The 576716-nt window shown below is 36.4% G+C and overlaps 1 protein-coding gene across 3 annotated transcripts; it reads right to left on the bottom strand.

Moving 5' to 3' along the window:
• Positions 1-194118: 194118 nt before the first annotated feature.
• On the bottom strand, positions 194119-540942 carry NAV3 (neuron navigator 3). Of its 3 annotated transcripts, XM_028105477.1 has the most exons (40): positions 540700-540942; positions 434871-434988; positions 434185-434237; positions 413886-413958; positions 411222-411405; positions 389158-389226; positions 385849-385988; positions 373713-374739; positions 359265-359380; positions 345007-345115; positions 343930-344313; positions 329810-329929; positions 284126-284258; positions 283212-283482; positions 281562-282270; positions 279027-279515; positions 274645-274686; positions 273076-273236; positions 267067-267255; positions 263557-263609; positions 257743-257766; positions 255237-255314; positions 246563-246646; positions 237847-237958; positions 231735-231856; positions 230738-230758; positions 229881-230053; positions 229521-229586; positions 228109-228262; positions 226526-226700; positions 221670-221773; positions 218858-218953; positions 218431-218599; positions 216808-217043; positions 206130-206284; positions 205033-205104; positions 204241-204437; positions 203175-203293; positions 198923-199126; positions 194119-194238 (listed from the first exon to the last, which is right to left on the bottom strand). In XM_028105477.1, exons 1-40 carry the CDS (start codon positions 540940-540942, stop codon positions 194119-194121), a joined length of 7164 nt encoding a protein of 2387 aa, XP_027961278.1. The 3 variants fall into 3 exon arrangements, with proteins under 3 accessions (XP_027961278.1, XP_027961279.1, XP_087881769.1); XM_028105478.1 differs by lacking the exon at positions 229521-229586; XM_088025643.1 differs by lacking the exons at positions 229521-229586; positions 230738-230758; positions 274645-274686; ... (7 more) ...; positions 434871-434988; positions 540700-540942 and adding an exon at positions 350880-351399.
• Between the last annotated feature and the right edge of the window lie 35774 nt (positions 540943-576716).

Raw genomic sequence — 576716 nt, 5'->3', positions numbered from 1 at the left:
GGTTCCTGGAACTAGGATATAGACATCTTGGGGGTGGGGTAGGGAGACATTATTCTAGGTAACACAACAGATAATCATATCATAAAAGGTAGACATCTTCTTCTAAAGGAATCCAGGTTTGTTAATAGTGAGGTTTCATGATTAATTTGGGAGATTCTGTAGCCAGAAATACCTGGCTCTCCTTACCAGAAAAATTATCAAAACTCCCTATATAGGAGCTCCCTAGTCTTGAAATCTGGGGAAAACTAATTTTTCTCCAGCAGTATTGTTGGGATATACATGCTTTTAAAGCATAAAGCCTCTTCTCAAAATCACTATATTGTAAAGTGGAATAATAAGTGAGTTATTTTGAGACTTAAACGACTCAAAATATATAAAGTGTGAAATACATAAAATGGTCCATAACATGATGAAAGAGCTCAATAAATAATATTTATCATCATTTTATGTGTCAGTGAATGGTAGTGGTTATCATTACGAAGCTGGAAGAAAAGTATGCCTTTTAAACCTACCAAGAATTTGAGTTGGATGCCTTTGGAAAATATCAGAATTATTTTTAGGCAAAGAACTGCTCTTATCTAGATAGGTGCTTTTAGGATTGTGAAAGCTAAGGTCTTGTGGATGTGATATAGGATGATAGTCGAGTGCTCTGCATAAAACACACACACACACACACACACACACACACACACATTTGGATACAGGAGTGAATTTTGTAGAGATGGACAAGGGCATGGAGTGGAGGCCCAGCATCATGACAAAGAGCGGAGGCTAGATAAGAATATTGGTCAGCGAAATATTCTCCAACACAGAGAAAGCTAATAAACTTGTAAAAATCCTGATTATAACAATGGATATGTCATTCTTTGTTCAGTACTGTGCCACAACAAACCCCTCTATTACCTGCTAAAATTTTAGTAGAAGGTGGTTTCTGTCAGCACTCTTGTTTTAGTGGCACCATGGGGAATGAGGCAAAAAGAGCCAGTGATCAGCTCGGTACAAAGCAGCCTGAGCATGCAGTGTGCATGGTTAGATCAGGCACACAGAGAAGCAAGGGCCATATGGAGAGTGACTCATCAGGGATATGAGACAAATCTCTTTTTTTCCAAATGTACTAGAGGAAGGAAAACCATTTTTTTTCCTTTTTGAGAAAAAGGAAAGCAGAGGGAGTTGTTCATTTCTGATCTCACACATTTTCTGTTACAGAAATTAGCGCTATCCACATACCAGTTATTATTTTTGTGAATTATCCATATTATGATGATTATAGTTTTTGTTATTATTTCCAGGTGATCTACATTATTTCAACATTAAGAAATATCTGAGGGACTCCTGGGTGGCTCAGTTGGTTAAGCGTCTGCCTTTAGCTCAGGTCAAGATCCAGCATCCTGGGATGGAGTCCCACATTGGGCTCTTTGCTCAGTGAGGAGCCTGGTTCTCCCTCTGCCTGCTGTTCCCCCTGCTTGTTCTCTCTCTCCATTCTCTCTCTCTCTGGCAAATAAATTTTAAAAAGTGTTTAAAAAAAAGAAGTATTTGAAAATTTTTCTCAGAGGCATCATAAGGAATATTTAAGAAATCTTGGAGCACCCAAGAAGCATAAGAAGAATGAAAAGTGTCATATTACAATTATCTAAAAAGGGAATATTTTAGGTTCTAGTATATAAATATAGTTTAACAATTGCAAATCTTCACAAAAACCTAAAATTTATTACTTAACTGATGAATTGTATTTTGAATATATTTACTAGGTCACTATGAACTTGAATAGATTCACTCTACAAAAAGTATCATGTGGAATATTTTTTCTATTTTGAAGAGATTTCTAAGCTTTATAAGGCAACTTAGTTTTCTAAAAAGATAATTTTTTTAATATTTTATTTTTAAGTAATCTCTATACCCAACGAGGGGCTTGAACTTACAACTCCAAGATCAAGAGTCACATGCTCCACTGAATGAGCCAGCCAGGGGCCTCTAAAAAGATAATTTTTGCCACAAAGGTAAGAAAAGTTTCTTCCAAAGGATAAATTTTTCCAAATAATAATGTTGTTTTTCAGGATATTATGTTAACCTCTCCAGATTACTAAGTTATAAACAGTGACATAACAAGTTCTCTGTAAGTCTAAAAGTTGTATCATAATCTAAAAATATGTAATGTAAATAAGATGCAGTATTTCTCAATCTGCTTTTATGTATCTTATTTCCTCTGATAAAAATATTTTAACCCCCTTCAGTTCTATAACCTACTGTAGATGTTCCAAATGTAGAACATAGATGGGAACACTTTATTTTTTTAAAGATTTATTTATTTATTTTAGAGGCAGGGGAGGGGCAGTGGGAGAGAGAGAATCCCAAGCAGACTCCCTGCAGAGCACAGAGCCCAGTGCAGGGATCGATCCCATGTCTCTAAGATCATGACTTGAGATGAAATCTAGAGATGGCCACTCAACCCACTGAGCCACCCAGGTGCCCCCAGAGTCATACTTTAAATCATACTGTAAAATAAGGTAGACATCTCCAATTATATCAGAACCAATGATTTTTGAAAGGACTGTGTATAAACATATGTGCAGGAGAGACTCTAAGATAGCTCCAATCAGCCCTGTCTTCTGGTACTCACTACCTTGTACAATCCCCTCTCCTTGAGTGTGATGATACTGTAACTTGTTTCTAACCAATAGAATATAGCAAAGGTGGTGGAATGTCACTTCTATGATAATCTTACATAAAGTTATGACATCTGTCCAGCTAAGAGTCCACCTCTCTTACTGGCTTTGATAAAGCACAACTGGGAAAGCCACATAGTAATGAACTGAAAGTGGCCCCTAACTAACAGCCAGCAAGAAATTGAAGCCTTCAGTCTTAACAATCCACAAAAAGTGAATGCTGCCAGTAACTACCTAAGCTGGAAAGCACATTTATCAAGCTTTTAAATAAGAAACCAGTCGTGCCTGACCGTTTGACTCTAGCTTTGTAGAAGACCCAGTGAAGCTATGCCTAGAGCTCTAACCCACAGAAAATATTTTTATTAAATTTTTAATTTTGAGATAGTTGTGGATTCCCATGCAGTTATATGAAATACTACAAAGAGATACTCTGCACCCTTTCCTCAGTATACCTAATGGAAACGTTTTTGCAAAATTATAGCATAATATCTCAACCAGGATATTGATATTGACACATTCAAGGTATAAAAAATTCCGATCAGTATAAAGAGCCTCATGTTGCCCTTTTATCTTGGAGTAACATAATCAGTCTTAAAATCTGGTAGGCTGATTCCCCTTCATTACTCATCTTTTACAAAACTGATCACCTTTTTTAGTTCCTTTGCCTTTTATATAAATTTAGAATAATCTTGTCTATTTCTACAAAATTTCATAATGGGATTTTTATAATGATCGCATTAAATCTGTATATCAATTTGGAGAAAATTGACATCTTTACCATGTGAATCGTCCAATCTACGAAGACAACATATTTCTCCATTTCTTTAGATTTCTAGGCGTAAATTCTATGATTTTTTTAAATCAGCATTGTGTCATTTTCATCATGAATCCTGTACATGTTTTTTGTTAGATTTATGCCCAAGTCACTCCTTTTGTTTATTTTAGTAATTATGTCCACATGTTTGCGAGCATTTAGAAATAAAATTGATTTTTGTACATTTATTCTGTATCCTGTGATGTTGCTTAAATTGTTTTTGTTTGTTTAAGAATTCTTGGAATCATCTATGTAGACTATCATGTCATTTATAAGGAAAGACAATCTTAGCTCTTTTTTTGAATCGGCATTTTTTTTTATTTCCTTCTCTTATCGTACTGGTTAAAATTTTCCAGTACTAGGCTAAATAAGAGTGATGAGAACAAACATCTTTGCCTTTTTCTTGAAATTAATAAGAAAGCACTCAGTCTTTCTTCATGAAGTATAATTTTGACTGTAGGATTTTTATAAATGATCTTTATCAAGTTGAGGAAGTTTTCCTTTATTACTAGTTTTCTGAAAGATTTTATCATAAAAGAGTGGGGAATTTTGTCAAATTCTTTTTCTGAACTGACTTATGTGATCACACGGATTTTCCTTTAGCTTGTTAGTATGGTGGATTATATTTATGTATTTTCAAATATTGAAAGAGCCTTGCATCCTATAATAAATCCTATTTGATCATGATATATAATTATTTATGACTAAATTCTACCTGCTAATATTTTCTTAAGGAATTATATATCTAATTCATGAGGGATATCAGTCTGTAGTTCCTTTTTCTTGTACTGTCTTTGTCTAGTTTTTGTATCACAGTAATTCTAGCTCATAAAATGAATTGGGAATGATCCCTCTTTTTCTATTTTCTGGAAGAAGCTATTTTGAACTGGTGTTAATTCTTCTTTAGAAGTTTGGTATATAATTCTCCAGTGAAACCATCTGGAACTAGAGGTTTTTTTATCTTAAATTATGAATTCAATTTCCTTAATATTTATGGGGCTGTTCTAGTTCTATGTTTCATATTGAGTGAATTGGGGCAGTTTGTGTTTTTGAAAAATGTGTCTGTTGTCAAACGTAAATGTGCAGAGTTGTTCATGGCATTCCCTTATTATGTTTTTAATGTTTTTAGGATATACCCTGTTTCATTCTTGATCTCAGTAATCTGTCTTGTTTGGGGCTTTTTGTCAGCTTTGCTGAAGATTTGCCAATCTTCCTGATTTTTTTAAAGAACCAGCCCCTTATTTTGCTGATTTTTACTATTGATTTGCTGTTTTCAATTTTATTGATTTCTTTTTTTATTAGTACAATGTATTTTTTTATTATGTTCCATTAGCCAGCATATAGTACATCATAAGTTTTTGATGTAGTAAATGAATTTTATTGATTTCTACTCTCATCTTTATTTCCTCCCTCATGCTTACTTTTGGATCTACTTTTCTTTTTTTAGATTCTTTGGGAGGAAACTTCACATCCTTGGTTTGAGACTTCTACTCTTTTCTAATATATTCCTTTAATGCTATAAATTTCCCTGTTGGCACTGATTTAACTGTACTCCACAAATTTTAATACGTTGCATTTTCATTTCATCCAGCTCAATGTGTACTTTTAAATTTTCCTTGAGATATTCTCTTTGATCAATGAATTATTTAGAAATGCACTGTTTAGTTTTCCAGGTATTGGAAATTCTTCTGTTATCAATTTCCAGTTTGATTCCAAATAATATATCTGATAAGAGTCCAGTATTGAGAACATATGAAGAACTTTTACAACTCAACAACAAAGACAGACATTCAAATTAAAAAAATAGACAAAGGACTTGAATAAAAAGTTGCCCACATATATAGTAATGGCCAACAGGCACATAAAAAGTGCTCATCATTAATCATTAGGGAAATACAAATCAAAACCACAATGAGATAGCACTTCACACTAACTAGGATAGTTGTAGTAGTAGTAATACTAATAATAGTATACAAAAACAAGGGTTGGTGATGATGTGGAAAAGGAGAACCATCTAAGTTGTTAGTGAGAACAAAAAGTGTTTTTTTCGCGTAAAGCGAAAAACGTTTGGCAGCTCCTCAAAAAAGTAAACGTCCAATTAACCTATGACCCAGCAATTTCACTCCTAGGTATATACCCAAAGGAATTGAAAACATGTGTTCAAGCAAAAACTAATACATGGAAGTTCCTAGCAGCACTGTTCACATTAGCCAAAAGTGGAAACAATCCAAATACTGGCCAACAAATGCATAAATATATCCACATGAGGGAATATAATTCAGCCATATAAAAGAATAAAGTACTGATACATGCCACAACATGAATGAACCTTGATAATACAATGCCAAGTGAAAGAAGCCAGTGACAAAAAGCCACATGTTATATGATTTCATTTATATGAAATATCCAGGGTAGGTAAGAAAAAAAAAAAGTCTGTAGAGAAAGAAAGTATAATAGAGGTTTCTTAGAACTCAGGGGATAGGGAAGTAGAGATGACAGCTAAATGATATAGGGTTCCTCTTTATGGCAATGAAAGGGTTCTGAAATTGTGGTGATGGTTGCACATAACTGTGACTATAGTAAAAGCCATTGAATTTTACATTTGAAATGGATGAAGTGTACAATAAGAAAATTATATCTCAATAAAGCTGTTTTTTAAAAATATGAATGTGGGATGCCTGTGGTGGCTGAGTAAGTTAAGTTCAGCTCAGGTCATGATCCCAGTGTCCTGAGATCAAGCCCTGCATCAGGCTCCCTGCTCAGCTGGGAGTCTGCTTCTCCCTCTCCCTCTGCTGCTCTCTCTGTCAAATAAATGAATACAATCTTAAAAATAAATAAATAGTAGAAATACGGTTGTGACTAAATTGTAAATTATCATATTGAAAAACAAATAATGGCATCTTAAAAACAAAACAAAACAAAAACAAAAAACAGTGAAAGAAAACAACCATGTTAATTTCTAGGTCTGAGATCCCTAGCCCGTCTACCTTCTTCTCTCAACCTTTCAGTTTTCTTCTGTTTGCTTTCTATATAATGTCCAGGGATTTTACTTTTACTTATCAGAAGGGATAAGAAAAGTTACATCCACTCTATCTTCCTGGAGGCAGAATTCCCCAGTGTGTGTTATGTTAAGCTGATAAATTTGTAGTAAGATTGTTATGCAACAGTCAATAATATGACATGTAATGGTATTTGTGTCCATTAAGCACCAGGGGGTAAATATTTATCACAGACCATCATTGTAAGCATTAAATTACATAATGGCAATAAACTGATAATAGCATACAAATATCCCCTATATCTCAGCTTCACATCATGGTAGAGCATAGAAAGATAAGCATTCAAAAGCCTGCTCCTCCAACTAGTACAAGTGTCCACTGATCAGTGCTTCCAAACCCTAATGGCATGTTACAGTTACCTGGGAAAGTTTAAAAAATTATAAGTACCTCAGGAAAGAGTGATTAAATAAGAATATCTAGGCATGGATCCCTTGAGTCAAGAATTTTATTATTTTTTTATTTTTTTTTAAGATTTTATTTATTTGACAGAGAGAGACACAGCGAGAGAGGGAACACAAGCAGAGGGAGTGGGAGAGGGAGAAGCAGGCTTCTCGCTGAGCGGGGAGCCCAACGCGGGGCTCAATCCCAGGACCCCGGGATCACAACCGGAGGGGAAGGCAGACGCCCAACGACTGAGCCACCCAGGCGCCCCAAGTCAAGAATTTTAAAAGTTTGTCATGCGATTCTGATGAGTCAGGGAGTTTTGGGAAACACTCCTCTAAACCTCTCTAAAATTGTCTCCACCTCTGTAAAATGATGATTATAAGGGGATAATAATAATAAGACAATGATATTGGAGTCACAACTTGCTATAAGACATAAATAACTTAACCGAATTCAAGTTCCAAGCACAGTACCGGCATTTTGAAGTTGCCAAAGTACAAGCTTTATTAACCAGGTTCATGATTACCTGTACCACTTCTTAGGTTTGTCACTGATCAAGTCACACCACCTGTGAGCCTCAGTTTCCTCATTTCTAAGCTGGAGGAAACTGTACTTAACTCATGGAGTTTATGTAAGGTGAAATGAGATAAATATAAAAGCACTGTACACATTGTAGGTGAATTAGTTCCCATACCTTCTTTCTTAAAGGTCTCTACAAAGCACATATAAAGGGGCGCCTGGGTAGCTCAGTCAGTTGAGCATCTGCCTTCGGCTGGGGTCATGATCCCAGGGTCCTGGGATGGAGCCCCACCTTGGCTCTCTGCTCAGTGGGGAGCCTGCTTCTCCCTCCCCCTCTGCTGTTCCCCCTACTTGTACTTGCTCTCTCTGTCAAATAAATAGGTAAAATTAAAAAAAAAAAAGCACAAATAAAATCACTCTTATCATGATATAAAGTTTCATATGGAGTTTTAAATGCTAGGAGGAAAAAAGACACCTTATATTGATCCAGCCATCTGGATGCTACTGATAGTTCTTTGACCTCTTCTAGGCCTGGCCACTGGTATAGTAAGATTTTCAGGGGAAGAGGTTGTATAGGTTTGCCTCCCTAAGAAAAGAGTAGGCTGATTTTTCAGTCATCAATTTTGGCCTTTGCTTATTACTTCTTCCACACTATTTTTTTCTCCCTTTACCAAGATTTCTGCATATCACCCTTGTCCCAGGAGTTATGGAGTTCAAAAAGCCAAAATGCCATCCCCAGGATGTCTCTGCTGACATTCTAAAATTGCTGTGCATTTAAAAAAAGTCCTGTTGGGGCACCTATGTGGCTCAGTCGGTTAAGCATCTGCTTTCAGCTCAGGTCATGATCTCAGGGTCCTGGGATCAAGCCCTGCATTGGGCTCTCTGCTCAGCGGGGAGTCTGCTTCTTCCTCTCCCTCTGCCTTCTTGCCCCCGACCCCCGGCTCATGTTCTCTCTCACTCTCTCAAATAAATAAATAAAATCTTTAAGTAAATAAATAAAAGAGGTCCTGTTGTGTTTGTGAATTTGAGACTGTGTCCCCACACTTAGCTGTCTTGAAAGATTTCCAGGATATGCAATGAAGGAATTCTAAAACATTTCTCTGCATAGTCTGTCTTTTCTTCTAACCTCATGAAATCTGCTGAGAATCCACACAAGTGGGTGATAGTGTAGAACATGCGAAACAGACTTCTGGGGGCCTGAGACATGTAATGCAAACCCCAGAGTTGCCCTATTCCAGCTATGTATCCGGACTCACAGATTCCACACTTTGACTTAGTAAACATAAGGGTTACTCAAACTCCTACCAATCTGTGGGTTTGGTTGATTGTAGAAAATCACTCATTTTTGGAACTTTACAAAATTACTCTCTCTCTGGTGTAGTTAATTAAGCTAAAAATATTACTTGACCTGTTATTTTATCTTTAGACAATTAGGCCAGTGAAAGCATGATTAGATTCTAGAGTCTAACATTTGGGATTACACTGAGCACCACATCAGAAGTTGAAATAACCCACTGAACTCATTACAAGAGCTCTAAAGACAAAACCCCTCATTCTGTAATAAATAGACTTAATATAAAATGACAAAAGAATATATAATGCCCAAAGGAAAACAATCACATTTTCCATTTATGAGTACCATTAAAATAACTATGTCATATTGTGAAAGTAAGATAGTAAAATGGCTTGTTTTAATAAGCTACTGCCAAGGTATTTTAGGAAAAGAATATTTTACAACAACAGAAATGAGTCATCCATAAGCACACATTATATTTTCTAAACAGATTCTTTTGATCAGGGTCTAGGTTTAATTTTTGGCCAACTTTTAAATGCTTTTGTACAAAAGAACTATTTTTATCTGAGTCATGATATTCTTTTCATTCTCAGAAATAGTTTTGTGGGATTGGGGTTGGAGAGGCTAAAAATAAATGGATCAGATACTGCCTAACAAAAGCGTGTACAGGAGGACAAAGACGGCTAGCATTTGGAGTAGTGATTTGGGGTTCCTGGATTTCTGTTGACTTCTTTACCTTGAAAAAGTCAAAGCCTTTTCATTTTCTTGAATCTAAACAGAAGTAAAATGGACTCTCAACTATTCCAGTCCAAACTAAGCTGCTATTTTCCTACTAGAAAGCACTATTAACTTTCCCCTGAGAAAGATAGGTCATACGAGAGCCAAATAAATAAGACTCCCTTTAGAGGATCCTAAGAGTGCCTATAATGAGCCTAAAAATCAATGTGAGCCCCTTTGACAGCTGAAATTAGATGTCTCATAATGTTTGCCAGCTTCACAGAGCACTGTATATTTTAAAGGTACCCTCTCTGCCTTTGTGCTCCTTTATCTTCGTCTGCCTCTCTCGTTAAAAAATGCTATTTTGCCCTTTTGCTAACATTTCATGGGCTTAGGGACTTTCTTTTAAGACCTAGCCACAAAACCATGAATTGCTAGAATCAGCACTGCTAACAGCAGATTAACCTGGGAGAATATGCACCTTGGGGTTATTCGATAACACGTGACCATTGATAATTTTTATTTTGAAGTTTGGCCTTTCCATTGTATGTCACATGGTGTCTGGACAAAAATGAATAAAGACTACAGAGAGTTGCCTTAAAGAAACAAATGCCTTGTGATGTTGCAGTATCAGTGACATTCTCATGTCTAAAGATATAGAACTGAAATGTGAAGCCCAGGTTTAGAGTCAGAAGAAGGAAATGGGAAACTAGCTAGCTAGTTCAAATCAGGTTTCTTAGGGACAGTGGAAAACTACAGGAGTAAGGCATTACCACTTATTAAACAGATGGACAAAGAAACATGCTATTTAACTAAATCTCTTAAAAGTAGACATACTTTGCAAAATTTTTCATACCATACCCTGAAAGTTTATTTTATCTTTAAGAAATAAGACTAAGAAAATTATTCATTTCAGGCACTATGTTTTCTATGATAAAATGGTATGACCTACAGCAGCCTTTGAGGCCCTATCCTGACCACTCATTTACAATCCAACCCACTCATCTCCAACAGGGCATCCTGATTAACCTTAACTTGCTCTACTTTTTCCTTCTCATACATTCTAAAATAACTATGTAATCTACATATCTTTGGTGTTTATTGTTTATTGCAGATCTTTTCCCACAAAAATATAAAATCTACAAGGGCAAAGGTCTTTGTTTTATTCATTGGTGTATTCCAGGAGCGTTGAATAATGCCTACACAACATATTTGGTGAACAACTGAATGAAAAGTACTATGATATGTATTAACCAGGACCTTTTTGCTACCAGATAGAAATGAGCCCACTGGGAGCTTAGTTTTCATTGTTGGCTCTAACATTTTGTCTCTGTATTAGCTATATGCTATAAATTATTCTTCCTGCCTTCATTTTTTAAACATAAATTGTATGGTTTGAAAAATATTGCATTTTCTTCTAGTCTCAAAGGAATTACACAATAAAGCCAGAAACAGACTTAGGACCATACAGCACTATTATGTATAGTTTCTTGCGGCAACATAGTGTTAAATACTGAAAGTGTTGATTCGCCTGCAAGTCTCCATTCTTTTTTTTTTTTTAAGATTTTATTTATTTATTTTAGAGAGAGAGCGTGCACCCACCTGCGAGCGGGGGGGGCGCGGGGGGGTGGACGGGGCGCATGGCTGGAGGAGCCAAGGGGGAAGGGAGAGGGAGAGGGAAAGAATTCAAGCAGATTCCACGCTGAACACAGAGCCCAACACGGGGCTTGGTCTCATAACCCTGAGATCATAACCTGAGCTGAAACCAAGAGCTGGATGCTCAACTGACTGAGCCACCCTGGTACCCTAGACTTCATTTTAATTTAATCACTATCATAAAGACACTATCTCCAAATATAGTTGCATTGTGAAGCACTGGGATTAGGTCTTCAACAAAATAAATTTTGAGGGAGGGAACAAAATTCAGCTCATAACAAAAATTAGGATGGGTTGAGAGAGATTTATATAATTTCTGTGGCAAAGATCAACAAGAGGCATTAGATAAGATCTAGAAATCAGAATATATATATGTGTGTGTATATATATATTCATTTCTTACTTGAAAAAAGCCTGTTTTATTCTATCTTTTAAAGTGGAATTAATGTTCCAAAACAGTTTCCTTCAATGAGCCAAGGAAAAGAAAGTGTCTATTCAAATAGCAAACATATCAGCAGGCATCTAATGCCAGTCTAGTGCCCTCTGGAGTTGCTCTATATTGGCTTGCAGTCTATTTTCTTCTAACCATATGGTTTTGTGCAGATGATTTAGCACGAAAATAACCTTCTTCACTGAATAGTGGTACCATGTGCAGAAAGCTCGCCCCTCCTTAACCACTCACAGAGGTGTAACCCTCACAGGAAAGGCATCTGTCCTCCAGCAACAGTTCAGAAATTGGAGGTTATAGATTTGACAACTCACTGAAATGTCACAAAGAATCATTTTCTAAACAGAAATTTTCCATTTCTTATATTAGAGTTCAGAATTTTACAATGAAACACAAGCTCTTTCTAAACCTGTGGGGTTGAATTTTATATAAATTTTAGCATTTTAATACATATTTTATTCTGCTGATCCATTAAACCAATGCAAAATGATATAGGCTACTACTTTTTCCCCATTTTCTTTTTTTTAATTTTATTTTATTATGTTAGTCACCATACATTACATCATTAGTTTTTGATGTAGTGTTCCATGGTTCATTGTTTGCATATAACACCTGGTGCTTCATGCAATACATGCCCTCCTTAAAACCCATCACCAGGCTAACCCATCCCCCCACCCCCTCCCCTCTAGAACCCTCAGTTTCTCAGAGTCCATAGTCTCTCATGGTTCATCCTCCCCTCTGATTACCCCCCTTCATTTTTCCCTTCCTACTTTTTTTTCTTTTAACATATAATGTATTATTTGTTTCAGAAATACAGGTCTGTGATTCATCAGTCTTACACAATTCACAGCGCTCACCATAGCACATACCCTCCCCAATGTCTGTCACCCAGCCACCCCATCCCTCCCACCCCCCACCACTCCAGCAACCCTCAGTTTGTTTCCTGAGATTAAGAATTCCTCATATCAGTGAGATCGTATGATACTTGTGTTTCTCTGATTGACTTATTTCACTTACCATAATACCCTCTAGTTCCATCCATGTCATTGCAAATGGCAAGATTTTATTTTTTGATGGCTGTACAATATTCCATTGTGTGTATATGCCACATCATTTTTATCCCTTCCTCTGTTGATGGACATCTTGGCTCTTTCCACAGTTTGGCTATTGTGGATATTGCTGCTATAAACACTGGGGTGCACACACCCCTTCGGATCACTACATTTGTATCTTTTTCCCATTTTCTTGTATTATTTGTTCTTTATTTAAAGAATGGAGGGGTGCCTGGGTGGCTCAGTCAGTTAAGCATCCAATTCTTGATTTTGGTTCAGGTCATGATCTCAGGGTCGCGAGATCCAGCCCCATGTTGGGCTCCATGCTCAGCAGGAGTCTGCTTGAGATTCTCTTTCTCCCTCTCCCGCTGCCCCTCCCCCTACCCACACACAAACTCTCTCTCTCTCTAAAATAAATAAATAAATACAATCTTTAAAAATTAATTACTTAATTAAGATGAGGTCATTGTGAGGGCTCTAATTCAATCTAGTATCCTTGTACAAAGAGAAAGTGTGGACACAGACATGCATAGAGGAAAGACCATGTGAGGACAAAGGGAGAACATGGCCGTCTACAAGCCACAGAGAGACTCCTCAAACAGATTCTTGCTTTCCAGTCCTCAGAAGGAACCAACCCTGCAGACATTTTGATCACAAGAAAATAAAATTTCTGGTGTTTTTATTACCTGGTCTGTGGTACTCTCTTATGACAGCCTTAACAAACTAACACAATACACGAGAATCTAAACATTGTCTCTTCTGGAGTTAACTGAGAATAACTAGCAAATTGGTGGAAGACAGGAGATTTCTGCTCCTCAAAGGAAGACAGCAATCAGAGGCCATTACCCATTTGAAAAAAGACCATTTAGGGCTAAAGATAAATATAATATAAATGTACAATAATTCCAGAGAAATGATAATGATAAATGCAAAACAACCAATGTTTGCTATGTACTTTCCCCAGCCCCCTTTTGTTTAATGCTATCAACCTCATAAAGTAGGTTTGTAGACCTCAATCTGCAGGTTGGCTTGTTCAGTACACACAGCTGGGACTTGAACCCAAGTGCTTTAACTGTTAATTCCTGTTCTATCACAGTGTCACTTCTGTGTCCTAATTTTATTTGGACTTAATTTTTTAAAATATTTTATTTATTTATTTTGTGTGTGTGTGAGAGAGAGAGAGAGTGAGCACAGCAGGGGGAGCTGCAGGGAGAGGGAGAAGCAGGCTCAATGCAGGACTCGATCCCAGGACCCTGGGATCATGACCTGAGCTGAAGGCAGACATTTAACCAACTGAGCCACCCAGGCATCCCTGAGTTTAATTTCTTTTGTGTTAATTGTACTTAGTGAAGGAAGTTCAAAAAAAAAAAACAAAACTATTTTTACCTTGGCAAACGCCACGTTCCTTTTAAGTAATGGCAATACTAGCAATCAGTATATGTATTAAGTTCTTTTTAATTGCCAATAATTTCAAATTATTAATTCCTTTGTTCTTATAATGACAACTAATTCAGCTCCTCAAAACACTAAGACCTACTCAAGCTTGTAGGCCTATAATCTGTGTCTTAAATTGAAGGGCAAAATGTGTTATTCACTGTTTTAGAGTACCTAAGATATAATAGAGATATACCTCATTTATCTAAGCAGAACTCAGTTACTCTCAGCATGATTGTTGCTACTTTTATTGTTATGGGGTTACAAATGATTCCTTTCTTTTTTGCTATTTTCTATATTGTTGTGTAATGAGATGTTTAGGAAGAGGGAATTGTAAATTTTCTAACATCAAGTAGCCAATTATATCTAGCAAGTTTATTTACAAGTCAAGAAATACTCGATAATATGTTTTCATTAAAGTTTTAACCAAAAACATTGGAATAAATAACACTGTGTGTTTTTACATAGCATTTATCCCTTTGTACATTCACTATAGTTTGTATGTACATGTTTTATCCTCTACCGATTTACAAATTCTTGAGATCAAGATTCATGTCTAATTCATCTCTGCAACCTCACTGATTTCTTTATAGTATGTGTTCAATAAGTACTGATTCACAAATGAGTCAATTCAAACCAAAATAGTTATCTGTGTAACTCTCAGAAATTTAAAATATGGACTAAATCAGAATAATCCACTAAGTAATTATTTCATATCAAAGAAAACTTGTGCATCAAAATAAGAGTATTTATACCTTAGATTCTAAGCAAATGAGACACTATCATATGGTAGAGTCCTTTCATCTGTGTTAAACAGATCTTTAATATTAATTTATGAATGGTGTTTATTAAATTTTTATGGCATGAAAAAAGTATTCTTCCTTAAAATTTCTGTATTTGGTCTATGGCTTAAGAAACCAAAGTCCATTAGTCTAAATTTATTTATGTCATCACCTCGGCACACAGGACTCCCCTGGGATATTTGGAAAGTAACCATTCTCTCCTGCTGTTTCAATTAGCACTCTAGAACACTCATTATCTTTAGTAGAAACTATCTTTGAAACCGTAACAGCCTTCAGCATGAAATGTGATTTTTGACTGTTCAGAGATAAAAGGTTGAGGGTTTTTATTAAGGGACTCACATAGGGATGAAAATTACAAGTGGTGGAAGACCTTAGCCAAGACATCCAGAAAAACTGATCACTAGTCCCTCCAGCTGCTTGGCAAAATAACCAAGTCCATATATTAGGGCACAGCTGAGGTTAGAATGCCAGGAACACATTTTGCCAGCTCTCCACATGAGAGAGCCTTTGATTCCTAAGCCATCTTCCTCATCAGCTAGATGACAAGACCTACTTTCTCACTCTGCCTGCCCTTGAGTTGAGAAGATAAGAACATTTCTTTAATCTTTCCCCCATTTGACTATGTGGCTTCAACCATCAGCCAACAAGATTTATTGAGCTCCTTTTCCAGGGAGAGGCGGTGCTGCCATACTGTTTATTAGCGCAGAAGAACTGGGGTGTGGGAGGAGATTATCTTTGCCTTTGAAGATCTCCAAACATGAGAAACCTAGGCAAGTTAATTCCTACATCACGTATTTCTTTTACTGGGCTATACAGAGAAAGGCACAGGGATTTGGGTATACTGTTAATGAGAAAGACAGGTGAGATAAAATAAGGATCCTTAGCTCACACAAACTGGCCTTATTTTTAGGCAAGTACCGCACATGAATTTGAGAACACATGCCATTTACTGAAAGGTGACCTTATTAGGAAAATTAGCAACTACATGTTGTAAAGGCATGAAATGTATGATAAAATGGTTCTAAAAGTATCCTGGTACAGCCCTCACATTTTCAGAAAGAGGCTACTTGATTAATGCAGTTGAAATCAAGGTTTATCAAGGTTTACCAAAATCTCATCTTCTTTTAAGCAAACCATTGTTTTAATATAAGGATTTAGAAGAATTCTTATCAAAATGTTTTTATTTCCCATTACAAGGTTGCTGGGGATTTGCAGGTGTATGTTTTTTTGTTTCCTACAATCTCAGCTGTTGTTGGAAGCACAGTATTTTGAGAAAAAGATAAAGACAATGTGCAGCAAGTCACTGAGAGAGGGAAGCCAATTTCTAGAACCATTTTGTGATAACTTTAATCTCTCCTAATATATTTTTCCTTGCAATGTGCTTTATGATCAATAAATAAATTTCTCAATGTTCCTGAGATTGATTGGTTTCATCACAGGCAAGAAATTTATTCCACCTAAATTCACTGAGTCCTATCCCCAACACAATTTTTCCTGTCTTCCCCATGCCCCACTCTATCTCTCTCTCTTTTTCATAAAACATTTTGGTGGAAAGGAGAAAGAAAACCTAAACTAAAGGTGAGTAGAAACTATGACAGGTAATTCTTTGCCAAACGTTGACCTCTGGAAAGTAGGGATGTAGTGAAAGTTGAGCTTCTGGCTACATAAAAGTGAAGACCTTTTATAAAAGTGAAAGGTCAACACCTAAATTATCACATTTATTGAGTGTCAAATAATCAATACACACCATTAAAACTGATTATAAACAGGTCATACTTTTACAAGCTTTTATTTTACTGAAAGAAAACTCGAACTTTTGTCCTTTCCATGTGGAAATATGAGAGGTTAAAACAGCAATGCCTTCCCACTGGCAAGATATTTCTTCTTAATATTCTACAGTAGTGTTGCCTGGAACATTTTCTCTTGAAATATTCAGCTAATGCAAACAAAGAGAGTTAGGAATCAAAGTAGATCAGTGAGATGTAGCTTGTAAGGAAGGGAGTGGGTGGTAATTTGATTAGGAAGTCAGGACAGCCAGTTCTGAAACAAAAGTTATTTCACAAAAGACTCACTGAAATGGACTAAAAGTAAAAGGAGGAAAACAATTATAGGTTCTGTAGTTAATATTAATGGGGAGTCTTATTACTTTGAAGGCAAGGTTAACTAACTTTATTTTATTTTTTATTTTTTTTAAAGATTTTACTTATTTGACAGAGAAAGACACAGCGAGAGAGGGAACACAGGCAGGGGGAGTGGGAGAGGGAGAAGCAGGCTTCCCGCTGAGCAGGGAGCCCAATGTGGGGCTCGATCCCAGGATCCGGGATCATGACCTGAGCCAAAGGCAGACACTTAACGACTGAGCCACCCGGGTGCCCCAAGGTTAACTAACTTTATAAAACAAACGGTGATGTCTTTTTTTTTTCTTTTTTTTAAGCATGCAAATCTCAATTATTTTAGGACTCTATGCATGTGTAGGTTCAGATGCTGACTTAGGAGCTACATGAATTCCATCATATTTTCTTCTGAAGGAAAGGGAAATATTTTATTTCTTGAATTTGAATTTTATGTCCTTCATGCCAGAGAGCTTACTATAAGCACTCAGTATAGGATAATATAGATGTACGCATGCTTAGAAAATCAGAGATTTATTTCTGTCTGCAGGAAGGGAGTTGACTGGAATCATTCAGTAATCCCACAAATGTATATTCAGCTTTTTCTGGGTTTTACGCAAACACAAAGTCAAGGAAAATGTAATCTTTGACCCAAGGATCACATAGCCTAAGAGAAGCTAAAGGATACACACATATCCTTTTGGTTAAATAAAACATATTCAAAATTATGAGAGGTTACAGAGTGCTATGAAATTGAAAGGAATAAAAAAGAAAAAAATACTCTTCATAGAGAAAATAGCAAAGGGTTTCATTGAAGTAGGAGCCCTTGAATTGGGCCTTAACACTTGAGGAAAATATAAGTAAGAAAAATTGGCAGGACGAATGTTGGACACAGTGGATACATTAACAAGAACAAAGAGGCATGAGAAGGTGGATATGGTCCTTAAGAGTGAACAATCCAGTCTGACTAGAGAACAGAGTATGGGAAAAGGAATCCAGAAAAGGCAATTTGATAAACATCCTCCACGTTCTTGAATACCAAGCTGAGGAATTTGGACTTTATTCCTCAAGCAATGAATGACAATGAAAACTACTCTAGATTGCGCGCATTGTACACCTTCTAAAACCAGTTCTGTACTTATGCTATATCATTTAATTTCCTCATCAGCCCTGTCAGGTAAACAATTTACACCAGGAATCTGTAAATGGGATTTAAGCAATTCTTATGCCAAAGCACTTTCCCCTACATGACCTCTTCATGGTCATGAATATCTTTGAGAATCTCAACAAAACTACAAACTTCTTCCCAGAAAAATGCATATGCACATATGCATGCAAAATCTTTCTGCACTTTCAGGGTATTCACTAATACCCATTTTTGTTATCTGTTAGAAACTCTCAAACTATCCAAAGATATCACCTAGTGAAGGAATACATTGCCTTCTAATTCCATGATCCAGTAATATTTCAACAATACCAGAAAATGTTAAGGAAGTAAGTTGTTAAGTAAGTCATTATTTTTTCTTATCTGTGGAAATGGAGTATATAAATTAAATGATTAACTAAAACAATGTAATATTTAGAAATGTTCCTCTTATAAAGTAAAAACAACAGATTGATCTAAATAAACAACAGATTGAACCACACCACCATTTAAATCTCTTTAATGTTTTATTAGCTACTGTTTCTATTTGTCTTAATATTTTATCTAATGCTCTCCCGTTTTAAAGAACCTAAATATCATTTCAATTTTACCCATATTTTCCAATTCAAATATCAACATTTTTGTCAATTGAGAATTCTCATATTTCCGTTGCTCAGAGGACAAGTCCTTAGGGATAGAATGTCTAAATCTGAGTCCCAAATCTGTACTTCCTAGCCATACGAACCTGGACACACAGTATGCCTTGGTTAAGCCCATAAAAATATCTCATATTCCTTTTCTATAAAATGGAGATATGAATTATATTTTTTCCTTGAAAAGTTATTATATCTAGAAAATTTCTAAATGACAGAAACAATAGAAAGATCCTTTACTAATTCAATTAAACAACCATGTTTTAAGAACCTAACTGGTGCAACAGCGCTAAATTTGGGAATAAAGAATTTTAAAAAGGAAAAAGTTAAAAATAAGAACAAGCTCACAGCACAGTAAAAGAGAAAGACACATAAGTAATAAACAGTATCAATTATATAAAAAAGGTATACATAAAATGTCAGGAGAACACAAGTGAAGAAACAATAAATGATGGCTGGAGTGGTATAATGACAAGGGGATGTTTGAGTAGAGCCTTTCAGGCGGGGTTTACTGGGTTGACCTAGCTTATTGTTGAAACAATTCTTTTTTTTTTTTTTAAGATTTTATTTATTTGAGAAAGAGCATGCTAGAAAGAGAGAGAGCTCGCAAGAGCACATAAGCCAAGGGGGAGGGGCAGAGGGAGAGGGAGAAGCAGACTCCCTCTGAGCATGGAGCCTGATGCGGGGCTCCATCCCAGAACTCTGGGATCATGACCTGAGCAAAAGCCAAGGATTAACCAGCTGAGCCACCCGGGCACTGGAATCAATTCTCAATGTAAAATGGCAGCTTCCATTTTCACATACCACTTTAGTCCATGGAATAGGGCTTATGTTTCAGAATAAAAATATTATGTAAGCAAGACAGAAATGCTGTATCTTAGCTTAAATGCTACTTACTCGTCCATATATTATGATTGTAAAAGCACAATACCTTTTCAGTTACATGGGGAAATACATTGCTTATATGAAATTCAGGTAGCAGAAAAAGATCATATGAATGATGTTCATAAAACAACAAACAAAGGTGAACTCAATTTTTTTCCAGGAATTTGAAATTCCCTTATTCATAATTTAAGGGAAGAGTCAACAGTTAGTTCCTGGCAACTCATCAACTCATTAATTAATTTCCTTTTCTTGATTAAAAATATAATCTTTCAGTAATTTTGTTTTTATTATCTTTGGGGAAATGTTTTTTCTCTTGTTAATCATGAAGTGATTGCATTTTTTAGTACAAAGACAATTTGTATACTCTCTATTGGAAATATAAATGTATATGCGTGTATTCTCACATGTGGACATTTCTGTGGGACAGAAAGTATTTGAGTCTGCATAAACTAATATCTTTGCTAGCAATATTTTCTTAAATCAGTCAAAACATTTCTGTCAGTTTCTGCAGATAGGTGTGGGGTTGACCACTGTGAAATTCTGTACTTGGTGCTATGATGGGCAGGGCTGCAATGCACAATCACCCAGGCTGAGCCCTACCAGCTCTGGGAGGACATCGTGTGCTCAGACTAGAACATGAATGATACCTCTTGCAATTACACAGAGCTAATGCTCTGGCACAGGCACAACTTGGGAGACCAAGTACATTACGAAGCATCAGTTTGAAAATTCTTATGGCCTATAGTGATTAACACTAACCATACAAATGCCATTATTTCTAAATATATATTCTGACCAAGAATAGGCATCTCCCCCTCAAATGACTTTTCCTACTTTGCCTGGAAACAGGACTGTATAGCCGACATTTATTGAATTTTTAATCTGTACTAGTCACTGTGTTAAGCGTTCTGTAAACTTTTACCTCTATTTTCTCCCATTTTAGAGATGAAAAAAATCTAAGGTGAACAGAAATTAAAAGATTTGTCCAAAGTCGTACACCTGGCTTAAGAAGAGAACTGGAATTTGAATGAAGTATATACTACATTTCCAATTTTTACCCAAGAGATAAACCCTTGAATGCCTACTGGTAAAAGAGTGAGGCATATACAAGGGATCCAATCCAAGTTCTACACATGTCTATGGAAGCCCAAGCTGTCCTAGATTAATAAATAAATCAGCAGAAATAACACCCTCAATCCCATACCAAGCTAGTATACAATTGTTTATCCAGCAGAAAAGAAAATGCACCTTTGCTAGTTAGAATTAAGGATTAGATCTTATTTTTTGTTTTATTTAAATTCAAGTTAGTTAACATACAGTGTGGTATTGGTTTCAGTAGTAGAATTTAGTGATTCATCACTTACATATAACACCCAGTGCTCATCACAACAAGTGCCCTCTTTAATACCCATCACCCATTTAGCCCATCCCCCCACCCACCTCCCCTCCAGCAGCCCTCAGTTTGTTCTCTTAATTGTAGAGTCTCTTACGGTTTGCCTCCCTCTGTTTTTATCTTATTTTATTTTTCTCTCCCTTCCCCTATGTCCATCTGTTTTGTTTCTTAAATTCCACATGTTAGTGAAATCATATTTGTCTTTCTCTAACTCATCTCACTGAGCATAATACACTCTCGTTCCATCCATGTTGTTGCAAATGACGAGATTTCATTCTTTTTGAATCCATTCATCAGTCAATGGTCCATAATTTGGCTATTGTTGAATAGTGTTGCTATAAACGTTGGGGTGCATGTGCTCCTTTGAATCAGCACTTTTGTATCCTTTGGATAAATACCTAGTAGTGCCATTGCTGGGTCGTAGGGTAGTTCTCTTTTCAACTTTTCGAGGAACCTCTACTCTGTTTTTCAGAGTGGCTGTACCAGTTTGCATTCCCACCAATAGTGTAAGAGAGTTCTTTCTCTGCATCCTCGCCAACATCTGCTGTTTTCTGACTTGTTAATTTTAGCCATTCTGACAGGTGTGAGGTCATATTTCATTGTGGTTTTGATTTGTGTTTCCCAAAAATGTTGAGCATTTTTTCATGTGTCTGTTAGCCATTCGTATGTCTTCTTTGGAAATGACTGTTCATGTCTTCTGCCCATTTCTTAACTGGATTATTTACTTTTTGGATGTCGATTTTGATGCATTCTTTATAGATTCTGGATACCAGCCTTTATCTGATATGTCATTTGCAAATATCTTCTCCCATTCCATAGGTTGCAAGGGAAACAAAAGCAAAAATCAACTATTGGGACCTCATCAAGATGAAAAGCTTCTGCACAGTGAAGGAAACAATTAATAAAACTAAAAATATTATATTTTAAAATTCCCTTATCCCCAGGTGGGCTTGAACAGTTTACAGGGTCAAGGGTCCAGCCAGGTCAGAGGAGCATCAGACCTCTTCCATCTTAAATTTTTATTCTTTACTCACTTGAGAAGTAACATCATCACTATGACAATCAATTGACAAGTGCCCTAACCACCAGCTACTTGAAGCCAAGAGAATGGTTCTTTTCAATGTGCAATTTCTATCAATGTCACAGGAAGCAGGATCTTGCATCCCAGAGTCTTCCAAACAACATAAAGGTTTTTCCACTTTGCATAAAATCTTTCTAGCCTAGGGCCTTTTTGCAAGGCAGACCTGGTCATGAACTACTAAAAGTTTCTTTGAGCTTAAACCTAGGATTAGAGGTACAAATCAGAAGTACTAGAATACTACTTGTTCAATGAAAGAATGAATAAATTTAGTAAGGTCAGATTTGACAGACACTGATGATCACCTATTATATAGCATACCTTAAGGTCAATGATCACATCTTATTTACTCTTTTGTCTCCTAAACTTAAAAGAGTGACATCATATAGTGAATATTCAACAAACATCTGTGGGTAAATTCTTTGGTCATTATTCTTACATCATGACCTTGTTTAGACTTCACAACAAAGCTTTTAGATGTGCTATTATTATTCCATATTTTAACTGAGGTGGTTACATCTTTTTCCCAAGAAGATGGAACTGGCAAGTGACTGAGTTGAAATTCAAAACCAGAACTTCTGACCTTAAATCTAGTTTTGAAAGTGACATCAGTGAATTGAATGATTCAAAAATTCATAACCAATGACAAGGGATTTAACATATCACCCACAAACTGGAAGAAACATCACTAGGCATTGTCAATACTCATTTAATCCTCATAACAATCTTAAGACGTGACTGTTTTCATTCCAATTTCACAGTTATAAAAAGGAAGCTCCGAAGTGCTGAAACAGTTGCCCAACGTCAGAGGACTAGAAAATGACTACTTACTGTGTGTTGAGTGCCTTATATTTATTAACTTAAAGAACTAGGGGAGGATTTGAACCTCAAAAATCAAACTCCAATGTCCATACTACATGACACTTCATATATCCAGTGAGATTTATTTTAATTTCCTGAATTTGATAGTAAATATTTGATTTCAAACAGATAAACAAAATGTTAATATGTGTAAGATACAAATTCCCAAGTCCCTCTGGTATAAAGAGTTCGGGAAGTATCCATAACATTTGTTGGCCTTCACAGTCTGAAATCCATACTTCATCCTCATCTGCGAAGCCTCCCTCTTTACTTAGCCTGTTTTGAATATTCAAATGTAAACCCCAACTGTGGCATCTCATTTGATCCTACATTCATAAATAAAATAACATAATTCAAACCAAAACATTCAAGATAGCAAAATATTCACGCATTATATTAAAGACAAATTAGCTACTGCAGATTAGATGTTTTTGAATGGGTTTGATGGTTTAAAAAATCAGGGTTTTATTCCATGCAAAATAAGATAAGCAGTAACCATGCTAATAAAAGTCAACTTCTAAATCTAAAATTGAGGGTAACAAGGTGAGGTCCTGCTTTGATAACCTTGACCATTTTGGAGAAAGGAAATAGTTATCTGCCCTTTCCACAACTCCGCAATGAAGATAAGCCAGAAAGAAAGCATGACAGTGTATATTTTGCACGGAGATGATTTAACAGAGATTTTAAAAATGAAAAGTAAATAAAAAGGGACACCCTTTCCTTTGTACTAGTAACACTGTATATTTGTATATTTGCTGGTTTGGGATTTTTTTGGGGGGCGGGTTGTTGTTTTTGTTTCTTGGTTTCTAAACTCTTCAGAGTGAAGATTTGTGTTTCATCTATGCTGTTATAAATCACCAAGCAACCTAGCCATGCTCCATAAATATATAATACGATACACAGGAACACAAACATTACAGCAAGAGAATGAAGTCCACGGTGACCCAGCTTCTCACTTTATATGTGCCCTTCAGTTTCTTTTGGCTCTGATTCAAATTCTTAGGACCTCTGAGCTTCTCCCCAATGAGTTGTTCTTTCCATATACCTAAGGACTGACCTTAACCTTCAAGTCTAGCGCTTACAAACATTGGCTAATTCTTACCAAGTAATTTTGAAATTAGCTCTCACTAGTGCTGAATTTATGAAGTACAACAAAGGTCCCTACTTTATCAAGTAGTAGGAAAAACTACTATAGATAAATTGATCAACTTTAACATTATGCTCCAATTCTAAAGATAAAGAAATGAGTGAAGACTTAATGAATCCAGAACTAAGGAGGGAATTTACCAGAACTCTCAGACAGATTGCTTAGGATAAAAATATTAATGCCAAATTATATAAAATGATCTCCAGATGCAGAAACAGAGAGTATATGAATATGTTCCTCCAAATGTGAGTAAGTTTCTCTAAAAGTTTCCCATGTTGGTCACTGCTGTGTAAAAACATATGGTGATTTATTAAGAAAAGTCTATACAAGTGTATAAATTCTTTATAGCCCCTTTCACAATTATTAAACCAAATATTTAGGGCAAAGGATTAGAAACTCCTATGAAATTGTCTCCCGATTTATATCTCTTCAAAATAAATGTTATTAAATAAATAATCCATATTTTAACCCAAAAGTATATTGAAACAGTACTGTAAAGTTCTGGTCTAATGAATAATTGTGCTTAACTTTTAGTTTCTCTGGCACAGAAATGCGCAAAGTTTTTAGTTGGTAAACTGGCTAATAACAATTTTATTTTAATTTTAATCCTAATGGAAGGACAGTCAGATTCCATCCCTCCCTTCACATGTCAACTTGCCTTTCTCCTGCTCTAAGCATTTGGATATTATATAGACTTTTGTTCTAAGTTAGGTTTTAGAAATATAAACATGCTGATTCCTTTTCGGTATATACAACTGAGGCAATTGGGTATTTAGGGTGAAAAATTATAAGAGAAATTAGTTTATAAAACTATAAAGAAACAGCTATTTTTAAAATTCTCATCTCCTTCTCTGAGGGAGATATATAATCTCTGAGGTAGGTTTTATTTCTGTCCACGCATATTTAGTGCCTCCTTTCAGAGCTCCTTCTTGCAAAAGGATGTTACATCTCCACCCTGTTTAATAAATTGGCCATGTGACTCATCTGGGCCAGTGAAATGTGAGTGGGATGATGAGTGTCACTTCTGGACCAGACTTAAAGAGTGAGTGCATGGTTTGCATGTTCTCTAATGTCTTTGTCAATTCAGGCACTGGGCAGTGTTCTAAGGAATGGCTACTTGATCACGGATCCTTTAGTAAAGATAATATGGAATAAAGTCACAGCTGCCCCACAATGGACATGTAGTATGAAAACGAATTTTTTTTCAGGTAAGTAACTAATATTTTGTAGTTGTTACCACAATATTTTGTAGTGTAGAATTACCTAACCTATCCTGTCTGATATACCCTCCATCAGTATGCCTTGAAAATAGTTGATCCGTTTCGAGGGAGTAACTAGCCATTATTCACACATCAAAACCTTTAGAAGAATTTATTCAATAAGCTCACTTATAAGCAATTAATTGTAAACAATGAACAAATTGTTGTTGCTCTGGTCATGTAACAGGACATAGAAATCGCTTTGCTTTAAAAATCCTCTTTGTTAATCAGATTTTATCCAGGTCTGTTAAACAAAATTATCACACTCAAGTTTAAGCCATGACTTTGTAATAATGTGAGCTTTCTCCTTTTAGAATATTTTCATATAGAAAACCAAGAGTGAAGAACATAATTGGTGAAACCACATATAATTATTCTACTTTCTGTAAAAAGCACGTATATTTAAATTTTTTTTTCTAACAACAACAAAAAAAGCACTGCTCCCTGGTCCAATGAGATACATTAAATGCAAGGGAAAATGTTCTTTTGTTCAAAGCCCAAATTTTCCCACTTCACTTCTCATTTTGTACTTGAAGTGCTGGTACTGAGGAGTGATTTTACAGTGTAAACAGCTCAGTATTCCTTTCATTTCTAGTAGTTGCTAATGGGCTCTTATTGTGACTTTTGAGGATTATTTGTTTTATTTATTGCCACATAACATGTCTGATAGAACATATCTAAACTAAAAGGAGGTGACTAGGTGCATATGCACAATTATGCAATGTGGGAAAGAAATAATATTAGCATCAGTAATCCTGAAAGGGATGGAGGGAGGGAGGGAGGCGTAAGGGAGAGGGAGAGGGAGAGGGATAGAGGAAGAAAGAGAGAAAGGGAGAGAGGGACAGAGGAGAGCAGAGATGAGAGTCAGAACAATGAGCCACACAGTGGCCTCTGAAGGGAATGGACATGTTTTACTGTATCACCTTTTCTGTTAAAAATATTATGAAGAACTTCAGCATACACTTTCTGAGAATGATTTAGAGTAGGGAAGTCTTCTTTTATAATAAAATATGGGTAGATTTTCCAGCTCATTAGACATGATAAAATGTCAGCCAATAAAACAGCAATCGTACCAGATTAAGAAAATAAAAATATCAAAATATTTCCTCAATTTGAGCTACACTGTGGAGGCTTAATTGTATGTTGTGCTTAAAAAGATGGTCTGTCCCACCAATAATTTTCATATTCTACCTTTAGATGGAAGATATCAGTCTTCAAGAAGACTGGTAGATACCCTGCTACACCAGGCGCCTAATGTCTGACTACAGATATGCTTTTGTTTTCATATCTGTATCAACACAACATCTTTATTTGCAAGGTCTGTCATTCTGACTTGCCTGTGAAAAATGATTTCCTCTTCAAGAGATAGTCCATGCTCATCTCCCTCAGACAGAAGTCAGCAGCAAATGGAGGAGAGTGCTAACGTCCAGAATACACAAACGTCTTGTCCTAGAAGAAGATATTTTTAATAATTATCATTCTAAGAAAGGGGGGGATAAAAGTTAGAAAATACTCTCAGTTCAAGGAACCATTTCCTACCTTTTCTCCTTCCAGAAAAATAAAATATACATGAACGAAAGATATAAAAGCAGTCAGGTATAGCAGTGCTGTTTCACTGGTGAGTGATTAGCCTTTGTAAGCTCTTCAAAAGCAGTTAGGGTGAAGGGAATCTCTTGGTCTTTGAAGAAATCAGTTGAAATTACAATGATTAGAAATAAGAAATATATGCAGAAAAGAAGCTAGGCTTCTCTCACTCAAAAACCAGAGAAGAGACAAAAGAGAGAACTTTGAATGATGCTGATTAGATACTATTCAGGGGCAGCCAGAGAAACCTAAAAGTCTCGGTTTTTTAAAGCAGGAAAATGATACAAAAAATAAAATAAAGTAGTCTCAACCTTCAAAACCAGAGCATGCTATTCTGAGCTAAAACAGCAAAGCTTCCGATTTGGATGATCAATTATAAGATGTTGGGAGTAAAAGATGTTTTCCAAAGACAAACTACTATGTAGCTGAGAAAGTATTTTCATATGACAATATTTCTTTCAATAATATCTGAATTGGTAAGTATAACCATTTGATAAGCATGCCTGATCTCGGCCTCAGTATCAATCTTAGCTGTTCAGGAAAGCTACAGCCCACGTGGAAGCATCTGTCTAAGTGTGTTTGATTCTATGCTATATTTGGGGCATTATGACATGCTGATCTTAATCCCTAGCCATGAATATGGCATCTAGAAGAAGTTGGCCAATGAAACCTTGAACTGAAGTTTTCACCTCTGGGATAGGCTGATGGCCCTGGCCTTTAAATGTCAGAGGCTGCGCAGAACAGGTCGAGACACTCCTCTTAAAGATCTAGCAGCACCATGATCCTCCCTGCTGATGAATAAAAAGCAGGTATCTCGTTTTTTTCAAAATCTAGAAAATTTATGTTCCTCCAATTGCAAGCATGGGCCAACCTTTGTCTCTTCTGTCCTTCAACTAAGAGAGAACTAATACACATAGCAACTCTCCTAAAGGTAGTCTTTACTCTCCAAAAGATGTGTCTGAAGCATCTTCTTAAAAGGAGACAAGTTTAATCTAAGATAAGTGGGCCTCCTGGAGTTGCAGAGCAGACACTGATTAACACTAAATGTTAATCTTTTGAAATAAGCTCCTTAGGAGCTTATACTCCTAAGGAAAGTGATATTTTTACCCCTGCTCGTCTAGCGTGTGGCTTCCCTTTCATGAAAACTGCTTTAATGTTTAAAGTGGGAATAAGAAAATATATATATATATTTATAGAAAAGAGAACAAATACAGCTCATTAATATTTTTCATTGAACATTTATAGCCATTTTTGTAAATGTCCATGAAAGTAGGATAGCAAATGGAAATTATTCCTCTAGAACAACACTGTCCAAAAGAAATATAAAGAGAGCCACCATATGCAATTTTAAATTCTCTAGTAGACATCTTGAAGAAAAAGTAAAAAGAAACAGGAGAAATGAATTTTAATATATTTAAACTAATTTCATTTTAATAAGTAATCAATATTAAAACAAATGTATACTGCATTTGTTTTGAAATTCGAATTTAAATGAATTAAAATTAAATAAAATTGAAAAGGTAGTTGTTCAGTTGCGATGGCTACATTTTAAGAGTTCAATAGCCACACATGATCAGCAGCTCCAATACTGTACCACACAATCTGGCAACACATCAGGTTCAATGCACACTGAGGGAAAAGTTGAGGAAACAGAGGCTCACGTGGAAAAAATGAACTTCTCAAGGCTACCTAGCAAGAGAGTGATGCAACTTCAACTAGAACTTTGTGTGTGTGTGTGTGTAGGCTTATGATATTTCTTCTTTGTAAAATCTTGTTGAATTCAAAAGAGCTAAGTTTATATTTTGCATCCCAAAGTAGAAAATGTTGAGGACTATCTCTAGTTTTATTATTTAATAGCTCAGATATATGAAAACGAATTCATTGATTACACTATAAAACTCCAAAGTTTCCAAATGGGGCTCTTTGTGACATATGCAAGGGCTCTACAGAGTGGTTAGGAGAAATGAACACTTTTAGGGCTCACATTTTACTCTTTTTCTGAAGTCAGTCAAATGTCCAAAAATCATCACAGGTCACCTCGTGATTTTGCTTCTAATTTTAGTTTGCCACTTGGTTACAGGTTTTTACTTAGGTTGACTTAGGTTCTTTACTGAGAGTCAGCCACATTCCAGAATTAAAATACATGTCATGCTGTATCCAGGTTCTTTTTTAAAGTGTGCTTTCAGACAACTGGCCACAGGCAGAGTCACTTCAATTAACTCAACTGTAGCAGATGATGGATCTCCTTCACTGTGGGACCTCTCATCCATCATAAGGCACAGCCTGCCCTAGGTAGAAATAATATATCATTATGGGGCTCAGGGCCATAAGAACAAAGAACCACAAAGAATAATATACAAAAGAATGTGTTTTGTCAGCACAGAATAGGGCCACATCAAACAAACAAAAACTTCAAATCCTCTTCAGGTGTAAGTACATTTTCCTTACGAAAATTCTGTTTGATGCCCACTTTTGCCTGCTGCAAACATGCTTTGTTGCTGTGTAAAATTCAGAGTCATCCTTTGCCTTCTCAGACCTTATATCTCTTTCATTGAATTATCTTCTAATGCCCTGCACTGAACTGGGAACTGTCCCAGCGCCTTGTCAAATCCTTTTATTTTTGTTATGAAACAGGTTTTACCTAAAGGAGATGCCCATTTGTTGCCAAACTTAATTAAGGGAAGTTGGATCTTTTAGAGCAGGAAAGCATGAGTTGCTAAATAACAAAGGGCATTTTCTGTGTTTTTCTACAGCACTAACACCGTGTTCTTTTCATCTAAGCAAACAGAACCCTTCTAACCCCTGCTTACACGGTGCCCATCATTTGATCATCATTATCCCCATTTAACAGGTGGGGAAATCGAGATCGTGAAAGGTAATTGGAGCTACCTCGTGCTGGGATTCAGAAGCCAGCGCTAGAAGTCATTAACTTTGTCAATTTCCACAGCACAGCTGAGGCACTGTGGTTTTGAAAAAGAACAGATGGTAAGTGAAGGAAGGACGAAGATGGAGTCCTTCCTTTAGTAACTGCTGTCGGGTGCTATTCTGCATGCTAAATAGCAAAGAAATTCCAGACATTGTGTTGCCTTATAGAAGGCTTTAAAAATAGTTTTCTTTGTAAAGGGTGGCCTATATTTAAAATATCCTCAATGTCCTATTTTCAGGGGTTCAATTCAAACAGGTGTTTTGGGTTTGTTTGTTTTAATAGCAGGTGGTCTTCTCAGTGGTCTGTTTAAAATGGATTACCCTAAACAACAGGCTACAATCGCTTAGATGATTTCTCTCTCCCTGTCCCTGTCTCTGTCTCTCTCTCTGCCATTCATCTCTGCAGAGCATTCAGACAACTCTAATCCACAGATTAAGTCTATCCCTTTTTCCCCTGACAAATAGATTCTACCCTATCAAGATTTAGCTTCTCACTACAGAAACTTTAGGGGAAAAAAAATGCCTTCTGTAATGCAGACTTGAGGACCAGGAAATCTGGATACTATGCTTTTATGAGGTTACTTTCCACATGCCCATGATGTTTTGCCTCCTTGTTACATAGGGTAGTGTTGCTTTAAGATTTGAGGTATACATTTTTTCTACCACATGCATATCAATGATATTTAATATTAATATTATGTTTTTTATTTCCATCTACAATTAAGATAAACTAAATTATTCAACTTTCAGCTACGTACTCTGAAGTGGCACCAATATGGTAGCCTGTAGCCATATGACCTGTTAGCCCTTGAAATGTGGTGAGTTCAAATTGAGCTGCACTGTAAGTGCAAAATACACACTAGATTTTGAAGACTTAGTACAAAAAAGGAATGCAAAATATCTCAGTAATGTTTAATACTGATTATATATTGAAATAATAACTGGGGTAGATGTGGTTAAAATATATCTTTAAAATTAATGTTACCTTTTTAAAAACATTTTTTAGTGTACCTATCAGAAAATCTAAAACTACATATGCGACTTATTCTATTTCCACTGGACAAGCATACTATAGAGCAGAAGTTGGCAATTTTTTCTTGTGAAGGCCCAGATAGTAAATATTTTAGGTTTTGCAGCCATATGGTCTCTGTTTCAATTACTCATCTCTGTCATGATTGCATGAAAGCATCCATAGACAATACACAGATGAATGAGCATGGCTGTGTTCCAATAAAACTTTATTTATGGACCCTGAAATTTGAATTTCATGTAATTTTCATGTGTCACGAAATATTATTCTTCTTTTGATTTTCTCCCAACAATTCAACAATATGAAAAAGAGTCTTCACAGATCACATAAGAATGGAAGGGGGACGGTCTGTCAGAATTTGCCCGTGGGACAAAGTTTGCCAACTCCTCTGAAGTATGGGTTACAGAAAGTACAATGTAGAGACAACTTTATCAACCACCAAAGCCTACTGCCCATGCTAAAGATAACCAATTTATGTTACAAAATTAGAATAGAAAAGAAAATCTTAAATGAGATTTGAGGGAATAAAAAAAGAGGCAAGGTTACCAGATTGATTTTGCATGTGTCACAAACCACAGAAATCCTTTTTGTTTTGTTTTGTTTTGTTTTCGTTTTTATCCACAGCAATTAATACTATCAATTTTTATTACAAATATGCTAGTAAATTTTTTTTAAGTTTATTTTTTAGTAATCTCCACACCCAATGTGGGGCTCGAACTCACAACCCCAAGATAAAGAGGCACATGCTCTTCCAACTGAGCCAGCCAGGCACCCTGCTAGTAAATTTTTCTCATGCAAGTTTTAAAAATGCAAGAGATGATGAAGCTGAGACTGAAAGTAGAAAAGAATTCACAGGTATTAGCTAATTCTCCTGCATAAGTTTCAGTTGCCCTGCCTGCTGGGCAGTAGGTGAATTAGTCAGCGAGACCGAAAAGAGAAGTGTGTGCAGAGTGAAGTCTGTGTCTTGACAGAGCTGAATAACAGATGAAGTTTGTTACCCATCTCTCCCATCTTTGCCCACTAGTCCCTGACTTAATACCGTTTATAGCCTAGTGGACCAAGCAGGCTTTAAAACAAATAAACAGATATGTTACTTAGAAATGTGAAAATACTACAAAATAAAAAGTGAGTACACTAGAAGAGTGTTTGTCAAACTTAAACATCCATATGTTTATGTAATCTGAGGATCTTGTTAAAAGGCAGAACATAATCTAGCAGGTCTGGGTGATACCTGCATTCTGCATTTCATGCAGGCTTCTAGGTGAGGCCGGTATTCTTGGTCCTTGGAACACACTTTACTAAAATGCAGAGTTCGCAAGGGCAGTCATTTGTGTCTACTGTTGTCTCTTTGATTAGCTAACTGATGTACCCAAAGTACCTTGAACAGTGCTTAGCACATAACAGGCACTCAGTAAATACTGGATAAATACATTTTAAATGAATGAAAGTTGATACAAAAGAAAATCACATGGAGAGACAGATTGTTTAGATTGAGGTATCTAAAAAGGTCTCTGATGGAGAAATATTTTAGCTGAGGCTGAAGAAATAACAATATCCAGAGCCCTCTTCCTTTCTGAATGTCACCACAGTGTCCCTACCCCCTCCATTGCTTACTCTCAACTATAAGAATGGCTCATCATAAAATAATTCAAATAAAGATAAAAATTATGAATAATAGTCAAATATGTTGCCTCTCCTATGACATTTGCATTCCTAATATTGGTCCTGGGAGAAGGAACATTTTCTAAGGAATGATTTTCTAATGGTATAGCTTGATGACTAATGACAACTGAATAGAGAAGTATTTGTCCTTTTGTCAGAGTCCTTTTGATTACACCAAATAATACAACTTACTACCAGTCTCTGCATAAAACTAGTGATACAATCATTAACAGGTATGAATCACATTTTCTTCCAAACTTAAGGCTAGCATTTATGATTAACATTTCCTCTTAGAGAAGAACTGATGAAATAATAGACTGTTAATGTGGCAAAGGACCTGAGAGATCATCTAGTTCAAATACTTCCATAGATAGGAACTTTTTATTCCATGGCCTGCCTTTGAACAGTCATACAATCCGAGCTTCCTTACAAAACAATCCATTCCATGACTAGTACCTGGCAAATGATACTAAGTCACTAGTTGAAGGATTTCTCTCTTCCTAAAACTTTTATGTACTGGTTCTGGTTCATCTAGTCAACAGGTATCTTGGCTCCAACAAATTGCTAAGACACAGCAGTATAGTCATGCATGGGCCCTGCTTATATCATTCTGCCCTCTGGAGCCCATCAGAATACATCTGATCTATCTTCCCTGCGACAGCATCTCATAATTTTGGAAGACAGTTATTCTTACAGACGTGGAGAGCTGCCCATTCATCTTTACGAGAAGGCATTTTATTTTGTCGCTCGTTCACAACTGCCATGTACCAGCTCCTGACCTAAGCACTAGGGATACTGCTCTGCACAAGACAGACATGGTCCTTGTCCCCAAGGAAATTCAAGTTTGTCTGGAAGTATATGCCTTCAACAAGTTGATACAATATTGAGTATTATGACAAAGCAAGAAAAGATGCTCTGAGATCCGGGTGGTCAGAGGGTAGGGTTCCTAACAAACTGACATTTAAAAGGACTGAGGTTTACCAGTTTGGGGGAAAGAATATCCCAGACTAGGGAACAGCAGGTGCAAACACCCGTTTGAAAACAAGAAGGCCATATTTGGAGCAGAGATGGCTAGCTAGGGCATAGCATGTGAAGGGAAAGTGTTAGTGAGATGAAGCTGGGGTGGGAGGGTGATCAGGATCCAGGTCGTGAAGGACTCTGTAATTTAATTTGAAGGTTTTGTATTTCAGCCAAAGGACAAGGAGAAGAAATTGAAGGGTTTTAACAAGATACTGACATGAACAGATTTGAATTCTGTAATGGTTTCTCTAGCTTTGATGTTCAGAATGGAATGAAGATAAATAAAGCTAGAGGAAGGGGGATATGTCAATGTTCCTCAAAAGGTAGCATGCATGTAAATCATCCTGGGATCATGTCAAAATGCAGATAATAAGTAAGTTCGAGTGGGGGCTGGGATTCCATATTTCTAACAAGCTCCTGGATGATGCTGATGCTAACAAACTAAGGTCCTCACTTTGAGTAGTGAGTAGAAGGCTCTTGGGTGGGAAATGATGGAGACTGGATGAGGTGATAGCAGGGCAGCTGAAAGAGAAGTAGATGGGTCAGGTGAGTTTTAGAAAGTTGACTTCAGTAGGTCTTCATAATTGATTGGTGTGGGAGGTGAGAAAATGATGCCTCCGGGGCTTCTGGCTTAGCAAATGGGGATGTAGGGTTTGTGGTGTCTTTAAACGTATTGGTTATAATACAAAACAAAACTCTTAATAATTTTCAGCCTCTCATAAATATAATAAGTTTTCTCCAGTTAGTTGTCTCTGGTCTATAAAATCTGATATATTTATTCTAAAATGTGTTAAGTGGCTTAGAAAACGCATAGCTTAGGCATATTGCCTTGATACAATATCTGGGTTCTTTAAAGACAAACAGTCTAGGAATTAGCTTTCTGTCTATATAGCAACATACACATTCAGTATCTTTATAGTCTTGCAAGTGTGCAGATCTATATACCTCTACAGAGCACTCTGGACTTCAAGGGACTGCATACCAATGGGGTCCCTTTCTGGCTTTAGCAGCAGAAATGGGTAACTAGAGATGAAAACGCTCATTTCCTAAATTCTTATTACTGGTGTGGTAGTAATAGTGAAAATTGCATTTCAGCAACATGGTTCTTAACAGCTAGGATTCCTTCTACACTCCCACAGAGCATTCCCTGGCAGATTTGTGTTAAACAGAAGAGGTAATTTAAAGGTTTGATTATTATAGATTTCTTGAAGTTTAGCACACATAGCAATTGCAGCCAGCCTTGCTAGAATAGTTGGGGGTTGGGGAGGGAATCTGATGTACTGAAACAGTGAAACCTCATTTTGAGAGACAGCTCATATCCATTTTGTGTTCTATGAACAAAGTGTTTGTTGAGCTATTCAGGCATAGGATGGATGAGCAGGTCCTAGGCTTGTCAGCTGACTTAGAAAGCCAAAATATTCCTGGTTGCAAAGCTTAAAAAAGATTGTTGTTTATGGTATATATTCCATAGTTTTCCATCTACTTAAATTGAAGCTGACAGAAATTCAAAGTCAATGTCTTCCTTATAAAGTGATCCTTTGTGATGTAATTACAGAATGAAATCTCTTGGCTGAAATAGGATTTTCTCCCCTAGAGATGACATTAAAAAGAAATAGAGATTACCAATAAACAATCTGAGAACCTAGATGAGTAGCCGTGAAAGGAAGTCAAGTCATTTCTTTAATTCTCTTGAATGCTGTCAGAAAATAACATCATTGAGTTGAAACAAGTAATTCAAACTAGGCTGCAGAGACCAACGCATTGGTGAAGTCCCTCCCAGGAAAGGTCAGTCAGTCGAATCAGAATAGAAGACATCTTAGGGGTAGCTGCCCAGCACTGTTTTTCTGACAACTTCCCTGCTGAAGTTGGGTCCCTGTGGCAAAGATAATTCTATTTCCTTTACTCCTCGGCTCATGGGTAGACAGAATTTCCCAGCCTCCCTTGCATGTAGATGGGTCCTGTGGCTGAGCTCCGGCCATGGCAAGTGGGTGGAAGTGATGAATGTCACTTCCAAGCCTGAGGCCAAAAAACCCTTCCAGGAGCTGGCCCACCTGCTCCCTCTCTCTCCAGCTATTGGCCTCCCCATTACAGAAGAGCCAATGGAGAGCTCTGATATCATAAAAGAAGCTGAAGTCACAAAATCCCCTGATTCATTTTTATCTATCCTTTTATCATGGCAGTATCACACCGTAACACATACAGTCTCTATGAGCCATGTCTTACAACTCCAGGATCCAAGTTAATCGGCCCAAGAGTAAGTCGCTCACTGTTGGGCCAGCTTCCCCTCTCTCACTGCTGACTTCTGGAACTGAGGACATGGCAATCTAGGAGCTTGGCCCAGCCTCCTTTGGTGGCATGCAGGTGGAAGTGAATAAAATCAGTCTGTGGAAGCGGGTAAGCAGGCCGACTGCCCAGGAGAGTGACAGTGAGACCAGAGAGATACAATGTGAGACGTGATGCCACAGCTCGGTTTCTTGAAAATCTGCTATTTCCTGGTTCTCTCCTCTCATTAAACCAACCCTTTTAACTGCAGTCCTCTGAAGAAGTCCACTGAAGCAGGGATTTGGAAAAATTCCTTACAGAAGACTTCCTATCAAGGCCATTTATTGCTTTTCTTCCTGAGACTTATAATTGAACTCATTCTGGTGAAGATCCGAGAGTTCAGATTATACTGTCTCTATTCAGTAATTCAGGCTATTCTTCCACAATTGAAATGCGGAGCCAGAACCGCTATCCCATCTGCGCTGCCTGTTGCTTTATTTCAAGTCACACTGTTTGTTCAGAACAGTGAGGGCCAATAGCTAAGTGAAGAGCCCTCCGACCGACCCTTAGATGGTGAGAAGAAGGGGAGAGGAATGTGTTCAAATATTTTGATTCAGGGGCGCCTGGGTGGCTCAGCCGTTAAGTGTCTGGCTTCGGCTCAGGTCATGATCCCAGGGTCCTGGAATGGAGCCCCGCATCCATCTTCCTCCTCAGCGGGAAGCCTTCTTCTCCCTCTCCTGCTCCCCCTGCTTGTGTTCCTGCTCTCGCTGTCTCCCTCCCTCTCTCTCTCTCTCTCTGTCAAATAAATAAAATCTTAAAAAAAAATATTTTGATTCAATTTAGGAAGAAGGAAGGGAAGAAAAAAGAAGTTGATGATGGTGGATAAGAAATGTATCAGAGGCAGGTGGAAAGGAAAAATAAGGCAGAAAAAAATAATGAGAAAAGTGGGGAAAGCAGACACTGTACTCTCTCCGTCTAATACACCCCCCGCTGGCTGGTCAGGTTTATCACTAATGGGGGCATCAAAACCAACTAAATGGGAAAAAAAAAAAAAAAAGTTTGCTCTTACAAGCCTCAACCAGTTCAGTCTTCCCGGAAACAAACTGCTGTTAGGAGGAAAAGATAAGGATCCTCCCGTGTTTGGGTCTAAAGTATTGACGAGGGACTGGGGAGGAGGGGGTGGAGAGCTGTTGATAAATGTAGCAATTTCTCTGTCGAATTGTTAAACTGTGCATCTGAATGCTATGTAGATGGGAGAGGGAGTGGGAATCAGCCTCCTGATGGGAAAAGCAAGTAAAAAATTGCAGGCTACTAAAGGGTCTTTATGTAGATGATGCAATTTTTAAATTGGTTGGCAAGCCAACCAATCATTATTTTCAAGCAATGATGATGCCTGTTCCTGTTGTTCTGGATTGTGTTGCCTTGCTCATCTCTCAGCATCCTGTCTCTAGTTAAACTTCTACACTCAATTTCTCTTTCATAGTGCTACCCGAATTATATGTTTATACTATAAAGCTGACTATCCATGTCTTGTGTAAAAACTCATGTCATCCCATATTTTTAAATTAAGCAGCATCTCCTAATTAGTGCAATGCAAAATGTCCTTAACATATATGTTTGGGCTTACATTTTCCTTTTTCCTAACTTCCCAACTATTTGGAAAGAAGACTTCATTGAACCTAATGGTAAAGGAATCTCCAGAACATAGAAATAGGACCACATTCCACAACCCGTCAAAATGAAATATTTCTTATTTTCAAGATAGTCCCGCATAGCCTTTTCACACTTTGTTTTCCTATCTTTATTGTGCTACTTTCGTGGCATTACCAATGAATATTGCTTTAGTATTGTGAATGTATAGCATTTATATAATAATATTATATATAATAATATTCCCCAATATACAGTAGAAACTTAAAGGATTTGTTCTAATCTGTTTGGCCATCATACAGATTGATGTGAAAATGTTGGGATTTGGGAGCCAATGGTCAAGAAAGAATTCTTGAGGTGTCTTTGGTGCAAAAAGGGTGGTTTAATTAAAGCTCAGGGACAGGACCCATGGGCCGAAAGAGCTGTACCGGGGTCATGAGGAGTGGCCCATTATATACTTTCAAGTTGGGAGGGGGTTAGGGAGAGCCTAATTCTCTAAAGAATTTGGAAGCAAAGTTTTCAGGACCTTGAGGGGGCTAGCTGTTGTCAGGAAAAGGTCATTTATTACTGTCTAGTAAAACCTTAGTCATAAGGCCCTTCAGAGGTATATCAGTGAGCCATATGCTTGAAGGATGATTGCTAATATATATCTTAGGGAGGTAGAGATAAAGGAAGCTTCCAAAGGAATTTTTATTTGTTAAAGGAGACTTACAGGATCCTGGAGGTCGGGCTAATGATAAGCTAAGGTTGCCTTTTCCCCTTAGCAAAGTATTAACATTGAGGCAGTTGAGTTCCTAGAGGAAGGTCACTTTGCCTGTCTCAAGGACTTGTCAATGGACTGGAAGTTGTAAGGAAATTTACTTTTTTTCCCTAAATTTCTTTTGCCTTTGTTCTCCACATCACAAATGACCAGATATTGTCTTGATCCAATTGATTCCACTGGCTTTTTAATCATAAAATGGAGATGTGGCTCCTTCCTGTACTTCTTTCATGCTCACCCTGTGAAGCTATATCGTTTGTTTGTTTTTATCTGTCTCATAAGCAAGTCTCAGTAACCATAACAGCATAAGCAGCTTGCAGTCCTTTAAATGAAGGTTATGGTAGATACTCTCCATTTCACTGGTGTCTTTGAAAAGTAATCTCTGGGCAGTTAACTTAATCCTATTACATTTAGTAAATGTTTTCAACCTCTGATAAAATAATATGTAAAATAAAAATTAAAAATTCAGGTGACTTCTCCAACCTAATAATTTTTTAAGCTCCTATTATTTCATGAGATTACTTTATGTGATTGTTTTCCATTTTGTTTATTGGACATGGAGCTACACAAACATGAAAGTGGATAGCTGCTGTGTTCGCTTTGAAATGAGCTATTCGTCTCTGATTACTCAAGTCCTGTTACATTAGAACTATAGCATATTTCCTCCAAAAGGAAGAAACACGGCACATAAATGTGTGGGAGACAAGCTTGCACTGCCTTTTGCCAGAGCACTGGACCCGACAGGTCTAAACTTGGAATGCGGCACTGCCATCGGGGTGGGGGGGCGGGTGGATAAAATTTTAACAGTCATTTGCTGTTGAACTGAGATGGAGGGGCGACATTCCCCAACAATCAGAAGAAATGCGGAGCCATGAGAATGTTTCTAAGATACAATGTGAAGACCTGTACTCTACTTTGGATTGTTTATCAAAAGTAAAATATATATATCTAAATCCATTCCCTTCCTTCAAAGTAGGGTTCTGTTATTACGATGTGTCACTTTCCTTTTTTAATTACATTTCATTTCCTTTAAGTCATAATTTGAACCCAAATGAATTGTAGGGCTTGTCTAGCATAAACCCCTTATTGCAGAGATAATGAAATGGAAGTCCAAATATTGCTACAATTTGCCCTGTCATTATAACTTATTAGTGGTGAGTCTGGGAGACCCAAGTCCCTACCTCCCAATGGAATGCCCTCATTTTTGCAAGACCCTGTTCCCAATAATATCAGAACATAGATACTTCCCAACCTTGTAAATAGTCATTTAGCCAGTCTTCCAGGAGTAAAACACAAGTACAAGTGATTCAACAGTGTTGACTTTAACATTCCACATACATTTTTGTTGTTGGAAGGCGAACAAATAAAATATTAAGGTAGAAGAGTGAATGGACTGATTGATTTTTGTGCTTATTTGTTAAACTAGTATACTTATCCTTTATTAGTCTTTGATCTCTATCTCCAGTAAGGTCCAGAGCTGTTGCTGCATGTTATTTTATTATCATTTTGTTGTTGCATTTTTTAAAGGAAATTTTTTTTTAAAAAAAATTGGTTCATATGTAGTTAACATTATACATTTATTTTTTTTAAGATTTTATTCATTTATTTGAGAGAGAGAGAGCATGACCCCAGTGAGGGGCAAAGGGAGAAACAGGCTCCCCGATGAGCCGGGAGCCCAATGTGGGACTCAATCCCAGGACCCTGGGATCATAACTTGGGCCAAAGACAGACACTTAACCAACTGAGTCACCTAGGCACTCAACATTATAAATTTAAAAACAAAAACAAAACCCTAAACCACCTTAATTTGACCTCTGTTTAGTAATCATTGGGTTATATGAGAAGCAGAAATAAATCATAAATGACCAAGAAACATGGCTTCATGTAGTCACATATTTTTGGGTTTTTTTCCATTAATTTTTTTAAAGATTTTATTTATTTATTTGACAGAGAGAGAGCGAGAGAGGGAACAGGGAGAGAGGGGGAGAGAGAGAAGCAGACTCCCCCCTGAGTAGGGAGCCCGATGTGGGGCTCGATCCCAGGACCCCAGGATCACGACCCAAGCTGAAGGCAGATGGTTAACGACTGAGCCACCCAGGCGCCGCCCCATTAATTTTTAACTTATTTGCTCTATATATGCATCAGTAACACTGCCCATTTAATTTGCTCATCAGTTTTTATAACATTCCTATTCAAAAAGGACTGGGCAACTTATTAATATGAGCTAAAACAAACTCATCCTTACTTGCATTAAAATTCAAAAGTCCTAAATCTTATTCTTGGATGGACACCATTCCCAAGGGTCTAACACTTATGGATAGGAAACAGCTGAGTCATCCTGTGAATCCCTGCAGGACTTCTGGTATCTGTTCAATCCTTTAGGCATAATAGATAGGATACCTAACTCCCTTAGCCAAACTTCTGGAAGTCTGCATGCCAGACAGCTCAAAGCATTTTGCATTTGGAATAGTTGGTAAAGGGGAGCAAAATTTACCGTGCCAAAATATGCCATTTAAGCACATGGATTATCTTAAACTGGTTACTGTTTTTTAAAGATTTTATTTATTTATTTGACAGAGAGAGACACAGCGAGAGGGAACACAAGCAAGGGGAGTGGGAGAGGGAGAAGCAGGCTTCCCGCTGAGCAGGGAGCCCGATGCGGGGCTCCATCCCAGGACCCTGGGATCATGACCTGAGCCGAAGGCAGATGCTCAACGACTGAGCCACCCAGGTGCCCCTTAAGCTGGTTATTTTTGAGAAACTGAAGATACAGGAAAAGCTCTGAAAACTAAGTTACCTTTTTGTAAGAGACATTTATGTTTTCAAGGGAAATCTCCATTTGTAAGGGTGTCTCCCTCTCTATCCCAGGAAAAGGAGGAGGACCAAATCTCTAGAAAATCTTTTTTTGGGGGCGCCTGCATGGCTCAGTCCTTAAGTGTCTGCCTTTGGCTCAGGTCATGATCCCAGGGTCCTGGGATCGGCCGAGTCGGGCTCCCCGCTCTGCTTCTCCCTCTCCCACTCCCCCTGCTTGTATTCCCTCTCTCACTGTGTCTCTCTGTCAAATAAATAAAATCTTAAAAAAAAAAAAAAGAATTTTTTTTTTTTTATTTTTGAGAGAGAGAGTGCGCCAGTGCAAGAGTGCACAAGCGGGGAGTGGGGGGGGTGGGCAGGGCGGGCAGAGGGAGAGGCAGGCTCCCCGCTGAGCAAGAAGCCCCATGTAGGGCTCCATCCCAGGACCCTGAGATCATGACCAGAGCTGAACTCAGACACTTAACTGACTGAGCCACCTAGGCGCCCCTAATCTCTTTTTTATTACAGGCCGTCTCAGCTAAGAACCCAGAAGGTTTAAGGGGAAATTATTTGACCTAGCCTACATAACTACAGATGTCATTTCTAGGGGAAGTTGACAGCATAAATACCATGGAAAGGCACTGAGTTTATGAGCACTTTATCTACTGAGGTGCCAAGAAGAAGAGAAGCTTAGGAGACATCAGATTAAAAGAATATTAAAGGAGTTAATACAATGGAACAGTCTAAACTTTTTTAAACTACAACCCGCAGCAAAAATAAGTTTTATTGTCAATCACACACAGGTATATGCATAAAGTAAGCATCTGTTCATATGATGTAACAGAGAGACTTCTTATATATATAACAATGATTTAAACAAGAGAAAATTCATTGCTCTCATGTAAAATTCCAAATGGGTGAGCCAGGCCTGCAATATTGACCTAGGCTCCTCCTATCTTGGTGTTCTGCCTTCCCGATCAGACCACTTTTTGTGTAAGATGGGTGTTTTACTTCCAGTCATCATGCCCACAGTCAATTAGTGGGAAGAAGAGAAAAGAAAAAGGTGACATACCTCTTCTCTTAAAGGGGATGCCACAGAAGTTATCCAAATCACTTTATTCATATCCCACTGGCAGACGTAGTCATGTGGCCACAACCAGATGCAAAAGAGACTGGAAAATACAGGCTGGTGCTGGGTGGCCATGTGCCAAATTAATATCCTATTACATGCAAAATGTGTATTAGATACAGTAACACCAGCTGCTATTTAAAAACAGAAAAAGAGGGGCCCCTGGGTGGCTCAGTGGTTAAGCATCCGACTCTTGGTTTCTGCTCAGGTCTTGACCTCAGGGTCCCGAGATTGAGCCTGGTGTCAGGCTCCCTGCTGGGCCTGCAGTCTGCTTATGATTCTCTTTCCCTCTCCCCCCCCCCGTCCCTCCCCCGCTGCATGCGCACTCTCACTTGCACACACTCTCTCTCAAAAAAAAAAGAGAGAGAGAGAGAGAGAGAGTCCCCTCCAAATGCAAAATATGTCAAACACAGTAAAAGTTTCTTTCTCACTTATGTTTGGCATTTGTTCGGAAACCCAGGCTACTGCTGGCTCTGTCATCTGCGATATATGGATTCCATCACTGGGCGTGAGGGAGGGATTGTCCTGCCCTTTCCAGTCATGAGAGAGTAAGGAAAGAGGTTAAAGAAGGTAGTCCTGTTTCTTAAACAACTTGGTCAAGAAAAGACAGGCTCCACATGTCACATGGACTTGCATTCTTTGGCAAGTAGTTATGTGATCCCACTGGGAGATTAGAGGGGCTAGAAAACGTAGTCCCTGAATCCCGAGATCGACTCTGTACTAGGAATGGGAACGTGAATTCTGGTGGACAGTGTTTTCTCTGCAACAGAAAAGGAGAACAGATATTGTGGTCTACGTCAGTCTTTGCCTTCGTTGTCCATCCAGGCCACATTTCCCTTCTCAGTCAGAGTTAGAACATGTGCCTTCCCTCCCACTCGCTGAGACAGACAACCCCAAAGTCCCATCTAGGGCCTGCCTCCTGTTCTGAGTCTGGCATCTCTGGGAGATGTGCATTTCTACCAAAACTGGAAGTGGCTTGGCATGAACTGACAATCTATAACTCAAAATTGAGTTATCTAGCCGGACTAATATACAGTAGTAAATAGGAATGGGATCAACATAATGAACTCAGTTCCAAAACCGGAAAAGTTAAGAACAGCACCACAGCCGTGAACTCACTATCACAGCTGTAATCGCCTATGTTAAACTATCTGTCAGCCTTTGGTTCCCTTTTCTGGGGCATACCTTCTTGGTCATTATCTTGCCAATGTGTGACTTTGCCTTGAGTGAGGTTCTTTGTGTCCATTATTTTCACGGCCACATAAGAAGTATACATCAGAGCATATTCCCAACTCGGGGGCTTCAGAATGCTGGCAGGCTGCTTCCTGCTGGTTGGACAGGTTTAGGGAGACAAAGTTTGTTTTAAGGGGTGAACTATAATAGAATTTTGCAAGCCTAGCCCATAAGTTCTCTGGTAATACTAGGCAGCAAAAAACTTTAGAAGGTCAATGGACTCTATTTCCATCAGTTCTGGTCACAAGTAAATAAAGACAAAGTTCTCATCGGTACATTGCTTTTTAGCCTGGAAATTCTGGTCTCTTGTTTACTTGCTTCGGTGCCCTGTCAATCACTCACTTGCTCAATTTAATAGTGACTACCTTCAGGCCAAATAAAACAATTGGCTTCAGTAGGAAGGCAACATCTTTAATCTAATGTTTCCCACTGGGCTGGCTCCTACTGTCTGATAGTCTTAATGGTTTGTCCAGTCTTATCTCCTGCAAAGACTGTTTCTTGATTTAGAGACTCATTTTATCACTGCCTCCATTTGGGCACAAATGGCATTGTTTCCTGTCAGAACTGATTTACAAGGCCCTGTATTATAAGACTCTCAATTTAGATTGCAGGCCAAAGAAACAGAAAGTCTACCTTGCCAGAACTTCCTTCTCTTCTTTTTCTCCTTCCAAGTGGCCAGTTCTAACTTGAATTCACCTCTCTGCTAGGACTTGTCAGGTAGCGAAAAAAAAAAAAATTTTTTTTATTTTAAAAAATAAACAGCTGTCAGCGAGGAAGACCTTCCTCTGCCCTACAAGGTCCTTCTAGCTGGACTTAGAAGCAAATTGACATGAGACAGATTAACAGGAGAAAATCAAATTTAATAGGCGTACATACAGGGAATGCACAAAAACATGAAATTCCAAAGACAGCGAGGCAACCGGAAGCTTACGTGAGCTAAAGGGTCTGAGGATCCAAAGGGGAAAAAGGCCATTAACAAGAAGGTGAAAGGAGATGTTTTGAAAAACAAAGGTTGCCCTATTAGGCAGATAAACTTCTTAGGTAAAGGGGAGTATCTGTTAATTGCCTGGTACATGCTGTCCTTTCCAATGTAAATCTAGGCAGCTGAGGACCTGGAAAAGAGCTTTGCCTGCACCTACTGGGTTTTGATTACTTTTAGCTCAAAATAATGTTCGGGCCAGAGTGACCCATCTTGGAGCAGCCTGCCCTTGGTCCCTACATAGCCTATAGATAAAAATATTAACAGTTTGGTTGGCACGTGGTCTTAGATTTCTCCAAGTCATTTGGCAAATATTTTGTTACAACATACGTATTGTCAACAGTTTTCTAGTCCAACATTTATGTCTTCACTCCAGGCCTCCTAATCACTGAGCCCCTATAATATTGTTAAGTGTGGTTTCTACACCTTCACTCCCAGATACCATGGTCTGTATTAATTGGAATATCAATTCCACCACGGTTAGAGAGAATCCAAAATAATAAAAGCTTAAACAAGAGAGTTGTTTATGTCTTAATGAGAAGTCATCTAGAAAGTCATGGGCGGATGTAAAGGCTCCCTAATAATCAGGGATCCAAGCTCACTAGATCTTCTTGTCTGGCCCTTTTCAGTAGGTGATTTCTATTTAGTGGTTTGGCTGCTCCAGCCATCATCAGTATGTGTGCATTCTTGCTAAAGAGGAGGTCACAGAAAGGAAGAAAGGCACAGCATAAAAGTAGCATACCTCACTTCTGTTCATATCCCTTCAGCCAGAATTAGGTTGTAGGGGAGGAAAATAATCTTTATCACCTATCCATCTTGGATTTTCCCACTGAAAACCGGTAAATTAGATTGGCCAAAGACAGACTAATGAGAGAAAGAAAAGCAGAAGTTTATTAACATGTATGTCGTGCACGTGCCCTTGGGAGCACCCATTCAAGGCACATCCCAAAGGGCTGGTTAGAACTTGGGTTTATATACCACTTTAGGCTAAACAAAGGAAAAGAGGTTCGGGGCTTCTGGGCAGGGGAGTTTTAAGTTATGGGAAGGTGACCAGATAAGCATGATACACACATTTATTTATTGAGATTTGTTATACACATTTAACGGGGGGATCTTTTCCATTGATAAATTGCTAAGAGTCTTCCACTTCCTGGTATGGGAGAGGGAGACATCTTTTACAAATGTAAATCTCCCTTACAAGGGAAAATGTGTGCCCTGTTTTTAGAGCTTTTCCTGCCTATGCTGATTTTGAATGACTGTTAGCTCAAAATAAATCCATATGCCAAAGAGGCAATTTGGGGGTGGCATAGTACAGTGCCCTTTGAAATGTTAAGCCCATACAGCTACAGGGTGCCAGGGAAATGTAGTTGAAATGTAGTTGTTTATTATTTAAGAAGAGAAGAACAGATAGCTGGGGAAAGTCTAATGGTCTTTTCCATTCCTTTGTCTATATAACTGAAACAGAAATTGAACAACATGAAACCCCCCCTGTTTGTGTTGCCATGTGGACTGGGGAGACCTAGGGATCTGAGGCCTCAACCCAGCCCATCCAAAACATATGGCTGGAGGCTCTTGGTCTCATCACAAGAAAGAATTCAAGGGCAGACATAACACAAGCAGGAACGTTCATTAAAGAGAAAGTATACTCTCAAGATGTGAGTGGGTTTGCTCAAGAAAGAGCTGTGCGCCCTGGGGTTGAGGTTTCTATCTTTTATTGACAGTTGTTAACAAGGGGGGTGAAACAGGCATTACTTGAGGCAGGGATTTCTTGGTAGCAGGGTCACAGGCTTTTGGTCAGGAGTTATTTGGTCAGGGGTTTCCTGTCATGGCCCCCTTAGAGAGGTGATTTTAGCATGTGAAGGTAGTGTTATGAGGGACTAATGTGAACTGTGGCCTACTTTGTCAGCCATCTTGGGCCTGTCTGGTTTGATCCAGTTTCTTGTGGTTCTGTTTGGGAGTGCTGCCAGGACAGGCCTCTGACTTCCTCCCAGTTGGCCAGGACTTCCTTTTTGCTGGCCTCTAGGCATGTGTTAGAACCTAACTGCCTACTCTAGCATTTGTATTACCCTCTGATATTTTCTACAACAGGCTATTCTAGTAAAAGTGCTAGTCAAACCCACAAACTTAATTTCTCCATTCATTGATGCATCAGAACCATCAGTTTGCAGTCTATGGGTCTAGAAGGCAAATCTAAGTTTCAAATTCTGCATCCTTGATTATTAAAAGAAGCTTACATTTAATGATAATCTCAGGTGTAGGATGATTTCAGGAACAAAAAAACAAGCCTACTTCCAGACACAAAACAACAAGCACAAAAGAGGGGGAAAAAAAAACAAAACAAACAAACAAAAAAATCCTCTCCCTTCCACCTTTAACTAGAAACATAGTCGTCCACATTTAGATATAAAAAGCTTGGAAATGCAAGTACCTGGAGATATAAACACATGACTGTGAATGAGTTTCTGTGGATTTCACACCCTGTGGGGTAACTACAGTCTACCACATTTGCTATTCAAAATAAATAATAATACCCCTGTTACCATACCTCAAATTCTTAGGATCCCTCAATCACATCCTCTTCAGACTGCATTTATCCTCAGCACATGACTAGGACAGGAAAAAGCAGCTGTCTTTTTCTTAGAACAGGTCTGAGGGTGTACTCCATATGGCTTCACAATATATAAATGTACATTTTTAAAAAGTAATTATTTTCCTTTTTAACTTTTTTTCAAATTTCAGTTTTGGAATTACATGAAATCCGGAGGAAAATAAACACTAATTCTCAGTAGATAAAAATTTCAACAGTGAACAAGATTTTGCAAGTGTTCAAACACAAATGAATTTTAGACAACGCTTTATTTTAAAAATGTTAAATTTTAAAAAGCAATATATTGACTCTTCAGAGAAGGTGGTAGTGTTGAACTCATGCTTTTGGTGGTTTTTATTATTATTGTTATTGTTATTTAAATAAAATTGCTTTTAAAATAGCATATGCCATTAAGATTTTTAGTCACAGAAATAATGAATTCAACATGTCATAAGTATTTTCAGGGCAGATATAAAATGCAAATCCATGTCTGAGCATTTAGGTATTATTTTGTCTATCAGGACAAGCTAACAAAGAATCTCGGCTCCTTCTCCAGCAGCCCCCCACTGTAATGAGGACTACATCAAACATATTTATCACTTTTTATTCTTCTTCAGTTCAACCACACTCTGAATTGATTACCATTGCTCTGATATTCCCAGTATTTTGACATAATAAGGTACAATATCTAGAAACTAATTTTCCGTTGACCATTTAGAAGATGCTATTTCATAAGTGCCAATTTTTCTACTAACATATACAAGAAGACAAGTGGTAATTCCAAAGAGATGGCATTTAAGTAATTATATTTCAAAATCATTAGTCTTTTATGTTCCCTCTCTCCTTTACCCCAACCAAGCTTCTCTTTGACCAGCATAGAGAGGAGTTAAGCAGACCTATCTGTGTAATTTGGCTCATACAACCTGCATAGGGACCCACATTAGTTCCATCTATGCACACAAATGTTAGCTTCAAATTCCATCCCTCTTTATCTCATACTTGAACCTTGAGCACTGCACAATCAACCTAGACATTATATACCTCTAGCTCCAAGTGTTGTTGTTCATGGCCTCTGCTTTATTTGCGATTACTTTCCTGCTTTTAGTAATCCCACTGCTACCTCCCTCCTGTACGCTCCTTTAAAATCTCACGCTTACCTGGAGTTTGTATTTAACACACTGTAATTGCTGTGTTCATAACTGCCCTGGTTTTGACCATGAATAAGAACATTGCCTATACCTAATTCATCTTGTTTACACCAGCATCTAGAACAGCACCATACATAATAACACCTTAATGAAGTCTTCTCTAATGAACTCATAAACATAAGAATATGAAAGTGCTTGTAACAGCCGGAACGCACAGTGCCATGGAGTGGTAGTGGAAGGAGCAGGAGGGTGGGGGGGATGAAGGGGGAGAATGTTTAACAAACTGTTACAGGAAAGTCACCATTAAACATTCACCTCTCATAGTTCTGACTCATGGGCATTTTCCAAACTTAAAGTTGGTTTGGATGCAATTACAACCGTATTTATAAAATACAGAAGTATTGAATTGGGTGAACATTTTTATTCTCTTAATTTGCAAAGACTGAGATTTTGCCCAAGCCAAGTAAGAGGCATACTTAAGTATCAGATTCTGATGCTAAACCAAATTTTATCACCTGACATTTCTGGGCTAGCAGCTAGAGCACCTGTGATAGCTCAAAATGAAAGTCTTCTGGTGACTAGCATCTACCACATCTACCAAGCCTTCAAAAAACCTTCCAGAAGAGTCCAGAATGGGCCATTCATTATAAAGCAATGTGGAGAAGCCATCAGAATGGTCTTTTGTGTCTTGACAAGAACGTAACAATATAATATTTGGTTGAGTATTGAGTTTACTAATAAAATACATAATAGAGGAAAGCAATAGATAAATGAATTATTTTTAAAATTTTCAATAAATTTTTAAATTTATTTCTACAGCTTCTTCAGTTACAGCTAGCATTTATACACTGTTTCATCTTAGATAGGCTTTAATCATTAAGAACTAAGACTTCTAGCATTTACACTGAAATGGCATGGGCATAGCAAAAGTCACTCACACTGTTATAAATTATATAACAATAGTAATAGTAGTAATAAGGAACAACAATGGAAGGTAATTAAAACTGTTTTGTTCTTGGGAAGATTTACCTAAGGCCTTCTGTGAGCCAGACTGATAAGAGGTAGCATTCTTCTCTTCTGCTATAGTATTTCTGATTTTTTCCCCCTAATATTAGAGAGAATTTGGAACAAACAAACAAATAAACCACAATCACTTGAGAAAGAACCTGTTTTGTAAAGTGATTTCACAAAGGGTACCTGAAGGAATTGATCCAGCTACAAAACCACAGCCAATTCTATATGGTATGAGAAGCCCTAAGAGACTCAACCCTCCTCATAAACAGTTGCTTTTTCCTGAAGCTTGCATGTCCCTGCAGTATCTTGCAAGGTAGACTCCAACAGAAAGAAAAAGAAACAGGCTGTAATGTCCTCCCTTAGGATTAATCAGGCAGCAAGATAGAACTGGATTGCTTATTTATTTACTTGTTCAGAAAATAGTAGTGTTTGGTGTGTACTCAGAGTACTAGTACCTGAGGCCACAGTCAACCAAGACGAGTTGCTCAGAGTCCAGTAGGGGGAGACACACATGCAAGACAATGTATGTAATCCATTTTTAAACACAGCGCCTCCCAGCATACAGTCAGGACACAAAGAATTCTATCAGCTTATCGAGGAAAGTCTTCATAGCGCAAATAACACATAGAGAAATGTAAAAAAAAAAAAAAAAAAAAAAGGCAGGGAAATGAAAGAGATGGGGTCTCTTAGAAATAGAAAAGGACATCAGAGTAATGACAAATGTGTTGATATGGCTGGAAGATGTAAGGAAAGGCTGCTAAGGAGTTAAGGTAGGAAAGATGGTAAAGGTTGATATCACGAATGCCTCTGCAAATCACACTAGGTGCCTGAATATCAACCTGAAGTCAACAAAGAGCCTGAAAATAAATTGTGAATAGGTGCAACGGGGAGACCCCTCAGGGAACTATTCCAGTAGTCCAGGAGAAAAATAATAAAGGCTTGAATGAATCAGTGATGGTAAAAATAGATAAGAAGCGGTTCAACCAAGAAATGTTAATGAGAAAATATATATAAACACTAGCTTGTTGCCTGGCAAAGAGAAATTACTAAATATGTATTGGTATACATGTTGCATTTATTATCCACAAGCAAATTACTTTTAGTAAAGTAGCAGGCTCAGGAAAAGCTCCTGATTGTTGAAGGTATTGATAAGGATCCTTCTATTTCCAGCAATACAGCAGCAATAATGGCCCTAGATCTAAGCATGAGAGAGGCCTATGCCTGAGTACAGCACTATGGAGAGCCTGAAATGTTTCTTTTCTGGCCACACCCAGCTTCAAAGGGTAAGGAATATAGATTCAAGGAGACCTGCCCAGTTAGAGTCTCTAGTCCTCCTCTTCTATATCACGCTCCTGGTACTGGAACCCAAACTGCATGTCCATGTAACCTTAACCTGTCCCACATTTTGCTAGTATCTCTTCCTTGTGTTGCCCATGCTAAGAGCAAACTTGCCACTGGTATTCGCATCATTAGGCTGGAGGGGGGTGACTATGGGAAAACTGTGGGTGGGGTCAGGGATGGAGCCCCGGATGCATAGATGCCACATCTACATGCGAGTCAGGGAATCCCCTATATTATGGGATGGATGCAATGGTGGACACAGAAGGGGAGCAGGGAGCAGTCAGCAGGCCACAGGCCACAGGCCAGGGGCCCTAGGGCTAGAAGGTGGCGTTCTTTGTAGCACAGATACATGGAGAGTCCAAGCATTCTAAATTCAAAACTTGGCCTTTCATATCATTATGAAGGTTTATTTGTTAAGATTGGAAGATAGAACTTGTTTTATTTGATGACTTAATTTATAATACTTAAATATGTAGAGAGATGATAATATAGACCTCTATTTGCACACCTGTCCTGAGCCCTGCAAAGATTAGGGATGGAAGTTTATGTAAAACTGAATTTTCTTGAAAAACCTTAGCAAACAAAATTCTTATCTTAGATAACACTCAACAAGTACTTACAAATACAGAAGTGCTTTTACAAGAAACTGAGAAATATTTCCAAAATCACAGAAAAACAGAGATAGATATAAAACAAAGAAGAAAAAATAACATGAGGAATATGATAAGAAATGTCTTCCAGATCAAAGAGGAGAATAAAAGGAAAAGAGGGGAAACAAAAAGAAATAATGTCTAAAAACTTTTAGGATTTAAAGAGATATGATTCTTCAGATACAGGGAGCTCAATCCATCCCAAGCTGAATACATAAAAACGAATCAAAACCTAAACTTCTAACAGTAAAAATTCATTTTAAAAAAGGGAGGATTTCGGGCGCCTGGGTGGCTCAGTTGGTTAAGCGACTGCCTTCAGCTCAGGTCATGATCCTGGAGTCCTGGGATCGAGTCCCGCATCGGGCTCCCTGCTCAGCAGGGAGTCTGCTTCTCCCTCTGACCCTCCCCCCTCTCACATGCTCTCTCTCTCTCTCTCTCTCTCATTCTCTCTCTCGCAAATAAATAAATAAAATCTTTAAAAAAATAAAAATAAAAAAGGGAGGATTTCAAAGCAATGATGGGGGAAAGATGTAATATGCGCATAGGAATAAAGGAACAAAGGAAGCCAAAAGCCAGTAGAATAATACCTTTAAACTTCTAATATAAAATAACGGTCAACACAGAATCGAGTCCACAAATAAACTATCATTCAAGAGCTAGGGCACAAGAAAGTCATTTTCAGATAAAGGTGAATACTTTATTGCAAATAAAACCTCATTAAAAAAAAATCTTGTTTGAGGAAAGTCAGGAAACAAATCCACAAACATCTTAGAATCTAATATTTTATTTTAGAACAAAGAAAATCATAGACATGAATAAATTGAAAGAAACATTAACAGTAAAAGTTGATCATTATCATCATGATAATATCAAATTTGGGGAGTGTTATGGTTGAACTGTGTCCACCAGCATTCATATATTAAAGTCCTAAACCCCTAGTAGTTCAGAATGTGACACTACTTTGAGATAGGGTCTTTACAGAGACGATCAAGGTCATAATGATGTCATGGGGTGGGCCCTAATCTGAGTACAGTCTTCATAAAAAGGGGAAATTTGGACACAGTGATATGCACAGAAGGAAGCTGATACAAAGAAACATAAGGAAAAGATGACCTTCTGCAAACCAAGAAGAGCATCTGAAACTGATCCTTCTCTCCCAGCCCTCAGAAAGAACCAATCCTGCCAACACCTTGATTCTGGATATCTAGATACCAAAACTTTGAGACAACAAATTTCTGTTATTTAAGCCACCTAGATTGTGGCTAAAAATGGAAGTTAGAATTATAATTTTGTAATTAATGACACATAGGACTGGGGTAGCTGTAAAACTTCCTGAGGCCCAAGAATATGATGGAGGTATTAACATCAGATTTTAAGCATGCATGTGAAAATTATGATGAATAAATAACAGAAATAGGAAGTGTACTTCCAAAATCAACTGGGGGTGGAATAGAATTTAAAACAAAAGCTTAATTTAAAAAAAAAGGCAGTAAGTAAGGAAGAAATACATAAATACAGGGAAAACACAAAAAGAAAGTACACACTAAGATGGTAGAGGTGACTGCAGATATTAATATGGCATTTATTTTAAAATAAACTAAATTCAACAGTTGAAAGAAAAAGATAGGATTAAAAAGTAACATCTGGCAATATCATTTACAAAACACAAAAGAACATGCTCACATATAACCAGGTGTCTACAAGAACATCTGAGAAGCAGTTTGGGAAAAGAATTACAAAAAAAAAAAAAAAAAAAAAATAGGAGTGGTTATAAGAGTAAAATATCCTTTGGGTATGTCTTTAAAATGCATGGCAGGGCGCCTGGGTGGCTCAATTGGGTAAGGGTCTGTCTTCGGCTCAGGTCAGGATCCCAGAGTCCTGGGATCGAGTCCTGCATCGGGCTCCCTGCTGCACAGGGAGCGTGCTTCTCTCTTTGCCTCTGACTCTCTCTCTGTATCTCTCTTCTCTCTCTCTCTCATGAATAAATAAATAAAATCTTAAAAAATAAAATAATAAAATAAAATAAAATGCATGGCAGACGGGTGCCTGGGTGGCTCAGTTGGTTAAGCCACCAACTCTTGATTTCAGCTCAGATTGGGATAGAAATTTCAGGGTCCTGAGACTGAGCCCCACCCCATGTCAGGTTCTTCGCAGGGGCGTGGAACCTGCCGAAAAGTCTCCCTCTCACTCTCCCTCTGCCCCTGCCCCCCACCCCCGCCCTCACCTCCCACCCACACACATGCAAGCGCCCGCGCTCTCTCTCTGCATAAAAATAAATAAAAATAAAATAAAATGCATGGCATAGTTTTATAAATTATTTTTTTAAATATCTTAAGTAACAGTATTTCCCATTCCCACTAGAAGGTGGCATATATTATTTATATAACAATAGATAATTAGGTAGAAAATATTAGTTCTTTTTGTTTTAATATCTGAAAAATATAGTTTTTTCATAAAAAATTTACTTTCCTAAATTAAAACATTAAGTCTCCACAAAGACAAGAAACTGCTTTCTTAAGAGTACCTTTTCTGCACTAAGTATAAATGAATATCATACATTATAAAAGATAACTTTTGAAGCAAATTTGATAGTCATTAAATGATTAGTATAGTACTTGTCTAGAGATTGCAAAATGAAGTAAAGTTTCAACTAGAAACATCTAAAGTATATGTCTTCACTTTTTCAATAAATCATATACTAAGTCAGCTGAAAATTAATATAGTAATTACTTATGATTGGACAGATAAAAATATTACTACTTATAACTCATCAAGCAAGCAAAGAATTAGTGACTTCAAATATGTGAAAAGAGATCATTTTAGAGATAGAAAATAACATTTTTCGGATTTGCTAGGAAAACAATCATTATTGACTTTTTTTTTCAGGGTTACAGTACATCTGTTTCCCAAACTTAATTAAAAACAAAAAAAACCCAGATTTTTTTCTATATTTTCATGTATGATGTACATAATTTATGTAGTGTTAAACACATTAAGAAGTATTAAAACAAATGAAGAAATTCTAGGAGTATCTGACTGCTTCACATTTAAAGTAATGGTCTTTGCACTGACATGAGTTTGAACTGGGTAATTCTTGGTTGTATGTGGGGGAGGAGGAAGGAGCCTGTCCTGTGCATTGCAGGATGTTGAGCAGCATCCCTGGTCTTTACCCATTAGACGTCAGCCGCAACTCCCTGGTTCTTCCCACTCCCTCCCCAAAGTTGTGATGATCAAAAATGTCCACAGAGGGCGCCGGCGTGGCTCAGTTGGTTAAGCATCTCCTTTGGCTCAGGTCATGATCTCAGGGTCCTGGAATCCAGCCCCATACTGGTCTCCCTGCTCAGTGGGGAGTTTGCCTCTCCCTCTGCCCCTTCCCCTGCTCGTGCTTGTGCTCTCTCTCTCTCTCTCAAATAAATAAATAAAATCTTTAAAAATGTCTATAGACATTGCAAAATGTCTCCTGTGGAGCAGTCAACCCTGGTTGAGAATCACTGATTTAAGCTGAATATTTCTAGCTTTTTCTTTTTCTTTTTTCTTAGTGATGCTTCCATAGTCTCAGATTTATTCAATTTCATTTTAGATTATAAATATGCCCAATATATCTAAGACAATGATTGACACTTGAATGGAAGCAGTGATATTTATATAAAGCACATCTTTTATAGGGTATTTTTTAAGTAGATTGAAACATTTTTAGTTCTCTAATATGATTACTAAAGAAGCTCATGAGCATTCTGTGTGGTTGGCACGATGTATTGGTTAGGGATCTCAGTTGCAAATAGGACCATCGTGCAAATTTCATTTAAAGAGCAGTTTGGGATATCTCATGCAATCCAAGGGCGGGAGGCCATCTGGGATATCGTGAAGCCCAGAAATATTCTCACTCCTCTTATCTGTATATGCCTACTTTATGTTTTTAAAAAAAATATTTTAAACATTTTACTATGAAAATTTTTAATTATATACGAAATTCTAGGGAAGAGTATAATTAACACCAATTCACCCATAACTCAACTTCTTCAATTACAATAGTCTGTATTCTTGTCTCATCTTTTACTTCCCTTTTTCATTCTGTACTATTGAAGCATACAAAAGCATATTCTAAACATTATAACATATCATTAGTAAATATTTCTGTACATACTGCTGAAAGATGTGCACCGTTTTGTAATAAAGCCATAAGCCATTATTACATGCAAATTCAAAATAAAATTAATTTGTTGATACTGTCAAATAGCCCTTCAGTGTTCAACTGTCGTTGGTTGTCTCTTAAATGTCTTTTAATCGTTGATTTGTTTAAACCAGTGTCCAAACAAGCTCAACATTTAGCACTCGTTTGATCTGTCACTTAAATCTGTTTCAATCTATAACAATTCCTAGGTCCTCCTTTTTTTTTTCCTAGTCCCTTTGATTGGTCAAAGAAACTGAATTATTTGTCTTGTAGAATTTTCTAAATTAAGGATTTTGTTAACTATCTTTATCATTTAATATTTCTTTCTCCTATGTCTATCCTCTAATTTGGTATTTAGAGCTAGATGCTGATCAAACTCATGTTCAAATTTTTGGCAAGAATATTTCATAGGTTGCACTATAATAGTTCTTACTGCATCATATCAGAAGACAAGAAATGTTAAATAGTCTCTTTTTTGTGAAGTTAAGTTCCCCATCTCTGCTTTGTTCTTTATTAAATGTCTATTTGTCCAAAATTATGTGTTTAGCATTATGTAGCTTTAATGTGCGCAATGATGCCATATTGACAACTAGTTTTGTTTCAAGTCACAGTGGGACCATTATCAATGACTCTGTTTTTGAGTGGATTCTAAATCATGCTTGAGCAATAACAGCATCAGGGCATTAACGGGATAACTCCCCGAATATTATCTGAAGAGGCTAAAACTCATTCAAATGTATAATCGCTAGTAAATTTGTTTAAAACAAAAATGTCATAGCCTTATAATCACACTATAAAGCTGGTGACAACACTAATAATCATGATCCCCTAGATGTGACTTAGTGCTTTAGACCTTACTAAGCAGTTTCACACCCATAACTTCATTCAGTTCTCAAGACAGATGAGAGGCAATGCTGGGAAGCTGGCTTATGCATTCAGGGTGGATATGGTGCTGCGTGCCTACCTGAGAGCCCATCTCTCGTGCCCTAGCAGAAGGGGCTTGAGGGTTGACAATATGATCACTTGTTTAATGAATACAATGCTTCTGCCAATGATTGCTTACTCAATTTTAATAATCAACTTTAGAATAAGAAAATAAAAGTGGCAAAACTGAACTGGGTCTTGACAGACAATATTAATAAATCAGGACACACAGGTTAGAAGGGATCATCTACATCATATTTTGGACGAGGAAACTGAAGAAACATAAAAACGAGGCAATCATCTGTGGGTGTTGTGTTTACATTTATTAATTTACCTGGCAATTTACTAAGTAATGATTATTAATTGCTGATTATTATCTGTGCATAAAAATGTAATATTACCCAATACTACACTAGACTGAGACATTAAAAATTCAAAATTAGATCTCTCTGAGAAAATGTTGACAGAAGGCCTGTCAGCGAGATGTATGCACTAGTTCCTAGCCAGACTGTTTCAAAGACAGGAAAAGAGTAAAAAATAAATCAAACATATGGATGCTCATGAAGACAGGAAAGATTATTTAACTTCATTATATTAAATATAACTATATCCTTTCTGGCTTGATAAATATTTAAGGGTCTTGTATATTCAAAGATCTAAAACTGTTGTTATAGAAGCATAGCTATGGATTGGGAAGAGCCTGACCTCAAGCATGGAGGTTAATGCAAAATGTGGGAAGCAATCGAAGTAAACAATTAAAATGAAAGATGACTGTTGCAAGTGCCATTCAAATACGACAGGTAAAAACTATAGAAAGCTAATTCCATCTAGAGGTAGTTAGAAAGACTACACGAAAGAGGTGACAATTTTAAAGGAAGAATAGCATTCAGGCCTTCTAGGCAGAGAAAACAGCTTGAACAAAACACAGAGGTTTTAAAAAAAGTTCAGGTCATGTAGAGGGAACAATAAACATCATGGCTTGAGGAAAGAGTAACACAGAGGGAAGATAAAGTCAAGAGATAAAAGCTCAGGGGGTGAAATTGGGAGTGCTTGGAATCCATACTAGGGAATGGGCTTAATTTTACTGACAGTGGGACAGCTTCAAAGTATTTTTAGCATGGACACACATGTTTTATACACTGATGTAGAAACCTTCTTCTCTCAGCTATATTAAAGAGTAATTTAGAAGGAAAAAGGGTAGGGCACCTGGATGGTTCAGTCAGTTAAGCATCTGCCTTCAGCTCAGGTCATGATCCTGGGCTCCTGGGATCGAGCCCTGCGTGGGGCTCCCTGCTCAGCGGGGAGTCTGCTTCTCCCTCTCCTTCTACCCCTCCCCCTACCTGTGCACTCTCTCTCTAATAAACAAAATCTTTAAAAAATAAATAAGTTGGGGCGCCCGGGTGGTTCAGTCGGTTAAGTATCTGCCTTTGGCTTGGATCATGATCCTAAGGTCCTGGAATTGAGTCCCGTGTCGGGCTCCCTGCTCAGCAGGGACCCTGCTTCTCCCTCTCCTGCTCCCCCCGCTTGTGCTCTCTCTCTCTCTATCAAATAAGCCTTAAAAAAATAAAAAAATAAATGAGTAAATAAAAGGAAATGTCCATCAACAGATAAATGAATAAAGAAGATGTGGTGTGCATGTGTGTGTGTGTGTGTATACATACACACACACACACACACACACACACACACAATGGAATATTATTCAGCCATCAGAAAGGATGAATACTTATCATTTACATCGACGTGGATGGACTGGAGGGTATTATGCTGAATAAAATAAATCAATCAGAGAAAGACAATTATCATATGGTTTCACTAATATGTGGACTATAAGAAAAAGTGCAGAGGACCATAGGGGAAGGGAGGGAAAACTGAATGGGAAGTCATCAGAGAGGGAGAAAAGCCATGAGAGACTCTTAACTCTAGGAAAAAAACTGAGGGTTGCTGGAGGCGAGAGGAGTGGGGGATGGGGTAACTGGGTGATGGACATTAAGGAGGGCATGTGATGTGATGAGCACTGAGTGTTATATGCAACTGATAAATTATTGAACTCTACATCTGAAACTAATGATGTACTATATGTTGGCTAATTGAATTTAAATTAAAATAAGCTATAAAAAAAAGGGGGGTAGAGAAGGTTGAGGAGAGAGCCAACTAATCTCTAAATTAAGAATGAAAGTAGGGAATGAAAAACAAGCAAGATGAAGAAAGAAATAGCTTGGCCATGACCACATGATGGCTAAAACCACCTGTGCTTCCACTTGTCAGTCAGGCTTTTGTGTGTACACTTCTATTTGAGTTTCTAAATAATGTAGTTTTATAATACCAACAGCCATATCAACTGGATAACAGTATAGATGTACACAGTTTTATTCTTTCTGCCATAAAACAGTATCTAACAGTTCCAACCACAACATTTAATAAGTTTTCATTTAATGAATTTTTTAAAGGTCAAGTATGAAAAATTGTACTCTGTAAACACAAATGAAGACCACAACCATTAAAAAGCCTACCTGCATATTTATTTATAGAATCACTCAATGTTTCTATATAAAATATATGGTTGGATATGTGAAAATACGTATCTTTGGGACCAGAATAAGTTCTTAAACTTGGAAAAGATTTGCATGAGAAATGGAGGGAGAATTAATCCAGAAATTAAATTTTATATCTGGGTGAAAATTTTTATTTATTTTATTTTTAAAGATTTTATTTATTTGCCAGAAAGAGAGCACAAACAGGGGAAGCGACAGGCAGAGGGAGAAGCAGGCTCCCTGCCGAGCAAGGAGCCTGATGCGGAACTCGATCCCAGGACCCTGGGATCATGACCTGAGCCGAAGGCAGACGCTCAACCAACTGAGCCACCCAGGCATCCCTGGGTGAAAATTTTTAAAAATCATAAGATGATCAGTTTGCTACCATCTAGAAAGAGTAGGAAGTACATCATATATAAATCAGTGTATATGATTATTAGAAAGAAAATATCTGAGTAGTTGGTATTTCTCTATATGGCAGAGAAGCCAACATCCCTGATGAGAGGAAAGCCCTCAACAAACTATGTAAAGTCAGGGCTTGAATCAGATCTTTGTTTCCATCTTATGTAAATTTCTGAACACAATTTAAATCAACATCCTGTTGCAAGATATAGGAACAAATAGAATGCCAGTTAATTTCTAGTGTCTTCCTGTCACCTGGGTCCCATGGGGTCTCACTAGATGTTACCGTCACTCCATCAGCCAGCCTAGGGTAGCCCCAGGGGACGGTCTCCCTTATTTGTTATATTTTGTTGCTTTTAGTTATTCCTTTATAATGGGGATATTTTTCTATGTAAATTAGCTTTTCTCTTTCACATTTAAATGTATTCAGTCTCCTCCCAAATCAGATTGAAGCATGCATTTATCTGTGGCTGATGAGGAACAGGGGCAAAGTGGGATCATTACAACAGGAATTGGAATGATCTGATCACTTGTTTACAGCCTCTTAAACTAACCTGGAAGTGGCTGTACTCTTCATCCATTCATTTCTTCATCCAACCAGTAGGTATTTCCTGAATGCCTATTTTATTCCAAATACTGTCCTAGACACCAGAGATACATTGTGAACAAATCTCTTTTCTTCATGGAGTTTATATACTAGTTATGTTTCCAGAAAAGCAAATGGGTAATATTTTAGGTGGTGATACATTCTATGGGAAAACAAAGAATATTAAGGAGAGTAATGTCAACTTAGGGTTGGGGTGGGGTGAAGGGAAAGTGTTATCTTTAAAGGGAACTCAGTAAAGGCCCTGCTGATAAGATGACATCTGAGCAAATCCTAAAGGAAAAGAAGTATTGAACTATGTGGATAAATGTGAGAAGAGAATTCCAGGCAAATGAAAGAGCAAGACAAAGGACCTGAGAAGGGAGAGTGCTTGGTTTATTTGAGGAAGAATAAGATTGACCAGTAAGGTTGAAGGGGGAGTAAGTAAGGGTAACAGTGTGATCTGTCCCCGGGTCTTAATTTACACAGATCAGAAAGTATCAATGAAGGAATGTTCCAGAGAGAAAATGACATGCCATACCACACAGAACCACATAGGGAAGCAGTAGGTTTTGTAAGGAGACAGAAGCATGAGTGAGGGGAAAGCATAGGACGCAGCTTTTATTGGGGTTTCTGTGGGAAAAGCAAGGCAGGGCAGGGTAGATAGCTTAGGATTGGCTAGTTTCAATAATTCCAGCAGATTTGGGAACACTGGGAGAAGTAAAATCTGTAGTTTTCTAATATCTGGCTGTTACTTGGTTTAGGAGAGGAGAAATACTGGCTGGCTGCGGGAGTTAGATAGAGGAGGTGGTTGGAAATGTGGACTCAGGATTGGCTGGAGGGTTCGCCAGGTGATTTTCACGTGCCTGTAAAAACTGGATCATGAGGATGTAAACAGATTTGGGCATTAATTTGGTCCCATGACTAGTGGATGCCAAATATACAAACACAGAATTTAGAAAAACACAGAAGACGGTGGTAGGAAACAAGGCCAGAAAAATAAAAAGCAGCAGATGATTGATACAGGTGTCTTTAAGCCACTGTAAGTATTTTTGATTTTACTCTAAGTAAGAAAGCAGTTGAAAAGTCTTGAGCAGAGGGTGACATGACCTGACCTATATTTTAAAGGGGCTTCTGTAATTGCTATGGTAGAAACAGGTTGAGAGAAGAGAGAAGAACATCAGTAGTTTGGGTTTTTATTTATTACGTTTGAGGTGCCTCTTATATATCCAGATGTTGAGAAGCAAGTAGGTTGTATGAATATGTCCCTCATTACATATCTGGAAATCTTTGGTGTATTTCAGATTTTTTTTAAGGCCATAAAACCAAATAAGATCCTTTTAGAGAGTGGGCAGACTTATAGAAGTACAAATGAGCTCTGTGGCATTGCAACATTGTGAGGTCAGAGTAATGAGAAGAAGCCAATAAAAAAGACTCAGAGGAGGGGCGCCTGGGTGGCTCAGTCATTAAGTGTCTGCCTTTGGCTCAGGTCATGATCCCAGGGTCCTGGGATCGAGCCCCGCATTTGTGCTCCCTGCTTCGGGGGGAAGCCTGCTTCTCCCTCCTCCATTCCCCCTGCTTGTGTTCCCTCTCTCGCTGTCTCTCTCTCTCTCTGTGTCAAATAAATAAATAAAATCTTTAAAAAAAAAAAAGACTCAGAGGAATAGTCAGCAAGAAAAGTATAGTGTTTTGAAAGCTACGTGAAAAACCTGTTTTGAGAAGGAAGGGATCATCAAGTGTCAAATTCTCAAATTTTTATAAGATGAGGTTGACTGGATTTAGCAATTTGAGGTCCTTGGTAAAACTGATGTGTTTTGGTGGCATAGCATGGATGAGATACTAGTTACAGAAGATTCAAGAAAAAATGTGAGGGAAGAAATTTGAGAGAGTGTAGGCCTTTTCATGGAGTTTTGTTGCATAGGATTTTGGAGAATGGCAGGGTAGAGGCTAGGCAGCTACAGATAAATGCTGGGTCAAAGAAGTTGTTTTGTTTTTAACATGGTTGCTATCACAGTGTGTCTTAGATGTCTGTGGGACTGAGTCAGCAAAGTGGGGAAAAATAAAGGTACTGGATAGAGATGGGGAAATTAATGGAGAAATGTTCTTAAGAGGGGAGAAAATCAAGTGAGCAAACAAGAGAGTTAGTCTCAGATAAGAGCAAGTATTTTTAATCCATGGCAATAGTAGATATGTAATGGCAGATGTGATGGAAGTTATTTCCTGATCGTTTCTTATTTTCTTCAGTATAATAAGAAACTCAGATTGCAGAATGGAGAAGAGGTATTGGATCTTTTCCCCTTTACATCCCTGAAATATATACCATCTTCCCATCACGGACAAATAATAGCTAACCTATTTTAGTGTGTGCATTCACTGGGCCACATCTCTGGAGAAGGCTGTATCAGTATACACCACAGCTAAGGATACCCCTTTCCATGTGTAATTCAGATGTGCCTCTTTGGAGAAGTGTTGCTTTATGTCACCTCCATTAGGAATTTATTATTTAGACGAGTTTTCTCTAAGGATACTCTCTGCCCCTTGCAAATATGTTTCCACTAAATCTATCATACTGCTTGCTAGACACATCCGGACTTTTGTGATTCCTAGGAATATATTCAAGCTTGGTTCCAACTGAGATGGATATTAATGTTACACAAATATGTATTTACCAATTCTGTTAAGTGTTGTGAAAGAAGGAGGTAAATGTTGAGCTCAAGTCTGAAAGAGAGAAGAGGCAAAAAGGAAGAGAAGAAAGAGTATGCACAAAGACCCTGAAATGGGCCTTGGAGAAACTGGTAAGAGGCCAGTGAACCAGGAGCATAGAAAGGGGAAGAGTGATGAAAACAAGGAGTGATAAGGTTGGGGACATAGGCAAAATTAGGTTATGCAGAATCTTCTGGGTCATTTTCTGAATTTTGGTCTTTATTAAAAGACCAGTGGAAAGCCAATGAAGTCAGTTATAAAAGGTATGACATGATCAGATTTGCCTTTCAAAAGCAGTTCAGATCTAAGGCAGCCAAAGATGAGAAAATGGTTTTCCTTTTCATGCAGTGTGCCGCCAAGTGTAGGTGTGGTGGTTTAAAGGAGACAGAATCAGAATGCATGAGCAAATGCTATAGGTATTTAAAGGACAAAAGAATGAACATATGAAACAAAGCTGGGAAGGTAAGATTGATCTATTCTATCATTTAATTCTTCTACCTTGCAGCTCTATATCCCATAGACTTTAACTGTCTCAATATGTCTTAATAGTAAGTTCCTTTCCTGAATCCAGTACTGATCTCTTCTTCTTTCTCATTGAATCTTAACAAAGATCTTCTCTCCAGCTTTCCCAAAGACTCCATATGCTTAGAACTTGTACTTTCTTACAGCACACCTCTCCCTCCACTGTACTATTTCTTGCCTCTGAGTTCCCACAACTATAGCTACATTAAGGTAGTTGTACTTTCTCACTTTGGATAAATCACTCCCAGCCTATGAACCAGAGCTGTCTCTTCCTTTAGCAGTCTGTAAGAAACCCTCAGTCTTGGGGCAAGATCCAATGATGAAGTGAAAGTATTGCCCAAGACTAAGCAATCATTTATTTTAAAGCAACCAGGTAGAATTAACTGGGTTCATAATTTGATCAATTTGAGAATTTTATCAAAATAACAGTGTGCTGAAGAATTACTATTATACTAGATATTGGGTTTCAGCTGTATCTCATCATTATATTGATCCAAAATTTCCTCATACAGTTGAGAGGCCCAATTATAGAGGAGAGAGGGTGATATAGTTTTTCTTTTAATATGAGCAAAAGTTACTGAGTATGATGAGGATTAACAGTTGTTAAGGGGCACCATAAACACTAATGAATAAGGAAACAAAAGGTTAAACTATTTTTTAAATAAGTGAATAATTGTTTTTATATGGCCAACTTAAAATGTACATATCATTATCCAAAAGCATAATTGATTTTATGAGTTTTTAAGTGTTTTCAGATTAATTGGTTCAATAATGACAATAACACCACCTAGACTGTGTATTTTTCACACAATATGTGTAGGCTTACATACATCTGCATGGTTTTTAAATTATAGACCTTTTCATAGTGATAGTGAATTACTAATAGGGACAATATAATAACATTAATTCAAAAATCCCTCTGAACCATCTTTGAGACTTGCTTTCTATCTCTGCTTAGAGATTAATTTGACTTAAGGATCTCCTGACTTAATTCCACAAGTGAGTTCTCATGGGTAACCTACCATTTTTCCAGTCAATGGCAATTTGAAATGAAATTTCATCAAAGTTCAGTACAAAAGATAAGCTTTGGGCTAGGAAGACTTGAGTAGAATTATATATATATATAAAAAAAGACAGCAGTCTTGTTCTTTATATTTTACATTAGAAATTACATTTATAAGGTGTGGAGGACGACACTTTCAGTTGTTTAAACAACAGACATTCCCTTCCCTGCCCTGTCCTTTGTGCATCCTACTTTCCACATTATAGAGGTGAAAAATGCCACATAGTCTCTAAAGTAGAGCATGGGCATATGACTCAATTTTCCTTAATGAAACCCAAGGTTAAGTTTGCTGATAGGTTCCTGAGAATCATTTTTGTTCTTCATAAAAAGAGGATATGCTGCCTGGAGCTGTGGCAGCCTTCTAGTGACCATGAGGAAACAAACCTATGGATACAAGCCAACACACTGAAATTGGAGAGCAGAAAGGGGGAAAGAACGAGTCCCTAATGTCATAATAAAGTCTCTGAGCCAACTTGGAGCCATTCTACACTTGTACGTATTTATGAGCTATTACTTTTTCTGCTTGGGTAAGTCATCTCTATTTGGGGCAAATGATCTGATTAAGTCTCTAAATAAACATGTTAATTAAACATCTTACTAGTAGTTACAAATAGAAAGGTAATGGAGAGTTCTTATCTCTAGATGCTTTTAACAGAATCTATCTTGATCGTTCAGATTGTTAATGGTAAACAAACCTGGAATTTATGAATTCATGAGGCATGACCAGCTACAAAATGCCATGGCAGCTACATAATTAACAAAATATAAAATGAAGAGTTTTATGACCATCACTTCTCTCTTTGTGTCAGCAATGCCCTGCATGCATCACTTAGAGAATTAGAATTATATTAAATCTGGGACAGGGTGGATACTAATGTTTTAAGGAAAGGCATAGAAAACTGTGTTATTAGTCCTGGACTTTATACCATATTTCACCTCAATTTCCTTTGAGTTATTAGAAAAGTTTGATACAGGGTAGTATCTCTAGACTTTGCGAATGTAATTTGACAATGGAACCCTATGTCAGTCCCTGCAACTTTCATTTTTTATGAGAAATATAAAATAACAACTCAATCAGGACAATAATATTTTGAGAAGACATCTGAACCGCAATATCTGATGCTTTCTTCCCTCTAATTAACTCTGTATGGGTTCTTCCTAACAAAAAGCCAGACTCTGAAACTGGCCACAGATAAAATTTTTATTTGAAATTGTCATGTGAGATCTGAAGAGAAATACTGTACATCCTGGAGGAATCCTGGATTTTTAGTTGAGTTCAGTAAATGGTTGTTTCATTTGAGGAATGGTGTGGGGGAGCATGCTTAAGTTAGAAGAAGGAGTATGTGTCTGGATGTTTCAGTGTCTTATTGTGGAAACTAAAATTTTGCTCTCAAATCCACTCTCTCCTTCTTACAATAATAGGATTTTTAGTTGGGCGCAAGGCTGCTTACTGTAAGACAACATTCCCCCACTTCCCTCACAGCTATGTGTGGACTCATGACAAAGTTCTGGCCAATGAGAGGTGAACGGGGTGGTTGAGTCCAATTTCCAAAGCATGGCCATAAAGGAAGGAAATATGCCCTCTGTTTTCCATTTTTATTCTTCTTTCCTCTGACCAGCAAAAATATTATACCATGAGATGGAAGTTGTTTGTTAATGATGAAAGGGCAACAGAATAGAAGGAGCCTGGATTTTTGACATTTAAGGAATTACCATTCTAGCCAGGACCGAGTTCCTAGGCTTGCACATGAAAGAGAAAAAATTCCCTTTTGATCAAGCCACTATGATCTTTGTTCTCTACTACTGAGCTGAACTAATATTTAAACTATTATATTCATTCACCTCCATAATGATTTGGCATTCATCCTCTCTCTATATATCTTATATTTGGTCCTTTATATACATAAAGTTTTCATTTATTTTTTTTCCATTTTCTCATTTAAAAAAATCTCAAAACATGCTCAACTAAAAGTGTTATTATAATACAAAAAATGAATAGTAGTGGGCAACATCTAGCAGTTTCTGTCATGTTAGATTATTTTAGTAAATGAACAAAATAAATTTTTAGTGATGCATGGGCTTAAAATATTATTTAACAAATGTATTTCTCAATTATCACCATCCACAGATTTTCCTCACCTGTTATTTTAAGAAAATGTTAGCATTTGCCTAAAGTTCTCAATATAAACTCTTTCTTGCACCATGAGCCTTCCCAAAAATAATCAGGTAGTTTAAAACTTGTTCCTAGAAAATCATGTTGGTTGGAAGAATGTCAATACAGAAGCTCCTATATTCACCAACTTTTGTGCATGTTAAAAAGCTGCATTCTAGGGCAAAAGTACCGTAACTCTTTATAAGCATATGGAAGAAGGGTAGTATGAGGTTATTTTATTTTCCTCCCCCTATTTTTTTGGCTTTTTTTTTTTGTCTGTTCCAGGTTGGTTTTATAGATTTTATGAACTTATGCTTACCAACACTGGTAAAATGAAAAGGAATGTGAGAATGTGAAAAGTTCTTGGAAAAGAAGCCTTCTGGTTTGGAAGGAAAATCATAATGATAAAAATAAGCAATTTGTGAGAAAATAATATTTCACGTACCTAAAGAAGTCAGAGTAGGAAGTATTATCTTAAAGACAAAGAGTAAATCATGCAATGTGTGGAAAGAACTTTCCACACATTGGCCTTTCCAATATGTAGTTACCAAATGATAAGAAAAATGAGTTACAAATGGGAAAACCAGATCTGTGTGGCTGGATCCATAGTTCACAAACTTCACCAGATGTTGAACTCATTGCGAGGGCATTAAAAATATTGACTGATTTCTGCTTGCCCCTCCCCAGAGATTCTAATTTAATTAGTCTGTGATGTAGCATGTGGCCTGGATCTCTAGATCTTTTAAATCTTCCCAAATAGCTCTAATGTACAGCCAAGACTGAGGATCACTGAATTAAGGTAATAGCATCAATGTCAGATGCCAACTAATATTAAAGCAGAAGTTTGGAAATTCATTCAAAACCTTAAATTTAAGATTGCAGAAGGGTCTGAGTATAAAAATATCTCAAGCCACAGGTCAAAGCCCCTTACTCCATCTATAAGGAAGTAGATCCTTAGATTCTATAAGGTAACACTGGCCAGTAGAACTTTCTGCAGTGATGGAAATGTTCTATATCTTCGTTGTCTAATACAATAACCACTCGCCACATGTGATTACTGAGGATTGGAAAGAGGCAAGTATGACTGAAGAAATTACTAATTTTGAAATAGTTCTAAATTTTGAATATTTTGCTAATAAATATTTTAAAATTAATATTATAATTAAAGTTTAATTAATTTACATGTAAATTTAAATAGCCATAAGTGGCAATGGCTGTCTTACTAGATAGCACAGCTCTAAGATAAACTCAAAGAACATCAAGTTGGAATATAATCTGATTCCACAGATTTTCAATATTGATAAAATGAGTGGCCTATTTTAAATAAAGTTGTACAGAGCATATATTTGCAAGGGAAAAAAAGCACCAATTTCTTTAAAGTTCCAAAGAATATAGTCATATTCTTATAACTGCAGAAAGAACTACAAGCTTAAATCATCCTTTGTAAATCTTGAACTGCTGTACAAATAGATTTATAAACAGACCTTCAGAACAAAAATCCAGTTGTAAGTATGAATTTATATATGGTTTTTATTTTGATGTTGGGCCACTTTATATATATAAAAGTACATCAATGAGCGTCATGTCTAAAATAAATTCATATGAAGGTACACAAATAGAGATATAAACTAAGTATCTGTGCCAATAATATAAGCATGCATTCTTTTTTCCATCTTTACTTGAATAACTAGAATTGTGTGCTTACTATAAACTAGATGCTTATAGCTTTAGATGCATATTCTCATTTTATTCTCATAATCATCTACTGAGGTAAGTACTATCATCCATATTAAACACATGAAGGTAAGGATCATAGCAGTTCATAATTTTTTAAAAAATTCACCCAATTCATGAATGTTACAGTTGAATGCTGCATTCTGTCTTCAGTATAGTAACTGACAAATGTTTTTATAATTACATAAGGATATTTAATAATGTTAATTTTATTGCTATTCAACATTTCAATACCACTACTGAAATAAATGCTCTATCAACAGAAAATAATTGCTTACTGTCTGAGCAAGGTGTTATTTGTGAACACATTTTCATTTTGTTACTATACCACTTATATTTCTGTAGCTCTAGCTCTCCAACAGTAGCTTGAACAAAGCCAAATTCTAGAAGCCACAGTAACAAAAATTCATTACTATTCATAAATTAGAACAATTGTTTGCTTCCAATTGGCTCCTGTAGTTTTGCCAAGGTAGCAAGAACAAAAGAAGGATAATGATTATCACCCATGCCTTTTGTTTTGGAACTATTCATTAAGTAAAGATAATTTAGCCAAAATACACTTCAAAAAGACTTGCTGATTTGCTCATTTCTTACAAATGCATTCAGCAAGTGACAATGGCATTTAAAATCTAAATTTATAGTAAAGAGATATCACAGGGTTTTGAAGCAGCAAAGCCATTTCTAGCTGCTGAAATGCAAGAATGAAGAGACAAAAAAATGAGACCTTGCAAACATGTCTAAAAATGTGACACCAACACACTGAACATCCATCTCAAGCTGTCTCCTGAAAGCTTGATGTACACTTAAAATGCACGGCACTGCCATATCAGGGCCTTTTTCAAAATTTATCACCGGTTTTGTATATTTTACTCTAAATTCCACTAGAAAGATGTAGGACTAACTGAATTACTCTCACCAGCCAGTGAGTTCTTGCAAGGTTATTCTCCCAATACCTTGAAGATGAATATCTCCAAGGCCTCATCTAATAGACTAAAGTTGCCATTTTCAATCAGTGAAATGAGACAATACATTTGAAGATTCATGTTAGCATATATCTTCATTGCTGCCTTTACTTTGGGTTAACATAAATGTATATTCTTATTAATATTTCAATCTTTAAAAAATGTGGAGTCCTCTAAAATAAAGTCCAACTTCAAATCTAATAATAGCTATTTATTGAATAATATATATGATACATATGTGCTTGTTTCATCTCATTTAATCCTTTCAGGGCTATGAAGAAAACATCATTTTTCCATAGTTTTCCCTTAAGGAAACTGAAGGTAAGAGGTAAATGACTTTCCCAAAGTAACACAGCTAGTAGGAAGGTAAACCTAGTATGCCATGCTCTTGACCATTCTCCTGTATGCCTAGCTAGGAATGTACCTGGAGATAATTAAGTGTTCTCGTCCTTTGTGTATGAAAATAGACTGACATTTCTTTCACGGAAGAAACCTACTTTGAAAAAAACAGGAAATGTAGTCATTTAATATACTCCAGAGCAATCTTTACTTTTTCCACAAGTTGTCCAGAAATGGTCAACAGAAATAATTTCTTTCAGTTTTATAACATTGCAGAGTCTTCTTTATTTTTCTGATATTAAATGAATTTAAAATCATAACTTTATGAACTCAAATACATTGTATTCTGTTTTTATTCTACACTGTGAATTGACTCCTTATTGAGAACCCAAATTGAGTCAAAAGTAAATTATCATGTTGTTACGGAGAAACAGAACAGGTGGTAACCTAAGTCTAGAAGGAAAACAAGACCATGTAAATAGTAGAAGAAAATATGGGCACATTTCTTTATAGTCTTGGAGTAGAGAAAACCTTCCAAATTATGACCTCAATTCCAGAAGTCATTAAAAGCTATACAAATTCAACTTTTGCATGAAAAACACTATAAGCGAAAGCAAATTACCAGCAAAACCTTCAAATTCTATAGCTCACAGAAAGAACAGATAAGAAGCTCCTAGTGGATTAAAAAGTAAACAAAACAAAACACTCAGTAGAAAAATGGGCAAAGAAAGTGAACCTAAGGTTTATAGGTTAAAAGAAAAACAAAGTCTCAAACATATAAAAGCATAATCAGCCTCTCTCAGAATAATAAAAACAGCAAACTAAAAACTATACCAAGATATAATTTTAACCTATATAGATACAGCAAAAATCTAAAATTTACAGCAACCTCTCTTAGCCAGTTGTGAGGAAATAATTCCTCTAATATACTATTAGTGGGAGTAGAAAGGTGCAACCCTGTGGAGACAACTTGACAATGACTCAAAACGGAAATGCATTTACTGTTCAATCCATCCATCCTTACCTCTACAAATCTAGTCTACCAATTTACATGCACGTGTACAATATGGCATATCTACAGGGTTATTCATTAATATTTTTCTCCGTAACAGCCGAAGACTGAGAAAGAAAAGCAACAACAGGATCCATCAAGAGGTACATATGCCATAATTGACTTAACCACTATCCTTTGGTTGAATTGTTTTCCCTTTTTCACTTTTCTCCCCTAATATTATAATGCCCCAGCCAAGAAAGTAAATGACATAAATTGGGCTGTGACAACATGGAATTCTGGGAGTGAGTGAGACCCAGATGGAGCCAAATTAAATGTTGCTGAGGAAACATGGCAACAGAACTCACATGACCTCCCTGCTCTGGAGAGAATCTGGCAAGGCACAGTCACCAAGTCAGAAGGAGGGAGGCAAATTTGAGCAAGATTCCAGGCAGTAATTAGTGTTCAAAGGGAAGTATAACTCTAAGGAAGAAGACTGAGGTCATGGCATTAGAAGAAGAAACAGATGGAAGAGTCATTTGAAAGATACCCAGGTCTTTGAGAAGTGGTAAGAAAGAAAAAAAAAATAGGTCGGATAATTTTGCTGAGAAATTTGCCTCATAATTTGGGAGTAATGTCAGAGACCTGAGGAGATAAGAAATACCTCAGGCAAAAAAAAAAAAAAAAAAAAAAAAAAGCAAATAAGCAAATACCACCTCTTTCTTATCCCCAACCAGGATAGATTTACTAAGATGTTGCCTGACAGGATCGCAGGATTGACAAGCTTCATGTTTCTCTCCAGAAACTTTTGCAGTTGGTCTTAACACAGTATAGGAACATTTCAGAACTTGATTCATTAATGATAAGAAAGCTTTTAACATTACATGACTAAGATATATTCTCATCTGCCAAGCAGCATAGCTCCAGATCTTGGTTTTACCATTATGTCAGGTAAAAAAAGAGACTAACACACAATAAATACATTTTATTAATAAATTACAAGTCTATCTTCTGCTGATTGATATCCTTAAGTTGAATTACAATTACAAAGACAGAGACCAATTATTTTCTATTGATAGAGCATTTATTTCAGTAGTGGTATTGAAATGTTGAATAGCAATTATGATTGCCGGGGGGGGGGAGGGAAAGACAAGCGATAGGCATTAATTATATATCTCGTATGTGGCAGGCCAAATGTCAACACATGCCTTTCATTTTCTCACTTAAGGTTCACATGAAGATTAAAAATTAAGCATTATTATCCTCTATTTTGGAGATGAAATTGGGATTTTGATGGGTTTTAAGACTACTTTTTGTGGCAGACATCAAACGTGAATATAAATGGTCTGATTCTAAAGTTTATGCTCCTTCTAAATTACACTGCATTGTCTCTATGCCAAAAGCCAAGAACTGAAATCTGCAAACTAACAGGTTAGTTTTCATAGATGCTTGCAGTACATGAAACTCCTGGATCAGAGACAGAGGATACTTTATTAGTCACAGAAATAGAAATAGCCAGAATATCATAATTTTTCATGTATCTGTTCCTCAGGCCCCACTTCCCCCAGGGTGACCTAAAGAAGTGCAGGTGACACCTGCACATGCAGTGGGCTGTGTTACAGGAGAAGAACCCTCAGTTTTTGTAATAATCCAAATTTCTTATTATGGGTGATAAGTACAACTGCCTTTTGCCCCAGGGGGAGACATCATTTCTTTTATACTGAACAGTAAAAAGGCACTATCTCTATTATCCAAGTCCATTTGCTATGAAACATCCTTGAAAAGATTACCCACAAAAAAAGCCATCTGTGCTGTTCACAAGATGTCCAGAAATGAGAGAAAAATGTGAAGAACTGTCTCCCAATACCAAATGAAGGATCATTGTAATATTGTTTCACAAAGAATTTATAACAATTTGCAATTCCTTCTGAAGAGTTTATGTGTATAACTTTCCTAATAAATTCATCTGTACCTGGATACAATCATCTTTATAATATTATTAATTTAATAATTAAGATGTAGAATTATTCTCAAGGTTGAACTGACATTTGTTCTACTATAAAGTAATGATTTCCATGCAATTACATTTAATATTTATATAGTCTTCAGTGAAAATTGTTTATTATTTGCAAGTTTCTCTCGGAATTTTTTGTACGTAGTAAAATGGCTTTCCATTTTCTCTTATTTTCTTTTTACTATACCTTATAAAAAGAATTTAGAAGTTTCTTTTTTTTTGTTTTTGAATTGTGGAAGGCCCTATCAACACTTTCACTACTTTTTCTACTACCTCAAGAATATATATATTACCTCACAGGATTGGCAGTTATTAAATTTTAATTTCAGCTTCTTTTTTAGAAAATTTAAGTTTAAATTGTTTCTATATAACCTGAATGTTGAATTATTAAAATTAAAGACTTAAAATAAACATATGTTTTTCAAAGTACTTCTGTGTATAGTCAATCTCCAGAAAAATCCAGTAAAATATGTAGGGCAGATGTTAGAATCTTAGAAAGGATATCACCTATCATTTTGTCTTATCATCTATTTAATAGTTGAACTCCTGAAATGATATATTTATCCAACAGTGGTCTAGCCTATTCTTGAATACCCCCAAACTAGGAATTCATTATTCTTGAGTGACTCATTCTAGCTTGACACAGGATAATTCTTTTCCAAAAATCTCCTTTAAGTCAAGGCTAAATCTGTTTAAACTTTAGTTTCCTGTTTATACTCTTGGAGCCACGTAGAGCAAGCTTAGTCTCTTATTCCTGTGACAATGAAGAAAAATGTTTTTGTCCCCCCTAAATCTCTCCTATAGCATGATCACCCCTAGTGCTATCAATCCTTCTTTTATGTCTCTTCACCATGTGATTTACCATAAGCTTAAATATAGGAAAATCAAAATTCCAGTCCTAAACTGACTAATGAAAATAGAAAGTCATCTTGCCATGTTGATTTGAAATATTGTACTTCTATAAATTTGGAAATTTTCACTTAGATTTCAAAGTCTTTTTGGTTGAATTTTGGTTCTGAGCCATATCTCAATATCTCATTGTCCTTTTTTTTTAACTGGTGAAAAGAGGTGATATTATGGAAAAAGTTGAAGTCCTGGACCTGATTCATTGGATTCAGCCCAAAAAACTGTCATGGCATTTCACATCTTGATATAAAAATACATTGCATTTTTAAGTCTGCATCTTGTATCACCACAAATTTTATGAATATACCTACATAAATCCCCTATCTGTGGATACAATACTGAATCATATAGAACCCTCCAGCCTATGAGTAGATACTTCCTTTCTGATTAGCAATGGTTATAATTTGTTTTCTCATTTAGTAAGTTACCTCTTCTTTTTGCTGATATCCAGAGCTTAAACATGTTTTCATGATAAATCCTCTTAAATGTCTTGCCGTAGTCTAGATGTGCTAGCTTTTCCATACTTCCATTATCTACACTATCGTAAGTACAAGGAAGTAATTACTTATAATACTCATAGCAATGAAGCCCACCATTAAAATGCTGAATCTTAGTCTAATCTTATTGGCATTAATCTAGGCAATTGTCAGGAAATCAAAAAGATGGGGAAAAATTGAGCAGCAGATACTCTAGATGCTGTAGTAATAGGTCTGAATCAGTTATTTAGAAATTTGTTATAGCTGCATTAAACAACAGCCAAACTACTTTGAAAAGAATCACTTCAGTTGTGAATAAAAAGGAGGAATTTTTCTATGTGCACAGGTCGAGCTGTATCTAGAACATTAAGTTTTCTTTTCCTCTGTGATTATTTAAAATAGCTGTGCAAGTGCTAAGGCTATAATTTCTGAGTATGTAAAGTTTCAGGAGGCCATATTTTAGCCACAGAAATCTAACTGATTAAATCATTTTGTAATATATAATTTAAGTTTCAATACCTTAAGCTTATATAAATCACAATTTTATTAGATGGGAGTTAGTGGAACTGAGAATTTAAGATACATTGACTTTTAATTATACACACGATCGATAGGAACATTTTGACTCAAACGACTAGTTGATTAGTCAGTTCAAAAAGTAGTCAAGCTAATTTTGAATTTACTGGACTTTTTTTTTTAAGAAAAGTGATTATTTAAATTAACTGGACATTTCATGTCTATTAAGTGAATAAATATTTTTAATCACTATGTTTTAGAGATGGACAAATGAGAGTTAACAATTCGATCTAATATGTATTTGTCCATTTATCTAACCTAATAACACATTTTTTATTTTTTTCTAAGAATTCCTATCTCCAATTATTGTTATAAGATGGAACCACTGATAGGACATATATGTCATTCTGCAAAAAGTGCAGTACTTACAGGATGATGCAGGATATGATTTATTCTGTTTGGAATAATATCTTCTTGTAAATAAATTACAAACAATTTCATTAGAAGGGTTTCTGAGAGTCTGGTTTTTTGGATTGATTATTTTAATAGTCTTGCCATGTATTATAAAATTGTTTGTTACAGTACTTATGGAATTTGAGCTGTAAGAATTGAACTAAATTAATTCTGACCCTGGCAATGTTATTAAATCATATGAGACCTTGCCAGTGTACTGCCCATGATGTCATGATCAGGTAGGATTTAGAAGAAAATGCCCATTTACTAAAATTAACAAGTCAGGAAATGACAGATGTTGGCGGGGATGCGGAGAAAGGGGAACCCTTCCTACACTGTTGGTGGGAATGCAAGCTGGTGCAACCCCTCTGGAAAACAGTATGGAGGTTCCTCAAACAGTTGAAAATAGAGCTACCATACGATCCAGCAATTGCACTACTGGGTATTTACCACAAAGATACAAATGTAGGGATCCGAAGGGGTACGTGCACCCCAATGTTTATAGCAGCAATGTCCACAATAGCCAAACTGTGGAAAGAGCCAAGATGTCCATCGACAGATGAATGGATAAAGAAGATGTGGTATATATACACAATGGAATATTATGCAGCCATCAAAAGGAATGAGATCTTGCCATTTGCAACGACGTGGTTGGAACTGGAGGGTGTTATGCTGAGTGAAATAAGTCAATCAGAGAAAGACATGTATCATATGACCTCACTGATATGAGGAATTCTTAATCTCAGGAAACAAACTGAGTGTTGCTGGAGTGGTGGGGGGTGGGAGGGATGGGGTGGCTGGGTGATAGACAGTGGGTAGGGTATGTGCTATGGTGAGCGCTGTGAATTGTGCAAGACTGATGAATCACAGATCTGTACTTCTGAAACAAATAATGCAACATATGCTAAGAAAAAAGAAAAAGAAGAAGATAGCAGGAGGGGAAGAATGAAAGGGAGTTAAGTCAGAGGGGGAGACGAACCATGAGAGACGATGGACTCTGAAAAACAAACTGAAGGTTCTAGAGGGGAGGAGGGTGGGGGGATGGGTTAGCCTGGTGATGGGTGTTAAAGAGGGCACATTCTGCGTGGAGCACTGGGTGTTATGCACAAACAATGAATCATGGAACACTACATCAAAAACTAATGATGTAATGTATGGTGATTAACATAACAATAAAAAATTAAAAGAAAATGCCCATTTAAACTAAATACAAAAAAATGTAGATGAGGAGTATCCATTGTAGGGAGATTTCAATAAAATTCTATGCTTGAGTTTTAGTAGATGTTAAGAGCATATGGCAACCGAAGAGCTTTGTCTACAAAAGTAGAACAGAACATAAGTTGATAAGGGAAAGAGGTTTCTCTAGGACAAGAAGCCCCATAGCAAACAGATAAAGATGGAGACCCCAGACCAAGTTCACTCTGGTCATATCTTTCACTCATAGAATTTAAGAAATTTCAGGTATTATCTACATTTCTATAGATAGAAATCCTCAGAGGCCAAAAAGATTTGAAAAACAAGTTTTGAGAAATGGTCAAAAATAACCCCGACACTTTTACACATAGTATGGACAAGATCAACTCACCCTTTGGACTTCAGGTATCCAGCAGCATTGTTGGCTGCTCCCCACATAATTTTTAAGAATGGAAAAACTGATATGCTAATATATATGTTAATATTTCTTATCTATGGAAAAATGCTAGTTGTTTCCTAACATCTTTTTCTCCTTTTTCCATAATAATAGGATTGTAGCTGAGCATGTGGCTACCCAGCTAGAGATGGTATTTCTCAGGCCCCTTGTCAGGTATGGTCATATGACTAAAGTCACAACAATGGAATGTGCACTTACGGGCAACCACCTCTTTACTTACTTTAAATGAAATTGATGCCATCCATTAGCTGGTTTTTTGGTGGGGGGGCGGTTGTTTATTTTTGTTGTTGTTGTTGTTTAGTTTCAGGGGTAGAATTTAGTGATTCATCAGCTGCATCCATGTACGTTACATCAAGTGCCCTCCTTAATGCCCATCACGCAATTATCCCATCCTCCCACCCACCTCCCCTCCAGCAACCTCAGTTTGTTCCCTACAGTTAAAAGAGTCTCTTATGGTTGGCCTCCCTCTCTGTTTTTATCTTATTTTATTTTTCCTTCCCTTCCCCTATGTTCACCTGTTTTGTTTCTTAAGTTCCACATATGAGTGAAATCATGTATTTGTCTTTCTCTGACAGACTTATTTCGTTTAGCATAATACATTCTAGTTCTATCCACGTCATTGCAAATGGCAAGATTTCATTCTTTTTGATGACTGAGTAATATTCCATTTTGTATAGATACCATATTTTCTTTATACATTCGTTAGTCAATGGACATCTGGGCTCTTTCCATACTTTGGCTATTGTGGACATTGCTGCTATAAACATTGGAGGGCATGTACCCCTTTGAATCACTATCTTTGTATCCTTTGGATAAATACCTAGTAGTGCAATTGCTGAGCCGTAGGGTAGTTTTTATTATTAACTTTTTGAGAAACATCCATACTTTCCAGAGTGGCTACACCAGTTTGCATTCCCTGTAACAATGTAACAGGGTTCCCCTTTCTCCACATCCTCGCCAACATCTCTTGTTTCCCAAGTTGTTAATTTTAGCCATCCTGACTGGTGTGAGGTGGTATCTCATTATGGTTTTGATTTGTATTTCCCTGATGATGAGTGATGTTGAACGTTTTTTCATGTGTCTGTTAGTCATTTGTATGTGCTCTTTGGAGAAATGTCTGTTCATGTCTTCTGCCCATTTCTTGACTGGATTTTTTGTTTTTTGGGTGTTGAGTTTGATAAGCTCTTCAAAGATTTTGGATACCAGCCCTTTATTTGATCAGACTTTTGCAAATATCTTTTCCCATTCTGTAGGTTGTCTTTTAGTTTTGTTGACTGTTTCCTTTGCGGAAGCTTTTTATCTTGATGAAGTCCCAATAGTTCATGTTTGCTTTTGTTTCCCTTGCCTCTGGAGACGTGGTTAGTAAAAAGTTGCTGTGACCCTCAAAGAGGTTGCTGCCTGTCTTCCTCAATTTCTTTCTTTACTTCCCTAGGGTTTTGATGGATTCCTGTCTCACATTTAGGTCTTTCATCCATTTTGAGTTTAATTTTGTGTATGGTGTAAGAAAGTGGTCCAGTTTCATTCTTCTGCATTTGGCTGTCCAATTTTCCCAATACCATTTATTGAAGAGACTGTCTTTTTTCCACTGGATATTCTTTCCTGCTTTGTCAAAAATTAGTTGACCATAGAGTTGAGGGTCTAGTTCTGAGTTCTCTTTTCTATTCCATGGATCTATGTGTCTGTTTTTGTGCCAGTACGATACTGTCTTGATGATTACAAGCTTTGTAGCATAGCTTGAAGTCTGGAATTGTGATGCCTCCAGTTTGGTTTTCTTTTTCTTTTCTTTTCTTTTTTTTTAAGATTTTATTTATTTATTTGAGAGAGAGAGAGAGAGAGAGCAGAAGCAGGGGGAATGGCAGGCAGAGGGAGAGGGAGAAGCCTACTCCCCACGGAGCAAGGAGCCTGATGTGGGGCTCAATCCCAGGACTCTGGGATCGTGACCTGAGCCAAAGGCAGATGCTTAACCGACTGAGCCACCCAGGTGCCCCTGGTTTTCTTTTTCACCATTACTTTGGCTATTTGGGGTCTTTTCTGGTTCCATACAAGTTTTAGAATTGTTTGTTCCAGCTCTGTTAAAAATGCTGGTGTTATTTTGATAGGAATTGTATTGAATGTATAGATGGCTTTAGGTATTATAGCTATTTTAACAATATTTGTTCTTCCAATCCATGAGCATGGAATGTTTTTACATTTCTTTTGTCCTCCTCAATTTTTTTTAAATGTTCTGTAGTTTTCAGAGTACAGATATTTTTACCTCTTTGGTTAGGTTTATTCCTAGGTATCCTATGATTTTTGGTGCAATTGTAAATGGGATCAGTTCCTTGATTTCTCTTTCTGCTGCTTTGTTTTTGGTGTATAGAAATGCAACAGACTTCCCTGCACTGATTTTACATCCTGTGACTTTACCGAATCAGTTCTAGCAGCTTTTTGGTGGAGTCTTTTGGGTTTTCTACATAGTCATCTGCAAATCCATATGCTGTTTTTATCAACTTCTACAGATGGGTGATGACCCAACTTCAAGCACACATACTACCTTTGAGGGAGGAGGGACAGAATGGAAGGAAAGGTTCCCTAACACCTCCTCAAGCTGGGCTGCCTCATCTACCTGTGACTAGCTGGATTACTAAGTTAAAAAAAAGAAACAAACGAAAAACTGAATTACAGCGTATTTGAATAACTATATTTGAGGATCTCATTGATACAGCAATTTAGCCTTTACCCTAAGGAATATAACTGTTCTCATCCTATATCAGTATAGCATCCTATACTATGAAATTCTTAAAGGAAAGAAAATGACTTATTTACCTAATCCAGAGCCTGGCTCCTAGTAGGTTTCAAAAAATTATGCACTAAAAAAATATACTGAATAGATAATAAATTCTCTCCACAGAGTAACCAGTTTTGGTAGTCTATCACAGTGTTACACACACACACACACACACACACACACACACTTCATATATTTGAAGATAGTAATCATATTACTCCTCTCCAGGCTAAATGCCAATTCTTTTAACCTTTCCATGTAAGACTGACTTTTCAGCCCTTTCATCATTATGTCACTGTCACGCTTCTACAAATTTTGTACAGTTTTTCAGCATTTCTTTAAAATGTGATGATCAAATAGGCATATAAACTATACAGTGAAGGCGTTCAGAACACGTCACCCCAAAATATGCCACTTTACATATTTACTATTGTGAGTTAAAGCCTCTTGAAAAACACCATATATAAGAAAATCACTCTGACCTCCCTTCTTTTTCTTAAAAGCAGATGAAATTCCAGTATGAAAGCAGGAAGCAAAAGGACATTCTTATTAGGGACAAGAAGTTGAGACTGAGAAAAATTTATATGGACCTGGTTAAAATAATTCTTATCTGCCGTTAGCTTCCCCACAATTGTTTTTGTTCGATCTAATATAAATGCAAGTAGGTTTTGCCATTTCTTTGAGCCTTCATTCTTTATGAGGGCCCTCATGTCACATAAAACTTAATATAAATGTGTGTGCTTTTCTCTTGTTAATCTGTTGTTTGTCAGTTTAATTCTCAGGCACAGCTGAGAAACCCTAAGAGGATCCATGTAAAAAAATTTGCTTCCTCTGCAACAGGAAGATTTTGACTAATGGAAATTAAAATGGAAGGATTATTTTCCAAGTGCTTCATGTGACATTCAAGCATATTTTAGTAGACAGGCAAGAATGGCTGTTCAGCAGAGAACCACAATAATAACTATATTTACCTCAGGATCTAAAATATGTTCTACTCTTTCTCTAAGCTATTTCTTTGCTACTGTAAATTATTATCTTTACTATTAGTACCTATTTACTGATATTTCTTCTTCTTTTGAATTCCATTATGTTTTGTTGGACTACATCATTTTTATATCTACAAATATAGTAATCAGATTTTGATTCATTTGACAGGTTATCATAAAACTATCAAATAAGATAGAGAAGATCTCTGTGAATTATCACCTGAAATGTTACTCAAGTTGATCCAGAGCCACTGATAATTATCTATGCTGTGATCTTGCTTGGTATCAGTGTGTGAATTAACTCCATATAATAAAACTTGCTTTAATCAAATGGATTGTATTTCTCTCACCTAATAATAAGCCCAGGAAGGGAACGAGGGAATAGTTACCATATCTAGCATGCATTACACTGGGAAAGTCCAGATTATAATTCCTAGGTTATGGAGAAGAATTTATCATTAAGCAGAATAAAAACTAAAATCAGTAACTATCTCTTCTTTCCCCTTAGTCCGCATAACTCTGTCTTCACTAACCATGCTACTACATAACTCTGAACTAGATTATAGCACAACATTTCGTCATTGATTTTGGTATTCTGTGTAAAGCTATAATTTCTGAAATTCTTGGTTTTACTCTTCATGAAAAACATTTCAGTATTTCTCCTTAACCAGCCCTCTGGGAATATGAAGTCCATGCTGCCAAGGAACATCAAGAAATAAATAAAACCAATGTTTTTAAATTGTTTGGGCTCTCACTTCCAAAAAATAAGAAAGAAATTTAAGGTGCTCTTCAGTCTTGAGGAAAGAACAGATGTGGACTTATTGAGTCTCTGATTCCTCCATATAATGGATTATATGCAGTTTTAAACTTACCCTTGGATGCACAGTTAAATAGCTACTTCTTAATGAAAAACCAGTTTTAAATAATTAGCATGCAATATTTCCCTTTTAACTCATGTGCAATAATGGAGCAGCAGAGAGGAAAACCTATGATCTTCCCTGTGAGAAACAAGGGCTGGTTCAAGCTCTATCTGCAGGCTAAAGGATGAGGCTTCAAGCTGAATATTTCTAGCTATGTGGGGAAGCATTATGGCTCACAGACATGGTCCTCACTTGGCTTTTTCTCTGTGCAGCTCTTCTTATAAGGACACAGTCAATAATGGATTAGCGCCCCACCCTTATGATCTCATTTAACCTTAATTCTCCCTTTAAAGGCTCTATCTCCAAAAACAATCACAACGAGGGTTAGGGCTTCAACAAATGAATTGCATGGGGGGTGGAGTCAGGGAGACACACACAATTCAGTTCCTAACAACACCAGTGCCAGCCATAGTATGGGAAAATCTGTCTCTTAACATAGCTTCATTGAAGGAAGAAGAAATTTATATTTCTGGGGTAACTACTGATGCATGTGGCGGAGGGGAGTGGGGAAGTAAGAGCATAATTTGGTCCCACGCACACACACTACACTACAGGAGAGAAACTCCCTTCCAATCAGGGCTGCAACAAAGGCTTTCATTCTGAGGAATTATTAAAACCTACTTTATTAGTCATAGTTGGAAAGATCAGTTACAGGACATATCCATGCATGCAACAAATATGCTTTGAGCACATACTTTCTGCATGCGACAAAGGATGCCAGCTATGGTGGACACAACTATAATTAAATCAGACTCAATTTTTGTGTTCATGGCACTTACGTTCTAACAGCTCTTAAATATATACTGACATTTTGAAGGAGAAAAATAGAAGAGAATATTCCATTTTCTAAAAAAATGTGACAAAAGAGACTGAGGGGGTAAAGGGTAATTCCTCCATCCTTTCACTTCGTCATCTGAAATGCGAGGAGTTAGGATTAGGAAGACTTCAAACACTCTGGCTAGTTCCATGGTTCCATTCTATTGCACCCACCGTGACATCTGTGACCTCCAGAGCCAACAGTCCTTCTTCCCAAATGCTGCAACTGGTCAGCATTTATTTCAAAGTGCCCTGATGGGTGTTGACTGATAGAAATAAGGTGGCTCTGACCAACTCACAAAGCAGTGACAAAGGAGATTCAGTTGCACAGCCACATCCAGCAGAATAGCAGAGGAATAGCTGAAGACAAATGAACCCAAACAATGTTTGCCTCGCTCCTCAGCCATCCTGCAGGTACATCCTAAGGAGAGAGGGCAGGCCTCAGGAACACAGTCCAGCCACATCCCAGTACGGACACCTGCAGTGCTGACTCAGAGGCCCCTTGACAGGGTCTGGAGGTGGGAGCAACTTACATGCATGTCCCCCATCTTCGAAATTCCCCGAAGTTCACCGGATTTCTGTCGTGGGTTGTATTAGGAAGCAGAATGTGGGTGCAAGCCTCTTGTGAAATTCTCTTTGTGTTTTGATTTCCATCCTTTTGTGACAGGCCTCTGAGTTTCCTCTGCGAGGTGCTGAAAAGACAAAAGCCTACCTTTGGCATCCTGAATGTGTGTCTAAATCATTGCCAAAGGGCTTTTTAAAAGATGACCTTTCTTTTTGCTTTTCTATCATCGGTTCACTTTCTTCCTTAAAAGAAGAACCTCTGCAATAGGATTTGTAGATCTCTCCCCATCTCATTCCCTTCATGTAAATCTTCATTTGCAATTCTAGGGCAGTGGTTCTCAAATTTTAGCCTGAATCGGAATCGCCTGGAAGGTTTGTTAAAGCACAGATTGCCGGGCCACACCCGCAGTTTCTGATTCTGGAGACCCGTCAGAGAATTTGCAATTCTAACAAGTACCAAGTGATGGTGATGCTGCTGCCCTGGGGAACAAAATTCCAGAGCCCCACTGCGTTAGGGTATCCACCAAGAACCAAGTTTCATATTATTTTCCACACTCTTAAGTATATTTTTAATGGCAAACTATTTTACTGCCCCCCAAATATGATAATTTTTGCTAACAGTATAAATTTTGAAAACCTGAAATTTCTTGCTTCCTGTGAAAACAGACCTGTTGGCCTGCTTGCCTCAATCCCTGAATTATACAAAATAACAGGATATCTGAACAGACATCTGAGATGAGGCTTGAATGGGTAATGTCCCATCCACTGGGTTATTTGCCAAAGGAGTATTAATCCAGGGGAAAGAAGACAGTTCTTCCTCATCTTCTTTCCATTCCTGTAGAAGCATATCTTCTGTTTGTTTTCTCCCCCATAATACCTTCTAGAACACTTATAAATAAGTACATTATGATAATTAAATTCAAGGCCTAAAAGAAAGAGAAAGGGGGATGCCTGGGTGGCTCAGTCAGTTAAGCGGCTGCCTTTGGCCCGGGTCATGATCCCAGGGCCTGGGATCGAGTCCCACATCCGGCTCCTTGCTCGGCGGGGAGCCTGCTTCTCCCTCTCTCTCCCTCTGCTAGCGCTGTCAAATAAATAAAATCTTAAAAAAAAAAAAAAAAAGAGAGAGAGAGAAAGGCCAGGGGCACCTGGGTCACTCAGTTGTTAAGCGTCTATCTTTGACTCAGGTCATGATTCTGGGGTCCTGGGACTGAGCCTCATGTCAGGATACCTGCTCAGCGGGGAGCCTGCTTCCTCCCTTTCCCTCTGCCCCTCTCCCCTCCCTCCCCTTCTCAAATAAATGACTGAATAAATAAATATAAAAAATAAAATCTTAACAAAATAAAAAAAGAAAAATTTTAAAAAAAGGAAAGAGAAAGGCCAGTTCTTCCAAGTGAAACTGTCCCCCAGATTCCCTATTCATTATTATCAACTCAAACTTAGACTCTGATAGAGTGCACAACACTTTTTTTTAAACCACTTATAAAATGAGGATATTAGATTATTTAAACTCTCAAAGCCTCAATTCCTTCATTTATAAAGCAAGAGTAATGGAATTTGCCTCCTCATATTTTTATAGGGACTAAATCTCACATTCCCCATCGCTGAGCCATGAAATTCTGCTGACTGCTTTTTCTCTTTCCTCTCTTCCTCCTCCTTCCTCTGATTATCCTAATATTTCATTAAAAATAAAGATTAAAAACAGATATTATGGGGGAAAACACTATACTTTACCATACTTTTATGTTTTATCTTAGAATGTAATTGTTATCGAGTTAAGATCTCTGTTGATTAAGCATTGTTTCATGCTGTTAGCTAAGCTGACTTTAATTCATTTCCTATTTGTATTTATTAGTGTTTAAATTAGATGTCACTCCATTAGAAAAATCCTCTCTTCCTTTGTGTCTTAGTCAATCCCTTTTCCAGAGTTTAGTGCTTCCTTAAATTATTGTTAAGACCTTGAGCAGGGCAGAAAATGCTTAACATATTAATTTCCATGTTCCTTTTCATCTTCTCTGCATTTGTATTAGAAAGTATAGTTGAGAATTTCCAGGGTTTGATAGAGAGATCTAGCAATAATACACATTTTTGAGCACTTATTACATGACAACCATTGTTCTATTTGCTCCTGCCTCCTTTAATTTTCACAATTCTTTGAGGTATTATAACCATTCCAATGAAAATGTATAAAATGAGGCACAAAAAAATCAGATGACAGACAAATCTCAAAATAGGTTTCAGAGTCAGAATTTTAATCCTATCTGATTCCAAAGATCATTAGCTTAATTATTACACAGATTCTTGTGTAAACTTAGAATAGTTTTGGACAATTTCCAACTATTATATAACAGAACAATTCCACAAGAATTGCGTCACTGATAAAAATGTGATTTTTACTTGGTGCTACCAACGAAAATATAATATTGACATAGTCTCATTATATTCTGATATTTTAACTGTCTTTACTCTTTTCTCAAATATTTCTCCATCTTTAGCCATCAGTCTCCATGCTCTATACACACAATCAGAAACATGTAGCTAGAAAAAGTTAATTTTATCAGCTACCACATATTAAGGTCTAGTCTTCGTCATTACGTTTTTATATATCAGATGGCGATGAAGGATGAAGCCAGGAGAGCTGACAGCTTTGTCCAGCCTTTTAAAATCACTGCAATTACAGTGCTATCTTGGTCCCCTGGATGTGAAAGCAAACGTGCGTAAGCAATCTATGTCTTCTAAGTCAATTATTTCATATCATGCTTGGGAAATTGCATTTGTTGCTATTAAGACAAGCCCCAAAACTCCAATTTTTTTATGACCAGAATCTCTCAACATCTTTTGATTTAAAAAGGCTAGAAAGAAAGAAACTCACCAGTTACCATTCAGTCAGACTGCTCTGATATTTAGGAGGATGGCAGGTGCTCGCTATAATGGATATTGATAATCACAAGGGGACAAGATACACAGATCACTAAAAACAGAAGACATTACATTTGTCAGTCATCCTTTATATATTCCATTTGATTGACATTCCTCTATGCTATGATCAGTTCTTAAACTAGAATTTTCTGGAGCAAAGGCTAGAAGTTGCAAGAACTTTGACTTAAAACAAACAAACAAACAAACAACAACAAGGGGTGCCTGGGTGGCTCAGTCAGTTAAGGGACTGACTCTTGGTTTCGGCTCAGGTCATGATCTCAGGGTCGTGAGATCAAGCCCCATGTCGGATTCCATGCTCAGTACAGAGCCTGCTTAAGACTCCCTCTCCTTCTCCCCCTGCACCCACCCCTCTAAAATAAATAAATCAATCTTTTAAAAAAATAAAAATACAAAACAATCAAACAAAAACAAACAATAAACTGAATTCAGAGGTTTTAAGAGACACAATATTTTACTGGGAAGAAAAGACATTTTATCAACATAAAATCTGAGATTGATGGTGAGGCCAAACAGGGGAAGGCAGAAAGGAGGCTATACAGGAGAAGCAAAAGCCACTGGCTCTGAAGTTCCGGGTTTTGGAACAGGGTGACGCACAGGGTCAAGGGAGAGTGTTTACGGAAGGAAACAGAAATAATTCAAAGCCACCCAGGTGGCTTCCTCAACTTCCAAGCAGCTGGTTCTCTCCCAGGTCTCCACACACAGGCTGAGATGGGGGCAGGGCTGGGAGGAGGGATGCCGGTGAGGCAACATCCATCACGTGTTCAAATATCACATATTCACCACATGTTCCATTCCGTGATCCTCTGTGGATCAGTTTCCTGTGGCTGCTGTAACAAGTTACCACAAACTTTGTGTCATCAAACGAGACAGAAATGTATTTTCTCATGGTGATGAAGGCTAGAAGTCTGAAACCAAGGTATCAGCAGGGCTGGGCTCCCTCTGAAGACCCCCATCTAGCGAAGATTCTTCAGTTCCTCGCCTCTTTCAGTTTCTGGTGGTGCTTGGCATTTCTAGACCTGTAGCTGCATCACTCCAATCTCTGCCTATGTGTCACATCACTTTTTTGTTTTTTTCCATTAGGGTCTCTCAAATCTCCCCCTCTTTCTCTTATATAGACACTTATCATTGGATTTAGGGCTCACCAGAATAATCTGGGATGATCTCATCTCAAGATCATCACCTTAATCACATCTGCAAAAATCCTTTTTCCAAATAAGGTAACATTAATAGGTTCCAAGGGTTTGACAAATGTCTGCCTTTTGGGCAAGGGATGGGGAGTGCCATTCAACCAACTACACCCTGATTAAATATTTCTCATAAACTCAGTCTCTGACGAAGTGAAACAGTCACTTTTCCTAGGGATAATTTCCCTCCTTCAGATGAGTTTGAGCTCAGTGTTCCCTTAGTGCAAGTGTGGGGGAAAGAGAGAGCAAAGAGAATGGGGTCCAGCTATTCTTTACAAAGATTAGACTTTTTCTCTAGCCCATATAAAATCCTGGCTCTTTGAAAAATGTTCTAAGGATGGCTTCTTAACATTATGATACTACCATCATAAATATGTGAAGAAAAAAAACCCACCCTTTCCATCACCAAGAGCAATTTTCTTAGGACAAGCTGTAAGTTTAGAGCTAATCCTCACTCTTTCAGGCCACCAGGGATCTACCGAATGCCTATAGTAGTCAGAAAGTCCAGGTCTGAACAACCTAAAAGAGAAATGTCTAATCTGCACCCAGGACCCAGAGTAAATCCTGCCCTTGAACATCCGGTTTGATGTGATATTGAAATGTTATTGTCTATGTTTCCACAATAGGTCTCCTCACCAAGGATGTTAGAAGCTTAGTCAATTTGTTAACACTGGAAGTGAAGGACTAATTATTGGCGGCCAAACTAAGGGTTGCTTCCCTATTCTTATCTAATAGATTACATAAGAATAAGATTGTGGGCTTCTGGAATACAATACCTTTTCTCTCCCAAAGCATATGGCTAAGGACTTCAGAAGGAGTTATGAGTATTAATTACAATTAGACCCACTAATTGAGTTTTTAAAATCAAATGATAAATAACAGAATGGACCTTATGAAAGTTATTATGTTTCTTAGCAAACTAATAATACGTAAATGGACGTAAGAACTCCAAGATTTTAACTATTGTAATCTATGTCATACCCAGGAAGAAGCAGAAAATAAAAAATCAAACAACAAAAATAGTGACATGATAAAAACACCTGAAATCCATTTCAAAAACCCACTGCATGTCTTGCACCTTGTCTTTTTCATCACCCGTGTATGTATACACTGAGGCGAATCGTTGGCAATAGAAAAATGAAACCAGCACATTGCAGAGTTTCATTCCTAATTTAGTTATTATTTTATTCTGCAGATGCCTTTCCTCTTAATTCAGTATTAATAACATCACAGAGCACCTTCTCTACTTCACATTCACTACATAACCTTCATCTGTATGCCTCTTTAAAGACAAAGCTAACTTACAAAAACAATTTGCTTCACTGGAGGGAATAATACAATGCATATTGATGTGGGGACTTTCCATCCCTAACTCTAAGGGGTTAACAATTGCAAAGACAACAACCAATAGTTCTCCCACTTTGGACTCCCCCGTCTCTCTCTCCTCCCTCCATCCTCCCTAGCTCTCTCCTTCTCTCCCTCTGTGGTTCCCACTTCCCTGGTTCTCTGTTCCCAGCTTCCAAATGAGGACCCAGCTGTCGGCATTGTGCCTGTGCCGCAAAGGCAAAGGGAGTGGTGTGAAGGACGTTTTGCTAGGCAATGAACAGGACCATTGATCACTGTTTATCTTCACTGTTTACAGAGAATCTCTGGGCAAGAGAAGAGTCTTTGCCAGGCAGAAAGAGTTAAGAGTGCTGCATGGTGTTGGCTTTTGGGGAACAATGCATTAAGCTTATTAAGTTTGGGATAATCAGCACGTTGAAATAGCTGTTTGCTTTTCATCATTTTTGCCTCAGTGAAGAAATGTATGTACTTACATCTAAAAACATAAATCCAGAGTCTCCGTATAGCAAATATGGGGAGGAGAATCTTTACCCCCGCAGTTCTATACTGAAGCAATGTGAGTGACAAAAAAAACAACAACAACAAAACACTCAAGCATAACCATTTTAGTCTGATAACTGTGCATTTTGTAGACAAAAAGAACAAAAGTAAAGAACACTCAAATTACCATTTGCAAAATAGCCATGAATTTTTAGCATACAGCATGAACCATGGAAGCAATACAAGTTGTTCTTTAAAAGCTTTGGATAAGCTTCTAAAGTTATGGATCTGCAACACAAACAAATTTAAACCTAAGAAGACATCCTGTTGCCATGACGACATGATACACCGGCTCCCTGTCATCATGGATCGTGGGCTTCTGGAATATGATCACACCCTGTACTTCAGCATTCTCTGATAACAATGTGCTGCTTTTAAATCTTATTAATTTGTTACTCAGATGTTTTAGTCTTAAAAAAATAGAATGTCACAAGCAAATAATCCAGCATAAACAAGTATTACATATTATTTCTTCCAAAATTATTTATCTGATGTTTGTGCTAACTGTGAACTTAACCACAAAATCTTTAAATTAGAAAAATAAAGTCCATTGTTCAAAAATGATAAGTGTCACTTCTCAGAATCACTAGTTTTTAATGCTTCCATGACAAAGCCATTTACTAATCTGAAACTTCACAGATATTTATCGTAATATATTATTCATTACACAATAATGTCTACAAATACGCTTTTTTAAAAAAGAGAGGAACAGAGGACAGGCCCTAACTTGTCACAAACAAACTGAGTCAAAAAGAATCTCTTTTGAAGGACAAAACAAACAGAATAAGAGGTTTTTCTTTCTGTCGAGGCAGATGGCAGCCTACCACAAGTCCCTCACCTTCTTCCCTAGATTTTCCTTGCCTTGTCCTTATCTTATTGTTTTGGAAGCGAAAAGAAATGAAAAGCTAAACTGCATTACCATTTTTCATTCTCCCAGTAAACATAGAACAAGCATTTTTATTTTTTAGTAGAAAAAAAGATCAGAGAAAAATAAGCTCAGCCTAGAGAGGAAGGCAAATGTGAGAAAAATATTATATTACAATTTACTTAAAGGCTGTAGTCGTGAAATGTAAAAGATTCCACAAAATCACAGAGGAGTGTAGGACTCAAAGAGCCTCTTGGCACACAGATAAAACTCCGGAGGAGAGGTTATGTTTCAGGCAAGCAATTTTCCAGGCAATCGGGGGATGAAAAGGTGAGGGACTATTTCAAGGAAAGGACATGTACAAAGATCCAAAACCTGGGTATTCAGACCCTATTTTGGGAATCTCACCAGGTCTGTATTCTTAGAGTGAGGTGCAGATGGGAAAACAGTATTAAAAATGTTTACCATAATATGGAATCCATACTTTGTCCTATAAAGTATAGAACCCATCAAAAAATTACAAGGCATGAGAACACAAAGTCATAGTGTTTTAGAAAGATGACTCTAACAGAATGGTGGAGGATGCATTTGGGTTGAGGTGAGGTTGAAGACAGGAGGCTATTTTCACAATCCAAGTGAGACAGACTTGAACAAATACAGTGTCTATAAAGAGGTTTGGGAAATCTTTGAATGTAACTTCAACAAACCTTGGTAATCTAGCGAATACAGAAGTTAAAGAAGAGGAACTTTTTCTGGCATGAGTGATTGGGTGAATGTTGTTACAGTTTTCCACAATGAGAAATACAATTCAGGAGACACACGTGGGCAGATGGATTAGTGAATTATAGAAAATTCCAACCAGTAAGACTATAAGAAGTGAAGAGGGACTATCAAATACCAAATGACGCTTATACAGAGGTAGACAAAGAAAAAAGCAAGAAATTGGTAGCTTTTCTTCAACAAAGGCATTTCAAGAAGAGAGCCTGCCATACTGAAATGTATTTAAAAGCTCCTAGTGTGATAAAGATATCCATTAATATGAAAAAGGTATACATATCTTATTTAACACTTTATGGTACATTCTTGTACAATGTATAAGCATCATTTGATCTCTGCCACAAATCTGCGTGACTGGATTAGGTATTATCATTCCTCTTGTTTTATAGAAGAGAAAACTGAAGGTCAAAGAGGTTAGCTAACTCCCCCAGGTTGCACAGCTGGTAATCCAGGACTACGAAATCCATATTCTCCAGATACTTCATTAAATAATCGAGTTATGCCTGAACTCCATATAAAGGTTTATTTCATGAAAGTATATAGAAAATTCTTTCATTAATTAAGACCATTCCATATCTTCTTAAGTACAGAAGTGATTTAAATAACAAAACAAATAGTATTTGGGGATAGTTGTCCTCAGTAGGACTCTAAGCTCATTGTTGCCCTGAATTTGTGGAACTGAGATATGACAGAAAGAGAAAGAAAGAGAAGTAGATGGAAGTATCATAACATTTTCTGAAGAAGGTATTTTTGCTCAAGTCAGAGAATCAATGTAATTTTTACTCTCAAATGAATATTGCCAGCCTCGCAGTGATAATTATTATCCATTACTTATTTCAGATACACAAACAGGATACTCAGTTTTAGACTCACCGAGTAATGTGGCAACCTATTAACCGAGCCAAAGAAAATAATCAATAGAAAGGATAAAATTATTCCAAGGATTACCTTAGAAATGTTTCAAAAATAGCATGCCTAGGTCTCTTGCATAGATGCTAAAGGGTAAATGGTAAAATGCTAGGGAAATCAGCCTGGTCCCAAAATAGTGGCACAATGAAAACATCGGATTAAGGAACCAAAGCTAAAGCCACACTTGCACAAACACCTTTCAGAACTCTTAACAGATTCTACAAGAGTCATAGAGATGGCAGCAAGGATCCTACGAGCCATCTTTATCTTAGTGTGGTCACAGAGAATAGCTCCCTCTTATTGACCTCTGTAAAAATGAAAATTAGTACTTGTGAAGTTTAACCAGCATTTTATGTCACTTTACAATTTATTTCTTTTATTTCAGTCTAAAAATCTTTTTTGTGTTAGGTGAGCAGATACTGTTTCTACCATTTAAGGATGAGAAATTGTTGCCTCAGGGAGGTTACCGATATTTGCCCAGTTTTATCAGAAGGAGAAGGAAGAAAGCCAGAATGCGAATTCATGCGTTCTGACTCCTAAGTTTGTATATCAGATCACAATACCACTCTATGCTTTTTTCTATAACCTTCTACTCTAACACGCCCCTGCTAAAGCCCCATGAAAATAATCTTTTACCAGATTGGAAGAAATCAAATCATATTGAGATGTCAACTATCTCACGGAAATTATGTTTTATTATGAGATTACTCATCTGGTGCATAGGCAGTTAATTCCTTTTTCTTCTCTAAACATAAAGCATGTTCACAAATAGCCAAGGGCGTGTCCCAGGTTGTATTAAACCCCTAGTGTGTTACTGTAGGACGTAGAGACTGCATTTTAATTACACACAGTGATTTCATAACTCAGTCCCATGGCAAATCATAACACTTCAAAAGAAGCTTATTTCTTTATGCATAATGCAAGTATCAAATACAATGACCTTTCTCATATTTGCACATTAGTAATTTTATTTTAGTAAGGGTAATGAATTCCTTTGCTTCTTAATTTGATCTTTGTTTTTGTAAAATATTAATCATCTGGTATTCAGAGTCCTTTATAAGTCAGATTTTAAAGTCTCTTTGCTATGACCAAAAATATAAACACAGAATTCTCAGCTAATAATTATGGATTTCCTAAGCCTCTTAACAGTATTTCAAGTAGGCCAGCTAAAACATGCCTGCAAAAAGAAAAGAAAGTCCCTAAAGCTTTAATCCTGGGACATTCTCAGGGAATGAAGCAATTCTGCAAAGTGTATTGGGCTTCTTTGGAGCCTCCTACAGATTTGTGCCTCGTGCCATCAATATTAGGCTTCCAGGGTGAGGCAAGTATTTAAGTTACTGATTTAATTAGGTTTGGGATGCATTTGTGAGGTGCATGTATGTATGTTTCTACCCATAAGTCTCCCAGAATTGATAAGACCTGAGTTTGAGCACTGTCAACAAGTCTATTGCCCAAAAATACATATTCACATACCATAATTATTATTGTATTTTAATAATACTTATATAATTATCACAGTTATAGCTAATTATAATTTATTCTTTTCTTCAACACTTTTTTAAGCACCTACTATGTGCCAATCACTCTTCTGGGTGCTGGAAATACAAAGAGGATCATAGCCTGTTCTCAAGGAAGTAACATCATCTCCATCATCATCATTATCATAATAGCAAGTTCTTGTCATTATTAGATATATCTCTACGTGAATATAATTTTTAGAAAAATAATTCCACATTGAAAAATGATTTTCCTACAAATAAACTGAAGTATTTCCTCCTGAATTTTCAGAATTTTTGAGCCAGAAGAGTGTTTCTATCCATTTTCATCCTATCCCTATTAAGATTTATACTGCTCAATTAACATTGTGGTGGGAGAGGTCAATCCCTAAGGCCCTATATGAAAAAAAAAAAAAAAAATCCTGGGCATGCTCCTAAATGCAACATTACCACCAATTCTAAGAGCCTAGGAGACAAGTGATACAGGAAAAGAGAAACATAAAGGAAAATTGCTGGACAATTTGAAGCAAAAAGAATAGGGAAACAGAGCTAGGGAGAGAGAGAAGATGAAGAATAATATAGGAAAAGAGAGGAGGTAAGAGGGATCACAAAGAACGTGTGAGGAAAAGAGATAATTGATTTATTAAGAGGTAAAAAGATAATCAAGCAATATTCTTGTTAGTGGCACCAACATACTAGTTTGTCACATCACAGGTCAGTAGTAACTTGTGAGATGCAATGCCATTACTCTGCTGACATGACATTTTTTATACTTGAAATAAAATCTTTACATAACTACTATTCCAAATATAGTTACTCCTAAACCATTTCATGAAAAATTTAATAATGATAACGTTGAGTTGTTTTTAGGTCCAGTCAACATGCTAAATGCCTAAGATACATTATCTGTTCTTAATAAGCAACTCCCCATGATGTATGTATATCACACACACAATTATCACATACTATTATGCAGCTTTCTGGTTAAAGAAATCGTAAAACACAGGACTTAATTCACCATGTTCCTTTCCATTTGCCCCTCCATGGCCTCCCAAAACTTGACATAAATGCTGGAGTCTAAAAGTAGAGTTCAGATAAGGTATTTTCCTCTTGAAGCCTGAATTCTTCATATTTAATATAAATATAATAAAAGTGAGGATATCAGTATCATTGTTGGAATTAAATAATTAATATAAAATTATTTGATTTCTAGCTGGAACAGAATAAACACTCAATAAATAAAAGAGTTATCCTTGCCATCATCATCTGTGTTAGCTAATTAGAAAGCAACATTGAGCATCAAGATCGTAGGATTTCCACCCATGGCTAACTGACCAATATTTTATAATACATCGGGGTGGATATTGGCTTAAAAATAAAAGGCTACAGTTTCATATCCATTATGGATTTCTTAAAAAGCTTCTTTAACAGTGTCCAGGATATAAGCCCTCAACAAACAGCATGGAGTTCAACGTAGTTAGGTGGAAATACACAAACACTGTTAATACCTGGCATTACTGGAAACAGCTGAGGGCCTCTGCATTCTGGCCCACAAGCTTGTGCCCTTGGGTTCTGAAAAGTGTTGTGAGGGACATCATAGCGTTACAGCTCCTGCCCTGTACCCAGGGACCAGTATATGGTTACCCTGCTAATGTCTATCATGCAGGCTATGAGGAGTAGAATAATATTTTTGCAAGAGTAAATAATTTCCTCCTTGTTAATTGCCTCTTTAGCCCTCTGCTCAGTTCCTGCTCTTCCCTCAAACATTGCCTCCCCCTACGGCCCTTCAATTCCTAGGATTGGGCTGTTCAGTACTTACTAAGGGAGGGGAAAGCAAAGCCAGAGAGGAGTCACTTAGCTGAGATTTGTAAAACTTAGTAGTTAATTTAGGGAAAAGGAGAGAATTTTATGCATAAACAAATGCTTTGAGAAAGGCAGGGTGAAGAGAATAGGTATGACCCAGAATTAGGAGTAACAAACAAAAGAAAGAAGACCATTAGATCAAGCCTGATGTGGTCAGGTAAACAGGAATAAAGCAGGTTTTACTTTTTTTATTTTTTTTAAGATTTTATTTATTTATTTGAGAGAGAGAGAATGAGAGAGAGAGCACATGAGAGAGGGGAGGGTCAGAGGGAGAAGCAGACTCCCCGCCGAGCAGGGAGCCCGATGCAGGACTCGATTCTGGGACTCCAGGATTATGACCATCATGACCTGAGCCGAAGGCAGTTGCTTAACCAATTGAGCCACCCAGGCGCCCATAAAGCAGGTTTTTAAAAGAGATTTGTGTGGACCAGACCAGCCAATTGAGTGAATACGTGCACACTCAGACAACATGCAAGACCATAGGCCCTCCCTCTACAGGAATGGTCTTCGTCCCTTCAGACTGCTATAACAAAAATACCATAGACCTATAAATGACAGAAATTTCTTTCTCACATTTCAGGAGGCTGGTAAGTCCAAGATCAAGGTGCAGTCAGATTCAGCGTCTGGGGAGAGCTGGATTCCTGGTTCACAGAGGGCTGTTTTCTCACTGTGTCCTCCTACAAAAAGAGCAAGGTAGCTCTCAGGGGTTTCTATTTTTTATTAATTTTTTTTTTTTAATGGGCTCTGGCAGCTGGGTGTGGCCCGCAGAAGCCCCTGTTTGTGACCTGACCTATTACTACCCGGCCCAGACCCAGGACTGATCCTACGGAGCCTGAGCGCTGAGTTAGCGGCCCACGCCTGTGCAGTTTACACCCACACACCTGCCCTCACTCAGGCCCTCCTGGCCTGCTGCATAGGGCCTACCAACCAGGGCATCTTCCTGGAGCTAGAGCTTTCCAGAACCGGGCCACTGAGGAGGAGGTTGAAATGGTGGTTGCCATCAGACCCCTCCTGGCCCTTCTGTCCTTACGGTCCATAGGGCCTGTCTGGCAATCACGATTTCCTGTCGTCTCCTCTGGGGTCTCTTTATAAAAACCACTAACCCTATTCATGGGAGTAACGCCCTCCTGACCTAATCACATTTCAAAGGCCCCACCTTCGAATACCATCAGAGTGGGAAGTAGATTCCTACATAGGAATTGTGGGGAAACTGAGTCTATAGCAGAGATAGTACATAAGCTTCCAGAATTTAGCCACAATCCTAAAAAGGGGAGAGGGTTCAAACTGTTATCACATTTCTGTCATGTGAGTAGAATGAAAACTTAGATTGGAAATTGAATATTTATATGAATACAATGTTATTTTTTGCACACCTGAATTAATGGACTCAGGTTTATACCCACTCTACACATCCTAGCTCTGTATCACTCCATAATATGTATTTAAATACACACACAGACTTATCAATATAGCTATACAATTATGGATTTAATGTCTAATAAATTATACATAGTAAATACCACATAATTTTTTTCCCTAGGAATCTGTAAACATCTCAAAGGCAAGAATGTTCTTTTATTCATCTTTATATTAGTAGGGTGTAACACAATTCCTGAACTTAGCAAGTACTTACAGTATCTCTTAGACTATTAAGCAGTCATCGAGTTAAATTAAATGACTACTATTTAGTAGTACTTTTCATGTGTAAGAAAGTGACATGATCGGAAAATGTGCCTTGAATACATTAATTTAGAAGCTCTGAGTAAGATAGCTTGAATAGTTCAGCTAGGAGGCTACTGAAACCAGGGGAAAAGGGTGTAAGTATCTGAATTAGGTTGATGGCACTGGAAACAAAAGGAGGACATGAATCAGATGGCCATGTAGGAATTGATAAAACTTGGCCACAGTTTCCTGTTTTTAGAACTAGACCGTTTGTTGGGTTGAACCTAATACAGTTTCTATCTCTTGGTCTTGTGCTTAAGGATAGAAAGTAAATATTAGCTGTCAGAGATAATAAGGGACTGACAGAAAGAGCTTTAGAAAGAATTCAGTTTTAGAAAGAATAGTATTCAAGCAGCATTTTATACATTCAAATAGTCTATTCATTTAAAAATGCAAAACAGGGCGCCTGGGTGGCTCAGTTGGTTAAGCGACTGCCTTCGGCTCAGGTCATGATCCTGGAGTCCCAGGATCGAGTCCCGCATCGGGCTCCCTGCTCAGCAGGGGTCTGCTTCTCCCTCTGACCCTGCCCCCTCTCATGCTCTCTCTATCTCATTCTCTCTCTCTCAAATAAATAAATAAATAAAATCTTTAAAAAAAATAAATAAAAATGCAAAACACAGGGGAGACCATTAAGACTTTGAAAATGCCCTTATGTAATAAAGATCATTAATATGGTTCCAAGTACTCAACTTCAACAATAATAGTAAGAGCAATTATTACCTGTTTTCAATAAACAACCACACGAGTAAATTCACATGTATACAACTTGCTAGACTATATAAATATATATATTTCAAACTGGAATTGGAATTGTTGCCAATTCCACACTTAATAGGTTTTACTATGCCTGGGGTCTTTATTATCTTTGAACTATGATGAAATGGAATTTTATCCTAAAGAAGAATAAAGAGAAGATATTCAGGTCTCCATGGTCAGATCAAGGTGAGAAGTAACACTTTATCATTACAGGATATAAAATTTAACCAGTATACCTTTTAAATAAAAAAACTGCAAATACACTATTAGCATTTGAATTTTAACTATAAAAAATAATAAGAAAAATTAGTCAAAAATACCTTGAGTATATATAGACTCTTACAGCAATCCATTTGTCCGTAAATTTTATGCTTTATTTAACAGAGTATAATTTAGATGGAATTCGTAGAAAATTACAATTTCTGGCCCTTCTTTTGTGAGTTCCTTTCAAATAGACTTGATTTTGATGTTCTTTGATATAAATTCTGAGGGAAACCAATCTCTATTATACAGAATTCTTTAGAGGCCGTGTTTGTACAACACAGTTTAATACAATCCCAATAGTTATAACATGTAATAATGGAGTCAAATCATTTTATTATTTGTATGTTTTTAATTAAATCATAAAAATTCCCCCAGTGGACACCAAAAAGTATTAGTTACACATGTAAAAAGAGGCAATCAAACTCAGACTGAAAGGCTTGAAATAAAAGAAAAATTTGCAATTACACAAATGGCAGTTTGTTAATTATTGCAATTAAGTCATAAGAACAAACAGTGCTACTTTTAGAAGCCTTAAGGACTTGCTGGGGGACTATTTGGGAGTTAAGGGAGTCCAGTGATGAACTGCCCATGATGAAAAGAATCTGAATGAAATGAACGTGACCAAACAAGAAGACCGCCAAAAAATCCAGACAGAGGCAGGAGAAAACCACCTATCTCTCCCTGCATGCCTCGCTCCAGCCACATGAGCTGCGCATGCTCAGAGCTTATTGGCTCTTATGCCCCAAGAAGGGATATGTGGTTTCCATGCTTCCTTGTACACCTATCACGAAACTGCCTTGTATGCATAGTTGGGCCCTCATTCTTAACAAATGTCACAAACATTTCATTACTGTATTATTAACTTCTTTCTAGTCTTGGGAGGAATAGCTAAAGGACAGAAAAAAATAACCCGTGTGCTTGCCATACCCACAGGGCATTCTGATGGGAAAATGCTCACGTCCACTGCTGCCTTCTGTGGAAGCTAGTGGGGTAGGGAAGTGGCATTCAGGAGTACAGCCTGCTGTGTCCTCACCCTTAACTAAAGGTAACTGCACGTAACGGGCTTCTTCATTTTCTGACCCACAGGATACCTCTAAATAGTTTCTGCGGGGCCAGGAATCAACCTAAAATTTCAGAATTATTTGGCACAAATAGCCCTCACTGTAAAGTTTTCTTTTTCTTTCTTTCTTTCTTTCTTTTATTTATTTATTTTTTTGACTCTATTTATTTACTTGAGAGAGAGAGTGAGCAAGGAAGAGAGAGAACACAAGTGGGGTGGAGGGGCAGAGGGAGAGGGAGAAGCAGACTCCCCACTGAGCAGGGAGGCCCACCTGGGGCTCCATCCCAGGGTCCCAGGATCATGACCCCAACACAAGGCAGATGCTTAACTGACTGAGCCACCCAGGGGCCCCAACTATACCGTTTTCTACGATCATGTTGGTTTTGCCACTGACTACCAAACTAAGGGTAACCAGTGGTCTACGCAGCAAAAAGCCCAGCCCAAAAAGCATGCCTTGAACCAGTTGGTGAAGTTCCAAATCAACCAGATTATCCTTCAAGGATGAGGCAGGAAGAGATTCTGATGATATTTGCAAAAGCCTTTAGAAAGCCAAAGCTATGAAAAATTAGAAGCCAGAGTGATGAATAATGAAAAAGTAATTATAGATCCCAGAACCTTAGAAGCAGACACAGAACAAAAAAAAGTCACCAAAATCAGACCAGTTGGCTCCTGTGTCACTTTGACATTCCCCCATCACATTGTGTATGGGAACACTGCTTTACTTTCTGGAATTACAAGATGCTTCAGCTCATCTTGTATATTTATTGACTCAGCCTAAGAAGTAAACATTTCTCCAAGGAGCCCTCATATTCAAAATCTGTGCACTAGTTGTACTCATTGCTACTGAGACAATATTTAATATAATTTTGGCCAAAATTGTCAAAGGCTGACAAACCTGGCCTTATCATGCTAAAAGACCATTTACTGACATGGAAATGTTGGGGTTTGGAGCTGGTGACCAAGAAAGAATTCTTGAGACGTCTTTGGGGCAAAAAGGTGGTTTTATTTAAAGTACGGGATTATGACCCATGGGCAGAAAGGGCTACCCCGTGATGTGAGGAGCAACTGATTATATATTATGGAGTTGGGGGAGGTAAAGACAAGGGAAGTTTCCAAAGGGGTTTTTATACGCGACAGAAGATTCAGAGGATCCTGGAGGCCTGGCTATTGTCAAGTTAAGGTTGTTTTTCCTTGTAGCAAGGCCATAACCTTAAGATTGGGAGTTCCTGGAGGAATGTCATACTCTGCCTGCCTCAAGTATTCGTCAACAGGCTGCAAGTTACGGGGAAATTTATCTACATGTCCATTTTGCCTTTGTTCTCCTCATCATTTACCACCCCTGCTACTCCACTAAAACTGAGTTCAACCACTAAACTTTTAATCCACGAGAACTATTTTATCCACTAGAACTTAGTTTATTCACTAAAGACAAATATAATGTGCAGCACAAAGTGCTTGGCTCAGAGTGAAAGGTTGAAAATATCCTCATAATGACCTCCTGAGGAAAGACAATTAACATCCCCAGTTACCAATGAAGAAACACAGGCAATTCTAATAACTTGTTCAGGTCACACAGGTTAGACAGACCTAGGCTGGAGTCCTCTTCATCACAACAGCAAACTGCCTCTTCCCCCGCCCCCCCCAAAATAAGAATTTTCACTAACGCTTTAATTCTAAAGGACTTCTCTTCTAAATCAGCCAAAGAAGCCTGGTTTGTGTAACTTTCCAGAATGCAGAATGCCAGTTGGCAACTTCAACAGAGGGCAAATGTGGGGTGTTTTTGCAGATGGCAGATATCACTGATAGATTTTAACACTCTGCCAATGAGCTCTTGCTGGCCCTCAAAGTCTTCCTCAGCAAGCTCCAGCAGCCACCTTTAACAAGTCCATGTCGTCATCCCTGTGTAGAAAATGTTGGCAATGTCATTCTAAAAAGGTAATCACATGTATATATGAGGTTAAATGGATCTGACCAAGACACATAATGATTGCTCAGTCCCATCTAAAGCACATATAATGAGTGGAAAAGCTGGCCTCAAAAGAGAGATCCTTTGGACCACATCAAAATATGAAATGAGCCTCATTCCCTATATTAGGAGTTGGCAATTAAGACCACACATTTATTTTCCACTCCATGTTTTCCTGACTCTTCTCAACACAGAGATTAAAGAGATTTACAGACCAGAGTCCTGAGGTTGAGAGCTTGAAGTTATGACTTCTCCAATTTTATTTATGTCCCCCTTTCCCAGTCCCTGGCATTGATAGAGTAGATAATCTTTGGTGATCTATTGTACCACGTCAGTAAGAGAATCTGTTCATTTATATCAAGGATGGCACAGGCTTCACCTTTGGCAATCCAAACACTGTACAGGAGAATTTGCAGAAGTTTCTACTGAGTAGAAATTTAGAACAACTTTCCCAAACTCAAAGATTCCCAAAGGGGGAATGAATAAAAGCTTCAGGAAATCTGCACTGTATGAGTCAAGACATTAAATAAACAGATTACCTTCTTTTCTGCATTCATCTCAAACAGAACTAAACTGGCATTTTTGTTGCATACATTGAGATCAGGCCTCAGAAAAGTGCAAGAAGTTGTATCCTCTTAGATGGAATTTAGGAAGAATAATTGCTTGTTTGTGGGAAAATCCTACCTGCAAGGAAATACAAAACTAAATGCTGAGTCAAAAGTCTTCATAGAGATTTTAGGATGGGTCTGATTGAAAAGAGAACTGTCCTTGGGGCGCCTGGGTGGCTCAGTTATTAAGTGTCTGCCTTCGGCTCAGGTCATGATCCCAGGGTCCTAGGATCGAGCCCCACATCGGGCTCCCTGCTCCGCAGGAGGCCTGCTTCTCCCTCTCCCACTCCCCCTGCTTGTGTTCCGCCTCTCGCTGTGTTGCTCTCTCTCTGTCAAATAAATAAATAAAATCTTTAAAAAAATTTTTTTTAAAAAAAGAAAAGAGAACTGTCCTTTTTATTCCTGTTAGAGAATTCTGATAGTCAGAAACCAGCCACAAGAAGAGAATATAATGCAATCTGATATAGAAATGTTGGGGTTCAGAGCCCACGAATAAAAAAGAATTCTCAGGACATTTTCGGTGCAAAAAGTGGTTTTATTAAAGCATGGGGACCGGACCCATGGGCAGAAAGAGCTGTCCTGGGATTGTGAGGAGCGACTGATTATACCCTATGGAGTTGGGAGAGGTAAAAACTAGGGAAGTTTCCAAAAGGACTTTTGTATGCTAAAGAAGACTCAAGCTAAGGTTGTTTTGTTTTGTTTTTTTCTTTAAATTCAATTAATTAACATATAATGTATTATTAGTTTCAGAGGTAGAGGTCAGTGATTCATCAGTCTTATATAATACCCAGGGCTCATTACATCACGTGCCCTCTTTAATGTCCCTCACCCAGTTGCTGCATCCCCCTCACCCTCCACCCCTCCAGCAACCCTCAGTTTGTCTCCTATGATTAAAAGTCTCTTATAGTTTGTTTCCCTGATTTCATCTTGTTTTATTTTTCCCCTCTTCCTCTATGATCTCGTTTTGTTTCTTATATTCCACATATGAGATCATATAATTGCCTTTCTTTGATTGACTTACTTCGCTTACCATAATACCCTCTAGTTCCAACCACGTCATTGGAAATGGCAAGATTTCATTTTTTTTTTTTTTTGATGACTGAGTAGTATTTCATTATATATATATATTACATCTTCTTTATCCATTCATCTGTCGATGGACATCTGGGCTCATTCCATAGTTTGGCTATTGTGGACATTGCTGCTATAAACATTGGGGTACAGGTGCCCCTTTGGATCCCTACATCTGTGTCTTTGGAGTAAATACTTAGTAGTGCAATTGCTGGGTCATAGGGTAGCTCTATTTTCAGCTTTTTGAGGAAATTCCATACTGTTTTCCAGAGCGGCTACACCAGCTTGCATTCCCACCAACAGTGTAAGAGTTTCCCCTTTCTCTGCATCCTCGCCAACATCTCTCATTTCCTGACTTACTATTTTTAGCCATTCTAATAGGTATGAGGTGGTATCTCATTGTATTTCCCTGATGATGAGTGCTGTTGAGCATTTTTTCATGTGTCTGTTGGCCATTTGGATGTCTTCTTTGGAGAAATGTCTGTACATGTCTTCTGCCCATGATTGGATTATTTGTTCATTGGGTGTTGAGTTTGATAAGTTCTTTGTAGATTTCTCTGATAAGACATTTGCAAATATCTTCTCCCATTCTGTTGGTTGTCTTTTGGTTTTGTCGACTTTCCTTTGCTGTGCAAAAGCTTTTTATCTTGATGAAGTCCCAATAGTTCATTTTTGCCTTTGGTTCCCTTGCAAGCTAAGGTTGTTTTTCCCTCTAGCAAGGCATTAACATTGAGATTGGGAGTTCCTGGAGGAATGTCTTACTCTGCCTGCCTCAAGTATTTGTCAATGGTCTGCAAGTTGTAAGGAAATTTAATTTTATCTACATATGATTTTGCTTTGTCCCCCACATCACAACCCATGGAATAACCAAATTCAAATAAAAAAAATGATACCAATATAAGCTTCTAAAATATAAAATATATGGTATAATCTAATGGTCTCCAAATGGAGCAATTCAAGTAACAAAACAATCTGAAAAATTGCAGAAGGCAATACAAGCAAAAAGTCCTACATTATTTACAGATTTCCCCTAAAAACATATTTCATTGCAAGACTGCATGTTCTTTAAATAATTGATCTCTACTGAATTATATTTAAATAAAATGGAACTATTTTTCAATCATAAAATACAACATACTTATTATAAAAAATAATGAAATAGTACCAAAAGCTTAAAAACAAAAGCAAAAATGAGAAATCTAACCAGAGATAATAGCTAATATTTCATTATCTTTTGAGAAAATCCATCATGCTTATACACCAAGAACATTACATAAATTCGATAAAACAAAAGTTACATTCTCTAACTTATGTATTAAAAATAATAATTGTTTATGGGCAACTTTTAATATCCATAACTATCAATCAACAGACCAACTTATAATGGTGAAATAATATTTCCTGTGTGATTGGATCATATTTAACTAATCCTATATGATGCACATATTTCCAATTTTTGTTACTATAAAAGTCCAAGCACATCTAATGTATACATCTTTATGTGTATGTCTGATATTCTTTATGAGAAATTCTTAAAATTAGGGTTGCTGTATTAAATTTATTCATTTTAAATTTGAATGTCTTGTGCCAAACTACTCAATAGAAAAACTGGGTATAAATTTTCAAGGAAAATGCTCAATTGCAGTTGGTTAGACTAACTTTCTCAAGCTCAGGGATTGCTGTTCTCTTGGTTTTTGCACTATTCTCATTGCTGGAACTGTGTCTAGCATGTAGTCAGCATGCAATAAATCTTAGTTGAATAAATTAATAATGATTTGATTGACTTTTTTCAAATTTAATTTGCATCTAATTAGTTTTATATTTGAAACTGACTCCAACTATTCTTAGCCCCTCTTCTTCAACATAACCTTTGAGAACATTTTGGCTAGGAAATTTAAGGATAAATTCTCTCTCCTCACATTCCACATGAATTATGTACCCATTGTGCTCTGCTACTTACCAGTTTGTATGACCTTTGGCTAATTACTTAGTATCTTTGAGTCTCCAATTTTCCATTAGTGGGATGAGTATAATAAACCCCACTTTACCAGCTTGTCAGGATTGTTGTGAGATTTAAACAACGTAATGTGAGGTAAAACACTTCATACACAATAAAATGGTCTACAGATAAAAGAGATTAACAATTTAAGACAGGTTTAATGTTCTGGAATGTGTTCTACTCGACTCCTATTAACCTGAAAAGATTTCTGCAAACATCCTAAAGCTCCAGGCTCAGAGGCTACGGGTTCCAGTGCCCACCTGCAGATGATGTGTCATCATGGCGATTTCTTATAAGATCGGGGAAATGGCATTTGTTTTCATTTTTATCTGTTATACTTAGCCGAACAATGCCTCTTATTGATTTGCAGCAACAAAGTCAGTTCCTTCTTCCAAGCATGACATTTGCTATTATCTCTTTGCAAGCACACAAATCTAAAAGCAACACCATAAAAAAATAAAAAATAAAACCCTCATAGCTTAAGTATTGATTAAAATCAAGCTTGGTTCATTAAAAACACTGCTGGGATTTGAAGCACTTAGAGATAATCTTTTCTTTTCCTCAGCATTAAAAAATATAGTGATTTATAGATCTCTGCAGTTCTAAGATAGGAGTTATTTAAGTAAGCTTTGGATTAAAAAAATATTTTAAGTTAGAGTCCAAATTTTTCCCCTCATTCTATTTAGTGCCTAAATATGGGGAAGATGATTTTCTCCTCTTAATAATAATAATATATCTTATCAATATTTGTATAGTACTTTTTCTGTTATAAGGATCTTTCCTATAATATATCGTATATCTTTGACTTATCCCTGAATTTCTTAGTCCTCCTCCTAAACAGACAAGGTCAGGGAAGTGGTAGAGGTGAGACTGAGCAGTCACTAGCTGCTGTCTTTAGGGATCCTCCCAAAGAGAGAAAAATCTGTGCTCCTGTCAAAAGGAAATATGTGTCCTGATCTCAACCAACTGCATTGTGTCCCTCTTCCAGCCAGGTGTCATCTTGGTTGGAAGGAAGAGTGGTGAGTCATATGATGACCCCAACTTTTTGCTCTCTTAAAAGGGCATTCAGCTTATACCCTACCATAAACAGAGGGAAATAAAGACATTGGAAAGAATTCTTAAACTTGCTTAAAACTTTTTAAGACTAAATTTTGTCACTGACTTGTGTATTCAGTTTGTTTTTTGTTTTTAACACCGATTATCCTGTGCATCAGTAGTCTTAATGCTTAGTACTTAACACACATCCGTCATAGTTTTTGCTCTATCCATGTATCAACTCTACTATTATTGTCTTACTTCATTCAAAGTTGACAAATTTTTATCTAAAATTTATTTTAAAAGGAGCTTCAAATCTAGCATACTTTAAAACTGTCCATATAAAATGATTACAAATAAAAGTACAATAAAAACAAAATGATAAAAACTTACTTTGTTATCTCTGTCAAAAGCTATTTCTCTCTTTTTTAAAGAGACAGTGGTAGAAAACTAAGAGAAATTGTCTCCAAAATGTTTGATCTTAGTTGATCAGAGGATTGAGAGAGAATTGGAAATGGAGTTATGTTCTCAGTCATTGTTATGTAACACCATGTCCATATTACCACCTAAAAGATCTTTCTACATCCAGTGATACTTATTCTTCAGAAACACAGCAATGCTGTATTTTTTCATGATGTGTCTTTGAGCTATTTAACCTCCAATTCTGGTGCTCCTACTTAAAAGGATAAAGCAGAAGCATGACAACCATTTTAGTGTGCAAGTAAAATATCCAAGTTGAATTTTCCAATTTTCATCCAGATTTACTGATATTGTTTGGCTATAATCTCTGACTTTGACTGAAAAAATCATAACAAAGACCATAGGAACAGAAGGCATTCTATTAACCCAGAATGACTCCCCCCCCAAAAAAGTTTTGGATACAGAAGCCCTATACAGTGTTTCTCAAACTTTTCTATGCATGTAATTTACCTGCAAATGTAAAAATGCAGGTCTGGGTGAAGCCTAAAATTTTGTATTTCCAACAAAATTTCAGATGATGTCAATGATGCTGGTTAGGGTGTGCAGTTGAGTAACAATTAAAGCACAGGTTCTGGATTCAGGTTCTGGAGTTATAATCCACCGAATTCCAGATTCACCTTTTCATAAATATGTGAATATGCACAAGTTATTTAATTTCTTGAAGATTGTTTCCTTATCTGTTAAATGGGATAATAAGAAAGATGGGGAGACCTACTTCACAAAAGAATACTTCATCTGTCCTTTGAACAAAGACCTATCAGTAAATGGTCCAAATTCTATTAATAGATTTTGAAAATGCCTGCAATATCTGATCATACTCATGATCATCTTTTTTTTTTAAGATTATTTATTTATTTATTTGACAGAGAGACAGTGAGAGAGGGAACACAAGCAGGGGGAGCGGGAGAGGGAGAAGCAGGCTTCCTGCCGAGCAGGGAGCCCGATGAGGGGCTCAATCCCAGGACCCTGGGATCATGACCCGAGCCGAAGGCAGATGCTTAACCGACTGAGCCCGCTACACGGTAAAATCACAATTCATGGACATTGTTATGAAACTTAACCTGGCCTGTGATTATCCCTCTAATGCTACTTTCTAGCTCGCCATATTTAGCTAGATTACATAGGCCATGTTTTCTTATATCTCTGTGCCTTTAAGAGACTAAGAACACTGGAAGCCAAGCGTATTTCACCCTCCAGGGGAGAACCAGAGTATCTTCTATGTGATAGACCTTTACCATCTTGCTCTTTTTGCATTATACCCTTTATCATATGATTTTTTGAAATGATACAGTTACTCCCTGATTTTCCCACTATTATATGTTACATACCTTGAAGCAACAGTCATGCATCAATGTACCTTCAGCACTGGGTAGAATAGTGAGACCTGTAATGTTAGTTTCATTATGCTACTTGGCACAGTGGTGCTAAATACTTGTTGAATTAATGAAAATCAGAAACTAAAATGATATATGCATGCTTATAAAGCCATTCCTCTCACTCATTCAGACAAATTTTCACTCATCAGGGAATATAATAATATTTAACTAGCCACCACTCAATAGATATTAATCACTATTGTAAATAATTCCTAAAATGATGCAAAATTTACCCATTACTCAGTCAGTAATTCTGCACTCTTCACAAAAGAACTCTGGGTGTGTCATGTTTAAAACCTTGTGTACCCTATTACATAATATACTTTTGTGTGTTTAATTTAAAACATACAGACTTTATATTAATTTTCATAAAATATTTTTTAAAATTTCTTATCTATTTCATGAATTAATGATGCCTTTTTTTTGAGAGAGAGCGTACACAGGAGCAGAGTGGGGTGGTGGTGGGTGGGTTGGGGGTTGGTGGGGGAGGGAGAAAGAGAATCTCACTCTGGGCTGGGTGTGGAGCCCAATACAGGGCTCCATCTCAGGACCCTGAGATCCTGACTCAAGCTGAAATCAAGAGTCGGTCGCTCAACTGCTCAACTGACTGAGGCACCCAGGTGCCCTTAATTAATGATGCTTTTAAGCATATCAACTCCAGAAATAAGACCTTAATTGAGAAAAAGCCACAGTACGTATTAGATTTTTATAGTAGGCAATTTTTTTCTTTTTCAATATTTTTGAGATCCCATGATTAATTTTAAAAACTATTTTTCTTAATGTATGAAACTATACTTTATATTATTAATTGGTATTTTTGAAATCAAAAAGCATTTTAAAATCTTTGACACTTTGTGATTGTTAGAATTTTTTCCTTAAATTGTGATATATATCATGTTACTTCTTAAAATCAGTATCATCTTAAAAACAATAAAATTTAGTATATCGAAGAAAATGGCCAAAGGTTTTTACCACTTGATGAGCAATTTACTGTGATCACAAAGGAGAAATGCCCAGAGTACTATCTAAAACATTGTGTAACACAGGTAACCAGTCCTGGAAATTTTGATGTGTATCTTCTTGTTACATGAAATTGCTACAAGTGTCTGGGATTCACTGATTAGTTGTATTGAATGTCTCATATAAGTACCCCCTTGAAGTTTTTTTGTTGTTTTGTTTTGCTTTGTTTTGTTGTTGTTGTTGTTGTTTTCAAATAAAGAAGTAAGAGTACCACTTTTAACTCTGGCTATAAAGAACTAGCTTGCATCAGACCAATCCTCTCACCAATAACAACATGAGAAGATGATAACAAATGTTAGAACATCTGTTTCAAGACATGGGGGATCTATTAAGATACCTAAACTGATAGCCAAGATTCTGATGAGAAGTGCAGAGGCACAATCTTACATTTAGTACATCCTTTGTCCGGGAAGCATTTGACAGTTCATTAGTAATGGATGAGCAACTGAGCAGTTTTTAGCAGTTTCGAAAGAGGACTAGAAAGAAAAAAAAAAAATGTAGTAAGAGCCTGTCAATGAGAGGGATTCTGGTAAGATTCCCAAATTTTCAATTAAGATGCTTGAAAGTCTATACTAAAGATTTAATGGAGAATCACAAAGTCTTCATAGTGACAGAAACCTAATTTCATCTATGATTGGCTTAAACAATCTTCTCCTGGTCTAACTTCTGCCAGAGGCAAGAGAAAATCCTCAGTGAAGAAAAACAACATATTCAAAAGACTCAAAGCATGTCTATAATTTTTCATGTACAATATTCAGCATGCAGTCAAAAATTACCCAACACAGCAATAAACCACACCATTTCTGACATATCGTATTGCCATAATCAAGGGTAAAAAAGAGAAAGACCTACAGGAGATTCTGATATTAGAGATATCAGGCATGGACTTTGAAATATCTATGGTTAATACATTAAAGACAAGCAGGGGGCATATGGTTAATATCAGCATAAAACTAGAATTTATGAAGAATTACTGTGGAAACCATGAAAAATCTAAAACTAGAGAAGACCATAAATATCAAAAACAAATAACTCAATACATAGATTTGACAGAAGATTAGACACTGCTGAAGAGAGGACCAGTTGGAAGATGGAAAAGTTCGTAGAACATATCTAGACTAAAGCATGGACAGTAAAAAGAAAGGAAAATACAGAATATAAGTCTATACACAAAACTACAAAATCTTACTGAGAGACATTAAAGAATGCATAAATATTTGGAGAGATTTTCATAGATTAGTAGAGGTGGTAATGTAAAGAATCAATTTTCTCCAAATTTATATATAATATCAAAAAAATCTCAATTAAAAATCCAGTTTTTATTTATGGCATTTGACAAACCGATTTTTTAAATGATATGAAGATGCCAAGAGACAAGGATAGCCAGACCATTGTGAAGAAAAAAAGGTATACAATGACCTCTATGTAGGTGATCATTCTCAATCTTTTCTCATACAAATTTGGTTCTATTTTTTCTCAATAAATAAGCTTTTTACTTTTTTTATTTTTAAAGATTTTATTTATTTATTTGACAGAGAGAGAACGAGAGAGCACAAGCAGGGGGAGTGGCAGGCAGAGGCAGAGGGAGAAGCAGGCTTCCCGGCGAGCAGGGAGCCCGACGTGGGGCTCAATCTCAGGACCCTGCGATCATGATGAGCCAAAGGCAGACGCTGAACTGACTGAGCCACCCAGGCATCCCAATAAATAACCTTTTTAAAAAAAATCAGTAAATCATCTTTATGTATATTTTATATATACTATTAATATATTAATTTATCATCTATCATTCTTTAAATGGTCATGTTTTCACGGCCTTCATCATAAAGATACACATAAACTGAAGGCAAAAGTAATAGGACAATTCATATTAATGATACAATTCACTTGTGAAATAAAGAATCAAATAGCCTCATTGTCTCTTAACCATTTATAGGCAGGTCTTTCACCACATTCAGATTGTAATTTAATGGCATTGTTTAATAAGAACTTGGGTTTTTTTCCATTTTGCTGCCTCTTTTTGACCCAAACATTTTTTACTGCTTTTACAATATGTTAATAATGACTACAATAATAAATACCTAAGAAAGTAAGCTCACATACCAGTCTAGAACTTGACCTTAGGAAGTGCTAAAGCTGACGTTGAGATAAACTTTAAGCAATTTTTTTATTTACTATTTTAAGTTGTTATTTTATTTTGTTTTACAAACAGCACTTTTCTCTTTTTATCTGTAAAATCTTCTGATTTTTTTTATTTAAATTGTCCGCGATTATCATTTACATACTACAAAAAGACATACATTTACACAATTTTTGCTCAGGAGGCTGACTTATTTTCATCTTTGGTATTTATATTTTAAATAAGCATGTAACACAACCTACTCTTTCTTGATTGTTTATTGCCACTTATCATCAAGTCACCTGTTGTGACTGGAATGATAATAGTATCTCCTTTGCTGTTGTCTTAATAATTTAATGTTCCTTTAAATTTACCGTATTATTACATATGTAGCAGGTTCATTCTCATATTTCAATCATTAATATTTTAAATTTCTGAATTATTGTTTTAAGTTAACATGTTTTTTTAAATAAAGTGTTATAAATGGGAAATTATGGATGCAACTGAATCACAAACCTTGGACTATTAGATACTTTTACTGAGAAAGTGAAACAAGTAATACAACATGTCACCAAAAGATCTGATCTACAGTAACTGCAGCTGGAAGATGAATGGATTTTTGAGAGTGAAGTTTTTTGTGTTTGTTTGTTTTTTTAAGTAGTTAAAAGCAAAAATTAATCTAGCTCATTAGGTGATAAATAAAATTTTCAAAAAAGATTTTCAATGTCATCCTCCTAACTTTCTAACTTCAACAAGAAGTCATCACAGTACATCCCTGATATATATTAGTATATTTTGTTTATGATAATAGGCTCTGTTCACACTAATACAACTATACCATGGAATTCCCTGGTATCACAAAACTACTCACTGTTAAAAAATATCAGTGAGATTGGCTGACACAGTAAAATGGGATTCTACTAACTTTCCATATGAGCATGCATTAAAATACTTGTACAGACTATTGCATTAAAAACCATTTTTCTTCAAATATTCAGGGAAAATTGGCATTGAACTGAAATGTGTTTTGGTTATCCTACAGAAACCTACAGTATCCTGTGGAAACTCACTATCATGCTTCCATGAGTGTCATCTAGAAGGTACTTTAGTTTGAGAAGCATGACTCCAGGTGCTCTGAAATCCACCACTGGTTTTAGCCAGGTCACCAGAGAATTGGCTTGTGTAAAATAGATTTCCCTGGTCTTCTTTGGTCTTCTTTTTTCAAACTGGGCTTTAGTATGATGCTTTCACTGAATAGACCAAGAGGTGTCTTTTCTGGATATGTTCTAGTTGCTACTGCTACTTGATAGAAAACTCGTACTACTTTAAGAAAGTTCTTTGCAATATACACCTAGAACAATGAGATGAAATACCAGGCAAATCTAAGAATAATCAGTGGGAGGTGTTTGGTAATCGAGAGTGACTTCATTTCTGTACCCCTACTCCCTACCTCACCCCACCCCAATCTTGTGCATATGATATGAATACATGAGATGATTCTATGCAACATTAATACATAATGGGTTTTTAATTTATATTTTTTTGTTGAATTATAGTTGACATACAACATTACATTAGTTTTGGTTATACAACATAGTAACACAGTCCTTCAGTATTTATGTACATTATGAACTGATCACCATAATAAATCTAGCTATCATCATACAAGTTGTTATAATATTTTTATTTATATTCTCCATGCTGTATATTACATCCTTGTGATTTATTTATTTTATAACTGGAAGTTTGTGCCTTTTAATCCCCATAATGTTTAACTTTATGTCAGTAGGAAGACTTTAAAAGTTGTGAATTTAAGGCACAAATATATCAGTGAAAAATATCCAATGCTAGTTAATATATTTATTATCTGTAGAAATTATAGTTCCAACAGATAAGAAAGAAAATATAAACAGAACTCAGAATTGATGGACTGAGAAAATACATTAGTGATATCCAACCCGTGGCATAGTCTCACCTCATTGAGGATTGCAGATTCTAATCTAACATGTAAATTAGGCAATGTTAAGTTTCAAGTCCTCCATTTTGTGCTATCTGATCAATGTGCTCAGTGGTAAATGGCTATAAGAAGCAGTCAGAAGAATGCAAAACAAACAAAATCACCCTGGTTCTGATCATCTTCAGGATATATCTCTGGATTAGATCTCTGGTTGATAAGCAGTATCAGCTAAGAAAGAAACCCTAAAAAATTTGCCTTGTGGAGACATTCCTAAATTAATTGGAATGAATTAGAAGATTTATCTCTTAGGTAATTCCTTAGGTACATAAAGAATAAACTTAATATTTTAAAGTTTATAATTATAATGTGAAATATGTAAATGCATTTAACTTTCCAAGCTTATAAAGGCAATAACATATTAATCAAAATTTTCTTAAAAGTGATTGTTTACAATTACTAGACTTACAAAAAAAACAAAATAACAATATTTATAAACTAAGCTTAAAATCTAAAGCAAGATATAGCTTCTTTATAAAGAAAATATAAATTTTAAAACCAAGGTTGACCTCTGAATAATCTTTTGAGTCTGCAAAAGCCACTTTGAAGTAATCAAAAATCACTTTAACAATACAAGATTTAAGAGTTGATGAAATTTTTTTCATAATCATAATTTGCACTATGGGTAAATTATAACAGATATTATCAATCAGAGTGTGGGTCCTATTGTGCCTCCATAGGGAAAGAAGTTTTTACATGCAATTGATCAGTCAGTAATCTTCACTGGATATGGTATGACTTGTGAAAACTTTCATGATGCTAATAATAAGACATATTTGGGGAACCTGGGTGGCTCATTTGGTTAAGTGTCTGACTCTTGATTTCAGCTCAGGTCATGATCTCAGGGTCCTGGGATTGAGTCCCATGTCAGGCTCTGCACTGAGCAGGGAGACTGCTTGAGATTCTCTCTCTCCCTCTCCTGACCCTCCCCCTCCCCACACTTTCATTCTTTCTCTCTCTCTCTCATAAGTAAATAAATCTTAAAAAAATAATAAGACATGCTCATTAATATGAAATAAAGTTATTCAATCTACCTTATAACTGGAGTTCAAATATTTTCAATGGTATCTTTGTTACCATATTTAAATATCTAATGTTGCATAATACATATTCAAATTTTTATTTTACTCTCTGTTGAGATTTGAACGTGAATAAACTGGTGAAGAACAAATGTCTGTGAACTGTACAACACCAGGAAATACTTTGCATATTACAGTTTTATATAAACAGTGCCACCTCAGATTATCAGTTTGGCCACTGATCACCCATAGTCATAGTAACTTTTCCAAAAATGGTACATTTTTCAAAAGTCATAAAGTTACTGAATTAAGTGTTCTTTGCTTCCTATGGTTCATCTGAAATCTTAATTCACCATCTAGCACATTTTAACTTACAAGACAATATTTTATTTTTGATCTCCCAGTAGCATGCTGTTGTAACTAGACAGATTTTTTTTTACAGCAAAGTGAATTTAAGATTATCTAATATTGCTTCATAATGTTATGAAAGGAATTATAGGCATTGAAGTAATGCACATTACTCCCACATCTTTCACCTCACTGTGCAGTCAGCCAAATTATATATTTATTAATTTTGTTAAGCTGGCCTCATGAGTCAATAGATTGAATACAGTCCCTGTTAATTAAGTTTGCTGATGAAATGATTAGAAGCTTGGAGAATAGGTTTGGAATTAAAAATGAGTTTAACCAGCTGGAGGGGATTTATGCATTGGATAAGAATTGGACCAGATGACCTCTGTGGTCTTTTTCAACTCTGGGATTCTATAAAGACTGAGAAATCAATATAACAGGAATTTATATGGAATGAATTCAATGTAACAAAATGCTAGATGGAATGAATTCATTAAAAATATATATATTACATATGATTAAAATCAGCAATGAATGGTAGCCACAGACATGATTTTGGATCCCAGTAGAGAGACAATCTAAACATATGTTAGCAAGTTAGGTTGATTTAATCATGATTCTGAGATACATTGCTTGCTACAGATTTTTTTATAGAATATTTTTTATTATGTGTCAGAGTCTGACTAGGGGCTCACACAACTTATAGTCTCTATATCAAGGTTAATCAATAAGATTACATTTTCCTGTAACTAATGGAACTCCTGTAGCTAAATTAAATTTTGACCAATAAAATGTGTAGAGATGTAATATACATCAATTTCAGGCCTTCCTTATAAATGTGTCCTCATGCAATCCTACATTCTCTTTTTCTTTCTTTTTTAGATTAGCTATCATGGAGTAACCTCCAGGGCAAATTTGGATACCTGGAATCAAAAACAGACTCAGATCTAAAAAGATGCATGTACATATACATATATGATTTTTAAATGCACAATTAAAAATAGCAGAAGTCGGGTGCCTGGGTGACTCAGACAGTTGAGTCTGCCTTCAGCTCAGGTCATGATCCCAGGGTCCTGGGATCGAGTCCCGCATCGGGCTCCCTGCTCCTTGGGACCCTTCTTCTCCCTCTGCTTCTCTCTCTCTCTTTCTCTGTCTCTCATGAATAAATAAATAAAAATCTTAAATTAAAAAAATGTTTAAAAAAAAGCAGAAGTCATTAATAGGTATTTAAAAAGAGACTATCAAAATATCCAATAAGGATATGAAAGGATACTCAACTTCATTAGTCATCAAGAAAGCACAAGTTAGGGCGCCTGGGTGGCTCAGTTGGTTAAGCAACTGCCTTCTGCTCAGGTCATGATCCTGGAGTCCCGGGATCGAGTCCCACATCGGGCTCCCTGCTCAGCAGGGAGTCTGCTTCTCCCTCTGACCCTCTTCCCTCTCGTGCTCTCTATCGCTCATTCTCTCTCTCTCAAATAAATAAATAAAATCTTAAAAAGAAAAAAAGAAAGCACAAGTTAGAGCCTCAATGAGACATCAGTACATACTACCAAAATGGTTACCACTTAAGAATAGCTTACATTGCCAAGTAGTAGTTAAGATTATGAAAGAACAGAAATTCTTACGCACTGATAATGAAAGTATAAATTGAGAAAGAGTTTGGTGATACTGCTCAAGTTAATCATACACATAATCTGTGATCTAGCAATCCATTTCTACTTATTTCCCCAATAGAAATGCATACATAGTTATACCAAATGACATACACAAGAATGCTCAAAGCAACTTTATTCATAATAGACAAAATGGAAAAAAATATTCATCAACATTAGGATGGATACACAAATTGTGCTATACTCATATAACAGAATGTCATAGAACAGCAACAACAAAAAAGCAAATTCCTTTATTCAAGACAGAACTATATAATGTTGAACAAAACAGCCCAGAAACAAAGACCAACATATATAATAATATTTACATGAAGTACAAAAATAGGAAAACTAATTAATAGGAATAGAAATAAAACGGTAGTTACTTTCAGTGTGTTTGTAGGGGGAAATACTGACTTGAAGTGGATTGAAGGAGGCTTCTGGGATGCTGAGAATGTTGCATGTTTTGATTTGGTTTGTAATCCCATCAGTGTTTTCATTATAAAAATGTATGGAGCTTTAAACCTAAAATTTGTGCACTTCAAATTTTAAAAATGTTTAACAAAAAAAGTTAGTCTGATGAGTCTAGGTTAAATGTCCCAAATACACATCTGAAACATTAAAACAGTAGGAATGTACAATTTCCTTTCTCAAAGGAGATTCAATCATTTAAATGCAATCATGCCCAGAGGCAGGCTGAGAGATTAGATGACCTTTCTGGGTCCTTCTCAGCCCTATGAGCCATGATATTTCCTACAGTGTGTTGTTTTCTTAAAATCCCCTTCAGTCTTTCAATTTCTCTTGTATTGTGTTGTCCAGGACTGAACTTAATACTCTAGGGGGTTTCTCACGAGGGCAACATAAGTAGAAAGCCTGTCACCACCCTAATAGGTAATGTGATGGAGTTGTATCCAGTGGGAAATCTCAAAGGCATTTTGTGCAGCCCTGCTATGATTGGATGGATAATGCAAGGTCATACACTATTCTCTCACCTCTGGATATTTTAACATTATTTCTTTACAAGTTTTCCTTTATGTTGCATGCTTTGTACTAGACTTACTTCCCCCCTCCAAGACACACTAAATTGACTTCCCTTTTGTCATCTTCAGAACAATTTTTTAAAACATTCTAAGTCTGTAGATATATGGGATGGAGAACACTGGTGATATCAAGAACTTCTGCAGAAAAAATTAGTGGAATCATTGTCATTATATAAGGAAGGGGATCAATTGATCAAATAAATTATAGAGAAACAGTCTTGAAAAGAGGTGAAAAAATTTACTTAAAATGATTTATCATAACTACAGAGATTTGAGCTTTTACTTAATAAATTTTCTTTCATGGGAATTATAAGTGTTTTACTATTAATGCCACTAGTAAAATCCTTGATTGACTCAGCTTCATATTTTTTTTAAATGAACAAATTCACACCAGAGTATATGGCAATATGAATAAATTATTACTGCTAAAATGTTCCAACTTTCAAATAAAATTTAATACTAATTTCCATTTAGTTTATGAAATATGATACATGTATTTTGCTTTGGCATTATTGAACTTTCAAAAAACAATGAAGAATTAGCTTCCTCTCAACATAGACATTTTAGAGACATTTTTAGTTGGAGAATTCACTGGGTACCAAAAGCCTATTATTTCTGGAAGTTCCCCAAGTAAAACATTTACTCTGGAGTAATAAGCTTATAGATTTGAAGACAACTACATTAACTGACACTACAACATTTGTTCCAGAATTTTAAGGCTCTCCAAAGGCTGTAATTTTAGGACACTCATTTAGACATATGCCACTGAATGGTTTGGGGCAACTACAGAAAAACGGCATTCCGCTGGTACTGTGCATCTGTGTATATAGCAATCTCTAAATGTAGCTAATGGAATCTCAGCATGAAACCAGAAAGATTTTTCAAAACTCATTACAGTTGCAGGTTACTCTAGTTGAAAAATTGATTTTGCACAAGAAAGTAAAAATCTAACTTCACAATGTCATCAATCACTGGGAAAACATAACTGAGGCCTGGATGCAAAACTTATCCATTCACAATTCTTAGAAAATCTTTATGTCATTGAAATGCAACCAAAATCTCAATATAATTTTTAAAGAGAACTTATATGAATGCAAATAGAATATTAGTATTTATTTTTCCAAAAAATTTAAATAAAATGTCAATCACTAGATATTGTAGTCCAGGGAAAATTTGTAAGAAAGTACATAGTAAGTAGAATTTGTTTTCATTCAAGAAACTCCTTCAGATAATTAATGTCAGAGTTAAGAATCCTAAATGATACCCATCATTTAGCATGCCTAATAGGCAAATGAGTTTTATTAATTCACTTATTCACTCATTCATTGATTCCCATATATATATATATATATATATATATATATATTTAAGATTCAACTGCTTAAAAGGAAGGATAGATTTTATAAACCATAATATTAGCCTCATGTTTCTAAAAGCAGAGAATTCTGAAAGTATTTCTCAACATCCAAGGATTTCAAGGATCCCTAATAGAAAAACATTGGTCTAGTTGATTTCAGATAAATAATGATATCCTCATAAAGAGCTTTGTGAATGTGGATTCCCCAACCAGGCCCAAAGTTCTGTTGCCACCTGCCAAACACACAGTTGTATAAGTCAGAGAGGAATTTTCATTAATTTCTACTTCCTATATTTATAGAGTTGTTTTGGGCATCTTCTGCTTTAAAGTTATACCTAATCTGTGGGGCAGCCTCGAAGATGGCTGCCAACATCCCACTTCCTGGTATTCATGACTTTGTGTCCCTTGAAGGGGGGTTAGACTTAACTGACTTACTTTTACAAACAGAATATAGCAAAATTGATCAGAATGTCATTTCTGAGACTAGGTTGTAGAAAAGACTATGGCCTCCATTTGGCTGCTTATTCTCTCTTGCTTTCACACTCATTTGTTCTAAGGGAAGCCATTTGCCACATTGTAAGCTGCCCTATGGAAAGAACACGTGGAAAGGAAATGAAGGTCTCTGGCCAATAAATATTAAGGATCTAAATCCTGCCAATAGCAATCAAGGAATTCTCCTGCCAACAAGCCATCAAAAAATTAAGTCCTGTAAGGAACTCAGTCTTACCAACTATATTACTGAGTTTGGAAGTAAATCTTTTCCCACTTGAGCCTTTGGATGAGACCACAACTGACAGCATGATTAAAACATCAAGAGAAATCTCCATGAGAGGCACCCAGCTAAGCTGTGCTCAGTTTCTAGAAACAGAAGTTTTAAGATAATAACTGTGTTGTTTTAAGCCAGTATGGTTTGGAGCAATTTGCTATACAGCAATAGACAACTCTGTTACTTTTTTATATCCCTAGAGAAGCAGAATTAACTTATCACATCTTGTGACTAGCTTCTGAATTTAAAAATGTTTTGAAAATATTAACAATTATTAAAATTTGGTTATGAATATATTGGGGTTTATGACATTCTTTACCTTTGTATGTTTAAAAAAAACACAAAAGCTTAAAATGCTTTATATAATCAGGAAGAGAATCCACATTTCCCCTTCTCCTTTTCTCTTCAGATTAAATATTCTTCCTCTTACATTTTTCTCATAGGAATTATTCCTCATTTTTTAATACGTTTTTTCCACATATTTTAGAGCATATTGATATAATTAGATACCTTTACCCAAAAGCAACCTGACATAAAAAAGAAAGCCTTAAGAGATTTTATTAAATGTAGAATCTGTAGGATAAAAAGATTTCTAACTCACAAGTCCATGCAATAAGTATGGACTTTATAATAAACCTGAGTCTAAAACCTTGCAAGAATAGTTATTATTACCAATCTTCAATTTTTAATCTTCAAAACTTCAATAAAACTTGCCTCATTGGCCTATGACAAAGAGCATTAAGATAATACTAGCTAACATTTGGTGAATAATTATTATGTAGCTAGCAATTATTTTTCTTTCTCTTAAATCTCGTATAAAACATAAAAGAGCCAATGAAATAGATTCTGTTAATATTTTCTATTTATCAACAGGGAAACTAGGCACTGAAATATTAACTTTCCCAAGGACACACAGGTAGTAAGTGATGAAGCTGGGTAATGAACTGAAATTTTAATCACTAAGCTATACTATTAATAAGATAATTATGTTCTAAAACAGTATCTAGCACTGAGAGAGCACCAGCTTAATTTCTTTCTTTTCATCATCCTCATGAAAATATAGATTGAGAGGCAGTGAGATAACTATTCGTATTTGTCATGTTTCTGTTGACATATGTTGTATAACTAGCTCCAAATTTCCATGGTTTAAAGCAACAAGCATTGATTTCACGCTTACAATTCTATAGGTTGGCTGGGAAAGATCTGTTTTACACCAAAGATTAGATTCAAGATCATGTGTTTCTCATTCTAGTCCACCAAGTACCCAGGTCAAGTGTTTTTCATTTCAGATGGAAGAATCTCCAAGAAAAGTGAGCAAAAGTATTTAGTGTTTCTTGAGGCTTCAACTCAAAGCTGGTACATTCTGAATGCACCCTCATTCCATTGCCAAATGAAGTCACATGGCCAAGCCCAAAGTCATTGGCACAGGAAAGTATACTAGGTTTACAATGAATCCTGCTAGGGAGGAGAAGGAAAGAGGAATTATAGATAGATAATACAGTTTACCACAGCATTCATGGAAATATTATAAAATATTGACTACATAATTGGATATTTAATGTTTAAATTCTATATACCCTAAAATTCTATACTTTTAGCACAATTTAAAAATTACTTTTTAAAAACATTAATAAAAAATAAAAATTAATAAAAATTAATTTCTATGCTAAGGAAACCGTCAACAAAACAAAAAGGCAACCTACTGAATGGAAGAGGGTATTTGCAACTGACATATTTGTTAAGGGTTGCTGTTCAAAATAGATGAAGAACTTATACAACTCAACACCAAAAATAATAATTCAATTAAAAAATGGGCAGAGGACCTGAACAGACATTTTTCCAAAGAAGACATATAGATGGCCAACAGATGCATGAAAAGATGCTCAACATCATTCATCATCAGGGAAATGCAAATCAAAACCACAAGGAGAGATCATCTTATACCTGTCAGAATGGCTAGAATCAAAAAGACAAGAAATAGCAAGAATTGGCAAGGATGTGGGAAAAAAGGAACACTTGTACATTGTTGGTGGGAATGGAAATTGGTACAGCCACTATAGAAAACAGTATGGAGGTTCCTCAAAAAATTAAGAATAGAATTACCATGAAATCCAGTAATTCCTCTACTGGGCATTTACACAAAGAAAATGGAAACACAATGGGGCACCTGAGTGGCTTCTGCTGAGTGGTCTGCCTTCTGCTCAGGTCATGGTTCCAGGGTCCTGGGATTGAGCCCCACATCGGGCTCCCTGCTCGGCGGGAAGCCTGCTTCTCCCTCTCCCACTCCCCCTGCTTGTGTTCCCTCCCTCGCTGTGTCTCTCTGTCAAATAAATAAAAACCTTAAAAAAAAAGTAAACATGAATTTGAATACATATATGCCTCCCTATGTTTATTTTTATTTATTTTTGCATTTATTTATTGCTTTTATTTTTATTGCATTTATTGCATTTATTATTTATTGCATTTATTTATTGCATTTATTGCATTTATTATTTATGCTAAGTGAAATCAGAGAAAGACAAATACCATATGATTTCACTCATGTGGAATTTAAGAAACAAAACAAAACAAATGAACAAACAATCGAAAAAGAGAGAGAGACAAAAGAACATAGTCTCTAATGAGAACAAACTGGTGGTTGCCAGAGGGAAAGTGAGTGGGGGATGGGTGAAACAGGTGAAGGGGATTTTTTTTTTTTAAAGATTTTATTTATTTATTTGAGAGAGAGTATGAGAGGGAAGAGGGTCAGAGGGAGAAGCAGACTCCCTGCTGAGCAGGGAGCCCGATGCGGGACTCGATCCCGGGACTCCAGGATCATGACCTGAGCCGAAGGCAGTTGCTTAACCAACTGAGCCACCCAGGCACCCCAGGTGAAGGGGATTAAGAGAACACCTATCTTGATGAGCACTGAGACGTGTATAGAATTGCTGAATGGTTACACCGTACACCTGAAACCAGTATCCCTCTACATGTTCATTATTTATCTATCATCTATCTATCTATCTATCTATCTATCTATCTATCTATCTATCATGCCTGTCCTAATTTTTTATTGGTCACCTCTAGGCCTGTGGCCAGCTAGGTGGGCTCTAGGGAAGGGGTCACCATTCCCCAGCTCCCACCTGGGAGAATGAGAAGACCTTGCCCTTAGCCTTCCAGGGTTAGGGATTGAAAGGGCAGGTGTAGCCTTTCCTGGGCCAGCATGGGGTATACAGGTAAAGGCACAGGTTGGGGCCTAGAGCCCAAGCTTTCCACCTGTCAGCCTGGTTGTGTTTGGAGAAGTATTCCTTGCTATCACTCACAGTGGGCTTGATTGTGTCGCTGCTTGGCTTGCATCTAGTGGGACAGGTTTCCCAAAGCTCATCTGTGTACTGGAAGTCCTGGACCAGCTGCAGAGCTGCATCCATGGAGCACCCACAGGCAAATCATTGACAGTGATCAAGGGTACCCTTGCCATGGATGATAAAGACGCCCCTGTAGGCAATGCCCTCATCTTCCTTTAGCACACCATAATCTTGGGACAAGCTTCTGGTTACATCAGCCATCAGGGGCATGTTCAGGGGGTCCAAGCCTCATTCCTTCTCGGGAGTGTTGATCCAAGCCAAATGGGTGAACTGAGAGTAGACAAAGACCCCAGCAGCTACCAGCCTAGCTTGCCAAAGTCCTCAGCATGTCCTCTGAAAGCGATCTCCTTGGGGCAAACAAGAGGTGATATCCAGCGTGTAGAAAAAGAGGACTCAAGTATTTGCCTCTGTAGTCAGAAAGCTTCACTTCTTTAAAGGTGCCATCCACCACAGAGGTGCCTGGAAGTCTGGGGTGGGCTTTCCCTGTGCATGTTGCCTGAGGCCATGACAAAGCTGCATGAGCCAGGGCGGGACTCACTGACTAGCAGACAGGGGAACATGCATTTCAACACCCCGTTATACTTCAATTAAAAAAAAAAATTAAAAAGGAAAAAAAATGCTTCCTATCCTACAAATCATTCTTTTGTTAACACTGTATATGTATTAACACAAGCCATCTTTTTCTATTTTTACACCATTTTTTTTTTAAATAAGGAAAGCATGGATCTTGAGTCATTCTCAGGAAACTCTTGCATAACTCCTCAAGTTAATGCCTATTGGCTCATAAGCAGTATCTATAATAACTGAATTATTTTAGAAATTATGTCCACAGTTACTATGCTTTTAAATGTATTTTGTTTTCTAGGTACCTCTGAGTAAAAGCTTTCACAACTGTAGTCTGATTTCCATGGATAGAATACACCGCTATTTGTTTTAACTAATTCTCTACAGCTGACCCCTTTTGCACTGGAGAACTTAAGAAATATCAAAAGATTTAGTGTTTTAATTAGACTCTGTTATTCCTTATCCCTCATTGGCTATAAAGGACACAGTGTTGCTGCTGTCACCTTAATCCAGGGATACCTCTCCTCGGGGTTTCCAGTTTATTCACTGTTTTGTTTGCTTGTTTTAGAATGAGAGGTTTAAGTGTCTGTCTCCCTCAAAGAAGGGGTGAATCTGATTTACCTTAGTACCATTTGTGCCTATTCCAATGCCTAAAACCTAGTAGGTACACAATATATGCAAATTAAAGGAAGATTGTCTGAATAAACAGATGATGTAATTTTTACTATCTAGTGTGCCACTCAACGTTACAGTGTGAAGTTCTATTAATAGCTTTTGACTCAGAAATATCCAATTTAATTTATTTTACATAGAAAGTGAAATACTTAAATTATCACCAAGTAAGATGAAAAAAGACCAACATTTATAAATTTATCATGCAAGGCATGTTGGGCTCAAGATGGTAAAGTCAAGGAACTCTACATAGTTGGCATGAGCCTCCACCAGCACACAAAGAAACAGCTCTAATCCCAAAGAATAAAGGCTACCATATTATGTAAAACACCAAGCATCCTAGGTATACCCTGGAGCTCACAGCCACGGTTTCTGGTTAGATGGAAAAATGTAATCCCAAGAGGCATTACTGGGATGAAGTAATTATTGTAGAAGGACAGTAGTCAGTTTTAAAGGCTGTCAAATTTCCTGCCCCAGGATCACCTTTAGTACGTCAGAGTTTAGGTTCATGTTGGCAACAGATCTCAACTTCAACTGTACCTTAGGAAGGAGGAAAAAGAAAAGGGAGAAAGATGGCATTACTGAATACTATTTTCTAGGCATTTCATTGAATGCTCACACATACATTATTTATTCAATACATGTTTAGTGGATGTCTAGTTGTGTGATGCATCATTTTATGTGCAAGGCAGAAATAGAGGAGAGTATAAAGTCCAGGGAAGGAGATGTGGAATTATATATAAAATAATAAGACCTTTTAGGTACAATTTGTTCTACAAGAACATGGGACTCCCAACCTGGACATGACGGCAATGGGAAAGCTTCCAGTGGAGAAAGCAGATTCTAAGCTGAGGACCAGAGGTTGAAGGAGAGTCAGCCAGAAGATTTCCAAAGAAAGAAAAACAAGGGCAGCTCAATGTATTTCTTTTATAAGCCACATTGTTCAGTTCGGACTGGAGAATTTAAGAACCACTATCAATTTTCATGTGTCATTTTGACAATGTCTTAAAGAATGATTTATTTATTTTAGAGAGGGAGTGAGAGAGCATGTGCGAGCAAGAGAGGGAAAGAATCTCAAACAGACTCCCCCAGAGTGCAGAGCTCCATCATATGACTCTGAGACCATGACCTGAGCCAAAATCAGGAAAGGGACACATAAGGGACTGAGCCACCCCAGACACCCCTGACAATGTCTTATATGGACATCCTTCCTTTTGGTAGGATTCCCAAAAGGAAGGTATAGAGATATTCCTTCCCCCAAGCCCTGGAAAGCTAGGATCCTATAAAGGGTTGAACTCAGTTAATCAGAGCAGACTGTGCTGTAACATAGTCTTGGCCACAGTTGGTTGCTCTTATTTGCAACCCAATTCCCTGATAATTCAGTCTTTAAAGGATTATAAGCAGAAAAGTGGCAAACAGAGGTTTTCAGTTTAGGATAATTTGTCTAGCTGTGGAGTTTATAACATGAAGGAGGGTGGCTAGTCCAGGAGTTTAGTTCTGGGAGCCTGCAATCGGCCAAACTAGAGATGCTGATGGCCACCTAGAGTGGTAGCACTGGGCAAGGAGAATAGCCAGCGGCCTTGAGGGACATTGATGGAGAACTTACAAATATGAAGGAGTTAGGGAGGAGGAAAAACGGTGGATTTCTTCATTCCCATGAAAAACATTTACTGGCCAACTTCTGAATACACATTATGGTGTATAGGCAACTATATGGAAGAAATAATAGAGGTGCAATAGTTAGGATTTAAATAAGCAAAAGCCTTTTTTGAAGTGACTTAAACAATAAGGAATTTTAGGACTCATTTAGCTGAGAGTTCAGAGATAAGATTATTGATTTAATCTAGTAGCTCAAGTTAAATCTCCCTCATATTTGCTTGACTATTTCATCCTATTTCTGTGCCTTTTCTTATTGGGAGGTATGAATAGGATTAGAGCAGTTTGCAGCCACAAATGTGTGCCCAAAAATGCTTGGAACTAACAGGCCACCTCTTTTTGTATCTATCTTTTAAGGGAAAGTCTGTATTTTCCAAGAGATCCAGAAAACTCCCCCTTCATCACTGTTGTATATTAGGGCATGTGTCCATATTTTGGACATAATTATTGTTGCTAGAAAATTACATGTGTGACAGGCTTAGGCATGGGTTCCTCTAACAAGATTAAGGAAAAAAATATATATATAATAGTAATAAAAAGAGGGTACAAATAAACAGCATTAACAATTTCAGGGGACAAGATGGTGATAGAACATTAGAGATTTTTTTTTTTTATCACAAGGGAACATTACAAATTACTTTATGCCAATATGTTTGAAAAGATAGATAAAATGGGCAATTTTGTATAAAGAATAAGTTACCAAAATTGATTTAATAAGTAGAAAAATTGAATAGACCAGCAGCCATTAAAAAACTGAATTAGGGGGTGCCTGGGTGGCTCAGTCGGTTAAGTGTCTGCCTTTACTTAAGATCTTAATCCTATCATACTACTTTTTATATACTCCAGTCCTGCATTGGGCTCCCTGCTCAGTGGGGAGTCTGCTTCTCTCTCTGCCCCTACCCCCTGCTCATGCTCTCTCTCTTGCTCTCTCTCAAATAAATAAAATCTTTAAAAAAAAGTAGTAATCGTTATACTACCAAATTATTTTAGAAACAAAAAAATTGTGGAAAATTACCTTACTCATTTTATGAATCTAATATAGAATATATGGGAATTAGGCAATGGTATAAAAATTAAATTATAGTTAAACCTCACCTTTCAAAAAACATGAAGAAATAAAAAGAAAACAGGAATCAAATTTAACCCAGTGTAGTATTTAAAAAGAAGTCAAAAAATACCAAAAATGTTTATTCCAGGAATGCAAGGTTGGTACAATGCATTTTTAAAAAATTACCAATTCAATATAAAACGTGGATCTATTAATTCAAAGATCATATGATGGAGAAAAAAATGGATGCAGAAAAATCTCATTTGAAAAATACAGCACCTATTTATTTAAAAAGCAATTTAAGAGTCAATGGAAACATCTTTACCTGATAAAGTGCTACCAAAAATCTATAGGAATATTATTCCTAAAAGTAAAATGTAAGCATCTTTCCTGCCAATGTGAGAAATAAAACAAGCATTTTATTAAAATTCAGTTATTGAACATTACATGGGGTGTCCTGGCCAATATTATAACTCAAGAAAAATAAATACAAAACATACAAATTTTAAAAAGAAGTCACAAAATAGTTGCTATTTACATAGAACATCCAGGACAATCTTAGACATCATTCTATTAAATGGAGAGTTTAGTAAGTTTGCTGGATATAAAATCAACATACTAAAATCATTAGAATTCTTATAAGTAAGCAATGATAAATTATAAAATGCTATGCAAGACATAAGCATTCACAGTAGCAATGAAAATTGTATCTACCTTTAGTAGCTGATAGGAATAAATTTAATGAAAATTGTGTGAGACACTCAAAGAAAAAAATATAAAATATTAAAGTACACAAAGGTGGATAAGTGGATAAATAGATCAGATTCATAGTTATACAGAAAGCAGAACAGGTCCATCTTGGCCAATTTTGGGTGATGGGCACAATGGTATTTGTTATACAACTTATTGTACCTTGCTGCATTTTTTTTTAACTTTTCAAAACCAAAACAAATCAATTAAAGGAGTTTCATGTTTCCAAAGAGAAAAATATATTCTACTACATGAATTAATAACATAAATTTCCTACCAATGCTTTTCATAAGTAAAATTTTGACCGAAGTGTTTTATTCCTAGAACCAAGGCAGTAATGTTTCATAGAGTGTCTGCCTAAGAATATTTGCTATTTGAAACCAGGTAACATGAAAATCTATTCAAAAGTATATAAAAAGTAGTATGATAGGATTAAAATCTTAAATAAAAACTACCAAAGTGATTTTCTGCTCCCATTTTCATTAAAATGATTATGTCGATATAGAGTCTCAAGATAAGTATATGATAAAATTGTGATACTCTTCACTCATTCAGAAAGCAATGAAATAAGCTAATGTGACTGAAAAGTGTTTATGAAGCAAAGTAAGGTAAGTTTTGAGGAAAATAATATTTTTCAAGTTTTTTCCAATGTATTTTTTAACAGTCTCGATTTTATTCATAAGTATTACATTCATTTCTGCAAAGACACTAAATCATACATATCTTCTATCTGAAAGTTGTATTAACACCTTTCAGCATGTCCATAAAACAGGATTATTTTTTCCAGGAGAATTAGTGAAGGATATTTTTCTCATCCTAGTTCCAAATATTATTAGATATTTGACACTTTTGGATGATTTAAATTACTTTCGATGAGTTCAAGGTACAGTTTTATCACATTGCTTCCTTGAAACAAGAGGAGAGAAAATTACGAATTAATTTTATCTTCTCACCAAGACTAGACTAAACTAAAATGGGAATAAAAGCAATTTTTTAAACCAAAAAAATTATATTTTGGGGTCAAATACTGGCATGTATTGGAACCTTGAATTTAGTTGTTTTCCTCATAAGAGCTGGGAATTTGGAAAATCTTTGGTGGTTAAATAAAGGGTCCAGACAGCTTCATGGCAATGAACTATATAAATCCTGAATGTTTTCCTGCCCAAATAAATATGTACTGCTATTGTCCCAACTGTTAAAATTCTACACATGATTAAAATCCAATTTAAATTTTATTGTTTCTTAATGTTTTCCCAATTGATTACAATTAGATATGATCTCTGCCCGAAAGCTGATTTGGGGGTTTGTGTGAACCATGCTTGGCATAGTACTCTGCTGGATTTGGAGAGGAACATTCCAATCATCTGGGTCAAGCCTCTTTCCAATGAATAAATGATTTCCTTACATAACAATGCTGGCAAATAGGCCAGCTTCTGCTAAACACAGCTTAGCGCTTACAGACTTCCGCAGATACTTCACATGGCCAGTCTAATACCCAATATCACTACCTCCCTTTCTCCTTACCCAAACCGGAAAGCAAAGTGTCATAAAAAACAAATCCAGATTTAGATAAGGAGAGACTTTATTTAGAAGAAAGTCTACAGCATTAAGAAGAACTCATTGATCTCAGAAATCTAGAAGCATCTCAAAATCAAACAGAAAAAGGTTTTGCTTGTAGAGGGAGAGGTAAGCAGTAAGTAAAGAAAGTTAGCAAAAAAATGCAGCATAAGCAGACTGCGTATTTTTTGTGGTTGGACAGAGAATGTCTTGCTTTGGTCATCTACTTCTCAGCCTAAGCTGATAGGCGGGAGAGTTCTGCATTTTAGTGCTTGCTTAGGGGACAAGCTGACATTCTCTGAAGAAGAGAGAATCCTGACTATAGTTTGGCCGAAGCAAAGCAAAGATTTAGAAATTGTGATTGCTAGGTGAGAAACAATAACCTGTATCTGGAAGGTGTTTTTGTGATATTGTCCTGGCTATTGAGATGCAAGCAGATTATTTCTGCTTTTGTTCTCTGGATAAAAAGGGACCCACTTGGCTGACACACATCTTTTGCAGACATGATGCCCTACAAGTAGAACAGCAATCCAACAAATCTAAGGAAGAAAGCTACAAATGATGAGAGACGGAAAGAGCCTCGGGTGCCTGGGCGGCTGAGTCAGTTCAGAGGCTGCCTTCGGCTCAGATCCTGATCTCAGGGTCTTGGGATTGAGCCGCAAATTGGGCTCCCTGCTCAGCAGGGAACCTGCTTCTCCCACTCCCCCTGCTTGTGCTCGCTCTCTCTCTCCCTCTCTCTCAAATAAATAAATAAAGTCTTAAAAAAAAAAAATGGAGCCAGATCACTTGGCACTGAGTCAGCATAAATGTCTAGACTGAGAATTCTTGTTGCAAAAATAAATAAATAAAATGCTGTTAGGTTAAGTAACAGTAGTCCAATTTTTGTTACTTGCAACCAAACACAATCTTAACTGATAGGAAACACATATTTAATAATCTACTCTGAACTTTTTGCCAAAAATCTACATTAATTTATTCTTCTTTAAGATACCTAAAATCTCCATTGTACTTTTCTTGAAAAAGTTTTCACATTTACAAATCCCTAGTCCTGTGGATTTTCAATGATTTTTCATACTTACTTTCAAAAATGAAATGAAAGTAAATAAACATATATCTTTACAAGAAGCCAAATGTTAATGTTAGTGTGTGTGTACACATATACATATATATACGTTTTCATTCCTCCAGTGCCTATGCAGTAAATACTCCATAAATATTTTTGAGTAATTCCATGAAATTTCGAATTCTGACAAATTATAAACATTAAGAGGACTTGGAAAGCTCTTTCAGTTTTAGTGGCATTTCAAAACATCACCACTGTGCTAATAGCTACATGACAAGAATTAACTAAAACTAAATATGGTTATCTTTCTGAAAAGTCTTTTTTAAAGTTAACTGAATTATTTCGATTGCATTAGAGAAGTACAATATTTAAAGAAATCCTGTGGTGAAACCTTTTTACAAATGTAATGTCTCCCTTGCCCATAATTTATCTGCTGGGTTTTTATATTGTTCTAAGCAGAAATTGGAAGACACTAACATTTGCTATAGTCCATTATATAAGCGTGAACCAGAATGTCAGCAAATAGTTTAAATAGTTGTCAGGGATATAGAGGAGAAGCAAAGGCTAGCTCAGGAAAAAAAGCCAAAACTCTTCCAATCAAGAATTCTACTAAATGAGGTGATCTTATCTGGAAGCAGCTTGATTCTACCAACCGGTTTTGCTGAGGGTGGGTCTAGGTGTCACTTTATGGTCTATGTAATGTTCATCTCCTAAGTAAATCTGTATCTCTTGGTTTACTGAGACCCTCACTGTATGTATAAAGCTTCAAATTTTGAAGCTCACAAATTCCCTTCTATCAGATCCATGTGCATTTGGGGGTGATCAGAGTTCTGGCAGATACAAGATCTGATTGAAGGCTTGACGCTGCCTAACATGGAGTCCTCTAGGATCTGTATAGTATTATATAAGGACAATTAGAAAGCAAAGACCAATAAAAAAGTCACGGGGATGAAAAGTACAGCACAGGGACTATAATAAATAATATTATAATCACTTTGGTGACAGGATGGTAACTACACTTATCGTGGTGAGCATTTTATAATATACGTAATTGTCAAATCACTATACTGTACACCTGAAACTAATATTATATGTCAACTGTAGTTCAATTAAAAAAGAAAAAAAATAGATGCTCTACCCTATATCAGGCCATTTGATTTGCTTTGGCCGATGTAAGTGAAACTGACACATGGCATTTTTTTGAGCAAAATATTAGGATCCCTCATGAGGCTCTGCCATTTCTCATTTCTATTTTTGTCTGTCATGTGAGCTTCATATACCTAGATGTTAAGGTCTGTTTTTCCAACTTGGTCCTGGATTGAAGATGTGAAATAGAGTCACGGCCAAACTGAAGGTAACATGTAATATGACAAAAAAAATAATTATTTATTGTTGTAGCTTCTGAGATTTGGGGGTTCTTTGTTATCAATCTAGGCTAAGCTGACTAATACAGAGCTTTATTCTAAAACAGTAGGAATAAAAGTTAGAATGTCTAAAAAAAGAAAAAAAAAAAGGAAGCAAAGACCAGATAATCTATCCTATCACTGTCATAAACAAATTTCCTTAGGGAAGATAAACATCAAAATAAGTTTTAAATGTGGCTCTCAATAGATTTATTGCATGCTCAATGAGGAAAAAAATTAATCCAAAGAGGGATGCGATTTTATCATATATCAAAAAATATCTTTCAAGCATAATGAATGACTGCAAAAGGTTAACATTGCCCATTACAGATACTTAAAATACATTTCAAAAGGTTTAGAATTAGGAATTCAATTATTCATTCATTTATTTATTTTAGAGAGAGAGAGAGCATGCATGCATGGGGGGAGGAGGAGAGCGAGAAGGAAAGGGAGCCGATCTCAGACTCATGCTGAGGGCAAAACCCTACCTGGGTGCTTGATCTCATAACCCAGAGATCATGATCTGAGCCAAAACCAAAAGTCAGGAGCTTAATCAACTGAGTCACCCAGATGCATCTAAGAATTCAATTATTCATAAGTAAATGCATTCTTCCTATATTTTTTTTGTGTCCAAACACAATATTTAGCATATTTTAGATATAAAACATTTAAACATTTTAAAACATTTTTAAAAACATTTTCTTGGCAATTCACTTTGAATAATCCATTTTCCTTAGCAAATCTTCTAATCATGAAATGCAAAATTAAGCTTCATCTTAGGTGCTAAGTGAAAGACAATACATTCGCTAAAGCCTTTAAATAAAACTGTCTTATATCAGAAAATGTCTGATATTATTTGAAAGGCATTCAATTCTGGGCACTTTCTTGGTGTTTATAACTAATTTTTATCTGAAAGAAGAAATGTGTTTCTTACACGGTTTTAACAAAGAAGGTGCTAGATATTTTTTTATTGTTTTTAAACAATACTCAACTATTATATTGATCAAGTTACAGTGCCTTTCAGGGCCCTGCATTTTGCCCAGGGTTTTTGACCATAAGAGCTCTGCAAATCAAGTTTTCATAATGTTTACTTCCGAGGTCTGCAGATTGAATTCAGGGAGGAATAAGAGAAAGAAGAAAGAATTGGAGAATAACTGAAAAAACATACCTGTGGTACAATAAATAACTGTATATTTAATATGGAACAAGTGATAATTATTCTGCCCAATCTGCAGTGTTTTTACAGATCAAATGGCAATTATTTAAAGAAAGGGAACATTATTATACATTCTGATTTACTCATTATCTCTTCAATCTCAGCTTTTATGACTTTGAGAGATCTAGAAAAATATGCTATTCGCATTGAATAATTACATCAAGGGACTTGTAAGTTGAAGCATTGCTTTCTTTGAAAGTAGAGGGCACGTCGAGCCAGACCGGTTATGGTGACTAATCTTAACAGTCCCTGCGCCTGGGCCGACTGCAGGCAGCTGAAGACCTCTGCCACACTGTCATTATTATGGGCTGTCTGCTGGCTGGCCGACCCCAGCTTCCCTCTGCTCCTCCAGAGCTCTTTATACTCAGTGATTAATGAACTGTAAAATAACAACCAGTCTTAGAGCAAGTCAGAATTCCTTCCCATGAATACTAAAGGAAATGCAGCTTCTTCCCTGAAGTTGTCAAGATTTTATGGGCAAAACTTTTTTTCTTTTTCTACCCTCTAGTTCTAAGGGCTGTTTTGTTACCAATCAACATAAGACTCAGATGGCAAACCCAATACTCCAAGACCTCCTCTCGAGTTCTATAGTAACGCTAAGGTGCCACTATATGTTTTCATCCATCTATTCTAAACTCCTCCAACCATGATGACTGCTGATTAGCTTTTTCAAAACTTCCATCTTGGGGCTGGATGTTGGCAAGAGGGCCTTTGTGAAAGAGAAAGAACACAGTGAAACAAATGCAATTTTAGAGCGGAGAGCAGGCTGGCATTCTAAAGCTTGCGTAACTGAATAAAAAATGCCCCATGCGCATAGCAATGTTACTTCTAATAATAATAATAATATTCTAATAATATTCTCTTCTCAAAGAAGGGTAAGTGCAAAGACAGTAAGATCATAGCTAAGGGGAAAACCACAAGTTCAGGAAAAGAGAAAACAGAAAATGTAAGGAAAGAAGGACGAGCCCTGATTTAATGCCAGCATATCGATTTCTAGACTTCTCATCTCAAGTGCATTTCCCAGCAAACCCTTCTTGCTTAAGAATCACAATTCCAATTGATTTCAAAGATTATCATGGATACTGAGTACGAACAACTAAAAGCTGACTTTAGCTCTCCGTATACTTGGATTTAGCAAACATTTTGTAATTAAGTTCTATGAATGAAATAAATTCATTGTCTTTCGAAGCCATGTTTTGTCATCCTCCTTTTTATTATAGAAAAATAGTAAAGGGTGAAGTAATACATAATGCCCAAGTATGAACCCTTCTAATTCCAGCACTGGTTTATAAAATTGCATTGGCCAAAATCGTATTTATTATTTTTTTTTGTATTACCCTTCATGGCTTGTGCAACATTTAAATTTCCATGTAGAGTTCTTGTTTCTTATATTTCAAGAATAAATATTTTAGTGTTCTTTGCCCTGGAAATCAAATTCAAAACTCCTCAAGCATCTTACATTAAAATTTATTTCTTTTCCTTCCAACACTCATTCTTCCTTACCAATACCTATACTATAGATTATACATATAATGATATATATAATATTTTTTTCCGAGATATGTGAATTCACATCATGACATATTAGGATAGCTCAACATTTGGTAGAGCACAAACATTATTTCTGAGAATTTAGAACAAATATTAGTTACCCAATAACCTTTAGTCAATAATCTTGAGATACAGTGGCCAAAAGAAATTCTAAAAACTTAAGGCTTCAGAAAATGTTTTAAAATGACTATTTATGTTTCCTAAAAATATGCTTTGTTCAAAGAGAAATGTTCTATTTTGTGCATATGAAAAGGTCTTTCCTGATGAAAGTTTAGCCTCAAATGCTTCTTACTTGTAGCTTCAGAATCACAATTGTCTTCAACTTCTCAGCGACAGGAAATGGATATGACTGTGAATTGACCTACTGAGGATCAGTGCAGGTGTTTGGACTCTTTTAAATGAATGCTCATTGTAAGATTCAAAATGACTAACAAAATAGCAGAAAATGCTAGATTACTCAGTTTTTTCAAATCTATGTTTTCTTCACATGGATATGACCTTACTGTCATAGGAGTTCAGGTGCTCAGAGATACATAACACAGGCCTAAAACTCCATTAAAAGGTATCAAGGTTTTCACAATTGTTTCAAGAGACGAAACATGAGGTCAAAATTTCCGCCCAACTTTTTTGTTTGTTCCTGTTTTCCTTGATTTTTATCCATTCTTTGGTATCTTTGTCAGAGGATGATGCTCTACCGCAAGGACACAGGGTGGCAGGAGTACTCTGATGAATCAAGGAAATGTGGCCACCGGAGCAACCATTATTCTCATTGGTCGTACGGCATCACTGAGAAAGCAACCCACTGGTTGGCTTTTTCTCTACCCAGGTACTTCTTGATATAGCCATCAACACATTGGTTCTATATATTACACGAGGAACTTCCTCTGCAAGGCTCTGACAGACAAAAATGGAAAAATTACAAAAGAATGGGAACAAGAAAATACATTATTTTTTTCACCTTTTTGTTTACTTCAACATCCTTATTTGAAAACAAAATGAACCATATATGATATTTACTCAAAGGATTCATAGTATCCATAAGGATATGTCAAAGATTAACCTATTGCTACCAAATTAATCACAGTGTAGGATTTATACCTGTCAGTTCTGCAAATAGAAGGCCCATTCAAATGTCCATTCATTCATCCATTTGTCCAACAATATTTCCAAAGACTTTCTATGTAGAGGAAGAAGACAGGAAAGATATAAGTTGACAAAGAGAGATGATAATTTCATAAGTGGCCCGACTGACAATAGAACCTGATGCTGTAACACAGTGTCTAAGATAGGAGGGAAACAACTTTAGAGTATTCAAGGAAGGATTTTCTAAGAAGGTATCATTTGAGTTGTGCACTTCGGGCATCAAATTCCCTTCTATACCAGACTGCTTTAGGGACAGGGAGTCTGCATTTCCTACCTGTGTATATCTCACAACACCTCGCGAATTGTCTGCTTGGAACAAATACTTGTGAAGAGGGCAGAAATGAGGAGGTGAAGTCACTTCTCCATCCCATACTTTACAGACACATGAAGGAGAATGTGCACAACTAGGAGAGAAAAACTTGGACGCCCACGGAGTCCTCTCCTTCCCAAGGAGGAGAGTGACATATCTCATTGGTTCATTAGGGGGAAGAGCCTGAGCCTGTCAGGCCCTGCCCTGATATTCCTTTCTAGCAGTGTTGCCTCAAGATACACACTTTCTCTGCTTTCTGAAAGCATCTCTGCCTCTGCCAAGGGGAGACGTCCGCATTTCTGAGTGTATGGATTTTATTCTGAAGGGGAAAAATGAGGAGGCCCAATGGTAGACACATATCTGAAACATATTTTCTATTTCAACTTATTAATTATAGGGCTGTGGTTTTTTTGATCTCTCTCTCTCTTGCTCTATCTTAAAAAAAAAAAAAAAACAGAACTCAAGACTGCTTGATGAATGAATGGAGGAGTGTACACCAAGTAGAGGTTGATAACCCACCCTCCTATTTTGGCCTTCTATTTGGGCTTATTAAAAGTCACTGCTCTTGGAAGATTGAGGAAATAAAACAAGAATCTAAATCAGTATCCTCTTAGTAGAATTGCCTCACCTGGCAGCCAAGAGAGCCACAACAACGTGGCAAAGATATGTTGGGACTTTTTTTCTCCAAACTAAAGCCCTCTCAACTTTAAAGAATAGAGGTCTGAGTGCTAAATATCTTTGCAACCAAGCTTAATGAGAAGTTATATCAGGGAGAATGCTTTACATACATAAAGAGGCAAGTTTCACGCATTACTAATCAGCCAAGTATCCTCATTTATTTCAATACAACTTTGTGTGCCTGAAGACTGGTATTTTAGAAGCTAGGAATTTTAAATTCTCAAGACACTGAAATAACCCTAAATATTCCATGATTAAACAATTGTTACATAGGAGACTAATATCTAATATTCTTTCACATAAACTAGAACTGATGTATAGCAGGTACTCCCCAGACCCTCTTGAGGTTTTATTTTTTATTTTTATTTTTATTTTTTATTTTTTATTTTTTTTAAAGATTTTTATTTATTTATTTGAGAGAGAGAGAGAATGAGAGATAGAAAGCACGAGAGGAAAGAGGGCCAGAGGGAGGAGCAGACTCCCTGCTGAGCAGGGAGCCCGATGTGGGACTCGATCCCGTGACTCCAGGATCATGACCTGAGCCGAAGGCAGTCGCTTAACCAACTGAGCCACCCAGGCGCCCTATTTTTATTTTTTTTAAGATTTTATTTATTTATTTATTTGAGAGAGAGAGAGAGTGAGAGAGAGAAAGCATGAGCAGGCGGGAGGGGGAGAGGGAGAGGGAGAAGCACACTCCCCATGGAGCAGGGAGCCCAGTGTGGGCTCGATCCCAGGACCCTGGGATCTTGACCTAAGCCGAAGGCAGATGCTTAACCGACTGAGCCACCCAGGTGCCCCCGCCCCTGGCCTCAAGGTTTTTGAGAAACCCGTTTCTGTACCACATTTTAACTCATTAAGAAAAGCTTATTGGATCTTATTGGGAGGAAAAATCTTTTAAAAAATATTTAACATCATCAAAATTAAAGTTATTGAGGAAAAAATACAATAATTCTCAATATCAATGCACTTGTTAGGAATAGCTCCTCCAAGAAAATTCCCAGCATCCCATCTATGTCTAAACAGTACATTGCTAAAATAAAGACCATGAGTCACACCAAAGAACTAGAATCCTAAATTCATCAGCAAAGCAAAATACAAGTGAGCATCACTTTGTTTTGTTTTAAAAAGTGACATTCAAACCTTTTCTTCTAATTCTCTTAAAGATTTAATGTTTTCTAGCATTATTTCTTTTCTAGAGTGGTCACCTCTTCCTCTACAATAAGCACCAGACGATTTCTGGGAAGCAGATTGTACCAATATTATTCTGGTAGAATATGGTAATTACCTAACAATTTTACTGTCACTGAAAAAAAATTTTTAAAATAAAATCTTCACTGCATACAACTCAACACCCTCCTATATCCTACAGGACATTAATTTAGATTTTAATTCATGTATTCCACCATTTAGAACTTTTTCAATTTCCTCTTCATGAATTCAATGTTTTGATTTGAATACACTGGAAGGGAATTGAAGCTGAAGCCATTACGGTCGGGTGTGATTACTGTATGCACGGGCTCACCTATTAACAATTTCCAACAACATCTGAAATGGAAACACCAACCGCTGAGGTTATTCCACTGAAGCTAGGTATCCTTCAGCGATGATCTCACCATCTAATCACGTTTTTCACAAGTTATTAAAAAGACAGTGTTGGCTAGGTGGAAGAAGCACCGAGCTTCACTGAATCTAAAACTATCACAATCAAAGAGGCCATTTATAGTTGTTGGCCACTTGGCATTGGATAAACACCAAACTGTACTTAAACATTACCTCTCAATGGGTCTCTTATAAATTTCCACACCACATGTTTGTGTACAAATTGTTACCCATTCAGAAATCTGTGAGCACCCATCAGCTGGTTGAGTCTTGGCCTTAGGGGAAGGGGTATTTGGGCAGCTTTTGGTAAGAAAAAGTTGGTCCCAAATCTCTCACATTTAAATGAATATTCCAAAGGAGGAAAATTCAGAACTGGGAATAGCTCTAACTCCCCCAATCTATACTTTACTACATACAATCTAGGTTCAACTCATCCTCTGATACCTCCACATAGGAGCACAGCAGAACTCTGGAGTACACTCTGATCTGCTCACCCATGGGCTTGCCCTCTCCTTCATAATGGATAGTCCCAGGCCCATTATGCTCTGATGCTCTTTTCTTTATCTTTCGCAAGTCGGCACGGCAAAAGCAGTTCTTCTATTCTGCTAGTAACACCACTATCTTTTTTTTTCTTTTCAAACAATGATCTATTTTTCCACTCATGAGCTAACATAGTGAATGACACATATTTTAAAATTATGAAAAATAAATTAATCCTTTGTTAGACTTAGTCTTTCAGGCTTGTCTAAAAAATAATAATATGAAATATTCTGGCAATTACTCATGTTAATAATACAAGACAGACGTAGGATTTATAAAATATATATATAAGACTAATTAAAATAGGGTAAATAAATATGTTTTATTTGGGAGAGATGTGGGTAGGGGGATACTTTTCCACTCTTCTGGTGTTTCCTTTTTCATGGAGGGGACTCCAATAGGGTAACATTTCTAGCCTTTCTCTATCCCATCACTTACTTCTCCCAAGGTGTAAATAATGACTTAAAATTATTGGTAAAAGCAGTGAAAAACGGGGGGTTTCAGTCTCTTCTTCTCTTTGTCCTTGGAGCCAGGGTGTTTGCAGGATATGTATTTGTTTTGCTTCTCTGTGCTCACACCCTAAGCATGAAGGCTTGGCCCCAAAGCCAGAGTTAGTTGTGCTAAGTCTATCTAATTCTCTGGTTCTGTATTAAATATTCCACCTTCCTTCAGATATAAACCACCATCTGCAATGTTATCAATAATGCTGCTTTCCTCTTTTGTCTTGTATCTCAGTTGTTCAGAATTCAGGTAGGGAATATTCACTTTTGTTTCTTAGGCTCCCCAAACCCTAGATTGTTTGAAGAACCACAACAAATTAAGTAAAATGCAATGATACCACCTACTAGAAGGGATAATCCAAAGATCATTACTGTATGTTTGGAATAGTCAAGGGACTTAAATACCCATTCTTTTCTCATGTTGTTTTAGGTTTTTTTTCCTGACCTACCAGAGAATCATAAAAGTGTTTTAGCATATTATGGCAATTACCTGAATCACCTGCTCAAATATATAATAGGACATTAATATTTGCAAAAGTTAATTTTGTTAACTACAGAGCAATAAATTCATATGAGGTAATAGTCAAAGAATAATTAATAGCTAACACTTTCGAGCACTATGTGAAAATAATCCTGCTGAAGACATTATATCTTATTTAAACTTGAAAACAGCTCTATTAGGACCACTATTATCATTTCCACTTAAAAATGTTAAAATTCAAGCATGGAAAGTTGGAGTTGGAGGATATAGAGCTCTTTCAGGATTGAAAGCCAGGTCTGTTTGACCTCAAGGTCCATGTGCTCTAAAATGTTTGCTGTTCAAATCTCAACAGTATGCAAAAACACCCACGCATTAATCAAGAACACGGCACTGCAAAATTCATAGATTTCATTAGAAACCCGTTGTCTTTAAACAAAAGATTTGCCTAAAAGATAATACGTAAAATGAGGATTCTTCAGGTTTCAAGAAACAGAGATGCAGGGAGATCATTTCAGTAATTGGAGATCTATCCTCAGGACACATGGGAAAGTAAGAACTAAAGGAAGCAATCCCAATTGCCATGTAGTCAAAGCTTATGCAGAACCAAGATGCTGTCCAGCATCTTGTAAAAACAACTTCAGCAGCACCTCAGTGAATGCAAACATTTACACCCTGACACAACAGTGGCTCAACAGCTCCATTCATTTGTTTCTCTCTCCGTGTGCTTCTTTTTTTTCCTGTTCTGCTCCTAACGGCCTTTAATCTTCTCCATGACTTCTGCTTTCTGTAGACATCAATTGCTTCATGGCTTTCGTTACAGATGAGCCCAACTTAGATCATTGGCTTTCTGACTTGTTCAGAGTCAAGCTATCGTAGGTTGATGGATTATTGTTTTCATGCTTTTGACTTCATCCTCCTCTAATGCTGTATAACAAGCAATTTTCTTCCTGAAGCAGACTTTCTTTTGCTCATCCTGAAACCTCTTCTTTGATGTCTCATCATGTTTGATCCTAATTATTTCAAAGAAAGACAATGCCTTTGATGATATCCTTACTTGCTTAAAGAGGCATATAGATTTGGTCTAAGACACAGTATGCAGCCATTTCATTTAAAATTTTTCTCTACTTCTGTGTCAGTCCATCAGTTTTTCATTGTGTTTTTTTTAAGCATTACTGATGATGTTGCCAGGTGACTAGGGTAGCATGCATTGGTATTAACAACCTATGCAGGGATACAGTGGTAAATATATGTTTTAATCATTATTGCCACATAAAATTGGAAGGCGCAAGGGGAACCATCTGTGGGGTTTTTCTCAGTAGATATCATATTCTCCTCCATCGCCTTGGGTAGTGATACATTCCACCATCCTGTCCATAGAGATAGATGTTAACCATCGTATCCCTTGCCCTTGACCACAGTAAGTGGCCCAGGAATGGATTCATGACCCAAACAAAATCAATCAGAGCCCTTTGACAGTAGGCTAACAGTTCCTCTTTAGAAAAATTCTCTAAAAATGTGCTTCCAATGTTGTCCACTAATCACTATTTTTACAACAGGGGAAAAACAAAAAAAAAAACTTGTCTACCATAGAAGGAAACAGAATCAAAGAGAGACAAGCAAAGAGAGATGGGAGGGAGAGAGAGACAGAGAGAGAGAGAGGAAAACTTCTGATTGAGGCCGAGCCCCAGTTCTTATTCCTTAACCCCTCCGGGAGTGCCCAAGCCCTGAAGTTGTTCCTTTATATTGTGAGTTACTCTAGTGCCTTTCCAATAAATCTTTTTTATTGCTTAAACTTATTGTGTTAGGTTTCCATCACTTTCAACTGAAAGTGCTATGATATAGCATCCTTCTTAGATGATCACACATCTGTACTCCCTAATACAGAAAACCCTGAGTGTGTCTCTCAAATTCTATCTGGTAGAAACCATCTTTGTTTAACAGACTTCCCATTCAAGGCCACTTGAGTGTGCCTCTAATTCACCATGTGTAGCACAAACAAATTCATCCTTTATCCCCCAAATACATTTCCTATGCAACTTCCTATGCATTTCCTCATTATCCCTTCCTATTCATTTTCTCACTTCCTATTCATTTTCTCTGGAATAGCAGTTCAGATTCTTTATGCAAACCTGTGTATCTGTTTTCTGTCTCCTCTGTCTTCTGCATGCCACTTCCCCAGTCATTTATTTAGATGTCATTTTGAGCAACACCATTCAACTTCAGATGAAATTTTAAAATTTGTACGCTAAGTCTAAACTTCTCAAATTGAAATTCAAGGTTATTTTTGTGGCCTATCCTTATCATTTCTACCTAAGCTTTCACTGTTTTCTTTCAGAAATCTCGCAATTACCCAAATAATGTCCCCCAGTCACATATTTATGTTTCTAGCTTTGCACCATCTATTTTACCTAGGATGCCTTCCCTATTTTCATCTTATTTTCTAAGCTTTGTCAAGCTCTGTTTTTTCCTTGGAGAATGTGTTTGCCCAGAGGCTAGATAAACCAATCAAGAGGAATTGAAACTCAATGTGATGGTAGAGGAAAAACATTCAGATAAATATGTAAATCAGTTTCCTATGGAAAACAAGTAGCTAAGATATTCAAAGAAGGAAAATATTGTGGGAGGTGCCAGCGAGTCATATGAGAAAACAATTGGACGAGCAGCCATTAATTACAGTTATAACCTCAATATATTATTGTGCAGGTCCCAAGTAATGTGAATTTTAAATTTTAAGAAAAAAATTAAAATTGAAGTGTAGACTTTGTTGAGTTCTATAAAGAGGGTATTACAGTGTTAGAAGGACATACAGACCTACAAAGAGTGGCATAGTTTTATGTTCTCCGAGAAAAACCAGTATCTTAAGAGGTAAAGATTACTGAAGAACATCTAGGAGATAATTTTTTTTTTTTTTTAAAAGAGCAACGACTGGGATGCTCAGTCGGTTAAGTATCTGCCTTCAGCTCAGGTCATGATCCCAGGGTTCTGGGATCAAATCTGGCATCAGGCTCCTTGCTCAGTGGGGAGCCTACTTCTCCTTCTGCCTGCTGCTCCCCCTGCTTGTGCTCCCTCTCTCTCTCCTTCAAATAAATAAAATCTTTTAAAAAATAAAATAAAAGAGCAATGATTGCCCCAGTGAGATTTTGCTATGGGGTTAGAGGTTGGATCCCAGGGTTAATGTTGGAGTTTGGGGTAAAATTAAAATAGAGGCCACCAAAAGGGGAATCAGAAACTTCCTCAGAAATAAGACTTAGCAGTATGTTGAAAGAATCATTTGACTCAAAACAGTGTCTTACAAGTTCTATACGAGCTTTGCTGAAAATTAAAACTCCCAGAGAGAGGAGGAATTATCCAAGGGAAATTACTTAGACCCTAATTATGACCAATAAAGAGGATTGAATGGAAAAATGAGTAAGATGCAAAACTTGCAAAAAGATGTTAAAATACCATGAAACTGTTGGCCTGAAGAGAGCTGGCATGACTGTATGAATGCCAAGCACAATATGCTTTAAGACAGAAAGCACAATCAGGAGATAAAAAATGGTCTCTACATAATAATAAAAATAATACTTAACAGGGAAGTATGACAATTTAAAGTCAGCATTTACCTAAGAACAAATCTCAGAATACAGTTGAGATGACTATCTAGAGAAATTAGAAATCCTGTTACCATAGTGAGAAGTTAAAAAATATCTGCATACCTCCCCTGGTAATTGGAATATTCAGCAGACAAATAGTCAATAAGAATATAAAAGATTTGAACATATCTATTAATATATTTGGTCTGATGATGCATATATAGAACCACGCATACAAAGATCTAAGACTACACAATTTTTTCAAGCTCACATGATATTTTACAAAAAATTTATCATGCACCAAACAATAAAATGAGCTTCAAACAAATAGTAAAAAATAGGTGTCATGTAGAGCACATTCTTAATGATAAAGTACTTCATTTAGGTATGTATGATTTTTAAATACTTAAAGAAAAACACATTTGCAAAGTATAAAAAGTATTTAACTCAGATTTAAAAAATAATGGAAATTGGTATAAGTTTAAAATATCCAAATGTAAAAATGATGCATGTTCAAACTTGTTAAACACAACCTTTCATGATATGAATATTCAATACGATGAATTGCAAATTTTTGCCCAAATTCACTACCTTAGTTGAAACTGCCTATTAAAAATCAACATCTGTATACCAGGAAAAATGTTGAATTTGTACTTTACCCAGGGCCACAGAAAGCAATGTGGCTTTGGTCTATCCTTGGATTGTCTCCCAAGGATAGTATTTTGATCTTCTGCTATTTTAAAAGGCTACATTATCACTACATATTCCCTCATACTCCCTGGGCACTGTGGTTTGCTTATACTGGGAAACTTGACATAGTACCAACCTGGGTCCAGTTGAAATTAGTATCTTTAACCTACTATTTCATTGACTATTTATATTATGGAACATACACTATGTATACATTATAAATGTCATTTGCACCTGATACTGCATCCTTATTTAATAGTGAAAACAAAAGAATAAATGGTTTTAGATGTTTTCTATTATACAAAAAGCCTTGTATTAAAGTTTTAGTGATACGTGAAGAAACTTGACTGAGGGATTTGGATGGCCTGAGAATGCATTCTGTGTACCATTTAAAAACTGGAATAGAATATGCAAGAGTGTTCAGTCTAACATATTTCCAGGTACATATTAGATATTGATAACAAAGGATGCCCATATTAACAATCATTGCATGAGGAAAATAAAACCTTAATACAAGTCGAAACAACTGAGGAAAAAATAATGCAAGAATTTTATTTATGAGCATAGATATTGTAATCCTACATAAAATATTGTCAGAGAAAATGAAATGAAGCAAGGTACACAAAAATATCATATACTTTGATTTATCTTACACACGCAAAGATTATTTTATATTTGAAAATCCAACTAACTATGCTAACAGATGAGAGAGAAAAACAGAATTGCAATAGATATGGGAAAAGGATTTGAAAAAAAAAACTTTTTGAAAACTGGTCAGATGGAAACTTTCTTAACCAGTTAGAAGGTACCTGACATAAAACTATAGAAAACACACTTAAAAGTAAAACAAGAGAAGCATTTTCTTTAAAGTCACTAGAAGAGAAGAATCTCACCATTACCACTGTAAGTTACCTACTGGTATGAAAGAAACTGCCCCCAAAACTTTGTGCTGTATGAAAACAATGATTTACTAATTCTCATGATTCTGTGAATTGACTGGGCTCATATGAGATGACTTGTCTATTCTATGTAAATTTCTGTTGGGCTTGTTAATATGGCTTTAGTTTGGGCTGAAGAATTCAAGATGGCCTCAATCACATGCCCAGTTCCTACCCTGGGATAGTTGGGTCCTCTCTCACTCTACTTGTTGGCTTTTCTCCCCTAGCGCCTCTTTCCTTCTATAGGCTTTCATTCCCTAGAATCTCTCTCTCTATGTGGCCTCTTCAGTGGGAATGCTCAGGCTTCTTTACATTGCATCTCAGGAATCCGAAGAGGGAAAAAGCAGAAACTGCAAGGTTTCCTAAAGTATAGGCTTTTGAACTCAGACAGCACAATCTCTGCAATATTCTATTGCTTAAAATAAGCTAAATACTAGGCCAGATTCAGTGTAGGAGGAGATTACAGGAAGGTATGAATACAGAAAAGAATTTGCTCACTGGGCGTCATTTTGTATTGATCTGTCACAGCTATTTCATTTCAAGTTTTATTAGATATTTTATCCATTGTACTAAAATGAGAAGGAGGAGAAGCATGATAAAGATGATAAATGATGATATTAAGGATTGGGAGGAAACTTATTTAAGGATTATATGATTGTATACACAGAAAATCTAGGAGAATGAACAAAAAGAACGTAAGAACAAAACCATTACTGCCAATAATCTGAATATAAAATTAGTATGTAAAAATAACTTTTATATACCATAAACACAAAACTTTTAAATTATTTTATTTTTTATTTTAAAAGATATATACATTAGCAAAAAGTCAACATGAAGTATATAAGAATATCCAGCCAAGATGTTCAAGACCTATTTGAGAAAAATGAAAATATTTTATTGACTGGCATTTAGGAATACCAAGTAAGTGGAGAGAGATTGCAAATGGAGGATTCCCAGTATCATAAAGCAGATAATTTTTCCAATATCAATCTATAAATTTAATGAAAATTACAAGTTTTTCCATGAAACCTAATAAACTAATTTTACAATTAATGTTAAAGAGTGAAAAGCCAAGAACAGTCAAGACAAATCTGAGAAGGAAGATGAATAAGGGTTGGGGTCTTGCCCTACTACATATAGAGACCTACTTAGAGAATTAATTAAGCCAATGTGCCATTGTTGTAGGGATATATCATAGGGACAAATGAAAACAAACAGAATAGTCTAGAAACATGCATACATATTTTCAAAATTTACAAATGGTAGAAGCATGATTAGTAAGTAGTGGGAAAAGAATGTGTTATGATCTTGACACAATTACTCATCTAGAGGAAAAAATATATAATTTTATTCCTAACACATACTGCATATAATTTGGCTTTAAAATAGATTAAATATTTAATTGTATAAAGTAAAACACTGAAATGTTTCTGATAAAAGACAGGACAAATATTTTTAAGACTCTGAGTAAATAGGAAGCAAAAAGCACAAGGAATAAAGTAAAAGATAAATTGGATACATTAACAATTACAAGCTCCTGCACATCCAAAGACACTATAAGAAATAGAAATGACAAACAACAGTACAAGAGAAAGCATATGCAACGACTCATCTGATAATACATTATTATCAAAAAATATTTTTAAGACCTTCAAATTAATAAGAAAATGAAGATAGAGAAATGAGCATACAATATGGACAGACAATATAGTTGGGAAATCCAAAATGTCCAACAAATAAGTAAGGGTTATTCAGTTTTTCTGAAAATGACAAATGAAAATTAAAAATGACTTAGTAAATTTTAAGCCATCTGAAGATTATACAAGTTTTTAAGAGAGTAGGGACATTCATATCATGCTCATAGAAGTAAGGATTTGTGCAATTTCTTTGGAGAGTATTTTGGCAATATAAACTTGAAAGTGCCTAGTGAAACCTTCACACATTTACCCTTGGAATATATAGACAAGAATGTTTCCTCAGCGTTGTTTATAATAGCAGAAAATGGAATCCAACCTATCAAAGTTGACGCATGAATACGTTTGGAATATCCATACAATGGAACAGCAGATAACTATAAGAATTGATAAAATAGAGCTATCTTATAAACACAGATAAATCTCACAAATACAATGTGGAGAGGGAAAAAAACAAAAGTAAGTTGCTTGAGGGCTGTATAATTTGATACCAATTATATAAAATTATAAAGTGTTCAAATCAACCAAAATCATGCTTATATATGTTTAAATGTCTAGTAAAACTATTTTTAAATGATTTTGATTAAAAAAATTCAACACAGTAGTTAATTCAATTTCAAAAATATCTGTAATGTTTTATTTCATAATCTTGATGGTAAGCCTATGGATGTCCATATTGTTATCTATAGTTTTGTGTACATGTCCTTGAAATATTATAAATATTAAAAAATAGAACTATAGGGGTCCCTGGGTGGCTCAGATGGTTAATCATCTGCCTTTGACTCAGGTCATGATCTCCAGGTCCTGGGATCCAGCCCCACAGTGGGTTCTCAGCTTAGCGGGGAGTCTGCTTCCTCTTCTCCTTCTGCCTCTCTCCCGGCTTGTGCTCTCTCTCTCTTTCTCTCTCAAATGAATAAATAAAAAATCTTTAAAAATATAGAACTATAGAGATGGGGAATGATGTAGGAAATTTGAAATTTGGCAAATGATGATCTCCTATTTTTAAAAAGAAAACAGGGACAGATTTTTCATTCATCTTTCAACAAATATTTGTTGTAATTCCACTATGTGCCAGGCACTGTGCTAGGCGCTAGAGAAACAGCAGTGAAAAGAACAATGCCTTCACTGCTTATATGGTATTTAAAATCAGAGTATTGCATAACCTACAGATAGGACTTATGTGGCTCTGACTCAAAAATTTTCTAATAGTTAAAGTGCTGGTGGTTTATGACAAAATAGAACAAGTCATACCAGGCTAACTTTATTTATTTAAGGCTAACTTCATTTATTTATTTTTAGGGGATCCCATTCTTTTTTTTAATACTGTACAACTCAGCTCTCTACTTTGATCTACTAACATGCTGTTGTTTTGCTTGTTTTTTAATGGCGTGGGCAAAGTTATAGATGATATGTTTATTTTCCTTTTTCCACATGAAATTTTAAGAAATAAAAAATGTTAATATGCAAATACCAGTATACCAAATTAACCAAAATTATGTCAACATTCTTTTTTTTCCTCCAAACCACACCACTTGTCATAAATTTACAAATACTCTCACGGCATGAATATTTATAAAATCACTCCCTAAAATTCGTGATTATCAATTGCAGCGGTTTGACTGGTTTGTCCCAACTATCTGTGAGTGATGTTGGAAGTTATATAAGCTTACAACTAACGATAGATCCCAAGTTTTCAAATGATTTTCTTTTTAAAAGAGCCTATGTAGTGAGTAGATACAACATATATCTCAGCAAAGAATATATTAATCACTATTACTTTAGGACACATTATATATATTGCCACTTTTCATTTTGCTTGGCTTTTGATCACAGCAACTTCTTAAAAATTTTGCAAAGGAGAGAATTGACACCTTTAGTTACCAAGATTCAATGAAAAGAAAAGATACATCAGAGCAGAACATTTTGGCAATGCATAAAACATTAGTGCACCAAGGAACATGTCAGACACCCAAACAGGATTTGAAATCAGGCCTTCTAAACTCCACAGTCTACACTCTCAACCATCCACAATGTACAGCTGGTCTGTTGTACAGCTCCATCCATCCCAAACTTAGGCAGATAGGAGAGTCACTTGGAAGACTTATTAAAATGCAATGCAGCCCACCACTGGAGATTCTAGAGGTCAGATAATTCGCATTTCTAAAAAGTTTCCAGGTCGTCTGATACTGCTGATCTTTAGTCTATCGCTTAAGGGGTTAAAATTGGCTTGCTGACTATCTTTAAAGCAAGAGAAACTTTATGAGCCTAGCACAGTAAATTACAATCTCAGGGCACAACAGCAAGATGGAATAAACCCCTTTCAATCCTATGATTAAATGAAACCCTCTCCCAAATCAAGTTGGTTTATAGCTCAAAGACAACCCAAACATGGTTTACATAATAATTTAAAGTGTATTTTTTTGCCTGTCAAAATGCAGAGAAAAGGCATGCATACTAGGAAGCATTTTCTTATGATCCTTCTACTGTGAAAATGAAGGTGACGAGACAGTAAGCATCCAAGCTTCCGGAATCTGTTGGGCTTAAGGGCTAAATTCTGTCTATCATCTGCTTACAGGTACAAACTCAAAAACTAGTATTTCAGCCAAGACTGACTTCAGCGCAGGAAACAAAATGGACATTTTATATTAGAGGCTTCTCACACACAAGTTCGTTTCTAAAAGAGGAAACTAATTTGGGGAAAACATGCAAATCTTAGCTCCAGAGATAGAGTGGGGGAAGTCGCGTTGAACAAAGCCTAAGCATTACATTAGTCAGGTTCTGCCTATCCGCAGAAAGACAGCTGCTTGAATTTAAGCACCAATTAAAGATTTCACAGGCTTTAGTCACTTTCTTTTACAAGAACGTGTGACTTGCATACTTAGAAAGTAAAACAATCGAATATTCTGTTTAAGGGGGAAAAAAGCATATACTGTGAGTCTTTTGCCATACGAAGTAAATATTGGGGGAAATAGTTATCTTTTTTTTAAAGATTTTATTTATTCATTTGAGAGGGAGAGAGAGAGAGCTAGAGCACACACACACAATTGCAGGGAGGAGGGGACAGAGAGAGAAGGAGAAAGAGACTCTCCACTGACCAGGGAGCCTGATGAGGGGCTTGATCCCAGGACCCTGAGAACATGACCTGAGCCAAAGACAGACACTTAACCGAACCACCCAGGTACCCCTGAGGGAAATAATTTTCTAATATGGTAGCAATATAGTTTGGCTATGAAACCTCTTTACCAAGTGTCTGCTGGGTAGGTGCTAAAATGACTAATTTGTCAGCCTTCCTGCAGGAAAATACTCTACTTGAAATTTGAAGTTTCAAGTCTTAAAGATGTAATTTTCTGGTATGTTTTATCTTCGTTTAACTGCCATGTCTCGGTACATAGTGATTTTTTGAGAAGTTAAAAAAGTTTCCTCATAAATATTGCCATTTCTGCATTGAGAAAGAACTTTTGAACCCCCATTTCCCATATTTTCAGGAACAGTGAAAAACAATATTTTTTGATGTTTCTGCTCATTAAAAACAAACATAAAGGGGGTGTGGAGAAAGATGTATAAGCTTTAATTCATGCCAGTTCATGTTGTATTTCCAGTGTGTGTTATTAAAATGTTTTTTTGGCTAAAACTGAGGCTCTTGCTTTGGGAAACAAAATGTAGACATATACAAAATGCTCATCAATTATATTAATGTTGATCAATATAAATGCATACCTTACAAGAAGCCTATTAAAAAGTTAATGCCAATGGTTAAAGGAGCAAAATGCAGCTACATACGTAAAGACCCTCAGTCAAGAGTGTCTTTCCACTCGATTCCTTAGACAATTCAGAATGTACTCAGATGATTCCTTTTATAACCCAGTGACAAGCCCATGAGATGCTGTAATTCTACTGTGTTAAATCAGTTTTAATTTGTCCCATGTTACTGAGCATGTAAGCACAATCAGGAGAGGAGAAAATGCCTATTTAGAAATTATTTGTGTTGACTACCATGTCTTAATTGTCTTTAAACTGCTCTGATAAAAGATTCATTTTGAAATAAATATAATGATACAAGTTTACATCTGGGAGTCCAGTAAATATTTGTTTTGAGGAGCCTGCAATATTCAGGACAGATTCTTTGGGGAGTCCATAGAGGAGATTTATATCCAAGAGGGGAAAGATTTGGAGGTAGATTTTGAGGACCTCCTTGAGCCCATGTAGCTATTTTAAATCATGGCAAAAAAATAATAGCCACACTCATATACTCGGTAAGTTTCAAAAATTATTTATATGTATATTTCTTGCATAAGCACTAGAGAAGAGAATTGTAAGAAGTATCTAGTGGAGTTAAACAAGGACATCTTAACTGGTAAGGAGGGAAGGTTTTCCTGAGGAGTTGACTTTTAACCTATGTTTTTCTAGGTTAATACAAATCAGCTAAGAGAGGGGCAGGTGGAAAGGATAAGGAAAACCATGATCCAGCCATGGGGAACATTGGGTGTGAAGACCATGAAGAAAGAAGGAGAGAGAACTTGAGAAATGGAATAACAGTCACCGTGATGAAGTGGAGAAAGCAAGGGCAAAAGAAAGCCTGACATGAGGCTGGGGGGCCAGACCAAGAGGGCTTTGTTGCTGACATTAAGGAGCTCCCACTGTACTCTACGAGTATTAGGGGATTACTGAGGGTTTTAAGCAAGGAGATGTAATGACAGTATTTACCTCTTTCAGAAAACCTCTCTCCATGCTGTGTGGAGAATTGATTGTTGAGTAAGAGTGGAGGCAGAGGGACCAAGAAGGAGACTTCCTTAGTCCAGGAAGATGAGGGCACTGCACAACAACTTAGTGGGAGTGGAGTTGGATAAAATGTTTATTTATAGAGGAAAATAGATGGAATTGAAGAAGAAGTTCTCAAAGATGAGTCCCACATTTCTGGCTTAAAAAATGGTAAGATAGAGAAGCAATAACCTGGACCAAGAATGGAGTTTATGCATTTATTCAAAAAATATGTATTGAATACTTGCTACATGCCAAGCATTATTCTAGATACTTGAACATAGAGCCACTGTATCAGCATTGTAATGTCTGATATTTGTTGAGTTTTTAATATGTCCTAAGCACTGTAATACATATATATTCACTTCACCCTTAATTAATGTTATATAATAAGAACTATTTTCTCCATTTGCAAATGAGAAAAGTGAGGCATAAAATGTTTAAGAAACACAGAGTAGTAAATTCAGAACCAAAACTAGGCAGACTGGCTCTAGAGTTGATGATTTTATTTGCTTTTTTTTTTTTTTTAAGAGTTATCTATTTGAGAGAGACAGACAGAGATAGAGCACGGGGGGAGGGGCAGAGGGAGAGGAGCAGACTCCCCACTGAGCGTGGGGCTCCATCCCAGAAACTGGAGATCACAAGCTGAGTGGAAACCAAGAGTCACCAGGCAGCTGAGCCCCCAAGGCACCCCACAGAGTTGATGATTTTAAACCCTGTGCTGTACTGCAGAACGGAATCTATCATTGCACCAGTATGTACTAAGCCATTGGATGCAGCAAACTACTTTTCTGTGCTCTCCAGGTCTAGGTCAAACAGGAAGGGTTAATAAATGTTACAGTTGACACACATATGGAGACACAATTGCCTAGTCTTCCAATTGCAGTGGTTTCATCATACAAACATGTGACTTTTGCAAAGTCAAATATATGTGATTGACACCAAAAGGGAGAGAAGAAAGGAAAAACAAATTCAACGGTGTGGACATTTTCTGCTGCCATTCCAATCACCGGAGGTTATCCCTGGGGTCAGTATAAAGTGGGAAAGGTGAATCTCCTGTAAATTCAGTTAGTCCCAGTCGCCGATTGCCGAGTGTTAAGGCTCATGTTCCACCTCCCCAAATATAACTACTTCATCAGGTACCCATATGGAGGAACTAAGACAGCTTGCATCATTCCATACTGAGATATCACATATTGCCAATGTGACACCTTCTCAAGGGACGTTGTGCTAGATTGTGTTATTGATCCCATTTGTGCTGAAGATTTTATTTTTATTCTCTGTTCTTCTCTGCAACTCCCAGTAATAGCATCATACACCCCTACTCAGTGCATGTGACTTGCAGTGTCTTTCCCATGCAAGCAATATACTTCCCACTGTCATCATCTTCAGCCTCAGCCTTGTGACTTGCTTTGGACAGTGGGACATAAGCAGGGGTGAAATGTTTTATAACTGAACTTGAAGAGCCATCAAATGGTTTCCCCTTGGCTCTTTTATCCCCTACCACAAAAATAGTATATACCAAAAAGGACTGTTCCTACAGTCTGGATCTCAGAATGAAGAAAACTCGTGGAATCAAGCTGCAAAAGTAAATCTAGCCAACATCTAACCTGAAAAAGAAACGAATCTTTGTGTTGAAACTTCTAAAATTTGGGGGCCGTTTATTACTGCAGGATGACATAGTCAAAATTGACACAAAAATCCAAAACAACTTTTGCCTAAATTTGAATGTATGAGAATTTCACTTTAAATTCACCATAAGATCCTATCCCACATTAAGATGCAACTCCAGGTACTTTTAGGGAGTTTGTATTATTACCCCTCTTAACTACAGGGCTCAGATTTCATAATTGAGATCACTAATAGAAGACCTACAAGCAGGGCAGTTTCAACCCCAAAATGATAAACATTGTTTTTGGTCCCCCAACGAAAGCTGAAGATCTTCAGAGGGGCTGGCCCTAGACGCCCATTTTGACTACCAGCTCCAATAACTCGTGCTGAACTTTTCCCATTCTGGTCTTCTGCCTGTAGGATTAACAGCTTTAGAAATTGCATTGTAAAAGCTTTTCTGAGGGAAAAGGAATAGCAGTAATGACAAATATGCATTTCTTGTCCATTTGTTCTCCCTGATCTTTGTTCAAGATGAATATCTCGTTTCTATGTTTACAGACAAATGGCTGGCTGCCTGCCATATTCCTTAGGCTGGAAACCCGATTTTTGCCTTTTTTCAGAGGTAATGAATGTTTTCTTTATAAAGTCTGTGCTAATTCACCATGTACAGGTCTTATATGAACTCCCGGGTTTTGCTGAATTTTAGTCTTAGTATCAACTAACTTCAATCCTTGTCGGTAACTCAATCTTTCTCAGTCTCTCTGTCTCTGTCTGTCTCTCTGTCTCTGTATGTCTCTGTCTCTCTCTCATACACATACACACACACACACGCACACACACACACACACAAATCCACAGGCTATTGATCACTATTTCTGAATGTTTTCTTCTATATTTAATATCTGACAACGACAAAAAGTAGAAGTGCCATTAGCACAACATACCTGAGAGGCAAGTTCTACACAAACTCAGGATGAATAACCTGAGATGAGAAGAGGAAAGCAGAGAAGAGATCATAGAACTTTTTCCCTGATGACATACAACTTAGTATAAGAAGATGGCAGTAAAATGACAATAAGGTGCCTTGATGGGGCTTGAGCACCAATTATCTCCCCAACCCTTGATTTTTTTCCCCATACACAGAGTCACATAAAGAAAGGGTCATGTAGGTTTATCTAAGGAAGGAGGGAATGTGTCCCTAGTCATATTGATAGTTTGAAATTAAACAATAAGTTCTAAGGAAATAAGCCCATATGAAATTATCATTTTAACTTGAGCTGTGACAAACAGATTTCTGCTCACTGCCTTTGGAAAGAAAGTGGTTCTTTCCCTTAGCATTCTTCTCAGTCTTTGTATGCCAATCTTGCTTATGAGCTATGTTTTTTCCTTAAAATTTAAACACCCTTTTCCTCCCACCCACTAGATAGAATGCCAAGTACTGTTCTCTAATAAGCTATTGATTTGGTGCCATCTGTTACCTACAAAGCATGATTTCAAGAAAAGCAATGGTGTGGCATCTCTTAGCTTAAATTGTTCTAGTCAACCTCGTCTTCCAAAGTGCTAGACATAAACCTGTTTATTCCCTGTCTGCCACCCTGATTTGTTTATGACTTATTATTTATCATTTATATCTAAATGAATTTATAAAATACAATGGAAATTTGCATTTGAGTGGATAGGTTGAACAGAAGGCTTTTAAAACATTATTTCCCTCAGTCAGGGGGTTCTCTTGGGCATTCCAGTCACCCACGTGAGCATTCTAATAAACATCATTTCCCATAAGTTTTCTCCACTTATTCCCGCTAATTCTTATACTTTGCTAGTTCTTCTACTTCTCCCTCTTTGGGGTAAAAAAAAAAAAAAAAAAAAAAAAAACCCATCAATGAAGAAAATCTACTCCATTCTTCAGTTTTTTTTTTAAGATTTTATTTATTTATTTTATTTTTTAATGGTTTTTTATTTATTTATTTGAGAGAGAGAGAATGAGAGATAGAGAGCACAAGAGGGAAGAGGGTCAGAGGGAGAAGCAGACTCTCTGCTGAGCAGGGAGCCCGATGCGGGACTCGATCCCGGGACTCCAGGATCATGACCTGAGCCGAAGGCAGTCGCTTAACCAACTGAACCACCCAGGCGCCCCTCCATTCTTCAGTTTTAATGCCACCATTTATTAAAAATAGTGTGGTGTTAAAGGATATTCTTTAACTGCTGGTCAAAATAGAAGTTTGATATGATGTCATCGTAGAAATCATCATTACACTCATTTTAACCATGCAGCGATGAATGAACTAAGCATCTTGATTATTTCACATGATGCAGTTTCTAATTTCCTAAATCTTTGGCCTTTCCCTTCTTTGTTTACCTAACCATCTATTTACTTCATACACATTTTCTCTAATTATGTTCCCTTTGTTTTCAAGGAACAGATATATCTTAAGCCAAAACAAAAAGAAAAAGTGGGGTTTGTATTTATAACCGTAAACATTGTAATTTATTGGACACTCAGAAATAGAAATTAAAGTACCTTTATATCTAATTGGGACCATGACAAGAAAGTCATGGGTTAAGATGACTATCTCTTTCTCTCAGTTCACAGTGTCTACAACACATATATATTGAATAACCTCTATGTGCCAGGCACTGTGTAAGCAGCAGAAATGAGAAATTGGACATTAACCAATTATTTAAAATACTTTAAAAAATAGAAAAACTGTACAGAATAGAAATATTAGATGCAGAGCTCAGTTGAGCTTGAGAGTATAGGAAAGTCTTCTTAGAAATGAAATTGAGCACTGGATATTATAGGCAACTAATGAATCGTTGAACACTACACCAAAAACTAATGATGGACTGTATGCTGGCTAACTGAACATGATAATAAAAAAAATAAAAAATAAATGAAATAAGTAAATAAAATTTAAAAAAGAAATGAGGTGGAAATCTTAAGAATAAACAGAAAGTAATCAGGCAAGTGATGCTATGAACTTTCAATTAGCACAATTGTGTGTTGTCTAAATTGATATGTCCACTTCATTCTTCTGCCTATGCAGTTTCTTTTGGTTATTTATAAGTTTTGCACAGACCCCAAATATAGATGACTTCAAATCTGGAAATCATACAAACATCAGACTGTTACAGGCAGACTATGGTCTCTCTTGTTTGAGCGGACAATCTAATTAACTTAGCCTGATCTATAGAGGATTTGGCTAATATTAGGTGATGCCACTAGTCCAGTTAACGTCTGGAGGGGGTTAGGGCAGGGAGGGCCTTGGAGTAAATGGCTGTGGTTATAGTCAAGGGTATGCAAGAAGGAAAAGTAGACTGCGGCAGATGAACTGATTGACATGTCTAGAATACAGATCTTTTCTTGTAAACACACACACAGATGCAGGGCCTCATGGTCAGTACTCTATGTTGTTTCTCACTGGCGGTAAGCAGTTGTGCACACCCTAATCCAGCTCCCTCTAGGATTACTAGGTAGTGTGTTGGGGGCGGGGGGGGGGGGGTTGAGGAATGGCCAAAGGCAAGAACAGACTGTGGCTATTAAAATAAATCCAACTTCCTTGGGAAAGGTATTCATGACCTTGGCTTGACCAGGTCATAGTCTCTACCCCTGCATAAAGTACTATTATGGTTTGAAAAGAATTCTGTTGATTGCTACAGGATTGGGATATTCACAATAAAATTACCCTACCGGTAATAATCTAGTAGTAAATTATTGGGTTCTAGAGTCAGACAGACCTCAATTTGAATCCAAATACTATAAAAGTTACCTAACATGGTTGTGCTGTAAGATTCTTCATCCCTAAAATGAAGATAACAATGCCTGTGTGCCAGTTAAGAGTTCTGTGGGATAGCATGTAATAGACTAACCAAAATTATGGTGGCTTAAATACAGATGGTTACATCTCTCTCATAAAAGAATTATAGGTATAAGCAGTTTATAACTGGTAGAGTGGCTCCAGAAAGTTATCCAGAACCCGGGATCCTCTATCTCTGTGCTCCCTCATGCTCAGCATGAGCTTTCATCCTCAAGCTACTATGGTCCATGCTGGCCGGTGAAACATTAAGAATCATATCTGCATTCCAGAGACTTAAAAAGAGAAAGTGAGGGTAAAGGGTGTGTTCAAAAAGAAGGATCTCCCAATGGCCTGAAGTTCCATGCAGCAAAATCTATGCACATGCTGTAGGTTGGTACTTAGTCACGTGGCTGCGTGAAGCTGCAAGGTGGGCTTTGAAATTCAGTCCTTTAGCTAGTGCTTTGTCACTTAGATAAAATTTGGGTACAAGGGAGAACAGGGAAATTAGACTGGTAGGCAAGCAGCCCTCTCTACCACCATGTTCCCCAAAGGATTGTGTGCAGATTAAATGAGTTAATACCCATTCAACTGTGAGGACAGTGCCTGATACATTGTCAGCACTCAGAACCTACCATTATTACTGCTAGCCAATTGCCAGGTATATAAAATTCTACTATTTAAAACTCATTAAAAAGGAAATTATCTATTATTCTGGAATATGTAAATTCCCTTAGTCTATTTGTACTTATTAAATTTTAAAGGAAATGATTTTAAAAAGTCATAGACAGAATATGGAGGAAAAACAGTTTAAGCCAACAGTTAAAAATTATGCTGAAAGAAAAATTATGCTTTGGAGAGTTCATAAATCAACAAAAATTTATTAAATAAAAGATCCCAAAGCTAGGAAACTGCAGAAAACTACGTATATAGAAGAGGAAATGGTTTCCTTGACTTCTAGAATATTTCTCAATAAAGAACTCAGAAGAGATGATAATAGAATGTGGGTTTTTCCTCAATACTTCACAGATTTTCACACAGTTCAGCACAAGTGCTTGTGTGGGTGGAGAATGGAGGGGAAGCAGCATGTTCCTGTTCTTCCTCAGACGTCTTTAGGCTCTGCTCACTCTCTCCTCCCTCTATTTTCTCCATCCTTCCCCTTGCTCCCTTTTCTTCCAAGTCTCCAAGTTCTTTTCCCCCTCCCTTTGCATTCTCCTCTGGGCCTGTTCTGTTGTGCTACTTTGCAATGTTTTTGAGGTTTGATGCAAATCATCATCAATGTTTTTTATTCTTTTTTAGAGTATACATCATTGTGAATCACTGTTTCCAGGCAAGCGCTGGTGCCAAGTTCTCTTAATGCTAATTCTCTCGTTCAATGCTCTCAAAAGTAAAATGGAAATAAGCTGCTAGAAACACAGCAGAATGGGTTTCAGCATCACACAGACCTCAGTGTGGGCTACCATATGGGAAGGGAGTTACTTGTTCTCAGCCTCAGTTTCCCTTTCCCTTAAACTGATTTAATAACAGCATATGTTACAGAAGGACTTATGTTATGGATTGAATATGGTAGTGTAACTTCATAGCACAGTAAGGAAAATGGAACAAATAAATGTTAGCTGTGATAATAATGAGGATAATAATGAGAGATGATATCAAAATTGTACAGCTAGGTCTCTGGTAACTACAAAATATTGTTATTAAATGATAATTATTTTATTAAATAATAATTTTAATATGCTATTAGATAGATCAATGAGAACTTTCCACATGGAGCCAAACAAATAAACAAAAGCACAAAAACAAATATGCCATGTTTGATTCATCTTTTGGGTGAATTTCATTCCCTGGTAGAATACCACAAATTGTCCAAAGTCTGTCTTTATGGCTACAGTCCAAGACCTGAGACTGTTAATGCACTTTCCATATGATGAAATATGATGCCTGCTCTCAGCCTTCCATCATTTCATCTAACTCAGAAATAGATCATCTCTCAGTTTAATTTTTTTTCTTATAACTTAAAATTAAGTTTCCTCATTGTTCATCAGTTTCTAGACAGAATAATCCAGACTTTATCTGGTCATCTATACGGTATCAGTCCATATTGACAAACTTTTAGTCTAATTAGAGTGGATATGTTTATCCTTTGCCTGACCATCTGAAATAAATGCTCCCACTCATTTACTTTCTTCCAAAGCACATATGGTGTTTTTCTAATAACCCTTTTCCCAAGGCACTGACATATCTTGCTAGACTTTCCCTACCTCTGTCAAAAGCAAAGGTTCTTAAACTGTTTTGGCTGATGGAGGTTTCTGAAAATCTGATGAAAAAGATTGCTATTTGGGGTCGGGGGAAGTCACACATGTTGTTATAGACTGTTATAGACTGTTATAGACTGTTCCCCCCCCAGCACAAAATACATATGTCAAAATCTTTAACCCCAAAGTGATGGAATTAAGAGGTGGGGCCTCTGGGAGGTGATTAGGTCATGAGGGTAGAGCTCTCATGAATGGGATTAGTGCCCTGATAAAAGAGACCCCAGAGAGAGGTGTTACCCCTTCCATCATGTGAGGATAAAACAAGAAATCTATGTCCTGGAAAAGCGTCCTCACTCAACCATGCTGGCACCCTGATCTCAGACTTCCAGCCTCCAGAACTGTGAAAATTACATGTTTGTTGTTTATAAGCCACTCAGTATGGGATTTTGTCACAGCAGCCCGAACAGACTAAGACATCACTTAATTGCCAAGTGGTGTTTCTACCTTCCTTTTGCATTTGTTTTCTCCCCAGAAGTTATCACATGGTTTCACTTATTTGTGGAACATAAGGAATAGTATGGAGGACATTAGGAGAAGGAAGGGAAAATGAAGCGAGGGGGGGGGACATCAGAGGGGAAGACGAACCATGAGAGACTACGAACTCCAGGAAGCAGGATTTCAGAGGGGAGGGGGGCGGGGTTAGCCTGGTGATGGGTATTAAGGAGGGCACATATTGCACGGAGCACTGGGTGTTATACACAAACAATGAATCACGAAACACTACATCAAAACGTAATGATATACTGTATGGTAACTGACATAATAAAAGAAACAAACAAACAAACAAAACACCCCAAAAAACAAAGAGCGGCCCTTTAAATCTCATGAACACTCAAACTCCTTCCTGTGGTCCATGCTCCAATCTATTGGGTACATATTTAATATTTTCAGACCTCCTAGGGAGGCTTGATATTTCTGATAGTAGGTTTGGATCAACTGTAGGCCCATTCTAGTTCCCAACTTCTCCCTCCATAATGGCTTGTGGCCTCCTTTGCTTACTGAAAGGCCTTGGGGGAGGTGGTGCTGGATGGCAGTGTTAGAGACCCCGAGCTGGATTTTCCTGTTTTGGCTTTCTGTCTTTGAATTTATATGAAGTTTAATATTCTCTGTATTATTATGCTGAAGGTGTTGTTTTGGTATAGTTTTATTCTTCCCTACTTGTTGATCTGTATTGTTTTAGAAAGAAACATTAGGACATAGGGACAGAGACAGCCACCCTTGTCTTCAACTATCTGAAATTCCTCACAGATAATTCTGCTACCAGTGTGAAGGGCAGGTTAGAAGAGAGGCTAAAAAATGAAAAGACTCACCTGGAGCTATTTCAATACTGTAAGTAAAATGTAATGAGGGCCATGATAAACTCTGGAGACAAAGATGTGGTGGATTCAGATGATATTAAGAATCTGGTAAGTGACTCTTGAAAACAAACTAAGGGTTGCAGAGGGGAGAGGATGGGGGGAGGGGGTAACCGGGCATGGGTATTAAGGAGGGCACGAGTTGTGATGAGCACTGGGCGTTATACACACCTGATGAATCATTGAACACTATATCAAAAACTAATGATGTACTGTATGTTAGCTAACTGAACATAATAACTTAGTTAATTGATTAATTTAAAAAATAATCTGGTAAGTGTCAAGCAGAAGGAAGGAAGGGTGACCGCTAGGTTTCTGGCTTGACCATTGTGATAATTATGGTAGAACCATTTGGAGATAAAGAAGACAGGATGGGGGCAGATTGGGGCAGATGGGGAGTACAGATAGAAAGAATTTAATGAGTTTCATTTCAAAACTAGGAGTTTGGGATACCTGAGAAATATCCAGGAGGATTTGCTCACTGGTAATTTAGAAATAGAGAGCACACAAAAATGTTACAACTAAAGACAGAAATCTGGAAGTCCACAGCATAAAGCTGATAGAAGAAGCTGTGTTCATGTGTGAGGTTTTTCAAAGAAAAGGGAGTAGGAAAGAGTATAGAGGAGGAAAGGATGCCAGGATCAAAACTGGGAAGGCGCCTCTACTGCTGGCAGAGGCTGAGGAATAGGAGCCAGTGGAGAGATCTAGAAAAGAGAAGTTGGCAAGCCAGGGGAAAACCCAGGACAGCCCCATCTTGGAAGTTGAGGGTGAAATCAGTTTCTTGGTGGAAGGGTTAGTCCATCTTGTAAATACTGAACAAAAAATAAAGGAGGAAGTGAAGATATGAACATCAAGCTGCTTGAAGACTAAAGATCTGTTGAAGTTTTTAGTATTCGGTCATTGGTGATGTTTGCAAAGAACATTTCTTATGGGTTGCTGAGGGTGAATGTCAGGCTCCAGTGGGTTGAGGAATGATTAAGAGGTGAAGAATTGGGGGCTGGAAGCATAGACCTCTTTTCTATAGTGTCTTATCCATGGCAGTCCCTGAAGGACAAAATAAGAACAGTAGTTGAAATAATAGACCTAATGATACTCTCATAACATTTAACACTCCTGACCTGTGACCCTTTTGGCTATATGTGTACATACTGTTTCTTTCATTTTATTTATTTTGTCACTCATTTATCTCATCTTTTAATTTTATTATGTTATGTTAGTCACCATACATTATATCACTAGTTTTTGATGTAGTGTTCCATGATTCATTGTTTGCGTATAACACCCAGTGCTCCATGCAATATGTGCCCTCCTTAATACCCATCACCGGGCTAATCCATCCCCCCACCCCCTTTTTTCTTCCATTTTAAATTGGAAATTCCTTTCTGGAAGAATATGTATCTAAGTCCGGTATGTATCACGCAGAAGTGTGCACCTATGATGAATTCAGTAAGAATCTGTTGGCTCAATGAATAGACCAATGAAAGACTCAAAGGAGCCAAGACCGAACTGTATTCCAAATCCCAGGCATAATCCTTAGAGCCTGTTTCCAGGTGCCCACTGCCCAGAACATTTAGCCTCCAATTTGAAACAATGCAGAGATGCCCGACTCTGAGCTTATTTTATGAGACATGACTGACCGCCGCTGGCGGCCGTAGCAGACGAGCTACTGGGATGCACGGAAGCCCGACAGCCCGCAGAGGTATGTAAATGGCCACTCGGACAGCTCTTCTTCAAAAGGGCCTTTCAGACCCTAATGTGCTTTACCATTGATGTGTCGTTGTACAAGTAAAGAAATATTTTTGTCATCTGTAACTACCCACCGGCACTTAGTTTAATTTTATTGCTGCTCTCTGCCGTGCTGCCAGGCAAACATCCCTTGAGCCTATTTTGATGAATAACAGGGTTTGCCCTGATTGTGTGATTCACAAGCACATCTCAAAGTGGGACTCCAGTGTGGACTTCCAGGTCTTCTGCACGTCAGCTCTGTTTTGAAAGGAAGGCTCTGACTGATAGAAGTTTCAGAGAACACACCACTGAACATGAATACAAAAGCAACAGCATGGACACAGAGCCACAGAAAGGGAGAGAAACCAACCCAGAACAAATGTGCCAGAGCTTAGTTTTTAAGAGGAAAGAACCAAAGGACAAATGTGGACCAAAATATCCAACGCGGGATTTCGTAATCCTTTTGACTTTCACCCCAGGTGTGGCTTCCTACATAGGCCAACGTTTTTTTTTTTTTTTTTTGAAAGCCAAATAAAGAAGTGTGATAGGAATGTTTCTTGTTATACTTGCAATCTAAACATCTGGAAATGCTTAATTTGGCCGGCTGGCTGTGGTGGCCCCATCCTTAATATCTGCATGACATTGGCTTGAATTCCTCAAACTTCCTATGATTATCTACGTAGAGATGTGGAAGGCAAGCTACATTTCTCCTTATCATTTCAGTTTGTTTGTCAATCTCAATTTCAAGCTACGTCTACTATGTGTACAATCCTTTGTTCTATACTCCACAGCCCCATCGGGTCACACATGGATACTTTTCTCCTGCCAAATTCCTTCAACCCAAGATGACAAATATTTCAGATTGTATTTGAGAATTCAGAGACAACAGTGGGAGAGGTAGGTTTACTTAGCTGCACAGCAGGACAAACAACTTAACACTGACTATTAGACACCTCTGGCCCTAAAAATCCTTGAACTAACCCAGGGAATTTGTGGTAACCATTTTTTTCTACTAGGATTTTTGCTTTGCACCATGCTGTTGCTCTTTTTCTCCCCCAACCAAACTCACTTGCTCACAGTTCTCAATAAGAGGTTTTAGATAATTTTTGCTGTGGAACAGTTTAGCTAGCCCTCTGTTTTATTGCAAAACATCTGCTCATGCCCAAAGGGCCTCATCCTCTTATTTATGACCAAACATGACTCTTTTCTCTCTCTAGAAGGAATTCTGTGCCAGTCCTTAAAATAATGCAATTTTTCCTCTCTCTGCTATTTCAAAATAGAGCTTGCATGCTGGGCCTCTCCCTGTTACAGAAATTATGTACTTCTGTCATCACATTCTCATAAACAAATAAAAGAAATGGAGATACAAAGATTTATTTTGCCTCTTTAGCTTTTGCCCCTAAAGAATTTATCTTAATCCCCCCACCCCCCACCCACCAGAGTGAGCATGGCCCTACTTTTTCTTAAAGAAAGAGCTAATCTTTCTTTAAGGAGTCCCAAGAAAATGCTTAAAGAAGGAAAAGTGGAAACCTTGAGTTTTGAGCATGTTCCCTGTAGTCCCCAGCCCCCATCTTGGTTCACTACATCCAAAGGGATTTATTATACTCCTGTGATGATTAATTTCATGTGTCAACTTGCCAAGGTCACTGGATGCCCAGACGTTAGGTCAAACATAATTCTGGTGTGTTCGTGAGAGTGTTCTTGAATGAGATTAGCATTTGAATCAGCAGACTGAGTAAAGCAGATGTAGTTCATAGAAGAGTTGTATCATGTTAGTCAGATTTATGACCTTGTCATTGTTTTTATTTGAAGATTAAGTACGGCTTAACTATGGGTACCAACTTGAAAAGAGATGGATTTGTGATGGTTAATTTTATATGTCAACACTTTTTAAAAGCTTTTCACTAACATTTAATTTTGTCCATTTTAATGTAAGCAAATTTTATCAACCCAAACAAAAATACTGATTATATTTTGCATCTGTTTTTAAAGCAATGTATTTCTATTAAATAAAAGGTTTTCTGAAACACACATTTTAAACCAACCATAGCTTACACTCCACATAAAGCTGCATTAAGGTGTTTAGAATTTCTTAGTACTGGAAGATCGTGGTCACAATATCCAACACTACAAATGATGCATAATTTAAAATTTTTAAGAAACAAAAGACAAAAAAACCGATGCCCAGACATTTGGGCAAACATTACTCTGAGTATGTCTGTGTGTTTTTTAATGAGATTAACATTTGAGTCAGTAGATGGAGTAAAATAGGTTGCCTTCCCTAAGGTGGGTGGCCTTCATCCAATCAGTTGAAGACTGAATGGAACAAAAAGGCTGTAGAAAAATGTACTGCTTTGGCCTGACTGCTAAGATGAGACATTGGTTCTTCTGGTTCTCAGGCCTTGGACTCAGATGGAATTTACATTATCAGTCACCTGGGTCTCCAGCTTGCTAACTACAGATCTTGGGACTTCTCGGTCTGAATCACATGATCCAGTTCCTTACAATACATCTCCCAAATTGACATATGTATAATATTAGAGAAACAGAATGAACAGGATCTATGTGTGTATCTACCTATCCATCCAATCCTTCTGTAGGCACATCCCGTTTCCCATTGTAGACAATTCAGGACAGCCACATTCTCAAGTTCAGAGTCTGTTATATCTTCTATAACTTCCTGATCTGTGTTCCTTTTCTTTTGCACATGCCCTGTGCTAAGAGATATACATTTGTTCAATGTAATTTTCTGAATGAGAAACTGCTATTTCCTAGGCACTGTTTGGGTGCTTTATACAAAGCGGTAACCAAACAGACCAAAGTCTTCCCTCAAATAACATACATTCATTGGGGAAAGACAGAAACGAGAAAAACAACAGGTCAATTATTTAATATGATGGAAAGTGCTACAGAGAAAATGAAAAATAGGGAAATGAACAGAGAGTGCGGATGGCAGTAGCAATTTTAAATTGGGTTGTCAGAGAAGGGCTCAATGACAAGGTGACATTTAAGCAAATATTGTCCCTTAGTTTACTACTGCTGCTTTAACAAATTATCACAAATCTTAGTGGCTTAAAACAACATACATTTATTCTGTTATATGTCTGATGGTCACAAGTCCAAAATCAGTTTCACCGGGAGGAAATCAGAGAACATGCTCACTCTGGATCCCCAAGGAAGAATTTGTTTCCTGACTTTTCCCAGTTTCTAGATTGTGTTCCTTGGCTCAGAGCTTCTTCCTCCATCTTCCAAGCCAGGAGTATGGTATCTGGCTCTGGTGGTCACATTGCCTTTTCTGCATCTACTTTCCCTCTGTATCCTCTTATAAGTACACTTATGATTGTATTTAGGGCCCGTTTGAATAATTCAGGATAATCTTTCCATCTCCAGATCCTGAATTTAATCACATCTGAAAAATGCTATGGCCTTATCAGATAACATTTGCAGGTCCCAAGGATTAGAAATTGGCTATCTTTGGGGGCCATCAATGAGCCTACAACAGGTAGTAAAAGAGCAAGCCAGACAAATATATGGGAGAAGATCTTTCCAGGAATATAGAATGGCAATGGTAAGAATTGAGATATAGATGCTTTCTTAAAATTTGTGTGTGTTTGTGTGTGTGTGTGTCAGTAAGAATAGCTTACTTCTTAAGGTATTATCTCATTTAAAGGGGAAATACTACATGAATTTCTACTATCTGTTCTGCTAGTTGATATTGTGCTAGAAATATTAGTCAAAATAATGACACAGAGAAGTCAACAAGAGAACAGGAATAAAGAAGTAATACCATCTCTGGAGGGGTGGGGGTGGGAATTGGGGTAACTGGCTGATGGGCACTAAGGAGGGTACGTGATGTAATGAGCTCTAGGTGTTATAGAAAACTGATGAATAACTGAACTTTACCTCTGAAACTAATGATACACTATATGTTAATTACTTGAATTTAAATAAAACTTAAAATAAAAAAAGGATACATTTTCTACTTGCAGGTGATATGATAGTACAACTGAAAATCCCCAGAGAATCAATGATAAAATTGACTCAAACAATATAATAATTCAGCGAAGAAACAAAATGTTAAATTAACATAAAAAAATCAGTAGCCTTCAAATACCCATGTAATAAACAGTTAAAGAACACAAAGGTAGAGGAAAGATCCATTTAAAATAGCATCAGATAAGAGACTACTTAGGAATAGATCTAACACTAAGTGTATAAAATCTCTATGAGGAAAAACTGTATAACACTCCTAAAAGTCACAAAAGTAGATTTGAAAAATGGAAAGACATTTCCTGTTCTTGAATAGAATGCCTCAATATAAAGATATCGGTTGATTTATAAAATTAATGCAATCCCAATAAAAATGCAAATAAGTTATTTTTGCAGTTAGATAATTTGCTATTAAAATTCATATAGAGAAACAAACATGCAGGAATAACATGGAAAATATGGCTAAAGGAAATTTATGAGGAGAGGACTAATCCAATGGATATTAAAACGTACTGTTATAGAGTCTCTATAATTAAGAGTGTGTTACTGTGCATTTCTAGACAAATAGATCAGTGGATTAGAATAGAAAGTCCATAACTGGACACAAAAACAAATGGAAACTTAATATTTGGCAAAGATAGCATTGCAAATCCCTGGCTAAAGCTGGACATTTTTAAATAAATGGTGCTGGGTCAACTAAAGAGTCATTTGGAAAAAAAGGTAAAATTAGATCCATATCTCGCACCATAGACAAGAATAAATTACAAATGAATCAGGAATCTAATTGAAAAATGAAACCAAACAAATAATAAGAGAAAGCAAAGATGAATTCCTCTCTAACGTCATTATAGGGAAAGGCTTTCTAACTGTGACTCAAAATCCAGAGGCTCTAAGAAAGGACAGGTAAACTTGACAACAGTTGTTTTTTTTTTTTTTTTACCAATTTGCATGAAAATAAAACCATAAACAAAGTGTAAAGAAAATTAACCAACTGGGAGAAACTAGTCACAACAAATATCACAAAGGGCTAATACCCCTAACTGAGAAATAACTCTTAAAATTAAGAGGAAAATTAACCCAATACAACCCAAATAAAAATCTCAAAAAGATATGAACAATTTTCAAAAAGAAAAAAAGATAAAAAAAATTCTCCTCAAACACAAGGAAAAAAAGTTCAAGCTCATTTCTAATGAAAGAATTGCAAATTAAGACAATGCTAAAATATCACTGTTCATGTAACATACTGCAAAAAAATTTAAAACACAATAGAACATTCTGTCAGTGAGACTGTGGGGGGAAATTGCTGGTAGGAATGCAAATAGGTATAGCCCTTCTGGAGGGAAATTTAGCAATATCTAACAAAACTACATATGCAACAATCATACTTTTAGAAATCTACTCTGAAAATACACTACCAGGAATGAACACATATGCATAAGGTCAATCATTGCAGCACTGTTTATAGTAACAAAATATTGAAACAACCCAAACATCTATACATAGGAAAGTGGTCGAGTAAACTCTAGCATGTCGCCATGATGCAAGACCTATGCAGCTGCAATAGAAGCATTAGGAAGACACCTACAAACTGATATGGAATGATTTCAAGGATATACTGTTAAGTGAAAAACACAAAGCATAAGATTATGCTACCAAGGGATAAAAGAAAATACACACTTATTTGCTCCTTTGTACAAAATAAGTGCTGGAAGGATGAACCAGAAACTAAAAAGAACTGATTCCCTATAAAGAATGGTGGAAAGGGCTGGCAAGAAGCAGGGAATAGGAATGCAGTAGCAGGAACAGGACATAATCACACTTCACTGAGTCTATTTTTTGGTATAGCTCTGATGTATAGAGCCACAGTAATGTTCCACATACCCAAAAAAGAAAAAAAGGAAACCAACCAGGATGGGGAGGAACTCAAAATAGAATATAAACACTGACAAGTGAACTCTATTACACAAATTATATGAAGAGCAACCGCATTCATTTGCAAGAGGGAAGAGGTAGGGAAACTAACCTCTGGACACTGCAAGGCCAAAAGAACTGTGCGTTAGTGCTGTGATCCAGGGATCAAAATGTTTCTCACAGTGATATGGGTGAGAAATTCAGAAACAATTCATATGTATACTAGATTTCAACAAATAAGTAAATATACAGTCAATGAGAAGAGCCAAGTTGGAGTACGAAGAAGCTAAAAAGCAAAGGAAGGAAGCTAAAAATGAACCCTGGTTGTTGGACAGAAAACTCAGTATCTCAGTGAAAACTCATGGTTTTTAATATATATGCAAGTAGACAGATACATAAATACAGATATCTGAGTATGACTGAATTAGTATACATATATGTATTCCTTACCTCTGTCTGAAAATAGGTGAAAAGCAATGACATTCCAGTAACAATGAGCACACATAGTGCCCAGATCCAGTTTCTAAACACTATCCTTCAATAAAAGGAATCAGGGATCCTTGGAGAAATAGTTGGTTGCAGGACTGGGGCAGGGAAAATATAAGATGAACCTGGAAATTATGTGGTATCAGATAGTATGCAAGTGTTAAAAAAAATAGCTGGGGACTTGTCAAAAACATAGGCACCAAACTAAAGAAGTTTCTAACAGACAAAGCCAAAACAATTTGAGGCCCTCCTCACTAAAAATAATAATAATAAAATAAAAATTTGTATTAGATTATAACCCATAAAAAATCCTAAAAATTAAAAAGAGAACTATCATATGATTCTGCTTATGCATATTTATCCAGAGAAAATGGAAACGTCAATTTTAAGAGATATACGCATCCCAATTTCATTGCAGCATTATTTACAGTAGTCAAGATGTGAAGCAACCTAAGTGTCCATCGATGGATGAATGGATAAAGAAAATGTAGTATAAATAAAAACTGGATTATTAGCCATAAAAAAGAATGAAATCTCACCATTTGTGACAACATGGTTGAATCTAGAGGATATTATTCTAAGTAAAATACATCAGACAGAGAAAGACAAATGCTATATGATTTCATTTATATATTCAATCTATAAAACAAAACCAAAGAATAAACAAAACAAAACAAAAACAGATTCACAGATATGGGAAACAAACTGTTAGTAGGAGAGGCTGGGGAGGTGGGCAAAGTAGGTGAAGACAATTAAGTACAAATTTTCAGTTATAAAAAAATAAGTCATGGGATATAATGTACAGCATAGGGAATATCATCAATAATATTGTAATACTTTTGTATGGTGACAGATGGTGACCAGAGTTATCACGGGGATCCTTTTGTAATAAATGTTTTTGTATAAAAACAATGAATCACTATCAATTACACCTGAAACTATTAAGATATTATAAATCAATTATACTTCAATAAAACAAATAGTTGTGGAATAATAAAAAAATCCACAAGTCCATATTGATACAAATAAATAATCAGTTAAATAAACACATTAGGAAGATAAGATAGCTCTTTAACACAAAATTCCAATTAATAATACAGAGAGAAATATGAATTCATCATTGGCAAACACAGTAATAACTTTTTGTAGACAAGATCAACAGATAGATGCTAAAATTGTTGGTCAAATGTTTGAAGAAAAAGTAGATTTGCACATTCTCAAAGTAACTCACAAAGAAATTTATAAATTGCAAAGGAAAAGATAGTAACTTTACAGTGGATGAGTCCAGCAGAAACCACCTAGAGCAAGTGATCAAGGTCAATATCCCTAGTAATCATCATGTCAACATCATGAACCCCATGATAGGATGTATTGAGGAGAACACATATCATTTCTGTGGTATACTTGCCAAAAAAGTATAACCTCGATTCAATTATGAGAAAACTTCAAACATCCATCAATTGAAGAACATTCCACAAATCACCGATTGATAACCTTTGAAAGGATCAAGATCATGAAGGACAAGGAGTGACTTATAAAAGATAAGAAAAGACTAAGGTTCTGTTACCAACAGCAGGAGACTAAAAGAGAAATAAAATTTTAAAGTAAAATGGGACTCTGAATGGAATTCTGGAGTAGACAGATGATATCAGTGAAAAAACTGGTCAAATTCAAATAAGGTCTTTAGTTCAGTTAAGATTATACCAATGTTCACTTCCTGGTTTTAACAGTTGCCGTATGGTTCAGGGTTATAAAGAAGAGAAAAATGGAAAGTCTGTGCTATTTTTGCCAATTTTCTCTAAGTCTAAAATTATTTCAAAAATTATTTTTAAAATTGTTGGGCTCCAATTTACCACAACAGCAATGGCCAAATCATCTAATTGTTTCTTCTTGCACCCCAAAGTATTGGAACTCTCCTATGATATATCCTTTTAAGAGTCCTGGTAGTTTGGCTTCTCCTTTGAGTATATGCCCTGCTGCCACACACCTACCCCACACATTTGCTGTTGTACAGGACAGCCAAAATCCAGCTCCGCTTGCTCGTAAGCAAAGAGACATAACTGACCCTGGCTAGTTTATAAGAATGACTTTTTAAATCTTAGGTTTAGTTTTTCTATATACAAGGTTTAGTGTTTCTGTATACAAGTGGAAAATTTATGGAAAGAAAAAAATTTAAATTTAAAGTGGGTTCTACGTTGAGCTTTCTTTCTTTCATTTAATATAAAATGCTCACGTCCTGTCGTCTTAACAGTTAAAACAAGCTTTGAAATCTAGAGAAATTCCTCATTACAAGTACAAGGATATAGATAGAAAAAGTGATAAAAGAAGACACAGTTGATTTTGATAATAATTTTTACTGCTTTCAATTTTAACACGCCACGACTCAACTTCCCGTCTTACTATGTCTGGAAGCCCCTTCTGCACTAAGTTATATAAACCTAGAAGGGATGTCAGAGTGGAAGACTCACTGGGAAATAACTATTTCCTCATTGTGAGTCTTCAACACTAATTTTCTGGCTTATTTCTCTTCACTCCTGTCTCTGCATCTCTTGTCATCTACCGTGGCTTCCCAATCTCTCTATCTCCACCAGGATACAACACCACTAATTTTAAAAGATAAAAGTTAAAATACCATCTAACTCTATGAGTTTGCAATAAAAACTCCCTGATTCTGATGTAGGTCTGTAGCAGAATGCAAATATATTTATGATAGGACTAGTTCAAAACTAGGCAAATTGTGAAAAAACTGAAATTTATCTACTTTTTTTACCCTCCTCCTCATTTTTTCACTCAAACATTTATTTATTTATTTTAAAATTATTTATATAGAGAGAAATAAGCATACATCTATTAGAGTTTCATACTTTGGTAGGAAAGCAGATAAACAAGCAAATAATATTTAGATGAATCTTCTTTGATTTAAACAACAATCTGAATAATGTGTATGTGCTTTTAAATAAAAAGTATTCTTTTTAGCTTAAACCAAGAAAAACAAAAGAAATGATGGTATAGACTGAACAACCATTAATTTAAACTCTTGTAATTTAATTTTTTTCCTCCCATGGCACTAATTTTTTACCTTTCTTGTGCTAATCACAGCACTCTGCCTTGTCTACAAGTTCTCTTCAAAGAACCATTTTCTCCAGTACTTTTGTGGTATTTTAAAGTGAGGGCTATGCTGCATGTTTCCTCTAGTCTCTTAGCCCTTAAGGATATGCCATCTACACTGAGAATTTTTGATTGCCTGTAAATATTTCAAAACAAAACAAAACAAAAACCCAAATCTTATTTGGTAAAACCGTTTTGGTTTGATCAATCTAGTCAAGTGAAAATATTAGGTTGGTTCCTGTGTTTAATTTCCTGTTTTCTCTAATAACCCCTGATTCTGTGGTGAAGGGCAGAAAAGCAAGAAGAACAAGGACCATTATTTATTTGTACTCAACATAACTCACATTGCTGTCAACATGTAATCTAGAGCTGTCTGGAAGTCTGGAGTAACTCCTAAAGTTCTTTCCTTGGGTTGTAGCAGTTCCTTAAAAGCTAAAATTTCCTAAGTGCTGGTTTGGCACTCCTGCGCACTTGCCCACATTGATGTGTTATCTATGGGACATGGTCGTAAGTGATTACTTTTTGGAGTAACAAATTCATGACAGTCATCCCTAGATTATAATCTAAATAAAGAATTAATTCTTCTCTGATTTTTCTATGAATTACAGTCAACTCCTCTCGTTTCTAGTCTATGTATATGTTGGCACATAGGTTATATTCATTAGTGCTATTCACTAAATATGTTATAGTTATTAGAGCCAATCACTAAATAAGAGAGAAACAAACTTGTGTTACGTTAAGCTTCTACCATTTGGGGATATTTATCACTGCGGCAAAACCTAGCCTATCTTTACTGGTGTACTGCTGAACATGCATGATTAAGTATGGTGAACATAATGATTTCCCCTCCAGTAGCTAAAGGTCCAGTGACAGAAAAGAAGGGTAAAGAAACAATTCCATCCTGTATGAAAGCATTCAATCTTTATTCATTCAGTGCGTTTTTGAGTGCCTACCATGTACCAATCATAAAAATGGAGAGCAAATAGGAGGTGGCAGCCCTGTCTTTATTGAGCCTATGTAAAGTGTTATGAAGAAGCCTACAACGCTGCTAAAGTACGTAATGGTTATGGTGCAAAGAGAGTCACAAAATGGGGAAATGTGAACTGGTTGGGGAGCTCAGGAAAGACTAACTGAAGTAGTTAGATGTATGTTGAGATATGAATAATGAAAATGAATTAATAAGGTAAGGCGATGTGAGAAGTGTTCTGAGCACAGGGATCAGCATGTGTGAAGATCTAGTAAGAAAAGGGTGAGCAGGAAGAACTCAAACAAGGCCAGGGTGATAGGAGCTGAGTGAATAAGGAATGAAGTGTGATGAGATGAAGCTGGAGGTATAGGGAGTCAAAAAAAAAAAAAAGTTTGTCTTAATTTTAAAAGCACCACAGAAGCTACTGAAGAGTTATTGAGGGGGTAATGGAGATTAGATTTGTATTTCAAAAGAATCATGTGGAGAACCAATTTGAGCGGATACTGGTAGAGCAGAGGTTATTATACTAGTCTAAATGGAAATAGAAATGGTGGATTCACGAGAAATCTAACATAAAATCAGCAAGGCTCAGTAATGAATAGGAATCAGAGATAGAAAGAAGTAAAAGATGTAGGAATCGAGAGGGGCGCCTGGGGGGCTCAGTCGTTAAGCGCCTGCCTTCGGCTCAGGTCATGACCCCAGGGTCCTGGGATCGAGCCCTGCAAAGAGCTCCCTGCTCCTCGGGGAGCCTGCTTCTCCCTCTCCTGCTCCCCCTGCTTGTGTTCCCTTTCTCGCTGCATCTCTCTCTGTCAAATAAATAAATAAAATGTTTAAAAAAAAAAAAAGGAAGTAGGAATCAAGAATAATTCCTAGGTTATTGTCTTGAGTAACTACTTTGCTTATGGTTCCCTTCACAGAAATACGGCAATAATGACAAAGCACCTGAAGGGGAGGAAATTCTTTCCCTCTATCCACCTGTGTGCAATGGTTGGGACCATGAATCACACTGCTAAAAGACAGATTAACAAGAGAAAATATAGCCTTAATTATGTAAATATGCACAAAACTTCACAAAGAACCATGTGCCTCGAGGAGGCAGCCAGATGACTGAGGTTTATTTACCATCTAGGCTAAACAAAGGGAAAGGAGATTTGGGGTTCCAGGCAAGGGAGGCAAGTTATGGGAAAGGGAAAGGAGGCAATGTATCATAAGTAAGAGTTGCAGGTAAGTCTCTCAGGTAATACAAGTTGTCTCCAGGAATATCTCCCTTCCTGATAAGGAAATTTCTTTATAAAGGGGAAATGTATACTCTATTTTTAGACAGGGGAAGGTGAAGAGCTTTTTCTGCCTCTGTTCTCCATTGCCTTTAACTCAAAATAATCCAAATGCCAAAGGGGCATATTTTGAGGGAGCATATTCTGGCACCTTTCATGCCAAACTTAGGAGAGCTGAGGATGAATGTGAGTTACCACTGAGATGAGCAAGAAGAAATGTCAACAGTATTGAGTACCATTAATTATGTTTTCTTTAAAATACTTTCTTCTCTTGGTATCTACCTGGTATTCTACCTGTCTTTCCATAAACTTATTAAGTATTTGCCTCTCCTGAACTCTAAGTGTGGGAGTGCCCCAGGGCTCTGTCCTTGGACTCATTTTTTCACTATCTTACTTGCTCTCTATGTGATCTCATGCGGTGCCATGGCTTCCCATACCGTCTACACTGTGACAACTCACCAATGTGGATCTAAGTCTCAAATGTTGTGTTATCTAGAAGCTGGCATCTACTTCATAAGAATTTTATAGGTTTTCTTTCATGCACAAGATCTCCCCGTTACCTGTCTACCTCCCACACTCAAACACACCAGGGCTTCCTTTGTGATTCACAGAAGAGGGAGGGCCTTGAACTCACAAATAAACAAACTTTAAAAGGCTATTTGAAAGGGAGCAGTCAGCAGTCATTTGAAAAGCATTCAAATATGCATTTGAAGATATGGAGGAAAATCACTTTTTTTTAGAAGATCAAAAAGAAATATGGAATTGAACATCATTTAGAGGTTTAAGATGGCCACGTAAGTACAACAGAGTATCTTTATGTTGTTTTAGTTTGTTTTATTTATTTTGTTTATTTTTAAAGATCTTATTTATTTGTTTGACAGAGAGAGAGACAGCGAGAGAGGGAACACAAGCAGGGGGAGTGGGAGAGGGAGAAGCAGGCTTCCCGCCGAGCAGGGAGCCCGATGTGGGGATGTGGGGATGTGGGGCTCGATCCCAGGACCCTGGGATCATGACCTGAGCCGAAGGCAGACGCTTAACGCCTGAGCCACCCAGGTGCCTCTATTTTAGTTTGTTTTAATGTTTTGGATTGGTTACATGGAGTCCTGGTGACTAAACAGGACCTGATTTCACAATATCCAGATGGGATTACTCTGTAGAACTCCAGACTTATGTCCTCAACCTCTCACTGACCATCTCTGCTAGGATGTCAAGTACACATCTCAAAGTCGACATGTCAAACCTGAGCTCCTGCGTCTACCCACCAACACCTCCTGCACCTGCTGCCATTGCAATTAACAGTAACACCATCATTTCACCTTCCCATGGCCAAAACCTTTGGAATGGTCACAGTCAGAATTCTCTGGAGAAGCAGTGCCCCGATAGGATAGAAAACAAATATAAGGGGATGATGTGGGAAGCAAAAGGCAAAAGAAAAAATAAGTTTCCTTACCACCTACAGCCCACTGACGAGTCCTTGGAACAGGTAGAGTGACCTTCCTCTAGGAACCCAGTTGTCTCGATGTTGACACTTTGCTAAGAGCAAAAGGCAATCTTACCTTAACAATATCCCGACCCCCCAGGATCCCGTGAGTCTAGTTTAAACATCTAGAAATTCCTCTGGAAACTTCCTTTATCACTATACCCCAAGATATAGGTTAGCAATCATCCTCCAAGCATATGGCCCACCAATGTACATCTGAAGGGTCTCATGACTAAGGTTTTATTAGATGGTAATAAATTGACATTTTTCTAACAATAGCTAGCCCCCTCAAGGTCCTGGAAACCTTGCTTCCAAAATTCCTTAGAGATTTAACACTATCCCTAACCCCCTCATCAGTCACCCGTCACAACCCCAGTGCAGCCCTTTCTGCCCACAGGTCTTGTCCCCGCGCTTTAATCAAACCACCTTTTCACACCGAAGAGGTCTCAAGAATTCTTTCTTGACCATTTGCTCTGACCCCCAACACTTCCACGTCAGAGGACATATTTGACTGAAATGCAAAATTCAAGGTGGAGGCAATTAGTGCGGGAAGAATTTGGATTAGTTTGTAGGAGCTGATTATAAAATGCCTTATGGGAACTTTATGCCAGATAATGGGGAGACATTGGAAATTTTAAGAAAGGAAGCGACAAGGCCTTATTTCTATTCTAAAAAATAAAATCATAAGCTGCGATTTAGACAATGTAGTAGGGAGGGCTAGGAAGAGGAGTGGTTGGTCCTGAAATGACCTTGCCTATAAAAAGCTAACTCTGTGTTACTGTGTCTTGTTAAGGAAAGAGACACAAAAGGGCCAACATTACTAAAGGTGGGAATCCACCCCTACATTAAATATAAACAAAAATTATTAGGAAAAAAGTGATGTGATTATAGGTTTTTAAGTCTGTGTTACATTGAAATAAAAAGTCATTTTGAAGTAATAAACAAATATAATTGTAACAATGGTTTGGGTACACATGGGAACTGAGGAACTAATTATTTTCCCCCTCTAAAGTGCCTACTGCTGTTTATCAAGTTTGCAAGATAAATGCTTTAATGCATTACATTTACATAAACCCCCTTGCAGTGCCTTCTTTTAGTGCACTTACAAAATGAATTGATTTTCTAACACTTTCTAACTTTTTTCAATTAGCATACTTATATTTGCTCTTTATTAAAGTATTAAAGCAAATATAAACTTCAGTTAAAGTATCTTATCAACTTATCACCAAAAAGTGGATTCCAGAGTCAATCCGAATTTGAAAATTTAATTTCCTCCCTTATGAATAGAGTCCACCTTTTCTCACCTTCTGAATGATACCCACTGCTTTCATTAAATCAAAACCAGTAACTCTGCCCTTGGTGGGTTTAGCTGCTGTAAAAGAGTGGAAAAATTAAATTGCAAGTTGGTACAAAAGCTAGGCATATCATGAAGAAGACTGGATAAATTTTTTTCAAAAAAATTAAACTCTCCAGGCATGAATTTTCCCTAACGTGAATTGTTCTCTTCTTCCTCAGAACATAGAACTCAGTAACTTAATTTGTAATTACATTACAATCAAGAAACAACCTTCTGCCCTTTATAGTACTCGCTACATATATCAGATTAAGTATCCATGTACATTTCTGTTCTTACTACCCTCTCTAAGTACCTCCTAAAAGAAGATGAAATAGCATTTGAGAAATGGGAGGAAGAAGCAGAAGGATATAGTTATAACTTTAAGCACATTAAAGAATAGAAGAGATCTAAGGTGATCTCTTATACAAAGAGCTCTTAGGCACTTTCAAATATTAGCCTGGACAAGAGAAGAGCTTCCTGTTCCTCTTTCTTCCTCCTTGGATCCACAGTGACTCAGATTTCGTTTATTTGGCTCCTGTTTTTTATCCATTTCTGAGCCTTCTGGATGCAAAACCAATACCACCCACCTGAAGTCTGACCCCTCAGCTTAACCAAATTTTAGACCACTTTCTTCCTAAGTATAGGTTCCTGACATCCCTTTTCTTGCCTTTTTTTACTGACATCCCTTTTCTTGCCTTTTTTTTCTGACATCCCTTTTCTTAGAGCATTTTCTTTATTCTTTCTCTGACCATTTGAGACATAAATTTTCTACAACTTGGGACTACCCTTCTCAGACCCATGAGCCAACTTTTTGAAATGTAGTCTGAAAGAAAGAAACAAAGAAAGAGAGAGAGGGAGGGAGGGAGAGAAAGGAAGGGAGGAAGGGAGGAAGGAAGAGAGGGAGGGAGGGAGGGAGGAGGAGGGAAGGAAGAGAGGAAGAGAGGGAGGGAGGGAGGGAGGAAGGAGGGAAGGAAGAGAGGAAGAGAGGGAGGGAGGGAGGGAGGAAGGAGGGAAGGAAGGAAGGAAGGAAGGAAGGAAGGAAGGAAGGAAGGAAGGGTGGTCTCAGTCTCCCAGTCCCTGTGGGAGGACTGGAGCCTAACTTAATGATAAGCACCAATTAGCAAACTCAGATGGGTTAATCACACGGACATCCATGGTCCTCCCCTATTTTTGTCTTAGCTCACGCCAATGCTTAAAAACTCTCCCACCTTTGTTTCAGTGAAATTTAGTTCATTCTCCCTCTCCTATTGCAATAAACTTGACTCTTATACTAATAGTCTTAAATAAAGTCTTCCTTGCCTCTAGAACTCCATCAGGTACGATTGTCTTTGACAGGCCACAGGCTGATGTTCTTCACTGGTGGAGACAGTCACAGCCTTGTTTAGGCATAGTTTTAATGGTTGAGCCCCCAAAGGAGTAAGAACACAAAACTGGAGGTTTTGAGTGAGTGAGTGAGTGAGTGAGTGAGTGTGTGTGTGTGTGTGTGTGTTGATTAGGTGAGTTAGGGAACATCTTTCCCTTGGTTTCACCTTCTCAGCTGCAGGAGCTCCTGTAGATAACTCCCCTGTCCCATCCCTCCCCTCCAGGGGATGAGGAGTGAATTGTTTATGTGGTAACCTTGAGAACAAGAGATCTGCTGACAATAGGCCAGGTTGGTAGGGCAGCCTGAGAGAGAGTAAAGTAAGCACTATGTAAGTGTTTGTTAATCAGCCGAAATATAAACAAATAAGTTTCAAACTCAGGCGTGGAGCAGGTAGATCATTTCTGACATTTTCAAATGCTGTTTTTCAGGTCAGTGCTTACAACAAATTGAATATACTAAACTTGCAAATTCTGTTAAAATACTTAAGGAGATTTAATTAACTAAGTTGCTCAAGGAATTGAGTATTTAAAAGAGTTTAAATCATTAGACTTGAACTAATCAATATTAACTAAAGAATAAGTAAAAGAGATAAGGTGACTGGTCTTTCCCAAATACAGTTTTTAGATTTATAAATGACATGATAAAATTTGTGAAAAATAGCTTGAAGCCCTAGGGAAAATGTGGTTTTTGAATTTGTAACTTTAAGAAATTGTCAATTTAACTGAAAACTGTAAAAGTATATTAATTGCCGAAGGGCATTCTATAAATTCACATTAACTATTAAAATATCTTACTAATAATTCCAGTCTTTCAGGGATTATTTTAAAAAGCATGACAGCAGATGTGAATGCCACTAAAATGTCAATAAAAGGATTCTGAATATTGACTATGGGGAAATTATATGTATAAACTTCTTTAAAAGACTTTATTTATTTATTTTAGTGGGGGTGGATGGGGAAAGAATGTCAAACCAGTTGGACACCGAGCATGGAGCCTGACACAGGGCTTGATCTCAGGACCCTGAGATCATAACCTGAGCCGAAACCAAGAGTAAAACGCTCTGACTGAGCCACCCAGGTACCCCATCTGTATAAATGTCTTCGGATAGTTTTTTAAAAAAGAAACCAGCAATCAAAAGTTAATGGCCCTTTAAAATAAACCTTCTGTATTCTAAAATTTCAAGAAAAATTTTATTTGCTATTTTTAACTTATATTTATTTTAGCAAGCATGTTGTTAAAAACAAGACAACAGGCCAAAAATGGAGTCCTTTATGCCCCATATCACCAAATTAAGACTTAATCAGTTTCAGCTCTCCCAGAAATGGAATCTTAAACCAGTCAAATCCAAATCAACCAGTCAAATCCAAATCACCCGATCAGCACTAGTTAGGTAATCTGCCTCATAGACCCCTGTGATCCCCGAGGGAAAGTGACCTTGCACTAACCAACCTGCTTCTTTGTCTAGTATAGCTTCCTTGCTCCCACTCCCTTCTGCCTATAAAAGTCTTTCATTTTTTACAGTTCCTTGGAGCCCCTTCCTGCTAGATTAGATGCTACCCGATTCATGAAACATTGAATGAAGCCAACAAAATCTTTAAAATTTACTCAGTTGAATTTTTGTTTTTTAACAAAATAAAATTTCAACAGGTCCTCCTTTACCCAGTGACCCAATTCTACACATGAGTCGAATTTTAATTTTTAATATTGTCTAAACCACCTAAGATGGAGTCACTTACACTGGGAATAAAACGGAGGAGGCAAATGCAGGCACATGAAAGAAAATAAACTTTAACCTTACCTAACGTAAGTTGCAGGAATTTACAGCTCTTTTTAGAAATCAGCGGAGGATACCTGCCGATCCTCAAATGCCAAGCCTGTTGATGAGGGCTCTGGACTTTCTCGTTTCCCTGACTCAACTATCCTGATCCAAGTAAGGAAGAAGACCACGAGGCAACCAATCAGCTGAAAAAGCCAAACAACTTCCACATTTGCCTTTAAAAACCCTCTTCATCTGTAAGCAACTCAGAACTCCTTGTTCCCGTAGTCTTGAGTTTCCAGGATTGCAGGTTGAAACCCTTGCAATAAATTCATCTTTTGCCTTTGCTTTACTTAATGTGCGGAGTTTGGTTTTTGACAGTGTTTTAAGGATATGAGACACCTTACTAAGGATATGAGACATGCTTACTAGAAATAAGCATGATACCATTGCGTCCATTTAGAGAACTGCTGCCTAACTTTACTATTTTAAATCATTATACAGGTAGAAGGCATTATGCTAAGTACCTTAACCTGACCCACTGAGTATTTCTCTTCTAGTTGTATTGATACACACACACAAAATAATACTACCAAAACAAAACCCTGAAATATGAGAGCTACTCTATAAAGCACAGTAAGATTTCATTTCTTACAGGAGTCCCCAAAGAATCAGTTATATTTGCCTTATTTAAGTTATGGAATAGGTAGGAACTTGACAGCGGCTGTGATGCAAATGTATTTTATATAACTAAATGTCCATTGTCACATATGTGACTTCCCCAGTCATCAAATTGCCCCTAGGGGTAATATATTTCGAGGAGATCTAATTTATTCTGTGAGCATCTGCAAATAATTTAGTGAAAACATGGGAAATTCCTCTACTCAGACTTATGAAGGCAGGTCCTGTTTCTCTGAGTAAATGTATCACAAAGATAGTATTACCATGTAAATGGATGCCATCAATGGAAAATCAGTGGCACTTAATAGAAAAGCTGATTGCAACACATTCAAGAGGAAAAACCTGGAGAGACTGCTCAGAAGCTAAGTGAAAAATGGGTTTGGGCTTAAGCGTCATTAAAGAAAGAGAAATAGGCTAAACAGAATGAAAAATGTGGGAATGTGGGGAGGTGACAAGGCAGAGTGGAAGGAGATGACATAAGACTTCTGCAAATGGATTTGAGGGAGGAGAGGAGGAAGGAGGAATCAGGAACGGTGAAATTCACACCGGCGGGTTTGCTGGCTCCCATCAATAACAAGGGAGGCATTTCTCAAGTCCATTCCATGGAGTAGGAAAAGAGGACACTGGAGAAAACAGCATGTCCCAAGGCCAATCTGTTGTAACCCATCAAGGGTTGACCTAGCTCTGTGAGCTGTCGGAGAGAATTGTGCGTGCATAGCTAAGGGAGAAATTCAGACCTTTCTATTTTTCATTAGTTCAATAAAAACCAGGACACAATCAACATAACAAAAGGTGTGCCGATTACTTAATATAATTCTGCATTCATCAAAAGCCTTTCTCTCTTTAGAAGCCTGTTCTCCACAAATTGTTAGGTGTCTTACAGACTAATGAAATGCATCATCGAAGAAGCACTTGCACTCACATGCATTAGGGAAAGCATAGGCAGGGCCACCTACTGGATGTGCTGTGAAGTGCAAGGAAATGTTCTCCATTTAAAAATCCCTCCCGTCACGGGCTGGCTACAGGCAGGGGGCGGTTGAGGTGGGGATTGGGGGAAATTCCCGCTAGCAGAGCCATTCGGGGGTTAAGCATTCTGTTCTTTGAAGTCCCAGGATAAAATGCAAGTCAGCTAGCTAACTGAAAGAAAAACTAGACTTCTTTTTTAGGCAGGATCCTCATCTCTAATGGCTAATAACACTGTAGAGGGCAACATGGGGCTATCCCCCTAGTTTTTCTTCTTTGTAATGAACTCCAATTAATATGAGTTGGCTGAGAGAAATGTTTTACTGCTGTGGACCTGCCATCTTGATCATAGCTCACTGGACAAGGGAGGATACCCGATTCCAGCTAGGCCCATCAGAATCTTTTGCTTAAGAATTTAAACCTGAGATACACAGAAATTAGGAATTGCTAACTGAGATGAATGAAATAGCTCTAGGATTTTTTTTCTTAAATCTGAGTTACCTAGGCACCACTTTTAAGTGAGGAAAATATAAGGGAATTCCTTATAAAATGTTTTTACAATATGATATAATCATGGATAAGAGTAATCTTATATTTGTATTTATAACCACTATCCATTTATAGATCAAAGACAGTTACAAATATAAACAAAATTATATAATCAATAATAGTCAAATTAAGATAATAAAGATCATACGAAGAGAATGCTGTTTTGCCTAAAGTAAATCATGGAAAGCTCAGTGTGTTACGATGATGAACCAATTTTCCCGTGACTGACTTTAATTCAGATAGCATGTGTGACATGATGGGTTGCTGTTCTGTAACATCATCTCATACACCCCTTGTTATAAAATGACTTTGACTCGGTTCTTCTATCAATAGCTCTTATCATGTAGAGCAGCACTCTTGGAACTCCATTATAAACATCCAAATTCAGGGTCTTAAAGGAAGCACAGAAATTGATTAGCAATATTTGGTTTTAAGATGGTTGTCCAAATGATTTAGAATGTTAATTTCTTAAAAAATAATCATTATGCCAAACATCTCAAATATTTAAATCCAAATAAAAATAACAAAATATATCCATGTTTTCCTAAGCCTTTGAAGGTTCCAATTTGAGTCTCATTGCTCCAGAGAAACACGGTCTATCTAGTAGAACCTTCTGAGATAACCAAAATTTTCTGTCTGCACTATCCGTACAATAGCCACTGACCACATGTGGCTATAGAGTTACTTAAAATGAACTAATGTGACTGGTAAATTGAATATTAAATTTTATTTAATTTTAACCAATTTAAATTTAAATAGCCATATGTGGCTGGCAGCTGCTGTAATGGCCAGCAGCTGTACTTTTTTTCTGAATACCTGTCAAATGTTGGTTTTCCAAAATACTACTAAAACGACTCTTTGTATAACAAATTACCCATGCAATTGAGTAGTTTAAAACAACAAGACTTTATTTGCTCCCATAGTTTCCATGAGTCAGGAATTTGGAAGTAGCTGAATGTCTATATGAAATATTATTATTAGTTAATAATAATAACACTAATTACATTTATAAAATATTAATACTTTCATTAATGTTTCATATAAATATAAAAATAGTCTGTCCCAAGTCATATAGCTAGTCAGTGACAGAGATGGGATTTGAATCCACATAGTCTGGCTCCACAGGCTATGCTGTTTGTTTTTGTTTTTTTTAAGATTTTATTTCTTTATTTGCCAGAGAGAGAGCGAGAGAGCACAAGCAGGGGGAGCGGCAGAGGGAGAAGCAGGCTTCCCTGCTGAGCAAGGAGCCCAGTGTGGGACAGTGATCCCAGGACCCTGGGATCATGACCTGCACTGAAGGCAGATGCTTAACTGACTGAGCCGCCCAGGTGTCCCTAAGGGCTTTGCTTCTAATTGCTGTACTCTTCTGCTACTCTCAGTGAGATCCCTGTTCACAACAGAAAAATTTCCAAACTTCTTACCCTTATATGTAGACACTCCACAATCTGGCCCACAACAACCCTTAGCTAATCCCATTACTTTAACCCTCATCAACTCCAGCCTCCCCTCCCACAGTCCCTCAAAGTACGTGGCCAGCCTGCTTTACACCACCTCTCTCTGCACCTTTATGCCTTCTGAACCTGGAAAATCTAGTTGAATGAGGGTGTGGTCACATAGAAACCAGCACGTGAGAAGCAACCGGCCGCCCAACTGCCACGGTTTCCTACATCTGAATTCTGAAGCTATGGAATCCAACTTTAACAAACAATGTGATCTTTCAGACTGTTTTATTAGTGTTTATTTAGACTCTCAGCTGAAGAACAAGGAAAATGAAATTTAGTGCTGAGCTGTGTGAACATGGTCTGACTCTTGGATAATTTATTTTTTATGACAGATTCCATTTTCTGCTGCTAGCATGATTACACAGGAATACATTTGTCCACTGAGAGTACATTTGTGTCTTTTGCATGGGGTAACTCAGTGGTAGCATTTAATTTGTGCAATATTATTCACTTATCAGCCCAAAAGACAGTACATGCTCAGAATTACTAAGTAATTGAAATGTTATTACAAGAATCAGTCTTGAGAGGCAAAAGGAACATTAGTGTGTAGCTTGAGATTGTCTCATTATCTTTAAAGTGCAGATATCATTGAGATGATTAGTTTCCTGGATAAATTTAGGTTTGAAGGGGTGTGAATATGTACTCTGTCAGAAATGTGTTGCGTATTATTTATTGTGCGGTGCAATTGTGGAAAACTGAAATATGAACAGAGTGAAACTGGGTGTGTATACGCCAGTAGGGTTTGGTGCAGTCCATTCAAGTGTGCCCCTCTGAAAGAGATTGTCATTTATCAAGTCTAGCCAATTGTTGTAGTGGTGGAATGTGGCCCAGTGTTGCTAGAAACTTTGAATTTAAGAGGAACCAGATTTCTGGATATCTATATGAAATACCCTGATGTTTAAATGTTGGTGAGTGTGGTAGGCATAATTCTAACAATGACTCCTAATGACCCTCTTCTATGTGTAATCCTTTTCCCTTAGAATGTGAATAGGATCTGTTACAAGAATGAGGTATTATTACTCTGTTACATCATGTGGCAGAAGGCAGGCTGATTATCTAGGTAGGCCTAATATAATCACAGACAATCAAAGGGAGAAAGCATGAGGATACCGCAAGCTTTTGCTGGCTTCAAAGCTATACAAGGCCACACCCAAGGACTGAGAAGCCTGTAGGTGCTGAGAGTAGTCCCAGGCCGACAGCCAACAAGAAAATGGGGACTTTGGTCCCACACCCCCAAGTAACTGAATCCTGCCAATGACCTGAATAAGCTTGGAAACAAATTCTTCCCCAGAGTTTTCAAGTGAGAGCTCATTCTATCCAACACTTCCATTTTGGTCTTGTGAGACCCTGAGCAGAGAACCCAACTGAGCCCAGCCAACAGACTCTGAGATAAGAACTGGGTGTTGTTTTAGGTTGCTATCTATGTAGTTTTTTATTACCCAGTGACAGAAAAGTAATATTGTAAGCAATTAAAACTATTTAAAAAATTGTTAGGAAGTCAGTTATATGATACTGAGGCATTGGTCTGCAAGCGCTGGTGTAACTCTGAGGTGAGTCAGTTTAGAAGAAAGAGGGTCTAGTGTTCCTCCATTTTCTGACGTAACAAACTATACACTGTGCTTCTTATGCTCATTACTTAAAGGCATCTTAAAAGAAATAACCTTTTGATTTGAAATGCAAATAAAAAATGGCCACATTTTGGATAATGGGTAAAAGCATAAGATGATATGTTTGAATGCATTACTAGAGACAATTTATTGGCTTTGTGGATATTTTCTGTGTTCGGTAATGTTCGGTCATTGAGGTAAATCAAGAAGAAGGGAACTTGCCTTAACGTTTTTTTCCTAAGGGCTCCTGGGTGGCTCAGTCGGTTAAGCGACTGCCTTCGGCTCAGGTCATGATCCTGGAGTTCTGGGATCGAGTCCACATCGGGCTCCCTGCTCGGCAGGGAGTCTGCTTCTCCCTCTGACCCTCTTCCCTCTCGTGCTCTCTATCTCTCATTCTCTCTCTCAAATAAATAAATAAAATCTTTAAAAAAATTTTTTTTCCTAAATATGAATTGGGATAATTGTTTCTTTAAAACTCTGTATCATTGGCCTACCCAAATCTGCCTCATTTATTCTTGATCAAGGATGTATCTTTAAATAGATGGTGACTATTTGCATCCCTAAAGGTTCTCTAGCTTGAATACCATGTAGTGAATATGGGCAAGTTCAGAAATTCCATGAGAAGTAGTTTCTGTTTGGGCAAACAAATTTTGGAAGATTATTCTGAGTGGCTCTGGGAATAAACTTGTTCTCATTGCATAGATAACAACATTCTTTGGCTAACGTGTTTCTTAAATATAAAAATGATTAATCAGCAAATACCTTCTCTTGCAGTCCTTGGAAGACTCTCCTTATCTCTTCAGTGTAGTTAACTGAACACCTAGTGCATTCAAGACACTGTGTTGTGGATAGAACACTAAGAACAAAGATGACTGAAAAGACATGCTAGCTAGCTAGCCGCGAGTATTTTACTGTCTCCATTTTCTTCTTTAATCTTCCTGTTGTAGTTAGAAGTGAGTATGTGTGGGTTCTGTTAAAGATGTTACCAAGATTTCTTGGTATGTGCCCTTCCCCCCACCCCACCATACACACAAATATCAATTCGAAGACAAGACATTTGGACTTGCTCAGTTGCAGATGAAAAAGCTGGGGAACTTCAGCATCCCCCCAGTATCTGCTCCAACTACTTGCAGAGACCCTGCCCAGGGACGTTTACTGCATACCAGCTGTAAGCTGGATTTGCACACAAGTGGATTTAAGAGACCATTCTGTCCTCTTTGGCAGATGACTGTGACCTGCTGCATATCTTAGCATTCACTTAGGTTACCCTTGCTCGGGACAAGAAGTAAAGGGTAGGGCTTTTAAGAGCAGGCTGGGGCCCTGGAGAAATTTTGAGGGTAACCTGGCTAATAACCTTTACAGGAGGGATTTTTACAAATGCAATTTGTTTGGGCTCTGCCTTAGCCCCCCAACCCCCTGCACCTCGCCCCTCACCCTGGGGGTGGAGATGGAGAGAGTGAGTGTCCTTCTGCAGTTCTTCTCAGGTGAAAATTTCTATTCCCTAAACCCAAGGCCAAAATGTGGGGAGAGGAGAAAAATTTCCCTTTTATTAGCACTTAAAATGTCTTTAAAATCAGCCACTTGTTTACTCAGTGGATGAGTAATGGATGTTCATGAAATAAAACAAATGTCTTAACTTTAGAGGCCACAGATGATTCTTAGTATCTGTTTGGGAATGCTAAAACTTAAATAAAATATAACACTCACATTATCATTGCTGTTTCTTTTGGAATTTTCCAGTTGGTGTCCTATGCATATTAAATAAGGCATGCATTTAGCTAACTTGTTATCCTCTGACTGAACAGTAGTATTTACTCTGGGATTCCTCTTTTTCTTCAGTTTAGATCCTATGTTTTATATGAAGAGTAATATAAAGTTATATAAGATTTTTTTTGCCACTTTCTAAAAATTGATTATACTACTTTGTAGAGCTATCTCTATGATATTATTAACACATAACATGCCAGAAGTTACAATACTTCGGCCACAAAATCTTTCTTTTTTTTCTTCAAATTAACCCTTGGGTTGATTTCTCAGTGAAAGGTAACAATGTAAAATTTCTTACAGCATTTTTCTATGGTATGTTCAAATTCCTGTTCCCCTTTTGCCTTACTGATGTTAAAATCTGCAACTTGACCTTTCTTTGAAATTAATGGTCACACAGTAACTGTAGGTCGGGTTCTAGCAGTATCAATATTTGCCTGGCTAGAAAAATGTTTTCATCTGTTTGCATATGATCTATTTTCCAGTTCTCTGAAGGTCCTGCATATCTTTTGCAATTCTTTCCGTGAGGAGGAAATTTCCAGAGCAGACTGCAAATCCATGGTGTCCTGCAGGAGCAAGGCAGGAGTCACCCTCACGGAGCTAACACACCAGCTGGTCACCCAGAAACTTTTCTCTCCACTATTGTTTTATGCTAATGGCGTTTTTATTTTCAGGCTGGTGATTCATATAACATTAGTATCAATTATAATTTCATTTGATAGGGTAATTAATTCATTTCACTTAAACCCTAATGTGTGTTTGGACTATTAATAGTTTCAAATTTCTGAGTGTGCCACCAGTATGACAGACATCTTTTTTTCAAGCTAGTTAGTAAAACGCTTGGTTGATACTGAAAAAAGTAAACAGCTAAAGAGCACAGTATTAAAAAAAAAAAAAAGGCTAATTACTGTGCTACTCTGGCAAGGTGACTATTGTGTTCTTTAGAGTCAGCCTTGTGGCTTCTGCAGATGAACTAAATTTCTAGTAGCAGCGCTTAAAAAAATGTAGTCAAGGAAATATGGTTTTTCAGGTCTTGGAAAGAAATAATCACTGAACTTTAATATATAAGAAAAAGAAAGAAAGAGAAAAAACATTACATTTGAGAAATACCCATACAGCTTTCAGGGTTTCTAGGAAACCAGATTAGCAATTAGAACGTTGTTTGGTGAACAGTGAATGTGGGCAAGAAAAGGGGATCGCCCCGAGGGATATTTTATGCAGATCAGGAAAAGCACTGCTTTAATCTGCCTCTTCTCTCTCATTTAGTATGCAAGTCCATTTTTAGTGTATTGGTAGATATTGCTCTCTTATTCTGTCACCAATCTCTTAAAACATTCTCTCTTTATATTTATATATGTTAATATTATTGCTGGTTTTGCAGTAAAATTCTGATCTTGCGATGGGAGTCATTCTGCTATTTCAAGTATCTTTGAATGGTTACACTTTTTTTCTTTTTCTTGTGCTTCCTCTTCTATTTTTTTTTTTTTTTTTTTTTTGATCTAGAGAAGAGAATCATTTCCTGTCAGGCAAAAGCACAATTTGAGGTAAGTTCCTTCTTTATCCAAATGTAGGATGAGTAGGCATCCTTTGTCCTGGGATTATATAGCAAATTGGAACTCAATTTTTAACTTAAGAGTAATTATCCAAAATTTAAAATTAAAACTCATATTCAATTTATGTTAATTATGTTTGGACCAACTTATCTATGTGAATCTACTTTTTAACTATTCGTTTAAAAAAAAAGATTTAATTATTTATTTTAGAGAGAGAGCGAGCACACGTGCACGTGGGGGGGGAGGGGCAGAGGGAGACAAGCAGACTCCCCGCTGAGACCATGACTCGAGCAGAAATCAAGAGCTGGACACTCAACTGACTGAGCCACCCAGGCACCCCCTAACCATTTTTGAATTCTGAGTACAGATCAAGTTCTTCTGATAAAGACTGTGTCCAAATTGACATGTGCTAGAAGTGTAAAATACATGCTAGATTTTAAAGATTTGCTTCAAAAAAGAAAAGAAAATACAAAAATATATTAAAAATCTTATTAAAAGGCATTTTAGCCCGATTATATGTTGAAATGATAACATTTTTGATATGTTGGGATAATAAAGTACATTATTGTAATCAATTTCACCTGTTTCTACTTTTATTAATATGGCTCCTGAAAAATTTTAGATTGTGTATGTGGCTCTCTTATTCCTACCATAAGTTCTGCAATTGTCCAGAATATGAAGCGTGAACATAGTCCACGTGAATTTCCTTACCCTGAGAAATCACTGGTATTGGAAAAAAGACCCTCCTCTGGTTTCTGTGTAGTGGCCAGACAGGAGAGTTTATCTTCAATCACCATGAGCCTGACTCTGGCTGTTCATTGTGCTTGCTTTTGGCCTCAAAAGTTCAACCAATACCAGGTTTCTGGGCAGCATTTCTCCATCATTATCTGAGCTTCTAGCCCTACCAGCAACCAGCTAAAGAGCCTGCCCAATGCCTACACCAGTGGTAACTCATGGAAGAGCTAGACTAGAGAATGAAAGCAGCTTACCAGGACAGCCATTTGTTCGGGAACTAGGCAGCCCACCTTCAAAGAGGTGCTGATGTTAGGCAAATGATCATTCTACTACACTCAAGCAATTTATAGGGAATTTGGTCCAGCTTCTACACCTTGGACACCATCCTCTAAAACAAGCTTATACTCAGCTGCCTCAAATCAACACACTGGATTAGGATCAAACCAAACTGAACACAACTATTGAAAATACAAGCACTCAAATATTCATGGATGGGCTCTTACTAGACATCTAGATTTTCTATTATTCCCTGAGAATATGGTTCCTGGGAACTGATAAATACACAGCATTTGCTCACAATATCTAGAATGACTCCTGCTACATAGGGTGCATTTAGTTATCTATCACCATTTTTAGGGTATAAAATCTAGATGAACACATGTGATGGGTTAGTTGATAATTCCTGGAAAAAAATCACAAAACATGACAAGGGTACAGATTTCTGACTCTGAATTCAATGTTTTTTTTTTCTTCCATTATACCCCTCCTTTATAAATGTCACATTAAATGGGCATAGATATATTATGCAAATTGAAAAATAAAGGCCAAATGAACTATAAAGATGCCCACCACATCTCTCAAATTTCAGTCTCTATCTTCTTCGCTTAGTCAAGATCTTTCCAGTGGGAAAACATCCCAAAATGAAATTCACAACTTCACTTCTCATTTCTATGCTAAGGATTCCTATTTTGATCTTTTCAGCCCCCACTTGTCTTCAAGGCTCTAGTGCTACATTTCCAACTGTTTTATCCGTTCCTCAAAAACCCCACACATTTAAATTTCACTATATGTAAGTCATCTTCAAAGGACTTGAAAAGCAGAAAAAGAAAACTTGGTAGAAAGTATGTAGTACTCTACATCTAAAGGGAAAACAAATTCTAAATGTGAGGCAGTATTTTGTCTTTACTGGTTTACACAAACCCTCGGGTTATCCACTTCCTTCCTTGGTGACCAAATAGCTTCTAATTAATTTGGCTTCCCAGGAAGCTCCTCGCCTGTAAAAGTGGTTCTTGAATTTAATGCTTTTGTTTTACAGAAGCTAACATTCTGTTGCTATCTCCACATACAGAAATATTTTAATTCAATTTATATGTATTGAGAATCCACTATATTCTAAGCCCTGAAATTGCACAATAAGTGGCATAAGAGAAGCATGTAAGATATATATCTTATTATAGAAGACATTTATATATAATTTCTAGAAAAGCAAATAAATCAGATTCTTGACCTGGTCTGAAGGACCAGAAAGGCTTGTCTAAGGTAATAGCATTTGAGAATGTGTAAGGGCCTTGGGGTAAAAGGAAGTAAATTACTGTAAAAGAAATATTGTTTCAAACCCTGTCTGGGACAAAATCTTATTGCTTTGATATAACTAGTAATCTCCTTATTTGAATAAATTAGAACTCTGATAATTGCTTAATTATTTATGGGATCAATATTGGTCTTGGGAGACCAATCACTCATGCATCCACTTGACAGTCAAGAGTCTGCAGACCTACTAGGAGAGAAACTTATAAATTGGCCCACTAGAGTTTTTCCTGTGCAGGAAGATCATAATAAAACCCTGACACCTGTTTATCGCTAAATTGTCTAGAAAGTTGTTGTTACTGTCTCAAGAATTACTTCCAGGTCTACAATTAGGTTACTATCATACAGAACAGAACCAAAATGGGGGCACTGGATGTGGTGAAAAAGGAAACCAAGGGATAAGCAAAATCCAGATCAAGCAAGGGATTGTCCTTTGACGTTTGGAACTTATTCATAAACACAAGATATAAAAAAGATGAGGGGGGTGATCACGTTTACATTTTATAAAGATCAGTCTTTCTAGAATATGCTATTCATATAAATATGTGAGTCACAAATACAAGCAACAGATTTAATGTAAATTTTCTAGCAGCCACAGTAAAAACAAGTAAAGAGGATCAGGTGAATTAATTATAATGCTATAGTTAATATAATCCAATATACTGACAGTGTTTTCATTTTAACATGTAATGAATGTAAAAAAAAAATTACTCAGTTGTTCATCAACTTCAACTCAATCCTATGATTTTCTAGAATATCAAGGTGCATTGTTAAAAGTTCCAATGACAAGGGTTTAGTATTTTTTTTTTACAATTTCATGGAAAACAACTTGAGAACTTCCATTTTCTTCTTATAAGATTATAGTTCAGAATGTACTATGTTTAATTTCTATGAATATGCTTTCTTATTGATGAAGGCCTGCATAAATAAGAAATGATACATCATTCAGAAATGCAATATTTTATCTGTTGGTGACTCCCTCCAACCAAAAAAGCAAAACACAACTGAAGCTTCTTTTAAAACAACTTATCAAAGACACAGAATTAACATTTTTTAAGGTGGCTTATCTCTTATAAAAATGTAGGGGTTTTTTAAACGTGAAAACCCAAAAGGCTGAAATAAAGGCATTTGAATTTCTCCAAATTCAAATATAATTCATTTGATCATTAATTCTATCAGTGTCTGAAAACAATCTTATGAAGAGATACTATAATTATGCCATTTTACAGATGAGGAAACTGGATGAAAGACATACATTTAGCAAGACTCTAATATTACCTTGAATGTATTTACAAATTGAATCCTCAGAGTATTTGTTATCCTACTGATATAATTAACTTGTTACAATGACAGTGTCATTAGAGCAGCTAAAATTTATTCAAAGTTTCTTGACTGCTAGGCATTGTTTTAAATGCTTTACAGATCCAAACCTAATCCCCCAACAGCCCTACACGTAGATACTCTTACTAGCTCCATTTTTTAAATGAGGGAATTAAAAGATAAATTCTAAAAAAAAAAAATTTTTACTAAGTTGAAATGCTTCACGTACTGTTCTCAAGAATGTTTGAAAATAGTCTAATACATATTTTATTAGTTTGTAATGGTGGTTGCAAAAGCAGCTACCATCTATGGAGGGCTTTGGAAGTGTTGGGCACTGTTCAAGGCATTTGCGTGTAATAACCCATTTGATCGTCATGGTGATCTGTGAGAGGGGGGACTATTACTATCACTATTTTAGAGGTAAGAAAACGGAGGCATCCAGAATGTGGGTAAACTGGCCGTCACACAGAGAAGAATAACAGTGGTGGGATTCCTCTTTGCAGCCTGATAGTGCACGTGTCAAATTGTACTCAAGCTTTGTATTTATGCAGGTTTTATCCAGATAGGATGAAATGTGGAAATTTCCTGCATTCCCCAAACTGTGAATGAAGAAACGAATGCATCAATTTTGGATGACTGACCCATTTTAACTAATGCCTCCCCCCACCACAACTGTTCCAATTCAAAAGTTTTCCGGTTTTAAAAATCAAAATCCTACTTATATCATCCAAATATACATTCTAATTAGTGGGGTTGGAACTCAAGGTGTTTAAAAAAAAGTTTAATTTTAAAGGGAGTTTTCTTTTTATAATTTCTATTAAAAAATTAAGCACCACCAAAAATCATTCTGCTTTAACATAATCTTTTAAAGCTAAAAGTTTAATAGAGGATTTAGTGAAATATAAACAAAGAAACACTTAAGTTGATTTAACTAATATCAACATTCTATTTTATATTATCTCATTTTATAATCAAGCATTTAGGTAGACTAGTGAGAGTTTTCTAAAAATACCCACTGGATAAATTTCATTAAAAATATATATATATCTCTGGTCTTCAGTTTATTTATTAAAAGCTATGTGGTCCTCTCTATAAGGTATATAAAAGAAACATTTACACACATCCTTATTGATGGCTCATTAATAGCACAAGCAACATTTTAAGGCTTGACACTTTTGGTGCATGATTATTCAGTTTTTCTCCATATATAGACACCACACCTTGTTGTCAATAAATAATTCCACTTTAATGGCAAAGTAATAATTTAGACAGATACAGGGTGCACATTTGCAAAAAAATATATGCAAGCTGGTTTACAAGCTAGAGGAACAATAAACCAATAGAAAATACATCATCCAGTTAAGTCCATTGACACCAAGTACTTATTATTGGGGCTTTACAAAGACTACAAAACTTTTCAGATGATTTATTTCACTGTTTCTGCCTATTTACATGATATGTTACATCAAAAATGTACAAAATATAAAATGTATACAGACAAATGTTTCACAAACTAGTTTAAGTTGTAAACTAGGTGAACCTACTGGGATGTATTGCAGGAACTTGAGTGTAAGATCATGTTTGGACTGTGTTTCTCAAAATGGCAGGGAAAGATTAGCAATTTCTTTTAGACCACATATCATACAAGGGCAACTAGTCACTCATCCAGCTACATATACTGATGTTTTACGACAGCTCTGATCCATGTTTGAGGCTTCAAAGTCAGGGTGACAATTCTATGTGCATAAATTCAGTTCAGATTTCCCTTAGGGCAATAGCACCGTGTAGGACCTATAGACTTAGCGACACTCTGAAAACGGCACAGATGTCTTGTGTTGTTATTGTTCTATAGCAACTGACCCACGGGTGGTCACAGAGGGTAGCACCAATTCACGTCCTGAAAGCAACCCATCTTCACGTGCCTAGAACAAGTCTACACCATGGCCTAGCCCTTTGGTTCGGAAAACTCAAAACCCCGCCCTCTGTGCGTGGTGGTAACTTCTCCCATGATTCCAATTGGTTTTCATGCACTCTCTTTAAAGCCTGCCACAACAGATGCTTTTCGGACATTTTTACTCTCCCAAAAACTTATTGGCTTCATGTACAGTTTTGAAGCATGCTCACTCTAGCACTGATCGCTCCTGCATCGTCATAACAACTGTAAATACAGGACAAACACACCAGATAATAACAGCTTTGAGGGTTTGCATTCTGTATTTGTTTGCAATGTACAGGAAATCTCAGCAAGTGAAACACCTCAACACCGACAGGATTAAAGTACATTTGTGTGTGTGTGTGTGTGTGTTTAGATTTGTGCAAGATTTTTAAAATGATTATTTACAATCCCTACCCAGTAGACTGTGCAAATCTAACCTTCTTTTACAGTATAAACGCTTCTTCCACAGTGACTTCACTGCTTCAGTGTTCTTTAATGCTGAATTTCTCATGTACAACGATAGCAATCAAAACGACATGCTCCAAACTAAGAGGAATAGTATGAATAATAATGAAAAGAGGAGGGGAGGAAAAGCCAAATAGTTGTGCTCATGTTGCATCTACTACTTCCAGCTCTGCTGGCTAAGAATTCCAAATCTCCCTCCTTCTACAACTCTTTTGCCTAGAACTGGATGGAGGGTAGCCACATGTCTTCGCTTTGAAGTGATGGTCAAAGAGGGTTTCCGGGCTAACTTGAACATTTTGGAGGAGAGGCGATCTATTCCCAAGGTAAAAATACTCTGATTTTTCTCCTATCCAATTCTTCCAAAAAAAAAAAAAAAGAACCCCCGAAACAAACAAACAAACAAACAAAAAAAAACCCCAAACAGATACCTAGAGATGAGGCTACTGTGTTAACTGGTGTTGCTTGGTTATAAAATGAAAAGACAGTGGAGATTACCAATGGTTTAGGATTTAAACCAACTGTTAAACTGTCGTAGAAATCTGTTTTAAGGCAGTGAGACAGCACCATAGGAAATGTTCCTTCTTTCACTGAAAAGGCTCCAACAAATAAAGCCCTAAGAAAGCCTTTTGTCAGTGTTGACTAATAATTGGTATAAAACTCTTGTTAAGGGAGTGGGCAGGTGGTTTAAAACAACCTTATAAAACCTGTGGTAAAAACAACCTTATAAAACCTGTGATCATACACGAGAAAGTTGGCGGAGCACATCATGTGAATGTGGCAGTTAAGAATGACATTGGCACGTCTCCAGCTGGCCGTCGTCGTGTCTTCCTGGCGGTCGCATAATTCCGCTCGTGCCGACGGAGGCCTGGCCTCTTGGCTTCGTTTTGGAATGGGGTGCGCGCACAACACAAACGCTGCTGGAGCCCTGTGACCAGCACCATGGGGCACGAAGGAGGTTGGACGGAGAAGAAGGGGCCCTGCTTGGGGGGAGGACGGCCCCTCCGAGGAAACGAAAGGGAGGGACAAAAAAGGGCGGCATTGTAAACTTTTAAAGAGGAAAAAAACAGAAAGTCCAGTTTGGCTATCCCGTGTGCAATCGATTCAGTTGCCCTGTCTTTAGGGTCCTTTCCAGTTGAACAATGGAGCCGGACATCACTCCAAGGATATAAAAATGCCTAGAAATAAAATAAAGTTAAGCTTCCGTTTCAGTTGAGCATCTTGGCGGTTCCAACTTAGTTCTGCTGCCTCCTCGGAGACCACGACTCTGGGTCAGGGCCCTCGACAGGGTGCTTTCATACTGGCAGTGGGTTAGTGAAAATACCTTACTTGTTAAACCTTTTGAAAAAGCATAGTCTCTTCCCCTAACTTCTTTCACCCTCTAGAGAGTGGATTCAAGAGATGAATCTAGAATGTCTTCATGGTGGCTGGTGCTATCGCTGTCACAGCTTTGTGTGCCCGAGTAATTGGCTGCTTCTTGGAGTTTCATTAGCATATTCATCTGAAGAAAGAAAAAGAGACATCGATGTAGGCAGTGATGCAGTGAGTGAGCCAGCCCCGCAAAACACTCGGCCCTGAGCCACAGGGAGCAGTGCGCCTCATCCCATCCAAGCGAAACGGGAAAACAATTTGTATTCGTCGCCTCAGGCTCCTATCCCAGTTCTCCCAAACATGGCTACACCACCAAACCATAAGGACAGAATCGGGCCTCTAGATAGCTCTTTTATTTGGGGTTGTGAATGAATACGGCTCCAGCCGGGAGACGGGGAAAGAAACTCTACCACAGCTGGACATCTGGGCTCGTTGCAGGAGAGCACGCCAAGCTTCCCGGCTTTTTGGCGGGGAGAGGCAGAAAGCACTGAATGGCAAGTGAAAGTCAGGAAGGCTCGTAAACACACAGGCGCGCACACAGGCGCGCGCGCGCTCCCCCGAGAGAAGGAGGGGTGGGGTGGAATGAAGCCAGCTGCTGCACACAAGCGCACCATCTGCTGCTTAGGAGCTGACCTCGAAGGAGGGGATTGAACGAAGCGGACCATGAGTGCTTGAAGAGGAAGAGGGAAAGAATCACTGTCAAGTTTCTGTTGTTGCATTTCTGGCTAAAATATGATTGATATATCACTGAAAACAAAAGCCACCTTCTGGAACAATAGCAGCTGTCTCGGGTTTCCCAGTGGATAGGACAATGGTAATGTTTGTTCCAGGAGAAGGGACATACGCGTGAAGGCACCTGGGGAGAAAGACAGCTAACGTGTCCATGTACTACAAAATAAAAGGCAGCCACCTTGCTTGGCTTTTGATAGATCCGCAGATCCACCGTTAGAGAAAAAAGACTGTTTAAAAGCAAATTGTGGATACACTGTTCAACGATTTTAGAAAGTGCAGGAAAACTGGCACAAGTCTTCATGAAAGGAGTAAGACTTGTTTTCTTGTCAAGGGTCTCTAGAAATTGTCCCGCATGGGGCTCCCTGCTTAGCGGGGGGGTCTGCTTCTCCCACTGATCCTCTTCCCTCTCGTGCCGTCTCTCGTTCTCTCTCTTTCTCAAATAAATAAATAAAATCTTTAAAAAAATTAAAAAAGGAATTGTCCTAAACTCTATGTTGTCTAATGCATAGTAATTTTATTATTTTATAAAGTAATCCCAGTTGTTGTTTTTTTTCCCCCAAATTAGAGAACTGGAGAATCCGATCCAATAAAAAAGAGAAATCTAAAAAAAGGATTCCTTAGGCATATATATGTTAAGCTATGGACGCTTGTGTGCTCGGTGTAAAATGCGTGTTCAATAAACGTTTGTGAAATCGATGATAAACTGGTAATCACCAATTTTAGCAAGCGTGCCTCTCTTTAAAATATGCTACAGTGATAGCATATTTTAAAGTCATTTTAATATTCTTCAGGACAGTATTTTTCAACATAATTGTTAGTCTAACTCTCTGAATTTATTAAATCAGCTACATACAGATATGAAATGAAAATAGTTAGTGACAACCTCTCAAACCCCATAAGGCAAAAAGCCAAATGTCTCCATCAACACGTACTTTCTCTCTCTCCCTGTCTCTCACCCACACACCCCTCCCTTCATGCACGTTCATATTGCCTCCCCCCTTTCCGATGTCAGTTCCTCCGTCAATAGTCGCTGGCTGTATGTTCAAACATTTGGGTGGAAGATCATTTGTAAAACACAATTGTGTGCTGAGTGTCCTCCTGATTTACTAAGAGCAGAAATTGTAAATGAGGTCTGTTTAAAGGGGTATGATTCTAACCTCAGTCACAAATGTTTGAAATCACTTGAATGCTGAATGTTGTAAAACTTTTATGGTATAACAGAAGTGTCATTAAAGTCTTAATCTTTCAAGATGGTGCCATACAGAAAATATGCTTTATTAGAATAAGTTCCAAGTCTTAGATTCATAATAAATGTACACACGAGATTTAATTTGCCTTCTCATAGTGTTGCTTTGTGCATTCAAGTCAAAGGGGATTACAAGAGGGGGCAAGGTTAAAATATGACCCAAAAGTCACTGGGATAGATCGTTATTCTCTGCAAAAGAATGTCCCTCCTCTCCTCTCCTCTGCCTTCCCCACATCCATAGTCATAAATATAACGTCCATCATTTGTAACACGTTGCTCAGGTCCTTATCACCCCTGCTGTTACCAATCTGCTGGGCTCCCAGCCTCCATTCTCTTCTTTAATCTATCTTCTGCTCTGTTACCAACGGGATCTTTATAACCTGCAAATCTAGCTTAAGGTAAGTCCCCTGCCCAAACACCTTTGATAGCTCCTCATTATTGGTGTGATAAAGTTTTAACTTCCTACAGAGATAAACAAGCCTCGGCACAATCTAGCAATTGCCGACTCTTGTAGCTCTAATTCTTCTTGCCCTTTTTGTTCTAGTCCCATCAATCTGCATATAGCATTTTTATTCATAATCATTTTTATTACCCTATTCTACGTTTCACCTGCTGCTTCCTTAATTTTGGACATCCTCCATCCAACCACATGATGAACTTTTATCCTTCCTTCCAGACGCAGCTCAAGAATCTCTGCCTCTATGAAGCTTTCTCTTAATCACTTCCTCAATGGACTCACAACTTTATCGAGCATGTGACTCTACCATTATTTTACTGTAATTTATATAGGTAGATGTCTCCACTAATGAACTGTGAGCTTCTTGAGATCAGAAATATTTTATTTATCTTTTTATTTATCTACCAGGTCTTAGCCCTGAGGACATACTTATTAATACTTGTTGAAAGAATGAAATGAGTTTGTTGATGATGAATAAAATACTATGAGATGCACCAACAACTTGTATCCTTATTCATAGCCAACATATTTCTGACATTAAATAGTGGATTTTTTCCAAATATTTTTGATTTAGATTGGATGGCAAATATATTTTTACTTGATGCCAGTAGCTATGGGACGATAACAAAATAAAAGCAGATGGAATATTTATTTTCTTATCAGAAGGTGCTTGATCCAAAGATTTACTTTTAGATGATAATAAGTCTTTTGCTATTTAACACGCCATAATCCCGTTTCTTAAGATGTTTAGTTGAGCAGCCATTTAAGTCAGATTTTTTAACCCCAATTTTCATTCAGAATGGGAGACTCTGGATCTCTTTTCCATACTAGAAGACAAGAGCTTTCAGAGCCAGGGAAGAGTGCTGGATGGGTTTAGCTGATCAGGACTATGGGAACTGGGAAATTGAGGGCATCCCCTAAGGGTCCCTTACTCGACAGTTTAATTCTCAAAACAAACTCTATAAAACCTCTCCTTAACCTGGAACAGACACAGTATATCAACACGCAAAGGCAAGACTAGAGTTTATAAAATTCAGATGTAATAACCCATACTTGTATCCTAAAGTTTATATTTACTCTGTTAAATACTAAACCATTCTATCAGCAATTAATTAGTATTTGCTCACAATTATGCTGCATCCAAACCAATTCCTCCACCACTGTTTATTTCAAGTTATGTATGAGCTAAAGGGCCTACTACCTGTTAGAAAAAGAAAGGTCCAGTCCCTTAAGGATTTTACAGTCTAGAGCAAAAGCCCAATATAGGAAGTCCTATATTGTTCTCTGGACTCTAAGCAGGCCTTTGTATATACTTCCATGACTCTACAGAGCCCTTTGAAATAGCATGCACAATTTTCTGTGTGTGTGTGTGTGTGTGTGTATGTATGCCTTTTGCTGTGGAAAAGATCTTAAAAATCTATCAGCTTGTTTACATGTAACCCCCAAAATATTAAGACTGGTCAGCTGAGATGATAATGTATATATGTTGGGTTGTGGGCATAAGAATATTCCACAAAATGTCAAGTCATTTTATGTTCTTGGGTATAGTCATAGGTTATGATTTTTAATCATTTCTTTTTTTGTTTTAAATAACATAATGGCCTTTATTTCAGTATCTTTTCTTTCTGTATTGATTGTACAAGTCCAGTGATTTCTTTAGCCATAGGATGGTAAGCTAATAAAGGCATTACACCTGACACCAATCTATATAAATTCATCCATAAACATGAAAAAAATACATAAAAAACAAAATCTTTTTCCAATAATACCACTTACTTAATATTCTCAGAGTACTCATAGTTTGGAGTTTTACCGACCTTTCTTAAACCATATAGAACTTCAAATTAAGAAAGACAGGGAGAATCAGAGGGAGTAACTTCCCTTTGATTTCCAAGTCAGTTTAGTCTTCTCTACTGTAGGCAACAAAAGACTAACTGTAAGTCTAGTCAGACTAGTTGATATATGTAAAAGATTCTTTAGTTCTCCAAGTGTACATTAGATTATATTTTTTTTAAATGTAAGAACAAAATTCAGTTTTCTCTTAAATACCAAGTGAAGTGAGTCATGTATGTAATGTTGAAGATTTATTAATTTATTTACATAATTTTCTGTATAATAAGATAAGAATTATGGTCACAGAGTTCAGCCTGGTTTTAGTGTTTCTTGATTGTTAAGCATACAAGTTTGGTCTTTCATTTTTAAGAATTTTCCCCGATGAAAGTAGGCCAAAGGCAAAAGAGTTAAAAACTGAATACCTATATCAGAACAGTTCCAAATACCAACTAAGATAACTAGTATCTTTGATACAAGTGACTAAATATTGATGACCACACACCGTAGTTAAGATAATATTAGAAGACTCACACATCAGCTTCTTACCAGAGGATCCCCTTCTGTGTCACTCTGTGGAATGTGCTTCGAGGTTGTGGCTTCCTTAGTGGCTACGCAGCCCTCATACCCAACATCTTCTGGTCGCAACTGAAGTAATGTTGGACCATCCTGAGGCAGAGATGCTGAGCTCCATGGGTATGTGTCAAGCACCCACTTTGAGGGGTCTTCCCAAGGTGCCCGTTTCCCATACATCTAAAAAATGATCACATATCTAATACATATCAAATACATTTCTATTTGGTAAAACAGGTGACCACTAATTGAGTGATTCCTTTGCACACTGAGTCCTTTCAAGGGAATTGGGTCCATATACAATTTTCCAGATTGTAAATATATGTCTGTCTACATAACTCTCTTTCAACTTGAAGGAGAAATAAAATAAAGATGAACATCTGGGATAGATGGTCAGCATTTGGGAGAGAGTACGAAGTGGGTTTATTTTTTAAATGCATATAGAAATCGCTGCTCATATTTACCCTTATTAGTAATTTTATAAACCAAAAGAACACTCACAGTTGAGGAAGAAAAGTTCCAGTGATGGAGAATTGAAAAAAGCTATGCTAGACACTAAATAGAGTTCTCTACTAAAGTGCACTTTGCAAAGATGATAAATAAAATAAGAGCCTTTTTCTCCATCAACCTCACTCTACTCAAATTTTCTTTGAAAATAAAAATACTTTCTCTGATAATCATTTTCTCCAGATTAATTTCCTCTAATAATCTCATTGCTTCCTGTAAAAATTCTTTTTAGATGTTTATTTATAAGGCCAGCAGTAAAAGAAGAGGAAAATGGGAAATGGAAGCATTAATGTTGTCAGGACTCAAATGGAAGCAAAGAGTCTGTAAGAAAGAGATGATAATGGCTAAAGTACTGGTAGTGGAGGAGAGGGGAGAAGATAAATGAATATAAGACATGTTGAAAGTTTTTAAGCTGGAAGCAAGATTGAAACCAAATTAGGAAGGGCACACTGCAGAGGTGGAGGTGGAATGGACTTTGTAAACAAGTACAAGGCTGCTGGGGAACAGAAAGAAAAGCTAAAATGCAGGGAGGGGCACCTGAGTGGTTCAGTGGGTTAAGCGTCTGCCTTCTGCTCAGGTCATGATCTCAGGGTCCTGGGATCAAGTCCCTCATCGGGCTCTCTGCTCAGCGGGGAGTCTGCTTCTCCCTCTCACTCTCCTTCTGTGCTCTCTCTCTCTCATCCTCTCAAATAAATAAAATCTTAAAAAAAAAAAACTAACTAAAATGCAGAGAAGAGGGCAGTAACGTGGCCAAACTAGGTCTTTGATATACTTCTGTCCTGCCTTGACCTGCTCCTCCTTCCCGCCTGCAATCCTGGTTCCCAGGTGCCTATTTGGTCTCAGATAGCACACTGTGAGGTGTTCTACATGGCTTGTTGGCTTGTTGTGGTTCAGAGACAAAAGCAAAATGGTGGATACTGACACCACAAAAGGCATATGGATTGCCTTGGAGTTATCTTTTGGGTTTCTCCTGGAGGAACTGTATGAGGTTGTGTCAGCCTTGCCTTGAGTAAAAGAGAAAGAGAGAAAGAGAGAAAGAGAGAGAGAGAGAGAGAGAGAGAGAGAAAGCAAGCCAGAAGGCCAGGTCCTGGTATCTGTGTATTCCTTGGGAGATAATGGCAGGAGTAGCAATCACTAGATTTTTTTTTTTTTTTTTTTTTTATGGCTATCTTGTTTTGGAGCAAAAGTTTTCTCTCAGTTAAAAACCTACTTTATCTAGCTATAAGACATTGCTTGCTATACAACTTAAGCTAATTGAAGGAAAATGTGTAATTCTTGGAATGTCAATGTTACAAAAAGAATATGAAGGTCTAGAATCAACTGATGCCAGCCTTTTAAAGAATCATCAAGGACAGCAAGATCGGAGGTGACCAAATGCTAAATAGGTCCAATTTGAAATTTCAGTGTAAAATAGATATTATAGAAAAATAATTGGAAAGATTTAAATATTAAAATATTATAAAATAATAAACTATTAAATATTTAAATATTTAGAATACTATAAATTGATTGTTGACTTTTCAGTAAAGGTAGAATCACCAGAATAAAACTCAGAATCCATTGTGTTGCCAGTGTTTTTTTCCAACTAGAACATCTGACAGAGAGCATTCCCTACATGGTTCCTCATCAAAGCATTCATTTGAAAAGAGATTTTTCTATTCCTCTCAACTCAGATTTTCATCTTTGCAATCAGGCTTTTTTTTTTTTTTAATCTCTTGCTCCAATTCAAGGTTCTTTGTTACCAGTAGATCCAAAGGAATGGTTCATAACACACATGATTCCTTTTCTTCCTTTTCTTACAGAAAACATCTATGGACCATCCCAGGAATATCATCTGCCAATGGACTTCTGGCTGAGCACATCCTTCAGTAGCGATGAGAACTGTCTACCCACCAGAGGGTTTTCCTTTCTTATCTCTCCTGTGTGCTGGATTTCCCCCCTTACTCCTTACATCATGGTTGACTCAGCATTTACACTAACCTACTACTAAACTTCTAGAACCACAGCGAGAAACGAGACATTTTTATCCTTCTTCAAAAATAATTTTGAAATACCTCTCAGTTTTAGTCTGGGAAACTGGTATTACTCTAATGGTTATACTTTCACCTAAATTATAATTCTCAGGATAGTGTTTTATAAATAATATTGATTTAAGTATTTTAAAAAAGAACTGATGCAGTTTTAAAAAATGAGACTTAAGGAAGTTAAGCATTGTTAGGTATTACTGTTTTTGAGTTTGTAAAATCTTCTTTTTCTTTATATGTATTAGCGAACACATATGAAATAAAGAGGATTTTATATATAAAGACTTGGATGACAGCTTATTAATACTGAAACTGTATGAAGACAACCTTCATTTAAATATTAGTTTTAAAAATTATGACTTCTAGCATATTATAAATTTTCACACAAATTTTTTTGTATAAAATGATTGAAATTGAGAGACTCAGCTCACATCTTAGCATAACAGTTTCAGAGGAACCCAGAAAAGTGAGATGTTATACTTAAAAAATAAAAACCTTTGGTATATTTATATTTTGTTGGACCCAAACAACAACTGGGGCTAGATTGGCTCATACCCATCAAATATGAAATCGTATTACTTAAATCTGGAATAAAACCAGTGGACAACATGTTCTAGGATCAGTATCTCTGAACATCCTCAGCGCATCCACCTAATATTTATTCATCATGTTCACCAGAACCATCATGATGGTTCTAAATACTGCCCTTCTGTTCTACTAGGTGAGGAGAGTGTACTGGTCAAAGGAAGGGAAAGGAGGGAGTATCAATAACCAGTGTCTTTTTAAAGGGTAAAGTACTTAACACAGTATTGCAGATGACAAAATGTGAAAAGCAAGAACCATATCTTAATCCTAGTAGCAGCTGCGATAATCAGAGATAGAGATGCCTAAGCAAAAACTTCCTAAACTTTGGCCGAGTTGTTGAAAAGATTAGATTCTTTTTCTTTTACAGTAAGTTGGATGATTAAGCAGTACAAATCTTAAAGATTCAACCTTGAGTTTTACAATTCTACAATTTCATGAAATCTCAAATCCAATTTAAGGAGATAGTATATTTTGTTGAAGAAACAGAATTTTCTTATTAGTGATGTATTTTGACTTTTTCATTAGGAGTACATAGAAGAGACAGCATAGGCCCTCATGACATAAGGTAGATGACAGGAACAGCAGAGATGCTGCTAAACCAACCTGCCATAGATCTTAAAAAGTCAACTGCCTTAGAATTTAGAGCATTCCCTCAAAATAGTAAAGGATCTTGCAAGTGATGTTAAACGGCTTCAGACAATGAAACATACTAAAAACAGGGAACCCGTAAGCAAAAACTACTTGTTGCAAACTATACGATAAGAGAATAAATGATCAAGGCCCATGTTAACATGTCTGTCTTATAAGATATAGAACTGTCTAATTAACTGGCTATCAACTGACGGCTATTACCCATGGCAATAAGTTAGTTTGGCCTTAAATGGGTAGTTGTTGGAGTAAAGGTTTTCTCCTTCTTCTGTATATTTATTTTCAGAACAGAATATACAAATAAATAAAGTGTTGCATACTAGTTGATTTTTAAAACTTTACTAGTATATTTATGTAGTTCATGCCTTCAGTTTTCTGTATAAATACCCAGAGAGAAGAATGTTTTTTGCTTTAAAGGATGATTTTGCTTGTTTTTAAACAGTAAAGAAAATTGAGTACTATACCTGAAGACCTTCTCTCACTGCCTCCAGAATGTAAGGTACCAAAGAATAGTTCCAGAGATCCATGAACCACACTCTAGAACCTTCTACATCCATAGGACAAGGAAGGAAAAGTCGGGGGCCTAAGAAGAAGCAAACCATTTTGAGAACCGTTACATGTAACAACCTAAACACACAAATACTCAAGACATCATTTTGGGGGAATTAATAATATGTCTTGCAGGATTCTTAAACAATTACAATCTTGACCAGCTCGACTATTATCAAAGTATGTTTTACTGAAGACTCAATCTCCTGAACTCTCCTTCCTTTTACCCTAAAATCTTAATCTTGAACATAACATATTAGAGTTAAGAGAAACCTTAAAGGTCATAATCCAGTCAACCTGCCCCATTTTATAGATGATGAAACCATGCTGAACTAAACTGCCAAATATAAAATATGTTATTATTTGCAGAGTGGGACTCAGCCTTGGTCTTCTGATCTCAATTGGAAAATTCTTCTTTTTCATTTACCTTGTATCTTTGGTGAGTACATCTTTATAATCCATCACAATGGGAAAGAGACTTCTATACATGCAATTTAAGAAGGATTAGAAAAATAAACATCTTTATGCCAACTAAAGAGAAGTAATTCAGTTTTGCCTTAAGGAAAAGTATGAAACACCTCTGTTATCCATAAAACACCTAAATTATTTCTAACTAAAATCTTCTCTCATGACTATATTTGATGTGAGCCACTGGCTCACATTTGTTTTTAGCATAAAAAGAGACTTTAAACAGATATAAATTATTTCAAATAGTTATCTGATCTTTAAATATGTATCTATATTAAACTCACGTGATTTCAGTCAAATCTCGGTAAACCATAATAGTCAGGCAAAATGAATCTAATCAGACATGTAAAGCCTAGAAGAAGGCAGACTTTCAGAAGGAAAAAAGAAAACTTAAATCTTTGGGAGCCTGAAAGAAAATGAACTTTACTTGTTATTTTCTACCATTCAATCTGGTCATTGTTACCACATACCCTTAGGTCCTGGAAAATGGCATAGTGCAGTTTTGGAACTCACCAATGGTAACATCAGAAGAACTGTGTGTTTCCAAAAAACTGTTGAGATGATGCCATGTCTTAGGGATCCAATCTATAATTTTGACTAAGTCATTATTGCGTATGTTCCTTTCAATCTCTATCTCTATCAGTTTCCTTCGAAGATATCTGCCTAAAAAGCCTTTCACTGGTTCTGTGTGGTTCGCGCATAGCACCCACCTACCAAAAGACAAAACCATACGTAACAAAACAAAACCAGAAATCTTTAAATAAATTAAGTTTTAAGTCCACAGTATTCTCTTTCCAATATAAATGAAGAATATTCCCATGTCAATTGGTGGCTCCTTTTAATGATCAAAGGGGTTAGGAGATCTATTAGCATTCAAGGTATACAATATAACTAACTTTTCTTTTTAAGCTAAAGTGAAGCTCATGTGCGTCAGAAGTGAGTGGGAATCTACATGCTGAGTACTCTTCTGTAGGAGAATCACAAATCCTGAAATAGGAACTCTCTTCACATTCCTCACACTTTGAAGAAAAGCGCTCTACTTTAGCTGGTGACACAGTGAGCAGGACAAACATTTCTTTCCTTTCCTTCCTTTTTTCTTTTTTTTTAAAGAAACACTTCTGATTACAGGTTGAGGATCACAAAATGTCTGCTTGAGAAAGAGTGTCAGAAGAAGTGAGAATTATTTTCACACCACAGGTCACTACTGGCAGGATATGTCAATGTACAAATGGAAAAACACTAACCAAAAGCAAACAGAAAGAGACAATACAAACAAACAAAATAAAACATTCAATTTATCTTTACCTGAAATTGTGATGCAGCTCTAGATTTGGTGATGAAGAAACTCCCTGATTCATCGTTCCAATAATATATGGACTGGAAAATAAAATAAAATATGTAGATGTGCTGAAGGTAATAGAGATTAGTCTATTAAAATTGCCTTAAAAACAATGTAGGTAAATATGGATTATTCCATTTTAACATTAGGCTTTAAAAGGGTAATTTTGTAATGTTAGGTTGAAAAATGACAAAGATCCTTGAGCTGGAAATTTGGATTTGGGGCTCTAACTTCAGCTCTAGCATCCTAGGAGAATCATTTTACCTTTCTAAGCCTGAGTTTACTTATCTATAAAATAAAAAGGCTAGATAGAATAATCACAGGATTATCCAATCTCATTCTAACATCTTATGAATCTTATGATTATAATAAAATTCATTAATTTTTCCTCTTTTCTTATTTGTAGATATTTTAAAGTTTCTTAATGACATGAGAAAATTTGTAGTTTTGTTTCAATGCTGATTTTATGATGATCCACTTTTAACATTTAAAAAATCTCTAGCAGAGATTATTTGGGATATTGTACCATTAAAACTAATACTTAGGTTGCTCTTATAGGTCCTTCCTTTAGAGGCCATACTATAGTGAATCTTTAGTGAGTTTTCAGATTTTTTTATACCCTACTTCAAGCTTTACTTTCATTGTAAACAGTTAAAAATTAGACTCATTAATGGAGATATATCTGAATGCATTACATTTATCTTTATAGGAAGGGTGAATTTAAACTTTGATATGCAGTAAAAATGAAACCAGAGCTCTTCTTAATTTCCTTGATCCAAACATTCTGTCATTGACATTGGTCTCCCAGACCTTCTGCATATCTGTAGAAGCTAACACCATCAAGTAAATCATGTTTCATTAAGTTACCTGGGACATAATTGTTGAATGACTAAATAGATGTTTCAAGAAATGCACAGGGTTTTTTTTGGAAATATGTTATAATATTAACGAAAGCTTCTCAAATTAATGGCATCCACCATTGGTTTTAAAAGGTATAAAGACATAAGAAACAAATTTGATCATTTTTTCATATTTTATCACTCAAAATATTTCATAAGCATACCATTTGTTGTATTTACAGTTGAGAAAACCATTGAAGATATCACTCAAAGAGCCCACATGATGAAGATTATCAAGGATTATTACAACAGGGAGTTCTACACCATTATTATCAGCACTGCACTGTTCAGCCAGGTTAGCTAGATACTGTTGCAACTCCTTGAAAAAAATAAAGAAAACAAATACATCAATGATAAATTTATACCAATGGCAAGCAATTCATAGTTTAGGAACAGCACACTTTGCCATTTCGGTATCTTTGATTAAAACCCATAGGTCATTCCAATGATATAAAACAAAGCAAAAAATATAATGCTGAGAGAATATATTTTTTAAAGAAAAGAGCAAAGAGAAAAATCAGTACAGAAGAGCTGCAGCAAATATAAAATTGTGAAAACAAAAGCATGTTTCTCAGTTGTTGTCTCCCCTTAAAAAAAGCAAAAAAAAAGGAGAGTGGGGGGAGTGAGTTCTGGATATGAGCTCTTACAATGAATCACAAATACTGAGACTTGATTCTTGCTTTTAGTATTACAATGATAAAAGTGGATTTTAGCAAACCTTATGATAAGTCCAAAATGGCACACCTAAGTTTCCACTAATACTTTAAATGTTTTAATTCCAATTCATTTCAATAGGGTGCATGAAACCACAGCCCCAGGACCTGGACAGAAGTATGGTTATTATTTATAATTTGTATGCAACTTCTGTGATTTTAAACAAATATAAAATTTGTTATATTTCCCTGGGTCACTTGACATTAGCATTTAGCATTTCTTGAGCTTCTTGGTTTTTTTCTACAGGTATTATTCCTTTCTAATAGCTTTTAATCTAAATATGATAACCAGTTCACTAATTGACTGCTCTCACAGATGGGTAGGCCAGACACATAATTAGGATTCTTAAAATTATCCTAATCAGTAAGAGCATTTCCATAATATTTGCATATTTACAATGACATTTTCAATTTGTAAATCTTCCTCAGGGTTAAAAAAACAATTCCATGATTCCAATTTCTGGCAGCCAGGTGAATACATGAACCACTCACCCTAGAGGCCTCCTCTTCATCTGTAATACTACTTTTAGAACTAAAGGCAGAAAAGGATCGGGCCAGGGTTTTGAGGTATTTAGTAATATATTCATTTAAGTTTAAATATAAAATTTATTAGAAAACTAATGCACAGTATATCTTACATTGAGCCAATCACGTTGAATAAATATAGCCTACATCAGAGAATACAGAAAAATACATTTAAAATAATGAATAGTCTGGAGAATTTCATTTATCTTAAAAGACAAAAATGGAATTTATATCAATAATCTACCCATATTGTCATTCACTCATTCATAAAACATTGACTGCCTCTCTTCTATGTTCAACACTCTAGACAATCCCCTGAGGTGTACAAAAATAATGGATCATCGTTCAAGTTAGTAAGTTTAACATGAATTATGAACTGAATCAAGTACTTTTCTGGGCATAGGGGTTAAAAAGTCTTCCCTTGTAGGCTTTAAGATGGTCACATTAAGTACTAAAATTTAAATATGATAAATCATTTGAATACAGTGTCATAGTATATTAGGAGCTATGAGAGGTCGGGGAGGGGATTTTGCCTAGGTGGTAGATATCAAGGAAAGCTTTCTAGAAAAGGAAACGCTGGAGCTTGGGAGGGTGATAGGTACATACATAACTAATAAATGTACAAAATGCAATGTAAAATATCCCATGAGAGAGGTTAAAAGAGAGACGTGGTCTTTAGGAAGAAGAAAGATTACTTCGAACTGGGGGATCCTGATGGACATATAGCGAAGTGGAATTTGAGATGAATTCTGAATAATGAGAATTCCAAATGATAATTATGCAGTTATTTATCCTTTCAAAACACCTTAGCAAGCACTTATTATGTTCCAGGTACTCTTGGCACTAAGGATTCAGAGATTATTTCTCCATTCCAGGAATTTAGAGTTGATAAGGAGAGGTCAACAAGTAAATCACAAAAACAGTGTGGTAAGTGAAATGCACAAAACACGATAGGGAAACTTAAGAGAGGCCCCTCATCCAGACTTGTTCAGAGAACAGGGTACTTGGGGACAAACTATTGAAGTACAAATAATAAAGAGTGGAAGCTGGAAGGTATGAGTGTGTGATGTGTTTGGGGAAATAATAAGTGCTCCGTTGTTACAAAAGAAATTGTACATGGTAGTGGTGGTTGCTACGAAAAAGAAAATAGACTTTGAATCCATGCAGAAAAATGTGGATCTTTCTATATAAACAAATGTGAACCATCTACTTGTTTTTTTTTTCAGGAGGGAAAGAGCAATTTATTTATCAAATGAAACATAAATATGAAGGAAATAATGATTAATTAGAAATGGAAAAAGCATTCAAGAAGCTTATTGCCCAGAATAGTGGGTTACATGAGTGTGTGTGTGTGCACGCATGTGCGTGTGTAAAAAAACCAAACTGTAATTCACAATAAAAAAACAATGTATGTGGGTTTCCTGGGTGGCTCAGTGGGTTAAGTGTCTGCCTTCAGCTTATCCCAGGGTCCTGGGATCAAGTCCCGCATCGGGCTCCTTGCTCAGTGGGGAGCCTGCTTCTCCCTCTCCCTCTGCCCCTCTGGCGTGCGCTCTCTCTCTCTCTCTCTGACAAATAAATAAAATCTTTAAAAAAATAATGTATCAAAAAAGCATACACCAAAGATTTTGTTCAGAGTGTGTAAACCTTACTTGTACTGCTGGGAAAGATTTTCTGGTGGTAGTATTATTTGCTAATAACCTTTTATTTTTAGGATTAGGTAATGTTTTGATGCTTAAAAATGGAAGAAGAGCTTTCCAAATAGAGGGAAAAGAATAATCAAAGGCATAAATACAAAAAAATGTGGTAGGAAAGAAACTGATAGTATATCTTTTGTGAATATAAATGTTAAGTAAGTTGGAAAGAAGAGTTTGCAACCTGGAATGATTTGAAAGGTTACTGGACTTTTCCCGTTGGCAACAAATACTGAATGTTCTGTCTGGGGTTCTGAGTAATATAGTCAGAATCATGATTTCAAAGTTTGGTAAGTATATTGTAGAGGAGGAAGAGAAACCGTCAAGAGAATAACAAAACTGTTGAAGCCAAGAGACACTATCGGACTCAATAGTGATGGTAGAGGTGTGGGAAGATTTTGACTTAGTACAGAAAGCAATGGAAAAATGTTGCAGGATTTAATGCAGTCAGACTTTAATAATGAAAGGATACTCTATTTTCCGTGAGGGGAAGGGATAAATCAGAAAGAGAGAGAAGGAAGATTTAACAGAAGTTGTGAATCAAGCAGTTAGAAAACAGTTGTTGTCATCCAAGTGATAGTATTAATTTCGGTGGGAGGGTGGCAGTAGCAGAGATGGATGGAAGAAGATGGATTTGGTATTTTTTCAGAGTTGAAACTGGGTTTTCTAAACATGTGTACTTAGTATGCTAATAGAGACATGTGTATGCTAAGGGAAAGGCCTACTATTCAGGAGAGTGGGCATGGCTTACAGCGTCCAATTGGAGTCAATATAAATTGAAACCAGGGGAGTCATCCAGGTGAGAACAGAAGTGGGAGAGAACAGAATGTTGCATCATATTTTCATTTACCAGTAGGTGAAGGAAAAACAGTCAGTGGATGAGACTGAGAAGAAGGTTGCTGGAGGGTAAGAAGGAAACAGAGAACGATAATCATGAAAATGAGAGGAATTTCTAGAAAGAGAAGGTTACCTATAGTGATTTTCTATACATAAGCAATAAAAGAAACAGAGAGAGAGACAGAGAAAAGAAGCAAAGGACATTGAATTTGGTAATTAAGACATCACTGAGTGATTTTGGAAAAGTAGGGCCATTCGATTCTATGATGATTCTCTCTCATCTTGAGAAAGGTAGTAGACTTCTTTGGGAATCTTATGAAAGCTATGGACCAGTTGCAAGTGGACATAGGCATACACAACTAATTTTGGCATACAACTTAAGAGTTTTCCTCAGACCCCTTTGAAATCACTTTATAATCCCCATTGTCGCTTCATTGGGGTTAAATCTTAGATTGAAGTACTGAGGCATTAGCATTAAAAGTTTCATGTCCAAGATCTAATTAGGCAAAAGAAAACAGGTACATCTACCAGATGGACACTGATAATGAGATGAATCCCATACTCTGAAAATATACAGAGAACTCGGCAGTTCTATAAAAGCTGTTGATCATTGCCTTCTCTGGTTTTGACTCTAGACACAACAAAAATGAGTCTGCCAAGACCAATTTTCTGATCTTTTCCTACCTAACATTCCAAGTGTTTTCAGCTGGCCACATATTATTTACTGAATCCATCTGCAGCCTTCTGGGCCCGCTATATCAAATGTCACAAAGTGCAATTGTGTGTGTGTGCTGCTCTCGATCAAACTATTCCAGCCGGCAGCTTGAAGAGGGACAGAATGTAAAATGCAGAGGTACCAAAGATTTTTTTTTCATTTGATGGTTTTATTGTTCGTTTTTTTTGTTTTTGTTTTTTGTTTCTTTTTTTGAATCAGTAAGTGCTTTTTGGCTTTGTCTCTTCAGTGCTAAATACGGCCTAGCATAATGCACGTCCACCATTACATGGCTTCCTTTTCCAGGGATGGGGTTTATCACTTCATGCCTCACTCACACTTTAGTAAATCTACACTGCGAGCATCTGTCCCTCAGACAATCTCAACTACTCATCCCTATTCCTTTATACCATTCTCACTTACCTCCCCCTCACCTCACGCCACACATAAAAGGAAAGCAAAGCAAAGCAAAGCAAACAACCAAAACCACTGTGGATTCTCTGACAATTTGGCAAGAAGTGGCTAAATTCTCTAGCAACTACTGTATCCAGCATCACTGACAGTTCATTCATATCTTAGAAAGAAACAATAAACGTTTGTTAGTTGTATTTTGTGTTTTCGTGGTGCCAAACACCACATGATTTGTCCAGGGATTTTTCCTATTACTTCTTCCTAGGATCATTAATTCTGTTCCAACGCTCTTGGCAATGCTTTGTTTTTCATTATTTTTGTAATAACAATCACTAAGCTGACCTGTTAACGACACAAGTGATTTTATTCAGGAAAAGAAGAAAATAAGAGTGTTGGAAATGTTTGGTCACAATCTTTTTTTAAAAGATTTGTATAATATTATTGATTAAGAGCATCTCCAAACACTAAACAGTTTTTTAACTGACAGAAAAAGAACCTAAATATAACAGTAGATTTGGGGGTGAGGCAAATTTTATAAGTGTAAGTAATTTTATAAGTGCAAATTTTGTTAGTGTAAATTAACCAACTCTTATTATACCATGTTAAACTAAATCCTAATGAAGCCCAAATTACTCTACTTGATTCAAAACTTGATTTTAAGTGATTCACAACTTTGTCAAAATGACATGGTTTCCTGTAACAAATCTATTCTTCTCCTTTTACCAACCACTTGTTTTGTTTTTTTTTCATAAGGAAGTCACCTCTAAAGTCATACCGACATTGGGGGAAATCCAAAGAACACACTGACGACGGCTAAGGGACATAATCCTTTCATCATTCTGGCTGAGAAGAAAAAGAATGGTGGTAAAAACGCTTTTTAAATAACATTCTGAGGAGACCTAGAATTCACAGGAGGCATTAAACATGTAGGCTGAAGCAAACAAACGACTATGCTCTTGGTACTTCTGCTTAGAGAATAGTTGAATATTTGGCCTCAGGTTACATGTCTCTATTTCATTGAAATGAGAATGGGTGGTTCAACAAAAATTTGAATGGTGCTGAGTTCCAAAGAATATTTGGAATTCATGTGCTATATTTATTTAAATTTAAGAGATCCCAGCATGTTTTATGTACATCATTGTTCTCCTTGAAAACGACATATAAGACAGTTTTGAACAAATTTTGGGGGGTGGTATCTATATGGGTCTGTATTTGTGAAAGAAATCTTTATTGAAATACATTATACATTAATTATATGTACCTTTCTCCCCCTCACCCTCTCTCTCTCTCTCTCTTACACACACACACACACACACACACACACACACACACACACGCTTAGATCTTACCATGCCCCTACTACTTTTCCAATATTACAGCTGGGAAAACCAAGGCAAAGGAAATTCAGCAGTTTGCCTTAGATCCCACAGTTGGTCAGTGATAGGGATTTAATAAACTACTCCATTAAGAACATTTTTTATTGAGAAATAATTGACATACATCACTGCATAAATTTAAGGTGAAGAGCATGATGATTTGATTTACACATATTGTGAAATGATTACCACAATAGGTTCAGCTAACATCCAACTTCTCAGATAGACCCAATAAAAAAAGAAAAGAAAGAAGAAAAAAGGACAAACATTTTCTTGTGATGGGAACTCTTAGAATTTACTCCCTTAACATTTCTATACATCATACAGCAGTGTTAGTTATGGTCATCATGTTATATATTATATCCCAAGACTTATTTATCCTGTAACTGGAAGTTTATACCTTTTCACCATTTTCTTATATGCCCCCCCTACCTCTGCCTCAGGTAATTTTTTTTTTGAGATTCCATATATAAGTGAGATCATACAGTATTTGTCTTTCTCTGACTTATTTCACTTAGCATAATGCCTTTAAAGTCTATCCATTTTGTAGCAAATGGTAAGATATCCTCATTTTTTTATGGCTGGATAATATTCCATTGTGTGTATACATATACATATATATGTATATGTGTATGTGTATATATACCCCAATTTCTTTATCCATTCATCCATCCAGGGACACTTAAGTTGTTTCCATGTCTTAGCTATTGTAAATAATGCTTCTATGAACGTGTGGTGGGGGGGGCAAACATTTTTTTTTTTGAGGTAGTTTTTTCATTTCCTTTGGATACATTCCCATAAGTGGAACTGCTGGATCATATGGCAGTACTATTTTTAATTTTTTGAGGATCCTTCACACTGTTTTCCATAGTGGCTATATCCATTAGCAATCCCACCAACAGTGTACAAGGGTCCCCTTTTCTCTACATCCACACCAGCATTTGTTATCTCCTGTTTTTTTGATGATGGCCTTTCTAACAGGCATGAGGTGATATCTCATTGTGGTTTTATTTTGCATTTCCCTAATGACTAGTGATGTTGAGCATCTTTTCATGTGTCTGTTGACCTTTTATATATCTTCTTTGGAGAATGTCTATTCAGGTCCCTTGTCCATTTTCTAATTGGGTCATATCTTTTCTTGCTATTGAGTGGTATGAGTTTTTCCTATATTTTTGACATTAACTCCTTCACAGATATATATATATGTTTCTTATAAATATTTTCTCCTATTCTATACGTTGTCTTTTCACTTTGTTGATGGTTTCTTTTGCTGTGCAGAAGTTTTTAGTTTGATGTACTCCCACTTGTTTATTTTTTATTTTGTTGTTTGTACTTTAGGTGTCATATCCAAAAAATCATTACCAAGACCCATGTCAAGGAGCTTTATTTCTATGTTTTCTTCTTGGAGTTTCATGGTTTCAGGTCTTACATTTAAGTCTTTAATCCACTGCAAGTTAATTTTTTTGAGTAATGTAAATATGTGTACAGTTTTATTCTTTTGCACGTGAATATCCAATTATCCCAGCATCATTTATTGAAGAGAATCCACTGAGTATTCTTGGCTCCCTTGTCCAATATTAGTTGATGGTACAAGCTTGGGTTTATTACCAGGCTTTTGATTCTGTTTCATTGTGCCTGCCAATTCTACGTGTCTGTTGTCATGCCAGTACCATACTATTTTGATGACTATATAGTATAGTTGAAATTAGGAAGTGTGATGTTTCCTGCTTTGTTCCTCTTTCTCAGGATTTCTTTGGCTATTCAGAGTCTTTCGGGTTCCATATATATTTTATGAGTGGGTTTTTGTTTTTTGTTTTTTGTTTTACTTCTATAAGAAATGCCATTGGAATCTTGATAGGGATTGCACTGAATCTATATATAGCTTTTGGTAGTATTGACATTTTAATAATATTAATTCTTCCAACCCATGGACATGAGATGCCTATCCATTTATTTGTGTCTTCTTCAATTTCTTTCATCAATGTATTGTAGTTCTCAGTATAGAGATCATTTATCTCTTTAGTTAAATTTATTTCTAAGTATTTTATTATTTTTGATACTATTATAAATGAGATCAACTTCTTTATTTCTTTTTCAGAAAATCCATTGTTAGTGTATAGAAACATAACAGATTTCTGTATGTTAATTTTATATCCTGAAACTTTACTAAATTTGTTAATTAGATCTAACAGTTTTTTGGTAGAGTCTTTAGGATTTCCTATATATAAAATCTGCATATAGAGACAGTTTTACTTCTTCCTTTCCAATTCTGATAACTTTTCTTCTCCCCCTCCCACTCCCCCCTCCTTTTTCTCCTTCTCTTCTTCCTTCATCTTCTTCGCCTGATTGTTCTAGCTAGGACTTCCAGTACTACGTTGAGTAGAAGTGATGAGAGTCAGCATCTTTGTCTTGTTCCTGATCTTAAAGGAAAAGCTACCAACCTTTTACTACTGACTCTGATGTTAGCTGTGGGCTTATCATATATGGCCTTTGTTAAGATGTGTTCCATCTACACCTAATTTGTTTTAGTTTTTATCATGAATGATGTACTTCATAAATGCTGTCTCTGCATCTATTGAGATGACCATATGATTTGTTTTCATTCTATTAATATGCCGTGTCACATTGAGTAATTTCTGTATGTTGAACTATCTTTGTATCCTAGGGATACATCCCACTTTATCATGGTGAATGATTCTTTTAATATGCTGCTGAATTTGGTTTGCTGTATTTTTATTGAAAACTTTTACATCTACACTCATTGGGGATATTGCCTATAGTTTTCTTTTCTAGTGGTATCATTTTCTAGTCTTGGTATCAGGATGATGCTGGCCTCATGAGTTTTGGAGTGTCCCCTCATCTTCAAATTTTTGGAAGAGTTTGAGAAGGATTGGTGTTAATTCTTCTTTAAATGTTTGACAAAATTCATCAGTGAAGCTATCTGGCCTGAGCTTTTCTTCTTTGGGAGATTTTTGATTACTGATTCAATCTCCTTACTTGTAATTGGTCTATTCAGATTTTCTATTTCTTCCTGATTCAGTCATGGTAAGTTGTATGTTTCTAAACACTTTTCCATTTCTCTTAGGTTGTTCAGTTTTTTTGGCATATTGTTGTTCATAACATTAAGAAATGTTTTGTTCACTAAAATGTATGTCTAGTTTATTTCAAGAATCCAATCCAAATTTTGTAACTTGCATTTATTTCTGAAAATTTGTAGGCCTGAAGTTTCTGAGAGACTGGGTCAGTTTAGATCATCTAACCAGGTTATCTTTGGAAAAATAACGTGACCCAGTGTCATATGGATTCCATCAAGATATTGCCCATAACAGTTTCCTTTTTTAAAAAAAAAAAAGATTTTATTTATTTATTTATTTATTTATTTTTAAATTTTTTATTTATTTTTTTGAGAGAGCGAGAATGAGAGAGAGAGAGCACATGAGAGGGGGGAGGGTCAGAGGGAGAAGCAGACTCCCCGCTGAGCGGGGAGCCCGACATGGGACTCGATCCCGGGACTCCAGGATCATGACCTGAGCCGAAGGCAGTCGCTTAACCAACTGAGCCACCCAGGCTCCCAAAAAAAAAAAAAAGATTTTAAAGATTTTATTTATTTATTTGACAGAGAGAGAGAGAGAGAAGGAACACAAGTAGGCAGAGCGGCAGGCAGAGGAACAGCAAGAAGCAGGCTCCCCACTGAGGGGGGAGCCTGATGTGGGGCTCCATCCCAGGACCCTGGGATCAGGACCTGAGCTGAAGGCAGCCACTTAACCAACTGAACCACTCAGGTGCCCCCAGATGCAGTTTCCTAAGAGAAGCTTAGGTTGAACTGATTGAGAATGTAATGAGTACTTATAGGCAAAAATATTCTAGTGTTAGGAATATGTTAGACATTAACTATTTTCTTTTAGGGTTCTTTGTTTTACTTATAATATATGAAAGTACTGGCTAGGTTTTATAGCCCCCTCATGCCTAATTAATAGCTGACATGTTCAAGCTGATTATTATGGTACATTAGACCTTAGTTGATGGCAAAATGAAATATGGTTCAATTTCCTAAGATGCCTAAGGAGAAATCCTATAGAAATAAAATGTAAGCAAATTGCTACTCCCAGAACTTCTGCCTTGACAATTCTAATCATACCCACATCCCCATTGCTGTAACACCCCAGTTAATTCCCACGTATTTATTAAGACCCAGGTCAAGTATTGACTTGTTATAAAGCTCTAATTCTTCCAGGAAGAGTTCTATTTTCCCCTCTTGCTTCTACAGAACTCTGCATGGATCTTTTTCTACTCCAACACTTCCCAAATGGTTGTCTAAGAGAAATGAGACAACAGAGACTGTCATTTTCCTCTGTATATTCCCAATGCTTGCCAAGTACCTTATAACTGAATGTTACTGAATAAGTAGTCTTGCTTAAATTCATGAAACAGAGTTGAGTCATCCACCAGATTTTAGTTTTAGTCAAAGAGATGGTATGTTTCCATGTTCAGAATGGGTTTCACATAATCTTATAGCTTAATTGCTTAAAACCCTTATGGATAAATAGCAACAATTCTCTGAGGAATTTGTGACTTACCTTACTTGACTTGTGGTCCACATTAAAAGTGGCAATTGCATCCTCTGTTTTTTTCCTCCCAGATTTGGTTATTACATATTCAGCAAGTTTATTTGCTAAATAGGTCTTTCCAGTACCACTAGGTCCTGAGAGTATAATTCTGTGATGCTCCATCAACAAGTTAAAGTACCTTTGGGTAATTGGTTTAGGAATCAGTGTATCAAAAACAAAACTGTCCAAACTGTTTTCTTCTACCCCTGAAGGAAGAAACAAAGGGAACAGCATGCCTTATTGTTCTACAGAAGCCGGAATTTAAAATATAGCGTTAACTGACAAAAGAGTTTTATTAGTCATAGGAATGTAGGCCTGGTAAAATGCTTTCCTTGATATTTCTAGCTCACAACCACGTGTTGCCATTTTAAGACAAAAAACATTAGTAATAAGGCAGAGTGAACATCCAAATGAAAGTAAGCTCTTTCCTCTTGTTCAGGCTTCCCTCCATTGTCTACTTTAGGTTTCCCACTTATGTTTCCAGAGAGAAATGGAAGAATTACATTAAATTCTATTATAGTATCTTCCTTCCCTTTGAAGGTGGCAGTTTTGTTAAGAATAAATGTAAATATTAAAATGTATGTGTGTTCTTCCCTTGTTCTCCTCTTCATTCTCTTCTATGTCTCATTACAAACCCCAGCTACATAACCACTTAAGCTTTTGAAGAATATGAATTGTGATATTTGGCAAGGAATTAAGAAGCAAAGCAACAGTATCTCCTTTTACTAACCCAAGCACCTTAATCACAAAATCAAATGTTGGCAAATTCCTCTATTAATCCAGTTTTTATAGATGTGCTCTGACTCTTTAACATATATGAACAAAGAATTATGGAGACAAGTATGCTTTAGATATTCCATTTGCCTATAATTAATCACATCATCCAAAGCAAACAGAATTTCTTAGTCCCAATTCTTAACATCTATTCTCTATCCCCAGTGGGTATTTATTGGGTACACATATTTTTAAAATCAAAGATACAGTGATGAATATATTACTTTGGGATAGGCAAGGAATTCTTTGAGTCCTCCCTAAATGAAAGATAATAATGGAATAAATCTAGGAATTTGAAATTCCCTAAATCACATTCCTTTTCTTGAGTCTTGGAGAATCTTCAAAATTACATTCCAAGTTTCACATCCCAGAAGTCAAAGAATTTCATTTACTTGAATTTTAGTGTTTTTACTATGATTTTAGTGTTTTAAAATAAATATGTCCCATTTCATACTAAAACTATCAATGTAGTTAACATTTTCTTCATAACATATTTTCAAATATGAAAATTTGAAATGAAACTAGAAAGAGAGAAAGGAAGGAAGGAAGGAAGGAAGGAAGGAAGGAAGGAAGGAAAGGAAAGGAAAGGAAAGGAAAGGAAGAAGGAAGGAAGGAAGGAAGGAAGGAAGAAAGAAAGAAAAAGAAAGAAAGAAAGAAAGAGAAAAAGAAAGAAAGGAAAGAAAGAAAGAAAGAAAAAGAAAGAAAGAAAGAAAGAAAGAAAGAAAGAAAGAAAGAAAGAAAGAAAGAAAGAAAGAAAGAAGAAAGAAAAGGTTGGTTAAAAAAATACAGTTGTGTTTTTCTTTTTGTTTTTGTTTTTACCTTTCAGGTTCACAGTAATGATGTTATTATCTCCAACAAGGTATCCACAAGGCAGCAGTTCAGGCACTTCTAGGCTATGGGATCTAATTAAATCTCCTATACAGTAGCTAGCAATGCAGTCAGAGCTCAGACCAAGGCTAGTGGATGTATCAATTCGGAACACATATTCCTAAAATGATACATACAAAAAGGAAGTCAAAACAGAGATTCAACTCATCTATAACAAATACAAAACTCATGGGGATATGAAGCTAGCCGTCACGAATTTTGGAATGGGTTATAAAAGAATTATTAATATCACACAGCAAAAAGAGAGAAAGCTTGAAATGGGGGCGAGGAAAAGCAGATACGTCTACATTATTAAAGCTAAGGAAAGCTTCTAAAATAAAACATATTCAAAAATATCAGGATATCTTACACAATTTACCTTAAAGAGACGTCTAATTACACCATCTAAGACATCCCACTTGGTTTTTCCACTAACGCCAATGGATCCTATCAAATATGCCTGAGACTTCTGATCCTAAATAAGAATAAAATAAAACACGATAAAACCTAATTATATGTCTTGTTTTATCACTATATTTTCTACTAAAACATATTAATATACTCATAATTAAGACTAAAATGTTTATTAAGCCTGTGGGTTTTATTGTAACAGACACATATGGTATATTATATAAAATAAAACATATCCCAACAAATTAAACAAATAAATGAAGTAACAACAAGAAAGAAAGAGATGAGATGAAGTGGAATGGTACGGAAAACTGACTCATGACCTGTTTGGTAGGAGGGAAAATCGTCTTTTGCTTCAGTGCAATGGGTGCATTCTGGAAGAGAAGCAGCTTGGTAGAAGGGAAATGGTGACAGAGATGGAAGAGAACTATTTCCTAGAACTTCATCTTACTCATTTTTGATCCTCTCTTTGTTAAGTCTAAAAATCAGTTTTCTCATTTGTTAATTTAGATTATATCTAAAATCTAATGTGTCTTTTTGTAAGATTTATTTTATCTATTTTAGAGAGGCAGAGAGAGAGAGAGCGCTTGAGGGGGAGGGGCAGAGGGAGAATCTCAAGCAGATTCCCCACTGAGCGCAGAGCCCGAAGTGGGGCTGGATCTCACGACCCTGAGATCACAAACTGAGCTGAAACCAAGAGGGACTCATAACCAGCTGTACCACCCAGGCACCCCTAAAGTCTAATCCATCTTTTAAAAATGTGTTATCCACAGTAGCATGGCATGCACATATTTACAAAACAGTTCCCGTTTTGAATTTATCAGAAAATTCACTGAAAAAACATGTCAGGGAATCCTACAAGACTCATTTTATCAAGCAAAGAATCCCTTTTCAATACAAAGAATGGTCCCAAATTTATTATTATCCTTTTGTAGGATGGGAGTTTGAGTACTTTCTACATATATTGGACAAAGAAACAATTCAAGATTTATAGTCTAAGTGGAGCCTCTTCTACGATGACTGGAAATGGTTATGTAAAATAGTGATCATGATGCAGTAGATATAATTAGCTAGTTGGTACGTTACAATCCTGATTCTGGTCGCCAACTGCATTCATCCTTACGAGGTGTTAGAATAATAACTGAGTCAGATATTAGGAGATATGGATTCTACAACACAGACTCTCTATCACCTAATTTAAAAAAAAATGTGACTTTAGGTAAGACACTTAGCCACCTCAGAGCCTTGATTTTTTCCTCTGTAACACTCACCTCTATAAGGGTAAATGATTATTATCATCATTTAGATATAATCCAAGTTAGAAGCCAATACCTTTTCTAGAAAAAGTTAAGAAATTCACAGCAAACCATTGTGATTTTTTTTAGTACTCTTATGGACTGAATGTTTATGTCTCCCCAAAATCCATATGTTAGAGCCATAACCCTCGATGTGATGATTTTTAGAAATGGAGCCTTTAGAAGGAAATCTGATTAGGTCAGTAGAATGGGGCTCTCATGATGGGATTAGTGACTCATAAGCAGGGGAAGGGAGATAGATATTCATCTCTCTCTCTCTCTCTCCAAGTACACACACTTTGGAAAGGACATGTGAAGACATATCAAGAAGGTGGCTATCTGCAATATAATGAGAGACTCCTCACTAGGAACCAAATAGGCCAGTACCTTGATCTTGGGCTTGACAATGGTGATAAAATACATTTTTGATGTTTGAGCCACCCAATCTATGGTATTTTGTTATGGCTGCCCAAGAAGACTAAGACAACTACTTTGGATATTCAAAAACATTGCTTTTGAAGAATTATTTAAAAAAAAGAAAACTTGTTTTCCAGTATTATTGTAACCCAGTCAAAATGAATGCTCACACCATGCTTTGTAAGTAGCTGCTTTTAAATTAGAAATAGTTTAAGCTTCACTGAGACTATTACAGTCTTTTGCATGAAGACTCACTTGGGAAAACCAGGCATAAATCTGCTGTTCAAGCAGAAAGTTTATGGCACTGGAATTCTTCGAATATTTGCTCAGTGTAAAAATTCACAAGTGCCATCTTACTTTTCAAACTTCACTACTTCAACTGTTTTAAAATTCCAAAGGAGTTTTTGTTTTTCTGTTTGGTAGGAAAAAAATTCAGAGACTTACAAATTTGTATTCTTGGCCACTCAACTACAAATTCAGCTTGAAATAATATTTTTAGTTTTGAAAAAGGACTTGAGTCACAATTTGATAGCAATATTTGGTTCCAGAAAAGTTAAAATATTTTCCTTATCAGCTTAGACTTTGCTTAAAAATGATACATACAAGTAGCATCAATGGAATTGTCATACTAATTTCAGTAAATATATCTTTCCAGCACCTAGAATATTCATATAGCTTATAGTCTCCTCCTATATTGACAGCTCGGTAACATGTTACTACACATCATAAATATCACCTGTATTTTATAGGTGACACCGAAAGAATGTTAGACAAGATGTTGAAGTCAAAGAAAGCAATGTTTCTTTTTTGAAGTTATAGAAATGAGAATGACAACCAGTATTGTCACCAGTGAATGAACGTGATGTACCGAGCCACATTTCTACTTATATGATGGTGCCATTTTTTTTTGAGTCCCTAACTTTCATGTTTTTATAACATATTAGGCCAATGACAAGACACATACTGCTGATAGTATATCTACCAGGAAAAATATTCAAATTTAAAATACATTTGATTCATGGTCATGCTCATGCTTTAGTAATAAAGAATTTAAGATTAAGAACATACCTTTGCTCGGCCGTAGCCCTTGCTTATGGAGACGATAATTTTCACACTGCGGCCATCTTTGTGTCCAGTTGCATCACCAGCACCAGCATCATCTAGCAAAACATCTACCAAATTTTCAAAGAAATAAACACACATGCACACATGTGCGCGCGCGCACACACACACACACACACACACACAAGCACATCCCACAATAGGGTCACATTAGCTTGGAATTGTTTATTTTCATTGTTTTCTTCCTCATAGTTTTATAGCTTTCAGTGGGAATATTTGGCCTTTTTTTTCCCATTCTAGCCTAACTCGTTTGAAAAATTTCAGCTTTCAAGAAGATGAATTAGTGTGGATGGACTGAAGGTTAGTCTAAGAATTTATTTCTGCCTCCAAAGATCTTCACCCACATGCTGGGCCATTGTCTTCAGATGAGGAAATAAGGGGTTTCTTTTTCTATCATACCCAGGTCTGAGGAATACCTGAGTAATATTCAGTTACCATTGTAACGGTGACAAACAGAAAAGCAATTTGATTTTTCTATCCAACCTAAAATATCCAAGCTCAATACCCATGTAATTTACGAAAGCTAAGGTGCTGAGATTGGCAGTCAAGTGATATTATTTTCAAGCATTTGGCATATATCCAGCTATATTACTGCTTACCTTATATCTATAATTATTAGCTACTGTTATTGGATTTTAACCATAGCATTATACTTCCCTACAGAAGCACATTAATTATCACTCTCCTATACCCTTTATGCTTATAGTTTTAAAACCAAAATAGTATTTCTAGTAATCAGCTAAGACTTACAGAAGCATGATAAAGCTAGCTAACCTTCAAAGCATCAGCCTTTAAATGGAATTAAAGATTAATTTTCAAAATATATTATATGAGATTAATGTCCAATTTGGATAATTATTAATGTCAACTATCCCACATATATGTTTTCCTTTGACAATAATTTTATTATAGAGCCATGTTTAATATGAATATGGTGCTCTGTGGACAAAAGAAATTCAGTTACGTGCTAAAGAGCACATGTGTCTGGTGACAAGGGGACTCAATTACTCTGACTGTAAATTTATAGAGATAAGGGCTATAAATGTAGTACCAGAGAAATGATAATTTAATCAAATAACTTCCGAAAACAGAATGGTCCTATTATCTTAATAATTAAGAATATGCAATTTCACAAAAGAAGGAGTAAAAAAAAATGCCCCAGGACCATAACAATCAAAAATCAACAGAATTGGAGGGATATGGATTTTTTTTGGTTAGAAATTTTTAAATCATCAAAGATAATCTCCTTGCTAGAAATTTAATTATTTTACCAGATTAATATGCTCACAATCTCTCACCTTGTTGCTTATCTTAGTCAAAAGTAAAACTCTTTGCTAAGTGTCATTTAATCCTCTTGCTCTTTTTCTTAGAAGTTTAGAGTGGCTTACTGTTGGCTGCCTACATCTAAATTTCTGGTAAGCTGTGACCAAATTATTTCTGTAGTACTTTGCTCAATTAGTCATAAAGGTGTATAAATATTCAAAAATATTTATTAAACCTAAATGATACCAGGAATTGCGCTGGGCATTAGGAATGAATACCAGGGTGAGAAGCAAAATGAATTTCTTGCTCTTTTGGAGTATACATTCCCAACAGGGTAATTACAGAATATGTCAAGCTCAAGAAATAATGGGCACGAAGCAGTGAAACAGTAACCAAAGAGAGGCAGCTCTACATGGATAGGTCATCCTGGAAGGCTTCCTTGAGGAGGTGCTGTTTAGAGCTAAGACCAGCAAGAAAGACCTAGGAAAAGAGGTCCAGAAAACAAAAACAAATGCAAAAGCCTTGATGAAAGAGGTAGGTGTGTTCAAGGCTCATACAAATGCTCTGGGTGGCAGGGGTGGGGAGATCAAGTTGGCAGGGGGGAGATTAGTATGAAATGATGTTGAGGTGGACAAGGGCCAGATCATGAGCAGCCTACTACTCCATAGCAAGGCATTTAATCTGATTTCTGATCTACTTCTCTGCTCAGATTTGCTTTGGAACCTGTTATTCATCTCATGTTATGCTTACTTTTAAAACTGTGCTTAAAATACGGAATTTCTCCCGACAGCAGTGAAGTAAATATTTACCAATAAATGAATGAATGTCTCCCTCAACTTCTCATATGTGGTTACTTAAAGCAAAATGAATATAGGACTGAAAAGGTCAGGCACTGGATTCATAGCTCTGCCTCCTACTAGTCACGTGATCTTGAACAAATTATTATCGTCTCTTTCCTCAATCTTGGTCTCCTCATCTGTGAAATGGGGCTCAAACAACACCTACTTCATAGGGCTACTGAGACCAACAGAGATAATGCTTTTACAGCACTTTATCCTCAGTGTTTAATAAGGCCAGCTGTTCTAACCATTATTCCCTTTCTCCATGTGTTTATTGTAACTCGTTCTCTTCACAGTGAGGGGAGGAGCACATCACAACTCACTCTGTGTCTTCCCCTGTTCCCAATATATTGATAAGATGATCACCTGAAGAAACAACTCCAAGAAAAAAATGAAAAACAGCAAATTTGAGGTTTTCTGTGTATGTGTGTTTTTTCAGGTTTTTTTGGGGGGGTTGTTTTTGTTTTTGTTCTTTACAAAAAATAAGTCATGGTCCTCCGTCAGTATTTTGAAGGAAGAATAAAAAGATCTGCCATTCTGGTTACAATCAAGTGAAATTCTGACCAAAAAAATGAAGGCTTTTCAAACTTCTGTCTTTACTGGATATATGGAATATGCAGTTATATTTCAGGAACCAAACATTTGTCAATTATCCACACTCCTGCCTACTTGTCACCTTTTTAAAAAAATTAATCATGAACCCTAGAAAGTTCTTTTGCTAAAAAGCCCCCATGTAAAGGCACTTCTGATTTCTAATTTTGAACCCAGTAAATAAGAGTGAAGGCAGCGAAAACAGTATCCTACTCATGTGATTTAATGTTTTGTTAGTTCAGATATAATTATCACTAATGAGAAATAATTAGGGAAATAAAATAATATTGAACTACAAATAAATAATGAGTAATAAAAAGTACATTTTTGAAACCCCCTTCCCCCAAAATTTGCCCCAAATTCTGAATCATGGACATCAGTATTTTCAGTCTGATGAACACAGAAACTATACTTGATTTATTTAATTTATCTTTATCTTTATGAATTTTAGTCCTTCCTGGACATGAATTTTAGTTTCATTTTTATTTGGCTTCTATTTCTAAACTATCTTTAGTACTAACTATGCCTCCTTTAAGCCTTATTATATTTCCATGAGATAAAATCATGTAACAAGCAGTGAAATCCTGCCATGACGCCATCCTGTAAGGTACAAGCCCATGATTTTCCTTAGGAGTCAACCCAGGACAAGAAAGTTACGGACTGACTGCCTTTGGCTATGGACCCTGCTTCACTTCTCCATTAGGTTCATCACCAACAAGCCCCATCACTAACAAGCCAACATATAGGAATTGCTCAGGGCTCCCAGAATCTGTACATTTAAAGGTTTTGTTTTTTCTTTTTTAGCATCTTTTGAAGAATTTGAGTGATAACACCTTACAATTCACACATTCAAGTTACAATCGTCGTCCCATAGCTCTAATTTACTGTATGATTTATAAGTTCATTATATCATGACATCTCTGTTTCTTCTTGGCTACTAATATTCGTTTTATTTGATGCTTATTCTCAGAATTCATTTCCTTTCCCCAATACCTGCCAAATGTTATAGTGTTTTCCTGAATTTCAGGGAGTTCCTACTTGCCTTTTAGTTCCCACTTGTCTTTTCTAAGAAGAAAGCCAAGTTATACATTTGAGCCATTCATTTTACATTATGAAGGGCAGATATAGCAGTAGAATTGTTAAAATTCTGACTTTCTAGAAGAGATGTGATTTATTAATAATTTAATCAGTAACAGCATGCTGGGTCTCTGTTTCTCTTCCTCATTTTCTTCTTCTCTATTTTAGTGTAATTTAAGGCAAGCCGGGAAGAACTATATAGTTGTATAATGGAATCTACAGTTACCCAGGAACATGTATATCATTGGTTTCCAAGCGTCATCTGGTGGCTATGCTTTGCAATTACCACAGATCTTCATGTAAATCTCTCCTGAACTAAATCTTCTATACATAAAATGATTCACTGCCATAGGAGCAGTTACACTTTATAACTGAAGAGTTTATCACATACTAAGACAACATTATGTCAGATGATTCAACTTGCAATGAAATAAGACTGTACCCCTGTCCCATCATTACTACCCCTGAACACAGTAACAGAATCCAGTAAGTTCTTTTCATTTGTTGGAAATTTAATAGAACTGTGCCCTGGGTGACATAGTAGCATTATGTTCTCTCTGGACAACATCATGCAAGATCATCTGATCAAATTTACGGAGAGGTCCTGATACACTCGTAAATGGGCTTTGTATCCTTAAAATACTATAAAATTGCATGGGATTACTAGTATTATATTCGTAAGTACTAATGCTCACCATTGAGAACATTATTTCCTTATTGTGTTTGTAATCATTAAGGAGGTACTTCTCAAGCACAAGTAATTTTTTTAAATGACATGAAAACCATTATCTCTTAAGTCTCACTCTTCCACAGAGAACGTTCTTTTAAAGTTATAACAAAATAGAAGAAATTTTTAAAAGAAGAATGGGGCTATTCCCGAGAACTAAGAGGGCTCACATTTTTCCGAGGATAAGGTGAGAACAGTGGTGGGTGACATTCCCTAAATTCCAGCCCCCCCCCGCCCCCCCCCCCCCCCCCCCCCGCTAAGCCACAGTCATGGTTTGATTCAGGCAGGTGTGTGCCCGAAATTACCTGAGGTAACAGACTCTGTGATGTTCAGATTGTTTAGGGAAAGTCCTAACGACTGCCGTGGAGATGAGGAGGATGTGCTACTTGAGGATTCTGACGGTGGACGAGCAGGCTTAGCCGTGTTACCAGTTTCTGCCTTCAACCGGTCATTTTCTGCCTTCAGTATTTCTATTTCATTCTGTTGAGAGGATGGGAAACATGAAAAAAAAAATCCAGCTAGTTTGAGTGAGAAAATGGTACCAATGCTTTTATCAGAGTTGATGATTTGGTTTATTAAAGCATGTGGTGATATGTTAAGTAAACAAATATAAACTATGAAAACAAGATTTCCTTCCACAGAAGGAAAGTTAACTTACTCTCTTTCTTATATATGTATATTCATGTATTCACAAATATAGATGCACTAACCATTAGAATTTGTTTAGGTATTTTTTGAATATACCATATATTTGAGGAGTCTTCCAGGACTTGGTCCCATTTAAATCAAGAATAATAATATTTACAGTGTTCATGAAATTTCTCATTTTATTGTTTGAAAAGATTTTATTTATTTATTTGACACACAGAGAGAGAGAGAGCACAAGCAGGGGAAGCGGCAGGCAGAGGGAGAAGCAGGCTCCCCACTGAGCAAGGAGCTGGATGCAGGACTCGATCCCAGGACTCTGAGATCATGACCTGAGTTGAAGGCAGACGCTTAACTGACTGAGCCACCCAGGCATCCCAAAATTTCTCATTTTAAACATACTGTTAAAATCCTACAGGTAAATAATGCCATTTGCAATACTCTGAACTCATGAAAAGTTGAAAACCAGAGTCAAACATAAACAATATAAATACGATGATTTAAAATTACTTCAAAACCCCAGCTAACATCTGAAAAAGTTTCTGTTCCTTCCAAATGAGGGCACTAGGCTCATAAAAACCACAAAGACCTTTTGGTGAATATACACAGTAGCAGATAAATCTGCTCAGCAATGAGCTTTCCTTGTTTCAGTCCTCTGCGGTACCCAGGGATTACAGGTTTACAATAATAAAACGAAAAATCAGTCTGAGCACAGACTGTTTCTGAAATTAGCCTTCAGATGCTTCCCCAAAATACAAAAGCTTTACTTTTACAGATGGCATTCTACATCACTTTTACTTTCATATTTAGAAAGCTTGTGTTAAATTTCTGTAGTTTCCTCATTACTTTTTTTTCCTCATTAAAAAATAGGTATAGGCAATTGAAAGTCAGATTTCAAAAGAAGGGAGAAAAGCCAACACAAAGATAAATCATGGGAAAGTGAAGGCACGAGGCTTGTAGTAGTTTCTCGACAAACTCAGCTCTCAAGTGAATCCAATCACTGGTACGGGTGTCTTGAATGGCCCTTGAGTGTGACCGGCCAGTCAGTACTCTCACTTCCAAGCCTGGCTGTGACAAAACTCTCCGTTCAAAGTTAGAAAATGAGGTGCAAATATTGAATAAACAGAGTGTGCTTCCACAGTGGGTTTAAAAGGTAGATTTGTTTTTATAATAACCAAGAGTGGCAACGAAATAGTATTTTTCATCTCTCCTCTTTGCTCTTGGAAGGTGCGTCAGCACTGACCTGCATCCGGTTCATAGCTTCCCGGATCTGGTCAAGATGATGAGCAGAGCTGAGGGCTTCCAGTCGAATATCTGTTAATTTTAATTCCTTTTCTCTGAGCTCACTCTTCAGCTGCAGAATTATCTCTGCCTCAGCCTCCGTGCATTCACAGATCCTGAAGAGGGAACCAAACACAAAATCAGTCATCGGGAGGGAAGCCAGAGGATCAGGAAAACGAATGCTTCTTTTAAGGCTGAACTGCAATATTATCCAGCAGCCACAGAGGTTCTTTGCTACCGGCAAAACCTAAAGAGAAGGAAAAAGAGTTTTACAAACAGTAATACATTCACAGGTTCAAAACAGAAAACAGGAGCTGTCTTTTTCCTTTAATCCTTTCTTCCCATTTTTCTGAAGTTTAAAAATAATCCATTATTACTCAATACCAAGTAATCTTCAAAATATCCTTGTGGCTGATATTCATGGGACTGCATAGCATTACACCATCTCATCCCGCCATTTTTCAAGGGACCTAAATTTCTATTTGCAACTTATGAAATATTTTTTAAAGCAGTTATAATGTTCTTAAAACACTGATTTCTTTTTTTTTTGCAAAACTGTGCAAAGTATAACGTTATCTGCCACAACACTATCTTCAAGTTACCATGAAAATCCAATACAAATATTGTAGGAAATAAATCAGGGAGATGAGTTTTGGACATTTAAATAATGGATGAGTGTTATATAATCCTCCTGTAGGCTCAGCTGATTTAGGAGATCAAAGCTAATGAAGCTAAATCACAGGTTTCAACCCATGCAAGCGGGCTAGTCGAGGGCTGCTTGAAGGTCAGATACATTACTTCCTTATTATTTTGTTATTGTTATTTTGTGGGCAGTTTTGCAGGAAATACAATGCAAGAACTTGCTTTTTATTAACTAGTACCTTTTCCACTTAAAATGTGAGGGCTGTGTTGTTGGTTACAAAATGACAGTGCTGGGTTCCTCCTTCCTATATAAGTGGTGAAATTATCTGGGATACCCAAGCGTCTTAAATGGTCCTATTAGTGGCTCTGTCCTACATGACAGTTCTATGCTAGTCATTGTCATGGGCATACAAGGAAATTTGATTTTAAATAGTACATAAAACAGAGAATCACCTCATCAGAGCACATGTTCTACGTTCTCAAGGTTTCATTCATTCTTGTAACATCAAATGGTGAGCTACTGTAAAAATGGTATGCTAGGTTATCTAATGGAATTAAAGGCAAATGGATTACAGCTTGGTTTTAGGAAAACAAGCTGGACTTCAAAACCGGAGACAGAGGAGGTTTTTATCGTTGAAATGCATGCGAGTGATTTTAGAAAGAGCAAAGGCAAATGCTGCTGAGGTTAGAACCAGGAACTTGGCAAGTTGCATGCATCACACGCCATTTTACCGGGATCTATGTTTGTAGATCACAGGGCCATTTTGCCGTTTCTTTGGTGGCCAGACAAGGGGTGACCTGCATTGAATGCACAGTGAGACAGAGACATGGACAAATGCCAGTGAAAAGAAGTGAGACTGATGACTCAGAAGAGTGGAGAGTGAGATCACAAAGCACTCAAATTCTAACATGTGAAATGGGAAGGAGAAACGAGGGCTGTCCATAGTTCTAAGGAAGATTGGAAAAAGACCGGCACAGATGGTATTGCCTCTGTGAAGGCACAACCTGACTGCATTTACAACACAAACAGGGGCGTGTCCTGAAGTTGTTTTTTAAAAAGATTGCAGCATCCTGCAGGGGGGAGTGACTTACGCTGAGGCTGACTGTGAGGGCTTCATGGATGTGGACCCACAGTCACCCACATTATGCGGCACTTTTGGTGATGCTGGGAGGGATGAGTCAGTGAGCTCTTCAATGTCCGAATGTGAGGAAGGAGGCTTGGTGGACTTTTTCTTCCCAAAGGCTTGTTTGAATGAGCTTCTCAGCTGAAAAGAGGACAGAAATTACCTTTCGTGTCTATTTGCATTTGGAGAATTTGGCTTTGGGGCGTTAGTTTGCAGGTGCCATCCTAGCCACTGCCTGGGGTCAGTATGTACAAGCAGAGTATTAACAGGTGCAGCACGGTATCTCTAGAAAAAAATGATACCGCGTTTTGTGTTTTGTTTTATTCTTATATTAATCCAGCGCAGCGCAAACACGGAAGGCTTTGAAATAGTGCAGGGTCAAGGGCATGGCTGTCAGAGCACTCATTTAAAACTAAGTACCTTGAAGGGATCTCCACTCCCAATGCTTCTCTCTTCAAGGCAATTTGTTTTAAATGGCCACTTTAGCGCTACAATCAAGTCATGTCCTGCTGACAGTATAAACTTAAAAAGCAAAATGAAATCAAATTCACCTAACACTTCATTAATTGTGATTTTCTATTCAAATTTTCAATTCCCGTACTATTCAAAACCAGAATTGTTATCCCCTACAGCTCTATTCAGAAAGTGGTTTTTACCTCTTCTCTTTAAAATTTGAGATTAAAATGAAAAGACACAAAGAAAAGACATACAAGGTAATCTGTTTTTAAAAGGTATAAAAAGCCTACTGCCAAAATGAATAGCATTCATGCCAAGATAGGGTATTTTTTATAGATGCATGCCAAATTGTCCACGGTTTATATTCACCTCACTTCCTCTAGAGTTCACCTTGCAGAAACATGAAAGAGTGTGGAATTACAAATCAAGGGAATGAAGGCTGATCAGTATTTTAAAATATTACCTGTATAAACATTTTTTTTTAAAACAAAAGAGATATTTCTTTCATTATTTATAGTAGGCACTCCAGCAAAATCCTCTGATAGTTATGTTCTGGATTTCATCAGTAGTTGCACTTATTCAAAAAACTACTTTGGTTTATGGTATTAAAAGAAATCCTTTACTGCATGGTTTTTAAACATTTTGCTGTGATAGCATCTTCCCTTCAGATTTTTTTTTTAGCAATTGCTTAATATCATCATAAATTCTATATCTAGCAAATGTAAAGCACTGTTCTATGAAAGTGCATCTCTGTATTTCTGCTATATTCTCTTTAAAAAAAAAAAAAAGAAAGAAAGAAAGCAGACCCTAATGTGGTTGATTTCTGAGGAGGTGAAGCTTTATCCACACTATGCCCTGTTGAAGTGAGAGGTGGGGAGGCTTTCAAGGTTTCTTCTTTCCTTTTTTTACAATTCATTTCTTCTCCTCTTCCTCCAACCCCACCATCAGTATCACCACCACACCACCATCTTTTCTTCTTCCTCATCCCCATAGTAAACTTCTGCCCTTTCATTTAGTAACAGATGTCATCTTATTTTTCCTTATAATGACTTTAAAAAGCCTGTATTAATTATCCTATATTTGTAGATGAGAAAACGTAGGCCCCCTCAAGTGAAGTTGCCTGCCTATGGTGCAAGTAGTAAGTGGCAGAGTTGAGATTCAAACCCAAGACTAGTCCTGACTAAAACATCCTCAGCACCATGCCACCCTACTTTTGGTGACGAGTACAGCATTCCAAGGGCCAGTTACTTGAAGGAGACTCTTTGTAAACTGCTACAGATTTCTAAAGCTCAAAAGAAAGAAAAAAAAAAACCTGACTCATTGTGCACTAACAAGCTTTTGAATGAGATGAATGACCAGGGCTTACCCAGTTTTTCTTTTTCTTTTTCTTGGAGTCAGCATCATTACCACTACCAATGCTGGAATGGCTTGTGGCACTGTTGATACTAGAAACACTTTCAGAGGAATGCTGTCTTCTGATGCGGAGATCTAGCAACAGACAGAGAGCATCACGTTAGCTCCTAAAGACTTTCACTATGAATGAATAAGACTTTGAGGCTTTCTGAGAGGAAGTCTGCTAATAAAAGTCAACATGGCTTTGTACAGATCATTTCAGTGCAGTTTTGGTTTTATAAGTTTATAAAGTACCACCTTATTTGCTTTAATGGGTTATCTGCATTAAGATTCATTGGGCATCTCATATAAGTTTGTAGCTCTGGTGGTTTAATGAGTTCCAAGTTTCATCCAAAAATGAAATGCTATGCTAGTGATTTCTACTGAATACCTGGATCAAGCAGATCTTCCAAAGTGATTTATTCCAAATGATTACTTCCGTGGAGTAAATGGAAACTCATAATAGCATGAGAATTAATTGTGTCTTTTTAATATTAGTGCTTTGAATAAAGCTACTGAAGCTAAATATATTAATTTTCCATTTCATAGAATCATACAATGATAGAGCCAAAACAAACCTTGGAAGTCATTTAAGCAATTCAATTCACAGATGATGAAATTGAAGTACAAAGAAGTAACTTGACCAAGGTCAAAGAGCCAGTGAGGGAAAGGTGCTCAAGAAAGCAACTGCATAGGCTGCATGTGTGAACTAAACAGAAAACATATTTAAGACAGTGCAATTCTTCCATCATAATTCCACCCGTGACTTGGAATAGTAATGACAGTAATAATAATAACACGTAATAATAAAGCTAGCTTTTACTATGTGTTTACTCTGCCCTGGGATTACCTAATTTCATTCTTTTTTTTTTCTTTTAAAGAATTTACTTAGAGAGAGAGAGCACAAGCAGGGGGAGCAGCAGAGGGAGAGGGAGAAGCAGACTCCCCACTGAGCAGGGAGCCTGACACGGGGCTCAATCCCAGGACCCTGAGACCATGACCCGAGCTGAAGTCAGATGCTTAACCTGACTGAGCCACCCAGGTGCCCCTTATCTAATTTCATTCTTAAAGCAAAGCGCTGACATAAGTTTAATTACTAAAAGTAATTTCATCAGAGTCACAAAGCTGAAACACAGAAGAGCCAATCTGACACCTAGACAGATTCTAACGTCTATTGTGCTAACTGCCATGTGATTCAGGCTTGCCATACTTCTCAAAAGCATGTAGTGCTTCTTTTTTTTTTTAATTTAATTTATTTATTCATGAGAGACAGAGACAGAGAGAGAGAGGCAGAGGGAGAAGCAGGCTCCCAAGGAGCAGGGAGCCCGATGCGGGATTCGATCCCAGGACCCTGGGATCATGAACTGAGCCGAAGGCAGACGCTTAACCATCTGAGCCACCCAGGTGCCCAGCATGTAGTGCTTCTTTAGTCACACAAGAGAATTTGGAAAAAAAAAAAAACATTTGATATTTAATCATGTTTTGAAGATAGCCACTTATTCCATACAATTTATTTATAGTTGTTGAAATTGAAGTTTTATCTACTTACAGTGAACTGAAATTGCTAGTGGAGACACTAAGAAATTATAAAATTGTTTTTAAGGTTAAATCTGCTTTAAGGCCAAACCTATTACTATATTTAATTGGCATCAATTAAGGTTTGCCAAGTAAAAAAATCTCAGTGGAACTTCTAAGATGTCAGAAATTACTATATAGCTTTCAAAAAGTTTCCATAGAAACAATAGTATAAAATCAAAGTCTTCCAGTTGACTGATTTATTTAATGTTACAACACCCCATGACAATGAAACTATAACTGTTACTTTCAAATATAATAAGTGACTATATGTGTGGGCATGTAATGCATGTATACAAATCTTTAACCTTATAGTCATATACATACGTATCAGTAAGTACCTTAATTTTTCCATTAAGATAATAACTATGCTGACAAATTTTATAGGAGGGAAAAAATAAAACTATTTTCAGAATCCATAGATTTTGGCTCTTAAAAGTACTTTAAAAATAATGATGAGAATATTTACTGTATTTATATGCCCAAAATATTACCAATGTCAAAACTTAAATCAAGGCATGTATTTATGTGTGCTATTTTGATTGAACTTTGATAAAGGAGCATAGTATCCCTTAATCAACGAATATGGAAGTTATATGAATAAAGAAGAATATGTTGGTATTTATTTGTGTTTTAAATTTCTGCTGCAGTTGGCTACAAGCTTTTGTGATCAAGATATATTATTTGTTAGGTTTTTCCCTAGTAATCAACTTTCACAAATAAAGCAATTGTACTGTGTTAAAGTACTCCAGAGTTTTTATTATACCCAGAAAAAATAAATTGCATTTGACTTTGATTAACCCTCAAAATTTAAGGAGATGGCTACGTTCTCATAATCATAAATCAAAAGTAGTCCTTAGAGGTATTATCTACCTTCAATTATGATGGCATTTACCAACAAAGATTAGCAAAGGAATGATTTCAATAATATCATGGAATGAAAGGAATGCATTTTACTCATCTCTAACAATTCCTTTCTAGTGCTTGTAAGTATTTGATTCAGTACATGTGGCATCATAGAGCTTAGTAAAGAATGGTTCACCAAATGGATATCAACAGTAGGAGTGAATGGAGAAGCTTATTTTAGAAGTCCGTTTTTCAGTTACGTGTTTGTTCATTCATTTCCTCTTCTGACCCTTGACACCAGCACTGCCCCAGTTCAAGCTATGACTATCACTGGCCTGCTTGACAGCAAGAATAGCTGTCCCACTTAACTCACCTTCAAACCATTCAATAGACAGTAGCTAGAGGATTCTCTTTAAAAGGAAATCATCATCGCTGCCTTACTTAGGACTCTTCAATAGATTCTCATTTTAAAAAGAAAGAAAACACTTCGACTCTTAAATAGGGCCCAAAAGTCCCTCAGTAATCTGGTCAGTACTTACCTCTCTAACCTGGTTCTACGTGTTGTACCTTTGCTCATTGTGTCAGTTCCATGAGGGCACTAGTCTATTTTCTATCTCAAGACTCTTCTAGAATATTCCTCTCTCAATATTTACCAGATGGGTTGATCATTATTCCTTGGAGCTCCCCTTAAATGTTGTTATCTGGGAAAGGCATTCCCTGACTATGAACCTCTAGGAGGTTGCCTGGAACTCTTGCTTTCTATGCCATCTATTTTGTCCATTTTATAACATAACTATTTTGGCATACATATTCAGCTACACCAATGATCACAACAATTGTTTATTTCCTGCTTTCCCACAAGACTAAATGCTTAATGGAAACAAAGATTATATCATTTTGTTCATTTTATGTATCCCTCCCACATTTCTGAGCAGAGGAGTTCCTTTTTTTCAGTTCCAGTAGGTATATGAGGCTACCTGTTGCCTATGATAAAAAGAATCCTTCCAGAAAGTTTTACTTGAGTGACTTGTACTGTGTTAAAGAAAGGATTAAGCCTTTTAAAATCCCTTCTGGACCTATTTACGACACAAAGATTTAGAACATAGGCTGCTTTATTATAGCTCTAAGATAAGCTTTAAATATGCAGTAATTTTCCATGTGGCATATAAATCAACTCTCCCACATGGAAAGTTGCTAAATTCTTAACAGAAGTAGCCCCTAGAGAACTAGTTTTTCCTTCAATTTAAGTATATCTCACTTTATATAATTTTTTCCTAAAATTTAAATTCAAGTATTTAAAAATTACATTTTTTAAAAATCAAAATTCAAATAAGCCCCTTTTGTGTGTAAGGCATCATCATAGCCACGTGGGTTGAAAAAACAAACCACCCTACCATTGATCAGAAAAGGCAGGCCTTAAATAAATTAAGGCACCAGAGTATACTACATATTTGGATAGAAGTACAGTTATTTCCAGAAAGATATCACAAGGGGACCTCATCCAGCTTAAGGGTCAAGGAGACATATTTAGGCCAACTCTTATAAGGTCTCAAAAAGTTTTTTTTTTTAAAGATTTTATTTATTTATTTGAGAGAGAGAGAATGAGAGAGAGAGAGCACGAGAGGGAAGAGGGTCAGAGGGAGAAGCAGGCTCCCTGCTGAGCAGGGAGTCCGATGCGGGACTCGATCCTGGGACTCCAGGATCATGACCTGAGCTGAAAGTAGTCGCTTAACCAACTGAGCCACCCAGGCGCCCTCAAAAAGTTTTTATGCTGAACAAACAAGGCAGAAAATTTTAAGTAGATATAACCAAAACATATAAAGAACTTTTAGAGAACTGGAAGAAATTCGGGGTAACTGAAATACACAACGTGACAAAAAAGCAGAGAATAAGGTCTAGAGCAGTGTCTAGCTAATAAGTGGCAGTCAATAAATATTTGCTGAATGAACAAAGCTGGTGAAGAGAGATTATGTCATGTTAAGAAGTTTGTATTTCATCCTAAAGGCAATGGGATACCTGTTGTTGACAATTGCTTTGGTTTCAGTGTGAAGAATCACTTATAAAGTGGTATAAGATGAAAGGCAGGAAGGATTTAGGAGTTTTTGGTCATAGTTCAGGGGAGAGATGAGGGATGGTGATAACAGGATGAGAGAAAAGGGAACAGATCCAAGAGATATTTAACAGTTGGAATCAAGAGAACTTGTTGATTTAATGAATGAGGAGAGGAGGATTTATGGATGACATCTAGATTTATGGCTATATGGAAGGATGGTGGTGTCATTCACTGAGGCAAAGAATACTGAAGGCAAAGCAGGCTAAGAGGGAAGATGACAGGTTCAAATTTGGAGATGTTGAATTTAGCATGACAAACAGACATCCAGAGATAACCAAATGGAGCTCTCTCTGGGGCAGCTAGATTTATAGATCTGTAACTCAAGATATGAGCAGGGCCTGGAGAGATATATTTGACAGTTATCAACACATAAATGATAATTATAGCCAGAGGATTAGATGAGTTTGTACAGACTTTTGGATAGGATGAAGAGAATCACAAAGTACCCAATCATAAAGGAAGCGAGTTGAGGACTGGGTTCTAAGAAATACCAACATTTAACAAATGGATACAAATGAGTGAACTTGCAAAAGAAACTTTGGAAGAGATTTCAAAGGAGCAGGAGAAAAACTAAGAGTGAGAATGTTACAAACATTAGAAGAAATGAATATGTCAGGTAGAATGGAAGGACATCAGTATCAAATGCTATCTACAAGTCAAATACAATATGAATTTTTAGTGTTGTACTGGATTTTGTGTCCAGAAAGTCATTATGGATCCTGGAGAGAACAGTTCTGGTTTGATGGTAAGAGAAGCCACCCTCCAGAGGTCTGAAGTGTGACTGGCTGCTGGAGACATTAAAAAGATTCCACAAAATGTTCCTAGGATTCACCAGGAAATGGGAAAGTACATGATAGGGCATTCAGGATTTAGAAAAGCATTTTTTTTTTTTTAAGCTGGTGAGGAGTTGAGCATATTGAATGCTGCTGAAAAGAGTTAGGACATGAATAATTAGAACCTATGCAAAGAAAAAAAGATGACATGACATGAATACAAAGCATTTCTTCAGTGGGAAGCTAAGGAGGGTGTGGTGGCAAATAAGATTATTTTATTATTGTTTAGAACTGATGAAGCATAGTAATAATGAAAAGCAGACTTTTAGTCCTTTTTCTTACTATTTTTAACATTTCTGTAAGAAGTGTACCTTTTTTACTGCCTCCACCCAGAATGAGCTCTTCCCCATACCTACTACTTGATACTTTACCATATCGATTACTTTGTTTACAGATCTGGATTTTCATACTCTTTACAGGGTGTGTTTTGCTTGAAGTCAGATGTGAATGTATTAAGTAACCTCCCCCACCCCCACTCTCACCAAATCAAATGGAGAAAAACGTGTGTACGACTATAGAAGCAAATTCCTTAAGGTTAATTAAAAAATTATTGATAAGGAAAGCTACTGTTCTTAAATTCTGGGATTCTGACTGCATTAAGGCCAAGTTATCCATTCTAAAAGGTAGTGCCACTGAGTAAAAGCAGCCTTTCTCTAATAAATAAAATAAAATAGGTACTTATTATATTGGACGAAAAATGGCAATATTTCTCAATATACCTTTGGGAGGGTGGTCTGGACCGTTCAGCGCTCCCTGAATAGCTGCCTGGGCAGCAGAGTTCTGGGCCTTCAGCATTTCAATGGTTTCTCTTAGTTCTATAAGTTCAGACTCCTGTGAAACAAACAGAATTTAGAAGTTTTAGTACCTAGAGAGAAAAGATAATCCACAATCCACAATCACATGGGTTTCATTTTATGTAGTGCTAACGTCCTGGGAGATTTGAATGCCGGACTGACCTTGTCAAGTCACATCTAATGACTTCTTATTTACCTAATGTAAGGAGAATTTTAGAAAAGTGTCTTGGTTATTCTCTTATAAATGGGATCTGAATAGTCTTTATTCCTTTCAAAGGGTGGCACCTAAAGCTGACCAGTGCAACATAAAGCAAGATATCACAGTGTACATTTTATACCACACTTACTAATACCGCCATGATTAGATCACAGAGTTAGCTAGCAGAATTGTACAGGTGCCTCACATTGCATTTACTGTTAGCCAGAAACCCTGAATTCTTATTGAATGAATGACTTCATATTTTGTCTCCTTTATTTTGCACTTGGGGAACCGCTTCTTTATATTCAAGTATAAAAGCAGGAACTCATCCCTACCTCACTCCTACTACATGTCATCTTATTAAATTCTGCTGGGTAAATCAAGGTCATCTTAGGTTCTGATACTTTTCATCCAGTAAGTTTGCTAGTATGGAGATCCAATTTTACCAAGCCAAAGCAACACAGGAATTTTTTTTAATTGAATGGAAATACATTCAATCTACAGTCCTTAAATAATACTAATTTATCAAAAAAAAAACCTTTTTTTTATGTGACCTTACACATCAAATTGTTATGAAACATCTATTTTCTTATTGAACTCACGGTAACTTTAAGATGTGTCCCAATGAACAAATAAATGATTTTTCACAGTTATCTAAGTGAATTGTTTTATCAGAAATGACTATGAGGAAGAATGAGGAAGATAGGATGTATGCGCTTCTCCAAAAAAGGAAGTAGAGTATTGTTTCAGCATGGGCAGTATTTCCCTCAGGAGCTCAAAAACAAGGAGCATCCAGAAGTCTTGGCAGTGTCGGCAACTCTAAAAATTAGAATTCTTGTCAGCCTCTTAGAGGGAGAATTCCTAGGGAATGTAATTGTCATTGAGCATTTTCTCTATCATCTTTGGCAGCAATCCAAAGAATCAGGCTCAGGTTCTTCACTCCATATTAAATAGTTTATTCCTACTCTCCATCTCCCAGAATATATTAAAAAGGTAAGATCAGGACAAGCACCTTTGGAGGAAACAGCTTCAGATATAAGAACATCCAGAGACTATTCTAACCTTAGGCACTTAAAAAAAAAAAAAAAACAAAAGAACCAAAAAATAAAAAAAACGGGCAACGCTAATTCAAATGACAACCAACTTTATAACTATTTTCATTGGATATCTGACATCTATCTAATAGATGACAGATATTTAAAAAAAATAATAAACCCTCTTACAGACTTCTAATAGTTTATAAGTCAAAGAATCTCATAATGAACAATTGGTAGCAACCTCCTAGATTCACAGCTGGATCTTCAAATATTTGACTGTAATTTAATTTGCATATATTTATCATGAAGGAAAAATAACATGTTTGTGGAAAATTTCCACTGCCATAATTCAAAATTCAGATCCAATTCATCATGATTTCTCAGTCTCTCCAAGTTCTATCTATAATTTTGTCCCTTGCTCAATTAGTAATAGATAAGTTTTCCAAAATTTGATATATTTCCCATTTAAAATAAATCTCCTAATAGATAAAATGTTTACTGAAATTCATTCTACCTTTACCAGAAAACTATTCACAAAAGGAACTCTATAGTGCATACTTAATGAATCATATAATTTAAATAGTAATTTTACAACATATAGACTGGAATACACATTAAATTTTAATTAAAATCAGATTTTCATCCTTGAATTTAAAAACAATAGTTCTTGTACTGTGGATTAACAAATTTGCTGAAATATGTGGCCTTAGGTTGAAAGAAGAAAAATGGAAATGAGGGATCTCATACAAAGGTCTAAAAAATACAGCTTAATTAGACTTATTTCAATGTCTAAACTTTAATCTCTTCTAGAGAAATCTCTTCTCAAAACTGTTTTTAGAAAGATTAGAAGTGGAATGCTCAGGGAATATTGTTTTTTCAGAAAACTACATTTAATATGAGATAGAAGAATGATTACTTCCAAAATTAAGTGTCTTTTTTTTTTTTTTAAAGATTATTTATTTGGGAGAGAGGGCACAAGTTGGGGGGGGAGGGCAGAGGGAGAGGGAGAAGCAGAATCCCCGCTGAGCAGGGAGCCCGATGTGGGGCTCGATCCCAGGACCCTGGGGATCATGACCTGAGTTGAAGGCAGACGCTCAAAAGACTGAGCCACCCGGGTGTCCCTAAAATTAAGTATCTTTAAAATAAACAACAGATATTAACAGGTTAGTTGTTATTCAGCATGGCACAATAGACCCAAAGGAAGAATAACTAGGTAACAAATACATTCATTATGTAAATTGAGAAAATCACGTGTATGAAAAAATTAGTTTAAGCCAAATTATATCAGTAGTTCTTCAGGGCAACTTTATAAGCAAGGGCCTATAAAATATTCCAGTGTCTTTAATTAAAAAGATAGTTAAATTTGACACTGATAATCTATCCAAACCTGAACTAGGTATCTCTTCATATCTGCAAAAATCCCTTCCTTCTTTCTTATTTCAGTTAATGAGATCCACCTTCCACATCACTCAAACTAGAGCTATCCCTTTCACTGAGTCTTCCCATATGATTTCTCCCTTTGCTTTAAGTATTTTTCTCACTATTAAAGGCCCTGGTGAAATGCCTATATGCTTGAAACCTCTTAGCTTTCCCTTCAGAAAAAAAGGACCCTTCTCTGTACTTCCAGATCATTTAATGCATTCAGCGTATTTAGTTGTTGTAGACTTTGTCTTTTCACTGAGATTTATGATCTCAGTAAATGTTGGGATGATTTTGTTCAAATGTTCTGGTCTATGTTAAACAGGTGTTTCTCCCCTTCAAAGAATAATGTAAAGCTTCAATTCTATGTATGTTTTAACAAGAGGGTGTTTAATCACCTTTGGTGCCATATTAAAACATCAGTGACTTTATTATTCATTATAAACAGAAAGTCTGGATATGGCTAAATCGGTGAAATCATTTCCTTTGGATGGCAACAAAGTCAGGTTTCCCTTTCTCTCTTTTCCAGCAGTAAGTATATAAAGATTAATATAAGCACTTTAAAATGAAAACTTGGCTGAGACATAGAAATTGTTTTATAATAGTTTTTTTCTAGTCTTCCTTTTTTTCTCCTTCATAATTACAGTTGGTGGTTCACATTTATTTTTAAACTATATTTTTCTTTTTCAAAAAAAGATTTATTTATTTATTTTAGAGAGAGAGAGCCCAAATGGGAGGGGCAGAGAGAAAGGGAGAGAGAATCCCAAGCAGACTCCAAGCTGAGCACAAAGCCCGAGGTGGGGCTCGATCTCACAACCCCAAGATCCTGATCTTGAGATCACGACCTGAGCCAAAACCAAGAGTCAGACCCTCAACTGACTCTGCCACCCAGGCTTCCCTTAAGCTATATTTTTCTAAGGTGACTATAATGCTTAGAAATTGCAATGCTGCTTCCAAGTACAACTATGAAATCCTCCTTTTTTTTGGCTATGGTGGGGAATGTGGATCAGAAATATAATTAGAAGCGAGTTCTAGAAATAGCCAAATATAAAACTGTTTGATACTCTGAAATATTTTCATTTAGTTTCTTTATTTTGAAGGTGACCAAATAGAAGATACTTCAGTTCTGAGACTGTTCAACTTTCAGAAAAAAACCTGGAAAATGTATATGCCATCAAGATATGGACTGAAAGCCTCTTCTAACTCAGTAGTTTCCAGTTTCCATTGTCTTCATTATATACCAAAGAGAAGATGGCGGCTAGGACAATTCTGTACAGGATCTTGGGACTAGACGATCAGATCATACTTTGTTGATATTTTCTCACTTTTCGAAAGTGGGAACCAAACTAAAATTGCATTCACCTTCAGTAAGCTATTCAAGATAATGATGCCCCAAACACCTGCTGATCATGTTAAGATTCCAGTTTTCCATGAGAGTTTCTCATTAAAAGAAGCTGGATGGAGTCAATATCTTTTCTAACTGCTTTGTACATGTCTCCGAAGCTAAACAAGTCATCAAGGTCCGACTTGGAATGCTTCAAAATGAGATGATCAAATACTTTGTTGTAATACTGGCCCTGCTTGGTGTCCTTTCCAACCTAATTTCCTAACTGCATCTGACCTCTTTCCAAATTTCTCCTGGACACAGGCCTTGCTGAAAATTCTACAAGCTTGGCAATAAATCTCATCAACCAACTTGACCTTCTAGGCAAGACTCTTAAAAATTTGCACTGAACCTGCTTTTGCTTCCTTACACTGACACTCAGTTAAACTTACACTATCTAGCTGTAGTTAATTTGAACATGTTCTACTCCCCACGATTATGTGTGTGCCTTGAAATCTTGTAAATTTTTCTAGTGAAAGAACCCAACCAGCCCTGATTCTAACAAAATGCGCTAAATTCCTCTAATCCCAGTAGTGCAAGTAACTTGATTCCATGAATAACATGGATTCAAATTATCCTATGCTCCAAAAGCCTAGTGAATGTATTTTCTGACTCTAATGATAAATTTTTAGTGAGTGAAAATTTACTCACTAATTAAGTCTTAATTCTCTCAAAGAATCTTGGTGGAGAAGTGCTAATAAAGGGACAAGGACCATAAATCCAGGTAAACTTCTTGATCAGACTATGTCACTGTCACAATCTGTAATGCCTTAGGTTGGGTACAGGGCAATACCTAGAGACAATTCCACTCTCCAGCCAGCAAGCATTCGTGACAATTATCTTAATTTTTCCTACTTATAGACTTACTATTATGTAACATGTAGCATTCCCCGTGGCTACTGAGGATGCTGTTAAACTATCAGGAAGTGTGGCTGGATTGATCTTCATTAACTAACTTTTATCATGTTAGTCTAGAGTCAAAAGCCTTGGAACAGCTCCTTGTTTGTCATGGATCAGATTCCTTAGACATCTTTCTAGGCTTAGTTCCACATTTCTCTCCACATCCCTTCTTTTTCCCTTAATGTCTCCCTTAATTTCCCTCCTTGCTGTTCACGCTCATGGTGCCCTTTCTTCTACAACACATAGTCCCCCATTTTCCTGGAATTAATCTTTATCCTCCTCTTAGAACCTAAAGGGGCTCCCCCATAACACCCCTACTCTGGAACCTAAGTGAAGATGCAGGGGTCCCCTATGAGTACGCTGAGGACACTATACTATTATATTTCCAACAGCACCCCAAATTTTCTGCCTCCTGAGTGATTCATATACATCTTTCTTTCTCACCAGGCTATAAGGGTATAAAAGCAGTGTTTTGGCAAGACAATCAGGATTCTAGGGACGGCATCTGGGAACAAGGAAATATTTTAAGACACTATTCAAGGAAGTGGGCTTGGGCTATAAATCAAACTAACATTTTGATACAGTTTTCGGACTATTAATGCCATATGATTGTTGAAAATCATACTTTGAAGCTAGAAGAAGCCCGAAGACTTGGAATTGAGTCCTAGTTTCATTAACAGTTCTTAAGTATGTAGCCAAGAACATGAAACCATCTTGGCTTTTGCTGCTTCATGTGTTAGCATCCCACCTTGCCTCCCAACATCCTCCCTCTTAACATTTTCAGTGGTGCTTATCTTCACCTGAAATCCTGTACTTTTATCATAATCTGTCACTTACTGGAATATAAACTCTATTTTATATTATAACCAGTTATAAACTAGGATATAAACAGCATGTGTATATATATAAATAATTCATCCATATATGTAGTATATATAACTTTATATATACTACATATATATACATATTTCACTGCTGAATTCTCAGTAGCTAGGGCAGTCTTTCATACACAGTAGAAATTCAATATAACTTTGGTGAATGATTAAATGGACAAATGAGCCTTGGAACTCCAAGAACAGAGTTTCAAAACCTCTGCTCTATATGCACTAATCTTTTTCCCAGGATTGTTGGATCACCAGAGAGCAATATATCCTTTTATCTCAGCTCCCTGAAGAAATGACTTCACTGAAATATGATTAAATGTTATGCCCTCAGCTTTTAGAGAAATGTCTATTTGAACAGCTATTTTGTCTTTTGTTATTTCATGACCCCAATTTAAGAAACTTTACAATAAATTTGTCCTTGAATTCAGTGCCAAAAAGTTTGTCTCTCCGATCTAAATTATGCTCTTCTGGTCAGAAAATGAGAACTAGACATGCCAAGCAATCTCCCTTTGTGCCTTAGCTTCCTTGACATTCAATTCTATTCAGTGCTTTGTGGTAGAAATTACATAGGCTCAGGCATCTTATTATATACATTCCTCTACTTGTTTTTACTAGATTCTGTTATTGAATTGTGCCATATCATATTGCAATTAATTTTATGATTCCCAAAGCCACCTTGGAAATATGCAAGTTATAAATCTCAGATTAATAAAATAAACTAACATTGTTTGTGCATATGGCTCGCAATGAGACAAACAATCACTTTATTTTCAGTTAAAAAATGGCAAGGCAATTTCAGACACCATGATATCTTCTGAGAAAATTTTATAATTTTGGCAATCTTCCTTTATGGTTAATGTGCACACAGTTATAAAATTCTGTGTATTATGCAGATGTATTTAAAAACATTCAGGCATTATTCATAGGCATTATAAATTAACAAATGCATAGTTTTCCAATTTCTATGAGAAGTTTTATTTATAAATATAAAAAAAGTGAAGGAAATATGGGATGGTAAAAAACATTAATTTTGATTTCTTAAAGATAGTGAGACTTAAGTACTAACCATGATTTCTAGCAATATGCCTGGCTCATGGCCAATGATGAATTTGGTTTATCCTATGTTTTTTTAAGGGAAAAAAGGAGATAAATGTAAAGAAAGGTAACAATTTTTTTGACTATCCACTGTATGTGGCCTCATATTATATCTTCCTTATTCCTCAGAGTGATTCTACAAGGTAGTTATTATAAACCTGACTTTTAAAATGATGAATGTGAGGGTCAGCAAAAGAAGATTCCACAGCTCTTAAGAGGTTCCCCGAGATTCATACTCAAGCTTCCCGGGCTCTAACATTCATATTCTTTCCCAGTTGGCTGCCCTCAAAGACCTCGTCATCCTGTTTGCTGAGCTCTTAGGCTACATAGTGAAGTGGTAAACTGGACTACCTCTCTCTCCCCCTTAAAAAAAGATGAAGATAAAATTCCTGTGCTCAAAAGGTGTTTGTCATCTTCCCTTACAGAACAGGTTTGACAGGGATGGATAGTGTTCTCTTTCATAAGCAGGGGAAATCTTTGAAATAGGAGAATGAAAGATAAGGGCAAATAAAATACAGTTTACTAATTACACCAGGCTATTATAGGAATATTTTATTTTCTCTTGAGTTTAATTGGTCTGTTCATTCTGGTTTTTTTTTTTTTTATTTAAAAAATGGTAAACTGACCAATGGTAACATATGCTAGTTCTGTAAAGCTAATGACATACTTTACAGAACTGAAGACAAAACTGAAGCCATCTCTCAGGACAGATATGGGTATTGATTCTGAAAATATCCAAAGCTTTTTAGATTTTGGATCTCTTTGGAAATTAGATGAAAACTGTGGACATCTGCTCATATTATGCACATATGCAGTTTTTACAAATGTTTCCATACAGTTTTAGAGACTTCATCTGTCTCTAACACCCATCCAAGGACTCAGGTTAGGGTCACCAAAATAATGGCAGAGAGGTGAGTTACTGGTCATCCCACGGAAAGTGTCCAGATTCTTTCTCGGCAACACGAACCTTTTGGATATGTTTGTCTCATGAACTAAATTCTCTGTTTCTTTCTTTTTAGAATTCCTTCTCCCCCTCCATAAAACCTTTCAGGTTTATTTTAAAGTTTGTGATATGAATTAACTTGACTTTTCAAAGACAGCATCCCCAGATGCCAACTAATCCCCATTACTCCAAAAGGACACAAATCTTCACTTAGCATTCTGGATTTCTAAACTTCAGTTCAGGATCAGTGTTTCAGTCTCTTGTCCCACAGATGCTGTAATGTGAGCCCCTTGCTTTGTAGAGTCCTTGCATCGCCTCCAGACTTTCTCCATGGGTATCTCCACTTACAGCCATGGTCTATATCTGGGCTTACAGACCATGCATTTGTGAGAATTCTTGTCAGAGTGCAATTCTTGTCAACTGCATAACAAGTTGTTCCTAGAATATTCTAATTCTTCTCCTATACAACTGTTTCTCTTCCTTAACATTTGGTATTCTTTTAATAGGTCCAACCACGAGTAAAATAATAGACTGCCTGGAAAGAACTTCATGTGTGTGTGTGTGTGTGTGTGTGTGTGTCCTACTATGGATTAATCTGAATCATATGTCTTTAGAAATTAAAATCTGAAAAGAAAAAGTATTATCTTGTCATTTTCCAATTTAGTATGGAATGGATCCTCTGCCGCATTATGTTGAAGGAGCTGTATCTCATGCATTGTTTAAACATCCTATGCAACTTGCTGTCTTATTTCAAGCCCCCATGGCAATTCTTGGACATACCTTCTGTTCTGCTGTCATGGTTAGACTTTGCAGTCGGCCAGTCATATTCCCTAAACTCTTTTCAAAAGCTGCTACGAGGTGAGCCTGTGAACAAAAATGGAAGGAACACATTTTAAATGTCAGAACCTTATATGGATGGATAAAAACTCTTGATTTTATAAAATGCTTAATTTCAGGTATTCTAACTCTTTAAATACTATGACCACCATGGTTAGCTTTCAATGATGACTCTCCTTTAACATAAATCTTTGTTTATGTCATTTCTCATAACATAATAAAATAAAATTTAAAAAAATAATAAAAATAAACCAGTTTAAATTCAGCGCTTCTGTCTTTTGACATTTAATGTGAGTTCAACTTCTGAAAAGGGATGGTATTTTGCAAATAATAACACCTTCTGACTTGCGTATCACAGAGGATTTGACACCCAAAATACTGAATAAAGTTCTGAGTTGCCAAGTTTTTAGACTTAGAGCTCAAGAGGAGGTCACTGCCATAGTCAATGGACAAATGTTTCTCATTTTTATACCTGCATGATGACCTTTGGAGATATTGTTAGTTCCTTCATTGTAATGATACTCTCCTTCAAGTGTCAGACATCTGCTGACAGCTAACACATTATCCTTCCTTTTTTTGTGCATACAAAAAATGGAGTCAGAAAGAGTTGTCTTCACTTTCCAAACTCCTTTCAATAATAGGGCTTTTATTTCTACTCTATTCCCTTCAACTAAGGAAGTGCAGGGAGGCCAGCTAGAAATAATATTCAGTCATATTTTATTTAAGTTTTCATGGCTTTTGGATTTTATTTTAAATCTCAGGGAATTATACATATCACAGTATAAAACCCTAACTCTTATGATTAAGAAGTATTTGACAATCTTACAGCTCTAGAATAGGCCAGTTTCTGTTGGCATGCCATTATCCAACAGCTTCACCCACAGAATATTAAGCATGGAGAGGTGTTCAATCTCTCAACAGTTGCTTGAGGAGAACCACAGATATGTTATGTTAAACCGATGGAATTTTACTGTGCCCTTCCGAAGATACAATAATAGAACATTTTACAACCTACATCCATAATAAACTATGTGTGGGGGGAAATGTGGCAATCCTTGGCAAAGATTAATTTTTTGAGAGAAGGGAGTAAAAGGACTTATTAAAATATATCACCTTGTAACTCTAGCAGAGCTGAAAGGCCAAGGTAACTATTATCAGATAGATGGCAGGAATCCAAAGAATTAGGGCACTGGAAATTTATTCCATTATTGATAATAGCAAGAAGTTTATTGCATTATTGGTAACAGCTAGAATGTACAAGTCCCTTCCGATAGTATCACAATATAAAGGTGTCTCTGTTCCTAGCACTGAGCTTATCTTGTGCTCCCTTCCTTTTCCCAACACAATATAATTTGTGGAGAATACTTCTATTAATCTTCAGTCCACCAGTACAAATCTTCATTTTTTCCCCACTCCCTCTTGCCTCTATCTCCCTCCCCCACCAACTCTCTCTCTCTCTCTCTCTCTCTCTCACACACACACACACACACACACACACACACACACACAACTTTGAGAATTATACTCCAAGGTTAGTTAGCAGATTTAATAGGATAAATAACACTCTTTTAAAAAAAAGGAATAGTATTTTATAGTTTAAAATGTTTTCAATGACAAGGAATATCCTTGCATCAGACTTAATATATCAGAAATTAGCACAAGGTTATGTTCCATTTTCTCTCATACATAACTTTTTATTGTAAAAAAAATTTTAAGTGAACAAAACCATATTAAACCATATTAACCATACTAAAAGTGAACAAAATGAAAATTCATAGCTCGCTGGTTTCTCACATAGTGAACGTTCATACACTCACCAGCCAAGTCAAGAAGTAGGACAATTGCAGATCCTAGAAGTTCTCCCTGACCTTTCTCCTATTACTGTCCTCCCTCCCTTCTCCCAGAATGACCACTAGTATTGTAACATTTATGGTAATTATCTTCTCGCTTCTCTTTATAGTTATACCACTAAGCTTGCATCCCTAAACACTATGTCTTAGCTTTGTCTATTTTTTAAACTATCAGAGTGGAATCATATGGCACAATTTTTTTTGTGACTGTTTTCTTTTTCTTAACATTGTGTTTCTGAGATTCACCCATGTAGGGTGTCACAGGAGTTAGATTTTGCAGGAATGCATTGCTCTATGTGATTTATAATATGTTTGCCTATGATTGACCATTTGTGCTGATTCCAGTTTAGGTTATTAACAATAATCCTGCTATGACTATATTATGGGTTACTAAATCCTAAAATAAAATTACTCATTTTCTTTTAGAATAGTGAAAATTCTGGCCGGAAACCACTGTTAATATTTACTAAAAGAAATGCAAAATTCTACTCAATATTGCAATTTTAACTCCCAAATAACTACAAGGCTTACTTATCGGATATATAAGCTTGAATGTATAAACTTGGAAGAAAATTTTACTTTACTTTCTATGCATATTTTCTTAGTTAAACAGGAGTTCAAACATGACAAAGAAAGTAGGAATGTGAACTTGTCGAATAAATATACTGCCTGTATTTTGTAGCTACTAGTTAATACAAAATGTTCACTATAAGAATGTCAGTTTTCAATCTTTGGAACATTGCTGTTCATTAATTATTCATAAGAAAATGTATAACTGGTTACCAAAGAACATTTTGATTCGCATTGTTCTCCATGAAAAATATGTTAGAAGTATGTTAGTGAAATACTGCTTTAAATTTATGTGGCCTTGGCTAGGTTATCAGATTAACTTTGTTATTTTGAAGGTAATACAAGGTTAAATTTCTCACCAATTGGATTAATAGAAAGGTAGTCCAAGAAACCAATAACAGAAACCATTCCTACCAGTGATGATCTTTGTCACCTCAACGGAGAGAAAATGGAAAGTAAAACCAATTGAGTACAGGACAATAGACCTTATCTGAGAAACTTAATAAAATGATGACTTTTTTTAAATTGTGGATTTTTAGGGGGACTACTGATCATGGTTTACTTGGTTCTGACTTTTCTCTTAGCAGCTGCATAATTTTCAAACCACAGTAAAATTGTGTCAATATGATAATTAATACTCCCTGACCTGTGTTAGGTGCAGTTTGCCAAGGGAATAAAATAGACATGGCTAGATATTAGTTAAGGGAAGGTATTTCTAGTACATATTGTCTTTAGTTTTGGAATTCTATAATATAATCTGAATCTTTACATAAACAGAATTACTGTGCTGCTAAATAGTAAGATGAAAGATTATGAAAAATGCCTGCATTGTATTCATTCACCCAGAATTTAGTGACAGTCCATCAACCAAAAAAAAAATACATAGATTTATATGGAGATGTATATAAATGTGACTTTACATTTGAAAATCAATAGACGAACTGAAAATGATTCTGAAATTATCATAAGGTTTCACATTATTTTTACACATTATGAAATTGTTCCTTCAATGTTTGTCATTGTTAATATGTGCAAAATTGTTTTCTGTGAAAGGAGATACAGAAAAGTAAGAGTAACTGCCAGAATACATAAAAATATTAAATAGAGCAATAAAATAGGACACAATCCTAAACAAAATAACACCCGACAGATTTTTGGCTAAAAGACCTATATGCTGAAAGGCAAAAAAAAGGACCCTTTGTGACATATTTATTCAGTGGTATCTTTGAAAAATGGAAATAATAACTAGTCTTAGTACCCATTTCTTTTTTTTTCTTTTTTTTTTCTTAGTACCCATTTCTAAATACATAAGAACTGAGACTCGTAAACAAAATATATTAGAACACAAACAAATGCTCCCCACCTGACTTGGCTGTAGGAAGGTGTGGGTGAGAGGCTAGAGGGCACCTGGCTGACTGCATGATATGACCATACATTTGCAGATGCTTGCTTGGAGGGCTCCTCTTTTCTTCCTCTTCATAGGTGGGGTACTGGTCCAGGGAAGGTCAGACAGCAGTATATGCCAACATACCCTCTCTCCTTTCTAAAGACATCCTAGTAGAAAGTGCTTTACAGAGAGTCCTTCCAGGGCTTTCTGCAGCTCTGATCAGAGAACTTCACAAGTGAATGGGAAGACTCAGTGCACATTCTACTGAATGCAGGTTTACTCTGCCAGTCAAATGAGGAGTGAGTTGGTTGGGCACCTTTCTAATTTACCGCTGTTCCTTTTTTTTTTTTTTTTTTTTTAGCTCTATTTATTTATTAGAGAGAGAGAGAGAGAGAGAGAGAGAGAGAAAGTGGGGGAGGGGCATAGGGAGAGGGAAAGAGAGAATCTCAAGCAGATTCCACACTGAGCACAGAGTCCAACATGGGGCTCCATCTCACAACCCTGAGATCAAGACCTGAGCCAAAACCACAAGTCAGATGCTTAACCAACTGAGCCACCCAGGCACCCCACTGCTGCCCCTTTTAACAAAGTGGGAACAAAGCATTTTAATAGAGAAGCAGGTAAGTTTCAAATTTAAAAATTAAAACATGGATTACTGTGTTGACTCTATAAATATAATTATGCCAGGCCCAAACACAGATCAATTGACAGATCAGTTACCAAAAAAACCCAAAAAAACAAATTAAGGAAAATCATTTTAGTCCTGAGAGAATGATTAAAATATTGAGTAAAAAATGAATATCTAGACACTTAAATGATCATTAAATAAAAAAAAACAGTTAATGATATTTTCTACAGAGCCAAATCCTCTGTAATTCATCCTTATAAAAATCATGGATCTTTTACTACTTCACTTCTATACAACAATGCTCACTGTAGTGATCTTATTTAACCAAGAGGTAGAAAGTTTACTTTTGGTCTAAAGAAACTAAAAAAATACAAGGTTCATCTCTATTTCCAAATAGTATTACAAGATTAAAAATAATTTTTGACTTCTATTAAAGAGTTCTGTACAGGGGCGCCTGGGTGGCTCAGTCGGTTAAATGGCTGCCTTCAGCTCAAGTCATGATTCCAGGGTCCTGGGATCCAGGCCTCTGCATGGGGCTCCCTGCTCAGCGGGGGGCCTGCTTCTCCCTCTCCCACTCCCCCTGCTTGTGCTCTCTCTCTCTCTCTACCAAACAAATAAAATCTTAAAAAAAAAGAGTTCTGTACAGATATAATTTTATTCAGTCTTATGATTAATTTAATTTCTGTACACGTATATTACAATATATGTATATATTACACACATCAACAGATATTAACAAGCATCTGAATTTGTTAATTTGAATATCTGAACATATTCTCTGAATGAAATTTAAATGCAGTATTTTTTAGAACCAAGAAAAAATAAAATATTAATTAAAAATTACTTTGATGACTCATTATGCTCTATGGGATCTAAAGTGACATTATAAACCAAATGCTAAAGACAGTAAGTTCAAGATAATTTGCAGTTAATAGGTAACTTATGAGTAATTCAAATTTCTAAATGTATAAAGGAGATTATATGTTTAAAAATACAAATTGACATAGATATACAAGACTGCTGAGTAGTAATCCATGATAGAGAACTACCATAGTTTTTTTTTCTTTTTTCTTTTTTTTATTATTATGTTATGTTAATCACCATACATTACATCATTAGTTTTTGATGTAGTGTTCCATGATTCATTGTTTGCATATAAGAACATAGTTTATTTTATCCAATGACCTATGAAGGGATATTTGGTTGTTCGCAATGTTTTAAAAATAAAGTTGCTATGTACAATTTTTTGTATGGCTCTTAGGTGATTTCAGATTTAAAAATGCATTATGAAGTAAAAAAGCATGCAAAATAGGATATAATTTAGACTCCTATCCTTGTGCAAAAGACACTACTAAGGATAACAAAGATGTGGCTAGGGGAAGCTGGGGACATTTGGACATTTTCTCTAAGATCAGCACTTTTTAAACAAAATCATCTATTTGACATTAGTTCCTCTAATTCTGTATTCATTCCATTTTTCATTATTGTTCCTTGAGGAGACATTATAGATGCTTTTTTCCTAATAGCCCCCTTCCTCCATGACATCTTAATACCATAGATACATTGGATACCTGCTTATGTATTCTATGTAAAACTGTGGTTTATGCATAAAAAGAGTAAGTTTTCTCACCACAAAAACCAATTTTCAACCTCTGGTGGTCATATCAACACTCCGCTGAGAACACATGAGCCAAAGTCATGAAAACACGTCAGTGAAAATCAGTGTGGCATGCATGATTGGAGCAGAAGTAGTAGGTAGCCAATGACTGACACCTTTAAAAAATTTTTGCTCCAACAATGGCACAGAGTCAAATTTCAGGACTGCTCCCTTATGTTATAATTTGGTTGCTCCTCTGCGTGTGTGTGTGTGTGTGTGTGTGTGTGTGTGTGTGTGTGTATGTGTACAAGCCTTTGCAAGTGTGTACATGCCTATATGTATTCATGGCTATAAAAAAGATCAATGTTGAAAGGAAATATAAGAAACCAACAATTGAACACTACACAGCCATAAAAAAGGATGAGATTGTGCCTTTTGAGACAACATAGATGGACCTTGAGGTATTATGCTAAGTGAAATACAAATGAGAGAAAAGAGAAAGACAAATGGCATATGATTCTACTCATAAATGAAATCTGAAAAAAATGAACAAGCAAAAAGCAGAACCAGAACTATAAATACAGAGAACAAGTTGATGGGGGCCAGAGGGGAAGGGGTTGGGGGGCTGGGCAAATAGGTGAATGGGAGAGGGAGACACGGGCCTCCGGTTACGGATGAGTAAGTCACAGGAATAAAAAACAGCGTGAGGAAGTCAGTGATTAGTGAGGTAATGGGACAGAGGATAGCAACTCTTGCAGCGAACGTAGCATAATGTATAAATCTGTCAAATCACTAAGCTGCACACCTGAAACCAATGTCACGTTGTGTGTCAACTATACTCCCCCCCACCCCAAACCAACAACCATATTTAGGAAGGGTGTCTGGGGGAAAAACAAATATACATTTTTTTATTACATTCTTCTTTTAGTTTCAGTTTTCCTTTTTAATACCACATGCATGTAATGCTTTTGAAATGGTAATAGTTTTAAAAATAGTAAAAGCCCAAATTCCATAATGTATAGCAGATGTTTATTATCCTAATATTTGCATTTATAAACCCATGCAAGAGACATTTACACAATAAAATAAAATCCCGACGAGTCATTAAAGACATCTGCAAACATCTTGATAATCCAATGCATAGGGTCTGTCACTGAGCCTTCCTCTTTGCAGATAAACACAACCCAGCGTGGTTTTGGCATTTACATTGTCATATGTCCTCTGGGGACAAAGTCAGGAACGTAGACAGAGTGTTTTATACTATTATTCATCTAGCCTATAGTATAAAATTTATAGCGGCTTCTTAGCTATTTCTTTAAGACTTATTCTTAGACACACACTATAGCTTAAATAATTCTGTTCTCTTCCAGTATTGCCTAAAAATTCTTTAAAACCTGCTATTATTTTTATATTTTTTATTATGTTATGTTAATCACCATATATTACATCATCAGTTTTTGATGTAGTTATATGCAAACAATGAATCATGGAACACTACATCAAAAACCTGCTATTATTTTTAACAATCCCCCAACAACATCTATAAAAATAAATAAAGACAATCCCAAATGAATTTGATTCTCCCAAAGTTGAGAAGATAAAATCCATTCAAATGGAGTGCTAAAATGAATCCGCAGTGAGTGAAATGACTCACATGCTGTGGAAGTTATATTACACAATAATTTTTATCCTTAAAATCTCTCTTAATCAAGTCATACCCCATGGGCCTACACCTGCTCTCTCCTGCTATGTCATGCTTTGTCCAGGACACAGAAAACCTCAGTGGAGAGCAGGGATTGGTGAGGCAGACGAAGGGCCCAAAACTACATGGTCCGACTGAGCAGATTAACGTTGAATGGAGGTGGCAGGACATATGGCAAAACAGCGGGAGCTTCCTTACCCCTCACTGGTGCTCCTAACACTACTGTTCCTTAGGACCAGGCACAATGCCACATGTTACCCTGTATTATTCTGCATCTATTCGGAGGACTTCCTGGCACACTGAAGGAGATTCAGTAAATGTTAATATTATCAATGATCTCCATTGGCATCATTTTTGCCACTTTCAGTGGGTCAAACTGCTGTGAGGAGGCTACCAAGGTTTTTAAGAGAACTATCTCTCATTCAAAATATAATTCAGATACCCAAGTTTAGACCTAAGTTATTTATTTATTTATTTTTTAGAATTAATTGGATGCTTAACTAACTGCCAGTAAATCGTGCTGAAGAAAGCAGGGTGCATAGAATTGTTTATCTTCCAAATCTAATCACTATCAACTCCCAACCATATTGTGGCTTGAAAAAGAATCTATGGAGAGTAATAAAAAGGAGACATAAGAAAATAAATAACCCTTGAAACTGGTACTAATGTTCCCAGCCTTAGAAGAAACAAAAAGCTCTTTTAATCACACCAACTGGGGTTTACATTTCATGACTCAGTGTGCAGGAAAGTTTACCTTTATAGGAGGGACTGAAGACTGTTTATTTTTGGACACTTAAAGTTTGTATGTCTGTTACCAAAATTATCACATTTACTACATACAAATCTGTTTTGATATATCAAAAAATAATCAAAAGTGACTTACATTTGCTGACAGTTGAGATGTGAGAGTAGCAACTTTTTCTTGTGATGCAACCAGCTCTCGCCGCAGTTTGTGGATTTGCTGAGTGTAATTTTAAAAAAAATCAACTCAATACGCTAGTATTTTTACTTAAAACTAAGAATTCAATCCAAGAAAGCAAATACTATATTTCGCTCATGCAACCCCTTAATTAGTATATCAGCACCAATTCCTGAAAAACCAAAGAAATGTGAGCCCTAGCTATATGGTAACAGTCAAATGCCACGTGTAAGGAGAGGTAAGTGATATGTTTAAGGTTAGGACTCAAATGTGCAAATTAAAGGATGCTTGCTTTCTCCATTGTCCTATCTGCCTGACTCAAGAATCAGTTTACTTTCTCTACTGATTCTTCTAGCTTAAGGAATTTGTGATAATAAAACTCAGGCAGTAAAATATTTTCTTTTTAAAAATTAAACATACATGTACACATTTTTTCTAGGTCTTCTTTTAGCAAAAAGTACTGAATGTTCTAGCATGGAGTTTTAGCAAAAAATACTCAGTTTTTTTTTGGTGTGTGCTTATTTTAATTTTCTGTAGTTTGGCAACTTCTCAGAAGCTGTAGAATATCCTGTAGTCACTGAAAGTTGGCTCTAATTCCATGTATATTGAGTCCATATTTGAAAATAATTTTACTAGCTGGAGTTTCAATGGCTAACAGTCAGAGAAGCCTTCCCAAATCTTTATTATAATGCCTTTTATTCATTGAGTTACTATTAGCTCAGGGTAGAAATGCTTTATAGATTATCTATAGTTTAAAAGTAAGGGGGAAATCAGTAATACTGTTCAAATAATTAGATATGCCAACAAAATAAATATGCTAGATGTCTTCCTCTTTAGCTAAGTTCACATTGTAATAAAATTGAACCAGAAAAAGAGAGTATTTCATAGCACATTTAAATTGTTAATATAAGCACTTTCTGCAGTTTAATCTGCATGTTGCATGTTCCTGAGACACGTAAACACCAATTAGTAAGGGTAAAACATCTATAACCATCTGAGACTAAGTCTACAACTAGACTTCTGGTCTCAAGGGATCTTAGTTATCTAGATGCCAAACATTCTACTCAAATTCTTCTCATTTCTGCAAAAAGAAGTCTTCTATTGTTGTGGTTGGACTTTTAGAATACTGTCTCAGTTTGAAAGAGCATTCTTGACACAGTTCATTAATTGTCTTTTCTCCCCCCTCTTTTGAGGAAAAGAAATGGTAATCAACATTTAGAAACTCAAAAAAGTTGTGAACTTCAAGCTGGAAGCAAATGTGATTCCATTTCACTCCTGATTTTTTTAAAAAAGAGATACACTAGCCCCCAAATAGAACTTGACCTGCATTCAAATGATGACCACAGATAGTCCCAGAAAACAGACCATCTATTTCATCTTAAGCCAATATAGATCCAAAGAGCCTTTCTCAAATTAAAGTCTCTATTACATGATCCTTTACAATGTAATCTAGGAAACCTTAAAATAATGGAAATTATTTTTTAAAAACCAGACCCATTAGGGGGAGGAATGATACAAAGGGGAGTCAGATAAGTACTAATCAGGCAAATAGGCAGCATTTGTATACCTCAGTAGCCATATTATGACCAAATTAGAAGCGTTGTCCTGTCCATGCAATATAAATAAAATAGTTTAGGTTTTTTTTTTAAACATATTCACTTTTTGGCCTAGCAATTATAAAGATCAAATTGCTATAATCAATATTATTTTGATATTTTTAAACATAGCACAAATTTTACTTTAAAAGCAAAGTAGGGTAAGGAGTTCCTTTGCAAAGGCTACTGCCAAGATATTGATTTCTCTGTGGTCTGATTGCCTCAGTGTAAACCAATCAAACAGTCATTACCACACCTTGAATAAAGGCCTAATTAAAGTCCTGCTCTTCTTGGATAGGACAATTCTTTTACAAAGGGAAATAAAAAGAATATTCTCTCCAGGTTGCAATCTGATTGGTACATGATTGCGACCAAGTGTGTATTTGTGAAATGCATGTGATTGGAACGATAGATCACAGTAGACATAAAGTGGTGATTAGAGCAGCAAAGTCCTGGCATGAAACAGATGCACTGGGATGCTGCTAGCTTCTGTTGTGGAGGTCTGGTGCCTAAGATTCAACAGTTTCATTAATCCTATACAGTTGGTCTCACAGGCGTTGGGGAAAAGAGGCTACAATAAATGTGAAAGACCACACATTCACTCATTCATCAGATTTAATGAGTGCTTACTACTACAGGCAATCTGTTAGTTGTTGATCTAAAACTCCATTCTAGAATATGAGAGGAGAGCTTGCTTTTAAAAACTTCCTTTCATTTTCTTTATGAGGAAATACCAAGGCCTTATCAACTAGAGGATTGCTTCCATCAGCAGCCCTGGAGAACTATGCTACTGTATCACAGAGCCCTCTAGTGGTGGAAACATTCATTTCATCACAAATGGAAAGAGTCCAATATGAAAATGCTACGAATTTTACCTCTGAATGAGCTTTTTCTTCAGCCTGTAAAAGACAAAAGGTAAAAAAATTATCTATAAATAACTAATGTCATTTTTCTCCACAAGTATAAATGAATAACTCCATTGTATAATTATACTGTATTTTTAAAAATATTATGATTCAACATAAGACTAGGAAATACATATTATAGTAAAATACAAGTTATTTTAAAATATCATTATAAATGATTATGAGAGTTATATTGTATTTATATATTGTAATTATGATGGTATTATTATATTATTATAACAGGAACCTTTACGATTGCAAATGAATACTTCCTTATACATAAATGATATATTGAAAATGTAGGTTATTTGATTCATGGATATATAATATGCTTTAAAAGCAAAGTTGGAATTAAAAGATGATGTCACTCTAAGATTCAGACCATAAGCAACAAAAACAAAAATAGATAGTTATAAAATTATGCTCTAAAAAAAATGGGTGTAGGGAAAAAGGAAACATTAGATATTTTTCACTCCATGATTATTAGAGAGATCTTCAGCTAGACTTAGGAATCAGAATTTTATTCTGCGATTTACAGATCATAAAAAATGCCAAATAAAGCTGGAGGGAATATATTGACCTCTACTGATAACCACAGAAAATCAGTTTATTAGTTTCTATCTTCTTTTATTGTCTCTAATGATGATTCATTAAGTTTACTGAGCTGCAAGTCAGCAAAACAGTAAAATGCCCAGTGTCAAGGTGGTGATAAAGGTGGCTGACAAACATTTTGTGTCATACACATTATGGAAATGAGGACTGCTGTAGGAACTTGCAGGCTGTTTTGGACTCAGTTGCAGAAAATTCCTAGCTCTGTTTTTCTTCTTTGTGCCGGGCTGCAAAACACCAGATAATGAGTTATGTGCACCATTACATTTGGGAAGCTCCCTTATTCTGGAAAAAGCTGGAGAATGAATAATGTTGAACGGTACAAATGTGCCCGTTGCTGTGAGCCATTTCAAAGTGAAAAAAATCTTATTTCCTCTCTCTCCTTTGGGGATATTTCCTGGTTAACCGATGCAGAAGTACCTGAACTACTTTTTACCCCCTTTTTTCCTCCAGAAAACATAAAATAAAACAAAGTAAAATAAACAAAGATATTTTTTATGCATAGCATTTCTTGAGTGTTTTCTTTCTTGTATTTTCTCTACTCTTAAAAATAATGTATAGTTAGTAATATAGTGTTTAAATAATAGAGTGGTTAAACAGTAGAATCCTAATAGCTTTATAAGAAAACTGTGTTTTAAAAATAAATGCTAACATAAAACTTGAATATATTATGTCTCAACTTTAATTTTTAAGGAAAGATTTTATTTTTTAATTCTAATAATTTTAAGGTTTTAGATACAGTTTGTTTGTGAATCAGAAGTAGGGAGCTAATTTTAAGATGGAAATTTCATCTTAAAGCAAAAAAAAGCTGGGAGCTGTTTGCCTTAAGACATATGGTACAATTAACTATGACTGTTTTCCCTAGAACTTTGCATGTTTATTGCCACCATATTCTGCCCAAATCCTGATTCAAGGCCTATTAGGATTATATAAAACTGCTAATAAATAATTTGTATGTTTTAAGAAAAGCAATGCATTTTATTTAACAAAAAAGTAAAAAAGATATCCATCATATTTTCTCATAAAAATAGCCTTGAATAAGTTATATATACTAATCAGAAGCATCATCATTACATATTAATTTTATAGGTATTGTAATATAATGACTTTTCTTGTCACTGTTTATTCAGAACTATCTTTTTCTTTAATCTTTGCCTTCTTTCATACCCCGTGGCTATTAATACTAGGTAAGGTGTTATCATCAAGTTGAAACAGTGAGGCAGAATATTAATATTATATTTCTTTCAGCGATTTAGGCTTGGGATTAATAATGAAGGAATGTGATTACTTGCCATTTTTAAATGATGGTTTTGAACCAAGCTCAATGTCCTGAAGGATGGTAGACAGTATAAAACATTTTGCCTAAATAAAAATACATGCGATGATTCTTTATTCCATAAACCATTAATTGGCCATTCATTTGCCCATTTAAGCTTACTAAAAAAAATTTCCTTCAGTATTACCTGTGTGTTAGGAAATAAGCTAATGAACCAAAAATGGCCTCTGCTCTTATTCAATCAATATAAATTAGATTCCAAATACAAAACAGATTCAATAAAGTTTTTAATATACAATCAGTCAGAAAGAACCTATTTATTGCAAGGATCAAAGGGCCAGGAATATAAAGAATTAAAAAAAAGCCTCGAGAATTAAAAAAAAAAAATCACACAGCCTTCCTCAACTATCATTTATTTTCCCCACTTTTCATAGAGATGTGGGTAATAAGGGGTAGGTCTTTCCTATGAGAAAAGCAACAGCACAATAATAACTAAGAACCCAAACTGAGGAAGAAACGAAGAAGTGGTGGAGGCAGGAACCAGCCTGAGAACACAGGCCGACACCCAAAGGGGTGGATGCCAAGGGAGGGTAAACCTGGAGGAATTTAATCTCAGTGTTGCTAGATATTCTGATTACATTAAAAAGAATTTATCAATTTGCATTTTTAGATAAAAGCTCCAGATTTCACAGTGTTGGCTTGGATTTAAACACAAGCACAAAAACTCTAAGTTTGCCAAAGGTAACAACTTGATGCAATTAGGTCTGTGATTTCCAACCAATATGCAAATTCCCAGAATCTTTCTGCTCAGAAATTCTGTAAGGTAATATACTCAACTTTATAACAAGATACTTTTGAAAAATTTACCGAACTATCAGTGATAGAAGTTTTAAAAGATCTATAGGGGAAGAATCCTTCCAATGAGATTTGTTAGATTGGTGATTTTATAGGTAAATGTTCTTTGCAACAAGCCATCTTTACTAGTTTGTTTTAATATCTTTAAGTGAAATGCATACAGCAAAATATATAATTCTATAAGCTGGATATATGATAATGTTAGAGTAAACATGGTTCATACTCATGGTTCATAAGAACAGTATTTTGCCTAATAAGAGCAGATAGAGCCTAATATTCTTTTTTTTTAATCAGAATGTTAAGTTCAGAATGTTTTTTTTTTAAGATTTTATTTATTTGTCAGAGAGAGAGAGAGCACAAGCAAGGGGAGTGGCAGGCAGAGGGAGAAGCAGGCTCCCCGCTGAGCAAGGAGCCCAATGTGGGACTCAATTCCAAGACCCTGGGATCATGACCTGAGCCCAAGGCAGACACTTAACTGACTGAACCACCCAGGCATCCCAAGCCTAATATTTTTCTTAAAAAAAAAAAAAAAAAAAAAGAACTTTTTCTCCCCTTAGACACTTAAATTATTTTATGAAGGAATGCCATGCACAGCTGTGTTAGTTGTATACTGCATAACTTCACAAGATGCCATTCACATAGACCATGATATAAACAGTGCTCCTAGAACCATGTAGTACACCATAATTTTTGTAATTTATGGTATACAACATTCCTGGTCTTCTCTAATAATTTATACAAAACCCATGGGACAGATGGGATAGATCTGGCCGTTGTTTTCCAATTTTATTTTATAGGTATAGTCCAAAGAAACTTAGCAATTTGTCTGATGTCACACAATAGCTGCTGATAGAGTTAGGCAACAATCCAAATCAACTGAATCTTGATCCACAGTCCTTAAGAAGGCGTGAAAAATAATGATAAATTGCCTTTTTACTTCATGGTTTACAAAGTACTTTCACAGATATTTTCTCATTGCCAGTGGACTCTCAGTACATGACAATGGGGCATGGAAGTCAGAATGACTCCTCATCATCTCTGATTTTTCTCTTTATCAGTCCACCAAATATGCATTTATTTGAATTGTTTAACTCTAGGTTATTTATGAATTCAAGAATATAATTTCCATCATTTTTGGTACAACTATTTGAATTCCATAATATCCTAATAATAGCAGCTTCTCATGTGGCTTGATCACCTAATCCATTCTTTTCACACATAACACAAGGGTGTATTTCATTTCTAAATTTTGGCATATACGTATGTGTATATTAATCACTTTATTTCATCTCTGTTCACATTTCATACCATATTGCTACTACAACATTCCTCATTTATGCTTTCTGATTGACATCTGCTCTTATTTATTTACAATTAATTAATTAATTTATTTATTTATTTAAGAGGGGGAGGGGCCAAAGGAGAGGGAGAGAGAAAATCTTAAGCAGGCTCCATGGCCAGCATGGAGCCCAATGTGGGGCTCGATCTCACAACCCTCAGATCATGACCTGAGCCTAAATCAAGAGTCAGATGCTTAACCGACTGAGCCTATCTACAATTTTTTAAAATGTACCCCCTCTGTTCTCTATAAACCTGCAATATCCAATATAGTAGCTACTAGGCACATGTGCCTATTTAAATTTATATTAATGAAACTTAAAAATTCAGTTCCTCTGTGACACCTGACACACTGTAAATCCTCAAGAGCCACATGTGGCCAGAGGTTACTGTGTTAGACAGTGCAGCCATAGAACATTTTTATTATCAAAAAAAGTACTATTGGACTCTGGTTACATACTAATTGGCCATTTGTTTTCCCTTAACCCATGCTCCTTTTTTTCTTGAGTCTTTCTCAGGCTGCGTGAAGGCAGTTTTATCCAAATACTGTTTTTGCATATATTTACAATACTATAATCATGCTGCATCTTTTGATGCTATACAGAGACTTCAACCACAATGGTTTAAGTCAGAGCACATCCCCCTAACAAGCAATGGCATTGGGCCAATGAGGAGGGACACTAAGTGTTAACACATTTCTCTTATGTGCTTTTTTCCAAAATATTTCACCTTTCTCACTTCTTATCCATTTGCCAAAAGCAATAAATTTAAACAATAATAGTGATTTCTTCATTTACAGAGTGTAATTAGCAAATTTAATCATTAAAAGGAGAAATTACGAGAAAAATATTGTCTTTCCCAGTAGTAGTCCGATCTTGAGTAAAGATCCAAAGCAGTAACTATGCAAGATGTGCTTATAAAAGGAGGGTCCTAACATTTAAACCTAATGAAATGAGTAAAACAATTAGTTTTGCCAGTCATGCTTAATTGCTCAGTGACAGCCAAGACTGAACTTTTTATGACTCTTTCAGTACTGGACTAAGGATTATTCACAGCACTCAAGTCCCAGTGAAATTCAGTAAACTAAATAGACCTCACTCTTACCCAGGCATGAAGGAATCCTCTTATTAAATACAACTTCCTATAGATCTTTTTTGTTTTTACACATAGGGAAAATAAGTTGAAAGCCTGCCATTTTTCTCTTTTAAGAAATAGTTTTAAAAACCACACTATTTCAGAAGATATGTTTTTAAAAAAAATCTCTAGGCCTTTTAGGCCCTTACCCTTTGGCACAATCTTCTCAAAGACTGAACTTGAAAAATCAAAATAATAAAACGGAGAAAATACCATAGGACAATTGCCAGTCGTGGCTCAGAGATCCAAACAAGGAAAAGTTGTCAATATCATAAATTTATAGTACAGCTCAGCACATAGGGTTCGGGGATTCCCAGTCATACCCCCAATAGGTCTTACAAAATTCAGTTTTTCATGCACTCACTGATTTTCGTAAGTACACAAAAGTCAAGCGAAGGCACATCTAAGTGGACCACGGAGGCGCTGGCCCAGCAGCACCAGCCAGCAGATAGGGTATGTGGGAGCTCAGTGCACATTCTTCTCTCACTGTGCAACTTGTGTCAATATCAAGCTACTGAATCATCTGCGTGCTTGGCAAAGGCAGAAGCTTTATCTTCACAGCGGATACTTACTGTTGAATAAAGAGAAGAAGTGCTGGAGACCAGTGATAATGAAGAGCCATGAACTGGAAAAAGCAAAAAAGAACAAGAGGTGAAATAATGAAGTCTGCTCAGAAACAGCGGGTCTTTGCTGGAGAGTGGAGAATAGGGAAGCAGGGAAGTAAAATAATAACAGCTAGATATAAGAATCGGAGGACAGTTCTGTGGTTATTTTCTCAAGGTCAAAATGTTGAGACATGGGAAGGGTCCATATCTGTGCCCCTAAAATACCTCCTTCATCATGATAGGGAGAGGATTTGACAAACACAAGCCCTTCGAGCATGCTGTGTGCATATTTAAAGCTATAGTAAACTTCCACAGAATAAATTACCAGAAAATCATGGAAACCTAAAATAAAAGTTGCCATAAATTTTAAAACTTAAAAAAAAAGCTTTATGTGTTTTATTTATTTAATTTCATTTTTATACAACAAAGATCCATTTTCACTGTTTTTCTCCATATACTTTCAGGGGAAGAAGCATTTGATTGAACTTGCTATTTCAACATTATCTGTGATGAGTTGATTATGCTCTTTTAAATGGAGAATTATTGTTTCTTTTATAGTTCTAGTCATAGAAAAAAAATGCTTATTTCAAGGTGGTGTCTCACTGAAATTAAGAATGGAAATTGCATACTGTCTTTTGAGGTCTACCCAAATAGCATCTTAAACAATTGATAGACTGTTTTTATATTTTTGCACATCTAATATGATAAGCCCAAAAGGTGGTAAAATTGTGCTTAATTATATTTGTAGAAAAGTCCTTTCTCTTTTCACTGTGGGGTAATGTAAAGTTATTTCTGCATATTCATCCATTCAACAAACATTAGTTGGGCCCACCCAATGTGACAGGCCCTTCCTAGATCCTGGGACTATAAAAATGATGACACAATCCTAGAAGCTCAAAAAAAAAACCCTAGAAAGGTATACAACTAAGAAGATAATTATAGTAGAGTAATAAAAATACTCTCTAGAGCAATGCAAGGGATACTACAAGAGTACATGGGAGATGCTCACAAGCTGGTGTGGAGAGAAGATTGGAAAAGCTGTGTAGGATTGTGGCATTGTGGCTCAAAAGAAAGGGATGAATTTGAGGGTCACTAGGAAGAACCTCTTTAAAACCGACTGAATATAAAAATGTGGGTCAAAGGAGGAATAAAGGACAACTCCCAGATTTCTAGCTCAAGCAACTACCACCACTCTGTGAGATGGGCAAAATGCTAGTCATCTAAAGAGCACAAAACAAACAAAATCCCACATTCTTCCAAACTCCAATAAACAGTATGCACTAAGTATGCACCAGTACGCGCTAAGATTTTCAGCCTGGTGTACAGAAGACAGGTGGACAATGAATCAGGAGATCCCATTTTTGGTTTGTTGCTGTTACTTACTATTTATAGGTCTATGACCTCCTAGTGTGTGGCTGTTTCTTTATCTTCATGGTGATCACTGAGCAGGAAGGGCAGCAATAAAACCCCTTCCGTCTTGCTAGTTCAATAATCCTTTGGTTGTAGACCACAATGTAAGAATTATAATAGTTCAGTGTTCAATGTATGGGCATCAAAAAGCCATCTTGCCCACTCAGGCTGGTGCTCAGCAACCGAGATTATTTAAACCTCCTACACAGAAGGCCAGACTTTCCCAAGCATATGAAGAGCATTCTATCTGTAAATGAGGCACTCTAGATGAGCCATCAGTATGCTTAGCAAATTATTTTTACAGTATTATAATATGCCAGTCTGTGAAGAGAGTGATAGAACCATTTCAAAAAAGCAACGACTTTACATTTCCAGTCAGTTCAATTTTGTCTATCTACTCTGCCACAATCAGCAGACTCTCGGGATGTAATCCACTATTTGTCACAGTGAACTCAGCGGTTCGGTTAATATCCCAAAAGGTAGTGGCAATGATGGTCAACCAATGTAGTGCTAGCAGATTAAACGTACAGTAGTGGCCTGAAAACATGAAATCGATTTTCATAGCTATCTAAACTTTTAGTCAGAAGAGCCTTTAAGAGAGTAGGAAGGAGAAAGAGAAAGGAACAGAGCTACTCCCTAATTTCATTTTCATGGCAAACCTGTGAAATTACAGATGCAGGAATTAGCACTGATAAAGTTAAGAAATTGGCCCAAGTTCATACCACAAATAAATGGATGACCCAGAGGCTTAAAAGTTGATATGTTTCAAGATCTGGAGTCCTTTCTTTTATACATAATTATTAAAGACTAAGATAGTTGGCTGATTTCATGTCTGATGTTATTCTTTTTTAAAAAATTTTATTTTATTTAAATTCAATTAATTAACATGTAGTGTATTATTAGTTTCAGAGGTAGAATTTAGTGATTCATCAGTTGTATATAACACCCAGTGCTCATTACATCATGTGCCCTCCTTAATGTCCATCACCCAGTTACCCCAACCCCCCACACCCCTCCCCTCCAACAACCCTCAGTTTTTTTCCTAGACTTAAGAATCTCTTATGGTTTGTCTCCCTCTCTGATTTCCTCTTGTTTTATTTTCTCTCCCTTCCTCTATGCTCCTCTGTTTTGTTTCTTAAATTCCACACACGAGCGAGATCGTATGATAATTGTCTTTCTCTGATTGACTTATTTCGCTTAGCATAATGCCCTCTAGTTCCATCCACATCGTTGCAAATGGCAAGCCATTGCACTACTAGGTATTTGCCCCAAAGGTACAAATGTCTGATTTTATTCTGATCAAAGTTTAAATAACTTTTATGTTTACCTTTATTTTATCCTTAGCTGATATGCTTTGTAATGTGTGTGCCACAATTTTCCTTTATGGATACTTTAAAATAATAATTCATTAAATCAAAGAGGAAAATCGCTCAAATATTATCAAATTTCACACCTGTAGTTACACAGTTTTAAAAAAAATCACATACATTTGAACATCAATTAAGCCCCCTGAGTTTTTCAAATAGAACTATTATAAAGTATTCACACAGAACCTTATTGCATTGGATAAGGAAGTGAAAATTACAAGGCAAAAAGTAGACATAATATGAGTTCTAATATGATATGATAACAGAAACCAACACCAGAGGGAGTTTCTGAGAATACAAGTTGGCAACGTGTGGTAGTTTCAAAAGATAATTTTTCTGGTTTATGTATCTTTATGATTCTTTAACTGAGATGTGAAACAAAACATTGGCTCTGATATTTGACACACCAGGACAAATAGTCTCTAAAATAATGAGGCTTTCTCTATGAGAACACTGGATTTGTTCTGAACTGTTCTATAACCAAGTATTAATCTAAACAATTTCTGGCATATTTCCAAATGCATAGAGAAACAGAAAGTAATGCAGACTAAAACTTCTTTAAGCTTCAGGGCTCCCTAAATGAGAGTTATACTTACTAATTTATTTACTCTTCAGGAATCCTTGTGATGGCGACTGATGTGACAATTTTCATCTCTGAGTTAAATAAAGTAACTCCATCTTTATTTCCCCCTAAGCCTACCTTCTTCCATGCTGTCTCGGAATGAGCCCGAGTGACTGATGGCACGTGGCCTTTCTTCCAGAGACGTGGCACTCCCACAAAGCTGGGAGTCATCATAGAGATCGAAGGAAGAGTCTTGGGCTGGGATGCTATTTGAGCGCATCATGCTGGGCCCAGGAAGGTTAAACTGAGACAGATTGGTTGGGCTCACTGAAAAACAAAGCACACACCTCATTATTCTGGGGCTTAGATGATGAAAATAGTAGGCTACTGGAGAGAGAGAGAATTGATCCCAGTTCTATGGAAACATGAATTTAACGGGTGTCTCTATTTAAGGTAGGCTGACAGTCTGCCTCTGAAATGTTCAATAACAGTTTCAGTGGAGTCCCTCTTTTCTCCTAACACTTTCATGGCCAGCAGTATGTCAATTTCTAAAGCAATATTAAACAAAGCCACCAAGCAACCTCTACTGTTCGTGCTAGAAATACAACAGCATGGCATATTCTGCTGGTGATTATGAAGAAAAGATTGCCTGCACAGAGTCTGTAGGTTTCTTTTCAAGGAGAATACATCACTTCAATGGAAAAAACAAAACAAAAAGAAAACACAAGAAATCTAAATGTTCCAAGAAGACCCTTTTGAAGCTTCCAGGCAAAGACTTTCATCGTTTTGCATCCTGAATTTATGTAAGTTGATGGTCAGTACCATCATTATCAGAGTTAGTTATAAAAGAAGAAAATGAAATTTTTCTTTAAATGAAATGTAATATGCATGGTTTCTATAGCTCATCAACAGGTTAATCACATTGAACTCTTTTCTACAGTGTCTAAGACCAGAGTACCACAGTGAGACTGTCAAATATCACAAACCTGTTGTGTTTCCCAAGCAGTACATCACGTTCATAATTTGAAATAAAAATTTATTTACTTAGTGCTTATTGCTGAAGAGTTCTAATAACACTCAACGTTTTAGGCCAACTGATAATCATGAATTTAAAGAAAGATGTGGTTGACTGAACGTACAACTGCTTCAGAAACAGTAGTCTTGAAATTTGGAATAAAAGCAAAGCACAAAATTGAGAAATATATTTATCACAAATGCTCATATTTAAGAAAAGTAAGTTGTTACAGACGTGAGGAAGCAGGCAGGAACCTCTTAAGCTATCACAAAAGCTGTGGGTACTTTCAAAACCTTAGGGAATTTATGTCATTGGTTTAGAATGAGTCTGATTATCATTTCAAAATTTGCTATTTTTTTTCTTTGACACAGGCACTACATTTCTTTTTAATATAATGACTGGCTTTCAAAACAATAGGAGGCATATATACTATGAGGCAAGTGAAAGGGAATGTCTCCTTTTTTCCAGGCACTATGCTGGATATTTTATAGGTATCGATGAATTAATACGCAGAACAACCCTCTAATAGAGCGATTGTGGATTGGAACGAGAAAAAGGAAAGAAATACAAGATTTAGAATTATATTTGTGGGTGCATATGTGAAATACAATAAAAGGTGAAAGAAACTATGGATTTGTAAAGTGTGCGATCTGTTGGAAGGAACAAAGCTCTGGAAGAAGGAAAGAAAGAAGGAAAGAAGGGAGGGTGGGGAGAAAGAGCAAGGGAGAGTGAGGAGACAGAGGGAGAGTGAAGAGAGAGAGGGAGGGAAGGAGAGTGAGAGAGATCTTTTAGGCACATTCCTTCAGCCAGCAGTGACTAATTCAATTTGGTTGCTAACTGACTGACAATAGATACGCTGAAGGACATTCTAGACTTGAACGTTTATGTCTAGAGTACCTGGATTGGAGTAAATCATCCTATTCTATGTCCACGGTATGGATTGTCTCTTTGCTAAATGAATGAAGTGTTCAACACATTTGTAAATGTATTATGTTAATATGTACCTAGAGCTGAGAAGGTCATTTCATTCACTATTTGGCTTTGCATAATGGTTGCAGAGCTATCCAAGTAAATTGTCCTTCTATAATTTCAAAACATGTGACTTAAATCATCCAAGAAATAATGAGGATTACGGTGAATTTTAAAGCGAATAGTTTGCATTTACAGACACTTTTGACAGCTTCTGCACTGAAACTATACCCATACTATTTAAGAATGTTCAGTTACATTAATGTCTATGACAGGTCTGCTTCTTTGGGGCTGTGGTTGAATAGAAAGATAAATATAGCGTGGCTCTGACTTCAACAGTGGCTACTAGCAGAGGTGACTGAAAGGTAGAAAAGTTAATAAGCGAAGAAAAATTATAGGACAAAAATATGACGGACAAAGAGAATTTCAGCAATGGTACACAAATTAACACAGGGCTTCTATACTGGCTTTGCTTTCCATTTGCTTCAGGCAAATATCCCAATCTCTACCCTTCAGTTTCTTCATGAATTATAATTTTTAAAAATGGCAGAATAAATGACCTGTGGGCCCATTCAAAGCTCAGAGATACAGCCAAATTTCTAAAAGGAGAGATACAGATATGACCATATGTTAGGGAAAAGGGGGCTGCTGACTTTATCTTAAATTATATTTCAGAGCAAAACCCCTGTTTTTACGAAACTAAATGTTGATTTCTGGGATTTGAGGAGAGGGGACCTGATAGAAATATGGAGTGGGTTTCTAAATACCTCAAGGTCTCTCTTTGACTTTGCTACTGTATCCAGACATATTAGTTAGTGAGTTTATGATATTGTTTTAAAATAAGGGTATTCATATGGAAGCTTACTTTAACTTATTTTGTGGAATCTGGGACTATTGCTAGGAACTAGGTAGCAATTCAAGAAAATTTTATTTGATTTTTTTTTGAAGAGGAACTTCAAAAGTGTGATATATCTAGATTCAGGTAGTTTCTGTCCTCAGTGGGTTTAGAGAAGAAGCTAGAGATGTCTTAAGAATTTAACTAACAGTTGAATAATTGAACCAGAGATAGGTGTCTCCCATCTCCCAGGTTCTATGCTTTCATGCGTATAGAAGAAGGGGGTTAATTCTGAATAGCTTAAAAAGTGAGTATGGAGAGAGGAGTTGAAGGGCATTCAAGGTGGAGGAACCTTTGGACGCAAAAGCATAGAAACTTCCCCTATAAAGTTGTTTAAACAATACTCTGTATGCAAAAGGGTCCAACAAATATATAGAACTCGTAGGTGAGAGACTGGTAGTAATACTTCTACATACTAACCCTTGCAGCACGGTGAAAAGTGAAGCTGAGTAATTGTTGTCACTCATGGGAAGATGACAACGAGTCTCACCAGGTTATGAGATGTCCCACAAGGGCAATGACCAATAAAGTTTCGAACAAAGATGTATTTTGTTTCCGTAAGTTATATTCTGATTCACTTTCTTGAGTGGAATGTTTCTATTACAGGTATCATACATACCAGGAATGACACACAGACCACAGCTTACTTTGGCAATAGCTTCATGCTACTCTACTGATGATGTAACTGAAGTGATCTTAAATTTCTGTTCGTTATACATGACTTTTTACAGTAATATTTCTAAAAATTTTATGTATTAAGATATTTTAATAAGTAGAAAGGATAGAAAAAACACAGGTATTGCAATTGCTGAATGTTAGTAATAATCACTTGCTGATCCTTCAGAAGAGATAATGGTTAAATTGAAGGCAAATGATGACCAAAGTGAACTGCAAGACAATGCTATCCATATTCAAGTTAGAAAAATTCCATTTGATATATTTTTTTAATTTAATAATAAAATAATCTTTCGTTATGATTACATTTTAATAGTACCCACAGTCTTGCCTAGTAAATATAAATTCAGGTGATCTGCAAATCAATAAAAAGGTTTTTGGTTTTTTTTAAAGATTTATTTGAGAGAGAGAGAGAGAGAGAGAGCTAGCACATGAGTTAGGGGAGGGGCAGAGGGAGAGAGAGAGAGAGAGAATCCCAAGCAGACTCTGTGCTGAGTATAGAGCCCCATGCTCGATTTCATGAGCCCTGAGATCATGACCTGAACCGAAACCAAGAGTCTGATGCCCAGCCGACTGAGCCACCCACAATAAAAAGTTCTAAAAAAATAATTTGCATGTTTTTAAAACTGGTCATTTTTTTCTTTAAAATAACACAGCATAGAGACCTCAGAACACCTGATTTGAAGCCGTATACGCATATAAAATTTGGGTGGGCAGATGAGAATCTGTTGACATGTTTGGAGGGTCTTCCTTTATATGTCCCAATGGGTGCAAATGTTGAAAATGATGGTAGAGGCAGTAAGGTCAATTTGAAATCCACTGCTATTGTCTCTGATAACGTAAGACATGCTTTCCAATAAAAATGATGAGGTAGCAAGGTCTATTAAGTCTTATACTCTCTTGAGTCTTGGTACACATAAGTTAGTTCCTCCATAATAAAACCTAGGAATTTTGGATCCATTTCACAGATGAGGAAATTGACTTTGCCAAGATCAGACACAGTAAGTGTTGAGCATTTTTTTTTCTAAATAATAATGGAACAGATGGATTTAATCAGAACAATATAAATAAGAAAATAATGGGGTAAGGATTCAATTAGTCAAATTAATGTCAAGCATTAAAAAGACTGATAGGAGACAGAAGATACCTAGCAAAGTCAGCATTTCAGGGGGTTCGGGTTTGTTTTAGATGTTGCATAAAATTAGAGTTTATTTCATATTCCTATGACTGTATAAAAAACATTTTTAATTTATTTTTTGAAGTTAAAATTTTAAGCTTCTTGCTATGTTTTATAATTACAATTCAAAGTAAGTAAAAACTATACCATCTGTTGCCATTATGAGACAAAGAAGTCCCTCACTGTGTAGATGCAGCAGCAAAAACTTGGTGTTTGATAGGGATTCATTAGCTCATATGGAACCATGACCAAAATCATTGTTTTCCATTGCCAAAGTTTTAATCTGTAAAGCAGGAAGAGTTACAAGAGAAGAGAAGGAGCTGTGAGTGTCCTAAAGGATTGAAAAAATTGAAGAATTTGGACAATCGGTGGGTCCATTACTAGACAAAAAAGATAATAATGAGACTACTTTATATGTGATTTTATAGAACAGAAATCTATTTTTAAAAGAATTGGATCTATTAAATTAGAACTGGCATGTTTAAACTCCTTTCATTACTTTGTCACTCTTCCCTATGTTTTCTGTGACATTAATCAAACGATTTTACATTTCATACAAATGATGCTAAGCACAAAGTAATGCAATGGCTAAATTTGTCTTTTTTTTTTTTTCATTGCACTTATCCAAAAATCTTCACAGGGAATACTCATATTCATTTTAAGGAGAGTTTTGAAATGGTATTCATTTTGATCACCTGTAAAGAAGTGATCTTAAAAGTCATGGAGTTACTTTTTCTTTCTTCTTAATTATTTATATTTTGTTTTTCTACAAAAGTATGATAAATTTTGTTAAGGATTTAAAAAAAACATTTTAAACAAAGGACAAGGAGAATTTTTATTGTTTTTTTTAACAGTTTTTTTAAGACTTTATTTATTTGAGTGAGAGAGAGAGCACAAGCTGGGGGAGAGGCAGAGGGAGAGGGGAGAGGGAGAAGCATATTCCCCGCTGAGCAGGAAGTCTGAAACAGGGCCTGATCCCAGGACCCTGGTATCATGACCTGAGCTGAAGGCAGATGCTTAACCAACTGAGCCACCCAGGTGCCCCTGTTTTATTGTTTTTTAAGAGGACTCTGAGAAAACTCTCTAGGCTTAAAGTCAGGTGTTCTGGGATCAATTATTGCCTCTGGCCCTTACGAGTGGTGACCTTTTTATGAGTGAAATGGCCTCTCTGTGCCTCTGGATCCTAGACTATAAAATCACAACAGTAGTACCTGTGTCAAGTTGTGGTCATAAGCAATAAACTGCATATCATTTAGAAAGTATTCTGTGAATAGCCAGCCATTAAACAAATAAAAGGTACTCTTAAGGTGTCTCTATCTTTTCTTTAAGTGAACACGTTTTATGGAGAGATCCCAGCACTCCCGTGAGGGCAGGTGGCCAAAGGAACAAGATGAAGTCATGTTTAGAATATTTTACCCAAGTTGGAAAAGTGATATTTTCCTGTGGCGCAAGATGACATGGCAGAAGGGGAGAGCAGAGGGGACTGGTTGCCAGCATCCTGCAGCCCTCCGGTGGAATGGGAGCGCAGCCACTCCTTGCCCTCTTCTTGGCTGGCCTGCCGAGATGATGGAGTGTATCTGCAAAACAGCAAAGCTAAGACACTGAAGCACATCGATGAGGGCAAGGCAATACCAGGACAAGAAAACAATCGAGAGGAGCTTACTATTCAGACTGAACAACGTTCTCAAACAGATTGAATCTAATTATAATTGCTTAGTTCTTCCAGATGATCTGACACCATCTGTGTGAATCTCACAGGAAAAAAAAAATAAAGGATTTTGAAAGGAAAATTATGCTTCTGTGAGATATGTAGTTGAAAATCATAAGCAATGAGCAGACAGCCAAGTTAATTGAGAAGGACTCAAAAGCACAGTGCTTGGAAGGATGTGAAGAGGGTGAAAGCACAGACTAAATCTGGGAGACAGTGCTAGGCCAGCGGCCAAGGGAACTGGTATCATGGCCACAGAAAAGCATAGGAAATGGAACACAAATTGACAGATCTTTTTTTTGAAAATAAAAAAGGACAACATTAAAAAAAAAACCACACTTATTTGGTTAAAATGGCACTTGACATCATGTCTTGATTTTTTAAAAAAAGGAAAAAAATGGGTTCACTTTCGTGGAAGATAAATTTCTGAAACAAAATCTTGAAATGGAATAATTGCAAGCTGCTTGTTATTACCAAGGGACTAGCAAGAAAAGGGATAACCGGGAAAGACCTGTTTGGCCAGTGCTCATTTTCACCAGAGTCAGTAAATTTTTAACATCAAAGAACAGTTAACTCATTAAGTTCATATGTGTTATCCCTCTATTAGTAGTTCATTTTATACCCTCTCCTCGGATAAAAGTGTATGGTAAAGGAAGGCCATGGGTTAAATTTTCATTTTAGTTTTTATGATGAACTGAATGATGATTTTGAGATTACTATGTTATACTAGACTAATTCGTCTCTAAATTGACTAGCACTCCTGAAAAACCGACATGAAAACTCTTTTTTACCAAAAGGATTCTTTAAAAATTCATACCTTAATTAATAGTATTTGTCCTCTGATGATGAAAATATATTTTCTTTGATTCAAATTAGAGCATCCTTCAACCTTTCAACATTAACTGGCCACATCTGTAGACTATATGGGTTGAGGTTTTGCAAGCATATGCCTCCAAGATGCAAAAGTTAGGGAAGTTAATTTTATTTTAATTTATAGAAGTGAGTTCAGAAATCTACCAAAAATTGCTGCTCCCCAAATAATGATATTAGACTGGATTTAATTTTAATTTACTTAGTTTTGACCTCTACTGGTATCTCTAACCGGAGGCTTATCTCACCAACTCCTCAGGCCAGAGAAAATATCGGGATTAAAAGTGATGCCATCCTCAACGGCAGATACTTCATTGCAAACAAACAAAGAAAGAGGGAGAGAGACAGCACACAAAGTTTACGTAACAACAGAGAAAGGCAGCAATTGTGCTGAAAGAAATATATACCTTAGTCCCTTTTTGGGTAGTGTATTTCTGTCAAGCTGCATGCTGTTAAAACAAAGAAAACCCCTAAGGACATAATGCAAACAAAACCTCCAAATTACACATCCAACAAAAATGGTTCTTTAAACTTCACAAAATAAAATTTTTGTAACACATATTTAATGCTTAACCTACTGGAAAAGGCCAACCAAGGTGACCAGATGTCTATTGTTGTAACACATTTGGTGATAATTAGTGACAGGATTATGAGCAGGTAGATTATGTCATTTGTTGATGTAATTCCCCTATAGGTTCTATTTACCCACTGCTATGGTAGTTTTTGCTTCCCTGTGCAACTGATTAGACTTTCACTGTGATTTCAAATGCAGGAGAGTCACAGGTGGAAATCAGATAGATCTGCTCTCCCTGAGTTAAAGTGACAACTTCTAATGGGCAGAGGAGATATAAAACACCTTTTTAATACTTAATTTTTGTATTCATATTATTTTTAATAAAAACAAAGGCAGATCTATTCCATTTGCTTAGGAGAGAAAAAAGTAAGACATAATAAATATCGGCTTGAAACGTAATGTTTCTGGCACCATTTATTTAAATATTTTATAGAACTGAACTATGCCATCTTTTGGAAATTCGAAGTTAGGTATTTAAAAGGTTATAAGTTTTATCAGTCTCTATTTTAAAGAATTCTCAACTGGTCATAAAAAGGGATGAAAGGATGTGTCTGGAGAAAATGAGAAATGGCCTCTCTAAAAATAGAAGAGGGTATCAACAGCTAAGTGGGACAAGTCTATGGTTTCTGTTATAACTTCTGGCATGTGAATAACCAAAAGAATACAATTAATTTGAATTTGAAGAATGACAGCTCTCTTCCAGTAGAACCTCCAATGATCAAAAATACACAGGATACGCATAATGGGGATGATATAACACAAATGCAAACACATTGACTTGAAAATTAATCGCTCAAAACCAAAGCTAAAATGTTTTCTTCTATGTGTACTCCATTATTTAGCACTGCAGTAGAAAGCAACCAAAGACATTATATGACTTTATTTACTGGGAATGTCCACATAAGGTAATTACTCTGTTATGTAGATGCCAGTTCTAGTACACATTTTGACTAAAGGAATCAGATTGAACAAATATGAAAAACCTGTAACTATGAACGACAGTTGTGCTAAAGCATTTATAGGGTCACCAGCCATTTTAAAGATTATCTTTTTCATGCGTGCAGATTGATTAAAGCATTGTTTGCCAAAATTATCAATTGTATAAAGTGCATATGTTTCTAACACGCAGAGAACTTGATGAAGGAAAAATCAGAAGAATACATTTAAATTTACCAATGTAAGTTAAAACTCTAAGTAGAAATATCTGTTTGACTCTGGATACTAATGGTTTTATACAGTAGACACTTTCCACACACCCTGAAAGGTCACACACTCTTATGCTTGCAAGGGCCAGGCAAGCGGTGGCAAGGAGGGAGAGGGGGATGTTAGCCAACAGTCTGAGGAGGTCAGGCCCTGTCTGTTTAAAGCCAACAAGATGCTCTGCTGGATTGTGACGGCAGGGTTGCTCGATCTGTTATTTCCAAACAAGCCAGCAATTTGTAAAGTTGGTTACTACTTTAGATTATTTTTAAAGTTTGGTTAGGTTACAAAAAGCAGAACAAACTAAACAAAATAACCGGGAACTCGATATCAAGAGCCACCAATGATTTGGAGCAGCTAGAGGGAAAATTACTGAAAAACTTTTTGTGATTATTATTTTATGACATTTTAATGAAAAAGGAATTTGAACAAAGTTAAAATCTTTATGAAAAACTATTGATTCAGTAATATTAAGATATGAATATATCAGTAAAATACTTTGAAATTGTAGACAAACGGGTAAGTCGTGAACTTATACACGTCTCTATCATATCACTTTAATTACTTTGTTTACAATATCTACACATTAGCGCACTCTCTGTCAGGTATGGCTCTTTGGTTTGCTTAGCATTCCCAACATTCCACTGACCGCTTAATTCTAATTAAGCCCGGATTTCTGACAGGATCTTATTTTCTCTTCAACAGATCATAAACTTTCTTGAACGTACCTAAAGGATTAGAATAAATTGCTATTGCCTGCAATTTTGTTCCCAAGAAAGAAAAAGTACACCTTCTCATATCAAAAATTATTTTGATCCAGTAATTTCCTGGGAGGAACTAATTAATATTTATATCATATATTATACCTATGAAAGTATTTTATTTTTCACACTTTAATATTCATCAATACATTTCACTAAGAATCAAGGGCAAAATATGCATTTATTTTAAGTTAGCCTAAGGTTTACTTTAGAAAAATTGTTTATCTGGCTATTTTTAATACTGGAACACTCCCATTCGTCAAGCCAGCCTATTTCAAAAACTGATCAACAACAAGATTTGCTTAAAGAAAAAAAGTGACTACATATTTGCCAGTGTATTTCTAAGGGAAAATGTATGTTGACTTCTGCTAAAATATAGATAAAGTAAAATATTAACATTGCATTTGTATCTATAAAGCTCAGTTTTATACTCTGGTTTGATTTGAAGATTACTTGTTACAAATAGTTACTTGTCTACTTTTCTGATTTTTTAATATCTGAAGGCCAGAGAAATAGGTTGATGGCTAAATGGTCAACTTATTGCAGCCATATTGGTGATTTAAAAAACCAGTAATGTGGAGGATGACATGGGTTAATAAATAATGACCTATTTGCAGTGTGGTTATGAAATTGTTATTTGGACTCCTCGCATATCTGTATACAATCAAAGATACATTCATTAAAACTATAGGTTATTAACAGATTTTCAATATAATTTGATTTACTTGTTATAAGTCTTAAAAATGACATATGAGGGTGCCCATTTACCTTAAAGTGTGGAAACTCAAATCCAAGGTGCCGTAGGAAGCCTAACTTCTGAGATAAAAACTTAAATGAAATAGTACTTACAACCAATGTTTTCGTGTATGTAGTTGGTCTTTCCGTATGCTATCTATAATGACAAAACTAGAGGGGACATAGATGCAAACGCCTACACGATAGTCTCTATCTCCCCAGCTGTTTGTCTTGTGTCTCTTGGCCCAGGTTTTTGTTCATGAAGAGAAATATTATTTTGTAATTAGCAGTCCACCATAAGAACTAATAAGCATAAATATTTCAGTTCAAAAATTGTTCTATCGGGGGTTGTCTAATGGGCACGGCTGTCCGTGCTGGGAGGTGCAGTGGGATGCACTTGCATTGCATGAAGGCAAGAGAAACGGAAGAGCAATGGGAAATTCTGGGTTAGAGGACAACTACTGCAATGTGGTGAGAGTCTAGGTAAGAGCTTTAGTCGATGTTTTGAAAAATGAATCTGCGAGTAAAGCTGGAAGGCTGGAAAAGAGGTGATATGCCATCCTCAGTAACAGACTGAACAAAAGCTCAGGGAACGATACCAGGCATTTTCAGTGGCCAGTGGTGCTTTCACAAACAACACAACTAAGACATGTGGCCAAGAGCATTTTTAAAAGCTTTAGGTGTGTCAGGAAACAAATAACATCAAGTTTATCTGGGAAAAGAGGCAATTTCAGGACATTTTCCAGGGAGAAATAGTACCAAAATACCTGAGAAAGGATTTTTGGGGTGAGAGAATCTAAAGGCATTTTGGTTGACAGTGACACTTTCAGGCAAGTATATTCAGTAAGGAATGCCTCTTTATGTTTTTCATTGTAAGTTAAAAAAAAAAACACAACTGCTTAAACCAATGGGAAACACCTTGTAATACGATTTATTTTCAAGGGCCTATTAAAAATATCACTAGTGCTATTAATTTTCTCTAAGAATTCATATCTGACAATTGACTTTTTTCCAATACAACTAGGATTCCCCAGTGATTTTTTGCTCTTTTCCTACAGAAGTGCTAATAAAGCAAACTTAACATATTGCTCAGAGCATAATTGTAGAACCCATTTAAATTCGGTCTTTAAAAAAGCTCAAATTATCATAAGGAGCTACGTTGTCTTGGAGCTGAGGCCAGATCATTAACACGTCTTGAGAAGACATCATTTAATACATAAACCCATGCTTTGAATTTCATTCAAATTGCCTGTTTGGTACATATGTACACATTCATATTAAGAAACTTAATTATACAATTATCCTATTCTTCACGGCTTTTTTTTTTTTTCCTTCTACGAACTTGGTAGTAAGAGCAAACAAAAGGCCTGGTCTCCTTAATCTTCTATCCCTTCAATTTTATGTCCTTTTGCAGAGTGGCATTCCCACTGACATCAAGGGAATTTGGTGGGGGAGGAGGGTAGGCACAGTGTGGGGAGGACGGAGTGAAGACTTCACCGATGCCTCTAGGAAAGCTCACCTTTCTGAGAGAGTAGATCTCACACTACCCGTTCTCATGAGCAGGCTCTGCACCTCGTGAGTGCCTGTGGTCAGTCCAGACAGGGAGCCATGATGGCTGAGGGGGAGGTCAATAGACTCAGAGCTCGTATGGAGGCTAGTCATGGACTGGTAACTCGGAGTGTCCTTGCTGCCGGCAGAGGAACTGCTCAGATTGGCAGCCCACACGAGACCACCTGATGTGAAAGAGTGGACCGACGCTGGGCTGGAAGCCAACGAGTGACTTAAGCTTATAACGTCTGTAGTTAAGTCTGAGGGCTTACTGAAGAGAGGGCTGCTGCTGCCACTTAGCCCACCAGCACTGCCCATGCTGCCCGTACCGGACGACGGTGATTCCAGACTGCCTTGCCGCGCTAATGTGGTACTAGGACTGGGCATTACTGAGGAGGATTTCACACCCTCAGTATTAGGTGCAGAGGCAGATTTGCCACCTGCCTTGGCACCAAACAACCTAAAAGAAAAACAAATAACAACTTCAGTTGTTCCGAGAGACTAATATCCACATTTAATATTTAGGGTTACAGTACACAGAGCCAAGCGTGCTTTGGCGCACCGAGCCACCGAGCACTTCCCGTCTCTGCGTTAATGAACTTTATAAGCGCGAACTTCTTAATCTTGTGCCAAAAAATCTCTCCTATCACCATACGGGTAAGTCGGTACTGGGCGTCCACCCAGGGGGTGGGGGGGAAAGGGGCAAAACAAAAGCAGATCACACATGAAAAGCCTTGGCTTTCACAGGGTAAGTGATCATGAGAATCTTTCGAGAAAATTAAAGCATTTGAGCACACTTGCTCTTACCTATTTACAGATCCATTATAATGAAACAACTTCTACGCATTCGGTATAGAACACTTAAAATTTGTTTCTTTTTTCTTTCTTTTTTTTTTTCATTGTAACAGTTTAACTAAAAGGAATGCTTAAGGCAAGGTTTAGGAGGTTATGCTACATATCTGGTGGCCTGAGTGACGGTCAGAGGGCAGTTGGTTAGAAATAAGATTGGACACTGTTGGCAACATGTTCATTGGTGTGCATTTTCCTCAAGAAAGACCAAAGGTTTTATGTCAGTTGCCAGTGCTATTCAAGTACATATTTATAATAGTGATTTGAAACACAGTTGGTGCTAACTCATGTTGGAGTTCAGTTCAGAAAACATTTTAGTTTTGTAAATGAAGCAGATGATATAATCGAATTTATGTAAATATGGAAATAAAGTGATATGAAGTAATGGCGTAATGATTACTAACTAATTAAGTTGCAATGAAATCCATATTTCCTAGAGTGAAATATTTCATGACGAATATGAGAAATTGTTTCATAGGTAATGGGCCACTGGAGGGCACTATTGGCTTTTATTTAAGCAACAGAAATAATTAACTCCCACTGCAAGTCATTATTCTTTCCAGTGAGAATCAACATTACAAAAAGCCAGTTTTTCAGAATTAATATTTCTACTGAGGAATATAACCTCTCGGTTTTCAAACAATCATGTATCTGAGATTGCTTGAAATGAAAATGTTTCGAGGCCCTTTATTTCCCAGTTATCAAGGTTCTTGGTTTATTCATTGTAATAAAAACAAACATTAAAAATACTTAACATGTAATGGACTATACATCATACTCTATCATTTCATAGATGAGGAAACAGACCCAGAGAGGTTTAACCATTTGTCCCAAGTCTTTAACACTATGTATTTTCCTGCCACTTAAAATATATTAGTATTTAAAAACAAGGATATCTCACAGCAGAACTCTACATATTTAGTACCAAGACAGTCCCTATATAGAAACCAATTATGCTGCTTATCAGAGTCCTTTCAAAAAAAGCTGATGAAGCTACAAAATCTCGTCCATTCCTGAGTTGTTACCCTATATGAAACATCCAAATGTTTTCAAATTCTCTCCAGGATATCATACCTTGATTTTCATTAATACATTAAGATATGGTACTGCATCAATCTGTCCAATCTAATCTCTGACAAGGAAAACAATTTCATCTACATTCATGATCACTGACTCACTAAGAGCCAGCAAGATCATAAACGCTGGAAATGAATACCCATAGTCATGAACACCTCTTTTGTTTTATTTTTAACCGCGGAAAGGAGAGATGGAAATCTATGGAAATTTTACAAGCGATTACTTTATTTTATCACTACCCCTCGGTGTTGCCATCTGCTTTTAAGTTTCTTATAAATGCTGTTTGTGTTGCTAATATTAGAATGATAGTGGGACTGAGAAGTTTGAGCATTTCTCAAAATGAGCACCATTTTTTCCCCAGCTATCTATAAGATCAGCTTTTTAAAACTCATGTACTCAGAAACTAAAAGATGCTAAGATATATGAACCTTAGAACATATATTTAGGGCATATATACATATATATATTTAAGATATAGGATTCAGGACACACAAAGATTATTTATATTTATTAAACGGTTCCTGCGTATCCTACAGTATAGCATTTTCTATTTTCCCTGCATTGTTTCACACATTCTTACCTTCGAAATGTAGGTGAGGCAATGTCAGGATACTTGGATCCTGGCTGCCTGAGCCCTTGGGTCCCACAGGCACTGGCAGAGGTGGGGCTGGATTTGGGGGAACCTGACAAAGAAACGCTCTCTGAATCTGAGACAGCTACTTTTTCCTTTTCCTTGTCCGTCTGGTTGACAGTGACGGGGCTCGAGCGCCCTGACCCAATCTTAGTGGGTTCTCTGAGTTTCGAGGTGGAGGCACCAGCCGACTTGCTGCTGACGTTGGAATCGATACTGCTGGTGCTGGACCTGTGGCCGCCTCGGCCAGGGATGCCGCTGGTGCTGGATTTTGAAGGGCGGGGCAGGCTGCGGTACTGGAGGGAGGTCTTGGAGCTCACGTGCAGGACACCATCATCCTGATTCTGGGATCCGTCCAGACTGGTTTTTCTCCCTGCATTTGACTTCCCACCAATGGCAGCAGATTTGGGAATTTTACCCAGGGTGGCCGACCCACTTGTTATTGTTGCTCCGCTGCTTGTGATCATAGTAGATGACCCTACTCCACTTGGTTTCTTAAAACCAAAAGAGCCGGGAGCTGTGGATCTTCCAATGCCTGAGGGGGGCTTTTTCCCCTCATCTCCACTGCTTTTGCCAGCATCTGAAGGAGACCTCTGTAGAGATGATCCTTTCAGGGGAGTTTTGCCTTTCTCAGAAGCTTTGGCATCATCAGTTTTCCCTAATGAATGAGAAATACACAAATATACATGCCTGCACATTTTGATTAACACAGTAATTCTTCTTTAAATGACGTGTAAAAATGTGAATACATCTTTATATTACTTCAGTTCCTAACTATTTATTTAGATCTCAATAGGTATGTGCTTTAGTATATTGAAAGGATTGCGTACAAAGCTATAAAAACATGGTTCTTAGAGGAAATATGACGAGTACTGAAGGAGATAAAATGAAAGCACATATTTTTGCAGTTTGTTATTGTGTTATATCTCACAACTCTCTCCCTTTATCAGGATAGCACTTAATCTTATCAAGCTAAGTGCTAGAAAAAGAATTCATTTGAATATCTGGTAAGATGCTTATATTTAGAGTCCCCTGGTACAACACTACTTAAGCGTCACTATTTAAAATTAGGCACCATTTTAAAAATAGGGAAAGAATCTTAAAAAAAAGATGGTACAATTTGGCAGAAGTCTTTCACTCTCTTCTTTCATAAAGTATAATTCACAAATGATGTTTCAAATCTCCAGCATTCCAACCCATTACATTAGTGTGATTACTCTTGCCTCTCAGTGATGGTAGTGAAAATTAGTGGCATACTTAACATAAATATTCCAAACTTTCATAAGGAAGGCAGAAGGAAAGCAATCTTATTTTTATTAAGCAGACTTCTTTTATTTCCACATGAACAGAAATGACTCTGGCAGAATAAAGACACTCAATAGCCCCAAATTATAATGGTGCTCTCTGGAGAATGCCTAGATTGTTACATTCATGTGGACTTACATGGTAAAGTGTGTGAAATTTACATGGGAAAGAATAACTGCACAGAGAAGAATATGATTTAATTAAAAATAAAGCTATTATTAAAGAGAACAAAGATGGAATGGAAACCATAAATTACAACACTTTTGCATAACAGATGTGAAGTGACAAGCCTACCCGGGGTCTTGAGTGCACTCGTTCCAGCTTTCTGCCTAGATGGCGCTCCTCCTTGGGCAGACATGCCCCTCCTCCAGGAACCTGTCTGTGAGATGGACAGGGAGGCTTTCTGCCCTGTCTTCTCGGGGTCTTCAGGAAGTCCTGAGGAAACACCCTTCCACTTGCCAGCGCCATCCCCATGGCTGTCGAAGTCTTCTTCTGTTTTTCTCAGCTCCTCAGTAGTATCCCATGTCTCGTCTGTTGTAGAGCGTTTCTCTGAATCTGTCTTCAGCTATGGGGAAAATATCACAAAGAAACTTTGGGCAGAAAAATCTATAAAGTGTGAATAGGCCTTGGAATGTACCTTTAAATAACTGGTAAAAAAAAAAAAAGCAGCACTGATTTATATTTCAAAAGAATTCCAAAGACTCCTATTTTTATCTATGTCTTCATTTAAGTTTCATTAATTTTAGCCACATAATTCTCACTTGCACATATTAGAGAATGTCAGAATAAATATGTGCAGAAAACCCCAATTAAATACTCCATAGCGGAAGGAATTTTCTGTGTCAAATTTAACAAAGGAAAGGAGGACAAGATAAAACTTAATTATCTAATATTCATTCTTGATTTACCATTCTCAAGAGATATAGTTATTTCAGAGATCAATATAAAATTAATCAAGAACTATCTAAAATGAGACTATTAAAATAATTTTTAGGGTTAAAAATATCAATGTTATAAAAAGAGATATGGTACAATAAGTCTTTCTGAGTTGGCTTGTAATCAATAGAAAAAAATACATATACACAAGCTGCTTCTGTTTATACAATTATATCAGATTCAGAGGCCGTGCTATATTTTAATCTAAGATAAAACAGTTTGAGGAAAAAACCCGGGAGAAGCACTGGAGAAAGAAAGCAGGCAATTCTCACCTGGGTGTTCTTCCTGGAGGGGACAGTGATGTTGGAGTAAGAGCTGACCGAGGATGTGGTGTTCAAGTCATCGGTGCTGATGTTATCAAGGGTGTCACTGAGACCACTACTCACAGAGCTGCTGTCATCCCAGCTAAAGGCAAGACACACAGCATCAATGAGCCAAACACAGGATGCACAAGACAAGTCGCCTATATTTCCATATAACATTTATCATGTATTGGGAAGATAATCCTCATTTTTTTACTCTCATGATGAAAAATTATTGACTTCCCATTTTAGGAGAATCATATTGAATAAGAATTGAATGCAGGCCTGAGGATAACCTTATCTGATATTTGCAAAGAATCAGTGTCTAGTGCAGGTGTAGGCTCCAAGGGAGTACCTATAAAATGAATGAAAACACTGCTACAGATACTGCATGGTATCAGGAAGGAATAAAACCACCAATGACTTTCCCCCCACCCCTGGAAAAAGCAACATAGCATATAAGAATTCATTCTTTGTTCTGAAAGTTAAAAAAAACAAAACAAAAAACAAACCAACAACTGTTCTTTAGTTAGGAATCAGAAAGTCACTCCTCATTCTTTCTTCTACCTTAGTAGCTACTAATGATTCACCAACTCTTGAACTTTGAGTTTCATTTCTATCATATCATCACTCCTGCCATATCTCACAGTTTCTGGCCTGGACAATAAAGAATAACCTCTTATATGGCCTTCCTGACTATAGTCTTTCTCAATACAACTTTATTGCTAAATTTGGGTCAGTGATGAAAATGATCAAAAATTTACATCTGACCATCTCACTTCCCTTCTTCAGAGACTTCTCTTTATCAAAGCCATAGATTCCAAAATAGAATGCACCTGCCTCACAGGATGAACAAGGTAATCCACTGGGGCATAAGACAAAATATTTGAAATTCTGAATATATTTGTTTTTAATCTAAAGAAGAAAAAATAAAATAGGCTATATTAATATTCATGTGCAGGCTAACATGTGCACTCTCATTTAGTCAATGTGTCAGATGATGCAGAAGTAACATAGGATAAGCAGGGTAACTTGAATGAGAATGGCAGCTCCACAGTTCAAAGGGGTGGGACACAGTTTTCTCATTTACTGGCTGGTTCTCAGTCTATTGTGATGTACTACTGCTTACCTGTGCTCTGTTAAACAAATTCATGCACATGGGATACATATATTAGATACAGACAAAAGTTAAGTTTCATAAAATGGATAAGCGCCTTTAAAAACCTTGCGCAAACAATCCATATATTAAGGGAATATCCTTAATGAACGCATAAGCAAACCACAGAGGAAGAGTGGTGAACTGATAGTTTGCCTACTCTGGTCTGTGTGCTTTATGAGTTATAGCATAAATTCAAAATAATAGTGATATGTTGAGATCACATATGAAACCAATAAGAAATGCAATTATCAAGAAGAAAATAAAATTTGAATTTATAGCAAATAGTGTTAATGATGATCCCTCCCTAGCTGTATATTTTGTTTGTAATATTAGCTACTGATAGCATAATCCAATTAAAAGTGGGCAGAAGACTTGAAGAGACATTTCTCCAAAGAAGACATGCTGATGGCCAAAGAACACATAAAAAGATGCTCATCATCACTTATCATCAGGGAAATGCATATCAAAACTACAATGAGATATCACCTCATACCTGTTAGAAAGGCTAAAATCAACAACACAGGAAACAACAAGTTTTGACAAGGATGTGGAGAAAAAGGAAGCCTCGTGCACTGTTGTGGGAATGAAAACTGGTGTAGCCACTCTGGAAAACAGTATGGAGGTTCCTCAAAGAGTTAAAAAAAGAGCTACCCTACGCCAAGTAAAATAAGTCAGAGAAAGACAAATACTGTATGATTTCACTCATATGTGGACTTTAAGAGACAAAACAAATGAGCAAAGGGGGAAAAGAGAGAGAGAGAGTAGAGAGAGACAAACCATGAAACAGACTTTTAACTATAGAGAGCAAACTGATGGTTATCAGAGGGGAGGTAGGTAGGGGTATGCATGAAACAGGTGATGGGGAGTAACGAGGACACTTGTGATGAGCAGCAGGTGATGTATGGAAATGTTGAATCATATACTGTACACCTGAAACTAATGTAACACTGTATGTTAACTAACTGGAATTAAAATAAAAACTTCAAAAACCATAGTTTTCCTCAAATTTTAAAATCAAGTGTTATTTCTCTCTTCTTCCTCTGGATTCCAAAATCATCCTCCTAATACTGAAATTGCTTTTACAAAGGTCAATAAATCCAGGAATTGATTTATGCTGTATTGTCGCATATATCACCTGTTATATCCATTTTTTGTGGCTTTCTATATCCTCGATCATCATCTGGATTACCTGAAGTCAGGGGTTGTATTCGATTTATCTTTATAATCCCAGCATATACCATGGTGTCTACTGCTAAATAGACCACTAGTAGGTGTTTGTTAAATAAATGAAACAATTTTACTTTTGAAAAATGCTGCTTCTATCCAGTAATGTTAAGTTAAATTGAATCCAATAATAAATGTAGACTTTGAGAAAAATTTGTTCAACATATTTCCTTGCTAAACAAACTTAAAGGGACAAATTTTGATTGATGACATTATTTTCCTAATCTATCCTGTGATTTTGACTTTCATCTTTGATTCTGTGGATACCGGAATTCTCCCTGACTAGGATGCAATTAATCTTGTTTATTATGGGACAATTAAGTTGAAAAAGCTTCATAAAAATAGGGTTTTATACTGAAAAAAAAAGATAATTTACTCACATAATTAACTCTGAGGTCTCAAGCCTCATCAATATATTTTCTTCATCCTTTCATTTTTAATTTCATTAAGATGTGTTAAGAATTCTTGATGATATTCTTTATAAAAGGGGGACTCTTTTTCTCCTCCAAGTTACAGATCTGTCACTCTGCTAAATTTTTCTCAACAATCTAGGACAGCTCAATACATTATAGATCTGTGGATCTTATCCACATAGATTGTATTTACACATTGGATTGTTTCCAGTTTTTAAATACTATGAATAAAACTGTTAAGAACATTCTCATATATTCTACTTATGTGACATTTTAGAACAGGCAAAACGACAGATATGTAGGATGATCAGTGACAGCTAGTGGTCAGAAGTATGCAAAGATTTGTAGTGGCCCTACATGACTTGATGCTTATATCGAAACTCAGAACTGTAGGGAAAAAATTATTACCCTGTTAAAAACCAAAAATGTAGCCAGTTAGCCTGTTGGCAAATTACAATTTAGGTATACACTAGATTACTAAGTATTCCAAGAATTGAATGATTTTTTGGCATATGTTTTATGGTATGTATTTAAATGTTCAATAACTCAATGGGGCTAGGGATCTATTTTATTTATCTGGTCGTGCATTTGAAGCTCTGACCCCCATATGCACCTCTGGATTCAAGCAGAAGTAGACCTGCTTGAAAACAAATGTATTATATGCTCAATGTCTTCTTTTTCTTCCTGCTTTTTATAATAAAGAATTCTGAAATATTAACTAAATTATTATTATTATTATTAGAGAGAGAGCAGGGGAAAAGGAAAGAGACTCTTAAGCAAACTCCATGCCCAGCACAGAGCCCAACATGGGGCTCAATCTCACAACCCTGAGATCATGACATGAGCTGAAATCAAGAGTCAGATGCCCAACCAACTGAGCCACCCGGTGCCCCTAACTAAATAACAGTTAAAATAAGTTTGCAGACTTAAAACTAATTCCGGAAGAAAAGGCTATTTTTCAACACAGTCCTATTTTTGGTGTGGTAGCAATTCATATAACAGGCACTCAGCCAGGCTCTACAATAGTTCATATTGCCAGGTCAACTCTCCTACTTCTACATGAACAAGTAAAACAGAGGTTTTCTTTCAATAAGTAATTCCTGTACTTCAGGCATTCAGTAGTAACCTCAATATCAATTTGATAGCTCATTAAATGTTCCATTAATGAAATGAATGAACATGCATATTACTACCGATTCCTCTAGAAGTACTGTTTTCCAACCCTAATTCAATTCCAATTATAAGAATGTTGTGTAAAAAGTTCTGGATAAGTTCGTTCTTTCTAAGGGAAAAGTAGACAACATTTGCATAACAAAATGAAAGCGCCACTTTAAAAATTATCCTATTCCAGGATAGCTTTGTTTTGTATTTCCATGATTTATGGCAATTTAAATAACACACAGAAGGAGATACAGATAGCTTTAAAAATACACATTTAGACACAATGACATCTGCAATAATTTTAAAAATATGAAGAATCAGCTGTCTAGACTTTGTGCTTTGGCACCAATATGTTAAATCAATTAATTTCTCCTCAAAACTAAATAAACACAAAACCACTTAGACTTATGCCATCCCTTTTTTTTGTTTTGTTTCTATCATCAAACATAAGGCACTACCTGTCAAGTTTGAGCACTGCAACCACTGAAGTATAAATTCTGTATTACTTTAGGGTCATTGACAGAAAGCAATGTAGTGTATTTCAACAAAGACTTATTCAGCATTTTCCTGGAAAAATATTTTAACATCAAGAAAAAAAGAGCAAATCATTAAAAGAGACTTCTGTATTGGAAAAACCTAAGTATATAACAACATCAACATGTTAAAAACAATTTTATAATTTTATGTTAAGAATATTCTTTTGGGGAGCCTGGGTGACTCAGTTTGTTAAGTGTCTGACCTTGACTGTGGCTCAGGTCATGAGGAATATATATATTCTCCTCAAATTATAAAATGTATATGGTTTTTAATTGCAGGATTATTATTTATTTTTTTTTTTAGTTTTAGCTTATACCTTCAAAAGTGTTTTTTTTCTTTTCTTTTTTTTTAAAGATTTCATCCATTTATTTGTCAGAGAGAGAGAGAGCACAAGCAGGGGGAGCGGCAGGCAGAGGGAGAAGCAGGGTCCCCCTGCTGAGCAAGGAACCCAATGTGGGACTTGATCTTTGGACTCTGGGACCATGCCCTGAGCTGAAGGCAGATGCTTAACTGACTGAGCCACCCAGGCTGCCTCACCTTCAAAGGTGTTTCATCCTGCCAGTGTTCATTAACTATGCAATATAGTAGAGTTTGAGTAGCAGGTTTAGAATACAGTTGAAATGTCCTTTTCTCTATGAATCCTATCATGAAATCCAAGGAAACTAATTCTTCCACGTCTGTGTTTACTACCAGCATGCTTCCATTGTACTGCAGTTTATCTGCTCACAAAGCTATTTTAGCCACAGGATCATGGTTGAAGGCAAAGAGAGTGGCTTGTCTCTTGGAGTCCCAGTGCCCAGGTTGGCATCTGGCCCATGACAGGTTCTCCACATTTGCAAAATAAATCAAGAAATGATCTAGTCTTACATAGTCACAATCTATAGCCTTCATCTGATTCATTCACTCATCCTAACCCTTAAATGGACAAATAATTTTGAATTGTGGTAAAAAAATCAATGGGAAAAAGTGAGAGAAAAACCAGTGAGAGGGAGCTGCTAAGTTTGGGTGAAGAAAGAACCATCTCTTTGAGGAGGTAATTTTAAATAAGCATTATGCAGACAAGCGAAGGGTGAAGAGAGGCCATCTATGAAAGTGGTGGAGGAGAGAGCATTAAAGGAAGAGGAAACAACAAGTGTAAAGACCTGGAAGCCAAAGGTCAAGGTACAGCAGGCAAGGGGAAATGTGGAAGTTCTGAGACTGCAAAAGTAGGCAGGGCTAGCCCCTGAGGGAATCTTACAGACAATGTGGAGAAATTTGACTTCCTTAGATGCACAATAAAAACTCATCAAATAGGGCCACCTGAGTGGCTCAGTCAGTTGAGCGGCTGCCTTCTGCTCAGGTCATGATCCCAGGGTCCTGGGATCGAGCCCCACATCGGGCTCCCTGCTCAGCGTGAAGCCTGCTTCTCCCTCTGCCTGACACTTCCCCTGCTTGTGCTCTCTCTCTCTCTCGCTAATAAATAAATGAAATATTAAAAAAAAATTCATCAAATAGTTTTAAGCGGTAAAATATTTTAAAAAGTATTTTAGTATTATGAATGTATTGGAGGTAAGGAAGAGTGGAAGCAGGAAGCTCAATGAGGAGGCTATTGTGACATTTTTGTTTCTGACCAGGGGATAACACTTAAATTAAAAGAAGGCACTTTCAAGATATATTCAGAGGTAGAAATGGTAGGATTTGCTCTTGGTTGGTGTGACATAATAATAAATATATTTGGTCTCTTTCTTGGATTCCTGAGACAGAACTCCTAAAACTTTTATAATTTCTTGAGTGATAAGGGTACTAAGATCATCTTTTGTTCTAATATTTGGTCTTCAACCCCAGTACCTAACATAGGGCTCCTAAATCTCTTGGAATTTCCTGAGGGATAGGAGCATCTTTTGTTCTAATGAGGGAACTCTTGATTGGCTCCAGATAGCCCACTGATTTTTTTTTACCCCAATTCATAATCATTTGCACATTTAAGTGTTAGAATGAGTGAGTGAACTACAGTTCAGGCCTTACTTTGTGACTATATAAGACTAGATCATTTACCAATTTATCCCACACCTCTATCCTCTGGGATGGGAGAGAGGCAGAAGATTCAGTTAATAATGTATCATGCCTACGTGATGAAGCTTCCATAAAAATCCATAAATTACTAGGTTTGGAGAGCTTCCAGGATGGTGAACACATGGAGGTGTTGGTAGCCTGGTGCACCTGGGAGAGGGCATAGAAGTTCTATGTTCCTTCTCTATATTTTGCCCTATGTACCTCCTCAATTGGCTGTTTAGATGATGTTCAGTATCTTTTATATATTCTTTATAATAAACCAGTAAATGTAAATAGGTGCTACCCTGAGTTTTGTGAGGCATTTTAGCAAATTATCAAATGTGGAGGGAGTCATGGGAATGCCCAATTTATAGCTGGCAAGTCAAAAATACAGGAGGCTTAGACTTGCAATTGGTATCTGAAGTGCGGGAAGTCTTACGGGACTGAGCCCTTAACTTATGGGATCTGATGCTCACTCCAGGTAGTCAGTGTCAAAAATGAGTTGAATTAAATTGTAGGACAGGCAGCTGGGGTGAGAGAATTGGTTGCGGTGGGAAAAGCCCCAAACATTTGGTGTCAGAAGCATTCCATGAGTAGAGATTTTTTTAGTTTTCTTTTAGTTGGAATGTGTAAAAGAGGGGGGAAAAAAAAGACTTGAGATCTCTTGCATACTTTCCACTGGCAATAGAGGCATGAATGAATTTTTGGAAGAGTAAAGAATTCATCGATAGGATTCAAAACATAATTTTAATCCCAAATTCAGTTTGCATTTAGTAACATTAGTTTCACATACCAAGGGAAACTGTTAGGAGTTTACTGTATCATAATTTAAATGTATAACTCTCGATAAACTGGCAATTCATGTAAACATAAAGTTAAAATCTTTCCATTTTCATTATTTTTAGTATGCACAAAATCCTATGTATTTATCCACGAAACATTTATAGAGACTACATTAATACCATGTGAGTTTTGGGTAAGGAGAGCAATCAATAAACTCTATGCACTGAACTTTTCATTCCCTTTTCTTTAGAAAACAAATAATGATGATTTATTCTATTATAGCATCAGATAAAGTAAGATAAATGAAAAATGAAAAGCCCTTGTTCTTTATAAAATAAAGCCCTAGGTAGATTTGATTAAATGTGATGAAGGATGTTAGCGTGAAATGAATTTATGCAGTCAGGCAGATTTTTATGTTTTAATGATATCTGAGGCAGATAAGAAACATCTATTTTTGTTTTTATTATAATATAAGCTGAAATCACAAGAGATAAAATGATCTTACTTAAAATTACTTTGCCGAAACACATTACTATAACAATGCTTATTGTAATTTTGCTAGCTTCTTCCAGTATTCATTTTCATGATGCCGTTATATGGTTGGAATAGGTACAAGTTTATTTAAAAGTTTCTGTTAGTGATAAGCTGAGAATATAACATATGACCTGAAAGTTAACTCAAGGATTCATTAAGGTCCATTGGCATCCTTTAATATCTTATATTAATTTAAAAGCTAATATGTGCTCATTGTGGAAAACTAGGCAGTCCATACATATATAAAAGAGACAGAGAAATCATCTGCAGTCCCACCCAGAAGTAATCACCATTAACATTTTGATGATTTCTGTCCATTCATTTTCTGGGTGCATTATATGAACGATACCAACTTACCTGGTTGTGACCTTGCTGATTATAATATGTGTCCATTATTCATTATTCACTTATTTTATATGACATTGTCATGATTTTTAATGTCCTCAAAATCTTTCTGACATAATGATATCACATGAATTATTATATATTTAGCTAATTCTGTTTTAGGGAATATGAAATACTTTATAATTTTCTTACTCTTCTAAGTAATACCGCAGTGAATAGCTTTGTACATTTATGTTTACATAAAAGGTTACATTCAAGATTATTTCCCCAGCATAAATTCCTAGAAAGAGAATTAGTGATTCAGAGGATATAAACATTTGAAACACTGCAGATGCAGCCGAACAGCTGAAGAACACATCATTTTCTATTCTTGCCAGTCATACAACAATGCTAAACCTACAAAATCCTAGGTAGTTTCAGGTAACGTGGTTTTCTTCGGTAATTTGAAAATTGCTCAATCTACATTGATTAAATTATGAGATTAAATTTTCTATAGATTTATTGGCTATTTTTATACCCATAAATTGCCTACGTCCTTCATATATTTTTTAACAGTTTAACTTATTTTTATTAGATTTTCATATATATAAATTGTTTCAAATATTTTCCCCCTTATTTCTTGGCTTTTACTTTTTTTAAAAAGATTTTATTTACTTATTTATTTGAGAGAGCGAGAAAGAGAGAGAGAGCACATGAGAGGGGGGAGGGGCAGAGGAAGAGGCAGACTCCCCCACTGAGCAGTGAGCCTGATGCAGGACTCGATCCCGGGACTCCAGGATCATGACCTGAGCCAAAGGCAGTCGCTTAACCAACTGAGCCACCCAGGCGCCCTCTTGGCTTTTACTTTTATTAGTGATGATTTATTCATCATTTTTCTTTTACTTTTTTGGATATTTTAATATATAAGTTTCAAAAATATTTTGGCCAACTCCATGAATCTTGGTTCTATAATATCTTCTCCCAAGAAATTTTGCATATATAATTTGATTTCTCTTCCTTTCCCTTCTCTGATATTCCATTTTTGTGGTAAGGTGAGAAACTCTGATAACTATTTCTTTCTACTTATTATTATGGTTCACTTATCAATTCTTAATATATGAGACATACTAGGGTATTTTTTAATGATTATCAAATACATTCCACTGACCTATTTGATTTCTTTAGTAATACAATGCTGCTCTTTTATAATGATGGTCAGAGGTTTTTAAGGCAGACTACAACTTAAAAATATATATTTAAGAATTTAAGCCTTTTAAAAACCTTCTCAAAATTACAGAAATTAGCTATTATTCTAAAAAAGTATTACCATGCATAGTTTTACCCAGTAGTGTATGAAACAGTTATTGAATGGTTTCATTGTGGCAGATATTGAGAATATAGAAATCAGCATGAGAGTATAAGGATGTGACTTTTGCTTTACTGTGGAAAATGTGTAATTCTTCCTTTTGAGAATTCAGACTATTTTTTCGATATCTGAACATTTAGCTACAGGCATTTTACTTAATAAATAGCAATCATAGCTATTAATCCTCAGCTAAATTGTCTCCCCTTTCAAAAACCTCCTTTATCACTTGAAATATTTTTGGCATTAGCTATTTCTTTCAGAAGAATAGAAGCACCCAAATTACTATAATTTCAAGGTTGCATGAAAAGACAAACGTTATGTAGAAATAAAAGAGCTTAGATAAAGCTCAACAACTTCGCTGCAGACCTAACTGTGAACAAGGTTGAAAATGCAATTCTGTTCTGTGTTATCTTGCTTGAAAGAGCCTACATTAAGGTAACAAAAATTCACCAAAATTGTTTTAAGAGAAAAATATTATTAACAATAAAGAAATATTTTTGCTCTGAGATATCTAAAATAGGTAATATAAAAACATCCCCTATATGGTGATTAACATAACAATAAAAAATTAAAAGAAAAAACATCCCCGATTCCTCCACCTTAAAATATTGGGAACACTGCCTTGGTAAAGAACATTCCTTAAAAAAGTCACGCTAGTGAGTGAAGATCTCTGGAAGCGGGTGAAAGTTCACATTTAGAGAGATATTTGCCAGGAAATTCACGTCACAGCAACTGAAAAACAACAGATGGCAGCAGTAACAATGAAAACTTGCAGCAGATCCTGTCTGGCACACTTTCAAAATGGTCATTTATATTTCCTATCGTAAACAGCTAACTGCTGTTTCCTTATATTGCATGCATGGATATGGAAGAAAAAAAATGCAATAATGACACTTGAATTGCCTTAACAGGGAACGGAGTAAACTTGAAAGCAAGGCTGAGGTGACAACAAGCCCTTGGCCAGGTGTCTTAGTTCCCTGAGATTTCCCAGGCATCAACCCATTGCTGATGCTTTGCCTAAACTCTCTCCAGGTCTGAAATGTTGCCAGTGCCTCCCAGGCTACTGTCATATTTCCCACACATTTTCTCTGTGTTTCTGAGCCCTGCTTAGTAACTTTCATTTGATGTCTGCTTCCTTCCAGAAGATTTCAGTCCAGTGGTTTTTGTTGCTAATCCTGGACCATAACCTCTGGTCAGATTTATTTGTGTTCCTTCTAGCAGGAGGTGAGGATTCAGAAAAGGTGATGCTTAAAAGATGAAGCAGTGGTGGGTCAACAGATCATCTGTCACCCCAGGCAAGCAAAGTGGAGTCAGGGCACACCCAAGAAGAAAGTCAGATAGAAAAGAAGCAAGCCAGAGAGAGGTCGCTGAGTCCTAGCACAGTCCAGAATTAGCGGATTTATAGGAGTTGAAAAGGCTCAAAACATAAACAGGAGAGAAGGTGTGATATCCAGATGTGACTTAAGAAAAAAAAAAAGACTTTGACAACTGGAGCAATCTTTCATCTCAAAAAGGGAGCATTTCTATCACTAGAGCAGAAATCAACTTCCCAGGATTTTGTGAAGGCAAACAGAAGGATCTGACAGAGAGAATGATGTAAAGATGGGAAGAAAAACAACTCTTCCTTTCCTGGTAGTTTGTGATGCAGGTTGTGATGTTATTCCTTGTTCTTCTCGAAGGAGGAGAACCAGGTTTTGTTCTATAAGCATGGGGGAAGTCAGATCATTGGTTGGGGCACATCCTATGCGGTGCTGATTCATAGAATTGATCTTGAGAAATTTGTCTTTTCTAAATAGTGAATTTAATACCAGCTTGTGTTAGCTTCAGGAATAAGACAGATGAAATACTCCTCTCAGGCCAAGATGAGTTAAAATGTTAGGATCAACGCTGAATTTTATCAGTAGGGTTTATTCCAATCTTCTCCATCTCCTATTTTTCATATGGGTTCCTTCTAGGGCTGCCTATAGCTTGCGCAGCAAGTGTCTTTAGATGGTTCCATGGGAGCATGGCTTTGAAAGTAGCATGGTCTAGATTTCAGCTACACAGTCATTCAGCCATGCGTACTTGAGTAGTATACAACCTGTACAATCCTGCATGACCTTCCTGGGTACTACCATGGAAGCACCTGCCCAAGACAAAAACCTAGAGTTTTCCATCTTGCAAAACCTTAATCTATATCCAACTGGTCGTCAAGCTCAGTCTTTGTATTCCTTCCATTTGTACCTCTTTATCCCCACTGTCGCTGTCTTAACTAATGATTTCACCACTTCCCAGTAGCCTACTGCCATCTCATATTTGCTATGTCCGCTTCAGGTCTGGGTTTCCAATATATCCTCCAAAGAACCAGAATAAATTACTTAGCATGGTTGGTAACACTTAGCATGGTACAAAGACACTTTAAAGTCCATGGTTTAGCCTAGTTCCCCATTGCTACCTTGCATACAGTCATGCTGAGCTACTTTGCACTAAGAGTGTTCTCTCAGGTTGATGAATTCACGCATTCATTAATGCATTTCTCTACACTCCATTCTTTCCAGACTATTATGTGTCCCCAGTTAAACTGTCTTCTTTCCCAAAAACCATCTTCAAATGACCTTCCCCTATATCTTGAGAGTGTCCAGTTCACATATTTATAATTTTCATTATAGCACTTATTATCAAATTAATATTGCTAATTTTATTTATCTGTATTTTTCATTGGGATGTGATCTGCTTGAAGGTAGTTATGGACAGACTTTTGATTACATGAAACATTTTGTAAATATATATACACACAAAAGTCCTTGTTTACATTAATAATAGGTTTATACAAGATTGGGGGATTTCATTCACAGGAAGCCAAACAATTGCAATCCCTCTAATCCCTGCTTATTTTTTAGACAAAGTTTCTGAAAATAAAATACTTTGTTAATTTTTTCTTCAAATGTTAACACATGAAAGACTGGTTTGAGTCCAGTGAGAATTCCACTGAGACAAAAGGTACAGATTTTGGCATTCCTAAGCCAAAGTCTTTCCACTGATCTTTCTTTCTTTATCATACCTCCTCCCTAGGTGGTCTCATTCAATCTCACTACAACATACTGCAAAATCTTGAGTTCAGCCCTATATGAAGTAACTAAGTTTTACTGAGTGGCTAAAATACATGAAAAGAAAAAAACTATGTCTAATACTAGAATCACCACTTGACTCACGCAACAGAAGGAAGACAAGCAGAAACGACAACTAAATGAACTGCAAATATAACTTTCCCATCTGTGCTCACTCTAGAGGATGCGCTCTTTGAGGGGAGTGCTGAAATGAACACCAGGAATACTTCGTTTATGTTTATAAATCACATTCATTCATGTTCTTTCTCTCCCTTACCCTTACTCTTCCATCAAGATTTGAGTTTGAATTGACTGAGGAAGTTTACAGAAGGCACTTCCAACAACTGAATTACCTTCTTATGAAGCCGTTCTCACTTGCAAGACTCTTGGGAACTGATGTCTCATACAGTGTGCAAGGTATTGACAATGTAAATGCTTAGCATGAAACACTTTGCCATCATATCAATTATGCTATCATATCAAGAAATATTTTCTAATATGTTTGATATGCAAGGCACTAAAGGCGTTATATGTTTCTGCTTTATAATCTGGCAATTAAAAACAACTTTAAGTTTTTCTTCAATCTTCATTATATTCTTGAGTTTTCTTAAGAATAGGACACATTTATAATTATGTATTTACAAAGTGTTATAATTATGACTTCAAAGAATTAAATACCTTAGGATGTTCATAATGATATGGCAAGGTTAATGTAGTCCTCAAAGTTTAAATATGCAATTTGCAATCATCTCTAATTATTGCAGTTTATCCGGTACAAATTTTTGATTTGGGAATTATTTTCTTCTCATTAAAATGTTATAATATTACATCCATTGAATCATTTCAACTAAAAATAAACACTCCATTACTTAACAACCTGGACATAATGTTAAACATAAGCATTTGAAATTAATATTTTCTAGAATTACTTTTGGGATCAAGGACAAGCCAGCTTCATTGCTGCATGTTAGAAGGAAATTCTCAGCTGACTCAAGACTTCACAATTATCTCTTTGGTGTTTTTAATAAACTCTTCAAGGAAGGGAGACAGAATGAATGTCTAATCCTCTGTATTCAAATTGGTACTTTAGAACTTCTTAAAAAATAAAATAGGAATAAAATGATTATTATTTTTAAGACCCATGTTAGTAAACAACCTTTCTTTGAATATGCTCTAGAATTAATATATCTCCTAATATGAAAGTAAAGATGACTTCGGGTAGGGAATAATGTTTACTGGGAAAGAAAAAGCTTGTCTATTTTTCCATTTAATACTCTGCTGTCCTTTTGTTTTGTTTTTGTTAATTCCTAGAGTCATTTTGTTTTGCCAAACTGAAACACAGAGTACATGGCCTCTAATCCCTACAGCTTTTCCACTGCTCTGCAAATCTTTGCACTATAGTGATATATGTTTTATTTCCAGATATAAATCAGGATTTGTTCTTTACTTCCATCACAACTTCATATACTATTAGATTTTGAGTACTTTAGATTTCGTAATCAAAGCTTAAAATGACCCTTCTGTTCTTTTATTCCATTCTTGATTTATTGAGTACCTTCTATATTCCAGACTCAGTACTAATTGCAGGTTATAAAAGGGTAAACAAAAATTGGATTTTGTCCTCAATAAGCATATAGGATGGAGAAAAAAATAGATGCATAGATTCTGTAACTGAGAACCTGAATTTTAGCTTATTTTCAGTCAAATAACAGAAGAATAAGAATGCATCATATAAAACCTGTATCTGAATTTGCTTGTTCTCACAAAAAACTAACAGATTTAACCACAGAAAGAAAATGTTATTCAATGTATCATATTCACTGTTTATTGTTAAATAATTTCTTCTTTCACTTATTCATTCCTTCTCCAAGGATCTGCTAGGTGCTTCCTCAGCCTATAAAGATGAACAGAACAAAATCCAGCCACCCAGAATGTGATCAAATGAAAATTATTGCAGGAAGAAGAAAATTATTGCAGAAAATTATTGCAGTAGACATGATTTGGCAAGTTTCTCTGGGGTATATGACCAACTAACAAGCTAATATTTAATCAATATGTGAAAGTCAAATACACACCTTCTGTGTGCTATGTAGCAGGGAGAAAAAAAATGTCTGCATGTCCTTTGAAAGAAATAGCCTTAGAATTTGGTTTAAGGCCCGAGTGAATACGGATCAAACAGTTTGAAAAATAATGAACACTTTTAAAAGGTGAGTTTCCTTTTTGTGTTAGAAAAATACCGTCATACCAACATGAGCACATGTTCAAAGATGTATTTATTTTATATACTACAATGCTCCTTCAATATAAGCCAACTATTTCATATGGGGCTGACCTCTCCCTGCCTTCTCAATTCCCAATTTACACAGGTTCCAATTTGCAATGTTACTTAAAATAGCCTTGAACCTGAATGTGAAATTTCCATGAATTCAGGAAAGCCTGAAAAAATCTAGGCTATGTGGAATTTGTGTCCTGGTTTATCTTGTGCATTATTGTATTCCCAATGCTTTGTATAAAGTAGTTTGAATATTTGCTGGAAAAATAATGAAGGAATGCTGAAGGCTAAAAAATATTAGGAAAATTAAAGTAGTACCATTTTCTTTTACTATTGTGACTGTTCTTTAACTTTGCATGAGAGCTATTTTGAGAAGGGACTGAGCATGATAGTACTTCTTTATATGATGCCTAGGTTTAAAACGAAAAGTCAGAAAGAAAGAAAAGGAGAAACTGAATGAGAAATGTAGCCCATTAACAAATGAATTACTGGCTATACTATGATTAATACATTATTTTAACTTAACATTTATTTTAAGTTAAGTTTTTGGTCAATTGAACCTGCTGAGTAATGGGGATTTACCATGGGATCAATTGCTGAATTACTAATTTCCGAAGTTTAAAAATTATCAGCATTTATCAAAGAACAATTTATTTTAGCAAGAAATGGCCAATAATGCACCTCTAAAGAACCCATCAGAATCATCTTCTAAAGCCAACTTTAGGTTTATAAAACTAAGGTTTTAGCTTCAAAGAGCCTTTAAAAAATGTCAAAACATCATTAAGAGCCAGTAGATATTATTTCTATGATCTTTATCACTTCAAGTACATATCCTCAGCCGAGTCTTCTTAATTAACTAGGTTAGTAAATCAGTTGTATTTTAAAAAGGCATTTTAAAATATAAACTACACATTTTTCAATTATATTATGCCATTTTCCAATATAATAGTCACTTGAGTAAAAGCCCCAATCTCTTTAGATATATTCACACATACACACACACACACACACAGGGCAGAAATAGCTCAGACACATTGCAAGATACTATTCATCTTTCACTTTTATTGTTAGAGTTTGGAAGTGAAAAATGGATCCCCTGAAAAGACTTAGGTAGTTTTATATCTTTTTAACTTTTATCTCTAAAATCAATGACTTTTAGAAACATGAAAGCAACTATTATAGGATCTTCTTCATCATTTTAAAGATAGGTCATAAAGACAGTTGTATGATGGGTCAACCATAGCAGTTTTTGTTTTACAGAAAATTTAAAAACAGACATGGTTTTTACCTAATTTTAACAAGAACATACAAAGGAAATACCCAGGGTAACTCTATAATGAAGTTCACAGTATACTGACAACAAAGCTCTATTCAATGTCAATGGTATCATGATCATTGGGAAAATATCCCCAAAAGCTCATTCATCATATACTTCTTATTAATCAAACAGTTTGGAATCATTTAAGACACAATTCCTATAATGAGATTTAACAGACATCTTTAAGCAATGTGGTTAATGTTAGTAGCAGAGACCTTAATTTCAGACAAGCTTAAATTAGAATCTTGGATAAATTTCTTAACACCTGTGAATTTTCCATTGCTTAATATAATACCATCCACATTCATTTGCAGAAGTATGGTTTAAGAACACTTACAAAATAATTCAACTTTCAAATTATTTTTTGGATAGTCCTGTATACAAACTAAAGTAGCCATCACTTGATGCAAGGCACAGTGGAGATACAAGAGAAGGAGAAACCTATGTAATGATTCTAATTTTGCAAAAACGGTGATAGAGGTGAATTAATAAAACAAGTAAACAAAATCATGTAAAGGTCCGGCAGTGCAGAGTAGAAAGAGAGGGCTTATACCAGAGTTTGAGAGATGGATAATTTTTTAAAAATCTTTTTTTTTAACATTTTATTTTTGGGGCACCTGGGTGGCTCAGTTGGTTAAGTGTCCACTCTTGATTTTGGCTCAGGTCGTGATCTCAAGGGTCATGAGATTGAGCCCGAGTCAGGCTCTGCTCTGGGTGGAGAGCCTGCTTAAGATTCTCTCCCTCTGTCCCTTCCCCCAGCCATCTCCAAAAAAAAAAAAAAAAGAGAGAGAGAGAGAGAGATTTTATTTTTAAGTAATCTCTACACCTAATGTGGGGTTTGAACTCACAACCCTGAGTTCAACGGTTGTATACTCTACTGACTGGGCCAGCCAGGTGCCCCAGAGATGGATAATTTTGAATAGATATAGAAGGGAGGGCAAAGGCATAGAAGGATTGAAGATATCAGCCCAGCTGGAAATCAAGACATAAGCTAAAAAAGAATAAAAGATGAGGTTGAATAGATACACTGGAGCATTTGGGATCTGAAATTATTTTTTATTAGATGACATAGATGTAGTGGCTAAGGAGGAACAGTCAAGTAGGATAGATATATACTGGGGATCACAGGTATCAACCTACATCCGGTAAGGAGGGAGAAGGGAACCAACTTCCCATGACACCCAATGTCTCATCATAATTTCCACTCTTACCTCTGTTACTAACGGGTGCATTCAACTTGGATATTGAATTTAGATGAAAAAATCATTCATAATGCTAATCCAAAAAACCATCATCCAAGCTAATAAAATAACTGAAATGGAGTTTATTTCATCTCAAATATTAGGGAAGAAAACTAGATAAAGAAAACCTTTGGAAAGACAAATACAGTGTATCTTAAAAAAAAAAAAAAACTAAGTATTCAGGGGACTTATGGACTATTTTTTGACAAATCAGAAACACCAGTATGCCTTGGTTCTTTTCATATATTAAGAAGAAGTTTAATATGTTTATATGTTCATGTTCAACTGAATGTTTTATTATAATTATGACATCACCATATGACTTACCATTTATGTCTTTCTTGTTTATTTCACCTGTCTTAGCTTTATCTCTACTAGAAACCTTAGAGGGAAGAAATTTGAGCTTATAAATGCATTGAGTTCTATAAAGTTATATTTGGGGGGTGTGTTAGGGAACAATGATAAGCTGGTTGACTAAATCACAAATATAAATTACCTTCCCTGCTGTATCTGCAGAGTACAGTGCACAAACGTCTCTATTATGCTGATGTCAAAATGTATAGAGGATGGAGTCCATTCATAATCCCAAATTCTAAAAGATCAACAAGCAGTTATTAACCATGAACTGCGTAGTTTCTTATGGAAGGTGAAAAGCTGAAACTACTAATTCAAATGCCAGTAAGAGATTTTTTTTAAATTTTATTTCATTATGTTATATTAATCACCATACATTACATCATTAGTTTTTGATGTAGTGTTCCATGATTCATTATTTGCGTATAACACCCAGTGTTCCATGCAGGACATGCCCTCTTTAATACCCATCACCAGGCTAATCCATCCCCCCACCCCCTCCCCTCTAGAACCCTCAGTTTGTTTCTCAGAGTCCATAGTCTCTCCTGGTTCATCTCCCCCATCCGATTTCCCCCCCTTCATTTTTCCCTTCCCTCTATCTTCTTCTACTTTTTTTTAAACATATAATGTATTATTTGTTTCAGAGGTACAGGTCTGTGATTCAACAGTTTTGCACAATTCACAGCACTCACCATAGCACATACCCTCCCCAATGTCTATCACCCAGCCACCCCATGCCTCCCACCCCCCACCACTCCAGCATCCCTCAGTTTCTTTCCTGAGATTAAGAATTCCTCATATCAGTGAGATCATATGATACATGTCTTTCTCTGATTGACTTGTTTCGCTTAGCATAATACCCTCTAGTTCCATCCATGTCGTTGCAAATGGCAAGATTTCATTTTTTGATGGCTGCATAATATTCCATTGTATATATATACATCTTCTTTATTCACTCATCTGTTGATGGACATCTTGGCTCTTTCCATAGTTTGGCTATTGTGGACATTGCTGCTATAAACATTGGGGTGCACGTACCCCTTTGGATCACTACATTTGTATCTTTGGGGTAAATACCCAGTAGTGCAATTGCTGGGTCATAGGGTAGCTCTATTTTCAACTTTTTGAGGAACCTCCATACTGTTTTCCAGAGTGGCTGCACCAGCTTGCATTCCCACCAACAGTGTAGGCCGGTTCTCCTTTCTCCGCATCCCTGCCAACATCTGTCATTTCCTGACTTGTTAATTTTAGGCATTCTGACTGGTGTGAGGTGGTATCTCATTGAGGTTTTGATTTGGATTTCCCTGATGCCGAGCGACATTGAGCACTTTTTCATCTATCTGTTGGCCATTTGGATGTCTTCTTTGGAAAAATGTCTGTTCATGTCTTCTGCCCATTTCTTGATTGGATTATTTGTTCTTTGAGTGTTGAGTTTCATAAGTTCTTTGTAGATTTTGGATACTAGCCCTTTATCTGATTATGTCATTTGCAAATATCTTCTCCCATTCTGTCGGTTGTCTTTTGGTTTTGTTGATGTTTCCTTTGCTGTGCAAAAGCTTTTTATCTTGATGAAGTCCCAATAGTTCATTTTTGCCCTTGCTCCCTTGCCTTTGGCGATGTTTCTAGGAAGAAGTTGCTGCGGCTGAGGTTGAAGAGGTTGCTGCCTGTGCTCCCTTCTAGGATTTTGAGGGACTCCTGTCTCACATTTAGGTCTTTCAACCATTTTGAGTCTATTTTTGTGTGTGGTGTAAGGGAATGGTCCAGTTTCATTCTTCTGCATGTGGCTGTCCAATTTTCCCAACACCATTTGTTGAAGAGACTGTCTTTATTCCACTGGACATTTTTTCCTGCTTTGTCGAAGATTAGTTGGCCATAGAGTTGAGGGTCCATTTCTGGGCTCTCTATTCTGTTCCATTGATCTATGTGTCTGTTTTTGTGCCAGAACCATACTGTCTTGATGATTACAGCTTTGTAAGAGAGCTTCAAGTCCGGAATGGTGATGCCACCAGCTTTGCTTTGCTTTTTCAACAGTCCTTTGGCTATTCGGGGTCTTTTCTGGTTCCATACAAATTTTAGGATTATTTGTTCCATTTCTTTGAAAAAAGTTGATGGTATTTTGATAGGGATTGCATTGAATGTGTAGATTGCTCTAGGTAGCATTGACATCTTCACAATATTTGTTCTTCCAATATATGAGCATGGAACGTTTTTCCATTTCTTTGTGTCTTCCTCAATTTCTTTCATGAGTATTTTATAGTTTCCTGAGTACAGATCCTTTGCCTCTTTGGTTAGATTTATTCTTAGGTATCTTATGGTTTTGGGTGCAATTGTGAATGGGATCGACTCCTTAATTTCTCTTTCTTCTGTCTTGTTGTTGGTGTATAGAAATGCCACTGATTTCTATATCCTGCCACTTTACTGAATTCCTGTATGAGTTCTAGCAGTTCTGGAGTGGAGTCTTTTGGGTTTTCCACATAAAGTATCATATCATCTGCAAAGAGTGAAAGTTTGACTTCTTCTTTGCTGATTTGGATGCCTTTTATCTCTTTTTGTTGTCTGATTGCTGTGGCTAGAACTTCTAGTACTATGTTGAATAGCAGTGGTGATAGTGGACATCCCTGCCGTGCTTCTGACCTAGGGGGAAAGCGCTCAGTTTTTCCCCATTGAGAATGATATTCGCTGTGGGTTTTTCATAGATGGCTTTTATGATATGGAGGTATGTACCCTCTATGTCTGCACTCTGAAGAGTTTTAATCAAGAAAGGATGCTGCACTTTGTCAAATGCTTTTTCTGCACCTATTGAGAGGATCATATGGTTCTCGTTCTTTCTTTTATTAATGTATTGTATCACATTGATTGATTTGTGGATGTTGAACCAACCTTGCAGCCCAGGGATAAATCCCACTTGGTCGTGGTGAATAATCCTTTTAATGTACTGTTGGATCCTATTGGCTAGCATTTTGATGAGAATTTTTGCATCCATGTTCATCCGGGATATTGGTCTCTAATTCTCCTTTTTGATGGGGTCTTTGTCTGATTTGGGGATCAAGGTAGTGCTGGCCTCATAAAATGATTTTGGAAGTTTTCCTTCCATTTCTATTTTTTGGAACAGTTTCAGAAGAATAGGTATGAATTCTTCTTTAAATGTTTGGTAGAATGCCCCTGGGAAGCCATCTGGCTCTGGGCTCTTGTTTGTTGGGAGATTATTGATGACTGCTTCAATTTCCTTAGCGGTTATAAGTCTGTTCAGGTTTTCTATTTCTTCCTGGTTCACTTTTGGTAGTTGATACATCTCTAGGAATGCATCCATTTCTTCCAGATTATCTAATTTGCTGGCATAGAGTTGCTCATATGTTCTTATAATTGTTTGTATTTCTTTGGTGTTAGTTGTGATCTCTCCTCTTTCAGTCATGATTTTATTTATTTGGGTCCTTTCTCTTTTCTTTTTGATAAGTCTGGCTAGGGGTTTATCAATCTTACTAATTCTTTCAAAGAACCAGCTCCTAATTTCATTGATCTGTTGTACTGTTCTTTTGGTTTCTATTTCATTGATTTCTGCTCTGCTCTTTATTATTTCTCTTCTGCTGCGTTTAGGCTTTATTTGCTGTTCTTTCTTCAGCTCCTGTAGGTGTAGGGTTAGGTTGTGTATTTGAGACCTTTCTTGTTTCTTGAGAAAGGCTGTATTGCTATATACTTTCCTCTTAGGACCACCTTTGCTGCATCCCAAAGATTTTGAACAGTTGTGTTTTCATTTTCATTTGTTTCCATGAATTTTTTTAATTCTTCTCTAATTTCCTGGTTGACCCATTCATTCTTTAGTAGGATGCTCTTTAGCCCCCATGTGTTTGAGTTCTTTCCGACTTTCCTCTTGTGGTTGAGTTCAGTTTCAAAGCATTGTGGTCCAAAAATATGCATGGAATGATCCCAATCTTTTGGTACCGGTTGAGACCTGCTTTGTGACCCAGGATGTGATCTATTCTGGAGAATGTTCCATGGGCACTAGAGAAGAATGTGTATTCTGTTGCTTTGGGATGGAATGTTCTGAATACATCTATGAAGTCCATTTGGTCCAGTGTGTCATTTAAAGTGTTTATTTCCTTGTTGATCTTTTGCTTAGATGATCTGTCCATTTCAGTGAGGGGGGTGTTAAAGTCCGCTACTATTATTGTATTGTTGTCGATGTGTTTCTTTGCTTTTGTTATTAATTGGCTTATATAATTGGCTGCTCCCATGTTAGGGGCATAGATATTTACAATTGTTAGATCTTCTTGTGGGATAGACCTTTTAAGTAGGATATAGTGTACTTCCTCATCTCTTATTATAGTCTTTGGTTTAGAATCTAATTTGTCTAATATAAGGATTGCCACCCCAGCTTTCTTTTTTGTGTCCATTAGCATGGTGAATGGTTTTCCACCCCCTCACTTTCAATCTTTAGGTGTCTTTGGGTTTAAAATGAGTCTCTTGCAGGCAACATATCGATGGATCTTGTTTTTTTGACCCAATCTGATAGCCTGTGTCTTTTGATTGGGGCATTTAGCCCATTTATATTCAGGGTAACTATTGAAAGATGTGAATTCAGTAAGAGATGTTTAAGAGATTGTGATATGCATAGATGTTTTCTTGGATCCCATATTTGCTGGTACAGATTGTCTTTGGGCCTGCTATGTAGTGACTTGTTCCAGCTCATGTTGCCAGACTCTGGGTGACTCAAACTCTCTGTGGACCCCTGTAAAAGCAAGTCATTGCTGCCTAAGAGAAGTAAGACCTAGAAAGTTTGGCAGTCACAAAGGCAGTTGTATTTACATGAAGTTCTGGATAAGAGGACTTTAGTTGCTCCCTGAGCTCCTCTTGAAAGAAGGACAAAAAGAGAAAGAAGTGGGATAAAGACCTTTTTGGTTTTCTCTTCCAGAGAAGACACTATTAGCAACACCTGTGAGTTTATACTCTAGTGCATTTCAACAGACTCCTAAAAGAGTAAAAGGACGAGTTGCAAAACTAATGTGATCATTGGGTCTACCCTCTTCATCTGTCTAGTTAAGATGATATTATTTGTAGTGATAATCCATTCACATATTCTATAATAATAGCATTTTATTTATTTTTTGTTGGAAAGAATGTTTGGAAAGAAAAGAATGATTGAATGAATTTTACATTTTAACCTGTTATATTAGTCTATAATATGCTATATATTTTTCTTCACATACATTTCAGAACCACTAAATGATTTTAATGTATTTTATATATTACATGAATTTTATATCTATAACAATAAGTATTATTGTTATTGCTATCATCATAAGAGAGATTTATATGTTAGGCGGAAAACCAACCTATAAAATTGAATGAAGTTTACATACTACCTAGGTAAAAACAAATATGCATATGAGTGAGACTGGAAAATAAAAGAAAAATGGTAACATCAATTGTGTTATGAGGAGCTGTGGGATTTTTTTCTATTGAGCAGAAGCTTTCTGATATCGCTTTTGCAATAAAAAGTAGTTTGTATTAATCATGTTGATCTATAAGTGAATATTCAAATTATTCTTTTATTAGTTCATCTGTAAAACTAGGGGAAAAAATCCTAATTAAATAAAAAGTATCTATAGGACTATAAAAAATAATCAGCTGACCATTGTAATTCTAAATACTTTGCATAATTTACAAGGAAAAAATCAAGAAGACAATTTGTTTTAGTGTTTGTACTTTATAAGCTATTATTTCCAGAAACAGACAAGAAGATGAGACCTTCCATTGTACAAAGAATCTTCTTGACCATTGCTAGGTTACCATCCACTAATACTGCTGTCATCAGATTGAAAAAAAAAATCCAACGACGTAAAACCACATGTTAAATCCCACCCTGGTCACTACCCTACCTCCTAGATACCCATTTCTTGGCTGTGCACTGCAATTTGGTAAAGTATAGATGCTTTGGGGCTCCTTCTGAATATATCAAATATCTTCCAAACTCATCTGTGCAATACAGGACAGAATACACATGTGGATACCAACAAATCTTTAATCCTCCCTGAGGCTGTTGATTTTCAGCTAAAAGTCTGATTTCTAGAATTAGATCATACATGTCAAGGTCTGCTACAAAATCAGCTCTCATAGACGACGATTTATGTATCTTGGCAGCTTAGCAAAGAAATCCCCGATTTCAGTGAGATCAAGAGAACTATTTTTAGAAAATCACTGCCAGACCTGAAACTAATTTCCTCTAATTCTACGACATCTGTAAGCCTCATATGGGAGTCTGGGTTTTAATCAGCCCTGCAGTCTAACAAATGGCTAGTGATGTTTAAAGAAAATAAACACCAAAAACCATTTCACAGGAAAACCACAAGATAGCATAAAAGAACAATATGGACGACAGGCTCTAGAACACATATTGTTTCATCAACAACTTTGAAGACTTATAGGCATTTAATTCAAAAATAGGAAAAAGTGTTGGTGTCAAAAAGGAATGTTCTTCACTAAGGATTATTTATTTTTTTTAATAGTATGAAAGATGGTCAGAGAAACGGCTATATCCTTAACACACAGATATCTCTCAATGGCAACCATATTTCAATGGAAAGAAGTGATGGAAGAGAATGAAATGCAGAAATAAATCTGGGCTAAAGTGGACTGCAGAAATACTAAGAGCAAAATAGATATATCTTTTCAAGTGTTTAATTTTAGCCAATTTTCAAGAGTTGCCTTCATTATTTCTTCAAGTCAAATGGAATGAATGATCCCTTGGTGGTGTTTAATTCCTTAAAGGTTTTTCATCACCATATGATTTTTCATGAAGCATAAAACTTCAGAAGTTGAAGGTAAACAGTACCAACATTGTCCAAAGAGACTTTCATAATTTCACTGTGATAAAAATTCTGGTAGCGATAAATACATGTGCTGTACAGCCATACTCCTGTAAGGAACAGAAGTAAGCATTTGGGCGCAATGAATCTAGAAATAAATATGTTATTACTCAAAGTGCTGCATACATTTTCTAATTGCATGTAATTCTTATTTGCATTTTTCACATAATTGACTAATAATAAAAATCCCAGGCATTCTTGTTAAATTGTCAAATGAATTTTTAACACTAGTAAATAAAGAACATATGCTTAATGGAAAGACTTCAAGAAAAGCAAAGGTAAACAAAACCAGCGTTAATGTTCTCTTTCTGTAATTCTGTTAACAATACTACTAATACTGATTCAATATTCAAAACAAGCCAGGAGCTGCTTTCACATTTTAAAGGCCTAATCTCATTTAAGCTTCTCAACAGTCCTGTAAGGTAAATACTGTTACTATTTTGCAGAGAAGGAAACAGGTTTAGAGAAGTGAAGTAATTTGCCCAATCTGAACAAGTTACAAAGTGGGGAAGGTAAACTCTTATCTTTGACCTGTAGCTTGTGTTTTTAATTTCTATGCCATATTGGATCTCCAATAAATTCATGTAATTCTGAACCTACCGCTGAGTGAGTCTAGGTGACTTAACAGTGGATCACCAATCCACATTTCTATCAGGATGCATTTTTACTTCACATTTGAGCTTGGATTTTTAAAATTTGTGAACCATGCTACTCTGTCCTTTAGTTACACACTTCATCCTTCTTTGCCAAATGTAGGTGTTCCCGAATGATATATTCTTGGCTCTATTCAAAATCCCCAGCCCTGACCTTTCCCTAAGTGCCAGATTTTCATTTCAAACTGCCTGCTTGAAGTTCCTGGATTTTCAACCAATACAATATGTATTTCTTACTGAATTCATCTTCTTCCTTCCCAAATCTATCCTTTTTACTAGATTTTCTATTTCTGCCCATCATTCTGACAATCACTTAGGAGGACAGAAACCAGTATGAATCGCCACTATAGCAAATGGTATTATTCACAAATATTCTATCCCCTCTTCCCTCTTTGTGGCTTATACATGCCTAAGTTTGACTTTGACCTTGGCCATGTGATGTGTTCAGCCAATGGCATATAAGCAGATATGACATATCCTACATTTTAGAGAGTAGTGTACTGTTTCTATCAGCTCTCTTGTTCTTTCTCTCTGTCTTAAGAAAAGAAAAACCAAACAGGGGCTACTCCTTCGGTCTAGATCTAGGAGTGAGAAAACAAGTCAAGCCGTTGAAGCCAACCTACAATTTGGCATACATTGAAAACAAGGAGTAAATGCTAGTTCTGGCAAGCCATTGACATTAGGGGATTATTTCTTGTTACTGCAAAAAATAGACTTTTGTTTTACTCTCATCTTGACATCAAATCCATTGCAATTTGTTTTAGTTCTACATTTGTAATGTATTTTCTATCTATTTATTTACTTATATACCACCACTACCCTCATTATGTTGATCATTACTCATCTCTTTGATGATTGCAATTCCTTATGCCTGTCTTTTTCTCTAGTTTCTGATCTATCAAGGTAACTCTTTCTCAAATGCAATTTGATCATTTTACTTCCCTATTCAAATATCATAAATGATTCTCTAAGTTGGGAGGGGGAGGTCTCATAGAAGACTAAGTAACCAATTTATCAAATACTGTTATAGATCCAGTCAGATGAGCAATGAGAAATAACCACTGGATTTAGCAATGTGTTTGACATCAATGAAAATCATTCTAAACTTAATAAGAAAGTCATTTCTTACTTTAGTAAGAATAGTTTGGGAAAAGTGGAGGATATTTAAGGGACAACAGAGAGAAATTACAGATAGCAAGATAATTAAAAAAAACAACCTCTTTTTAAGAGTTTTGGTTAAGAAAAAGGACAGAGAAAGAGGGAAGGCTCAAGGGCAATATGGAATTTGGTGAGGGGGCTTTTGCTTTGTTTTGCCTTGTTTTGTTTGTGGTGACAGAGAAATCTCCACATGATGGTGCACTGATGGGAATAACCTAGTGGAAAAAAACAAACAAAAATTGATGATATAGGATAGCTTAGAAATAATAGAGCTATAATGCTGAACAGAAGAGAGGGGATGGGACTCAGTGCCTAACTGGAGAATTTGGCCTTGTATAGTAGCGGAGGCAGCTCCTACAGAGTAACAGGAGGTAATATAAGTGATTTGTAAGGAGGGAGGTAACCAGGGTGATGAGAGTTACATTTGGGTTGCTTCTGTTTTCTCAGAGAAACCTTAAACATCCTGACTGAGAATGAGAATGGAAAGAAGAGATCAGCAGTTTGAGGAAAAAGTACAAGTGTGTATTATTTGCCAAGAGAATGGAAGAGTGAGTGGACCAGGGAAATGTAGGATTTCTGGGAACACCAGGAATCCACTTGAGATTACCAGTCCTGAACTTACTATGAAATCAGTCTGCATGATTTTTCAAACTTTCTCATTACATTCAGCTGGGAAGGTACAGAGCAGATGAAATGTTGGACTTAATGGAAGGTTGGAATTTTGCTAGTTAATTAAGCAAAGAGAGAAAGGGGGAGCAGAGTAGAAGGGTATCTATATCTAATAAAGAATTGTTTTTTTTTTTTTATGAACTGTGGACTCTAACTTGTACAAAGAATATGAGGATGCAATAAAAGTATGAGATTCTGACCAATTTGGAATCAATGGACTGCAGCTCCTGGTAGAATATTATTCACAATGCTGGAATAATAAAAGGAGTGAACTAAAAAGTAGGAGTGGTTATTGAAAATATGATATTCAAAATTGTTTTAATGACAGGGTGAAGCTTTTATTAACAACCAGTTCTAGGATGTGACAGTGGGAGTGTGTGGCTAAGCTCAAGTGGAAGGCAAGATCATTGGAGGATAAGGTGTCAAGGTTCTGAGAAATGAGGCTGTTGCAAAGTGTATACAGATGCTGATCATATTATGACAAGAGCAGTATTGGAGAAAGTGACAAAAAAAAGGAGTGAAAATCTTGAATAACTGAGGGAGAGTGGCTTAAGTTTCTTGAAATGACAATACCATGGAGAGGTAAGAGGGGGAGTAGACTAATTGGAGGACTTTAAAACTGGATGTTTTTAGGGAGGCGGAGAGAGAACGTATTCAAAGAAGGACATTTACCCTGCATGCAGGCCCAGTGGTAGGAAGATTGTGCGCAAAGGACTATATGGGATTCAGGCCTGGTGGGAGAGGCAATTTACAATAACAATAAGATGAAGGATGTGATTCCAGAAGAGATTACTGATAGAGACAATGTAGCTGACAGTGGATTTGAATTCTAAGAAGCACAGTAAAATTATTCCAGGTATTAGGGAGGAGTTTTAAAAGGGAGGATTTACAGAACTATACAACTATGGGGATATGGGTATGAGGGAGAACCTTTTAATTGTCACGTTAAATGTATGTCTTAAAAGTTTGATACATGTAAACACAAAGTTTGTAAAATAAACACCTTCTGTTCAAATGTTAACAGTAGGGGAACTATATCACACTCGCCTTTTTTTAATAAGAGATGAAGAGAAATCACACATAGCACGTGTGAAACAAAGTATCAAAGTATTCAACACTAATTTATTACCCTCAAGCTAAATCTTGCCAGGAAAAAAAAAAGTTAACCCAATCTAAAAGGAAATATTTTTCTTAAAACTTGTGCACAGATATTTCCAAAACAGGTCATTAATTTGATAAACAGTTAAATTAAAAGAATTCATTAGCCCATACATGTATATTTGAAAACATGCATATGCCAGGGAATGAGCTAAATCAAATAGCGCCCAGGGAAATAGCTAATTAACCTTCTTGTCTTTAGGAAGTTCGGCATTTTTAAATGAAAAATTATCTTTGTGGGCGTGCCTGGGTGGCTCAATCAGTTAAGCATCCGACTCTTGATTTCAGCTCAGGCCAAGATCTCAGGGTTATGCGATCAAGCCTTGAGTTGGGCTCCACACTCAGTGCGGAGTCTGCTTAAGATTCTCTTCCTGTCCCTCTTCCTCTGCCCCTCCACCCCCCCAAAATAAAAAAGAAAAATTATCTTTGTGGTGTAGTCAGAGGCGGAAATACACAGTGTGGGTTACCAAGGGAAAGAGACCAGTAAACCTGGAGGACTAGGCACTGAGATGCCTGACACCCAGGAGGATAAGCACTAGCTCTAGGCCCTTTTCCTGGGACAGGGAGAGACAGTATCATTTCCACAGAGGAAGCAGAGCGTCTCAGACAGGACTCTCTCCCACTCCAAGATCTGCCCCCTTCACGTTCCCCTGTGTGTAAATAGGTCTAGGCCAGGAGGTTCAAAGAGAAAGCAGCAAGAGACCAGGAGAGTGAATGATTGTTGACAGTGAGCAAGAGACTGTCAGGAGGATAGACAGCTGAGAGAGACACTGATGACAGACTACACTTCCCTTATTTGTCTCCTGCCATTCACATCCCACAAAGGGCTGCAATCAGCATCCTGGGGCCCTCCAGCTGTGCTGAGCACCAAGAACTGTGTCTGTGCTAGACCCACCCTGATCCTCACAGAGCTGAACGAACAGGCTCATTAGCTGCACCCACCTATTGGCTCATTAGCTGGACCTATCTACTGGCAATAATAAAATAATAATAATAAACAATAATAGTGTTTGTTGACTCTGACCAGTAGATATTCTTTCAAGAAAAGAACATTCCTTTGAATCTGAAAGATCAACCTCACTCTCTCTTAATATATTACAGTGCTATACAGTTCATCGGATATTAAAGATATTATAGCAAAGTAAATAACTGAATGTTTCATATACACATTAAACAATGACTCCTATAACTTGATAGTTTTTTTTTTTCCTGAGGGAGGAAAAAAAATCAAATTCAGATTTCTTTATTTTCTACCTTATTGCTTTTCCTCTTCATACCTGCTAGCTTGTCACATTCATACAATCTCTAAAATGCACCAGACTCCATTTATGATTGCTAAATTGCCGGTGGGTGACAGGATTTTGAATTAGCCTGTTTGTTATCCTGTGCATGTGCTCTGTTAAATAAAGTCATAAGACAAACAAGTTTGAGATAATTAGATGGTGCTGATTGTACCTGCCGTATGCACTTGACTTTCATGATTAATTCTGTATTGAAGACTACACATATTGTCCTCTGTGAAACAGAGCACTGCAGTAGGAGAAAAAAGTCCAGGGTCCCTAGTGACTACGAGTATCAGTTTCAACACTATTATCTTACCAGGACTCCAGTGTCTTGGAAAAACTCCAAGGCAGCAGCCAATCAAGGGTTATGATCTATTTTAGATGAAAACTAAACTATAATGGGAAAAGGTAAAATCTAAAATCATAATCAATACTGACACCGACTGTGTTAATGAGCTGTTGTTATTACAATAACAATGGAGTCAGAAGGTTAAGGAAAGTATCTCTTCAAAGTGTGGTGATGAACTGTTTAATCCAAAGAGAACATTTATGCAGGTGAAACTTTATTTTAAAAAACATGTTTCAAGAGAGAAAACATTTAAAAGTTAATTTAAGGCTCACTCTATATATCACAGAGACAACTTAATTTTACAAAAGGGTTCCCATGGATCTTTCGAAAATGAGAGAAAGAGGCCTGTTGTACTCCTGCTGCTTGCTTATCAAGGGGATGTGATATTCTCCTTTTCCACCTTTTACTAGCCCTTTGTACTTTTAGATCTCAACCCACAACTTGTGAGTATCTACTCTGGAAAAGATAATTTTAAGTGAGAAGAATATGAGCTATAACCTATCCTTAAACTGCTCTAGTCAGAAATATCAGAGAAGAAAGCCCACGTGGGTATGGTTTGAGATTCTATTGTCAACAGGATATGTGTGTGTGTGGAGGGAGGAACATGTTCCTAAGGTATTGAAATATAAACTAAACACATTTAACATTGTAATGCGCTCCCTTTCCATGCTTCAGTTACCTTATCTGCAAAGTGCAGAATACAATATCTTTGATTATTAACATAAAGCACTTAGCACAGCATCCTATATAATTAGGTGAATACAAGTCTCCTTCCCTTTTTGCCGTATGTAGGGAAGCGAGTAAATCTCACTTATCCTGCTTGGAGATGATGGAAACTCCATTTGGTGGACAGGCCTCATCACTTCTCCAGTGTTCTCTTTGAAGAGGGTTCCATTCTAGAGGTATGATCAGTGCAGCAGAGTATCTAACCATTCTCTAATTGAAGAAGCCTCAGGTTTGTTTTCTTATTTGTAAAGAAGTGAGTGTTTTAAAAAATCAACCTGGGGCACCTGGGTGGCTCAGTCTGTTAAGCATTCGATTCTTGATTTTGGCTCAGGTCATGATCTCAGGGTTGTGGGATTGAGCCCCACGCTGGGCTCCACTCTGAGCATGGAACCTGCTTGGGATTCTCTCCCTCTCCCACTGCCCCTCCCCGCTCGCTCTCTTTCTGTCTCTGTCTCTCTCTTTCAAAATAAAAATCAACTCACCACTTTCTTCTGTGAAGACAAAGAAAAGGGGGAATTGTGCTTGGCACTATATAAGATTAAGACTTCAAAGAGGCAGGATACCATGCATTGTTTTGAAGCATATTTCTTTAAAAATTGATGACTATGGACTAATTTTTGTAAAGACGGTCTCGGGTAGGTAAGCTATAAATCTAGGTCATTATATGTAAGAACCTCACACAGTATTTTCATTTAAAAAATCTTGCAGAATTCCTGTGCTAGCCCATCCTTACCCTGGCTGCAGGGCTCAATCACACATAGGCTGTGCATGCTGTGACAGCTTTAGCTACAAAAGGCATGACACCTCCTAACAACAAGGCACATTCGCAGCTGGGAACGTCAAACGACAGATTGATTTTAGAGTCAGTTCTGTCTGCTGCCTGGACAGAGGAGGATGTGATGTGTGGGAGTCTTATTCTTCATATATTTAGGGAACCAGAGAGCTAAGGCTCTTAGCCAGCAGGATATTTACCAGAAATATGACCAAAATGAGTATTTTTTCTTATAATTTATTTTTGTAAATAGTGCTGCCCATTTGCTAACATGATTAAGCATTCAGGTGACTGATACTCTGCTCCATTTTCTTCTGGGGGTTTTGTAAGGTGGAGGCAGGGGGCTGTACAGGGTCATCTTTCCATTTACTCTGTTGAGTTCTATTTGTCTGGTTTTGTGTGGCAGGGGTGCTGAGAGAGAAGTTATGGCTTTCACTTTAGAAGGACAGAAAGAGGGAGACGCAACTCTGATAACTTGTTACTTTACCTCCTACTAGCCATGGGGTTTGATGTAGTACAAAGAGAATGAGGGTGTTATGGTTGAAGGGTGTGCCACTCCCCACCCCCAGTCAACGTCCCAGTCCTCACCCCCAGCGCTTCAGAACATGACCTGATTTGGAGATGGGGTCTTTACAGAGTTATGAAGTTAAAGTGTGGTCATTAGGGTATGCACTCATGCAATATGACTTGTGTTCTTATAAGAAGGGGAAATCTGGGCACAGATACACACAGAGGAAGACAATGTGAAGCCAAAGGGAGATGACAGCAAATTCAAGCTCAAGGTGGAGGCCCTAGGACAAGTCCTTCCCTCAAGGGCCTCAAGAGTTAAACCTACCAACACCTGGATTTTCTACTTCTATTCTAGCCTCCAGAACTGTGGGACAATACATTCCTACTGCTTAAGCTCTCCAATTTATGGTTGTCATGGCAGCCCTCACAAACATACAGAGAATAAATGTCAGGCCTAAGAATGGCTTGGAACAGGAGTCAGCAAACCATGGCTGTGGACCAAATCCAAATTATAGACCCTGTGAGCTAAGAATGTCCTTCACATTTTTACATAGTTGAAAAAGCTTCTGGCCATTTTTTTTTTCTCTCATCATCCAATCAATTTCTTGATTCTGCCTCTTACCCTGCAAAGCTTAAAATATTTTCTGCCTGACGTTTTCCAGAAAAAATTTGCTGACCCTTGGCTTAGATAAGAATCAAGTTGAGTTCACTTTTAACCTTGTCATTTAATTACTGGAAGTTCAGTTAACTTCACTGAGCTTTCTTAATATAGAATAAGTCTTTTTAACAACTCTCCTGATTTCACAGAATTAGTGTCAAGGAGTAAACAAAAAATGGCATTGTAGAATAACTTAAGAAATGTAGAAAGGTCTATACACATATAATTGTATTTTTTTTGCCAGAAATACTAATATAAACTATCTATACACCAAATTTCAAAAGTCCATACTTTTACTCTATAAATTTTCTAAACTCAGAGATCAGTTCTGTGCTATTTTAGACAAAATCAAAACATACTTCAGAACTTTTTTTTAAGATCTTATTTATTTGAGAGAGAGAGAGCACTAGAGAGAGAGAGCGAGCAAGAGCATGAGTTGGGGGCAGAGGGAGAGGGAGAAGCAGGCTCCTCACTGAGCAGGGAGTCTGACTTGGGGCTTGATCCCAGGAGCCCAAGGCAGACGCTTAACCGACTGAGCCACCCAGGAGCCCCATACTTCAGAACTTTTGAAGAAAATCGCCTTTGGATATCCTAGTATTATACTTTGCTATTTAAGTTTTGGGTTGAGGGGCACCTGGGTCGTGCAGTCCGTTAAGCATCTGACTCTTGGTTTCAGCTCAGGTCGTGATCTCAGGGTCCTGAGATTGAGCCCCATGTTGGGCTCCATGCTCAGTGGGGAGTCTACTTGAGATTCTTGCTCCTTCTCCCTCTGCCACTCTCACTTGTGTGCTCTTTCTTTCTCTCTCTCTCTCTCTCGAATAAAAAAATAAATCATTAAGTTTCTGGTTTGAGTGTCTTGGTCAAAATATTTTTTAAAAAGATGACCAGCTAGAGTAAAATCAACAGATTGTATACCTTAAACTTATAAAATCTTGTATGTCAATTATATCTCAATTTTTTTTAAAGATTTTATTTATTTATTTATTTATTTGAGAGAGAGAGAATGAGAGATAGAGAGCACGAGAGGGAAGAGGGTCAGAGGGAGAAGCAGACTCCCCGCTGAGCAGGGAGCCCGATGCGGGACTCGATCCCGGGATTCCAGGATCATGACCTGAGCCGAAGGCAGTCGCTCAACCAACTGAGCCACCCAGGCGCCCCATATCTCAATTTTTTTTAAAAAAAGAGGCAAATAGCAATATTCTGGATGATATGGTTTCAAAAGGCATTCACACATACTTCTTCTCCATAAAGCCTTCAAATGTTAACATCCTTAACTATACACTTCTTTTTAGACCTATGCTTACAAAAAAAAACTCTCCACAAAATAAAGAATAAATTCATTCGTCACTCATTCATTTAAATAAATATTTACTGCGTACTAGAAATGTATTAGGCTCAGTGCTAGATGCTGAAAATATAAAGTCAGATAAGACATGGCAAAAACCATCTTGATATGATGTGTAGAGCACTGTGCAATACAAGATGCACAAGATGAAGTGGGTTTCAGGACAACAGATGTATATTTTGTAACAAGAACTGCATTTGGAACTGGGGGTACAGGGATGAATGTGACACCATCCCTATCCTTGGATACATCATAGGCTTCTGGGAGAGATGGACACATAAACAGAGTCTTCAAAATAATATAATAAACTATAAGACTGAAATATACCTAGTGCACAGAGTTGGTACAACGTACCTACTAGGGTTTTGAGGGGAGTTCACAGAGAGACAACACCTGAAGCAAATCTTGCAGGAAGCAAGATTTGAAGCATTTCTTATGAAGGAAGACAGAATGGGTATCCCAGGTTGAGTATGGGACTCCAGGTCTAAGTGAAGGCATGAAACAGTAGACTTGGGGGGCGGGGTACAATAAATGGTTCGATATTTTCAAAGTGTAAACTGTGAGTCCTGGCAAGGCATGAGACAAAGCAAAGCTGTGAGCAGAAGCCAGGATGCCCAGGTTTGGCACAGAAGACGGGAACGGAGGACACGGAGGACACGGGTACACTGGTAGTTTTATAGATAAAGCACGTTAAGATGTAAGTAAAAGACTTAGGCAGTTAATGTGCTTTGGGTTGTAGTGATTGGTTCAAGAATGTACATATGATAAGGTTATCATATGTCCAACCCTAGTAACTCCTCAGAACCTGGCAGAAGCTTGCCTCTCTCCCACTGGACTTACCTTGAATTATGTAGGGCTGAGAATAAGCTACCCTAATTACAGAAGCATTAAACCTACCTATGCAAAATTCCACAGTCAAGCCAAGAGATAAAGAAAACTGGATACTACATCCAACGACATCCAAACTCAGAACTACCTATGGACTTTTTGGTTATGGGAACAATGCATGCCTTTTTTTTTTTCTTAAGCCGGTTTTGGTAAGATTTTCTGTCACTTACAATCATAAAAGGCCTAAGAGTGTAACTAGTCATTAATATTTCATACAACTTGTAAGTATAAAAATGAGGCTGAGAGAGGCCATTGGCTTAGCTGGGATCAAAACCAAGAATCCAAACTCAAAAAACCTTTTTAATAACCAATTTTGCTAACTTCTATCTCACAATACTATATTTTCTCCAAATGTATACTGCTTACAGTGATTTAACGATTTGTGGTCAGTAGGCACATAGCAGATGCATGGGAAAAGTAGAGGGTAAATGATGGTCCTGATCAGATGGACTCATACCTCATTGCCAGGGTTACAGGACCAAGTAAGGGGGAAAACTGGGAATCTTCATGTTTATCATACAAACCTTATTTAATTACTTTGTGCTCAGTCCTCAACTGTACCCTGCGTCCCAATGAGATGTCATATTTTTCCCTCACCTGAGAATAATCTCCAGGCTTCTGCTATGATAGAAAAGGGACAGTTGCCCAGTTATTCATGGGTTGGCCTGGGAATCTGCGGATCTGATTACTTCTTCAAAACCCTTTGATCCAATTCCTTCCATTTTTTACTTCACATTTATCCCTACATCCCAAGGTAACCAATACTGAAATTCCCAAGCCTTTTGCGCTGCCAATGGTGTGAATTGCATTGCTTCTTGACTTTACCCACTGTGTTCAGTGCTTCCCTGTGGCTGCTAAATCAATCATCATTCTCCCTTTGTTTTGCCACGTTCGCAGCTTTTTTGCTATTGTTGTCCTCTGTATTCTGGCTCTTGTGGCTTTATACCTTTACAAAAAATTTTACACTAACATATTTGGAGAGTTTTTATAGTAGCATTAGAGCTGCTATGATATTTGAATATGAAAATATTTCTGCTATAAAATCAATAGCACCAAAATATTCTAAGAATTTAGCAGTTAACTGTAATCTGAACAGCATTTCTATTGGTTTTTACTATGATCAACCTATTCTAGCCACTATCCAATCAAACTGGCTTAGAAAAGAAGATCAGGGGACAACTAAATTACAAAGTCAAAATTGAAGCTGGGAAAGATTTAAAAAAAAAACTTGATATGATTTTTAAATCTGCTTGTTTTACTTCACCTGTCCAAAATTATTTTTATTTTTTTTAAGTTGGCTCCACACCCAGCATGGAGACCAATTCCAGGCTTGAACTCAAGACCCTGAGATCAAGACCTGACTTGAGATCAAGAGTCGGACATTAAACCAACCTAGCCACCCAGGTGCCCCTATTTTTACTTTTATCTAGTAAACATTTGGGTTGTCAAGCGAACATGGATTGTACAAACCATCTGGGATCAGAGGAGAATATACTGTTAGAGAAACAAATAATAGAGTTTTATTCTGTAAGAAATAAGGTACCTCTGGATATTTAATTAAGGTTGGAGAAGAAGCACAGTTTCAGTCAACAGTGTTTACCTCAGCAGCAAAATCTGGCTGACAAAACATTGTAAAAGTACAACAAATTCATGAATCCTAAGAAGGTGCAAAACCCTAAATATACATTTGAAATTAAAAAAAAATCTCAAGTGAAAATAATTTATAAAATTTAAGGAATGAGATTTATATGGAAAAATAAAATTAAATTCCAAATGTACATCTATATACACACACATAGACACAAACAGGCACATGTAGACACATGAAGCATCCTTTTCTATGAGCTCAACATTTTATCTTTTTAGAAAACAATACACGGATATAGAAATACAACCAGATAGGTAAGATCCTGCTAATGCCTTTGCCAATTCAATCAGAAATTTGATGAATGTCTTCAATTTAATGGTGGATTAAACAAACTCCTCAGTTATAATTGATTCCATGTGCCAGAATTGCATGCAATCATTACAAGCCATAATTTAGAGTAATATTTAATACTATGTGTATTGTTCATTAGGTAAGTTAAGAAAGCAGGATACTATATCGCCTGGATGGTATGACCCAAACTGTGTAAATGGAGAGGTGAGCACACTTTGGAGGAAATACACCAAAGCAATACTCTTAGTTGTTTGGGGATGGGTGAGAAATAGATTATTTTTAGATTCTTCTTTATGGTTACATGTATTCAGTGAATTTTCCTTAGTAATCACAGAAAACTTTATATAAAAACAAAATAACTATTTAATTCAGAAAATAAGCACTCATTTGTAATGAAAACACATTTGCAACTTATCTGAAAAAACATATGGAAGCTCTGCTAATGCTTAAAAATCCAGCTTATTGTGAATAACTTTAACCATTTCAAACACAAATTAAGTCAAGCAAGGAAAAGGAATATAGACAGAGTACATGTGACTCTATTAAACAAGTCCATGCCACCCACTCTGTACAGCTGGAGTGAGGAAGATGCAGAATTTATCAGCTGCCAGCCAGAAGCCCTCAATTTAATGATCCCAAGTTGAATGTCTCACCCCATTAGTTGGCCTGTTAAAAAAAGAATTCATCCCTAGTTCTTGCAGGGGAAAACACACACACACACACACACACACACACACACACACACACACACACACAAGTGTTTCATGATAAAGATGGAACTTCTTAATCAAATTAAGCAATTAAATTAGTTGATACAGTCTCTCCTATTTTATTGCTCTTTGTGGAAAAAAAATTATGTGCTATAAAAAGCCCATATTGCTTTTCCCTTCATATAAATACTCTTTTAATATTTCTCTGTATATAACCTGAATATATTTCTCCCCTTTCTATTTTTCTAATGTTTCCTGGAGCCTATAAGAAATAAATATTTCAACACACATTAGGTTTCAAGATATATATATATATATAAAACAAAGCACTGTTAAATTGTTTTACTCATATTAACATACTAGCCAGCATTTGAGAATCTCTAACACATGTTACAATATCGTTGTCAATTTTGTTTTTAGGTTTATCAACAATCTGCAAGAATATGATTTATATACTGAGGGAACTTACCAACATTTATGAAGTTGAATAAAATATATCTGTTCCTATTTTATAGGCATGTTTAGACCAAAATAGAAAAATGAAAGAATTTACAAAATCTGATAATGTACATCCAGGCATGATAAAAACATTTATCTAAATTTATAATGGTATGAATAATAGTAAGAGCACAGGAACTGGATTCAAATCATATCATTACAGTTAATTAACAACATGTTTACAGGCAAGTTTCTTAATCTAAGAACTCTTTGCCTCATAAAATGGCAGTAATAAAACCCACTTCATAGGACTGTTGTAAAGATAAAATATAACAATGTATTTAAGTAATATGGCATGTTGGCTACACATAACTAGTCCTCAATGCTGATAGCTACTATAGCTAATTTTTATTATAACAACCTTGACTCCTCCTCTTCTTCCTCCTCTTTACCATCTTCATAAGATTATTAGTAAATTGTTTTGGAAGGAGATAAGGTAAAACTACTGCATAAATAAGAGTACTGAGGACCATCTCTTCTGTTAGAAGAATATCCTATAACGGCAAAGTTTAACTTTGGCCAAGTTTAATGCCAGGAGCAGTCCTTTAAGGAGGTGGTAGAGCTTAGAGCCACCTGGATGCATGGTTAGAAAAATATTAAAAGGTATCCCAAACAAAAATATCTACAGCTTGGGCTAGTTGGATTTTCCATGTATCCTTTCAATTTCAATGGCTTAAGCTTTCATAATCCCTACTCTAATTCCCTTGAATACAGGGTCCCCCAGGTTTGAGCACAGTGCTTGGTAGAGGACAGGTTCTCAATAGTGTTTCTGGTGTGAATTTAATTCTATGAGGGGTATTACATAAAAGTACTAGAAGTCTGAAAGATTATTCACAATGAGGTCAGTTAATTCTGAGAACTGGAAGACAGGAGAGAAGTTCAGCATCAGTTCATAAGCCTGCAATGGTAAGTAAGGGTGTCAAAGGGAAGTTGGAAGGGCAAATTTTTCTACATCTCTAATATTTTGCACTGGTCTCTTTCTACTTAGAGTAAAGAAACAAGAGCAAAAAAAGGCAGGCTATTTTATTATGAAGTGAAATAATTATATTTACTTTATCTATTTCCATCTCAGCCTATTAATCTTTTTTGTGTTTGCTTTTAATTACGATGGAAAGCCAGTAAGCTAATGAAGGAAATTCTTAACATATGGGACTATACTGAGTCTGTGATTATACTAGAAAATACCAACACAGAATAGGATGAATTATTAGAGTGTACACACACTAGTGACAAGCATCATGAAGCTGACCCCTTGAGATATTTGCTTGATGGCTTAGGAGAAATCTCTGTTGCCTTCACTTCTCCTATTTGGAGAACTTATGGAAATATCAAAGGCCTCCCATCCTTAGAAATGAGGCCTCACATGATTTTGTGAGAATCTGCCATGACTCCCTTTGTAAAGGCAGATTCTGCACATTGAGACCAACTGTACATGTAGGGTGAAGGATCCAAAATATACCACTGTGAAGAGTTCCCTTTTTTCTGAACTCCCCTTATTTGTCTAAAAGTAGAGCCTCCCAAAATAATTCATAAATCATAAAGCCCCTCCCTGGGGGTTCTGTAACCAGAGAAGATTGACTCCTGTCACCAGAGATGAGAAGGACAAGAAATCACCTAAACAGACATTGTCACAGAACTATCATATCTCTCATCTCTTCTTCTAAGTGTCCTTTTATTTTTCCCAGAAGTCCTTTGTTTTCCCTTCTTCCACTCCCCTTCCCCTATTAAGAGAGTAAATCCTAAGACTTCTCATCACAAGGAGAACATTTTTTTCCCTCTTTTCTTTTTATTCTATCCATATGAAAAGATGGATGTTAACTGAACCTTGGTGGTAATCATTTCACTACACATGGAAACCAAACCATCATGCTGTATGCCTTAAACTTATGCAGTGATGTATGTCAATTATTTTTCAATAAACCTGGGGGAAACACAGACGGCATTTAAGTCCAAATTCTAATGGCCTCCTTGAGTCACATTTTCCGCCACTTCCCACATACATTCATGAATAAAAACCTGTCTTATTTCTTGATAATTTCTTTTGCAGTATAATTTGCAGGCCCCCAAGCCCTCAACCTAAGGGGACAGAGGAAAAACCCCTGACCACCCCAGTAAGGGATTTAGTATGACAAGTGTTTCGTCCTAGACTTCCCTTGATATACTGCGTTATAATGACTGATAGCCTGAGGGCCATGTGAAATCATGACAATCCCTTAATGCTTTTTCTAAACTCTTCCATCAACTGTGATTTCAGCATCTGAACTGCAGTAACACAAATCAAGCCAATCTGTCAGTTAGTACGATACACAAATCACAATTTCTATGATGTATTATGCTTTTTATATTTTCAAAAGGTCATGATTCAACACACAAAGAGCAGTAAAAAATATGAATAAACTGATTAGTTTATAGTTGAAATTAACAATTATAGATTTAAGAATATGCTTTAGATAGCAATGTAAGAGATAATCCAGAATGGGCCTGGACTTGTGGAATTTTGTTCATTTTCCAAAAAGAGTTTCTCACCTGGAGATTTATCTTTCTCTCCTTTGAGACTCATTCTGTCATTATATTGACTTGATGGTCATGTGGATAAATCATCTTAATAGCCAAATTTTGACTTCTAGAAACTTGAGTAACTCGGGCTATTGCTTGTACCTTGCTTGATCTTCCAGGAGAGCACTGCCTCTCAAATGTTAAACTTCATACTATTTTATGTTATTCTTTGGTATAAACTTTCTCCAATTAACTTCATTTGTCCATGGAATTTGACATTGTTGCCTCGTTCCTCTACTCTCCATTTCAAAAATATCAGTTAGCCCTATTTGTTCTTCAATTTCGTGTAGGAGCTCTTTTCTCTGCCTCTTCAGTGGTTTCTCTCCCTTTGTTCACTCTTTTAATGTCAAGGATTATTCTCAGGGCTTGTTTCCCCACTCTACATCATAGATACAAACGTGCCCTTAGCCTGCACAGTGCTGATTCACATAGTGGTTTAAACAAAATTAATTAGTTAGTGCCTCTGAGGGATGCTATGGCTGGGAAATGGACCTGAGATTGTCCTGTCTTACATTATAAACTTGGAAATGTGCTCAAATAGTTTCGCCTCAATTACTAGGCTGGATTCTCATGACTGGTAGCATTTTCTTTCTGTACAGCTGATATCATCACCAGTGTGTATCTGGGGGTAACTTTAAGGCACTAGGAAGTTTACACGACCGTACATGAGAACGTACACTGTCTCTTGCTTTATATAGGCTTCTCTCTAATTTCCTACATTAACTGCCATTGAAGAAAATGTCTATCTTTAACTATCTATTGATCTTATAGACCTAATAACAGTTTCCTATATGTGAAAATTGGGAGCGTTCTCACAAGAGTCCAGGGTCTGACTTCACTTGAAAAATCAAATGGTCTGGCAATCGTTAGCCCCTCCTTTCCACATTTCTGCATTTCCACAGGCAGCAACCTCTAGAGCCACCCTCTTTAGACTGGTCATGTTTAACATAGCCTTTCTGTTTCATTCATGTCACATGATCTTCCTGACCCTGAAGGATGTGAGCTTAATAATGCACATATTATATATAGTCAGTACTTTAATCCGGCGTTTATATAGGGATTAACCTATATCTCCAAGAATAAAACCACCTGGGAGTTACACAGTGGGATGGATTGAACGGTGCCCCTCTCCCCCCAAATTCATACTTTGAAGCCCTAACCATCAATATGATTATATTTGAAGAAGGGCCTTTACAGAGATAATTAAGGTTAAATGAGGTCATAGTGGTGGGGCCCTACTCTGATAGAACTGATGTCCTTATAGGAACAGGATGAGATGTGAGAGATCTTTCTCTTTCTCCCCAAGGGAGCACAGAGGAAAGGCTGTGTGAGGACACAGCAAGAAGGTGGTCGTCTACAAACCAGGAAGAAAGCTCTCACCGGACAATGACTTCTCCAGCATGGTACTCATGGATGTGTAGCCTTCAGGACATATCTGTTGTTTAAGCCACCCAGGCTGTGTATTTTGTCAAGCAGCCTGAGCAGAGTACTCTACACAGACCAAAACCCAGGTTCCTTGAGAAATGGGGTCCCCATTCCCACTCTCCAGCTGGAAGCTCATTACTTCCTGAGCAGTCTACCTGTCTTTGTGCCATCTCTCTTCACTATTTGCTATAGGTGAGTTATTTTTTAAAAACAATCAGTATAACACATGCTCTTGCTTTGAAATGTAAAAATAAAACTAATTAAAATTAGTAAAATAGCTCCTTATCACTTACATTTACCAATTTACTAAAATGAACCAAGCACTAACATTTTTCATTTTATTTAAAAGACCCCTGACCAAGGTAGCCGGGAAACTGTTAAGTACATGAGGTAAAGGGCCGAAGTCCTTGTACTGCTATAACCACTAAGCGAAGGCATTAGGCAAAATCAGCATTTCTTAAAATATCACAGGAACAAATTATTACAGAGAAAAAAGTGGGGGCAGCAGTGATTAAAAAAAAAGCTTTTAGGGAGTACTGAATTAAATCTTAACAGTTTTTATTTTGAAGTACAGGACTTCTCAGTATCTTCTTTGAGTAAAACTAAGCAAAGACATATTCCTTAGAGCTATTCTTGCCTATCCTCTTTGGAATGGGTATCGGAATTAAGAAAGCTTTATGAAACGACATCCTGTATAAGGAGATTTTTAAATTAACAGAAGGACTTACACAAGTATTAAATAGTATATTTATTAATTATCATATAATTATATCATATTATTAAATATTATATTTAATACTATGCATTTTAAAATTATGTACATCCCAAATCACTTCCTGAATACAGGATTTAAAAGAGCTTCAGACTTATATACAATAAAAGACAAACTCCTATCTCTACTGAGAACAGGAGTTTCCCTATGACCTTAATTGGTGTTTAATATATACAAGTGATTAAAGTGGCTTTTGTATTCCTTAAATTCTACACTTCTTTCAAAAATGCAATTCTCAGAAGCTGAATCTACAAATGGAGACAATTTATGTCAGGTACGACATGTCATAATTTGATTTAATTTAAAGATTAGTGCCAGTGTTATTCTAATATTCTTTCCTTTGACAGAGCACAGCTAAAATAGTGAATAAAAACTTTAAAATGTCTTTTTTTAAATGTTTAAATGTTTATGCTAAGTGTCCATGTTTTCATCAACCTGGCATCTGGTTGTTAATTTTAAGATAGTGATTTGCTAACTTTAGCATCCATAAGAATTGCCTGGAGGGCCTGTCCAAGACGGCTGGGCCCACCCCAGAGTTTCCCCTTCAGTAAATCTTGGATAGAGCTAATCTGCATTTCTATCAAGTTCCCAAGCGATATTGATGCTGCTGATTTAGTTACCACACTTTAAGAACCACTGCTTTCACAGGTCTCAATTTATTAGACACACATCTGGGTTTTCCCCGTTGGTCTGAGGTTCCTCCAAGCTGAGCCCTATAGGAGCAAGGAGAGCTGGTTATCCCAACTACCTCCAAAATAAGGCTCCTTTGTATCGATTCCTAGGTTCTGCCACCACAATCTCATTTCCTAAAGACCAACAGACTGTCCCCCACCTTTAATATTTTCTACTGTCAGCTAAGAATGTGTAGGTCCTTAGTTTCAAAATGTAGTCCGTATTGTGGATTTCTTCCCCTTGAAACACTGCTTCCTGTTTTTCCACATAACCCCTTCCTCTCTTACATAATATCCTTGCAGAATGTTGGCTCTGGCCTCATTTGCCTCTCTACCCAGTTGAACTCTATTGCTAGCTGTATATGAATATATATAGCTTATATTCATTCCTTTGTTCATTCACTCCATAAGCATTTGCTAAAATCTCAAAATATAATGAATATGACAAAATTCTGCATTCATGGGCTTACATCATAATGGGGGAGATATAAGATAAACATGTAAACAAATAAGTAAGTATGATATATTCCAGGAGTGATGGGATACACTGAAGAAAATAATATAAGGTAACGGGTAAGAAAGTGCAAATCAAATGTATCTTAGCCTCTCTGGAATCATTTCTCTGAGAAGGCAGCATTCAGCTGAAATTGAAATGTTATGATGGAGGAAATAATGCAGCGAATGTAGAAAAGGGCATTCCAGATGGAGGAAGCATCAATTCAAGAACAGAAAGGAGTCCAGGCTGGTTGAAGGAGTCAGGAAGGGAAAATGGTTGAAGAGTTCATGTTGGTGGTTGGGGAGTCAAAGTTTTTCATAATCCTTTTGAACCTCCTGCTTCTCTCACACAAACCTGGTCTACAGACTAGCTATGTCTATCCTAGCGTCCTAGTGGAAACTGTCCTCTGGCCAACAGGAGTGAAAATATCAACAGCATTATGTGAAGAGCATTTGGAGCCCCAAATCTCCTCCTTGCCTCAGCTCCGAAGATGGCTGCCATGTCTCTTCTCACCTCAGTAGAAGTCCGTGGTTTTATTCTCCCGAGAGGTCTCTGAACTACAGGATACCAGGCACATACCCAAACCCTTAACCCCTCACTCCTAACCCCAACCCTAACCCTAACCCTATGGAGGGGTCTCTGAACTGCAGGATACCAGGCACATACCCTCACCCTAGATCTGAGAGCGTGGCTTCTGGAACACATGATAAGAAAAGCTGAGAAAGAGCCTACTTATCCTGGAGAAGACCCCAAATATTTAAAAATCGATGGTATTTCTGTAAATGGTTATGAAGGTAGAGATAAAAATAGAAGGGCTAGTTGAATATCTATTTAAAGAGTATTTAGAGCCCCAAATCCTCCCCCCCAATACATCAACAGCATTTGAGTGAGGAGAAACTGACGACTAATATCAGAATTCAAGCCTTTTGAGTGGGCTATGTTAAAATGCACAATGAATTGTGCACAGTTCTTAACTTCAGAATGTGGATGCACTGAGTCACAACATTTGTCCTCTTACTCAATGCTGACTTTAGTAAAGAACCACTCTAGGTAATGATATATCATAGTTTAAGAAATGGCAACCCCTTCCTGATGAATAAAGTCAAAATTTTGAGTCAAGAGAGGGCAAAATCAGGTGAGAAGGATGTCTTACAATATTATTTTACAAGAACAATATTCTCTAACAGCAGTGATTCTGATCAAATTGACATAACAACTTCCAGCAAAATCATATCTAGCATATGAAGCAAATATGCATGCATGCATGCACATACACACACATACCTTTAAACAATCTGAAACAATTACAAAACGAAATTAGCCTAAAGCAAGAGTTGTATGCTCTCAACAAACCCCTCAAGAAAAGCATCAAGTTTATTATACCTGATAATTTGAATTATGTTTTAATCTTTATATCATTAGCCTCCAGGTAAATCTGACAATATCCAAACCAAAACAAACATTAGCCAGAGTTCTTTCCAAGGAAAGAATATAAGTCTATGTGTATCATTTTGCTTTTACAGGTGTTAAAATTTGCTGCCACGTAACTGGAAGTTGTTAAATATTCTCACCAATGCAGTAAATAGAGCTAAACAAGTCTTGTTAAGAAAAACCAGTTTAGTTTTTTAAAATATTTCAAAATAGTTATTATATTGAAATAAAAAAGTCCTTTGACTTATACTGTCAAACTCCTGGGATCTCATTTATGAAATTGCTTTATGTTCTCACCATTGTACATGCTGATAGCATTACCTGTCTGCATCCACTGTCACATCATGAACTCCTCTCTGGATGACGTCTCTGGAAGTGGCTGTGTCTGGTATTCGGTTCAGACTTCTAGTATACAGGTTCAGCCCTCCATCTGTCATGTACCTGAAAATAAATGTGTAATTAATCAACAGAAAATTAAATGATCTCACCTGTAGAATTTAACTTAATAAACAGTGTTCACAATTTTCAATAATTATGCAAATGTGCTTTATTACAGTTTTTTCTATATAAACATTTTACTCACCAGGAAGAATTAGGGTATTTTTCAAGTTTATTAGGAAATCAATCTTCCTTACTACAACAAATAACTATCCTATGTAAAACCTTCATGTTTTTCCCCTTTTGTTATCAAAATTTTGAACAGCTTGGAGATAATTTAACATTTGAAAAATAAGAGCAAGATCATTTCATTTTGTAAATACCATTTTTGAAGCATTGAAAGTCATAGGAGTCATGGAATATTACTAAACTTAAAATTAGATTAAGTTATTTGGTAAGTAAAATGTATTGGCCACAAGGATAAAATAATAGCCAAGATGCATCAAATGTTTACAATGTTGCCAGGAACTGTTCTAAATAGCTTACGTGTAATACTGTTATTATCACCACGTTAGAGAAAGAAAATAAGTAAGCACAAAAAGGTTAAGTAAGTAACACAATGTTACTCAACCAGGCATGGCAGAACTAAGAAATAAATCTAGAAAGTGGGTTCCAGAATGATCTTACCCGCCATGCATTACTATCTGAAGTGAAGGGCCCTGCTGTCTGGCCCACTCCGTGTCTTTGAGAACTTCCTTGCCATCACAGGACCACCACCATCTACAGGCATGGTAGACCCCAACAGTTGGATTACGATCGGTAATCGTGCGTCCTTGGCTGCAGGGGACTAGGCCACATTGTTTAATCTCCTACCCTATGCTGGGCTAATCAGGTTTTTCTTTCTGGAGAACTAGAATTAAAAGGCAGCTCTCCTCAGTCTTTCTGCGTGAAGAGAGTTGATGATAACGAACGCCCAGGAGATGTGTTTTTCTCCAGCAGATGTAAGGAGCCACAGAGAAAGCTGGTCAGCGAAGTAAAAACAATGACCTAGGTACACAAAAGGAAGCAGAGACACTTGGCCCCATGGTTTCAACTTCACAACTTGTCCTTGGGTTCTAAGAGATATTCTTGCTTCTTTATAATCATGTCCCTACTTTGCTTAAGCAAATTTGAGTTGATTCACTTTTTGTAATCAAAAATATTTAATCATGACCATATTGAAGACTAACCAAATAAAGCTAGGATTATGAAACTGGCCAATTACTTACAAGATCAATAAATTCTGTCCTTACTAATTGAAGGAACTTGAAAAAGTTTCTTAAACTGTGCCTCAATTTCTTCCTCTGAAAATGGGAAGAATAAAATCTGCAGGTAGATTTTATGATAAAGGAAAAATACACAGAGCTCTTGAGAACCTTATAACAGGTAACTACTTGTTATTCACAAAGTCTCTTCCACATATTTTGAAAAGGAAACAGATGAATTTTATACACAAAACAACACCTACTAGTTCTACTGCATTATCCTTATAAGGGACTCTACATAGTGAGTTTTCCTGATCACTAAAGAATTTAAACCCACCAAAACAGAAAAAATAAAGGAGGACTTTGGCTCCAAAACGTATTGAACACTGATACACTCTTTTAAATAAGAAATACTAGACATAATTTAACTTTTTTTATAACTAATTCATGATTAGGAGCATCAATTAAATTAAACAAAGAGTGAAGGGATATTTGTTCTTCCTGTGTTTTAATTTGTCAGTTGCCCCACGTTGGTGGTGTGTTTCAGGGCTTATTCTTACTTCCAATTTCTTATCATATTTCCCACACTGTTTTCAACTGGTATCTAAATGTTTTTATTGACTTGTAGGGCGGAGTGTGTGGAAATTCCTGGTAAAGTAAAAGTGTATATTGGCAAATCCTCCCTCCCCTTTTTTAAACTACCAACATGCTTAATCCTAAACTTCACCCTGGAGGAAGTTGTAACAATGTATACATGTTATGTTTCATGTATGTCTCATTGGTCTGTCTTCTTCATCTGTGTATCTCCAAAATTGTTTAGCAAAGTGTTTTGTATATAACTGGGGATCAACAAATATATTACGTTTGTTCAGCTGGATTCAACAGGCTTCCATATTGTAAAAAAAAAAGCATCACAGCTGATTTCAGTAATTTTACCCATGATGGTGCTGCATGAAAACAAGAGATAAGATGAGAGATCACTTCTATTAAAAACATAACCTTTCAATTATTCAATACTTACAGAAGAGTAAGTTCTATAGACAAAGGTCAACTGTTTTGAAAACTAATTTCCAAAAAAAAAAAAAACATACGTTTAAAACTTCCGTAAATTAAGAAAAAAACCTATTTTTTCAGGAAGCATTTCAAAGGATATTCATTTTTCTTGGGCCCTTCACTTTTCTAGTTAATATCAAATAGCCTTACAACAGGTATTAATTGAACCAAAAAAATACTCAGTTATAGTTCCTCCGTTTACACAGACACACTCTCATTTGAATGTTGGTAGAGCATTTTCATAACAGAACCATGATTCTGTTACTTAAAAGACAACATACAGTATTGAGGTTCCTCAAGAAGTTAAAAATAGAGCTACCCTACAACCCAGCAATCGCACTATGAGAGATTTACCTCAAATATACAAATGCAGTGATCCGAAGGGGCACCTGCACCCCAGTGTTGATAGTAGCACTGTCCACAATAGCCAAACTATTGGAAAGAGCCCAGATATCCATCGACAGATGAATGGATAAAGAAGATGAGGTATATGTACAATGGAATATTACGTGGGTATCAAAAAGGATGAAATCTTATACATCGACGTGGATGGAACTGGAGGGTATTATGCTGAGTGAAATAAGTCAATCAGAGAAAGACAATTATCCACAATATATGTGGAATATAAGAAACACAGCAGAGGATCATAGGGCAAGGGAGGGAAAACTGAATGGGAGGAAATCAGAGAGGGAGACAAATTATGAGAGACTCTTAACTCTAAGAAGCAAACTGAGGGTTGCTGGAGGGCAGGTGGATGGGAGGATGGGGTCACTGGGTGATGGGCATTAAGGAGGGCACGTGATGTGACGAGCACTGGGTGTTATATGCAACTGATGAATAACTGAACTCCACATCTGAAACTAATGACGTACTACTTTATGTTGGCTAATTGAATTTAAATTAAAACAAAACATCCAGGTATCACACAAGTCAGACAAATCCCTGATATGAATTTTTTCTTGGTAATCCTTCCTTCTTTTCATTCTTTCTGAAGGATTTAAAAATTTATAAGAACATGAACTTTATAGCTTCTCTAGAAAAATTATACTACGGTCTGGGAGCTATCAATTTTAGGGGATCATTTTGAAAGAATAATGTAAAATTTAAAAAATGATTTCCTAATCATGTTATATCTAAACTTCAAAACCATCAGCCAAGATGAGTTTAAGAAGAGTTAATAGACACTGGGAAGATTGGTACAGAGAGGTGGGAAGAAACTCGTGAGGTTACTGACAAAAAAATAAATTACCTCAAACTATGAAAGTCTCAGAATAATTTTAGCCACACTCAAATTCTATGAGCTATAAAAGAATTCACATGAAAAAAACAGTCTCACAGAGCATTTCCTCATTCTTCCTCACTTCCCCTGACACCCTGCTTCTTTCTCTGTAGGCAAATTTGCATACTCATGGCATTTACTTTAGGTGTCTATTATCCAAATTAATATTTCTATGCCATATCATTCCACCTTGCTCTAAAATAAGGTATTAAACTGCATCCAAGGCATAGATAGGTGGTTTTCTCATAAGCACCTCAAATACAGCAAAAACTGACCATATATTAACTTCACCACTAAAGCTCATATTCCTTCTGTGCATGATTTGATGGCCAAAGGTAAGGACACCATCCACCCAATCCATAATCCGGATATATCACTCCTTCTTGTCACTCACCACCCCCAGCTATTATAAGATAGAGTCTGTTCAGGTGGTTAACATAACATAATAATAAAAAAAAAAAACAAACTGAAAGAAAAAAGATAGAGTCTGTTCAAATCTGTGAATCTGCATCATTATGCTCTAATTATGTCTGGAATTCACTGAAATAGAATTTGTAAAAATCTTATTTTTTATATTGTTCAATCCTACTTTCTCAATGAGCAGAAATATATACTTTACCATCATAGCAATTCCATGCTTTGAAAAAAAAACTTTATAGGGAAATACATATTTTTGCAGGTGTATCAGGTATAAAAGTACATATCAAATAATAATAAAAATAATACCAACTTTCATGCACCTACTCCCTGGCTTCAGAAATAAAACATTTCCAGTTTCTTCAATGTCCATATAGGCTCCTCCACTCACATCTCCAAATCTCCCTTCTAGAGATATCTACTGTCCTGAATTTTGTAAGCATTTCTTTACTTTCCTTTACGGTTTTGTCACATAGGCGTGTATTCCTAAAAATATATTGTTTAGCATCTCCTGGATTTGAACTTTATATAAACTGAGTCACACTACGTGTAATCCTTTGTGACTTCTTTCCTTCACTCAAAATCACATTTTTGCAATTATCTATCTATCTTCATGTGTACCATTGTGTTATTCATTGTATAGTTTTACTACTCCGTTTTACAAATGCACTGCTTGATTAATCCAGCTGACTATTATGGATATTTGAGTTGTTTTTCTTCTTTGCTGCCAGGAACACTTGTGTACCCACATTTCTTTGTGCTCACAGGCAAGAACTTACCTAAGATCTATATCTAGAAAGGAAATCACTGGGTCATAAGAGACACATACCCATACTTAACCTTACTAGTCAATGCTAAATAGTTTTCAAAAGAGTTTCAGAATAAACACCTACTTGCCTATAGGTGAGAATTCTCACTTTGGTTTGATTTACAAGTTCCAGATTACCAAGCAGGTTTCACTTAGTTATAAGCCATTTATGTTTTGTCTGTGTTGGCTAATTGAATTTAAATTTAAAAAAATGCTGATTTTGATTAGAAAGTCCATTTTAAAATGTTCAAGCATATTTCAGGTAATGTAGTTACTATGTCATGTGTAACCAGTTGTAATGCTTTCTAAGTGATATAAATATACATAAACCAGTAAATATGACATCCCTATAAAAATATTTGCTCATTTTTTAAATTACAGTAAGTTTTTAGAATTTTAATTCCAATCTAGTTAACATGTAGTGTGTCCTATTAGTTTCAGGTATACAATATAGCGATTCAACAATTCTATACATTACTCAGGGCTCATCATGATAAATGTACTCTTTTCCCCTTTACCTATTTCCCCCATCCCCCCACCCACCTCCCCTCTGGCCACCGTCAGTTCTCTAGAGTTAAGAGTCTGTTTCTTGGTTTCTCTCTCTCTCCTTTTTCCTTTGTTCATTTGTTTTGTTTCTTAAATTCCACATATGAGTGAAATCATATGGTATTTGTCTTTCTCTGGCTGACTTATTTCACTTCCTTTTGCTCATTTTTCTATTGGATTCAATGCTATGTTTTGTTTTCCTTTTTTCTTTCCTCATTGATACTAATACTTTATTAGTTATATGTGTGGCATATGTTTGTGGCCTCTCTGGGGTTTTATCCTGATACTTTTCTCCTGCTTATTTTTATGTGAAATTCATTTTTCTGAATAAAAAGAAACTAGATACCTTTTCAACTTCACACAGTAACTGCCTCTGTTGTTTTTGTATAGTGTTTTTGAAATGCATTAATTAGCTTTCTGAGATTTTCGGATTCTGTTTCCATCTCTCACTTTCTTCCAGTTCACTCACTTCACTCATGTTCACCTTTATTGCCACATCTTGTTCAATTTGCTTCTACTCACAGAATATGTCTCTTAGTGTGGGGTCCTGTCCTGGAAGGGGGCTGTGGTTGGGCAGCTGAATGAATTCATCGGATCTAGACTGTTCGATTCCCCGCAGACATGACCTTCTGCCCTTATTCTCCCTGGCTGGTCAAGTGGTCAAAACCCCTCCAGCTTCAGCTGCTGACTTCAAATGCCCTGTGTGTTTTCTAGTCAGTTTCTCGGCTATTTTGGGTTCTTCTGTTCTCAGTGTTACCAGATGCCCCAGTGCCTACCTCTGCTTCTTCCGAAACAGACGCTGATACACTGATACCATCCTTTGGCTTCTGAATGTTTGTCCTCAGCTGTTTATAGTTGGGGGCTGAGATGATACTTTGTCATCAACTTTTATGAGTGAAGAGTGATCGTGATTTTTTTTAGTTTTGCTGGTTAGTAGCTTTGTCTATTTTTGTGGGGATTTGGGAAGATTCAAAACCTAGGCTTGCACCATAACTTACTAGAATTCTGTGTTTTTACATTCAAATTTCATATCAGCCACTATATGTTACAATTAGCTATTTTTTAATGACATGAACACATAGGCTTTTTTCGTAAACCTCAAAGGCACAACAGCTCAGCATCTTCTTTTTGATGAGCACAGATAATATTAACTACTGTCCCCTAGATCACACATGCTAGCTTAAAAACAACTACACTTATAATGAAAGATTGCTGGGAAGCTCTGGTCTATTGTAAAAAATCAAATCCTAGGAAAGAAATGTGTACATGTAGACATGTAGACAATCTCACAGGGTAATTTGCCATGATGGTTAAGAGTACAGACTCCTACTCTTGCTGGGTTCAAGTCTAGCATTGCATATTTTAAGAAATTTTGAATTCCCAGAAGCTGATTAACTAAGTTTCTGAGTTCCAACTAAAGTCACTTAAACTATCCATGCCTCCATTGCTTCATCTGTAAAATGGAGGTAGTAATGATATATTTACCTCTTTCAGTTATGGTGAGACATAAATGAGTCAACAAATGTCAAATGCATAGAACGCTGTCTAGCACATAGTAAGTGCTATGTCAGCGTTGGCTAGTATTACCAGCTATCTTTCCACCAGGATCACCATATTCACTGCATTGCATGTTTTAAGAAATTTCGAATTCCCAGAAGCTGATTAACTAATTTTCTGAGTTCCAGCTAAAGTCACTTAAACTATCCATGCCCCCATTGCTCCTGTCTTGAATATGAAATTAGTAGAAGCCTTCCGATTAGGAATCTGTGGTTTGCCATGTAAACTCTTTCACCCCAACACGTTAACCCTGCCCTTCCCAATGGTGGACATGCTTCACACCATCAAGCTTACTAAGGGTGACCTGAGGGAGGAACAAGGGAGAAGGATAAAAGTATTCACCTTCCCTTTTAAAAATTTCATTTCCCAGAATTCAATTGCTTTGTGTTTGGGCCATATGACTTGAAGTAGAATTTTAGGTTATGTTGTGACCCAACTATTTATACTGTGACACCTGCAGATAACTTCAATTTCCACCCAATTAAAGTATCTAACTTTCTCCCCAATTTTCCAAGAAGTTCCTTTTTTGTTTCATAAATGGAGACTTTTTCAGAGACTCATTATAAGTAAGAGGACTTCCTCTGACTAATTCCTAATTACTGGCAGATTTGCATCCCCAAGTGTGTAAAGTAATTTCAAAAAAGAGAAGAAAGAGATAAGTCTTTACATGCTTCAGGAAATTTTGAATTCTCAGAATGCCGATTAACTAGTTTTCTGAGTTCTAAGGTACGTGAGAAAATGAAACAGCATTCCCATTCACTTCATGACATTCCTTATGGTTACATGAGAAAAAAAAATCTTAAACACCTTCATTAATTACTATGTCTTTTGAGCTCTTTGTCCCTTTAATCACTGAAACATACTTTTAAATTGGGAACAGAAAATTAACTTTGTGACTCAATTTTTTCATGAATTGTAGCACAGATGTTTCAATGCCCCCCTTTTTTTTTCACTTAAAACATCATCAAATTAAAATTCCCCTGGGATGTCTCTAGCCCTCTCATCTTCCCACCTTTTAATTCTAGGCTGAGGTATCAGGCTACATCCTATAGATGTCAATAATTTTTCTGTGTAAACTGTTGAGCAATGAAGTGCAGTACACCATGGGGAATCCTCCACACAACACCCCCTAATCACAGCTGAGCTGAGACCAGCCATACTGCCTGCCGATCATGCCTACTCACCTCCCACCCAGGGCACAGAACTCTGAGCCATTCTTAAACTTCAGTGAGCTGTACTCTGCCGCAGGAAAGAGAAAATGTCTAATGCCCAACAGGTCAACATCATCAGGGGAAGTTTTCATACAGGGTTTATGGGTTTTTTGTAGGTTTTCTTTATTTTTTTTTAAATATACTGAATATGGGTGACAACATAAAACACGTGGACCACTGATACATATTTAAATGAGCTCATGTGTGAAACTATCCAAGACTTTATGTGAAAGACTGATAGGGAACAAAAATGAACAGAAGTCTGAATTGGGTTTCCACTGAAGCATGAAAGAAGTAGGAAGGACAATGGACATAACTTTTTTATTTTTTCTCACGAGTAAATTCAGCAGAAACTACCCAGCTCTCATCAAACAACTTCCTCTTCCTTCTGGGCATACAGCTGAACCATATTTCCTGCCCTCTCTTCTAGTTAGATGTGGCCATCCAGCCGTTTTAGATAAAGGAATGTGTGTAGAAGTCATCTGCACCACTTGTAGGCCTGGTACATATAAAATATTCTCACACCAAGATTCTTCCTCTCTTGCCACCTGCTTGTTGAATACCAATGCCCAGGGTGAGCCTGGAAAGCTGGTAGGATAGTAGCAGAATTATTCATTTCAATCTTGTTCTCTGAGAGACTATATGGTATACATTCCCAACTGAAGGTCAGAGACACCAGCAAGGGATTTATATGAAGGAGAAATGAACTGCGTGTTAAGTTATAAGATTTTGAGATTTCTTGTTTACAGAAGTTACTGTTAACTAATACCGCTAGAGTCCTGGAAAATACAAAATGCTTCTGAGTATAGGTATGCCTGTAATATATATTATTATATATAGAACTCAGTTTTTTAAAAAATTGCCTTAAGAAAAAACTACTAATCTAAGAATGTATACACACATGCTTATTTACAAACATGTGTATATATTAGTCATTCATTCATTGAACAAATGAGCACCATAAAAATATAAAAAACACTAGCATGGGAGTCACATGGCGCTTTGTCTATATTGCTCACTACTGTACACACAGTCCCATAATGTTGTTTGGCATACAGGATGAACTCAGAAATATATTTTGGATACATACACACATACATACTTCAGCTCAGGATCCTTCTCTCTTTACCCAGAAGTCCTCACGTCTCCCACAATTTCTACTATCTTCTATATGAGACCACCCTCTCCATCATATCTCTACCCTGAAAAACTACTGCTTGTTCAATTTATAGGGCAATGTCTCCAACTCTACACTCATCATCTCCCCTCTTCTTTCTCAAAAAAAAAAAAAATTGTCTCTTTTCTGCCTATTTTCTCTAAAGGTATAATTTCTTATCTCCGGTGCTTACAAAATGGGCATCTTATCTGAATTCACTGCCTCTCTCAAGCCCTTGTGAATACTCTATCATTATTTCTGTAAATTTCTCCTCTGTGGTATTGCCCATATCAATTTTTTCGCTCTTTTCATCCCCATCACGGCTACGCCCATATTTCTGGCCTATAGACCCTGGACCTCAAGTTTTGCTGTAGTGTCTGAAATCTACCACCAGAGCTTCTCCTCTCAATCCATTTTGCAGATTTCCCCTAAAGGGGAATTTCAAAAATCATCATCATGCCCTATTCTGTGGCTACCTTAAGAAACGGTGCTTTCCATTGCTTAGAGTACACAGTTTAAATTTCTTAGCATAATGTTATTGAGGCCTGTCACTATAGACCCTATGTCTCAAAATTAAATATTCAGATTCCATGAATCTTGGTTAAGGGAAAGGTCAGTGAATGTCATCTAATCCAATTGTCCCTCTGATTTTGAAAATTACATTTTAGTCAAGCTCACTGAACAACATTCTTTCTACAATATTTTTACTTTTCTTACAAATATTCTCTTAATGTATTTCCCTCCTCAATAGCTATTTAAATCAAAGAGTGTAATCTTTCTATCTTTCTATCTCATGCCTGGATTTAGCACTTTCTCTTTCTTCTGAACTTTTGGCTAAGTTTTTATCTGTATGAAAGTTTGAAATTACTCACACATTGCATTGTCAATGTCCATTGATGTCTTTTTTTTCCCCCACTTCCTGTCTTTCCTACAAACATTGTTTAGTCTGGTGTCCCCCTTTCATCTTGGGGGTGGCTGCCAGGGATTGACTTATCTGGGAAAATATGTTCAACCCGGCCAGGTCTTTGGAAGTGGCAGAGCATATGCATTTTTTTTCCTTAATTTTTTTACTAACATATAACGTATTATTTGTTTCAGGGGTACAGGTCTGTGATTCATCAGTCTTATACGATTCACAGCACTCACCATAGTACCTACCCTCCATTGATTTCTGATTTAAACTGCTCCCAGGATATGCTTTCTCTCCCCCAGATAAGCATTTTGTGTGTGTATAAAGAAATAGTCAATCCTCATTATTCACAAACTCCATATTTACACATTTGCTTACTTGCTAAAATTTGCAAATCAATAACTGCAACACTTTCATGGTCATTCATGGACAGGCACAGAGCAGCGAGAAGTTTGAGTTGCCCATGAGGACATTCCCAGCTGAAGTCAAGTAAGGTGACGTTCTGCCCCCTTGATTCAGCTTTCCTACTGCCAATGTGTCCTTTTTACAGGCTCTTGCGAGCCACGTTTGCCACATTTTTGTGCTCCCTGTTGGAGATTCTGCTGTTTAAAATACCCCCCAAGTGTAGTGCTGAGGTGTTCTTGTGTTCTTAAGTGTAGGAAGGCTGTGGTGTCTTATGGAAAACTATGTGTTAGATAAGCTTCATTCAGGCATGAATTACAGTGCTGCGAAGGCGTGAGCTCAATGTTAATGAATCTACAATATATATTACTTCACAAATAAGGTGGCTTTAAATTGAAATACACATAAGACAAGATTATATTCTGATGAGCTGATAAAAATGTTGTGACCCAAAGCTCACAGGAAGTACATCTGTACTTCCCCTAGGAGCAGTGGTTCGGTATTCACTAATTCAGTGTATGTGGTGACTACTGCAAATAATGAGATTGACTGCCTGTGTGGGTGTGTGTGTGTTATGTGTATATGTATATATATGAGTGTGTGTATACATTAATATATGCATATATATGTGTGTGTATATAAATATAGTATATTTATGTATATAATTCAATCTTTATCCAGGGGGAACGAGAGGGCTCTCTCTGCGGTTCTCCCACTGGCTGGGCCCCTGCTCGGAGAGCAGTCATCAACCATGCTGCGGTTCGTGGTCTATGGCAACCCCAAGCTGAGAGCCCACTCCTGGGCTCGCTGATTGCAGCCGGCTCCCTCGCTCTGATGCCTGAGAACTCTGCCGCACTCAGGCACCCCCAGTCTTCCTGTGACCCCGAGGGTCCTGAGACCACACTGTCCCACGAGGGTTCCACCCCACTTCACCACCTGACTCATGAACAAATGCTCCACACCACTCGGCATCAGGGAAATACAAATCAAAACCATAATGAGATACCACCCCACACCCATCAGAGTGGCTAAAATTAACAAGTCAGGAGACGACAGATGTTGGCGGGGATGCGGAGAAAGGGGAACCCTCCTACGCTGTTGGTGGGAATGCAAGCTGGTGCAGCCGCTCTGGAGAACCGTATGGAGGGTCCTCAAACAGTTGAAAATAGAGCTACCCTACAACCCAGCAATTGCCCTACTGGGTATTTACCCCAAAGATACAAATGTAGTGATCTAAAGAGGCACCTGCACCCCAATGTTCACAGCAGCAATGTCCACAATAGCCAAACTATGGAAAGAGCCAAGATGTCCATCGACAGATGAGTGGATAAAGAAGATGTGGTGTGTGTATATATGTAGATAGATAGATATAGATACAGATATATAGATATATTACTCAGAATATTACAGAATATTACTCAGTCATCAAAACAAATGAAATCTTGACATTTACAATGATATGGATGGAACTAGAGGGTGTTATGCTAAGCAACATAACTCAATCAGAGAAAGACAATTATCATCTGATCTCACTCATGTGTGGAATTCAAGAAAAAAAAAGCAGAGGATCCTAGGGGAAGGGAGGGAAAAATAAATCAAGATGAAATCAGAGAGGGAGAAAAACTGTAAGAGACTCTTAACCACAGGAAGCAAACTGAGGGTTGCTGGAGGGGAGGGAGGTGGCGGGATGGGGTAACCGGGTGATGGGCATTAAGGGGGTCACATGATGTAATGAGCACTGGGTGTTACATAAGACTCATGAATCACTGATATCTACCTCTGAAATTAATAATACACTATATGTTAATTAATTGAATTTAAATTAAAAAAATAAATCTTCATCCAGTAGTGAATATAAAAACACATATGCTCTCATTTAAAGAGATGAAGAAAGAAAAGAGGAGGGGATAGGAGTGAGAATGGAAAAGTGGGTGAGAAAAGGGAGAGCCGGGGGAAAAAGTTCATGCCTTTGATGTTCCTGTGCTGCCATCATGTTCCCCAAAGTGGGTATCCCCCGCAGGTGGTATTTAATACGTACAAAAATGATAACAATAACATCCACAAATTAGCGTGATTATTAATGATAATAAATGGAATTATGATGCTGATGATAAATTTGCTCAACGCTCATACTGTGACAGACTTTGAGTAAGTACAATTTTGTGTGTTATTTCCTTAATTCCTAATAATTTTGTGGAGATTCTGCAATTTTATCCTTATTACAGAAAACAAAAAAAGAGTTTGGATAAATAAAGCCCCCAAGGAGTCCACAGATAGCAAATCGTAGAAAGGAATTTAAATTGGACTCTGATGCCAGTGGCATCTCAACCACTTCCTACCCTAACTAAACTGCAATCTGTCTTCCTAAATCTAAATTGTTGGAATTTAGCCATCTGGGAAGGGGCAACGAAAAAAGCACTGGATCTGAGGATATCACAGCAGAGCTATACATCTGATCTAAAGCTCTTCTGTATTTTTTTAGGTCTGTCACCTTTCAAATAAGCTTTTCTTCTTTTCTTTTCTTTCATGAATGAAGTCAGGAAGGGTTACTCATATAGAAGAATGCTTTCTGATACTGGTCCTCTCAGATGTATAAGGACAAAAAGTAGGTCAAAGCACTAAATTTAGGGTTTTGGGAAAACATGAAAATTATAAAATTGATTTGGGAAGCTTTTCCTTACGTTACAGAGCCAAGGGGTTTTGAAGTCAGATGAATGTGAGTTCTAATGCAAGTCTCACCTTTCCCAAGCATTATATAATTGTGGCCAGTTAGGATCAGTTTTTGTATCTGTAAGGAATTACAATTATTTATAGAAGTAGCTTTAATAGAGTATCCTATTGCCTCATTCTCAGATTGAACTAAAAATTCCACATTGCCAAAATCTTTAAGAGTTTTATAATCATAACAGTTTTGGGGATTATAATAGAAAACAGAAGAAAAACAGGGCTAATTTTTTTTAAATCTGATACCATCAAAAGAGATCGAAACTCTTAATTCTAAATGATTTTCCCTCAAGTTAGATGGGAGGGGCATAACTGAAGAATGCTAGAAAATATTTGTCTTCAAAGAAGTTACAGGCAGCTTTGACAAGCCAAATTAAAAAAAAAAAAAAAAAAAAAAAAACCAGCAGCTCAGCAAAACTCCTCCTGTCCCCTTCTCATGTCTTTCACTACAAAATCTGTGACTTAAGAAGCATGTGAAAATCACTCCAAAAAGCACAGGGCACATTTGGTTCTCTAAGCTAACAACAGAAAGACTTAAGGGCTTACAATGAAAAGATTTTATAGAAATTTTAGATATTTCACTTTTCATGAATGAGCAGAAGAGAAGAAGGTCTGATATACCCCGAAACCACTTTCGATTTATCACATTTTCTAATGACTTTGTGAGCTAACCTAATTACTCTTTCTCCAGCTAATGCATCTTAGTAGACCACTTTCCCTGTTTGCATAATGCTGGTGGAGACCAAGGCCACTTACCCACTGTTGATGTCATCAGCCCTGAGACTTTTTCCAAGGATATCACCGTCACTCATATATCCACCAACGTCAACTTCAGAAGACATGTCCAGGTCACTGCTTGCTTTCTCACTCATGTCAACTTGGGTTATGTTTCCCAGTCGAGAGACAGCTGCTCGACGGAGAGGTGTTGTGTACATGAACCTCGAGGGGTCTGTGTGAATGAATCGGCTGGTACCACTGCGGGAGTAGCCAGCCCCCAGGGAGGGAGCATCTCCAGCCTGAAGTCGAGGACACGCCTGACCCAACCTCCAGGTCATGGGAGTGGGTCGGCTTGTCAAGTTGGGTATGGTCCTTCCATTCACTTCTGTTGTCACAGTGCTGTCAAATGTTGTCTCCAGGGTGCTGGCAAACAAATGAAGAAAGACCTAGACTCGGATTGACTTGGGATCATAGAGCAAGAATACATGAAGACTGGAAAGGCTAGGGCTGACTCATTTCTTAGAAGTATGTCATTTTCATGAAAGTCAAATTATGCTTTCATGATGAGATGCAAAACACCTCTGCAGATGTCAAACTGTGGGATGGAGCATTCATCTGAAGTTTGTCATTTTGCTGTTTTGCTTTTGAAAGAAAGGCCATTGTCTCATTTTAGATAAAGCAAAATTGTGTTTCACAGTTTCAACAAACCCTTCACCTAACTCCAAAAGCTTCCCAGAACTACTCTGGAGGTTGGGTACAATTATGTTTCTCTCTATACCCCCCAACCCCCACTCCTGCCCCAGATGCATTTCAACTGCAACTTCTGCCCACTGTTGTTTGTCACGGGCATGCAAATCTACCTGGTAGTGATGCTGGTAGTTTCAGGAGCTAATTCAGTTTGAAAGGGACACACTATGGAAGAAGAGATGGATGGGAGAAAAAAAGTCCCTGGGTATGTGCTAAGAAGTTGCCAGCTGAATGTCATGTAAAATTTAAGTGAGAAAATAGTAAGGGAAAATTAAATTCTTTCTTTATCCTTATAAGAGGTTAAGTGCTTGGTTGTCATTTTTTTCTTTATTGGCCCAAAGATATATAGAATTGAGAAAAAAAAAAAACCTGTGGCTTATCTGGGTCCCACGAAGACTGGACATAGTCTCCTCTAAATTTTGCCTCAAATCTGCTATGTTTTTAACTGTTCTCATTCTCCTTGTTTCAGGGTCTTCACCTAGAAAAGTAACATAATAATATATTTGTCAATCAAGTCATTTACTGATCTCAGAATAATTGTATACATAGATAAGTAATATAAATTCTTCTCCTTAAAAATATAATAGGAAATTCCAAATGCCTACTATCTGAAAAGTATAATTCTTCTTCCTACATTCACATTCAATAAAATGTGAATAGAAACAAATGTAACATTACAAGTAATAATTGATCAGGAGGGATGATAATACAATAATACTTTGTAGATCCATGACCTTAATCATTGCAAGGTGACAGTGATTAATTCAGAAATATACTATACAGTACTCCATATTACTGAGCTTAATTTAAAAATCTGAAATTATTTGGATCCTAATTAATCTCATAATTACCTATTTCTAGGTCTAATCAGAATAGTAAGATAAACTTACCTTGTAGCAATTAAACATTTGGACTCTGGGGAATAAGATAGCGGCCTTTTCTAATAGAAGCAATACCTTTGTAAGTCTTCTATTAACATTACATGGCTTTATTTTTAACTATTTTCCACTTTCTACAGGGACTCACAGCAACCCCCTGTGACACTAGAGTTCCAGTAAAGTCCCTAGCATCTAAATCCAGCATGTGTTTAACAGACATGAAACCAGCAGCTTTGCCCGGGTGACAAATGCTGGCCTTGCTCAACCACTACCTATCATTTGGAGGCAGAGGTGACATTAAACCAGTTTGATTATGGACATGTAATATTTCCAAGCCAGTGGCCGTTTGTAACTGGTCTATCTGGATACTGAGAAGAACATGGGGAGACAGTAGAGGAAGTACAAGAAATTTTAATAAGAAAGAAAGATGAAGGAGGAAAGGAAGGGAGGGAAGAAGGGAGGTAGGGGGAATGGATGGGTTAAGGGGGGAGAAGGTATGAGAAGGAGAGGGGAAGAGAAGAAGGCAAAGGAAGGGGATGGTGGGAAAGAGAAGGGAATGGAAGGAAAGGAAAAACATCAGGGGAAAGTGAAGGTAGGAAATAGCATGTATTAAACTCCTGTATGAAAACGGTCGCACAGACAAGTCAAGATGCATTCCTACAGTCTTTTTCAAGAATACCGGTAGATATTTAACGTTTTCATTCTCTTCCACAGAACTTATGCCAGATTAAAAAAATATATACAGCAAATACACCCACTTAACATGTATAATATAATCATAGTGTTGGTAGGGATTTCAAAGAACGTCTCGCCTTACTTCTCAGCCAGTGAGGAAACTCATCTGTGCCTCACTTGGGAGATAGCCATGTGCCTCTGCCTGAAACCTCTAAGGCTGGAGATGCATCCTCTCCAGGAAGGCATGACTCCTTCTATCAGGGGACAGGTCTAGTTGTGAAAACATTTCTGAGGGTGACTCATTTGCCTCCCTTTCATTTCCATCCAGTGGTCCTAGGAGCTGTGGAAGGTAACTGAACAATCTATACTACCTTTCACCATGACCCCCAGAGACTGGAAGACACCAACTGCCCATTCCTCTATTTTCTTCTTCAGCCACACATCACCACATTGTTCATTCTTCCTCATCCCCACTGGTTGCCAAAACAACCACCATTCTGCTGCTGGTCTGTAAATCTCTACGTTTTAATTGAGAAAATATTCGAATGATTAAAATATGCTTAACAGTAGCATTATTACTTCAAACTTAGAAAGTATAAAAAAAGTCCTTAATATATTGTCAAGATAGAAAAATAGGTGTTGTGCCCTCATGCACATGGCATAAAATTTTCCTACACTAATTCAAGGCATGCAATCCTTAACCTTATAAATTAACATCACTTTAAAACTCAGAACTGTTAATAACCCTTGAGATTCTAATCATAATCTCTCCGGAACTTCTTCTCATCCTTCTCATAAATAGAGCATATTTGAGAAATGGCTAGGAAGAAGTCCACTTTTTACTTCCAAGTAATCTGGTAAACCCCTGAAGATAAAGAAGGCGTATGTAAGGAAAATCTTAAAGGGCAGAATATCACTGCAGCCGAGGGAAAAGCAGAAGTAATTGGAGAGATTTTACTCCAAGTGGGCAAAAGAAATAGTGAAGAATGAGACAAAATTGGAGAAGCCAATACCAGAATATAAGATTTCATACAGTAACAAGCCTAAGTTTCTAAGTGATGGTAAGAATTGACAAGTCTTAAAGGAGGGAAGTATTGAGATGACCTTTACTGGAGGGAGGAGGGAATATAGTTATTGACCTTACACAAGGTCAAAGAATATACCATTACATGTCCCCTGTCCCTGGCTCCCTTCCCTCTGTGAGAACTCTTACACTGTAATCAAATTGCATCTCAACCACTTAACTGCCATAATATTAATAGCATTGATATTTGAATTAATTTCAACACTTTCTTAATATAAATTATAAGAACATTGTATTTTCAGAAATTCCATTTCACTAAATTTTTTTTCACATCTTCAGCTTTTAAATGTCCTTCTTCTGGGGTTCCTGGGTGACTCAGGTGGTTAAGCACTGGACTCTTGGTTTCGGCTCAGGTCGTGATCTCATAGGTTGTGGGATCGGGCCCCACACAGAGCCTAGAGCCCAAGTCAGGCTCCCCAGTCAGCACTGAGTCTGCTTGAAGATTCTCTCCCCCTGCACCTCCCCACCCCCACGCACACTCTCTCTCAAATACGTAAATATATCTAAATAAATAAATAAATAAATAAATAAATATCCTTCTTACAATCCAACAGGCATCTTAGATCCTTGGTTTTTCCAACTGCATCCATTTTTGTTTATATAGCTTCTCTCATATTTCAGAACCACAATCTCCTTTCCTCCTTTGGTTTATTCACTTATATGGCCCTGCACTGTTCATGACAATCAAACAGATCTTTTCCTCCCAGTCCTTATTGAGCAAAACATAATTGCTGCCTCATTCATGTTATGGAAGATAACAACCAAGTCAAAATTTATTGCAGTGAATGTTTTCAATGACCCACAAAAGTCAAAATACAATTAAATACACTTACAAACCCCTTTAGGATTACACAAATCTGAAACATCCTATAAATTTGTATCCAAATGATATCTAGAAGATTGGGGGAGGGAAGGGAGTCTCAACGGAAAAGGCCAAATGTAGAAGCACAAGTAAAATGACATATTTAGTAACATAAAAGTTAGTAACATAAAAAAATACATATGATAAATTCACTTAGTCACAAAAGTGTTGTATCTCCTCTCACTTCCATAATCTCAAAGCCACTGAGGCTCAGTTGAGACCTGCTCTTTGCCCAACTTAAAGAGGACACTTTATAAGCAATGAGAAAGCAGTTTGCAACTATGTTAAAAATTCAAAGTGAATTCTAGAATATACCATTTTGGAAAATGTGTGTAAGTCCTTACCATCCCATCTGACACTCAGGAGGCTTCCTTCAGGAAGAATAATGGCTTCTACATTTTTGCTTAGGGATAGATGGGCCACTTAATCTGTGTGGTCCTGATCTTACTTTTTAGGCTTTAATTATATACATTGTAATTAACACTGCCAGCACTGTCATCTTTTAATAGGAAGTCAAATTATATATGAATGAACCTGATTCACAGGGAATTATGTCCTCTACACCACCTACTTTGCAAATGTTATTATTTAGAGTCCAGCTGCCTGATTTATTTTGAGAACCCTAATTTTATAGATGACCCCAACAGTGATTTGGATGGAAATTTTTCAAATCCTCTTAAGTCAGATACTTTGGGTAGAAAATAGCCAAAACATGGCCAATTACCTTTTAAATATTCTCTTATATAGTTATAGCACAGACCCTAGTCTGATCTATTAGGATGCTTAAGATTAAGGAGTTGAACTCAAGGAACCCTGCCTAAAAATTAACTTGGAAGAGGCCATTTTGAGTCAGAAACAGAATCTAGTCAAGCACGTGGCAGAAATCCTGAAATTCCTATGTGCTCTGGGCTTGGATATATTTACCAACTTAACATGCATCATTATTTAAGAAATTGCATTGGAGTGCTTCATTATCCTGATATGATTATTCATGTCACAACTATTTGAAGAAATTCTTCCTTACTTTCTCACTTGCATTTTTGAATACTGGCATAAAAGTTAGAGTGGGGGAAGCCGTAAAAAGAATAATCCCATAAATATAATAAGCAGATGCTCAGTTTAAAAACCATGGAATACACAGACTTCTATTGAGAGATTACCCTCTGACAGCAATGCTCCAAGTTATTTATGCACAAAAAGGCATATGTCATCAACACACCCACATACAGCATGGTATAATTTAACAGAGCAACCATCAAATATTGCCCAGGGACTGCTTTCTGTTCATATCTTTGAGAATACTTATATATAAGGTACTTAGAACAAGATAAATGCTACTACTTTAAAGGCAAAAGATGAATATTATTTGATTCTGCAGTTTCAGAGGATCAAAAAAAAAAATAAAAAGATCCTTAAGAAGACTCCCTCTTATGCTTTTGTACTGCATAGAAGTCTTTCATGAGAAACAGTTCATCACAGAAATCATACAATGGTGAAGAAGTAACTCTTCTGTGTCTGAGCACCTGGTGTATTCAGATTCAGATTCAGAAATCACTATTCCCACAACTGTGGAAACATGACTCTTTTAAAGCCAAACTGACATGAAAAATTGAGCAATATTTGCCTCTGCTGTCTCTCTAAGCTTTCTTCTTCTAAAGCTGGTTCACTAAGATTCCAGAAAGCCTCATCAAGCATCTGGTAACAGGAGGTTCTACACAGAGAATAAAAACACATCCACATTTAGCATCAGTTGTATGAACCAGAAACAAAGAGATCACTGGTGAGGTTTAATTCTTTCCAATATGGGGAGTCTTACATGAAGTTTTCTTGTAAACATACATCTAAGCAACATATGATGTGGTCAATGGTTTAAAACTTACGGATTTTTGAAGAAGGGACTGTGTGATGTAAATGCACTTTGGCAGAACACTCAATGAAACATAACAACTAAAATGGATACAGTTTGGCTATTTAGGCAGGCAGCAAAGTAGAAACTGAAACAAAATAGAATTACTTCAGATATCTTCATATCTTGTTAAAGATTATGTCAGAAGTTATCACTGAGACTTATGTCATCAAAAAGGCCTACTTTGTAAAGTATAAAAATAGTTCACAGTCATTGACACAGTAGTTTAAATAATTACAATGTACACACTCAGGATAATTTTTTGCCAAACACAAAAAAAAAAAAAAAAAAAAAAAAAGCAACGTGTGAGCAAAGCTGTCAAAAGATGCCTCTGCATTTCTGGAAGTGTTACTAGCATGTATGGTGCTTGTCACTGATGTATAAATGAAGGCCATCTATTTGGATACCACTGAGGCAGCTGAAGAAACTGACTATACAAAAAATTTACCCAAGAGGCCCTTCATTGTTCATTCCATATTGGTGGGGAGGTCACCTTGAGGGAAATTCAATAAATAGGTCCCGTTAATTACTAAGTAACAAACATGTTTGCAATCTTAAAACATTAACACTCCTTTACGGATGTCTAGAATGTCCTGGATACCCAGCCAATAATGCCTAGGGCAGATTACTGCTATTCATTTTCTCCACATAGACTTTACGACTTGTTCTCAAAGTTCAGCTTTACAAAGAAAATAATGGCAACAAGTAATTAAAAAATTTTTTTTTCTAGTCACTAGAGTTTTAAAAATCCTGTTGGGAGAATGGAAGGTATTTAGCTAATGCAAATGGGCAGCTTCTTAAAATCCCATCCTCCTTTTGGGAACAAATCAGACTTACCTAACAAGTCAGTGTAAAGTGCCTGTTCCAGGTCGCCCAGCATTGTGAGGATCACATCCTCATCCAGATGAGCTGTGCCTTCCCGCAGGCAGCTTTCTCCCTCCTCCTCAGCCCAGCTCCTGCTGATGCTGCTTTGCCTGGAGGACACGTTTTCATCTTCGGACCTGCTCTCTTCATCACTCTCGCCTTCCAAGCCTTTTCTGGAAGACCAGTCCTCTAAGCCCTCACTGCCTGACTGGCTGGGAGGCAGGAGGTTCCAGGCGCCCGGGCCACCGGTGTGGTACAGGGACTGCACGGAGCGCGAGAGAAATCGGGACAGCGAACGCCTCTCTGCATAGTCCGATTCTCTCTGGCTGGCCTTTGCAGCATTTCCAAACCAGTTGGAAATGCGCACAGTGGGTCTCCTCTCCCCCTCGCCGGTGAGGGAAAGATTGGTCAGAGACTTTTGTTTCTGAAGGCAGGCTCCTTTTCTCCTTACTTCTTTGCTCCGAAACACAGAGAGTTCAGCCGGCCGCTGCATGGCTCTTTGCAGGGGCTTCTTCTTTTCAACTGGACTTCATATTGTCTTTTTACACAGAGAGAGCAACGGGCCTTTTTGGTTTTAATTAACACATACACTTCACTAAAAGCCCCAACAGGCGCCAACATTCATGTAAGACTCTAGAGCGACAGTACAGTTAATCAGTTGCCCACAATTGAGCTTGCCACATTCTCTCTCTAATCAGCAGTACTTACAAGTATTTTGCTTGAGTGTATCTGAAGCAGAAAAGAGTTCACCAAAGACACTGCTCCAGCTGAAAGTAGCACGGGAAGCCAACTACGTTTTCCAGTCTTCATCCAATCACATGTCTCAGCAGGACGATGGGTCCACATCTCCCTCTATCACTTCTGTGTTCCCAAACGTGAGGTAGTGAGGCACCAGCGATCTCTCTCATGGTTTTCTTTCTTTCTTTTTTTTTTTTTTTTTCCCCTACCTCTCACCAGCCCTTCACTGATCTAGGTCTGCAGCCCCTGACTCTAGATGAGCTGACATGAGCTGACTCCGCATCGGAGCCCCCTAAGAGCAGAAATTAAGCACTGAAGCCCGGTGCTGCACTAGCGGCTGGTGTTTTAGTATTCCACCTGCATTCTCAGATCTATGGCCCTTCCTTGCTGCTGCAGTGGATGCTGCTGGCTGCCATGGCAGCAAACATTCTGCTAAATTAAAACAGAAGCATGGAAGCGGCTGTCCAGCCTAGAATGCCACAGGTTTCAAAGCCAAGCCTGAAAGAGATGCTACACTATTAACCCTATGCACATTTAAATCACTCCTGGCCACCCAGCCCCAGACACGGACGGACACACACACACACACACACACACACACACACACACACACACACACACTCACTCACACATTCTCCGACTCAGAGAATGACAGACTAATTCTCGATAGCTGCAGGCAGTTGAAGCAGGCAGATCTGCCTTCTGAATGTTGGGATTTGTACTGTAAAGCACAAATCAAATTCAAGAGTGTAAAGGACCTGAAAAACGTAGCATGACACTCTCCACTGGCTGGCAGATAATGCTTTAAAGGGAAAGACTTCACCTCATCTTTCAAGGGCTTGTTATTCTGAAGCTATTTAGTAAAATCCTAACATGACAATAAAAATCAGGACTTCTTCCTGTAAAAATTAGCAAAGAAAATAAGAGGATTTCCCCCAATATTCTCACTCAAAGCATATAACTAAAAGTTGATGGCCAAGTATGCAGAAAATAATGATGTGACAAAAAATATAAAAGGCACATTATGTTTTTTGATACTGAGCATTTCTTCTGGTCTAGTCCATAAACCTATTGCAGCAGCAGCAGCTCTTTGTTTTTTAATATTTTAATAAAAACAGAAAATTTATTATATTTATCTTGTACTGGTTGTGTATATTCACCAGCACGCTGAAATTCTAATTTTAGGAAAACTTTTCTTTTAAAGATTTTATTTATTTATTTGACAGAGAGAGACACAGCGAGAGGGAACACAAGCAGGGGGCATGGGGGAGGGAGAAGCAGGCTTCCCCACGAGCAGGGAGCCGGATGCAGGGCTCCATCCCAAGGACCCTGGCACCATGACCTGAGCCGAAGGCAGATGCTTAATGACTGAGCCACCCAGGTGCCCTAGGAAAACTTTTAAAATACTTATTAGGTCTAGTAGGGACCACATGTACCATTTAGAGGTAAGTATTAAAAAATTTGTTTGAGGTTTTGTGTCCATAAACATTCCATATGAAAAGGAGGAAAGTGGAGAAATACATAGAAATATTTGGCCATTCCAACTGATGAGTCCCTATCATTTTCTGAACTAATATGATCAAATTACCTCTGAGTTTTCACTTCATATTACCTACCTCAACTAGGGGAAATGCTCAATTTCTCAACTATAAAATTAGCATTATAATATACACTGCCTATACTTTTACATATGATAATAACCTACTTTGCAAAGCTAATTAATTCTTATGCCCAGCCTTAAGGCAGATCATACCTAGATCTGTTTCACACACATATATAAAAGGGAATTAAATGAAAAGCAATTTTTTACAATTATTTGTAGAAAAGAAACTGCAATTAAGCAAACAAATAAACCTGTGAATGTGAATACTGATTCTTAATTCTTGGGTCTTTAAAAATAAATTTCTTATATAAAATTTGCTTAAATGAGGGTACGAATGTCACATCATAGAAACTGATGATTATCCTTATAAAAACATCATTTTACAAAGTGTTTTTTAAAAGATCAAAATGCCACTCCCCTCTGGATTCCTAAGCAATACATGTCTTTTTCTTTATTTGGAATTATTGTGACCCTGTGAATCACCAGGTTATGAGACTACAGTAAGTTTACTGATGCTATAAAACTTTAATTTGTCTGACATGTATTACACTAAAGTACACATGTAGTGTACTCTTGAGTCTCACAGATTCACAAAAAAGGGAATTCTTATGCTTTAGACATCAAAATAAGTGAAAGCAATAATCATGCCCTCTTCTTATACAAAGGAGCTTGTGAACCAATCAGCTTAAACCTGTGGTTAAACTTTAATGTTCAGAACTCTGGGAGGACTCAGTAAGTTATAGCTTGCTGGGCCCCAGCCCCATCCCTACTCATTTAGGAGGTCTGAAAGGGGCCTGAGACTTTGCATTTCTAACATATTTCAGTGATGTAGACACTGCTGGTTCTGGATACTGATAACTACTAGGCTGAGACTAGTGTTTTTCAACTGTGTTGAGGACATTCAACTGGGTTAGGGGACATTCAGCAACACCAGGACTTACAAAACCAAAGATACACTTTTGCTCACATTAATGTCCCCTCTGTTGGCTGCAGCTCTGATCCAGGTACCCCTTATACTAAGACCCATACTAAAAGAGCAATACCAGTCTTCAGACATGTTGATATTATGACAGAGGGACAAGCAATGAGAGATCCAAGCATTGACTCTTAAAGCTTCTGCTCAGGAATGGCCCATGTCATTTTTCCACTCACATTTCATTGGTCAAATTAAATCACATGGTCCATCCTGATTCAGTAGATCAGGAAATATAATCCTCGAGTAGGGGTGGACCCAGGAAGGGGCTGATAAGGAAGAACTGGTTATTTTGAAGAAATAACCCTAACAGAAAACATCACAAGGGTATTTTTGTTTGTTTCTTTATCTAAACATATTGTTGTCGACTTGCAGCTACAATAGTTTTTTCCCCTGGAACTATATCAGTATATCAGTTTACCCTGAACAACAGTGGGGAACCCATTTATTGCTTCTCTAGAGGCAGCTATACCTGCTTGCTTTGGATGTGCATTCATTTATAGGTATAATTATACTTATTTGTATTCACCCATATAAATGTATGTTATACAAGGTGAAGGAAGAAGCCTCAGTGCATAGGAGATGAATATACATAATCAATACTAAAAATGAGAATCACTTTAATTTTGCCAAGACTTAACATAAAGCATAGTGGCTACAATGTTCTAAAAAGGAATGCTTTTCAGCTTTTTAGTAAACATAATTATAAAGTGGCTATTTAAGTAAGAGATTGAAACTGATTTAAATTACCTGGGCTTGATTTTCTTAATCTTTCTAAACATTCAAGAAAAAGGCAACTTATGTGATCATTTACAGGTCTTAAATACCATATATTGACCATTATTCAAGACAAAGTCTGGTAAGTCAGAAAAGAAAACACATGTAACCATTAGCTTATCCTTCTGCTTAATCTAAATTCTCACTTCTAAAATGATTCCCCAAATTCATTCAATTATGTTATTACTTTTTTACAAATGGCATGACAGCTTTGCTAATACTAAGTCAGTCTGGCACTTTCAATGTTTTTCAGTTGAATATAAATTCTAGATAAAGGTTAAAAAGTGCATTAAACAGATGTTGTACATGTTGGTAAAAAGCCTTATGCACAAAAAAGGGCAAGTGTGAACCTATGTAAAAACAAACAAACAAAAAACAAAAAAAATAATCCTAAAAACTTTCCTGAATGATTCCAGTGGACTAAAAAATAAAGCTCACTTTACATTTGGCAAGATCTATTGGCACTTGATGAAAGGGATGGTCTCTGAGGCCAAATTCTTTCTGTCAATGAATATAAGAATGAAACCTAAGCCAAAGCAGTAAAATCTGAACCATCGCTTTGGCCGGACTTATAGCATTGAGGTTGTGGCATGAATCTTAAAGGATAGGCAAGAAGCTCACTCACCCATCAGAGTTCTATATCATTAGGGCTACTTCTCTTGGAGAGCACAACAGAATTATTCCCCAGGGAGGCTCCCGCACCAACTGTTAACAGTAAGAGCTCAACAATAACAATAGCACTGAAATTTCTGGTTATAAAAAATCCAGTGAGCTACCAAGACTCCAGTGAACTTAAAAAAAGTTCCCAGTTTTACAATAAAAAACAAATTAAACTAATAAGATAGGTAGAATTTTTTTTCAAATTGTTTTCATTGAAGTTGTTTCTTCCTAGAATATTATTTTAAGCTCTATCTAACTCTTTACGGCTAACTTAGTTATTCCCAGGCAACTAGTAATTTAATTATTTGTGGTGTTAACATTTGTATCTTACTCTTCCATAGCAGGACTCATGTCTTAGTCGTGTTTCCTTTCCCAATCCTTGCAATGTCCGGCATGGATAAGGTACCAGGTCAAGATTACTGAAAAATATGGTGGATGAATGAAACTATCTCACAACAATCCTGTGAGTTTATTAGGCATCATAGTCATCTCACAAAGAAAGGAAATCAAAGAACAATTCAGCTAAATAATGGCAGTAGAGAGGCCAGACGTGTGTTTTTCTACTTCCTAGAACATTTCACTTCCCCTATTTCATATTGTCTTTGAGGGAATATTCTGTGTACTCAGCAATAATTTCAAGTGCTTTTGTGGTCTGTGGTTTCTCTAGCAGCCAGAATATAGTAGCAACAACAGAAAATCAGGAGGAGGAGAAAAGAAGGAAAGGAAGGGGTCAAGAGAAGTTCTGTTCTCGCTTTTTTCAAAAATTAAAACTGGAGAGATGTAGCAATCCTGAGGACTACAGAGAATGAGTTGGAGCAGAGGGAGCTACTGAGGAGGTAAAAGAGAAAGTTATCTGAGGAAAGGTGGAAAGAATGCGTGTAAATATTATATGCAAGTAGATGTGGTAGCAGGGATGTATGAAGTTCTTTCCTCTCTGCTTTAATTTTTTGCAGTGAAATCAACATCAAGGTCATCAGTTAAGGGAGGGGGATAGAAGAGCTGATATGGTAAGTTTGAGAAGAAAAGGTATAAAATTGTCATCTAAGTACTTGAGAGTGAATGGGCTGGAGAAATACATAATGATTGCTAGGCAGCACTAAATATTCATTACATGTTGGGGGCCATAAATATAAAGTGAATCACATCACCATGGGACGTGTTTCTCTCCAGGTTCCTTCACTGCTGGTATGGAACAGGTGGAGGGTTGGATGTAACCAGGCCTGTGATTTTATCAAATGAAATGAGAGGGGAGCAAGAGTAAAGGGTATACGCAAAGGTCAAACTGCATTCAGTAACCACAGGAATTCAGCAGGTTGTGGGGGCGGGGGCGGGATGGAGAAAGAATATGCAGAGTTTGACAAGTGTCAGTAAAAGGCTGTGGGATCAATATTTAGATCCCATTTAAATGGGAAAAAATGGGATCCGTATTTAAATCAGAATTTAGAAATCCTAGTAGAACCACTGGTAGAGTTGGAACAAAAGAAAAGAGCACTGAAAAGCCAGGATGGAATCAGCAAGATTGGGGTGCCTGGAAGTGAGTCTATCGAGAAGCTGCAGAGTCTGATGATGCCCAGATTGAGGGTAGGACCATAAGCCTAAGTAGCTCAGAAGGGATTAGAAGACAAGATCATTGGAAGAAAGGCCAGGTATGCTAATCGTTCTCTCATCACGGGTCTACCTGTATACTCTCACCTAGATTCTTCCAATCACAGTACTCAATTTATAGCTTACTATTCATAAATGAATATCATCCTTCTTCCAGGAAATCTCAAGTTTGCATTAGAGAAATTTTTACTATTTTTTATTATCATTTTAAACAACAGAAATGACACAATCAGGTAAGACTCATTTCACCATTTGTTTGCTGTTTTCGTTCTTTTATTATATTCCTATCTAAATCACAGACTCAAACCTATGATTCTATGTAAATAATTAATAAAAATGCAAAATAATATTGTACCTTCTAATAAATCCATTATTTTATTGTGTTAAAGTCTAGTTTATATTTCACTTCCAAGTGTTAGATTTAAAAACATCAGAACATTAAATGGAAATATTAACTGAAAATATGAAGAAATGATCAAATGGTGGACAGAATAAGAAACTGGAGAAAAAAAATCAAATATGGATTATATATTTAATCAGAGACACTCAGTGATATATGAATTTCAAAGGAACAATGTTCCTTTGTGAAATTCCCATAAAAATTAGAATTCAAACTGTACTAAACGCATTTTGTCCTAAATACTTGAGCTCTAGTATTTCACAGCAATATTGATACATAATTGAAGACATTCATGAATAAAGAAATGTATGAAGTATATGAATCTTCATGCCACACCAAGTTTTAAAAATATCCAGTCTCAATACAGATATACAACATCATTCTGATTATGAGACTATCGGGAGCTATGGGAAAGCAAAAACTTCCCCAACTACTTGAAAAATCTGCAAATACCATCCTGATACCTATGTCTTGGCATTACCTTGTCTACCTTTACCCAGCAGTGGTCCATTGTCATCTTCACACAAAACTTCTGATGCCTAATGATGCCATTGATAATTCTAAAAGGACCCCTCGTGATGTTGTGCTGTCAATGTGGCCAATATCTACTGGTGGATATTGCAGTCATGGCTGATGCTTGCCTAAGTGTTCAAGTCCACCGAAGTGGAGAAGCTCTTTAAGCCCCAAATTTGTGATATGGTTATTTTCATGAGCTTCAGGAAAATACTCTGGATCTTTGGAGTACAATAGCAATTTCTTTAAATTAAATAGTTCTTTTAGTTTTTTTCTTCAGAATATACAAGGGCTGACCAGAAATGTATTGGAATAACAGACGTACCTCTACTTCTATGAATTCTTACACTTAGATTAAATGTTCTTACTCTTTGTCCCCTTAGGAGCATATATTTTGCTAAGAGCTTTCTTAGTTGCTCATACATACAGACCTATATAGTAGAATTACACAAAAGGCCTTCCATATATACCTTCATTTATCTGGGTCCTAGAAAAAAAAACCACATTGGACTAACACAGAGAAGTTTGTTTTATATACTTAAAACTCTGACAAATTGTGTCTGGGATATATATTTTTTTTCTGAAATTATTTATATGTAATGAAATATTTCCATAATTAGATTTTTTTCCTAAATACACATTTGGAGCCATCATGTAGGAATGTTCTAAATAGTACTGAATTGAAAAGAAAGAGGGTTGGATTGGCCATGGAACATTTGCATTGACATCTGATCCTTAACATTTTTTTCAATCTCCAAATATATTCAAAGGCTGTCTTATTAACAATAGAAAGTTTTCCAGATTTTCTCTAATTATATTGAACTTGACTGAGGGCAATAATGACTTAAAGATCTCAACCTCTAAAAGCACTACCATTCTTTACAAAACACTTCACAGCACAACAAAGAGATCACCCTGAGCAAAGTAGCCAAATATCTAAGAATCTCTGAAGCATGAGATGTACACAGTCCATTTATGCTTAAGATAAAAGAGTAGAGCTTTTATGTATAAGAGTATGACTTAATACAAAGACATGGAAAGATTGCAAAAATTCTGAGGTTTGACCTACCCATCAATCAAGTCACTTACCAGATATCTCCTCTAGGCACTGCTTAGCAGTTTTATTATATGATAAATCCATCTTAGTAGGACTGGTACAGGACTCAGCAGATGGTAAAGTGGTGCCTTCATTTTCTGAATGTGATCTGAAATTAACCAAAAAGACAGAAACAAATAGCAATTGTGGTCACAGTGACTCAAAGTTCTCTAGTACCAGCAGAAATCAACATGTTAAAAGTTTTCTATTAAGGTAAGTAAGCATTTCCTTATGACAGAGACATTTCAAAACTATCTGTAAGAGAAGTCCTTATTTTTCATATACAACCTGAGTAGGAGTGAGATATTAAATTAGATTTCTTAGACTTTTCTGAATTTTGAGAGCTTGTAATTACCAATAGTTGTATTTTGCAGGAAGCAAAAGACTTGAAAAGATCTTTTTTTCTGCTATTTTAGGCAAAGTCTGGCTAAGTTGTGTTCTTGTGAGAATAACTAATAAAAGTACTGAAAGCACAAAATTATTTTTTCCATGAAAATTCTAGAAAATATATCCTAAAATTGGAAATACAAGTAAAATTAAATTTCAGAAAAAATAAAGTCAATCAAAACCAAATTCTCATTATTAAAATTTCATCTACTTTATGTTTTATATGTTTATGTGTGTGTATGTGCATTGGTATGTATTTGTGCGTGTGATTAACATGTAGAGAGTAGGTCTAACCAAATGAAAAGCACAAAACAGATGGACTGCATATATTTTGATATTCTACTCTTCATGCATTGCTTCTTCCTCTTATGCACAGGCAAATGTTTTAAGAGGCATGATCTTTCTTGATGCAGCTTCAAAATCTACATATATTTGATCCAAATCACCACATCTTAAAAAAATCTACAGCATGAACTACTAAGACACAGATGGAGGCAAAGCAATATAGCATTGTATGCTAGACTGTGTCCTTTGGAGATTTTGAATCTGCTTGGAGTCGCATTTGTATGACTGGGTTTGGGCCATGGCAAGAGGTCGCTAAATATTTCTTACTTTTAAAGACATCTATAGAGAATATTTATATGTGAAAGAAAAATTCAGTATTATTTTCAGAATCAATTTTTAATTAATAGGTTACTTTTATTCTAAATCCTGGTGTTGTTCGAGAGAAAATGAAGTATAATCACTGACACCAAAAATATTTTATATTGATCTGACAGATAGAGAAACTCTGAGCCCATTAGGGTTTTAAGAAATCATGGAAAACTTTATGCTATATGTATGGATGTATGTGTATATACAGGAATTGATATAGAAAAGAAAGAGCTATGTAAGAATTAATACAAATGGTTTCTGTTGATTTCTGGCAGACTGTCCTTATTTTATTCTAACTCGAAACTAAATATAAAAAGCATGGGAAAATTAAGAAAGAGGATATACTATCCAAGTGACAAGACATACCCTAAAGGCCAGTAAAGACCCCAATGTTGTTAAAATCAACACATTTTAGTCTTCACCTTCCCTGATGCTTTGGCAGCATTTAGAACAGAAGACCATTATCCTTTTCATGAAATTGTCCTACTCTGGTTTCCATGACAAAAATTTTCCAGTTTGTTCCCCATTCTCTGTGGATGCTACTTTTCCCCTCTTTGTTCTCTTTTGAACAATCATTAATTGTTGTGGTTCTGGATGGTCAAAAGAAGAAGACACAGAGGGCAAAAATTGTTACAAAGATATCTCAAACCCACCATGTACAGAATTAACCTTGTGATCTTTTCTCAATAAGCCTGTTCCTCGTTTGTGGTGTCCTGGCTGAAAGCTTTAGGGAACCTATGAGGCTTTGCATGGTCTGATCTCCGGCTGCTTCTCCAGGATCATCTTGCACAGGACACCTCTTATCTCTCTCTCTCCCCTGTGGTCACAAGAGTCTTCTACCCACTTCTCAGAGCTCGCTGCCTTAACAGGGCCTTTACACTCCATTATTTTCCTTCCCTCTTCATCCAACTAAGTCTCTCCCTTTAAGTCTCAGTTCAAGTAAGTCTTCAAGAACCATCCCCAATTTTCAGGTAAAGTCCCAAATTATAAGTCCTTATTGCTCTCTGTATATATATCTTATAATGCAAAATCTGTATAATTATTTGATCAATGCTTATCTCCCAAACTAGACTCCATTGTCCAGGTTTAAGCTTACCATTGCACCCCAATGCCTAGCCCTAGTCTCGCAATATGTTGCATTCAGCAAATACTTGATAAATAAAAAAATCTTACTATTAGTGATGATAAAATAGCATTATTGGAGTACAGCATATGTAAGGAAGCATGGTATAATGGTGCATGCACTGGGTTTCTGTGTAAAACTTGGCTCTCTAACTAACTAGTTATTAACCGATGTGACCTCGCTAAGTTACTTAGCCTTCCTGAACCTCAATTTGCTCAGGTATGAAAGCAAAGAAAAATATGTGCCTTGCAAAATAATTGTGAACTCAGGCGTTATTATTACTAAAGGTCTGGAAAGGCATTCTCTGGAGGCATGTAGGATTCTGGTCAACATTAAAATGTGGAGAATATATCTGACTCTCTGTGTAGCCCATTTCTTTTCTTTGGCTCCCAGGTTCTCCTATAGCCCTGTCTATTGACAGCCCCTCACTACTCACTGCTGAAGCCCATGACAGTTGGTTCTTCTACTTGGGCTCACTTCTTGCTGGCCACTGTACTTCCCTGACCTGCTCCTTAGACAGCTGTCTCTGAATGAAGGGATAAAATCCTCTGAAGTTTTCTAAGGCTTTTTGTTACTTGCTGAAGAAGTTTAACTGGAGAGTATGTCGTGAGATTGGAGACCCCAGGGAAAGCTGACTGGCTGCTTGCCAGGAAGCCTCAGAAAGGCAGGGTGCCTTGGTAAACTGGCGGTGAGCCAGGATTGGCCTCTAGTCCTGCAGACTCAGTATTCACAGACCGATCTCTCAGAAGCTGAGTCACATTAAGTAGTTCACCGTGATGGCTGTCTAAAGCCCAGTGTCCACTGGTTCTTATTAGAATGAGATCAGCAGCTGTTACAGGAGCCTGAATGCCTGTGGTCATGTTAGTGACAAAGATTCACAGTATCTCCCTCTAAAAACATCTGAATGGAGCCAAAGCATATTCAGAATGTGTTTTGAGAGTAGAAATTTTGCTTTGCTCTGAACAAACAGATCTTAAAAAGTATTGTTCAGGAGCTGACTGTGGCTATCTTCCTCAGTATATGAGACCTGGTACTCAACGCCGTCAGCCGTCTCCACACCCCCTGTCTGAGACTCTGCTATAAAATGTATGCACGCTTCTGACAGCTCAGTCTTGTCTCAGAAGCCTTTGTTTTATTTTGTTTTTTAATCTGTCAGTGTGTATTTCTGGCTGAGTCCCTCTTTATTATCTTTTTACTTTCAGTCACAAGAGGCAATCTTATTTACCTTATTTTCAAGTTCTTTGGTATATTTTCCATGGTATTTCCTACATTAGCAATGATAGGGAAGCCGATTGATCAAGGAAAGGAACATGGAAAGGTTAATTTTTTAAAATACTTATAAAAAGGACTGAGAAGTCATCTTTGGTTGCACGTACATGCAAATGGGTCCAGATCTCTGTTCTACATATGTTACGAATCATCCATTTCTCCAGGATTTCCACTCATAATTTGTTAGAGTGGAATCAGATTTTAACTCCAGTCTCCAGAGGGGCAATCGCTGCTAACTGATAAAGATTTAACTTTTATACAAATGATCAAAGAAGTTCAGTTAAGTCTCTGAAGACTCCCAACATGTCCTCTCTTTTTGTACATGTTTCATTCTAATAAAATAAAAGGTTTCATGAAACAATTTCTGAACAGTCCAGAATCAATAGTGTTCTCCAATCAAAGGGTACAGTTTGACAGATACAGCGGATATTCAAGTGGCATCATCCACTGTTCCCACATAAACTGACACTGCATTTTCCTCATACCGATTGGAAAAAGAAAAAATGTCATGATGTTCCTTTAAAATATTTAGAAGACATGCCCTGTGCAGACTAATTACTTTGCATTTGCAAAACGCTCGACATGTTACAAATACCTATTGAAACTGTGAAATGTAGCATTGCAAAAAACACCATTTAATTTACTTAGAGTGCTAATAAGCCAGGCTCTCAGTGTTAGTATCTGTTACCAAGGGGGTAGTGGTGAAAAGTCTAGCCTTCACCGATGATTGACATAAAAGCTCTTTCCTGTTTATGTGCACTTACTATGTGCCAACTACTAGGCCTGGTATTTTATCTATGGCATATCACTTACATGTCACAACAATCCTGTTGTTATGGAATGGATGTCTGTTTCCTCCCCCAAATTCTTATGTCGAAAACTAATCTCCAATTTGATAGTATTAGGAAGTGGAGCCTTTGTAGGCTAACTGGATCTTGAGGGTGGAGTACTGATGCCTGGGGTTAGGGTTGTTAACAAAAGAGACCTCAGAGAACTCCCTTGCCCCTTCTGCCCTGTGAGGGCAGAGTGAGAAGGTGGTCATCTATGAACCAGGAAGCAGGCTCTCACCAGACATGGAAAGGAGCAGCACTTTGATCTTAGACTTCCTGGCCTGCACAGCCATGAGAAATAAATATTTGCTGTTTAAGCCGCTTAGTCTATGGTATTTTTGTTTTGGAAGCCTGAACAGATCAAGACACCTATAATGTAGGTGCTATAGATAAATTTAGGCTTCTAGAGGTTTAATAATTTTTCTATGTAACAAGCTGGTAGATGATTATTCCATTTTTGAAACTGGTTGCCTCTAAATACTGTTCTATTAACCACTACCCTCCAGTTTAACACCATCCAAATGCCCCTGGATACTATTTTAGGCATTTATGGTCTCCTCAGCTGACAGACAGCTCAGTCACTAAGTTAATGACACACAATATTTGAATGTGACAGTATCTATTGGCCTACCCAAAATTTTATTCTTTATTCTTCACTACCTTACATTTTTACTCTTAAGAAAAAGAAACTATTATACATAGCACTTAAAGGAATTCAACAATAAGTCCTAGATACTATCAACCTGCAAATTTCAAATTTCACAAATATGAGAGAGGGAACACAAGCAGGAGGAGTGGGAGAGGGAGAATCAGGCTTCCCGCGGAGCAGGGAGCCTAATGCGGGGCTTGATCCCAGGACCCTGGGATCATGACCTGAGCCGAAGGCAGACGCTTAATGACTGAGCCACCCAGGCACCCCTGAGCATTTGCTTATTGATTTATATCAAAAATCTATCCTTCTGTGGATTCATCTTAATATGGATATAGTCACAAATATGAACACAAATAGAACTGGTCTGAGACAGCAATATTAATTAATGGTCTTATAGTTCCTGATTTATAAACCCAACAAGGGCAAAGAAAAGTGGTATATTTCCAAAACCACCAATGGTTTTGCCTTCTTCTTTCCTTCCTGTTGGGAAGGCGGACATATAGGAAGGGAAAATATATATTGTCCTCAATTTATGAAAGGGTTACAGTCCGATAAACCCCTTGTACATTGAAAATATGAAAATATTATAAGTTGAAAATGAATTTAATATACCTAAGAGACCAAATGACCTAGCTTAGCCTAGTCTACCTTAAATGTGCTCAGAACACTTACATTGACTTCTGTTGGGCAAAACCATCTCACACAAGGCCCGTTTTACCACAAGTGTTGAATATCTCATGTAATTTATTGAATACTGTACTGAAAGTGACAAACAGGATGGTTGTATGGAGACAGAATGGTTGGGAGGGCATCAGTTTTTGACTCTCGTGATCGCTGGCTGATGGAGCTGAGGCTCCTCCTGCTGCCCAGCATCACCAGAGACAGGATCCTACTGCCTATCACTTGCCTGGGCAAAAACCAAATCCCAACGTATGGTTTCTACTGAGTGCATATTTGCTTTGACACCATCATAAGTTGAGGGCTGTCTGTCTGTGTGTATATATATCATAGTTAGCTCACAGATGCCGACAAAAATAATGATATACGTGTGTATGTGGGAGCACACATACACTGGGAGCAGGGAGATTTTGGTTTCTAAATATCACTCTCTACAAAAAGACATCAGGGCTCCTTAGTAAAAGCTGCAGCCAAGACAGGGAGAGGACAAGATGAGCCTGGAACACCCTGAGCCAAAAAGAAATGAAGTTCTCAAAGAATAATGGGAACAGGAGCTAGCTTGAAGGGGATCCTGGTAGCAAAACCTGAGGAAACTGAAACATTAAAATAGTCATATCAATGAATTATAATCCACTGAATACAATCGGAATCCATTAGTCCACACAATTTGAAAAGAGAGGGAAGAGGAAGGGAGAAGGAGAAGAGATATCTCTTTCTTCACAAAGAAAGCCAAGGATAAATGCACAAGGAATGTGCAGGATTAGAAATCGTTTGACCTCCATCAAAGTAAAATATTAATTTCTGCAAGAAATCTCAATGGACGCTACACCTTATGGGTAAAAGTAGATCAAGGAGCAGACTTTTTATAGAGTCTCAAAATATCTTCCCACAAGAATACTTATTAAATACAAATGGGGTAAAGTAATTCTAGAGTGAAAAACCCTGGAAGACATTATCTTAATTGAGGGAGAAAATTTAACACCACCAAAATGGGAAGTAGCAATATTGTTGCTACCTGAGAGGGTGCAAGGGAAAGAACACAGCAGCATTTCTGTGACGTTCTAGACAAAAAATACAGAATATGCATCTACACGTGAGGAAATATCAGACAAACCCAAATTAAGAAACGTTCTACTAATGCCTATCTTCTGCATATCAGTGTCATGAAAGCCAACGAAAGACTAAAGAACTGTTCCAGACTGAGGGATATTAGGAAGACATGATGACTTGACTCAACAGTCATCCTTAATCAGTCAAAGGGCTCTCTCTGGCACCATCAGTGAAACTTGAATAAAGTCTCTGGGTGCTCTAGGTGAAGTATATATGGGAGTTCTTTGTACTATTCTTGCAAATTTTCTGTAAGCTTAAAATTTTTCCAAGAGCAAATAAAATACAGAAAGAAGAAACAGCAGTGGTTCGATTGGGCAATCTGGCAGTAAAGCCTGTAAGCCAACTACAGAAGGTATTCGATAAAGCTTCTCTGCTGAGAGAACACTGGCTCTTAGCACTATCCTACACAACAGGCCCTCTTCTGGTGGTGTGTCTGTATTCCATCTTCAAAATACTGCTGTGTGAGGGAGTTTCAACTGCTACCCGACGCACAGATCTATATCGAACCTAGCAAAAGACCAGCTCGCCAAGGCAAGCATTCAATAAGCTGTAGTTTGTACTGATGACCATTTATGTCCAGTTCACATAAAACCACAATTGCAGCATAATCTGTAATAGTAGCTGCAGGGCTCACAAAAGCTTTTAGTGCGTGATGGTTCTCTGCTCTACATTTCAATCTTGGTAAATTCACAGCTCCTCCTACTCAATTTACTGGTTCAACAAATTAGCCAAACTTAAAACCCTGTGAGTAAGCATTTTCAAAATTAGTGTTTTGCATTCTTTACCTTTCAGAACGTAGTATATTCAAGTTCAATTTTCCATGTCACTTTCTAGGCAAATCTGAAATCTCGCAAAAACTGATTGCAACAAAAATTTCTCCTGAGAACCCATGATGCTGTTGTATAAGACACATGAAAGAAAGAAAACCTCTAAATTCAGACTTTCTTGACCTAATTTTACAAATTAAGTGTGTATAGAGTGTCTCCTCTTATATTTAATTCATAGGTTTAAGATGCGTGATGATTTTCTTCTCTGTATAATAATGTCTTGCCTTCTCTGAGGGTTGGGGTGTGTGTGTGTGGGTGTGTGTGTGTGTGTGTGTGTGTGTGTGTGTGTGTGTGTGTGTGTGTGTTACCCACACTCCTGATTCTGCTTCCCTTTGCCTTTAGATGTTTGTTTTATGTCCAATGCACTGTTTTCCTGGCATTTACTACAAGTGGTCAGAAAATAAGGAAAAGAATATGGACCTCATGAATCTGGTTAATAGCTGTTTTGAAATTTTGGGGCATTTGCTAAGAAGCTTGAGGTTTAGGAAAAATGTACAGGTCTTTCTTTTCTCCTTAATGGACTATCTACTTCACTATTTCACTCCATATATGCTCCAAAGTGATGAATACAAAAGCAATGTAAGAAAAATAACACATGGGAAGAAGGAAACTAAGGTAGCAATTTTTGAATTCCAGGAGAGGAAAATAAGTTTGAAGAAGACAGCATAAAGGGTAGGCCAAGAAAGAACAGCAAGAAAAATCAGGAACAAATAAAGCTTCCTTTCTGACTATGCTCTTCTTTCTCCTTCCTTTCTTTCTGTAACTGGGACCTCTGAATTCAAGTCTGAACAAAGCTATCTCTGAAAGGAAGTTTCTCCCTCATCTAGCCATTGAACATGGTATAAACCATGCGGTCCTCTTCTATTAACAATCCATTTTACACACTGAAAGCACAGTACTTTTCCTGACTATGCTACACACACACACACACACACACACACGGGAGTCCAAGTGCCTGATATTCAAGAATTTCTATTACAATTAGGCTCCAATCAACCTTCATTCTCCAGGAAGTCCGTTCTACTCACTGACTACCCTACACATCTGGTGTTTATCCTGTTTACATGGTTCCTCCAGTCTTACAATTCCTTTCCTGTCCTCCTCATTTCTGTATGCCTAAGTCCCACTTATCTTTCAGAACCCAGCTCAAGTGCCACTATGTCCAATTCCAACAGTGAGCGGTAATTTTCCATGTTTTGAAGTCTTAATGTACCAAATCTGGTTCACTGCTAGAGAGCTTTACACTTCCCGCTTCATTCTGTAGTGATCTTTGAGTCAGTCTCTTGCCTACTAATATTATGGACCATGAAAGGAAAATGACATATGGGATGTGTGCTGTTTCACTCTATCCTTGATGTGTTATTGCATAGTAGATACTTAGTAGGCAGTCATTAAAGAAAGGAAAAAAATAAGTGGAATGAATGTCTTGGAGACATTTCATTCTTTAAATATTTTAAAGTTGTTTATATTTCAATTAAGCATCTCATTTATAGGAAGAGATTTCAGAATTTTCCCTATTCCATTGTACATTTTTGCTAATTTTTCTATTCTTCTATACAGCAGGTGAGTCTAACCCATGTTGATGGTGTTACATTCAACAATTTTATTTGGTGCCTACTGTGGGTAGGGTCTATTCTGGGCCTAATGCTACTAAATAAAAAAGACAAGACTTGCTCTCAATGAGCTTATGTTATAGCTGAAAGCAGCTGAAATCACACTTATTAATATGTTACCAAAAGAATAGCCGATAATGAGAAACTCTATGAATAAAATACAAGAGGATGATGTATAATTCTGGCGAGAGGCATACTTAATGTTTCTTTGGACTAGATTTCTGGAGAGAGCTTCTGGGAAGAAGTAGCATGTCAGTGTCAGCAGAGAGCTGATGAGAAGTACCCTGCTTTGCTCTGGAAGAGAGTCGTTACAGGTAAAGAGATCATCTTTGAGGATGGCCCCTAAGCAGGATAGGTTAGTTTGCTGAGACACAGAATGAAGGCAGGGGTTCAGCGCACTACAGGGAGAATGGTATGAGTGTGGCTTGTGGGTTAGACAGAGGGCCAGGTTAGGTGGGCAAGGTGTTTGGGTTTCATATTTTTTCCTATTTTTTTTTATTATGTTATGTTAATCACCATACATTACATCATTAGTTTTTGATGTAGTGTTCCATGATTCATTGTTTGCATATAACACCCAGTGCTCCATGCAGAACGTGCCCTCTTTAATACCCATCCCCAGGCTAACGCATCCCCCCACCCCCCTCCCCTCTAGAACCCTCAGTTTGTTTCTCAGAGTCCATCGTCTCTCATGGTTCGACTCCCCCTCTAATTTCCTCCCCTTCATTTTTCCCTTCCTACTATCTTCTTTTTTTTTTAACATATAATATATTATTTGTTTCAGAGGTACAGGTCTGTGGTTCAACAGTCTTACACAATTCACAGCACTGGGTTTCATTTTTTTTTAAAGTGTAATGGATATTCAACAGATTGTCTCATGACTTTGAATGACATATATGAATTATACTTTTAGAAGGTTAGAGTTCCTGTTGTGTGAAGGATGTTACTGGAAAAGAGCAAAAGTGGAAGCTGGAAGACTCACTGGAAACTAGGTAAGAATTGGTGGTGACATGGCTTGCACCAGGACAGGGAGGGTGGAAATGGAGAGAAATGCCCAACTGAGGGTATGTTTGGGGGAAAGAACCAATAGGACCAGCTGAAAAAAAGATGTATGGGGACAGAGTGACTGAAATGAAGAACAAAATATGGATTCTTTCCTTAGTCTCCCACACACATAATCATGCATCTGTAGTAGTTCTAGTTACTAGCATTTGCCTAGCACTTTATAACTTGCCTACTAGTTATTCCATAAGGCTTAGATTGTAAAATTGTAGAATGTCAAATTTGGATGATGCCACAACATTGACAAATTCTGACTCATGCTGTAAATCTCGTCTCTTGTCTTACCTTCTCTGGATACATCCCTCGACTCCATCCTCATGTAAGACTTAGGAAGACTCTTCTACACTATTTCTTACATATGCTTCCATAACAGCAATGAATTTTTATTTTTATTATATTTTATCATCATCTCCCATAGACTGAGCTCCCTGAAGGCAGAGGCTTTTTAAAAAAAATCTCTAGAGGGAAGGAGGCTGGGGGGATGGGTTAGCCTGGTGATGGGTATTAAAGAGGGCACGTACTGCATGGAGCACTGGGTGATATATGCAAACAATGAATCATGGAACACTACATCAAAAACTAATGATGTACTGTATGGTGACTAACATAACATAATAAAAAAATGGGGGAAAATAAATAAAAAATAAAAAATAAATCTTTGTAACTCTTATTACATAGTATTTGCAGAATGAGTGATGAGCACACAAATGAAAAAGTATTTGGTGCTTTCCCTTTACTTAAGCTATGGCAACTTGTCATTCTATCACTTCTTAATTATCTCTGGTAGTCACCTTAATACTTACAAAGGCAGCCTATTCCATTCAAATAGGTTTAAATATTGGGAAGTTTTGACATTAAGTTATAATATTCTTTCTTAAAATTTTCACCTTTGATTTCAGTTATCTCCACTCATGAAATGGATAAGGATATACTAAGTTTAAAATGACTTTTATCACATTGTAGTGATAAATGAGTTACAAAAGTTTAATATAGAACATCCTTGCATTGTATAGGAAGTAGGACTGGTATGAAATCCATCAACTTCCAGAACTCAACATTATATTTATAGAACTCTGACATTCAATTTGTAAGAAAGAGTATTATGAAGCATATATTAGAGTCCCAGAAGGAATAACTTATAACCTAACCTGACCTGGAAGTGGGCTGAGAAAAGGGGAAAAATATTACCATCAGCCGTCAATCTTCCCATTTTATAGAAGTTATCTAATTATCTTTAAATATCAAAATATGTACATTTTAAATGTATACATACATATATATGTATTTTAAATTTATACTACTTAAAAGCAATTAAGCATTTCCCATCATAAACGAGTTCTGATTGAGAATTTTACAACCTACTATTCACATCTTTCCAGTCAGAAACGACATTTCTAGTAACAATACTTCTTTCTATACATGCAGAAAGCACTGATGAGCAAAGAAGGGCATACTATAGGCCCAGCATATTTGGGTTCAAAGGCAAAGCCCTATTAGTCCTGTGACTTTAAGAGACGATTCCTATTCTGATTGGAAATCTCCATCCTTCATCCCTGTAAAATGGAGATAACATTCTTTTCTCATGAGTTTATGATAAAGTTTAAATGAGAGAATTAACATAAATCTTGTAACATACAGACTTGCACAAACCACTCAACATTATGAAGTAGTTAATTATTACTATTATCTTATCAAATAATTAGCTACTCCAGGAAAGTCTGTCAGGAATTGTGAAGGAAGAATTCTTAAATGGGGCTGGAGCAGGCAGAGTCAAAAGTACATCAGGGGTCACATAATCCAAACAACTTGACTCTGTGATATAAATATCTTTGATTGACAGTTAAAAAGCTTAAATATTGACTACTCTACCTTGAGGAGATTTACATTATCATTTATAAAATTATTCTTAATCTATAAAAGACTCCTAACAACTATTGCCTCCTATATAGACTAGGATGTGAAATTTTCTTATTAGATGGTTTATTTACAACTACCTTGTATTATTCATAATGATACAACTAATTGCTGACATTTAGAAGTCATTTACTCTGAACCTGGGTCCGTGCTAAAGTCTTTACAGGGGGTGGCCTTATTTAATCTTTAAAACACCTAAATAAAGTGGATATTCTTACCCACCAGCTTTTTTGGGGTTATAAACTGAAATTTGGGGAAGACTGTTCACCATGTGGCAGGTACTGTTCCAAGCCCTGTATAAATATTAACTCACTTAATCTTCAAAATAGCCCTATGAGGCAAATTCTATTATCATCCCCATTTTACAGATTAGGAAATCAAGGCTCAGAGTCTTTAAATATTTTACCCAAAGTCATATGGCTGATAAATGACATTATCAAGATTCGAACCCAGGCAAACTGGCTCTTGGGGTCATCTTCTCAGCAACGCAAGATGTTGTTCCTGAACAAGGCAGAACCAACAGTCTTCACAGTCCATATTCTCAGCTACTTGGCTACATTATCTCAGTTTTATAATCTTCATTTTAAAAAGGACAAACAGAAACTCAGAGGCTGGACAATTTGGCAAGGACACACAGCTGATCCATGCTTGAACCTGTAAGCTGTGCTCCTTCCTCTTTTTTAATAGTAAGAGTTCGATCTTTCAAATGGAAACCACTAAATTTGTATCCACTGGATACTTTCTGACAAACAAACAAACAAGTGTGTGTTTCTTCCCAGAAGATGCTGGCCAACCTGGTAGATACAGTCCTTCTGCTTAGATTTGCACTTTCCTGTGAAATTCATTTGTGGTGATTTGAAATGACTGATGCCTCTACAGAATATATTTGAGATGCATGAGTGGGCTGAGTATGGCTTATTTAAAACTTTATGATTTTTTTCTTACATATTTGGAATGTGGATTATGATTTCGACATCTTAAATTCTCATTTGTCAGATAGGGACTCTGGAGTTAGAAAGAGCTGACTCCCATCTGATCCAAAGACAAAGGTTTTAAATGAATTGCTGCTACTAAAGGCAGAAAAGCAGACTTAAAAAAAAGAGCTGAAATGCAATAATTAGAAACTTGCTTTGCCGAGTACATAAAGCATCAGAAAAGCACTTACAATTTTCACCGAAGGAAAACAAATCCTTATAATTATTTTCTTTCCTTAAAAAACCTATACATTTAATAAATTTAATATGCTTTTAAGCTATAAAATATTGACGCTTACTTAATTATAGCAGGTCCTACTTCCTATTCAGAAAATTTCTTTCCCGTTATTGAACTGCCAACCTGCCGAAAGGGCAGACATTATTCTTCCCTAAGCATCTCCTCACAGAAAAGACAGTGAATAAAAATGGAGACAAAGCAGCGACTGACACATTTCTGATCAATTAAAACAAACGACACACTAGGCAAAATGTGCTATTTTTATAACTGTCTAGTAGAATGAATATTTTAAAATATAGCATATATTGGCATATTTTAATCCTTATAAAACAAATAGTTATAATGCAAAAACAAATTAATACATGAAGCACAAATATAATAATTATGTAGATTCTTATTTTGGCCTAGAAACTTACGCTTAGCTACAGGAAAGTAATATAAATTTTATGCTGGGAAAGCAATGCCTTATAAGCAACATTTAACAAACACAATGTGCCAGAATATATAGTAAACATAGGCATTACCCCTGTTATTCTTCTCAACTTTTTAGGTACTGTTATTACTATTTGACAACTGAAGAAAATGAGACGAAGAGACGTTAAGTAACTTGTTCAAAGTCACACAACTGGTAAGAGCCAGAGCAGGGCGTTCAATCCACGTGCATCTGGTTCCAGAGCCTGCCCCTTTAACCGTCATGACATACTTTCTCCCAAGGGTGAAAACAAAAATATCTGTAAACCCTCTAAAACCGAGAATTATTTTAAAAGACTAAGAATAAAAATAGTAGTAGAAGTAGTAATAGTAATAGGCACAGGAGAGAGTCATGGCGTCCGGGTTTCACTTCACCTCGGAGCACAAGTAAGTTAACCTCTGAAGGCCTCAAGTTCTTACAAAGAAGGGATGAGAGGGCGGAAGGGGAGCGGGAAGAGGCCTAGGGCGTATTGGATACTTTTTTCTTAAAAAATGAAATCCTAGTTTTTTATCTTCAGAACAGAAGTGTTCCACAACGATGACGTAAATAAAACACAGCTCTAGTCACCGTCGTCGTGACGCGCGGAGTAGGAAGACCCGCAGAAGTTCACAACCGTGGGCGCGTAGCGGCCACCTTACCTGTAGATGAATGGAGCCACCGTGGCCGTGTTGGGGTGGCTGTGTTGCTGCTGCTGGGGGAGTTGGACAGCACCGTTCCCCGTGGCCTGCCCCCCGCCTGGTGCCACCAGCACAGCACAGGAGCCGGCGGGAGGGGCGTGGCGGGCTTCCCTTCCTTCCAAAGGAGCAGGGCAATTGGATGTGCTTGCTTTCTCAGTGCTCGTGGGCTTAGGTAAGGACTGGGAAGGGCTTCCCTTGGTAGTCCTGAATTTTTCCGACTCTTTGCTCATTGCACTGCCTGGTGAAACGGTCTGCTTTGCTGTGGGCACCTTCGAGCCCGGTTTTGGAATGCCACTGGAAGAGGGGATTAGGCTTTCTTTCTTGGCCGCTGCCGTCTTGCTACCCTTTGGGATCAAGCTTGCAATTTTAGAGGTCTTTTTCGGAGCTGTCTCTGTCACCTGATCCTTCTCGTCCTTGACTGGTTTTTCAGTGCAAACTTTATTTTTGTCCCTGTTCTTTTCCTCTTTTTCCTTTGGCTGTAGCAAAGACTTTTTATTGCTGAGATTTTTGCTTCCAGCTTTTGGAGGGGCTAATTTAGGGGACACTTTGGGACTGCTATTGGTTGAGCCACCACTATTCAGACCACTGTTAAAACCTTCCATCTCACCAGATTCAGAAAAGGCATCGTCATCCTTCCCCCCATCACTGGGCCCCGAGCTGGGAGACTGTGGGGGGCGTAAAGCAGTCCGCGCATTGACCAGCTTGAATTTTTCAAGCATGGATTTCTGTCCCGAGGAGGCTGTTTTGACCCCTTCTGAGACAGGGGGCTTCAGTCTGTCTGCAGGTGGTGTGGGGGAGGTGGCTGGGCTGGACTGCTTCACGGTCAGCATGGTGGAGGTGGCGCTGTGCTTGACATTCATGGACTTGCTCCGCCAGGGCTTGCTGGCGTTCGGAGAAGGGATGGCAGAGGCGGGGGGCTGCCCCACGGTGCCAGGGGGCTGCGTGTTACCATTGACACCTGAAGATGGCTGAGGTCCTTTGGAGGAATCTGGACATGAAGACAAAATAATAAAGAAGAGGTTGATGACATTTGCTCATGTATATCATACCCCTGAGTATTTCTAACCACAGACACAGTTAAGGATCTCTCCTGTGAGCTGAATGCAGCCATGCTATGTGGCATCAATCACTTCGGTGATGTGGTGGTTTTTATATCGTACATCAAAAGTTCAGGATCTGAGAGCCATTGATTTTGGAAAACAACTTTTCCTTTTTCCCTTCTAAAATTACTCTTACCTAAATGAACTTGGCTAGTCATAGATATCTAAAGACAAAACATTCTCCTTCCCTTAAGCAATTCTTCACATTTTTTCCAATTAATGCTGTAGCTCATAGCAGTAAATTGATTCTGCATAGCCTTATAAAAATATGTTGTATAAGAAATGTTGAGAAATTATTTTACCTTACAGGGAGACTAGCTTATTGTTATCTGATTAAAAGTGCTTATGAATCATGACTCAGCTCTTAGTTAATATTGTTTACTTTTATTTGTATAAAAAAGCATTGAAATTTAGGCTTATATGGGTCCGATAACCTACCAAGATACATATATATGTAGTTGTATTTATTATATATACGTTATATATTTATATACAGTATATATGTATGTTTAGATATATTCATATTATATAAGCTTCATACAATACATATATTATATAAATCCTTATAACAACCCTACAAGGTAGGTATTGATATTTTATCCCTATTTTACAGAAAAACTGCATAACTTGTTCAAGGTCACCCAGCCTGGATGTGAACAGAATTCAGAGCTCGTGCTCTTAACCAGCACACCTCTAGCCACCTGAAGTGAACAAACTTTAAATATTAATGGAAACTCAAGCTATTTTTGGGGGGGCTATGGAAATAAGGCCTTGTCCTATAAGGACTTTATAATGCATGTGTTTACTTACTTTCTGCTCAGAAATCTCATTATAGTATAAACTCTTCTATGACTGTTCTAACACTGATTAATGCCTGATTACAAGTCTCATTTTTAAGTATGAAAAACTAAATCAAAAAGAGATTTTATAACATGGCATAAAATAGAAAAAGCTTGGAGTTTAAAGACCTCAGGAAAAATGTTAATTAACATTGGAGAGCAATAGAATTCTGATCGTTTACTTTAAACCTCATCTACCATAAAAGCCTCCTACTTTCATCTTTTTTTTTTTTGAGACATGAAATGATCAATGATTAAATTAGATATTTGCATCATTTAGTACTGCTAACAAACTAGACATTGATAAATAGATGCAGAGCTATTTTTGATGAAATGTCCAGTGGAAATATTTTATAAATAATACACTTTCCATAATGTTCAAGAATTGGAGCCCATTCAATTTCATTAAATATTCAGTCATTAAGCGTCTGCCTTCGGCTCAGGTCATGATCCCAGGGTCCTGGGATCGAGCCCCGCATCGGGCTCCCTGCTCTGCAGGAAGCTTGCTTCTCCCTCTCCCACTCCCCCTGCTTGTGTTCCCTCTCTCGCTGTGTCTCTCTCTGTCAAATAAATAAATAAAATCTTTAAAAAAATTTATTCACAACAATAAACTACAATGTTTTTATTTTTAAATGTTTTCTTCAAAATGCATGCAAAATGATATGTAATCAAGCCAATTAGTACCAAATACTACTCGACAATTTTTCATAAAGGGAAATTAATATGCAAAAAGAGAAAATAAGGAAATTAGAGACACAAAAGGTTAAATTACTTGTTGAATATTTGTGGGAGTTAAACTTTTTTAAAATAAGTGTGCCTAAAATGATATAAAAGATTTGTGAAATTTATGTTAATAAGAATAGACAAATGCATTTTATATTTAATTTTTTCTACCAAATTTTTATTTAAATTCCAGTTAGTTAACATACAGTATAATATTTGTTTCAGGTGTAGGATTTAGTGATTCATCACTTACATACAACAACCAGTGCTCATCACAAGTGCCCTCCTTAATATTTGTTTTAAAAATTGGTATACCAACATTAATTCTAATACTCTTTACTTTTCTACAATTCCATATTTCGGCTGGCAAAAGTTAATGTAAGACTGTACATACATACTCTACATTAAAATGTAATAGTTACTGAAAAGTCAAAATGCTTACATGGTATATATAAATTGTACAGCCTATGATGATAAATTGATGTTTTTCAGTACTCCTGTAAAGTCTGTAATTGTGTCCATTTCTAGAATATTTGTAGAAATCCATTAGGTTCGTACATAAACACTAAGGTGTTCTGAGAAACAGTAGGAGTATTGACTAATTCAAGACAAACAAATCCAACAAGCTTCAAAGTATCCAATGTCTCAAATACATTCACTCTCTGTTAATGGATTTCAATCTTTTACTTCAATCTCTTTTAAGTACAGGTAATTCCAAATTTTTTTCACTTACACATTAAGATCCCTTCCAGAGACTGATAACATTTCATCATAATTTGAATCATTCTCAGCAGCAGAATGAGTACACTGACTACCTGCAGTTAGAAATGCCTACCAAGGGGCGCGTGGGTGGCTCAGTTGGTTAAGCGACTGCCTTCAGCTCAGGTCATGATCCTGGAGTCCCGGGATCGAGTCCCGCATCGGGCTCCCTGCTCAGCAGGGAGTCTGCTTCTCCCTCTGACCCTCCCCCCTCTCACATGCTCTCTCTCTCTCTCATTCTCTCTCTTGCAAATAAATAAATAAAATCTTAAAAAAAAAAGAAATGCCTACCAAATATTTCTTCAATATTTCCCATTTATTGGTAAGGTCTGAACTTTGACCTCACTTCCTCTGGAAACAACAACAACAACAACCAAAAACCAAAAAAAACAAACCAAAAGCATTATCCCCACCCCCATTTCTGATCATCCCAGCACCAAATCTGGATTTGGTGGCTCTTTTGCATTTTCCCATAGCTTATTATTTCCTCTCTTATAACCATTGTAACTCCAGTGTAATTGCCTGTTTCCTACTCTACTGTACATTCCATTAAAGCAAAGACCATGCCTGTGATTATGCATAGAATGTCTGACATCCTAAGTGTTTAACTTAATAGAGGTTCTCAAACTTTAATGGGCACGTAAGTAACCTGGGGATCCTACTGACTACACACCACATCATGATGCAGCAGATCTGCTGTGGGCCCTGAGATTCTGCATTTCTAACAAGCTCCAGAGGATGACGATGCCTGTGGTCACAAACCATGTTTCGAGCAACAAAGTTTGAATGGACTCAGAAAACACGGCAATTGCTGACATTATCAGCTCTCAGGAATGTTTCTTTTTTTTTAAGATTTTATTTTATTTATTTGACAGAGAGAATGGGAGAGAAGGAACACAAGCAGGGGGAGTCGGAGAGAGAGAAGCATGCCTCCCGCCGAGCAGGGAGCCTGACGTGGGGCTCCGTCCCAAGGACCCTGGGCTCATGACCTGAGCCGAAGGCAGCCACTTAACCAACTGAACCACCCAGGCGCCCCTAAAGAATGTGTCCAATGACAGTACCCAATGGGGTTGAATTTGTTAAATGTTCCCTAGCTGTGCAGCATGACTATTCTTTGCGCTTTGAACTTCCAGAACAACGGCCAGTTCTATATTCACTGGATGCTTGACAATTTGTTACAAGGGATACTGCAAACAAAAGAAGCCCATCAGGTTTTCCTGATGGCCACATATTGAGTGTGGATCTTCTGTGTATCTGCAACTGGGTTAAGAAGTCTGGAGAGTCCCATCCCTGCATGCCTGGGAGCTTTGGTGGAAATGAGAGGAAAAGGTGGAAGGGAGTCTGTCAGGATGCTTCTTAAGTGTGCTACCATCAACTAGATAGACTGCTACAACAGTTCAAGTACAGAAGAGGAATTTCAACATCACTACTCTCAAAAATGAGACAGGAGGGACTCCAAATTTTGACATCCACATCCAAATCACAGTCACAATCACAGAAACAGCTATAAAATCGTTCTCAGAGGAGTACACACATAGAAGCCACTTCTCGAAGCTCAGCTCTTGATCTGTCCCCAGCCTGTCTCTATATAGCAGCAGTGAGGTGCTTCAGGTCTCATTAAGAGGGCAAATCATAGTTGTTGTGCATCACGAAGGAACCGGAATCGTTAACAGTCTCCCTGGACTCCTCACAACCAAGGCTGCACAACAGCAGCTGCTGAAAAGGTAGTGGGTGCAGCTCCTCGGGAATGGGTACTGCCACAAATTCTAGTCCCCCTGCGATTTCTGTGTGCAATATTCAGGAGCCTGGTCTCGCAGATATAGTTCTGAATGTTGATAACTGAGCTCCTGACTATGAATGAGTTGTTATGAGGTATGAGGAAATGACCAGATATCTAATGCACATATTTAAAGGCATCCTTGCAATGGCTCTGCCTTCAGCCCTGCCTTTTTTTTTTTTTTTTAATATTTTGTTTATTTATTTGACAGAGAGAGAGAGAGAGAACAAGCAGGGGGAATAGCAGAGGGAGAGGGAGAAACAGGCTCTCTGCCATGCAGGGAGCCCGATGTGGGGCTCGATCCCAGAACTCCAGGATCATGATCTGAGCCGAACCTGCCTTCTTGTCTCTAGCCCCTAAAGAGAAACTTTCTTCCACTCGCTCTCCTTTCCTTCCTCCTCTTCCTCCTCCTCCATATCCTCCATCATCAACTCCACTACAACCAAATATTATTTATCAACTGCTCACTTTTCCCCAAGCACTTTGATACACAGTATCACCCTGAAAGCTCTTCATACATGGGATCTCACTTAAACCCCTAATCGTCTGCAATATACTCATGATTTCTCTTGCCATAAATGGGAAAACTGAAGCTTAAAAAGCGAAAGTAACTTGTTCCAATCCACACATACAGTAAAACTTAGAAAAGAGAAAATCACAATTGGAGCTCAGGTTTTTCTGACTCCAAATTTTGGAGGCTTTTCACTCTCTTTTTTCTATATGTTCGCTTTTACCCAGAAATTCTGCTGGTGTGGTTCTAGAATACCACATGTTTGTCACAGTAGTGAAGTTAAATGGGTAACTCCTTGAAGCATGGTGTCCTTCTTCCTTGATGAGCAGAATACAAATGGGGAGAATGTGATAGGAGACTCTTTCTACTTAGTACATTATCTCCTATCTCCTTGGGCATCTTACCGGCACCATCCTTCTGAGTTGATGTAAGAATAGATTTTAATTCATGCTTAGAAAATATGTAAATCGAGAGAGTTTTTAGTTATCTCATCTTACAAAAAAAATAAATAAATAACATTGATGACCTGGAAAAAATGCCAATCCAGTTCTAGTAAAATGAATACACATTGACAAATATGGCAGTCACAACAGGTGTATGAAAAGTTTAGATAAGTACACCTCCCTGTGGAACATTAGCGCCATGTTGCCAACAGTGCTGTTAGCCTGAGAAAGGACACAGGAACCATCCTCAACCTATTTACCTCTGCTTCCTTCCTGAATTGTATGTTGCTTAAATGCAAGCAAACCAGCTTTAACTTACAAAGTAACAACAGAATAACAATATACAAGGTAACACAAAGTAACAAAAATGATGACAATAGCACCATTCATTTTAAAGTATTCACTGTGTAGGGGACATTGTACTCCCTGATATCTGGGATCCCTGGGAAATACAGGGCAACTTCAGTACCACAGGTCATTGTGAAACAAAGGAAATGATTTATCAATGTGACCATGGCAATTGATCACCTTAGACCCTCGTTTCACAATAACATGCCCAAAATACATTTGAACCCTTTAAAGGGTAAAAAAAAAAAAAAAAAAAAAAAAAAAAAAATTAAATAATTAAAAAATGTAGCATTCAAATCCAAATATGTCTTGTTACCAACTGGGCCCTTGTTCACCTGAGCACACTACCTTCCATGAATGAGTACTCATGCAATGTCTCAAACATCAAATTTAGAATGACTTAACAGAAACATGGAATGAGATTACAGGGACCCCAGAGGTGCTGTCCGTTCTGCTCATGCAATGTTACAGTGCCACTTTGTGGAGTACTGTGAAATTTAAGGAAACTTTCATTCGCCAGCCAGTTTTAGGAAAAACTATGTAATTTATGTACAGACATGTATAACATGTGTACACCTCAAGATGTGAGCATTTATACATAAGCAAACAACATATATTCTCAAGTCCCTTTAATCATATCACCTAATATATGTACCTAGTTATGTTACCTTGTGAAAATCCCTAAGATTATCTTGTAATTTTCATTTCACATTTCATTTTAGGTTTATATAAGTCTCAAGGAAATAAAGCAAAAAGTCATGGTGGAACACGTAATCCAGCCACTAGTAAAGCAATATAATAAGTAAAACATATTTGCATTGCCTTGAAAAGAAAATAAAACAGTTTAGTTCTTTGATACCACAATAATTTCAGAGCAATTAACAAAAAAACAGAGAAAGTACTTAAGAATCAGATAGCTACATTTTAGCAGTCAAAATCCCATTACTAATACAACATTCACATTAACCTTGTAGTTTTAAAATTTCAACTGCAATGTTGCCAAATTCTCAGTATCAATCCTATTCTACCTGTGTTGAGTGTAAGTGGAAGTGAACCCTTCCACAGCAGAAGACACTTTATTAGGATCTAGGAGAACAGAAAGGACATCTCTTTAGTAGATGTGTAGGTACAATGTTAAGTATCACTTGGGAGAAACAATAAAAAGATGGCAAAATGCCCTCTGGCATGTTTCTTAGCAACATGAAAAACAACTCTCTGCTAATAAACTCTGTCAAGCAAAAACTGTTTACAGAGCATAGTTCAGTAACTGAATTCCAAATAAAGCTAGGGATATTTACATTCCTAATAATATGAAACTGTGTAGCTTTTTTTCATATTTAATACCCAGATTTTATACAAGAATGATTTCCTAAGATAATCTGCTTCAAGCATAGAAAGTATATATATAAATGAACAAGGGCACCGTTTTCACATGATCCCTAATTCCCAGGGAGTAGGTATTTAATTTTTCTTTAAAGCATACATCTTGTCTACAGTGTATGGGCAAATTGATAAATGCTGACGTCAGAACGTATTATTCATTGTCAGTATCTGAATGGCAGGTCACCAAGAGAAGAAATTTGGGACTCTCAGAAGAAATTCTTCTCTACAAACAGTGCTATCTTCATTTCACCATTTGTTCTGAAAAATCTGTTCCCACATTCCATTTCAGCAGAAGGGTGCCACCCACTGCCTCTTGCTGTAACAACATTTCTTTTCCACCTTCTGTACAAAGGAGCATCTATGGCCATGTTCACGGACATTTTAATTCATTTGGAAAATGGTGAAATGAACACCCTATTTCTTGAACTGTATTATTATTAAAATGATATTAGATAGATCTTTTGAAGTGGCAGTTTGTGATTCTCTACTGATTTCCTTTCATAAGTCACACAATTTGCAAATAAGTTACTTATTGTTAACAATGCTATACAGGTGAAAAGCTGCTATGTTTGTTTTTTTTTTAAGATTTTATTTATTTATTTGACAGAGAGAGAGACACAGAGACAGAGGGAACACAAGCAGGGGGAGTGGGAGAGGGAGAAGCAGGCTTCCCGCAGACCAGGGAGCCCCATGTGGGGCTTGATCCCAGGACCCTGGGATCATGACCTGAGCCAAAGGCAGATGGTTAATGACTGAGCCACCCAGGCACCCCACTGTGCTTTCAACAGTATGTTTTTAAACAGGGAAATGAAATTGTTTTAATTGTGAATAAATCTTTATTGTCTATTACAAAGTCTAGAGATTCTTCAAGTGGTTCATATAACTCATCACCCAAGACTTGTTAAAGAAAGTAGAAAGTGTATTTCCACTTGGAAGCATTCAGGGAACACATTGCAGATAATTTGATTAATCCCTCAAGCAAAATATCTTAATTTGTTAAATTTAAATGTTACACTTTCTAATAACTAAAAAAGGAGTAGCAATTAATTACTCAAGTTACTACTTTCTGAATTCTGTCATTATAATACTGTGACCTTTGAAAACTCTTACTTAGTTTTCACCTTACTTGATCATATCAAGGATATATATGCAGACCAGTTTGTGACAGAGATCAGCTTGTCAGCAGAAGAAATTTTCTATTTTTATTTTTTTATTTTTTCTTTTTTTAAAGATTTTATTTATTTGACAGAGAGAGAGACAGCGAGAGAGGGGAACACAAGCAGGGGGAGTGGGAGAGGGAGAAGCAGGCCTCCTGCCGAGCGGGGAGTCCGAAGCGGGGCTCGAGGCAGGGCTCGATCCCAGGACCCTGAGATCATGACGCGAGCCAAAGGCAGGCGCCCAACCAACTGAGCCACCCAGGCGCCCCGAAATTTTCTATTTTTATATAGATTGTGCTACCACTACAAATATCCATGTCAAAAAGATTAAATAAAACATTCTTATCCAAGAAGATATTCCCCTCTAATAGCCTAAAGAATAAATTATAAATTGTGTCGTATGTAATGTTTATCATTGTTTTGTTTGTTCTTACAATTTAAGATAACATTTTATTTTTTAAAAGATTTTATTTATTTTTTTTTGCACTTCTCTGTTTATTGCCCCATTAATTCTTTTTTTTTCTTTTTTTATTGTTATGTTAATCACCATATATTACATAATTTGTTTTGGTGTACTGTTCCATGATTCATTGTTTGTTCATAACACCCAGTGCTCCATGCAGAATGTGCCCTCCTCAATACCCATCACCAGGCTAACCCATCCCCCCACCCCCTCCCCTCCAGAAACCTCAGTTTGTTTTTCAGAGTCCATCATCTCTCCTGGTTCGTCTCCCCCTCTGACTTACTCCCCTTCATTCTTCCTCTCCTGCTATCTTCTTCTTTTTCTTTTTTCTCAAAATTAAAAGATTTTATTTATTTATTTATTTTAGAGAGAGGGAGAGAGAGTGTGTGCACAAGTGGCAGAAGAGACAAAGGGAGAGGAGGAGAGAGAATCTCAAGCAGACTCCACCTTGAGTATTGTACCTGATGTGACGCTCGATCCCATGACCCTAAGATCATGACCTGAGCTGAAATCAAGAGCCAGATGCTTAACAACCTGAGCCACACAGGTGCCCCAAGATAATATTTTAGAAATATAAAATAGCATGACCGAATGATCAATTTAGAAATATTGATATTGGATGTATTGATAAAGCTGTAACTCCACATTAATAGAAAATGCCATGTAACAATCATATGATGCAATATATGCTTCAGTTCTTATTGGCAGTTTTCAGACATTTAATGCCTATATTGGACATATTATAAATATTTGTGACTGTGAGATCACACAGTTTAAATGCTTTTGAATTTTTAGTTATTTGGGAATTAAAAGTAAGGAAAACCCTGTATTTTGCTGTAGATGTGGACTTAAGGAAATCTGCTTTTCTGAATCAAAAACCTCATAATGTATGTCATCTGTCTCCACCTTGTGGTTATTGTAAATATTACTACTTCCTAATTTTGCTCATAAGAGAGGTTGAATGGCTATGGAAAAATAGAAATGCTTGTCTACCTTTAGATCCTTACTTTTAGACGCCAGAGATACATAAAACCATGTCACATGACAGAAAATTTCAGATATATTATGATATCAAAATGTTAGATCATCTAAAGCATTTCTAAGTCTCTGTGCCAATGTTATTAGTAATTTCTTGCAAAAATATTACATAATTGTAGAATCATGTAGTTAAACTGGATATGTCCATTCAACACATCTGTATGTCTAAACACTCTCCCTTAAACTTTCACAGCACATACAGACTCCCTATGACACTTTTTAGGAAAGTCACAAAACAACAAAGAAAGTTTTTCTGAGTAATTGTTTTCTCCCTTTCCCTCAGGAAAAGTGTAAGTGTCCAGTAAAATTTCTTAGGTTCCTAAATCAGAGGTTTTACATTTTAAAGACAAACCCCTAACTTCCAGTTATACATTATTTTCTTCTTTTTCCATTCCACTCAAGAACAGGGAATATTATAGGGATCAAGACACACTGCCTTGCTTTCAGGGATTTATGTTCTGTCCAATTTTGTTTTAATGCATGAGAAATTTTCACAAAAGTGCCGATTCATAAATTATCTGTCATTTCGTGTCTAAATTAAAGAAAGTTGTCAGATCATATCATCTGTATGAAACAATCTGAAATGATCTGATTTGAGCAAAAAATTCCTACCTGGTTGAATTTGCCAGCTTTTCTACTAACTAAGCATGTTTGTTACTTTTGAACTTCATGTTTTATTGCATGGAAAGTTAAATACTGTAAAGAGAAGTTAAAGTTCTATGGATTTGAAGGAACTAGCTCAAAAGCCAGCCACAGGCCTTAGTCCCTCACACAGTCACTCTGCCTACAACAGTGTAGGTTCTTGATTTTCTCCTGGTTTAGATGTAAAATGCACCCTCTCTCACATGAACCCATGCTCCACAGTGCAATATATCAAGCAAGCCGTTCGTTAAAAGCACATTGTGCACAACACAAAGAATTGTGTGTCATCTAGTTAATATATAATTTGCCTTTCACACAGATTCCACTAAGTGTCCTTTCTTCCCAATGATTTTGTGATCTGATATTTCTATCCCATACTCTTCCAAGAAAATAAAGCAAACATGGATAACTTGTCTCTTTAGGGAAAACTAAGGTCGCATTATTTCTGTGTCCTTCTGCTCTCAAAGATTAAATATTCACCCTAATTATGTCTCAATGTTTGATGCCCAAAGCACTTATGGCATTTATGTCAACTGAAGCTAAATATTCAAATAAACCTAATATAGATTTATGATTTTAAAATAATTGTTCATAAAACATGAGAAGACAAAAGAAAATGCTATTTATATGCAACCAGGAGGAAATGTTTTGGGGAAACAGATTTTATACTTGGGTATATAATTAGCCACTTTAAAATAAATGAGTTTACTTCCTTAAAATGTTCTTCAGATAAAAAAAGCCCTAAAGAAAGCTGGAATTCAGGAGGAGGAAGTTAGAAAACATGAAACCACACTGATAACGACTCCATTCCAAAAGGCATTAACACTGCTAACATATTGGACTTAGCATGTAATTTATAAGACCAATCAATACGTTAGACTTGTGCCACAATGATGTAACAGGCAAACACTTACCTTTTTCATTGCCATTTGCATAATTTGGAGGCTTGTTTTTGTCGATGCTGTTAAAGCTCTGACTTCTCCTATTTAAATTAGAGGCTCCCTGGACCTTGCTGCAGCTGCCGGCAGCTGGTACCCTAGAGGGACCTGGAAGCCTGAAATAGTATAAGAAAAATTACATCAGTATTGTATATTACAAAAAGATAGGGGGTAGGAGGTTCTGACTGGGGAGGCCTTAATGGAAAAAGCACAATATATGATGTTCTAAAATCTAGTTAGCAGAAAATGGTGGTTTCAGTGATAAATAGCTAAACACAAGGATTAAGACTCTTTAGAAAAATCTTGTTTCACTTTTCAATAAACATGCCCTCAAATGGTATCAGTAATGTAGAGCAATTAGAAATAAAGTAACCTTTCACTTAAAAAGTCATACTTACCACACCCCTGACGAATAACACTTTGACTTAAAAATATTATACCAAGTACATGAAAAGCAAGGGAAATAACACAAATGTAATATGTTCTCGGGGTATTAATCACCTATTTGCAGTTGTTGTTAAGTTGTTCTTTTCAATGTATGGGACATTTATTTTTCTCTTAGATAGTTGTTTCCTAAGTCAACTTGATAATAACAAGAAGAATAAAGTTACTGAACAAATTGCTAATAGCAAATGCTTAGTGCATAACTAAGGTAGTAAGCTACTCTCATTCAAACATGGTGCAGAGACCAAGGTCATGAGTTAATTTATATTTTACTGGTCTGCCTCAAAAAATTTCTTTTCTTTAATCGTTTTGCCAAAAGTAAGCACCTAGACTTTTAGCTGGTTGTCTTGCAAGTGTGGCCAGCTGACCACAGGGGTGCCATGACAAGAAAGGGTGCAGGTCTCAGAAGCAGAAAATCTCTGTTAGCAGAATGTCAATGTAAAATACACCCACAGGGACAGTGACTTCAGCTAGTCTTTGGGGATGAAAGACAAGACAAGAGGAAATAATAGGCAGACTGTGTTAAAATTAGGGGAAGTTTGACATTAGGTTGTGATTTGCAGTTATTTTATGTGGACTAAAATTAAATACCCGTGTGGATCATTTATGTCACTGTTTAAGTAGTTTCTACCTTAAAATTTCAAGTATCAATTATTTCATGAATGGCGCCTACAATATACAATCGCTATATTTTGTTCTACACTATTAACATATTGTATATGTACAATACACAATCTGCATAGAACTAATATTGGCATTCTAAGTCATATTTAACAACATGATATTAAAGGATGTCAGCGTCTTGGCTACTATTTGCTGCCACCATGTGCATGTCACTGTGTACTGCTCTGATAATTTCTATTTTAAAAGAAAAAAAAACCTCCAGCCCTTATAAATGAAGCATGGAAATGTTTACTGTTCTCTATACTGAATTTTTAAAATGAAAGAGTGTTTATATCTGTTATATTGGTGCCCAATATATCACAATTTCAAGATCAGTTGTTACTATTTTCGTATTTTGACTCACCTTCATAATTAATATATTATTTCTGTAGTTATTAGGAAATCAAACTCTTAAATACTATAGCTACTTTTTAAAATAGTAACAGGTATTGCAACAGGGAATGAACATCAGGAAAACACAAATACTGGCTTAAAAACACAAGTGCTAAGCTTTCTTGGAATAGTTAATAGTTTCAAAATGTTGACTATATTCTGGAGTTTGAATACATATGGCTAATAAACAGTTCCTTCAGCTATTTTGCTAATTAGAAGCTGTGCCATGTACAAGGTTGGAACCTTTTCCAAATGATCCCAGCATTTAACTTTTGCTTAAATAGATCTAGAGGGTATGTAAGTATAGCACAAAACCAAAGACACCAGGAATTTTGAGTACCAATGACTGCACTCTAAAGAAAGAACTCAATTAATTAATTTGGACAAATGCCCGAGTCATAATAAATCTAAGAACTATTCCTGAGGACACAACTACAGACTCAGAAAGTCCATCCCAAACTCACATGTACAAACAAATTTGTCACCAAAATTGCCCTGCTTGCAATAAAACTTGACCTGTTTCTAGAAAGCAATTAAATTGCATTTATTCTTTACTGTGACCCATGAAGCCAAGTGATCTTTAGTTCTCAGAAGAACAAATTAAAACAAATTAAAAAATCCATTTGGTCTTCTCATTACCCTAATTTGACAGGCAGCCAGAGCTCCAGATCATTCATCAAAGTAATAAAAAGAGAAATGAGAATGAAGCCAACAAAAGTCAGAGAGAGAAATGTTCCATTAAATTAATGTGCTTAAAATATATTTTATATGCATGAGTCTTAGAAGTGGTAATAAAAATTGTACATGGCAGGTCACTGTATTTTGCACATTTGAATTTATATCATTTTTCCTACTTTTAATTAAATACCCTTTAAATTTTTCTCTCCCAAATCATTTTAATTACTATGGAAATGAACATAACTTAGAATACCAAGGCAAGAGGAAAAGCACATACCTCACATCAAGGCATCATAAGCCATTCTTGTGGTCAAACATTGCATAATACGATACGTTATCTGAGCAGTGATTAGGAAGCCACCACAGAGATACTTCCCCAGTGAGAGAGAGGGCAGATATAATTACATAATAATCAGGGGTTCCAAACACATTTGCTGTGGCTTCATTCAGCTGTACCATCATACCAACACCAAATGTTTCGGCAACTTAACATTTTTTAAAAAAAACATCAAACACTTTCAATATACATTTATCAATCAGTATTTTCCAAACAGGATATACCACAGTCATTTGCTATAACAGACTGTCTTTAAAATATGTATGTCAGAAAGAAGCAAAAATTTCAACTATTATAGATAAAGGAACAGTCCAGGTTAACTTGGTGACTTGGTGCTAACCTCCCCACAAAAAGCTGCCACTATTTCTCAATTCTGCTTCAAAATGTGCAATAATTAATGCATGCCCATCTCGAAAAACAATTACATTCTTGTCTTGTAACTCTCAGATTCTGTAACCTGGAAGGAATGGGGCCTTCCAAGTAATGTTTTCCTTGACTTTCTCTAAGCTTAGAAGCTAGACTTCAGCCCAGTCATAACAGTATATATAACAAAACTAAAACAGAAGAAGCCAAAACCCATTTAATGATCTAACACAGACATGCTCATCCCCAAGAATGCATATGGAAATCCACTTGGAAGAATTCAGTCTTCGAAACTTTCATCCAGAAGTATGTAATTTATGAAAAAAATTTAGAATGATAGGACAAAATATCACTGGGCAGTTACTTTATTATCACTAACAAGCAATAAATTAGAGATATTAACTGACCTAGTAGGCTTTTTTTGACTGGTTGCAATTCCACTGTGATTAGACTGAGTTGCATATCTGGCTGCCAGACTGTATGAGGAGAAACAGAGAAATTGAATTAAAGAGATTCTTTGAACATGGAAAGAAAGCACAACATTACAAGAAAACTATGAGTTAATGAAATGCAATTGGAACATGTATAAGCATGTATAAAGAATAAATTAATTAGAAAATTATGATAATGCAACATATATACCATGACCTTTGATTAATGAACACACTACAAAACGATGCAGTGCACCCCTTGGAATAAAGTATGCCATCACTTTAAAATTACGGCTGCATGATATTGTTCATATTATTTTAAGGAGGATTTCAGCTCATAAAGAAATTTGACCTTTGTAAATGACTAGGAAAACTTCAGGAAAGCTAAAGATTAACTTTACATAATACAAAGAGCTCTTTCCCAAAAAGTTTAAAATGAACAGAAAGAGTATGAGAGTCATTATTTTCTTTGGTAAATGCTTCTAATTTGCTGCTTTAACTGGAATATTATTTCCAAAACCAAATGACTGAAATATCTGGTTTCTGATGAATGTATTGCTTGATCTCGAGTCCTAGATAGAATGTTTTAAGGAAGCAAACAATACAAGATTTTTTCCTAAAGAAAGATCTATATAGGTTAAATGGAATAAACTGGAGTTAAGTTCTCCAAAAACAAACTGCACAACTACTAATGACAGCTTCTGGGCATTCTTCAGTTATAATTCTTAACAAATTTTAAATCAAAATCTTTGATCAAAGACACAAAAGAAAGCATTATTTAAACTGAGTTCTAAAGAGCAGCGAATATTTTACAAACAAAAATGAAATTTTGCACTTAAACTAACTCCTGAATTACCTGAGTGTTCTGAAATTAGTGTTTTGAAGGATATGGTGAAACCCAATTAGACCTGAAACATGTTCACATATCCTGTGATGGTCACGGATTGATGCCCGAGTGGAGAACCACTTTTCAGGTGAATTGTGAGGGAGCACAAAGGCCCTTAAAAACCGCCCGGATAGAAAAGAATAAACCCTCATAACTAAGAAGCTTTTCAGAGCACTTATTTTTCACATTTGATATGTGATGTATTATTCATTTGCCTATAATAAATTCTGTATCCTAACTACACTGGGGCAAGTGGCCCAACTACTTCAGTAACAATGATATCAGAGAATAATATAAAAATAAAAACCAAAGTGTCTGGCTGAAATGAGATATTAATTTAAAATTTAAATTTAAAATATAAGCACCCAAAGTGAAGAAACTTTTTTTTGTGAACTTCTCAGTCTAGCTGTCAATCCAAAAGAAAAAGACCTACCTCAAGGTTCACTACTATGTCTGATCCCATACTCTCCAAATTGAACACAAATATTAGCTGGAGAGATGACAATGAAACAATGTACTTTCCTTCAGGGTACTGAAGCCATCTGATAGGGTTTTCTTCCATGATTTTAAAGAAGTACAATAATTTCTAGGATTGAAGTGAGGTGGGGGAAGGAAATCTAGAAAGGTCAACTGACTTGCTAAAATTGGCTTGGTTTTATGGCCCATGTGTGGTTTCTAGTTTATTATGAAAGAACAATACTCTACATGTTGCCTAGATTTTTGTACCAAGCCCTCACATTTTAATCCTTTCAAACTTGGCTTCTGTTCTGCATTGCTTGCACTAGTGAAACTGTTGTGTGAAGAACACAAGACTTTTATTTAATTCTCACCATACTCTAACATCTTTGTATCTGACCCATATTGCTCCCTCTGCCTTTGTGAATCTCTCTCTTTCACAGACGGTAATACCAGTGAGCTCACTTGATTTGCCCACCATCATTCTTGTCCATTTTCTCTTTCCTTCACTGCGTCCTTTCCCTCTATCGAGCTCTTAAAGGCATGATTTTTCATAGGTCCTCTTTCCTCAAACACTTGTATGCATTCTTTCACTTAGCAATTCATTTCTTTTCTTTTCTTTTGTTATGTTAATCACCATACATCATTAGTTTTTGATGTAGTGTTCCATGATTCATTGTTTGCATATCATTCATTTCTTCCCTAAGACTTTAAGTAAAATCTACTATAAACTAGAATTAATGTGTGCACCACACTCCCAACCATCAATATCAACTGAGGAAAAGATGTCCCATTTCCATGATCTTCAAAATCATCACATTAAACACCATTTTCCCTCTTTTATCCCCAAGTCTTAATCAGATCCTTCCTCTAATTTCTTAATTTCTATTCACAGGATCATCATTTTCTTTAGTCCAATGGGCTTGAAACCTCGATAGTTGACTCTTCTCTTTTTTCTTTTAATTATTGCAGATATGCAATCAATAGGCTGTCACTCTGATTTAACCTCTACAAATCCATTTGCATTGTGTTCTCTTCCAATTTCCTTGTTTATTGCACTAACTCAAGCCCCCAGCGTGTCCCACAATGCCTCTGGCCCCTTTCGTTTTTCTTAATCTTCTACTTCGCTCTGCCTCCACACTCAGTAGAAAACCACTATTTTTCCCCACGGTGCTTGTAATACCATATCTCACGTTTCAGATTTAGTAAGTTTAGTTTCAGTATAGTAACAGAGTAGGTGAGGCTGTATAGCTAATACAATTTATTGGTAAAACAGACACAAGGGACATGTAGACACAGCTCTGAGGCAAGACGGGGAAGATAAACAGAGTCAGAACACCAATAAACTAGGAATTTTCAAAATATCTGGATTGAGGATTGTGTATTTTTTTTCTGGAAAATTGTCAAATGAGACTCCTTCTAGCTAATGGGTGGTAAAAATATCAGAAACAAAGCACAAAAGAAATAAATATTTTGAGACTCATTGTGGATTCTACCAAAAAGAAGTATCTGCTCACCTATCTGATAAAGTAAATATTAAGGGAATGCTTTTTAGTTCCCTAACATGGAAGACAAGAGGAGGAGACTAGAGACAGTCAAATGAATTTTTTAAAAATGAAACTCATCTGGTGTTCAGAACACAGAAATATCCAAATTACCATACCTTTGTAATCTACCTTCAGTGCAAATATGTGGAACTATAATATCCATTTATTATCAGGGAAGAAAGCTTCTCAAAGTAAACAGATCCTGAATTTTAACTTATCCATTTTTACTAATTGCCAGAAACTTGCCATTCAAAGTGTTGTTCAAGGACCAAAAAAACTGGCATCACTTGGAACTTTTTAGAAATACTGAATCTTGGGTCTCATCCCAGAGAATCTGCATTTTAACAGGATTCTGATGCATAATAAAATTGAAAAAGCTGTGCTCTACAGAATACCCACAAATGTCCAACCTTGGAGGAAAAAACCTTGTAGTTTCTAAAGTCAAACAGCATAATCTAAACATCTCGAGTCAGGCCTCATCATCTATCCTGCAGCAGCTTTTGATACTTTTGATATCTACCTTCCAGAAATCATCACCTCACTTAGCTTTCCTAATGCAACAGCTACCTCTGCAGCTACTCCTACTTCCCAAGTAACAGTTGACTCACTCTCTCTGCCCCCTCAATTGTTGTACGGTTACCATGAATATTTTCAAAAATTGTAATCCTAGGCAACAGCTAATATACTCCTCTATTCTTCCTATCCCAGATCTACATTTTATACTCAATCTCAATCTTAAACTCAGTCTCTTTCCTAATAGCAGCTTGAGATCCCCTAAAAATTATACCTGGATCTATCAACAAGATCTCTCCCAGATATTCCAAAAAATGTTCAAAACAACTCATTCTCCTTCTTTCAAACCATCCTCTCTCTCTCTCTCTGACTTTGCTACGTAACTTGAGTGTCACTGTTTTCTCCACTGAACAATATGGAGTTGTCTTGATCATTACCTTTTGCTTTTTTTCCTACATGTCATCTCTCTCACAGACTCTAGTAATACTTCTTTACTAGTTTCTTTGTTATCAGTCCATTTTTATTCCCAGACAAATCAAATTATTCCTCTCATAGTCAAAAGAAGGAACTTTCCCAAAGAAGAATGAATGCCAACCACTTCCTTTGAAATTGCTGTTGACCTCCCCGGCTGTCCACAGGATAAAATCCAAGGCCTGTGATTTGGTTTACAGTACTTCAGTATGTCTCCTCAGACTCTTACAGCCTCATGCTCTCTGCATACCGCCACCCTGTGTTCACTGTCACCATACCTCTCTCCTTGCATACAGCCTTTTTCCCATGGGTCCATGGCTCTTCCCATAAGGCTTCCTTCATCTGAAATACTAGTCCTTCTCTTCCCTACATTATAAAATCTTACTGCTAGTTCAAAATCCTGCTCAAATCTCACCTTCTTGTTGAAGCATTTCTCAAATTTCCCAGAGTTAATTTTGTCCTCCGCAGTCCACAGATCTTAATTCTTCTCTAATTATTAGGTTAATATGGGAATTTATCATGGTAAATGTCTATGTCCTGAGCAGACTGTTTTGTTTACTAGGACAGGAATTATGTATGTCCACTTTGCATTCTCAGTTCCTTTTACGGGGTTAGTATGGTTCAATAACTAAATAATTGATTGATATTTACTAAGTAATATTATCAAACAAAGACATATTTCCATCTTTTAAGCAAGTGGGATAGTTTTAAGAAAGTACTTATCAGAAATATATTAAAGGAAGGAACAAAAAGACATTCATCTTCATTGTGTCCTTATTAAGTGACCTGCAGTTTACACTTATTTTCTCATGTATTCCTTATAATAGTCCTGCAAAGGCTACACTCTATTCCTGACTAGAAATATGAAACTAAAGATTTTAAACATTAATTTATCTGTATACATTATACATATTAAAAATAACAGTAATAAAATTTGACATTTGGTCTGTTAGATTCTATATAGTTTGTGCTATGTTCTACTATCTTATATTATTTTCTTGCAAACTGATTACTAATTGCAATATTTTAATGTTTCTTTTTCTATTAATTCATTGCCCTGTGGATTTGTGAATATCTCCAAGACGATGACATCATCATCATCATCATCATCATAATTTCAATACTGTTACAAAATAGCAACTCCCAGTACCAAACAAGTCTACTTCAAAAGATACTCTTTAGCGTTCAGATAGATAATTTCATTCAATGGATCACTTTATACAGAAATCTAGAATCAGCAATAAGACAATTTGGAAGTATCTAAGCAATTCTCCTCAAAAATCTTCCAAGTAAACACTATCTTTTGAATTTTTAAGCAACATTTAATCAGGGCTAGGAAATATGGCACAATAATTATAACCGGCTTCTCCCATGCCCATTTCACAGATGATTAATCAATCAATCAATCAATCAATCAATCACAGAATTCTTTTCTACTAAGCCCTGTGGTAGCTTCAAAATCCATGGCCAGGATTCAAGAAATCCTTATTAATCAAAAGAATTAGAATGAGAACAAAAACTTATTTAAATCTCTTCTTTATTGTCTCATCAAAATATTAAGATGTGAGTGGTTCTGTACAGGATTTTTGTAGAAAATTCTATTTCTATTATAATTATTCTAGCAGTGGACTTCCATGTAGAAGTAAAAATTATATAATCTTATTCTTTAGTTTTTATTCTTAAAAACCAAACTGGACCCAGACATAAAGCACACATGAATCATTAAAAATCACCAAAACATAAAAAAAAATCACCAAAACATAATATCTCAGCCTCACACAATCTATCATTCTTTATCTCCATTAGCTACTTCCAAGTTTCTTCTTAAAAAATCTCAGTTGTGGGGGCACCTGGGTGGCTCAGTTGGTTAAGTGACTGCCTTCGGCTCAGGTCATGATCCTGGAGTCCCGGGATCCAGTCTCACATCGGGCTTCCTGCTCAGCAGGGAGTCTGCTTCTCCCTCTGACCCTCTTCCCTCTCATGCTTTCTATCTCTCATTCTCTCTCTCAAATAAATAAATAAAATCTTAAAAAAAAACAAAACCTTTAAAAAAAATCTCAGTTGAAACCAGTTGATATTTGAATTGTCTCAATTTGTGTTTAATTATTATGATAATTAAAAACATTTTTTTCTTATTTATTCATTCTACAAATATCCTTACAACACCTACTGTTTGCCCAGTCAAGAACCTGGAGAGCCACAACAACTTGCTATGGAATTGGGCCTTGTCCTGATGCAGTAGGGAATACCAAAAGTTTTGACTGCAGAATAAATGATAAATTCTCAGATTAAAGAGATCCTCTCTTAGATATGTAGAGGAGGAACTGGGGGAGGAAGGAGGTAGGGACATTTAGTAAGACCAAATTTCCCATTTAGGAGACCAAAGGGAAATCACTGCTACAATTCAGGCAACATTTGATGAGGGTCTGCATGAAGACAGAAGTAGAGAAAATAGAAGTAAATGATTAATGAGAGAAATTATAATGGTAGCTGTAAGAACTGAAGAAGAGGGAAGAATTCTGGATGGCTCCTGGGTCTCTGGCTTGAGTTGCACAGGATAGTTACATAGATGAAGAATAGGAAAAGGAGACTGAACATCCTTGGTATAGTATCTGATGAGAAAATATCAAGACTCGACTTCCAGATTATGTCACTAGTCATAGAGTGAATGAAGTAACAGGATGGATGGATAGTGGTGGACGGATATTCAGTAGTGAGTAAACCCACCTTTATAGTGGAGCTAAAGTAAAGATCATTTGGTGATCTTATTGTAACGGTTCTCTTATAAAGTACATAAACACCTTTGGCTGTTGAATGAATTAATAAATAAGAAATTGACTTCACGTCCCTAAGGTTTTCGAAGTGGCAGACAGATACAGGTATTGTAAAACTTGATTCAGTTTTGTGTTCTATTTATTCTAATAAGCACATATTTATTGATGTAATCAACAAATTAATCATTAAAGACTTTTATTGACTATATGTACTGGCACTGTGCTAGAAAAACTCAATTTGGAAAAATTAGATTTACACATGCATGGTTTATGTTTCACAGTGAAAAGTATAACCCTTAAAACCTTGTATATGAATTCAAACTCCTTTCTAAAAAGTGTAATTTGATATTTAATGGAAACTGAGTTTACTGCAAGCTCGAAAGAAGCAATATAAAAATATTAGGCAGGGGTGTAAAAGTGGTACATTAAAACTTTCTTTTCTATGCATTATTAAACTAAATTTTCAGTAGTAAAAATCTAGTATATTGGTTTGTAGCACATAATTTAGAGTTGGGCTGCTCTACCTGAATCCCAGCTTTGCTGTTGCTGTTCTCTGTCCCTGTTTCCTCACCTCTTAAATGAAGATGATAACTTTACCTACCTCAACGTTTTTATGGGGCTTAAGCTGTAAATCAACTAGAAGGGTGTCTGGCTTAAATAAGTGCTGAACAGTTAAAAAGAAAATTCAGAGGGATTCAGATGTACATTTGAGAGTCTCTGAATGAACTAACCCCCCACAGGAAGCTCTATAAATATACTGGTGAATTCAGTACAACATAACTTCCTACGTTTCTCAATCCCTATAATTCCTCTGCTCTCTTGTGCTCAGTCTTCCCAACACATCCATTGGTTCTCACCTATCACTTCTGAGGTTACTCTGTTCTTACTCTAAATCCCACAAGCATGGACCTCTCAGTACAGCAGCTGAGCTTTTAACTCTGGCTCAGTCTCTAGATTTATAATTACTTTGGGACCATGATTTATTGAAAGCAAAGATAATGAAGTCTCCTTCTCCCTCCAGCAACCATGGATACTACTCATTCCTCTTGTTTCCTGAACTCAACAGTATGAATCCCTATAGGTCCCAATAGGACATCTATGAAACACCTCTCCCAAAGCAGCATGAACAGGGTGAGACTTTCAGAACCTGTAATTCTCAACGTTGTACATAATCCAAAATACAGATTTTAACGAATGTTTTTGTTGTATAATATATTGTATAAAATGTATATATTTTTATATGCTTATAAAATATAGTATATTTTCTTTAATATTTCAACCAGAGTTTTGTTTTAGATTTGTACTCTAGATTTTACAACTAATTTGAAAGACAAAGATAAAATGTCTCAAAAAATGAGTCATTCCTCAACAACAACAAAAACAATTTGGTGTTCTTCGGTATTCTTCTTGAAGAAGAATACCAAACAAGCTACCATAACTACGAATATATTGCAAAACAAACAAAAGGAACATTCTCTTGTTTGCTCACTTTATCCGTAAGTGTGGTTGCCAGACTTTTGCTCTGAGACATCCCTTGTAAAGCCCAGCTTTACACTTTTTCCTGAGTAATCTCTTCCACTTCTATTGTTTCAATCAAAAAAACAGGGTTAAACAATGTTCCCATGTCCATATCTCTGGCCCTGACCTCTCTCCTGGGCTCCAGAGCCACACACAAGACACCACCATTTAGAAGTCCCATTGAAATATCAAATTCATGAAGGCCAAAGGTGAACTTTTTTCTCTCCACCTCCTTCTTTTCATTTGTTTCCACTCTTACATCATGTTTTTCTTACTGAAATATATCACTATCCAATGAGTCAAAAAAATAAATAAATAAAAACAAAACAAATGCAATGTTTTCTTTCACCCTTATCCCCAAACAGTTCCCAAGTCCATTTTCCTAGTCAGTACCTCATGCCTATTAACATTACACCATTCACTTTCCAACCATTTTAGCTGCAGTGCCCTTCCCTCTCCTCTCCCCAAAGCACATCTTTCCTCTACCCTGTCACCAAGGTTGTGTTCCTAAGTTATAAATGGCAACATTTTTCTTCTGCTAAAAAAATCTCCAAGACAATTGTCATTTACGTTCAAGAAACGAGTCCCAGCTCCTAGACATAACATCCAAAGCCTCCATAACTTGACCTTGGCCTACTTCTCTAGTCTTATCTCTCATAATACCCTGTGGCAATTTAAACATAGAGCTATCAAAAATTCCTTAACACTCCTTTCATTAAGAGGTGAAATCTTTGTTCCACTCATACTCTCCTTGAATCTGGGTGGGCTTCTCATCCCATCAACCAGTAGGTCACCATGTAAGAAGGACAATGTTCTTGTGACTGCCATGTTGGAGAAACTTTGTGTAGTCGCTATGCCAGCTAAGCTGCCAGACACATTGAGGGAAAAAGTCACCATGTCAATGGATTCTCTAGCCATACATATTTTGCCTCCCAGAAGTTTGTGACACCTCAGCTGCTCCACCCTCCCCTGTAGAAGTCCCAAACACAGAAACAAGCCATTTCCAGCTGGGCCCTGTCTGACTCCGAGGCTCACAAAATCCATGAATAAAATCAAATGGTAACTGTTTTGCACAACTGTATCTGGGATATTTTTTTGAACCAGCAATGGATACTCAGAACACACTTCTACTTATGCTCTTTCCTTGTCCAAATACTTAGAATTTCCTGAATATAAATGGCATTTAATTCATCAGTGCCCTCATCTGGGCTCTTTCCTCTAACTGCGGTCCCTGGGTAACTCTGTTGGATTAGTTAGCATACCTGATTGAACTATCTGTTTAAGTATCTATGACTTCTATTACATTGTCAGCAATTTGAATGGTAAAAACATCACCATATCTCAACCAAACATCTAGCATAATTCTTGGCACACAGTGGGGGCTGGATCTTTATTTGTTGAAAGGTCACAGCTGAACTTTCAAATCACTGATGAAAAGAACACTGGGCTCTAATATAATATATGAAGAATCATTAGGAACAATATAGCCTTTCATTAAAATATTTCATTTCATTTCCATATGGTACTCATTGACTGCACAGTGACTGACTCATCAAAACATAAAAATGAGGCACAAAATAGTTATTCTTAAAGTGTATGTACTTAATACAAGTATAATTGAATAAACCATGTTTATCAGAACAAGATAGAATCTAAAGGCAATTTTTCGTTTATGTAGGTTCTTTTAACTCGTCATCTAATTTAAGAAATTATAATAGAAAATCATTTAGAACACCCTTCATTCTTCCCTTGTCCATTTACCAGTAAGTGTTAGAGTCACACAAACATGTTATGAGTAGAAAACCCTACACAGAATCCCTCTACAGTCAGACATTTAGTGCTTTTGATTCCCAAAGAAAGAGAAAAACATGCTTAATCATAACATCGCATTCATCCTTTTAACAGCACTATTCTCAAGGAACCAAGGAGGAATACAAAGAAATCACAAAATAGGAGGTAAAAAATTTCTTGGTGGGGCACCTGGGTGGCTCAGATGGTTAAGCGTCTGCCTTCAGCTCAGGTCATGATCCCAGGGTCCTGGGATCGAGTCCCACATCGGGCTCCCTGCTCCTTGGGAGCCTGCTTCTCCCTCTGCTTCTCTCTCTCTCTCTCCCCCTCTCTCTCTCCCTCTGTCTCTCATGAATAAATAAATATTTAAAAAAAATTTCTTGGCTATGTGGACAATTTATACATCTCAATTGTACTTTTATTGGTACCATGTTAAAAAGGTAGAAATTATCTCCTCCCAAATACACTGAAAATAGCTTGAGAGAAAATTAGGAAGAGGTTATCCAACACATACTATACTTAAGTATATGGGAGGAAAGTCTTAAAAGATGTTTAGACAAAATAACAAATACAACAAAGTAACAAGTTTTAAAGATAGTAAAGCACATCCACTAACATTTTAAGACTGAGATAGATTGAAATATATTTCCTTGTATATCCTATAATTGCTAAGAGTAGATATAAAATCATACATTCAGAATTAAGATCCAAAGAATTTTCTGAACCAAATTCTTCCTTGAATATAAAGATTTTCCCCTTTGTAGGATCCTTATGCCATGTTATAAAACGATAACTGGCATGCTAATAGCTCTAAGAGGGAGGTGTTCAACCACTTCTGCAAAAATATCTTTTGCACCTCAAAACCAAATATGTTCCTTCAAAAATATTTAAGATATTTTGCAACAGCAATATGTGCATCAGAGTATGTGATAAAAATACTCTGTCCCTATACTTAAATTTTGCTGAGACTTCACTGAAAACAGTTATTGCCTAATCCATAAATGAGTCAGAAACTTAGCTTTCATCCACATGTGTTTCTTTTTAGTAGCTGGGTGGCTGAAATATCATCCTGATTATATGTGAGACAGGTTACTGTGATAACTTATCCCATTAGTGAAATATGGTATGTAAATATATTATAACCTCTGTGTTATCTTAAATTTCAACTGACAGTTAATAAGGCCACCTGCATGGTCTGTTTTTGTGGGATCTCAAAACAGTAACTAAAGAGGGAGATGCCTGCATAAGATATTACTGCATCAAAGTCTCATGCTCTTTTAGGAATGCAGAACTTCAAGATAAAGGGCAACTCAGGAAACCAGGCTCATATTTCTCTCACAATCCTACCATAAATGAAATTTTCTAACAATGCTTTTACTTACACATAGCTCAAAGCATTACACTGCTCCATGGATTTTTTTCAATTTACAATTTTCTGAGTAAAATTGTATCACAATAAATTGAGTGCTCCATTCCAAAAGATCATTTTACTGCAACCACCAAAATACATACATACATACATACATACCACACCTGGACCCTGAATACCAGTAGACAAAGCTGTTTTGTTAAGCTAAAAATTTAAACAAGCTTTGGTAAAGACTATCCTGATTAGTGAAAAGTCTGAATTATTTAGTACTTCTAAAGACAAAAAGTGTTGTAGTAAGCACAAAATATGTTAACAACTATTTCTTAGTACACATGTTCCTGAAAATGGCCTTTAATTATTATACTTATAAAGTAATTATATAAATGCATGTCTATACAGTGTTTGAAGGTCTATGAAAAAATCCATTTTATAGAGTCCTTATAATTGGACTATTCTCAATTTATTGCAAAGCAAATGTAATCATCAATGCATTCAATTTTGTGTTAATAAGGAGTGGCTGGGGTCTCAAAACATCTCTGATGGTGAGCTTTGGCCTAGGGTCTGCCAGGAAGGGCAGGCTGATTTTGTTTACACATCTTTTCAGACTGAGAAGTCAATCAGAAAGGGACAGACTGTGGGGGTTGTCAGAAGTGGAAGCTCAGGAAATAGAATGCTAAGAAGCAAATGTTGACAGTGTGCTTTATGATGAAGAGAGACCCTAGACCAATGGTTAAAGTCTCATAGGCAAGACTATCTCAGCTGCAGAAATGATACAAGTCCCCAAAATCCAATTCTGTGCTCACCCTGTCATCCCCTGATTGTTATTTGGTTTTCTATGTAGCTCTGACCACAAGAAAATAGTTCAGTGGTCATACTGACATGATTATTATAGTTAATGTAACAGTTGCATTTTCTATTGTTAAGTCAGTAAGTGGAATGCAGTCTTTAGTAGAAAACAGATTAATATAAAGTAATTTCATATGGCATAAGATCAGAGGTATAAAAATCAAGTCTACATTGTCAGTGCTCTATTTGAGAAGAAAGTGCACCATCAATACTAAAAACTAAATAGAGCCCAACAATGTCTAGTGCTTGGGAGACAATATTCATAAAATGTATTAGTTTCCTGAGTCATTGTAATGATACACAAATCACATTTTCGTTGTTTTAAGAGCAAATTATGAAACACTGACTAACCATTGTTTACATAGACATTTATGTCAAAAAGCACAAGTCTTAACTTCTAAATTAGTAGTCAAATACTTTTAAAATGTATAATATATTCTCCCAATTCCATTAAAAAGCTAGAGTATAATTACAATATTTTTATTTTCTACCTGGAGAAATTAGGTTCAGTTAATTGATTTTTATTTTTTTAAAGAAGAAAAGGAAGTTATCAGAACCAAAAATGATTCTGCCCATGCCTTCTGAGACAAATTCACGTTATTCTCTTTTTCCTAATGTGACGTAATTAACATGTTGAAAAGGGAATGATTAAGGTTCAAGTTCACAATAGCAAGAATAACAGGATAGAGGACAAGAGACATCAATAGACAAGAGACTTCAACAGACTTTGAAAAACTGAAAATAAATGGAGTAGAGTTAATGGAGAACACATAGGAAGAGAAGTTTCATCCTAGTGTACACATGGAGGAAGATTTCAGTCTAGAAGAATAAGGAGGGAAGCTGGACTAGGAAATTACAGATAAAATGAAAGAACTATAAAAAGGAGATTAAGTATCCCTGTCAGTCACTACCAATGACCACTCTATGACCAGATATAAACAAACCAATTCATTAACCATCCAAACAAACAAGAAGCAATTTTAACTATAATAACTGAATAATCCCAGAAAAATGATGCTGGTATAGTTGGGTTCCTCAATATACCTGGACTGAGCCCTCTAAAGCATCATTGAATGATTGCATTCAAACAAGTATCAACTTTCAATAGACATTCAAGAAAGGCCTTGAACAGGAAAGAATCACAGTAGATGTCCTGATTCTGCAGAACATATTTCTAATAGCCATTATATAAACACTCCGTTGGTTTGAAAGCTTTTGGAATCAGTCCGTACAAAATAGAATATAAATCATATGAAGCTTAATTTAAAAAAAATGCAGATGACAGAAGTTGGAAATTGTTAGTAGACGGGGGAGAGGAGAAATAGAAATGCTAATAGCCATATTTTATAATACAGAATGCTAAGAGATGTTCTACAGTTGACTGAGAAAGAAACAAAGATGTCATTTCATTATATAAAGTTACAAAGTTAACCAATAAAAGAACTAAAAAGAGTGAAATTTAACTATGTTAGTAGCCCTCCTAGAAAGACCTATCCATATACCACTGACCACCTCTAATTCCTCTCTCCCGTTTTCCAGAGAACAGATTCTAATCAAGTTACCACAGCAACTACTCCACTGGAGTAGCTTTCATCAAAGTCTCCAGTATGAAATCCATAAGTCAGACCTCAGTGAGCACCCTACTTATGTGCAATATTTGATGCACTTAAGTCCTGAAGGTTGGCAGATAATGGTTAGAAACACAAACTCTGTAGCCAGATTGCCTGGATCAAATTTACAGATTAGTCACCAGGAAACTTCATGCAATCTAACTGGCATTTCCATTTCCAGTTTTTTTGTTTTGTTTTGTTTTGTTTTTAATTTGAAAACCAGGATTACTAGTGATATCGACCTCGTAGGGTTGCTGTGAGGAATGAAAGAATGAATATGTATATAAAGTACTTAGAATGGTGACTGAGGCTACATATAAATTATTGCTCTCCCCCTTCTCCTTGGAACTCTTCCTTCACTTGCTCTCCAGGCAAACAAGTTCTGGTTTTCTTCTGACTCCAAAGGCTGTCCTTTTTTGAGTTTCCTCTAGGAGTTCTTGCTATCACCCATTGTCTCAACACAGGTGGTCTCCTGACCCAAGTCCTCATCTTCTCCCCACCTATACACAGATTTTCGGTGACTTTATCATCTCTAGTCTTATAGTTTTTATTATTTCTATATGCTTGTATCTTGAGAATTTTTGTCTATAGCCTGCACCTGTCCCTTAAACTCCAGTCTTATAATTCCCATTGCCTTCTTAGTCTTTCCACTTGGATATACCTAGTAGACATCATAAAATTGACATGTCTATAAGTAAATATTTGACGTTCTCCATACCAAACCCGCTCTTCCCACATTCTTTCCCTTTTCAGTAAATGGAAACATCATCTTTCCAAGGAAGAGTCTCCTCTCAGTTTACCAATCCCACAGCAAGTCTGGCGGCTAATTCTACTGATATTGCCTTCAAAATATATTTCGAACTGACCTTTCTCTCTCCGCTTTCAGTATGGTACTCCAAGCTTTTCTCCATGACTCCTTGTTTTCACCTTTTCCCCACTACAATCTATTCCCAGCAGAGCAGCCAGAGTGACCCCTTGATTTTTTATACCTGTTTATGTTCCTCCTATGGTATATGGTAACTTCCCATCCCTCCTGGAGTAAAATCCAACATCCTTGTAGTAGCGACAGGGTCATATTAGTGTCTCCCTGCTCTTGGTCTGAATTAATCTTACTCTTCTCCTGCCTCCTTCCCTCTGATCCATCCTAACTGTGGTATTTCCGCTTCTTAAAATAAACCAGACAGGCTCCCCACTCAAGGTCTCAGCTCTTGTCTCCAACAGCCTGAAATTCTCTCCCACAAGATAACCACAACTGCTAATTCTCTCACCTCCTCTCCTCAAGATCATCAGACTGAGGACTTTCTCAGAACCCTATTTAAATTTGCAGGAATATGGCTTCTACACATTGTGTTTCCTTCTTTTCTGGTTTATTTTTCTCCACCATCAGCTGTCCAGTTAGTGATACATATTTTAATAGTTTATTGTCTCCCATCACTAGGATGTAAGCTTCAAGAGGGCAAGAATTCCTTAATCTCTTTTGTCCTCAACTATATCTCTAGTGCCTGGAAGAGTGCCTAGAACATACTAAGTGCTTAATCGATACTTGTTGAATACATTAATGGGGCATGGGAGAGATGGGGAGTGTGTGAACCAAAAGATAATGATCAAATTAATGAATAAAAACCAGAGGCAGAAGTATTTTATTTGGCTACATGGGAATAACTACTAAAGGAAATAACTAATACTACTAAAATAACTAAAGGGTTACCTCTGTGTACCTAGACCGGGCATGAAAAGGTCTGAGCATTAGGCTGTTATTTTTAATAATGAGGACATTATTATTTTGCATTACTTTTATATATTTAATAAAAGCTAGAAGTGGAATGGACAGAACTGATCAGAGAAAGAGAGAAGGGCGGGACCAGGGATGAGGCTGACTTGAGGTTTCTAACATGGGTCCATATATTTCATTATACATGTGATATGATCTTAAAGGGGGTTGAAGGTAAAGTGAAAGTAGCTGGGATGAGTATCTATTACATGCTAAGTGTTATGCTATGGGGGCACTTTATACATGAATTACTCTCTGAGGTCTTCTCAGTACCTTCTTGAGGAAGTTATCTCCATTCCAATAGTAGAGGTAAGAACACTGGTATTCAAACAGGTTAAAATCGTTTGCCCAATGCCGCACCACTGGGAATTGGCAGGCAGACTTTAAATCCATGTCTGCCTGACTCTAAAATAACTAAGACTATATAGATGCTGCTTCATCTATAACAACAGAAGTATGAGTAGTTGTCAAGCTTTTTAAATGGTGAAATAAAAGCACAGAATATAAGCAAAGTGTGTATATTGTATATATATGCTTTTTTAATATTATGCCCTGTTGGTTTCCTAAATCAGGCAAAAATTGAAGGGTAATTTCTTTCCCTTCAATTATTTCTCTCTAGGAAAGAAAAAGTCCTGCTTTAAAAAAAAATCATAAACGTCTTTTGTGTTTTGTTTTGTTTAAAGTTTAATTGATTCACTGACTTTTTTGAAGAGCACACTATAGGCCACAACACAGAGCTGAGTTAAGAAACTAATTGAAGCCAGGTTCATAAGGGCTTAAATTACCAGAGCCTTCCTGTCATCTTAAATTAAACTTCCTTATATACTTTGCAAGATTTATAACCCCAGGCTGAAAAGCTATAAACCGTCCCAGTTTCTGAGCGAATCCCCCAGAAGGAAATGATGTTTCCTGGAAAAGAGAAAGGCAAATATCCTTAATGGGAAGAGGGTTCCAAGAGCAATGTGTGTGGCAGGGGTCACGGGAACCTTGGCAAGGGGCTGCAGAGGGAATGCACAAGTCATTCAAAGAACATGTGTCCACAGATTTTGCTATTTGACTTGCGAGTCCTAACTGAGCAAGTTCATCTAAACTGCAAGTGGACGCATATTTGATTTTCCCCCACAAATGAAAAGCAGAAGAGCAAATGATCATCTGTGGAAATCATAATCTCCCAAATTCTCAAAATAGCTGTTATTATAGACTTATCGACATCACTGCCTTTCATGTTTCTATGCCCTACACAATTTCTTACCTGCCTCTACCTTTATAGTCAATTTCTTTTCATTTTTACATGTTTTCTTTTTATAAAACATAAAAATATTGATCATGCAATTCAATAATCACTATTTGTGAGTTGGTAAAATTCACTATTTAATAACAGGAAGGAAAGTTATTTAATAGTCTGGACAACAATTAAGCTAAAAGGTCTACATTTTAAGGAAAAACCTCTCTTCCGTAAAGCTTTTAGGAAATAAAAATCATCTTTTACAAATACCGTCATGCTTACACCTCATATATAACTGAATGGTACATAAGAAAAATGAATTTTCATTATATAATTTTCTTTCACTATAATGATTTACCTGATATTCTCAGGAAATTATCCATTCATGACATGCATTCTGCTCATTGTTGGCTGGTCTCATGTGCCAGGCATTGTGTAAGATTTTGGTGAAATTAAACTTCCTGTTACCTTTGATGTCAACTAGAACTTTCATTGTCAAAACTCAACACATGGAAAAGTATGATTAGCAGAAATATCCTGAATGCTCAAACCATATTTACTGATCAAATGAATTTTGAGTTGGAAGATATAGCATTCATTTCTACTTTGTTTTCTAGAATAAGAAATAATACTTCCCCATCTCCTAGTTAATACTTAGAAAAAATAACTATGATTTCAACTCCTAAAAAAGATTTTTAGCACTTTATATTAAAATATTTTTCATATTTTCCCAGTTGGTTGAAGAAAGGGGCTTTAATCTATTATTTTTTTAAGTTTCTTTCTTCCTTCCTCCCTCCCTTTCCTCCTTCCTTCCTTCCTTCCTTCCTTCCTTCCTTCCTTCGTTTTAGAGGAAGAGAGTGTGCGTGTACACACACATGATGGGGGGGTGCAGAGGGAGAGGGAGAAAGAAAATTTTAAGCAGGCTCCACACACAGCATGGAGCCCAACTAGAGGCTCAATCTCACAACCCTAAGATCATGGCCTGAGCTGAAACGAAGAGTCAGATGCTTAACTGACTGAGCCACCTTGCTGCCCTATCTACCATTTTCAAAATAAAAAGTAAAACCAGAAAAAATATGAGGAACTAGTTTTTATTTATATTAAGTAAATGCAAATAGGATGTTTTACATTATGTAACCCAGCAAGATCTTCAATCTTTACTCATGTGAAATCCTTCCAAAGGTCATGGACAGAGAAAATTTAATTTTTTATGTTAAATATATTCAAATTTTTGAGAATTGAAGACTTGATTAATCAAATCTTTATCACTCCAGATACAACCAAGGATTCCCTGTGAAGGATTTAAGAAATTTAGAATCTGAGTTCCAGTTTTATTTTAATAAAGATACTACAAGTGGATAATTCCAGTAATAATAATAAGAATCTCCACTGTATACCATTTTGAAACTCACTGCAGTTCAATATCATGACCACCCCCAAATCAAGAACATATTTATTTTATTCTACAAATTTTATAAATACACACAATTTTCACTATGAATTACTTACAACTGTAACTATGCATCTTCCCACTTAAAATTGGAAGCAGTCTTAACACAGATTTGTTAATTCTTACATTATTTTTTTAAGAAGAAATTGTTGAAAACTGTGTGTAAGGTTCTGTGCTTATCCCTTTGGCTATACCAGTGATTAAAATATATCAAAAAAATAATAATAAAATAAAACATAAAAAAATACTGCTGTACTAATAATAGTGCCTACCTTTTACAGGGAAATGGCAATAATGAATAATGAATATAATAAACAAGTACATTGAAATTAAAGGTTGATTAAACTAAGAAAAAGAAAAAGTATGGCAAAGTACAGTGAGGAGTGGACATGGGCAGCCTATAGTGCTAAAATGGTGTTAGTCAAGGTAAGCGTCAGTGAGAAGGTAACATGTGAGCTGTAGACTTGAAGCAGGTAAGAGATTTAGCCAAGCAGCTAGCAGACAGAGTATTCCAAGCAAAGGAATCAGCAAGAGCACATTTCCTAAGATGGGAGCAAGCCTGGGCTCTCTGAGACCATTGCAAGGCTTTGAGCAGAGAGTGTCATGTGCCCAGTATGTTCAAAGTGTTTTATATTGTAGTGACTCCAGGGAACCTAAAAATAACCTCATGAGATCGATGCCATTTTTTATTATCTTTTAACAAATGAGAACACTGAAGCACCGAGAGGTCAGGCAAGTTGCCTGAGGCCCCACAATTAGGAAGTGGTGAAATTCAGATCCAAGTGCAGGCAGTTTGATTCCAGAGGCAAACTTTGAATAACTAGAATTCTAGTTAACACTGGAACAGGACACATACACTTACACACACACACACACACACACACGCAGGTATGTTCTCGTGTATATGCACCTACATACCCACAAACATATATACACAAGAGTGGAGAAAAAGCTGAGAAACCAGAAAAGGAGAGTTTGTTACCCACACTCTATTCCTCTTGATCCATGTTTTATTTTCTCTCTTGTGTACTTGTTAACCTTTAGGTCTAAGTGTCTGTTTAAATGAAAGATATTTCAAATGACTGAAAACATTTGGAGTTATTTGCAAAATAGCAAAACCAAGTTAGAAATTCTTAATGTATAAAATAAATATTGTGGGAATATATACAGTTACACCAATTTATTTTAAATAAAAAGAACAAAACAAAACGCTCATTGAACTGAAAACATTTGTCCTTAAAATTTTTTATGAGTTGACAGAGAAAAATATAAGAATATTTTCTGGCTAAATATCCAGAATAATATAGCAACCAGTCATTTAAGCTATTTACTTGGGAAGAGCTTTAGAATTAACAGAAAGTCTTCATAAATCATGATTTATGACTCACATCTCAAGCAAATGAAGATAAATGTGTCACTGGGTTATTTTTTTCTTTATTAATTATGTTGGTTTTACTATATAGACATAAAGTAAACATCCTTTCTTATGTATATTCTCACTATGGGCTTTTGAAAAATACTTAACATACATTGATTGTTGTATGTAAGTCCACATAAATTCTAATTCATAGGCTATTTCCCTACACCAAATCTATATAAATGGAAATAAGTACTAATGTTTGAAATATAATATTCTCCAAGACAGATAATAAATTCTGTTAAAATAAAGACAAGTAGCCCCTCTACATCAGGGTCATAACTACTATATTTAATACAGGAAGTACTCTACATTATCAATTCATTATCAGTCTACAAAGCAATTAAAAGTAATTAAATTTATCACAAGAAAAATTCCTTAAGAGTCTACCTCAGTCTTAAAGGACACTGGTGAAAAGAATATTTTTCAAAACCTTCCAATGAAGGTATAAAATTACCATGCCTACTACATAGGGCTTTATATTTTTAAATAAAATATTGTTCCATAACAGCCATGCACATCCAGCAAGAATGAGAAAAACAATCTCCCTAGAAGGGTCATAACCACTGAGAAATTCTGGGTAAGAAATTCCACATGGCAGATACAGAAATAGAATGAGGTAAAGTAAAGACAAATGATACTCTGTATCACTTCCAGAGTTAACATGTTTTGTACAATACCACTTAACTTCCTATGTTTTTTCAGCTACTATTCTTGCTTCTTGTCCATTCAAATAACTTAAGCCAAATTTTAGGAAATATTATTTCTGGCAGTTTTCAAAATCTACATCTCTTTCTACCAACCATCTCCCCCAAATAATAAATAAATAATTACAAAATCTATTTCCTCCCCCCCATTCTTAAAGAAATCCAAAGAACTTCCCCTGTAGAGAATTTTGTTTCACTTTGACTTCTGTACAATTTCACTTACGTCACAAAAAGCCAGGAAGAGCTTTAAGAACAAAAGCATATCTGCATTACTGAGTAATGAGAAACATCTTTTATCACTCCCTGAACTATGTAGTATACTCTATTTTTTTTATAAAATTACAGTTTTTCTTTATTGACTTAATAATTCATTAGTGAGTCAAATCCACCAAAGCAAATAGAGTTTACATGGTCACACAGAGAAAAGAAGTATTGCTTAATATGAAGAAAGCGCTGCTTGACAGATGAAGGAAAAGGGGATTTCTGAACTGTTGAATATTGACAATACGTGGTGGGCGGGGAAGGTGGTATGTGAATGTAATTTGGAATTTTACTCTAACTTTGTGAGTCAATACTAAATACCAAAAACAAACTCAGGGTAAACTTAGTGTTACCAGGTTTCAGGTTTGCCTTATAAGATGGAAAAAGTTAAATATTTACATCTGTTTGATATGTATATATACTCTTAAAAATGATGAGTATTTGCATATTGGACATTCTCCCTCCCAAGGAAAAACAATCAGCTATTTACACAATAGAGCAAATGACCCAATATTCTGGTCATTGGTGAGGAACAAATGAGCAGCATGCATGAAACTTGTTAACTTCATTTCATTCTGTGATCATTTTCTGATGTGTCAACTTAGCTAGGTTTATTGGGTCCCATGTTCAATCAAACACTAATCTAGGTGCTGCTGAGAAAGTATTTTGTGGATGTGGTTAAAGTCCACAGCAGCTGACTTTAAGTAAGGGAGCTTATCCTAGATAATCTGGGTAGGTCTGATTCCCCACTTGAAAGGTCTTAAAGGCAAGATGAAGGCTTCCTTGAGAGAAGAAATTCTACCTGATTATAAAAGTTTTGGCTCATGCTGAGAGAGTTTCAGCCTGCCCTTCCCGCTGGGCTGGCTTTAGGATTTCAGACTTGCCTAGCAAGTCCCCAAGATCATGTAAACCAATTCTTCACAATAAATCTCTTAATCCCTTCCTGGTTCTGCTTCTCTGGTTGAACCCTGACTGATATAATTCCAAATTGGAAAACAGCACTAAGGGCAGAGGGAAGGAAGTTGCCATGATTTGTCAGCACCCCACCCCAGGCTGTGTCTACGATGCGCCAACAGACTCAAGTCAGATGAACACATACTCAATAGCACATTCTAAATAATCTGCAGAAGGAAACAATTGTGCCACGTCACTCACAAGAAAGACATTTCGCACACTTTGATACAAACCACAATCATCTTTAGAAACAAACACAAGTATTTCACCTTAAATTAATAAAGGCTGCTCATCCAACCAAAAGAAAAAGTGGTCTTAACTTCCATAACATCGGTCAAATTACATCATAACACTGATGCAACTACATAAATATGTTTTCCAATCTCACAAACAGTAAGTTGTTAAAAAAAAAAACAAAACAACAATTTATATCCAGACAAGTTAATTTGACACACATGCCCTGCTTCCTGTCCTTACCTGGACTGCATATCTTGTTGGGTTTTGGCCTGACTGGCTTCTGCCTGAGGGGAGGCGTGGCTGACTCGCTGCTGAAGCTCCACCAGAGACTGGTAATACTGTTGTTGATGGTGTTGTTGCTGCTTGTAGCGAGACAAACTGAAAAACAGCCCTAGAATGGCTTTTAAGTTTCCATTTCTTATTTCTGTATCAAAGGGAAAATATAAAAACAGTAACATATGAAATGAATGCGGTTTTCCTTTTTATTTATTTATTTTTTTACAAATGCAATTCCAGTTGCCATTCTCTTAGACCAAATCTGTGAAGATAGAAATGCACCTCAAGTCTCACAGTCACAGATTCAAGCAAATCTGAATTTCTGAAGCGTGATAACATTTCCAAATAGCCTGGAGCTTCAGGGACAGAGTAATGGGAAAGAAGGTAGAACAAAAGTTGTTCGAGCAATGGTCTTTGCTGATCCTCAACTGCAATTTTGCCAGAGTTTGCTTCTTCCTGGAAATGGATGGGCTCTCTGTCCTGCACTAATCATTTGATTCAGCATTCTGCTTCCCTCACAAATACACAGCTGTTACCAACACAGTGATGGATATGAACTGGAGAAAGAAAGCCACTTAAATGTTGGTTGTCCTACATTATAAATAATGATGGTGTGGGTGCACCTTATAATGGCAACTGGATTTACAGTAGCCCTCCTAAATCACCTAGCAATCAATTTATTAAAATGTTTATATATTTATATATATGACTATATATGTAATCTCCCAAAAGTAGACATTATAAGTATTAATTTTTTAATGGTCCACTTTTTCTCTTGACTCATACTACATATTAATAAATTATAAAGATCAGCTTATTCATGACACCAATTGAATAAATGTAACTGTAAATCCTAGTTCTAGTACATGGAGCTCCTAAATTTTTCTAATACTGAATAAAAAGGTAAACACCCAAAGTAAGCTACAATCTGAACCTCGTTTTCTTTTGCTTGTAGTTATAATATAAAATTCAGAGAAGAGATGGAAGTAAAGCTTGAAATAAGTCTATGAAACCTGTAATCATATTCTAAATAAAACATGCTGTTGACAACAAAAATACATCCTCCTGTGATGTCAAGGTTTTATGTCTCCTTTTTGTAGTTTAGGGACATTAACAAACTATTCTGATTTCTTGCTCTCTGATGGTTTATAGACATCACACAAAGTATGCAGTGGAATTATTCATTTAAAATGAGAATGAGATGTTTCACCACCTCCCCAAAACTTCTCACAGTTGCCATAATATAGAAGAGTTAGTCTGATTGATATGAGGCTACAGTAAGAAAGTATTAATGTTCTCATGTAAACCTAGATGATCTTAAAGGTTTTAAAAATTTCTTGTTTTCTTACTATGTATATTTTATTAATTTAGAAAACCATTTTGAGCATTCATATACTTTTAGAAGATAAATGAAAATCATTGGGTTTCTGTTACTAAAGGATGTCATATGAGAAGACAGAGACATAAAATGAACAAATGGTAACATTTTTAACTTACTTTTAAGCACTGAAAAAGTAAAATATTTTCCTGGGGAATTTTATCAACTTTTATTCTAAGTTGCAGAACCATCAGTTAGGTTTGAACCTAAAGTTTTCGGCCCCCAAATGTGTAATTTCATATTACACAACATATCATATAAGTGTAAAAGACAAAGGAAATTTAAAACAAAAAATGAATACAGAAGAAAAATTGGGAAAACTCAAAAAATTCTACTAAATGTTCACAGTATTTCAGAAGCCACATAATTCCTCTTTTTCCAATGACAGCAAAATTTTTAAAACTTAGACCTGTCTAATATTTCTAGTACTTGCGGGGAGAAAGGCTATTCAGAGCAAATGACTACAGTAGAAATATTAACCAATCTAAATTGTCAAAGTATATACCAGTATCTAGCAGAATTTTAATATATAAATTAATATTCTAATAAAATGGTGGTTATTGCAGATCTCAAAGGACTTGCTATTTCATAACCTTAGCAACTAGATTTTGTTATAGTACTTGAAAAGTTTTCCTAAAAATAAATGTGAAAGAAAAAGATAAAAAAAAAAAGACAGAACCAGTTCAGTCTTTTACCACTTTTCTGTATTTTAATTATAGTGATGATCTTTTAAATCTTTAATGACTTTAAAGCTTTTACATATGACAGCTATTAAATATTTTAACTGCTAATTATTTAAGAACTCATGATGACTTATTTAAACTTACCAAATATTTCAACCAGGACTACCAATTTGATGTGTTATTCATAAAATAATATTTGCAGATTAATTATACTATTTTTACCTGAATTTCATGTATCTATAATGCAGCATTATCTATGTATCCATCCATCCCTCTACTTAAGACTCTAAAAATACGATACATGGTGATAACATAAAAATGTTTTGTTAATCTCCCCTTTTCCCACACACTCAGTCATGAAAATATCCGTTTTGCCAAAATATGGAACATATATAAATAATTAAAGCATACATTAATAAGCATTGCATTTATGTTTCTACTATTTTTGGAAACCTGACTTCATGTATTAAGAAGCTATGTCCTCCCACTTTACATTTCCTGCAATACAAAAACAATTTTTTTCCCACAAACTTGGGTGTTATTGGTGACAATTGTGCCTTTTCTTACCTTCAGCGGATAGACCTTGAACATTTACTCCTCTGGCTGCTAGAAAACTAAGGCAGACATCAACATTTTCAATCTGTAACATGAAAAGCAGTGAAAAAGCAACTTAGAGGGTTATTTTTAAATAAACAAATGAGCTAAAATGAAACCAGAGAGTAAGATAAAGAAAGAATGAATACTTTACATTCATTTCATACTAGAGATCTTTACCAGAGTTTAACTAGAATTATTTCGGCTAATTGCAGAACGAATATAAAGCTTGCCTTGTTCGGTTTGGTATTCACAAAAAATTCATCAAGGCCTGATCAAGAATGGCATTCTCACAGATTAGCAACCCACCTACTTAACATAAAACTGGATTCTGTGCTTCACGACTAAGTCTCGACGAAAGCATCCAGACAGGAGGAGGCTGTTGCTTATGCAAGTTGTAGAATGTTAGGATGCGGGTAATTGGGATTCAACCAGTAATATTTGGTCATTATGCCAGAGGGTTGATATAGCATGAAAGAAAGAAAGTGTATTTTCATCTTAAACCATAGCTAAGTCTTTACTTTAAAAAATGTATTTGGACTTCAACAGTTATGCATTCCTCTAATTAAATTTAGGTATTGTCTTTATAATTTAAAATTGGGATGCCATGGTTTTAAAGTTATTTTTGATATGATTACCAGTTTGTAACCATTTAGAGTGATAGGTTAAAAACAAAAACCAAAAAACCCAAATGATTGATTTATGTTAACTCATAGGTTGATCTCAATATTGATTATGGTATTATACAGCAAAGTTAAACAGCTAAGACTTTTTTTTAAAGAATGTAGGAAACTAGAAAGTTCTAGTTCTTTATGAGTCATCTCCCTGGGTTGTTTTGGTATTCCATAAATCTTGAAATTCTACAGTAAATAGAAGATTTAAAGTTAATACTTGGCAAGGTATTGTTTTCTGTCCTATTAAATTCTCATCCAAAGGTATGCATAAGGACATAGAAAGTTCTGCCAATGTCCCCTCTAGCTTAGCTTCACAGCAAGGTCAAAATGTCTCTTAAAGAAAATGAAAAGAAAAAAAGGGATTAAAAATCTGTCCTTATAAAATGGATCAACTATTTATATTCCTTTTTCAATGTAATTTTATGCAAAACTAAATTAATATTCGATGAGATGTTCTTTGCTTAAGAATGATTGCAGCTAAGGTATACACATTTGCTTTGAGAAAAAATGATTCTTATTGATTTATTTCAAAGTAAGTGTTACTAAAAAAAAAAGTTAAGTTTTATTGAAATTATTCTACTGAAAAAATAAAACCCAAAAACAAAGATTGGAAGTCACTGATTACATGACCAAACAAATCTTATTTTGCCCATCAGCATCTAAATATCCAGTAAGGCTATGGTGCTGAAGTATATTTTAAATCCTTTCCTTTCTTTACATTTCACTTTGCTACCAGGAAATAAGACTGTATAAGGAAGGAAATAAGGAGGAAAGAAAAGAAATGGGAAAAACAGGATGTTCTACTGTATTCATCGAAAATGTCCTTTTAGGGGCACCTGGGTGGCTCAGTAGGTTAAGCATCTGCCTTTGGCTCAGGTTGTGATCTCAGGATCCTGGGATTGAGCCCTGCGTTGGGCACCCTGCTTAGCAGGGGAGTCTGTTTCTCCCTCTCCCTCTGCCCCTGCTTTTGTGCTCTCTCACTCACTCTCTCAAATAAATAAACAAAATCTTTAAAAAAATGTTCTTTTAAACTTTGTTTTAGGACCATTAGAAACAAGTAAAAGAAACACACCAAATAATAATTGTGATCTAATGCTAAGAGAATTGAATTGAATATTTTTAAATGTTTGTCTAATAGTCCTGATGCTGTTAATTTCCTATCAATTATATACTTTTCACAGAAAATAAGAAGATTCCCGGTCCAAACATATATAATTTACTGAAAAATCTTCATGGGCTGTTACTTCCTAAATTTCAGTTACTTTTATTACACACAAACATATTAATTCACTATAAGACCTACAAAAGGTTAACAAATAGCACCTACAATAAGATTCTCAGATAATTTTTTTGGCTACCGTTTAAACCATTTACAAAATAAACTGGTGTCTGGAGTGGGTATGAAAGACAAAACTCTCTCAGCATGCACCATAAATTAGAAAGGGCAAATAAAAGGGCCCTATAGAGTAGGGAAAAAAATACTGAAAATATATACAACAATATTTGTTTACATATTCAGGTATGGGTTTTTTGAGACCAAGCCCCAGGAAGATAGGGACTACGTTTTGTTTACTCATGTAGCTTCAGCAACCTAAGAGGGTGCCTGGTATCTGATAGGTGCTCAGTGCACACTTAAGGAAGGATAGAGGTAAAAAGGAGTGGTGGCCAATCCATCCATATGGAAAGGAGTAGAGGGGTCAGGGAGAGACAGAGAGAGAGACAGAGGAAGAGGGAGAGGGAGGAGGAGAGGGAAATAGAGTTACAGAGAGAGAAAGAGAGTAGGGGGAGAAAGAAAGAGAGAGATCATTTGATTCAGAGCATATATGTTCAATTCTCTTGGGGATTTTTAAAAATATACTACTCTGCCTGACTCCAGACCAAAAAAAAAAAAAATCAGAACTGTGGGTTGGGGCTGAACTTCAGTTTGTTTTCAAATTTTAGCTCCCAGTGTCAGTCTACCTTTCTCTTTACAGATTAAGCAACTGACTTCCAGAGAAGATCTCATATAAAGATGAGCAAAAGAAGCCAACAAAGTATTATACTTTTTATCCCCAATTTCCATGAAATTCAAGATGTACAAAAGTAAACACTGAAAATAATAGCATAGTGATGAAGTTTGGAAGGGTATAGTCTGGAACATTGTATGGGGGGAAGAGGCCTGCTGGAAGTGTCCTTTGTTTTGATCTGAGTGTGACTACACAGGTATATACATATTAAAAAATCAATCAGCTACATACTTAAGATTGGAGTACTTTATATACTTCCTATGTTTGTTTTACTTCAATTCCTATTAGAGTACTTTACACTCTTTTATGTGTGTTTTACTTCCATTAAAAATAAAAATAAAATGATCAGCCCCCTGTTTTATTGAAAATAAAGGCATACAAGGATAGAAGTACAGAAACTTGATGGGTGGCTGTTGAAAGTAATTAAGTGAATGATGATGGTGTTTTAGACTATGCTGGTGGCAGTGAAGGTGATCCAGACTCTGGATAGAAGTTGAAGAAATCTAATGGGAAGATATGGCATATAAGAGAAGGTGAGGAGTTTAGGATGACCATGATACTATATAATTCATGCACTTTACATTTTATGCCTGTGGTATTTTATATATATCCCCTCATAGCAGTGATCCAGAGAAATTCATTCTCAGTTCTGTGGGCACTACACTTCTCATATGGCTCAAGTAATAGTCACATCCATAGCTCATGGACAGTCACTCCCAGGACTTTTACTTGCCTACAATGACGTCATGCACAATTTGTTGGGTCTATTTGTGGCTTACATTTTATTAGTCTAGAGCACCCACTTTGCCTCTCTTTTCCTGTTAAACTTAAGCATGGCTACACAAAATATATAAAAATATTGACTTTGTAACAAAAATAAAACAAAGTTTCTAAGTTCTAAATCCAGCCAATCACATCCAGTTTTTAAGTTCTAAACCAGTCAATAACATCTACTCAGAACTTTGAAAATCTCTGGGTACACTGAGCCTTGAGGCTTTTGTATTCTATGAAAATATCTATTGTTATCACAATGGCTAAACAAAAAGACAGTTTTGCTCAAATACATATAAAAATGGACTGTTATGTGTGTTTTCCTTATCAAAGACACAAATTCAATAGAGGTTGGTTCATAGTTTTGGACCTCAGTAGTTCCTATTTGTATAATTAATATTAGTATTTTGGAGCACTACCATTTTAACTTTGTTTATGTCTTATAAAATCAAATCCTTCAATTATTCATTCATCATTTATTAAATTTATTTTATGCGTGGAATTATGCTCAGAACTCCAGATATAAATTTCAAGACATAGCCATTATCCTCATATTTTCTAAAGAGCATTGACTCGTTTCTAATATTTTCCACACTCCCATGAAAAATGAAAGGCATTTTCAAAACAGAAATTTTGTTGTCTAATTTCATAATTGTACTTTCATCCTGATCCTTATGAACTTGCTAAATATAAGCATGTATATTGGTAAATCACAAATTGGGTTTCGGACAAGGAAAATAAGTGTTTTCATTATCTTCACTTATTAAAACTCAAGACAGCCATCATTGTATTTGTGCCTTCAAAGTTTTTTAAACCTGAAGGTCAATATACATTCTCAACATATTAAACATAGAGGATATACTGGAAATATTTGTATTTATTCATCTCATTGTTGAATAAACTATTCCAAAAATTGTAGAATTTTTATTTTTTAAAAGATTTTATTTATTTATTTGACAGAGAGAGAGACAGCGAGAGAGGGAACACAACAAGCAGGGGGAGTGGGAGAGGGAGAAGCAGGCTCTCCGCGGAGCAGGGAGCCCTATGTGGGGCTTGATCCCAGGACCCTGGGATCATGACCTGAGCCAAAGGCAGACGCTTAATGACTGAGCCACCCAGGTGCCCCCCAAAATTGTAGAATTTTTAATTAAATAGTTCTTTATTGAACTCATACCCTTTAAGTTGCATGTTTTATGACACCTAGCCTTTTAGTATTTTTACTACAAAACTGGTATAACCTATTTCGGAGAGTGTGACTAGAGGCATCTTTCACAGTATTAACGAAGTTATACCTTGTCTGTTCACATGTTTCTTTCACTTTTACTTATGGATACTTAAAGAAAACTATACTTAGGTCCTAAATATCCGGGTATGATTAATATGAACCTTATAGTTTGTGATTAAGTCTAAACCATGGCACCAACATTTAACAATGAACGATAAATTCATTCAGCAACTACTGTGTATTACATGCAAAGAGCTCTGCTAGACAGTGAAGGGATATAAAAAATGAATTATAAAGTCTTGGGCTTTGTGAGCTTATAAAATAGCTGGAGACAAAAAACACTGATAAATCACCATCACACAAGGCACAATAGGATAAATTCTAGAAAAGATTTATAAACAATGTTTCATGGCCAGAGAGAGAATGGACTTACCAATTTTCACTACACATCTGGAAAAAGCATCAGAGGAGAATCATTTAAACTTGAAGGCTATGTCTGACTTTGATAAGGTAGACAAGTGTCAGAAGGAGGGCTGGGCATGCCTATCAGAGCAACCAAGAGCAAGATTGCTCATAAAGATGTTTGAGAATAGATCATCCCAGTCTTCGCTTTCTGCAGTAATGTTTACAGAGCTGAATTTGACCTAGAATTGAAAAGCCTTTGTTGCCCCTTGGATTCTGAAACCACTGCAGTATAAAAAGTGAAATAAATGTAAACCAGGTAGCAGTTATATAATACTTCAAAGTCTGAGTTCTCTTTACAGATGCAATGCATCCTGGTTAGGGCATGCCTGACGTGCTAGATAATGAGGTTATGAATCATACATAGAGAATGTCTAGAAGAATATGAACCAAATTTAACTTTTGTTATCTCTATGGTCGATTCTCTTGTGACTCGTGCTATTTTTGACTAACTACATGTCCTATTTTTTCATTATAAATGTGTACTGGTAGTGACACTATATAAATTAATTAAATAAATGCGATTTCAACCAAAATAAAGAGGTAAAATTGCTCAGTTTGAGTGAACCCCCATCCTATCATAGAATTCAAATAGTAATATAACTTTTAGCCTAAGATTTTAATCAGATATACATTCATGTGGAGATCTTTAAAAATGCAGAGTATTTTTGCATTGATTAAAATTCTTAATTTTAGTTTTCCTTCACTCATTCAACAATTAGTTTAGTTGGTCATTGAACATGTCCAAGTCCTTAAAAATAAATAGTTTTATAGGACAGAGAGATATTTTTAATGTAGTGCAAGAAATGTTATGGTCTGAGAAACACAGACTCCTGGAGAAGCATGAAGAAGGGTCTATTTTGGACTAGAGGTCAAATAACTAGGAAATGAGAAAGTTTTTGGTGACTAAGACTTATCTAACAGTTACGAAGATATTTTCGTCTGAGGTTGCCATTACTATACTTTCTTAAAATAAGAAAGATGTTGATCAGAGAATTAAATTGACATGCTCAAGGTCACACAGAAAGAATATATTAAAACCAGAGCCTACATAATTTACCCCCACATTTTTCTCTTTCAAAGGAAGCTTGAGCTAGTCCCTGAAAGGTTATGAAGAGTTAACCAAATAAGAGGATGTGAAGTAAGATGAATCCATGGAAGGAGCACTATGTGAACTAGTCATGGTTGAGAAACATCCGAAGTTAAGGGACTGGCAAAGAATTCAGAATGTTGAAGGTGAATCTCACCTAAATCTTTCTTCACAACTTCATTGTTTATCAATGTGAAAAAAGGCTACTCTAAAAGCTGATAACTTTCAATCAGTTTCAAGATCCAAAGTGGGAGGTGAGATCACCAGGAAGGACGCCAGGAACAAGAATCTTGAAATATGGAGAATCTAGTGGCAGGAGATGAGGCCACAGAATCTGATAGACAGAGGCTGGCTGGGGAACATCCTTCAGGCCCTGGGAGGAGTCTGGGCTTGATCTCAAAGCCCAGGGAGCTAATGGTGTGTATTATGCAAAAGAAAGAAATGGTCAGTGTTGCTTAGAAGACATCTATTTTATATGACCACATAGTTCATACATAGATTTATTGATATAGTCTTAAAAGTTTCACACATTGATTTCTACTCAGACTATCTGCAGTGCTCTATGATTTTTCAAAATTATGCTTTAGTGTATTTCATTTAACAAAGTCATTTCTAACACATTACCTTCACAACATAGTAGGTGAACAAGCTGCTTTTGGAAAAACCCTATACTACATGTCAAGAATGTAAGCAGGGAAAATGGTTGGGAAGCTACTTTTTCCTTCATTTCTCAACAACCTAGCACAGTGAGTTCATGCGGAGTTTTAAGCCCATATATTATTTACTCCAAATGTAAAACCCTTTCCATCTTCACCATCATCTCTAGTAAATTTTTATATATTTCTTCCATTCAATAGAAACTTAGAGATATAACATACTTTTTATAAATTTACACAATTAATAAACAGCAGAGCCAGAATTCAAATTCAACCCTGTCAGTCTCCAATGAACTTGCTCTCTGCCACACTAAGCTTTCTATCATTGTAATTTAGACATTCTGACAGACATTTTGAAGCTCTGAATCAACCTTTCTACATGACTGAAAGGCAGATAGGATACAGTGCCTGGCATAAAACAGGTGCTCAATAAATATTTGGTTGAAAGTAAAGGCGAAACTGTGTAGTAGGAAGGTAAAGACAGAAATAGTATGCAAAATCTACTTGTCCTATACATACTCTAAATCCACAAGATTGAAATGCTTCTAAATTAAATCTCAAATATCCAATGCACTTTAATACCCAGTATATTAACATAGAATGGCTGATGTGGCCACAAGCCAAAGAATACTGGCAGTCACCAGAAGCTACAAAAGGTGAGGAACGGATTTCTCCCACCATCTCTGAAGGGAGCACAGAACTATGGATACTTTGACTTTGGTTTTGTGGTACTGATTTCAGACTTCTAGACTCCAGAACCATGCGAGACTAAATTTCTTTTGTTTTAAGCCACCAAGTGTGTGACAATCTTTCACAGCAGCCACAGGTAATGAATACAATATCTAGTCTATAAAGCGGTAGATATCACAACTCCAGCAAGGCTAAGAGTGAGCTGGGATCTGTGAGCATGCAGATTGACAGACCTTGCTCTCTGAGCTTCAATTTGTTAAGACTTTGGGGAGGGGGGGTAAAATATGCAATTTAATTTAGGTGCCTCATGTCATTGCAATGCTAAGCCACACTTCTCCCTTTTCCATCTCAAGTTACTTTGTGTTGTGGGATAGAGAGAGGGGGAGGAGATAGTAATTTTGTTTCACTGCAGTTTGTTTTTGTGCTGAGTTGATCTGTGGTTAGTTGCAAGGAGTCAGTTGATTAAGCAGGAGAGTATAATAATTAACAGTTTTGCAGCCATGTAAAACTGGATTTGCATTCTACTTATGCAATTTATACAATATAAGAAATCAAGAAAGTTTTTACTCCCTTGAAGCCTCAGCTTCCTTATCTATGAAAGAGGATTAAAAAATATTTTCCACAGTCAACACCCCAACATCTAATAGTAAAACTTACGAGTCTCAGAGACAAAGAGAAAATCCTAAAAGCAGCTCAGGACAAGAGATCTGTAACCTACAATGGTAGAAACATTAGATTGGCAACAACCCTATCCATAGAGACCTGGCAGACCAGAAAGGACTGGCATGATATATTCAGAGCACTCAATGAGAAAAATATGCAGCCAAGAATACCATATCAAGCTAGGCTGTCATTGAAAATAGGAGAGTAAAAGGCTTTCAGGACAAACAAAAACTAAAGGATCTGCAAACATGAAACCAGCCCCACAAGAAATATTGAAAGGAGTCCTCTAAGCAAAGAAAGAGCCTAAAAGTAACATAGACCAGAAAGGAACACAGACAATATATAGTAACAGTCACCTTATAAGCAATACAATGCCACTAAATTCATATCTTTCAATAGTTACCCTGAATGTAAATGGGCTAAATGACCTAATCAAAAGACACAGGGTATCAGATTGGATAAAAAAACAAGACCCATCAATATGCTGTCTGCAAGAGACTCATTACAGACCCAAAGACACCTCCAGATTGAAAGTGAGGGAGTGGAAAAAATTTACCATGCTAATGGACACAAAAAGAAAGCTGGGGTGGCATTCCTTATATTAGACAAATTAGATTTTAAACCGAAGACTATAATAAGAGATGAGGAAGGACACTATATCCTACTTAAAGGGTCTATCCAACAAGAAGATCTAACAATTGTAAATATCTATGCCCCTAATGTGGGAGCAGCCAATTATATAAGCCAATTAATAACAAAAGCAAAGAAACACATTGATAACAATACAACAGTACAATAACAGAAGCAAAGAAACGCATCGACAACAATACAAACACATCGACCTTAACACCCCCTCACTGAAATGGACAGATCATCTAAGCAAAAGATCAACAAGGAAATAAAGACTTTAAATGATACACTGGACTAAATGGACTTCACAGATATATTCAGAACATTCCATCCGAAAGCAACAGAATACACATTCTTCTTTAGTGCCCATGGAACATTCTCCAGAATAGATCACATCCTAGGTCACAAATTGGGTCTCAACCGATACCAAAAGATTAGGATCATTCCCTGAATATTTTCAGACCACAGTGCTTTGAAACTAGAACTCAATCACAAGAGGAAAGTCAGAAAGAACTTAAATACATGGAGGCTAAAGAGCATCCTACTAAAGAATGAATGGGTCAACCAGGAAATTAGAGAAGAATTAAAAAAAATTCATGGAAACAAATGAAAATGAAAACACAACTGTTCAAAATCTCTGGGATGCAGCAAAGGTGGTCCTAAGAGGAAAGTATATAGCAATACAAGCCTTTCTCAAGAAACAAGAAAGGTCTCAAATACACAACCTAACCCTACACCTAAAGGAGCTGCAGAAAGAACAGCAAATAAAGCCTAAACGCAGCAAGAGAAGAGAAATAAAAAAGAGCAGAGCAGAAATCAATGAAATCGAAACCAAAAGAACAGTAGAACAGATCAACGAAACTAAGAGCTGGTTCTTTGAAAGAATTAATAAGATCAATAAACCCCTGGCCAGACTTATCAAGAAGAAAAATGACCCAAATAAATAAAATCATAACTGAAAGAGGAGATCACAACCAACACCAAAGAAATATAAACAATTACAAGAACATATTATGAGCAACTATATGCCAGTAAATTAGACAATCTGGAAGAAATGGATACATTCCTAGAGATGTATCAACTACCAAAAGTGAACCAGGAAGAAATAGAAAACCTGAACAGACCTATAACCAATCAGGAAATTGAAGCAGTCATCAAAAATCTCCCAACAAACAAAAGCCCAGGGCCAGATGGCTTCCCAGGGGCATTCTACCAAACATTTAAAGAAGAAATCATACCTACTCTTCTGGAACGGTTCCAAAAAATAGAAATGGAAGGAAAACTTCCAAACTCGTTTTATGAGACCACCACTACCTTGATCCTAAAACCAGATAAAGACCCCATCAAAAAGGAGAATTACAGACCATTATCTTTGATGAACATGGATGCAAAAATTCTCACCAAAATACTAGCCAATAGGTTCCATAGTACATTAAGAGGATTATTCACCACAACCAAGTGGGATTTATCCCTGGGCTGCAAGGTTGGTTCAACATCCGTAAATCAATCAATGTGATACAATACTTTAAATAAAATAAAGAAGAACAAGAACCATATGATCCTCTCAATAGATGCAGAAAAAGCATTTGACAAGCATTTCTTGATCACAACTCTTCAGAGTATAGGGATAGAGGGTACATACATCAATATCATAAAAGCCATCTATGAAAAACCCACAGCAAATATCATTCTCAATGAGGAAAAACAGAGCTTTCCCCTTAAGGTCAGGAATGTGGCAGGGATGTCCACTATCACTACTGCTATTCAACATAGTACTAGAAGTTCTAGCCTCAGCAATCAGACAACAAAAAGAAATAAAAGGCATCCGGATCGGCAAAAAAGTCAAACTTTCACTCTTTGCAGATGATATGATACTTTATGTGGAAAACCCAAAAGACTCCACTCCAGAACTGCTAGAACTCATACAGGAATTCAGTAAAGTGGCAGGATATAAAAGCAATGCACAGAAATCAGTGGTATTTCTATACACCAACAACAAGACAGAAGAAAGAGATATTAAGCAGTCGATCCCATTCACAACTGCACCCAAAACCATAAGATACCTAGGAATAAATCTAACCAAAGAGACAAAGAATCTGTACTCAGAAAACTATAAAATACTCATGAAAGAAATTGAGGAAGACAAAGAAATGGAAAAATGTTCCATGCTCATGTATTGGAAGAACAAATATTGTGAAGATGTCAATGCTACCTAGAGCAATCTACACATTCAATGCAATCCCTATCAAAATACCATCAACTTTTTTCAAAGAAATGGAACAAATAATCCTAAAATTTGTATGGAACCAGAAAAGAACTTGAATAGCCAGAGGAATGTTGAAAAAGAAAAGCAAAGCCAGTGGCATCAACATTCTAGACTTGAAGCTCTATTACAAAGCTGTAATCATCAAGACAGTATGGTACTGGCACAAAAACAGACACATCGATCAATGGAACAGAATAGAGAGCCCAGAAATGGACCCTCAACTCTATGGTCAACTAATCTTCGACAAAGCAGGAAAGAATGTCCAATGGAAAAAAGACAGTCTCTTCAACAAATGGTTTTGGGAAAATTGGATAGCCACTTGCAGAAGAATGAAATTGGAAAATTTCCTTACAGCACACACAAAAATAGACTCAAAATGGTTGAAAGACCTAAATGTGAGACAGGAGTCCATCAAAATCCTAAAGGAGAACACAGGAGCAACCTCTTTGACCTCAGCCGCAGCAACTTCTTCCTAGAAACATCGCCAAAGACAAGGGAAGCAAGGGCAAAAATGAACTATTGGGACTTCATCAAGATAAGAAGCTTTTGCACAGCAAAGGAAACGTCAACAAAACCAAAAGACAACCGACAGAATGGGAGAAGATATTTCCAAATGACATATCAGATAAAGAGCAAGTATCCAAAATCTATAAAGAACTTACCAAACTCAACACCCAAGAAATGGGCAGAAGACATGAACAGACATTTTTCCAAAGAAGACATCCAAATGGCCAACAGACACATGAAAAAGTGCTCAACATCGCTCAGCATCAGGGAAATCCAAATCAAAACCTCAATGAGATACCACCTCACACCAGTCAGAATGCCTAAAATTAACAAGTCAAGAAACGACAGATGTTGGCAGGGATGCGGAGAAAGGGAAACCCTCCTATACTGTTGGTGGGAATGCAAGCTGGTGCAGCCACTCTGGAAAACAGTATGGAGGTTCCTCAAAAAGTTGAAAATAGAGCTACCCTATGACCCAGCAATTGCACTACTGGGTATTTACCCCAAAGATACAAATGTAGTGATCCAAAGGGGTACGTGCACCCCGATGTTCATAGCAGCAATGTCCACAATAGCCAAACTATGGAAAGAGCCAAGATGTCCATTGATAGATGAATGGATAAAGAAGAAGTGGTATATATACACAATGGAATATTATGCAGCCATCAAAAGGAATGAAATCTTGCCATTTGCAACGACGTGGATGGAACTGGAGGGTATTGTGCTGAGCAAAATAAGTCAGTCAGAGAAAGACATGTATCATATGACCTCACTGATATGAGGAATTCTTAATCTCAGGAAACAAACTGAGGGTTGCTGGAGTGGTGGGGGGTGGAAGGCATGAGGTGGCTGGGTGATACACATTGGGGACGGTATGTGCTATGGTGAGCACTGTGAATTGTGTAAGACTGTTGAATCACAGACCTGTACCTCTGAAACAAATAATACATTATATGTTAAAAAAAAAAAAAAAAAGAAGAAGAAGAAGATAGCAGGAAGGGAAGAATGAAGGGAGGGGAAATCGGAGGGGGAGACGAACCATGAGAGACGATGGACTCTGAGAAACAAACTGAGGGTTCTATAGGGGAGGGGGGTGGGGGGATGGGTTAGCCTGGTGATGGGCAGATTAAAGAGGGCACGTACTGCATGGGCCACTGGGTATTTTACGCAAACAATGAATCATGGAACACGACATCAAAAACTAATGATGTAATGTAAGGTGATTAACATAATATAATAAAAGAAAAAAAGAAAAAAAAAGCAATTTGGTTTAGCCTCAAAGAGACATGAGACCCAATATTGGTTCTTCTATAGGCAGGCTCAGTGAGACCCTGTTCCTTTGCAGGTTTGCTGTGAAGCTAAACGAAAAATGCAAACAAATCATCCAGCACAGCACCAGATACACATGGCTGACATTCAATCATTAAAGTGGATCAATAAGTGAATCTGATATTGTTGTTGAGTGATCTACCACTTGGTTTCTATGACATGATTTCACAATTATTTGTTATGTTTGAAACGTGGCTAATACAAATCAAGTGGGCAATATGATTTTTCAAAGGCATTTCATGAATTTTTATCTGTGTCTATCTAGATGAATCAGTTTAACTCAATTTACATTAAAATCATTTAAATATAGTGTCATAAAGTAACTAGCCTGGGCATTTCTCCTGATATTCCAAATAATTTATCTCACCCAAGATAAACTTTTCAAATGATTATACTGAGATCAAATGAACAAGATTCTCCCTATTTCCTTTTTCTCTTTTTATAGAAGTAATTTTTATAACATTATTTGTCATAGGTTTTTAAGCTAAGAATATCATAGTTCTTATTTAAAATGGCCTCATATATTAGTATATTATTTGCCAAACTATGGTTTTGAAAAGTGTTCTGTTATATATTTTATCATTTATTATTATATGTGGTCATTTTCTACGAAATTTCAAGAAAGAGGTTGAACAATATGGAGCAGTAAGTCCTTTTAAAAGAGATTAGATTATTGAGGGTAATAAAAACTAAATTTATGAAAGGATTGTTACAAAATATGCTTTCTAATAATAGGTATGACTGTACTTTGTGTTTACTGGGATATGACTTAGTGGTGGGAAACAATTTACAGCAATTAAGTTCAGAATATCAGGATAAAAAAATATATATCAGGATAGGGGCACCTGGGTGGCTCAGTCAGCTAAGCATCCAACTCTTGATTTTGGCTCAGCTTGTGAACTCAGGGTCCTGATATCAGCCCTGTGAGGAGGGTGCGAGCTGGCTTCGGTGCTCAGTGGGGAGTCTGCTGGAGATTCTCTCTCTTCCTCTCCCCCTTCCCCCTGCTCATGCTCCCCCTTGCTCTCTCTTTCTCTCTAAAATAAATAAATCTTTAAAAAATATCAGGATAAAGAACATGCTACAAGTTTAAGAAAGTGGTTGATACTCCAATATATAGTTGAAATATTAACTATGGTTCACAATGGTTTTTATACATGCATATATAAAGCTTACTAATTTTCCTCAAATAAAAGAAAAAATACATATATATGCTCTCCAAAAAGAAAGAAAAAAATTACACAGAATTTGGAATCCAATTCAAAATTAGTTACTTCATTTCAATTTCTATCTGTCCTATTAATGGCATGAACCAGTATTTGATACTCATGAGAACATTTAAACTATTTATTCTATAATATAATGTAGAAAAGCATTCTTGTATTTTCAACATTTATTTAATTTCTTAATGGCAGACCAGACAACTCCAATAAAAATATGATTCCCCTGATATTATTGTTTTTCTTTGTAAATTGGACTTAATATATTTTAAGATCTTTTTCACCTTACTATAAAGATACTTTTATAAAGCTATAAAGAGTGAAAACCCAAGTATATCTCTAAGATAAAATCATGAACAGAAACCATGGTCTTTGGTGCTTTGTTAAATCAATCTAGCAGGTCAGAGTTCCACTGGTCTAATTTCCTCAATGCAGAAATGAGTAGAAACTGAGCATTCCCTGAATCTTTTTCCTGGGTCACACAGTCTGAATTAGAATTCAAGTGACCACTGTCCTTTCAACTTAACACACTTCCTTTCAGTGTCTCCATATCATTTCAATTACTTCATTTGAACTTTGCTAGTAATACAGAGCAACTTCTAGAGACAAATTCAGTTTTAAAAATCATCAGAGTGATATTCTAATAACAAGTATAAATTTCTTGATATTAGTAGTTTACGCTTATTCTTCCAAAGTTTGACCTATATGAAAATAATGAAATTATGATGAAAACTACAAAGTAGAAATTTCCACTTAGCATTTCGTTCGAGATCAGAGCTATATTTGTAGTAAAGCATTTGTCTTCATTAAGCTATCTTTTTCTAGCCATTCCAGAAGATGAACAGTTTCAAAAATGGCAGGGGATCATGTGAATGGACTAAGTTAGCAATATTCCACTCCTCTGAGTCAGAGTGCTAGAATCCTGCAGTGTGCCATTTATAAGATTTTATTAAACCTTGAAGAGCATTCCAATATTTTATCTCTTCTCTATTTGGTCAGAAACCTCACCTTCTGTCTTACCTAAATAGATCCTTTAAAAGAGAAGTAATTACAAGCAGTGGCTAAAAGAAAACTTTAAAGGACAGAATACTGATAAAAGCATAAAATACTTTTACTAGGAAGAACAGCTTCACTGTCCAGATAAGTGTAAAATTACTGAAATGAAATAAAGATGTTTATAAAATCCATAATGGTATTATTCTGGAAGTCACAACCCTGTGGGACTCAGAAATGGAGAATTAAGGGAGAATGAAACCAAATTTTCTACTTTTGAGGAATAAAAAAAGGGCAAGAAGCATAAGTATTTCCCAAATCCTCCTATCAGCAAATTTTAAACAACGTGATATGTTAGAAAGAACTAAAAGGATTGAGCCATTACAGTGAGGACATGAGAGGAGGCAGCAAAAAGGAAGGACGAGCTGTGAACCACATTTGTCAGATCCTCCACTCTACGGTATGTTCAAAATCTTGGTTTCCTTCACATAAATAAATTTCCTAATCCCTCTATCCATTTGTGAAGATGCTTCAATGTAATGGTCTATTTTAAAATAAAAGAAAATTTGTTTTCCCAATAACTTTTCTTCCACATGTCTTACATTTTTGTCTAAGAACCTAGCACTTGTGCCTCTGCATTTCAAATACATGTTGGGCATTTTTCTGCTATTTTTAATCTGCTGGGCATTCTGGACATTCCTAGTATTTATAGTTTACTAATTTATTTCCTTGTGTAATCTCACCAAAGTGTGGCATGCAGCATATATTTTGAATTCTGAAACCACCCACCTAGAAATTACTCAACAGGTGCGATACATATCAGTAACTTCATCTTTGGGTAAGGTTAAATATAGTGATGAATAAGTTCCTTCAAACTAAGTTCCATTTTTCAGGATGAGTTTAGTCTCAAGCTTATCAAGGAAAGATAACCATGACTTTGAGACTTAGAATAAATATGAATCAAATCTCAATAATTATGCTAATAAGTTGGTACAAGGCTAAGTTCATATTTCTCTTAAACATTTGTTCTTTGGCCCATGTAATTTGAAAGATTTATTGTTAAATTTTCTTCACCTATTTTGAGATATCATAATTGAATTTTTCTTTATACTATAAAGTAATAGAGAGAATCCCATGGACAAAAAGCATATTATTATTCTCTAATACTCTGAAGTTATCTTATTGATGAATTCCTTCAATTTCTATTTAATCCATTTTCAGATACCCACATCTCACACAATCAATATCCCCTTGTGTCAGCAAAGGAAAATGTACCCCTTCTTTTCCAACATTAAATCTTCTACACAGACTTCAAATCTCTTCCTTTGCCACTTCCTTTAGGATTTAGCATCATCTCTTGCCTCCGCAATCTCCGGGGTCCTCCTCTCTCTCTACTTTCTCTGCCTATTTCCCCCCCTTCCAAAATCTCTCTTCACTCTTCCTCCCTCTCAAACTATATATATATTATTTTTCTCTTCAACAGGAAACTCCTAGAAAGATTATTCAAGACTCGGTGGGTATGTGCACCTCTGTTACTCCATAACACATGGTTATCCTATAGAAGATGTTTGCATAAAGGTCATTAATGCCTGTCCAATTGCTAGAACCAACTTCTTTGTTCCAGCACACCAACTAGTAGGCTAAGTAGCATTTGACAACATCTACAACATTCTGCTCATCTTACTTTGCCCCATCTCACTGGGTTAGTCCAAATACTCCAGTTTAAACTACCATAGCTATCCTAAGGATCCACACCACATATGTGGATCTACCCTCTTAAAGATGGGCTCACTCATCAATCTTTCCTTTTTTTGACTCTACACCTTTGCTCATCACTTATATATTGGTATTCCCCTATGTGAGAACCTCAAATTTCTTCCCTCCTGACTTTATACAGGCCTTCTGCTGAGCCTTTTCCATGGCTTCAGTCATTACCTATGTACCAGATATATTCTAATACCTTACTTGTCACCTTTAGGAACACATGCCTAATTGCCTGAAGTCACCTCCTACTTGATGTTCCAATGGATAGGTCAAACACTTTCAAAACATGAATTTGTCATCCTCCCCCTTCTACATTTAGCCTGTTTTCTCCCTTTGTAGTAATCATGTCTAACAGTAACTTACCAGGCCAAATATGTGGGACCATTTTACACTCCCTATATTCTTCAACTCCCACATCCAACTGGAGACTAACAAATATTCTACAATTCCCAGAAAGCACCTAGGGTGATTTTTTTTTTAATATTTACATCAGATCATGCCACAGTCCAGCTTTAAAAGTCTTCCAAACGCTCCCTAACAAATTTAGAATGACATACAAACTCCTTACTTTGGCCCTATGTGATCAGGCTTCCATCATCCCATCCAAACACCTCACTGTCCTCAAATCACAGGGGTCTTCTATCTGTTGCTGGAATGCACCAAGCTCACTCCTTTCACAGTACTTTTTCTTTTTGCCTCTGCAACACTGTTGGTATTATTTATTTCAATATTTGCCTCCCTGATCCTCAAATGTCCTTACATTTTGTAGCTCAGGTGCTCAGCGAATATTGGCTCAATATGAATTACCTGGTTGTTATTCATCAAAATATTTATTAATATATTATAGATTCATACCATGAGAGAATCTATGTTCTTAAAGGCTTAGAACAGTCTAATAAATGTTATCAAATTTGAAATTTAAATAAAGACAATTTGTGACTAGAAACAGTAGCATACCTAGTTTTACCTTACCTTTTGTTATTAAACACAAACAGCAAGCAAAGATCACAAAGGATGAGATATACAAAAAAAATGTAGTGAAAGCAGTTCTGTGAGTAACGATAGCACTCACTGTCTTGGTTGTTAAGCAATACAGAAAGAGGCAACATCCTGTTTGGAATAGATATATGAAATTCATCCTAGTCATGCTCTCTCATAATTCTCTTTCCTCTACTTTCTTGTCTCAGTTAAAATCTGGGATTTTTATTCATTAATAATATAGTATCAATCCCAGTTCTTAAGAATAGAAGCAAAAATAACTAAACCAAAAAAGCTACATTTTTGTTATATGTATTATTCTGAGTCAACACATGGAGGGCATGTCAATTTCAGATTCAAAATTCAACCACATCAGAAAAAATGAGATACATTTTTTTATGTAAAAAATGAGAGGATACAAGTCATTCTTTACTCAAAAGTCAATGAGATTCCAACTAATACTATTTGGCTGGAAAAACTACCTTTTTCATAGCATTTACATTTCTTAGGCTTTGGTTTTTCTGTGTTTTTTTTTTAATCAAAAGCAGAAATATTAACATAACATGTATACTAGATGTTACATGACATTTGGGGGCTAATAAGGAGTAGGAAGTAATAAAAAATTAACAAAGTCTAATACTCATGAGAATGTTTTCACAGATTTGTAGAATCTTTGGTACAGATGTTTCAGATAAATGTCTAGGGACTGAATTCCTATCCATAGTTATGAGCTTTGGAGAGGTTTTTTTTTTTTTTTTCCTTCTGTCATAAAGCATTATCTTGGCTGTTTATTGGACTCTCTGTAATCAGAATCAAATTGGAATGACAGCAGAGAAGATGTGTTTTAGTATCCAGCACTTCTTTATGACTGAAGTAATGAAAGCAAAACCAAGTGTTGAGTTTAAGAAACATAATATATGATATTCAGGGACTACAGAGCTCTTTAAGATAAAGTCCTAAAAATCTTTTAGCAGGTGTTAATTCATGAATGTGTCTTAACAAAGTTTGTAACAGCACTATTATGTATTTCCATATCAGTTTAGGTAGTAAAGAATGTCCATGATTATATGTCATTATCATATCCTAATTAGGGCTCATTATACAGATGAAAAAGCTGAGACTCAGAGAGGTTACATCTCTTTTACAGTATCACACAGCTATTATTTTAGGAGGGTCTGAAGGCATTATAATTACTTTCAGTAAAAGTGTAATTAATTTCCAGAGAGTCACACTTGTGCCCAGAATAATTAGATCAGAAATTTCCTTAAAATTGAAGTATTTAACAGAAAATTGTTTTTTATGGTGATTTTTTTCACAACAGTTACAGAGTTTATGACGTTGTAATATTTCCTTAGAGTTTTTATTAATCACACGCACACATACACACACACACCCCCCAGATGTGCTAGTTAATCACTCTTTAAGAATACAGTCTTTATTATTTTGGATTTCAGTTTTCTGACCTTAAGTAAAGCAAGGCAGCACATCAAAAGAGTTCACTTTTTTTTCATTCTTCCAATCTCTGACAATTAAGAACACTCATCACATTCACTTAAAATGCCTATTCAGCGCTAAAAAGAGTTTTGAAGGAAGCCTCATCTTATGGATTTTGGTCATCACTCCTGATTATATCCACTGATATAACTTCAATGAAGGCATTTGTACTTCAGGTTGTCCTTAAAATTAAGTTGTGGCTATTTAATTAAGAGAGCAGTGAGTTCTTATCTCAGCAGTTTATCAATCTATTTTTTTTATTACAAAACTTTAAGCTTTACCAGTTGTAAAGATAAAAAGAGGGCCCGGGAAGACACAGACCTCGAGATCAACAGCTTTCTGGAAAAGGCTATGAATCATATCTCTTGATCAGTCACTGCTCAGAAAACTTCCGGCAGCATGCCTTTGGAGCTATTTCCAAAAGTGCTGAAGAGTCCATGTGTTTACACAGGACTTTGTTATGAACAAAGAAAATACCACTTATATATATTTTAAGATGCACATGGCAAGTTCTGTTCTTCAAACCAGTTGTTCAGACAAAAAGGCTCCACTTAAAATTGGAAATGGGATTTACTGCCAGCACAATCAGTGTTAAATTATTCAGACATCAAAACAACAGCAGAAAGTCAGGATCTGAGAAAACACCTGGAGATGTGTTATTCAGGAGTTACACATATTCCACTGTGCTGATACTCTCACTTGTTCATAAATTGCACCCAAAGAAATACATAGGAGAATGTGACCAAATGGTTTCTTAAGCAGGAAGGCAGGCAAAAGAAATTTCTAGTCCATTTCCAAATGTAGTTTAATCAAAAGTGAATATAAGCATTATATTTTAGAATAAACATGATTCTTACCATCTGAGATTGACTCCTAGGACATCCATTGATATCTTCAACTTTTTCATTTGCTAAAGCCAAGAAATAAAATAAAAGAGAGAAAAAAAGAATGACATGCTTAAGCAATGACGTGAAACACAAAAGAAGGAGACTAAGAAAACAAAAAAACAAAAAACAAAAAACAAGCACAATGCTGCTGCTACATTCACTCTTGTCTCCCAAGCTGTGTACGAGGGGACACACTTGTTAGCCGCCAAGTCCATATGCACAGATCAGGCCAAAAAAAAAAAAAAAAAGTGAGTGAGAAGGAAGTTGCTGCTAATTCTTTAGCCTGTGCCAAATGACTGCTGACATGAAACCTTTCACAATTGTCCCTGCTGGATCAGGATACAGTTTCAAGGAATCTCAGAGTGTATGAGTTGCTCTAGCTAATGAAATGCACACATGGGAGACATATGGTTTAATGAAGCGTTCATTTCTGACAATTCAGTGTATGTAAAGATCCAGTTCTAGCCATTTAAAAGTATAGCCAAACTGCTTTTTTCAAACATTCTCACATAAACATTTTTAATTAAAACATGGGAGAGCTACATGAATCTCAGAGACTCATGGACCGAGTTCCTATGCATTCAACTGAAATTGTGTTTGACCAAGGTGGGTGGGGGCAGAAACTTCCATGATTTTTCCCAGAGGGCAGGTCTTACCAATGATCTGGATGATTTCGGCTAGCAGGACTCCATCTGCAATGTCTTGCTGCAAATCCTTGATCAGCCGCTTGTGGCCCGATTTTGCTAGGTAGTGGTTGGCCCAGTCAGTATAAATCTGTTGAACAGAGGGAGAGAAGAAGTACGATGGTGTGAGAGAAAATAGAGACAATAAAAATGCTTAAGACAAATGTTGGATTCAAAGGGAAGCTATTCTGGATCACATTCCAGTCCAGTTTAAGAAGTCATAGCTCAAAAGGAAATAGTTGTAAAATAATTTTACACGGCTCTCTCTCCCACTTACCTCCTGTTTCAAGGAGGATGATTCACACTCTTTCAAAACCAGGGACTCGTCACTTGTGACACAGCAAAACTCCCTTCCCGGATGACTACTGAGGAAACTCCTGTTTGCAAATCACTTGGGTTTTCACTCTTTCCCCCTGGTTCTGTCATCCTGAAAATAATTCTGCCTGTCCTTGTAAAAGGAAACCACCTGGACTGATTTATACAGGAACCTATTATAAACATTTCTGTTTCTCTGATACTTGATTAGATTTGTCATGTGAGATACTGTATGTGACAATATTTTGGCATCATTCTATGAAATAATTGCAAATGCCGAAGATATTTTATTTGGACTGTCATTTCCCATTTAAGCCTCTTGAAATGTGTTTATATAAGAAAATAGAGGAAGCAAATACAGTTATTACACAGAAATTACAACAGAGAATTGAGGAGTGGATTATAAGTCACAAGGCTGGCAATCTGTCATAAAGTAGAGGTGACTCTTCAATAGTAAATTAGGACATAAAGAAAAGCTGGGATTGTTAAAAATTTTCACAAAATAAAACACTACTAATGTTTCAAATGTTATGAGACACCTTCTAAGGTAATCTAATTATAAGGAAATAAATAAGCATTAAGATGGTTCAGTTTTATGGGTGGCTCCTATGAATATATTAGTAAGTTTATAACAAGGCAGACTATGATAGATGATGTAATAGAAGAACACAATATCTGAAATGACATTGGAGGAGAGGAACTGATTGAGAAATACACATACAAAAATGTGCTATAGAAGCACAGTGGAACCTGGACACAAGAAGTGAAGGGAAGGGTATTCTGGGTGGCTCAGTCGGTTAAGCCTCGGCCTCTTGGTTTCAGCTCAGGTCCTGATCTCTGGGTTGTGAGATAGAACCCCTCCTCAGGCTCTGAGCTCAGCAGGGAATCTGCTTGAAGATTCTCTTCCTCTGTCCCTCCCTCCACGTGCCTGCATGCCTGCCGGCTCTCTCTCTCTCAAATAAATAAATCTTAAACAAACAAACAAAAAAAGGAGTGAAGGGAAGGGCCTTCCCCACAGAGAGGACCAGATAAAGAAAGGCAGAATGGCAAAGGAAGCAAAGACACAGTTGGAAAATTTGTAATTAAGGTAGCAAGCCTGAAATTAGGACACATTAGACTGGAAAGGTAAATTATATCTTTTAGTCATAAGCACTGAATGGCAAGCAAATTATAAAAATTACTTTTTGCTGCTAACGAAACCAATGCATTTTTTTGTGAAAATGAAACAAAGTAAATCAGAAGTGTAGAAAGTAAGAAGTAAAAGTTTCCCCACAACTTGCAACCCCTACTCACTTTTGAATACTTTGATATGAATAATTCTAGAATTTTGTTCTATGCCTACACACTTCACCACATGACACCACATTACACACCTTCACATACATACACACATGATAGGATTTTTAACCATATATGGCTCAAATTTCACATATCATTCTCTGCTTCTCAACTTTTTACATAACGATATTTTAATAGCACTGCTATAAACATTTTACCTATATTTATCGCACTACTTTTGATGTTATGTTGTACATAATATCAATCCTCCTATTGAAAGATATTTAATTTGTTTAAATATGTTTCTAATGCATCTAAAGTTGTAAGAGACATCCTTAAAATGTATCTTTGTACATTTACACCCTAGTATCTTTATAGAACCAAAACCTAAAAGTGGCACTGCAAATTTTTTTTAAAAGGATCCTAGGCACAAACATTCCAAAATACAACTGAGAAGTCAAAGAAAGTACTTCTTCAGTTTAGAAAATATAAAGTGGCATCTTAATGCAATGTGGTGGTGATTAAATTTCCTAAAAGACTATAAATAATTGGAAGCATCCAACTACATTAGAAAAATATATGCGATAACAGTATTATACCTCCTTTCCGTATGTTCATGATCCTCTTTATATCAAAGATATTAGTGTGAGAAAAGGTACTTGCATAACTGCTAAATTAGAAAACAGAAACATGATTCCTAGATACTCTTATTTGGGGATCATTTTCCTCAAAATTTTATTCTACTTGCATTTTCTATTTTGCACTACAAAAATATATTTTTACAAGGATTTATACTGTTCAGAATCTAAAACATTGAGGACTTTCTGGTCATATATACATCATTCAAATGATAGCATTAATTGTTTGGCCTTCTACTAGAAATTTTAGGTTGAGTCAGACTTGATTTGTGCCCTTTTCCCCTTAGGCAGTAAGTTATAAGGACCAGTTAACCGATTTTAAAGCACCCCACAAAGATGAAGAACATGAGTTCTGGAGTCAGTACACCTGGCTTTGAGGCCCACCCCCCGGAAGACATTGGACAAGTTTCTTATCTTTTCTAAACTTTAATTTCCCCATCTGAAAAATAAGCATGATAATACTACTTACATTGTAGGATCATGTTAGGACAAAATAAGACAGCACTTGTCAGGTGCCCCTCACAGAGTTAGCCCTGAAGAAATGTCTGCTCTTATTATCATCATTATGGCATCAGTTTTATTTGCTATGGAGGCTTTCCAACAAATATTTATTAAGGTTATTGTTTTGTAGAGGTTAAAAACTTTGAGAGGATTGGCAGAAGATTGAAAAAAATTGGACTCCTTGCTTTTTTTTAAAAAAAGATTTTGCTTATTATTAGAGAGGGCACAAGCTGGGGAGATGGAGAAGCAGACTCCCCACTGAGCAGGGAACCTCACCTGGGGCTCGATCCCAGGACCTTGGGATCATGACCCAAGCGGAAGGCAGACACTTAACCGAATGATCTACCTAGGCACCCTGGACTTCTTGCTTCTGACACTGCTCGTGTCTCTGACTCCTCCTGCCTTCTTTCTGATTCACTGCGGCCACTGATCTGTCTGCCATCCATACTCAGAGCCATGAATCTAATCCTAAGGTTGCCATGTTCTCATTCCTGTCTGCAACGCCTCCCTTGTGACTTCACCTCCATCAGGCTCTACGTTGCAAATATTTTGTTTTACGAAGGCATTAAATTATGCAAAAAAAAATACTTATTCAAAGACACACAGAATGGAATGTATTAGAAATGAAAATAAGAATACTTTCATTCTCCTAATGCATGTCAACAGTGTCTTAGCCTCTATCCAAATTGCTCCTGGAACTTAGGTGAGAAAACAGATGGGAAGCCAGCTGGTTGGCTTCAAGACTGACTGGAAAAGCCTCTGATTTAGCTCATAAAATGTTTTTTACTTGGTCCAGGATTTCTTCCAGAGGAATCCCAAGCTTAAGTGCTTTGACTTGTCTCGCATCTTTAATAGGTGAAACTGCTCAGACTATAATCTCTGACTTTAGTTGTAACCAGCAAAATCAATTCAGACTGTATAAATAAACCAAAAATAAATCTCCATTTAAAAAAGTCCTTTTACTTACTCTTTCTTAATATGTGTAAAAGATAGTTGAGGCCCTTCAAACAAATCAGTACCTTTCAAAACGATGTTATAATCTAGATGAAACATGAAACAATTACAAAGTAACTTATAAATATATTTTAATATTATATTTAAACTTATTTTTGTCTTTTAAAACTTTATATATATATATAAATTGGAGAAAAAAGTGAAAACATGAGGTATATCTTTAAAGAGATAATCTTCAAGCAAAGGACACACGGTATATGAATATATGCAAAACTCATCAGTAAACTTACTGTACTACTCTGATAAGAGAGGATACAAACAACCTTGTCAACTGTCACATTAGAATCTATTCAAATAAATATAACAGAATGGTAAAATCATGTCCAGATTTTGGATCTGAACTCCAAAGTTGCCTTTGGTTCATTGTCATACACATGCACACACAAAAATCACAATATTTAACCTCTTAGCCTCACTTGAATGAACTACAAAATGAGTGGTAATGATTTCTGTAGGATTATGCTACAAAGTAACAACTACAGGTTTTTAGTGAACAAATTGATATAATTGGGCACAATATCAAATTAATCATAAATTAATATTTAGTCATCATGGCCTGGCTAAAGCTTTAAATATAATTTATATCTAAATATCTGAAGTCAGTTTTCCTCACCTGTTTTAACTCCAATATTATAAATGTAAATGTCATCTCATGTGGTAATTATATTTTTGGAAATTCTGAAAAATTAATGAGATTACACTTACCAAAGGATACTTAGAGGTTCAGGTAAAATCATATATACATTAATTATTTTACTGTAATTAAATATGATAAAAATCAAAGGTACCATGGCATAATTTATATTTCATATTAATCAGCATGAATTTTAGGGCCTATTATGCAATAGTATGCATTCTTTGAGGAACATTTTATATTGTTGGAATTTCTGCCCTGTCACTTAATATCCATGTAGAAATTGACTGAACATGTATTTTCTCTCAGTGCCAGAGCTTTTGTCATATGTAAAATGGCAATAAGAGTATTACCTACTAATGGGATTATTGTGAGGATTGAATGAATTTATACTTTTGGAACACAGCTTTTCACTTAATAAGTATTTGTCAAACGTTGAACATTATTATTCACTATTTTAATATAAACTACATTCATATTATAATGAGTTTATTAATATTATGAACTATTATAATTTTCAAATCCTTAAATCTTAGCTATCTGCCCAAATGTAGTTAACCTAAGGAAAACTGTTGCAAGATGTGACGATCTCTCAGCTTAGTCATTTGCTCTTATAATATTTCTCTTAGAATGCTTATTTCTCATTATAAAGTAATGGGTTCAAATAGAAAGCAATATATCTGACTATACTGCTTCTGTCCAGTGAAATTGTCACAGTAAAACAACATCAGAAGAACATCTACTTTGATTCTCCACAAAGTCCTAAACTTTTATGGTATTCTTTTTTTTTTTTTTTACTATTGACAATGTAACACGTAGCCTTTGTATATCACAGCAAACTGCCCCTAAACTTTTAAACCAATATTTAATTTGGTATTTGATGAGTATAAGTAAACTAACAGTTATATAAAAATAATTATGACTATTTTTGTTATTGTATGCACTACTCTTAAAACATGAGGTGTATCTTTATATTATATTATAATTGTTTCAAAGAAATACAGTATTTTTAATGAGTGTTAAATGATCAAAGAAATGTAAAGAAGTAGTAGGGCAAAAGCAGACTTCATTTAAGTCAATAATCTATTTTAATAGAAAGATACAAATCTATAACCTGGTTAGAAAATATTATAAATGTTGTCCAATGCTTTTTAAATATTAGCTGAGCTAGTTTTAACCCTGCACTTATTTATACAATGAGTTTTTTTCCCAACATTCAAGCAGTAGCTATATATTCCTATAAAGCTGATATGTTCAAATTATTGGCTTTGAGAAGTCATATAGGATGTTTTAACCCATAAAGGACAGAAATTGTGTTGAAAACCAAGGAATTCAATGGCAACAACTAGGCTTCTACATCTTAGAATGCAGTATACATAAAATTAACAAATAAATGGTAGATTAGGGAAGTGTGACTGTGACATAAGTATTTTCCCACAAAGATGAAAACTATTACTGGGAGGAGAATTGAAGGAAGGCAAGGTCCTGAGAGTTGACCTAACAGGCCAACTGTCTGGGCTAAGTTTCATAGTATCATTTGGGCCTGAGAACAGACTTGCAAAGTACAAAGTCTACCAAAACAATATAGAAGAGCATCCATTTTCTTTCTAATCCCCTGAGAACCATATGGAATTATCAAAGAGGAAGCCAGTTATCCTAGAGATCAATTGAAATAGGACAGGAAGGATGCATAGATCTGATACAGGAAAGTACAAAGGGGGGCAAAAAAAAAGATGTGAGGACAGGTTATAATGCAGTTCTGACAAGTATTGTGAGTTTCAGCACTCACCAGACAGGTGCTGGTGGGCACTAGTAACCATGCAACATGTCCCACCCTGGCACCATGATAATTAGTAACCATGCTTACCAACCTTCCCAGAACCAATCATTCCAGGGAGAAAAGATGCACAAGGGAAGGTGAAGAATCTGGAACTGAGTGAGCATTTTCCTCAAAGACTGAACTTCAAATCAGAAGTGACTGAATTATTTTGCACTGGGAGCAATAAATTTTCTGCTACTGCACATAATGAGAGGTTTGGGAGGTAAACTTACATATGTATTATTTTTAAAAGCTGTAATTTTGTACATCTCAATTTGAGGACTCAAAAAAAAAAAAACCCAATGAATCGTGGCTCACTACATCAAAAACTAATGATGTATGTGACTAACATAACATAATAAAATTTTAAAAAATCATGAATGTATGCAACACTGGATAAAGGAGGTTGGAAAATTACGACATGGAATATAGATATGAGACATGCTGTTTTTAGTTAGTTTAAAAAGTCAATCAAAGACTGAATCTTTAGTTGCTGTTACGGAACTGATATGAACAAGAAATCCATGGAGTCTAATCTCATGACCCTTACAAACCTTCTAGACATCTCAATACTGAAGACCATGTGGTATTATTATGAAGTGAACCCATTCAAAGCCTTTGGTCACATTGATATTGTCACAAAATATGTAATAGATTCACCAAGTAAATGGTTGAACTCAGCTGGTTTATTTCATTTTTACATTAAGGAAAATGCTGGCCCATTATGGAGTTTCTCAATCTTATGTATAATTGCACCAAAAGGAATAAAATATCTAAGAATAAATCTAACCAAGGAGGTGAGAGACTTACACTCTGAAAACCCTAAGACATTGATAAAATAAATTGAAGAAGACACAAACAAATGGAAAGATATACCATGCTTGTGAACTGGAAGAATTTGTATTGTTAAAATGTCTCTACTACCTAAAGCAATCTACAGATTCAGTGTAATCTGTATCAAAATACCAACAGTATTTTTCACACAACTAAATTATATAATCTCAAAATTTCTATAGGACCACAAAATATCCTAAATAGTCAAAGAAATCTTAAGAAAGAAGAACAAAGCTGGAGGTATCACAATTCCAGATTTCAAGATATGCTACAAAACTACAGTCATCAAAACAATATGGTACCAGGACAAAATAAGACACATAGATCAAGGGAACAGGATACAAGGCCCAGAAATACACCCATGTTTATATGGTCAGTTAACCTATGACAAAGGAGGCAAGAATATACAATGGGGAGAAGACAGTCTCTTCAATAAATGGTGCTGGGAAAATTGGAGAGCTACATACAAAACAGTGAAACTGGACCACCTTCTCATATCATATACAAAAATAAACTCAAAATGGATTAAAGACCTAACTGTGAGGCCTGAAACCATAAAACTCCTGGAAGAAAGTATTGGCAGTAATCTCATGCCATTGGCCTTAACAACATATTTATGTATATGTCTCTTCAGGCAAAGGGAGCAAAAGCAAAAATAAGCAATTGGGATTACACTAAAATAAAAAGCTTCTGCTCAGTGAAGGAAGTCAACAAAATAAAAAGTCAACCTAATGAATAGGAAAAGATATTTGCAAATTAATATCTGAGAAGGGGTTAATATCCCAAATATATAAAGAACTTGTACAACTCAATAAAAGAAAAACTGACTAAAAATTGGGCAGAAGACCTGAATAGACATTTTTTCAAAGAAAACATACAGATGGCCAACAGACACATGAAAATATGCTCAACGTCAGGGAAATGCAAATCAAAAGCACAATGAGATATCACCTCACACCAGTCAAAATGGCTAATACCAAAACCACAAGAAATAACAAGTGTTGGCAAAGATGTGGAGAAAAGGGAACTCTCATTTACTGTTGGTGGGGATGTAAATTGGTGCAATCACTGTGGAAAATAGTATGGAGGTTTCTTAAAAAATTAGAACTAGAAATACCATATGATCCAGTAATTCCACTACTGGCTTATTACTCAAAGAAAATGAAAACACTAATTTGAAAAGTTATATGTACCCCTAAGTTTATTGTAGCATTATTTACAATAGCCAAAACATGGAAGCAACCCACATTTCTATTGATGGATGGATGGGTAAAGAAGATGTGGAATATTACTCAGCCATAAAAGGAGTATGAGATCTTGCCATTTGAGAAAACATGGATGGACCTAGAGGGTATTATGCTAAGTGAAATAAGTCAGAGAAAGACAAATATCATATGATTTCACCTATATGTGTAATTTTCAAAAACAAAACAAACAGAAACAAACCCACAAATACAAAGAATAAACTGGCAGTTGTAAGAGGGGATAAGGGTGGGTAGTGGGTGAAGTAGGTGAAGGGGATTAAGAGGTACAAACTTCCAATTATAAAATAAATAAGTCACAGAGATGCAATGTGCAGCATAAGTAATATAGTCAATAATATTGTAATAATGTTGTATGGTACCTATACTCAGATTGGTGAACACCGAGTAATGTATAGATGTGTCCAATCACTATATTATACTAATATATATATAACTAATATAACACTGCATGTCAACTATACTTCAATGATAAAAACTGTTTTAAAAAATCAAGATGTTTTTCTTTTAGTTTAAATAAATTAAATAAAATGTATAAAACAACTTCTTGGAGGGTTCATTAAATTTATTTGAACCTTGATTACGGCAACAAAAAAATATTGGAAAAGCGTTTATTTTTCCATCTAAATCTTTTGGTGACTCTGAAAGAAATAAAACTTTAAATTTGTGTTAGAAAAAGAATTTTCAAGTTTAAAGTTTGGTTTAAAAGTGAGTATTAATGAGTCAATAACTCCAGAAAGTTAGTGAGTGGTTTATGAAGGCAGACAAGTTCTAAAGTAAACATAAAATTGATTCTGATAATTTCCCTTAACTTTTTCTTTATTTCTCACATCCAATCTCTGACCCAGTTCTGTTAATTCTATATCCTTAATGCCTCTTGACCCTTCTGCTCCATTACTGCTATAATCACCCTGGTTCAGCTTTTCATCATCTCTCACCCAAATTGCTTTGCCAGTCCTAAAAACTGAGTGCAGGCAGGCTAAGCATTAAACTATTCTATACAGTACAGTTAGTGATTGCTCTAAAATGCAAATCTGATCAAGTAATTTACCTTCCTACCTAAAAATCACCTAAGAGCTCCCACTTACTTTCAGAAAAGAAATTTCCTTATGAAGCCAATTTATTCTTTTTAAAAGTGAATTGGTTTAAAGAAAAGTGGCCAAAGGGGTGGGGTGGGGGGAAGGGAAAAGGAAGGTGCAGCTGTGAAGGCTCTAGAAGAATGAAGACTGAGGAAAGCCACACAAAAGGATGGGCTTTGACAAGCAGAAAGAAGGGGAAAACATATTCCAACAGCAGATACAGGGATAATGGAACCTACAGAGGGTCAGCATGCTGAATTCACTGAATATTGAATAATTCCATTTGGTCAGAGCATGGGGAAGAGGCACACGGAAAGACTAGAGGTAAGAGACTAGGAATCAGTGTGTGGGGGAGGGGGTCATGTACAAAGTTAAGACCGCTGAATCAGTGCTTTTAGGTGAATGTTAGCTTACTTATATGTAGGGGCTATAAACATGACAGCTAAGGCTGTGTTTCTTAACTGTAGTTCTGGTGCAGCTAGGAAGGACAGTTTAGAGCAGAGAAAACCTGCACAAGGGGAGCCTACTTAAGAGGCTAGTGGAAGACTTCTAGATGGTGGAATACTTTTCTGCCCTGTATTTTCCAGAAAATCTTACGGCACGAAGAAAAAAACAAAACTCAATTTCCCATGACCACAATACATGAATATGGAAAACAGATGAAAGAATGATAAATGATTTAGCAAAGAGGAATAAAGAAAGAGTAAACCCACAGGACCCTGCAGAGGGAGATAGCAGAGCAATGTAAATAGATTTTCCCACAGAACTCCAGAGGAGCGCAGGAAGTGCGGGCATCAAACCAAACAGAAGGCGGGGTGAACCAGAGTCAAGAGGTGTCTGACTACTTGCCTCCCCCTCATGCTATCAAGAGCCAGTAAATGTAGACCAGGGAAAAGCCAGGTTTGAGTTACTAGGCAGACAGGAGGGTGGAGGCATGGTAATGACAACAGGAGGTTAAATGAAATTAAGCATCCTGATGTTGAGACTTCAGCAACTGTCTTCCCCTCTACGCTCCTTCTCCTTCAGAAATGCAGGGTTATATATCCCCCACCCTCAATCCAGCCAGAAATGGAATTCTTCCTCTGATAACAGTGATCATCCATAAGACCGACAGACATTCAAGTTCAAGGTAACCAGTCCATCAACGAGCTGGCCAGTGGATAGCCTATAATGAATCCCAGAGGACAATAAGATTTGTGTGTTTGTATGAGCACAGCTTTTTACTGTCTCATACTTGATAAAAACAGAGATAGAGGTTACCAAACATTTGATGAAATCCTTTAAAATAAAATATAGATGCCAGATAAACAGATAAAAAAGAAGTCAGAATAATATAGAGTGGAAGTCAGGAGTAGAAGAAAATTATAATATTGGTGTCTCCTACTTGGACTCCAAAAAAAGCCTGGCTTGTAGCCTTTATGGCCATCTTTATGTCATCCATATAAATGACACACTCAGAGTTGTACAGTTGTGTGTGGTGGCCTTGATAGGCTAATATCATGGAACTTTAAAATGCCTTCATTTTTCGGTTTTAAGAAAATATAAATATTTCTTAATGTTTTTTAGAAAAGGTTTGATTTTAGTTGCAAAGGAGAAAACTTCTTAGTACTGGCCATTGTATTAAAATTCCAGTCCATGTCACAGATCTTAATAATAATATACTCCATGTGAAGGCATTACCAGTCTTAAGTAAACATGAATAAGCTTCATATACAGGCATAAATGTCACTTTCCATTAATACTGCATTTAACTTTCCCAGTTCTTTGAGAGATAACTTCCTATCTGAGAAAAGAATACACCTAAGATGTCTATTGTATTTATTGTGGCCATAAGCCAGATGGAACAAGTAATCAACATCAATATTTTCAACTCTGATATACGCAATCCTACGCATCCCAGTGATACACTTCTTTGATATGTAGCTGTAAAATGCACCCCTTAAGTTTCAGATTTTACTGGAACCAAAATTATATTGATATTTTCATTTACAACTGCATTTACCTGTTTAAATTTAGAGCCACAGATTATTAGCTTGGACTGTAATGAAATCCATTTTCACACTGGGGATAGGAAATTCTTAGATGAACTGATATAGACCCTGAGATAAGCTGATAGGAAAAGAAAGGATAGGGCTTATTGTATGAACTCAAGTACGTTCTGATTTTTTCCACCTGCGGTTTCTTTATAGAGAAAAATAACCAAGGCCCTAATACAAACTGTGGCATCCATTATCAAATCAAACCAGCCAACACTGATTGAGCAGTGCTATGCTAGGTATTGTCGGCAACACGAAAAAGTAAAAGGCACATAGCTGTCCTTGAGGAGGGAAGGGAGGGGGGGAAGGAATAGGTTGGCCAATTTTGAGAATCTACTAGGTCTTGTCTATCATGGTGCCCGCCTAGTCCTTCCCCCATCTTGCCTATTGAGTGGCATTTCGGCTACCGAATTCTTTGTCCAAATCATCACTTCCCATGCTCTTGTGAAGACTCCTCACCGTTCCCTTGAAGCCATACATATCACTCTCTAATCTTTCCTACTCCAAATATAAGGACAACGTTGTCTCCTGAGTCAGTATTTTCTCCCCTAACCTTAAGTATTAATCATCCTGGGCAATTTCGTTATTGGTGTAGACAAGCCATCAAACACTATGCCAGAAATTAAATATATAATGAAGAGCCATCTACCCTGTCTTAAATGCACAGTGCCTATTATTAATGATCTTTTCTTCTACAGACAATACAGCATTTTGTAATTTTTTTATTATTATGTTAATCATCATACATTACATCATTAGTTCTTTTTTTTTTTAAATTTTATTTATTTGACAGAGATGGAGAGAGAGAGAGCACAAGTAGGCAGAGAGGCAGGCAGAGGGAGAGGGAGAAGCAGGCTCTCCGCTGAGCGGAGAGCCCGATGCAGGACTCGATCCCAGGACCCTGGGATCATGACCTGAGCTGAAGGCAGCCGCTTAACCAACTGAGCCACCCAGGCGCCCCTACATCATTAGTTTTTGATGTAGTGTTCCGTGATTCATTGTTTGAGTATAACATCCAGTGCTCCATGCAGAACATGCCCTCCTTAATACTCTAATTTTTTTTAAAAAGGAGTTGGATATTATGATTACATAGCACGATTCTGGTATGTGTGTGTGTGTGTGTGTGTGTGTGTGTGTGTGTGTGTGTGTGTGTGTGTGTGTTGGCTCCACACCCAACATAGGGCTTGAACTCATGATTCTAAGAATAAGAGTTGCATGCTCTACAGACTAAGGCCACCAGGCACCCAATTCTGGTATTAATTTAAATTTTATTTCACTTAATTTCAATTGCATTTCCACTGCTACCAGCAGTAGAACAAAACCTTCTTTCTCCAAGATAGTGTCTATTAGTAATAGTGTTGAGAGTAAAGCACTGTTTTAAACATGTAAAATGACTTAACTCACTCAATCCTCAGAGCTCCCTCCCTAAGAGGATACTATCATTCCATCTGAGAGATGAGGATCTTGAAACAGAGAAGTGAAGTATTTTCCCCACATCACAACAGTAAATGCTACACAGAATCCAGATTTTCTGGCTCAAAACCCACACTCTCAGCCAAAACAAAAGGTAATATTTCATTTACGAGCCTTCCCTTCCAGCCTCCTACAGTTATTTCCATTGTCTCTGACATCCATCTCAAAATATGGTAAAAAAACCTCCTTTATTTGACTGCTACAATCTCTGGCATTTATAGAATGCTCTATGGGGAATGCATCCTAACAGCTTGCAAAATTCTAATAATGCAGGTGACAACAGGAGATAAAATCTGCATATTAAACTGTACCAAAGAGTATTTTGAGAAAACAGTTAAGAGAACTTTTAGTGCTCACACTTTCCTAGGGGGAAAAAAGGCAAGCTACTTGAGATTCTTTTATTTTCCTTTTATCTCAGTCTGTAATTGATGTAAATTGATAATGCAAATGAATTCAAGGTAAATACTAGCAACCACCTTTCAAAGACCAAATCACATGGCAGAAAATACGTAAGAAAAGAATGTTGATGAAACATAAAGAGAGAATAAACATGTCTACGTCTTAGCATTTCAGTTTCCAGGCTTCTGAATTGGGTATGTCCAATCACATACCAATAATTGGCAGTGAGGAACTGGCTGAGAGAAATGCTTAGTGTAAACCAATGATTCTCAAAGTATGGTCCTGGATCAACACCATCAGTGTCATCTAGGAACTGGTTAGAAATGCAAATTCTCAGTCCTCACCCCAGATCTACTGACTCAGAAAATCTGGAAGTGGGGTCAGTAATTTGAGTTTTAACATGCCCCTCAGGTGATTCTGATGTGTGCTAATATTTAAGAACCCCTGGCACAGATGAATGCTGTTCACAGATAGAACAGCTTTTATATCTAAGACTTTAAACTGTATTTTAATGTAAAAAGGATGCTATTTCATTGTAAGGGAGAGGTAGCAAAAGACTTATGGCTTATATAGTATTTCCCCTTACCTCCTAAATGTTTCTTGCCACCAAGAAAAACACACCGAGCCCATAAAATACTGATTGAAAATGCCCTTTGCAAACCATTCATTCCCGTGTTTTAAATCCTTTAATGGTGAGTGATAAAGGTAAGCATCTATTTCAAAGGTTTTTTTCCAAGTAAAAAAATCATTTCTTTGTTTAGAAAGAGGTGAAGAAGGAGTGGTTTGCATTTACTTGGGCTGAAAACATAGAACTTGGAAGCTGAGAGAGAACATACTTCCTGCTGTGCTAAAAAGCCACAGTGGAAAGTAATGGAAATACAAATGCATTACCCTAGGGGTTATAATACATCCAGCCAGACATCGGGAGGCAGCAGAAGTAACATTTCTGGGGGAAAAAAAGGACACTTTTCAAAATATTTGTTTTCTTGACATCTTTCTTTCCTTTTTGTAACATAACTCTAATCAAACCAACACTATTTAGAAGATTTTGTTGAGCCTTACTAGAACATATTCTATTTTCATAAATATTTCAAATGCTGGAAACGATCACAAATGATGATAAAATACACACACATATGTGACACATGGTGAGATCTGTCATCTAGTTTGCTGTTTTCTAAAGACACTGCGATGGAAAAATAAATAAAAAATAAGTAAATAGAAAAAAAGGATGACTCATGGATCCATGTTATATTCCAACCAGACACAATCATTTATCAGCTTCCTGCAGGTGGTTTCTCTTCCTGCAGGGACATGCTATAGCTCCACATCACCACGGGTAGGGGCTCGAGCCACATAACTCAAGCCCATCAGTCAACATTGGTTGCCACAGTGCCGCTTTGTCACACTGCAAAGGAAAACTGCTGACATAATGAAACAACCACATAAGTCAGGCTCCCGACCACTAAGAGGGTATCAAGACTTTAGAAGTCACCACATTAACAGTCACCTTAAAAACCACCCTATTTCATCCTGAAATTCTTTCATTTTAAATGAACCCCAATTGTGAGATTGCTAAGGATTCCATTTGAATCCTTTACAAATTAAATAAAATGGAGAAAAAAAGTGGAAAAAAGAAACCAAAAACGCAGGTAGCTCACTATATGATTTTATATTATGTTGTATGCAAATACAAGCAAAGAAAAACCAAAGATTCTAAGTAGGCCAATATTTTAAGTTCAACCCCATAAACCAAATTTTACAGTCTGTTTCCTTATAAAACCTAATCCTATGATTGAAGTTGTTCCTCAACAGGCATGTGAAACGTTGTGTGAAACATTCGCCCAATATGGATGACTCCAGAAGTTAAACTTCTCACTAAGCAGGAAGGCTGATCTATGTTGATGTTCTTCAGCTCCTAACCCTTCCAAGAAGAAAGAAAAAGTTAAATTGTGAAGGATATCAGAGTGAAAGGATGGAGCCTGGAGTCAGAAATTCTAGACTCCTTTCCCAGTCCCACCACTTACTAGAGGATCCTGAGTTTCCTCCCTTTTGATGCAAGGATCACATCCTGACCTACCCTGCTCTCTCCTAGGATTATTGTGAGGATTAACTGTATTAGAAAACATTTGCAAAAGCAAAATGTGTTACACATTATAAGGCATCATTATTATAATCAATAACATGTTATCCACAAATTACATTTGAAACTGTATTCCCCCAAAACAAACATACAATAATTTCAAATAATATTGCCCATGCATAGGGAGAGGGACTACTCTTTGTTTTTTAATTGCATTAATGGCACACAGAAACTAATTTGTTTTCATAAAATAAACTTACCTTGAATTTTTTCCCTGTCCATTAATGATGTATTATCTAGTCTGTTCCAAGAAAGGTTATAATACTTCAGCCCTATATTTTGGCAATGGATGATTATACAACTATTCAAGTTTTATGAAGAGTTGACCCAGCCAGGAATGCACCTCCAGCTTCTTCATGACTGGCAGTCCCCCCACAGCCACCCCTTATCAGGGAACTTACTACACTCAAGCCGCTGTTTGGCAAAATTTGTGCTCTACCTTCCATAGCATAGAATACTCTCTAGCAAACAGAGACTTCATTTCTAGCTCTCCTTTCCTTACATGTAAGTGGGGCCATGTGGACTAGTTCTCACCAATGGAATATGAGCTGGAGTGATATGCTTCTCCTCCAAGCCTGACCCATACAATACCCTTACCCTACTCTCCATCCTTTTTGCCCCTTAGGTTGGCTGGAAACACATACTAAGCAGGATGTAGAAGCTACCTAATGAAAATGGCAGAGCTTCCAGCAGGATGAGTTTCTGAGTGACTGCACAAAACAGAACATCCCAACTCTACACTCAACAACCAGGAAACACGTTGGACTGTGTGTGTGTGTGACAAATTAACAGCTATTGTGTGGAACCACTGAAATCTAGGAGTTTATTACCGGCTGGTGTTAATTTAATTATAGAGACCCTCTCCTTGCAGCCAAAGACTCTTTGAAGAACACCTCCCCTATGTCCAAGAATTCAACCGTGAGTCCAATAGAGGGCTAACTTCCATTCCCAATATTTCTATTTCCCTTCCAGATACCATGGCCCTGGACCCACAATCCTTACCAAGGACCTTCTCTTTGTTCTTGATAATCTTTTCATTAATTTACCGAATGTGCATCTTTTGAGCATGAGCTCTTCATCACTAGGAACTCCTCTCTTCTTTCTGAAGCTCTGAGCTTGGACCCCCAGCAGCTCTATCCAGTTTGTTACCACTGGTCCTGGGGTGGGGGTGTTGGCATAGGTTGGTCAAATTTCCATATCTGGGATCTTTGAAACTTGGTATAATATTTTGAGTGTTTTTGCAACAATGATGAAAACATGACTAAGTATTAAACATATCTGACATTTGGGTATGAAATTAAATTCGATGGCTTAAAATATATGTAAAAACATAAACAATGGTTTTCAAAATTCGGAATTCTTCACTCTCATAATCAAGTTGATAGAATTCTGCAGTGATAGAGAATGTAATTTTTAATTTCTCAAATTGGATTTACATTTTGCCATATACTCCTGTGACATTCTTTTACTCTCTCTTTTAGGTGCATTTATGTGCCAAGAAAATACCATTTATAATATTATGGTATTTAAAATAAAAATTAAAGACCCAATAATAGGGAAATTATTATTAAATATTATTTAGCCACACTATGAAATATTGAGTAGGCATGAAAATTAGAAATTATGCTTATATAGCAAAATGAAAAAGTAGGATGCAAAAAAAGTAGAATATAAAACAATCTTGAGATGTGCATATAAAAAATACTAGAAGTAAATGCAGGTTGTACCAGTATTTGGGTGATTAGTTTTACAGATTTTTTTATACTTTAATTTTATATTTATTATAAGTATATATTATTTATATTTATTATATTTATATAGTTTATATTTAATTTTATATTTTAAAATTCTGTTTAATTATTTTTCATATATAATTAAAATTGATTTCAAAGTATTACCTCACAGGTATTCCAAGTGAGAATACTATGAGAGCACATTTTGGTTTTCTAGGGGGGGAAAAAAAAGATGCAGTGAGACTTTGAATTCACATCAGTATTATGAACTCTCATTACTTACTATCATTCCTATGGAAAGAGCCAGAAGTAACAAGAGGGCTTTGGACCACACATAGGTTGAGGGACGCATGTCAAGCTGACAAGAGTAAAGCCTAGGGGCCAAAGCCTGCACATGGCCTGCAAGGGAAAGTACTTGAGAGTGGCCCCTTGAGGTCCAGAAAGTCAGACCAATAGTTTTGTAGGGTAACAACGGAGAGCAGGCACATGGGAACAGCAAAAGTCAGAATAAACGTGATGAGAGATTTTCCCAGAAGCAGAAGAGCAGATGTAGGTGGATAACTAAAAGATCAAGGGATCAGAAGAGAAGCAGGATGTTCATAGGAGCCCAGTGAACAGAAAAGCAATTAAAAGATCAAATGCAGAGCAGTGGTTCACAGCTCAGACATTTGCAAACCCAGAGGCAGCAAACTATCCCAGAGTAGCTACTCTGGCGTCTTCAGGGAGAGCAGGTAATTGGAACTGATGGCTGAATTAAGGAGTGTCTTCAGGGTTGACAAAGGCAGCAGCTTCCTTTAAGCAAATGACCAGAAGCTCTTGCCCTGCAAATTCACAGACACAAAGATTCAGAGATACAGCTTTGATCTAATTGCTACAGTTCCCACTAAGTCATGATGGGCACCCCGCCCCATTACAGGATTTACTGCCATGTGCTGGGCACTTTACAGATATTATATCATTTATCTTCCAAAGGACCCTATGAGATGGGCATTGCTATATTCATGTTACAAAAGAGACAACTGAAGATTAGATCAGTTTACCAACTTGCCCAAAGTCAATAAAGAGTAAGTCAAAGAGCCAGGGTGGAGATTGCTTCTAATACACACACATTTTCAACAACACCACACTACTTTCTCTGTTGGTATAAACCATTAAAAAAGGTAACTTTACGTTTCTCAAGGTGTTTGTCCTTGTGATGCACTTTATATGCCTGTAAAATAACTGCTTTCCCTAAGAATATGTCACTTTTTTTTAAAGATCTCATTTATTTATTTGAGAGAGAGCGAGTGAGAGAGAGCATGAGCAGGGGGAGGAGAGGGGAGAAGCAGGCTCTCCGCTGAGCAGGGAGCTGGATGCGGGGCTCAATCCCAGGGTCCTGGGACCATGACCTGAACCAAAGGCAGAGGCTTAACCAACTGAGCCACCCAGGTGCCTCCAAGAATATGTCACTTTAACCCTATATTTTCCAGTAGATTTTTCATCTTTTCACATTAGAAGGCTCATTAATTTCAAGGTAAAAGGGATTTAGCTATGAGAAAAAACTTGTTGTTAGACAAGCCTTTTCAAGTCAGTTCCAAGCTGCAGCTGTTAAAAACAGCATTGTTTTTTGGCTGTAATATATTTGGGTCAATGTCAGGGACAATTTGTTGGTAACTGCAGGCTGCCAGTCTCTCTGGGGAAGGATAGCTAATTCGGGGCTGTAGGATTATAAAGGGCACTGCTGCCCCTTGGCTATAGTTCTGCAACAGTTTCTGTGTGTAACAAAGATTAAATGTGGGTCTTCATTGCTATGACTCCATCAGCTATCCCCAGTTGGTATTTATTTAGCAGAAGAACATTTATCAGTCTTTAAAATTTCTAATTATAATTTGAATACAAACTAACATTTATAGAATTACATTTCTTGAAGACACATGTTCTCAGTTACTAGATCTATAATGACCAAAAACAACAACAACAAAAAAACAAACCAAACTTCACATCTTTTCTCAAACTTTCTCGAGTCTAAATTTGAGGTTAACACTTTGTCAAAATGTCTATTGAATATTTCACATAACCCAAGCCTTAAATTTCAGCGTCTTCACTGGCAGTTCACTCTTGAGAACGGGTATCCTTTTCATGTTTTTATAATGAGATCATTAGAAACCCACTTTTCCTAACTAAAATTCTCTACTCAGGACTACCTACAGCCCTTCCGTTCCCTTTGTTGACAAGGGTATGGGCAGCTACCCACAAAGTACTAGAATGGTAACATCTGAAGGTCACATACTCTTCCTATTCACAAGGAAATGGTCATTAAAGTCATTTTATTTTCTGATAATCTTTTCTTTCCCAAGACAAGTAGCATCTGAAGTGTAATTTTTCTTTTTTCTTTAAAGATTTTATTTATTTATTTGACAGAGAGAAAGAGACAGCGAGAGAGTGAACACAAGCAGGGGGAGTGGGGGAGGGAGAAGCAGCCTTCCTGTCTAGCAGGGAGCCCAATGTGCGGCTCGATCCCAGGACCCTGGGATCATGACCTGAGCTGAAGGCAGACGCTTAACCAACTGAGCCACCCAGGTGCCCCTCAAGTGTAATTTTTTCTCAATATAACATTTTGTGACAAACATTGATGGTTAATATTTGGATTTATGCTTGCAAATCAAATATAAAATGATGACAACTATTTGGCTACATGAGCTGAGTATTTGAGTATTAGGGCATAAAAGGTAGTTCAAATAGTTCAAACATTTTTATTTGTCTTTCAGCTAGCTCTAATTTTCACAATACAGCTGACCCTTGAACAACACGGGTTTGAACTGTGCAGATCCATTATATGCAGATTTTTTTACAATAAATACAGTACAGTACTGTAAATGTGTTTGCTCTTCCTTATGATTTTTTAAAATTTTTAAAAAAGATTTTATTTATTTATTTGGCAGAGAGAGAGAGTGAGGAGCCAGAGAGCACAAGTGGGGGAATGGCAGAGGGAAAGCAGGCTCCCCACTGAGCAGGGAGCCCAATGCAGGGACTTGATCCTGAGATGATCACCACAGCCGAAGGGAGATGCTTAACTGACTGAGCCACCCAGGAGCCCCATGATTTTTTTTTAAATAAAGATTTTATTTATTTATTTTAGAGACAGCATGCATAAGTGGGGATGAGGACCAGAGGGAGAGGGAGAAGGAATCTTAAGCAGACTTGGCGCTGAGTGCAGAGTGCTACAGGGGCTCCATCTCATGTCCCTGAGATCATGACCTAAGCTGAAACCAAGAGTTGGATGCCTAACCAACTGAGCCACCCAGGCATCCCTTCCTTATGATTTTCTTAATAGCATTTTCCTCTAGCTTACTTTATTGTTAGAATACAGTACATAATACATACAATACACAAAATATGTGTTCATCAACTATTTATGTTTCCAAAGGCTTCCAGTCAATAGTAGGCTATTAGTAGTTAAGTTTTTGGGGAGTCAAAAGTTATATATGGATTTTTGGAGTATGCAGTTGGGGGGCCCTAACTGCTGTACTGTTCAAGGGTCAATTGTATATATTTCTCTAAAACTTTAAGTTCCCATAATACCAGGTCAGTTGTGTTTTAAGAAAAACTCGATAAGTATTTCTTTACTCTATGAATTTGTAAGTAAAAAGGTCAGTTAGGATTTAATTCATTTTATAGTTTGGGGGCTTTTATTATATATTTTTTTTAATTTTATCAATTCCATTTTTTTCAGGTCCAATATTAAACCATCCTTAATAGAAAATCCAATTGTTTCAAACAAAAGAAAACAGTTTGAGTTGGATGAAGCATTTGAGAAAACTAAGTAATACATATAGCACAGTATTATTTATTTAAATATTAAATATGAGCTTTAAAGTGCTAATTATATATACTTTAGTGATAATAATAATAACAGTAAAGTGTACTGAGCTCTTACTAGGTGCTAAGCACTGTGCTATTCTTGAACATGCACAATTAATGCAATCCTCAAAACAACAACATTAAAGGAAGTGTTACCACTATTCTTATTTTACAGATGAGGAAACTAAGGTTTAGAGATACTAAGCAATTTGCCAAAGGTCTCACAGGTGGTAAGTAGCTGAGCCTGGAGTATTAACCAAGCCTAACAAGCTCTGGAGCTCTTCCTAATATGCTATGAATTAAACGCATTTGATGAATATTGCTTAAAATGGTGGTAAGTCCTGAGACTGCCATTTTACAGTGTGATTTCTGAAACTGAAATATAAGTAATTTTTCAGTTCTCTATAGAAACCATGGGTTGTTCCCTTCAAATTCCAATCACATAGACCCAACAGTGACAAAAGGTCACCAATCAAAACTCAGGTTTTTATATTGAATAAACAGTGGCCCTCTGAAAGCCAGAATTCTGTTGATCTGAAAAATTTAAGCAAATAGAATATAACTGCCACTAAGCACAGTGTACATGCAGTTTGTCTTGATGAAGACATGTCTATTCTTATAAGAAAACAAATGTTTGTTAAGTTAACATGATTTATTTTGCCTTGAAATATATAATGATGCCCTTCAGTGGTTGCTAGGTAACTTATTTTAGTTTAAAAAATAAGCTAAATTACAGACTTTAGAATATTTTTCTTAATTATATAGTTTCATAAAGCAGGGAGTTAAAAAGTAAGGCACAAGGTCATGGCTTAATTTGACATGATACAGTCCTTGCTACTCCCACTTCCACTTAAGCAGAGTTGCAATAATGCTGTGTGAGCATTTTTGTAAGATAAGCTGGACCCCAGTAGTTGAAGTATCCTTTTCTACCTACACCCCAATAGTTGAAGTCTAATTTAACAACATTCATGTGAGCCTTCTGGTATGAAAGTTCTAAATAGACTAATTTGGGGCACCTGGGTGGCTCAGTCAGCTAGGTATCTGACTTGATTTTAGCTCAGGTCATGATCTCAGTGTCATGAGATCCAGCCCCACATCAGGCTCCACGCTCCGTGGGGGGTCTGCTTGAGATTCTCTCTTTCTCCCTCTGCCTTTGCCCCTCCACCCTGCACCAGCACTCTCTCTCTCTCAAATGAAATGAAATGAAGTAAGATAAAATAAGTAGACTAATTCACCTATGTTTCCTTCATTTGGTTTGAACAATGTCTCAATTCATGTGGATTCCTGGTTAAGACTTAGCAGGGCAAGAAGTCTTTTACCACACTTTGACTCTTATCTCAGACTAATCCATGATTAAGAGCCTGCTCACCATGCATCCATTTCTATTTTCCATAGACACCAAATATTTGTTCTGATTCTTCTCTTTCTGTGACAGTCATACTCATCCAAACCCAAGTTTCTCTCCCTAGTTCAACCACTAAAGATTCCACTTCTTCCCCCGATGTTACTGTCTTTGTGAAAATATCTTTTTTTTCTTATAGTCCCTTTAAGCCAGCTCTCTTGCTCATTCTTTCCCCTTGCTTGAATAAATCACCTGGCTGGTTGTTATGTTTTCTTTGGTAGTTCGTAATAACGATACTTTTCTCATAATGGTATGGAATCTATTTCTCTCTCCTTGAATTGAGGCTGGCCATCTGACCAGCTTTGTTCAATGTGACTTTGGCAACATGACATAAGCACACCCCAGAAAAGCACACTGTACAATGAGTCTTGCCTGTTTGCTGCTCTTAGAACTCTGAGCTGCCACAAGAATAATCCTGGAAAATTCAAGAAAAGACCATGTGGTGAGAAGCCCCAGTTGCCCCAGCTGTATCAGATGAAGCCATCATATGCCGGCTTGCTGACAGGCATACATAAAACCCTAAGAAACAGTCACCTGGCTGACTAGCAGCTGACCCCAAACATGAATGAGCCCATGGTGCAGCGATGACCTGCCCTGATGAGGCCAGCCCAATCATCAACCCACAAAGTTGTGACCTCAATAAATGGTTGTTATCTTAAGTTAGGGAGTTTGGGGTTAGTTGGTTTTGTAGCAAAAGCTTCCTAATACATTTTCCAATAACTCAAAATAGACGTGGATGTGCTAACAGAATCAGTAGCTAATAGCTCTGGACTAGCTGGCCTAAAAGATCTCCATAATATGGACTATAACCACACTCAGCCATATGGTTTCTGTTTATGGATCAGTGGCTAACAGAATATAGATCTAATAAGCAAGCTAATACAGTTCCTCAAAGAAAATAGCCTTGATCATGAAAACTTGTTCAAAGGAAGGGCCACAAAGTGGTGTTTAATATATTTCATTTAGGAAGAACTCTAATAATGAAAGCAGGGGGAATCCCTATGGTCCAGGGAGAAGAGAGAAGTATCACAACTGACTCTTCCATATGGAAGGACAGATGCCACAATAAAGTGCTAACGCTTGATTTTGGTTAGCTTAATCCTTGCTTTATATAGTTTGTTGGTCCTCCTGCCTGAAAACAATGCTGTTGACCATGTAGAGGTGAATGGAATATTCCTAAATGTCATTCCATGCTTTCCACCTTAAAGAATAGAAACTATCAATTAAAAGGATCCATTTGATCACTGCCTTTGTTTTTATTTTATTTATTCACTTATTTTTTTAAGTAGGCTCCACGTCCAACATGGGGCTTGAACTCATAAACCTGAGATCAAGAGTCACATGCTCTGTTGACTGAGCCAGCCTTTAGATGCAGAAAGTCACTGTATTGAGTCAGGGTCCAGTTGGGAAAAGAGAATCCACTCTTGATGTTTTACATAAAAGGAATTAAATATGTGGCCACTGAGGACAAAAAAGATGGAACAATCATGAAGACAAACAAACAGGGAAAGTTTCACCCAGGTGCTAGAGCAGAAAGCCGCTATGACTTCTGCAGCAAGAGGGAAAATGAGTGTGGTATTTGGAATCCTAGAAGCAAGATTTAAGTGATGGAAGTTAGAGCTGGTAGGATAGGAGCCCACAGAAGGGGAGACACGCCTACTGCATAAATGCCAACCTACCACTTCAGAGCAATCACTCATTAAAACTATTTCCTGATACAACAGAAAAAAAGGCAGAAGGCAGATTTTGTACTTTTCGTACTTTTTTTGAAACATACACTAAAATGTATGGAAAACCTGCCTTCCTCCTCTCTCAACGAATGCCTGATCTCCTTTACTCTGTTTCTAACATAACCTCTACACCATAAGCTCCTCTCTGAGTGGCATTTTAATCATTTCTTCTTCCTTGCTTCTGGGCCTTTCAGTTGAAAGAGCTGGACTCCCACAAGGTGCACTCAGAAAGGCGCTTTAATTTTTCTCTTCAAAAACAGTCCTCTGGATTTGTTCTTTCCTCTTCTCTAAATGAAATATTGGATCAGATGTACATATTTTCTCATGATTTTCGAATAATAAGTAGTTCTTTAGTTCCTGCATTATGAAAACTTGCGCAATCAATGACTTCTGTAAATCCAGTCTAGCTTCGGGGCATTGCATTCACTGTTCCCTCTGCTCATAATGCTCTTCCATCAGTAAAGTGTCCACATAACCCTTTCATTCATCTCTGTGCTAAAATACCACAACTTCAGAGAAGCCATCCTTAAATTCCTTGATAGAATACTTTCCCCACTGCAATTCTGTCACCATCTAACTCCACATGTTGCTTTCCTTCTTCACATGCTTACCACAACCTGAGGCACTATACACTTCTCTCCCAATTCCCTCCATCCCCTCAATAAAATGTAAGCTTCCTGTCATTCATCACTCTGTCTTGTTCATTACTGTATCTTCAGTGGCTTGGACAATGTCTAGCCCATAGGAATAAATATTGATGGGATAAATAAATGTCGATGGGGTAAAATGAATAATGAGGAATGCATGATACGACAAAGCACATACAGTAAATATCACACCAATCTTACAACTTCTTTGTTGTTACAGCTCTACTAGAGAAGATTATATTGCAGTCAATTTAATTATTTCTTGGAGATAATTATCTCCAAAGATCATAGAAAATTTATCCTCCTGATCCTGACAAATTGTTGCAGATAAAAAAATGGCAACAGTTACACTAAAAGATACAAAGCATACACTATTTAGTCGAATTACTTGATTCTGGCTGGAAGACCTTTTCTTTCTTTGAACATGAAGAGACCCAGTGGGAAATGCCTGGCTTGCATGTCTGTTTTTGTCAAACATTCAACAGTAACTGATAATCTCTACATCTGTTATTTATTTGACAACTCTCCAGAGGGCCATACAAGTGGAAATTTCAGAGAAGCCCTAAACAAACTCTGCAGTTCTGTGCAATGCCAGGAAGAATTTCTAACTGTTATAGATGTGTTAGGTTTAATTCAATCATTCACACAAATGGCAACTTAGTGCTCCATTCTTCTGCTTAAAGTATGTAATGTGAAATTCTGTGATGTGTCCACTATTGTACTTAAAAAAAAAAATTAATTACACATTGAAATTAAGCCACTCCACTCGGGGAGGAGGCAAAAGTCAATGAAAATTTGCAGCTGGTCAGGAAGTAAATCCAGGGTGGAGAGATTTTTGCAGAGCTCAGGAAGACAGGAAGATTGTAAGGCATGAAGGAAGACATTTAGATTTTTTTGTGATGTTTTCAAGATTGTGACAACTGGAATGAAAAAGATGCAACCTATCTCCCTAAGCTTATATTACATAACTAAACTCAATGATCTCAGAAATTAATGAGCTGGATTTGGCTTGAATTTTTAAAAGCCATTAAATGATCTATTCTGTAAATAATATGTATGCTGCAATACATGCGTTAGGCATAAAATGGAAAACACCAAGACCATAAAATAGAGACAAAATATTTATGCATTTCTTTACGTGACAACGGGTTTTCATTTACAGTTTTGAGTTAAAAATGTCCGTTTTCTGAATGTGAACAGATATCTGAAAATTGCTTTTTACAAGCTATTCACTTTAGTACACAACAGATGAAGCAAAACCCCATGGACCGTCACTCTATATTCATGCAAGGGGAAAAAAAAAAAAGCAAGACATACAGGTTATCCCACTGGGCACTAACTAATCCTTTGAGGAAATTTAATCCATGCTTGTGACCATCATTTATTTTAATGGAATCCCTGAACAAGAAGTTGTTCTTCCAGTATAATTTTTAGATCAAAGCAAAATCATTTATCTTGAAATTTCATGACAGAAAAACATCTGCAGTAAAACACTAGAGAGCACTCCTCACTAAGGTATCAAAGTAACGGCTAACCTCCAAAGCCAGCTGAAGTACAAGCAGTATAAGTCATTTGGGCCTCCAAAAACATCTTACACCTTCTCAACTGATTGAATGATTAACTTCTTGATGAGTGAATAAATGATTGAAGCTCTTGATAAGAATCAAAGACATGATCTCTTTACATGCCAATAAGACTAAGAAGTATCAGCCTATAGAAGAGATTATTGGAGGATTGTCTCTTGAAGAAGTTTTAAATGTTGGCATAGATACAAAATGTGAAAATTATGGGAAACATTAACTGGCTAAACATCTGCTGAAATTTTCATTCAATTAAAAGCAGAGCATCATAAAACCTCAACTTGGCTTCCTTAACATGTCATGGCTCAGAGGTGAAGGGGGGACTTCTGCTCTGGATATGATTAAGAATCACCAAGAATTAAGGAAACAAAGTCAAAATTCAATGATTCTATATTACACACTAGGCACAGTGCTTAAAAAAAAAAGCTATATGAGAAATCCAAGATCCCTATCAGACTGAAAAAGAGTATGTACAATCAACGGAAAGAAGAAGTGGCACATAACTAAGGAAACATACTTTTAAAATCCTCTATAAAAAGCATGAAGCCCAGTATAAGAATTGTTTAAACATGGTAATTAATTACATTCTAAAGACAGAACTTAAGTGAGAGAAGGTAAAAACACTCAACTCCTATTTTCCTTCCAGCCTCTCTACCAAAAATAATATAGTAATCATTCATGCACATACTCCCTGAGTTCAGAGTCCAATCTTCCAATAAATTATAACCTCTCTAAGTCAAATTATCCTGAAAACTTAAAAAAAAATCAACTAAACAGGGTAAATACAGTACATATAAAACTCTTAGAATAATATCTAGTACATGGTTAAATACTAGTTAAGTGTTACCTATGATCATCATCATAATCTTCGTTCTTATTATTAAGATATATTAATCTTAGAGTGTTTACTGATTGGAGTAAATGTTACAGGAAATATTTAGAATTTTCTACCCATACCTCACACACCACTGTAAGTTGGCTACCATTGGAATACAGATGAACTCTCCTTTTGTTCCTTCCTTTCTTTAGTTTAGCTAAATGGCTCTCCTCTGAATATTAAGAACTTCTATGTATATGATATATGAAGTAAAAGTGTATGTATATATGACACATAACCATATACAACATGTTTGGGGGCCAATTATGTGATTTTAAGTGTTTTTCCCTTCACTATGCACATTTTTTCATGTCACAATGGACGTTAGAAATTACACTCAACAAAAAAGGGACTCAAATATAACTAGAAATCTGGAAATAGCATCATTCAGTGTCACTGGAACAACTGAAAATCAGAGAAAATACAGAAAAAAAATTTACAGAAAAAGTTTTCTAGATACTTTAAACATACTAAAATCCTCAAGTACACATTACTGATTTTCCAAAGTCCTTGAAAAAATACATTTTAAAGCAGTATAGAGACAACAATGACAACAACAACACACTTGCAAGAAATAGAGGCTTATCCAAGTTAAAAACTGGGGAAAATGTGTATTTACAGATCACTAGCTTGATGTGGACTTAGGGAAAAAATCTAGTGTGACACGCTGTGCAATTGATCTGTGAGCACTTACAAATTAAAAGGTGTATCTAGCAATTGGATTTGTTTACTAGGAACAAGTCAATTCAAATTAACACCATATCATTGCAATTGGGTTAGTAGGTACTCCTTGGCTTGTAGACCCATCACTCCATTCTCTGCCTCCAAGGGCACACTGTCTTTTCCCTGTGTACCTGTACCCAAACTTCCCTCTTCTCAAAAGGACACAGGTCATTAGATTAGGCCCACCCTAATCCAGTATGATCTCATCTTAACTTGACTACATTGGCAAAGACCCTATTTCAAAACAAGGTCACATTCATGGGTACAATAGGTTAGGAATTCAACATATCTTTTTGGGGGACATAACTTAATCCCCAATAGTACTATATTCCAGGCATTTTACATTATGTTGCCTCAATTAATGGTTGCCATAAACTCAGTGAAGTAGATCTCATTTCCTTCTAACTGATGACAAACAATTCTTGATAAGATTAAGTTACTTTTTTTAGAATGACATAGCAAGTAAAAGGCAGTCTTGATTTAAATATGGAACTGCCTGATTACAAAGTCTACGTTTCTGAAACTGGGGTATGAACACCCTGGAGTTACAAAAAAGTATGGTCATCAGTGGTACAAGAATCATTTTGGTTAACATGGTCCATATTCATGGAAATCAACTTTACCTACTGACAGGTGACTTAAAACATTAGTTTTACATTAAAATTAAAACATTTTGTAATGGAATGCAAAATTTACAGAGGGTATTATAAACAATTTTCACTTCAAATATATTTCTCAGGTCCAGAAGACTGATGTATGGCAAACACTTAAGTAAATATTCACTCCATCAGTCTATAGATACTTTTTTAAGTTAAAAAGAAATTAGAGAAGTGTTGCTGGAATGATAGGTGTTTTTGTTTATAGGATGGATCATCATTTGTAAGGCTCTTGTGGAAAAAGTCCAGGAAAAGATGAAATTATTTAAATCTAAACTGATAATAAGTCAAAATACCCTATAATCTGTCCTCATTAGTTGATCTTTTAACAGAAACACACAAGATTGAGATTGAAAATCTTAAGTTTGGCATGATAGATCAACAGTTTTATAACTTTACTTGGTGGCAAAATTTCATGCTCTCACTAATCAATAGGTTAGGTATACTTTATGTAAATGCCCGATTCTAATCCCATTTCCTTAAGGGAATTCTAGATCTTCCAAAAGCTAGGACTAATCACATGTCCTATTTTCTTTCTTCTTTTTTTAATTTAATTTTATTATGTATGTTAATCACCATACATTACATCATTAGTTTTTGATGTAGTGTCCCATGATTCATTGTTTGCGTATAACACCCAGTGCTCCATGCACTACGTGCCCTCTTTAATACCCATCACCAGGCTAACCCATCCCCCCACCCCTCCCCTCTAGAACCCTCAGTTTGTTTCTCAGAGTCCATAGTCTCTCATGGTTCATCTCCCCCTCCGACTCCCCTCCTTCATTCTTCCCCTCCTGCTACCTTTTTTTTTTCTTTTTTTTAACATATATTATTTGTTTCAGAGGTACAGGTCTGTGATTCATTAGTCTTGCACAATTCACAGCGCTCGCCATAGCACATACCCTCCCCAGTGTCTATCACCTAGCCACCCCATCCCTCCCACCTCCCACCACTCCAGCCACCCTCAGTTTGTTTCCTGAGATTAAGAATTCCTCATATCAGTGAGATCATATGATACATGTCTTTCTCTGATTGACTTACTTTGCTCAGCATAATACCCTCTAGTTCCATCCACGTTGTTGCAAATGGTAAGATATTGTTTTTTTTTTTTTTTTAATTTATTTATTTGACAGAGCGATAGCGAGAGCAGGAACACAAGCAGGGGGAGTGGGAGAGGGAGAACCAGGCCTCCCGCTGAGCAGGGAGCCTGATGCGGGGCTTGATCCCAGGACCCTGGGATCATGACCTGAGCCGAAGGCAGATGCTCAACGACTGAGCCACCCAGGCACCCCAAGATATTGTTTTTTTGATGGCTGCATAATATTCCATTGTGTGTGTGTGTGTGTGTGTGTATACATTCCATTGTATATTCCATTGTGTATGTGTGTGTGTGTGTGTGTGTGTGTGTGTGTGTGTGTGTGTATACCACATCTTCTTTATCCATTCATCTGTTGATGGACATCTTGGCTCTTTCCATAGTTTGGCTATTGTGGACATTGCTGCTATAAACATTGGGGAGCACGTACCCCTTCGTATCACTACATTTGTATCTTTGTGGTAAATACCCAGTAGTGCAATTGCTGGATCGTATGGTAGCTCTATTTTCAACTTTTTGAGGAACCTCCATACTGTTTTCCAGAGTGGCTGTACCAGCTTGCATTCCCACCAACAGGGTAGGACGGTTCCCCTTTCTCCACATCCTCGCCAACATCTGTCATTTCCTGACTTGTTCATTTTAGGCATTCTGACTGGTGTGAGGTGGTATATCATGGAGGTTTTGATTTGGATTTCCCTGATGCCGAGTAACGTTGAGCACTTTTTCATGTGTCTGTTGGCCATTTGGATGTCTTCTTTGGAAAAATGTCTGTTCATGTCTTCTGCCCATTTCTTGATTGGAACATTTGTTCTTTGGGTGTTGAGTTTGATAAGTTCTTTGTAGATTTTGGATACTAGCCCTTTATCTGATTATGTCATTTGCAAATATCTTCTCCCATTCTGTCGGTTGTCTTTTGGTTTTGTTGACTGTTTCCTTTGCTGTGCAAAAGCTTTTTATCTTGATGAAGTCCCAGTAGTTCATTTTTGCCCTTGCTTCCCTTGCCTTTGGGGATGTTTCTAGGAAGAACTTGCTGCAGCTGAGGTCGAATGAGAACGGAAGAACTCCAGCACTAGGGGAATACAGCACATAGAATTCATGGCTTTTTTCCCCCATGATTCTTTAGTCTTTCAAAGTTAATTTTTTTTTTAAGATTTTTATTTATTAGAGAGAGAGAGACAACGAGAGAGGGAACACAAGCAGGGGGAGTGGGAGAGGGAGAAGCAGGCCTCCCGCGGAGCAGGGAGCCCAATGCGGGGCTCAATCCCAGGACCCTGGGATCATGACCTGAGCCGAAGGCAGTTGCTTAACCGACTGAGCCACCCAGGTGCCCCTTTCAAAGTTAATTTTTAATTTTCTTTTTTTCTTTCTCTATTTTTTTTTGAATTTTTCTTTTTCCCTTTTTCAACCAACATCTTATCAATCAGTTTTTTTAAAACCTTTTTTATTTTTCATTTTTAGAGTTATATTCCATCCCATTTTCTTTTATCAGGAAGTCTTAAGGCACTGGAGCACTTTTCTCATCAAAATGGCTCTTTGCTCTCTCCCCAGGCACACTGCTACCTAATTATTCTTCAGCTAATGTTTGGTTAAAATGACACCCCACTTCCCTAAGGGTATTCATTTATTCTTCATTCATTCACAATCTTTATTATGCATATAATTATTATTATGCTAGGTACTATATGACTGGCTGATAAAAGTATAAAAAGATGGTCATTCACCTCTATCCCAAATACAGAAATTTGGGGGGGGTTCCTTCTACCATTTTGTTGTTTGTCTCTACCTGTTAGCATCTATCTGTATGCTCACTATCTAGTTCTCTGGCTTTCTCTCCATGATTTACTTGTTGTTTCTCTTTTTTGTGGTTGTTTTTGTTTTTTGTTTTTTCCATTCACCAGCTTTCAAGCAATATGGCTTTGGAGGAATTGCACATTTTCTCTCTGAGCTCTCAGGGAACATACTGAACACATATTATAAGGCACAACCTGTGTGCTTTTAGTTCTATTTTTCCACAGAGGTCATTTGTTTGGGTGCCCTGGGCTTTCTGTGTCACTTATGTCACATGTAGAGTGAGTTGGAACTGTAGTTTCCCAGATAGGAGGATTTAATGCTTCTTGTGGCCAAACGATAGCAAGTTGCTGAAGTTCGGGGCAAACATAAACTTAGGCATATGCAAGAGAGAGTTTTAGATAATAAATTTTTAGCAATATGTTAAACATAAAACCCCAAATTTCCTCTGTCATTGAACTCCCTGTGGAGCATAGGTTAAGAATGCCTTAATAGTAAAACAGCAATAGTGCTATTCTAAAAAGAACCTTAAAATAAAAATTGTAAGAACATTGTAAAGAGGTTTTGAGAACGACAACCAGGAAGACATTTAAATGACTGCTTAAATATGATTATCTATCTTAGTCCCTAAAGGTATCTATCCCACCAGGGGAAAGGTATACTATATCCATTTTTTAGACATTCATTTTTGTGTGATTAAAGTAAATTGTGATACCTTTAAAAATGTACATTGTAACTATAGACTCTGAGGCTAGTTCAATCATTTCCATAGAATCTGTGGTAAGTCATAAAAACTGAGGCAATTAGGGGAGCCTGGGAGGCTCAGTCGGTTAAACATCTACCGTCGGCTCAGGTCATGATCTCAGGGTCCTGGGATCGAGTCCCAAGTCAGGCTCCCTGCTTAGCGGGGAGTCTGCTTCTCCCTCTGTTTCTGTCCCTCCCCCACCTGCACAAGCATATACTCTCTCTCAAATAAATTAATAAAAAATCTTTAAAAAAAAAAACTGAGGCAATTATTCCACAATATCTAAAGTATCCATGAAAAACTATTTGTATGAGAAAACTGGAAAGTAAATTCTCCATTTCCATTGAATCATATTAGAGAATGGGTGATGCATTCAAAAGGTGACTGAACTTCATGCCAGTAGCTGATTTTTAAAAGGCAAAAGTATGTTGTATGTTCCAATAAAATGTTCCAGGAAAGAACTAGTTCTACTTGAAAGAGAACTAACAAGCTGGTCTGCTTTTCCTTCTGTGACTACAAACACCAACAGGTAGTACCAAAATCTCCTTATCACAGGGTTTTTCTTTTTACACACTGAGTTGGTGTCCCTTCTGCTCCTTCCTCCTATCACTATTCACTTGATCAACCTTGACCCGGGTGGGACAGAGTCATTATATGTATGGAAACAGGCCTCTCTAAATTGAACTCATGTTCTAGCAAAATCAAGAAAGAATAATGTCCTTGAAAAATTTTCAACCACATATGTTTTGATACACATTTACTGATTTTTATTTCCTGTTTTACAATTTAGGTCTTTAATTATTCAACTCTTGTAAAATCCTATACCTACAAATGTAAATCTTGCAACAACAGTAGTCACATTGTGAGCCCTTGCTACATGCTAGGACTTATATTAGGGACTTTATATATAGTATCTAATGTAATGCTCACAGTGAAACTACAAGGCAAATATTATTATCCCAGTTTTACAGATGAGGAAACAGCAACTAAGAGAACTTAAGTAGCTTGAGCAGTGTCAAACAACAAATGGTCATTATGTGAATCCAGTCTGCCTATTTTCACATCTGTGTTCTTTCCACTGAACTAGGGAATTTATGGTTTGTTTTTACTTTCAAATTCTTTAAATGCAAACTGTTCAATCTATTTTCATAGGCAAGGGTAAAATGTTGTTATTAAACAGAAGGAGCAATCTGATCTATAAATTATGCAAAGGAGAAAAATCTCATAGAATGGTAAGCTGGGTGTCTCTCTGAAATGTTGTGAATAGTAAGGCAGTGGAAAAATCCATTTATTAATCAAGGTCTTTTAGCTATACCTAAGCCAGTTATCAAGGGAAAGCATACATTTTTATGATGAATATTATTTTCAGAAAAAGAGTATAAAATCCAAATATTATTATAAAATGAAATTGATCCAATCACCAAAAACTATTTAGACACCAGAAGCCAGAGAGTAAAAGAATATATTATTTGTAAGTTGCATTCTCTCTCTGTTAAAATTATTTGTTTCATTGTTTCTTTTTCCTCTAACAAACACATTTATGCACATTTTGATAAGTGATGCCCATTTGGAAAGCATTTTATATTTCTAAAACAAGTAAATAAAGGGGCACCTGGATGGCTCAGTTGGTTAAGCGACTGCCTTTGGCTCAGGTCATGGTCCCAGGGTCCTGGGATGGAGCCCTGCATCAGGCTCCCTGCTCAGAGGGAAGCCTGCTTCTCCCTCTCCCACTCCCCCTGCTTGTATTCCCTCTCTCGCTGTCTCTCTCTCTCTGTCAAACAAATAAATAAAAAATCTTTTAAATAAATAAATAAATAAATAAAGACTTGCCAACTTTCAGTGAAGCACAATATATTTAGCCCATAAGAAGTCACAAACAATATGTCAGCTTCAATACTTTCTAGACACACATGCTATGCTGTTGGTTTTATATTATATTTACAATATGGCAATATTATTATTTATGTATATTTTCCCATATGTAATTAGTAGTCTATGTGGAAATAAGCAATTCTGAAAATAAGTTATTTTGAAACATCCTGCTGACAAACATATAATTTGTGATTGCTACTTATATACAAAACCTCATTTTGTTTTAAAATAAAAATAAAACATAAGAAAATATGCCAAAAGCCACTGTTAACCACAATTCTATAGTTTCTACATGGGGGTGGTTTATTTCTGGCTTTCCAGAATATTGTGGAAAAAAATTATGTGGCAATCACTGTGTTCAGTATACAGGCTACTAACTTTATTTAGCTATTCATCACTGTGAAAAGAGTTACTCTCCTTAAAGTTATATAGTGCTAGCTATTTTACTCCCAGCTAATAAAGTGTTATAAAATAATAGTAATTTAATAGCTAACACCTAGATAGATTTCATGTGAGCCAAACATTCATGTGAGCCCTTATATGAATTAAATCATTAAGTCTTCACAACAACTTTGTGAAGTAGGCACTATTTTTATCTCTTACACAGAAAAAAAGGTTAAAAAAAATTGTCCAAATCGGACAGCTAGTGTGTGGAAGAGATCAGATCTGAACCCAGGCTACCTGGCTCAGAGTTTTAATACTCTGCCACACTGCTTCAAGATTATTTATGAATCTTTTAAACCTAGCCCAATACTCCAGTAAGCTCTCCTTCCTGGCAGTACTGATGGTCTTCCTAATTTATGTGGATTGCAGTAAACAACTCATGCAAAGATTTAGCCGAAAAGAGAGTTTATTTTGAAGATTCAGAGATTTGTCTGTCCTAAGGGCAGCGTGCTGGGTCTGGAAAACCCAGAAACAGATAATTGAAATCAATCGGAAAGCACTTGGGGAAAAAAGCTTGCTCTTTCCTTTCCTCTCTTCTCTTTTCTCCTCTGTTCCCCTCTCCTCTCCCCTCCTCTCCTCCTCTCCTCTCCCCTCCTCTCCTCCTCTCCTCTCCCCTCCTCTCCTCTCCCCTCCTCTCTTCTCCCATCTGTCTCTGTCTCTAATGTCTTTCATGCCTATTTTCCCCACTTCATTCTTCACTAATGGGGCTAAACTGGCTTCCTCTGTTCTGCATGTCCATGGCAAATCCAGGTCTGTTATTTCTGAGCTAATAGCCAATACCTATAGCTAACTTACACTCATGGTCCACAATTTCTAGGCAGAAGAAATAAAATTGGCATAGCCTGGATCAAAAATCCACCCTTTATCGAATCAGAAGTGACCAGTGTTGGCAAGGTTTCACCGCATGCTACCTACTCAGTAGACTGTGGGAAAAACACTCACAGAAGTGAAGGAAGCCAACAAGCACCCATGACAGTTCTACTCCAGTATTTAATAGCAATCCAAATGTTCCAGTTAGCTCAGGAAGTTTCCTTTGCGATCAACACACAAAAGTAAATTACATAGGCGTGCCTGGCTGTCTCAGTAAGAAAGGCATGCCACTCTTGATCTTGGGGTCACGAGTTCAAGCCCTACATTGGCTGTAGAGATTACTTAAATGAATAAATAAAAACTTTAAAAAAATAATTTTTTAAAAAGTCAATTACTGTGGTAATATTTGTGTTTACATTTTTATGGGTCTGGCTAGCCACAGTTAATTCAGTTTTTACTAAACAATAAAATAATTCCTACTGCTATAAATGACAAAATATATTATTTCTAGATTCTGAGTTACATTATGATTAATTCAAAAAACCTCCAAGAGTCAGAAAATGCACTAAATGAGGAAATAGAATCCAGTGGATATAAATATATAACTGAATATGTAAATTGAAAATATAAGCTGAATGTATTTGAAAGTCGATGTGAAAAAGGAAAAAAAATGCAAACAGTTATGGCACCAAACGTGGACAAATCACTCAAGTATTCTAGGTTTTTGCCATCCTATAATTTGACTTATACATTTTGAAGGCCTCTCTACTTTTAAAATTATATGGCACTTTTTTCCCCTCCTACAAGTATAGTATTTGAGGAAATGATCTTAAATCTAAAGAGAATTTCCTTCAAACAAAATGATTCATTTACTATATAAAGACATGCATGGAAAAGAAAACCATTCTTCCCACCTGTATACTACCAGTAAAAAAATAAAGAAATAGAAATTATATATTTTTGGGGTTTTCCCCCAAAGTAATTTCTATAGCTTATAATACATTTATTCATCTTAAATCTGAATTTTGAGATTCCAGTTGGCATTTAAAGAGTACTAAGTCCCTGAAGATAACATTTTGTTATGCCAAAAGTTTTTAATGAAATAATTTCAGATACATCCAAAGGCATTTGAGACCAGGGGAAGAGCATATTGACTTTACTGTCACTGAGCAGTAAGTATGAAAAGAACTTTTCATTCCTTGATTTGTGCATTGAATTTATACTTTTTCTCAGATCTTTTTCTTAGTGTTTTAAAATATAAGGTCCTTGCTCAAATTAATGCAGCCATATGGCAAGATCAGCACAGAAGGAAAACATACACTGACACCTGTGCAGATAATGTGTAGAAGCAAAATTAGAGTAGAGAGAAGTATAATGAAATGGTCATGACAACAACTTTTGACTCTAAGCCCAAAATAAATTACGAAAAAAAATAAGAAAATATGGCAGTAGTTCTAAAGTAAATTTAATAAAGACTTCTGTGCCTTTCTATTCCCTGTTGATTTGGTTTTCATGACCACCTACCTTTTGGGATAATCTTTACTGTATTTTCCATAGCCCCTGTTTCATGGTCTACACAATGTAAAAACAACAAATGGTTCATTCAGTCTAATGGCTGATCAGCTAGTCAAACTACTGGTGTTGTGGAACTAAATTAGTGGAACCAATTCACAGAGTAAGCACCATCAGTCCAGAAGCCAATTTCAGGTGTAGCACCATCCTAATTAAAGCGGGGTAAGTAAGAAAAATAATTCAGAGAAATTTTGCCATCAATAAAATATCAAGTCAAACTTTCAGAGGTAATTTTTTAAAACAACTGAAAACAACTAGAATATAATGACAGAAATAACAGTTAAGAATAGGAATCACGGTGCCTGAGGGGCTCAGGCATTAAACGTCTGCCTTCGGCTCAGGTCATGATCCCAGAATCCTGGGATCGAGCCCCGCATCAGGCTCCCTCCTCAGCGAGAAGCCTGCTTCTCCCTCTCCCACTCCCCCTACTGTGTTCCCTCTCTCACTGTGTCTGTCTCTGTCAGATAAATAAGTAAATCTTTAAAAAAAAAAAAGAATAGAAATCACTTGTTTCAGAGATAGGAATAAAGGTAAGGGCAGTTTTACGATGAAATCACTTACTATACAGCCCAGCACCATATGTATATCCATACGGTGGATGAGTATTGCTAAATCCAGAGGGCACCTCTATGTGCCACTCAGAAAGACATTACTAGAAAATTTCAGACCTGCATATTCATGCAAACCCAGGGACTCTAAACAGAAACAAAAGAAGAGAAGCTTCCTTTTTAAGGAACTAGGGTAGGTCAGCTGAAACTGGTAGAAAAGGGCAGCTACGGCTAAATAAGAATCTGAAGCAGAGACAAGGAATACAGAAAAAAAAATTATGGTTGACTCAGAGAACGAGAGAAGAAAGGATCTATGACAAGGGTAGTCCAGATCTGGGGAATTATATGGAGGGAGCAATCTCCCCATGAGCTTCATTTTCCATACTGGACTCAGGTGGATTTTTTAGCTGCTGACATTACGTTGTTTAATTTTATGTCCAAAATGTGTGCCTTTTCTTGCTCTCAAGATGACTAGGCTATGAAAGCAGAGATAAGGATGGCATACTGAAAAAGATCAAATGAACCAAGCAATATGACTGCCAGGTTCTTTCCATAAAGAAGCGAAGAGGCAGACACCAGGCCCATCCTGCATGGAAATCTTGAGATTCTAAACTAGAAGAAATCGGAGGAGAACAAAACAGACTCTTTTACTGAGAAGTCTGTTTAGCAGATTTGGAGGTGAAAGGAGCAAAAAGACGGTTAAGATTTCAAAAGTAGCCAAAGAAAAGAAAGACAATTAGTACATAGCAGAGGAAATACTCAAACACCCAGAAGAAAAAAAGATATGAGGAATAGAAATTAAGTTGACTAAATTATGGGTCTCTGGTAGCTAGTGAATGAACAGTTTGTTTTGAAAAAAGTATACACATTTTAAAATTTCGAACACATAAAGTATGCCTCACTTGGTGATTCAAATATTATTAAAATTTTAAGTTTTATATCCTTCCCTGATCCAAAACTCACATTAAACCTTCAGGAAGAATCAGTTCAAATCTGTTTCCTCAAGAAGCCTTGGACAAACCATCCTGCATCCCCAGAATTTAATCCTCACAAAGCTCTGTCCAGTGCATTTTATGACCCCATCTTCCAGCCCTCCAAATACACTGCATTTGTCCAGGTTAATAATGACTTCCAAGTGTTAGATTCACTGGCCAATTTTCAGTTCTCATCCACTTGACTTGTCAAGAGCTTTTGATGTAGCTGATCATGTTCTGCTCCCTGAGCGCCTTCTTCACTTGGCTTCCAGGATAACACATTCTTAGGTTTTCTTCCTGCCTCCCTGGCTGCTATTTCTTGGTCTCCACTAATGTTTTTTCCTCATCTCTCTGACCCCTACCCATTGCTATTCCTCCAGTTTCAGTAATTAAACTTATTCTCCTCTCAATTTACACTCTCCCCCTTGGAGACTTCATCAGATTTCATGGCTTTAAATAGTATCCATACATTATTACTCCAAAATGATTAACTCTAGTTATCACCTTCCCCCTGAAGTCCAGATGCCTATTTCCAACTGCTAACCCAGTATCACTACTTGGGTATCCAAAAAGCATCTTGTGATAGTTAATTTTACATGTCAAATGGATGGAGCCACAAGATGCCCAGGTATCTGTCAAAACATTATTTCTGGGTGTGTCTGTGAGAGCTTTTCCAAAGAGAATATGAGAGTTTGTTTTGAATATAAGAGTGATATTTTGAGTTGATGGCCCTCCCCAGTGTGGGTGGGCATCACTTAATCCTTTGATGGCCTGAATAGAACAAAAAGGAAGGGGAAGGTTCAATTCACTCTATGCCTGACTGATTAAGTTGGGACATGGATCTTCTGCCTTTGGCACTCCTGGTTCAGGCCTTCGGACTCAGACTGGAATCTATTCCATTGGCCATCTGGCTCTCAGACCTTCAAACTATGCCATCAGCTTTCTTGGGTCTCCAGCTTGCAGATGGCAGAGCGTGGGACTTCCCAGCCTCCTAAAATCATGAGCCAATACCATACAATAAATCTCATTATATACATATCCCTTTGGTTCTGTTTCTCTCAAGAACCCTAATACACATCTCAAACTTAACATTTCCACCACCGAGCTGCTGATCCCTACTTCACCCACACTGGCTCCCCTCTTGCATTCTTTCCCATCTCATTTCACAGCAACTGCACCCTTCCAACTGGTCAATCTAAAACCTTGGTGTCATCCTTGACTACCCTCTTACTCTTATATTCTATGTATGATCTGTCAGAAAATTCTGATAACTTTATGCTCTAATTTATATTTCACATATGTTTTGAATAAACTGAATAAAAACTGGTATTCATTTGGTTTGACTAGCTTGATGAGGTTTGAAATGGAGTGCAAATGTATTATGAAGAAGCTTTCTTTATCATGTTGTGAAAGAATGATATGATATGATTAAAAAAACAACCAAGGGCCAGAAATCCAGTGTCAGGTCAAGAGTGTGGTCTTTAGTCTACTTAGCTAACTCCCATAATCATATTCTCTTCTCTGAAATGGGAATACAGTTATCTAATCTGTAATGGCTGTTTTAAGAAATAAATGGAATATAAATCTCAAAATCAATGAAATGCCACATGAAAATAGGTACTTATAATAAAAATGATGGGTGATCTGAAGCCATCCAGTATTAGGTCAGATGTGGACTACTTGGAGACAGAGCCATAAAGAAGCAAAGGGGTGTAAAATAGTAAGTTGAGCTCAACAAGAGTAGAATCCACAACAAATACACCGATTTCCTCTTTGGAGACTTCATTAGAATTGTACAATCCCCACAGTGCTTTGAATAACATGAATACCGATGAACACAGACATTTATACATTCATACCCCAGCACACCTGCCAACTCTCCCCTTCCCCACCAAACACATCCATAATATGCCAATATAAAAGAAAAAAAGTAGGAAATAGGAGCCCAGGATTAGCTGATTAAAACTAAAGGTACCGTTCATGGAGAAACAAAACAAAATCAAGAGCCACAACAACCAGACTAGTACTTAGCAGGACTATAGGCTTAAAATTTGAATTGCTGTGACAAAGTCAACAAAGGGGTAACCAAGGCCCAGCAGAAAAAGGCCTCTTGGTTCCTGGGTATAAGAGATATGAGAAAGTATAGATGGGGCAAAATGGCAAGAAAGGGTAATAGAAAATGAGGTCAGAACTCTAAGATTGCATGGAGAACGCCAGTAAATACTTAAACTTTCAGGGTGCCTGGGTGGCTCAGTTCGTTATGCATCTGCCTTTGGCTCAGGTCATGATCCTGGAGTCCTGGGATTGAGTCCTGCATTGGGCTCCCTGCTCAGCGGGGAGCCTGCTTCTCCCTCTGCCCCTCCTCCTGCTCCTGTTCTCTCTCTTGCTCACTCTCTCTTTCTCTCAAATAAATAAAATAAAATCTTAAAAAAAATACTCAAACCTTCAATCAAGTTAAAGGAAGGATGTGATGTGACAGTATGCATTAGTCATTTAATGAAACACCCTGTAATGGTTTCAGATTTACTTCCATGAGGGTTTAGATAAGCTGTTGTCTAGGACAGACCAAGTATCAATGATAATCAATAATGGGCATGGGAAAAGCACAAGAAGAAAAAGGGATGGGCCTACAATTCAAAGTCATAGCTTTTAGAGAAAAATCAAATTGTTCTTTTGATGCCTTCCTAGAAAAGAGCTTGTCAAATATTCATGAGCCTATAAATCCCCTGGGGCTTGCTGACATGCAGATTCTGTCTCGAAAGGTCTGGGACAGAGCCTGAGATTCTGTATTTTTTTTTAATTATTTATTAGTTGTTTTAAGTAAGCTCTGCATCCAAAATGGGGCTCAAATTCATGATCCCAAGATCAAGGGTCGCATGTTCTTCCAACTGAGCTATCCAGGTGCTTACAGGTGATGCTCTGATCACTGGTCCACTGACCACAATTTAATCAGTGTGTAAGCAACTTGAGAACCTAAATGGGCTTTCTGTGTATGTTCATTGGCTTCCTGCAGGCCATGACCTACAGCTTTACTCTATTTGACCCATACAATTTAAAGTCCACGTTTAAAAAAACAGATTTCACCCAAACACTGGGTTTCCCGTTCCCTTAAAATACTTAGCACAGCAGGCATCACTGGGTCTGAAGTTTTACATTGAGTGAAAGTCACCCCTTTAGAGAAGGCATGTTCCCTCCAACCCCCATATCCCCCTTCACTACCAAGTACATCACCTATAGAGGCAGATACCATTTGCTATTCATCATGCAATTGTTAGGTTGATTTTGTTTAGTAGAGAAATAGTTTTCTATATTCATGTCTCTGTCAAAACTGAGGAAACAAACTTAAACCAAGTGGTATCATGCCGTAGACTTTTTCCATATCGATCATGTATATTATCTGTCAATCCCCTTTAAATTTTTGACTCTGTAACACGTAGTCTTATTCAACTACCTATTTCCAGTACCTAAGACAGAGCCTGGCAAACAGTAATGTGAACTGAATGTCTAATAGAAAACAGACTCAGAATCAAGGGCATTCTTTTGGAATCCTTTAGCAGTACTCTGTTTTGTTACACCAATATTTCTACTGTGAACCTGGTTTTCACATGCAGGCAGACCCATGTATTATATATCTACCTACAGTGAACCCATAGGTTCACAGTTAATATTTTAGATGCATTTTGTGAAATGAAAAATTAGAGGACGGGGCTACAGTGTTCTGCCTCTTGAAAAAGATCATGTTACTGGTATCAGCAATGATGATAAAATTAAAAGTGCAACATTACCATATATTGCTTAATTCATTAATTTTCTAACATTAGCACTTTCTCAGTTTTTGACATGTTTCCATTGTCCTAAAAATGTCGTAAAAGAGTGTTCCTTTTTCCTTTTTTACTGGAAATTGAGATCAAAAGGGAAACTAAATTGCCTCAAAAGGTCAGAATAAAATTAAATCTCACTCTCAGTGGTTATAAATCATAATTTATACTTTTGTATGAGCTCTTTGCAAAGGAGTGGGACACATGATTCCTTTTATCAGATCTGTGTATTTTGTTTAAAAAGAAACATTTGGGTAAATGTTTCCAGACAGAATTTACACACACACACACACACACACACACACACACACACACACACTATATACTATATATACCTATGGTATAGGTTGAAGCAGCATGGGAGGAAGGCAGACTTCAAACAAATCATGATGCCTACTTAAAGGAAATACTTTTAAATACTTAAGAAAATATACACTGTTAATATATTTTATATAAAGCTCAGAAGTAAACTTTTGCATTGAAGATAGAACTGAGAACATTAACAACAGACAGTCAAAGCCAAAATAATATAAAGGCCAGATTCTAATCAAAATACTTATCTTGTATTTGGAAAATATAGTCTATGTTTTCTATGCTACAGCATGTCCAAGAATCAAACAAATGTTCCCTTTAGTGTTTACCATAAAATGACTGGCAAGTTTTGAAAATTATACCATCTACAATCTACTTTTCCCTTCCTCCTTCCTTACCACAAAATACACACACACATCACAATTCCCTTCTTTTTAAAATCTATTTTAAAATTGGGTCAGCCCCAGGCAAACCAGCAAGTCTCTGCCGACTTTTCACCTATTTTGTTCCTACTACTGCCTTTGTTCGCATTTGATATCTCCATTCCCTTCATTGTACTTTGTCACTACTACAATGGGTCCTAGCTACGTGGGGCCCCAGTTGGATGAATCTGTGAAAATACATACTTTTCAAGAAATATTGCTATCCTGGGGCACCTGGGTGGCTCAGTTGGTTAAGCATCTGCCTTCGGCTCAGGTCATGATCTCACGGTCCTGGGATTGAGTCCAGCTCCCTGCTTAGCAGAGTCTGCTTCTCCCTCTCCCTCTCCCTCTCTCTCTCTCAAATAAAGAAATAAAATCTTAAAAAAAAAAAAAAGAATATTGCTGTCCTTTTCTGCTTTCTATCAGAACTCATTATCTTATTTCTCTTTCAAACATGCCCTAATTTGTCAGTATTTTAATGAGTTACTCCTCTACAGGTGGGACATTTGATGACAAGAAAGTAGAATATGCGAGAAGTGTCTGCTGTCAGAGCAAAGGTAGAAAACTGGATTAAGCCCTCCCAAGGTGCTCTGCTTGGCAAGCACAGTATTTTAAAAATATTTAGCTAGTTTTTAAAACTCAGAATATTTCACATAAAATTCTAGCCTCTTTTGAGAACTTTCTAGGAAGTTCTAGCAACACTGGGCCCACGTTCTTGAATGTCAGTAATGAGCTGGGAGCCTGCACATGTCAGCCAATTCTCTTCACCATCCCTTGTGGCTTCTTATTCTCAGCCCTTTGTTACACATTTGCTTTTCTTGTCTGGTCATTGTGGACATATCTTTGAGTTTATAATTCCTGTGCTACATATTGCCTCGTTCTTTCGTTCTACTAGCTGCAATTGGTAGGGTTGATGAAAATAATGAAGTCCTAAAAATTTGTTTTTCTTTTCCCCTAATACTCAAGCCTGTTTTACTAGCAGTAGATGATTGTTTTCCAAACCCAAATTATTGTAATTTTTATATTCACATGAACTATCACTTAGAGCAAGATTTAAAAATAAATAACAGATTTTATTTTCTCTAACTTTTATCTTCGCTTATGAACTTTATTTTGAATCTATTTTAGGGATAGGAACCTTTCCAGGTTGTGTTCATAATTGACATGCTGGAGTGCAGTGACAATACTCTCTTGTTAGTTAATTGGAAAAATACCTGGGCAAAGTGCCAAAGTCAACAGACTAAAGTAAAGCTGCTGTCATTTCTGGAAATCAGGAGGTAAAGAGGAAGCTGAAGTTCTGGAATTCAGATCAAATCACGTGCTTGAAAGGGGAAACCAGGTAAAGTGTCAAGAACTTAAAAGAAAGACAACAGCCCTGATGAGCAAAAATAAGTTGTCCTATATCCTCCTTGACATTTTCTGCAGGAAATAAGCAGTTCTTGGTCTATGGTCTGTTTTTTTTTTTTTTTTTAAAGAATGCATTAGTGTAATTAGAGGAGTTTTATGATTATAGTTGGAGTTTTCATTTTTATACCAACAATTAAAAGGAAGTTCTTAGAACACCTTAAAGATGCTTCTCTAGCTCTGACAAACTCACTGCTTTTAACATCACTGGTTCTCTAATTTTTTTATGTTAATAAATTTTATGTTTATCAGTTCATTTTGATAAGATGCTTTCTTTATTAATATCTACATATGACAGTGTCATTATAACTACTCTATGCAATTCAATTCTAATAGAAATACATTAGTATTATGGACTTCAACAGGGTCTCTCCTTTTTTCTTCTTCTTTAACAATCTTAGTCACCCTCCTGAGTTTTATGCGTCAGCAAAAACTTCCTATTGTATGGCAGAGAAAGTGTGGCTTAAGAGTAAACTCCTAAGAAAATATTTCATTTGATAGAGTGGGACATCCATAAAATTTGAGATTAGAAAATTTATGAAAAAAAGAAAAGAAAAGAAAATTTACGGCATGATGTTAGTCATAGTTGGTTATTTAGCTCATTTAGTTGGTATTTAGATATCAACTTTCATTTCTTAGTATCTTCATGTTTCTTTGAATTCTATATTCCTACACCATGTAAGGAGAAAACAGTCACTTAAATGTAGTGTAGGATCTTATAACAATGTCAGTATTTCCAAGCCCTGTTCTTCAGTAAACTAACATCCAGTGAGATAGTAATAGTTGTCACTGAATGGCAGTGAATGATCACCATGAAATTTATCACTTATGGATGCTATTACTTTAATTACTTAACTAATACCAAAGTTAGTTATCTATCCAATAATCATCACCTCTCTCTCCTTTTCCTTTATAATAGATAACATATATTCTCACTTATTACCAGGTACTGTACAAAGCACTTCACATCTATTTTCTCAATATTATTCCCATTTTGAGATAAAGAAAATGAAGCCTAACAGATTTAGATAATTTTCTCAAAATCATACAATGAATTGTAAAGCTGTAATTAAATTCAGAATCTTCATAATCATTTGATGCACAAAGAAATAACTTTCATCAGCAAGAAGATCTAGACAGCATTTATCAACTCACCTTTGCAAGCATGCTTCTATTCGGTGGCTATAGGCTTTGTCGTGGGCTTACAACTTCCATATATCTTTATTGTACATTAAACATAAGACATACTTTGATAATTTATCAAGCAATTAATAAAACTATTTTTGCTTTCTAGTTTAATGTTTAGATCATTTCTCCCTAACACCTATGGGAATATTGTTATTATAGTAGTCTGACCAAAAATTATCATCATTTAAGTGTTCTATGGTTAAGTAAGTTTGAAAACACTTGTGTGTAGGTCAATTCCTCTAAACCCATGAAACCAACAGAGTGGTTGACTTGCCTTTTCAAAGGCTTCTGCTAGACTAGTAGATGAGAAGTCACATCTGCAAGGCTATTGGTCACAGAGAGTAGCAAAGGGGAGAGAATGATGGGATCAAAGACACTTTAGGGTGGAGAAAAACAAATGGACTTAAGATAAATGGTTCATCCCTGGAAGGCAGCACAGTGTTAACAGAAGTGCATTAGACTGGAAAGACTGCATTAGATTTCAATGCCATCCCTACAGCTGTTGACTTGTTTCAGAGAAGGAGTGTTTATTAAATTGTTATATTTGTTTGTGACTTACATGATATAGGGCATCATATTAAATCATTTTAACTTAGGTTGTTACTGTTTCAAAAATGTAACAAGCCCCAAATAATAGCCCTGGAAATTTGTTAGAGCCCTCAAAACAAAGACAAAAACAAAAAAAACCTACATATGGGAGGAAGAGAAATGAGATGGCCAGTACCCCAAATAGACATACGTTAATCTGCCAAGAATATAAGCAAGGAGATAAGACAAGGCACTTTAGGGCATGGTTTGAGTTTAACATAATATGAAAATAATGCTCACTACAGAAACAGTTACTGAGTTAATATCAAAATAACCTTTGGTAGTAAATTCATACTGAATCACAACATAGATACAGAAGACCATATCTAAATTACCAGGAAAATATATTTGATTTATTTTGTTACTTCGCTTGGTTTCACTTACCTATTTTTAAGGCAGTAATACTAAGAAAAAGTTCTAATATTTCATTACAAACACTAACTTAATAGGGAGTCCTACTTCTAAAATGGGATAATCTTGCTTAAAAGAAGAAAGGATAAAAAAATATTTGACTAACCACAGCTGCTTTGGAGAACCGTCTTGTGTCTAAATTGTTAAATAATTTTTTATATTAGAATGTTGGGCACAAGTCTTTCCCTTTGAACTGGTTTCTGAGATGTTACAGGTGTTTCAGATGTTGGTGTGACTTGAAGCTTTCAGAAAAACTTGCCGTTTTCCTGCAGTTTACAAATAGCTTTTATTTTTTTTAATTTTATTTATTTATCTGACAGAGAGAGACACAGCGAGAGAGGGAACACAAGCAGGGGGAGTGGGAGAGCGAGAAGCAGGCTTCCCGTGGAGCAGGGAGCCCGATGCGGGGCTTGATCCCAGGACCCTGGGATCATGACCTAAGCCAAAGGCAGACGCTTAATGACTGAGCCACCCAGGCGCCCCTACAAATAGCTCTTTAAGACACTTTGGATTTATCCAATGAACACTTACTGTGGATTACCTGATTTGTGCAAAAAGTCATCCACATAGTTTAAATACTAATCTTCTGGTTTATATAGTGAGATTTAGGGATATTTTCTAAGTCAAAATAGAGCAGGCTATTTGCCATAGAAGTATTTATAAATATCAAAGCAAAATAGATATTGTCTAAAATAAAAAGGAAAGGTAAGAAATATATTTTTTTCAAAAATTCCAACCATAGATAACCAGATATGAAGTAGATATGAGCTAAGGCATAACAATTATTATCTTTATTTCATAATTTTTTTTAAAATTAAAGAAATAAAAACAGGCTGCAAATAGCAAAGTTCTCATGCAGTTCATTCATTAAAAATACTTAACCGAGAGGTAAGATTTGATTCAATTTGAATTATAATTTGTTTAGAACGAGAATTCATAAAATGAAGCCATATGGGACTAATACAGATATAACTAAATATAGGTTTTTCTCTTATTTTCTCTTCCCACTGGGTTTGGTTTCAGTTTTGAATAGCTACCCAAACCAGGCTTCAGACAGCTACAGGACAAGAATGATACCTACTATATGTATCTATACACAATCTAAATTTATAATAGCTGTTCTTTGTATATCTTGGAGAAGACACCAGATGCATATGAATGGTATAACTATTAGACATATTTTCTTATGCCCATGTGAAGACTAGAATTTTCTTCCACTATAGAGATACAAATTCTACTTTGAGATATTTTCTATTTGAAATAAATTACACCTATTGAAAAAATATGAATAAGGCATGGTCTTTATTGTTGAGGGACTTACAGTCTAATGTGTTAGACTAACAGATGGATAATGTATATTCAGTATAAGTCTGAGAAAGAGACATCCATTGTGATGATAGTAGGGGAAGGTATGGAAGTTGAAAAGAGCTGGGAAAAAGTAACCACTAAATAGCAGGTTGGATGAGGAGAAGCCATTCAGTGTTACTAGAGCAGAGAAACAAGGCTGTACATGAACACAGGGACCAAGTCACAGCATTCTTGCATGCCATGCTGTGTGCAGATGGGACTTCACCCTGCAGCAATAGGGAATATTTACATGGATGTGGTATGGTCAACTACATTTCTCAGGCAGCAGCTGAAAGATTGGTTGGGAGGTAGTAAGACTGGATTGAGACTATCAAAAAGGTGCTTTTAGAGAGTACAAATGGGAAATGATAATGACTGGAATTAGGACAGTGATCCTAGAGACAGATGGGCGGGGGGGGGGGGTATTGAAGAAATACTTAAGACATAAAATAAGCAGGATGTGGTGACTGATTTGATACCAGGAATGAGGAATAGATATTTGGCTTATAAATGATGTTACTTTTAACTGGGAGGAGGAATTGGTAAAAAATTGTATTGTTAGTTTAAATAAAAGTATTCTTAAATGAATATACTAGCCATAGTAGATGTTATGTTCCATTAATGCAAATTTTTCCAATAGTAAAGATAGATTCCAGAAATGCTCCATCTATCATCATTATTACCCTTATCACCATACTTGGGATAAGACATACTTTTTCATAATTTATCATTTCTGAAAATGGGGCACATCTCATAATAATTTGGCACTGTCAACCTTTCTTTTCCTCCCTCTGAATTTTCATTAAATTGATGGTGAATATGAGAATTGCAGAAATAAAGAAATAATCAGAGCTGCCATTTATTAAGACTTGGAGCTGCTTCGGGCGCCTGGGTGGCTCAGTTGGTTAAGTGACTGCCTTCGGCTCAGGTCATGATCCTGGAGTCCCGGGATCGAGTCCCACATTGGGCTCCCTGCTCAGCAGGGAGTCTGCTTCTCCCTCTGACCCTCTTCCCTCTCGTGCTCTCTCTCATTCTCTCTCTCAAATAAATAAATAAAATCTTTAAAAAAAAAAAAAAAGACTTGGGGCTGCTTCTAGGAACTGTGCTAAAGGGCACCCAGTTATTAATTTAACCAACTGGTCTTAGAAAGCAGCTCTGCCTTTGTTACTTGAATGAGCTATAAACAAAGATCAAAGCTAGAGTGAGTACTGGGCCTCCCAGAAGCTTACTTTGGGCTCTATTTTAAATTACTATAAAATCACAGGAAAAAATATTTTAGGTGGCCAAATGTAATTTGTTTTATACCTTTTATAAAATAATGGCAGGAAAGTATAATCAATCTTTTCTAGGAAATATTTTCAGCTGGACCTGTGATTTCCAAGTTCCCCGTGGTAAAATGAAAGTCAGGAGAAACAGAAAAAACAAGTGAGTAACTAACTATAGATCATAGCAAAAACCCAATGCAGCAGAGACCATCGTTGAAAAAAAGAAAATTAACTCTTTTTAACATGAAATATGCTAGTCAGTGCATATGCCCTCTCTTGGTAAACATCTTAGAAGAAAACAGCTTTCTAACCAAATGTAATTTCAAATTATTTTGCTGACCAGTGGGAAAGCTGTTAATGATGGACTGCTATATTCAAAGAATGCTAATGGATGATTAGATCTGATCTTCAGATATACTTCATGGAAGACTCCAGCTGAGCTGCTAAGCATTTGTAAACACTGTAGTGACTTGAAATTTCACCTGGGAATACAGTGCTGTCAACACTGGAGTGGGGTAGGGAGAAAAACCAATCTTAAAGCCAGCTCCTAAGGTCAAAATCACTATAATAAAAATTCCTCTGAAAAACATCATGCCCCAAATATACTCATGTTTATCCACACTTAGACCTGAGAGTCACTAAGTTAAACCTGAAGGAAAGACAAAAGCATGGATATCTAGGTATTCTGCCTTAAAGATAATTATACAATATCATTAACTGGCAGGGTAGGTGAACACAGCATCTTCAGAACTGTTCAAATTCAGAGGGTGCCATTCACATGCTGTCTATGTAGATAGTACCTACTAAAGTTGTCCAGGGATTAGTCTGAGCAATGCTTCATAAAGGCTATAGATAGAGAACATTAAAGGATTCCTACTTGTCTGCAGGGTTATCCTCCTTCTACTTAACATGGAGTCTCTATAAAGTAACTGCATTTTCCTCACAATTAGGGGGAACCACATTTTACTTGATGTGACTCCACTAGGAAACATCTGCTATTTGCTAAAGAAAGGTTTCCTCCCTCAGGCTCTCTGCTGATGTCTTCCCAGAATGAGAAATACAATAAGAGGAACAGAATTATGCCACTTGTTACATCTTTATTACTCTGAAATGGAGGTTCAGACAGGATTTTATGAAGCACCATTGGAAAGTTGGGAAGGCTAGGGACTCCTATTCACTCTTACCTATTGCAGAATCAGAAAAGTAAAACTCATATTAATAATAACTACTATCATTTATTAGGCACTTAAGCTAGGCACATTTTTACAAATGTGATTACATTTATGGTATCCCTGTAAGGGGGAGATTATCGCCATTATGTATCAATGAGGAAAGGAGAGTATAGAACTCAAGTGATTTATCCACGGTCCTGGCTAGTAGGCAGGAGGGCCAGCTTTTGAACCCACACCCAAGGGACTCCATTATCACCTGCTTTGTATTACAAATTATGGAAAAGAAGACTTTCGCTTAACAGGAGAAAGTGCTTTTTAAAAAGTTATAGCTAACTGACAGTGAACCATACTGGCTTATGAGGCAGTGAACTCTGAAAATTACACATAATAATTATGTATATCCATATGCAGAGCACTTTATAGTTGTAAAGTATTTTTCACATCATGATCTCATTCAGCCTATATAGCCCTGTGGGTCAAGTATTATTTTAATTCCCATTTAATATGAATTCTGTGAACATGAATCTTGCAGTATGCAGACAGCTGGTTTCCCAAAAGTGTGGAGGAGAAATTTTTGAGTTTGGGGACTTTCCAAGGTTACTCACTTAATCTGAACTGTTGTAACTCTCCCTTATTACCTTAGAAATAGTTCCTCCCGCATCAACTGTGTGTGATGGCATAGAGCAACTAACCTCCAAGGCACTGTTACATTTTTCATCTTGAGAGCTGTTTTCTCTTGCAAGAGTCAGTAAAATGAAGAAAATTTTGCCTAGGACAAAATGTGTGTAGGCATACATATGCTCCACTAGAAACAAATCTATCAATGGAGGTTTCTCTCCTATAAACACCTTATTGAAATGTATGAGGCTAATAAAAAATTTTTTTTCTCAGCCATTCTCAGAAAGCAATCAGGTCAGAATTTGATGGCCAAAGGCTGTTACTGGAGCAAAGAGAATAGAAACAATGGGAACTCTAAAAACCATTATATAATTAAAACAAATCAAATATAATCAGCATGTCTAAGCTCCACCCAACAGAGACATCAAGGGCAGGTCAAATTAACCTTTTTTTTTTTTAATAGACCTTATTTTTTAGAACAGTTGTACAGGAAATTGAGAAGATAGTACAGAGAGTTCCCATATACCCAGCATCCAATTTCCTCTATTATTAACATCTTATGTTATTATGGATATTTGTTACATTTAATGAATTAGTATTGCTACATTATTATTTTTTAAGATTTGTATTTATTTATTTTAGAAAGAGGGAGAGAGAGAGAGAGGAGTGCGAGTGGGGGAGAGGCAGAGGGAAAGAATCTCTAGCAGATTCCCCCTGCTGAATGCAGAGCCATGTGACGGGCTCGATCTCATAACCCTGAGCCAAAATCAAGAGTTGGATGCTCAACTGACTGAGCCACCCAGGTATCCATGCTACATTATTAACTAAAATCCATATTTCATTCAGATTGCCTTGGGTTTGAACGAATGCCCTTTCTCTGTTCCAGGATCTCATTCAGTATCCCGTGATACATTTAGTTGCCATGTTGGCTTAGGCTCCTCTTGGCTGTGCCAGTTTCTCAGATTTCCCTTGAGTTTGATGACCATGACAGTTCTGAGGAGCACTAGTAAGGTATTTTATAGGATGTTCATCTACTGAAATTTGTCTGATTTTTTCTCATGATTACACTGGTATTACAAGTTTGGGGAGGAAGACCACAGAAGTGCTATGTTACTCACATCATATCAAAGGTAAATACTACCAACATGATTTAGCACTTTTAATGTTGACCTTAGTCATCTGGCTGAAGTAGTGTCTGGTCAGGTTTCTACACTGTTAAGTTTTCCTAACTCTCCTCCCTACCTACTTTCCATACTATACTCTCTGGAAAGTAATGACTACATTTAGCCTATGATTAAGAAGGTGGGAGTTATGCTTTCCAATTTAGGACGACGTATCTACATAATTTATTTGGAAATCTTATATACAGGAGGTTGTCTATTCTCCCCATTTATTTGTTCAATTCTTTGTATCAGTATAGGCTCATTGATATTTATTTCATTCTGTGGGCTATACTATGGTACTACTTTATTTTCTTCTTCAAATTATTTCAGTTTTGGCTATTGGAGGTTCAATTAGTTGACTTCTGTATGTTACTTGGATATACTCCCACGTATGATATACTCATTTTGCTTTCTGGTAATTTCCTTATTTTATGGCACTACAAAGTGCTCATCATATGCATTTCTTATTCTAGAACCAGCCATTTCTCCAAGGCTTTGATTAGAGAATGGCATGAGAAACCAAGATCTGGGTGGTGAGTATGCTCTTTGCTACTGATATGTCCTTGCATTCAGATCCTCTCAACTGACAGAGCAAAGAAATGTGTGTGTGTGTGTGTGTGTGTGTGTGTATTACCCCCTGTTTCTACATGTATCTATAAATATTTCTATATTTAACTATGAATCCAAATGAATGTCTCCAATTTTAATCCATTACTATATGGATTATTTTAGCCTCCTCTGCTTGTTTACCTATAAATTCCCACCCAAGAAGATCACATTAACTTTTTTTAAAGATATCATTTATTTACTTGAGAGAGAGAGAAAGTGAGAGAGAGAGAGAGAGAGAGAGAGAACACAAGCAAGGGGAGAGACAGAGGGAGAAGCAGACTCCCCACTGAGTGGGGAACCCAGTGTGGGGCTTGATCCTGGGACTCCAGGATCATGACCTGAGCTGAAGGCAGATGCTTAACTGAGTGAGCCATCCAGGCACCCCAAGATCATATTAACTTTTAATTCCCAAATTTTAGTGGCATTCTCAGCACTACTACCACCTAACATGGTCATGGCCCCTTTGAAAATATATTCAAGGTAACTCTGAAAGTCCCCAGAATAAGAGTTACCAAATGGATGTGTCAGGTGAAGCCACAATGTGAATGGAATCCACCCTGTTATTTCTTTTCTTTCCTAGGTTCCCTTTACTAGTAGGGCACTTTTGTAGCCAGGAAAACCATTCCCTTAACATGTTACAAGTCTCACAACAGACAAGTTTTGGCAGGGTTTTTAGTCTGGCTTTATAGGATTTAGAGTCATCACAACAGTGTCAGGTGTCACAGAGAGGGCTCTGGTACCTATTTTTAATAAATGGAACATTAGATAGACCTCACTTATGTTCAGTGGGTAGCAGTGCATATGTAGCAGTACTAGGAGGGGATTTATTTAAAATAGCAAAAACAAAGGCAACAGTGATGGGACATAGCTTGGGTTTACAAAATGTACAGGGTAAACACCATATAGGTCTGTAAGCATACCTTTCCTATAACCCAAACTAAAATAAAATAGCATTTTTAAACACTGTGTGGAAACAATGAAAAGATACATCAATTTTATATAGAATATACACTTCTGTAGAGAGAAATGGATTATCTAAATAGAAGCATGAAATTGGTTGTTATCAGTTTCTTTTTTGTTTGTTTGTTTGTTTTCTTATCAGGAAATTCGCTATAAGAAGACATTCAAGCAATGTCATCAAAGCTCTGAGAAAAATGTCTATAAATCTATACTTTTATATCCAGCCAAACTATTTAATTGCATATAAAGGAAACATATACTAACCATTAAAATGAATTAGTAGAAAATTTATTCTAATATTTTCAAAATGAATCTATTAAAAGAGTTAAAAGAAATACAAGTGAGCAAAAACCACTGGAATTATTAAGTTTAACACATTTATTAATTTAGAAATAACAACAAGTAGAATTAAAATCCCAATGATACTGACATAGAGATGGAATCAGCAGAGGAGGGACAAGATAAAAAGGACATGTTCATTCATATGTATATATGCATACAGTGTAAACTTTACACAGCTTAATGTATTCTGGCATTTCTTATGAAACTTAAGATATAACAAATCAAGATTTTATAATAAATAAATAAATGTAAAATAGTACCTAAAAATTCTCAGTGAATTTTCTGCTGACTGCTGATTACTACAGCTTTGTAGTATATATTGAAATCTGAGATTGTGATATCTCTAATTCATGGAGCATACTAAGCATCTTGTGAGATATGTCAACTCAGACAATTTCAAATTAAGGCAGTTTTTTCCAGCAATTCTAATTATTTAATTTATTTTTAAATTTTAATTCCAGTTCAGTTAACATATAGTTTTGTATTAGTTTCAGGTATACAATATAGTGATTCAACAATTCTATAGATTACTCAGTGCTCATCATGATAAGGGTGATCTTAATCCCCTTCATCTACTTCATCCATCTCCCACCCACCTCCCCTCTGGTAATCATCAGTTTGTTCTCTATAGTTAAGAGATTGTTTTTTGGTTTGTCTTTTTTTCTTATTTCACTTGGTTTTGTTTCCTAAATTTCATATACAAATGAAATCATATGGTATGTCTTTCCCTGACTGACTTATTTCACTTAGCATTATATCCTCTAAATCCATCCATGTTATTGCAAATGGAAAGATTCCATTCTTTTTTTTATGGCTGACCAATATTCCATTGTGTATATATACCACTTCTTTATCCACTCATCTTTCAATGGACACTTGAGATACTTCTGTTTTGGCTATTGTAAATAATGCTGTAATAAACATAGGGGTACAGTTATCTTTTCAAATTGGTGTCTTCATATTCTTTGGGCACATACTCAGTAGTAGAATTATTGGATCATATGGTAATTCTATTTTTAATTTTTTTGAGGAACATCCATACTTTTCCACAGTGACTGTACCAGTTTGCATTCCCACCAACACTGCATGAGGGTTCCTTTTTCTCCACATCCTCAACAACACTTGTTTTTGAGTTTTTGATTTTAGCCATTCTGACAGGTGTGAGGTCTTATCTCATTGTGCTTTTGATTTGCATTTCCCTGATTATGAGTGATGTTGAGCCTCCTTTCATGTGTCTGTTGGCCATCTATATGTCTTTTTGGAGGTGTGTCTGTTCATTCCTTCTGCCCATTTTTCAATTGGTATGTGGATTTTTTGGGTGTTGAATTGTATAATTTTATAAATATATAAAAAATATTGACTATTATCTCTTTATCAAAAATGTCATTTGCAATTATCTTCTCCCATTCTTTAGGTTGCCTTTTAGTTTTATTATTTCCTGGGTTGTGCAGAAGCTTTTTATTTTTATTTAGTCCCAATAGTTTATTTTTGCTTTTCTTTCCCTTGCCTCAGGAAACATGTGTAGAAAAATGTTGCTACAGCAGATGTCAGAGAAATTAATGCCTATGCTCACTTCTAGAATTTTTATGGTTTCAGGTTTCACGTTAGGTCTTTAATCCACTTTAATTTTTGTGTATGGTGTAAGAAAGTGGTCCAATTTCATTTTTTGCATGTAGATGTCCATTTTCCAAACACTATTTGTTGAAGAGATTGTCTTTTTCCATTGCATATTCCTGACTCCTTTATTGAAGATTAATTGACCATATAATGGTGGGTTCATTTTTGGGCTCTCTATTCTGTTTTATTGATCTTTGTGTCTATATTTGTGCTAGTACCATACTATTTTGATTACTACAGCTTTGTAGTATATATTGAAATCTGAGATTGTGATGCCTCCAGTTCTGTTCTTTCTCAAGATTGCTTTGGTTATTCAGGGTCTTTTGTGATTCCATACAAAATTTAGGAATATTTGTTTTAGTTCTGTGAAAAATGCCATTGGTATTTTGATAGGGATTGCATTAAATGTGCAGATGGCTTTGGGTAGTTTGGACATTTTAACAATATTTGTTCTTCCAATCCATGAGCATGGAATATCTTTCCATTTTTTTGGTGCCATCTTCAATTTCTTTCATCAGTGTTTTATAGTTTCCAGAGTACAAGCCTTTCACATTCTTGGTTAAGTTTATTCCTAAGTATTTTATTAATTTTGGTGCCATTGTAAATAGGATTGTTTTCTTAATTTCTCTATGGGTTACTTCATTATTAGTGTATAGAAACACAATGTATTTCTGTATATTTATTTTGTATCCTGCAACTTTACTGAATTCATTGATCAGTTCTAGTAGTTTTTTGGTGGAGTCTTTATGATTTTCAGTATATAGTATTATGTCATCTGCAAATTGTAATATTTTACATTTTCCTTACCAATTTGGATGACTTTTATTCATTTTTCTTGTCTGACTTCTGTGCCTAAAACTTCCAGTACTATGTTGATAAAAGTAGTGACAGTGGACGTCCCTGTCTTGTTCCTGATTTTAGGGGAAAAGCTGGCAGTTTTTCACATTAAGTAAGATGTTAGAAGTGGGTTTTTCATATATGGTCTTTATTATGTTGAGGTATGTTCCCTCTAAACCTACGTTGTTGAGGGTTTTTATCCTGACTAGATGTTTTACTTTGTCAAATGCTTTTTCTGCATCTATTGAAATGATCATATGATTTTTAACCTTTCTCTTATTGATGTGATGTTTTGTGTTGATTAATTTGCAAATAATGAATCATCCTTGAATCCCAGGAATAAATCCCAGTTGATTGTGATAAATGATTTTTTTAATGTACTTTTGGATTCAATTTGCTAATATTTTTTTGAGGATATTTGCATCAATGTTCATCACAGATGTTGGCCTGTAGTTTTCTTTTTTTGTAGTGTCTTTATCTGATTTTGGTATCCAGGTAATGCTGGTTTCCTAAAGTGAATTTGGTAAACTTCCTTCCTCTCCTATTTTTTGGAATAGTTTGTGAAGAATAGGTATTAACTCTTTAAATGTTTGGTAGAATTCATCTATGAAGCCCTCTGCTCCTGAACTTTTGTTTGTTGGTAGTTTTTGGATTGATTGCTGATTCAGTTTCATTGCTGATAATTGGTCTGTTCAAATTTTCTATTTCTTCCTGATTTGGTTTTGGGAGGTTATATAGTTCTAGGAACTTATCCATTTCTTCTAGATTGTCCAATGTGTTGACATATAATTTTTCATAATATTCTCTTATAATCCTTTGTATTTCTGTGGTGTTGGTTGTTATTTCTCCTCTTTCATTTGTGATTTTGTCTGATGCCTCTTTCTTTCTCTCTCTTCTGCTTTTTTTTTTTCTTTAAATCTGGCTAAAAGTTTATCAATTTTGTTGATCTTTTCAAAGAACCAGCTCCTGGTTTTACTGATCTGTTCTATTGTTTTTGTTTTGCTTTGTTTTGTTTTTGTTTTTAGTTTCTATATCATTTATTTCTGCTCTGATCTCTTTTTCCTCTTTATATTGGTTTTAGGTTTTGTTTGTTGTTCTTTTTCTAGCTTTTTTAGGTGTAAGATTAAGTTCTTATTTGAGATTTTTCTTCCTTCTTGAGGTAGGCCTGTATTGCTATAAACCTCTCTTAGAACAGCTTTACCTGCATCCCAAACCTTTTGGATTATTGTGTTTTCATTTTCATTTGTCTCCATATATTGTTTTGATTTCCTCTTTGACTTCTTGGTTGACCCAATCATTGTTTAATAATTTTTTTTTTTAACCTCCATGTATTTGTGTTTTTTCTAGATGTTTTTCTTGTGGTTGATTTCCAGTTTCATGGTGTTGTGGTCAGAAAAAAATGCATGGCATGACTTCGATCTTCTTGAATTTGGTGAAGCTTGTTTTGTGTCCTAATATGTGATCTATTCTGGAGAATGTTCCATATACACTTGAAAGGAAGGTATATTCTGCTGGTTTAGGATGGAATGTTCTGAATATATCTGTTAGATCCATCTGATCCAATGTGTCCTTTAAAGCCCCTCTTTCCTTAATGATTTTCTGTTTAGATGATCTATCCATCGATATAAGTAGGGTGTTAAAGTCCCCTACTATTATTGTATTATTGTATTATTGTATATGTACTATTGTATTATTATCAATTAGTTCCTTTATGTTTGTTATTAGCTGCTTTATGTTTTTGGGTGCTCCCCCGTTGGGTGTATAAATATATAAAATTATATCTTCTTGTTGGATCATTCCCTTTATGATTATACAGTGTTCTTCTTTGTCTCTTGTTACAGTCTCTTTTAAAGTCTATTTTATTGGATGTAAGAATTGCTATCCTGGTTTTCTTTTCACTTCCATTTTCATGATAAATACTTCTCCATCCCTTCACTTTCAATCTGCATGTGCCTTGAGGTCTGAAATGAATCTCTCATAGGCAGCATATATATGGGTCTTGTTTTTTTTATTCAGTCACCCTGTGTCTTTTGATTTGAGTGTTTAGTCCATTTACATCCAAAGTAATTATTGATAGGTGTGTACTTATTGCCATTTTGTTACTTGTTTTATGATTGTTTTTGTAGTTATTCCCTGTTCCTTTCTTCTCTTGCTCTTTTTGTCTTATGGTTTGCTGGCTTTCTTTAGTGATATACTTGAATTCCTTTCTCCTTATTTTTTTGCATATCTATTACTGATTTTGATTTGGGGTTACCATTAGGTATGTATATAATATCTTATGCATATAGCAATCTGTATTAAGTTGATGATCACTTAAATTTGAACCTTTTCTTTACTCTTCTCCACGTGACATTTGAGGTATATATTGTGTCTTACTTTACATTCTTTTTATTTTGTGAATCCCTGGACTGATTTGTATAGATATTCTTAATTTTACTGCTTTTGTGCTTCCTACTTTTCTTACTATGGTCTTACCTTTCCACTCAAGCAGTCCACTTTAGCATTTCTTGTAGGGCTGGTTTAGTGGTAACTAATTATTTTAACTTTTGTTTATCTGAAAAACTCTTTCTCTCTCCTTGTATTCTGAATGATAGCCTTGCTGGATAGAGCATTCTTGGCTTCAACAACCAGGGTTTTTTTTTGTTTTATTTTGTTTTGTTTTTCTTCTGGCATTTTGAATATATCATGCCATTCTCTTCTGGCCTGCAAAGTTTCTGCTGAAAATTCAGCGGATAGCCTTATGGGACTTTCCTTGTATATAACTGATGTCTTTTCTCTTTCATCTTTTAAAATTCTTGCTTTATCACTACTTTTTGCCATTTTAATTACTATTTGTCTTACTGTGGACCTCCTTGGCTTGATTTTGTTGGGGGCTCTCAGTACCTTCTAAATCTAGATTTCTTTTTCCTTTACTAGATTCACAAGTTTTCAGCTATTATTTCTTCAGATAAATTTCCTGCCTCCTTTTCTCTCTCTTCTTCTGGGATCCCTATAATGCAAATGTTAGTACACTTAATAGTGTCACTGAGTTTCCTAAGTCTACTTATTATTTAAGTCATTTATTATTAGTCATTTATTAATTATTTTTTATTATTATTATTATTTTCTCTCTCCTGTTCAGCTTGGTTGCTTTGCATTACTCTGTCTTCCAGGTCAATGATCCATTCTTCTGATCCCTCTAGTCTACTATTTATTCCATCTGGTAAATTTTTAATTTCAGTTATGAATTCTTCATCTCTCATTGTTTCTTTTCTGTGTTTTCTATCTCTTTGTTAAGGGTCTCACTGAGGTCCTCCACTCTTTTTGAGTTCAGTGAGTATCTCTATGACCATTCCTTTAAGTTCTCTATCAGGCATATTACTTATTTCTATTTCATTTACATCTCTTGCTGTGATTTTTGTCCTGTTCTTTCATTTGGGACATATTCTTCTGTCTCCTCAATTTGTCTAACTCTCTATCTGGTAAGAAAGGTGGCAATGCCTCCTGCTCTTGAAAGTAGTGGCCTTATGAAGAAGAGGTCCTAGGATGTCCTGCAGCACAGTGTCTCTTGTTGACCAGAATCTGGCTCTTCAGGCATATCTCCTATGTGTGTTGCATGCACCCTCCTGTTGTGGCTGAGCTGCTTTTGCCTTCAGTCCATTTGTCTGTAATGGCTGTCTTTGTCTGTTATGGGCAGGGTTTGGTCCCTGTGTTGTTAGTGTGCCAGTCTGAGACCACCCTGGGTTTAAGCTGCATCAGATCAGGTGTTTGCCAGACATGTAGTAGCACCAAACTGCAAGGTACTTTCCCTGTGTTGTCCCCTGAGAAACTTTAGCTGGTGGGCAAAGCCTGCAATCAGAGCAGATATCTACCCCCAGCCCACTGCTGGGATGCAGTTGGACTGGTGTGTGTGGTTATTTTCCCTTCTCCCCATGGCAGGAGTCATTTTGGAATGGTGCTGACCCCTGTGGGGGCTGCTTGCCCACTGCCAGGCTTGTGGCACAGCTTTGGATGGCCTCTGGCCAAGGGCATATTGGAGGGGACAGGTCTGCTGGAGAACGTGGGGAAAGGTCATGGTGCCAGCAAGGTCCATGAAGGTCCACTGCACCCCTAGTCAGATGGGGCAGATCCACAAAAGCTCGCAGGAGTGGGGTGTGCATTGTTAGCAAGGTTTGCTTAGGTCTGCTTGGGAGGGGACCTGGAGCTGAGGCATGGCTGGAGGGGGGTGTGTCTGCAGGAGAATACAGGGGTGGGGTGTGCTGTTAGTAACTTAGGCAGGGAATGTGGCACGGTACTGGTTCCTGTATGTGTCTGTGTGTCTAGGCTGGGAGACAGGAGAGAGAAATGCACCAGCCAGCTTCCTTGTTCCTGGAGAAGTCTCCCAAGGATCTCTGCCCCTCCAGCACACATGCTGAGATTAGTAAACAAATCTACTTCCCATATACCCCAGGCATTTTCAAACTGCTACTTCTATGCTGGATCTTTGTGGGGCTGTTTGTAGTGCCGTCTGTTTAAAGAACTCATTTTCCTCCTGCCCTCCCCACTCTCCTGAGCCGAGTCTTCTGATTTTTAAAGTTCTGCTGTTGGTGTTAAGTCTTGCTAATTTTAAGAAATCACAAAATTTGGCTCCTCTGGTTTTCAAAACCAAATGTTTTTGGGATTTGTTTTCCTCATATGAATTTCCCATGCCTGGTGTGAGGGTCTGGTTTTTTTTGTTTGTTTGTTTGTTTTTTCCATCTAAGCACTCATGGCATCCTTCCATCCCATGGACAGTCCCATAGGTCCATTTAGCTTCCACCATGTCTCCGCCCTCCCTACCCTCTTCAATGTGGCCTCTTCTCTACATTTAGCTGTACAGAGTCTGTTCTGCCAGTCTTCTGGTCATTTTCTGGGTTATTTACCCTGATGGGAGTGTTATCTAGTTGTATCCGTGGGACAAGGTAAGTTCAGGATCCTCCTACTCCACCATCTTCCCCAAACTGCCAAATGAAGACAATTATTAAGTACCGTTATTAAGAACACAAAAGTGTCCATTCTGTTATCTTTCAAAATGCATACTGAAGATTTATGATCATTTTCATGTAGAACTGAGGGAAGAAAAATGACTTTTCATCAGAAACACATAAAGCAGAAAAAAAAAATAAGTAGGCAGCCAAATCCTAATGTTCTGAAAGACTTAACAAACTGATTCACCAGATTAACTTTTATACTAAAATAAGAGTCCAAAAATGGTTTATAAATCATCAATGTATCTTATACTTTATCATGGGAAATACACTTAAGAACATATTTTTTTTCTGGTAAAGTTTTTTGCCCATTTTTAAAATTAATATATAATGTATTGCTTGTTTCAGGGGTACAGGTCTGTGATTCATCAGTCTTACACAATTCACAGCGCTCACCGTAGCACATACCCTCCCCAATGTCCATCACCCAGCCACCCCATCCCTCCCACCCCCCTCCACTCCAGGAACCCTCAGTTTGTTTCCTGAGACAAAAACATATTTGTTTTTAACTATGATTTTTTCTTTTGTCTTTTATAGTTTCTTTTAATGGAAAAACATTTTCCTCTTTATGTTTAAATGATGTTACAAATACAATCATCATACTTAGGGACACTTTCCAACTAAATTAAGTGCATGTGTGTATGCATTATTGAAAACCATGAAAAACTCTTCAACTCAGGAACACTAATAAAAAAATAAAGAATTGATTCCTCAAGAAACAGGCTATTTACTTCATCTCTTTTATGAATAACCTCAAACTGTTATCATGTTAATCCCACTTCCCCATCTTCCTGCCCTGAGTGCTGTGAGTGTTCTTAAAATTAGCCATATAGATTATTTATTTTACATTAGCTTTCTTTCACCCTATCAGTGTTGAAAAAGTAGAAGGGCAATGACCAATTAGCGTAATAATAAAATATGGTAGGAATTTTCAACTTCAACTTTGGTGATCTAGTTAGTATAACTTTCATGTCCAAAACAATTGACTATGAAACCATTTATAATACAATAAAATGATATAATATACAAAACAATGACTATAAAATACTGATAGAAACATAAATCAATTACATTTCCACATTTATTTTCATATCTACATTATTTCTTTTAGAATTTTGATGGAAATAAAGATAATAACAGATCACAGTGCCATTCTCACTCTACCCTATGCCCTGGAAAAAGACTAGAACCTGAAATGCTAAGTTGTTTCTCCAATATGCCATATTTTTCTAAAATGACTACAAGGGCAAAGAGGAAATCATTATGGACTTCTATAAGTATTGCTTATTGATAGAGGAACACAGAAAAGCCAAGAACATTATAGAAAACTTATTAATAATGGATTTGGACAAAAATATGAATAGAGACAAAAGCACACTGCAACTACTCATTAATGTGTTTGAAATGTATTATCTAGCATGTAATTTGCACACAGCCTAAATATTTCTAAATATATAACTCATATGAGCAGGAATATAATAAAATACTGCCTATTTAGATAATCAAATAATTATTTTATTCATTTCTACTAGATTCAACTTATTAAGTTGTTCATAAATTAATTTAATAAATATTTGTTGTGCAATTCTATATGCTAGTTGATGGCTTAGTAATAAAGAATACAACGTTGAATGAAAAAAATCTCCTTGTTCTCATAGAACTAATATTTGAATCAGAAAATTAATTGATAATTATAATGCACTGATAAGTGCTATGAAGAATCATAAAGTAGGATAATGAGATGAGGAGTAGCAAGATGTTCTTTTCAGAAGTGCAGTCAGAGAAGATCTTTTGTTATTGTTGTTCAAGATTTCATTTATTTAGAGATGCTGGGTGGCCCAGTTGGTTAAGCTTCTGCCTTCAGCTCAGGTCATGATCCCAGGGTCCTGGAATCGAGTCCCAAATTGGACTCCTGGCTCAGCAAGGAGCCTGCTTCTCCCTCTGCTTGTCACTCCCCCTTCTTGTACTCTCTCTCTCTCTCTCTCTCTCTTTTTTTTAAAGATTCTTATTTATTTATTTGTGAGAGAGAAAAAGCATGAACTGGGAGAGAGGGTCAGAAGAAAAGGAATAAGCAGACTCTCCACTGAGCCCACTGCAGGGCTCCATCCAAGGACCCTGGGATCATCACCTGAGCTTACCATCTGAGCCACCAAGGCAACCCGAGAAGATCTTTTTGAAAAGGCGCTATTTGAGCAAAAAGCTGTATGAAATAAAAGAATGAGCCTTAAACACAGTTAAGGGCAAGACATTTTATGTAGAGGGATAATATGTACAAAGGTCCTGAGGCAGCTATGTATGGAGTGTTCATGAATAGTAATTTAAATGTTTATAATCTGTTGGCAGTTTAAATTTTAGTAAAGGGGATTTCCAAAAAAATGTTTTTTGGGAAAATATATTTTAAAAATGGTTAGCTCTATATAAAAACAAACAGATGACCACAAAGACCTCCCTTTTACCTCTTTTGGTGGCAGCTAAAATCTTGCCACAAATAAAACCTACTCTTGCCAAATGACTACTATTTATAAAGTTAAAGTAAATGCATTTTTCCTATAATGAAATATAAATCTGTTGTGCCACTTTGGTTAATTTCCTCTATGTATATTTTTGTCATTTTTCATGAAAGCTATTAACTTCAAATAAAGCAACAAAATTTATAGAGGGTAGGAATGAAATAATCATCTATTGAGCCAGGTGCCTCTGAATGCATAATTTACTCATTATAATAACATAGTATGGTAGGTATTATTAGCCTCATTTTAAAGCTCAGAAATCTAAAGCATCATAGGCTAATGTAACTTGCTGTAGAGTAGCTCTCAAGGGTAATTATAGTATAAACTCATTCTGAAAGATCCCAAAGTTTCTATCTTACACACATAGAAGCATTCACTAATAACTAAAACAGTGCAAGTAAAAGGTGTTTTTAAAAGCTACCCATCCCATTTGCAAAGATTAAAAATATTATTAACACCTAGTGTTGACTAGGCTATAGAGAAATGGACACTCTTAAACATTTTTATTGAAAGAACAAATTGATACAATATTTAGAGAGAAATTTCACATAATGCAATATAATATGCTATAATATAATCCAATGTAATATATATGCTTAAAAATGTTAACACCATTTGTTCTTCTAGATACTTACCCTAAAGGAAAAAACAAACAAACAAACAAAAGCCATGGTTCTTTGCTAAGACATTATACAAAGTTGCAAACAAAAATTACATATAACAGAAATGTTAAACACTAGGCATGTATTGATATAAATTTTAATAGATTTATAGAAGAGATACTTTCAATCATTAAAATCAAGATCCTCAAAATATGTATGGAAATGCAGAACTATTTAAGAAACATTAGTTTAAAGGCTATTATAAGATATGTACAGAATGATTATCTTCATATATATTAAAACTGAAAATATACTTATATGTTAAAAAGAATAGTATCTGATAAATGATGCTACAGATTTTTTAAACATTCTTCCATACCTTAACACAACAGAAAAAGGAAAGAAAAAATAGATGTAAAAATCAGCTCCACGTTGATTAAAACCAGAGCCATAATCACATTATTTAGAGAGTTCTAAAAGTTTAAGCGTATATAAAGGAGGCATATTAAAATCTTAGTAAACATTATTAAGGATGCAGTGGCCAAGGCCTCAGCTGGAAACAAATGAAACGTTTCAATTGACTTTTCTCAGTACTTATACCTCTATTATGCATTTTCCTGTTTGACAGGATTGTCATGACCTAATGGTTCTATCCTAGAACTTGGCCTGGCATACTAGAATCTTCAACTACAGCTTTTTAGAACCTGAGGCCTCTTTCCCAAGACTATGTTCTTTCCCCGAAGAACTAATATTTCTAGGTTCCCTTTCTACTAACAGCTACCCTCATTGGTCTCTTCATTCTCCAAATGTTTTTGTTTTTCAGAAGTTTAGCACTTAAAGTTGCAATATACATAAAGTTAACACAAATTCCACTGTACTTAGGCAGCAACATGCCGGGCATTTTTCCCCATATTAGCTGGTCTCAAACATAGGCTTACCTTATTTAATATTCAGTTAAAGAAATAGGAATCTGTTCCCACGCTAGAGGAAAAACTTGACCAATAAATTGCAAGCAGATATAGTACACAAAACCATCATGTGTGGTATTCTCCAGTTTAGGAAAATATCAAAGGTAATTTTTACTAGTTTCTTCTCTGCTTACATATTGATTTATAGAAGTTATTTCTTAAATAAAATTCTATACACTTAGATCTGTAGTGAAATGTATTTCATACATTTAAGTGGACTACAAGTTATTAAGGTTTAGGAAAGTTGGTTCATTCTGCAGCCCATGGATCAAGGAGTAATTTCAACTTTCAAGTCTTATTATTTAAAAAATACATTTTGGGGGGTGGGGTATGAGTGAAATAGGAGAAGTGGATTAAAAGTACACTTATCTTGATGAGTACTGAGTAATATATGGAACTGCTGAATCACTATTGTATACCTGAAACTAAGATAACACTGTTTTGACTACACTGGAATTAAAATTTTTAAAAATGAAAAATGAGAAATAAGAAAGGAAGGGAAGGGAAGGGAAGAAGGAAGGAAGGAAGGAAGGAAGAAAGGAAGGAAGGAAAGGAGAAGGAGGGCAGACATTTTGTAAGGCTATAGTTGCCACAGATAGTATTCCTTGAATAGATCTGAGCAGAATAAATTGAAAACCTTCTGGAAAGGATTCACCATTCTAGATACCATTAAAAACATTCGTGATTCATGGGAAGAGGTCAAAATATCAACATTAACAGGAGTTTGGAACAAGCTGATTCCAACACTCATGGGTGACTTTGAGAGGTTCAAGACTTCATTGGATGAAGTAGCTGCAGATGCAGTGGAAATAGCAAGAGAATTAGAATTAGAAGTGGAGCTTGAAGATATAACCGAATGGCTGCAATCTCATGATAAAATTTTTTAATGGATGAGGAGTTGCTTCTTATGGATGAGCAGAGAAAGTGATTTCTTGAGATGGAACCTACTCCTTGTGAAGATGCTATAAAGGTTGTTGAAATGACAGAGGAGTTAGAATACTACATAAACTTAGTTGATAAAGCAGCAGCAGAGTTTGAGAGGATTGACTCCAATTCTCAAAGAAATTCTACTGTGAGTAAAATGCTATTGAACGGCATCACATACGACAGAGAAATCATTCAGGAAAGAAAAAATGAATTGATACAGCCAACTTTATTGTCTTATTTTAAGAAATTGCCACAGTTACTCCAACCTTTAGCAACCACCACCCTGCTCAGTCAGCAGGCATCACACTGAGGCAAGATCCGTCATCAGCAAAAAGACTGTGACTTGCTGTAAGCTCGGATGGTGGTTAGCATTTTTTTAGCAAGAAAGTATTTTTAAGGTTTTTTTTTTAAAGGCTTAGTAAAGTTGGGCATATGTATTCTCAATACCCCTGTAAGTGCTTAGATTCAAGAGCTAAAACTAACATAAATGGATCTTCTACTATGGGCCAGTTACTTTAATGGTTACATTATTTCATCTTTCTCACATCTCTGTGTGTGCACGTGTGAGCATGCACACACACAGGTATGCATTTTTATCCCTTTCGTCTCCAGGAAACCCTACGGATAGAACAGAATCCTTGGTGAAGCAACATGAAAATAGTGAAAAGGAAATAATGTTTACATAGGCTTTTACCTTGCTTTTAAGTTAAGGATGATGAATATCCTTGAATTTCATGAAAAATGACTGGTGTTTTTCAGAATTTAATTTAAACCCCCTTCCTCTCTTGGTTTATTAGATCCTCATGGATTAGCTTCTTCTTACCAGGTCTCCCACTGTCTTCCTCTTCCCAATTCTCCTTAAATGCTGGTTATTTTTTTTTCCACTCTGCCCACTTTCCTTTCCCCAGTGTGTGGTAGACTCTCCATCCACACATTCTCCAGCATCATAATAGAAACACCATGACTGACTTACTGACTTGTTAAAAATGTTTAAAAACTCACTTTCAGTCCCAATATTTCTCCCCAATTCTGATTCCTAAATGTCTCACTAATAAAGAGCTATTTTTTTCTAGAGAAATTTTGCTAGAAATTTCCTAGAAAAAGATTTTCTGGGTTTTATTCTGACTTATTTGATCACCTAAAATATATCAATTTGATCTCTCTATATTCTTGCTTGAAAAGTATAGAGATGTGATGATTATTAGAAGTTTTTATACTACTATACCTGTATATTATTTTACAATAACAGATTTATATATTTTATTGGTAAATTGTCATAGACGTAAAGTTGGAGTTGGGTAACAAGACTATATGTGTATTTACTTATTTTCTATCCCTTGCAAAAATGACAGGCAAGATAGAATTGAAGACATGCATCATATATTAGTTCATTTGTCACATAGTATGTCTAGTATATATTAAACACTAGAAATACATTGTTGGGCAAAAATATCACAGGTTTTACACCAATAAAGTTAATGGCTTAATAGGGAAAAAGATATTCAACAAATAATTATAATCAATGTATTCTTAAAAATCGCTGGAAGGATGTGGATGGAGCTAGAGAGTATTATGCTAAGCAAAATAAGTCAGTCAGAGAAAGACAAATACCATATGATTTCACTCATATGTGGAATTTAAGGAACAAAAGAAATGATCATAGGGGAAAAAAGTGAGAGAGAAACCAAGAAACAGACTTTTAACTATAGAGAACAAACTGAGTGTTGCCGGGGGGGGGGATGGGCCAAATAGGTGTGGAGATTAAGGAGTGCATTTGTGATGATCACCAGGTGTTATATGGAAGTGTTGAATCACTAAACTGTACACCTGAAACTAATATTACACTGTATGTTAACTAACTGGAATTTAAATAAAAACTTAAAAAAATGATATAAGAGCTCTGAATGAAAAGAACATGATATCAAAAGAGAGCACAAAGCAAAGGAAACTGATTTAGACTTTGAGGGTGGAGGCAGGTTGTCATGGGCCATGGCCCATGGGTCATGGCCATCACTACCATAACATATTTTTCAATACCATATTGTTTTTACTTGACGTTTATGGCCCCCAATAGGGTATTTACTTACTATATGTCAAGAATTGTATATCATTATTTAATGGAATCCTATAAAAGCTGGGGAATTGATACTTATAGATGTTAGGCAATTTTCCCAAGGTCACAGGGCTGATAAGGGGCAAACCTAAGAACTCAATCATCCCTGTCCAAAGCCCAGCTTCTTTCCACTTGACCTTATTTTCAGCATATTAATTAGGACTCCACATTCTCAGCTAGTGAGCAGAACATTCTCACTCTTCTTAAATGATTATTTTAAAAGGCTTGTACGCAACTGCAAGGGTAGTTTTCACAGAGTGATGTTTAAGGCATTGATACAATCATTTAAATTAACCAGGCTTCATGCAAGAGTTGAGTTTCTTAGGAGGACCTATATTTAGTCCATAGGAATGTATCCCCTGGCTCTGTTTTTCTCCTCATTATAATCCAGTGATCTCAGCATGTTGTTTATTCTTCTCAGATTTTTCCTAATTTTAATAGCTCTCTGTAAAGTTTGAAGACTAAAAGAAAATGACTTTGGCTTACCATAGAACCAATGAATCTACAGTACAGGGTCTGGGACTGAGATGCAGGATGGTATCTGGTGTGAGCAGACTCCACTCCCTAGTCTTCCCTAGTGCCTTACCTACACATGTCCTTACTTAAGTGGCCTCAGCATCCTGCAATTTACTAGATCAGTGCAGTCCAAAACTGCAGGCTATGTAACTTTTACACTGTTTTTGGCCTAAGAGGTGGGCTCACAACAGTACCTTTGTGTTTACTCTATTGTCATTCAAGAAATATTTTTTGCTATACTACAGTTACTCAAACTAATTACTTTAGTGTTTTCATTTTTATTACACCATCGGGTCTACTTAAGGATTTAGTGTCATAGCTCTAGGAATGGTCTGCCTACCATGCTTGGAAATGGTCACATTTTATTCTTATGCTCTAGCACCTTCTACATGTCTGAGCCTGTTTAAAAAAGCACATCTTCCACTCCTTTCCTCACATCCATCTCTTCATTACTTTCAAGAGCCATTCAACACTCACTTCCTTGTAACCATCAGGTTCAGCTATATGCTAATTTCACTTAGTTTAAATAATAACCTTAGGGCTTCATATACTAACCTATATTTTAATAGCAACTTCTACATATTTTTAAAATATACTTAAGCCCTGTATATGTATTTCAGCTTTGATATGCAGACACACTTCTAGAGAAAAGATGAATGGGAGCCAACATGTAATAAATACAGTGGTCAAGCGGAGCAAAGAGTAATTATGGGATCTTAGATTTCATCCACTTCCGCCTTCTGTATTTGCATTTATCATTCTAAATGCTGGCTATCTTTTAACCTGCTAAATTTATTGCTTGTTTTCACTGTCATGTTAATAAGTTTCAGTCACACCAAGTTATCTGCATGTGTTAAAGAACAAATATATCTTTTCATAGTTCTATTTGGTTACATTGAAAAGGAAGCTAAGTATGAGTGAGATGTTTTCAAGAAGTTAGCTTCATTGAGGATAGATGTTCCATGTTACTTGATGGAATAATGTAGCTATAAACCAAAGATTTGATGGGATATAAAGAGAATTTATTTCCATTTAAAACCATTAAATGAGCTATTCAAGAGTTATTCACTGAGTTATTCAAGAAGATACAGTACTGATACATCATTTATACCTCAAACTTAGGAGATTTTAAATCCTAATCGAAAGGCAAACTTCTTGTAACTAACCAACACGGCAAAACTGTCTCAAGTCACTTCTCAACATTTTTCTGTGATAGTAATTAAAATTGTGTAAAATCTTAGTTATTGGCCTTGGTGTGGGATAGAAAGAAAATGTTTGGTTCAGCATCCTGTGGTTGTTGGATCATCTGGCTTCTCTGATTCAAATCAAAGTGCCTCTGTGGCTTGCAGAGGCCAGGAGGCCTGTGGAATTTGCATGAGCCAGTAGCCACTTAAACTAACTCATTCCTACTGTACCAAGGTCTTTTTAAAAACTCCTTTCTTGCATCTGGTATCATTGTATGAATCCTCAAAACCATACTAATTGAAACGTAAGCCTTATGTGTTCAATTCCAATTCAAGTGTTCAAAAATTACTATTTTTCTTAATGATTTGGATTTTTGCTTTTTTTGTAGAGTTAAAATATTGTCTGTTTTCAAACCATCTGCTCAGAATTTTGCTAGTTACATTATATAAAATATATTTGGTAAACAAATAATAGAAAAAATGTTATCAAATATTGTTCTAGTGGCAGGTTGACAAACTCCCATAATGGAAGGTCAAGGAGCAATATTCCTAAAACAGCTGATTGTCTTTCCATGCATTTAAAAAGATATGTGTAGATTACCTACTATACAAAAAGTAAGAGATCTCAAAACTTATGGAAATGGGAGAAATGGATAGTGGTCACTAAACAGATTAGAGTGACAAAAAATGCATATAGAAGAAGAGAAGCAACCAATTGTCTTACGTTGTGGAGTTATATAGAAGATTTGTTCATTCATTTGTTTCTTGTTAAATAATTTATCTTACTTATAAGATCTATACTTATAAGATCTATAAGATCTATTACTATCAACCTATAAACATATTTAAATATTATTCTTTAACATTACTTTCTTAAATTATAATACATAAAAAAATTTAAGCAGAACAAAATTTTTATTACTACTACCAACAGACCATTTTAAGGATCAAACATTAACTAATGAGCACATCTCATATATACTTCAAAGAGTCATAGTTCCAAAGAACTGCTAATTCTCCCTTGGAAAATATATTTGTAATAACAGAAAATTAGAAAAGAAAAATAAGTTCCATTATGTTTGTTGGAAAAGGACTTGAAATATTAAGTGGTCATATAGACATTATGAGGGTAAAGGGAAACATCTATTCTTCTTTCTTATTCATTAGAAATGTTTCACATATCAGTTTTTCCTCTCACTTCAAAGCAAAATAAAATAAATATAGGATAAAAACATACAGATTTGGGGCGCCTGGGTGGCTCTGTCGGTTAAGTGCCGCCTCTTGATTTCGGCTCAGGTCATGATCTCAGGGTCCCCCACGTCGGGGATTTGGCTTGAGATTCTCTCTCCCTCACCCTCTGCCCCGCCCCCTGCTCACTCTCTCTCTAAATAAATCTTAAAAAAAAAAAACCATACAGACTCATTTACATTAACTACAAAAGAGTTTTGAACCACAGAGTGAATAAATTATAATTCAATCATGTATTTTTACAGAAGAGGCTAACCTAAATAAACATATTCTAGATTTCCTCACCAACTTTTCACATTCCAACTAAATTCATAATTTGTTGACAATACAAATGCATTTCTTCTAGATCTTATAATGATACCTTTAATGACCGTAACAAATTAAAATAAATAATAAAATGTGCCTGATGTCAGGGATGTCACAGTAACCTTCGCTGGGTTACTCCTAAGTTAGCTCATTCATACGTTCCTCCAGTTTTTATTTGAATTAATATTTACTAAGCACCAACTTTGGGCAAGAAACTACTACTCAAGACATAAAGGGGTCAGAGTTGAATAAGAATAAGACAGAGAAGGCCTTTCCCCTCATGTGTATACATTCTTTTAAAAAATGAATAAGAGAATTACAGACTGAAATACATACTACGAAGGAAATTTTTAAAAGGGTAATATGATATATAGTGGATTGGCAGTGGGGACTTTAGATAGGAAAGAGTTGCTTAAGAGGTGAGCAGAGATGCCACTGGAATATATTTCTGAGAGAAGTCTACTTCTATTAAGATTAGCCACAAGAATTTATATAATCTTTGCTCTCTCGGCCATCTTAGAAATTAAACTCACTACATCCAAGCTTGGAGTGGCATTTGTATAGCAAGGTCGTCCTTTCCATTGCACCAGGGAAATTCTTACAGCGGAAATTAGCTAGTCCGCATGTGATACTTTTAAAGGTATTTAAAATAAGAATTGATATGAAAAAGGACTCAAAGCCATATCATAACAAAGTGTGCTTAAACAAACTTCGTTATTACACTTTGATACATTTGGAAACCGTTGGGCCCTACTTCTGAGAAGTAGGTATGTCATGACCCAAATCAATAGATTTAAAAATATCAAAATGCTCAGAATAGCTTATGCTATTATTTATGTTAGAAAAAAAAACATTTGAAATATCTAATTATGAAGACTTCAAAAAGCTGTCCACTGAAGAGTGACTATCAAGCAGAAACTATGAAGGGATCAAAAATACAAAAGTTTAACCAGTAGTCAGGGGTCTTTCCCATAGATATCCTGACATCTGCTGAAGAGCACTGAGCTTCTATGACATTATATACAGACAATTCATTGTAATAATTCTTAGAAAAATAAGTTAAAAGTTAAACTTGTCAAACAAGTATGTATTCTGATACACCTATCTTTAGCAGAAGTATTATTTGTTTACACTTTACATTTTGTTTCTTTAGTATTTGGACAGTTGGCACTCCCAGCCCTTCCATTTTAAATACAAACCTGTTGTATTTGGGATGAGCAGGTGCAAATAATTTAACAAAGATTTTCAAGATGTCAATTCCTTAAGTATATGCGTGCAGTTCATCAAGTCACTGGCAAAAAAGTTTTCATTAACAAAGTAGAAAGGGGGTAACAGGCAGTGTTTAATATGATAGACATAAAGACATGGAATACTTTAGCCCTGTTTTTTCATTAAGAGGAGAGAAAAAAAAGTTTCACGACCTTCTAAAATTGAGTGTGACAGTATCCTCCTTCATCCTGTCCCCATTCAAGTTTTAAAATAAATAGTTTCTTCATCCCAGAAACTCCTGCCTTATTTATATGGGAACATTAGATAAGCTATTGTTTGATCAAAATAATGTTTCAAAAAAAAAGTTATCATATCACCACCAATGAAGCAATGCTTTCCCTTTGGGCTTTCACTTACTTAATGAATTCAAACAGAAAGAGAATAATAATGTTGTCTTTTTATAGTGTTTTATCATTTGTTTGGTACACTCCTTGGGCCCTGCTAGGAAGGATTACAGGACAGATTATTAATTTAATAAATGTTTTCTCTTTTGGTTTCATCTCAAAAACAAAACATCAAGCCAAAGTAAACACTCTCAAATTATTCTACAGATTCTACAGGCTGGCCACTATGGATTCAGCATCAGTTTTAGATAATTCTCCAACTTTCTCTTCACCTCCCCACAAAAACTCCTTTGGCATTACAAAATGCTAAACAAATTCATTTTGTTGACAAGCAGAACTGATTCAAGAAGGCAAGATACCTCATTACCTTTGTCATGAAACTTTAGATAATTAAAATGTCACACCAAATTTTCCTTTGGACAAAAGGCTTGTCAGGGACAACTGATAAACTGCTCTTTTCTATACACTTAACTTAAAAGCACTTAAAAACCATTATTTTAATGATATACAAAAGAAAATTAACTGACTGTTACATTTTCGGTACTCCTCCAAAGACCCATGAACGGAAACATAATTCATTTTAATGTGTGTCCCACATCTGGAAAAACCTCAGAAGAGCTATTTTTGCTATTTATTTAAAATAGCAATCATCATAATTTTATCCATTGGAAAAATTGGAAAACATGTCAGAAATAAGACAGCAGAACATTATCTTTCTTGTGTGTGGAGTTCCTTTTTGACCTTCGATTGTATATTTTAAAGACACTTTAGACAAACACAATTTATATGTCAGTTGACAAAAATGACTGAAATCCTACCTAATGTTTATGCACTTGGTATTAGCCTGGTAAGGGAAGGATTATTTTTCTAATGGCTTAAAAGAATGAACTTCATTTTTACAATTACAGAGTTTAAACATAGTATATGATAGAATATATAATAGTAAACAAGCTTAGGAAACTTACTTAAGATCTCAGGCAGCCTCCTTTAAGATTCTGGGTTGTTTTGTTTATTTTTGTTTTGTTTTCATAATCGACTCCCTCCCCAACCCTAACAATTTAAAACTCAATTGGCTTCTATGATATCTGGCTAGAAGGTAATAGTAACCCTAAGCTATGCATCCTATTGTTTATGTAACAGGTTGCAAGTGTCGAGGAGAGTCAGTGGGCCATATTTCATTTGTTATTGAAATATCTGCTTTATTTTTTCATGATAAACAACATGAAACTTTACTTGCTGAAGCATTTCTCAATGTGTTCTTAAGACAGAAATACAAGACAGTTGCATTGGAACATCATTCCAGATATCTTAGTATTTGACTACAGCATAAAGGGCATCAATTTAACCCATTAAAGATCATCCTATCTAATCATGACAAACACCATATAACAGGAAGACTAGACAAAAAAGTCAAAGGGAAGCAAGGGCAAAAATGAACTATTGGGACTTCATCAAGATAAAAAGCTTTTGCACAGCAAAAGAAACAGTCCACAAAACCAAAAGACAACCGACAGACTGGGAGAAGATATTTGCAAATGACATATCAGATAAAGGGCTAGTATCCCAAATCTATAAAGAACTTATCAATCTCAACACCCAAAGAACAAATGATCCAATCAAGAAATGGGCAGAAGACATGAACAGACATTTTTCCAAAGAAGACATCCAAATGGCCAACAGACACATGAAAAAGTGCTCAACATTGCTCGGCATCAGGGAAATCCAAATCAAAACCTCCATGAGATACCACCTCACACCAGTCACAATGCCTAAAATTAACAAGTCAGGAAATGACATATGTTGGTGGGGATGCAGAGAAAGGGGAACCCTCCTATACTGTTGCTGGGAATGCAAGCTGGTACAGCCACTCTGGAAAACAGTATGGAGTTTCCTCAAAAAGTTGGAAATGGAGCTACCCTATGATCCAGCAATTGCACTACTGGGTATTTACCCCAAAGATATAAATGTAGTGATCCAAAGGGGTATGTGCACCCCGATGTTTATAGCAGCAATGTCCACAGTAGCCAAACTATGGAAAGATCCAAGATGTCCATCAACAGATGAATGGATAAAGAAGATATGGTGTTTGTGTGTGTGTTATATATATATATATATATATATAACACACACAATGGAATGTTATGCAGCCATCAAAAGGAATGAAATCTTGCCATTTGCAACGACGTGGATGGAACTGGAGGGTATTGTGCTAAGTGAAATAAGTCAGTCAGAGAAAGACATGTATCATATGACCTCACTGATATGAGGAATTCTTAATCTCAGGAAACAAACTGAGGGTTGCTGGACTGGTGGGGGAGGGATGGGGTGGCTGGGTGATAGACATTGGGGAGGGTATGTGCTATGGTGAGCGCTGTGAATTGTACAAGACTGTTGAATCACAGACCTGTACCTCTGAAACAAATAATACATTATATGCTAAAAAAAAAAAGAAGAAGAAGAAGAAGATAGTAGGAAGGGAAAAATGAAGGGGGGGAAATCGGAGGGGGAGACAAACCATGAGAGACTATGGACTCTGAGGGAAAAAAAAAGGCATTAATTTAACCCATTAAAGATCGTCCTATCTAATCATGACCAACACCATATAACAAGAAGACTAGACAAAAAAGTCACAAATCCTCTAGATAGGCTTGATTAAGTAAGAGAGTTTCTTTTCTTATTTTTTATTTTTTTAAAGATTTTATTTATTTATTTGTCAGAGAGAGAGAGAGTGAGTGCACAAGCAGGGAGAAAGGCAGGCAGAGGGAGAAGCAGGCCTCCCGCTGAGCGAAGAGCCCAATGTGGGGCTCAATCCCAGGACACTGGGATCATGACCTGAGCTGAAGGCAGACGCTTAACCTACTGAGCCACCCAGGTGCCCCAAGTAAGAGAGTTTTATGCAGACAAATTTACACAGTTGTGTGCACAAAACAGAAGAAAAAAGAAGAAAAAAGTACAGTTTTTCTTTTTAAGCTGAAAAATGTTTTAATCAATTATGACCTGCGTAAATACCACAGAGCTGTATGGTTTTGCTATCACTTGTTAATTTTATCTCTACCATATAGGAGACAACCCCAGTTACGGCATCAAGCTGAAGTCTCAGCTGAAGCACATGAATGCTCAGGACAAATGTCTCCATGATAAAGAAAGGGATTAGTGGGATTTTCCAGTGCTCTTCATCATTTCTTTACAAACATATATCAAATGAGTATTTTATAGTATATCCAAATAATTCAGACAAAAATGATCAAGTTTACCCACTCTGTGAAGGATAGTTTTGATCCTCAAGCCCTTTATTTCCCTTTAACAAGCCAATTAAAACAGCTTGACTAAAGATTACTGAAATGCTAAATTCACTGCCATTCAAAATTATCTGAGACACTGCCAGCAACCCTTCCCACTTGGTTATAAACCCATATGGAGCTCTACTTAAAAATTTAAACCTGACTTTAGGCATTCACATCTGCATCTAATATTTTGACAGTAAAAACTAACTTTATTGTATTTAAATGTCAAATACAGACTTGGGAGTATTGTATTTTATTCAAATAAAATAATGCTGATTTATTCCAATCCCAAAGTAATAATGCTTTATTAAATAATTGCAAATTTTGCCCTATACCAAGAAAACATTTTTAAAAAGAGAAATATTATTTAGCAACTAGAAAAATAAATATAAGTATTTTTTTGTTTGAGTACTTATGATTGTCAATTTTGGTAGAGCACTACTTTGGAAATGGTTCTTTCTTTTTTTTTAAGATTTGTTTATTCATTTGAGAGAGAGAGCGGGGCAGGATGGGTGGACAACAGAGTGGGAGGGAGAGTCCCAAGCAGACTCTGCATGGAATGCAACTCAGGGCTCAATCTCAGGATCCCAAGATTATGACCTGAGCCAAAATCAAGAGTTGGACGCTTAACCAACTATGCCACCCAGGCACCTCTGGAAATGATTATTTCTAATTCAAGCATAGAAAAGGATACAAAAGTTATTATTTAAACCTTGGCTATATTTTAATTCGCTAATTTTTAAATAGTATACATAATAAAAAGTTTAACAATACACAGCATATATATATACATGTTTATTTATATGTATAGTTTTATATATGTAATATATATTTATATACACTTTATAAATATGTGTGTGTTGTATGGATACATATATGTGTGTGTATGTTTATGTGTATACTTGACATACATATATCTATAGATATATACAAGTAAAGTAAACACCCCTCTACCCTTGATCTCTAATCATCTCAGTTTCCCTGTCCTCCCTGGAGGCAATCACTGTTACTACTTTCACATGTATCTTTCCAAAGCTGGTTTGTACATAAATAAATGCATATGTACACATACATATAAATATATTTTATGTGTATTTGATTATAAAAATGGAAGTATACTACCCATCATGTTCTGTACTCTACTTTTTCCATTTATCTTGAATCTCATTCAATATTAGTATATGCAGATCAATCACATTCTTTTTAATGAATAAATATTTTAAATGTGCTTTACTTATTAACAGAAGTTGATCTAAATTATGATGAAATAGAATTAAGCATAAAATAAATGAAAATGGGGACAGTGTGAGCAAAAGAAGATAAAGAGAAATAGAAGAATTATGAGGCCTGTCAAAGTTCAAATTCAAGGCAAAGGTATCATTTTAAATATTTTCTTGAAAAGCAGAAATATACAGTAAAAAGTTTATCAATATAGTCTTTGCTATCACCCAAGAAACTGTTTTTCCAATAGAGTCACAGCTGATTTTCTTTAAGCCTGAAAAATGACTCACTTTCTCATACAACCTTTGCCCTGGGAACCAAAAGCCATATTTCATGGGACTATGTATTTCTCTTAGACAAAACTGAGTAATTTTAAGACTGGAGTTATAGGTTAGGTTATTTCTGAGATACACTTGCAGTAAAAATTTCCAGGGACTTACAATATAATTGCTAAGGTGGTAACTTGGGAGCATAACAGATTCCCAAGGAAAGTTTATAAGTATGATAAAAATATGTAAAAAAATTTAATGAATTAAAATGACAGGGGCACCTGGGTGGCTCAGTTGGTTGAGCATCTGCCTTTGGCTCAGGTCATGATCCCAGGGGTCTTGGAATTGAGCAGCATGTTGGGTTCCCTGCTCGTGGGGAGCCTGCTTTTCCCTCTCCCCTCTGCTCATGCCTTCTCTCACTATCTCTCTTTCTCAAATAAATAAATAAATCTTAAAAAAAAATAAAGAAAATGACAATTAAACTGAAAATTTTTTCTCCTCTCTCTAAAAGACTGAAGAGAGATTGCAACCAGTCATGAAACTGACTTGGGTTTCTCATTCATTGTTAGGGTGGCTGAAACTATGTTCTTGTGAATGACACACACACATTTTCTATAATTGTAATGAAAATAAACTAGAAGAAATACTTGTGAACACATAATGCCAGTAAATCAACATAAAAGTTTTATAATCTTAAAACCTTATCTTATCATCATATGGGGTAAAGAAACTTGTATCTCTCTCAGTAAAAAACCATAACAGAATTATCCAAGGCAATATCTCCTCTGCTAAGCGCTGCACATGCAACTGTATAGTTAGTGAGATTTTGTAACATTGCATTTGGAGTGGCTTGGGTTGGTAGAGCAGCTATTGTTATATGGATAGGCGCACTTATGCGGCAGGATTTTCCTTTTAAATATTTTCTGGGGTTTAACATGAGCAAACTTTTGATTTGTGAGCTTTTGCTTTCCCTGAAGAAAAGTGGTCATACTACAGTGAAAGAAGAGAGGCTCCCCTAAGTGCTGGAAGTCGAATTCCCACAGTGGGAAAAACCACAATGAGATAGTGGTAATAAAATATGGCTGTGAGTTCCCAACCTCTCTTCAACAGAGCTGCTTTCTCACCAACTCTTCTGGTAAATCTCTATTAAAATTGTGTATGTAAACAGTTGGAATCTTACATATTAACTTTAAAATGGCAGCATACACATTATACTTGCTGAGAACCTGAGGTATTACTGAACCTTTGGAAATCTTAATTAACAACACAGTCCTCACAAAACATTTCCTGGAACATATGTACATTGAGTCAAATTCTTCATCCACATGGAATCCAATCTCCCCTAAACCTCCTGTCTCCCATTTTCATTTTCTTTTCATGTTTTCCACCTCCCATGAATAGTGAATTTTTCAAGCCATACTCCAGAGCTTCAAATACTGCAATATACTTTACAATGTGGATGATGGATAACTTTCTGAAATATTATAAGCTATTGTGTTTTATTTTAGAAGCCACTGCCAAAAGTAAAACTCACAGGCCAGATTCCTAACTCCCTTGGAACTCTCCTATAGAAGTGACCCCTTCAAATTCCTAAGCCCATGAAATAAATATGGATTGTATTTTACTCAAATGCAAACTGTGTTTTTATTCTTGGCAAATTGCAGGGGCAGCATTTGGTATCTAATGTGAATTTTCTTTTCACTCATGTAATTTTTATCCTTACAAAGATATTAAAAACAAATAAGCCAACAAAACAACAATAACTAAGCTCATCAACTTTGTGTCACAGAAATATAACCAACTCCGTGGCATTGTAACTACAAGTACGAATATGTGGGGGGGTGTCATTGTCACCTATATATTTCAGCTACGTAATATAGATTTTTATTATCCCCAGTTTCAAGATATGGTTTTTTAAAAATTTTTTATTGTTATGTTAATCACCATATATTACATAATTTGTTTTGGTGTACTGTTCCATGATTCATTGTTTGTTCATAACACCCAGTGCTCCATGCAGAACGTGCCCTCCTCAATACTCATCACCAGGCTAACCCATCCCCCCATGCTCCTCCTCTCCAGAAACCTCAGTTTGTTTTTCAGAGTCCATCAACTCTCCTGGTTCGTCTCCCCCTCTGACTTACTCCCCTTCATTCTTCCTCTCCTGCTATCTTCTTCTTTTTCTTTTTTTCTTAACATATGTTGCGTTATTTGTTTCAGAAGTACAGATCTGTGATTCAACAGTCTTACACAATTCACAGCGCTCACCGTAGCACATATCTTCCCCAATGTCCATCACCCAGCCACCCCATCCCTCCCACCCCCGACACTCCAGCAACCCTCAGTTTGTTCCTGAGATTAAGAATTCCTCATATCAGTGAGGTCATATGATACATGTCTTTCTCTGATTGACTTATTTCACTCAGCATAACACCCTCCAGTTCCATCCATGTCGTTGCAAATGGCAAGATCTCATTCCTTTTGATGACTATTTAATTAAATTTTTTGCAAGAACATTCACATATGATTACTTCCTTTGAGGAAAATATTACCTAAGGCAGACTTTTTTTCCCCAAAACCTTTTTTCTTGTCCTTGAAAAAAATCCAAGAAATGTCATGTATAACTACAGATATAATAGTTTAAAATTCAGACAAAGGGAACTGTTAGGAACCAAAATGATGACACTTTAACATTCATCATTACAAGTACTGCAATTTCATTTTAGTGGCTGAATTAATGAGACTTTTAATTTTTGAAACTTTTTAGTTTCAACCTTGCTATTTCATGTAACCATCACCACTTTAAAAAAAAAAAAAAGAAAAGAAAAGAAACAAAAACCCCTCACAATTATCATATGATTTCAAATAAAGTTGAAACCAAAATCTTGGAGTACCTGACAACAGTTATCACTTATTAAAGGCCCACTTTGTTCCAGGCACTGTAAAAAAGACGTCTATTCCTTACAAAAACTCTATGAAGGCCATATTATATCATCCATTTTAGAGATAGAGAACAGGTACTCCGAGAGGGTAAATATTCAAGGTTACTCCCTCAAGAAGCGGCAGGGCTGGAATTATATGCCTGGTTCCAACATTCATGCTTGAATTCCTCCCCAAGTTTATCAGAAACATGTAGGTTTGAATTTCCCAATTGGTATCTCATTTTTCAGATTATCAAAATAAATGTGTTTGTTTTAAAAGAGTTAAAGATTTATTCAATGAAAAGCCAGGAAAATAGTTTTAAATATTCAACAATGCTAAATGAAGCCTAAACAATTAGAATTTAATCCTTTCATTGTCCAAAATAAGTAAAAATTTAGAAACGCTCAAGATCCATAAAGCTTATTTTCAGAAAATATTACTTCTTATTGCCAAATTAAACCACTCAAAGTGTAGAGCACATAATTCCACACTATCTGGGGGAAATTTTTAAAAAAGCCATTCCCTAATATTCAAATATTTAATGTTATTTAGAAAAAAGATGTGGATAATTAACTATATTTTCCCTGTTTTCAACCTAACATTTCAATGTTATATATTCCCAAACACTGTAAAATAATTTAATAGTGAGAATATTATTTTTATTAATTTACTTTTTGTTACATCAGTTCAAAACTCTGTGACCTTTTTCCACTAAAAAAGTATTCTAAGACAATATATTAAAAATTATTTCTGGAGTTAAAAAATTTAATTGAAAGATTATACTAAGCCCAAAATAAATCATGGAACACTATATCAAAAACTAATGATGTACTGTATGGTGACTAACATAACATAATAAAATAAAATAAAATAAATAAACCAAATAAAGTCTTAATTCAAATAAATCTAATTTCCAATGTCTATTTTTACACTTTAAAACAAAGGCAATGACTCTAGTGTGACAAAAGAGCCCTTAAGGCTCACAGGATGACAATAGCCAACATTCAGAATTTATGAGCAATTTATCAGTATTACCTCCAAATTTTCACCCTGCCCTTATCACCTCATAAAGTGGTATTTATGCTCAGATTTAAATAGCTACACATTACAAGAATGAAAAATAGGAAGAATGCTCTAGTAAATAGAAGACCAAGACCTGCAAGCCCTACAGTTTTATGACAGAGACCAAGGAGCATGATCTATGAAATTCTTAATATATATCCAGAAGTAAAAATAATTATATAGTGCTCCTTTTCACTCCATAGCATATGTGCCAGAATAAAGTGGATTTCTGAAAAATTATACTGATGTGAAATTAATATTCCAAAACTTATGGAAAAGTAAATTTTAATAATAAAACTTACATGCAGATAAATTTCATAGCATTATTAGGAAAATCCAGTACACGTCTGTGTCAGTTACCATTTGCTATAAAATACACTACCAAAAATTTAGTGAATTAAAACAATCTTTTTTTTTTTGCTCATGATACTAAGGGTTGACAGTTTGGCCTATAATCAGTTGAGCTGTCATTCACTCGATTTTGGCCAATCTCACACAGGTATCTGCAGTATGCTGGTGTGCTGGTAGTTGATACTTTGTCATATGTCTGGCATTAGCTAGCTGTTGGTTGGGGCCCTGGGTCAGGTGCCATTCATTACCCAGTAGGCTAGCCCAGACTTACTCACATAGCATTTCCCAAGAACAGCAAGTGGAAAAGCTACAGACCTCTTGAAACCTAGGCTCAGAATTTCCAGTGTCTCTTCAACTACATTCCATTGCTCAAAGCAAAGTACAAGGCAGCCCAGATTCAAGATGGAGGTAAAGAGACTCTTGTACTCTGCCTTGATGGGAGGAGCTGCAAAGTATTGTAGAATTTTTATAGCACAATGTCATTAAACCAAGACTTTATGAGAAATTAGAAAAATAATGTAATGTCCTTTAGGAATATCATAGATTGACTAAAATAGATTCTAACAAATTAAACTTTTTCATTTTGTGACAGTGTTACTAAGTTGGCAGCCAAGGGAGTAACAAAGACATAGATATTTTGATTTCACAAAAATTTCTGGTGATTTCACTTATTTTTTTTACAAAAACATACTAAAATTCAGTGTATACAATAGGGAAGAGTTAGATAATTTCAAAAATATTTAGAGAATTATGATTAAAGAATGATGATTAACAGACCATTGTCTACTTTGAATATTTTTAGGGAACATCCAAAAGGATGTACTAACTAGCATTTCTAAGTAATAGATGCTTACACTTAAAAGATTTAGATGGTATCCCATTCAATTTAAAGATTAGAAAAGATACTAGAAATACCTAGCATGGTTGATAAGCAAAGTGGAAATTAGCATAGCTGGACTTAAAATCACATGCTATTATCCAAAGAAAAATGCTATAAATATTTTGGCACATTTACCTTTTTTTTTTTTAATTTACAAGCAGACTCCTCAGAACAGGGAGCCTGACGTGGGGCTCAATCCCAGGACCCTGAGATCATGATGTGAGCCAAAATCAAGAGTCCGACACTTAACCAGCTGAGCCGCCCAGGTGCCCCTGATGCATTTACCTTTAATTATTTCAACACAGACAACACATGAACACACACACACACACACACACACACACACACACACACACAAAATTGGGTTATAGTGATCATATAGCTTTATATCCTATCTTTTTCATTTACCTTTATATCAAAAATATAGTCCTACATCATTAAATATTCTTGGAAAGCAAGGTTTCTAATGACAAGTAATTTCTGTGTATCCATAAATTAACTGAAAATTAGGAGAACACTTGGGTTGACAATAATTATAAGATCTAGGAGACTTATTCAAATTCAAATTTAGTATGTACAAATAATATGAAGCACTGCTAAAAGATGATAAAACTACTTTAGGTTGAATCAACAGAAATAGGCTGGCTTCATGTAGGAACCAACAGAATCATGGTCCCTTTCCAGGTAAAACATCATGGGACTGCTGCTTTCTATTAACTTTTAATTTTAAATTTAAAGATGTCAGTAACTACTTAGGCTATAGCAAAAGCAGAATAACTGGGATGGTAAAGAATCTAGAATCCATATCACGTACGGAATAAAGACTTTTGCTTAAAAAGGAAGACAAAAAGGTGAGACATTTTCACATTCCTACCACCTTGTAAAGCTGAAAGTATCCTTTCACATGCCTGCTTCCCCATGTCTGACCTCCTCCAGACTTTTACTCACCTTTGTATCCCTGAAACCTATAAAGTCTGAGATGTGATAGGGCTCATATAATGTCTGTTGAATAAATAAGTAAATGAAAAAATACATTAGTGAAGTAGAACCAGTAAATGGATGTTATAGACAGGGAGTTTTTACCCGAATATAAGAAAAAATTTACTTTGTGAGACACTAACCCCTGGTAATCAGAAGGATTCTGTCAAATTAACTGAAGGGTTCCTACATTAAGATAAAAAGTTTCACCAGGTTACTTCATGGATTCAGAGATAATATGACACAAAATAAAATGGACTTTAATTTTTAAAAATATGGACCAGATTATCTCAGTTCTATACCATGAACAATTCTCCATGTTTTAATATATTTAGTATGTAAATATATAACAGCAGCTATCAAATATATTGTACATATTCAATTTTATATCTCAAATAATGTTTTTTTAACATAGAATAGCTTAATGTCCTTTGAATAGGCAGTCTTAAATAAGACACAGAAAAATTGATATATGGGATTATATTAAATTAAGAATTTATGTTCTTCAAAAGAAACCATTCCTAGAGAGTGAAAGGACAATCCACAGGGTGGGAAAAGATAGTGACAAAATGTGTATTCAAAAGATCTATATCCAGACCATTCTTACAGGCCATTAAGGAAAGAGACTCACGACTCAGTAGAAAAGTGAGCAAAAAATCTAAACAGACACTTCACAAAATAGGATATCCAAATGATCAATTAAATATATTAAAAGATGATCAATGCCATTAGTCATCAGGAAAATGTATATAAAAACTACAATAAAATCCCACTACACAGAAGATACTAAGAATATGTGGTCTCCTACCAATAAGGATATCTACTGTGAGCAGAGATGTGGAACAGCCAGAGATAGATGCAAGGTGGTAAGGAATTTGGTACGAGCACTGGGGAACACCACAGCAGTATCCACTAAAGTTGAGCTTATGCATTGTCTATGACCTTGCAATTTCAATCCTAGGTATTTACCCAACAGACACTGTTTCATATGTTCACAAAAAGACATGTACAAGAATTTTCACAGCATTATTTATAAAGCCCCAAACTTTAAGCCATCTAAATGGCTACATTAAAGATTAAAAAATAAATTTTGCAGAAACCTATGCTCTGGAATAACATGAATCTTTTAGAATAAACCATTCAAATCCACATAGAACACTATGTAAGCATATGGAACCATAAGGTGGACAAAGAAGCAGAACAGAATACATATTTCATAATTTCATTTGTATATAAAGGACAAAACAGGCAAACATTAATATATACTCTTAGAAATTAGGATAGTGGTTTCTATCACTAGAACTCAAGGGGAAGGGGGCTATTTCCTGTTCTGCGCAACTTGTACAGGTATGTTCTATTTCTGAAAACTCAGGAGCTATATATTTATGATATGCATATTTTTTGGTTTGTGTTTATTGTGCTTCAATACAAATTTAAACATAAAAGTTAAAAATGTTTTCTAACACACTAAATATTTTACTAAGTGCTTTTCACAAACTTACAGTGAATGATATTATGCTATTATGTTTCTTAAATGTAATAGAAACTTTTAGGACAGTTATTCCATTTTGAAGATCAGTCAGTCCACTGCTAACTTAAATTATATGATGAGCAGGCCACATCTATCCATACTTTCAAAAATCACCTCTTATTTCCTAGAAGTCATCATTTCTTTTATACTCTTGCCCTTTTGACTCAATTCCTGCTTCTACAGTAATAGTTCTCATTCCGCCACATAATCCGGAGGAATTACATAAAAGGCAGTAGTAGCTGGGTCATTTTACTTCTGTCACTTGGCTCCTTTATGCTTTGGTTTCCTTGTCTGTAAAGCACAGCTAATAGTACACACAAATACTAAATGGAAATGTATTTAAAGTATCTCCAACAGTGTCTGGCAAGTATTACTTAATGAGTGATAGCCATTATTAGTCATAGTCTTTCATGAGTTACAGAATAGACACTGAGACCCATATTAAAAAATATTTTCAACAGTTTACAGTGAAAGTTGGGAAAAAATACAATAAGCTATGAATTTCACCGAATCATGATGTATATATTCCTATATTTATATAGGAGGGAGCATATTTTTGAGACATTAAAACAGCATATTCTTGTCCTTATTTACCTCTGTGTCTTAGTTGATCTTTGGTTCCTCCATCCGTTGAAATGATGACATTTATTATTTCAAGAAGACAGAATTCAGGCCATAACAACAACAACAACAACAACAACAACAACAAAATCATGGCTCAACTTTATATCAAATTTTTCTTTTAAGTCCATAATGACAAAATAGTCTTGAAAGTCAGGATTTTCAACAAATCTCTTTCAACAAGAGCAAGTGTTTTCCATGTTGCAAAAGCTTTCCTTTACCTATCAAATGAAAACCAGAGCACAGAGTTATATGATGAAACACAGCATTTTTAGAGGTATTTTCAGAGAAGCTAACTGTGATGGTGAGATAAATAAAAGTTCAAATAGCAGGAAGACAGGAGATTCAGAAGAGGTGTGTCAACGACAAAATGCCATTAGAGTCTGTGAAGGAATCTGATGTCTCCATATCCCTAGGAACAGCCCCAGGACTGTTGAACAAGAAGTCCCAGGTAGGTTGAAGATCAGGGTGAAAGCTAAGAGGATTTGTGTCTCATTTCCCACCTACAATATAGGGTGTTCCTTGCCCATTTTGAATAGCCACAGTAAAGGGAAAATGGCAACAGGACATGGTTAGACAGGTGGGCCTTGAGAAAGCACTTCTGATATATATATGAATCCAGAAGTTTCCATGTATCCCAATGGGGTTATGCAAAAATGTGGAGAGGACTAGTGTACCCAAAGAGAGCTGGCATTAGGACAAGGTAGATGCAGAATTTGGGCAATGGTAATGAGCAGTGGGCATCCACACAATACCCAAAACCCACGTCTCAGCAGAGAGTAGCGCAGTGTGCCCAGTGACCAGGCATATGGGGCTATCTCAGCATTAAACAGCAAGAATCCAGATGGTAGCATGCAAACCCAAGTGGCTGTCTCACTCCATACCTTATTTCTCTGAGGATACACAAATTCCCTAAACACATTGCTTCTATTCATCCACAGATGCCATTTTATAAATGAGAAAAGAGATGAGAAATTTCATGAAGAAAGGAAACAGCACTTACAAGAAGTTTGACCTTCAAATTACTATACATTTCTTTAATGAGGCTTTCTTAAACCAAAAAAAAAGTCCAAATTAGGTTTCTCCCATCCTCACCAATCTCCTTTTCCACTACCATCAGCAGGAATGGCATTTGAGAGCAAGATGAGATATGCTGTAGAAAATACTGAGTTATATTTTCTTGTACATGTAAGAAGTAGTAAGAAGTAGTGTGTCCTAAAGCCCTTTAAGTAAAACATATAAATTACAATGCACTTGGCTGAATTTACTACATTACAATGGATTTGAGATTAGTTAGAGGAAGATTCAGACCATACATCACCCTAGAAAAGAAAAACTCTACTAACATCCATAAACCCACCCTGGCTATAGCACATGGACATTGTTACTGAATAAAGTGATCTCACCAGTTATGTTCTAACTGACAAGGAAATCGAAGAATGCCAAGATGCTTTTAGGTGTTGGAGCATGACTTGAACATATTCCATCTTCTTACTGATTCTCCAGCACAAAGCTATGGCTGGCTTACTATAAGACAGACTATGGGTCTTGGATTTGATGTTAAAGTTACATTCATTTTCCTAAGCAGGTTTGTAAGATAACTAAGTAATAGTTATGAACAAATAGGACACTCAGGTCATGGCTTTTTTTTTTTTTTTAAGAGTTTTTATTTATTTATTTGACAGACAGACACAGCGAGAGAGGGAACATAAGCCAGGGCAGATGGAGAGGGAGAAGCGGGCTTCCCGCTGAGCAGGGAGCCCACTGTGGGGCTCGATCCCAGGACCCTGGGATCATGTCAGGTCATGGCTTTTATATTCCCTTTTTAAGATGAAATTGCTTAAGACAGTCCAGTTCAATTTGCTGGTCCTAATTTTACCAATGTACAAAAAAGAGATACTTGTATTAGAAGATCCTCCACTATCCCTTCCACTAGTAATATTTAGTATTTCATGGAACAGATTTAGAGGCATATGTGACCACCTTTGAAATAGGGTAGATTTGCTCAAGAAGGACTAGTATACTATACTGAAGCCAAAATTATGAAGATTTTGACCTTGAATCATTGAAATAGCAGATATATACTAAAATAGAAGAGCCAAAATTTATATCCAGTCATGAGTAAGATCTAGGATAGTTCTTTGTGAAATATAGACATGAGGCAAATCATAAGACAAAAGAATAAAATTACACAAATCTGTCAATTTTTTTTTAGTTCAACAGTTATGTTTAAATTCCTACTGCGTGCAAGGCATTGTGTTAGATTCAACAAATGGTACTGGGAAAACTAGAGAGCTTCATGCAAAAGAATGAAACTGGACTAGGTTCTTATACCATACACAAAAATAAATTCAAAACAGGTTAAAGACCTAAATGTGAGACCTGAAACCATAAAATTCCTAGAAGAGAACATAGGCAGTCATCTCTTTGATATCAACCTGAGCAACATTTCTCCAGGTATGTCTCCTCAGGAAAGTGGAAAAAAAGCAAAAATGAAACTATTGGGACTACACTAAAATAAAATACTTTTGCACAGTGAAGGAAACCATCAATGAAACTAAAAGGCAACCTACAGAATGACAGAAGATACATTCAAATGATATATCTGATAAGGACTTAATATCCAAAATATATAAAGAACTCACACAACTCAACACCAGAAAACCAAACAATCTGATTAAAAATGGGCAGAAGACCTGAATAGACATTTTTCCAAAGAAGACATGTGGATGACCAACAGACACATGAACATATGCTCAACATTGCTAAATATCAGGAAAATGCAAATCAAAAGCAATGAGATATCCCCTCAAACTAGTCAGAATGGCTAGTATCCAAAGACAAGAAATAACAAGTGTTGGTGAGGATGTGGCGAATGTAAATCGGTGCAACCCGTGTAGGAAACAGTACAGACGTTTCTCAAAAAATTAAAAATAGACAATATGATCCAGTAATTCTACTAGTGGGTATTTACCCAAAGAAAACAAAAACACTAATTCAAAAAGATATCTCCCCTCCCCTCATGTTTATTGCAGCATTATGTACAATAGTTAAGACACTGGAGCAATCCAAGTGTCTACCAATAAATGACTGGATAAAGAAGTTGTGATATAGATGTATTACTCAGCCATAAGAAAGAATGAAATCCTGCCATTTGTGACCACATGTACAGACCTAGAAGTATTATATAAAGTGAAATGAGTCATACGAGAAAGACAAATACCATATGATATCATTTATACGTGGAATCTAGAAAACAAAACAAAGAAACAAACAAGAAAAGCAGAAACAGATTCATAAATACAGAGAACAAACTGGCTAGTTGCCAGAGGGAAGAGCATAGGGAGATGGGCAAAATGGGTGAAGGGGAGAGGGAGGTGCAGACTTTCAGTTATGGGATGAAGTCATGGGGACGAGAGATACTGCGTATGGAATATAGTCAACAATACTGTAATAGTGGCAGGTGGTGACTACACGTCAACATAGCATTGTATAGACTTGTTGAATCACTATGTTGTACATTTGAAACTCATGTAACATTGTGTGTCAACTATACTTTAATTTAAAAAAATTAAAGACACTGTTTTAAAGATCTCAGTGGATGTAAACGTGAATCAAATAGGCCTCCTGTTAAAGTAAGGGTTTAAGTGAGAAAATTCAGTCCAATCAGATTAGAGAGAACCTTAAAATTACCAAGATTATAGCTGTGCTAGGGAAGATTAATTTGTCAACAGTGTATAGGAAGAACTAGTACCACTTTTATAGCCACAAAAATCAAAGAAAACACTACTGTTATACAATCACTCTGAGAAGTTCAAAACCTATGATCTATAAACCTCAGCAAACTGGCAAACTTAGCACAGTCGGTCTTTTGGAGTATATTGAATGGAATCATACCAGGAAGACTGAGGTTCTTGGTCTTTCTTAAGGAGATTTTTCTCTATTTACCTGGGTTCTGCCCTCCAAAATAAAGGGCAGCAGTAGAATTGAAATCACCTACTGTTCGAGAACATATGGCAAATGTAGGACACATTTTGTTCAACACATGATAAGGTAGGTACCTCTTTATCCTTTCTGTCACTGCCAGGGTAAACTGTTCCCAGTATTTAGTAAATTATGTGCTGTATTAAAAATAGTATGAGCTCATTATTCATTATTTGTAGTAGAGGACAAAGTTCCTATGTGTCTCCAACTTGACTACTTCCAACAGAGGAATGGTTTTGATTTATTTGGACTAAAATACTTGGGAGTATAATGGAAGGAGGGTAAGAACTTCTTGCTGATTTTTCCCATTAAACATTCTTGGGCAAACCTGAGAAATTACCCCACAGAATGGATCTTATATTCATTCAGTAGCCTAACTTTGCAGCAAGGAGCAAACTTCATCAGTTTAACTCAGAGCAGTCTTGTTATTTCAATATGGCTGTTACTATTTATAAAGTTACACAATCAAGTTGGTTCCTTCTTCCTCCCCATCTGAGACAGTTTACAACACACACACACACACACACACACACACACACACACACACACACACACACATCATTACATAACTGCATTGCCAGGAATTCCAAGTGTTGCTTTCTGGTGCAGAGTAAAATATCCGCACCTTGACTTATGTCTTACTCATCCTAAATCACATCTGCTTTTTGGGCACTTTCTCCTGGCTGAAGAATTTGCTCTGAAGTTTTACTACATTCATTAGAAGGCCGTTTTTGCTATTCTGACTATTCATGTTGTGGTTTTACAGATGTCCTGCAAATGAAAGCCTGCTGCACAACAGGAAGTACCCACTGCCAAGTCCTTTGGAGAGGAGCAGCACATCCACAAGAGGATCCAGGTGGTAAGACATTTGAACAAAAGCTTTACACAACCGCATTTGAAAAGAAGAAAGCAAAAGACAAGGCAGACATTGGCACTCACTCTAACTCTGCTCAACTTAATGGCAGCTGTACCAAATGGATATGTGTTCATGTAACTCAGTGTTGTGACAGGGTGGTGAAGCAAATAAGCTACAAAAGGAACAGAATGAACATAGGGATAAAAGGGCAAAGACCTTCTCGCAACGTCTTAAAATGGTAAATTTGATTAAAATTGGATTACTATTTTTCAAGGCTCGAGGAGAAAAAGGGATATATCAGTGCTGTGATACCCATGCTTCACATAGCATCTTTTCTCATATTGCAAGCAGAATGAATTGTAGATAAAGTCAGCACCTGGGTCACTCTTTGCCTAGAAGGACTTCTTTCCTGCTGAATTCTCTGCAGCATTCTCTTTCAGTTGGATTTTATCTTCTCCCTTCTAATTCTCTCAGCTTGATTCACATACGCCGTACATAAGGGCTAAACAAAGTGTGTTTCATGCCTGAGGGAATTAATTTTCTGCCTGGGATAATGAGACAAAATGTGATGCAATTCCTTCCTTGATTTTAAAATGTTTTGTTATCTTGAAGGCAACTCTCCTCATCCAATAAAAACAGAGAACGAAAAGGGTGACCTTAAAAAAACATATTTCTGAAACCTAAGATTCTCACACACACAAATGCCTCTGATAATTCTGGGTGTAGACAGATGCTCCCTTCCTTTTTGTGCTTCCCAAACATTCTGTCAATGGTCTATTGTTAAAGTGCGGACTTTCTCCCAGACCACATCCTGTCTGTCTTACAGAGGAGAAGCATGCCACTGAAGGAAGCTGAAAGTCCTGTTCTTTGTGGTCTAGAAAGAACTAACTGCTCATACCTCAAAATATCACTCCATTCAACTCAGGACCCATAGGACTCGTGCTGGAAATTACCTGATGAACTCAGAGAACTAGGCTACCTTTGTTTTATTGACAATTCTAAGTCTTCCACACAAAAGAAAAGAGGACATTATTATTAACACTAGTTAAAATTGTATGGCTAAGGAAGGAGCAGATATAAACATCTGAACCTCATTAAAAAAAATCACTCATGTTTGAAAAACACAACCTCCATAAAATTATTTTTCATTCAAGAAAATATATGTTGTTATATCCGAACAGAGAACTGACAATGTTTGACAACAAACTGTTAATTAAATAAGGCGATATTTTTTAAATGATTAATAGAAAATATATTTTCAACTACAGAATTAAAATTAATAATTAGAAAATTTTAAAAAACCAGAATAAAACTAAAGAGGAAAAACAAGAACATCTGATTCAGAATTAGGGTGACTAACCATCCCAGTTTGTTTGACTGCAAGATTCCCGAATTAAGAGATGTGCTCTGCTAAAATCAGGACAGTCCTGAGAAAACCAGTACAACTGGTCATCCTAAGTAGACTTAATTAAAATTTTTATTTTAATGGTTTTGTACAGAAGGTAAGGATAAGGAGAGAAAACAATAATTAAAATCTGTGATGAAAATGTTGAGAAAGTGTTATATAAATTACATAGGAATGTCTCTGTAAATGCCCACAGGAAATACTTCTTTGTACACGTAGAAACAAAGATGTGAATCTCCTGAGCAAATATGAGTTCATGCTTTAGGCACTGATTAAAACAGCACTTGCTTAACCTTTATGTATGAGCAACTTGAAAGCTCAGATCCAAATGTGTAGATGACCTCCAGCTACAACACAAAACATCACAGCATGAATTTGATATATTTGCAGTCCTTCCTCTACCATTTTCCTTTTCTGTTTTTCTTTTCTTCTTGTAATCCCATTTTATTTGCATATGTTTTGAAATCTTCTATGTTGTCTATGCTTTTTAATTCTAATAAATCCTTTTTTTCAAATAAGGCAGGATCTAAATCAGTGGTTCTAAACTGGGGGCAATTTTTTCCCCAGGGGACAGACCATGTCTGGAGACATTTTTGATTGTCACAACTGGGGAGGGGATAAATCTATTCTAAATTAAACAAACACAGGGCACCTGGGTGGCTCAGATGGTTAAGCGTCTGCCTTCGGCTCAGGTCATGATCCCAGGGTCCTGGGATGGAGCCCCACATCTGGCTCCTGGCTCAGCAGGGAGGCTGCTTCTCCCTCTCCCTCCACCTCTCCCACTGCTCATGCTCTCTCTCTCTCTCTGTATCTCTGTGTCTCAAATGAATAAATAAAATCTTTAAAAAAAAATAAACAAACATATCCCAAATGTATAATAAAAGTAATGATTATTGAAAATCGGAATTATAATAATTTCTGTTTTTTCTAGGTAATATTAATTAAAAATTTAATGTTGCCATAAAAAGAATGAATATAAATTTCTAAAAGAGTCCCAGTTGTTGCAAGCATATTTCTCATAAAGCCTATCATGTTAAAATAAGCATATATATATACATGTAATACACACACACACATATATACACACACACACACTTTGCCTTGTGCAAAGCAAGTATGCAATACATAGTTGATGATGGACTAAATGATTGGATGAATGACTAACAAAGACAAGAAAAGTCAACTAGGATCCATGATGTATACCTAGAAGTGGCCATGGAAGGGATTTACATTTGTGAAATAGCAGCCTGGTTTTAGAATACAATAGGTTTAGCCTGGATCAGAGGAAAAGAACAGAGAGAACATACTGTTGGAGATGATAAACCTTGTGTTCAATGTAAGAAAGCAACACACAAGTATGGATATCAAAAAGTCACCCATAGGAAGGAAGAAACAGCTATAAAAAGCAGATGGTTTAAAGAGAAAGGAAATGTGAAACACAACCCCCCAAAATATATGGGTCAAAATAATAACAAAAGGTTCTGACAAAAATATTACTCTGTAGAAATTCAATAAATTTTCAAAAAAAAGCACAACAAAATTATATTAAAAATATGAACATTCAGGGACAGTGAAGAGAAATACATAACCTGTGTATTTTTCTGAGTCTAAAATGTGAGCAATTTAAATTGATCAAAGCTAAAAATTAAACAGTGTCAAAGAGAAGTAGAAACCTGAATAGAAATAGTCCCATATGCACAACCAAATTTAAAGACCACTTAAGTCATTTAGAAATTTATCTTGCATTTGAAAAGAAGTTGTATTATGTATTGTTTCTTATAGTTGTATACCATGGTCTGAAAGGATTACCGTGAGTTGCTTCTTTCATTGATGGTGGTGGATGTGCCAATGACCCATTCACACATTCCCACTAGGTCCCCTTTGGAATCAATCTGCAATGTGCTGACAGAAGCTACATCATATCTCCAGGCCAAGAGAGCAGATACTCCCTCACACAACTAAGCAGCCCCCCACTGGACCACATCTAGAAGCCAGCGAATGCCTCCCTCCTGGGGTGATGCCTGACTCCATCTTGAATTTCTAAACATCACTTCTAGAATTCACATCTTATACTGCCTTGGCTTTTTGGTCCCCAGCTCTAATGGAGAGCTTCCAGATCGAGCAAACGAAGAATGCTAAAAACTGTGCAACTTGAAAGCTCAGATCCAAATGTGTAGATGACCTCCAACTGTGCAACTTGAAAGCTCAGATCCAAATGTGTAGATGAGTAGAGAAGCAAATAGAAACAAGTGCACAGAACCAAGAGAGAGTTGCTTTCAGGATGGGAGTTTGGATCAGCAGATTGGAACAGGAGAAATTGAAGGTGGTTATCAAAATCGTAGGGTGGGGAGCAGTCAGAGGAGTCATGAGATCACAGTGAACTTTTTTATGATACTTCTGTATAGATGTACTTGGTCTATTCTTTTTAAAAGCTGAGTTAACTATAAGATTTTCTTTCCGTACACTTAGTAACTTGAGTGTAATTATGTAATTATGGTCCTCCACTTACTCAATGTGTTGTGTTTAAAAAGACATCCCTATAGTTCAGGACAAGTTGACAATCTGGAAGACATTTTGGGTTACTTCAGAATATTTTTAATATGGCAAATTCTTGCTTAATCTTGAAAATCTGACAAATTAGGCAGTCTTTGGCTAATAAGCCATTTCCCTTAATTTCTAGGCACACAGGCAGACTATAATCCCTAGCCTGTCTCGCATTTGGTTTCATCATATGACTGAGTTCTGACCAACAGAACTGAATGGAAGTGACATGTGAAGTTTCTCAGTCTCTTATGAAATCTTCCATTTTCTCACTTTCACTGATGGCTGGTTGGAGGTGGGATGGTTGAACCACAAACTGGAAGGAATCTGGTTTCCCGAGTTATCATATGCATGTGTCAGCAAACTTTTTCCATAAAGGGCCAGATAGTAAATATTTTAGTCTTTGCAGGCCAGTCTCTATTGTAACTACTCAACTCTGCTATTACAGCACAAAAGCAACCATAGGCCACAAACACACCAATGGCATGGCTGTGTTCCAATAAAACTTTACTCAATAAAACCAGGTCCCAGCCCAGATTTGACCTATAGACCATAGTTCATCAAGTCCTCACTATATGGGACAGGTAAATAGAAATAAAAAATAAATTCCTCCTGTGTTAAGTCACTGAGACCTTGAGTTCATCTGTTACAGAAGTTAGCATTACTTTAACACAATGCCATGTTGATGGATCATAAAATTTTAAACATTTCATGATGGAAAACTGTAACCTGTCCCACCTACGTTTTCAGTTTTACAAAAGAGTCATTTACAACACTGAAATATAGCAAAAAGTATGGTCTGTTATTTTGTTTTCTTTTGTTTTCTTTTCTTTTCTCTCTTGGAGGCTGTCATGTTATTTTGTTGGGAAAATGGTAAATTTTTACCAATGCTCTCTCATCTGGTGACTTTATCTGCAGGCAGAATTGCGACACTTTTTAAGAAATCATTCCATTTACTGGGAACAGTGGGGAAATCCTGCCATGTATCCAATTAATGAACTCTCCCACAGATATTGAATTTCCCTGTTGGCCTCAGTGACTAGAAATCCAAAGAAAAGCACTTTTTAAAGCCAAAATGGAACAACAGTGGGGGTTAGGGGGAGAGGAAGAATTAAAAGTGAATCTTGTCAAAGATTAATTCATCACTCCTGTAAGAATCCATAGTTTTCTTTCATTTTTCCCCCCATTATGTGACTTAAGTGTCCACATAGAGAGAAAAGAATAACATTGATTTTGACTGTGGTTTATAAATTGCTGTGAAAGACAGACAGAGAGGGAGATTGGCATAGGAGTCAAACACACCGAGGTTGAAATTCCTGCTCTACTTTAGCACCAGTCTGAGTTCAGCTCCTATATATATTTAATTATAATAATAAACTGGGTATAGCATCCAGCATGTGGCAGGTACTCAAAAAGTATTAGTAATTATCTTAGTTTTAATTGTTACTTGCTGTCAAGTTCACAAATTATCACTTCCAACTAAACTATAAGTTTTTGTTTGAAGAAAAATGTATTTATCCTTTGAGACTTAAAATTTTGTGGATTGCTAGTAATTAATAAATGTACCCAAACATCCATCGCTTCTTTTACTAGACTTATCCCTCTTCCACTGCTCTATAGCTTGGTATTTTAGTCAAAATTTTGCTCTATCACACTCTTCTTCTCTTCTGTATTTTTGAACTTCTTTCCCTTCACTGAATTCATCCATGTTTCATTTCATCATCATCTTTCTAAAACACAGACTTACTTGTGTCACATTGGCACCCTCCCCCCGCCACCCTCTACAAAATAAGTTCAAACAACTTACTGGACATCTAATGGCCATCTTCCCAATGCCTCAAGTCAACTTCATCTCTCTTACTTGCATCCTACCTTTTAGGATTGCTGAATAATGTACAGTGTTCCAAACACAGCACAGTATTACACATCTTGGTAAATACATGTCTACTTAAAGTGTTCTTTTTTCCAAATATATTTCACTAAACAAATTCATCAGTCAAAACATAGCAGGCATGTTATTTTTCCTTTGCATGGAGAATTAATCACTGCCTTCTTTGTCATACTACCAACTCTTACTATTAATAGCTTTTGTGGTAAACTATTAGATATTTTTATAATATTATATAATAGGTAAAGAATATTGACTACCAACTATACACAGAATATAGTTTATATACAATATCTCATTTATTCTTCACAATAATTTTATGAGGTAGTTTATATTGTCCTCATTTCATAAATGAAGAAACTAAGGCTTAAGTACTAATTGACTCACCAAGGTCACTGGGCTAGTAAATATTGGAGCATTCCAAAAAAAGAACTGTGGTCAGCAGATGTCAAGTGCTGCAAACAGGATGAAAACAAGAGCTAGAATGTTAACAAAAATAAATAAATGAAGTAATTAGTTAATTAATTAATTAAAACATTAACCAAGAAGAGATGTCCTTTCAAAAGCTATTGGTAACCTCTAAGAAAACAGAATAGGAGTCAGAAATTAGGAAAAGTAAAGCAAACCTAAAGCCTAGAATAGTGGCACTGAACACAAACTAACATTTCAAGAAATATAAATCTGCAAAGCATTGAAGGAGTGATCATCTGAAACAGACTGAAGGAAATAATAGTAATAATAATATTAAAAATATGAGAGATCTGAAACCATAAAACTCCTAGAAGAAAACACAGGCAGTAATCTCTTTCACATCAACCTTCACAACGTTTCTCTAAGTATGTCTCCTCAGGCAAGCAGAACAAAAGCAAAATGAAACTATTGGGACTACACCAAAATTAAAAACTTTCTCACAGTAAAGGAAACATACAGGAAAGGAAACCTATTGAAACAAAAAGGCAACCTACAGAATGGCAAAAGATATATGCAAATGATATATCCGATAAGGGCTTAATTTCCAAAATATATAAAGAACTTATACAACTCAACACCAAAAATAACCCAAACAAACTGATGAAAAAATGGGCAGAAGACCTGAACAGACATTTTTCCAAAGAAGACATGAAGATGACCAACAGACACATGAACAGATGCTCAACTTCACTAATTATCAGCCAAATGCAAATCAAAAGCAATGAGATATCACCTCAAACTAGTCAGAATGGCTATTATCAAAAAGACAGGAAATAACAAGTGTTGATGAGGATGTGGAGAAAAGGGAACCCTCATACACTGTTGATAGGAATGTAAATTGGTGCAACCAGTATGGAAAACAGTAGAGGTTCCTCAAAAATTTAAAAATAGAAAGACCATATGATCCAGTAATTCTACTACTGGGTATTTACCCAAAGAATATGAAAACACCAATCTGAAAAGATAGATACACCCCTATGTTTATTGCAGCATTATTTCCAATAGTGAAGAAATGGAAAGAATCCAAGTGCCCACTGACAGATAAATGGATAAAGAAGATGTGGTATATATATACAATGTAATATTACTCAGCCATAAGAAAGAATGAGCTCTTGCCATTTGCAACAACATGGGTGAACCTAGATGGTATTATGCTAAGGGAAATAAGTCAGCCAGAGAAAGACAAAGATCGTATGATTTCACTTATATGTGGAATCTAGAAAACAAAACAAATGAGCAAACAAAAAGCAGAAACAGATTCATAAATACAGGGAACAAACTGATGGTTGCTAGAGGGTAGGGTGGGGAGATGGGAAAAATGGATGAAAGGGAGTATGAGGTGCAGATGAACAAATCATGGGGATGAAATATACAGCATAGAGAATATATTTAATGATATTGTAAAAGCATTGTGTGGTGACGGATGATAGCTACACTTGTGCTAAGAATAGCGTAAGGTATAGAGTGCTTGAATCACTATGTTGCATGCCTGAAACTAAGGTAACGTGTGTCAATTATACTTCAATAAAAAATGGCAAGAAAATAGTGGCAACCTGAGCAGTTTTGGAAGCTGAATCTAAAGCAGTGTTTCTCAACTGGGTTTGATTTTGCCTTCTCTCTGGATACGTTTCACAACGTCTGGAGACATTTCTGTTTGTCACAACTGAAGAATGCTACTGGCATGTAATCATTACTAGCAGGGATGCTGCTAAATATTCCATAATAGTAAGACTGACACCCACAACAAAGAATTATCAGGTCCAAAATGTGCTAAGTTTGAAAAATCCTGGTCCAAAGGAGCCACTGGAGAGGAAGAGATAGAAAAAAATAAGAGAAAAGAGATAATTGCCAAGACAAAACCAGGAAAAGGAGAAAATAATAAAAATGTTAGCTTCAGAAAAGCCTTATCAAGAACTATTAACTTCATTTCCGAGGATAAAGAGATTAAAGTTCGGAGAATTTAAGTGACTTATCTCTTCAGGATCTAGCAGAAGTTAAAGTCAAATCTTTGAGCTTCTAATTTGATGTTCTTTTAACTATGCCACCTAATACCTTAAAAGCAAGATTGAGGATAATTTTTGGAAATGTGATAGCATACAACCATGAAGCAATTGTGCTTAAAAATTAGTGACATATCTATTGATTTTTGTTTCTACATATATTTATTGCCTTCCTTTATATCAAAGAAAAGAAACATGTCTATAATAGTAGAAAGGTTTAAGAAACTCAGAAGAACGTGTTCAGCAAATTGGCACCAAATATACATACAATATTGACACTTGAAGAAGAATAAAAAAAAAGTTGTAGGAGATTTTCAATAACATTTAATCACTTTTAATTTACCCAAGAATATTTAGTAATTTCATAGTTGAAAGCACGTGATATAATTCTTTTTTTTTTTTAAGATTTATTTATTTATTTGAGAGAGCGAGAATGAGAGAGAGTACATGAGAGGGGGTCGGGTCAGAGGGAGAAGCAGGCTCCTTGCTGAGCAGGGAGCCTGATGTGGGACTCGATCCCGGAACTCCGGGATCATGACCTGAGCCGAAGGCAGTCGCTTAACCAACTGAGCCACCCAGGCGCCCGTGATATAATTCTTTAAGGACTTTGTAAAGCACAAACTAAAACAACAAACAATAGTATTAAATTGCTACATCTCTATGAACGGTTACTCAAGAGAAATAAATGTACAATATTGAAAAGCTTAGCATTCTGCCAGTAGAGAAAATGTTAAAATTCAAGGATCATTACCACATTCTTCATACCATTGCTACCACAAAGGCAAAAACAATTAAAACGACCATTAACAGTTAAACCGTGAAACTTGGAACATGAACCATAACCAGAAAAAGAAATAATCATGTTTCTTTACATACAAATAAGTAAATGTGCAAGCACAGCAGAAACAGGCAAAGAAGGAGGAACCATCTAGAGGGACCCAAGGGCTGACCTGTGCAGCTGTAGGTCTGGCGAGCTTTGGAAGTGCTACCATGTGAGCAAGCCAACAGGAGTGTTGACAGTCCTCAGCAATCAGGCATCTTCTCCAAGAAGGAAACAGCTGGAGGCCAGAGCCAGTCATCTACTCGATTGACATCTGCTGCTATAATTCTATCATGGGATTTCTTTTATTTATTTCTGTTATTTGAAAAATTCAGTAGAGACCATGTGTCAACTTAATTGTCTTCTGAAAATTCTAAGCACTTGGGCACACCAATGATTTATTTGCAATTCACCAGCAGTGTTAACCAAATATTTAAAACAAACCTTACTAGTCTATATAGAAATCAAGTCAATCAATAGTTCTTCTCTCCTGCTGACACAGTAAAGTCTTCACTGTTGCAGTGTTATTAGATAAGAGTAATGTCTTCTGGAGGCACACAGCCTTGGACTGAATCTCTATTCTGCTACACTCTAGCACTGAAATGTTGGTAAGTAATATAACCTCTCTCTGCCTCACTTTCTTTATCTATGAAATGAGGATAATAACAGTGCTTATATCATAGGGCTATTGTGAGGACTGATGGGACACTCCATAAAGTGTTTGGCCCACTTTCAGGCATATAACAAGCCTCTATAAACATTAATATTAATCCTTTTCTGCTCTGATTTCTCCTAAATAACATTGCCAGTGTAACTGTGTCTCATTCTTACACAAGAGCCTTCCCCAATGTCTATCTAATGAAGTCTGCTTCCATATATAATCTGATCTAAATCTGCTCCTTTCCATAAACAGTCTCCTCAAATTATAATGGTTTACTCACTGGGCATTCTATGCAAATCTCTCCTCCAATGAATGCTTTTTTCCTTTCTATAAGTCCTATCTGCCCACTGAATATCAATTACTTGGTGAAATCTTTCCTGAATGCTCCATCTAAATAGGATTTCTCTCGTCCCTAAAATCGACAAAAATATTGCCCTCAACAGCAATACTATTCACACAATATATTTGTTTGTCTCTATTGCTATTCATATTTTTTTAAAAAATATTCAATTTAAGGTTTTAAGTATCTTCTGTTTTTAAAGCATTAGTGCTAACACCCTGTGAATGTAATATTAAGAACATATCCCTACCTTAATTGTCCTTGAAACTGGTAGAGTAAGAAAATGAAACAAATGTCCATATAAACATGGACAAGGAGGCCACTACTTTTCCAAGAATTTCCTTCAGACCTCTCTAACTGGATGCAAACTTTCCTTCCTTTTAACCTCCACAACAATTTGTTTATCCTTTTCTTTGACTTTTGAACTGACTCTTAAGAGCCGGTGAGATTTGGGGGGGTAGGGTATAGCTAGAAAAAAATACTGCAGTTACATCATGAGGAGAAAGTATAATGTAATAAAAGACAAGCAAACAAACAAACAAAAGCTTTGTAGGAACAAACCTAGATTCAAATTCTGGATTTTGGTACTAGTTAACCATCTGATCTTATGAATGTCTCCCACTCTGAGTTTATTTCTCTGTAAATGTGGATAATAAAGTCTTCTTTGAAATGGCATGAGAAAAAAAAATTATTATAAAGAACAAGGTAGGTACTCAAAATTATTTTCTATAATAATGTAAAGAATCTTCAGTTTGCATGGGTAATCAAAGAAGGAAAAGATGAGTGAGCCCAGAACTAGAAAGAAACTGAAATGACAGTAAAAATGAGAGATAAAAGCAAGGTGGCAGACCAAGCTGGTACGAGGCTGGGGAATCAGAAAAGAAGGCTAAAGGGATGGGTACGACCAGGGGACTTTCATGAACAAGTATGTCTAATGCTTAATTGCATGTGATTTGCTGAAAAATATAACCCCCTTTCTTAACTTTAATCTCTTGATTCTTAAGTAAAGTTTCCAAAGCAAAGTGACTCTCTTCCTCATTTGGATGAATGCCCAGGAAGAATGGAAAAACCAACCATATGAAGAGAGACATTAGAAAATTCAAGGAAAGTAAGAAATCAGAACAAGAGAAAGCTAGAGAAAAACATAAGTCCTTGAAGCATGGTGATGGAGAGTCCAAATGTATGCGGCATAGACTCTGGAACTAATGTTACTTATTTGCTAAAGGGCAGTGAGACTAAGTACTCTGAACAACTTGGGACACCCAGGAAGGAGACATCTAGAGCACAGTAGCTAGATGGAACTACAATAGGAGAAGAGGTGTCAACAATTAGAGACTGGAATGGCTACATAGGCCTTGGAATTGTCAACAGGCCAATTGGACGTGGGAGAATCCTTAATGAAGCAGGGTGTGTCCTTCTAATTGAACAAAACTCAATTATCCATTCAAGACTGAGAGACAGATGCCACAAATGGACAGGCAAAAGAGAGAAATGGGTTCTCTGACAATTTCAAGAAGCCACCCTACCAGCTTCGGACTGCTTACTTCCAGATATCCTTTATATGAGGGTATTAGGCTAAGAGAAATAAGTCAATCAGAGGAAGACAATTATCATATGATTTTTCTCATATATGGAATTTAAGAAACAAGACAGAGGATCCTAGGGGAAGGGAGAGAAAAAGAAAGTAAGATGAAATCAGAGAGGGAGACAAACTGTAAGAGATTATTAACTCTAGGAAACAAACTGAGGGTTGCTGGAGGGGAGGTGGGTGGAGGGATGGGGTAACTGGGTGATGGACATTAAGGAGGGCACGTGATGTGATGAGCACTGGGTGTTATATGGAACGGATGGAATCACTAAACTCTACCTCTGAAACTAGTAATACAGTATATGTTAATTCACTGAATTTAAATTAAAAAAAAAGAAAGAAATTCCTATGCTGTTTATCCTATTGTTACGTTGAGTTTTCTACTATTTGCTGTCAAATCTGATTATCTCTAATACAAGTTTCTTGGTCATTTCTGCTATTTTCTTCTGTTCTACTTTTTCAAAGTTTATAAAAATCTTTAAATATACTTTTTTGACATTTAGAAATATTGTGAAATGCTGACAAGGCATTCTTTAAGTCTGTTTGAAAAAGTTCTTAATCTGATAAATGGCATGTTAAAAACATCCCCTAAATACAACATTGCTTACCACAGAGTCTTATAAGAATATCAGATGTGTGACTGATATGTTTGTTAACCAAAGAGATGAACCAAAATTCTATTGCAAACAGTATTTATGGTGCACAAGTTTTAGGCCAAGGCCATTTAGCAAAATGGAAGTTTGACTAAACCTACAGATGAGAGGCATGGTCAGCAGAGAAAAAGGGTCTACCTATTCTTTCCATCTAATCCCAACAAGTCGTTGTGGGTACACAAACTTTAGAATAGAACTATGTGGCATTTGCTTTTAATTATTTGCATAAAGTTAACTATTTTTAGTCTTTTGTTGATAATTTATATTTCCCTTCTTTTACCCTGAATTGCTTACGTTCGACTGAGAACTATAAGCCTACAATTAATTATTTTTTAAATGATTTTTCTTGTGTGATTTTCCAATGTTTTCTTAAAACACAAAAGGAATAAAATAAGCCTCGAGCTACAAGTACTTTAAAAATCATGCACTCCAAGCCCTCTGTTTTATAGATTAAATGATCCGAAGAGACTAATGAACTTAACTAAATCTTTGTCAGAATAATTCCTCATTCATTCATTCATTCATTCATGTATTAATCCATTCACCTACGATTTAATTCTGAGGTATAAGGCACTGGGCAAAGGTAGCTGTATCACAGTATAAATAAGGCCCTGCCATCTGCATATTTTCAATTCAGGGGGAATAGAAATAAATCATCCAGATAATTAAAATACAATGTAAATAAACGTGCTTTAAGTATTACTGCAGCCAAAGAATCACAAAAGAGGAAAGGAAGGTAAGGGGTAGCTAGCAAAGACTTTCGGGAAAAAGTTACATTTGGCTGTTCCTTAGAGGATTTGAACAGGTGGAGATAGACGAATAGACATTTCAGACAAAAGGGGTGGCTTTTTTTTAACTTGTAGATTGGATTTCAATCCGAAGTTTTTTCTTAAATTATTTTTTATCGGAGGGGGAGACGAACCACGAGAGACTATGGACTGTGAAAAACAAACTGAGGGTTCTAGAGGGGAGGAGGATGGGGGGATGGGTTAGCCTGGTGATGGGTATTAAAGAGGGCACGTTCTGCATGGAGCACTGGGTGTTATACACAAACAATTAATCATGCAACACTACATCAAAAACTAATGATGTAATGTATGGTGGTTAGCATAACATAATAAAAATAAATAAATAAAAAATAAAATTACATTTGGGTGGGAAAGCAAAATCAAAGCAGTCCCTAAGCCAGAGGTGAGAACAGTGACTTTGGAAAGCTTGACATCATAGTTAATGCTGCATTAAAAAGTGATGTTTATCAGGATACAAATGGATCCCCCTGAAGTTCAGCACCTGAAAGGCCATGCAAGCCCTCCGCATCTCGAGAAAATGACTGCAGTATGGCTTAGAAACCAAGAGCTAGGAGCCACTGCTCACAAAATATCATAAATTAAACGGCTGAAAAAGATGTCAGTAACAAGTAAAACAGTAGGGTTTCAATTTACAAGTAAAAATCCAGACAAATGGGCAATATGAAGGAAAATAATATTTCATTTTTGTTCAGAGTGCAATGAATTAAGCAGTCTAAGAAACACATATTCAAACAGAAAGTGTTTAAAATGCAAATGACATTTAGAAAAAAAGTGATGGCATCTATATGGATTTTTACAGATAAATCTTCTTTTACTTCTTTTAATATGCATGAAAAATAGGTCCCTTTTTCTCATATTTGTGACTGGTTATGGTTATTAGTAAAAAAGTGCTAAGACTAGGCACTTCATCAGTAAGTAGTACTAAGTGATAACAAACACGCATTTTCAGAGAAATTTGTCAATGACTTTTGCTACAACTATAAATTATCAATACACTTTTACATAAGCTAAATATTTAGCTTTTCAGCTACACAAACTACTTACTTTATTACACTGGTGTTCCTCTACCACTCCCCATTTCACAACATGCTTTATATTCCACCTACGAGGAAATCTGCATTTTAGCTCTGTAAGTCTGCAAGTAACCTTCAGCCACTAACCTTACTGTCTTCTGTCTCTTTAGCTTTTTCTTGGAAGGGTTTCTTCTCTCCAAATTCACAGGTTGATTTTAATGTGAGCTGACAAGAAAGCATTGAGCTCTCTGGTTCAGTAAGTTCCAAAGGTCTTGAAGAATAGGGCTGTGACCCAGTAGTGCCCAGATTTGGTATCGGAAGAGCAGTATGAACAGGCTTTGACCCAACAGCTGGCTGTCTCAGTTTTGAGGCAACCCCAAGTACAGGCATGGCTTCTATAAAAGTATCTTCTTGCTGCCAAAGAAAATGCTTCTAACCTCAGTCTGGTAGACTCCAACTTTAGTATTTCCAGAACAAATACTTTAAACAAAACTAGCAGTCATCATGATTCAAAAAACAAAAAACAAAACAAAACAAAACAAAAAAACAACTAATAATATAACTTCCAGGAAGAGGCAAAACTGCCCTTCATCTTTAGTTAAGTATCTTTCTTTCTTTCTTGCTGGCTCGAATTCTCATATTCTCATCATTCTCTCTCTCTCCCTCTTCGCCTCCCCCTCTCTCTCTGTTCAGTGAGTCAGTGTCTATGTAATATTAAATACTCCTTTGGGGAGTAAACTTTTCTTGAAGGTAACTGTTACAAAGCTCCTTCTCTAGGATTAAAGAGCTCCTAGTTCTATTTTTTCCTCCCACTACAGCAGTCTGAGTCTGAGCACTGAGAATAACAAAGTGGAGAGAAACAAAAGGAAAAGTCCTCAGTCCAACTGTCAAAGCAGCCAAAAGACCACAATAGTGGACGGACAGGAGTTCTTCCTGACTTCAGAAATAACCAGCCTACATTCTCTTTTTAAAGAAAATTGTATTTACCCCAGTTAAAAAAAAAAAGAATGGACACGATTAATGGCCAAAACAAACAGCTGTTGGAAGAACTTTTAGCCCGGAAACAATCTCAGCAATGAAGCTGTTTGTCTGATTTCCAGCTATTTTTCACTACTGACAGCCATGAACCACTGTGCTCATTCTGTTTTATCCCATGAAATCAGGTTAAATTCATGCCATGGTGCAACTAGCAAATCTGTTAAATCATTCAGCAGACTATACCTGCCTAGGTTATGAAAATATAGTAAATGGGGAGAGCAAGACACTAGATATATAGTAATTGTTGTTTCTCAATTTAATAACAATAATGATACAACTATTTGCAGGTAACATGTATGTGGAATGTACTACACAGCAGTTACTTCACATTTAACCAGTGGGACCACTCAGGAATAGGTACACTTATTCTCTCCACTATATAGAAAGGACAACTAAGACTCAGATTCATTTAAGTAATTTGACCAAAGCCATACAGTTAGAAGGAGCAAGAGCCTGTACTATTTGGAGTAACTTAAAAAACCACCTTAGAAACAATTTAAAATAACGCTGTTATTCAAGCTCTTTACATCCAAATTAAAATCCTAATCTACTAAATATCCAAATACATATTCAGTGACTACGAACAATGCTGCTTCTATCCATAAAATTATTTTACTATAATTGGATTATGTTCTATTTCTGGTAAAAGCATGTCTGGATCCATAACAAAAGCAAGGGGTAAGTTTTTAAGAAACATATGAGACACATGCATTGTCTTTAAGTAATTGCACTTAGATAATGGGTATATGGATAAATTCCTCCATCATTTAATAAATATCATATTTATGTGATGGTGTTGAAATTTCAACAGTATTACCTAATAATAGAAATTTATTTATTTCATATCCCTTGTGCTTTTGTTGATTCTAAAAGACACAGATTTACTTTTTTTCTTTATTTAGAAAATCTATGTTATATTCACTAAATATTCTAAGAATTAGTAATATTTGCAAGTGAAGTTCCTAGAAAAATGAGTGGGCATTTAATGGACATTCAATAAATAATAACAATTATAAGAATCATAGCTATTATTATAGAAAATGTCTCTCTACAGTAAAGAGATTATTTTGTTTGTCTACTATTCCCAGCTCTGTAAATTATTATGTAGTCTTAGGTAAGAAGCAGTAATTTACAGATAAAAGCTAATAACTAAAGTTGAATTTATATGTTCTTTTGATATAAGCATAGAAGAAATTCAAATACAAATTAGAAATCTTGCCAACTTTAAAAAGGAAAGTAACTCAAGTGGGATTTACTCAATGGTATAATAAGAAACAAACACAACACTGGTGGCAAGAAAGAAATGATCACTCTGAGGAAGTAAGTTACTTACTTCCATTAACACACCATCCCATTAACCATTAACACACCATCCCTTCCAGATAAGACATTGCAAAGCAGGAGATATTCATGTTCCTAAAATGGGGTTTAAAGTATATGAGAAGATACGTGCATCCTGTAATGCCCACATTGTAAACAAAATGGCATACCCAAAATAATAGGACTTGTGGGGAAAACAGGTTCTGGGAAGACCACTGAAAACAGGCAACTTTGGGAACAGATCACTAGCAAAAATAATATTGGTACCTTGGAAGATAATTTGGACCACCCAAGCAAGCAGCTCAGCCCAGAGTTTAAAAACAAACAAGCAAACAAACAAAAAACAAAGCAAACAACAACAAAAACGCCCCACAATTGATGGGAAGTGCTGGCAATATGTTAATTAGAATTTGTAGGAAAAATCTGACTGGAAGGCAAACTCTGAGCCAATAGGTTTGCCACTGAAATGAACATGGGGCAGTGCAAGCTGCAAATATTTAGGAGCCACATAAGATTAAGGGATATGTTCCTTTGGCCACAGAGCCCCAAATACAGGCACTTGGTTTTTTTTTTAATTTTATTATGTTATGTTAATCACCATACATCATTAGTTTTTGATGTAGTGTTCCAGGATTCATTGTTTGCCTATAACACCCAGTGCTCCATTCAATACGTGCCCTTTTTAATACCCATCACCATGCAAATGACATATCAGATAAAGGGCTAGTATCCAAAATCTATAAAGAGCTTAACAAACTCAACACCCAAAGAACAAATAATCCAGTCAAGAAATGGGCAGAAGACATGAAGATATTTTTCCAAAGAAGACATCCAAATGGCCAACAGACACATGAAAAAGTGCTCAACAACGCTCGGCATCAGGGAAATCCAAATCAAAACCTCCATGAGATACCACCTCACACCAGTCAGAATGCCTAAAATTAACAAGTCAGGAAACGACAGATGTTGGCGGAGATGCAGAGAAAGGGGAACCTTCCTACACTGTTGGTGGGAATGCAAGCTGGTGCAGCCACTCTGGAAAACAGTATGGAGGTGCCTCAAAAAGTTAAATTTTCTTAAAACAAAACCAAAAGGTCTCCCGTTGACTATTTAGTATCAAAGTGGAGGGCCTTCTTTTCCCGCCCAAGGTTATAATTCAACTCTGACTATTCTGCTTTCTTGGGGGCATAAATCACATATAAAACTTTGCAACTTCTACATTACACAAACATAATTCTATTTACCAATTGCAGATGAGCTCATCGGTATTTTAGAAACATATGCTGGAGCAGAACACACTAATTCCTGATATAAACAAATTGAAAACAAAAGTGTTTACATTCAATAAGATGTCTTTTCACTTTGAAACACCTTTTGCTTATTGGATAATATCATTTCACTTAAGTATAGGGTCGAAAACAGTTGCCACTGTTGACCAATTCTATGAAGTAACATCTACCACCAAGAGCCACAAAAACTAATTTATTCTGAGAATTTACTGTGTGCCAGGAGCTGTCATCCCATTCCATCCTAAAACAAAATCACCTTTGAATAGGTGATGACAAAGACCTAGAAAAGTTAAGCAGTTATCTTAAAGTCACAGAAAATGTTTTTTATTAATTAATTATTTATTTGAGAGAGAGCGTGTGCGAGCTCAACCAGGGGGAGAGAGGGAGGGGGAAAGAATTTCAAGCCGACTCCACACTGAGCATGGAGCCCAAGGCGGGGCTTGATCTCATGACCCTGAGATCATAACCCTGAGATCACAACCTGAGCTGAAACCAAGTGTCAGATACTTAACCGACTGAGCCACCCAGATGCCCCAGAAGGGGGTTTCTTAAACCAGGTTCAACAAACCACCATCTGTAGTGCTTGCTAAACATAGATTATTGGATTCATCCTAAACCCACCAAGTAAGAATCATGAGGGCAAGGAAAAAATCTGAGAATAGAATTTAAGTAAACTGATTCTCCCAAACTAAAATTTAAGATCCATATTTTAGAGGATTTGTAGATTGACAGTTCAGGAAACAGACTAAAAATGTACTGTCTAGAGTCAAATCTCTGCTTCCTCACTTAGCTGTATGAATTTGGAAGTTGCTACGTATCAGTTTTATCATCTATAAAATGGGAAAAATAATTTCATTCCTTTTACAGTGTTGCTGTGAGAATTAAAAGAAATAAATGTATAAAGTCATTAGAACAGGATCTGCCTCATAATAAGTGCTCAATAAATAATTATGTGCTCAACATAAGTGCTCATAAAAAGCACACAATAAGTAAGTGCTATTAATGTTATAAGACACATAATGACCTTGAGAATTATCGAGGTAAGGTAAAGAAATTAAGTCAAAAATTTGGCCAGGATCATAAAGGTTAACGGAACTGAACTCGGGGGGGGGGGGGAAATCCTGAAAATTAAAATGAGGTAAATTATTTGTCGTTTGCCTGAAATACATTACCTTCCAAAGCCAAGCTAGAGTTTCAGGCATAAGAGAATTCCAACCTAGCTGAATTTTAACATCAGTGATTTTAAAAATAAATAATAAAACTTCATGAAATGACAATTTGCTATTATTTATTTATAAGAAAGAGAGAAAGAGAAAATAACCAACTATCAAACAACACTAAGAACATGCCTACAAAAAGACAAAATATGATTGGCTAGTCAATTCAGAGCTTTGCTAAAATAAAGAGAGTCACATTTCCATTTTTAATAGCTTGACTGAAGTAAAAATTACACATAAAATTCAACAATTCTTAAGAAATAATTCCATGTACCCAGAACTACAGCAAGATTGGAAAATTTCCTTCATCCTAAAAAGTTCTCTCCCTGCCAACCCAGGCAACCAATGAAGTACTTTCTGACACTAGTTTTATTTTTTTTCTAGGATTCCCTTTAATTGAAATTATGCAGTATTTTAGGGTCTGGCCTTTTTCACTTTGCATCTTGCTTTTGAGATTTATCCATGTTATGTGTGTCAAGGGTTCTTCTTTTTGTATGGCTGAGATGTGCTCCACTATGTGAATATGGCACAACTTGTTTATGCATTCATTATTTGGGGGATATTATGAATAAAGGTCTATTAATATTTGAATATGTTTTGTGTTGATATTTATCATATGTTCTCATGGATACATAACTAGGAAGAGATTGATGGTTTATTTGATAAGTACGTATTAAATTATATTAAGAAACTGCCAAACTGTTTTTCAAAACATACCATTTTGAACTTGTGCTAGCAATATATAAAACTTTTAGTTGCTCCACATGCTCATCAATACCTCATATTATTTTTTTAAGATTTTATTTATTTATTAGAGAGAGCGAGCGAGCACAAGCAGTGGGAGTGGCAGGCAGAGGGAGAAGCAGGCTTCTCGCTGAGCAAGGAGCCCAATGCAGGACTCGATCCCAGGACCCTGGGATCATGACCTGAGCTGAAGGCAGATGCTTAACCGACTGAGCCACCCAGGCATCCCATCATCAATACCTCATATTGCAAATCTTTAATTTTAGCCATTCTAGTGAGGTGCAGTTGTATATCAGTGCAGTTTTAATTTAAACTTTTCTAATAACTTATTTCTGTTGAGTGTATTTTTACATTTATTTGTCATGCAATCTACATATCTCTTTGATGAAATGTCTGTTCAAAATGTTTGCTCTTTTTTTTGTCTTACTATTGAGTTTTAATAGCTCTTTATATATTTTGGAAACATATCCTTTCTTAGATATACATTTTGAAAACATTTTCTCCCAGTTTATACATGGTCTTAAAAGAAAATTTTCCATATATTTCTCACATTTTGCAGTCTTGTTACCAATAGCCATAACTGACTTCACTTTTATACTGAAATATGTTTTCCCAAGAATTTTGCTTGTTTTCAAGCAAACAGGCATGGAAGATAGAAGAAAATAGCCTTGAAAGATAAAAATGGTAGGTGTTTCCCTCTGGAGCAAAGAGTAGGCTTATTTACTGTCCATTATAAAAAAGATAATGCCTTCCTCCAGATAAAAATGTCAGGCAGTTTTGCTCACAACTAATTATAAAAGATCTGTGTTCCCTAGACTCAAAGTTTCTCTTCTATAACCCAACTCAATGCATTTGCAGACATCATCTGGTCCTTGTCACATTGTCCTATCGGAAATGGGGCTCGAGGAACGTGTACAAGAAGATGTGATATTCTGTTACTGCTATTGCTCTAAGTAATAAATTGTCCCTGGTCTCTAAGGGAGGAGTCCAATGCCTTCTGCCAGGTAGTGTGTTTCAGGAGTCATGGCCACTTTTTAATGAAGATACATCACGTTAGCTTACTAACTTGCAAACAGAGTAAAATCCCAGACCCTTCATAGCTCTTGACACCCTTCTGTTATCTTAATATTGTCTTTTAACAATATTGTCAGTTTTTGCTTTATGTGATTTAAAGCTTTATCATTGGCTTTATATATATTTAAGATTATTTCCCTTTGCTGAATTGACTCCTTTAACATACTTAATGAAAAGTCTTTCTTCTTATTTGTTAATATTTCTTATTCTGAAGTCTGTTTTGGCAATATATGATGGTTCTTTTGATTGCTGTTTGGTAGAACTTTTCCATCCTTTTACTTTGAATATGTATCTTTATACTTAAAGTGGATTTCCAGTAGATGTTGCATATTTCACCTTGTTCTTTTACTCTGACAATCTGTGCCTCTTAATTGGAGTATTTAAGCTATTTCAAATTCATGTAACTATGAAGATGGTTGGCTTAATTCTACCATATACCATTAGTTTTCTCTTTGTTCTTTTTTTAAATATTTTATTTATTTATTTGACAGAGAGAGACATAGAGAGGGAACACAAGCAGGGGGAGTGGGAGAGGGAGAAGTAGGTTTCCCGCGGAGCAGGGAGCCCGATGCAGGGCTCGATCCCAGGACCCTGGGATCATGACCTGAGCCGAAGGCAGATGCTTAACGACTGAGCCACCCAGGCGCCCCTGTTCTTTATTCCTTTCCCCCTTTCCTGCCTTCTTTGGATCAATTCAATTTTTTTAAACTAAGTTAGAAATTTTCCTTCTGTATTTTAAAGATGGCACTGTATTGTTTTCAACTTGCATGTTTTCTAATTTTAGTATATGTGCTGCCGAAGCGAGCACTCAACTTGCATGTTTTCTAAGAAGTTGGTTGTAATTCTGATCTTTGTTCCTCTCTATGTATTGTGACAATTTTATCCAGCTTCTGTTAAGATTTTTTCCTTTTACTCATTTTTATTATGTTTCTTCTATTTTGTGGTCATTGAACTTTTTTAAATTTTTTTATAATGTTATGTTAATCACTATACATTATGTCATTAGTTTTTGATGTAGTATTCCATGATTCACTGTTTGTGTATAACATCCAGTGCTCCATTCAGTACGTGCCCTCTTTAATACCCATCACCACATTGAACTTCTTTATAGCCTTGTCAAATTGGAGAAATTTTTGACAATTATTTAAAAAAATATTTGCCTACTTCTTCCCTCTTTCTTTCTGGGACTCTCATTACACATGTGTTGGACCATTTGGTTTTCTTCCATAGGTTACTAATGTTCTGTTTATTCTTTTTTTTTTTTTTGGAAGACTTTATTCATTTGAGAGAGTGAGAGAGCATGAAAGGGGAGAGTGTCAAAGGGAGAAGCTGAGCGGGAAGCCAGATGCGGGGCTCGATCCTGGGACTCTGGGATCATGACCTGAGCTGAAGGCAGTCACTTAACCAACTGAGCCACCCAGGTGCCCCTCTATTTATTCTTTAAATCATTTTAATTCTCTGTTATTCATTTTGCATTCAATTAACTTCTGCTTCTATGTTTTCAAGTTCACCAGGCTTTACTTCTACATTATTTAATCTGTTGTTAAGCTCATCTAGTGAATTTTATTTCAGAAAATGAATTTTACATCTCTAGAAGTTCCACTGGGTATCTTTCATATTGATCCCTTCTCTTCTCATCGCATTTATGTTTTCTTTTACCTTCATGAATTTAGGGGCATATTTATAGTAGCTGTTTAACATTCTTGTCCACTGAGTTCATCATCTCTGTCATCTTGAGGTGTTTCTATTAATGGATCCTTTTTGCTTCTAGATATGAGTCATTAATACACTGTTTTTTTTACATGCCTGGTCATTTTTTACTGCATGTTAGACATTTTGAATTATACATTGTTGTGTGCTAGATTTTAAGGTGTGTTTGACTTTGTAATGGTACACAATTAAGCCATCTTTGAAACTTTCTTATAAGTTATGTTAAAGAAGGCACAGAGAAGCTTATTGTTTAGAGCTAATTAAATACAACTCCTAAAGACATACATTTTTTTGAACTCTAACAAATGCCTCATGCCTTAAGTTGTTTCTCTACTTTCACTGGGGGGAAATCCCAAGTATTCCTACACATCCGTGAGTTCTAGGAATTGTTTATCATATGGCTTCTGGGGCTTCTTTCCTTGGCCTTTGCTTGTTTCCTCTCCGACATGTACAATTATATCCTCTGTGAAACACTGAGGGAAACATCTCTCTAAGTTTTCAGTGTCCAGTCTCATTCTCTCATTCTTTCTCTCATTCATTTTCTTTCTCTCTCTCTACACAGGTTTTCTTTTCTAGTACACTGTCTGAAAAATTTTAGATCTCTAGACTATCCTGAACTTTGATTTCAGTCTCCATAACTCAGCACGACTCCTAGATTCTAAGTTTTCCATCTCTACTCTGTGATCTGGAGACTATCTCCAGAAATTCAGCTGACACAATAATAGAATTCTCCTTTTATTATCCTTCTCTCAGGGATCATATCCTGGGCTACCTTTTGCCCAATGGCTGAATAATATTGTTTTATACACTTTTGTCCAGATTCTAGTTGTTTAAGGTATGAGAATATACCAGATCCCTCTTAGTCTACAAGGGCTAGAAGCATAAGTAAAGAGTTATATTCTTAATTCTTTTTTTTCTCCAATCCATGCTGAAAACACGTTGGGTGATATTAGTTTTTCACATTAGACCTCAAAAACTTCCATTGTTTTTTTTTAGTTTCCTTCATCTAGCTAAGAACTGCCATTAAACCTTAGAGAAGAAATATTTTGTAGTGACGGCTTGCAAAATGTTTGACTGACTGAATTAGATTGCCTTCCAAATCTAATGAGGAAATATAAATAAAAAAATAATATAAGATATAGTGAGCATGGAGTTAAAACTGTTCTCCAGACTTGTCTTGAAACACTTAAAACACTGAGGTCTATTTTAGAATATCTCTTGCCAGAATCCCCATTGGCATCATTTTTTTTCAGGGATCTGGGAAAAATTTGATACATAGAGAAGTATTAGCCATACAGTATATTAAAGGGGGCAATAAGCCAAGATATGCCTGTATTGTGGTACTGAGCAGGGGAAAAGAAGATAAACCAGCTGTCTAAAACATAAAGGCAGGTGATGAGTACAAAGCAGCCAATAATAAAACAGTTAACGGACATTTGGAAATGCACATGATGCCCATTAAAAGGAGGAACAACTCAGGATAGGTGGAAGCTGGTTATATCTGCTCTATGGCATACATTTACCATCTTACAGTCTTCCTTACAATATGCTACTGATATAGTTAATTGAGCAAATAAAATTCATCAAATTCAGAAGGCTGCTTAACCATGAAGTATAATGAAAAGCAAATGTAGTGAGCTTCGAAATGGCACTGCATGTTATACTCTCCCTTTTAGAATATCATCCCCCAGAATAAAAAATACATACATCTGGAGAAAGGACAGCTATTTTATTAAAAGAAACTCTCTTCGATAGTCTTGCCAGATAAATTTCAGTGCTCCAACAAGGCAGTGGACCTTATAAATCTAAAGAAACATTCTAAAAGAATATTGACAACTTTTAAAATAGTTATATTTGAAAGAACTCTTCTCGTTGGCATGCATTACAAAAATACATTGTATTACAAAGGTAAATAAGGGCACCTTAACCCAACTCATGAGAGTTTGCTCCTGGGAAGTGCAGCCAAATAATTTTAGGCATAACAGTATATAAAACACTATTTTATAAAAGTATCTTTTTCACTACTGTTCCCTTGCCACTTTTATTACTTTCAGCTAGTTTTGAATATTATATATAAATAAGACTTGGTTAAAATAAAAAGGAATGACACACCAAAATGTAACTGTTTAAAAGGTAGAAATAAAAATGTTGCTTGCAAAGGTTGTACATTGTAGTTGTGAAGAATCTGTAGGAATAGCACTTGGAATACTGCATATACTTACATACCAAACACCCTAGGGCATGTAATGTAACCATTGCCCCTACTCTTTCAGAGTAAAAATGTTAAATATCTTCTGGTTTATTTCAAAAAACTGAGGGTGCATCAGGTTTCTTTTAGGAACTGAAAAGAAATATTTTCTAAAGTTCTCTTTTTAAACTATTTATTTTTATGTTTAACACAGGGTAGCAATATAATCACCTGTGACTTTAACTCAAAAACTGAGTTAAATGAATTGTTGCCTGTGATCAGAAGATAGCTCCCTTAGTTCCAGCAAAGGGAATTTTAGATATGCTAACATTCATATCCAATCTACCAGACCACCCAGAAAACCCACTCAAATCAACAGCTTCACAAAGGTGGTCTTTATCAAATCATGCAACATTTTACTGTAAACTCTGGGGATATATCAAAATAGCTGTGTGCGTGGGTCTAGAGGAGTGGGGAAGGAGAAGAATACTGAGAGATTCAGCAAGATCTACTTATTATTCAACCTGCCTGAAGACATGGAAAAGAGAATGGGGGATTAGGAAGTGTGAAAAGGAAAGCAAGGGGTCTACTGATTAGCCTCCTACTATTCTGAGTATTTTATTCAGCTGCTTGGTCAGCAACACAAAATTCCATATGTATTATAAGCATCTGTTTAATCTACTGAGCAAAATTAGTGATCCTGGACCACCACTTGAGGTTGTAGTGCCTTTTACATTTAGAGTGGTGCAGGGCACAGTGTTCTCAGCTGTGTACAATGGCCCTATTTTCAATTACCCAGAAACAAAATGAAACCAATAACTGAGAACCATGTTTCTCTGTGAGGAACACCTCATCCATTAGATTCAGTAATATACAGAAAATAGACCGTAACGAGATGCAACCTTCAAATATACCCCTAAAAGAAAAAAATCTGAATGAATGAATGAATTCAAAGTTTTCCTCTTTCTTATCTGTCTTCACCAGAATAGTTTTCTTTATATATTTTCTTTTACTGACATTATTTTCATCCTGACCTCGCCATCTGTTTTCTTTGCCAATCAGTTTTCTCAATAAAATGTTGATGTCCAGATCTACATTCCCTTCACTTCCATATTAGCTGAGTCTCAAGAGTTCCTTTTCTTGAAATTTCATGATGAAAGGACTATTTCTGATAGCAATAGAGACTGTTGTCTAATTCTTTCTTACATATTCTTTGGTTATTGGTTTTATGAACAACACATATGTTAACCTAAAATATCTTCCTCTTTCCTGTTTTAAAAGCTTAAACAGTGAAAATGACTGAATAGAAAAGCATATGTTGAAAAAGCAAGATAGATTTGTGTAAAGATGACTTTTAATTCAAGAAATTTTTTATCATTATTGAGATAAGATATATAAAATAAGCTCCTGATTTTTAACGAAGTTGAAATTTTAGACTAAGACTATGATTTGTTTGTTTTGTTATCTCAATCTTTTACCCTGCACTCATATATGCTTGCTAAACATTTTTACAACATTATGTTTCTTATTCCCCTAAAATGCTTCCACAAAATATTTACAAGCTTTAAAGGGTGGGCAAGGATGAAGACAGAAGAAAGAAAGGAATAACTAAGCTTGATATCCAAAACTCTCATCTATTTTTCTTATTCAATAGCTATATTTTTTTTAACGAATTAGAGAGAGTCTACAAAACTTAAAAGAAATGAGAATGAAGAAATTTTTGCTGATAATCTGCTATTAAGTAGCTGGTGAGAAACAAGATTTTTATCTAATAGAAGAGGAAGTTCAACTTTTAGTAACCTCAGCTTAAAATTCTCATTATTAGTCAACTCTTGTACATTCAGGATGAGTAGCATATGTATACCATAGTTATGTTAGTATTCAGTTCAGGCATAAAGGCAAAAGGGAGTGAGGTGAAGGGGAACCACTAAAAATATTTAGAAGATTCCCACTGGTCTCATAAAAAGTTCCCAGATACATCTATTGCTGCCATGAATCTTCTCTTTGCCAAGTTCTATAATAGCAACAAGAAGCTTTTGAAATCAATCAATTCCACTATCACTGACAGATACCGCCTTAGTCACTGGAAAGGCCTGCAATGGATTTTAAAAATATGGGGGAAATTTGCACAGCCAAAATAAAATGAAATAAAGTACCATTAGATTTGCTGAAATCTATCAACAATGGGTACATATTACATGTGAGCTTGGAATACAGAATTAGGAAAATAAGCAATTTGCTAACTTTTAAAATAATCTGACTTTTCATTAATTAAATTTGGCTACTAATGGATACATTTATTTTCATATTCTTTATCATAAATAAACTAAAATGCCTCACATATATTTCTGGAATGGATAGAACAAAAAAGCTGCTTCTCTCAAATGCAGGTAGATAAGAGGCGAAATGTCAAAGATGAAAAATAGTCTATTATTTGTCTCTTCTATAAACACCTGCTGATGGACACCATCAGATACTAACCTGGATTCTTGCAAATGTTAATGATTTACTCCTGCCTTTCCTAACAAAAGTGTTAACTTTTACATGAGGCCATTGAAAACAAATGGTGTTAGCATTCACATACTCTTATTCCTGGGTACAACACAGCCAACTTTCCACACTTTATGACAAAAAAACAGGCAAACAAAGCAAAACAAAACTCTTTGAAGAAACATAAATGGAAAGTTTCATAATTCTAATTGGATGGGATAGATTCATCTCCCATAAAGCCAATTTCCCTGTTTCCTATTAAACATTAAAATTGCTCATTAGAAATATATCATTTTCATAGGACAGTTTTAAAAACCATGCCCGAAAATATGTGCATTCTAGAAGTTTTATTTCTGTAATTCTTTCTGCAAAAATGGCATATTTGCATTTTCTACTGTACATACCAGATTCTCATGAAACAAGATATTTGGGACTTCGCTGAGAATAACATTAGGAAAAATAAATTCAATTGTATGTCTTACTAAGAGTTATTTAAATTATTAAACTCCCATTTTTTTTGAAATTCTCTTTTGTTTATATTCATCAAGAAGGAATCCTTAATTTTCTCCTGCCCATTCACTCTCTTTCACGCTCTCTCTCTCTCTCTCATACACACACAAAGCCTAGTTTCTACACACATTTATTTCACCACACCTCAGCTACTAATTCACCTGCTTAATGCATCTTACTTAAAGAGTACTTTCTGAAGAGCCCAAAGCCATTAAATGATAAAATCAGATGCTATGGATGTAGGCCTCTTCATACTGCTGAGGAAATACACAAAAATATTGCCTGATCTCTGAAAGATTCTTAGAAACACATTTACCCAGCTGAATTTACCTTTGAGGGTTAAAATAAGATAAATGGGAGACCAGTGCTGATTTTTTCCCCACCAGCTTGCATCTCTCAGCTGAGTTTTAAGAGCTATCTTACAGAGCAAGCATGTGGAGACCATAACTGCTCCAGTGTACATAAACAAGAAAAATAATGAAAATAACACACCATGAAAACTATGATAAAGGTGAAATGACCATTTAATTGCACATCTGGCAATGCTAAGCAGTGAAAAGGAGAAAATGCTTTGCTGGAGAAACCTCAGGAGAGGTTAACATTTGCCTCTGCAGTAAAAAAGTAGAGTGTGGTCTTGACAGGATCACTAGAACTTTCCAGAGCATTTTAATCAACAAGTAATTCTGTCAAGGAAACTTAACAGGAAAAAAAAAAGAAAGAGACTTTTTTATATTAAGTAAATTCAGCAGCTTTTCCTCTTGAGTTTTTCTCCAGAGGATTTGATTTAAACAAAGCATCTCTGGCAAAGAATAAGGTTTATTATTCCTTCACAGACTATTCCATATAAGTGTGAAATTACCAGTAAATCTTAAAGAGGATAGAGCAATTTCAGGCAATGCTAAACAGTGAGCTCCATTTAGATAAGTTTGAAGTCTGCTTTTCTCTCCCATTTACATTTTACTTGTGCCATTTCTTCCCATGTGTTTGAGCCCCTACAAAAATTCTATAAATGTACCACCAAAATGTCTACAGCAAACGAGGGTCAATACAGAGCCAATCAGAAGATGCGAAGAGTATTATAACAGATTAGAAAGAAAGCGGGAAAAAATTGAAAATAAAAGGAACAAGCAGAGTCTCATAGCAGGAGGTAAAACACCAGCTCTGCAGGCATACTTTCACCCAATCCAGCTTGTTAATTAGCAAGAATTCATAGAGTTGAAACACATATTTGGAACTTTACCACTCTCTCTCAACTTTAAGCTTTAAAAGTTCACTGAAAAACAATAAGCATTCTCTCCAACATTTAGAGACCATAAAGATGTTTAGAATCGAGGGGAAACATAAAGCCCTAAACCTACACCACTTATTTCAAATAACTTTTTACATATCTGCCTTTTAAATCTACTTTTTTCTCCAATCCTGGCTTAGGGAAGGGGGTGGAGGGGTGGCAAATAATAAAACAGAGTAAACATAAAGCAAGGTGGAACAAGATAATGTGCCTGTGAGTGATAGTCAAAGCCTGCCATGTTCAGAGGGGGTGTAGGAAGAAGACAGCTAAGCAAGTGTGGGGCCCACAGCTGGGGTACAAGGGTGATGCTGATAACCGTGCTTGCTGGAGGCTACCTGGTGGTTTCACCTTCCATTCTTCCGGACATTTGTGCTTGCACTTAATAAAGATGCAGGACTTCTGGAGTGTCCTGAGTGATACACTCATAGGAAAGTAAGCAAAGGGAAATAAACTCCATCCTCAGAGCCTATCTGAAAATACTGACCCAGGACCAACTCTCTTCTGAAAATGAGAACAGTGATTTTCCAGTATATTCACTTTTAGAAAGGCTGACAAAGTCCTTCTCTTTGCAAACATGCACCTTCTTCTCTGATGCAGCTAACACATTTATTTACATATTGACCATATTGAAGGGTGGTCAACAAGTCTGAAAATATAGATGAATACATTAGATGACATATTAAAATTACGATACAATACATCCTAAAATAATAGTCTATGCCCCCAGACTTTCTGCTTCTAGTATATTTAACAGCCTTTACTCTTAATCCCTTTCCAACAAATGCCACATTCATCTCCCCCAACACATCTTGTAATTATCCACAAATCTCCACCTATCCATTCTTAATTATTCTTCCCTCAAGTTTCTTCCTGCCTTTGAAATTCTATATTCTATTTACTCAATACTCCTGCTTTTATTCCCTGCCCTCTAAAATCACTCAATATATGAGTCTAGCTCAACACATAATTTAATGCATTTCAGTTTCTCACCTCCCCTGTTGTACACTTAAATATTAAGAGATTCCCAAATACCATAAATTATCAACAGAAAATTATCCAGTTTTTGTTAGACATCAGATTATTGTTTTATTGGAATATCTAAAAGTTGCTAAGTACCACACCCAAGTTCTAGTTTTGATAGATCATACTTGGCAATCTAAAAATTACAGTGTACTGTTCAGAAAGGATGTGGAGATGAGATGTATGAGAAAAAGATCTAATGAATTATGACAACTCAGGAAGTCATGACCACACTTTATATTACAACTAAAATGTTCTAAAATCAAGTGATAATTATAAGAGACTATGACATAATTTTAAAAGCTGCAACTTAATGGAGATGATACACACGATAATTTCTAAAGCTATTCATCAGGGCATACATCAGGATTTTTTAATGCATTATATTTAACCTAGCTAATCATAGTAGAGAACATTAGCTTCTCCAAACATTTAAAAGGAAAGGCGAATATATACTGTATGCTCCTGAAAATACATATGCTGTCATCCTAGCAATGAAAAAACAGGAGCATCATCACATAGCAGCATCTTCCCAGAACAAGATATTCAAGTTTCACCACTTGGATTTTTAAAGTAATTGCATCACAGCCCATTCAAGTATCCTCCTGCTCAAGGCAGATCTTCATTGGCTTCTATATAAACAATAGAAGTAACTGTGATGCCCTAAGTAACAAGATTGCACTGAGCTAAATAGCAAGCTATGACTAAAATTACCGTCTGCAATTTATTTGCTTTTTGCATTATTTATTTATTCAGCCTAAAATTTTACTTTGAAATAATGAAGAACATCTGACTTGTGGTGAATAGAGCCAGAACTAAAATTGAAGCAACGTGTAATCCTTCCAACAGCAGTGCTCAGCACCTTGTCTATGACACTGCTCTACTCCGACGTGCCTAACAGCTTCCTTCCCTGACAGCTTTCAAGGACCCTTCCATTAACAGTGCCAGCTTAAATGACAGCAAAATCAATACATCTTGCTGTGTGCATCTCCCCTCTTGGGGAAAATAAAAATTTCTCTTCCTCTCCCCAAAGTGGGGATCGCACTCAAGGCGCTCTTGAAGTTTCCAACCTCACTGATTCACAGAACCAGCAGCAGCATTCCAATCACGAGCCAGCTTAGAGATGGTCTTGGTTTAGACCTTGTACCTCCAGCGTTTTACTGTTTTGCTCTTGTTGGTTTTTAATTACAGGTGAGTCCCACTAATAGGAAATTCCAGTCTAATTAAGGAGGAAAGGAGGGCTGCGCTAGTGAGGACTCACTTTCTCAGTTTACAAAATGCTTCTCCACAGTTTCTTAGTCCATTTCACAGAACCCAGTTTTTTCTCCCTCCTTCTGTAACTGCCTCTGCTTACCACACATCAGTTGTTTTTATTGGCTCTAACTTAGCCCATCCTTTTGAATTCAGCCTCCTCTCCCAGTTGTTGTTTTCTTGGTATAATATTTCAAATAAAGATCTCCATTGCTTTGGTGTTGCTTTATTTATTTCTCTTTTAATTTGCATGGTGTAGAGTTTGGTGGAAGTAGAGTTCAATGCCAGACCATGGCAGAGAAAGCAGAACATCTGACTTGGAGACCACAGCTTCCCAAAGGATTATTGAGAAATCCGTCATAGGAAGGAAATGTAAGAGCTGTTGGGATGTTCTCCCAAAATCAGAGTTTTCCTTCAACATATGAAAGGCCATGCATCTTCTTGGGCATTGACACATCACCACCTCTGAAAGATCAGACTTGTGACTGTCCATAAACCTCTTGCATGACATTAGGTCAGTGGTTCTTTAATGTTGTCTGGCTTCGGAATCACCTGGAGGGTTTGCTAAAGCACAGGGCCTCTGAAATGGTTGATCTGGGTCCTGAGGATTTGCTTCTCTAGCAAGTTCCTAAATGCTGCTGATCTTGGGACCTTACCCTGTGAACCACTGTTTTGTAGTGTGCCATAAGGAGAAGAGCAAGAAGCAGGATTTACTTCTAAAAATAACTTAGATGTATTTACATTAGATGCCAGAAAAAAAATACTGAAAGATATGAGGACATGGAAGTTTTAAAATTTGCCACTCTTTACTGAAATATTTTTGATTAGCACCAGACTCTAATCTTTTGAGTACTTGCTATTAGTCATATGAACCAATCTATTATTCGCCATGTGGTTGCAAACCAGGCATATCCTTATACTTCTTTTTGAACCATCTCTTAAGATACACATCTGTTCAGTCTTCCCTAAGCCCTTTTGTTTAGATGGGTTCTTCTTTCTCCCAGGCTATTTTCCGTGGGATGGCTTTAGAATTAGGGATAGCTCCTTCATGTGTGAATATAACTACTGGAAGGAGGATGCAGAGTTAGCTGCTAAGAAAACTGACAGAAAAGCTAAATCAATCAAGCCTGGTGATATGAGCAGCAGGAACTAATGGGCACTTTCAGTGCCTCCTAAGATCAATTTCAGATTTTTTACTCTGCTTAAAGATCACGTTCCTGTGAAAAAAATTTGATTCATGAAACTTGGGTCACATTCCTATCCCTCAGCCAGGAAAAGTAGAGTACCTTGATATATCATCCCACCAAGACAGTATCTAATTGCACTGGCTGGTTTCCAAAAGTAAAATGAGTGTGCTATCAGCAAAACAATTAGTAAATAAATGTTGCGCGGGTGAAAAAAAAAGATGTCCAACGCACACAGGTTTCTTGCTTTTATATAAACTGCCTAGGTGCCAATGGTTGAGAGAACCCCATTACCCATAAGAGTTTGGTGACTTTTTATTTACAAAGAATGTCTGTATCAATTCTTGAGTTTTACTCAATGATCAAATGTGATTTTTTTATTATATTAAGAAATAAAGTTCCTCAGTACTTTATTGGGACAAAATCTCTGATCTCTGAAGTGATCATGGAAATCAGAGTAGGAAGAAATAAATCATTTATTAAATAGCATTTCATTATTTAAGTTATTTATCTTCATGTTTGACTAATTGGTTGGGTTTCCATCAGACTAGGATTTCCAGATATTTCCAGTCCAAGGAGGGTATAAAGCAAGTTGAAGGAATAGAACTGGAAGCTGACGTTTGTTCCAATTAAAGAATTTGAATTGCATGGAGTTTAGCAACAGGATATGGGTTGTTATTTCAGGCTAGGGGCAGTAAAAGAAAACAATGGAAAATACACATCTCACGGAATGAAGGAATCCAAGGAGAATGGAAAAATTTTTTTCTATGCTTATGTTTACCAATTTGCTGAATATTATGAAGAAATGTCAAGGTTGAGGGTAAATAAAAATACGGTGACAATGGAATCAGGACTCATAATTGAATTAATCAGCATCTCCTAAGAATCACCTTAATTGATGACTGATTTGGAGTATTAAGAAGATAAAAAGGTAAGGGCTCAAACAAAACAAGAAGTAAACTTCTTTTTTAAAACTCATATACAGTAGAAAATAATTATAATGGAATAGGTTTATGAAACAAACATAAACTTGAAGTTTTCCATTAATGCAAAACTTTAAACTGAATACAGTTTTAATATTCACAAAATGATCTTTTCTTAGAATATCAAATAAATAATAGGTCATAATTTGTCCCAAAATCACTATCATGCCATAAAAATATGATCCAGCAATTTCACTCCTGGACATATACCCTAAAGAATTAAAAACAGATACTAAAAAATCACATGCACATGCATGTTCATAACAGCACTATTCATAATAGCCAAAAGGTGGAAACAGACCAAAGGTCTATCAATGGATGAATGGAAAAATAAATTGTGGTATATACATACAATGAAATATGCAGCCATAAAAAGGAATGAAGCACTGATATATGCTACAATGTGCATGAACCTTGAAAACATTATGGTGAGTGAAAGAAGCCAGACACAAAGGTTATACAGCATAGGATTCCAACTTCTATGAAATATTCAGAATAGGTAAACACAGAGAGACAGAATGCAGACTGGTGGTTGCCAGGGGCTGGGGAGAAAGAGGAAATGTGGACCAACTGCTTAATGAGTCAGGGTTTCCTTCTGAGGCGATGAAAGTGTTTGAAAACGTTAGACTGAGTTGGTGGTCACACAACATTGTCAATGTGCTAAATGCCACTGAATTGTTCACTTCAAAATGGTTAACTCTGTGTTATATTTTACACCACCCCACTAAATGTGTCTCTTTTTTCCTTCTACTTCTCCATGTCCTTGTCCTCTAGAGCCAATTCAAACGCCATTTACTTATCATGATTTTCCTTGACAATTCCAAACCCGTTAACCTTCACTTTTCCAAGTGTTTACGTTGCATTTCACATTCAGTCAGTCAGGAGACATTTATTAAGCACCCACTATGTTTTGGGCACTGTAAAGACTTTGGTGAACCTGTTCTGACCACTGGAAAGAATTATTTAATCAAACTAAAGAAACCCTAGCATCAAACCAACAAAAGTGCGTTAATAAAAAGAAACATTCCTAAAGGACATAAAACTAAATACCCTGGCTGAGACTTGGTGGGGGGTGGTGATCAGGAAGACGTGTCTCAACACATTTTACCATATGCTTTCTTAATTACTAATAACTATAATTAGTTTTTGCAATTAAATTATAATACCCTAGAGGTCGGGGCTTTTATATAGTAGAAAATGTGGCCAGGAACTATGCAAATTATCCTGCTCAAAAGTGATACTGGGGAGCATCTAAGGGGCTGAGTCGGTTAAGAGTCAGCCTTTGGCTCAGGTCATGATCCCAGAATAGGGCTCCCTGCTCAGCGTGGAGTCTGCTTCTCCCTCTTCCTGTACCCCTCCCTCCTGCTCTCTCTCTCTTTCTCAGAGAAACAGATAAAATCTTTTTCCAAAAAAGTGATACTGAAAAAATGGAAGAATGGTAAAGGATGAGTAGACATTCATGGACAATAAAAACAGAGGGTGAAGAACTAAACTTAGGGAAATTTGTAGTAGTACCTAATAGCTACAACACTAGTTAACACTTTATTCTTACAGTTTTAAAAACTCATCTACTATGCATGTCTACATGTCATTTTTGAGACAAATCTTCTAAATTGAAAAGGTTAAATTTTTCCATTTAAGAACTCTAATTGCTTTGAATATTTACTATCAGTAGTCATATCAGGGGGATCTGATTATAAAGTTATTTGATTTATTTTTATCATTCTTTGCATATTTTAGAATGAGCAAATATTTTGAATTAAAATATGAAAACTTAAGAAAACTGATTTAACATAAAGAAAACTTGTGACAATTAAAAAACTTAATTTGGATATCGGCCTACTTTTATTCATAGTGTCTAGGCAGAAATATTTGTTAAGTAAAAAGAATTAAAACATTTTTTAAAAGATTTATTTATTTATTTTAGAGAGAGAGAGACAGAAAGAGATAGCGCAGTGGGGGGGGGGCACAGGGAGGAGGGGAGAGAGAATCTAGAGCAGACTCCCCAGTAGGCACAAAGCCCAATGCAGGGCTCAATACCACGACCCCGAGAGCAAGACCTGAGCCAAAGTCAATAGTCGAACACAACCAACTGAGCCACCCAAGTGCCCCAAGAATAAAACATTTTTAAGAAATGCATTTGCTGATATTGTGCCTGAAATTCCTTAGTTCTACTTTAATTATTTCTAAAAATTATTTAAGCCTGGAAAAGAAAATCTGTTCAAACCCTTGTTGATGTGCAAGACTGTCCTAAATTTTAAAATATTTTCTCATTCTAAAAGTTATCAGTCTATTAATGCCATCGTGTAATATCATTTTAAACCAATCACTTATCACTGAGAACAGATCAGATTATTAATTAATTGGCATAAAAACATATACCTTATATATAAATGTGTAAAATGACTAAGAAATTCAGAAAACAGACCGACAGAAATAGAAATTAAACTGAAAAAGAAGGCACAACCTGGATCAATCTTGAGCAGAACAGTTTGAATAGTCAGGCATTTGAGAATCTGGTTTTAATAGATCCTTGATTGAATATTTTTACAACAGCAAAGGTGACAAGCCAATAAAAATATTTGGCAATTCAATTTTTGCTCATTGGAGCAACCAGGAACCCAACCAAAGGCAGATCTGATACAAAAACCAAGTATATATCTGCCAAACATCAAAGCCAAAATGATTTGTAATTCACCGTGGAAAAAGCCACACAACAGTGGTTTTGCTGTGAAATGGAAATTAGCTATTTAACCCAATTTAAATGACAGAGTTCAAATATAAAGAATAAACAACTCACATCAACAAAGTATTTTTTATTCTGAATTTTTTCATAACTAAAAAAATCAAGAAAGATAGTAACTAATTCCTCAGGGTCACTGGCTAAAACATAAAAAAATATAGCAAGAAAGAAAGCTAGGCAGTGTGATATTTGCTATTAAAATGTCATTGAACATAGGATGTTATATAATAAATGTACCCTTTTAAATGATTTTAAGGAGTTTTCAAGTATTAAGTGCATAAGAAGAATGTAGTTTTTAAAGTTCCTTTAGGCTTCATTAACATAGTTTACTTCATTTACATTACATTTACAGCACATTTACATTATGCTAGGATCCATTTCTAGAAACTAATTATTTGAATTTCTCAGAGAAGGTTCTGTTTTCCTTTTGAATACCTGAGAATAATAGCAAACACATTTCTTCTTTTTCCTTATTTCCTTCCTAAAAAATCACAGATAACACTGAGTGAGCTATAAACGTAAACCACACAGTTAATGTAATATAAAATTCATGATACACTAAACTTCTCAAATCTCCTATGTTTCATTTTCTAGAGTCAATTATTGTGGGAAGATTGATTACATTTACTATCAAAAGTTATGCAGGTCTTTTTAGCTGATTACTGTCCAGTAACTGCTGAACATCTAGGCTAAGTTCGGCAAAGAGAGAAGAGAATAAAAAGGTGACATAGGTAGCATCAAAATCTATCCCAAGCCCTCTGGGCAAAAATCCTTTCCCATATTCTTATATTTATGCAAACACTTTAAGGACAAAGCCTTCTTTAAAAGATGGAGTATTTTAAATAGTGGTATAGGCCACTTTTGTATCTTATATGTACAATTCAAGGATGTTCAAAATGGGGCCCCTGAGAGACTAAATGACCATCAATTCACTCACTCATTTATCAAATATCCACTTAGCAGCAACTATAAGCAAAAGTGCTGTAAAGAGTGAGAGACAGAAGACATGACATCTCTCACTCAGTAACTTACTAACTGAAAAGGAAGCTAAAACAAGGACATTTTCATTTAGAAATCATTTAAGAGGGAAGATGAAAATCTCTGATATGCTACGGGTGTTACACACAAAAGGCTGGAGAATGGAGTAATTCTAGGACATCAGGGGCAGGACTCAGTTCTTCCAGGTAACAACCTGAAGCCTTACGGAGCAAGTTACAATAAGCACGCCGAGTTGTATTAGTAAGAACAAAACCCAAGAAAGTAAATTTAACTTTCATATACTAAGTTTTCCAATTTTGTATGGAACACATTATCTTTTTAGAGCTTTAGTATAAAACATATTCCAAGTTTAATTTTTATTCACTAAACAAAGAATGAAAAAAAAAACATACTAATGCTTCCTAAGTCTCTGAAAATCAGTACTGTAAGCATACACTATCAAGACAGAAATTTCCAGAGATTCTGAAATCATGGGAAAAAAAAATATCCCTCTCACCCTCTGTATGTATGTATGTATGTATGAAAGAGATACAAAGAAATGGTGAGACTGTGGATTTGGAAAATAGGAGAGAAAATTAAAATTCATGTAATAATTTAAGATCAATAACATATCCAACACCATTTTCAATCAAGGTTTAGTTTTGTTCACAAAACTATGTGATATATGCTATGTGATGACAGAAATGACATATACAGTATGTTACATGATCATATAATTGGGAGAAAGGAATTGACACTGACTAATGTCTATGTGACAGCCACTCTGCCAGGTTGCTTTCATGTACTTAGTTCATTGAATCCTCACCACCACACTCTGAGAGGGGTATATCAATTTGTTGTTGTTGTTGGAACTAAGATCCTGTGGGATTAAGTGTTGTACTCAAGGTTAGTCTGGATTAGAATCTGGACTGAAAAATAATTTTTTTTTCAGATTCTGATGCTCAGGTACTCTAATGCTCTAATACTCAAAGTAAAAACAGTATCAGCTTGATGAGAAAAGATGGCTGTCATGTTTTTGGCTAATTACCTCTTTAACAAAATTATAGAATAAACTGAATAATCATAATGTTCTAAAAAGTGAGGAGGACCATCCTAGATGAATAAAGGGACTTAACAGTAAAGAAAAAATCTAATAACTGCTGGCATCTACCTTTCATAAAAAGCATAGAAATAAATGAGGGGTTTTTCTATTCATGTGTTTCATCCTACAAATCTGTATTTACTAAAAAGCGGATCTGAAAACTATTCCCCCAATTAACTCTTCACAACTTATTCTGGTATAAACTCAGATATGTAGGCCAATTTAACAGATGTCAGGGTATGTTCTTACTTCACATTTTAAAATTACAGTTACATAATTATTTCTAAGTAAAATTATAAATTGTTTATATACCATAGTTACTATTATACTTAAAAACCAAGTGAAAAAAATGCCTATTTTCTTTCTTAGTAAATATTATAAAACTAAGGCTAATATTAAGCCAATGACTTTGGGGGGGTACAAAAGCTCTCATTATAAGTATTTAGTAACTATCATATTTTCACATTCCTTCAATAAAAATATGAGCCCCAAGAATATCAGACCACTGTACCTTCACCAAGACCCATTTACTTTACACCATAGTAGAAAACACTTTCCTACAACAATAGCCAAACTGAAGTTGGTGTGATTTGTAGATGTGAATGCCTCAATTTATTAGCTTTGGGAGTTGAGTTCCATGTTCCATTTCTGCTTTGGGAACAGTTTCATTTCTAAAGCCCACCCTTAAATACAGCCAGTTCCTTCCTGTGTTACCCTTTTCCCTTTTGGCCTATTTCTATACTTAGCAAGCCAAATTGAATTTTCAGAATGGTTGCCAAGTTCAAGTCCTCAAAAGCCATTTCATGACACTAATGTTGATGTTCCACAAGAGTACAAGTCCCTTATTATAAAACTACTATTCACCCATAATTTGACATGTTATACCTCTCAGAAAGCAAGTGGATGTGATGGTGAGAACAAAACCTGTTTGCACATTGTGTCATTAATTTTTTCTGACATTGATCCCCAGTATTCACTGAGATTAATGTTGAGATTCTGGAACAAACAAATAATGCAATAGCATTGTAATTAATAAGTACAAATAAATTAAAAATATATATATTTAAGATATACACACAGTTGTGATACTGTATAGTACAGTAATCAAAAGTCTGTATTCTGCAGTTAGGTAGCCAAGTGCCCAGCCCCCATGCACCACAGTAGCAGCAGGCCCCACCCTAGTCAGGCTGGGGAGCACCCAGCCTCAGTATGCCACAGCCAGTAGGCAAAAGCAACCCACACAGGGTATGCCTCTTGACTGCCTGACTCTGGTGGCCAGGAGTGGGGGTGCATTTATGGGACCCACAGTTCTGAAATAATCAGAGAAACAGCCCTTGGCAGGATACTACCTCCAGTGCATTGCATAAGCAGCAGATTGAAATGCAACTCCAGCTTCCTATGAAAAGAGCCTATCTTCTTGTCATGGAGCCTGAGGGGCAGTGTTCAGTTTTGCCACACATCCCAAGGCTACAGAGGTGCCCCCAGAAAACATGGGCAGGAAAACACCATATTAGTGCCCTATTATAGCATCACCAAGGCTCAATGATACCTCCAAGAAGGGAGCTATTATACACATCCAAAGCCACAATTTTTGCAACTTTCACTCAGGGCACACCTCCAGAACTCCTGGTCTGGAAGTCAGCATGGTTTATAATTACAGCCCACTAGACAGTTTATATTTACATATCTTAAAAGCTGCTGCCTGAGAATCTGGCCTACAATTAGCCTGAAACTAAGCACTATCTGAGACCCCTTCCTTTGGAACACTGACAGGTCTTGGAATAACCTCAACAAATGCGACCCATCAAGATTTAGATAATCACAAAGGTCCAAGAATCAACCAAAAGCTAGGGCAAGTTTGCACAAAAAGGTTCATCTATACAAGTCCACTCCTTTAAGACTGACTGGGAGAGATAGCTGTTTTGCCTAATACATAGAAATAAATACAGTCAAGCAAATCGAGGACACAGAGCAAAATGTTTCAAACAAAAAGAACAAGCCTCAGGAAAAGACCTTAATGGAACAGAGAAAAGCAACCAACCTGATAAAGAGTTCAAAGTAATAATCATAAAGATGCTCATCAAATTCAGGAAAAGAATGGATGAACAAAGTGAGAACTTAAACAAAGAAATGTAAATCATAAGAAAGTACCAAACAGAAGTCAGAGAGCTGAAGAGTGTACTAGCTGAAGTAAAAATATATATACAGGGGGTTCAACAGCACATTAGATAAAATAGGAGAATAGATAAAGTAGAAGAATGGATCAGCAACCTGGAAGACAGGGTACTGGAAATCACCCAATCAGAGCAGCAAAAAGAAAAAAGAATTTTAAAAAAGTGAAAGTATCTTAAGGGAACTGCGGGACAACATCAAGCAGAAAAACATCCAAATTATAGGGGTCCCAGAAGGAGAAAAGTGAGAGAAGGGGATAGAGAACTTATTTGAAAAAAATAATGGCTGAACACTTCCTTAACTTGGAAAAGAAACAGATACCAAGCTCCAGGAAACAAAGAGAATTTCAAATAAGATGAACCCAAAGACAGCCACACCAAGACAGTTTTCATTAAATTGTCAAAAGTTAAAGAGAGGATATTAAAAGCAGCAAGAGAATGAACAACTTGTTACACACAAGGGAACCCCCATAAGACTATCAGCTGATTTCCCAGCAGAAACTTTGCAGGCCAGAAGAGAGTAGCATGATATATTCAAAGTGCTGAAAGGAAAAATCTTCCAACCAAGAATAGTCTACCCAGCAAAATTATCACTAATAGTGGAAAAAAAGATAAAGAGTTTTCCAGGCAAGCAAAAACTAAAGATATTCATCATTACTAAATGGGTCTTAAAGAAATGTTAAAGGGACTTAATGAAGCTAAAAAGGAACTAACAAATAACAAGCAAACATACAAAAATAAAAATCTCATTAAATGCAAATATATAGTAAAGGTAGTGGATTAACCACTTACAAAGCTAACATGAGAGTTAAAAGACGAGAACAGTAAAAATAAATATAATTAAAACAATTACTTTAGGAATACACAAAATAAAAAGATGTAAAATAATGACATCAAAAACAGAACACTTGCAGGGGGATAAAAATGTAGTTTAGAATGCACTCAAACTGAAAATGCTATGAACTGACAACAGACTGTTACATATACAGGATGTTATATGTGAACCTCATGGTAACCACAAACCAAAAATCTACAGTAGATACACAAAAGAGAATGAGAAACAAATCTAAATATAACACTAAAGAAAATCACCAAACCACAAGGGAAGAGAGCAAGGGAAGAGAGCAAGGAAGGAAAGGAACAGAGAGGAACAACATAAACAGGCAGAAAACAATCAACAAAATGGTGATCAGCATATATATATATATATCAATAATTACTTTAAATATAAATAGACTAAATTCTGCAATCACAAAACATAGAGTAACTGGATTTAAAAAAATAAAAGACTTATCAATATGTTGCTTACAAGAGACTCACTTCAGATCTAAGAACACACAGAGACTAAAAGGATGGGGGAAAAAATTCCATACAAATGAAAATGAAAAGAAAGCTGCTATACTTATATTTACATCAGACAAAATAGATTTTAAAACAAAGACTGAAATAAAAGACTAAGAAGAACATTACATAATGATAAAGAAGTTAATCCAATAAGTGGAGTTAATCTAATTATACATATTATCCAACATGCATAAATATTTATGTGTACAACATAGGAGGACCTAAGTATATAAAGTGATTATTATCAGATCTAAGAGGAGAAATTGACAGCAATACAGTAATAGTAGGGAACTCTAATACCCCTCTTAAATAACGGATAAATCATCCATGCAGAAAATCAATCTGGAAACATCAACCTTAAATAAGACATTAAAACAGATGGACTTAATAGATATATATAAAACATCCCATCCAAAACAGAATACACATACTTCTCTTGTGCATATTAATCATTCTCCCAGACAGACCACAGGTTAGGTCAAAAAACAAGTCTAAAAGGACTGAAATCATATCAAGCATCTTTTTTTACAAAAATGGTATAAAACAAGAAATCAATTACAGGAAGAAAACTAGAAAAATCACAAATATGTGGAGGTTAAAAAACATGCTACTGAACAACCAGTGGGTCAAAACAGAAATAATAATAAAAAAAAAAGAAATATATACCTGGATACAAATGAAAATAGAAATACAATAGTTCAAATCTGTGGGATGCAGCAAAAGCTGTTTTAAAAGAGAAGTTTATAGCAATACAGGCCTACCTCAAGACACAATATCAAATACACAATCTAACTCTACACCTAAAAGACATAGAAAAAGAAGAACATTATAAGCCCATAGTTAGTGAAGGATGGAAATAGTAAAAATCAGAGTGAAAATAAATGAAATAAAAAGACAATGGAAAAGACTGATGAAACTAAGAGCGGGTTCATCAAAAAGATAAATGAAATTTACAAAACTTTAGCTAGGGTAACCAAGAGAAAAAAAGAGAGGGCTCAAATAAATAAAATCAGAAATGAAAGAGGAGAAGTTAACAACTGATACCACAGAAATACAAAGGAGCATAAGAGAATACTATGACAATTACCATCCCAATAATAAGGCAACCTTAAGGAATGGATAAGTTACTAGAAACATACAACCTACCATGACCAAATCATGAAGAAATAGAAAATTTTAACAGACCAATTACTAGCAAAGAGATTGAATCAGTAATCAAAACCTCCCAACAAACAGACATCCAGGGACAGACGGCTTCACTGGTGAATCCTACCAAACATTAAAAAATTTAATAACTAAACTTCTGAAGCTTTTCCAAAAAATTGAAAGAAGGGAATGCTTCCAAATTCATTTTATAAGGCCAGCCTTACCCTGATACCAAAACCAGACATGGACACCACAAAAAAAAAAAAAAAAAAGAAATTACATGCCAATATCCCTAATGAACATAGGTGCAAAAATCCTCAAAAAAAATTTTTTTTCCAAAGAGGACATACAGCTGGCCAAGAGGTACATGAAAAAATGTTCAATATCACTAATTATCAGGGAAATGAAAATCAAAACCACAATGAGATATCACGTTACACCTGTTATAATTGCTATTATCAAAAAGACAAGAAAGAATAAGTGTTGACAAGGATGCAGAAAAAAGGAAACCCTCGGGGTGCCTGGGTGGCTCGGTCAGTTAAGCATCCAACTCTTGATTTTGGCTCAGGTCATGATCTTGGAGTGGTGAGATCGAGCCCTGCCTTGGGCTCCACGCTCAGCGAGGAGTCTGCTTGAGATTCTTTCCCTCTGCCTCTCCCCCACTCACGCTCACTAGCGTTCTCTCCCTCTCAAATAAATAAATAAATCTTTCTTAAAAAAAAAAAGAAAACCCTCACACACTGTTGGTAGGAACATAAAATGGTGCAGCCACTATGGAAAACAGTATGGAGGTTTCTCAAAAAGTTAAAATAGAAATAACATATGATCCAGCTATTCCACTTCTGGGTATTTATACGAAGAATACAAAATAGTGAGTTGAAAGGTATGTGCACCTAATGTTCATTGCATTACGACAACCAAGATATAGAGACAAAATATGTCCAATGATGGATGAATGGATAAAGATGTGAGATAGATAGACACACAATGAAACACTACTCAACCATAAAAAAGAAAGAAATCTTGCCATTTGTGACTACATGGATGGAACTTGAAGGTATTATGCTAAATGAAATAAGAGAAAGGTCAATAAAGTCAGTAATGAATTATTTCACTTACATATGAAATCTAAAACAAAAACAAAAACATATAGATTAAAAAAACAGATTGGTGATCACCAGAGGGGAAGGGGATTGAAGGTGAGTGATATGGGTAAATGGGCCCAACTTTACAGTGATGGATGGTACAGACTTATGGTGATCATCACTTTGCAGTATATACAAGTATCAAATTATAGTGCTGTATACCTGAAACTTGTATAAGTTATATAATCAATTTTACCCCCTCAAACTAAATAAATCAAACGTATCCTGGTGAACTTTTAAAAAAAGTGAGAAAAACATACTTTTCCTGAATACATAATAGAGGATAGAAGATGTCAGAACTGCAGACTGAATACATAATAGAGGATAGAAGACCGTCAGAATGGCGGAAATAATGGGGCACCTGGGTGGCTCAGTCAGTTAAGCGTCCAACTCTTGATTTTGGCTCAGGTCTTGATCTCAGGGTGGTGAAATCGAGCCTGTAGTGGGCTTGGCACTGGGTGTGGAGCATGCTTAATATCCTCTCCCTCTCCCTCTCCCATTGCCCTTCCCCCCACCTACATGCTCTCTAAAAAAAAAAAAAAGAATTGCAGAAATCATTTTTTAAAAGGTTTATTTATTTATTTTAGAGAGAAAGAGAGAGAGAGAGAGAGCAGGGTTGGGGGAAGAGCAGAGGGAGAGAAAGTCTTAAGCAGACACCACACTGAGCATGGAGCCCAACGTGGGGCTTGATCTCATGACCCTGCGATCATGACCTGAACCAAAATCAAGACTCGGGTGCTTAACCAACTGTGCCACCCAGGTGCCCCTTGAAGAAATTATTTTTAAAATTGACTGCAGGAATGGATGGTGGTGATGGTTGTACAACAATGCAAATGTACTAAATGCCTCTGAAATGTAAACTTGAAAATAGCTAAAATGGTAAATAAACAGTTTATTTTGCATCTAGTTCATCTTTGCTAGGTGTTGTACATACATAATCTCCACTCTCCTAGACAATATGAAAAAGGGCTATTATTTTCATTTTATAGTAAAAAGAAGTTAAAAATTTGTACCAAGGTCAAACATTAAAAATGAAAGCAAACCACAACTCAAATCCAAGTATCTCTGACCTTGCTGCATTATGCTCTGAAAAATATAAAGGCTGGTGTTAAATACCATGGTTTTAGATAGATAGCTGGCAAGATCAATCTTCTAGATCAATAGCTGGGTAGTCGATTGATCTTGACTGAGTTAAAGGTGAAGAGATCTCAAAAACCACTTAGTTTAAGTAACAATAAAAAAATGGAGTCCCTAACAGTTTTATTTATTTGCTCAAGATTTTACTGATCCTTAGAAAAGAGGACTTGGCTATAAATAGGTTCCTGACCTCAAGTCAATGCTTTTCTGCCACATTATATTAAGTTGAAACTATACCTTTATACCTTAAACAGAAGATATTAAGACATAAGTATCAATTCTCCTTCAAATCTTAGACAAAATACCTCCTTCTCAATAAACCCTTCTTGATTTCAATGTAATATTACCCAATGATTTTTAGTATACCTTTACTGTTGTTTTTCTTTCATAGGATTGATTACTAGCTATAACTATTTTAGTTATTCACTCATTCATTAATTTCATTTCATTATTGTCTGATTTTTCTGCCCCAGTAAAATATAAGTTAATAGTAGTTGGCCTCATTTGATGTACTGGTAAGGGCAGTTTGGCATTAACAAGGCTTAAGAAAGGTTTTAGCTTCCCAAGGTAAGGACGCACAGAGACCTGAGGCAGCCTCTCAGAAGATTCTTGCACTGGAATCATGAACTGAACCAACAAAAGCCATCAGATCTGAAGGGCCATGGTAGCATGTCCACTGAGAGAGATGTCTCTTAGTACTGATTGTTAGGAAGAGATTTCTTGATAACCAAATCCCATACATATATTAGTATGGGTTTTCTTCGAAACAGACACCTAAACTGGATTAAATATGCCAACATTTGGGGTGCCTGGGTGGCTCAGTCATTAAGCGTCTGCCTTCAGCTTGGGTCATGATCCCAGGGTCCTGGGTTCGAGCCCCACATCGGGCTCCCTGCTTGGTGGGAAGCCTTCTTCTCCCTCCCCCCACTCCCCCTGCTTGTGTTCCCTCTCTTGCTGTGTCTCTGTCAAATAAATAAATACGATTTAAAAAAAAAATGCCAATATTTTACTAAGGAAAACATAAGAGAAAATAGGGAGGGAGCCTTAAAGATTGTGATAACCTTCAGATAGTAATACAAGTCTGATCTCAATGGAGGAAAGAGGAAAGGAAGGCTGGGAGAAAGAGTGCCTCAGGCTGCTATGCAATGGAAGGATGGTTCAACAAGACTGTTGGGGAGTCTGTGAACCAAATATGGCCACCAAAGAAATCCCACGTCTTCCAGAAATAGGCCTGCCTAACTATCCCTGCTACACTCTGTCACTGGCTGGGAGCAGCCCCTGGAAAGCTTGTGTAAAATGTGTCAGTGGCTTTCAGATCACAGGAGCAGGGGCTTTGGGTCAGTAATGCTCCCTGTAGTTTGTAGTCTGAGAGGTATATTCTCCTGGCCACCCTGATCCACATCTAGTGCCTTAGACCTATGTGGTGTTTGGATACCATGGCAGCTGAGGGTTTGAGGGGGTCCTAAAAAGGGCCGAAAAGTAATTTTTTGTCAGCCTGACAGGAGATTGGTTAAAATATAAACTAAATTGAATGATAAAATAAAGACTGTTTTATTGCTTGCCACCTGAGTTTGTAAGCTGAGGTTTATACTTGCTGCATATAGGAGGAAAAAGAATTCCAAGCAGAAATAAAAGCAGATGGTTCAGAAATAATAAAAAAAAGAAAAGGCAATTTGGAAGAATTCAAAGAAGTCAGTCCAGCTGTAGCATGCAGAGTGAGAGTGAAAACAGTGTCAGATAGTGTTGATGAAATACTGTGGGATACCTTGCACTTAGGAGGCTTTTAGAATCGTCCCCACAGATGTGGGGTTCTGCCATGGGCCTGTGGTGAACCATGGGATACTTACTGCCCTTTGTGAGTCTCTGTAAAATAGGAATAAGAATACTAGCAACTATGCCATAGGGGAGTCTTGAAAACTAACTGAGACAAGATATTTAAAACACTCAGTAAGTTTCTAAGAGCTAATCATGTTCAAACTTATCAGAGAATCTGTTCCATAAATGCAAGAAAAGAATTCTGTTCTACCATTAGGCTCTTTCCATAAGGATAAGTCAAGAAGGAAGGAATGACAACATGAATGGAAAACCTTTTGGTTGTCCTAGAGGAACCAAGAAAGCACTAAGTTGAGATCAAGGTTGTTGCCTTTTTTCTCTCCGTCTGAGGGAAGACACTAAAGAGGTATATGTGGAGAAGGGGGTGGTGGAGAAGAATGCCTTTAAAAACATGAAATAAGTGGGGACAAGCATAAAGATAAAGTGGGCCTCAGTCGGTACAGGTTGCCCAAAGTGGTGTGGTCAGGGAGAAAGGCTCTTGTTTGCATTCCTGAAGGTGTTCACATTGCCTGGACTCTGAATTAAGTTACTGGGCCTACGAAGGACACTCTTGGTGGTAAATCCCATAGGCTGGGGAAAATGTCCAGGATCTCAGACCCAGATAAAGGATGTTGCAAAGCCTCAAAGGCCAGCAAGCCTCTAAGACCAAGCAAGCTCTAGTCAACCAGGCTACAAAGGTAGGGCCTACCCAAACCACAAAGCCAGTCTACACACTACACGAGTAGCTGTCCTCACTTGCAAAGACTAACAACCAGGTGGACAAGGGTACTCCTTCAGGGATCAGAGGAACCAGAAGCTTCAGTACCCAAGAACCCCAATCTTTTTACCCATAAGGCTATGCAAGGCTATCATTTCTAAGGGCTCTTCAACACCTTATACTCTGACTAATCTAGGAAAAATTGTCCCTAAAGTGGTAGCAGATAACTGAGTGATCCAAGATTGTATATATTCTCCTAGAGATGCTGAGAATCGCCTAAATAGCCATTGTTATATAGCTTATATATCTTTTCCAATGTGGGCCTTTATGAAGGAAACCAACTCAGCTTAAAAAAAATGTGTCCACTGTGCATCTCATCAGTTTTGTGACTAAATTTGCTATCTTTTCTTTTATGGTTATCGTATTACAAAGGACAATAGGGGCACCGAAGACAAACTTGTTCCTGGTAGTGTGAGCAGGTGTAGTAGTAAAAGAAGTTTCCCAGAGTTATAATATGCAAAACAGAGACTTGCTGAATCTTGAAAAGCTAATGGGTAATCACCTCACAGATGAAAAACTATACTCCAGACAGTGGGAACAACAGGATAAAGCTAGGCAGTAGGTGCCAGAAAAAAAGGACTAAAGAAAGGAAAGTAGTTCAGTCATAGCTGGAGGGCAGAGGGTTAGGGAAAGGAACGGCTAATGACTAATTAACCAGGTGACAACTTAAGCAAGAGGCATTCGATGAAGAGCTGGTAAGAAACTAGAAAAATTTCTTAGGGGATGGATATGATAATCAGACATACCTTTCAGGAAATCCTACTCTGGCAGAGAAGTGGAGAATTTTTGGGGGGGCGGGGGATTTGAGATCAGAATAAGGGAAACAGGTTCATTGAAATAATGTATGCCAAGAAATGATTAGAGCCTGAACTGACGCTGTGGCAACAGAAAGGGAAAGGAGGGGATATAAACTATCCGATACGTCAGGTAAAATGGTCGTGACTTTCGTAACTGCATTACTGTGGGTGGGGCCCAAGGTAAGAGGGACAGTTCTCTCATGACTGCCAGAGCTCTGCCTGGGAAAGATGTAGGAAAGGACACCATTTCCTACGGTGTTCGGGGAGCAAGGGAATGGAGGAGATAATGAACAGCTGAGGAGGAATATTAAATTTTGTGTTTGTTTTGTTATTGTTTTGACCTACTCTAAGGATTTCACCTCATGGAATCACAATTACTGTGTCTTGGAAATGGAAGTCCTATGATTTCACCATCCCGAAGGCAGTGGTCATGTTTGGAATCTCTACAGATTCGACATAATAGAAGGAAGGAGAAGGAAAAGGGAGGTGAGAAGGAAGAGGAAGAGGAAACACCCGAAAAAGTCTTAAAAAAGAAAAGTTAAATGTTTTCAAGAGTAGTCCATGTGTAAAACTCATTATGTCCAAGTATACTGAAAGAGTCACAGACGTTTAGAATTGAAAGGCACCTTAGAGATCATGCAGTCCAAGTAAGCATTTTTATAGATGAGGCAACAGGGGTAGAGAGGATATATGAAACTTGGCCAAAACCACACAAGGGAGCCGGCACAGGACTGGTCTTCCCAGCATGCTCTCTGCTAACCACACTCAGGATTTAGTTAAGGGGAAGACTATCACAGACTGAGAACTGAATGTGGCACCTTTTTACCTGGTGATTTTCTTCCAAACATTCAGGATTTCTAATTTTACTAGAAACCTCTCAACATCATTCTAGTAGAATACCATCTACTAACAAAAAAAGAGAGATGTATATATACATGTAATATACTTCCATGAAGTCCGCAGTCAGGACGTTATTTGGGTCTACAATCCCAGGAGGATTATTCTTATTTTATAGATGAGGCCACCAAGGCACAGAGATTTTAAATGTCCTACCCAGGGTCACAGAGCTAATAACTTGTAGAATCAGGACTTGAACACTGGTGAACTAGATGCAGAGTCTATATTCTTGAACTCTAATACAATTATCTTTTTTTTTTTTTGCCTCAAAATAACAGGGCTAATAAACATTTTAATAATACTGAAATTATTTTCAACATGGCGCCATTTAAATCTAGACGTAAGAAATATCAAGATAAATCCATAATTTTAAAATGTGTGTGTGTACATATATATATACTATCAAACTGTACACTCCATATTAATACCATTTGGTAAATCACATACAAATAGTTTCCCAAAAACTGATAAATAATGAAAAAGAGATTCTTTATAAAAACTACTTAACTTAGCTCCAGGAATCATTATCAGGTGGAGGCTTATGATTTCAGATCCATTAGACAATGAACATGTCATAAAGCAGCAATGCCAGTAAAATATGATGACCACATCAGTATCTAGGCATAAAGTACCCTCCAAACGTCTACACAGCTGCTATTGGTTTTAAAGGACAGGTGGGACAGATGAGCCACACAAATAAGAACTTCTCTGCTTCTCCTTAGTTGCCACTGGTGTCCATCAGCTCTTCAGCCTCAGAATGTAACTGTCCAGGCAGATGGGAGGATAGAGGGAGTACTTTTTAACCAAC

Source organism: Eumetopias jubatus, unplaced genomic scaffold, assembly GCF_037043125.1.
Source record: "Eumetopias jubatus isolate StellerSeaLion01/CBP00866 unplaced genomic scaffold, mEumJub1_p1.0 scaffold_8, whole genome shotgun sequence".
Lineage (NCBI taxonomy): Eukaryota > Metazoa > Chordata > Mammalia > Carnivora > Otariidae > Eumetopias > Eumetopias jubatus.
Note: the sequence above shows the minus strand (reverse complement) of the source record. Positions and strands in the feature narration are given on the sequence as shown.

Coding starts and splice junctions, on each gene's coding strand:
- NAV3 (XM_028105477.1), bottom strand. CDS start 540,942: ATGCCTGTACTTGGGGTTGCCTCAAAACTGAGACAGCCAGCTGTTGGG. Junction 257,767..263,556: donor CTTCTTCTCTTTATTCAACA/GTAAGTATCCGC, acceptor TGTCTTTTACAG/GCTGAAGAAAAAGCTCATTC. Junction 194,239..198,922: donor ACACAGAAGGGGATCCTCTG/GTAAGAAGCTGA, acceptor TTCTTTCTTCAG/ATGAATATGCTAATGAAACT.